General features: G+C 43.0%; 3 protein-coding genes, 1 long non-coding RNA gene and 2 pseudogenes across 6 annotated transcripts; 3 read left to right on the top strand and 3 right to left on the bottom strand.

Annotated features, from left to right (window-relative positions):
• Positions 1 to 122,510: 122,510 nt before the first annotated feature.
• Positions 122,511 to 233,751, top strand: LOC139532046 (cadherin-6-like). The gene is made up of 12 exons (XM_071329158.1): positions 122,511 to 122,989; positions 185,934 to 186,378; positions 212,649 to 212,943; positions 214,747 to 214,866; positions 216,023 to 216,190; positions 218,251 to 218,438; positions 222,276 to 222,529; positions 223,696 to 223,832; positions 226,446 to 226,567; positions 226,748 to 226,865; positions 227,149 to 227,400; positions 227,880 to 233,751. Exons 2-12 carry the CDS (start codon positions 186,133 to 186,135, stop codon positions 228,392 to 228,394), a joined length of 2,415 nt encoding a protein of 804 aa, XP_071185259.1. The 5' UTR covers positions 122,511 to 122,989; positions 185,934 to 186,132; the 3' UTR covers positions 228,395 to 233,751.
• LOC139532049 (uncharacterized) lies at positions 200,514 to 202,286 on the top strand. Its single transcript, XR_011666482.1, has 5 exons — positions 200,514 to 200,763; positions 200,854 to 200,905; positions 201,018 to 201,124; positions 201,556 to 201,628; positions 201,839 to 202,286. It is a non-coding gene; the product is annotated as an uncharacterized lncRNA (long non-coding RNA).
• A 1,178-nt stretch (positions 233,752 to 234,929) lies between the features above and the next one.
• LOC139532047 (ribonuclease 3-like) lies at positions 234,930 to 381,473 on the bottom strand (annotated as a pseudogene).
• A 10,625-nt stretch (positions 381,474 to 392,098) lies between these two features.
• On the bottom strand, positions 392,099 to 449,412 carry LOC139532924 (ribonuclease 3-like; annotated as a pseudogene).
• On the top strand, positions 392,263 to 395,980 carry LOC139532048 (putative nuclease HARBI1). Of its 3 annotated transcripts, none has more exons than XM_071329160.1 (9): positions 392,263 to 393,010; positions 393,098 to 393,260; positions 393,351 to 393,412; positions 393,495 to 393,581; positions 393,669 to 393,710; positions 393,779 to 393,952; positions 394,032 to 394,720; positions 395,002 to 395,113; positions 395,208 to 395,980. In XM_071329160.1, the coding sequence occupies exons 7-9, from the start codon at positions 394,652 to 394,654 to the stop codon at positions 395,576 to 395,578; spliced, it is 552 nt and encodes a 183-aa protein (XP_071185261.1). In that variant the 5' UTR covers positions 392,263 to 393,010; positions 393,098 to 393,260; positions 393,351 to 393,412; positions 393,495 to 393,581; positions 393,669 to 393,710; positions 393,779 to 393,952; positions 394,032 to 394,651; the 3' UTR covers positions 395,579 to 395,980. The 3 variants fall into 3 exon arrangements, 2 of the variants coding, with proteins under 2 accessions (XP_071185261.1, XP_071185260.1); XM_071329159.1 differs by having other exon boundaries at positions 393,669 to 393,952; positions 394,032 to 394,067; positions 394,166 to 394,720; XR_011666481.1 differs by having other exon boundaries at positions 393,669 to 393,952; positions 394,032 to 394,905.
• Positions 449,413 to 504,045: 54,633 nt separating the features above from the next.
• On the bottom strand, positions 504,046 to 506,718 carry LOC139532042 (melanocortin receptor 4-like). The gene has a single exon (XM_071329153.1). It carries the CDS (start codon positions 506,052 to 506,054, stop codon positions 505,041 to 505,043), a length of 1,014 nt encoding a protein of 337 aa, XP_071185254.1. The 5' UTR covers positions 506,055 to 506,718; the 3' UTR covers positions 504,046 to 505,040.
• Between the last annotated feature and the right edge of the window lie 69,998 nt (positions 506,719 to 576,716).

Below are 576,716 nucleotides of genomic sequence, written 5' to 3'. Positions count from 1 at the left end.
AAGCGGGTGCAATGGACGGCTGATCAAACCCCCCTGACGGTGCAGATTAGACTATTTGAATTACAAAGGATTCTTCTCAATTCAGTGGAGGCTAGTGGGCTGAGCTACAGTGTTTTGTCCTTTAAAAGTTGATTAATACTGCGGCATACCTTACGTGCTGCCTTAGCATTCTGTGGCACGTCATTTAATTCTCAGCCATTTTTTCCTGTTACTGCAAGTAATTGCTAGTTTGACCACCAGAGGGCATCTTTGAGAAGCATTACCAGATAATTTGGAACCTTTTTGTAATAACGTGATTGATTTTAAGAAATAATTAATTTGATTATTATTATGATGTTTCTATTCAGAGACAAATTAAACCCTCAGGGTTTCCGTTAGGATGGAATGGAAAATATAGCGATGTACAACATGACAGCCGGGAGTAGGTTACAGGATTGGAGGATTCTAAATTGTTTGCCTTCATTAGACAACTTTGTTCCAATATTTCTGTAAATCAGTGATATTTATTCCCATAGTAATTCGTTATGGATCCATAACTAAATCAACATCTGCATTTTGAAAGAGTATTCTTTATCCTTATTTTATTAACGAAATGTCTTTATTTGTTTATTAGGCTACTGTGCAGTCTACAATACATACTGTAGTAAACATGCTAAAGTGCCTAATTCCTTACATAAGGGAGAGCAGGCCATGTCTGTACTACAGACTGCGGGGCACACAGGAAACCGTGGTTCAAATCCCCGTTGGGGAGGAAGGAGTAGGCTGTCCTTGTGAATAGGATTTTTTTCTTAACTGAGTCCATATGTGTTATTTCATAGTGATGATGTCTTCACTATTATTCTACAATGTAGAAAATAGTACACATATTGAAAAATCCTGGAATGAGTCGGTGTGTCCAAACTTTTGAATGGTACTTGCTGGAACAAAAATTATGTTCGGCAGTACAGTACTAGGCTATTTATGAGGAAGCTGTCCTTGTAAATGAGAATTTGTTCATAACTGACTTGCCTCGTTAAATAAAGGTTACACTAAGAGCATAACATTTCTGCACCCTAATTTACCAATTCTTGTCTAACCAATACCCAAATGGAGATTAAGTGAAATATCAACATCTGCATTTGAATGTCCTTTTTTCTTATTATTTTATTAACGAAAGCATAAATATGTTGATGAAGAAATACTGTACTGCTGTTTTGAGTTAGAAATGTAACACTTTAGAGTACTTAAGCATCGAACACATTTCAGCTGAGGGATTTTCACAACAGTAGCAGGGTTATAAAAAGTCTATTGTCCTGCTAATAGAAAAACATTTGCATGATGGGCTACACCTGCTACAGTTGTGATGTCTTCACTATTATTCTACAATGTAGAAAATAGTTAAAATATAGAAAAATCCTTGAAGAGTAGGTGTGTCCAAACTTTTAACTGGTATTTGCTTAAATAAATTGATTAATATTATGGTGTTTCTATTCTATGAAAAACAAAAAAAACTCTGGGTTTCTGTTAGGATGGAACGGAAAATACAACGTGATGTCCGGAAGTACAGTACTGGGCTATTTAGCTAAAGAATCCCTGTGTCGTGCTTGTCTCAGACCAGCGCGAAACAGTGCAAAAATGGTTGTAGGCTTTTGCTTCTAACTTCAATATGCTCTTTAAATAATTAAGACCTACACCATTTTTAACAGTATAGCTACAAATATTTTTTTCAATGATGTGACTGGAGGACTCTATATTAATATCTAAAGGGCATTTTCCGTTAGGATCTGTGAGAATATCTGAGAATGTGTAAGGGACTTTTCTATAATTCTAAATTAATTAATAATAATCGCTTTGTTTAAAAAGTAGCAATATTTTGGAGATTTCATTTTCATTTAACCTAGAGTGAGTGAGAAAAAGGCAATTCTTGAACATAGGGTGAGACATTGTCACTAATTTGTAAATAAAGCCAGTTATTTATAGATATTTATTTCCAGAGAAACCTAACATGATTATTTAGCAGACATCACTCGCTTATATTCAGTCAACACATAACTTAAGAATATCATGGAATATTTTAACTTTTTCGTTTCCCCATGCTTGTCTCAGAGCAGCGGGAAACGGTGCTAAAATAGACGGCCACAGCGGGAAGGCTATGTATTCTGTGCCCACTCATGGTATCTCTCTTCGGTTACACATCCATGGAATAGCAGAACAGCATAACGGTCCGGACGGCCCTTGCTGTGCCTGTTGTCAGACGAGAAATGGAAATATCAGGGTGAACCGAAAACCTGATGAACCCGCCACATACCGTATGTTGACTCTGCATGTCGGAGGTGGAGTTCCAGAGCTCACAGGTGTTCCTGCCATGGATTGTGACTCCATCTCGTTCCTCGCCCTTTTCAACGCGTGAGTGAGTTAATGACTATTCAAGCCGTTGACTCTGATGAATGAAGATGATGAGGGATCAGCAAAGGCAATCTGTAATCCGCGGGCATCATGGCTCGGTAAGAAATGTTTTATATATATATATATATATATATATTATTTTAAATGTAATTCTCAGAACATTAACCATGTGTGTTCGCTTCTTTTGTACTGTTCTGTAGTTTCGACCTAATGATTAGTCTGACAAACAAATAACTTTGCGTTCTGCAGGCCCAGGCATGGATCAAAGCTGGCGAGACATTCAATAACGTCATCTTCACATACGAATCAACCATGGCCCTTGATCAATTTGCTCAAAATTTCTACAGAAAAAAGGAAGACGATCAAGACGATTAATGAAAGCATTAAGATGTTGATGAAGAAATGCTGTTTTGAGTTAGAAATGTAACACTTTAGAGTACTTAAGCATCAAATACATTGCAAGTTGAGGGATTTTCACAGCAGTAGCCGGGCTTATAATAGTATGTTGTCCTGCTAATAGGAATCATTTGCATGATGGGAAACATTCTTTGTTGTAACCACAGTGTCACACATAATTTGCATCTACCTTTCCAATTAATTTTAAAATGTGTGCATTCTTTTCATTTACATTGTTTTAGTTCCAACATGCAGACTTTTTTTCTTTAAATTATTGTTTTATGTAGGATGCTACATTTTTGACCAGTTGCAATTGTTAGGCCTAATTTAAAAAATCCTACTTCTATTTGACTGTTAAGCCTTATAGCCTACCTCAGCCAGTTAAGTTATTTTATATAGGTCTAGGCTCTAAAGAAATAGACTTCAATTAAGCTCTCTTGCTGTTTGTAAAGTCAAATTCAAAATTCAAAAGGCACTCGCACATCTGAGCCATCTTTTTTGCAGGTGTGATTGTGATAATGTACAGAAACTCAAGTCCTTTTCTTCACCCAACCTAGAATACCTCACAATCAAATGCAGACCGTATTACCTCCCAAAAGATTTCTCTTCGATCCAAACACATTCTCTTTTACTCAGAGTATTATTTATATCACCTACCCTGTCTGATATTTTAACTTTTTCTATGCCACAAAATCTAAAAAGGTTGACATGTCAGATTTTAGGTCGTTAAAATCTATTGCGACTGGATAATCCCTGTCGTTTCTCCAAATTGAACTTTTATGTTCAATGGTTCTCTGTTTGAGAGAACGAGAGGTTTTACCTACATAGCACAGCCCACATGGACATTTAATAATGTAGATAACATGGGCGGTGGAGCATGTAATAATGTAATTTATTTGGAACCGTTTTCCTGTATGTAGGTGGCAGAAATATTCACACACATCATATTGTTGCACTGTGCGCAACCTTCACATATATAGCTACCATTTGGAAGAGGGCGTAAAAGAGCCTGGCTGATTTTCTTTTGTGGCTGGTAGTTGGCATGGACCAATTTATTGTGTAAATATCGTGTAAATGCCAGTGTTTCTTGACCGTATCTCCCACTTTTCGCAAGTCCAAAGTATATGTAGTTGTGAACATTACAGTGTTCTTTAGCTTTAGGGGGTCTCTTTTGTAGCAGCTCATCTCAGGTTTTCCCCAATGCCAAATCAAGAGCTTCATCCACACATTGTGTAGAATAGCCTCTTCTTAGAAACCTATTGCTCGTCTCCGCTGCTATTTCTAGATAGTCCTGAAAATGATTTATTGCAAGTTGGGGGGGGGGGGGGGGGTCACACCTAGTTCAAGTTGGGGAGGGGAGAGGAGGGGGCTCACACCTAGCTCGGCTATTAGGCAATTCTTTATTAAAGGTTGTTCAGCTAATCTATTGTTCAGCTAATAGCCCATCCTGCTATGCTTGTGAAAAACGAATAATAATACTTTCCCCCCTTTCCACGTTAAAGATTCTAATTGATAAAGTGTTTTAACCACAATCGGCACCAACCCCAATTAATACATTTGGGCACAGTTAATAGCGTGCTGGACTTCGTGCTAGAATGTTGAGGGTTCGAAACCTTCTCCCTGCTTGATATCATTTTTTTTATTTTTTATTTCACCTTTATTTAACCAGGTAGGCAAATTGAGAACACGTTCTCATTTACAATTGCGACCTGGCCAAGATAAAGCAAAGCAGTTCGATACATACAACAACACATAGTTACACATGGAGTAAAACAAACATACAGTCAATAATACAGTGAAAAATAAGTCTATATACAATGTGAGCAAGTGAGGTGAGATAAGGGAGGTGAAGGCAAACAAAATATATATAAAAATAAATAAAAATATAAAAAGGCCATGGTGGCGAAGTAAATACAATATAGCAAGTAAAAAAAACACTGGAATGGTTGGTTTGCAGTGGAAGAAAGTGCAAAGTAGAGATAGAGATAATGGGGTGCAAAGGAGCAAAAATAAATAAATGAATACAGTAGGTAAAGAGGTAGTTGTTTGGGCTAAATTATAGATGGGCTATGTACAGGTGCAGTAATCTATGAGCTGCTCTGACAGCTGGTGCTTAAAGCTAGTGAGGGAGATAAGTGTTTCCAGTTTCAGAGATTTTTGTAGTTTGTTCCAGTCATTGGCAGCAGAGAACTGGAAGGAGAGGCGGCCAAAGGAGGAATTGGTTTTGGGGGTGACCAGAGAGATATACCTGCTGGAGCGTGTGCTACAGGTAGGTGCTGCTATGGTGACCAGCGAGCTGAGATAAGGGGGGACTTTACCTAGCAGGGTCTTGTAGATGACCTGGAGCCAGTGGGTTTGGCGACGAGTATGAAGCGAGGGCCAGCCAACGAGAGTGTACAGGTCGCAGTGGTGGGTAGTGTAAGGGGCTTTGGTGACAAAACGGATGGCACTGTGGTAGACTGCATCCAATTTATTGAGTAGGGTATTGGAGGCTATTTTGTAAATGACATCACCGAAGTCGAGGATTGGTAGGATGGTCAGTTTTACAAGGGTATGTTTGGCAGCATGAGTGAAGGATGCTTTGTTGCGGAATAGGAAGCTAATTCTAGATTTAACTTTGGATTGGAGATGTTTGATGTGAGTCTGGAAGGAGAGTTTACAGTCTAACCAGACACCTAGGTATTTGTAGTTGTCCACATATTCTATGTCAGAGCCGTCCAGAGTAGTGATGTTGGACAGGCGGGCAGGTGCAGGCAGCGATCGGTTGAAGAGCATGCATTTAGTTTTACTTGTATTTAAGAGCAATTGGAGGCCACGGAAGGAGAGTTGTATGGCATTGAAGCTCGCCTGGAGGGTTGTTAACACAGTGTCAAAAGAAGGGCCAGAAGTATACAGAATAGTGTCATCTGCGTAGAGGTGGATCAGAGACTCACCAGCAGCAAGAGCGACATCATTGATGTATACAGAGAAGAGAGTCGGTCCAAGAATTGAACCCTGTGGCACCCCCATAGAGACTGCCAGAGGCCCGGACAACAGACCCTCCGATTTGACACACTGAACTCTATCAGAGAAGTAGTTGGTGAACCAGGCGAGGCAATCATTAGAGAAACCAAGGCTGTGGAGTCTGCCGATAAGAATACGGTGATTGACAGAGTCAAAAGCCTTGGCCAGGTCAATGAATACAGCTGCACAGTACTGTTTCCTATCGATGGCGGTTACGATATCGTTTATGACCTTGAGCGTGGCTGAGGTGCACCCATGACCTGCTCTGAAACCAGATTGCATAGCGGAGAAGGTATGGTGGGATTCGGAATGGTCGGTAATCTGTTTGTTAACTTGGCTTTCGAAGACCTTAGAAAGGCAGGGTAGGATAGATATGGGTCTGTAGCTGTTTGGGTCAAGAGTGTCCCCCCCTTTGAAGAGGGGGATAACCGCAGCTGCTTTCCAATCTTTGGGAATCTCAGACGACACAAAAGAGAGGTTGAAGAGGCTAGTGATAGGGGTGGCAACAATTTCAGCAGATAGTTTTAGAAAGAAAGGGTCCAGATTATCTAGCCCGGCTGATTTGTAAGGGTCCAGATTTTGCAGCTCTTTCAGAACATCAGCTGACTGTATTTGGGAGAAAGAGAAATGGGAAAGGCTTGGGCGAGTTGCTGTGGGGGGTGCAGTGCTGTTGACCGGGGAAGGGGTAGCCAGGTGGAAAGCATGACCAGCCGTAGAAAAATGCTTATTGAAATTCTCAATTATAGTGGATTTGTCGGTGGTGACAGTGTTTCCTATCTTCAGTGCAGTTGGAAGCTGGGAGGAGGTGTTCTTATTCTCCATGGACTTTACAGTGTCCCAGAACTTTTTGGAGTTTGTGTTGCAGGAATCAAATTTCTGCTTGAAAAAGCTAGCCTTGGCTTTTCTAACTGCCTGTGTATATTGGTTCCTAGCTTCCCTGAAAAGTTGCATATCACGGGGGCTGTTCGATGCTAATGCAGAACGCCATAGGATATTTTTCTGTTGGTTAAGGGCAGTCAGGTCAGGAGAGAACCAAGGGCTATATCTGTTCCTGGTTCTAAATTTCTTGAATGGGGCATGCTTATTCAAGATGGTGAGGAAGGCATTTTTAAAAAATATCCAGGCATCCTCTACTGACGGGATAAGATCAATATCCTTCCAGGATACCTCGGCCAGGTCGATTAGAAAGGCCTGCTCGCTGAAGTGTTTCAGGGAGCGTTTGACAGTGATGAGTGGAGGTCGTTTGACCGCTGACCCATTACGGATGCAGGCAATGAGGCAGTGATCGCTGAGATCTTGGTTGAAAACAGCAGAGGTGTATTTGGAGGGCAAGTTGGTTAGGATGATATCTATGAGGGTACCCGTGTTTACGGAATTGGGGTGGTACCTGGTAGGTTCATTGATAATTTGTGTGAGATTGAGGGCATCAAGCTTAGATTGTAGGATGGCTGGGGTGTTAAGCATGTTCCAATTTAGGTCGCCTAGCAGCACGAGCTCTGAAGATAGATGGGGGGGCAATCAGTTCACATATGGTGTCCAGAACACAGCTGGGGGCAGAGGGTGGTCTATAGCAGGCGGCAACGGTGAGAGACTTGTTTTTAGAGAGGTGGATTTTTAAAAGTAGAAGTTCAAATTGTTTGGGAACAGACCTGGATAGTAAAACAGAACTCTGCAGGCAATCTTTGCAGTAGATTGCAACACCGCCCCCTTTGGCCGTTCTATCTTGATATAATGAATGAGTTTGATACACCTGGTATGGCTGAAAAAAACCTGTAAATTGTAAATTAACTTTATGACCAAAAAATATACACAATCGTTTGTCTCTACATTAACTAACATATTCCTCTCAATTGTACATGTTTTGCTTGACTCGTTATGACATTATAACTACATACATTTGCTTCCCCGTAATGTTTTGTCAGCCATCTTTGCTGAAGTCACCAGGGACGTGTGACCCGCGTCAAATTCGTCTTTGGAACCACTCGATATGATTGGTCATATAAAAACCTTGGGACCCAAATGCATAATGAGTGCTATAACTCTCCCTTGTGGTGGTCTGGAGCAATGAAGCCGTGACACTGGGTACCTCTGAGTCCCGCGGTGTAAGCTCGCAACTTTTAAAGGAGGAATCAATTGAACGGTATCATACACATCACAGATATGGAAACCACGTTTGACTCTGTTCCATTTATTCCATTTCAATCATTACAATGAGCCCATCCTCCTATAGCTCCTACCACCAGCCTACACTGTCTCCATTTGTTTTTCATTACAAATTCCAAAGACTGAGAGTTGCAATAAAAAACATCCTTCAGTCATTCTGTGATTGTAAAATGGACAATGCTTCTTAGTTGTTGTTTTTTACATTTCAGATAGCTTGTACAGTGTGGATTCTGTTTTTTTACATGTTATATTCCTGATTGAAGTACAGTATTTAATTGCTGAATAACAATAGTTTGACATGTAACATTCATTACCTTAAGTAATGTGACTATTACCTTCGGTTATAGTCACAGCCGTGTATATTCCCCCTCAAGCCGATACCACGACGGCCCTGAGGGAACTACACTGGACATTATGCAAACTGGAAACCACATATCCTGAGGTCGCCTTTATTGTAGCTTGGGATTTTAACAAAGCAAATTTGAGGAAAACGCTACCATAGTTCTACCAACACAGTGACGCTGGGAAAACACTTGACCACTGCTATTCTCTCTTCCGGGATGCCTACAAGGCCCTCCCGCTCTCCATTCGGCGAATCAGATCATGACTCCATTTTGCTCCTCCCTTCTTATAGGAAAAAACTCAAACAGGAAGAAGACGTGATTAGGTCTATTCAACGCTGGTCTGACCAATCGGAATCCATGCTTCAATATTGTTTAGATCACACAGACTGGGATGTGTTCCGGGTAGCCTTGGATAATAACATTGAAGTATACACGGACACGGTGACTGAGTTCATCAGGAAGTGTATAGGGGATGAAGTTCCTACTGTGACTATTAAAACCTACCAGAACAGAAACAAAGTAGAGTCACAATTCAACAGCTCAGACACGAGACGTATGTGGCAGGGTCTACAGACAATCACGGATTACAAAGGGATAACCAGCCACATCGCAAACACCGATGTCTTGATCCCAGACAAACTAAACACCTTCTTTGCCCCATTTGAGGATAACAGTGCCATCGATGTGGCCCACTCCCAAGGACTGTGTTTACGGGCAAGTTCAATCTCTCCCTATCCCAGTCTGCAGTTTCCACTTGCTTCAAGATGTCCACTATTGTTTCTGTACCCAAGAAAGCTAAGGTAACTGAACTAAATTACAATCGCCCCATAGCACTCACTTCTGTTATCATGAAGTGCTTTTAGTTAAGGACCATATCACCTCTACCGTACCTGACACCATAGACCCACTTAAATTTTCTTACCACCCCAATAGATCCACAGATGATGCAATTGCCTTTGCACTGCACACTGCCCTATCCCACCTGGACAAGAGGAATATCTATGTAAGAATGCTGTTCATTGACTACAGCTCAGGCTTCAACACCATAATAGCCTCCATGCTCATCAAGTTCGGGGCCCTGGGTCTGAACCCCACCCTGTGCAATTGTGTCCTGGACTTCCTGATGGGATGCTCCCAGGTGGTGAAGGTAGGAACCAAAATGTCCACTTCACTGATCCTCAACACAGGGGCCCCACAAGGGTGAGTACTCAGCCGCCTCCTATACTCCCTGTTCACCCATGACTGCGTGCCTGCCATACACATGACTGCCATACACGCCTCCAACTCAATCGACAAGTTTGCAGACGACACAACCATAGTAGTCCTGATTACCAACAATGACGAGACAGCCTACAGGGAGGAGGTGAGGGCCCTGGCAGAGTGGTGCCAGGAAATTAACCTCTCACTCAACGTCAACAAAACAAAGGAGCTGATTGTGAACTTCAGGAAAAAGCAGAGGGAGCACGCCCCTATCCACATTGACGGGACCACAGTGGAGAAAGTGGAAAGCTTCAAGTTCCTCGGCGTACACATCACTGACGATCTGAATTGGTTCAACCACACAGACAGCGCGGTGATGAAGGTGAAACAGTGCCTCTTTAACCTCAGGAGGCTGAATAAATTTGGCTTGACCCCTAAGACTCTCACAAGCATTTACAGATGCACAATTGAGAGCATCCTGTCGGGCTTTATCACCGCCTGGTACGGCAACTGCACCGCCCGCAACCGTAGTGCTCTCCAGAGGGTGGTGTGGTCTGCCCAATGCATCCCTGGGGGCACACTATCTGCCCTTCAGGACTCCTACAGCACCCGATGTCACAGGAAGGCCAAAAAGATCATCAAGGACTACAACCACCCGAGCCAAAGCCTGTTCACCCAGCAATCATTCAGAAGGTGAGGTCAGTACAGGGGCATCAACGCTGAGACAGAGAGACTGAAATACAGCTTCTATCTCAAGGCCATCAGACTGTTTAATAGCATTCACTAGACGGCTACCACCCGGTTACTCAACTCCGCACCTTAGAGGCTGCTTCCCTATATACAGTGGGGAGAACAAGTATTTGATACACTGCCAATTTTGCAGGTTTTCCTACTTACAAAGCATGTAGAGGTCTGTAATTTTTATCATAGGTACACTTCAACTGTGAGAGACGGAATCTAAAACAGAAATCCAGAAAATCACATTGTATGATTTTTAAGAAATTAATTAAATTAATTAATTTGCATTTTATTGCATGACATAAGTATTTGATCACCTACCAACCAGTAAGAATTCCGGCTCTCACAGACCTGTTAGTTTTTCCTTAACCCTTTCACACGTACCATCACACAGGTGTGATCGTTCTACAGTGGTCCCTGAAGCGTACGATCACACCCGTGTGATTAGAACACTCATTTAGAACGCTCGTTTAGAACGGCCAGTTTCGAATGACGCAACAATCAGCGTTTGAGCTGGCCACACTTTTTTCAGAAACTATTTACACAAACACAGTCCTTACAAAGTTATGTTCGGAATGTGAGCAGTTTATTTTTGAATTCAATGTTCAAATATTCACAGAAGTATATATAGCATAACACAATTATCCTAACTGGAAAAATGTAGGCTACATTTGTCCTAGCGCTAACTGAGGAAAGATTGACATAACACAAGCAGTCATATTTTCTAACTCTCGGCTGACATAAACTACAATATGAATTAGCTAATAGCAATTACTATGTATAATTAATCACATCACGGGTGAGCTCACCATTGATCGAAATAATTAGGTAAAGCACTTTTTAGAAATCGAAAGTAATCCGACGATTAGTTTCAGCGCGCACCCATGCATTTTTTCCCTCACAGAAACCGAAGATAATAAGACAAGATGAGTTTGGTCTGTTTATAGTATGCATGTTGAAGGGGTGTGTCATCTACCGTCGTTCACATCCCACCATTCATTTCCGGAAGTCCTCAAAAAATTTGTGAACTCTTACTCACCTCATTTTGTTATAACATCTTTGGTCAAACAGACGATTACGTGAACCCAGAATGCATTGAATGTCAACAAGCATGGCTACACATCTGGAATTAGCTTAGCTCATCATAATCAGTACAACCTTCAAAAAAGTATTTTACACACATAATATGTGCCCATTACAATCTGTGCAAGAATCGGAATGCATGATTTGTCACCTAGATTTGAAAACGTGAATAAAACCGTAAATACACAAATAATTGCCACACAAAACATTTTTTGATTGTGATTTATTGATACAAGTGGCACGTGCCGGCAGTCAACCACGTCCCCTCTCACTCTAAACCATTCAGTGTTGTTGTTTATGTATGTAGCTAGTGAGCTAAGCTGTAGCATTAGCAATGTCTTTCAAAAGGAGACAACAAACAAATGTGGAAATTCTGGAGATTTTTAAAAATTCTGACAATGAGTCTGAGTATGAAAGTCAGGAATCAGATTCTGACAGTGACAGTGAGGATGACAGTGAGGAGCTGCCCCCCAACCTTGTCGCCATTGAGAACCCTGAATCTGAATTTCCCTTGTCCACTGACGAAGTCCCAGGTCCCTTTGAAGATGCTGGTGGTGATGGAGGCATACCAACAGTGGATGAAGTACAGGAGTTCTGTGGTAGCTGGAAGGCCACCAGTCATTCCACCCCTCCTGGCCCTGCTGTTTGCTTTGACGAGTCCCAGTCTGGAGTGCAACGCCCCTTGCCATTTCCAACTGAGGCAGAGTGCTTCAAGTTGTTTCTGACAGAGGAGCTGGTGGGAGACATAGTAGAGACCAATCGCTATGCCTTGGAGCTACAGGATAAGAGAGAGCCAGGAGTGGGGGGACAACCACAATTAGTGAAATGTATACATTCCTGGTGACAGTAAAGACTGCTTTCTAGTTCTGCTGCTATGACTGCATTTCATCAACGCTACTACCATCCTAAATGACCCGTTATACAAAACAAGAAATGTTAACAGCTGGCAGTAAAGTGCCATAACAAACGACACGTCCACATCCTCTCCGCTGTCCATACAGCAACCATGTCGGCCACAGGGAAGGTGGACCACCTGACGGGAGAGAGAAACAAACCAGAAAGAGAAACATGAAACCAGACTGCGTGCTTGACTATTACCTCAAAATGGGGGCAGTGGATAAGGCTGACATGATAAACAGCTTTGTGGAATGCACTCAGAAAATGACCAAGTGGTATAAGATATTTTTCAATTTTTCCAGGGTAGCGTCAAAATACAACATGCCAATACTTCTGACGCATTTGCATTGTTTTACAGAGCTAATATAATAATGTAACTAGCTACATAAGCACGATTGAATATAACACCATAAAAGGTGAGTAACATGAGTAACGTTACCTAGCGTGTCCGCAGTTATAAGGATCATACACAAATATATTATGCTCCATACACACAGTGAGCTACAGTAGAAACGGTATAACACGACACAAACTATTATAACGTAATTAGGCACTTACTTTGATAGAAACGCAGTCTGGATTTGAAGATGGGTGTCTGTAGTGACGCCTCTAGCACTGAGACGCTGTGCAACTTGGGAGTAATAAGGCCAGGGTAGCTTCAAAATACAACACATGCTAATACTTCCCTGACGCAATTAGCATTGTTTTCCAGAGCTAATAGAAGAATTTAGCTAGATACCTAAGCATTGAGTATAACACCATAAATGTTATGAAATGAGTAACGTTACATTGCGTGTCCGCGGTTATAAGGAAAAACATGATGCTACAGTAGAAACGACATAACATGACATGCAGAAACTATTATAACGCAATAAGGCACTTTGATAGAAACGCACACAATTCCAAAGTTATTATTGGTAACGAAAACAACTTTGATTGCGATGCAGGCGACAGGTGGAAAATATGAACACGTGTATGCAGGACGGCAGATGAGTAAATGTCTGCAGACTTGAACTGCACAAACAATTGAGAAGTATTTGGGGAATTTTGTCCTGGTCAGACATGTCTAAAAAATTAATTGGTCCGCAAAAGTAAAAATGACTACTTTTTTGGGAATGAATGAGGCGGAACACACCTCATTTCAAACTGTTATTCGAAAATAAAAAACTTGTTAGAAAATAATTAAAAAATGACAAATAAAAACAGGCTGCGTGCTTTGGTTTGAGGGCAGCGCGGATGAAATGTACTGTTACATAACAATCACATTCTGGAATGGAGAGAACGTTCTAACATCACGTGCGTAAAAAAACTCACGCTGGTGCGAACGTTAGAGATATTTGGAACTCACGCATGAAAGGGTTAAGAAACCATCCTGCTCTCCACTCATTACCTGTATTAACTGCACCTGTTTGAACTCGTTACCTGTATAAAAGACACCTGTCCACACACTCAATCAAACAGACGCCAACCTCTCCACAATGGCCAAGACCAGAGAGCTGTGTAAGGACATCAGGGATACAATTGTAGACCTGCACAAGGCTGGGATGGGCTACAGGACAATAGGTAAGCAGCTTGGTGAGAAGGCGGCGCAATTATTAGAAAATGGAAGAAGTTCAAGATGACGGTCAATCACCCTCGGTCTGGGGCTCCATGCAAGATCTCACCTCGTGGGGCATCAATGATCATGAGGAAGATGAGGGATCAGCCCAGAACTACACGGCAGGACCTGGTCAATGACCTGAAGAGAGCTGGGACCACAGTCTCAAGGAAAACCATTAGTAACACACTACGCCGTCATGGATTAAAATCCTGCAGCGCACGCAAGATCCCCCTGCTCAAGCCAGCGCATGTCCAGGCCCGTCAGAAGTTTGCCAATGACCATCTGGATGATCCAGAGGAGGAATGGGAGAATGTCATGTGGTCTGATGAGACAAAAATATATATTTTTGGTCTAAACTCCACTCGCCGTGTTTGGAGGAAGAAGAAGGATGAGTACAACCCCAAGAACACCATCCCAACCGTGAAGCATGGATGTGGAAACATCATTCTTTGGGGAAGCTTTTCTGCAAAGAGTACAGGACGACTGCACCGTATTGAGGGGAGGATGGATGGAGCCATGTATCGCGAGATCTTGGCCAACAACCTCCTTCCCTCAGTAAGAGCATTGAAGATGGGTCGTGGCTGGGTCTTCCAGCATGACAACGACCCGAAAAACACAGCCAGGGCAATTAAGGAGTGGCTCCGTAAGAAGCATCTCAAGGTCCTGGAGTGGCCTAGCCAGTCTCCAGACCTGAACCCAATAGAAAATCTTTGGAGGGAGCTGAAAGTCCGTATTGCCCAGCAACAGCCCCAAAACCTGAAGGATCTGGAGAAGGTCTGTATGGAGGAGTGGGCCAAAATCCCTGCTGCAGTGTGTGCAAACCTGGTCAAGAACTACAGGAAACGTATGATCTCTGTAATTGCAAACAAAGGTTTCTGTACCAAATATTAAGTTCTGCTTTTCTGATGTATCAAATACTTATGTCATGCAATAAAATGCAAATTAATTACTTAAAAATCATACAATGTGATTTTCTGGATTTTTATTTTAGATTCCGTCTCTCACAGTTGAAGTGTACCTATGATAAAAATTACAGACCTCTACATGCTTTGTAAGTAGGAAAACCTGCAAAATCGGCAGTGTCTCAAATACTTGTTCTCCCCTCTGTACATAGACATGGAATCACTGGTCACTTTAATAATGGAGCACAAGTCAATTTAATAATGTTTACTTACTGCTTTACTCATTTCATAAGTATATATTGTATTATATTCTACCTTATTTTAGTCAATGCCACTCTGAAATTGCTCGTCCTGATATTAATATATTTCTTAATTCCATTATTTTATTTTCAGATGTGTGTATTGTTATGAATTGTTAAATATTATGCACTGTTGGAACTAGGAACAGAAGCATTTTGCTAAACCCACAATAACATCTGCTAAATATGTGTATGTGACCAATAAAATTTGATTTGATTCGATTTGAACCTCATTTCATGGGGCTGCTGTGGCGGGGGGCTCTGATTCGAACAACGCTAACAAGACAAGGGGGATAATGGAAGGCCTGGCACCTAACACCTCATCCATATACGCATAAAACCTCCCGGTGCAAGATGTGACTTCCTCGTCTTCAGTCCCAGACCAAGTTTTCAGTTCCTGCAACACATAACATTCATGCTGTTGTCTACATTGTGTGTTAACTTAAATACACATCAACATGTTTCACTGACAGTAGGCTTCTGTTGCTTTTGCGTAAAATGCATCTGAATTAAATATTGTGAAATTGCATTAGTGATAACTGTCCTTACTATCACGCAGCAGCCTTTTTTGTTTATTAGTCACTGGATTTAATTCATACAGTCTTCTCGAGCAGTGACACACCAACCTTACTGATTATTCAACCCACCTTATATTTTCTCTTTAGGTTCTCCATCTTTTTGGACTCTTGTTGGCTGGGTACCCAATTCTTTGACTAGTGTGTGTTAAAACTTCTTAGGGATGAGACGGGCTGAAATCCCGTTAACGGGATCGATTTGACAACAGCCAGTGAAAGTGCAGGGCGTCAAATTCAAACAACAGAAATCTCATAATTAAAATTCCTCAAACATACAGTACACCATATACCATTTTAAAGATAAACTTGTTGTTAATCCCACCACAGTGTCCGATTTCAAAAAGGCTTTACGACGAAAGCATACCATGCGATTATGTTAGGTCAGCACCTAGTCACAGAAAAACACAGCCATTTTTTCAGCCAAAGAGAGGTGTCACAAAAAGCAGAAATAGAGATAAAATGAATCACTAACCTTTGATCTTCATCAGATGACACTCATAGGACTTCATGTTACACAATACATGTATGTTTTGTTCGATAAAGTTCATATTTATATCCAAAAATCTCAGTTTACATTGGCATGTTATGTTCAGTAATGTTTTGCTTCCAAAACATCCAGTGATTTTGTAGAGGCACATCAATTTACAGAAATACTCATCATAAATGTTGATGAAAATACAAGTGTTATAGATGGAATTAAAGATATACTTCTCCTTAATGCAACCGCTGTGTCAGATTTCAAAAAAGCTTTACGGAAAAAACACACCATGCAATATTCTAAGTACAGCGCTCAGGCACCAAAACAAGCCATACAGATACCCGCCATGTTGTGGAGTCAGCAGAAGTCAGAAATAGCATTATAAATATTCACTTACCTTTGATGATCTTCATCAGAATGCACTCCCAGGAATCCCAGTTCCACAATAAATGTTTGTTTTGTTCGATAAAGTCCATCATTTATGTCCAAATATCTCCTTTTTGTTCGCGCGTTTAGTACACAAATCCAAATTCACAAGGCGCAGGTACTTAGTTCAGACGACAGTTCCATTACAGTTCGTAGAAACATGTCAAACGATGTATAGAATAATCTTTAGGATGTTTTTATCATAAATCTTCAATAATTTTTCAACTGGACAATTCCTTTGTCTTTAGAAATGAAAAGGAACGCAGCTAGCTCTCACGGCCGCGCGCATGAGTTAGCTCATGGCATTCTGCCAGACCCCTTAGTCAAACAGCTCTTATTCTCCCCCCCTTCACAGTAGAAGCCTGAAACAAGGTTCTAAAGACTGTTGACATCTAGTGGAAGCCTTAGGAAGGGCAATCGGACCAAATGTGCATGGTATCTTGGATAGACAAAGACTTGAAAACCTACAAACCTCAGATTTCCCACTTCCTGGTTGGATTTCTTCACATGTTTTTGCCTGCCATATGAGTTATGTTATACTCACAGACATCATGCAAACAGTTTTAGAAACTTCAGAGTGTTTTCTATCCAAATATACTAATAATATGCATATCTTAGCTTCTCGGCCTGAGTAGCAGGCAGTTTACTCTGGGCACCTTATTCATCCAAGCTACTCAATACTGCCCCCCCATCCATAAGAAGTTTTAAGATAATGGATTACACATTCATATGGACTGTCAATGTGAAATTGCAATGCACGTGGTGACCAGTAAAATATAAACAGCAGCAAGGCACTCACTCTCAAAATTTCTTCGCTTCATTTCTCTTATTGGTGATCTAGTATTTTTGTACCCAGAATTGTATGAGCAGCCTGGTTTGCTCAGGAGTACCTCGAACATTAAAAACATGCATTTACAAATATTACAATACATGTATGACAAACGTGCTCATGTAGTTAGCTAACTAGCCAAACTAGTACATAACTAGCTAGCTAACATTACCTGCTGGCATCATTTAATGGCAATTTCATAACATGTTTTTAGACAAATTAATTGTACTATAGATGTATTGTTACATACAATGGATAGGAGCAGTGACGTGTTGTTTTACAGGGTCAGCAATAGTAGTACAGCGCCCATGGAGCAAATTAGTGTTAAGTGAGTTGCTCAAGGGCACATGGATATGTCTTTTTTTCACCTTGTCAGCTCATATATTCAAACCAGCAACTTTTTGGTTACTGGCCCAACGCTCTAAAAGCTAGGCTACCTTCCTATGCATTAAACTAACATTCCAATTGAGTGTAATTTTTTGCATAGATTGTTAACAAATAATTAAATTAAATCAATAAATTACCTACATGTGTATGTGTCTTTGCTGCCAGCCATCTTGCAGAGATTTTTTAGCCGCTTGAGGAAACGTCCACAATGTACTCTGGAAAACATTAAACAGCAAGTCTGCATCTCGATTCGCTTCATTTGAAGAAACAACTATAGGGCTGAAAAGGCACTACGCCTCGCTCAAATTTGAATTGGGACACCATGACTCGATTGGGTCTGCATGACGTAGGGATAGGGTTAAGGGGGAGGGCTAAGCGGGAGTATTGGGATTGAGCATAAAACTAGTTCTAGACTAAAAAGCAGGATCAATGGCAAATCTTCTGGGAATATTATTTCTAGTCCAGGACTAGGTGTAATCTGTGTCTGCAAAACCATTCCTTAAAGTAGGAAAACTACAGCCTAGAAAACAAGTAATGTGTTGCCATCTGTGATGCTCTTATTACTTTCATTATGAACTGTGTTGGATTCAATATGATTCAGGAAATAGGCTAGTTACATTTTGTTACAAGTTTTTGTTGGTAATGTTGAAAAGCAGGACAATACAAACAGTTAGGATTTTTCAGAAGCAGGAAAATAAATTACAGTGAAGTGAGCACAATAGCCCTACATGTGACCAAGCCTAACAGGCATACACAGATGGGAAATGGACAAGGTAGTTGACAGCTTCATATTTTGAAGCTATATATATATTTAGCTGTTAAAAATAATGGAGAATTGCAGCCTTACACTGTATTTTTGGTTATAATAGAGGTAGACATTTATGATTGAAAATATTTGTGACTGAATTCAGGAAGGTGAGCTTATGTCAAATTTTGAAATATACAAGTACATTCAGAGCTTCAAATAGTATATCATACACTGCAGTTGGGGGAAACATGGCAAAAGGATGCTTCTTTGAAATGTTATAATCATGTTATCCCACTTTGGAGACAAGTAGGAGAAAAATGCTCTTGAATGATTTTCACACTTTCTAGAGCACTTTTCTTTTTTATTGGCCGTTCAGCATCATTTACAAGCTCCGTTCACTCCTGTGCCATTGGAACACAGGAGTGATGGTTGATGATAATGGGCCTCTGTATGCCTATGTAGATATTCCATAAAAAATCTGCCGTTTCCAGCTACAAAGGTCATTTCAAACATTAACAATGTCTACACTGTATTTCTGATCAATTTTATGTTATTGTAATTGACAAAAAGTAGCTTTTCTTTCAAAAACAAGGACATTTCTTTGTGACCCCATTCTTTTGAACGGTAGTGTAAATCCTTGAGTCAGCATGGCATTGTCCTCTAGAATGTAGACTCAATTATTCCCCTTCTTTATCTCAACCTATCACGGATCCTGACTTTCTCCCTATATTTCAATATCTCTCCTTGGCTAAACTAGGCTCATAATAAACATGTTTACAGATACCATACAATTTTGTAATTATTACTTTTAAATTTCACTTTTCCCAAACTGCACTACTTTAATTAAAAGGTAGGAAATATCATCAAACACCCATAATCTTGAATTTGGTCACATTTAAAGGAGCAATCAGCGATTGCTACATCCAGTCATTGACTTTTCAATTAATGAAACACACTCATTGATTCTTGAAGAATTCATCATGAACTTAGTTCAATTGCTGTACCTCATCAGAACCCAAAATATAAGCTCATTCTACTCAACTGTTTGTGCAGTGCCTTGCATAAGTATTTCGTCCCCCTTGGCGTTTTTTCCTATTTTGTTGCATTACAACCTGTCATTGGATTTTTATTTGGATTTCATGTAATGGACATACACAAAAGAGTCCAAATTGGTGAAGTGGAATTGTCACGACTTCCGCCGAAGTTGGCTCCCCTGCCTGTTCGGGCGGTGCTCGGCGGTCGTCGTCACCGTCCTACTAGCCGCCACCGATCCCTTTTTCGTTTGTCTGTTTGTTTTGTCTTATTAGTTTCACCTGTGTTTCTGTTTTCGGTTAATGAGCTTCCCTATATTTAGTAGGTATAACCGACCTTGTTTTGTGCGGGATTGTCTTTATGTTACGTGTGTGTGTTTTAGGTAGAGGTGTATTATTTTTACTATTTACTTGGCACCCTGTGTTTTGGGTTATCAAGTTGTTCTCTGCACCCTGTATGTTTGGGCTTATCATTTTTTGTGCAATAGTAAAAGGAATATTTTTCCCCAAGTGGATCTCTCTCTGCGTCTGATTCCTTCACCCACCTAGTCCCGCGTGACAGGAATGAACTATTTTTCTCCAAAAATGCAAAAAAAATAAAAATGGAAGTGTTGCGTACACTGACAAATCTTGTTAATGCATAGGTCAAATTAGATATTTGATGCTTACTAGAATTTGTATTTTTCCGGCTTCAGACAAACACTAAATATTTCACATAAAATGTATTTATTTGTATTAATATACATCCATGTAGATAGATCCCATTCATAGCCAAGCGTATAGGATAACATACACCATTTCAAAGTATTCAATAAAACCAAAAATAGGCACATTCTATACATCTATATATTTTATTATGCTCAGGGCTATGTCCCAAATGGAACCCTATTTCCTATGTAGTGCATTACTTTTGACCAGGGCCCATAGAGCTCTAGTCAAAAGTAGTGCACTTTAATAGGGAATAGGGTGCCATTTGGGACGAATGCCAGGTGTTCAGCATGAGGTAGAATCACTGCAATTCATGTCAACAGCTAAGTTACCCCATTAACCTCTATGGATATCAAATTTACCAACTGTCTAAATTATCAATAAATATTGTGTTAGTGGCAATTAGAACCAGATCATGTTGCTTTGTTACAACAGAATGCATCTGTTTTCCTGTGCTATAGATCTACATTTCCCCTAGAATTAATTTACATGCACTAGAGATAGGCTTTTGTGCATGGGCTGCGTCTCAATTTGCTTCTCAATCCAACTATGTCGGCATTCTGCACCTGCAGTGAAAAGGAGCTTACAGCGGTGTTGGTCAGACCAGGAAACATCCCGAAAATTGGTCTTCTCACGAAAACGTCTGTAGTGTCTGAACGGTTTGGGCTACACACTAATATGACAGCTCTCTGGAAAGATTAGACTTCTACGATCACGATGATGTTCTCCGTTTTGCCCCCCAAGAGTTGCGGTAACCTGGACCGGGTTGAAAAATGAATGGAAGCAAATAGGGCATTTTTTACTAACACTCAAACACACCCATCATGGGAGCATGCAGTGTAGTTACACTGCAGCTCCCACTGCAATCTCAGGTGTGTTAAAAGCATTTTAAGTAATTTCAATATAATTCAGGAAATGTGTGATGATGCGTCAACAAAATAGATGGACGGTAGGCAAGGGAACGAAACAGAGGGGAAAAGGAGAAGGAGGTAACAATCACTGAAAATATAAAGTAAAATAAAGTGTAATAAGTCACACACACTCAAATGGAATAGTAAGCAAGGCACTTTAACAAATAGCTTAGTGGTCTTTCAGTTATGAAAGCACACAGAGCGGAGGTGATGAATGATGACCTCACTGGCTTTCAGGACAAAAACATCTGACACATTTCTCTGCCTTATTTATTCCTTGTATTCCTTTATAGTAATGTGCTGTCTGCTGCTGCTTTTACAATAAAAACACCCAGTCACATGATGCAGAGATAGAGAGTTATCCAATTTTTCTATACATCTTTGTCCCTCTAAATTGCCTACCATTATTGGTACTCTCTCTGTGGCTGTGTCCATACATCCATCCATACATTTGGCATCTTGAGAGGAGGTATAGCTACATTATCTATCCACGGTTGAAAACCTTTTATTTACCAGAATCTTTAACTTTACCTGGCTGACTCTGCCAGGGGGCTGAAACTTGGCATCAGGTGAAGGATATCAAGGATCTGGAAAGATTCTGTATGGAGGAATAATCCAATGTGTTCTCCAATCTCATAAAACATTTCAGAAAAAGGCTCAGTGCTGTTATCCTCCAAAGTGAGATATTGAAAGGTATTGAAAACAGGAGTGGTTATAATTTTGACCCTACCTTTGAGGTTTGATTATTACTTGTTAAACAAAACCTCTTTCACAGAGCAATTGTATTTGTAAAAAATATATTTTTTAGCATACACTATAAATCAGCATTTGCAGTATACATTTTACACAATATTTTTTTTGCTCATGTTTATCAATGGTGCCAATAATTATTTATGTGACTGTAGTACTCTCCTCACAAGAACAATACAATGATCAACCATGATCTAGCCACAGTCCTCTCCTCCTCACAATAACAATACAATGATCAACCATGATCTAGCCACAGTCCTCTCCTCCTCACAATAACAATACCATAATATGTTACGCCACGTACACAGCCCTCTCCTCCTCACAATAACAATACCATAATATGTTACACCACGTACACAGCCCTCTCCTCCTCACAATAACAATACCATAATATGTTACACCATGTACACAGCCCTCTCCTCCTCACAATAACAATACCATAATATGTTACGCCACGTACACAGCCCTCTCCTCCTCACAATAACAATACCATAATATGTTACACCACGTACACAGCCCTCTCCTCCTCACAATAACAATACCATAATATGTTACACCATGTACACAGCCCTCTCCTCCTCACAATAACAATACCATAATATGTTACGCCACGTACACAGCCCTCTCCTCCTCACAATAACAATACCATAATATGTTACGCCACGTACACAGCCCTCTCCTCCTCACAATAACAATACCATAACATGTTACGCCATGTACACAGCCCTCTCCTCCTCACAATAACAATACCATAATATGTTACGCCATGTACACAGCCCTCTTCTCCTCACAATAACAATACCATAATATGTTACGCCATGTACACAGCCCTCTCCTCCTCACAATAACAATACCATAATATGTTACGCCACGTACACAGCCCTCTCCTCCTCACAATAACAATACCATAACATGTTACGCCACGTACACAGCCCTCTCCTCCTCACAATAACAATACCATAACATGTTACGCCACGTACACAGCCCTCTCCTCCTCACAATAACAATACCATAATATGTTACACCATGTACACAGCCCTCTCCTCCTCACAATAACAATACCATAATATGTTACGCCACGTACACAGCCCTCTCCTCCTCACAATAACAATACCATAATATGTTACGCCACGTACACAGCCCTCTCCTCCTCACAATAACAATACCATAATATGTTACGCCATGTACACAGCCCTCTCCTCCTCACAATAACAATACCATAACATGTTACGCCATGTACACAGCCCTCTCCTCCTCACAATAACAATACCATAATATGTTACGCCATGTACACAGCCCTCTCCTCCTCACAATAACAATACCATAATATATTACACCATGTACACAGTCCTCTCTTTATTTTCTTTCTTCTCCTCTTTTCTTGTTGATGTCTTTTCTCATTGACTTAATGAATTGTCTGAGGAGACTCCAGAAAGTGGTCTTTTTTTTATTCATCCGATTAGAGCAACTCATCGCCGCTTATCCCTCAAACTTTATTGCATCCCTGACGTATTTGGCGTCCCAAATAAGATGAGTTACGATTCAAAACTCTCTGAAATTACCATGGTTCCCTCACATTTCACTTCTCAGGGGTCTAGGGCTAAATTGCTACTGGCAATTCTCACTGAGATTTCTGCTAGACTCGAGAAACATCTTCCTACCTTTTTGTCTTTGACCACCGCCGCCAATGGACTGTCTCTGCAAGTTGTCTATTCAGAAGTGAATTATAAACACATTTGCACACCCTGCGTGAAATTCTAATCAAGCACAGTGGATGCTTTGCGATAGCTAAGAGGCAAAAGAAGGTGTAAAAGATCTACTCATTTGAGTTTTCATGGACAGACTGGGCCTGCTTCCCAAATGGTCCCCTATTCCCTATGTAGTGCACTACTTCTGATCAGAGACCTATGAAGCCCTGGTCAAAAGCAGTGCACTACTTAAGGAATAGGAAGTTATTTGGGAAATAGATGCTCAAGGATATGTATGAAGGACAGTGGATATATCCAGTCAAATATATAAGAGCGTATTCAGTCCTGAAGCAATACTCATCAGTTCATCTTTCAATACACCTAAGTGGAATAGTGTTTGAATTAGTAGTAGGTAATGAGTGTCTTGAGGTGCTTTGCTGTGTGATGTTAAACTCTAGACAGGAAGCTAACAGTCACAGAGGAAGAAGGTGGAGGGAAGACAGGGTCTCAAATCCCCCCTTGTCTGCTTTCCTCTCTCCTCAGCTACATGCTACTCATCCTGCTGTCTGCTGTCTGCTGTCTGGAAGTGTCACTGTTTAGAATCTGTTTTTAACGTGACTTGGGGAGAGGCTTGCTAATAACAATATGTTTGCAATGATGACCATATGATTCTGTCACAAAATGCAATTATTTGCATGTTTTTCACTTTACGTTGAGTTGAGCCTGCTGTTGGGCTCCATATGTCTATCACCTGTTGCCAAGGTATTTATTAGTGTGTAAGTGAATCTGAGCTTAGATCACAACTAGGGCGAGGTATAACCTTTCCATACAAACATAATCACAGGCATCTGTTTTAGGTGCAGCGTATGGAACCAAATTGTTTACAATCTATTCCGTACGTCTATACAGTTCTGATGTATTTGAATGTATGCCATTTTTGATTTGGCCTCAGAAGCTTTGAAGAAAAAGGGATATATGCAGTGTAATTTTACTCCAACAGGGTCAAAGTCATTTACATGCATCATAGAAGGGTGACATTTAAAATCCACTCAACTGCAACCACAAAGGATAGAACACTGACAACAAAAAGCGTTGTTTCTCTAGAGACTTCAGTTTACTGTGGCATGTCTTCTCCTCACCTTGGACACTGTGCCTAGTGTCAGCTGTCAGTGCAAGGATGACAGCTTCAATAATCTCTCTCTCTATCCCTCCAGTCTCTCAATATCCCTCTAGTCTTTCTCTCGCTCTCTCTCTCCCGGTCTCTCGCTCAATCAATTTCAATTTAAGGGGCTTTATTGGCATAGGAAACACATGTTTACATTGCCAAAGCAAGTGAAATAGATAAAACAAGTGAAATAAACAAAAATGTACAGTTAACATTATACTTAAAAAAGTTCCAAAAGAATAAAGACATTTCAAATGTTATATTATGTTTATATACAGTGGTGCAATGATGTGCGTATAGTTAAAGTACAAAAGGGAAAATAAATCAACATAAATATAGGTTGTATTTATTTGTTCTTCACTGGTTGCCCTTTTCTTGTGGCAACAGGTCACACATCTTGCTGCTGTGATTGCACAATGTGGTATTTCACCCAATAGATATGAGTTTATCAAAATATTATATTTGTTTTCCAAAAAAATTGTTGGTCTGTGTAATCTGAGGGAAATATCTGTCTCTAATATTGTCATAGATTTGGCAGGAGGTTAGGAAGTGCAGCTCAGTTTGCACCTCATTTTGGGGGCAGTGTGCAGTGTGTGTGCAGTGTGCAGTGTCTTCTCTTGAGAGCCAGGTCTGCCTTCAGCGGCTTTTCTCAATAGCAAGGCTATGCTCACTGAGTCTGGACATAGTGAAAGCTTCCTTAAGTTTGGGTCAGTCACAGTGGTCAGGTATTCTGCCACTGTGTACTCTCTGTTTAGAGCAAAATAGCATTCTAGTTTGCTCTGTTTTTTTGTTAATTCTTTCCAACGTGTCTTCTTGTTTTCTCATGATTTGCTTGGGTCTAATTGTGTTGCTGTCCTGGGGCTCTGTGGGGTCTGTTTGTGTTTGTGAACAGAGCCCCTAGACCAGCTTGCTCAGGGGACTCTTCTCCAGGTTCATCTCTCTGTAGGTGATGGCTTTGTTATGGACGGTTTGGGATTCGCTTCCTTTTAGGTGGCTGTAGAATTTAACTTCTCTTTAATTGATTTTGATAATTAGCCGGACCCGGCCTAATTCTGCTCTACATGCATTATTTGGTGTTTTACATTGTACACAGAGAATACTTTTGAAGAATTCTGCATGCAGAGTCTCAATTTGGTGTTTGTCCCATTTAGTGAATTCTTGGTTGGTGAGCGGACCCCAGACCGCACAACCATGAAGGGCAAGGGTTCTATTACTGATTCAAGAATTTTTAGCCAGATCCTAATTGGTATGTCAAATTTTATGTTCCTGTTGATGGCATTGAAGGCCCTTCTTGCCTTGTCTTTCAGCTCGTTCACAGCTTTGTGGAAAACACCTGTGGCGCTGACGTCTCTCACTCCCTGTCTCTCTCTCACTCACTCCCTGTCTCTCACTCCATTTTCCCTTAGGGCCAGAGGAAGGCCAAGCTATTAACTTTCCTTTAAGTGTATTCCTCTAAGCCTGGCTGTAGTCTCACCCCTACTGCAGTCTCTCCCCTACCCCTCACAAAGACCAACTACCTCCCTGTGAGAAGCCAGGCGGAGCCGGAGACAGGCCTGTCAGGGCACTCTGCCTGCAGGAGTCTGTCTGGCAGCTCCACAGAGCCAAACGCTCCTCAGTGCATTTGAAAGGCAGAATTATTCTGTCTACGAGTAAAGTTAGTCATCAAAGCAAATGTATTTCACAGGCTTTTTGTCAAGCTAACACTAACTCTCTACCATTTCCAAAGAGTTGTGAGCTATGATTCATTATTTTAGTCGATAAAAGCTATTTACATACATTTTCGATATATTCATTAATATAAAACATTTTAAATTGAGTTTTCTATCCTCAGAATAATGATGATGATGGATTGATGGATTTATCGAAAGGCTTTTGTAAATGTTTTGACTGAGTGTATGGAGAGAAAGAGAACAAAAGCTATTGTATCGGAGAACATTGGGAATGTTCCAAACCAAGGTTAGAATGAGCACTTTACAGCTGTAGCAGTCTATCCAATTGAAATATTAAAACAACATTTCATGTCAATTTCTGGGTAAATCCTTCCTTATTGGCCAAAAGGGAAGGAAATATTTCCAACTAGAGATTAACATTGAAGAATATCATCGGACTGTAATCTGACAAAAGGCACAAGAACAACCGCCAAGTTCCCTTTTCTTTACCACCAGCGCAATTAATCAAAAAGCAATTACATTAGTGTGCATCGGGAGATGGATTAAAAGAATTTGACAATAATTTCAGTGGCTGAGATAGCTTGGGCCTCGTCCCGCTGACTGGTGATCTGAAAATCATACCTGCGTCCCAAATGGCAGCCTATTGTCTATACTGTAAATGTAGGATATAGGGTGCCATTTGTGACGTAATCATGGAGTGGAGAGCGTTTGGCTAATTAGTCTAGGGGATAAGCCGGGGCTATTTTGTGTATGTGTGCGTGTGTGTGTGTGTGTGTGTGCGCGCGGCTCTCCAGAACCCTGTTCTTACCAACATGTATTAAAGCATACGCCTGTAAAATCAGAAGCTGTACGAATGCCTGCCAGTGCCACACACTCATGCCACACCACACCATATTTCACAGCCCCTCCATGCTTTATTAGACTGTGAAATGTGCCGAAGAAAGGACCCACAGCCTAATTAAGGAAGACTTGGATCCCCTCACAAATCACACAGCTACACTCCTCCAGTCTGGGTGCTTCTAATGAACTCGATGTACTGTATCTACATGATGTCATATTATATTATTGACTCCTCAAGTTTCTACGAGTAAACTAGCTACCTCTACTGAGGGGGTGGGTGTTAAACATTTAGTTACATATAAGAGTCTTATATCGGCAGAAATATTTTTCAACCGGCACAGGTTTCATACATTCACATATAACGATTAAATATTCACTTACTTTTTGAAAATCTTCCTCTGATTTGTCATCCAAAGGGTCCCAGCTATAACATGTAGTGTCGTTTTGTTAGATAAAATCCTTCTTTATATCCCAAAAGGTCTGCTTTGTTGGCGCCATCGATTTGAGTAATCAACTCGTTCAACTTGCAGAGAAAGGAATCCAAAAATCTACCCATAAACTTTGTTTCAACAAGTCAAAATACATTTATATTTACTCCTCAGATACCCTAAAATGTAATCAAACTATAATATTTATTTCAGAAAAAACAATGTTCAATAGAAAACTTATTTCTTATTCGTTTTTGAAGTTGCAAGCCTGAAACCTTGAACATAGACTGCTGACACCCGGTGAAAGCCATAGGAATTGCATCCAGGGAGGTAATTCTCAATAAGACCTTTCTCTTGCATTTCTAACAGGATGGTCTATCAAAAAATTTAATTTGGTTGGTTTTACTTTGGATTTTCTCCTACCATACCTATTTTGTTATATTCTCCTACATTATTTTATAATTTCCACAAACTTCAAAGTGTTTTCTTTCCAATGGTACCAATTATATGCATATCCTGGCTTCAGGGCCTGAGCTACAGGCAGTTTACTTTGGGCATGTCATTCAGACAGGAAGTGGAGAAAAAAGCGTCCTATTTAATTTTGGATTGGAGATGCTTAATATGAGTCTGAAGGAGAGTTTACAGTCTAGCCAGACACCTAGGTATTTGTCCACATATTCTAAGTCAGAACCGTCCAGAGTAGTGATGCTAGTCGGGTGTGCGGGTGCGAGCAGCGATCACTTGAAAAGCATGCATTTCGTTTTAGTTGGAGGCCACGGAAGGAGTGTTGTATGGTGTTGAAGCTTGTTTGGAGGTTTGTTAACACAGTGTCCAAAGAAAGGCCAGATGTATACAGAATGGTGTCGTCTGCGTAGAGGTGTATAAAATAATCACCCGCAGCAAGAGCGACATCATTGATATATACAGAGAAAAGAGATGGCCACAGGCCCTCCGATTTAACACACTGAACTCTATCTAAAAAGTAGTTAGTGAACCAGGCGAGGCAGTCATTAGAGAAACAAAGGCTGTTGCCGATAAGAATATGGGGATTGACAGAGTCGATAGCCTTGGTGAGGTCGATGAAGATGGCTGCACAGTACTGTCTTTTATCGATGGCGGTTATGACATCGTTTAGGACCTTGAGCGTGGCTGAGGTGCACCCGTGACCAGCTCGGAAACCGGATTGCATAGCGGAGAAGGTACGGTGGGATTCGAAATGGTCGGTGATCTGTTTGTCCACTTGGATTTCGAAGACTTTAGAAAGGCAGGGCAGGATGGATATATGTCTGTAACAGTTTGGGTCTAGAGTGTCTCCCCCTTTGAAAAGGGGGGTGAACGCGGCCGCTTTCCAATCTTTATGAATCTCAGACGATACAAAAGAGAGGTTGAACAGACTAGTAATAGGGGTTGCAACAATTGCGGCGGTTAATTTTAAGAAGAGAGGGTCCAGATTGTCAAGCCCAGCCGATTTGTAGGGATCCAGATTTTGCAGCTCTTTCAGAACATCAGCTGTCTTGATTTGAGTGAAGGAGAAGCATGACAGGGGGGCTTGGGCCAGTTGCTGCAGAGCTGTTGGCCGGGGTTGGGGTAGCCAGGTGGAAAGCATGGCCAGCCGTAGAGAAATGCTTATTGAAATTCTCGATTATCGTGGATTTATAGGTGGTGACAGTGTTTCCTAGTCTCAGTGCAGCGGGATGCTGGGAGGAGATGCTCTTATTCTATATGGACTTTACAGTGTCCCAAAACTTTTGGGAATTAGTGCTGCAGGATGCACATTTTTGTTTGAAAAAGCTAGCCTTTGCTTTGCTAACTGACTGTGTATATTTGTTCCTGACTTCCCTGAAAAGTTGCATATGGCGGGGACTATTCGATGCTAGTGCAGTATGCCACAGGATGTTTTTGTGCTGGTCAAGGGAAGTCAAGTTTGGAGTGAACCAAGGGCTATATCTGTTCTTAGTTCTACATTTTTTGAAAGAGGCTTGCTTATTTAAGATGGTGAGGGAAGCACTGTTAAAGAACAACCAGGCCTCCTCTACTAACGGGATGAGGTCAAAATTCTTCCAGGAGACCAGGTCGATTAGAAATGCCTGCTCGCAGTAGTGTTTTAGGGAGTGTTTGACAGTGATGAGGGTGGTTGTTTGACCGCGGACCCATAACGGACGCAGGCAATGAGGCAGTGATTGCTGAGATCCTGTTTGAAAACAGCAGAGGTGTATTTGGTGGGCAAGTTGGTCAGGACGATATCTATGATGTTGCCCGTGTTTACGGATTTAGGGTTGTTCCTGGTAGGTTCTTTGATCATTTGTGTGAGATTGAGGGCATCTACCTTAGATTGTAGGACAGCCGGGGTGTTACACATATCCCAGTTTAGGTCACCTAACAGTATGAACTCTGACGATAAATGGGGGTTAATCAATTCACATATGGTGTCCAGGGCACAGCTGGGAGCTGAGGGGGGTCTATAACAAGTGGCAACAGTGGGGGACTTATTTCTGGAGAGATGGATCTTTAAAAGTAGAAGCTTGAACTGTTTGGGCATAGACATGGATAGTATGACAGAACTCTACAGGCTATCTCTACAGTAGATTGCAATTCCGCCTCCTTTAGCAGTTCTATCTTGACAGAAAATGTTGTAATTGGGAATGGAAATTTCTGAATATTTGGTGGCCTTCCTAAGCCAGGATTCAGACAGGACATCAGGGTTGGTGGAGTATGCTAAAGCAGTGAATAAAGCAAATGTAGGGAGGAGGCTTCTGATGTTAACATGCATGAACCCAAGGCTTTTGCGTTTGCAGAAGTCAACAAATGAGAGTGCCTGGGGACACACAGGGCCTGGGTTAACCTCTACATCACCAGAGGAACAGAGGAGGAGTAGGATGAGGGTACGGCTAAAGGCTATAAGAACTGGTCGTCTAGTGCCTTGGGAACAGAGAATAAAAGGATCAATCTAATAATAAAAGGACTAATCTTAATCAATGCAATCAAAATAAACTGTTATGTGTCACATGCTTCATAAACAACAGGTGTAGACTAACAGTGAAATGCTTACTTACGCCCTTCCCAACAATGGGGCGGCAGATAGCCTAGTGATTAGAGCGTTGGACTAGTAACCGAAAGTTTACAAGATTGAATCCCTGAGCTGACAAGGTAAACATCTGTTGTTCTACCCCTGAACAAGGCAGTTAACCCACTGTTCCTAGGCTGTCATTGAAAATAAGAATTAGTTCCTAATTGACTTGCCTAGTTAAATAAAGGTTCAAAGATAAATAGAAAAATAATAAATGAATAATGATTAGCAATAACTTGGCTTTATAGACGGGATACCAGTAAAGAGTTGATTTGCATGGGTATGAGGTAATTGAGTTGATACACTACTTGATACACTACACTAGAAGTATGTGGACACCTGCTCGTCAAACATCTCATTCCAAAACCATTATACCAAAACCAATGCCAATGAATGTGTAATAGTGTTTCTGTCTTTCTCTCAAAGCAATACTGCTTGGATACAAAGAAGCTGATGGCTCTCAAGAGGAGATGTGAAAGGTCCCATAACAACAATCTCCCTTGTATCAAAGTGACTCTGAACACCTCACTGCACCACTCAAACACACCATTTGCAAGTATTTATTGTAGGCATTAGTAGTATACAGTATGAACATATAGGTAGGGGTAAAGTGACTATGTAAGAGGATAGATAATAAACAGTAGCAGCAGTGTATGTGATGAGTCAAAAGAGTTTGTGCAATAAGGGGCAATGCAGATAGTTAAATAGTTCACCAATAGCTATCCAGACTAACTATTTAGCATTCTTATGGCAGACTTGGTGCATTGGCACCACTTGCCGTGCGGTAGCAGAGAGAACAGTCTATGACTTGGTTGGCTGGAGTCTGACAATTTTTAAGGCCTTCATCTGACACTGCCTGATATAGAGGTCCTGGTTGGCAGGGAACTCAGCCTTATGCGATAGCAACCAAAGCCCATGTAAGTCTGTTTTTGACATTCCATCATTGGTTACTCAGAGTTCCTCATATTGACATTGGCTGCGGCCTCAGGCCCTATGGTGCTAACCTTGGAAAAGTAATTTCAATATCTACTCCTTCCTCTATTGCTACTGTAATAGGGATAGACCAAATGGTGCAGTTCTATGCAATCTAATGTAATCTAACCTTTGTGCACTCGAGGACATACGTAACTATTTAGTTTGTTGTCTTCTTTTATGAAATCAGAAATTATTATCCTGGGTGACCTATATTATGATTGGGAAATGCAGGCTTCAGACATTCTAAAAGACACGTGTAATGATCTAAACCTATCCCAGCTGGTGACTAATCCTACACTGCCCAACCCTAAAGATCCTTCAAAGTCAACTCTGATTGGTGTATTGGTTAAAATAAGATCAAAGAAATATGTTTCTACTGGTATCTTAGAGATGTGAGAATACAAAATCAAACCCTCGTGTCATCACAAAGAGGAACTTTAAAAACTTCAGTGAACAGTTTTTTTTTACATTATCTTTATTTTGGTGACCTTGATTGTATTTCAGCTATCCCTGAACCTGATTTTGCTTTGAGCCTTTTTGCAGATGTATTGAAAACTATTGTGGATAATCATGCACCCTTCAAAAAATTAAGGGTTAAAGGTAAATCGAATGCCTGGTACACTCCGTAATTATCTGAAGTAATTAATAGAAGAGATGATGCTTGGGTCAAGCAAATCAGAAAGGCTAAATCGGATTATTATGTAACCGCTCTTTCGGATTGTAATGGGAACCCAGCTAAATTCTGGAAAAATGGAAAATCCATGAAGGATTCTATGTCCTCCTCTCTGCCACATCAAATTAATTCAGACACTGGCCTCATTATAGAAAAATAAATCAAAACATCTATGCATTTAATCACTAGCCTATACACAATGATATTGGGCTGGAAGCTGATAGGGGAAACTTGCTGAATGATCAGAGAAACGACAGTCAAAGCTTTTCTTTTAGGTCTTTTACAGAAAAATAAGTCCTTTGCTAGCAATGGACAACAAGAAATCCATAGGCGCCGACCAGTTGGATTCTGGTCTGCGTAAGTGTGCAGCGCCCATCATTGTTGGCTCAATTACCCACATTTATAAATGGAACATTTATATCAGGAAATATTCCCAAAGTATTGAAATCAGCTCTTGGGCTGCCCCTCCATATGGGTGGGATTAGTAGTTATCCTAATAATTATCATCCCATTTCAAGAGTTCCTTGTCTATCTAAGATTCTTGAATCCTTGGTAAATGTACTACTTTGCTATTTTTTATCTGAGAAATGTATTTTGAATATTAACCAATCAGGGTTTAGGCCTGGGCATAGCACTATTACAGCAACCACTTTAGTTCTTAATGATCTTGTCCATGCTGAAATGAAATGTGCTGCTTTGTTTGTGGACATGTCAAAAACGTTTGATACTGTTGATCATGCTATTTCATTGAATATGATGTCCTCAATAGGCCTGAGCTCTGACACCAACTGGCAGCTGGGTTTCCCTTTTTAATCCGTGATAGTTTGCAAGCACTACTAGATCCGACGCATGTCAGAGTATATGATTCGACCTTAGTCCTGTATTAATGTTTCGACTGTTTAATGGCTTATAGGTCGCAGCGGGATTTCTTATAAGTGTCCAGAATAGTGTCTCACTCCTTGAAAACGACAGCTCTAGCCTTTATTTCAATGCGGATATTGCCTGTAATCTATGGCTTCTGGTTAGGATATATACGTACTGTCACTGTGGGGAAGATGTCGTCAATGCACTTTTTATGAGGCCGGTGACTGATGTGGTAAACTCCTCAATGTTATTGATGCTATTTGGTGCTATTGAAACAGTCCTGTAGCTTAGAATCCGCTTCATCAGATCACTTCCGTATTGAGTGTGTCACTGGTACTTCCTGTTTGAGTTTTTGCATGTAATCAGGAATAAGGAGGATAGAGTTATGGTCAGTTTGGCCAAATGGAGGGTGAAGGGAGAGCTTTGTATGCATTTATGTGTGTGGAGTAAAGGTGATCTAGGGTATTTTTGCCTCTAGTTGCACAGATGACATGCTGTTAGAAATGAGGTAAAACAGGTGGGAACCGTTCATGCAGATTAGAGTCTTCAGCCACACCAGATGGAGCTGAGCTGTGGGGACAACAGAATAGAGTTGAGCAGGTAGCTACCAGATTACTGGAGGACCACCAGAGAGGAGAGACACAGTGTACTTGGCAAAAGACACCCTATTCCCTACAAAGTGCACCAAAAGTAGTGCACTATGTAGGGAATAGGATGCCATTTGGAACGAAAACACACACACAGCCCTCTTTAGGAGTTACTAATGGGTCTGGAAGCTATAGCACACATCCGGGGCTGTGGGGCAAATGAGGGAGAGAGAGATCGCTAGGGCTGGAGGGATTAGATTAGCCACATCTCTCTCTCTCACACACACACACACACACACACACACACACACACACACACACACACACACACACACACACACACACACACACACACACACACACACACACACACACACACACACACACACACACACACACACACACACACACACACATACACACACACACACACACACACACCTACGAGAAGGACAATAGAGTCACACAGATCCCAGTAGTCTGTTGGGGTAATGGGCCCAGCCGTTGGACATAATACAGCTCCAACTTGCAGACTATCTGATCTGCAGGCAGGGCCCCTCCGGTATATTAGAGAAAAGACAGGGATGGTGTGGTGGTAGTGTGGGGTGGAAATTGCCTGGCCAACCGGCCAACCTTACCAGTCATTTATTTGTATATGTCTCCTGGTTCATGGAAAAGGTCAGTAATTACCATTAGCAATTACCACTGAGTGACTGCAGACACCTCCACAAGCCCAGCCCAGTGATGCCAGATGTGTTACTGAGGGGAGAATATAACTAACAGGGCCTTGGAGTCTAATTCTCTCTCACACACCCTTTGGCACAGTTCAGTTTGAGAACACTACAGAATAGTTTCTAAATCTTCCCTACAGAATCCGTCCAGAGATTCTGACCTGCACCACACTGTACCGTCTGGCCATAAAAAATTTCTTAAATTGGTCTCGATATTATCAAGATAACGACTCCTTAACTGAGGAGAATAGCTCATGACACACACACACACACACACAAACACACAGGGATAGCATCTAGGGAGTGGGAAAGTCACATAAACGCTAGGAAAAAAGAAGAGCCTAATAGATAAGGCAAAGTGAACTTGCTGCTGAAGCCATCACTAATGCAAACGGATGTGTACAGGGGCTGCCCATTAGCTATTTTGTCTTCAGGTGTTACCATCAGTACAATGGGGGGGGGGGGGGGGGTAGCTGGGAGATGACTGGCCACCTTTGTGCTTGTGTCTGCTTCCCAAATGGCACCCTGTTCTACATAGTGCACTGCTATTGACTAGAGGCCGGGCTATGGTCAAGAGTAGTGCACTATAATAGGGAAAATGGTGCCATTTGGGCCGCAACCTGTGTCCCCAGATCAGAGACTGGCAGGGAGGCAACCAGATCTCATGGTTTCACTATTCAAATTATGTCTACAGGGGGATAAGCATCAAATTTCTACGGTAAAGTTTAGGCATTAATTCTGAAAGGTTAAGATAAGGGTTAAGGTTTGTGATAGGGTATTAACAAAACTAAACAAAAAATGAGTTCCTAGCACTAGGATTGAACACATGACCCTCGGAGCCAGAGCTTGCAGCTTACCTTTTGGAGTCATCACCAGACGTCCTGGTTATCTGGACGAATGTCGAATATCGCCTTGGATCTGGAATGAGCTGACTGAGGGAGGATGGGGAGGGAGGAAAGCAGCAGAGTGGTAGAGAGACGCCCTGCTGCTTAGTGGCATCGCGGACACCCCACCATGACGTTAATGAGACAAGACCAGCGCTGCTGAGACAGAGGAGGTAATTACACACACACACACACACACACACGACTAGCTTTCCACCCACTCTCCTTCTCATTCCCCTGCCTGCTGCACCAACAGCATACATACATGTCTAGCATGGACAGACTTGCGTGGCCGCATACAGAGACACACATACACAGTCCACACTCCAAAAGCACACTTGTAGTGTACAGATCAACAGCAGTCCATGGTGTGTGAGTCAGACCTCCTGATCGCTAACCCTCTCACATCTCCTTGCCTGTCCATAATATGTCCAAGGGGTCAGATACCCCTACAGCTGTACACTCCTGTACTCTACTACGTTATTCACAGCAGGTATCTGTCAATATTGTGGAAACATGAGTAGTGCTACCGGCATGTTTTACTCTGTGGATAAGAAACTATGTTTGAACTCGCTGTACTATGCTCTGCTGTTCTGTGTGTCAGGCTGTCCAGAGTACATGCAGTAGATGTATATGTGGCAGACATTGGGTGAATCTCAAAAGTCCTTTCTCGGTTCCTCGTGTCCTCTTGTCCTCACCCCACTTCCCTCCATTGGAGGATTTTTCTCAGCTTCCAATGCTCTACTCTCTTCCCTTTGATGTTTTTGAGAAGGAGGCGGTTTGAGAGATTCTAAGGAATCAAGGAAGGACTTTTAAGATTCAACCAACATCTCAGCCCATTGACATGATCTCATATGTGTGAAGCCACTGAAGACCTAAGATGCAGGCCAGTGAGAAGGTTTGCAAACCACCCCAAAATTTAAAAAATGACCCAGTTTTTCAGAATTCCTGGTTGGAAAATTCCCAGATTGCCTTTTTATTCCCTCCTATTCCAGGAATTGTCTAACTGGGATTTCTGGAAAAACCTTCTGGAAATGCTACAACCCTAGGAGGAAGCCACAAAAGACTATTGAGGCGCAGCCCAGAGGTTGCGTCCTCAGCTACCTCCCTTCCTTTCCTCATTAGTGTGTCTGCTCTCAGTCTGCCTGATGTTCCACATGGCCTCTTCAATTATACATCCCCAGCTAATTTACAAAGGATTTAATATTGATCTGAATGCTTTATATCTATCTCAACCTCTAGCTGGATCATGTTTTATTTGGTAGAACCCCTCTCTTTGGAAAGGGAACAATATTTTTCTCAAATTAGCCTGATTTGGGTTTGTTCAGTGTTAGGATCCACATGTATTGGGACATCTCAAATAGCCTAGCTCATCAAGGGTGCTCTACAAAAGCGGATTCAGCGATTTGTGAAAGGATAGCATCTTTGCATTCATCCTGAAGAATTGGGAACTCCCAATATGCATGGTGATATCATGTCCGTCTCATGTCATATACACTATATACACAAAATTATGTCGACACCCCTTCAAATGTGTGGATTAGGCTATTACAGCCACACCCGTTGTTGACAGGTGTGTAAAATCAAACACAGCGATGCAAACTCCATAGACAAACATTGGCAGTAGAAGGGTCTTACTGAAGAGCTCAGTGACTGTCAACGTGGCACCGTTATAGGATGCCACCTTTCCAACAAGTCCGTTTGTCAAATTTCTGCCCTGCTAGAGCTGCCCCGGTCAACTGTAAGTATTGTTATTGTGAAGTGGAAACTTCTAGGAGCAACAAATGCTCAGTTGCAAAGTGGCAGGCCACAGAAGCTCACAGAACCGGGCCGCCGAGTTCTGAAGTGCGTAGTGCGTAAAAATTGTCTGTCCTCGGTTACAATTCTCACTTCTGAAATCCAAACTGCCTCTGGAAGCAATGTCAGCACAAGAACTGTTAGTTGGGAGCTTCATGAAATGCGTTTCCATGGCCGAGCAGCTGCACACCACCCTAAGATCACCATGCGCAATGCCAAGAGTGATGTAGCGCTTGCTGCCATTAGGCTCTGGAGCAGTGGAAATGCATTTTATGGAGTGATGAATCACGCTTCACCATCTAGCAGTCCAATGGATTGAATCTGGGTTTGGCGGATGCCAGGAGAACGCTACCTGCCCGAATGCATAGTGCCAACTGTAAAGTTTGTTGGAGGAGGAATTATAGTCTGGGGCTGTTTTTCATGGTTCGGGCTAGGCCCCTTAGTTCCAGTGATGGGAAATCATAACCCTACATCATACAATGACATTATTTGTGGCAACAGTTTGTGGAAGGCCCTTTCCTGTTTCAGCTTGACAATTCACCCGTGCACGAAGCGAGGTCCATACAGAAATGGTTTGTCGAGATCGGTGTGGAAGAACTTGACTGGCCTGCGCAGAGCTCTGACCTCAACCCCAACGAACACCTTTGGAATGATTTGGAACACCAACTGCGAGCCAGGCCTAATCGCCCAACATCAATGCCCAACCTCACTAATGCTCTCGTGGTTGAATGGAAGCAAGTCCCCGCAGCAATGTTCCAACATCTAGTGGAAAGCCTTCCCAGAAGAGTGGAGGCTGTTATAGCAGCAAAGGGGGAGCAACTCCGTATTAATACCCTTGATTTTGGAATGAGATGTTCAACGAGCAGGTGTCCACATACTTTTGGTCATGTATTGTAATTTACAGGTAACTGCCAAAATAAAGGAAACACCAACATACATTTTCTTAATAGGGTGTTGGGCCACCACTATTGAGAACAGCTTCAATGCACCTTAGCGTAGGTTCTTCAAGAGTCTCGATCTCTATTGGAGGGATGCAACACCATTCTTCCACAAGAAATTCCATTAATTTATGTTTTGTTGACGGGGGTGGAAAATTATGTCTTGCTCTAAAATCTCCAGTAAGTGTTCATTTGGGTTGTGATCTGGTGACTGAGACGGCCACGGCATATGGTTTACATCGTTTTCATGCTCATCAAACCATTCAGTGACCACTCAGTGGTCACTGTCATCCTATGGGGGCATAGCCATGGTATCCAAAATAATGGCCAAAATAATGGCCTGCCCAGAATTTATATACATACTTTGTATCTCTCATTTACTCAAGTGTTTCCATTATTTTAGCAGTTACCTGTATTTTCCCTCTCAAAATATCCATATTGTCCTAAATGTATAAATTATCCAATAGCACAAGCTTAGGTAGAGGGCTGTAGGAAATTAGATCAGAGTGGTTTCACCGCTGGAAACATTAGGTAAACTACATTACCCCAAGTATGAGACATGATTGATGCACGTGTCTGCTGCCGGATCGGTATATATTTAATCCAGTAAATGGCGTTTCACCTTTGATTTCACCTGATAAATAGAGAGAGCATGTATGAGACATGACATGGATATATTTTTTGTTTAGTTAACTGAGGATACGGACCTGAGACAGCAGCCACATTATGTGCAGATTGTGTTACACTGATAAAAATAATGTCACTCATCCATCAATGGCTTCAGCAGAAGACTCCACTGCTCCAGGGGCTCTGGGGGACAGGAATATGAACTATCTATGGGAGAGGCACAGTTACAGGGACTATTATAAAAAATATTGCAGTGAATTACAGCCTTGTCTTATCTGTGGTAACGTGAGTTAAGTCTTGTTGTAGTTGTGGAGGACAGAGACTACATTTTGTAAAACCGGAAATAAAGTCAGTTGAGATTTACCTTGAAATGGAGTCTGTCTCACTCACTCTCGGTACTGTTACATTCACAATACCTTCGAAATCAATTCTCTTTCCACATTTCCATATCATGAAGTTAATTTATTCTCATTATTACAATCATCCATCACACACTGTACAATACATATGAATCGGTTAAATTAAGAAATACTTTAAAGCAGGTTTTTGCAAACATTTCAGTAAATTTAGCAAGTCACAAATGAAATAGAAGAAAATGTTGTATGAATAATCACAATTGAGTTTGTACGTGCAGTGTAGTCATTCTAGGTGGGTAGTTAATGTGAGATCCATAACTCCAGAGAGTGTTGTAGGAATGAAAAGACGGGCTATTCACAGGATGCTGCTGCTGCTACCATGTCATGGTCCTATGAGCAGGCCTGGCTAATCTCCATTATCTTGACACTGCAGCCCTTTTGTAATATATTGAAAAACATGTCAATCCAAGATTGAAGGCTTGGTACTATTAGCAGCCGAAGCATACACTCACATACACTCTGGCGTCTAAAGAAAATCGAAGGCACTCCAGAGGTGGACTTTAATTGTGGCACGACTCAACCAAGTATAAACTACAAGTCTCTCACTTACACTCTTTCTTTCTGAATGACTGACTGAATGTTTCTGTCATTGCTCATCCACATATTTATATGTTCTTATTCCATTATTTTACTTACAGTAGATTTGTGTGTATTCGGTAGTTGTTGTGGAATTGTTAGATTACATGTTAGATATTGCTGCACTGTTGGAACTAGAAGCACAAGCATTTCGCTACACTCGCAATAACATCTGCTAACCATGTGTATGTGACCAATAAAATTTGATTTGATTTGAATGACATACTGCGGCTCTTGACCACATAATTGAAACTGAATTAGCCTGAAAAGCCTCAGTATTTCGTTTGTGAATGTTTAAGAATTCTCATGACTAAATTATTCATACATTTTTCTTGTATTCTGTGGAATGTATATTTCAGAGACTAAACTAAAAGTAAAACGTTCCTCTCCATCAGCTCAAACGCCCTGGCACTCTGCACATCCATGAAGAAATGGTACAAAATGCATCCCAAAAGGGACCCCATTTCCTATATAGTACACAGCCTTGAGAATAAGGTGCCGATTGTGACGCGGCCTGGGATCAGTGCAGGTAATGTTACATGGACTCACCCTGAGAATTAAAGTCCCCCTCCTCATCAGTTTAGAAATAAAATGATAGGGGGGACCCCTCTGGCAAACACCCCATAACACATCTCTCCATGTCTCCCTAGCCAGAGGAGAAGATACCAGACGCGAGTGTGAGTGAGTGTGTGAGTGTGAGTGTCAGAGGAGTAAAGTACCCAGGGAAATGTATTGCATTAGATAACACTGACAATGACCTACTGGGGAGATTTGAGGGCATTTTCAAAATGTTTACTTTCTTGTGGAGCATTTGTTTTAGAGAAGTAAAATAGCTGCGAGGCACAGTTCTCATGCATTTACTCAGTGGCCGTGTCCGAATACCCATACCATCGTACTACATTCTTAAACGACATGCTCATTTCGGCGTTTGATCTTGTCGAATTTACTCAGCTTTTACGATTCACGTGTTTGACAACAGATGAAAATAAAATAAATTGAAGCACTGGCGGGAGTCAACGCAATCGCGCATTAGATGACGCATTTGGGGGACTATCTTCGAAATGTCACATACTATAAAACGTGACACTATTTAGTACGCTAGTATGGGTATTCGGACACGGACAGTGTGAACTGCAAGTCGAATGTGTCTCGGAAAGAGAAACCAGTTAATTTGCTTCACTGGATTTTGTGGGCATTCAGTATAAGCAAAACACTGTGGAAATCAAATAATTTAATAATACAAAAAATGTACCTATACAATTTTACTCCCACCAGAAAAGCAGAGGGAATTGGAATGAGAAAGCATGTTTAGTCGAATCCAAAACAGGCTTTAGGTTAGGAACTCTTTAATATATAATGAAGTATAACAAGGTGAGGTAAGCGGCATTAATGTTTTTCCCAGAATGCAAATAAAAAGGTGGAAAAGGTTATTTCTTAGGGATCGAACTCAGCAAGTCTCGATTCCAGAAACTTCAACGGTTGCTCTTTTTTTTCTCTCTCTTCCACAAATTATAGAGGAAGTGGGTACTTTTGAGAATTATTCCTGTGGACAGAGTGAGTCAGGGAGTGAGGACCAGTGAGTACCTCCATGGAAGATTAAATTAGTATTTCAGAAACTTCCCTTAGAGCAACTCAAGTCCCTCAACCCAGAAAATGCAATTTGATTTGTGCTTCATTTTTCTATTTCTATATTTTCTTTTAAACCTGACCTCTTGACAAAGACTTGGGCCAGTGTGGTACGGCAAGGGAAAATGTTGCGTTTCAGAGGGCTGCCTATAAAGAAGTAGAAATAAATTACCTTCCTTGTATGGGTGAATTGCCCTATGACATGGTAATTTTGTACAGTTTTGTGGAGGCCATCTGGTTAGTGTGTGTGTGTTCGCGCTTGTGTCCATGTTTCTAATGGTAGTTTTTATTTACTGATGAAACTTCCATGCAGGTCCCTGTCTATGATCTAATTCACATTCCTCTGTTGCCCTTACGTTACAGTCTCTCTCCCCCACCATCATGTCTTTGTAGAGATGTGTGATGTGGATCCTCAGGGCTCTGATTCTGTCTGCATCCCAAATAACTCCCCGTTTCCCATGTAGCCCTACTTTTGACCAGGTTCAATAGGGCTTTGGTCAAAAATAGTGCACTACGTATGGAATAGGGTGGCATTTGGGATGCACCCACAGTCAGAACTTATGGAGCAGCTTGTTTTGAATGTGTCTACTCTCTGCCACAGGAATGTTATGTGACATCTGCAATGGAAACGTTCGTTTTGTACATCATTTTTCTAATTGGCAATATCTTTGTCAAGACAAATTGAAATGCAATAATCAAACAGAAATCTAGATCTCTCGCTCTCAAGTCACCTCTCTGATATTCTGTCATCTTATGAACCCCATATTTCCAATGTTTTCCTTCCATAAAATTAGAGGTCATAATTCTGTGGTATAAAAATAGGAAGTGTACCACCGAGGGATCTATGCTGTCTGTAGTCAGTTGTGTTATGATGTAATGCTAAACCAATGTTAAAACCTATGTGAGGCTCAAATTGTGGGCCACAGAGACACAGCCCTGCTAAAATACAGTAGTGTTCATATTCTGTTTTATTTCCCCATATACCACCAAACATGTTTTGATAAGCAGGTAACAATAATACACTTCAGACATACTCACGGCATTAACAGTAGAACAACTGGGTGTGTGTGATACTGTGACAGTGGACAGGGTGCTGATGGACCGTAATGGAAGCAGTGTGTACCCGCTGGTGGCAGGAGCATAAAGGGACTGGAGAGGAGGACAGAGACAGGGGCCAAAGTATCTGAGCCGGGCTTGGAAAAGGAGGGAGGGGGTGAGGCTATTTAAGCTGATTGGGAGCGAGCGAGCGAGAGCAAGCGCGAGAGAGAAATGGAGAGAAATAGAGTGAGAGAGGGAGAGAGGGGGGTGAGTGAATGAGATAAAATGTGTAATGAGATGGTAAGACACTGCCAATGTCACTCTCTATGATATTGACTGACTACAATACACAGAGAAGGAAACTAAAGATCAATGCATAAACAGGGGAGAAGGGATGGAAGGAGAGAGAGGAAAAACTTTTTTCCCAAACACAAAGTGGCTAAGCTCTGGTGCCCAAACACTAGGCATGCCCTGGAGCAGTTGTCAGAGGACAGACTAGGGTCCCCCAGCCACATCATAATTTGCACAGGCACAAATGACCTGGGGGCCCAGCAGGAAAGGGTGGCCACAGCACTCAAGGGAGTGACTAAAAAAGCTTCTTCCACTTTCCCCAACACAAAAGGGGTTATCTCCACCCTGCTACCGCGAAAGGACTTTCACCTTGCCACCATATAGCGAGTGAATGGAAGCATTTCGCGAGAATGTGCCTCAAAACCTAATGTCTACCTGGCCCAAAACTGCACCCTGGACTTGAACAGCCTTTACGACCAGGTCCACCTCTACAAGGCAGTCATCACAACTTTTGCCAGGATCCTGAAGGACGTCACCCTCAACCGTAGCCCCAGCACCTCACACAGGAGCAATAGAGCAACGGACACCCCGCCCAAACCAGCGAGACACCCTCCCAGACCTGCAAGACACACTCCTGAAGGACCTGTGTAACAGTATAACTTCGTCCGCCCCCTCGCCCCGGGCTCGAACCAGGGACCCTCTGCACACATCAACAACTGCCTCCCACGAAGCACCGTTACCTATCGCTCCACAAAAGCCGCACCACCGCTAACTAGCTAGCCATTTTACATCGGTTACACTCACCCCCCTTTTGACCTCCTCCTTTTCCGCAGCAACCAGTGATCGGGGTCAACAGCATCAATGTAACAGTATAACTTTTGTCAGTCCCCTCGCCCTGACCCGGGCTCGAACCAGGGACCCTCTGCACACATCAACAACTGCCTCCCACAAAGCATATTTACCCATCGCTCCACAAAAGCCGCGGCCCTTGCAGAGCAAGGGGAACAACAACTTCAGGTCTCAGAGCGAGTGACGTCACTGATTGAAACACTATTAGCGCGCACCACCGCTAACTAGCAAGCCATTTCACATCGGTTACACCTGCACCGAGAGAACCCATGCCAAGAGGACCTTCACCCAGACCACAGCATCACCAGCCACAACCCAATCAGCTAAGACCACCCTAAGCAAACCCTGGCCACACTACATATAGGTCCCCCCTTATCAGACCTATGCCCCTTCTGTCCGCCCCATGCCCCCCGCCCCTGCGGCAAGGACCTCAACATGACAGCAGGACTTATGCCGAGGCCATGAACAGAGCAACAGGCCCAACCCCCACTATTACACCAGCCCAAGCCCCACCCTGCTACCTAAGAGGTACAGTATGTATCAGATGCTCAACATGCTCTGCTCACACCTACTGTGATGGTCCAGGCCTAAACCACACAAGAACAACAGTAGACACTATGGAACACAGAGCTTTTACTATCTCATCCTGGAATATACAAGGCCTGAGGTCATCTGCCTTTGGCCTAAAGAGCAGGAACCCAGACTTCATCAAATAAATTGGAAATACAGACATTGTCATCCTACAAGAAACATGGTATTTAGGAGACGGAACCACTGGTTGCCCTCTAGGTTACAGAGAGCTGGTAGTTCCATCCACCAAACTACCAGGTCTGAAACAGGGAAGACTCAGGGGGTATGCTAATTTGGTACAAAGCAGACCTAACCCAATCTATTAAATGAATCAAAAAAGGAACATTTTACATCTGGCTAGAAATTAATAAGGAAATTATCTCAACAGAGAAAAATGTCCTCATGTGTGCTAGCTATATCCCCCCAATAGAATCTCAATACTTTAACGTTGACAGCTTCTCCATCCTAGAGGGGGAGATCTACAATTTCCAGGCCCAGGGACATGTACTAGTCTGTGGTGACCTAAATGCCAGAACTAGGCAAGAGCCTGACACCCTCAGCACACAGGGGGACAAATACCTAGTGCCAACATCCCCTCCCCCATATGCCCCCCTAGACACAACTACGACCACATAACCAACAAAAACGGGTCACAACTCCTGCAGCTCTGTCGGACGCTGGGTATGTACAGCTGAAGTCGGAAGATTACATACACCTTAGCCAAATACATTTAAACTCAGTTTTACACAATTCCTGACAGTTAATCCTAGTAAAAATTCCCTTTCTTATGTCAGTTTGGATCACCACTTTACTTTAAGAATTTGAAATAATAGAATAATAGTAGAATAATAGTAGAGAGATGTATTTATTTCTGCTTTTATTTCTTTCATCACATTCCCAGTGGGTCAGAAGTTTACATACAGTTAATTAGTATTTGGTAGCATTGCCTTTAAATTGTTTAACTTGGGTCAAACTTTGTTGTCCTTAAGCCATTTTGCCACAACTTTGAAAGTATGCATGGGGTCAATGTTCATTTGGAAGACCCATTTGGAACCAAGCTTTAACTTCCTGACTGATGTCTTGAGATGTTGCTTCAATATATCCACATAATGTTCCTCCCTCATGATGCAATCTATTTTGTGAAGCGCAGCAGTCCCTCCTGCAGTAAAGCACCCCCACAACATGATGCTGCCACCCCCGTGCTTCACGGTTGGGATGCTGTTCTTCGGTTTGCAAGCCTCCCCGTTTTTCCTCCAAACATAACAATGGTATTTTTGGCCAAACAGTTTTATTTTTGTTTCATCAGACCAGAGGACATTTCTCCAAAAAGTAAGATATTTGTCCCCATGTGAAGTTGCAAACCATAGACTGGCTTTTTTATGGCGTTTTGGAACAGTGGCTTCTTCCTTGCTGAGTGGCCTTTCAGGTTATGTAGATATAGGACGCGTTTTACTGTGGATATAGATACTTTTGTACCCGTTTCCTCCAGCATCTTCACAAGGTCCTTTGCTGTTGTTCTGAGATTGTTCTGAGATTGACTTTGGTACTTTGGTACTTACGTACTTTGGTGCACTTTTCGCACCAAAGTACGTTCATCTCTAGGAGACAGAACGCGTCTCCTTCCTGAGCGGTATGACGGCTGCGTGGTCCCATGGTGTTTATACTTGCCTACTATTGTTTGTACAGATGAACGTGGTACCTTCAGGCATTTGGAAATTGCTCCCAAGGATGAACCAGACTTGTGGAGGTCCACAATTTTTTTCTGAGCTCTTGGCTGATTTCTTTTGATTTTCCCATGATGTTAAGCAAAGAGGCACTGAGTCTGAAAGTAGGCCTTGAAATACATCCACAGGTACACCTCCAGTTGACTCAAATGATGTCAATTAGCCTATCTGCTTCTAAAGCATGAAATACTTTTCTGGAATTTTCCAAGCTGTTTAAAGGCACAGTCAACTTACTGTATGTAAACTTCTGACCCACTGGAATTGTAATACAGTGAATTATAAGTGAAATAATCTGTCTGTCAACAATTGTTGGAAAAATGACTTGTGTCATGCACAAAGTAGCTGTCCTAGTTTGTTAACAAGAAATTTGTGGAGTGGTTGAAAAACAAGTTTTAATGACTCCAAACTAAGTGTATGTAAACTTCCGACTTCAACTGTACATAGTCAATGGTAGGCTTCGAGGGGACTTCTATGTTAGGTACACATATAGCTCATCTCTTGGCAGTAGTACTGTAGACTACTTTATCACTGACCACAACTCAGAGTCTCTTAAGAGTGTTCACTGTCAGTCCACTGACACCCCTATCAGATCACAGCAAATCCCACTCTACATGAACAGAGCTTTGCTCAATCATGAGGCATCAAAAGGAACTTAATAATATTAAGAAATTATATAGATGGAAGGAGAGTAGTGTGTAGATCTACCAAAAAACTATTTGGTAACAACAAATTCAATCCCTTCTAGACAATTTCATTGGACAAAATGTTTCACTGTCATAGTGATATGATATATGTCATAGTGTCATGTTCCGGAGTTCCAAATTAAGCAGCAGCAGCTGAAAAGATGAGCTCCTACAAATATTGAAATTTAAATGTTTTTTTAGAGTAAAGTACATCGAAAAAAAATCAAAAGAAAACTGCAAACTGAATAGGAGACCAAACAAGCAGCAAACAAAGAAGAAAGGCTTTTGAAAAAGTAACAATTTTTCATAAAATTATACCGTTTTCTTAGCTAGCTAAGTTGTTTACCTGTTGCTAGGCAGTTGCTAGGGACATTCCTGAAAGAAGCTAGCTAGCTAACAAGGAGTGTCTAGTTGGCAGAAGAGAAGAAGGGACAAAGAAGGGACAAAGTGGGACAAAATAAGGACAGAAGAAAAGGGAAAGGGGACATTAAGGTGAAGCAGTCCTCTAAAGACACAAAAGACAATAATACAAGAAACAACACTTCTATTGCCTCTCCCTCTACGATACGCACTTCCGGTTTGGTTTGGAGCGAGTAGTTGCATTCCGCTTTGCTCCACAGGTAGTATTACAGGTAGTATTACATTTCATTTCATTACAGTACAACAGTTTGATTTGTTTGATCTTAGCTGGCTACATAGCCGTCTTTGTATCCAAGATAATTGTGTAGTCTAGAGTAATTGTCGAGGTTACCTAGCCAGTTAGAGGTTACCTAGCCAGCTACACTTTCAAACAAAGTCAACAACGCAGCCACTGCTAGCTAGCCTATTTCACCAGCCAGCAGTACTATATAATTTTAGTCAATAAGATTTTTTGCAACGTAAGCTTAACTTTCTGAACATTCGAGACGTGTAGTCCACTTGTCATTCCAATCTCCTTTGCATTAGCGTAGCCTCTTCTGTAGCCTGTCAACTATGTGTCTGTCTATCCCTGTTCTCTCCTCTCTGCACAGACCATACAAACGCTTCACACCGCGTGGCCGCTGCTACTCTAACCTGGTGGTCCCAGCGCGCACGACCCACGTGGAGTTCCAGGTCTCAGGCAGCCTCTGGAACTGCCGATCTGCGGCCAACAAGGCAGAGTTCATCTCAGCCTATGCTTCCCTCCAGTCCCTCGACTTCTTGGCACTGACGGAAACATGGATTACCACTGATAACACTGCTACTCCTACTGCTCTCTCCTCGTCTGCCCACGTGTTCTCGCACACCCCGAGAGCTTCTGGTCAGCGGGGTGGTGGCACTGGGATCCTCATCTCTCCCAAGTGGACATTCTCTCTTTCTCCCCTGACCCATCTGTCTATCGCCTCCTTTGAATTCCATGCTGTCACAGTTACCAGCCCTTTCAAGCTTAACATCCTTATCATTTATCGCCCTCCAGGTTCCCTTGGAGAGTTCATCAATGAGCTTGACGCCCTGATAAGTTCCTTTCCTGAGGATGGCTCACCTCTCACAGTTCTGGGTGACTTTAACCTCCCCACGTCTACCTTTGACTCATTCCTCTCTGCCTCCTTCTTTCCACTCCTCTCCTCTTTTGAACTCACCCTCTCACCTTCCCCCCCTACTCACAAGGCAGGCAATACGCTTGACCTCATCTTTACTAGATGCTGTTCTTCCACTAATCTCATTGCAACTCCCCTCCAAGTCTCCGACCACTACCTTGTATCCTTTTCCCTCTCGCTCTCATCCAACACTTCCCACACTGCCCCTACTCGGATGGTATCGCGCCGTCCCAACCTTCGCTCTCTCTCCCCCGCTACTCTCTCCTCTTCCATCCTATCATCTCTTCCCTCTGCTCAAACCTTCTCCAACCTATCTCCTGATTCTGCCTCCTCAACCCTCCTCTCCTCCCTTTCTGCATCCTTTGACTCTCTATGTCCCCTATCCTCCAGGCCGGCTCGGTCCTCCCCTCCTGCTCCGTGGCTCGACGACTCATTGCGAGCTCACAGAACAGGGCTCCGGGCAGCCGAGCGGAAATGGAGGAAAACTCGCCTCCCTGCGGACCTGGCATCCTTTCACTCCCTCCTCTCTACATTCTCCTCTTCTGTCTCTGCTGCTAAAGCCAATTTCTACCACTCTAAATTCCAAGCATCTGCCTCTAACCCTAGGAAGCTCTTTGCCACCTTCTCCTCCCTCCTGAATCCTCCTCCCCCTCCTCCCCCCTCCTCCCTCTCTGCTGATGACTTCGTCAACCATTTTGAAAAGAAGGTCGACGACATCCGATCCTCGTTTGCTAAGTCAAACGACACAGCTGGTTCTGCTCACACTGCCCTACCCTGTGCTTTGACCTCTTTCTCCCCTCTCTCTCCAGATGAAATCTCGCGTCTTGTGACGGCCGGCCGCCCAACAACCTGCCCGCTTGACCCTATCCCCTCCTCTCTTCTCCAGACCATTTCCGGAGACCTTCTCCCTTACCTCACCTCGCTCATCAACTCATCCTTGACCGCTGGCTACGTCCCTTCCGTCTTCAAGAGAGCGAGAGTTGCACCCCTTCTGAAAAAACCTACACTCGATCCCTCCGATGTCAACAACTACAGACCAGTATCCCTTCTTTCTTTTCTCTCCAAAACTCTTGAACGTGCCGTCCTTGGCCAGCTCTCCTGCTATCTCTCTCAGAATGACCTTCTTGATCCAAATCAGTCAGGTTTCAAGACTAGTCATTCAACTGAGACTGCTCTTCTCTGTGTCACGGAGGCGCTCCGCACTGCTAAAGCTAACTCTCTCTCCTCTGCTCTCATCCTTCTAGACCTATCGGCTGCCTTTGATACTGTGAACCATCAGATCCTCCTCTCCACCCTCTCCGAGCTGGGCATCTCCGGCGCGGCCCACGCTTGGATTGCGTCCTACCTGACAGGTCGCTCCTACCAGGTGGCGTGGCGAGAATCTGTCTCCGCACCACGTGCTCTCACCACTGGTGTCCCCCAGGGCTCTGTTCTAGGCCCTCTCCTATTCTCGCTATACACCAAGTCACTTGGCTCTGTCATATCCTCACATGGTCTCTCCTATCATTGCTATGCAGACGACACACAATTAATCTTCTCCTTTCCCCCCTCTGATAACCAGGTGGTGAATCGCATCTCTGCATGTCTGGCAGACATATCAGTGTGGATGACGGATCACCACCTCAAGCTGAACCTCGGCAAGACGGAGCTGCTCTTCCTCCCGGGGAAGGACTGCCCGTTCCATGATCTCGCCATCACGGTTGACAACTCCATTGTGTCCTCCTCCCAGAGTGCTAAGAACCTTGGCGTGATCCTGGACAACACCCTGTCGTTCTCAACTAACATCAAGGCGGTGACCCGTTCCTGTAGGTTCATGCTCTACAACATTCGCAGAGTACGACCCTGCCTCACGCAGGAAGCGGCGCAGGTCCTAATCCAGGCACTTGTCATCTCCCGTCTGGATTACTGCAACTCGCTGTTGGCTGGGCTCCCTGCCTGTGCCATTAAACCCCTACAACTCATCCAGAACGCCGCAGCCCGTCTGGTGTTCAACTTTCCCAAGTTCTCTCACGTCACCCCGCTCCTCCGCTCTCTCCACTGGCTTCCAGTTGAAGCTCGCATCCGCTACAAGACCATGGTGCTTGCCTACGGAGCTGTGAGGGGAACGGCACCTCCGTACCTTCAGGCTCTGATCAGGCCCTACACCCAAACAAGGGCACTGCGTTCATCCACCTCTGGCCTGCTCGCCTCCCTACCTCTGAGGAAGTACAGTTCCCGCTCAGCCCAGTCAAAACTGTTCGCTGCTCTGGCACCCCAATGGTGGAACAAACTCCCTCACGACGCCAGGTCAGCGGAGTCAATCACCACCTTCCGGAGACACCTGAAACCCCACCTCTTTAAGGAATACCTAGGATAGGATAAAGTAATCCTTCTAACCCCCCCCCTTAAAAGAGTTAGATGCACTATTGTAAAGTGGTTGTTCCACTGGATATCATAAGGTGAATGCACCAATTTGTAAGTCGCTCTGGATAAGAGCGTCTGCTAAATGACTTAAATGTAAATGTAAAATAGTGAAGGTGTAAACCTGGCAGTAGAAAACCTAAACATTATATTTGACCTCTCAGTTTCCCTATCAAATCTAAACATTTAATTCAGACAACCTAAGAAAATTAACAACAATGACAAATGGTTTGATGAAGAATGCAAAAACCTAAGAAAGAAATTGAGAGACCTATCCAACGAAAAACATAGAGAGACAGAAAACCTGAGCCTATGGCTTCACTATGGTGAATCACTAAAACAATACAGAAATACTCTATGGAAAAAGAAGGAACAGCACGTCATAAATCATCTCAATGTAATTGAAGAATCCATAGAATCTAACCACTTCTGGGAAAATTGGAAAACTCGAAACAAACAACACGAATAGTTATCTATCCAAAACTACTCCAATCTTTTTGGCTCTATAACAAAGAACAAACAGCAAAAACATATACATGATAAAATACAAATATTAGAATCAAAATTAAAAACTCTCAGGGATAGGTGTCCCGCTAGCGGGACAACTTCCGGTGACACTGGAGGGCACGCAATTCAAATAAACAATCTTAAAAATGTTGGATATTAAACATTTATGTACATACAAGTGTCTTATATTGGTTGAAAACTTCATTTCTTGTTAATCTAACTGCACTGTCTGATTTACAGTAGCTATTACAGCGAAAGCATACCAATCAATTGTTTGAGGATGGCGCCCCAAATCAAAATATTTTTCCACCGGCACAGGTTTCATAAATTCACAAATAGCGATTAAGTATTCACTTACTTTTTGAAAATCTTCCTCTGATTTGTCATCCACAGGGTCCCAGCTATAACAAGTAGTGTTGTTTTGTTAGATAAAATCCTTCTTTATATCCCAAAAAGTCTGTTTAGTTGGCGCCATCGATTTGAGTAATCCACTCGTTCAACTTGCAGAGAAAGGAATCCAAAAATCTACTCCTAAACTTTGTTTCAACAAGTCAAAATGCTTTTCTATTTATTCCTCAGATACCCTAAAATGTAATCAAACTATAATATTTCTTACGGAAGGAAGTATGTTCAATAGGAAACCAATTTTAGCAAATGAGTCTTGTCTTCAGGGCACGCGAAAACACGAATTTCCAGACTGTGTCCCTGTACTAAATCTGTTATTTATTAATCGTTTTGGAAGTTACAAGCCTGAAACCTTGAACATAGACTGCTGACACCCAGTGGAAGCCATAGGAATTGCATCCTGGGAGCTAGAATTGAGTATACTCTTATACTTGCCATTGGAAGAGCATGCTCTCTCAAAAAAAGAACATTCTGGTTCATTTTTCTTTGGATTTTCTCTTACCATATCTATTGTGTTATACGCTCTTACATTCTTTTAACATTTCTACAAACTTCAAAGTGTGTTCATTCCAATGGTACCAATTATATGCATTTCCTGGCTTCAGGACCTGAGTAACAGGCAGTTTACTTTGGGCACGTCATTCAGGCGGATATTGAGAAAAAAGGGGCCTAGCCCTAAGACACTTTAGACCAGAACCCACTGCATTCTCCAATTACATTGAACGAACTACAGGTCAAAATACAAACCCTCCAACCCAAAAATGCCTGTGGTGTTGATGGTATCCTAAGTGAAATGATAAAATATACAGACCACAAATTCCAATTGGCTGTACTTAAACTCTTTTAACATCATCCTCAGCTCTGGAATCTTCCCCAATATTTGGAACTAAGGACTGATCACCCCAATCCACAAAAGTGGAGACTAATTTGACTCCAATAACTACCGGGGGATGCATCAACAGCAACCTTGGGAAAGTCCTCTGCATTATCATTAACATCAGACTTGTACATTTCCTCAGAGAAAACAATGTACTGAGCAAATGACAAATTGGCTTTTTACCAAATTAACGTACAACAGACCACATATTCACCCTGCACACCTTACTTGACAAACAAACAAACCAAAACAAAGGCAAAGTCTTTTCACTCAAATTGGCATGAGGGCCTGCTATAAAATTGATGGAAAGTGGTGTTGGGGGAAAACCATACGACATTATAAAATCATTGTACACAAACAACAAGTGTGTGGTTAAAATTGGCAAAAAAACACAGGATTTATTTCTAGAGCGCCGGGGGGTGAGACAGGGATGCAGCTTAAGCCCCACCCTCTTCACAATATATATCAACGAATTGGTGAGCGCACTACAACAGTCTGCAGCACCCGGCCTCACCCTACTAGGATCTGAAGTCAAATGTCTACTGTTTGCTGATGATCTGGTGCTTCTGTCACCAACCAAGGAGGGCCTACAGCAGCACCTAGATCTTTTGCACAAATTCTGTCAGACGTGGGCCCTGACAGTAAATCTCAGTAAGACAAAAATAATGGTGTTCCAAAAAGGTCCAGTTCTCAGGACCACGAATACAAATTCCATCTAGACACGGTTGCCCAAGAGCACACAAAAAACAATACGTACCTCGACCTAAACATCAGCGCCACAAGTAACTTCCACAAAGCTGGAAACGATCTGAGAGACAATGCCATCAACAGGAACATAAAATTTGACATACCAATTAGGATCTGGCTAAAAATACTTAAATCAGTAATAGAACCCTTGCCCTTCATGGTTATGAGGTCTGGGGTCCGCTCACCAACCAAGAATTCACTAAATGGGACAAACACCAAATTAAGAAATATCATCCGTGAACAATGCAAAAAAACAAATAATGCACGCAGAGCAGAACCCGTAAATTCTACAACCACCTAAAAGGAAGCGATTCAAAAAACGTCCATAACAAAGCCATCACCTACAGAGTAATGAACCTGGAGAAGAGCCCCCCTAAGCAAGCTGGTCCTGGGGCTCTGTTCACAAACAGACCCCACAGAGCCCCAGGACAGCAACACAAACAAAAATATAATTACTTGACACGTTGGAATGAATTTACAAAAAACAGAGCGAACAGAATACCTGACCACTGTGACTGACCCAAAATTAAGGACATCTTTGTGTGAGGATCGATGCTGGAGACGAGAAGCAGGTACAGGGAGTGAACATTTAATAAACAACGGACATGAAACAGAACGGGAACAGCGTCTGGACATGGAATAAATTACGACATCAATGCTGACACAGTGAACAAACTGAGGAGCAGACACATATAAATATATGGAGTCCTGGTGAGTCCAATATTGCGCATCTGCAGGTAATGATGGTGACAGGTGTGTCTAATGAAGGGCAGCCTGGCGCCCTCGAGCACCAGAGAGGGAGAGCGGGAGCATGCGTGACATGCACAGACTCAGTGAGCAAAGCCTTGCTATTGAAAAAGGCAGCTGAAGGCCAACCTGGCTCTTAACCTGTCTAGCCCCGGGGTTCCGCTAGCGGAACGTTTCACACAAAAAAAAAAGAAAATGGCGAAATGACATAATTATAAATATTTAGCTTCAATTAAATCAGAAGTGTTATACACCAAATCAAAGCTATACCTCTTGTTAATCTAGCCAATATGTCCGATTTCGAAAAGCTTCACTGCAAAAGCGATTATCGATCAGTAAACAACACATTAGGTACAGTTACAGCAAAGTACATTAGTCACGAAAGTCAGAAATAGCAATAAAATTCATCAATTACCTTATGAAATGTTCTTCTTTTGGCAATCCTAAAGGTCACGACGAAACAATGAAGTGGCGTTTTGTTCGATATAATCCATTTTTATAGCCTAACACGAAACATTTTGTAAACGGCTTGTGTGGAAAATTCAGCGTCCTTCAACTTTGGACGTAACATTCATTGTAATTACTCACTCTAAACGGACGTTTATCCAGTCATGTTCGGTTTCATTGCAATCCTTGGTTTGTTAGTAAAACAACCAAACTTCATGGTTCTTTTCCCGGGACATATTGACCGAAAAAATTTGATTAGAATACACCAAACAACGACCTCATTACGCACCTATCGAATGACCTGTTCTTCGTTGATTGACTGTATTTCGGACCAATGACCACTGATCTTCTTGAAATCTAGCTGGATAGATAGCCAATGAACTGAGGTACATGGGGACATGCAATGGTTCGACCCGGAAATAATAGGCTTTGTTGTAAAGCCATGTGTACACACAGCCATTCGCCATTGAAAATTCTACAAGGAGCCTCGCCGTTTTACGCGCCGCAAAAGTTTTTGGGGGAGCATTTTCAAGGCATAATAATGGCAAATAAATCAACCAAATCTAAGACGAAGACCAAGTACACAGACTTGCACGATATAATTGAAGAAATAGACAGAGATAGTGATAGTGAACATCTAAATGAATCCAGTGAGATTGAATCCGTTGATTCAGAATTTGAAGACATGTTTCTACACGGTGAAGACCCAGTTTTGGATCGGTGAGTAACATTGTTTGAAATTAGTAATATCAAATATAATTCATTTGAGTTGTTTGAGATATTTGTATTTTATTTGCCTTATATAAAAATATGACTAGGACATGAAATATAAAGTACACAAGTATATTGAAATGTAGAAAGTACATATTGCTCTACATTGTGGGTGTATGTCTGTGTGTCTGGACAAAACCTCACCATGGTCACAAATTGTGTATATATATTATATGTCTGTATAATTATTACCTAATTGTTTACATGTATTTTATATCTAAAATGGAATGGACAAAACCTCACCATGGTCACAAATTGTGTATATATATTATGTGTCTGTATAATTATTACCTAATTGTTTACATGTATTTTATATCTAAAATGGAATGGACAAAACCTCACCATGGTCACAAATTGTGTATATATATTATGTGTCTGTATAATTATTACCTAATTGTTTACATGTATTTTATATCTAAAATGGAATGGACAAAACCTCACCATGGTCACAAATTGTGTATATATATTATGTGTCTGTATAATTATTACCTAATTGTTTACATGTATTTTATATCTAAAATGGAATGGACAAAACCTCACCATGGTCACAAATTGTGTATATATAATATGTGTCTGTCTTTATTTCACAGTCCCAGCGATTCTGATTGGGAGCCAAGGTGCAAATCCCCCACTGAAGCTGGTCCATCCAGCTGGACCCCTGCTGTATCCGGCACCACACCTACCCCCACCCGGCCATCAAGGGGTGGTAAGCCGGCGGCAAAGAAGCGGAGGAAGGGCAGCGTGGAACCGTCCAGAGCGTCCAGCGTGGAACCTGCCAGAGCGGAGGAGGACCGTTGGCTCTCTGTTCTTGAGGAGGATGTGGCCCCACCATCTCCACTTTTCCGCCCAAAACGCCCAGTAGGCCCTCAATTGGACCCAACTTCAAAATACAGCCCCATGCAACTTTTCCAGTTGTTCTTCACCTCGGCAGTTGTTGATACCCTGGTGATGAACACAAATAAGTATGGCGCTAAGAAGCAGGAAGGCAAGACAGAGGCATGGAAGGACATTTCTATTTCAGATCTGTTTTGCTACCTTTCTATGGTCATCTACATGGGGCTGGTGAAGTTGAAAACCCTGAAAGACTACTGGAAAACTGCACCCCTCTATCAACTGCCTTTCCCCTCAACGGTCATGTCTTGCAAGAGGTTTCTGACAATTTCACGGGCAATTCACATTAGTGACCCAGAAGTTGATAAGGACAACGAGGCGAAACGAGGCACTGCAGGGTTTGATAAACTCTGCAAGATTAAACCTCTCTACCACGATATCGTTGAGGCATGCAAGACATATTTTCAGCCCGCCCAGAACCTTTCCATAGATGAGAGAATGGTAGACTCAAAGGCCAGAATTGGCCTAAAGCAGTACATGCGTAACAAACTGACAAAATGGGGTTACAAGCTGTTTGTTTTGGCCGATTCTGCGTGTGCATACACGTGCAATTTTTTTGTCTATGAGGGGAAGAACACTTGTGCGAGCGGTAAGGGACTCAGTTATGACTCTGTGATGCAGTTATTAGATTTCCAGCTGCTGGGGAAGGGCTACAAACTATTTGTAGACAACTTCTACACAAGCCCTACCCTGTTCACAGACCTGAGGAAGCTGGAGATGTGGGCCTGTGGCACCATTCGGACCAACAGAGTGGGTTTTCCAAAAACCAGGGTGAACGACATGCCTACGCGGGCTGAGCGGGGTACCATGAGATGGATCCGCGAAGATGGTTTGCTCTTTGTGAAGTGGATGGACACTCGAGAGGTTGTCATGTGTTCCACTATTCACAAGTCCTTCGGTGGGGATCACGTTGTTTGAAAGGTCCTACAGGCGCTTGGACCGCCAGAAATGTCCCCATTCCAGATGCTGTGAAGGATTACAATAAGAGCATGGGAGGTGTAGACCTATCGGATGCGCTGATAGGATACTATAATGTTCTTCACAAAACCATGAAATGGTACAAAACTTTGTTTTATCATTTTATTGACATTGCTGTGGTGAATTCCTTCATCCTCCAGAAGGAAATGGCCAAGAACTGTGGACAGCCCCCCATCTCACAGCTACCCTTTAGGGAGCAGCTCATCCAGGAGCTTGCTAACTACAGCAAGAACACTGTAGCACCTTCTGTCCCCTCTACCTCTGTCCCTTCTGCTCCAACCAGCGGTACGCACATGCTGAAGTTCCTCATTGCAGGCAGGGATGTGCCTCAGGGAAAAAGGGGCTCAGTAGGGCGGCTTCGTTGTGCCCTGTGTCATAAGAAGTCCCCTGTCACCTGCATCACCTGTGCTGTGACCCTCTGTTTCACACCAGAGAGAGACTGCTATGGGATATGGCATCAGGAGCGCAACATTGTGTAGAGGACAGAGAGTCTTCACATGATTGAACATTGAAGTGTAAATAGTTCCCCTTGTTATTTTTTTTTTTTCTTGAATTTTTCAAATACATATTTTTTGGGGTATGTTAGAATAATTGTTTTGTATTTTGTATATAGTTATTTGTATCATTGCATCATTGTACCAATTCGGCCACTTGGGTACATTTGGGAAACTTGTGAGGGATACCTGGTTGACTTCATGCTCAATGGCATGTACCTCACTCATTCCTGAAGGTATCCATCTGAAACTTTGGTCAAATACTGTTGCCTACCTATGTTCTGATTTGAAATTATCCCCAGTATCATAACTGAATGTTTGGCCTTTCTTGTTGATTTTTAAAGATGCAACAACAGTAAAAGAACAAAAAACGTCTGTTGATTTCCTTGTATTTTCTTCTACCAGATCTATTGTGTTATATTCTCCTACATTCAATTCACATTTACACAACCTTCAGAATGTTTCCTTTCAAATGATACCAAGAATATGCATATCCTTCCTTCTATGCCTGAGCTACAAGCAGTTAGATTAGGGTATGTTTTCAGGCGGAAATTGAGAAAAAGGGGGGCTATCCCAAACATTAAGAGAAGACAGGCTATGTGCACACTGCCCACAAAATTTGGTGGAAACTGAGCTGCACTTCCTAACCTCCTGCTAAATGTTTGACCATAGTGGATACACATATTTCCCTCAGATTACACAGACCCACAGAGATTTCAAAAACAAATCCAATTTTGATAAACTCCCATATCTATTGGGTGAAATACCACAATGTGCAATCACAGCAGCAATATTTGTGACCTGTTGCCACAAGAAAAGGGCAACCAGTGAAGAACAAACACCATTGTAAATACAACCTATATTTATGTTTATTTATTTTCCATTTTGTACTCTAACTATTTGCACATCATTACAACACTGCATATAGAAATAATATAACATTTGAAATGTCCTTCTTCTTTTGGAATCTTTGTGAGTATAGCGTTTGCTGTAAAAAAAATAAATGTTTATTTCATTTTGTTTATTATCTACTTCGCTTGCTTTGGCAATGTAAACATATGTTTCCAATGCCAATAAAGCCCCTTAAATTGAACAATGAACTGAGAGAGTGTAACGGCTGTCGTCTTCCTCGTCTGAGGAGGATAAGTTAGGAGGATCGGAGGACCAATGCGCAGCGTGGTAATTGTTCATCTTACTTTAATAAAGGTGAACACTCAAAATACAAAACAACAAAAAGTGACAACCGAAACAGTTCTATCTGGTGCAGACACACAAAGACTGAAAACAACCACCCACAAAACCCAACACAAAACAGGCTACCTAAATATGGTTCCCAATCAGGGACAACGATTGACAGCTGCCTCTGATTGAGAACCATATCAGGCCAAACACAGAAATAGCAAAACATAGAAATACAAACATAGACTGCCCACCCCAACTCACGCCCTGACCATACTAAATAAAGACAAACAAAGGAAATAAAGGTCAGAACGTGACAGTACCCCCCCCCCCCCCAAGGTGCGGACTCCGGCCGCAAAACCTGAACCTATAGGGGAGGGTCTGGGTGGGCATCTGTCCGCGGTGGTGGCTCTGGCGCTGGACGTGGATCCCACTCCACCATTGTCTTTGTCCGCTTTCTTAGCGTCCTTTGAGCGGCGATCCTCGCCGCCGACCTTGGCCTGGGAACCCTAATCAAGGGCCCCACTGGACTGAGGAGCGCCTCTGGACTGAGGGGCGCCTCTGGACTGAGGGGCGCCTCTGGACTGAGGGGCGCCTCTGGACTGAGGAAACTCCTCCGGACTGAGGGGCAGCTCAGGACTGAGGGGCAGCTCAGGACTGAGAGGTAGCTCATGACTGAGGGGTAGCTCATGACTGAGGGGTAGCTCATTACTGAGGGGTAGCTCATTACTGAGGGGTAGCTCATGACTGAGGGGTAGCTCAGGACTGAGGGGTAGCTCATGACTGAGGGGTAGCTCATTACTGAGGGGTAGCTCATGACTGAGGGGTAGCTCATGACTGAGGGGTAGCTCAGGACTGAGGGGTAGCTCAGGACTGAGGACAGCTCCGGACTGAAGGACAGCTCCGGACTGAGGGGCAACTCAGGACTGAGGGGCAGCTCTGGCAGCTCCTGACTGGCGGGAGGCTCTGGCAGCTCCGGACTGGCGGGCGGCTCTGGCAGCTCCGGACTGGCGGGCAGCTCCGGACTGGCGGGCAGCTCCGGACTGGCGGGCGGCTCCGGCGGCTCCGGGCTGGCGGGCGGCTCCGGCGGCTCCGGGCTGGCGGGCGGCTCCGGCGGCTCCGGACTGGCAGGCGGCTCCGGCGGCTCCGGATTGGCGGGCGGCTCCGGATTGGCGGGCGGCTCCGGCGTCGCGGGCGGCTCCGGACTGGCGGGCGGCTCTGGCAGCTCTGGACTGGCGGGCGGCTCCGACGGCGCTGGACAGACGGGCGGCTCCGACGGCGCTGGACAGACGGGCAGCTCAGATGGCGCTGGACAGAAGGGCGGCTCAGATGGCGCTGGACAGACGGGCAGCTCAGGCGGCGCTGGACAGACGGGCAGCTCAGACGGCGCTGGACAGACGGGCAGCTCAGGCGGCGCTGGACAGACGGGCAGCTCAGGTGGCGCTGGACAGACGGAAGACTCTGGCCTGCTGAGGCGCACAGTAGGCCTGGTGCGTGGTGCCGGAACTGGTGGTACCGGACTGGGGACACGCACGACTGGGCGAGTGCGGGGAGGAGGAACAGGGCTTACAGGGCTCTGGAGACGCACAGGAAGCCTGGTGCATGGTGTTGGCACTGGTGGTACTGGGCTGGTGCGAGGGGCTGCCACAGGCGGACTGGTGCTTGGAGAAGGCACCGGATAGACCGGACCGTGAAGGCGCACAGGAGGTCTCGAGCACCGAGCCTGCCCAACCTTACCTGGTTTAATGCTCCCCGTAGCCAGGCCAGTGCGGCGAGGTGGAATAGCCCGCACTGGGCTGTGCTGGCGAACCGGGGACACCATGCGTAAGGCTGGTGCCATGTACACCGGCCCGAGGAGACGCACTGGAGACTAGATGCACTGAGCCGGCTTCATGGCACCTGGCTCGATGCCCACTCTAGCCCGGCCAATACGAGGAGCTGGGATGTATCGCACCGGGCTAAGCACGCGTACTGGGGACACCGCATAACAGCACGCGTATGCGCTCCACCGCATAACACGGTGCCTGACCAGTACGACGCTCTCCACGGTAAGCACGGGGAGTTGGCTCAGGTCTCCTACCTGGCTTAACACCACTCCCCGTGTACCCCCTCCCAATACATTTTTGGGGCTGCCTTTCTGGCTTCCAGCCGCGCTTACGTGCAGCCTCCTCATACCACCGCCTCTCCGCTTTCGCTGCCTCCAGCTCAGCTTTGGGGCGACGATACTCACCAGCCTGTTCCCATGGTCCCTTGTCGTCCAGTATTTCCTCCCAAGTCCATCTCTCCAGATATTGCTACCGCTCCTGTTGCTGCTGCCTGTTACCACGCTGCTTGGTCCGGTTTTGGTGGGTGGTTCTGTAAGGTACTGTCGTCTTCCTCGTCTGAGGAGGATAAGTTAGATCGGATCGGAGGACCAATGCGCAGCGTGGTAATTGTTCATCTTACTTTAATAAAGGTGAACACTCAAAATACAAAACAACAAAAAGTGACAACCGAAACAGTTCTATCTGGTGCAGACACACAAAGACTGAAAACAACCACCCACAAAACCCAACACAAAACAGGCTACCTAAATATGGTTCCCAATCAGGGACAACGATTGACAGCTGCCTCTGATTGAGAACCATATCAGGCCAAACACAGAAATAGCAAAACATAGAAATACAAACATAGACTGCCCACCCCAACTCACGCCCTTACCATACTAAATAAAGACAAAACAAAGGAAATAAAGGTCAGAACGTGACAGAGAGAGAGAGAGAGAGAGCGAGAGAGAGAGAGAGAGAGAGAGAGAGAGAGAGAGAGAGAGAGAGAGAGAGTCCACCACTTTTAAGGACTCTATATAAGGGATATGTTGCCATTTGGGACATATATACTGCCCTTTCAAGCAAAAGCTTTGCACACTCTTGGCATTCTCTCAACCTACTTCATGAGGTAGTCACCTGGAATGCATTTTAATTAACTTGTGTGCCTTGTTAAAAGTTGATTTGTGGAATTTCTTTCCTTTTTAATGCGTTTGAGCCAATCAGTTGTGTTGTGACAAGGTAGGGGAGGTATACAGAAGATAGCCCTATTTGGTAAAAGACCAAGTCCATATTATGGCAAAAACAGCTCAAATAAGCAAAGAGAAGCGACAGACCATCATTACTTTAAGACATGAAGGTCAGTCAATCCGGAGCATTTCAAGAACTTGAAAGTGCAGTCGCAAAAACCATCAAATTGCTATGATGAAACTGTCTGTCTTGAGGACCGCCACAGGAAAAGAAGATCCAGAGTTACCTCTGCTGCAGAGGATAAGTTAACTGTACCTCAGAAATTGCAGCCCAAATAAATACTCCACAGAGTTCAAGTAACAGACACATCTAAACATCAACTGTTCAGAGGAGACTCAGGCCTTCATGGTCGAATTGCTGCAAAGACACCACTACTAAAGGACACTAATAAGAAGAAGAGACTTGCTTGGGCCAAGAAACACGGGCAATGGACATTATACCAGTGGACATCTGTCCTTTGGTCTGATGAGTCCTAATTTCAGATTTTTGGTTCCAACAACCGCTGTGTCTTTGTGAGATGCAGAGTAGGTGAACTGATGATCTCTGCATGTGTGGTTCCCACCGTGAAGCATGGAGGAGGAGGTGTGATGTATCAGGGTGCTTTGCTGGTGACATTGTCTGTGATTTATTTAAAATTCAAGGAACACTTAACCAGCATGGCTACCACAGCATTCTGCAGCAATACGCCATCCCATCTAGCGCTTAATGGGACTATCATTGTTTTTTTAACAGGAAAATTATTTGGACCGCAGAGTGAAGGAAAAGCAGCCAGCAAGTGCTAAGCATATGTGGGAACTCTTTCAAGACTGTTGGAAAAGCATTCCAGGTGAAGCTGGTTGAGAGAATTCCAAGAGTGTGCAAAGCTGTCATCAAGTCAAAGGGTGGCTACTTTGAAGAATCTCAAATTTAAAATGTATTTTCATTTGTTTAACAGTTTTTTGGTTACATGATTCCATTGAAATAAGAATTTGTTCTTATCTGACTTGCCAAGTTAAATAAAGGTTAAGTAAAATAAAATAAATTGTGTTATTTCATAGTTTTGATGTCTTCACTATTACTCTACAATGTAGAAAATAGTTGTTTTTTTTAATAAAAAACTTGAATGAGTAGTTGTGTCCAAACTTTTGAATGGTACCGTTTATGACATTACCAGCCACATACAAGTAACTGTATAATATAAGTTTGTGTTTGTCATGGAAACGTATTCCAATGGGTGTACCAAGCAAGAAGGCATTAAATGCCGTCTAGGATCAAAGGTCATGTCATAAGTCAGGTTCAATATTAATAAAAAATAACCTCATAGTAAGACAACAGTTAACCACATCTCCAATGATCTTCCTACAATTCATTTGGATGAACAATACAAAAAATAAGTCATTGTTCTCAGTTTCACTCTATGAGCATTTACTGCTATTTTGTTTGGTATGGCAGTATAGGACATACAAGTCCATGTTTTTATACATGCAGATGGGACCTCATGTTGTAGCTTATTAAATTATCTGGCCTTGTTTTGCCCCAATCCTCAAATGTCAGTCAATCTGGAGCCTGCTAGAAATGTGAAGAATATTTATCCGTCTGAATGCATCCTTGCAGGTATGTGTATGTCAGATATGTGTGTAGGGGGAATAGAGGAAATCTGTTGTTTTTTTTTACGGTAATTGCTGAAACTCTTACTGTTCTTGTCAGTCGGTTTGTGAGATGTGGAATGTGAGTCAATCACATTTGTTGTGTACGGCCTTGAGCCACACTGAAATGGCTTTCTTTTCTTCTTTAATGTATACAGACCCTGCAGTGCAAAAGGTATGCAAAACCAACACTTCAAATCCCCATCTGAATTGCACATCAAGAAGTGCTTGACAAACAGCAAGTCTAAGTGCTGCTGGTACTCAGGAGAGAGGGTGAAAGATATTCATGAAAAGCAAAGTTACTCCCCTGTGCATCAGAGTTCCATTTTCTTGAACAAACCTGTGGTTTTCTTGAAATCCTCCCCTGTTTGCCTCTCAAACAATATGTGACTCTCATTCTAAACCCATGCGTGGATTGTTGGTTAAGTATTTGGATAATCTCTGTGTGATGTGTCACGTATTGTTGGAGGTAATGCACTCCCTGGTGATGATGAAAGGAGAGTGTTGATGCCCCAATGGGCCCATATCCACGAGGGAGCAAAAGTGGGCTTAGCACCCTCAGTTGAATCTTGTACCGCCTCAGTTTTACTTTTATGTCCCTATATAAAAATAGCAACGTTCAAATGATTGAGTGACAGGTTGGCTCAAAATCTGTATCTCCGCTGCCCTGTGCCAGCACAATGGACGGAGCGCGCCTCAACGTGTGTAGGGGTGTATGGAATACCACTAGGGTGGTTAGGTATGACTCCTTTGGGCTTCCATAAAAAGAGGGGGAAAAACGGCTAAGTGAACAACGTGGTACACCTCCGCCTGTAATATTTTATTTAGAATTATTAGGGTGGGGTCAAGTTTACCGTTGTAGATGCTTCACTCAACTCTGCCTCACGCTCAACCACTACAGAGTTTAGTTAGCTTCTAATTTAGCTCTAAAAAGCGTTAATGTTATTAGCCTTAGCCTATTTAGCTAGCTCAAACCAGCCACGATGGATATCAGAAATTGGCTTCGTCAAAGTACCCAAACAAAGCCAAAAGGGGAGCGATGAGCAGCAGCATCAAACGACCAAGGTCGCCGCCAAGCCCAGCAGCCAGGATGCTGCTGAGCTCCATCTAGGATAATGGCTCGACAACCCCCTCCACCTCCGACTGTTCCTGAAGATCTTGGCTCAGAGGATCCAGCTCAGATTAGCCTAGAATCCTACCCTAGCCTAAGGTTCTGTCCAAAAACATTCATTTAACATCAATACTCGGTTACTGCAGAATTCTACATAATTCCAATGCAAGAACCCAAATGACACCCCTGGGTATAGCTACATATCGTTACGTTTCATCATAGAAATAGATACATTCTATTATGGTTTTCTTGGTAGCCTATTGGTTTTCGTGGTTGTAAATCGAACTGTAGATGTTGGAAACGTGTTTATGGTAGGCTGGATTTGCTTACTAGATTACGTGAGTCAAATTTGAAGTGTATTGTGTGTATTGAAGTGTATTGTGCCATATCATAATGTGTTGCTGTACTCATCAGCGGTATAGTTTTCCATGTTTGAAGCCGGCCTATAGGCCTATTTGTTTGACAACACAGCTGTGCATGGCTGCATCTCACTGTAGTAGGCTTTAGGCTCTGTTTTGTTTATTTGGATCTCCATTCGCCTTTTGTTTACTGCGTTTGTTTACTGTTATTGTAACTAGCCTAAATATGAATTGTGTCATGCCTTTATCGATCTGATATTTTGTTTTCTACAGCTGTTGTTTTGTTCTGTTTGCATTCACCATTGTGTTGGTTTTCTAAGCCAAACTGCTAATCAGTATTTTTGTTTGCATGCATGAATAACTAGGCCACTACTTTCAGCATTTAGTTTGCATTATTTTGGTAAGACAGCTGTGTGTATGGCTGCATTCACAAAGGCTGTTTGTAATAGGTGAACTACCCTTTCTTGTAGCCTATAATAATTACCAAAACAACGTTGCTTTAGTGAGTAGAGTACTGTCCAGTGTACAGATACAGCGCAGGCTACAGATTTCCCGCAAACGTCTCACTTCAAGAGCACTCAGAGTCTAAGCATTTGACGTTGATGTTTATTGTGGTATAGCGTGATATAAGCAGAATTTTTACAATTCCCATGCAAGAACCCCCCAAAATCATGCCCTCACCAATTTCAACTGCCCCCTTAGTCACTTCATCCTGGCGCCAGGTCTGTTCCCCAGATAATTTCACATCTCCACGTCTCACATATATACAGATGGAGAGGGAGAGAGAAAGCGTGAGATTAAGAGAGAGAAAAGAGATAGAGAGAGAGTGAGGGGGTGTAGGGTTAGAGGAAGAGGGAAAGATAAAGATGAGCAGAGAGAGAGAAGGGGGTTAGGGTTAGAAAGAAATAGGTAGAGAGAAAGAGAATACAGACAGACAGAGACAAAGAGAGTGGGTCATCTGTAGCATAAAAATATGTACTTTGGCACAAGTCTTGAAAAATGGGCCGCCCATCTCTCTCCACTCTAAGCATGATTTCACCGGAGACGTGGCATCAAAGCACTCGGCAGCAGCCGTAGCGTACAGACGTACACTAATGATCACATGAGTGGTAGCGAGGTGTTGGAGCGTTAACCTTCCTCTCTGCCGGAGCTCCTATGTAGGTCAAAATAAATATGTTCTGCCTTAACAGCCCTACCTGAAAATGCCGGTCCGATTCTGTCCTCCTTTCCTCATTCTGTTCTTCTATTCCCCTCCTTTCCACCCTCCTTTCCATGACATGGTGACACACAAAATAGGACAGTTACAATATTGACATTGATATTGCGGCTTCGTAAGTCATGTGTTGAATCAACAGACATTTTTGAAGTGATGCATGCATGCTTTGATATTATATGAAAAACATTAGGAATTTAAAAGAGCCAAACATGATGCACATGCAGTCTAACGTGTCTGCTGAACATTCAGGACAGAGAAGAAGATTTTGTTGGCATCCCAAATTGCACCCTATTTCCTACACAGTGCATTACTTTTGACCTGAGACATATGGGCCCTGGTTAAAAGTAGTACACTATTGGAATACGGTGCTATTTGGGACATAGCCATTGAACGAACTGATTGGATTATAATGCTGTGTAAATACCGCTCTCCCAGTCTGAGGTAGTAATGATATAATCTATTCATACAGATATGTTGCCAGTTTAATTCTGCACCAATTTTCAACAATTAGCGTTTATTAGGGGATCTTTATTTAAAGTAAATGAAGTGAAAGTTTCAGTGATTAAAGCACTTTGTAAGCAGCCCTTTTATTTAAGGCCCATCCCTAATGCTAAAAAAGGTTATCATTTATCATTCATAAATAGTTTTTCTTTTTCTCACAACTTTGCTTATCTTGGCCTAAGGCTTATTTTTATTTCACACAAATACAACATAGCATGTCCATTTGAATAGTAAAGAAATTAGCACTGTCCTCCCCTCTGACTCTTCAGGAGTATCCCACCAACAAGTTTGCTTGATGAATCAGAGTACTCATATCCCTGCTGCTCATATCCCTCTAGTCTTCAGTTGAATCCCAAATGACAGCCTATATAGTGCATTACTTTTTGAACAGGGCCCATAGGTCTCTGGTCAAAAGTAGTGCACTATAAAGGAAAAGAGTACCAATTGGGACACATACTAATTTTCATACACTGCAGTAAAAGTGGTTCAGGATTTAGCTAGGCAATACGCTAGACTGGACAGGCTCAGCACATAAGGTCCCCTTCCCGTTCAGTGGAATCTCCCCCACTCTTATTTTTCCTTAGTGGTGATACATTCTCTATAAGTGTAGATTATTTCCAGAGAAAACTGGGGCTTTCATGTAGATGTCAGTGCCAAGGCATGTCGCCAAGATAAAAGCCCAGATAGGACTGCGGTGAGGTGGGTTTCGACAATGCAGAGGTAGAGAGGGGTGGAGTGTGTATGTGTCAAAGCAGTGTATTGATAGATACTTCTGCAACTACTAACTAGAGAACTCCGGTGCACAGTTACACCTCTGAGAGGGACTGCAGTGTCTTTCATTTGTAAAGAAGTGTGTCTATTTGGCTGGAAAACCACTGTACTCAAGCTATATTAAGTCCAAGTGGAGGTAAAGTGGAGTGCACTTGTGTTTTGATGTCAATTCAGAACTGAGTCATGATGCTAATTATGTTCTCTCAACTGGATTTTTTAAGAACTTTAATAGAATATGTCTATGGGGGGATTTTTTAAAATTTCAACTCAGTTTATTCAGTCTTATGGTTTTTTCGGACGTAAAAAGAGAGACTCATTACTATGTACTGTACGTGTCAGAGCTTAAACATAAATATTTAGGCCATACACAACACCAGCAAATAAAATATCCTTGTCGCTCTCTTGAAGTGTAAATTCTTTAATTCTGTCCTACCCCCTCTCCCACCCCTCCCAAGTTAAACCCATGTGACGGTACCCTGCGCACTTGTCCGCGTGCGTGGGGACCGCGTGGCCACTGACACATGATGCGACTCCTCAGCGGACTGACTGCAGGCCTGGCACGGTTCCCCTGTTGAACCTTGGGAAGGGGCCGTGACCCTGTCTTTGTCCCTAGTCCTGTTCAATAGTAGTGCACTAGGCCCGGAAAACGGTGCCATTTGGGACACAACCCTGGCATGGCTTCCTTGTTTAACAGTGGGAGTCACATCACTCCTCTTCTCATCCTCTCCTCTAGGGTTCCTAAGGTGTCATGGCCACAGATGGGGTCTCTCATTTTCCTGTCTGTTTGATCTGAGCACAGATCACAGATCCCAGAGCTGTAGCCGCCACACCACAGCCTCCCCAGCTGCCCACCCGCCCAGACCTAAATAATCAACCCCCTTTAAAGTGGATGTGTGTTTATGTTAACTCAACATGAATGGTTAGACTGCAGCATCGGGCGCTAGCTGGTTGGCCCAGTGATAATTACAGAGTGTTTATTTTATTGAATTGTAATTACTAAAGACAAATAGACTCCAACGAGCCACTTCCTGGTAGAAACAGCAGTTGAATGCAGCTGTGGAGTGGGTGGTGGATGACGCCACGGCAGACAGAGAGTGCATGTATTTGTCGTAGATGTCATGAAATATAAAATACAAAAATGGTGCTAGATCACTTCAGTATGAATCACTATGGGGCAAAGTTCCAGACAGATTTTTTTATTGAACTTTCATTTTATTTCAGGACTAAACTTAGTCTGTGTCAGGGATACTGCCCCTATGCACTTCAGTTTAGTATGTTAGTACTTCCCTAATTCTCTCTAACACCAATTGCATGCATACAAACACCATTTCTTGAGTAGGTATCAAACAAAGAACTCATGCAATCTGTCTATATTATCAATCATTTATTTGGGCATCGTTGATCACTGACCTTTCCACCCTGCTAAATTCATCTCGTTACGACCTTTGACAACTTGACATTTCTATATAACTGACCTATCTGCAGGTATTCTACTACTTTATGAGAAATGGAGATAGCATCCCCAGCAAACCAAAACTGGTTCTGTGAACCAGTAGGCTGCAACAAATGTTCTCGTAACACAAACACTGTGTAGTTGTGCTAACGATTACACAATATTTGTGTGAAACATTCGCCTGAGGTTGCAAGAACGCTCCACAATCTGGGGAAATCACAAAATAATCTGTCCAGTTGTGTGGATGATGATACAATGTTTCATTTCGTGTGCAAAAAACATTCAGCTGATGTTACAACGTTCCCAGACTATATTTATGTTCTTTAAAGGTTCCTAAAACATTTATTTAGGTTGCGGGAACATTGTTGGGATATGACGAGATAGGTTCACCAAAACACTAAAACTGTCTACTTGCAGATAATGTTTGCATCAGGGTGCATAAACATTTCGTTGATGTTGCAAGAATGTTGACAGAACAGCCTTTCTGAGTTATTTCAAGTTTCCCAGAAAAAGAGAGGTTCCCAAAGCACAAAATATGCTTAGTTGAGATGATATTCATTCAATGTTGAAGTTAGGTTGCACAGGACATTCCATTAATTCCATTGAAGTGGGCTCCCGAGTGGCGCAGCGGTCTAAGGCACTGCATCTCAGTGCTAGATGTGTCACTACAGACCCTGGTTCGATTCCAGGCTGTATCACAACCAGCTGTGATTGGGAGTCCCATAGGGTGGTGCACAATTGGCCCAGCATCTTCCGGGTTAGGGTTTGGCCGGGGTAGGCTATCATTGTAAATATGAATTTGTTCTTAACTGACTTGCCTTGTTAAATAAAGTAAGAATGTTGAGAGAACACCAGGTCTAAGTTCTTTACAGGTTCCCAGAATGTTATGGGAGTTGTCTGAGATGTTGCAGGAATATTCTTGTGATTTTCACATATTGTACTTAGGAGGTTGCACAGAATGTTCCACAATTTCCAAATAAGATTCATAGCATATTTGTTTTGGGTTTCATTACTTTTATTATTGAGTATTCACCTGCTCATTAAATACAGGATCAGAACCTTCAATCTAAATACAAAATAATTGTACCTTTTCTCAATTTCAATCAAAACACATACAAATGCAGGAAATAGCCAATCTAAAAATATTAAACATGTTCAGAAACTATTTCAGAAATATCTTAATTTAGCACATTCAAGGATTCAAAAACATTAAATATTCAATTTGAAAAGTGATTTAGCACACATTTTAACAGAATTTGGTTTACAGTGCAACATTTTATATTCTTCAGATTAGCACCATTGTCCTCACTATGAATTCTGAAATAAACAAGTTCCCCAGTTTTCCTGTGTGGGGAAAAAAAGAGAGTTTGCCCAATGTAAGGTTTCAGTTCTTTCACCTGAATTCCTATGACTACAATTGCATGCAAGTACATTGCTAGTTGAAAAGTTTTCCGACCCCTTGATTTTTTTTTGTAACATTTTGTTACGTTACAGCCTTATTCTAAAATAAAATAAAATTTGAAAAAATCATCATCAATTTACACACAATGCCCCATAATGACAAACCAAAAACAGGTTTTTCAAAATTTTGGCAAATGTTAAAAACATACACACAGCATGATGCTGCTACCACCATGCTTCACCATAGGATGGTGCCAAGTTTCTTCAAGATGTGACGCTTGGCAATCAGGCCAAAGATTTCTCATGGTCTGAGTCCTTTAGGTGCCTTTTGGCAAACTCCAAGCAGGCTGTCATGTGCCTTTTACTGAGTAGAGGCTTCTATCTGGCCGCTCTACCATAAAGGCTTGATTGGTGGAGTGCTGCAGAGATGTTTGTCCTTCTGGAAGGTTCTCCCATCTCCACAGAGGAACTCTGGAAATCAGTCAGCGTGACCATTGGGTTCTTGGTCACCTCCATGACCAAGGCCCTTCTCCCCCTATTGCTGTTTGGCCGGGCAGACAGCTCTAGGAAGAGTCTTGGTGGTTCCAAACTTCTTTAATTTTAGAATGATAGAGACCACTGTGTCCTTGGGGACCTTCAATGCTGCAGACATGTTATGCTAATCTTCCCCAGATCTGTGCCTCGACACAATCCTGTCTCGGAGCTCTACGGACAATTCCTTCAACCTCATGGCTTGGTTTTTGCTCCGACATGCACTGTCAACTGCGAGACCTTATGTAGACAGTTGTGTGCCTTTCCAAACCATGTCTAATTAATAGAATTGACCTCAGGTAGCCTCCAATCAAGTTGTAGAAACATCTCAAGGATGATCAATGGAAACAGGATGCACTTGAGCTCACATTTGAGTCTCATAGCAAAGGGTCTGAAAACGTATGTAAATAAGTTGTTTCTGTTTTTTTTGTCATTATCGGGTATTTTGTGTAGATAGATGAAGAAAAAAAACAACTTAATCAATTTTAGAATAAGGCTGTAACGTAAAAATATGTGGAAAAAATCAAGGGGTCTGAATACTTTACGAACGCACTGTAAAATAATTAACAAATCAACAACATGTTACGACATGTTATGAAAACAGTCCTTAACCTTGTGTACTCTACTACTTTAAGTGTCTGAATGCTAATGTAACCTGAATGAAATGGCTAGTTAGGATGGAAGCAAGACTGTTACTATATACAATTGTATCATGTATTAAATGTCAACTCACAGGTTTTGACTTCACATAATTTCAGAATTTCAAATGATCGCTTCCTGTTCCACTTCTTGTAGTTGTACAGTGCCCACAGGTCAACGCCATCCACTTCTCTGATAACCCATCTGACTCTTTCCCAGGAAGACATTATTTGAAGGAATACAAGTTATTTATTTAAAATACGCTTTATAAATATCAATGCAACTAAAATTACATTTCAAAATACTTTAAACAACAATAACAACTAAAATACAGTGGTGGAAATGTTCAGCACATAAAGATGGGAACATTTAATAATGTCCTGATTCACCATAATACCCTATCAACTGTATATAGACTGAACCCCCGCCTGCTATCCTCTGGTGGCGCGGAGGGTTAATGATCCGAAGATTGCAGTTTTAAACACAACATGTGCACTGCAGATTGTCAACATATGAAGTGTAAAACATATGGTTGTGATTGTCTGATTAAATGCTGTTCAACTGACCTGTGAATCACATCACAACTGAGCATATTTTGCTCTTGTAATGCACCCACACTGTTCCCACAACCTAATAACATGTTCTGGGAACCTTTAAACAACTTAGAAAGGCTGTTCTCGCTACATTTTTACATCAACGGAATGTTTTGTGCACCCTGATTCAAACATTATCTGCATGTCAGCACAACTAGTGTAACACCCTGATCTGTTTCACCTGTCTTTGTGATTGTCTCCAACCCCCTCCAGGTGTCGCCCATCTACCCCATTATCCCCTGTGTTTTTATACCTGTGTTCTCTGTTTGTCTGTTGCTAGTTTATTTTGTTTCGTCTAGCCTACCAGCATTTTTCCTTCTGTTCCTGTCTCTCGATTGTTCCTGTTTTCTAGTTTTCCCGGTATTGAACTTTTCTGCCCGCCATGACCCTGAGCCTGCCTGCCGTCCTGTACCTTTGCCACACCAATCTGGATTACTGATCTCTGCCTACCCTGACCAAATCTAATTTTATTTGTCACATACACATGGTTAGCAGATGTTAATGCAAGTGTAGCGAAATGCTTGTGCTTCTAGTTCCGACAATGCAGTAATAACCAACGAGTAATTTAACCTAACAATTTCACAACAGGTACCTTATACACACAAGTGTAAAGGGATGAAGAATATGTACATACAAATATATGAATGAGTGATGGTACAGAACGGCATAGGCAAGATGCAGTAGATGGAATAGAGTACAGTATATACATATGAGATGAGTAATGTAGGGTATGTAAACATTATATTAAGTGGCATTGTTTAAAGGGGCTAGTGATACATTTTTTACCAGAATTTTTCCATTATTGAAGTGGCTGGAGTTGAGTTAGTATGTTGGCAGCAGCCACTCAATGTTAGTGGTGGCTGTTCAACAGTCTGATGGGCTTGAGATAGAAGCTGTTTTTCAGTCTCTCGGCCCCTGCTTTGATGCACCTGTACTGACCTTGCCTTCTGGATGATAGCGGGGTGAACAGGCAGTGGCTCGGGTGGTTGTTGTCCTTGATGATCTTTATGGCCTTCCTGTGAAATTGGGTGGTGTAGGTGTCCTGGAGGGCAGGTAGTTTGCCCCCGGTGATGTGTTGTGCAGACTTCCCTCCCTAGACTTCCCTGGAGAGCCTTACGGTTGTGGGCGGAGCAGTTACCGTACCAGGCGGTGGTACAGCCCCACAGGATGCCCATGATTGTGCATCTGTAAAAGTTTGTGAGTGCTTTTAGTGACAAGCCAAATTTCTTCAGCCTCCTGAGGTTGAAGAGGCGCGGGTGGACCAATTCTGTGTGGGTGGACCAATTCAGTTTGTCTGTGATGTGTACGGCGAGGAACTTAAAACTTTCTACCCTCTCCACTACTGTCCCGTCGATGTGGATAGGGGGGTGCTCCCTCTGCTGTTTTCTGAAGTCCACTTTCATCTCCTTTGTTTTGTTGATGTTGAGTGTGAGGTTATTTTCCTGACACCACACTCCGAGGGGCCTCACCTCCTCCCTGTAGGCCGTCTCGTCGTTGTTAGTAATCAAGCCTACCACTGTAGTGTCGTCTGCAAACTTGATGATTGAGATGGAGGCGTGCATGGCCCCGCAGTCGTGGGTGAACAGGGAGTACAGGAGAGGGCTCAGAACGCACCCTTGTGGGGCCCCAGTGTTGAGGATCAGCGGGGTGGAGATGTTGTTACCTACCCTCACCACCTGGGGACGGCCCGTCAGGAAGTCCAGTACCCAGTTGCACAGGGCGGGGTCGAGCACCCAGGGTCTCGAGCTTGATGACGAGTGTGGAGGGTACTATTGTGTTAAATGCTGAGCTGTAGTCGATGAACAGCATTCTCACATAGGTATTCCTCTTGTCCAGATGGGTTAGGGCAGTGTGCAGGGTGGTTGCGATTGCATCTGTGGACCTATTGGGGCGGTAAGCAAATTGGAGTGGGTCTAGGGTGTCAGGTAGGGTGGAGGTGATATGGTCCTTGACTAGTCTCTCAAAGCACTTCATGATGACGGAAGTGAGTGCTATGGGGCGGTAGTCGTGTAGCTCTGTTACCTTAGCTTTCTTGGAAACAGGAACAATGGTGGCCATCTTGAAGCATGTGGGAACAGCAGACTGGGATAAGGATTGATTGAATATGTCTGTAAACACACCAGCCAGCTGGTCTGCGCATGCTCTGAGGACACGGCTGGGGATGCCGTGTGGGCCTGCAGCCTTGCGAGGGTTAACACGTTTAAATGTTTTACTCACGTCGGCTGCAGGGAAGGACAGTCCGCAGGTTTTGGTAGCGGGCCGTGTCAGTGGCACTGTATTGTCCTCAAAGACGATGAGCCTGCCTGCGGTCCTGTACCTTTGCCCGACCTATCTGGATTACTGACCTTTGCCTGCCCCTGTTGGATAAATAAACTGTTGTTACTTCGACATTGTCTGCATCTGGGTCTTACCTGAAACGTGACAGTACACACTTGCCATGACTGACCAAGCGGACCCGGGCCAGCTGCGCAACGCAATCTCCTCCCAAGGAGGCACCATCGGTAGGCACGAGGAATTGCTTCACGTTGACCATCCATATCGATGGGCGATTAAGGGAAAGACGGAGGGAGAGGAAATTCGATTTCGCTCACACATCCGGGGATTCCACCTTGCCTCCGAGTCATCCCGGAAGTCCCCGATGATCCCGTTGCAGAGAGAACCCGAGGCTTCCTGACCTCCACCGAGAGTCGCCAAAGATGACTAAGTCACCGCTTCCCAAGCCTATGCAACTACAGTGGCTTGCGAAAGTATTCACCCCCGTTGGCATTTTTCTGATTTTGTTGCCTTACAATCTGGAATTAAAATAGATTTTTAGGGGGGTTGCTACCATTTGATTTACACAACATGCCTACCACTTTGTAGATGAAAAATATTTTTTATTGTGAAACAAAACTTGAGGGTGCATGACTATTCACCCCCCCAAAGTCAATACTTTGTAGAGCCACCTTTTGCAGCAATTACAGCTTCAAGTCTCTTGGGGTATGTCCATTCTTCAAGGCAAAACTGCTGCAGCTCCTTCAAGTTGGATGGGTTCCGCTGGTGTACAGCAATCTTTATGTCATACCACATGTTCTCAATTGGATTGAGGTCTGGGCATTGACTAGGCCATTCCAAGACATGTTCATGTTTCCCCTTAAACCACTCGAGTGTTGCTATAGCAATATGCTTAAGGTCATTGTCCTGCTGGAAGGCGAACCTCTTTCTCAGTCTCAAATCTATGTAAGACTGAAATATGTTTCTCTCAAGAATTTAGCTATATTTAGTGCCATCCATCATTCCTTCAATTCTGACCAGTTTCCCAGTCCCTGCCGATGAAAAACATCCCCACAGCATGATGCTGCCACCACCATGTTCACTGTGTGGATGGTATTCTCGGCGTGATAAGAGGTGTTGGGTTTGCACCTGAAATATCATTTTCCTTGATGGCCAAAAGGCTCAATTTTAGTCTCATCTAACCAGGGTACCTTCTTCCATATGTTTGGGGAGTCTCCCACATACATTTTGGTGAACACCAAACGTGTTTGCTTATTTTTTCCTTTTAGCAATGGCTTTTTTCTGGACACTCTTCCGTAAAGCCCAGCACTGTGGAGTGTACGGCTTAAAGTGGTCCTATGGACAGATACTCCATTCTCCGATGTGGAGTTTTGCAGCTCCTTCAGGGTTATCATTGGTCTCTTTGTTGCCTCTCTGATTAATGCCCTCCTTGCCTCATATGTGAGTTTTGGTGGGCAGCCCTCTCTTAACAGGTTTGTTGTGGTGCCATATTCTTTACATTTTTTAATAATGGATTTAATGGTGTTCCGTGGGATGTTCAAAGTTTCAGATATTTTTTTATAACTCAACCCTGATCTGTACTTTTCCAAAACGTTGTCCCTGATCTGTTTGGAGAGCTCCTTGGTCTTCATGGTGTGCCGCTTGCTTGGTGGTGCCCCTTGCTTAGTGGTGTTGCAGACTCTGGGGCCTTTCAGAACAGGTGTATATATACTAAGATCATGTGACACTTAAATAAAGTCCACTTGTGTGCAATCTAAGTAATTATGTGACTTCTGAAGGTAATTGGTTGCACCAGATCTTATTTAGGGGCTTCATAGCAAAGGTGGTGAAAACATATGCACGCACCACTTTTCAGTTTTTTCTTTTTTTGAAATTCTTGAAACAAGTAATTTTTTTCACTTCACCAATTTGGACTATTTTGTGTATGTCCATTACATGAAGTACAAATACAAATCAATTTAAATTACAGGTTGTAATGCAACCAAATAGGAAAAACACCAAGGGGGATGAATACTTTTGCAAGGCACTGTAGGCAGAGGTTCCAAGATGGTGTAGCAGTAAGCTGTGTATTGTTTTGTCCCATATAAATATTCATTTTTTTCTGGGTTTTTGAATATATTTCAGTATATTTCAATCTCTTTTTTTCCATTTTTGAATTAACTATACCTTCCTGCAACCCGCCTCATCCAATGTGGTACGAATCTGCTATTTTTTAGACCTTATAACTGGAACCTCAATCAGAAGCCAGCCCTCAGAAGCTAGCCAGCTAATTAGCTAGTAGCAATTTAGTCATTGTTAGCCACTGCTAGTGGTCTTTACCTTTAGCTCAGACACCTGCAGCCTTAGCTTTAGCTAATACCTACCAGTCTGCACAGTGCAATATCAGCCCTGAGCATATCTGACTGCTTTTTTCCCACTACATCACTGGATTCCTGCCGCAAGCTCTGGACCATACACCGGATCATTGCAGCTAGCTAGCTGCTACCGAGTGGCTAATGCAATTGTCCAGAAGCAAGCACCAGTTAGCCTCAAGCTAGCCTCAAGTTAGGCCAACCTCCCGGCTAGCCAACGAAGTACACCAACTACAATACCTCTCTTGCAAACTGGCCTGGACCCTTTGTCGACTCGGAGCCCCGCCGATCCATCATGACTGGTCTGCTGACATAATTCAGCCGATCTCAACCGGCCTCTGCATCGTGGATGTCGGTGAAGACCCATCTGCAAGCCCCGGCCCGCTAGCTTTCTGAACGCAGTGTCTCACGCTCGCCTAGCATAGCAACGACTACCGAACGGCTCCTTGTTTCATCTATTGCTGCTCATTGGACCCTATGATCACTAGGCTACACAGCTGATGCCTGCTGGACTGTTCATGAACACGGTACTTAATTTTGTTTATCTGTCGGCCCTAGCATCGAACTCAGATCCTGTGTGTAGCTAACTGACCCTCTCTGCCCATTCATCGACATTCTCCCGTTGTTGTTGTCTTAGCTGTTTACCTGTTGTTGTCTTACTTGTTGTTGTCTTAGCTCTCCAAATCAACACCTGTGATTGCTTTATGCCTCTCTCTAATGTCAATATGCCTTGTATACAGTTGTTTAGGGAAGCTCTCATTGTTTTATTTTGCTGCGGAGTCCCACTCAACATGCCATAGATAGCTCCTTTGTCCCACCCCCCACACATGCAGAGACCTCACCTAGCTTAAAACTTATTTTGGCTGGGGGCAGTATTGAGTAGCTTGGATGAATAAGGTGCCCAGAGTAAACTGGCTGCTACTCAGTCCCAGAAGCTAAGATATGCATATTATTAGTAGATTTGGAAAGAACACACTCTGAAGTTTCTAAAACTGTTTGAATGATGTCTGTGAGTATAACAGAACAGAACTCAATCAGCTCTTATTCCCTCATCCTTCACAGTAGCATCAAACAAGGTTCTAAAGACTGTTGACATCTAGTCAAAAACCTGGAAAAAATCCAACCAGGATGTGGGAAATCTGAGGTTTGTAGGTTTGCCTAACCAATATACAGTGTCTATGGGGTCATATTGCACTTCCTAAGGTTTCCACTAGATGTCAACAGTCTTTAGAACCTTGTTTGATGCTTCTACTGTGAAGGATGAGGGAATAAGAGCTGATTGAGTCAGGTGTCTGGCAGAGTGCCACGAGCTCACTCAGGCGCGCCCCTGTGAGAGTTAGCTGCGTTCAATCGCATTTCTACAGACAAATGAATTCTCCGGTTGAAACATTATTGAAGATTTATGTTAAAAACATCCTATAGATTGATTCTATACATCGTTTGACATGTTTCTACGAACTGTAATGGAATTTTTTTACTTTTCGTCTGGCCTGCGCATCATCAATTTGGATTATGGAACTAAACGCGCGAACAAAATGAGGTATTTGGACATAAATTATGGACGTTATCGAACAAAACAAACATTTATTGTGGAACTGGGATTCCTGGGAGTGCATTCTGATGAAGATCATCAAAGGTAAGTGAATATTTATAATGCTATTTCTGACTTCTGTTGACTCCACAACATGGCGGATATCTGTATGGCTTGTTTTGGTCTCTGAGTGCTGTACTCAGATTATAGCATGATGTGCTTTTTCCGTAAAGTTTTTTAAAAATCTGACACAGCGTTTGCATTAAGGAGAAGTTTATCTAAAGTTCCATGTGTAATACTTGTATCTTTTATCAATGTTTATTATGAGTAGTTCTTTAAATTGATATGGCTCTCTGTTGATGTTTTGGAGGCAAAACATTACTGAACATAACACACTAATGTAAACTAAGATTTTTGGATATAAATATTAACTTTTTCGAACAAAACATACATGTATTGTGTAACATGAAGTCCTATGAGTGTCATCTGATGAAGATCATCAAAGGTTAGTGATACATTTTATCTCTATTTCTGCTTTTTGTGACTCCTCTCTTTGGCTGGAAAAATGGCTATGTTTTTTTGTGACTAGGTACTGACCTAACATAATCGTTTGGTCTGCTTTCGTTGTAAAGCCTTTTTGAAATCGGCCACTGTGGCTGGATTTAAAACAAGTTTATCTTTAAAATGGTGTAAAATATTGTATGTTTGAGGAATTTTAATTATGAGATTTCTGCTGTTTGAATTTGGCGCCCTGCACTTTCACTGGCTATCCCGTTAACGGGATCTCAGCCATAAGACGTTTTAAAGAAGATAAACAATGTGTTCTGGAAACATTTTTGTGATTTTTTTTGCACCCTAAAATAAACATTGTATAATCATCCACACAACTGGACAGCTCATCTTTTGTGATGTCCCCAGAATTTCCCCACAAGTTAATGAAGCATTCTTGGATCCTTTAAAAGAACAGACGGAATGTGTTCTGGGAATGTTCTTGCAACATCAAGTGAATGTTTCATATAATCAGCAAGACTGGACAGATTTGGTGTTGTAAGAACATTTGCCGCAACTTGACGAATGTTTTGGGAACTTTCACGGAGTCAATTACGGTTTACTGGGAACATTCTTGTTACTGTTAGAACATTCCAAGGATATTTCATTTAAAAAAACTTATCAAAAACATCCTTTGAATGTTTTTGGGATGTTGTCATCCTAATGGTAGATAAAACCCAAACTAGAACTTAATGTGAATCTTAGCTAATGTTCTGGAGAAGTTCCCGGTTTGCTGGGTATCATCATAATAATTGACTTCTGTCCACATCTTGAGAAAAGGTCACCTACCAGCCAGCTTGACAGATGAGTAATTAAAATTCTGCTTCCCAAAGGGCACCCTATTCCTCATAGGTCTGTGGTCAAAAGCACTATATAGGGAATAGGCTGTCATTTGGGATGCAACCCAATCTATGCCATTCTAAGACACCCATGGAAAGTAAAATGCTTAATTCCACTCATCATTAGTCTCGGAACGACTGACTCTCAGCTCTTTGTCATCATTCCCTCTTGCTTAGTTTTGCATTTTCACACAATGTGTAATCATTAGTAATATCTAAAGTAATTGGAGGTGGCATTTGGTAAATGGTTAGCTGACAGGTGTAGGGGTGGGGAGAATGGAAGGAGGAGGAGGGGGTAGGTGCCCGTTTACCTGTCAGGGATGAATGGAGGTGAGAAGTTTATGACCTTGGTCTCCTCATCAGACATCATCTGTCGAAACAAAACTATAAGACGGTGAGACAGTTCACCTTAACTTGTTCTGAACTGAACTCTGTTCATACAACTTATAAATGTTCCTGCATCTAATTATAGACCATGTACTGTTTGTGGTTTCTACTGGTTTCTACTAGTGGTTTCTTTAAGTGGTTTCTACTGTGGTATCTGATTTTCTTCCCAGCAATGCACAGAAAGGTTTTGTATTTCCTGGGACATTTTATAAAATGGTTAAGAGAGGATAATTGTCATATAACACTACAAATAATATAACTCTACATGGCAGGCTCTTTCAGCCAAGCCCAAGTTAGCAAGAAGACTTTGGCACAGACATATAGGCTTATCTATATATGACCATTGCCACAGAAGCGGATATCCCTAAGGTACACTACATAACCAAAAGTTTGCTCGTTAAACATCTAATTCCAAAATCATGAGCATTAACATGGAGTTAGTCCCCACTTGTCTGCGAAGGCTTTCGACTAGATCAGGCCTGGGCAATTATTTTCCATGGAAGGCCACATTAGAATATATTTTTTCAATCTCGGGCCAGAATCATATTACAGGATTATACATCATGTGTATGACTGTGTTGGCAGATATATGTGTAAATCATGTCCAGATGTGCTACTTATTTTACTTTTTTAACATGCACAGAAATTAACCACATCCATGTTCTCCTTTTGGTAGGTATTTCCATTATTACACATGCAATGAACTACAGGGAGGGAAAAGTACACTGTGCATTCAGCACCACGGACAGAACTCTTGTGAACGGGGTATGCACAAAAACACAAGAAAGAGAGAACTCAATATTACATTTAAACTACTCAATAAGTGTGAGGAGTGAAGTTTCTGATGGGCATTGACTAGAGCAGTGAAGTCAGGTATAGTTTCTGACGTCGCTATGCGCAGGATTGCTGAGAGGTGAGAGTCAGTAAGAGACTTTCTGTGACTTGACTTGATATATTTCATCTCTATAAATGTCTGTTCACATACATAGGTTGACCCAAACAGTACAAACATCTTCTGAGCATGATTCCTAATCTTTGGAAAGTTTTGTTCATCGAAAGATGCATAGAACCTCGTCAGAGACATTGTTTTGAATAGTTCTCCAATCACTGCATCAGACTGAAGATCGATAAGCTGCAGGTCAGTGGGAGCGCTAACCACATTGAAGGTGAAAAGATAGGAAACCAAGAGCATGTCATTTTCCAACACTTTGAAATCATCAAAACTCACCATTCAAAGCACGCATTAGCGTTGCATACCTCTCCCAATGGTCATCTGATAGGGAACAGACTAGTAGTGTCGGAAGGTGGGTGAGATTGTTGGCTTCTACTTGGCGGGTCAGGAGGAGTAATTTCCCTTGAAAGCTTTGACAAGGCTGTACATCTGATGTGCAAAAAGGCCCTTCCCTTGTAGTTTGGAATTCAGTTCATTCATGAGGGCCATGATGTCCACGAAGAAGGCAAAATCAGCCAACCGTTCTTTATCTTGCAGTTGAGGGGAATTGCTTTCATTTGCAAAAAATCAGCAATCTCTGACTTCAGGTCCCACACCCTTTTAAGCACCTTCCCCAAACTCAGCCATCTCACGTTTGTGTGGTAGGGTAGGGGAGATCTGCATGACCCGACTCTGTCTCTTCCAACAGTGAGACAAACCGCCTGTGGTTTAAAGATTTTGCTCTTATGAATGACGTTTACCACTTTAGTGACTGTATCCACAACATGGCTCATTTTCAGAACACATTTACAGAGCACCTCCTGATGAATAATGCAATGCAGGAAAAAAGCTTAGCTACTTGATCTTGTATCCTTTTCAAAAGACCAACGCTTTTTCCTATCAAGTTTGGGCACCCATCAGTGGTCACACTGCATAACTTTTCAAAATTCAGTCCCAGCTTTGCCACACACTTATTATCCTCCTCCAATAAACCTTTCCATGTGGTTGTGCTCTTCACTGACTGTACTGAAGCAAGCTCCTTATCAGGTTTCAGGTATGACCCAGATGCAGACAGTGTTGAAGAAACAAAAGTTAATTTCTAATACAGTGGCAGGCAAACGACAGTTCAAAGGCAGGCAGGGCTCAGTAATCCAGAGAGGGTGCAAAGGGTCCAGAACGGCAGGCACTCTCATGGTTAGGTCAGGCAGGGGTCAATAATCCAGTGAGGTGGGGCAAGGTATAGAACGGCAGGCAGGCTCAGGGTCAGGGCAGGCAGAAGGGTCAGAACCGTGAAGGACTAGGAAACAGGAGCAAGAAACAGACAGGAACAAGGGAACAAACACTGGTAGGTTTCACAAACAAAGCTAACTGGCAACAGACAACACAGGGGATAATCAGGGATTTCACCATAAGAACAATTGTGATTTTAAACAGCTACAGAGTTTAATGGCTGTGATTAAAACTGAGGATGGATCAACAATATTGAAGTTACTCCACAATACAAACATAAATAATAGAGTGAAAAGAAGGAAGCCTGTAAAGAGAAAAAATATTCCAAAACATGCATCCTGTTTGCCACCAGGCACTGGAGTATATCTGAAAAAAATGTGGTACAGGGCAATTCGCATTTTTCCTGTATAAATAGCTTGTTTGGGGCAAATCAAACAACATATCACTGAGTACCATTCACCATATGCTTGTCACCATCAAAGACTGGGGAGTTTTTCAGGACAAAAAGAAACAGAATGGAGCTAAGCACAGGCAAAAATCTAGATGAAAGCCTGGTTCAGTCTGCTTTCCACCAGACACTGAGTGACAAATGTATATATTAACAAAAAGACAGTGGACGTACATAAATGGCCTGGTTGCAGTTTTGACTTCTGCTTGAATTTGCTTGATAATCTATGGCAAGACTTCAAAATGGATGTCTAGTAACTTGACAGAGCTTAAATAATTTCGAAAGGAATAATGGTCAAATATTGCACAATCCAGGTGTGAAAAGTTGTAACAGACTTACCCAAAAAGACTCACAGCTGTAATCACTGCCAAATTTTTTTACAATGTAATGACTCAGTGGGTGAAGACTTATCTGATCCACAAAAATGTGTGTAGATTGTTGACAAAATCCTTTTTAATCACACTTTGTAACAATAACATTTGAAGAAATCCAAGGGTGTGAATGCTTATGGTACACTCTTTAAAAAAAGTTGCCTTCTAGAACATAAAAGGTTTCTTCGTCTGTCCCCATAGGAGAACCCTTTGAAAAAGCCTTTTGGGTTCCAGGTAGAACCCTTTTGGGTTTAATATAGAACCTATACGGGTTCTACCTGGAACCAAAAAGGATTCTCCTATGGGGACAGCAGAAGAACCGTTGTGGAACCCTTTTTTTCTAAGAGTGTAGACACTGTATATCCTTTCAACAGACTGCTTGGATATTTTAGAAATATCAAAGCTGTGACACTTTCAAAAAAGTGATGCCCTGGTACTGTAGGTTTACATTGACCTATCCTGTATTACTGTGGTAAGTCGTTCACCAAAAATGTCTGTCACAAAAGGAGACAAATACCGTAGTTCCAATTACTCTTCTAGTGGAATTCCTAAACTTTGAGACCTTTACCCACAGTGAAAAAGTAGTCTTAGCACACTTCAATCAGATGCGATTACATAGTTTTAAACTGGCCTCTACGCAACCTTTTATAATTAACAACACCCAAGTGTGATAACTTCATACGGGTAAGTCTTCTCTCCCTCCTGGTACTACTGCCACAGCCCTAGGATCCCCACTCTGTTTGTCCTGCCTGTCATTTGCAAGGCCTTGTGGGATATGACTAATGGAGTGTTATGCTTAAAGGCTGGCAGTGTGTGTGTGTTGCGCTAGAGTGTTCCCTGGGTTAATTACCTGGGATTGAGCAGTTACTTTGGCCCTCGCCGGGGCGAAACACACAGACGCACGTACGTGAGAGTAGAGCGACGTGTCTTAAACTGGCTGCAAGATTCCTTTTTTCCCCTCTCCTCTCTTCTTACCCTCCCGTGTGTCTTTTTTCCATAATTTTGTGTCAGAATCAATCTTATTTGATGGTATAGTAGCCTCAGGATAAAATAACATTTTGAATGAATTTATGGGAAGGTGCTTTTTTTTCTCACTTCCTCCTTTTTAGAGGAGAGAGAGAAGGGGCATGATTGGGTCATTCTAAAATGAATTACATTGAGGTGATTTACCACATACAGTATTCACAAACATCCCGTTAATCTATGCAGCATTCAATGTCCTTGGAAGAATATAAAACTTTTTATGATTTTGTTAAAAGCAAGCGATTAAAAACACTATAAACACCTGAGAGGATTTTAGCTGGTTCAGGGCAGGTAGAACCTAATTAAACTAGCTCTGTTGGCTGGAAGTCTGGGTCGGGATAAAGCAGCATACCTTTGGCATTAAACATCTCTCCACTCAGTCATACAGATAGTGAAGGTCAATGGCAGAGGCAGAGAGGGTGATGGGTTGGAGTATCAAAAGGAAACTTTTAGCCTCCTTTCCCCTACCCCCAAATATAAGTGTGATAAGTGATGTGTGTGGAAGTAGTTGGAAATTAGTCAGGAAAATAAATAAATACATTTTGCCTATGACCACTGGAGAGTTTATCTCTGAGTCACGTCCAAAATGATTGGCACGCTCGATAATAATGCAAATACTGAGCTACTGTATATTGTATGCAAAACTACATTTGGAAATTGTATTATTTTATTGGCACCCATCTTTTTGAGAGAAAAATGTGTTAGTCGTTCAATTTGAACCCTCTGTTTTCATTAACTCACCTTGCGAGGATAATGGCACCAAGGCTTTTTCTAAAATGTTTAATGAGATTGGAGAACACATTGGTAGAGATCTTAGACCATTCTTTCATACAGAATCTTTCCAGATCCTTGATATCCTTTGTCTGTGCCCCTCTTCAATTCAGACAGTTGTTGAATGGGGGGTGCAAAATTGGCCATTGCAAAATTTTGATTTTGTGGTCAATTAACCATTACTTTGTGTGCTTGGGGTTATTGTCTTGCTGGAAGATGCACTTCCACTTGCGACCATGTTTGATGCCGTTGACCAGTGGAAACGAAATAGTGCCATACGATTAAAGTAGGTGTGGGATTATTTTCTGCACAGGCATGTTTCTTTCGATGCCAAACCCAACACCGGCGTGTGTGACCAAAGTGTTCTATTTGCATGTCATCCAACAAATGTAAGCTCTAAACGACATTGACATTTGGATTGGATTCGGTGCTACAGTCAGATGACGTAAAAATAGAGATCTTTGGCCACGCACACTAGTGGTGGGTTTGGCGTTGAACGAAAGATGCATATGCAGAAAAAAACTAATAGCAAAAATCTACATTTTGCAATGACCATCTCAGTATTCAGACTGGAACCCCATTGAAAACCTGTGGATTTAATTGAAGAGGGCCGTCTATAAGCACAGACGAAGGATATCAAGGATCTGGGAAGATTATGTATGGAGGAATTGTCTAAGATCCGTTCCAATTCGTTCTGTAATTTTAATTTTTATAAATGTATGCGTACAAAATAGCTCAGTATTTGCATTATTTATTTTATGCAGTCTTTTTTTTCTCATCTTTATTAAGGGTGCTAATAATTTTGGACCACAACTAGTTGGCAAGTGTGCAATGAAGCCTGCTACGGTGTCACATCGTACTGTGGCTCCTAATAGGAACACGGCTTAAGAGGCCCTTACATCTTTCGTTTCACTTGAAGTTGTCACTCAGTAATCCCTCGGCAAAGTGTAATGCCGCTGGATTAGCAGTGCCAACACCAGAATTCCAAATTATCATCATAAAAAAAAGTCCGAATGATGTTGCTAATAGGAACTAAATTATGCAGCCGGGGAAAAAAAGGGAAGAAATGCTTTTCTACTCTCTCCCAACCCCTTTTCAATTCGTCATGTCAGTTTTTTAAAACTTTTGTAGCAGAAAGATTAGTGCGTCACGCCAGTAGTTCATGTCCATCCACTAGTAAAAAAAAAAACTTCCAGATGATAATACGACAGCATCAGTGGAGGATTTAGTAATAGGGGCCAGTCTGAGTCCATCTCTGGCAGAGCACTGGACTAATCCCTTACACAGTGAATGAGACTGTACATTAAAAACCCTTCCTCTGATGGCCCATGTCAACAGCAACAAGAGCGGGAGGAGAGGAGAGGGAGTGAGAATGGCTTTGGACGCTCTCCCCTCATCTCTTCTCCTCTCTCCTCTCCAGAGTGGATGGAGAGCATCCACGGCCCAGGCCCACACCCTCTGGTCTTATCCCCCCAGAGGCATCTAAATCAGAGAGAGGCCCAACACAGCCTGGCCCTGGCCGCATAGTGTCGTTCACTGTGATCCTCAAGCTTCACAGACTTTCAATTAAAATACAAAATGATTAGATGTGTTCTCTTTACTTTCACAAGTAAACACACTTAGACACACACAAAGACACAAACACACACACACACGCATGCACACACACACACACACACACACACACACACACACACACACACACACACACACACACACACACACACACACACACACACACACACACACACACACACACACACACACACACACACACACAGTAACAAAAAAGGAGAGACACTGTCATTGCTTTTCTTCACTATATCAATACATTTCAGCAGTAACCTGAGAAGCAACCATGCACCGGATTTTTATGAGGCTTTTCTAGTAGCCAAACGTGATTATGATGGATCATATGTTATTGTGGATAGATTGTTTTTCTGACACACAACAAGATGATATGACTGCCTGTTTGTGCTATATGTGTTGCTTGCTTAATGGCCACGTACAACACCAAAAAGGAGTCGTTCCATGTAATTTCAGATAGCGATGACACCCATCATCTCAGATCATTCTGAAATTGTTTATGTAGTTAGAAACAGCTAATATTAGCATTCCTAAAACGTTTGACATTAAGGTAATTGAATGCACCCAAATTGGCCATTTTAATGTATAGGATTCACTGAATTGTCAACAAATAGGTCTGTCAAAGTTAACGTGTGTGATTAATTTAAAATGCATGACGCTGTTCATTTTCAAACGCTGCAGAGTTGTCACGGTCGTTTGTAGAATTAACGGACCAAGGCGCAGCGTGCGTAGAGTTCCACATGTTTAATTAAAGAAACTCACCAAAACAATACAGAACAAAACGTGAAGTCAAATGCAGTGCACACTGGCACCTACACACAAACAAACAAGATCACACAAAAACCCAGTGGAAAACGGCTGCCTAAATATGATCCCCAATCAGAGACAACGATAAACAGCTGCCTCTGATTGGGAACCATACCAGGCTAACATAGACAAATAATAACCTAGATAACCCACCCTAGTCACACCCCGACCTAACCAACATAGAGAATAAAAGCATCTCTATGGTCAGGGCGTGACAAGAGTTACGCAAGTTGCAAATGGGCAACAGAAGGAGTCATTCACACAAGACGTCACAACAATATGGAATTTCACACTGGAAATGGTCAAGTGTGTGCACAGAAACCAACAACCACAGAGATGCTCTGGCCTAACAGTAGACCAACATCACCATGCCAACCACAGCTGAACTGGAGAAACAATTGACTGAGTTGTTTTTTAAAATGTTTTATCTTCCAATGCAGGTACATGTACTTGACTGAAATCCTGGGAGGAGGGGAGTACATTTCCTGTTCACTGGACCTGCCAGCTTTGTGCCATCTCTTGCAGGTGATGGACAGCTCCGCTGGTGACCCTGCCTACGTGGTAAGATTCAAGCTGACATTCACAACAGACTTGGAGAAACACAAGGAAAACACCAACGTCACATGGCTGAAGATCACCACAGCACGACCTAAGGTTTAAAGATCTGAAGTACCTTCCCAGAGCTGAGAGTGGGGAGGTGTGGGCTCTGGTCAACAACTTGAAGGAAGAGAGGTCTGCACAGCAACCTGAGTAAGCAACAGAGTCAGTCAGAGCCACCAAAGAAGAAAGAGGCCTAATTGTTGGGTTCAGAGTCTGAGTCTGATGAAGTTGAGTCCACTGAGAAATGTGTGGAGTGTTACAAAGCAGAGCCCTGCATCAACATGGAGGACTGTTGAATGCAGTGGGAGTCACAGCATGCAGGGGCACACAACAGGCTGGCCCGCATTGCATGCAGTACCCTGGCAACACCTGCCACAGCAGTACCCTGTGAGAGGTTGTTTTCAGGGCATATTTAACAGAAGAAAAGAGCAGCTTTATCCTCTGAAAATGTCAGCAGGCTTGTTTGTCTTAGGAACTGGCTCATTGGAAAGTAATAGGGGGACTGAAATGAATTGTAACAGGTTTATGTTCTGGTGAAAATGCTGTTAAAAACATTCTGATAGATTATTTGTGTTTCCGTCCCTTACAATCAAAGTATAGTATGCCTATAACACAATGCACTGCTTTTTAAATGGAAAATATGTAGGGCAACATCTTAACAAATTCAAAAAGTGTGATTAATCGCAATTAACTACAGAAAATCATGTGATTAATCACAACTAATTATTTTAATTGTTTGACAGCCTTAATAAATACAGTAACCAACATCTGATTTTGGACCATAATTCTTCCTACCATTGCGCAAAACATGGGAAATGGTAAAAAAGCTACCCACGGACCCCCCACACTCCATGCCAATCCCACCCCAACAACCAGTTATCTATGTCTGACAAGTAATATGGAGCTGCGGCTTGGGGCATTGCTTCTTCATCCTATGTAATGTATTCCATGAGAATCTGGTGATTTTTTATTTTCTCCCCCTGTTCAGAGAAAATAGCTATTGAAGTTGCTTGCATTACTTACCATAAATTATTGTTAAAGTACCAGGTTTTACCCATTAGATGCTGCTGTTCCTGCTATAACGCCACACTCTTTTATCTATTTTGTTGGTCTCTTGTGTTTTGTCTGACATGGCCGTTCCACTTTCTGCAGCCTATAGCAGAAGAACAGCAAACATGGTTTGCGTCACAAATGACACCATATTCCCTACATAGTCCACTATTTTTGCTCTGGTCAAAAGTAGTGCACTAAATAGGGTGTAAATTGGGACACAACCGTAGGCAAGGGACGAGGAAGGAGAGTAGACTCCATGTGCCCTCACAACACTATTGGGCTCACTGCCTGCCACTAGGACTATGATTTATGATGCCGTCAAAACCTACACTGTTATTTTGTTTGTACTTTACCAAGGGTCACTGTGTTGTTGTACAGTTTACTGTGCGCCTCTGTCTCACACTACTGTAATACAATACTCTCTCTCTTATACCCTTTAAAATAATATACTTAAAAAATATATATATATTGTCTCTCACTTGATTTAGGCTACATTATTGCATGCTTGTTGTTTCTGATCAGTGACAGATGAGCAAAGGAATAGGTAATGTAAGCTATACCACCTCCACTTATTTGCCCATCCAGAGAATTAACCAAATATACAGACAGAGATTCAGTGATATCAAATCATATTGATTGATTAAGACAAGTCACAGGCTTTTGGTCGGGAGTAGGCCTAGGCGACTAAGCAACTGCGCGTGAAACACAAACAATTCCACTTGTTAAGCTACATAACATGCTGTCAAAATGCTATGATCAGTGCTAATAAATTAGCCAACTAGATAAGATGATCATGAGCAGCACTCACCTCAACTTAGCTAACATTTCCATAGCCTAATTGTAGCCTAATCAAAATCCAAAATGGAGATTTAGTGAAAAGAAAAATTTGACATTGATTGATTGATCGAGAGAGTCCACATGCTTCTCTCAAAGCAGCGCAAAACGGTGCTGGACTAATTGACCCCACGCGGGTAGGCTATTGCTTATTGTAATAATTGGATGACTTTGGGAGTTTCAGTAAACAACCATTTGATGACTTCAATTGCATGAGCCTACTTAATTACAATATTTCCATCATTCGGTGATATTTATTCCCAAAGTAATTTGTTATGGATCCATCCAGTTGTGATTAAGAATAACAGTCCATGTGGTGGGCTATGCAAAGAGATGGTGAAGTTTAGAACTGCAAGGAGGAAGCATAGTAGTAATGGGCGCAGCCTAGCAACGGTCAAGAGCAGTAGAAGATAGTGCATACCAATGTTGTCTCAGCATTGCGGCTACATTTCATACTAAGCCATAGGCAGAACTTTATCACAATCATGACTAGGTCGGTTAGTGAAGTTAACAGTAGAGGCTGTATGTACAGTGCAATCGGAAAGTATTCAGACCCCCTGACATTTTGTTACATTACAGCCTTATCAGTAAAATGTATACAATTATTTTTTTCCCTCAATCTACACACAATAGCCCATAGTTGTATCTTTGCAGCAATTCGACCATGAAGGCCTGATTCACGCAGTCTTCTCTGAACAGTTGATGTTGAGAGGTGTCTTTTACTTGATCTGTGAAGCATTTTTTGGGCCTGGAATCTGAGGTGCATTTAACTCTAATGAACTTGTCCTCTACATCAGAGGTAACTCTGCGTCTTCCTTTCCTGTGGCGGTCCTTATGAGAGCCAGTTTCATTATAGCGATTGATGGGTTTTGCGACTGCACTTGAAGAAACTTTCAAAATGTTGACATTTTCCGCTTTGACTGATCATGTCTTAAAGTGATGGACTGCCGCTTCTCTTTGCTTATTTGAGCTGTTCTTGCCATAATCTTGCCATATCTTCTGTATACCACCCCTACCTTGTCACAACACAACTGATTGGTTCAAATGCATTAAGAAGGAGAGAAAATCCACAAATTAACTTTTTAAAAGGTACACCTGTTAATAGAAATGCATTCCAGGTGACTACCTCATGAAGCTGATTGAGAGAATGCCAAGAGTGTGCAAAGCTGTCATCGAGGCGACTTTGAAGAATCTCAAATATAAAATACATTTTGATTTGTTTAACACTTTTTTGGTGTTAAAACATCATTCCATATGTTTTATTTCATAGTTCTGATGTCTTCACTATTATTATACAATGTAGAAAATAGTAAAAATAAAGAAAAACCCTGGAATGAGTAGGTGTGTCCAAACTTTTGACTGGTACTGTATGTATGCAGGCGCCTTGAATAGGCAATGATCAGCACAATACGATGTGTTAACATAATCTTGACCAAGTACATCAACACATTATTTTCATAGTTTCAGCATTTAATTTATTTTAGGGCAATGTCTCATTTAATTTTTATGTCATACTTTTATCGTAACACGTGCAATAACGGTATTGATAACATTGTTTAATTATGCTGTGATCATCTCTTTGGTTACTACTAGACCGAGTTGGTATGACATATTGTGGCCAGCTATACTGTTTATAGTCCATGTTTAGATGTTAACATAAATTCACAGAGAGGAGAGGAGAGATGTGCATCTCTATGAGAGGGACTATCAAACTGTGAACTTTCTAACTCCAGTACTACTGTAGCCAGTTTTTTCCAAAGCAAATCTGCAGTAAGGTGAAAACTCTTCAGCACACCTTGCAAAATACCAAGTAACAGAACGTTATCAGTATTTGAAGGTGATAGGAGACTTCTTAACATTTCCCTGTAAAAATGGCTGTGAGTAAGTGCAATGCAACATGACAGAGTCTATTTAGATGTGTGTCTAATTAATTTCATCCCCTGCTAGAGCCACGCGGCCGCCAGTCATGTGCAGCGTGTGTGTGTGCATGTGTGTGTGTGCGTGTGTGTCAACAGACCCAGAGTGGGATTTTTCTCTGTCAAAGGAGGCAACTTGGCTTCACTGATTAGCTACGCTGCCTAAGCATGCCCCATGCCCAGATGCCTAGCCCATGGTTAAAGGGGTGGAATGGATTCTGGTTTCCGTATGCGTGCGTGCGTGCGTGCGTGCGTGCGTGCGTGCGTGCGTGCGTGCGTGCGTGCGGTCAGAAGATGTGATTGCGTGCTTATTGCGTGCTTAAACACATGGTGTCAACAGAGTCATGCAAATATAAACTGTCCCTGGTGATACACAGGACTTTGATTGGATGGCTGAGATTTTGGTTGCTGTTGTTGTTTTGGTGCCTCAATCACATATACTAGAATTTGGTTAAACCACTAAACTAACAACAGTAATTGTAGTTGTTTTTTATATTCCAATATTGAGTATTACAACTTCACTGGAAGCAGTTTGTAAATTCAGCCGACCAAAACAAAATAATATTGTCATCATGTACTCTGCGACCCTTCTTGGCTTTGATCTATAGGGTTGAGTCCCGAATGGCACCCTATTCCCTATACAGTGCTTTATTTTTTACCAGACCCCTATAGGCCTTGGTCAAAAGTAGTGCACAAATAGAAAATAGGTGCCATTTGGGATAGAGCCTAGTTCTTTGTAAGGAGCAAACGTGAGCGCTAGCCAAAACGCTATTCATTTGGCCCTCTAAGACATTGAGAATCATTCAAAATATTTCCATTGTCTAACGTGCTGATCAGCATGAGGATTGGCCATTTTGTCAGCAGAGAATTATGTTGATTATTGCACAATGTCTGAGTATCTGTTCTCTTTTCTAAAGCAGCTATTACACTGCTTATTAAAGAGTAAAACATCGTACTTGTTTGGGCTTATGAACCTTGAGATAATTCACAATTAGAATATGGCTCAAATGTTGTTGCAGCCTTGATACTGACCTAACTAGCATGGTCTGATGCCTTTACCACAAATTAGAATTACTATATTTATGAAAGTCGTGTAACAGACACTCTTATTAGCATCTTTTTGTTCTACTCATCACACAATGTATAGTTTTTTATTCATGCAAGCAGAAAAGTAATCTTCATTTCTGTACTACTGAACCTATATTACCATGTTTACCATTCAGAAAAATGTCAACACAGCAAGGACATCCAAAGACCTTATCAGTTATACAAGTAGCCAGAAGCAGAGTTTATAAGGGCACAAGGTGAGACCCAGATGCAGACACGGGATGCAGATGGTTTGAGTCTCTGATATGTGTTGTAATCCAAGGGGTAGACAAGAGAATGGTCGTGGACAGGCAAAAGATCGAAACCAGGTCAGAGTCCAGGCGGTACAGAGTGGCAGGCAGGCTCGAGGTCAGGGCAGGCAGAAGGGTCAGGCAGGCAGGTTCAGAGTCCAGACAGGCAAGGGTCAGAACCGGGAGGACTAGCAAAACAGAAAGCAGGAAAATGGGAAAACCACACTGGTTGACTTGACAAACAAGACAAACTGGCAACAGACAAGCAGGGAACATAGGAATAAGCACCCAGGGACTAATGAGGAAAACAGGTGACACCTGGAGGTGGGTGGAGACAATCACAAAGACAGGTGAAACAGATCAGGTCGTGACAGCATTAGGATGACGCTACAACACGGACGCATACCCACGTTTTTTAGTTGATGTTAAGCTACTCCGCATCTGCGGTTTGAGTTACCTAATTGGCCATTTATAAAGGAAGCTCAGAGTCGGTTGGCATGTGGGCTGCAATAAAACCCATCCACCCATTGATGCACCATGGAGTTATCATGACGACCTAGACTCATTGCCATAGTAATCCACACTAAGACCCTGTGCTATGGTCATTATAAACATTTGGTCAAATGGGAAGATGCTAAACAAACACTACCAAGACTGCATCCTAATTGGCACCCAATTCCCTATGTAGTGCATTACTTTCGACAAAGGCCCATCAGACCTGGGTTCAAATACTATTTCATATATTTCTATTACTTTTCAATGCATTTCCAAACAAGTAGATAACCTTTACTTTTAAAATATTAGAAATACTCAAGTACACTGGCTCAAATACGTTCCCATGTATTTAACCCATGTATTGTCACGTCTACTACCACTCCCACGCTCGACGTCACTGGTCTACTAACCACCGGTCCTGGCAACCCACGTTGTACACACCTGGCAACCATCATTGCACACACCTGCTCCCCATCGTTAAGCACACCTGGACTGCATCACCACCCTGATTAATCTCCCATCATATAACCCTCAGTCATCAGGCAGTATTGCCTCCCTGGGAGATCATCCGTCTCCCATGGTAAGCGTGAGTATTCCTTCATCGTTTTCCCCCAAATCCTTCCTGGTTTGCATTTCACTGGCTTGCTGTCCCTCAGGTGTTGTCTATGTGGCTCGAGTGGTGCCACAGGGAATTTTGTCGACCAGGCCCTAGTCTCCTCCCTCAACATCGCCGCATTCCCACTCTCCTTTTCTGGTCCAAGCCCTGGATAAACATCCATTGGGATCCGGCACTCATGCACATCACAAAACCACTCACCCTCACCGTGGGACCCATGCACCAAGAAAGCCTTCCATTACTCATCATCACTGCTCCTGTACACAAAGTCATCTTCTGCCTTCCGTGGCTCCAACGTCATGACCCCACCATCTCCTGGTCGAGGATAAAAACTCACCACCTGGGCACCCGGATGTCAGAAGACCTGATTTCCCTTACCTTGTGGTTCCGCATCAGTTGAGAGTCCTGTGAGTGCCCTCCAGCCCATCATTCCATCCTTCCATATCGTTGGCCCCCTGTTTTGGGACGTAGATGTGGACATCTGCCAGGCTCTGGAGAGGGAACCCGGGCCTGCTACCTGCCCACTTGAGTGCATCTACATCTTCACAGAGGTGCAGGGTTGCCTGTTGGTCTGGGTGGACACATCCCTTGCCGCTGGACACCCAGGCATCACACGCACTATTCAATCCATCTCCATGGAGTACTGGTGACCCACCTTGGCACAGGATTTCACCCGCTATGTCCATTCATGCTCTGTTTGGACACATAATCTCCCCGGCATGTTCCAGCAGAGATACCCCTACCCGTGCCTCAGTGGCCTTGGTCCCCTCTGTCCATTAGATGTTACTGATCTCCCTCTGTCTGATGGTTTCACCACTATTATGGTTGTTGTGGACAGATTCTCTAAATCCTGCCGTTTTATCCCTCTCACTTGTCTCCCTACCGCTCTCCAGGTTGCTGAGGCATTGTTCCAGCAGGTCCTCCGGCACTATGGCCTTCTGGATGACATCGTCTCCGACCGTGCTCACGGTCAGCTTCACATCTGGGTACCGGCCTCAGTCTGACAGGCAAGTGGATAAGAAACACCAGCAGCTGGGGATTTTGTTAAGGAGTAACTGCCAGGCCCGGTTTCTTTCATGGGCAGAATACGCCCAGAACTAATTTCGTCACTCCTCCACCGGTTTGACTCCCTTCCCGTGCGTCCTGGGATTTCAGCCGGCCCTTGCTCCGTGGACTCCGAGCCAGACCGAGGCCCCTGTCGTGGACGAGTGGTTCCGGCAGGCAGAGGTGTCGAACGCCACACACGTGAGGCTCCACCCAGAGAGTCATCGAGATGACATACAGATTCCAGCTCCCCACGAACTACTGCATCTCACCCTCTTTTCATGTTTCCCTCCTCAGGCCCATGAGAGAGAGAAATTACAAGATTATGTTATAATACTGTTATTGCATCAAATTGTGGTTTTATGGAGTAGAATAGTGTTTTTAGAACACTCTCATCTGTGCGTGGTCTTCTGAATTTTGCCTCTGGGGCTTAATGCTGACAGTAGATTTACGATGCCTTAGGCCACATTCCATTCATGTGAGGGAGATGGCTCCAGTTTGACTGGAAGGTGTCGGGGACAGATGGCTCGGGTATGGCTAATTAAGAGACGAACCTTGTTTGGGGCCAGACCCTGGTTTCTACACAATGAGAACAGTCTTTACAGCAGATACTGTCAGCTGTGAATTTTTAGTATCTTTCATACAATGTTCATCTGTTTGTCATGAACATTCAGGAGGATGTGCTTTATTATAAAGTGCTGTGGCTCAAATCCGCTCGTTGGGCTCTCAACAAATCATCTAAGGGTGGTTCGTCGACCAGCTTCATTATTGCAATAATGAATCAATGTTATTAATACGTTTTGAATAAAGTAATGTCCTGATTGGTGATTGACCTTGTCTCTCCTCATTATTGATTAGTATTTCCACAACAGGCCGGTGGTTCATGGTCCCCTGGCTGATGCCGTTCGCCATGACACAACCCAGCCTATCCCCTCAGATCTCGTGGGGGTCGGCTCCAGTACCTGGTGGACTGGGAGGGGTATGTTCCAGAGGAGCGGTGTTGGGTTCTGGTAAACAACATTCTAGATCCCAACATCATCTGAGATTTCCACCTTCGCCGACTGGCTCGCTCCTCACCCTCAGGACGGTCCCCCTGGCCTGCGTCATCCTGCGACTGGGGCCGCGCAATGGGGGGTACGGTCATGTCTACTACCGCTCTGGCACTCGCCGTCGCCGGTCTACTAACCACCGGTCCTGGCAACCCACATTGCGCACACCTGCTGCCCATCGTTAAGCACACCTGGACTTCAACACCACCCTGATTACTCTCCCTTCATATAAGCCTCACTCATCAAGCAGTACTGGTGTTGGTTATGTTCAGTAAGCTTCTCCTGTTGTATTTTTTATTAATATTATTAAACCCAGTTTCTTCAATCCCTGCGTATACATTACAGGTATATGAAACTAGTATTTGAATTAGGTATTTGAAAAAACTTTCAAATACAATTTGGAAGGCTATTTGTTTTTTACAATCATTAAAATACAAAACAAATATAAACTACAATTCATAAGTGTGGGGTCACTTAGAAATGTCCTTCTTTTTGAAAGAAAAGCACTTTTCTTGTCCATTAAAATAACATTAAATTGATCAGATAGTGTAGACGTTAATGTTGTAAATGACTATTGTAGCAGGAAAATACTTATTTTATTTTCATGGAATATCTACAGAGGCCCATTATCAGCAACCATCACTCCTGTGTTCCAATGGCACGTTGTGTTAGCGAATCAAAGTGTATCATTTCAAAAGGCTAATTGATCATTAGAAAACCCTTTTGCAATAATGTTAGCACATCTGAAAACTGTTTTCAGCATCCCGGAGCCGCCTCTTCATTGTTGACGTTGAGACTGCTGTTTTGTGTGTATTGTTTAATGAAGCTGCCAGTTGAGGACGTAAGTCGTCTGTTTCTGATCAATTTCATGTCATTTTAATGGACAAAAAAGGTGATTTTTCTTTCTAAAACAAGGACATTTCTAAGTGACCCCACACTTTTGAATGATAGTGTGTGTGTATATTATATATATATATATATAAAAATATATATATATTGGGCTGCTTAATTGAAAATAAAATACACATGTATCTGAACACAGGTCTGTGGTCCATATGGCTCTGGTCAAAAGTTTTGCATTATCAATATAATATGGTGCCGCTTGGGAAATATCCAAACCTATTATTTTTCACATTAGCATACAGTTTATTAACCAAGCCAGTCAGTCCAGATCCTATTTGTCCAATATATGTAATCAAATAAAACTACTACCACTACCCCCCCCCCACCCCCACCCCACCCAGTTATCTTATTAATGGCTTTACATTTAAATGGGTGATTTTCCAAGTGAATGTGCCCTTTAGGATTATCACAGTTGAAGTTAAACAAGAGGGGAGCTCCTTCACTGGAATATTTCACCTTTAACAAGGTTCCATCAAATCAAACATACAGTGGGGCAAAAAAGTATTTAGTCAGCCACCAATTGTGCAAGTTCTCCCACTTAAAAAGATGAGAGAGGCCTGTAATTTTCATCATAGGTACACTTCAACTATGACAGACAAAATGAGAAGAAAAAAAATCAGAAAATCACATTGTAGGATTTGTAATGAATTTATTTGCAAATTATGGTGGAAAATAAGTATTTGGTCACCTACAAACAAGCAAGATTTCTGGCTCTCACAGACCTGTAACTTCTTCTTTAAGAGGCTCCTCTGTCCTCCACTCGTTACCTGTATTAATGGCACCTGTTTGAACTTGTTATCAGTATAAAAGACACCTGTCCACAACCTAAAACAATCACACGCCAAACTCCACTATGGCCAAGACCAAAGAGCTGTCAAAGGACACCAGAAACAAAATCGTAGACCTGCATGAGGCTGGGAAGACTGAATCTGCAATAGGTAAGCAGCTTGGTTTGAAGAAATCAACTGTGGGAGCAATTATTAGGAAATGGAAGACATACAAAACCAATGATAATCTCCCTCGATCTGGGGCTCCACGCAAGATCTCACCCCGTGGGGTCAAAAGGATCACAAGAACGGTGAGCAAAAATCCCAGAACCACACGGGGGGACCTAGTGAATGACCTGCAGAGAGCTGGGACCAAAGTAACAAAGCCTACCATCAGCAAGGGCATTGAAGATGAAACGTGGCTGCATGACAATGATCCCAAACACACCGCCCGGGCAACGAAGGAGTGGCTTCGTAAGAAGCATTTCAAGGTCCTGGAGTGGCCTAGCCAGTCTCCAGATCTCAACCCCATAGAAAATCCCATAGAAAACATTTGACCTCTGTCATTGCCAACAAAGGGTATATAACAAAGTATTGAGAAACTTTTGTTATTGACCAAATACTTATTTTCCACCATAATTTGCAAATAAATTCATTAAAAATCCTACAATGTGATTTTCTGGATTTTATTTTCTAATTTTGTCTGTCATAGTTGAAGTGTACCTATGATGAAAATTACAGGCCTCTCTCATCTTTTTAAGTGGGAGAACTTGCACAATTGGTGGCTGACTAAATACTTTTTTGCCCCACTGTACTTCATAAACATCAGGTGTAGACTAACAGTGAAATGCTTACTTACGCAGTGGTTGAAAAAAATACACAATTGTCATACTTGAGAAAAAGTAAAGATACCTTAACAGAAAATGACTCAAGTAAAAATGAAAGTCACCCAGTAAATACTATTTCAGTAAACGTCTAAAAGTATTTGGTTTTACATATACAGTTGAAGTCGGAAGTTTACATACACCTTAGCCAAATACATTAAAACTCAGTTTTTCACAATTCCTGACATTTATCCTAGTAAAAAATCCCTGTCTTAGTTAGGATCACCACTTTATTTTAGGAATGTGAAATGTCAGAATAATACTAGAGATAATTATTTATTTCAGCTTATATATCTTTCATCACATTCCCAGCGGGTCAGAAGTTTACATGCACTCAATTAGTATTTGGTAGCATTGCCTTTAAATTGTTTAACTTGGGTCAAATGTTTCGGGTAGCCTTACACAAGCTTCCCACAATAAGTTGAGGCCCATTTCTCCTGACAGAGCTGGTGTAACTGAGTCAGGTTTGTAGGCCTCCTTGCTCGCACACGTTTTTTCAGTTCTGCCCACAAATTGTCTATAGGATTGAGGTCAGGGCTTTGTGATGGCCAATCCAATACCTTGACTTTGTTGTCCTTAAGCCATTTTCCCACAACTTTGGAAGTATGCTTGGAGTCATTGTCCATTTGGAAGACTCATTTACGACCAAGCTTTAACTTCCTGACTGATGTCTTGAGATGTTGCTTCAATATATCCACATAATTTTCCTCCCTCATGAAGCCATCTATTTTGTGAAGTGCACCAGTCCCTCCTGCAGCAAAGCACGGTTGGGATGGTGTTCTTCAGCTTGCAAGCATCCTCCTTTTTCCTCCAAACATAACGATGGTCATTATGGTAAAACAGTTTTATTTTTGTTTCATCAGAGCAAAGGACATTTCTCCAAAAAGACGATCTTTGTCCCCATGTGCAGTTGCAAACTGTAGTTTTGCATTTTTGTGGCGGTTTTGGAGCAGTGGCTTCTTCCTTGCCAGTAATTTTCTCTAATTCAGAATAAGTACCACACCACATTTTTGGAGTGCCAAAAATATTTGAACACTAGTGAATGATATTGTTGTTTCTCTTTTGTCAACCTATTTTGATGTATGTCTTGTAGGAGGCAATATTTGTTGCACCCTTATGTGGTAGGGCTTCCCTAACAATTAAATATAGGGGACAGATCAGAGTGACAAGTCTCAAAACTTTAATAGTTGAGTGTTTTGCCATGTCCTTTTGACCTGTTTTGCCTTGAAGTCTTTAGAAGCCTTTCTTAAGGCCGAAAGTGCAAGTCATGTAAAACACCAAATATCAGCTGTTATGCTATAAAATATTTTATTTATTTTTATTTAACCTTTATTTAACTAGGCAAGTCAGTTAAGAACAAATTCTTATTTACAATGACGGCCTACCAAAAGGCCTCCTGCGGGGAAGGGGGCCTGGGGTTAATAAAAATAAATAAATACATACAATATAAATATAGGACAAAACACACATCACAACAAGAGAGACACAACACCACATAAAGAGAGAGCTAAGAAAACAACATAAGGCAGCAAAACATGACAACACAGCAATGGTAGGAACACAACATGGTAGCAGCACAAAAACATGGTGCAAACATTATTGGGCAAAGTCAACAGCACAAAGGTCAAGAAGGTAGAGACAACAATTCATCATACAAAGCAGCCACAACTGTCAGTAAGAGTGTCCATGATTGAGTCTTTGAATGAAGAGATTGAGATAAAACTGTCCAGTTTGAGTGTTTGTTGCAGCTCGTTCAAGTCGATAGCTGCAGCGAACTGAAAAGAGGAGCGACCCAGGGATGTGTGTACTTTGTGGACCTTTAACAGAATGTGATTGGCACGGGTGTTATATTTGGAGAATGAGGGCTGCAGTTGATAATTCAGATAGGGGGGAGTGAGGTTTGTAATTATATATAATTAAATATTCACTATTAGCAATTGCTGTTTTTATTTTAATACCATTGTAACGGCTTTCGTTGGTCGAAGGAGAGGAGGACCAAAATGCAGCGTGGTACGTATCCATAATAACTTTTAATGAGAATGAATACAAAATACAAAAAGAACAAGAGAATCAAAATGAAAACAGAAAAAGTCCCGAATGGTGAAAACACTAAAACGGAAAACAACTACCCACAACCCATAGTGGGAAAACAGGCTACCTAAGTATGATTCTCAATCAGAGACAACGATCGATACCTGCCTCTGATTGAGAACCATACTAGGCCAAACACATAGAAATATAACGTATAGAACAAAACATAGAAAAACAACATAGAATGCCCACCCCAACTCACGCCCTGACCAAACTAAAATAAAGACATAAAAAAGGAACTAAGGTCAGAACGTGACAACAATTCAACAATAATGTACTGTATTGCGGTTTTGCCATATACAGTATTAACTGCAGCATACAGTAAATGATGGTGCATTGTGGAGAAATATTTTGGGAGGAGAAATAATCACTGCCTCATTAACATATTTAAGGCGTCCCTTGTAAGTATATTTGTTGCACCCATTAGTGAGAATCCTGTACAATTTGAAGGATAAGTAGTAGTAGTGCCGTAAAAATGAAATGTACAGACCCTTTTCCAATTTGTTTTGTGTTACAGCCTGAGTTTAAAATGGATTAAATTGACACATTGTGGTCAATGGCCTACACACAATACCCCATAATGTCAAAGTGGAATTATGTTTTTTGAATTTTTTACAAACTAATGAAGAATTCTAAGTTGAAATGTTTTGAGTCAATAAGTATTCAACCCCTTTGTTATGGCAAGCCTAAATAGGTTCAGGAGTATATGTTTGCTTAACCCGTTAAGCATTGGAAAGTTATTATTGACACTTTGGATGGTGTATCAATATACCCAGTCACTACAAAGACACAGGAATCCCTCCTAACTCAGTTGCCGGAGAGGAAGGAAACCAGCCAGGGATTTCACAATGAGGCCAATGGTGACTGTAACCTTTTCACATGTGAGTTCCAAATATCTCTAGTGGTCGCCCCAGCATGAGTTGTTTTATGCACGTGATGTCAGAATGCACTCACTGTTCCAAAATGTGATTATTACGCAACAGGACAGTTAACACGCGCTGCCTGCTAATTATCTATAAGCTGTGTTTGAACTTGTCAATTTCAAATTATTTTCTATCCGGTTGTATTTTCTAACAACAGTTTGAATTGAGGTCTGTTCCGCCTCCTCATTAATTCACGTAAAAGTAGTCCATTTCAGCGATGCAGACAATTTATGTTTGAGGCTTTACTGAGATGGATAAACTTCTCTCTTCAAGGAGACCCCACCGCACTTCACTCATGTTTGCACAGATCAAGTATGCATATACAGGGTGGCAAAAAAGTATTTAGTCAGCCACCAATTGTGCAAGTTCTCCCACTTAAAAAGATGAGAGAGGCCTGTAATTTTCATCATAGGTACACTTCAACTATGACAGACAAAATGAGAGAAAAAAATCCAGAAAATCACATTGTAGGATTTTTAATGAATTTATTTGCAAATTATGGTGGAAAATAAGTATTTGGTCAATAACAAATGGTTATCTCAATACTTTGTTATATACCCTTTGTTGGCAATGACAGAGGTCAAACGTTTTCTGTAAGTCTTCACAAGGTTTTCACACACTGTTGCTGGTATTTTGGCCCATTCCTCCATGCAGATCTCCTCTAGAGCAGTGATGTTTTGGGGCTGTTGCTGGGCAACACGGACTTTCAACTCCCTCCAAAGATTTTCTATGGGGTTGAGATCTGGAGACTGGCTAGGCCACTCCAGGACCTTGAAATACTTCTTACGAAGCCACTCCTTCGTTGCCCGGGCGGTGTGTTTGGGATCATTGTCATGCTGAAAGACCCAGCCACGTTTCATCTTCAATGCCCTTGCTGATGGAAGGAGGTTTTCACTCAAAATCTCACGATACATGTCCCCATTCATTCTTTCCTTTACACGGATCAGTCGTCCTGGTCTCTTTGCAGAAAAACAGCCCCAAAGCATGATGTTTCCACCCCCATGCTTCACAGTAGGTATGGTGTTCTTTGGATGCAACTCAGCATTCTTTGTCCTCCAAACACGACGAGTTGAGTCTTTACCAAAACGTTCTATTTAGGTTTCATCTGACCATATGACATTCTCCCAATCTTCTTCTGGATCATCCAAATGCTCTCTAACAAACTTCAGACGGGCCTGGACATGTACTGGCTTAAGCAGGGGGACACGTCTGGCACTGCAGGATTTGAGTCCCTGGCGGCGTAGTGTGTTACTGATGGTAGGCTTTGTTACTTTGGTCCCAGCTCTCTGCAGGTCATTCACTAGGTCCCCCCGTGTGGTTCTGGGATTTTTGCTCACCGTTCTTGTGATCATTTTGACCCCACGGGGTGAGATCTTGCGTGGAGCCCCAGATCGAGGGAGATTATCAGTTGTCTTGTATGTCTTCCATTTCCTAATAATTGCTCCCACAGTTGATTTCTTCAAACCAAGCTGCTTACCTATTGCAGATTCAGTCTTCCCAGCCTGGTGCAGGTCTACAATTTTGTTTCTGGTGTCCTTTGACAGCTCTTTGGTCTTGGCCATAGTGGGGTTTGGAGTGTGACTGTTTGAGGTTGTGGACAGGTGTCTTTTATACTGATAACAAGTTCAAACAGGTGCCATTAATACAGGTAACGAGTGGAGGACAGAGGAGCCTCATAAAGAAGAAGTTACAGGTCTGTGAGAGCCAGAAATCTTGCTTGTTTGTAGGTGACCAAATAGTTATTTTCCACCATAATTTGCAAATAAATTCATTAAAAATCCTACAATGTGATTTTCTGGATTTGTTTTTCTCATTTTGTCTGTCATAGTTGAAGTGTACCTATGATGAAAATTACAGGCCTCTCTCATCTTTTTAAGTGGGAGAACTTGCACAATTGGTGGCTGACTAAATACTTTTTTGCCCCACTGTATTTGCACAGTCTTGCCCTAGCCCTCACCCTACGATCCAACAGGTCCCAGACATGCTCAATAGGATTGAGATCCGGGCTCTTCGCTGGCCATGGCAGAACACTGACATTCCTGCCTTGCAGGAAATCACGCACAGAACGAGCAGCATGGCTGGTGGCATTGTTATGCTGGAGGGTCATGTCAGGATGAGCCTGCAGGAAGGGTACCACATCAGGGAGGAGGATGACGTCCCTGTAACGCACAGCATTGAGATTGCCTGCAATGACAACAAGCTCAGTCCGATGATGCTATGACACACCGCCCAAGACCATGACGGTCTGCAGGTGCAGGTGTTGTTACACGTGGTCTGCCACTGAAAGGACGATCAGCTGTCCATCCTGTCTCCTGTCTTAGGCGTCTCACAGTACAGACATTGCAATCTGGACATTGCAATTTATTGCCCTGGCCACATCTGCAGTCCTCATGCCTCCTTGCAGCACGTTAATGCAGATGAGCTGGGCATTTTCTTTTGGTGTTTTCCAGAGTCAGTAGAAAGGCCTCTTTAGTGTCCTACGTTTCCATAACTGTGACCATAATTGCCTACCATCTGAGTTCATGCTGAGTTAATGTATGTATGTATGTATGTATGTATGTATGTATGTATGTATGTATGTATGTATGTATGTATGTATGTATGTATGTATGTATGTATGTATGTATGTATGTATGTTATGTATGGTATGTATGTATGTATGTATGTATGTATGTATATATGTATGTATGATGACTTCGTCAACCATTTTGAAAAGAAGGTCGACGACATCCGATCCTCGTTTGCTAAGTCAAACGACACCGCTGGTTCTGCTCACACTGCCCTACCCTGTGCTTTGACCTCTTTCTCCCCTCTCTCTCCAGATGAAATCTCGCGTCTTGTGACGGCCGGCCGCCCAACAACCTGCCCGCTTGACCCTATCCCCTCCTCTCTTCTCCAGACCATTTCCGGAGACCTTCTCCCTTACCTCACCTCGCTCATCAACTCATCCTTGACCGCTGGCTACGTCCCTTCCGTCTTCAAGAGAGCGAGAGTTGCACCCCTTCTGAAAAAACCTACACTCGATCCCTCCGATGTCAACAACTACAGACCAGTATCCCTTCTTTCTTTTCTCTCCAAAACTCTTGAACGTGCCGTCCTTGGCCAGCTCTCCTGCTATCTCTCTCAGAATGACCTTCTTGATCCAAATCAGTCAGGTTTCAAGACTAGTCATTCAACTGAGACTGCTCTTCTCTGTGTCACGGAGGCGCTCCGCACTGCTAAAGCTAACTCTCTCTCCTCTGCTCTCATCCTTCTAGACCTATCGGCTGCCTTTGATACTGTGAACCATCAGATCCTCCTCTCCACCCTCTCCGAGCTGGGCATCTCCGGCGCGGCCCACGCTTGGATTGCGTCCTACCTGACAGGTCGCTCCTACCAGGTGGCGTGGCGAGAATCTGTCTCCGCACCACGTGCTCTCACCACTGGTGTCCCCCCGGGCTCTGTTCTAGGCCCTCTCCTATTCTCGCTATACACCAAGTCACTTGGCTCTGTCATATCCTCACATGGTCTCTCCTATCATTGCTATGCAGACGACACACAATTAATCTTCTCCTTTCCCCCCTCTGATAACCAGGTGGTGAATCGCATCTCTGCATGTCTGGCAGACATATCAGTGTGGATGACGGATCACCACCTCAAGCTGAACCTCGGCAAGACGGAGCTGCTCTTCCTCCCGGGGAAGGACTGCCCGTTCCATGATCTCGCCATCACGGTTGACAACTCCATTGTGTCCTCCTCCCAGAGTGCTAAGAACCTTGGCGTGATCCTGGACAACACCCTGTCGTTCTCAACTAACATCAAGGCGGTGACCCGTTCCTGTAGGTTCATGCTCTACAACATTCGCAGAGTACGACCCTGCCTCACGCAGGAAGCGGCGCAGGTCCTAATCCAGGCACTTGTCATCTCCCGTCTGGATTACTGCAACTCGCTGTTGGCTGGGCTCCCTGCCTGTGCCATTAAACCCCTACAACTCATCCAGAACGCCGCAGCCCGTCTGGTGTTCAACTTTCCCAAGTTCTCTCACGTCACCCCGCTCCTCCGCTCTCTCCACTGGCTTCCAGTTGAAGCTCGCATCCGCTACAAGACCATGGTGCTTGCCTACGGAGCTGTGAGGGGAACGGCACCTCCGTACCTTCAGGCTCTGATCAGGCCCTACACCCAAACAAGGGCACTGCGTTCATCCACCTCTGGCCTGCTCGCCTCCCTACCTCTGAGGAAGTACAGTTCCCGCTCAGCCCAGTCAAAACTGTTCGCTGCGCTGGCACCCCAATGGTGGAACAAACTCCCTCACGACGCCAGGTCAGCGGAGTCAATCACCACCTTCCGGAGACACCTGAAACCCCACCTCTTTAAGGAATACCTAGGATAGGATAAAGTAATCCTTCTAACCCCCCCCCCCCTTAAAAGAGTTAGATGCACTATTGTAAAGTGGTTGTTCCACTGGATATCATAAGGTGAATGCACCAATTTGTAAGTCGCTCTGGATAAGAGCGTCTGCTAAATGACTTAAATGTAAAATGTAAATGTATGTATGTATGTATGTATGTATGTATGTATGTATGTATGTATGTATGTATGTATGTATGTATGTATGTATGTATGTATGTATGTATGTATGTATGGAGCATAATGTATTTTCAGTTTTATTCACATTTTCAATTACTGGTGACAAAGCTATTTGCCAGCTATATGTGGCGCCATGTTTGTTGACATTAAACAATGCATTCTGGGTGTCATGTAATCTGCCAGACCAAAGGTGTTATAATGACTTGAAGGAATGGTTCACTCATCTTTCAAGTAATCTTCCAGAAGTGAATGAAGGGAAGTGGATGATCGTAGACGACACACCCCCTTCACCATGCATACTATAAACAGACCAAACTCATCTTGCCTCCTCTTATTATCTTCGGTTGATGCAAAAAAAACAAGCATGGCGGCAAGCACAAACTACCCATCGTCTGATTACTTTCGATTTATAGAAAGTGTTTTACTCAATTATTTCGATCAATGGTGAACTCACCCGTGATGTGATTAATTATAAATTGTAATTGCTATTAGCTATTCATATTGTAGTTTCTGTCAGCCGAGAGTTATAAAAATATGACCGATTATGTTACTTCAATCTTTCCTCCGTTGGCACTAGGACAAATGTAGCCTACATTTTCCGGTTTGGATGATTGTGTTATGCTGTAGCTACTTCTGTGAATGTCTGAACATTGCATCCAAAAATAAACTGCTCACATTCTGGACATAACTTTATAAGGACTGTGTTTGTGTAAATAGTTTCTGAAAAAAGTGTGGCCAGCTCAAATGATGACTGTTTTGTCATTCGAAACTGGCCGTTCTAAATAAGCGTTCTAGTCACACCGGTTTGATCGTACACTACAGGGACCACTGTTGAATGATCACACCCATGTGTTGGTATGTGTGAAAAGGTTAAAACAGTTACTGAGGTACATGGCTGGTTGTGATAGCAGAAACCTGAGCATGGGTCAACAACATTGTAGTTAATCCACCATACTAACCTAATTGACAGAGTGAAAAGAAGGAAACCTGTACAGAATAAAAACATTCCAAAACATGCGTCCTGTTTGCAACTAAAGTAATACTGCAAAAAAACTGCAAATTAATTTACTTTTGTTCCTGAATACAACATGTATTGGGGCAAATCTAACGCAACCAGTGGCGGCTGCTGAGGGGAGGATGGCTCATAATAATGGCTGTAACGGATCAAATGGAATGGCATCAAACACATGGAAATCATGTGTATTATGTAATTGATACCATTCCACCTATTCCACTCCAGCCATTAACTTCTTCTTAATAGGGGGCGCTGTTTTCACTTTGGGAAAAAATCGTGCCCAAATTAAATGGCCTCGTACTCTGTTCTAGATCATACAATATGCATATTATTATTACTATTGGATAGAAAACACTCTGAAGTTTCTAAAACTGTTTGAATTATATCTGTGAGTAAAACAGAACTCATTTGGCAGCAAACTTCCAGACAGGAAGTGAAAATTCTGAAAATGGGGCTCTGTGTCAGGGCCTGCCTATTCAACTGGCTTATATTTATGGATCTGTATGCACTTCATACGCCTTCCACTAGATGTCAACGGGCAGTAGAAGGTTGAATGGGGTGTCTAGCTTGATGTGAGGCCGAATGAGAGCTTTTGGAGTGACAGGTCCGCTCTTTTGTCAGTTTTCAACGTCGCACAGAGGAACTCCACATTGTCTTCTGAAATGCGTTACGTATACACGACGAAATGCTCCGTCTCTGTGAAAAACATCATAAAGTAGGATTTTCAACCGAGTTTGACCAGTTTATTCGACTTTTGGAATTTTTCGTTCCAGGCGCAACGATTTCTTGGACATGTGCCCTCCACATGGCTAGCCAAAGTTGCTAATTCGACAGAAGAAATGGACATTCTAAAACCAAACAACGATTTATTCTGGAACTAAGACTCCTTGCACAACATTCTGATGGAAGATCATCAAAAGTAAGAGAATATGTATGATGTTATTTCGTATTTTTGTGTTTTATGTTGGCTCCAACAAGGCGGAGAATTGTAGGGCGCTGTCTCACAATATTGCATGCTGTATGTTGTACTAAAGTTATTTTTAAAAATCTAACACAGCGGTTGCATTAAGAACCAGTGTATCTTTCATTTGCTGTACAACATGTATTTTTTAGTAAAGTTTATGATGAGTTCTTTGGTTAGATTAGGTGACTGTCCAAAATATCTCCGGACAATTTGGTGCATTGTGGCTACGTATTCACAATGTAAAACCAAGATTTGCAGCTCTAAATATGCACATTTTTGAACAAAACATAAATGTATTGTATAACATGATGTTATAAGACTGTCATCTGATGAAGTTGTCCAAAGGTTAGTGATGAATTTTATCTCTATTTCTGGGTTTTGTGAAAGCTATGTTGGCGGTGAATAAATGGCATTGTGTGTTTGGCTATTGTGGTGAGCTAATATAAATATATATTGTGTTTTTGCTGTAAAACACTTTAAAAATCGTAAATGATGGCTGGATTCACAAGATGTTTATCTTTCATTTGCTGTACACCATGTATTTTTCATAAATGTTTTATGATGAGTATTTTAGTATTTCACGTTGCTCTCTGTAATTATTCTGGCTGTTTTGGTGCTATTTGTGATGGTGGCTGCAATGTAAAACTACGATTTATACCTCAAATATGCACATTTTCGAACAAAACATAAATGTATTGTATAACATGATGTTATAAGACTGTCATCTGATGAAGTTGTTCAAGGTTAGTGATTAATTTTATCTCTATTTGTGGGTTTTGTGAAAGCTACCTATGCGGTGGAAACATGGTGAAAACATGGCGTTGTGTGTTTGGCTATTGTGGTGAGCTAATATAAATACATATTGTGTTTTCGCTGTAAAACATTTAAAAAATCGTAAATGATGGCTGGATTCACAAGATGTTTATCTTTCATTTGCTGTATTGGACTTGTGATTTCATGAAATTATATTATATGATATCCCTGTCGCGTTAGGCTAGGCTATACTAGTCAGCTTTTTTGATGAGGAGGATCCCGGATCCGGGAGAGAGAAGCGGTAGAGGTTTTAACATGAGCCCGTCCACCCCAATTAAGTTGCCACTAACCTCTTGTGAATGCGACACATTACTGAGTACCACGAGTACCACTCTCCATATTTTCAAGCATAGTGGTGGCTGAATCATGTTATGGGTATGCTTTTAATCGAAAAAGACTGGAGTTTTTCAGGATCAAAAAGAAACGGAATGAAGCTAAGCACAGGTAAACATCCTAGAGGAAATATTGGTTCAGTCTGCTTTCCACCTGACACTGGGAGATTAATTCACCTTTCAGCAGTACAAAAACCTAAAACACAAGGCCAAATCTACACTGGATTTTCTTACTAAAAAGACAGCAAATATTCCTACTTAAAAATCTATGGCAAGACCTGAAAATGGTTGTCTAGAAATGATCAACAACAAATTTGAAAGATCTTGAAAAATGTTGAAAATATATAGGGCAAATGTTGTATAATCCAGGTGTGCAAAGCTCTTAGAGACTTACCCAGAAAGACTCACAGCTGTGATCGCTGCCAAAGGTACTTCTACAAAGTATTTACTCAGGGCTGTGAATACTTATGTAAAATCGATATTTCTGTATTTAATTTTCAAAAAATTTGCAAACATTTCGAAAAATATGTCATTATGGGGTATTGCGTGTTGACGGGTGAGAAAATATATTTAACAATTTTGAAATCAGGCTGAAACTCAACAAAATGTGGAATAAGTCAAGCGGTATTAATACTTTCTGAAGGCAGAGTATATAGGGAATGGATCAGAGAGGTAGCGGGTCATAAACGTTTTAAATGTTGAATAGTTACCCATGTCCATTTGATCTGTTTTGCCCTGTAATCATGGCCAGTTTGTAAGCTTTTGTTTAGGCCTCTTGAAATGTAAGTAATATAAAAACACCTAGTATTCAATAGTATGCTGTAAAATGCAAAGCCAACCTGCTTGATCCAACTCTTTGTAATTAAAGTAAAATACTGAAGAAAAAAATGTCTCAGTTCAATAATCCCTTTTACTGTATTGTACTGTGTTTCATTGCTGTGGCATCTAGTTACCGTGCTTATCTCTGTATTGGAACTATCCAGAGATGGTCTGAGGTATTGGAACTATCCAGATATGTTTTTTTTTATCAACCTTGGTTTAATGCACTGATTGTAAGTTGCTAAGCACAAGAGTGTCTGCTAAATTACGTAAATGTAAATATAAATGTAAAAATGGAAAACTTGCTAAGGACACTGGGTAATATGTAACTGTATGGGTAATTTCAGTTATCAGTGGTGTGTATTTATTGATGCCAATGGAAGCCAGGCTTCCCCAAAACATTTAGCAAGAATACAAATTAAAAAAATACAGTCATTTACCTTTCATCTCTCTGTGTTTCATAATTTTCCTTCAATTCGCAAGAGGCTGAATAAATCTCACCAGAGAAAGTATCCGAGCCAACGGAACAGCGCCCATATGTCTCTGTATGTCTATCTGATGATGTCTGGTCAAAAAGAGTATGACATTGTTTCCCCTCATAGCATTAAATGCAAGGGAAGTCAGCGAGCATTTGGCCTCCATTGATAATTTTTTAAATAAAATAATAGTCAACCAGCGTTGAGCTAAACTGAGTGAGCTCAACTGTGAATGGTCCTGGCGCACCAAAAAAATCTATTTGGGTCTGGCTTCATTCCAATCACATCGCATCGAGAGCATATGTCATTGACAGAATCTCGTTGTGCATCTCATTGCGTCATTGTCCTCTGGTGGCTAGCTAGCTAAAGTGGGCCCTTTCCTAAATTAGCCATTGATATAGATAGGGATTTGGACTTGTGGTTTTACTTACTTCTCCATACTGGCCAATGATTATAATGGTGATTATGATCCATCCATACATTCATACATTGTCAAGTCATTGTCACCTGTCATTGAGGGCAGGTGGGGCAGACCCACATTTGTAGGGGTCTTGCCTGTTTTGCTTGTTATTTTGGCGTTAATACGTGTTACATATCAGTTTGCAAACAATGTAAAAAATGTATAAACATTGAGTTAATAAAACCGCATACAAACATGGTCTCTTTTTTGCTTTCTTGAGTAAGCCAGCTGCAAAATGCAGGTGTTCCAGCCTCTGCTTTCTGTGGTGGTGGGGCTAGCCAGCATAAAATATAGAGCATTGCCCCTGATTGGCACAGTTTTCTGTCACTCATGGGACAGTACGTTACCCCAAATGTTAAGTTTAGAGTTTGAACATTTTTGCCCGTAGAGTTATATTAGAAGTGCCCATCCAAATAGGCTCAAGGTCATTGGCGACAGATAGAATGACATCAAATCACGTTATATCTACAGTAGCTTTGATTGGACTGATCATGTCAAAATGTTACTTTCAAAGTCTTAGCTAGCAGTCATTCTCATAAATCAAGTTGACAATCTACTGGCAAATCCTTTTTAATCCTTGTCATTTGAAGAGAAATAATGAAGATAAACTATAGATGAAACATATTGGTGCTCATCATAAAGATTACACAACAAGTTGGAAATCGCAAATTCAACAATGAGTCATTTAGAAGGAATCAGTGGCTAACTGCAAGCAGTACAAAGACATCAGTAACAGTAGCCTGCTATTCAATCGAGTGGCTGTGTGTTTTTGTCCCCGAGGACTCACCATAAATCCAGAGAATGACAGACTTTGATGACAAAGTTTGATGACAAAACCGCCGCACCATCTTTATGTTTAAGTGAAAACATCAGAAGCCAAGGTGAGTCCAAAAATGTATTGCATGCTGCTGCATAAATTATGTAATATGCAAGGGAGCTATGTATACTGTAGCTGAGAAAATAATACTAAGTGTATGTTGTGAGTAAGCTGTTAGTAGCCCATGTGCCTCACCCTAATAATTTGGTCTATATTCACCAACGCGGTATTGTAAACACATCATTCGTGGCCGGTGTGTGCTTGTTTGCCTATGAACTGTTTTAGAGAGATGTAATCATTGAATATTGTAAGAGCTTTCATTGTCTGCTTATATGTAAGAACAGCCCATGTTCTGAATTCTGTCACTGTACATCACATATAAGTGCTGAACAAATAGTTATATAAGACTACGTGGCGGCAGGTAGCACTTAACCCACTGTTCCCCGGGAGCCGAAGACGTGGATGTCGATTAAGGCAGCCCCCCCCGCAGCTCTCTTATTCAGATTTCAGTTGAACGCATTCAGTTGTACAACCGACTAGGTATCCCCCTTCCCCTTTCCTTCTCGCTCATTAATGTCTTAATCGAAATTAAGGATTGCCTCTTACCCGCTTGTCGTCCTCTTATGCAATAGTTTGTACATCTCAATTGTCAGTAGAAAGCACATTTGTTTAAGCAAGTCAGCCATATCAGCTATGTTTTTTTTAAAGGCAGTAAATGAGGCTGAATGAACTGTAGTAGTGTTAAGGCGTTGTTGGGACAGCTTTATGTAGGCCCTAACAGTTTGTGGGCACCGTTTGTCACCGTTATAGTGCAATTAATGTATTGTTTAGTGTTGTGTAGTGGCTTTGCTGGCATGCATCCCACATTTTCTTTGTTTGCCCCACCAAGATGTACATGCTAAAATCGCCACTGATTGTGCCCCTGGCCTGAGAGGATTGATGTTCAATATGTAGCTAGATATAGAAGGCTAATGTTAACTAGCTAAGAGTTGCCCATGAAAGGAAGTTAGGCTTGCAAGCAAGCATTTTAGCCAGGTTGCCTAGGACAACAAAAAATGAAAGTGTGTACTGTATCCCAGAGTGATAGACCCTTTCATCAAATTCAAAGAGAGGAGGATGGCATTGGCATGTTTTTCTACTTGCATGAACGCACATGCATACACGCACACACACAAAGAAATCAGAACCGTGGACGGCCACATCATACTGTATTTCCCTTAGGTTGATTGGACTAAATAGTTTTTGGTATTGTTTAGTTGTCACTGTATTAGACTAAGTATAGGTGATTTGATGATGTTGCAATATTGAAGATGAAATGGTGCAGGAATAGTTGAGGCAGCTCCTGTTTTCTTTTAAACTTGCAGTAACTCTCTGTGGTTCTAAATCAATAGTTGTTTAGTGGGCCGAATATGTCGGAAACGTTGACTTGTTTGACCGTGCTGTAGATCATTTAACTGTTTGTTACATGCATATGCTTTGTGGACTTCACCGGATAGAGGTTGCTCTCCGGTTTTGTGATGAAACAAAGGTTTGGTTGAATGTATCCTGCCACTGTGTCTTCTTATTGTCTCGGCCGTGGGCCTGTATATCACGGTCACTAAGCATATGAACTAACAGGTTATAGAGCAAACAACGCAATTATCACAACACATGTTGTAATATGGCTTTTTTTTCTGGCTTGGCTTCCCCAGTCATTTTACAGACGCACCACTACTGATTTAAGTGTACATTAGATTACAGTAAAACAAAATGTACCGTAAAATTGCTTACCATTAAATTGATCACAGTAGCTGTACTGTAAAAATAAATTAGAGTAATTTACTGGCCAATTGCTCCCAGTAAGTTCCCTGTACATTTTACAGGAAATGTTTTACAGTGTGTGTGTGTGTGTGCATAGGTGTGTGTGTGTGTGATGTGTGTGAATAGTATCCTATTTACATCTTAATAAATGCACAATTCTATTGTATACACAGTCTCTATCAATGCTCCCACTGTACTTTCTGCTAATCTGAACACCAATCTAAATGCACATCAAATTGAGTATTTCTTTATCTGAACATTTAGGATTTTCACCTAATCAGGAGGAGTTTTGCTGGCCACAGCTATTTTAACACCGGGGCAAAGAGTGGTCCAGTCAGCTTGGTCAGCATTCCAATGAAATGTGCATCAAAAGGCACCTTATTCCCTATAGTGCACTACTTTTGACCTGAGACTTATGGTTTCTGGTCAAAAGTAGTGCACTACATACGGAATAGGGATGCAACCCATATTTGGGACAAGGGGTCATGATATAGGCTGAAATGTGAAAACACTTTGCCATAAATCAACTGAGGTCACAAGATGGTCACTGGATAATTTGATAAGCTTTATTACTCATCTTCGATTCCAAAGATGATTTAAGCACATTGCTTGTAACTCATTCTTAGCTCTAACAAATAGCTACATTTCAATATTCATTCAAACCAGATATAGGCATAATTCACTATTTTGTCCTTATATATATATTTGTTTTCTTTTTTATCACGAAAAAGCATTTAAACGTCAGCTAAATGTATGCAGAAGATGCAACATTGCGACAGTGAGACGATTTATACCATAGTTTCCCCACCAGCCAAATCCAAAACATTTGCTGTTTTATTTCCCCATAGAATTGTAAAACTAGTTGATAAAAAGTTATCTTTGCTTCACAGAACAACAGGGTATCTGATATTTTCTAAAAGGAACTATGATATCCCAGATATGGCTCTTTTTGGTGCCTGACTCCCCTGTGCTCTCTTATTCATGTTCATGTTGTGCCACTTGTCACGCCCTGACCTTAGAGAGCCTTTTTTATGTCTCTATTTGGTTTGGTCAGGGTGTGATTTGGGTGGGCATTCTATGCTCTTTATTTCTATGAATTGTGTTTCTATGTTTTGGCCGGGTATGGTTCTCAATCAGGGACAGCTGTCTATCGTTGTCTCTGATTGGGAATCATACTTAGGCAGCATGTTTTGCCACCTTAGGTTGTGGGATGTTGTTTTTGTTAGCTCTGTGTAGCCTTCAAGACGTTACGTTCGTTGTTCTTTTGTTGTTTTTGTTTGGTGTTCATTTTTTAAAATAAAGAAGCATGAACACGTACGACGCTGCACCTTGGTTTTCTTCCGACGAGCGTTACACCACTACCATTGATAGTGAACACTGGTGTGTTTGTGGACTATGGTGTTATGATGTATGTAAGGACACACTTATAGATAGTCGTTTTTTTTCTTCACGTTGTGTGTCAGAGAGAGAGAGAGAGAGAGAGTGAGAGACAGATACCCTTTCATAAACATACAAAGATTCCACTAATTTACCATGCCTGCTTTTTTTTACCTGCGTTTAGGTATGTCTGAAAGGGGTAGGAGGTTAAAAACATGGCAATTAAAAGCCACTTAAAGACCTAGTCTTGATGCATGTATTTTCACAGACGATGTAACCAAAATACAGGTCTGTGTGAATGGTTCTCTGCTGTTTTTCCTGTAAATTCATTAACACTACTATTGTTTAACACCTCCTTCATTTGAAATACAAACAGTCCCCATGGTTTAACAACACCTTCCACCCATCCCCATTTGCCAGTTAACCACTTATATGTATTAACCGTGTACATATTTACAGGTAATATATTACGTCTTCTGTCTGAAATGGCTAAGAGAGAAAAGGAGAAAGAGAAAGAAAGTGAGAGAGAGAGACAGAGAGACAAACAGGCCCAACCCCCACTATTACACCCGCCCAAGCCCCATAGTGCAACATAAGATGTATGTATCAGATGCTCAACATGCTCTGCTCACACCTACTGTGATGGTCCGGGCGTAAATCACACAAAAACAATACTAGACACTATGGAACACAAAGCTTTTACTATCTCATCCTGGAATATACAAAGTCTGAGGTAATCTGCTTTTGGACTAAAGAGCGGAAACCAAGACATCGTCAAAGAACTTGGAAATATAGACATTGTCATCCTACAAGAAACATGGTTTAAAGGATACATTGTTTGCCCTCTAGGTTACAGCGAGCTGGTAGTCCCATCCACCAAACTACCATGTGTGAAACAGGGAAGAGACTCAGGGGGTATGCTAATTTGATATAGAGCAGACCTAACCCTTTCTATTAAAAGTCGAAACAGGAACATTTTACATTTGGCCAGAAATTAATAAGGAAATTATCTAAATGTGTGCTACCTATATCCCCCCAATAGAATCCCCATACTTTAATGATGACAGCTTCTCCATCCTAGGGGGGGGGGAGATCAACAATTTCCAAGCTCAGGGACAATTACTAATCTGTGGCGACCTAAATGCCAGACCTGGACCCAGAAAACCTGAGCCTACGCCTTCACTATAGTGAATCACTAAAACAATACAGAAATACTCCATGGAAAAAGAAGGAACAGCACGTCGTAAATAAGCTCAATGTAATTGAATAATCAATAGAATCTAACCACTTCTGGGAAAATTGGAAAACTCTAAACAAACGACAACATAAAGAGTTATCTATCCAAAAAGGAGATGTATGGATAAACCACTTCTCTAATCTTTATGGCTCTATAACAAAGAACAAACAGCAAAAACATATACCGTTGAAGTCTGAAGTATACATACTGTCACGCCCTGACCTTAGAGATCCTTTTTATGTCTCTATTTTGGTTTGGCTAGGGCGTGAGTTGGGGTGGGCATTCTATGTTTTGCATTCTATGTGTTGTATTTCTTTGTTGTTTGGCCGGGTGTGGTTCTCAATCAGAGGCAGCTGTCTATCGTTGTCTCTGATTGAGAACCATACTTTGGTAGCTCTTGCCCACATGAGTTTTGTGGGTAGTTGTTTTATGTTTTGTGTCTGCACCAGACAGCACTGTTTCGCTTTCGTTCTCCTGTTTGTTGTTTTTGTTCAGTTTGGTTTTTGGATTAAATTATGAATACTTTAAATGCTGCACCTTGGTCCACTCTTCCTTCAGCCCAAAACGATCATTACAGAACTACCCACCACCAAAGGACCAAGCAGCGGGGTAAGGAGGACTGGACATGGGAGGACATCCTGGACGGCAAAGGATCCTACACGTGGGAGGAGATCCTGGCTGGAAAAGATCGTCTGCCATGGGAGCAGGTCGAAGCAGCAAGGAAGGCAGAGGCAGCTAGGAAAAGGGCAGGGATTACATGGGAACAAGACTGGCACTAAAGACCGGGAGGCCACTCCCCCCCCAAAACATTTTTTGGGGGGAGGCACACAGGGAGGCACACAGGGAGGCACACGGGGAGATTGGCTGAGCCAGGTTGGAGACTCCCTGTGCTTACCGTGGCGGGCGTCGTACTGGTCAGGCACTGTGTTATGCAGTTGAGCGCACGGTGTCTCCAGTACGTGTTCTTAGCCCAGTGCGCTATATCCAAAGTCACCATCCAACCAGGACGGGTTGTGCAGGCTCTTAGCTCGAGACCTCCAGTGCGCCTCCACGGCCCAGTGTATCCGGTGCCTTGGCCAAGGAAGAGGCCTCCTGCATGTCTCCCTAGCCTGGTGAGTCCTGTGCCTGTGCTAAGCCCTAACCCTCCAGCATGTCTCCCCAGCCTGGTGAGTCCTGTGCCTTCTCCCAGAGCCAGCCCTCCTGTGTGTCTCTCCACTCCAGTGATGATCCATGGCACAAAGCCTCCAGTGATGATCCATGGCAAGAAGTCTCCACTGATGATCCATGGCACGAAGCTTCCAGTGATGATCCATGGCAAGAAGCTTCCAGTGATGATCCATGGCACGAAGCCTCCAGTGGTGATCCATGGCACGAAGCCTCCAGTGGTGATCCATGGCACGAAGCCTCCAGTGATGATCCATGGCAAGAAGCCTCCAGTGGTGATCCATGGCACGAAGCCTCCAGGGGTGAGACATGGCACGGAGCCACCAGAGACACCCTCCTGTCCGGAGCCGCCAGAGACGCCCTCTTGTCCGGAGCCGCCAGAGACGCCCTCCTGTCCGGAGCCGCCAGAGACGCCCTCCTGTCCGGCGCCACCAGAGTCTCCCACCTGTCTGCCGCCGCCAGAGTCCCCCTCCTGCCGTACTTTTTGGAGAAATGTCCTCTCGACTGATGAAACAAAAATAGAACCGGCCATAATGACCATCGTTATGTTTGGAGGAAAAAGGGGGAGGCTTGCAAGCTGAAGAATACCAAAGTCAAGGTATTGGAGTGGCCATCACAAAGCCCTGACCTCAATCCTATAGCAAATTTGTGGGCAGAACTGAAAAAGCGTGTGCGAGCAAGGAGGCCTACAAACCTGACTCAGTTACACCAGCTCTGTCAGGAGAAATGGGCCAAAATTCACCCAACTTATGTGGGAAGCTTGTGGAAGGCTACCTGAAACGTTTGACCCAAGTTAAAAAATTTAAAGGCAATGCTACAAAATACTAATTGAGTGTATGTAAACTTCTGACCCACTGGGAATGTGATGAAAGAAATAAAAGCTGAAATAAATAATTCTCTCTACTACTATTCTGATATTTCACATTCTTAAAATAAAGTGATGATCCTAACTGACCTAAGACAGGTAATTCTTACCAGGATTAAATGTCAGGAATTGTGAAACTGAGTTAAAATGTAGTTGGCTAAGGCGTATGTAATCTTCCGACTTCAACTGTACATGATCAAATACAAATATTAAAATCAACTATTAAAGACCAGAACCTACTGGATTCTCCAAATACATTGAATGAACTACAGGACAAAATACAAACCCTCCAACCCAAAAGGCCTGTGGGGTTGAAGGTATCATAAATGAAGTGATAAAATATACAGACCACAAATTCCATTTGGCTATATTTAAACTCTTTAACATCATCCTCAGCTCTGGCATCTTCCCCAATATTTGGAACCAAGGACTAATTTGACCACAATAACTAACAGGGGATATGCGTCAATAGCAATCTTGGGAAAATCCTCTGAATTATCATTAACTGCAGACTCTTACATTTCCTCAGTGAAAATAATTTACTGAGAAAAAGTCAAATTGGCTTTTTACCTAATTACCATATGACACCCATGCATATACCCTGCACACTCTAATTGACAAACAAACAAACAAAAACAAAGGCAAAGTTTTCTGGTGCTTTGTTGTTTTCAAAAAAGCATTAGACTCAATTTGGCATGCTATACAAATTGATGGAAAGTCGTGTTGGGGGAAAAACATACAACATTATAAAATCCATGTACACAAACAACAAGTGTGCGGTTAAAATTGGCAAAAAATACACACATTTCTTACCACAGGGCCGGGGGCTGAAACAGGGATGCAGCTTAAGCCCCACCCTCTTCAAAATATATATCAACAAATTAGAGAGGGCTCTAGAACAGTCTGCAGTACTCGGCCTCACCCTACTAGAATCTGAAGTCAACTGTCTATGTGCTTCTGTCCCCAAACATGGAGGGCCTACAGCAGCACCTATGTCTTCTGCACATATTCTGTCAGACCTGGGCTCTGACTGTAAATCTCAGTAACACAATCTAATGGTGTTCCAAAAAAGGTCCAGCTGCCAGGACCACAAATACAATTCCATTTAGACACTGTTGCCCTAGAGCGTGCGAGAAACTACACATACCTCGGCCTAAACATCAGCGTCACAGGTAACTTCCACAAAGCTGTGAATGATCTGAGAGAAGGCAAAAAGGGCCTTTATGCAATCAAAAGGAACATAAAAATGTGACTTAGGTTCTGGCTAAAAATACTTGAATCAGTTATAGAACCCATTGCCCTTTATGGTTGTGAGGTCTGGTGTCCGCTCGCCAACCAAGATTTCACAAAATGGGACAAACACCAAATTGAGACTGCAAGAGCCGTTAAATTCTACAACCACCTAAAAGGAAGCGATTCCCAAACTGTCCATAACAAAGTCTTTACCTACAGAGAAATGAACCTGGAGAAGAACCCCCTAAGCAATCTGGTCGTGGGGCTCTGTTCACACACACAAACAGACCCCACAGAGCCCCAGGACAGCAACACAATTAGACCCAACCAAATCATGAGATAACAAGAAGATAATTGCTTGACACATTAACAAAATTAACAAAAAAACATAGCAAACTAGAATGCTATTTGGCCCTAAACAGAGAGTACACAGTGACAGAATACCTGACCACTGTGACTGACCCAAACTTAAGGAAAGCTTTCACTATGTCCAGACTCAGTGAGCATAGCCTTGCTATTGAGAAAGGCCGCTGAAGGCAGACCTGGCTCTCAAGAGAAGACACTGCACACTGCACACACACTGCACACTGCCCTCAAAATGAGGTGCAAACTGAGCTGCACTTCCTAACCTCCTGCCAAATCTATGACAATATTAGAGACAGATATTTCCCTCAGATTACACAGACCAACAATTTCTTTTGAAAACAAATATAATATTTTGATAAACTCATATCTATTGGGTGAAATACCACATTGTGCAATCACAGCAGCAAGATGTGTGACCTGTTGCCACAAGAAAAGGGCAACCAGTGAAGCAAAAAACCCATTGTAAATACAACCTATAGGTATGTTTAATTATTTTCCCTTTAACTATTTGCACATCATTACAACACTGTACTGTATATAGACATACTATGACATTTGAATTGTCTAACTTTCTTGAGTGTAATGTTTACTGTTAATGTTTTACTGTTTTATTTCACTTTTGTTTAATATCTATTTCAATTGCTTTGGCAATGTAAAGATATGTTTCCCATGCCAAGAAAGCCCCTTAAATTGAAATTGAGAAAGAGAGAGACAAAGAGAAAGAGAGAGACAAAGAGAAAGAGAGACAAAGAGAAAGAGAGAGAGAAAGAGAGAGAGAGAGAGAGAGAGGGAGAAAAACAATGAGAAAGAGGAGAGAATAGGAGAGAGTAAGAGAGAGAGACCATGCAAGTCATTATTCAACGTTCCTCCATGCCTGTGGCGCTGATGTCTCTCCTACAGGAAAAGGGGGGCCGAACAGGCCCCCATTAACATCAACGGGGCTGTAGTGGAGCGGGTCGAGAGTTTAAAGTTCCTTGGTGTCCACATCACCAACGAACTATCATGGTCCAAACATACCAAAACATTCGTGAAGAGTGTACGACAAAACCTTTTCCCCCTCAAGAGACTGAAAGGATTTGGCATGGGTCCCCAGATCCTCAAAAGGTTCTACAGCTACACCATCGAGAGCATCCTGACCGGTTGCATCACCGCCTGGTATGGCAACTGCTCGGCATCTGACCGTAAGGCGCTACAGAGGGTAGTACATCACTGGGGCCTAGCTTTCTGCTATCCAGGACCCACATAATAGGCGGTGTCAGAAGAAAACCCAGAATATTGTCAGAGACTCCAGTCACCCAAGTTATAGACTATTATCTCTGCTACCGCACGGCAAGCGGTACCGGAGCGTCAAGTCTAGGACCAAAAGTCTCCTCAACAGCTTCTATCCCCAAGCCATTAGACTGCTGAGCAATTCATAAAAATCACCACCGGACAATTTACATTGACCCCCCCCTTTTACTTTGCTGCTACTCGCTGTTTGTTTGTTACCTATGCATAGTCACTTCGCCCCCACCTGTACATAGCCTCATTATTATTATTCTTATCGTGTAACTTTTTATTTTAGCCTACTTGGTAAATTTGTTCTTCTTCTTGAACTGCTCTGTTGGTTAAGGGCTTGTAAGTAAGCATTTCACAGTAAAGTCTACACTTGTTGTATTCGGCGCGTGTGGCAAATAAAGTTTGATTTGATTTGAAGATGGTGTTAAAACCGTCCCCTAGGGGCAACAGTGAGCGCTATTACCTTGAAGTAGGTTTCGGTATTGCTAGGGCGTTGTGGACTGGGACTTATGGTGCCAAAAGTTGAATGTGGAATCCAGCGATAGAAAGTTATTTGTATTTTTCCTTTAAGCCTATCTAAAATCTTAACCCTTACCTTAACCATTCGGAGTTAATGCCTAAACTTAACCTGAAACACACATTTGGTTTAGAAGAATTTCGAAATGGGACTTTTCGGAAACATGGATAAACTTCTAATTCTGACTTGAGACTGTGAGAGTTAGTTGAGACCAAGACCAAAACAGAATTCATAAATAGTCACAAAACCAATATTGAGGCTATCCAGGCCCATTCAGTAGGTATGATTTGGTCAAGAGCCACAGTCAGTCATTGTCAATCAGTGGCTGATCTTTTAATAGAACATGCCAGATGTAGAAATCCCTCTGGCTCAGTGAATAGCTAGAGTTTGATGCTTGGTTGGGAGGACAGCTCCAAAGTGAAAGCTTGGGAGAGTTCCAGGAATCAAACTCATGCAACTAACACCCTGGGGAGGGAACAACTCTTGTAGGCCTGCTGTTTGTCACAATTTATAAAGAACTCCCCATAGTTCAGTAAATAAAAATTTGAAACCACAAACTAAATAATTTACATATTTTGCCCACTATAGATTTTTTTATGTGTATTTAGAGGAAAACAATATTATTGCCACACTATGTAATTCAAGTTTTCTATATTATCAACACTTCAAGGTTAACATTTGAATAGTTACAAAAAAGGCATGCAAACAGTAGCCTACCTTATTCTCACATGCTAAATAGGCCTATCCTACTGGTCACAGATGTCAGTTCATCTAGTTTAGACTTGTCAACTAACATGAACTCAACATGAAATGAAATAAAAAATGTCACCGTGTCACTGGATTTAGGTTCAGAGTTGGGTGACGAAAAGAGAAATGCCCTAACATTGATGACTTTTTGCAAATCCAATTACTTTCCCACGTTGATTCAACGTCATCACATATATTTTTGGAGGTTGAAGTTCCATGGAAACAACGTGGATTCACCAGGTTTTGTCCAGTGGGATACGTCAATATATTTGGACATTTCTTTATTAGGCCTATATTATTTGCTAGCACATAGATGTTAGTAGTCTTACTTTCAGGCTGAGGTTTTCAAATTGAGCTGACAATAATATATAATTTCTCTCCATCCCTCCGTTGAAGTAGCCTACATCAGTCCGTTCAAACGTGCCTCCACAGCGCGGCAAGCTGTTCATTATTTCTGTCGGACGATTTCTCCCCCTGCCCTGTATCAGGGACTTGTGAATGACAGCCAATCGGAGGCTGTGCCCTTTCCTTCAGCCTCCCTGACATACACACAGAGAAGTGATGCTGCCTACGCGAAAAAGCTCAACGCAGTTGAGGTACAGCCTTGAAGCTCTTTTGGAACCGCTGCAGTGAAGGAAAGGATACACTTCGCTCTCATCTCACCAACTACCCCTTCGCTATCGTAGGATTTCTCCAACTGAATAAGAACTCCGGTGGCAGGTGAGTGAAACGATCAAATCAACTTTATATATATATATCGATGTGAACATATTTTCAGCTTTGTGCTTTGTGGCCAAATGAAAGCTTGTCCCGATATATAAGGCTACTGTTTGAAAACTGCCGAGTCAAGTGCTATTGCGACCTAGAGGTTAGGCTATTGGTGTAATTTATTGACCGTTGTGCATGAATTGATTTCCAGGTAGCATTATACGTTATATGTTCAATAGTTGATTCATAAATAAGGGTAAGTCTAGGCGACTTAACTTTAGCCTACATCGCTGGAAGTTGCTTGGAATATCACTCGATGTGTAATGCATTATGCCGCATTCACGTAACCAGCCGGAACTATGAAACTCGGAAATATTCGACTTGCTAACTGGTTGAACGCGGCACGTGTAGCCTATAACTAGTTAGCAAGTCGGACATTTACGAGTTTCCTAGTTTTTGACTACCACATAAACGCGGCATTAGACATAACGGACCACTGCGTCAACTTTAGGCTTTCGTTTATTATAGGGCCACGATGTTGAATAATGTATTTTGGAAAATATGATTTGACTCCTTCAGATCAGATGTACAGTAGGCTGCAGTAGCACTGTGATGGCACCACATGGCAACACATCGTGGAGAGTATCACACGGAGGGAGGTCCACCTTATATCTCCTTAATATAATGACAACTGAATATTTTTTATGTAATATTCATTGTTTGTTGGTGCTATATGAAATGTTCTCATTCCTCTTAATTCTTCCCCACTGGTTATGCTACGGATATCGATGCAGGTAGCCTAAAGGCTACAGTAGAGTAGGCTACATGCGTTGATGAAAATATGAAATTGTTTCTCTCTGTACAGTTGGCTGGTGTAGCCTGAAGCGCACATGCCAGACCATGATTTGAATAGGCTCCTGGAGATGCCTGGATTTTTCCAAGTATGCCTCCTCAAGTGCGCCCTCGGTCATATTACATTAAGTCTTAACGTTTGAGGCTTTTACAGTATTAATTTGGACTAGGTACCTTCGGGAAGGCCTGTAGGCTATGCAATTCCTCAAGATCTTTGCATTCTCATCAGCCTTTTGGGGGCCTTAAGCAAGATTTGGTTGGGGGGGCCCCCACTTCGCTGCAATTTGTTTTGCCATGGGCAGAGAGAAAATAATTGCAGTTTTACAGCTAATTTCCTGCATTTCTACCCATTTTGTCACGGGGTGGAGTAAGATGTTTGCAGTATTAAAGCTAATTTCCTGCAATTCTGCACATGTTGTAATGACATCTGAGTGAGAATGACTAACAAAATCAATGGGGACCCCTGGAAGTCAGGGCACCTGTTCAAGTGCCCTATATGCCCGGTCGGTATTCGGACGTGATTACTACAAGTTTAGATAGCTGGCTAGACTAATTACCAATCCAACAATTGTTAGTTGGCATGACTAATTGAGTGACTGACATAACAAGATAAAACTTTGCTTTGTATATGTATTTATGCCAAAAAATGTATGGGGGATTGGAAGTGATGCAGTTAATTACATTGATGGAAGCTAGCTACAATCTATCTGCAATATTAAAGCTGATCTACAACCTGAAAAAAAATATATATATACGTTTGAGACCCAGACTGAGCCCCCCCCCCCCCCCCCTCCCCATACGGTCAGGGGCCCTAAATGTATGTCGCCTATGCCTGGAACCTTAATAACTTTAATTGCTTGCATGAGTTTGATTGAGCTGTATTCTTTGGGTTGGTTAGGCCTACCTTATGCACCTTGCTTGGACAATATGGCAGTTGATTCTTTCCTAGTGGTTTTCTTTTGTTTGGTGCCATTTAGGCTATATCACAAACTTGACTCTTAACAGGCCCTTTGCTCTGTACGCCTTAGCTTGTACAGCATACTTCATGTTTCATGCTTCAGTTATGAAAAATATTGCACTTAATAAAGGGATTAGATTAGAAACTACATTCTCAGGTTGTGGGAACGTCAGGTGAGCGCTATTGGGTGTTGTCTAGATGGATTGCAGTTTATGTCAACATTGACTTTTCGTTGCTGGTTAGGAGAATTAACATAGCAGGTTAGGATAATTCGATTAAAGCTAGGAAAATTTTTAGGGTTAGCTAAAATTTGACATCAATTTGGCATAAACTGAATCCCTTCTAGACATGACCATGCTGTTGGTCATGCGCACTGCATTCTGGGAATCTGCCTATTCCTCAAAACTTTTGGAGAAAAAAAAGCCCCATTTAGGCATACCTCACTGTGACCACAAAATACACAAAGATTTAAAAAAAGAACCACTGTTAAATTAAAGTTGATATGTAAAAGTAATTAATTATTCAAACATCCATATTTTGTGTTTTAATGCTTGATAAAGTTATCCGGGCCTTCCTCTAGCCTCCAGATTGCTTCATGTTGGTTATATTGCTCTAGCTCTCTAAAGCCTGCAGTGATATGCCTGGAGGAGGCCAAGAAGTTGTTAGGGGGAGTTGACTAAGTCGACTACCAGGGGAATATGCTGCAAGAATATCACCCTCTCTCACACATTCAAATGAGCAGATCATGTACAACAGTACATGCTTAAAAAAAATGATTGTATGCTGTTGACAGAGACTTGTGCAATGGGTAGCTCATGCATTGCATTAAGATGTTGGCTTTGGAAATAAAATAAGTTTTACATTGACACTTGCAAGGAGTTGTGTTATAGGCCTAATGCTGATATGTTTTTCATAATTCACCCATCTGCATTTGAAAATTACTTATCACCATTTTGTTTGCATAAGACAGACGACAGCAGTTTGGTACTGTCAAATAACTTACTAGTGTGACGAGACCAAGGATTTTGCAACAGAACAGATTTCATGGCTCAGTTTTTACATACATTTTGGTTTGAAGTTGGAAGATGAAAGAGAGAGAGTAGCATAAGATCTGTGTCTGATCAAAGACAAACAGCAAACATGTCAGGGACTGAATATTTATAGCCTCTGAAAATAGACATTCCTCTGTGTGTGTGCCCACGTGCATGGTTGTGTGTGTACTGTGTGTGTGGTGTATGTCCGTGTGTGTAACATGTGTGTGATTATGTGTCCGAGTGTGTGCGCATGGGTGTGTGGTGTATGTGAGAGGGGGGGGGGGGGGGGGGGGTAAAGGAATAGACATATCATGGGATTTGTTTTGACAGGTAAGGGAATAGACATATCAAAACCATTATTCTTCAAGGCCTTGAAATTAATGCTTTGGAGTCAACATTTCATCAATCCATTTTTTAAAATCAACTATCTAGTATATTCCACAGGTAATTTGTGTCATCACTTTAGGGCAAATCCAAAGGCTGGATGTTGTTATGAGGTGGTGCTGATTACCTGTGTTCTCAATCTGCTCGTTCTCTCTCTCTCTCTCTCTCTCTCTCTCTCTCTCTCTGTCTGTCTCTCTGTCTCTCTGTCTCTCTCTCTCTTTCTCTCTCTTTCCTGTCTTCACTATCTCTCATCTCTTGAGTGTTAGTGTGATGATGATGACATCACAGGATGTGGGTAAATCCGATGGCCGTGCTGTCTGTGATGACCAATGACCCACTGCTGATTACATTATGTCCGCTCCAGATGGACAGCGTCATTTTGATGTGTCCTGCTCCAGAATCATAATATTGAACCTTTCAAGTCCTCAGTCCTCCAAGCAGCAGCATCTGGTCTTAATGAAATCACATCCCCATGCCCAGTGACTATCTGTACCACTTCACAGTGACACACAAAACTAATTGCGTTCTTTCTGTGTTTGTGTGCGCGCGTGTGCTCATGCGTGTACGCGTCTCTGTGTGTGTGTGCACATGCGTATGTTTTGATGTATTAGTAGTCAGTCACAGAATACCTTGGGGCACCTTGATTTCTTCTGTGCGTTAGTGAAGGTCCTATATACTGTATGTTGTGATTATCATGGCTATGGGTGTATTGAAAGAAAGGGTATGGAGGTTGAAAATTGTTCATTTGGATATTCCTGGGTTTAACTCAAATTGGTGATGTACTCACTAGAATGTTTGAAGAATTGCCTTTCGTATTTTGCCCATACAAAAAAACATGCCCCCTTCTGGACAGAAGAGATATGGAAACTATATGACAGGTGTTTATGACAGGTGTTTATGACTGCTGATGTGTCATCACCAAAACTAAGCATTTTGAAGTTTCTTTGAGAACAATTCCAACTTGGTAACTATGTTCTAGTGGTGTATCTTCATTCAGAAAGGTATGGTCAGAACATTTTGTAACTGAACACAAGCAAAATAACAGTTAAGATGTGGTGCTGACATCCCAAACATTTGAGACGTCTGTATTTTGGTTATCCTCAGTGTTTGTGGAGGTCAGTGTTCTTTACCCCTGGAAGGTCAGTATCTGTGGTCCTACGTCTCATTTACCTTAACTACAGAAGACTGAGAGGTAATGATGGTTTCGGGTAAAACCACAGAAAGACCATTTTTCTGACAGGGGGTTTTAGTAAAAGGGGATTTTTGTACAAATTTTGTCCACTGGCCAAAATAATAGCACCATTCTACAGTAGAATCTGCTCAAATCGGTTAAAAGGGGACATTTTCTGTGTTTTTTGTGTGTCATTAAATACCCTGTAGGAGAAGGTCACCGACACCTGATTTCTCAGTTGTTAATTATCTCAGTAATAACTTTAGTAACAACATAGTAACAACATAGTAGTTACATAGGTATTACTATGTAATTACATGGTAATAGGGTTTAGGTTTTTTTTCAACTAACATCAAGGCGGTGACCCGTTCCTGTAGGTTCATGCTCTACAACATTCGCAGAGTACGACCCTGCCTCACGCAGGAAGCGGCGCAGGTCCTAATCCAGGCACTTGTCATCTCCCGTCTGGATTACTGCAACTCGCTGTTGGCTGGGCTCCCTGCCTGTGCCATTAAACCCCTACAACTCATCCAGAACGCCGCAGCCCGTCTGGTGTTCAACTTTCCCAAGTTCTCTCACGTCACCCCGCTCCTCCGCTCTCTCCACTGGCTTCCAGTTGAAGCTCGCATCCGCTACAAGACCATGGTGCTTGCCTACGGAGCTGTGAGGGGAACGGCACCCCCGTACCTTCAGGCTCTGATCAGGCCCTACACCCAAACAAGGGCACTGCGTTCATCCACCTCTGGCCTGCTCGCCTCCCTACCTCTGAGGAAGTACAGTTCCCGCTCAGCCCAGTCAAAACTGTTCGCTGCTCTGGCACCCCAATGGTGGAACAAACTCCCTCACGACGCCAGGTCAGCGGAGTCAATCACCACCTTCCGGAGACACCTGAAACCCCACCTCTTTAAGGAATACCTAGGATAGGATAAAGTAATCCTTCTAACCCCCCCCCCCTTAAAAGAGTTAGATGCACTATTGTAAAGTGGTTGTTCCACTGGATATCATAAGGTGAATGCACCAATTTGTAAGTCGCTCTGGATAAGAGCGTCTGCTAAATGACTTAAATGTAAATGTTTAGCGATATCAGTTATTATTCAATTAGAACAAGGACTGTAATTACAGATCCACTTGCTGATGGTTATTCCATTGCTAATGTTATTACACATTTTCTTGTTCCACGATGTAATTAATGTGTTGTAATAACACGTATAAAAGTCAACTGTGAGTTAACATGTTTATAACGGCCAATAAATTGTGACCTCGTTACATGTAACCACACAGTGCCGCTACCATCAAATGCCCCACTTAATCCCAGGGTTGATTCCATCTTGAGCTAATGATGGAAATAGGCTGGTAACAACAATTACATACACACCAGGGTTGGGGTCAATTCCATTTCAATTCCAGTCGATTCAGGAAGTACACTGAAATTCCTATTCTACTTAATTTCAATGCTTTTAAAATGAATTGGAATTTCGTTTACTTTCTGAATTGGGTGGAATTGAAACCCTGACACACACACACACACACACACACACACACACACACACACACACACACACACACACACACACACACACACACACACACACACACACACACACACACACACACACACACACACCAGAGACAGCGCAAAGCAAAAGGTATAAGGTTCTCAACACGCTTCTCAGCACAATTTAACAAGATATATTAGTCACCCAGGAGGCAGCAAAAAGCCAGCCGTCCATAGTGCTCAGCAGACTGGGCTCTGACTGGGGAAGAGAGATAGTGATTTACCACAAAGCCCTGTAGACCATGGCACCATTTCAGAGGCTGGGAAGTCACATGGCTGAGGCATGGCCGTGAAAGCCCACACATACAGTAGCTAGTTACCTCTTTTTATTTTTTCTTAGGGATAAAGGCTTGGAAAGAGTTGGAATTAGAGAAAGGGGGATTTACGGTGGCTAAAATGCAGGTTTTAGCTAAATTGTTGTGTTTGGACTGTGCTGTGAGCTGTAAGGTACGAAAAGATAAACAACTCCACCTTATATAAACTTAGATCGGGTGCTGAATCCTCGTGCTGTGCATAGTCCAAACAACAAAAATAGGACAGCACTCCGGTGAATAAACTGAAATGAACGTATTTGTATTAACGCACAAACTTTTTAGAGTATGAGCCCTTCTTCAGCGTGCATAGGAAGCAATGGCAATCAATGTTATGACAAAGCAGGCCACAGACAGGTGGCCATTATTATAGATTCACAAAGTCAGTATTGATCCAATCAAGAGATGAAATGGAGACTTTTCTATGACGCATCATGTGTGTTCCCTCAGCAGTACTATAGTATGTGTCTAATCTGTGCTGTGAGCTATAAGGTGTGGACAGATACTGTTAGTGAAGACACTCACACAGCAGCACACATTCACACACACTCAGATCCTACCTCGCGTCCAGCCGCTTCACTCTGTCTGGTTATAAGGATTCCTGGCAGTAAACAACCCAGGGGCTTGACTCCAATACTACAGACAGGGCACGTCCCAAATTGAACCTTATTCCCAATATAGTGCACTACTTTTGACCAGGGCCCATAGGGATCTGGTCGACAGTAGTGCACTATGTAGGGAATAAGGTGCCGTTTGGGACGAAGGCACAGACTGCACTAAGTGGCTTGAGGATGTTAAACAGTGTCTGGGGGGCAGAACAGAACAAAACATGACAGTCAGTTAATAAGTGTTGAGAAGAAGACCAAGTGGAGGCCAGAGAACAGACGACAACAATGTCTGTCTGTCTGACTGACTCAACATACTGTACAGCACAGGAGGGTCTGACTGGTGTTAGAGAAAAGGAAGGGATCCTATTGACTGTTGGATAAGAATGGGGCAATAAGAAGAGATCACAGATCCAAGCAGAAGACGAGGGGTATTAGTGGCTAGCTTTGATACATAGACAAGGAATGGGGCTTTGTGTGTTTGTGTCTGACTCGCTAGAGCAGGGACTGTGGGAGAGGAGAGGAGAGAGGGATCTAGCTAAATAGGGTGATAATGACACATGCTTACTCCTGCAGGGCCTGCCATTGTTCTGTCAGCCCAGCAGAGAACTGTCAACTACAGAGAACGCTAAGACCAAGGAAGATGTGTGTGTGATAGACTGTTTGTCTGTCAGTGTGTGTGTGAATGTGTGTGTGTGTGTGTGTGTATGTACTGTAGGTGTATATACTGTAAGTTGGCAGCAGAGGGGGAGTGATATGATTTCCACACCCTTAATAGTCTTCAGAAGTAATTATGCAGGTTATTGCATATGACTTGTAACACGTCGGCTCAGTGAATGTTCACAGTGTGACAGGCTGTCCTTGTGAATTAGCCTAGGGGCTGTGCTTCTGTCCTGCTGCTGGCCAAAACCCTCCTCTTACACCCAGCCCATTCAGGCAGGCAGGCAATCATTATTTTATTATTTTTCTCTCTCTCTACACTCACACACATACTTTTTAGTAGCACAGTCACACGAATCTGCATGATAAAATGTTTCACATGAAGTATGTAAACATTTCTCATTTATTTCCCAAGGCAAAACTGGTTAGCATCCTATCTCGACTGAACTATCAAATACTGGAGGGAAGAAATGGTTCTAAAACACCGGTCCAAGATTTGACCGATCAGATAGGGGAGGAGTCAAGGTTAAAATGACTGTCAGTTGTCAGAAAGCAGAATATTATTTCCAAGCAAAGCTCTCTCGCTCTCTCTCCCTCTCTCGTTCATAGCATTCTAGGGTCTCTGAAGAACATAAATTGTATGGTTCTTTAAAGAACCTCCAGGACCAGAATTGAATAGGGTTAGCGTTTCAAGCCTTATTTGCATATTTCCCAGGGTGCCTTTCAAGTAGTGATGGGAAACAGAGGCTTTCTGAACCCTTTGGGGCTTTCACCAAATTGTGCCAAAAAACGGTTAATTACTCAGAGCTTTTAACCGACAGCACATTCGTGACTTTTATCACATTTCAGGAGAAGACCCAGACGTAGACAGTGTCGAAGTAACAAACGTTTATTACTAGAACAGGGTGCAGGCAAAACGACAGGTCAAGGGCAGGCAGAGGTCAGTAATCCAGATCAGAGTCCATAAGGTACAGAACGGCAGGCAGTCTCGGGGTCAGGGCAGGCAGAGGTCAATAATCCAGAGTGGTGTGTCAAGGTACAGAACAGCAAGCAGGCTCAGGGTCAGGGTGGGCAGAATGGTCAAAACCGGAAAAACTAGAAAACAGGAACTACAGTTAACAACATACAAACAGAGAACACAGGTATAATACACTGGGGAAAATGGGGAAGATGGGCGACACCTGGAGGGGTTGGGTCATAATCCTGTTGAAAAGCAAATGATTGGTTCCATTAAGCGCAAACCAGATGGGATGGTGTATCTGTCACGATCGTGTGGCGGATTGACGGACCAAAACGCAGCAGTAGGAAAATAAGCCATCTCCTTTATTTGATGAAGAAGGCAAAACGAAACAAACACACTTACGAACTAATCAAAACAATAAACGATCGTGAAGCTACAAACGTTGTGCACAAACATACAGGCTACTAACGTTCTTACATAGACAACGCTAGACATATACACTCAACACAAACCCATATACTACACCCCATAACCCCTTTACCATATAAACACCCAAAACTAACAAAACATAAACATTCCCCATGTCACACCCTGACCTAACTAAAATAATAAAGAAAACAAAGAATACTAAGGCCAGGGCGTGACATAACCCCCCCCTTGAGGCGCGAACTCCGGGCGCACCATACACAGTCTAGGGGAGGGTCTGGGTGGGCTTCCATCCACGGTGGCGGCTCCGGCTCTGGTCGCGGTCCCCACGTCACCACAGTACCTAAACACCTCCTAGGCTTCCTCCAAACGACCCCCCTCCACCTTAACCCCATTGCATTCAGGGGCAGTTCCGGACTAAGGGGCAGTACCAGGGTAAGAGGCAGTACCAGGGTCAGGGGCAGTACTAGGGTCAGGGACAGTACCAGGGTCAGGGGCAGTACCAGGGTAAGGGGCAGCACCAGGGTAAGGGGCAGCACCAGGGTAAGGGGCAGCACCAGGATAAGGGGCAGCTCCGGACTGAAGAATGGCAGCTCCGGACTGAGGGACTGCAGCTCCGGACTGAAGGACTGCAGCTCCGGACTGAGGGATGGCCCATGGCTGGCTGACGGATCTGGCTGCTCATGGCTAGCTGACGGATCTGGCTGCTCATGGCTAGCTGACGGATCTGGCTGCTCATGGCTAGCTGACGGATCTGGCTGCTCATGGCTAGCTGACGGATCTGGCTGCTCATGGCTAGCTGACGGATCTGGCTGCTCATGGCTAGCTGACGGATCTGGCTGCTCATGGCTAGCTGACGGATCTGGCTGCTCATGGCTAGCTGACGGATCTGGCTGCTCATGGCTGGCTGACGGATCTGGCTGCTCATGGCTAGCTGACGGATCTGGCTGCTCATGGCTAGCTGACGGATCTGGCTGCTCCTGTCTGGTTGGCGGCTCTGGCAGATCCTGTCTGGTTGGCGGCTCTGGCAGATCCTGTCTGGTTGGCGGCTCTGGCAGATCCTGTCTGACGGACGGCTCTAGCGGCTCCTGTCTGGCTGGCGGCTCTAGCGGCTCCTGTCTGGCGGACGGCTCAGTGGGCTCATGGCAGACGGGCGGCTTTGCAGGCTCATGGCAGACGGGCGGCTTTGCAGGCTCATTGCAGACGGATGGCTCAGATGGCGCTGGGGAGACGGATGGCTCAGATGGCGCTGGGGAGACGGATGGCTCAGATGGCGCTGGGGAGACGAGCAGTTCAGTCATCGCTGTGCAGACGGCAGACTCCTGCCGGCTGAGGCGCACTGTAGGCCTGGTGCGTGGTGCCGGGACTGGTGGCACCGGGCTGGGGACACGCATCTCAGGGCTAGTGCGGGGAGCAGGAACAGGGCATACTGGACCCTGGGGACGCACATTAGGCCTAGTGCGTGGGGCCGGAACTGGTGGTACCGGACTGGGGACACGCATCTCAGGGCTAATGCGGGGAGCAGCAACAGGATGCACAGGACTCTGGAGACGCACAAAAGGCTTAGTGCGTGGTGCCGGAATTGGTGATACCGGGCTGGAGACACGCACCATAGGACGAGTGCGTGGAGGAGGAACAGGGCTCTGGAGACACACTGGAAGCCTGTTACGTGGTGTAGGCACTGGTGGCACTGAACTGGGGCGGGGAGGTGGCGCCGGAAATACCGGACCGTGCAGGCGTATTGGCTCCCTTGAGCATTGAGCCTGACCAACCTTACCTGGTTGAATGCTCCCCGTTGCCCGACCAGTGCGGGGAGGTGGAATAACCCGCACCGGGCTATGTAGGCGAACCGGGGACACCATGCGTAAGGCTGGTGCCATGTAAACCGGCCCGAGGAGACGCACTGGTGGCCAGATATGTAGGGCCGGCTTCATGACATCCGGCTCAATACTCAATCTAGCCCTGCCAGTGCGGGGAGGTGGAATAACCCGCACCGGGCTATGCACACGTACAGGAGACACCGTGCGCTCTACTGCGTAACACGGTGTCTGCCCGTACTCTCGCTCTCCACGGTAATTACAGGGAGTAGGCGCAGGTTTCCTACCTGACCTCGCCACTCTCCCTTTAAGCCCCCCCTTGAGAAATTTTTTGGGTTTTCCCACAGGCTTCCTACCGCTTCGTCGTGCTGCCTCCATTCGCCGGTATCCCTCCTCGCACTGCGCCAGAGAATCCCAGGCGGGCTCCGGCACTCTCCCTGGGTTGATCGCCCACCTGTCGATCTCCTCCCACGTAGTGTAACCCAGATCCTTTGTAGGTTCTTTTTCCTGCCTCCGAGCTAGCTCCTCATATCGCCGCCTCTCTGCTTTCGCTGCCTCCAGCTCAGCTTTGGGGCGGTTATATTCTCCTGGTACCTCCCGGTCTAAAATTTCCTCCCATGTCCATAAATCCTTGTATTGCTCCTGTTGCCGCTGGTCATGCTGCTTGGTCCTATGGTGGGTAATTCTGTCACGATCGTGTGGCGGATTGACGGACCAAAACGCAGCAGTAGGAAAATAAGCCATCTCCTTTATTTGATGAAGAAGGCAAAACGAAACAAACACACTTACGTACTAATCAAACCAATATACTACACCCCATAACCCCTTTACCATATAAACACCCAAAACTAACAAAACATAAACATTCCCCATGTCACACCCTGACCTAACTAAAATAATAAAGAAAACAAAGAATACTAAGGCCAGGGCGTGACAGTATCGCTGCAGAATACTGTGGTAGCCATGCTGGTAAAGTGTGCCTTAAATTTTAAATAAATCACTGACATTGTCACCAGCAAACCAACCCCACACCGTCCACCGGTCTAATGTCCATTGCTCGTGTTTCTTGGCCCAAGCAAGACTCTTCATCTTATTCGTGTCCTTTATTCGTGTTTTCTTTGCAGCAATTACACCATGAATGCCTGATTGACGCAGTCTCCTCTGAACTGTTGATGTTGAGATGTGTCTGTAACTTGAACTCTGTGAAACATTTATTTGGGCTGCAATTTCTGAGGTGCAGTTAACTCTAATGAACTTATCTTCTGCAGCAGAGGTGACTCTGGGTCTTCCTTTCCTGTGGCGGTCCTCATGAGAGCCAGTTTCATCATAGCGCTTGATGGTTTTTGCGACTTTAAAAAGTTATTGAAAATTTTCCGCATTGATTGACCTTTAATTCTTAAAGCAATGATGGACTGTCGTTTCTCTTTGCTTCTTTGAGCTGTTCTTGCCATAATATGGACTTGGTCTCTTACCATATAGGGCTATCTTCTGTATAATCTTCTGTATAAACTGTGCATCCAGAGTATTATTTAGGATGCTGGATAAATAAAACCAATTATTTGAACAACAATGGCAAGATAGTGTGGTTTTTCAAAAATATATATATTTTTAACCATAGCCAGGGTGTGATCATGTGCCTATGTTGGTGTCTGATCTTAAAGTGCCATGCCTACCCTGCTGAGATACCATTCAGGTGCTATACACTGAAAAAAATCTAAGTAAATTGGTAAATAAGGTGTCCCAAAGAGGTCGGATTTTGCAACTTTGCATCGAAGAAAGCATCTGCACCATGCCAAAATTAGTGGGAACTCACATTTTGCAACACACGTTTAGAAAAAGCACATGATCAAACGAAGCATTAGACGTTCTTCATCACGTGGTAATGGTACTTTGAAACTATCCGTCTATGCTTTGAAACGAGTAACCTAGTTTTTTAAAAACGATTTATTTTGCAAAAGACAGTAGCTCCATTGCATGATTTTAGATGTTAAATGAAAAAAACTGAACAGCCTATGCTTTTTGAAACTCATAATTTCAACGATTTACAAAACAAATGTCATCTTTTTGTGTATTTTATCCTGTGCCTCGACAAGATTAGAGTCACTGCTCTACAGGCTGAGCCAACTGTCAGGTGATAACTAGAGAAGAATATCTGGACTTAAGTCAAATCAAATTGTATTAGTCACATGCGCCGAATACAACAGGTGTAGACCTGCTTACTTACGAGCCCCTAACAAACAATGCAGTTTAAAAAAATATGGACAGGAATAAGAAATTAAAGTAACAAGTAATTAAAGAGCAGCAGTAAAATTACTATAGCGAAGCTATATACAGGGTAGTACAGGTACAGAGTCAATGTGCAGGGGCACCGGTTTGTTGAGGTAATATGTTCATGAAGGTAGAGTTATTAAAGGGACTATGCATAAATGATAACAACAGAGAGTAGCAACGGTGTAAAAGGGGGGGCAATGCAAATAGTCTGGATAGCCATTTGATTAGGTGTGCAGAAGTCTTATGGCTTGGGGGTAGAAGCTGTTTAGAAGCCTCTTGGACCTAGACTTGGCGCTCCGGTACTGCTTGCCGTGCGCTAGCAGAGAGAACAGTCTGTGACTAGGGTGGCTGAAGTCTTTGACAATTTTTAGGGCCTTCCTCTGACACCGCCTTGTATAGACGTCCTGGATGGCAGGAGGCTTGGCCCCAGTGATGTACTGGGCCATTCGCAGTACCCTCTGTAGTGCTTTGCGGTCGGAGGCCGAGCAGTTGCCATACCAGGCAGTGATGCAACCAGTCAGGATGCTCTCGATGGTGCAGCTGTAGAACCTTTTGAGGATCTGAGGACCCATGCCGAATCTTTTCAGTCTCCTGAGGGGGAATAGGTTTTGTCGTGCCCTCTTTACGACTGTCTTGGTGTGCTTGGACCATGTTAGTTTTTTGGTGATGTGGACATCAAGGAACTTGAAGCTCTCAACCAGCTCCACTGCAGCCCCGTTGATGAGAATGGGTACGTGCTTGGTCCTCTTTTTCCTGTAGTCCACAATCATCTCCTTTGACTTGATCATGTTGAGGGAGAGGTTGTTGTCCTGGCACCACACTGCCAGTTCTCTGACCTCCTCCCTATAGGCTGTCTCATTGTTGTCGGTGATCAGGCCTACCGCTGTTGTGTCATCGGCAAAGTTAACGATGGTGTTGGAGTCGTGCCTGGCCGTGCAGTCATGAGTGAACAGGAAGTACAGGAGGGGACTGAGCACGCACCCCTGAGGATCCCCTGTGTTGAGGATCAGTATGGCGGATGTGTTGTTACCTACCCTTACCACCTGGGGGCGGTCCTTCAGGAAGTCCAGGATCCAGTTGCAGAGGGAGGGGTTTAGTCCCAGGGTCCTTTGCCTATTGATGAGCTTTGAGGGCACTATGGGTTTGAACGCTGAGCTGTAGTCAATGAATAGCATTCTCACATACAGTAGGTGTTCCTTTTATCCAGGTTTGAAAGGGCAGTGTAGAGAGCAATAGAGATTACATCATCTGTGGATCTGTTGGGGCGGTATGCGAATTGAACTGGGTCTAGGGTTTCTGGGATAATGGTGTTGATGTGAGCCATGACCAGCCTTTCAAAGCACTTTATTGCTACAGACGTGTGTGCTATGGGTCGGTAGTAGAGTTCCGGAGTTCCAAATTAAGCAGCAGCAGCTGAAAAGATGAGCTCCTACAAATATTGAAATTTAAATGTTTTTTTAGAGTAAAGTACATCGAAAAAAATCAAAAGAAAACTGCAAACTGAATAGGAGACCAAACAAGCAGCAAACAAAGAAGAAAGGCTTTTGAAAAAGTAACAATTGTTCATAAAATTATACCGTTTTCTTAGCTAGCTAAGTTGTTTACCTGTTGCTAGGCAGTTGCTAGGGACATTCCTGGAAGAAGCTAGCTAGCTAACAAGGAGTGTCTAGTTGGCAGAAGAGAAGAAGGGACAAAGTGGGACAAAATAAGGACAGAAGAAAAGGGAAAGGGGACATTAAGGTGAAGCAGTCCTCTAAAGACACAAAAGACAATAATACAAGAAACAACACTTCTATTGCCTCTCCCTCTACGATACGCACTTCCGGGTTGGAGCGAGTAGTTGCATTCCGCTTTGCTCCACAGGTAGTATTACATTTCATTTCATTACAGTACAACAGTTTGATTTGTTTGATCTTAGCTGGCTACATAGCCGTCTTTGTATCCAAGATAATTGTGTAGTCTAGAGTAATTGTCGAGGTTACCTAGCCAGTTAGAGGTTACCTAGCCAGCTACACTTTCAAACAAAGTCAACAACGCAGCCACTGCTAGCTAGCCTATTTCACCAGCCAGCAGTACTATATCATTTTAGTCAATAAGATTTTTTGCAACGTAAGCTTAACTTTCTGAACATTCGAGACGTGTAGTCCACTTGTCATTCCAATCTCCTTTGCATTAGCGTAGCCTCTTCTGTAGCCTGTCAACTATGTGTCTGTCTATCCCTGTTCTCTCCTCTCTGCACAGACCATACAAACGCTTCACACCGCGTGGCCGCTGCTACTCTAACCTGGTGGTCCCAGCGCGCACGACCCACGTGGAGTTCCAGGACTCAGGCAGCCTCTGGAACTGCCGATCTGCGGCCAACAAGGCAGAGTTCATCTCAGCCTATGCTTCCCTCCAGTCCCTCGACTTCTTGGCACTGACGGAAACATGGATTACCACTGATAACACTGCTACTCCTACTGCTCTCTCCTCGTCTGCCCACGTGTTCTCGCACACCCCGAGAGCTTCTGGTCAGCGGGGTGGTGGCACTGGGATCCTCATCTCTCCCAAGTGGACATTCTCTCTTTCTCCCCTGACCCATCTGTCTATCGCCTCCTTTGAATTCCATGCTGTCACAGTTACCAGCCCTTTCAAGCTTAACATCCTTATCATTTATCGCCCTCCAGGTTCCCTTGGAGAGTTCATCAATGAGCTTGACGCCCTGATAAGTTCCTTTCCTGAGGATGGCTCACCTCTCACAGTTCTGGGTGACTTTAACCTCCCCACGTCTACCTTTGACTCATTCCTCTCTGCCTCCTTCTTTCCACTCCTCTCCTCTTTTGACCTCACCCTCTCACCTTACCCCCCTACTCACAAGGCAGGCAATACGCTTGACCTCATCTTTACTAGATGCTGTTCTTCCACTAATCTCATTGCAACTCCCCTCCAAGTCTCCGACCACTACCTTGTATCCTTTTCCCTCTCGCTCTCATCTAACACTTCCCACACTGCCCCTACTCGGATGGTATCGCGCCGTCCCAACCTTCGCTCTCTCTCCCCCGCTACTCTCTCCTCTTTCATCCTATCATCTCTTCCCTCTGCTCAAACCTTCTCCAACCTATCTCCTGATTCTGCCTCCTCAACCCTCCTCTCCTCCCTTTCTGCATCCTTTGACTCTCTATGTCCCCTATCCTCCAGGCCGGCTCGGTCCTCCCCTCCTGCTCCGTGGCTCGACGACTCATTGCGAGCTCACAGAACAGGGCTCCGGGCAGCCGAGCGGAAATGGAGGAAAACTCGCCTCCCTGCGGACCTGGCATCCTTTCACTCCCTCCTCTCTACATTCTCCTCTTCTGTCTCTGCTGCTAAAGCCAATTTCTACCACTCTAAATTCCAAGCATCTGCCTCTAACCCTAGGAAGCTCTTTGCCACCTTCTCCTCCCTCCTGAATCCTCCTCCCCCTCCTCCCCCCTCCTCCCTCTCTGCTGATGACTTCGTCAACCATTTTGAAAAGAAGGTCGACGACATCCGATCCTCGTTTGCTAAGTCAAACGACACCGCTGGTTCTGCTCACACTGCCCTACCCTGTGCTTTGACCTCTTTCTCCCCTCTCTCTCCAGATGAAATCTCGCGTCTTGTGACGGCCGGCCGCCCAACAACCTGCCCGCTTGACCCTATCCCCTCCTCTCTTCTCCAGACCATTTCCGGAGACCTTCTCCCTTACCTCACCTCGCTCATCAACTCATCCTTGACCGCTGGCTACGTCCCTTCCGTCTTCAAGAGAGCGAGAGTTGCACCCCTTCTGAAAAAACCTACACTCGATCCCTCCGATGTCAACAACTACAGACCAGTATCCCTTCTTTCTTTTCTCTCCAAAACTCTTGAACGTGCCGTCCTTGGTCAGCTCTCCTGCTATCTCTCTCAGAATGACCTTCTTGATCCAAATCAGTCACGTTTCAAGACTAGTCATTCAACTGAGACTGCTCTTCTCTGTGTCACGGAGGCGCTCCGCTCCGCACTGCTAAAGCTAACTCTCTCTCCTCTGCTCTCATCCTTCTAGACCTATCGGCTGCCTTTGATACTGTGAACCATCAGATCCTCCTCTCCACCCTCTCCGAGCTGGGCATCTCCGGCGCGGCCCACGCTTGGATTGCGTCCTACCTGACAGGTCGCTCCTACCAGGTGGCGTGGCGAGAATCTGTCTCCGCACCACGTGCTCTCACCACTGGTGTCCCCCAGGGCTCTGTTCTAGGCCCTCTCCTATTCTCGCTATACACCAAGTCACTTGGCTCTGTCATATCCTCACATGGTCTCTCCTATCATTGCTATGCAGACGACACACAATTAATCTTCTCCTTTCCCCCCTCTGATAACCAGGTGGTGAATCGCATCTCTGCATGTCTGGCAGACATATCAGTGTGGATGACGGATCACCACCTCAAGCTGAACCTCGGCAAGACGGAGCTGCTCTTCCTCCCGGGGAAGGACTGCCCGTTCCATGATCTCGCCATCACGGTTGACAACTCCATTGTGTCCTCCTCCCAGAGTGCTAAGAACCTTGGCGTGATCCTGGACAACACCCTGTCGTTCTCAACTAACATCAAGGCGGTGACCCGTTCCTGTAGGTTCATGCTCTACAACATTCGCAGAGTACGACCCTGCCTCACGCAGGAAGCGGCGCAGGTCCTAATCCAGGCACTTGTCATCTCCCGTCTGGATTACTGCAACTCGCTGTTGGCTGGGCTCCCTGCCTGTGCCATTAAACCCCTACAACTCATCCAGAACGCCGCAGCCCGTCTGGTGTTCAACTTTCCCAAGTTCTCTCACGTCACCCCGCTCCTCCGCTCTCTCCACTGGCTTCCAGTTGAAGCTCGCATCCGCTACAAGACCATGGTGCTTGCCTACGGAGCTGTGAGGGGAACGGCACCTCCGTACCTTCAGGCTCTGATCAGGCCCTACACCCAAACAAGGGCACTGCGTTCATCCACCTCTGGCCTGCTCGCCTCCCTACCTCTGAGGAAGTACAGTTCCCGCTCAGCCCAGTCAAAACTGTTCGCTGCTCTGGCACCCCAATGGTGGAACAAACTCCCTCACGACGCCAGGTCAGCGGAGTCAATCACCACCTTCCGGAGACACCTGAAACCCCACCTCTTTAAGGAATACCTAGGATAGGATAAAGTAATCCTTCTAACCCCCCCCCCCCCTTAAAAGAGTTAGATGCACTATTGTAAAGTGGTTGTTCCACTGGATATCATAAGGTGAATGCACCAATTTGTAAGTCGCTCTGGATAAGAGCGTCTGCTAAATGACTTAAATGTAAATGTAAATGTAGTCATTTAGGCATGTTACCTTAGTGTTCTTGGGCATAGGCACTATGGTGGTCTGCTTAAAATATGTTGGTATTACAGACTCGGACAGGGAGAGTTTGAACATTTCAGTGAAGACACTTGCCAGTCTGTAAGTAGAGTCCAGCAGAAGTCGACGTTTTGTCATGCGATAACTACTTTTCAAGTTTGCTTTGGGTTTGAATTCAACTTTTTCAACTCACTTTTACATATTAGCAAAACACTTTGGATCCATATTTTAATAAATACCATTAACAACTACTACAGCTGTTTAATTTACAATCACTGTTTGAGAAAGAAAGATATCTAAATAGGCTCTTTCAATTTGATACTAGTGTGCTATGATAGATGTGTCTGCTGTGTAGCTCTACTCCCTGAGCTGTCTTTCCACCTGCTTAAAAGGTGAAATATCAAGATAAAACAAAAAGCTTACAACAGAGGTCGGCGCTCTCACTTCCGAGTTCCAACACCTGCTTCAAACGTCATCATCATGTGGTATCGACCTGCTTTCGAACGTCATCATCGTGCGGTATTGTTACTTTGATACAAGCATCGCTACGTTGTGTCGAATCAGTAGTGCTTGGGAAACTGCATCAGATCATCGGAGCTCCGGTATCAATCGTCCCATCACTACTTTCAAGTGAATTTTAGAGTTACCAGTACCATCCATGACTGTGTTTGCTAGTGACAGAGACATGGTTTATACATTCATTCATTTTCAGTCCTGTGGCCTTCACCAAATGAGATCCTAAGAAAATATGTTGTCATTAAAATGTTATTATTTTAGACAATACAATACATATTTCTTTTGAGGGCTAGTACGCTCACGTTGGTTGGCCCTCGCTTCATACTCGCCGCCAAACCCACTGGCTACAGGTTATCTACAAGTCTCTGCTAGGTAAAGCCCCGCCTTATCTCAGCTCGCTGGTCACCATAGCAGCACCCACTCGTAGCACGCGCTCCAGCAGGTATATCTCAATGGTCACCCCCAAAGCAAATTCCTCCTTTGGTCGTCTTTCCTTACAGTTCTCTGCTGCCAATGAATGGAACGAACTGCAAAAATCTCTGAAGCTGGAAACACTTATTTCCCTCACTAGCTTTAAGCACCAGCTGTCAGAGCAGCTCACAGATTACTGCACCTGTACATAGCCTATCTATAATTTAGCCCAAACAACTACCTCTTCCCATACTGTATTTATTTATTTATTTTGCTCCTTTGCACCCCATTATTTATATTTCTACTTTGCACATTCTTCCACTGCAAATCTACCATTCCAGTGTTTTACTTGCTATATTGTATTTACCTCGCCACCATGGCCTTTTTTTTGCCTTTACCTCCCTTATCTCACCTCATTTGCTCACATTGTATATAGACTTATTTTTCTACTGTATTATTAACTGTATGTTTTGTTTATTCCATGTGTAACTCTGTGTTGTTGTATGTGTCGAATTGCTATGCTTTATCTTGGCCAGGTCGCAGTTGCAAATGAGAACTTGTTCTCAACTAGCCTACTAGGTTAAATAAAGGTTAAATAAAAAAATAAAGAAATTATCCTAATACAGTGGCCTGAAATGCTAGCTTGCAATGCATAATGCTAGCTTGCAAAGTGATGAGTAAATCCAACATTTACATTTTTATTCACCCGCCACCTGCATTCAAAATGACTAAGACATGAGACTACCTTAATTAAAACCTCTTAAATGTAATGGCAAAATGTAGATTTCCGCCTAAATAGACATACCCAAAAGTAACTGCTATTCATGTGTAATTACATGATTCTGACATGCAACAACTTTGTATATTTGGAAAAAAGACATCTGGTAGATTATGAGGAAAATATCAGAAGATAAATAGGAGTTACATAGTTCAGAATACACAAGATCAAGCACACACAAAATAACCGTTTTTGTATTTATTTTTCATTTTGAAAAGCATCTTTCATTGACAAACTATAAGTGAATTATTGATGACTAGAGCTGGAAACAGAACATGTGAACAATATCAGAGAAAAAAATGGGATTGATAGACCTAAGAACTAGAAATGGGCAGATGTTTTAGTAAGTGGTGTCAGGTGTGGTCACGGGACGTTTCCAAGTGTCCCTAAACCTCTCCAAAGTGGCATATGTCTGTAAATTAGATCATTTCAGTGCTATTACATATTTGCAATCCCTAAATGCTATTTGTTCAGTATAAAAACACTCAAACATAGTGGTGGTGTTATGGGGTATCCAGGGTACATTCAAGTGTCCTTTCAACCTCTCCAAAATGTACAAATTGCATCGTTTTTGAACACTGGATGTGCCTAAAAGTTATTGTTAACTATAAAAACAACATTTCTACAACACCAACCTCTCTCAAACATTGTGGTGGTGTTGGGGGACATACAGGGGATATGGATGCCTGCAGCGCGTAAGCAGGCAACATCATATTTTTGATGCGCAAAGATATAGTCACTCGGTGGACATTCGATGTTGCTATTAAGTCATACACCATTAAGCCTACATGACAATAGGCTAGATTTGTTCCTACCAACCTAAAGATTAATTTGATACCCTCCATGTAGCTATAGCTTAAATACAGACCAAATTGAAGCTTACCTTGTAAGATGTTTGCTGTTTGGTGAAAATGTTGTGTGGTCTGGTCTAATGATCAATAACGGTAGCTTCACAACGCTAACTGGAATGTAGGTAGCAGCCATCTTGAAACACGGGTCATCGGCTCGGCCTGCCATTATAAAGGGACACATTTTCAGGCTCCCATGCATTTCAATAACCTTTCAGAAGTCTGAAGAACTGTAGATGCCACGTCAAGAACCCCACACTTCACTCAAAGGTTCTTTATCAGGCAGGAGCTAAGGAAGAACCATTTAAGAAACTATCCCCCAGCTAATGGGGATCCTAATAAAATACCCAAAATACCAAATCAAGTTAGAGTAGCTAGCTCAACATTTCTCAAATTCTGTTCTGGGGACCCTAAGGGTTACACATTTTTGTTTTAGCACTACACAGCTGATTCAAATAATCAAAGCTTGATGATGAGTTAATTATTTGAATCGGTTATGTAGTGCTAGGGCAAAAACCGAATCGTGCAACGATTGAGGTCCCCAGGACCGAGTTTGGGAGACGCTGAGTGAGCTTGTCTAACTATCTGAGCTGGCATGCCTGCTGGAAAAGGTTGGTAGACTTTAGAAAAGCAAGCAATAACTACATGTACTGAATAAGACTCACATTCCTTTCAATCCTTTACTCAGATTTTAGCAGAGATGCAGAGAAATATATTTTGTTTCTTAAAAAAAAGAACCACCAGACAGGAGGATACAGAGGTATGCTTAGATATGCAGAAAATAGACATATTTTTTAAACAAAATTAAGCATGATTATTGCTCTAGAAATAGCTGTTTCAGGTGTTTGAAAAATCTCAAATGTTCAGCCGAGTTGCATAGGATGTGGGGGGGCGGCAACCGGACCACCCCCCCCATCCATGCTCACATACTTTGTGCCCCCCTCAGATTTCTGATGTGCATGACTCCTCTGACTGGGAATAATCTCTCATGATAATCTTAACCTTTTCTACAGTGGTCCCTGTAGCCTACGATCAAACCGGTGTGATTAGTACGCTTATTTAGAACGTCCAGTTTCGAATGATGCAACAATCAGCATTTGAGCTGGTCACACTGTTTTTTCAGGAATGTTTTGCACAAACACAGTCCTTACAAAGTTATGTCTAGAATGTGAGCAGTTTATTTTTGAATGCAATGTTCAGACATTCACAGAAGTAGCTACAGCATAACACAATCATCCAAACCGGAAAATGTAGGCCACATTTGTCCAAGTGCTAACTGAGGAAAGATTGACATAACAGAAGTGGTCATATTTTTATAACTCTCGGCTGACAGAAACTACAATATGAATTAGCTAATAGCAATTACAATTTATAATTAATCACATCACGGGTGAGCTCACCATTGATCGAAATACTTGAGTAAAACACTTTCTAGAAATCGAAAGTGATCCGAAGTTGGGTAGTTTTTGCGCGCCGCCATGCTTGTTTTTTTCGCATCAACCAAAGATAATAAGAGGAGACAAGATGAGTTTGGTCTGTTTATAGTATGCATGTGTAACGGATGTGAAATGGCTAGCTAGTTAGCGGGTACGCGCTAGTAGCGTTTCAATCAGTTACGTCACTTGCTCTGAAACCTAGAAGTAGTGTTGCACCTTGCTCTGCAAGGGCAGCGGCTTTTGTGGAGCGATGGGTAACATTTACATTTACATTTAAGTCATTTAGCAGACGCTCTTATCCAGAGCGACTTACAAATTGGTGCATTCACCTTATGATATCCAGTGGAACAACCACTTTACAATAGTGCATCTAACTCTTTTAAGGGGGGGGGGGGTTAGAAGGATTACTTTATCCTATCCTAGGTATTCCTTAAAGAGGTGGGGTTTCAGGTGTCTCCGGAAGGTGGTGATTGACTCCGCTGACCTGGCGTCGTGAGGGAGTTTGTTCCACCATTGGGGTGCCAGAGCAGCGAACAGTTTTGACTGGGCTGAGCGGGAACTGTACTTCCTCAGAGGTAGGGAGGCGAGCAGGCCAGAGGTGGATGAACGCAGTGCCCTTGTTTGGGTGTAGGGCCTGATCAGAGCCTGAAGGTACGGAGGTGCCGTTCCCCTCACAGCTCCGTAGGCAAGCACCATGGTCTTGTAGCGGATGCGAGCTTCAACTGGAAGCCAGTGGAGAGAGCGGAGGAGCGGGGTGACGTGAGAGAACTTGGGAAAGTTGAACACCAGACGGGCTGCGGCGTTCTGGATGAGTTGTAGGGGTTTAATGGCACAGGCAGGGAGCCCAGCCAACAGCGAGTTGCAGTAATCCAGACGGGAGATGACAAGTGCCTGGATTAGGACCTGCGCCGCTTCCTGCGTGAGGCAGGGTCGTACTCTGCGAATGTTGTAGAGCATGAACCTACAGGAACGGGTCACCGCCTTGATGTTAGTTGAGAACGACAGGGTGTTGTCCAGGATCACGCCAAGGTTCTTAGCACTCTGGGAGGAGGACACAATGGAGTTGTCAACCGTGATGGTGAGATCATGGAACGGGCAGTCCTTCCCCGGGAGGAAGAGCAGCTCCGTCTTGCCGAGGTTCAGCTTGAGGTGGTGATCCGTCATCCACACTGATATGTCTGCCAGACATGCAGAGATGCGATTCACCACCTGGTTATCAGAGGGGGGAAAGGAGAAGATTAATTGTGTGTCGTCTGCATAGCAATGATAGGAGAGACCATGTGAGGATATGACAGAGCCAAGTGACTTGGTGTATAGCGAGAATAGGAGAGGGCCTAGAACAGAGCCCTGGGGGACACCAGTGGTGAGAGCACGTGGTGCGGAGACAGATTCTCGCCACGCCACCTGGTAGGAGCGACCTGTCAGGTAGGACGCAATCCAAGCGTGGGCCGCGCCGGAGATGCCCAGCTCGGAGAGGGTGGAGAGGAGGATCTGATGGTTCACAGTATCAAAGGCAGCCGATAGGTCTAGAAGGATGAGAGCAGAGGAGAGAGAGTTAGCTTTAGCAGTGCGGAGCGCCTCCGTGACACAGAGAAGAGCAGTCTCAGTTGAATGACTAGTCTTGAAACCTGACTGATTTGGATCAAGAAGGTCATTCTGAGAGAGATAGCAGGAGAGCTGGCCAAGGACGGCACGTTCAAGAGTTTTGGAGAGAAAAGAAAGAAGGGATACTGGTCTGTAGTTGTTGACATCGGAGGGATCGAGTGTAGGTTTTTTCAGAAGGGGTGCAACTCTCGCTCTCTTGAAGACGGAAGGGACGTAGCCAGCGGTCAAGGATGAGTTGATGAGCGAGGTGAGGTAAGGGAGAAGGTCTCCGGAAATGGTCTGGAGAAGAGAGGAGGGGATAGGGTCAAGCGGGCAGGTTGTTGGGCGGCCGGCCGTCACAAGACGCGAGATTTCATCTGGAGAGAGAGGGGAGAAAGAGGTCAAAGCACAGGGTAGGGCAGTGTGAGCAGAACCAGCGGTGTCGTTTGACTTAGCAAACGAGGATCGGATGTCGTCGACCTTCTTTTCAAAATGGTTGACGAAGTCATCAGCAGAGAGGGAGGAGGGGGGAGGAGGGGGAGGAGGATTCAGGAGGGAGGAGAAGGTGGCAAAGAGCTTCCTAGGGTTAGAGGCAGATGCTTGGAATTTAGAGTGGTAGAAATTGGCTTTAGCAGCAGAGACAGAAGAGGAGAATGTAGAGAGGAGGGAGTGAAAGGATGCCAGGTCCGCAGGGAGGCGAGTTTTCCTCCATTTCCGCTCGGCTGCCCGGAGCCCTGTTCTGTGAGCTCGCAATGAGTCGTCGAGCCACGGAGCAGGAGGGGAGGACCGAGCCGGCCTGGAGGATAGGGGACATAGAGAGTCAAAGGATGCAGAAAGGGAGGAGAGGAGGGTTGAGGAGGCAGAATCAGGAGATAGGTTGGAGAAGGTTTGAGCAGAGGGAAGAGATGATAGGATGGAAGAGGAGAGAGTAGCGGGGGAGAGAGAGCGAAGGTTGGGACGGCGCGATACCATCCGAGTAGGGGCAGTGTGGGAAGTGTTGGATGAGAGCGAGAGGGAAAAGGATACAAGGTAGTGGTCGGAGACTTGGAGGGGATTTGCAATGAGATTAGTGGAAGAACAGCATCTAGTGAAGATGAGGTCAAGCGTATTGCCTGCCTTGTGAGTAGGGGGGGAAGGTGAGAGGGTGAGGTCAAAAGAGGAGAGGAGTGGAAAGAAGGAGGGAGAGGCAATAGAAGTGTTGTTTCTTGTATTATTGTCTTTTGTGTCTTTAGAGGACTGCTTCACCTTAATGTCCCCTTTCCCTTTTCTTCTGTCCTTATTTTGTCCCTTCTTTGTCCCTTCTTCTCTTCTGCCAACTAGACACTCCTTGTTAGCTAGCTAGCTTCTTTCAGGTAACGATGCTTCGTGGGTGACTGTTGTTGATGTGTGCAGAAGGTCCCTGGTTCGCGCCCGTGTCGGGGCGAGGGGACGGTCTAAAGTTATACTGTTACACATGGTGAAGGGGGTGATCATCCACTTCCCTTCATTCACTTCCGGAAGTTTACCCGAAATATGAGTGAACCATTCCTTCATCTCATTATCTTTGGTCTGGCAGATTACGTGACACACATCATAGGTGTATGTTACACACATCATAGGTGTCCATTACAATATATGCAATAATTGGATTGCATGATTTGTCACCAATAATTGAAAACATGTGAATAAAACTAAATACATTATGCTCCATACATACATACATACATACATACATACATACATACATACATACATACATACATACATACATACATACATACATACATACTATACTGTATGCGGCTACAGTAGAAACGACAACACGATATACAGAAAATAAGGAACTTCCTTTGATAGGAACGCACACATGTCCATTAAAGTTATTATGTGTAAGGAAAACAACAAGGAAGGCAAAGCGAAGCGAGCGCCAGCAAGAAAACGTTCAAATTCTTGCAAGTCTGCGCAAATATATGCATACTTGATCTGCGCAAACATGAGTGAGTTCTCCTGGAAGAGAGAAGTTTATCCGGCTAAGTAAAGCCTCAAACAGAAATTGTCCACAACGCTGAAATGGGCTACTTCTGTGTGAATTAATGAGGAGGCGGAACAGACCTCAATTCAAACTATTGTTAGAAAATACAACTTGATAGAAAATAATTTGAAATTTACGAGTTAAAAAACAGCCTATAGATAATTAGCAGGCAGCGCGTATTAACTGTCCTGTTGTCTAATAATCACATTTTGGAACAGTGAGTGCATTCTGACAACTCACACTGGGGGCGACCGTTAGACATATTTGGAACTCGTGTGAAAAGGTTAATCGATCGCTGTCCACAGTCACTTTGACCACAAACAAAGCGAACCTTGCTCCTTTTTTCGGATCAGAACACATTTGGCGTTTCATCGATTTGAAGTGTTTCTTCTAACTGTTAGATAATGAATTAACCTCATAATATGGACACTAACAATAGTTTGTGAGAATGAGAGACTGTAAACAGCATACATGTAATCCCAGATGTGGCCTTACAAGCTTGTTGGAATGGTACAATACAAGCTGTCTAGAGAGTGACAGTCAGAAAATGAACATGTACTAATAATGTAACAATACCACAGTGTATACATAGGCCTATCGGTGGGGCCAGGGGCTGGGGTCCCTTCTGTATTTCACATGTCCTCAGTCAGCCCCGTTGTGAAAAGGTCACCCTTTGAGACCCAAAACAGCTGAACACAGTGCCGTGACACACTTAACTGACAGGTGGATTTGTATGGGCTGTTAAGGCCTCCAATTACTTTCTGACGTGTCTGCCCATCAAAGAGAAAGAGAGCAAGGACCTGTCAGAGAGGTTGATGTGTGTGTGTGTGTGTGTGTGTGTGTGTGTGTGTGTGTGTGTGTGTGTGTGTGTGTGTGTGTGTGTGTGTGTGTGTGTGTGTGTGTGTGTGTGTGTGTGTGTGTGTGTGTGTTTAACTACATTTGTGGGAACCAGAAGTCCCCACAAGAATAGTAAACAAACAAGGTCAAATGTTATTTCTAGGGGGTTTAGGGTTCTGGTTAGAAGTAGTGTTAGGATTAGGTTTATGGTTAGTTTTAGGGTTAGCATTAAGGTTAGATTTCTGGGTTAAGGTTAGGGTTAAGGTACTCATTAGGGTTAGGTTTAGGGTGAGGATTTTGAATGGGACTGAATTGTGTGTCCCCACAATGTTAGTTGTACAAGACTGTGTGTGTGCGTGTGCATGCTTAAAAGTCCACGAACCCCTGTCATTGTGGAGGGGCTGCAGGGTACTCGTCATTAATTGAGTTTGATCTAATGAAGGCGATGCCAAATGAGAGTTATTGTTAGCCCCGAGGACAAAACAAAGCTGAATTTGATGTAAGATGCTTGGGGAATTTCTTTGAAATGGAAAAATTGCATTAAACATTCCATTTGTATTAATCATATTGTGCTTGTTATTAGTAGCTATGGTGTGCTACTCCTACTAGCAGCAGAAACAGCAGTTTAAGGCTATTTCCCACATGATAACCTTTTCCCTATGTCAAAGGTAGTGCACTATATAGGGAATAGGGTGCCACTTGGGACATAGACAAGCAGTGGTAAGGGACAACTCAAGCAGGACTCTCCAACCCTGTTCCTGGAGAGCTACCCTCCTGTAGGTTTTCGATCCAACCCCAGTTAAAACTGACCTGATTCAATTTATGAACCAGCAAATGTTTTTAATTATGTGCACTAGATTAGGGCTGGAGCAAAAACCTACAGGACAGTAGCTCTCCAGGAACAGGGTTGGATAGTCATGCTGAAAAGGCATTAGAATAACCAGAAGCTAATTGTATGTGGCTTAGGCCCTTAGTCAAAAGTAGTTCACTATATAGGGCAGTGTTTCTCAACCCTGGTCCTTGAGTACCCCCAACAGTACACATTTTTATTGTAAACCTGGACAAGCACACCTGATTCAAGTTGTCAACTAATAATCAAGCACTCAATGAGTTGAATGAAGTGTGTTTGTCCAGTGCTACAACAAAAATGTGTACTGTTGGGGGTACTCAAGGACCAGGGTTGGGAAACACTGATATAGGGAATAGGGTGCCATTTGGTACGCGGACTAAGTGAATCCAACAGTCGGGTATATTGTTAATTATAATGTTTAGACCTCTGTTCCCGTGGGACGTCGTCAGTCATTCATGCTCTTCACCAGCAGATTAAATGAATCATCCTCTTAATTCAATCAAATGGCCGACACTCACAGCTCAGCCTCTCTAAGTGGCTTTAAGAGAGCTGGAGGATACATCCCAAATAGCACCCTATTCCCTTTGTAGTGCACTACTTTTGACCAGAGCTACTTTTGGGCCATGGACAAAAGTAGTGCACAACTTTTGACCAGAGCTACTTTTGGGCCATGGACAAAAGTAGTGCACTACACAGGGACTAGGGTGCCATTTGGGATGGAGAGGAGACTATGTTTGAGGGTGTGTATGGCCCGTCACAACAGAGCTAAAGAGCTAGGCTTTTTTCTGTCTGGAGAGAATGAGAACTACTCCAAGTGGTCAGGGTTTGGATTCACAGAGTCAGGTGTAGTAGTTATTCACGACTCGCTTATCCGACACTACAAACACACAACTTCAAACCTGGCCTTATTCATGGGCTTGCCTCAGACTACACTACATACACACCAATTCAAAGTCAGAACTTGAATTCTATCAGATGCAGAGTTGCAGACCAGTTGTAGAAATGCAATGCAGTCCATCCATATCTCGTACACCTCCGCTTCAGCTGCCCGGGGTGGCAGGTAGCCTAGTGGTTAGAGCGTTGGGTCAGTAGCCATAAGGTTGCTGGATTGAATCCCCGAGCAGACAAGGAAAAATAATCAGTCTTTCTACCCGTGAACAAGGCAGTTAACCCACTGTTCCCTGGTAGGCTGTCATTGTAAATCAGAATTAGTTCTTAACTGACTTGCCTAGTTAAATAAAAAGTATATATATTGGAGGCAGGGGAAGCATCTGTCAACCTGTTGCATATGGGAGTCAAGCAGGATGTGCTGCTTGATTCAAACTCAGCATCCACTTCTGCCATCTCTATCTGATGAATTCATGATGTCCTAGGTCTCTAAATTGACCATCCTCCCCTCCACACACACAAACAAACAAACTGGCACCTGCCGCCCAGAAACTTGTCAGTAACGTCTTCAGAGTGTATGACTGTAGAATAAACTTAAGCCTCCGATGCCCTCTGTCTGTCAATTAACGGAGGGCACTCTTTCTCTTCTTGAACAGTGAAATGGACAACACTCCAAAGATAAATTTACCCACACATTTTTTAAGAACAATCTGTGAGTTAGTATGTAGTCTATGATCTCACATTCTCACTCTGCAGGCAGCTTAGCTCAATGAAACCAACGTACCTCTATGCTCACTGACATAGGGCTAAAGGTGGCAGTGAAATATGTCTCAGGACATTTTGAATCTCTGTTTTCATGGCTGCTGTCATTTCCACGCCTCTCCCTGCTCACCCCTGTCGAGGTGCTGAGTAGAATGAGGGGTGGCAGAGGCTGTATCCCAAATGGCACCATATTCCCTATATAGTGCACCCCTGTTGACCAGGACCCAGGTCAAAAGTAGTGCACTATATAGGGAATAAGGTGCCATTTGGAACACAGCCAGGGTGTACTGTACTGTACGGCTGAACTGATATAGCTGGTTTATGGACTATAGAGCACTGTCCCCCCAGCTTTGTCCTAATGGAGGATTCAGCTCATAAAACAGCATCATGATTTGCAATAAGCAGAGTTAGGGAGAGTAATGAGTGGAAATCAACTGAGCATTTTTTTTTTATCTGACGTTTGCGGCCCTCCCTGCCTGCCTGTCCCCCTCTACTCCTATGTCTTCCTCTCCTCCCCCCTCCCTGCCGGCTCACCCTCCTACCGGCCCGGCTCCCCTCTTCCCGGCCGGCTCCCCTCTTCCCGGCCGGCTCACCCTCCTCCGGGCTGGCTCCCCTTCTCCCTCTGTAATGGAAATCCTGGTGCTCCCTAATAAAGCTAGGAGTGAGCTGCGGTGTTAGTAAACATAACCTGTAATCATTCAGCCAGGTCCCAGTTCCAGCAACGTGCCTCTCCTCATGTGTGACTTCAACTAGCCATATCCAGGAAAACAAAAGCTGACTGGAAGTGGGCAGTTGGGGATTTTACTTGGGGATGAATACAAATAGTTTGATCCAAGTATGGGGGAGGGGGTATTTGTTGGGCCTACTGATGAATACAGCTTTGTTGTCAGCTATTCTCAGAAGTTCAGAAAAGTTGCTTCTTTCGTTGGCTGTGCATGGACTACAGCAGGGAATGTATTGGTTACGAACAGGCATTGTAAAGGGCAAGACGGGGCCTTAGAGCTAACAGCAGCAGGATCCGCCTCACGCTGCCATTTTATAGATAGAGTCATCATCGTCACAGTGTAGAAATGGAGTGGCCAATAATGTGGATTAGAAGCAATCATCAAAAAGAAAAGGGTCAGATACTTTTAGAGTGAAAATGCTTGGCCTGGGAGTCGTGTTAAAATATCCATTCCTCGCCCTGTGACATTGATCGAAAAGCAAAAAGGCTATAAAGTAGGGTATTCGTTTTTTAATGCAGTGGGGTCTTTCATTCTGAGACTAAGGCTAGGGTAAAAAAGAGAACGCTTGTGTGAGTGAGTGACTGAGTGAGTGAGTGAGTGAATGAGTGAGTGTGTATCTGTTGACCTCATATACAAAGAAATGACGGCGAGGGATAATGAAAGAAAGTGGCCTACATTTTCGATATCGGTTTGCCCCTCAAGTTCATGAGGGAGATTGGTTGCCTGTAGTCCACCCATGACATTGGGCTGAATGATTTTCCTCATCTAGCTGTTTAAAACCAGGTTGCCTCCTATGCCTCTTTAATGTGGTATTGATTGTTTATCTGAAATAACACCGTGCTGGAGCTGTGTTGGTGGCAATAGGGGTTGGGTAGAGGATGGATAGGGCAGTGGGGGAGAAAGGCTGGGTGGTAAAGTTATGATGGATAATCAGACACGCTTTACAGACCGGTTGTGATCCTGTATTTTATTACAAGTTCCACCCTACCAGTACAGTACATTAATGGCCCAAGTCTTAAATAGATAGAACCTGAGTTTGAAATGTTAGCAATGTGGCTCATGTTCGATAAGGCATCCTCAAATTCATATTAAATCTTATGCCCTAGTCTAGTGGCTGCCTGTTGGCTTTGCCTGGTGCCAAGGGCTTGTGTCCACCATCCACCCCTCTCTGCACCCTCTCTTCTCTGCCCATGGCCCCTGTGTCTCCAGCCCATATGGTCAGATACAGTGTATCACAGTGACCTGTGGCTGGCGTTGTTGTTCAGCCAGACCCCTGAAGTGCCTGGTAATTAAACATGCACTGGAAGTCACCCCGCTCACTAGGAGAGGTGAGTATTATTAAATAGTGTGTGTGTGTGTTTAGGGTGGTAGGGGTCCTGTATACTGTTTAGGCATCTATTGGGGTGTGCATGCGTGCGTGCGTGCGGGCGGGGGGTTCTTTCATTAGGGTGTATAAAAAACAACACATTCAAAGCACTTAATTTCAATGATTAGACAACCCAAGCCATAGGAATAACGTATTGCCGAAAGTCACCATGGGTCACTGTTAGGGTCAACAGAGGTTACGCCAGGCCACATCTCTAAGGAATTCACGGACAGAGTGGTTAGAAATGAAAGAGGCAAATTCCACCAAGCCATTCATTGGAGCCAGTGGTGTAAAGTAGTTAATTAAAAATACTTGAAAGTATTACTTAAGTAGTTTTTTTTAGGTATCTGTACTTTACTATTTATATTTTTTGCCAACTTTTACTTTTACTTCACTACATTCCTAAAGAAATTATGTACTTTTTACTCCATACATTTTCCCTGACCCCCAAAAGTACTTGTTACATTTTGACAGGAAAATGTCCAATTCACACACTTATCAAGAGAACATCCCTGATCATCACTACTGCCTGTGTTCTGGTGGACTCACTAAACACAAAATGCTTCGTTTGTAAAATATGTCTGAGCGTTGGAGTGTGCCCCTGGCTATCTTTCCCCCAAAAATTACTCTGCTGTCTGGTTTGCTTCGTATTTGGAATTTGAAATGGTTTATACTTTTACTTTTACTTTTGATACTTAAGTATATTTAAAACCAAATACCTTTAGACTTTTACTCAAGTAGGATTTTACTGGGTGACTTTCACATTTACTTGACTAATTTTCTATTAAGGTATCTTTAAGTGTGACAATTGAGTACCTTTTCCCACCACTGATTGGAGCACAATCAAAACTGCGATAAATTGATTGCTGCTGTAGGATAACCACTATTACTTTCTGAATGGAAGCATGGTAATCACATGTTTCTTTAGGACAAGGACATATACCCATATCTTTACAATGTTCAAATTTTATAAAGTATACAAGACGCCTTTACAAAGTGCATGTATGACTCAACCCTCTGACTCAACTGCATGTGTGACTGAAACATCAATCATGTAAAAGCAGCAGTTTTCCTGGGAGCTTCCAAGAAAATACATTATTTTTCTCCGGACGGCGGAAGAGGAGGAAGAAGAAGCCCTTCTAATTTAAATGTGTAATGTCTTCTGTTTTAGCTCCATGAATGATGTAGTGGTTTCGTGGTTGCTCCACTAAAAGTTTTGTGATTATGCTGCAGGACTTAGAGGTCATTTGTGGTTTAGTGCGGTACTCTTCGTCACTACTTCATTGCTCCAGACCAGCGCAAGGGGGAGTTAGAGCACTGATTATGCTTTTGGGTCCTACTGTGTCTCTAACTGACAATGAATGGACGATGGAAGCTGTAGTACTGTAGCCCACTCCCGACAGGTCACATTGTACAGCGGTGCAAGCTGTGTTGCTACCAGATGCTGGTTCAATACCCGTGCCGGCCTTAGCTGGAAGACCTATAACATGACTGTAGGTCTTTGGTTATTCTCACAGATATATTATTAACCGTGTTATTAGCAGGACACAATATATGTTGGTCAATTTGGTCATGGCTCCCGAGTGGCGCACAATGGGATTGCCTTCCAGTTCTCCAGCTGTATTCCCTGAAACAGAGGTGGGCGCACCTCAGAGGGGGATAATGGCGCTGACCAGGGAAACATTCACGCTGTTCTTAGTGCCAGTCTGCAAGTTCAACCTTAAACAATGTAACTAAAAATGCCCCTTAGATATGAATTCGGAGGGCAGATATTATTAAATATTAAAGCATTGGACCTCTCACCAAAGGTGTCACTCAAAAGTTATTCTTAAAATACGAACTGGATTTAACGAAAAATGACATGAAAAGCACACATTTGTAAATCCCAAACTCGAAAAGTAATTGGAAACATAGATACAAATGATTTGTGACATTGTGGTTACAATAAAGAATGTAAACCAGATGTAAACAAGCTGTGTTTTTATTTACAGTAATGATGGTCAGCTGGTGGCATTTTGAAAACAGGTTTTCATACAATTGCAGCCCGATTAGCAGGACTCTTTACAGCCCGGCTACTGTAGTTGTGAACATCCCCCTACCTGCAAAAACTGACATTGCGACCGAAAGAGAACAGACGAAATGGACATCATTTTCATCAAGCCAGCTTCTTTCTGTGGTGCTACCCATTCCAGGGTTAGGACCGTAACCACGAGAGGACATAGAAATGAGCCGGAGCTGAGAGGATTGCCAAAACTAAAGGTATTTTGGTTTCAGTGCATTTTCTTAAATAAAACAATTATATAGCCTAATAACATTGATAATTAAATAAAGGTTAAATAAAACTAAAAATGATTGTGTAATAAAAACGGGAATGTGTTTTTGCAAAGCATACGAACATGCCGACAACCATCCGTGGAGAACAGTGGACAAAGGGCTGGACAACGGGCCGCACCGAAAAAACGCATGGTTGCCAAGAAAGCGGTAAGTTTTGCAATATTCTTAAAATGTGTACGCAACATTTGTGTGTTGGAGTCACTTTTAATTCTTAATTGATCTACCGTTTTTATCATAGGCCACTGTAATCGATGGGGGCTCAGGGCGGTACCATTCTATTCATCTGATGAAGGTGCACATGGATCAGATTAAAACTTTGAAGACTGAGATTGAGTCATTGAAGGCAGACCCGCAGAAAGAGAAACATTAACGGATGGCAGAGATACGGGCGACAGCTAATGCATTGGTCCAGAGCCAGGTGGCATTGGCGGAGAGACAAGCAGAGGATGACATGTTGAAGAGTGCGAGGAACGAGATGGAGTCACAATCCATGCCAGGCACACCTGTGAGCTCTGGAACTCCACCTCCGACAGGCAGTCAACATACCTGGCGGTTCATCAGGGCATCGGTTCACCCTGACATTTCCATTCATCTTCTGACAACAGAACTTGACCAACTGCTCACCAGGCACAGCAAGGGCCGTCTGGACCGTTATGCTGTTCTGTATTAACCTAATAAACAAATGCAGGTGGCATATATCTTCAAAATGCTTTAAATGCTTTATTATCCAAATGTAAAATCATATACTGTACAGTGCTGTATTTCTTCATCAGCATCTTTATGCTTTCATTAATGAAATAATGATAAAAATACTCTTTCAAAATGCCGATGCTTATTTAGTTATGGATCCATTATGAATTACTATGGGAATAAATATCACCGAATTATAGAAATATTGGAGCAAAGTTGTCTAATGAAGGTTAACAAATTGTTGCTTTCTGGAAAAAACTCATTCAAACACACAAGGTCACATTGTACAGCGCTATTAGCAGGGCTACAGTTTAAGTCGGAAGTTGACATACACTTAGGTTGGAGTCATTAACTTGTTTTTCAACCACTTCCTAAATTTCTTATTAACAAACTATAGTTTTGGCAAGTCGGATAGGACATCTACTTTGTGCATGACACAAGTCATTTTCCAACAATTGTTTACAGACAGATTATTTCACTTATAATTCACTGTATCACAATTCCAGTAGGTCAGAAGTTTACATACACTAAGTTGACTGTGCCTTTAAACAGCTTGGAAAATTCCAGAAAAGGATGTCATGGCTTTAGAAGCTTCTGATAGGCTAATTGACATAATTTGAGTCAATTGGAGGTGTACCTGTGGATGTATTTTAAGGCCTAACTTCAACCTCTGTGCCTCTTTGCTTGACATCATGGGAAAATCAAAAGAAATCAGCCAAGACCTCATGAAAAGAATTGTAGACCTCCACAAGTCTGGTTCATCCTCAGGAACAATTTCCAAACGCCTGAAGGTACCACGTTCATCTGTACAAACAATAGTATGCACGTATAAACACCATGGGACCACGCAGCTGTCATACCGCTCAGGAAGGAGATGCATTTTGTCTCCTAGAGATGAACGTACTTTGGTGCGAAAAGTGCAAATGAATCCCTGAACAACAGCAAAGGACCTTGTGAAGATGCTGGAGGAAACAGGTACAAAAGTATCTATATCCACAGTAAAACGAGTCCTATATCGACATAACCTGAAAGGCCACTCAGCAAGGAAGAAGCCACTGCTCCAAAACCGTCATAAAAAGCCAGACTACCGTTTGCAACTGCACATGGGGACAAATATCGTACTTTTTGGAGAAATGTCCTCTGGTCTGATGAAACATAAATAGAACTATTTGGCCATAATGACCATCGTTATGTTTGGAGGAAAAAGGGGGATGCTTGCAAGCCGAAGAACACCATCCCAACGATGAAGCACGGAGGTGGCAGCATCATGTTGTTGGGGTGCTTTGCTGCAGGAGGGACTGGTGCACTTCACAAAATAGATGGCTTCATGAGGAAGGAAAATTGTGTGGTTATATTGAAGCAACATCTTAAGGCATCAGTCAGGAAGTTGAAGCTTGGTCGCAAATGGGTCTTCCAAATGGACATTGACTCCAAGCATACTTCCAAAGTTGTGGGAAAATGACTTAAGGACAACAAAGTCAAGGTATTAGAGTGGCCATCACAAAGCCCTGACCTCAATCCTATAGCAAATTTGTGGGTAGAACTGAAAAAGCGTGTGCGAGCAACGAGGCCTACAAACCTGACTCAAGTTACACCAGCTCTGTCAGGAGGAATGGGCCAAAATTCACCCAATTTATTGTGGAAAGATTGTGGAATGCTACCCAAAATGTTTGACCCAAGTTAAACAATTTAAAGGCAATGCTACCAAATACTTATTGAGTGTATGTAAACTTCTGACCCACTGGGAATGTGATGAAAGAAATAAAAGCTGAAATAAATAATTCACACTTCAATTATTCTAACATTTGACATTCTTAAAATGAAATGGTTATCCTAACTGACCTAAAACAGGGAATGTTTACTAGGATAAATGTCAGGAGTTGTGAAAAACTGAGTTTAAATGTATTTGGCTAAGGTGTATATAAACTTCCGACTTCAACTGTATATTTTGGCCTTTATGTGCGGCGCTACAATTGGCCCAGCGTTTCTCTCTCTTTAAAAACAGATATAAATGTTTTGGCCTTTGCAAATATTATTTTGGACTTCATTCAGATTACAATTGCTCACTTTCGTTTTTTTGAAAACAAAACAAGCTCCAAAACATTGTTATTTGCACTGCATGCACAATTATTAGGCAAATTGTATTCCTCAGGATACATTTTATTGTTCGAACAAACACAATGCTCTCAGTCAATCCAAAATGTTATTGAACCTCAAACCTGAATGTTTAACAAAGGAAAAGTGAGTTTTGTCTTTCTCAGGGGGATATATCAGTGTGCACAATTATTAGTCAACAATTAGTGTGCAGAATTATTAGGCAACTAAATTACAAAAATAATTTCTCCCAACTCACTTATTTATTCAACATTTTTGAGTAAGTGTAACAAATAAGTAACACAAAATGACAATTAAATGACGTTTTTGGCCTTTCAAAAATATTTTGTGACCAATATAGCCACCCTTCTTTTCAATGACTGCCATGAGCCTTCCATCCATGGAGTCTGTCAGTTTCTTGATCTGTTCACGATCAACTTTCGCTGAAGCAGCAACCACAGCCTCCCAAATGCTGTTCAAAGAGTTGTATTATATTCCCTCACTGTAAATCTCACATTTGAGAAGGGCCCACAAGTTCTCAATAGGATTTATGTCAGGTGAGGAAGGGGGCCAGGTCATTATTCAGGCATCTTTGAGGCCCTTGCTGGCTAGCCAAGCAGTGGAGTACTTGGATGCATGTGATGGAGCATAAAGATCATGGCCTTCTTGAATGCTGAGGATTTCTTCCTATACCACTCCTTAAAGAAAGTATCGTCCAGAAACTGGCAGTAGGTTTGGGAGTTGAGTTTCAGTCCATCTTCAACACGAAGAGGTCCAACTACCTCATCCTTAATGATAGCAGCCCATACCAGTACCCCTCCTCCTCCTTGCTGGCGCCTGACTCGAAGTGGTGCCCAGTGTCCATTACTGATCCAGCCACGGGCCCATCCATCTGGACCATCAAGAGTCACTCTCATTTCATCTGTCCATAAAACCTTTGAAAAATCTGTCTTCAGGTATTTCTTTGCCCAATCTTGACACTTCAACTTGTGAATCTTATTCAGTGGTGGTCGTGTTTCAGCCTTCTTGACCTTGGCCATGTCTCTGAACACTTGACACCTTGTACTTCTGAACACTCCAGGTAGGTTGCAGTTCTGGAATATGATGGCACTGAAGGGTAATGGGTTCCTGGTAGATTGACGTTTAATTCTTCTCAAGTCTTTTGCAGTTAATTTGCGCCTTTTCTTCCCCATGCGTTCTTTTCGCCCCCTTTGATTATTCGCAACAAAATGTTTGATTGTCCGGTGGTCACGCCTCAATAGTTTAGCTATTTCAAGTGTTGCATCCGTCTGAAAGGCATTTTACAATTTTTGACTTTTCAGTGTCTGTTAAATCTCTTTTTTTGGCCCATTTTACCTGAAGTAATGAAGCTGCCTAATAATTATGCACACCTTGATAAAAGGTGTTATTCACTTTCGCCACACCCTCCCTCATTACACAAATACATATCACCTGAAAATTATTAAATCCAATAAGCATTCAAGTTTATATGGTTTGGAAAATGTGCATAGAAATAATGATAAGGTCAGAATACTCACTTGCCTAATAATTGTGCACGCAGTGTATTATCAAGTAGATGGCACAGTCATATACAGTGCCTTGCAAAAGTATTCATCCCCCTTGGTGTTTTTCCTATTTTGTTGCATTACAACCTGTCATTTAAATTGATTTTTATTTGGATTTCATGTAATGAACATACACAAAATAGTCCAAATTGGTGAAGTGATTATTTATATATATATATAAAAATCAAATGTAAAAAAGTTTCCAAAATTTAAATAAAAGAAAACTGAAAAGTGGTGCATGCATATGTATTCATCCCCTTTGCTATGGAGCCCCTAAATACAATCTGGTGCAACCAATTACCTTCAGAGGTCATATAAAAAGTCCACCTGTGTGAAATCTAAGTGTCACATGATCTGTCACATGATCTCAGTATATATACACCTGTTTTGAAAGCCCCCAGAGTCTGCAACACCACTAAGCAAGGGGCACCACCAAGCACAATGAAGACCAAGGAGCTTTCCAAACAGGTCAGTTGACAAAGTTGTGGAGAAGTACAGATCAGGGTTGGGTTATAAAGACAGACCAGGCAAGGAGAGCATTAATCAGAGAGGCAACAATGATACCAAAGATAATCCTGAAGGAGCTGCAAAGCGCCACAGCGGAGATTGGAATATATGTCCATAGGACCACTTTAAGCCGTACACTCCACAGAGCTGGGCTTTACGGAAGAGTGGCCAGAAAAAAAACAATTGCTTAAAGAAAAAAATAATCAAACACATTTGGTGTTCGCCAAAAGGCATGTGGGAGACTCCCCAAACATATCGAAGAAGGTACTCTGGTCAGATGAGACTAAAATGTAGCTTTTTGGCCATCAAGGAAAATGCTATTTCTGGTGCACACCCAACACCTCTCATCACCCCGAGAATATCATCGGCAGGGACTGGGAAACTGGTCAGAATTGAAGGAATGATGGATGGCGCTAAATACAGGGAAATTCTTGAGGGAAACCTGTTTCAGTCTTCCAGAGATTTGAGACTGGGACGGAGGTTCACCTTCCAGCAGGACAATGACCCAAAGCATACTGCTAAAGCAACACTCAAGTGGTACAAGGGGAAACATTTAAATGTCTTGGAATGGCCTAGTCAAAGCCCAGATCTCAATCCAATTGATAATCTGTGGTATGATTTAAAGATTGCTGTACACCAGCGGAACCCATCCTACTTGAAATGGCTGGAGCAGTTTTGCCTTGAAGAATGGGCAAAAATCCCTTTTTTGTCTTATTTCTTGTTTGTTTCACAATAAAAAATATGTTGCATCTTCAAAGTGGTAAGCATGTTGTGTAAATCAAATGATACAACCCTCCCAAAAATCTATTTTGGTTCCAGGTTGTAAGGAAACAAAATAGGATAAATGACAATGGGGGTGAATACTTTCGCAAGCCACTGTAGCCCAGCACCTACATAAAGCTGAGTGACTCACTCATTCATGGCTTTGGATCAAAATAAATAAGTACCAACATTCTTTCTGATAGTCTTTAATAAAGAAATGTTTTCGTTATCCTGACCTGGACACCATGTACGGTATTATAATAGCCTATGGGCTATCTGAATCCACGCTTCAAGACTGCTTCGATCACGCGGATTGGAATATGTTCCGCATCGCGTCCAACAACAATATTGACGAATATGCTGATTCGGTGAGCGAGTTCATTAGGAAGTGCATTGACGATGTCGTACCCACAGCAACGATAAAAACATTCCCAAACCAGAAACCGTGGATTGACGGCAGCATTCGCGTGAAACTGAAAGCGCGAACCACTGCTTTTAACCAGGGCAAGGTGACCGGAAGCATGACCGAATACAAACAGTGTAGCTATTCTCTCCGCAAGGCAATCAAACAGGCTAAGTCCCAGTACAGAGACAAAATCGAGTCGCAATTCAACAGCTCAGACACAAGAGGTATGTGGCAGGGTCTACAGTCAATCACGGATTACAAAAAGAAAACCAGCCCCGTCGCGGACCAGGATGTCTTGCTCCCAGACAGGCTAAACAACTTTTTTGCCCGCTTTGAGGACAATACAGTGCCACTGACACGGCCCCCTACCAAAACCTGCGGGCTCTCCTTCACTGCAGCCGAGGTGAGTAAAACATTTAAACGTGTTAACCCTCGCAAGGCTGCAGGCCCAGACGGCATTCCCAGCCGCGTCCTCAGAGCATGCGCAGACCAGCTGGCTGGTGTGTTTACGGACATATTCAATCAATCCTTATCCCAGTCTGCTGTTCCCACATGCTTCAAGAGGGCCACCATTGTTCCTGTTCCCAAGAAAGCTAAGGTAACTGAGCTAAACGACTACCGCCCCGTAGCACTCACTTCCGTCATCATGAAGTGCTTTGAGAGACTAGTCAAGGACCATATCACCTCCACCCTACCGGACACCCTAGACCCACTCCAATTTGCTTACCGACCCAATAGGTCCACAGACGACGCAATCGCAACCACACTGCACACTGCCCTAACCCATCTGGACAAGAGGAATACCCATGTGAGAATGCTGTTCATCGATTACAGCTCAGCATTTAACACCATAGTACCCTCCAAACTCGTCATCAAGCTCGAGACCCTGGGTCTCGACCCCGCCCTGTGCAACTGGGTCCTGGACTTCCTGACGGGCCGCCCCCAGGTGGTGAGGGTAGGTAACAACATCTCCACCCCGCTGATCCTCAACACTGGGGCCCCACAAGGGTACGTTCTGAGCCCTCTCCTGTACTCCCTGTTCACCCACGACTGCGTGGCCATGCACGCCTCCAACTCAATCATCAAGTTTGCGGATGACACTACAGTGGTAGGCTTGATTACCAACAACGACGAGACGGCCTACAGGGAGGAGGTGAGGGCCATCGGAGTGTGGTGTCAGGAAAATAACCTCACACTCAACGTCAACAAAACAAAGGAGATGATTGTGGACTTCAGGAAACAGCAGAGGGAGCACCCCCCTATCCACATCGACGGGTCAGTAGTGGAGAAGGTGGAAAGTTTTAAGTTCCTCGGTGTACACATCACGGACAAACTGAATTGGTCCACCCACACAGACAGCGTTGTGAAGAAGGCGCAGCAGCGCCTCTTCAACCTCAGGAGGCTGAAGAAATTCGGCTTGTCACCAAAAGCACTCACAAACTTCTACAGATGCACAATCGAGAGCATCCTGTCGGGCTGTATCACCGCCTGGTACGGCAACTGCTCCGCCCACAACCGTAAGGCTCTCCAGAGGGTAGTGAGGTCTGCAGAACGCATCACCAGGGGCAAACTACCTGCCCTCCAGGACACCTACACCACCCGATGTCACAGGAAGGCCATAAAGATCATCAAGGACAACAACCACCCAAGCCACTGCCTGTTCACCCCGCTATCATTCAGAAGGCGAGGTCAGTACAGGTGCATCAAAGCAGGGACCGAGAGACTGAAAAACAGCTTCTATCTCAAGGCCATCAGACTGTTAAACAGCCACCACTAACATTTAGCGGCCGCTGCCAACATACTGACTCAACTCCAGCCACTTTAAAAATGGGAATTGATGGAAATTATGTAAAAATGTACCACTAGCCACTTTAAACAATGCCACTTAATATAATGTTTACATACCCTACATTACCCATCTCATATGTATATACTGTACTCTATATCATCTACTGCATCTTGCCATCTTTATGTAATACATGTACCACTAGCCACTTTAAACTATGCCACTTTATGTTTACATACCCTACAGTACTCATCTCATATGTATATACCGTACTCTATACCATCTACTGCATCTGCCATGCCGTTCTGTACCACCACTCATTCATATATCTTTATGTACATATTCTTTATCCCTTTACACTTGTGTGTGTGTGTAAGGTAGTAGTTGTGGAATTGTTAGGTTAGATTACTTGTTGGTTATTACTGCATTGTCGGAACTAGAAGCACAAGCATTTCGCTACACTCGCATTAACATCTGCTAACCATGTGTATGTGACTAATAAAATTTGATTTGATTTGATTTGATTAGCATTATGGGCTATTAGCAGGGCAATATACCTTTACCAACACCTCTCTGTATTTTGAAACTTTGTGGATGGGGGCTCCCGAGTGGATGGGTTTGATACCCGTGCCGGCCGCCAATCATGTGGCGGCTTTTGGTTTTAACCTCTAACGAGTCACAAACCCGGATCCGGGATCCCCCCATCAAAAAAGCAGACTAGCATAGCCTAGCCTAAAGCTACAGGGATATCATATAATAAAATGTTCATGAAATCACAAGTCCAAGACACCAAATGAAAGATACAGATCTTGTGAATCCAGCCATCATTTCCGATTTTTTAAATGTTTTACAGGGAAGACAAAATATGTATTTCTATTAGCTAACCACCATAGCAAAAGACACAACTTTTTTTTGTCCACCATTTTTCCCTGCATAGGTAGCCATCACTAATTCGACCAATTAAAGATATAAATAGCCACTAACCAAGAAAAAACTTCATCAGATGACAGTCTGATAACATATTTATTGTATAGCATATGTTTTGTTAGAAAAATGTGCATATTTCAGGTATAAATCATAGTTTACCATTGCAGCCACTATCACAAAACTCACCAAAGCGACTAGAATAACTACAGAGAGCAACGTGTATTACCTAATTACTCATCATAAAACATTTCTTAAAAATACACAGCGTACAGCAATTGAAAGACACAGATCTTGTGAATCCAGACAATATTTCAGATTTTCTAAGTGTTTTACAGCGAAAACACAATATAACGTTATATTAGCTTACCACAATAGCAAACATCACAACAGCATTGATTCAAGCAAAAACATAGCGATTAGTATAAGTCACCAAAAGATATTAATTTTTTCACTAACCTTCTCAGAATTCTTCAGATGACAGTCCTATAACATCATATTACACAATGCATATAGAGTTTGTTCGAAAATGTGCATATTTAGCGGCACAAATCGTGGTTATACAATGAGAATAGTGGGCAAAACTTAGAGCAATTTGTCCGGCACCATCTTGGATTAGCACCTATTCTAATCGAAAACTATTCATAAACTTGACAAAAAAAATACAAGTTGGACAGCTAATGAAAGATAAATTAGTTCTTAATGCAATCGCTGTGTTAGATTTTTAAAATTAACGTTACTAGACATACAGTGTGCGTTACAGCCAGACCAGTGCCGCAATAATGGCGACCAAACACTTTTACATTTTTCCACATAAATACGGAATAACATCATAAATAGTTCTTACTTTTGGACGAGCTTCCATCAGAATCTTGGGCAAGGTGTCCTTTGTCCAAAATAATCGTTGCTTTGTTGTAAAACGTCCTCTTCAACTTCGGAATAAGCAGCTAACAATAGCTACGTGGCACACACATGTCCAAATCCTCAAAACGCAATACTACGAAAATTCCGAAAATAGCAATATACTCGCATAAACTGATATAAATCGGTTTAAAATAACTTCGTTATGATGTTTCTAACACCTATATCAAATTAAATCACAGACGGATATATCTTAGGCCGATAACGAGAGCTTTTGAGCATGCCATCCTGATGTCCTCTCTTGCGTCTTGACGAGCGTCGAAAAGAACGGACCTTCCACTCCATGGCCTTTTATAAAGTCTGAGAATTACGTAGAGACTCCATTCCACTTCTCATTGGTTACTGACATCCAGGGGAAGGCGGGTGCAGTTCATTTCGACCCATAGGACACATACAGAGCTTTAAACTGATCCGAGATCAGAGCCTAGTTTTCAGACCTTCGCAGTTCCTGTCATGATTTTCGCTGCAGAAAGACTTCTGGTTCACCCACAGACATAATTCAAACGGTTTTAGAAACTAGAGATTGTTTTCAATCCAATAGTAATAATAATATGCATATTGTACGAGCAAGAATTGAGTACGAGGCAGTTTAATTTGGGAACGCTAAATGTCGAAGTTGAAACAGCACCCCCTGTAGTGTCAAGAAGTTAATTTAGAATCCTCCAATCTTCTATATGTAAATATTGGCGGAGAGTAACGTCATATCTTTCGATATACTGTAGGCGACATGAGCCTCACTAGTGTTGAGTAATGTGCTGCTAAAAGTGGTGTAGGTCTTATTTATTTAAAGAGCATATAGAAGTTAGAAGCAATAGGATTTGAAGCAGTAGCCTACAACAATTTTTGCACTGTTTCGTGCTGCTCTGAGACAAGCATGGGGACTGGTCTTGATAAATAAATTAGATTTTTATTTTCAATGAATCTCCATTTGGGTATTGGTTAGACTACAATTATACAATTAGGGTGTAGAAATGTTATGCTCTTAGTGTAACCTTTCTTTCACTTGGCAAATCAGTTAAGAACAAATTCTTATTTACAAGGACAGCCTACTCCTTCCTCCCAGTCAGGGGGGAATTGAACCCCGGTCTCCCGCGTGCCCGCACGACACTGGGATTCTTTAGCTAAATAGCTCAGTACTGTAGCCTACTCCCTACTGTCAATTTGTACAGCGCCATATGTTCTGTTCCGTCCTAACGGAAACCCAGAGGGTTTTTCCTTTTTCTTGGAATAGAAACACCATAATATTAAGCAAATTAATTAAGCAACATTTCTGTCCCATATACTATGTTCTTACAATAAAATTAAATAAATCTCTAGTACAGCCAGTAATGAAGGCTATCAACTGCTTCTCAAAGATGCCTTCTGGTGGTCAAACTAGCACTAACTAGCATTAATGGTAACAGTGGTTGGCACTTAAATAACGTGTCATAGAATTCTGCGGCACCATGCAAGCTGTGCCTCAGTACGCTGCAACTTTTAAAGGATGAACCACTGTAGCTGACCTGCTGTTTACAGCGTCAATAGACGCTTGAATGAAGATGCGTTTTTACAAAGGTCCCCCTGTTTGTAATTGTCACCACCAGGCTAGAAAGAGGAAGAGAGGGAAATGAAACAAACTAAACGTGGGAATGCAACGGCTGCTCTGATTTTCAATTCACAGCACGCTGTTTGACCTTTGTGTTGCTGAATCAACGCGTCCGCTTCTAAATTGCACCATTCATTTTAAAAAGTAAGGATTTGTTAGCAGTCGATCTAATCTCCAGGTACATTATTAAAGCAGAACAAACAAAACAATGAATAATGGATAATAACAACACCTTTTTTAATTACATTTGCTTTGAGTGTGTTTATTTCTGTATTGATATATTTGGGGTGTTTTTCCTGTGGACTGTGTATTGGGATAATTGTTGAGAGAATACACTTTCACACTTGACTACACATGGCAGGCACACACACTCGGCACACATACACACACTTGGCACACACAAACACACGCACGCACACGCACACACACACTTGGCACACACTCACAGGTCATTTGCATAGGAATAGAGACTCCCATACAGTACCCATCACCGAAGCACAATGGGCAGGCAGGAAATGAGTAATGAGTAAGGCAGGGGAACCAGTCGAACCCCCCGCTGAGTTCTCTCCTCCTTCTCTGTTGTAAACAACCAAAATGCATCCTAAATGGCAAGCTATTCCCAACATAGTGCACTACCTTCGACCAATCCCTATGGGCACTGGTCAAAGTAGTGCACTATGTAGGGACTAGGAAAATATTTTGAATGCAGCCTAAATGCCAAACCTCAGAGGTCGATGTCTGAGCCCGTGCGGAAATCGGTGATGCCATCACGTTTTATTACATAAAATACTGTGTGTATACACTATTGACTTCCTGTTTCTTGCATGTGCTACGTCGCAATTCATTGAATCTGCCGATGTGCAGCCATTCACCCATGCAGTAGAGCGGCACTTCCCAGTTTCTCCACCGAAAAGTTACTTATCACAAAAATGTCTGCCAAGTCCGAACGGTTTGAGCAAGAATCTATTTGGACCCCACTATCGAGAGTTTAGACTCACGAACACGGACATTTCGGCTTCAAGGGACTCGTCTGAAGGTAACACATTACCGGGATGTAAAAATGATTGGAAGTGAATTGGGCATTTCCACATCAAAGGTATACGGTATAAATACATACATTTTGAGCTTTCTTATATCTCTCAGATATAGTACAGACACTTCAAAACATACCGCCTTTTGATTTCCTTTTTGACTATCTGTGCTAGCTAAGGAGAAAAGAACAAACAAACTAGGATAAAATGATTCACAGAGACAACAGAGAACGATGGGGGGGTGGGGGAGACAGAGAGAGAGGACCCTCTTCCCTAACCACTATGTCACTCCACTATAGTAAACAGGAACACCACTAGCTAACACAGGGACATGTTCACAGGGCCCTCCACTATATAAACAGAGAGAGAGAGAGTAATGAAAAGAAAGAAAGATAAAAAATACTTCAGATCAAAGAACAGAATGTTGAGAAAGCCGGTATAGTAGTAACCCCATTTGAACAAACACAACCTGAGCTAAAGAGGCTAGGGCAACAGAAAGATTGGTGGAAAGAAAGGGTTACACCAGTAGCCTATGTCTGCGGTATCTAAACTGGGCCATACATGCGGTGATGACAAGTGTTGTGAACGTGAGCAGTGGTGGCGGTGGTGGCTTAAGAGCACCTGCTTGGGTTGAGTGATGGGGTCGTCTCTGAATGATAGCGGGGCTGGATATAACGAGAAACGGAATGCGTCCCAAATGGCACACTATTCCCTATATAGTGCGCTACTTTTGACCAGGGCCCTTACGGTCTAGTGAAAAGTAGTGCACTATATAGGGAATAGGGTGTCATTAGGGATGCACACAGGGAAATGGACCAGTCACATTGACTTGGCCCAGATCTTATGATTTATCAGGTTTTTTGGTAAGCATTTGGGCAGCCAGGCAAGGTAATGGTGTTTGCATTGAGCTCTGGAGTGATACACGTGGATGTATTGTTGAGGGAACATCCCCTGAACATTGGCATGGATGGTTCGGACTAACACACCCCCGCCCTCTGACAAGGATGGTACAGGTTAATTTGTTTGTTTTGTGTTATTATGCGAATAGTGCATTGGTTGAAATTGACATGCAGTTATTCAGGGCATGATCGAAGAATGCATCGTCCTTATTGGTTATAAATGTCATCATTCTTTGGTTAATGCCCTGGGTATTACCTCTGCTATCCTGAGAGCGGGTGGATGCAGATGGAGAAATGTTAGCAAGGAGTAATGTTGTCTCTGTCAAGTTATACAATCAACCATCATATTCTAAATGCACTTCTGCATACCTGCTCCCTTCCATTAACCTGGTTCAGTTAGAGCCGAAACTGAACGAGTGTGCTCGCATACTCCATTAAAAGGCCTAGAAAAAAGCGGCAATAGTACTGTTTGTCCATTTTGAGACACCGTTGCCAGTTTACGCTTCCTCAAAGTCCAGATTAATCTAAAATAACTAAAGAAATCTGTCATTCATTTTGACATTTTTGCCGAGGACATCTTAGTTGCACAATTTTACATATAACTAATATGCTTGGTACAGTATTTCTCAATTAAAAAATGTGCATGAAAACGAGGCGTCTCTCATTGAATGACAACAGACATTATTGAAGAATCCCTACTGTTGACCAATCACAGACGAAGGGGTGAAGACTTCAGCTCTGAACTTCGGCTTGCCTCCATAAAACATTTTGTGTGCCCGAACAGCTGAAAAAAACATCACCGAAGTCCAAAACTAACTAAAACGTCACAAAACGTCATCATAATATATGCACAAACTCTTCTGAACTGTTTCGGCTGGGAAGCATGTTGACGCCTTTAGGAGATGTGACTAAGGTGTGATTATGGTTCAGCCTTAAGGGGACCATAAGAGAATAAACAGGTTCTACTAATTAACCTTAACAACCTAAGAAAAGCCAAAAAAAGAGTACAAACAAGGGAAGGACCCTCAGGCTTTCTGTGGAGAGAAAGTGTGTACATGTACACACTTTGTAAAGGAGAATTACTGCTCTGTAAAAGGGGGACTACTGTGTATGCTACATGCCGCCACATACTTCTCAACATCCTCCAGTTTCTTTGCTGAATTCTCTTTAATTAAAGTAAGGCGGCAATGAATATTTTTTCAAGACAAAGACTAGACAGACACTCCCAGTTGAGCCAAAGATCAGGTTTTCTGAATGAGAATCTAGAAGGTCCTATGTTTCTTCTGTTAGTAGGAGGAGGCGAGGAGATTGCTGAAACAAGAACAGCCAGCCAAACAGTCTTTACCCAACGGTTTGGCTCATTACTAAAAACCTTGTGACAGAGTAGTGTCCCGTCCAGGTGGTGTACATGTACATCACACTGCAGAAACAAGTGATAGGCTCTTGCCCTATGGGCCGTTCTGGCTCGTACTACGCTACTTACTTTACATCCTTGTGACTTGAGGACAAGGAAATCTAAACCCTACCCAGTAGCCCATCCGTTGGGTTTCCATGCTCCCACAGATATATGAACAAAAACTGAAAGAAAGACACACAAAAAAGTAAAGAGCTATATTTGGGTCGGCTGCTCTATTCCCAATGCACCAAGTGGGATTTAGTGATACATTTAGCCAAGAAGAGGGGCTAGAGAATAATAGCATGGAGAGCGATACTGTGAGGGAGTGACTCTCTCGGTCTGTGTCCGTGTTTGCGTCCCAAATGACACCATATTCCCTATGTAGTGCACTACTTTTGACCAGTGCCCTGGTCAAAAGTAGTGCACTACATATGAAATAGGGTGCCATTTGGGATGTAGCACATGTCCTCTTAATAAAATAAGTTCAGAGCGTGACAACATTGTGTCAAGGGAAAGGGAAAGAAGGGAAACTGTGAAACAACCTGTCGCTGACAGTGACACACATTAGCAGCCTTTAAGGGCCTCTTCTTTGGTTTGTACCAGGGCAATGCACCTACCCCCCCCCCCCCCCCCCACGTGCCCGTGGCTGACATTCTCCTATCTCACTTTTAATTGCCCCCCCCTGAGGGCATCTTCTGGGTTGCCGTGGAAGCCTGGGTTGCCGTGGCTCAATGGGTGCGATAGGGTACTGCCTCTCTGTGTCGCTCATCTTCTCTCGTTAGGAGGCTAAAGAAACAAAGAGAGAGAGAGAGAGAAAGATAGAGGAGAGAGACACACAGAGAGAGGAGAGAAGGGGAGAGAGAGAGCGGGAGGGAGAGAAGGAGGGAGAGAGATCGACACAGAGGGAGATATAGAGACAGAGAGAGAGAAAGAGGGTACGAGGAAGAAGAGAGAAAACAAGAGGAGGATGAGTAGTACTGCTGTTCATAGGTCCGTTTTGCCTGCATGGCTCCAGACTATACACGAAATGCCCCTGAAGCCATTTAGTGTAGTTACATATAAAACACTAGAAAAGCTATAAGTCTGCTACATCCAATATGAAGGATACGTTTGTGTTTCTCACTGTGTCCCTGTCTTTATCTATGAGTCCCTGTGTTCGGTACGAGCAATAGATACATTTAATAGCTAATTGTTATGAGTTGAAATGTTATTTCATGCAACTCTATGAGCCTAGATTCCTTGGGCCCACTCTCCAAATTGCCGTCAGACACATTTATCTTGCTAACCCTGCACGGAACACAATGCAGAAGTATTATAGCCACATGTAGTGACTCCAGATAATTGGTGACAGGCAATTTAAAGCATTTTTTTATGGTTGCAATTAAATGGCACAAAAAATGGATGCAAGGAGAAAGAGGGAGTAGAGGCAGAAAATCAAGCAGTGTCAGGGTTGTTGTAAACACTTTCTCTTAACTGTGAGGATATAATTGCGTTGTCATGTTCTATTACACAGGTTCATTATGACGCTGACACTTACTGGGGCTGGGTACCAAGAACAGAGAGGAGAGCTTCTCAACACACACGCACGCACGCACGCACGCACGCACGCACGCACACACACACACACACACACACACACACACACACACACACACACAGAGAGTCACGTACACACCGATACACACAGATGTAGAGAAAACTAAGCTCTGGATTTAACTGACTTACTGCTACTGGTCCACTGTTGATGGAGAATTAAGGGGTCAGAGAGCTGTGGCAGTGTCACCATATTCCTTACATAGTGCACTACTATTGTATCCTCCCAATTTAATGTAGTGCACTGCATACACTCTTAAAAATAAAGGTGCAAGTAGGAACCGCGTTAGGTTCTTGAGAGCGATGCCTTAGGGGAACCATTTTAGGGTTTCTGAAGAAACATAAATGTGATGGTTCTTTGAAGAACCATACAGAAATCCAAAGCCAGAAGTAGTTCTGCCCTCCAGGACCGAAGTTGAACAGCCCTGATGTAAGGTTTTAAGCCTTATTTGCATCTTTTTTTGAGTTACCAGTACCACCCATAAGGCCTTCTTTAGAGGGCTGAGTATTACCCTAATACAGTGGCCTGAAACTCAAGGTTTACAGGCCACATCAAGCCTGCAAGTCACATTATGCTGGTTTGCAAAGTGATGTGTAAGTCATATTCTAATCCAGCCAGAGAGGGCATATCCAACATTTTAATTCACCCACAACCTGCTTTCAGAATGACGGCCAGGGTTGGGAACACTAAGATATGAGACTAATTTCAACATCCAAACTGGAACAACCATTTCAGTAACAAGTGCAATATGTCCAAGTAACAGATTTGAATAGTTTGTAAAAATTGTATTTATATTTTATTAGCATGAGATACCTTAATCATTCAATGTAGATACAACATTTTTGATATTGAAACATTTTACACTAGTTAACACTGGCCATAGCTGTGTGCTATGAAAGAGATACATCTGAAGGCTTCTACATTCCAAGAACCTTTTAGAATTCTGAAGAACCCCAAACTTAACTCAAAGGTTCTTTATTGGGCAAGAGTTCTCCCATGGAACCTTAAGAGCTGAGGAAAAACTATTTAAGAACCTTTATTTTTTTTGTAGGGAATAGGGTGCCATTTGGGACAACATGGATTCCAGGGCATGACAAAATGTGATCAGCGGTGCGAGCGCTCCTCAGGGACAGCAGGCAGGGCCTTTTCATACAGTCAGTCAAGCATTAGCTTCCAGCCTTCCACAGTGACATTATAAAGAAATATATTGAAAGGACTGACTGTCTGCCTACCACCAGAGCAGAGCAGTATGTGCGCTTGCTTGCGTGCATGCGTGTGTGTGTGCGTGTGTTGAGAAGCTGAAGACTGGAGGTATTAGAAGGCTCTGAGAAGCAACCCCGGAGACCGCATGGTATTTCCAACCACACTGCTGAGTCCTATAGCAAATCAATAGCTCCCAGTCCCCCACGCTCCCTCACCATGGTCAATTAAGGAAATTCATAAAGTCAAGCGTGTGAGGACTTGGGAAATAGAAGAGAGGAAGTAAAAGAGCAAAAAATACTTTTAGCTCAAAATGTATTTGAACCAGAGCTATCCACGTGAGAGTTACTAAGAGAGAGAATGTGAGTGGGCTGTGGGTTCGGGTACTCTATGGTTCCGTCCCAAATGGCACGCTATTTCCTACATAGTGCACTACTTTTGAAAAGAGCCCTATTGGTTGACTATGGGAGCTCGTCAAAGGGAACGCACTCTATTTGAGACAGGCCGTCACTCTCACCTGCTTCGTCGGCCCAGAGAGAGCCTGTTGTGACCTATGGGTTCTTATTCGCCCTGCTGAGGCATGCAAAGGACACATTCAAAGTGACTAGCATCGCAAGCGGTCTGGAAATCCCCCCACGATAATGCATATCAGCTGAAGCGCATGCAGCAGGCATAGAGGAGAGGAGCTTTGGCATGGGGTATAATAAACTGCAAGGCATGGGGGAAAAGAGAAAGGAGGACCTAACCTCTCAGCTTTTCCCATTTGCGTTTTTGCCTCATAAGGGGAAAGCAGGGTTGAAAGCAGGTAGGGAGGGAGGGCAGGGAGAGAGGCCTTGGCTTGGATGGCTAAAAGGATAGAGAGAAGACAGGTAGGGTAATGGATGGGCTAGACACACACAAACTCACCCACACACACAGCTCCTCTCTTCACTGTCCTGCTGACGCTGCTCTGACAGGATGTTTCTACCTCTCCTTCACTCCCTCCATCTCTCTCTTTCTCTCCATCCTCTCGAGCTCTCCCTACCAGTCCCTGACCCACCCTCTCCCCCTTTCAACAATTGCCTCTACCTCTTTCTCCCTCTCTCTCTTTCTCCATCTCTCTCTCTGCCCAACCTACCCTGGCCCTCCCTCTCTCTCCACCTGAGCCTCTCCCACCATCTCTCCCCCTCTCAATGTGTCTCGACCGGTCTGTCTCTCCCTCTATTTCTCTAGCTCAATCTCTCCCCACTTTCTGCATGCAGTTCAAAGCTCATAATTCAGCAGAATGGCCAGAGATGTTGTCCTTTATGTCCTGTGCGAAAAGTAGATCTGCCATACAGCGTTCTGCATCCCTCTATCTGAGCTGAGCATGTGTGTGTGTGTCCCTAATGCACCCTATTCCCTATATAGTGCACTACTTTTGACCAGTAAAAGTATGGGTCCTGGTCAAAAGTTGTGCACTAGGATGTCATTTGGGACGTAGTCTGTGTGTGATAGTGACGGTGGTGCTGCTAGTCCCCAATGCGCCCACTGATAACCCAACGCCCAGACCCCAGCAGTGCCACATCATTGGCCTGGATAGCACCCAGACAGGAATAATGAGCATAGAATAAGAAGTCATGCCCTTCTTCATCTCTCCATCTTGTTCCATTTTCTCCCCCCATGTTTGTCTAACCATGCCTTCATATATATATGGTTGTTTGCAAACCACACAATGAAAGCACAGAGCATAGTGCCACCTTCAAAATCGGCAGTGTATCAAATACTTGTTCTCCCCACTGTATATATATATATATATATATATATATATACAGTGGGGAGAACAAGTATTTGATACACTGCCGATTTTGCAGGTTTTCCTACTTACAAAGCATGTAGAGGTCTGTCATTTCTATCATAGGTACACTTCAACTGTGAGAGACGGAATCTAAAACAAAAATCCAGAAAATCACATTGTATGATTTTTAAGTAATTAATTTGCATTTTATTGCATGACATAAGTATTTGATACATCAGAAAAGCAGAACTGAATATTTGGTACAGAAACCTTAGTTTGCAATTACAGAGATCATACGTTTCCTGTAGTTCTTGACCAGGTTTGCACACACTGCAGCAGGGATTTTGGCCCACTCCTCCATACAGACCTTCTCCAGATCCTTCAGGTTTCGGGGCTGTCGCTGGGCAATACGGACTTTCGGCTCCCTCCAAAGATTTTCTATTGGGTTCAGGTCTGGAGACTGGCTAGGCCACTCCAGGACCTTGAGATGCTTCTTACGGAGCCACTCCTTAGTTGCCCTGGCTGTGTGTTTCGGGTCGTTGTCATGCTGGAAGACCCAGCCACGACCCATCTTCAATGCTCTTACTGAGGGAAGGAGGTTGTTGGTCAAGATCTCGCGATACATGGCCCCATCCATCCTCCCTTCAATACGGTGCAGTCGTCCTGTCCCCTTTGCAGAAAAGCATCCCCAAAGAATGATGTTTCCACCTCCATGCTTCACGGTTGGGATGGTGTTCTTGGGGTTGTACTCATCCTTCTATTCCTCCAAACACGGCGAGTGGAGTTTAGAGCAAAAAGCTCTATTTTTGTCTCATCAGACCACATGACCTTCTCCCATTCCTCCTCTGGATCATCCAGATGGTCATTGGCAAACTTCAGACGGGACATGCGCTGGCTTGAGCAGGGGGACCTTGCGTGCGCTGCAGGATTTTAATCCATGACGGCGTAGTGTGTTACTAATGGTTTTCTTTGAGACTGTGGTCCCAGCTCTCTTCAGGTCATTGACCAGGTCCTGCCGTGTAGTTCTGGGCTGATCCCTCACATTCCTCATGATCATTGATGCCCCACGAGGTGAGATCTTGCATGGAGCCCCAGACCGAGGGTGATTGACCGTCATCTTGAACTTCTTCCATTTTCTAATAATTGTGCCAACAGTTGTTGCCTTCTCACCAAGCTGCTTGGCTATTGTCCTGTAGCCCATCCCAGCCTTGTACAGGTCTACAATTTATCCCTGATGTCCTTACACAGCTCTCTGGTCTTGGCCATTGTGGAGAGGTTGGAGTCTGTTTGATTGAGTGTGTGGACAGGTGTCTTTTATACAGGTAACGAGTTCAAACAGGTGCAGTTAATACAGGTAATGAGTGGAGAACAGGAGGGCTTCTTAAAGAAAAACTAACAGGTCTGTGAGAGCCGGAATTCTTACTGGTTGGTAGGTGATCAAATACTTATGTCATGCAATAAAATGCAAATTAATTACTTAAAAATCATACAATGTGATTTTCTGGATTTTTGTTTTAGATTCCGTCTCTCACAGTTGAAGTGTACCTATGATAAAAATGACAGACCTCTACATGCTTTGTAAGTAGGAAAACCTGCAAAATCGGCAGTGTATCAAATACTTGTTCTCCCCACTGTATATAGAGAGAGAGAGAGAGAGAGAGTGGCACTATGCTCTGTGCTTTCATTGTGTGGTTTGCAAACAACCATTTTGCTTAGTATCTTTACAATGATCTGAAGGTAATAAACTCAGATTGACATTGCTCATGGTCTCCATTGACAGCCTGCTTGCTCTGATAACATAGTGTGACCAAACAGATTGTTTCAAGAGATACAAGCTGAACATGTAGACCTATTAGTCTATTAAAAGTGTATTCAGTTTAATATACATACAGTACCAGTCAAACGTTTAAACACACCTACTCATTCAAGGGTTTTCTTTATTCTTACTATTTTCTACAATGTATAATAATAGTGAAGACATAAAAACTATGAAATAACACATATGGAATCAAATGATAGTCCCACTAAGCGCAAACCCGATGTACATGTAGCCCTTTGTAGCCGTGGCAATGTGTGGATGGAGAAGTAGACTCATTATGTCGAGTCATATTCCTTTAAAGGGGCAATCTGCAATCTAATTTCTGAGAGAGAAAGAGAGAGAGAGAGAGAGGGGTAACAGCATTCACTCCCCAATATGACCCCCTAGACAAAACTACAACAAAACAACAATAAATGTGTCACAACTCCTGCAGCTCTGTTGCATGCTGGGTCTGTGCATAGTCAATGGTAGGCTTCTAGTGGACTCCTATGGTAGGTACACCTACAGCTCATCCCTTAGCAGTAGTACTGTAAATTCCTTTATCACTGACCTCAACCCAGAGTCTCTCAGAGCGTTCACAGTCAGCCCATTGACACCCCTATCAGATCACAGCAAAATTACAGTCTACTTGAACAGAGCAATAGTCCATGACACCATGACAGCGCTATACACAAGGGGTGGAACAGTGGCAAAGGTACCCACAGGACAAACAGAATAATATTAGTCTGAGGAGAAATTAAATAGCATTAATACAACAAAAATAATTCTAAACACACCTTTAGTTTACAACGTTAAACAGATGTATTTTTTCTTCATAATAAGCAGGAGTAATATTCTTAGATCAGAATGACAGCAGACTGTACTTCTATCCATGTCACTTTGATAAGTCATCAAAGCCAATGGAACTGCATCATTTTAAGAAATGCTATAGATGGAAGGAAAGTAATGTAGAAAACAATTGGGGAACAACAAATTCAATCCCTTTTAGACAACTTCCTGGATAAAACTTTCACTGAAATAGTGAAGGTGTAAACTTGGCAGTAAAAACAGTATATTTGAGTTTTCACCTTCCCTATCAAATCTAAAAAATGTAAAGCAGACAAGCTAAGAAAATTAACAACAATGACAAATGGTTTGATGAAGAATGCAAAAAAACAAAACAATTTATTGAGAAACCTAAAAAACATTGAGATTAAGAAAACCTGAGCCTATGCCTTCACTATGGTGAATCACTAAAACAATACAGAAATACACAAAGGAAAAAGAAGGAACAGCATGTCAGAAATAAGCTCAATGTAACTGAAGCATCCATAGTCTAACCACTTCTGGGAAAATTGGAACACTAAACAAACAACAACAGACTTATCTATCCAAAATGGATAAACCACTTCTCCAGTCTTTTTGACTCTATAACAAAGAACAAAGAACAAACAGCAAAACATATACATGATCAATTACAAATCTTAGAATCAGCTATTAAAAACTACCAGAACCCACTGGATTCTCTAATTACACTGAATGAACTACAGGACAAAATACAAACCTGATAAATGATAACATCTTGTGTGTTACAAGATGGTGCCGACAGAGAAGGTTGCATCACTTCTAGTCCTAAGGAAACTTTGCAGTATTTTGTTTTTTATGTATTATTTCTTACATTGTTAGCCCAGAAAATCTTAAGTGTTATTACATACAGCTGGGAAGAACTATTGGATACCAGAGCGAGGTCAACTTACCAGCACTACTACCAGGAATACGACTTTCCCGAATCAGATCCTTTGTCCGAACCACCCAGGGCATTTCAACTGATTCCAGAGGCTGACACAAACAACTCCGCCGGAGAAGAGGTAGACGGAGTTGTCTTCTGGTCAGACTTCGGAGGCGCGAACACCACCCACCGCTTCCGAGTATATTACTCGCTAATGTCCAGTCTCTAGATAACAAGGTAGACAAAATTAGGGATTGTAACATACTCTGTTTCACGGAAACATGGCTCTCTCGGGATATACTGTCGGAGTCGGTACAGCCACCTGGATTCTTTGTGCGTCGTGCCAACAGGAATAAACATCTCTCTGGGAAGAAGGGTGGGGGTGTATGTTTCATGATTAAAGACTCATGGTGTAATTGTAACAACATACAGGAACTCAAGTCATTTTTGTTCACCTGACTTAGAATTCCTCACAATCAAATGCTGACCATATTATCTCCCAAGGGAATTCTCCTCGGTTATTGTCACAGCCGTGTATATCCCCCCTCAAGCTGATACCACGACAGCCCTCAAAGAACTTCACTGGACTTTATGCAAACTGGAAACCATATAACCCGAGGCTGCATTTATTGTAGCTGGTGATTTTAACAAATTTGAGAACAAGGCTACCTAAATTCAATCAGCATATTGACTGTAGCACTCGCGCTGGTTAAACACTGGATCACTGCTACTGTAACTTCCGCGATGCCCTCCAAGCGGAAAATCTGACCACGACTCCATTTTGCTCCTCCCTTCCTATAGGCAGAAACTCAAACAGAATGTACCCGTGCTAAGGACTATTCAACACTGGTCTGACCAATCGGAATCCACGCTTCAAGATTGTTTTGATCACGCGGACTGGGACAAGTTCCAGGTAGCCTCAGAGAATAATTTTGACATATATGTTGATTTGGTGAGTGAGTTTATAAGGAAGTGTATAGGATATGTTGTACCTACTGTGACTATTAAATCCTACCCTAACAGAAACCGTGGATAGATGCCGGAAATCGCGCAAAACTGAAAGTGCGAACCACCATATTTAATCATGGAAAGGTGACTGGGATTATGGCCAAATACAAAGAGTGTAGTTATTCCCTCTGCAAGGCAATCAAAAAAGCAAAATGTCAGCACAGAGACAAAGTGGAGTCGCAATTCAACGGCTCAGACATGAGACATGAGACCAGGGTCTACAGACAATCATGGACTACAAAAGGAAAAACAGCCACGTCACGGACACCGACGTCTTGCTTCCAGGCAAACTAAACACCTTCTTTGCCCGCTTTGAGGATAATACAGTACCACCGATGCGGACCACTACCAAGGACTGTGGGCTCTCCTTCTCCGTGGTCGCCATGAGTAAGACATTTAAGCGTGTTAACCCTCGCAAGGCTCCCGGCCCAGACGGCATCTCTATCCTTGTCCTCAGAGCATGGGCAGACCAGCTGGCTGGTGTGTTTACGGACATATTCAATCTCTCCCTATCCCAGTCTGCTGTCCCAACATGCTTCAAGATGGCCACCATTGTTCCTGTACCCAAGAAGGCAAAGGTAACTGAACTAAATGACTATCGCCCTGTAGCACCCACTTCTGTCATCATGAAGTGGTTTGAGACTCTAGTCAAGGATCATAATCACCTCCACCTTACCTGTCACCCTAGACCCACTTCAATTTGCTTACCACCACAATAGGTCCACAGACGATGCAATCGCCATCACACTGCACACTGCACTATCCCATCCGGACAAGAGGAATACCTATGTTAGAAGGCTGTTCATTGACTATAGCTCAGCATTCAACACCATAGTACCCTCCAAGCTCATCATGAAGCTTGAGGCCCTGGGTCTCAACCCCGCCCTGTGCAATTGGGTCCTGGACTTCCTGACGGGCAGCCCCTAGGCGGTGAAGGTAGGAAACAACATCTCTACTTCGCTGATCCTCAACACTGGGGCCGCACAAGGGTGCATGCTAAGCCCCCTCCTGTACTCCCTGTTCACCCATGACTGCGTGGCCATGCACGCCTCCAACTCAATCATCAAGTTTGAGACGACACAACAGTAGTAGGCTTGATTACCAACAACAACGAGACAGCCTACAGGGAGGAGGCTTTAAATGACGTGGAGCTTATAAAGCCTTCATAAACACTACATAAATGTGTTGCAAATCATCTATAACCATATGTCATACTCTGTAAAGGGTTCATAAATGTAGCATAACTGTGTGACATAACCACCAATGTAAAACGTGACATAACCCCACTAGGTCAAATATGACAAAACCTGTGCTTTATAAAGGGTGGCGTGCCCGGACTGTTAGGCCCTGACCATAGAGAGCCCTTGTTTCTCTATGGTGTAGTAGGTCAGGGCGTGACGAGGGGGTGTTCTAGTTTTTAATTTCTATGTTGGTGTTTTGGTTTGGTTCCCAATTAGAGGTAGCTGGTAATCGTTGCCTCTATTTGGGGTTCATATTTAGGTAGCATTTTTCCCACCTGTGTTTGTGGGATTTTGATTGTTTGTTAGTGTGTTTGGGCACTACGTCCTCACGGTCTTTGTAAGTTTTGTTATTTTGTTTTGTTAGTTTCACTTAAATAAATATGTGGAACTATACTCACGCTGCGCCTTGGTCCTCTCATTTCCAAGATCGTGACAGAATATCCCACCAACAAAGGACCAAGCAGCGTGAAAATTAGGTAAGGAAGTTTTGGACTTGGGAGGACATGAGAGGACACGAGACCCTTCCTTGGCGGGAGTTGCCAAGGAGCATGGAAGGACAGCGACGACGCCGGGGATCACGGCCACAGAAACCTCAATATTTTTTTTGGGGGGGGGGGGGGGCACATGGAGCTGGTGGTCGAGCAGCAGAGAGTGCCAGAGCCTGTTTGGGAGTCGGAGTCGGAATTGGATGAAAGATTCCGGAGAGAAGTGGTAGCGATGAGAATGCTGCCGTACAGGAGTGCTGAAGTGCGTGACACCAGTCACCGGTTTCATGCATCTGGCATCCAGTGCGCCTTCCCAGTCCGGTACGCCCTGTGCCTGCTCCTCGCACTCGCCCTAAAGTGCGTGTCACCAGTCCGGTGCCACCTGTGCCGGCTCCACGCATCAGACCTCTAGTGCACCTCCCCAGTCCGGTACGTCCTGTGCCTGCTCCTCGCACTTGCCCTGAAGTGCGTGTAACCAGTCCGGTGCCACCTGTACCGGCTCCACGCACTAGGCCTCCAGTGCGCATTCACAGTCCAGAGCTTCCGGCGACGGTTCACAGTCCAGAGCTTCCGGCGACGGTTCAGTCCAGAGCTTCCGGCGACGGTTCAGTCCAGAGCTTCCGGCGACGGTTCACAGTCCAAAGCTTCCGGCGACGGTCCACAGTCCGGATCATCCCGCGACGGTCCACAGTCCGGAACATCCCGCGACGGTCCACGGTCCCGAACATCCAGCAACGGCCAACGGTCCGGAACCTCCAGCGACAATCAACGGTCCGGAACCTCCAGCGACGGTCAACGGTCCGGAACCCCCAGCGGCGGTCAACGGTCCAGAGCTTCCAGGCAAGGCGTCCAGTCCTGTCCAGGGCGGGAGTCTTCCTCTGTGCCGATGTCCGGTCCAGGCACGGTGTCCAGTACCGATCCATGGTCGGAGCCTTCCTCTGCGCCGGTGCCCAGTCCAGGCACGGCGTCCAGTCCCGCTCCATGGCAGGGGCCCTCCTCTGTGCCGGTGTCCAGTCCAGGCACAGCGTCCAGTCCCGCTCCAAGACCGGAGCCTTCCTCTGCGCTGGTGCCCAGTCCAGGCATGGCGTCCAGTCCCGCTCTATGGCAGGAGCCCTCCTCTGCGCCGGTGTCCAGTCCAGACACGGCATCCAGTCCCGCTCCTAGGCCGGAGCCTTCCTCAGCACCGGTGCCCAGTCCAGGCACGGTGACCAGCCCAGCTCCAAGACTGCAGCCTTCCTCTGTGCCGGTGCCCATTCCGGCCGCGGCGTTCAACCCAGCTCCATGGACGGAGCCTTTCTCTGCGCCGATGCCCAGTCTAGGCACGGCGTCCAACCCAGCTCCAGGGCCGGAACCCTTCTCTGCGCCGATGCCCAGTCCAGTCACGTCGTTCAGCCTGGCGCCATGATCGGATCCGGGGTCTGGGGGGGGACTACGACCCGCACCGGAGCCGCCACCAACACTAGTCACCCCCCCTAACCCTCCCATTTGGTTTCAGGTTTTGTGGGCGGAGTCCGCACCTTTGGGTGGGGGGTACTGTCACGCCCTGACCATAGAGAGCCCTTGTTTCTCTATGGTGTAGTAGGTCAGGGCGTGACGAGGGGGTGTTGTAGTTTAACATTTCTATGTTGGTGTTTTGTTTTGGTTCCCAATTAGAGGCAGCTGGTAATCGTTGCCTCTAATTGGGGATCATATTTAGGTAGCATTTTTCCCACCTGTGTTTGTGGGATATTGATTGTTTGTTAGTGTGTTTGGGCACTACGTCCTCACGGTCTTTGTAAGTTTTGTTATTTTGTTTTGTTAGTTTCACTTAAATAAATATGTGGAACTGTACTCACGCTGCGCCTTGGTCCGCTCATTTCCAAGATCGTGACAGGGACCACCCATACGTTAAAGAAAACATGCACTCATGACTGTAAGTCGCTTTGTATTAAAGCGTCTGCTAAATTGTATATATTACTCTAAAATATTTATAGGATGGCCCAACCTCTTTCCCTCTTGGGTGCTTTGCCAATATTGGACCTGACCTCAACTTTCCCCCGCTCTGAAGTACAGTCATTTACAGCAAAAAACACTGGTAGGACATTTTTGAAATCTGTTTTATTTTTGACTTAATTCTGTTTTATTTCTCCAAAATTCAAGTTTTCTCTGTTTTGTTTTTCCGGGTTTCCGATCCCCCCCAAATGTAGGTTTCCCCCCAGTTTTTTCACACTTTTTTAATAGAAAAACAGCAACATTTGATTTTCTGTGTCCACAATTTTTTTTAAACAACATCAGGGAATGACTTTTCAGTTCTGGGGAAAATCTTAGAAACTTATTGTAGTTGTCCTTTAATTCAGTGTACATGTCCTGCAAAGTTTTTGGGATAGTGGTGTTTCTGTATCACAGTAAGCGCACATGTGCACATGAGTTCGCAAATCAAATGCCCGCTTGTGGTGCCACTGGACAGCAAAAAAACAAGCAAGTTAACCTTTTTTTATTGTAATTTAACTTAATTTGTAGTAGTGTAGTGTTGACTTAGATAACATAGCTACTTCAATCGTTATTTCAAATAATTTCACAACAATTGCTAGCTAGCTAATAACATTTTGCTAGCTAGCAGGGTCAGCTAAATAAAACATTCCCCTACGTCTCATAGTCACGTCATGAGATTTGTAAATGAAAGAGGAATATAGTAATATGAATCAAATGGAGTTTCCCATTTCCCTATTTAGATTATTTCTGGCGCAGCACAGAAATGACCTTATCCAGATGGTTGGACAAAGGCATTTATTAACAGACCTGCTAACTTTCTTTGTTGTTTTTTTTAAGGTTAGAACCAACATGCAGTACCTCCAGCAGGCAGAGAGGCAAAAACCATTAGTACGCCAGCTCAGGGACAAGCTACACTATTCACAGCCCTGTGTAATGTTCATTGTAATTGCATTGCTGGACTTTCTGAAACTTAATGTTTTCACAATACAAATACATTAACACAAACAGACCCCACAGAGCCCCAGGACAGCAACACAATTAGACCCAACCAAATCATTAGAAAACAAAAAGATAATTACTTGACACATTGGAAAGAGTTAACAAAAAAACATGCTATTTGGCCCTAAACAGAGAGTAAACAGTGGCAGAATACCTGAACACTGTGACTGACCCAAAATTAACGCAGTGAGCATGGCCTTGCTATTGAGAAAGGCCGCCGTAGGCAGACCTGGCTCTCAAAAGAAGACAGGCTATATGCACACTTCCCACAAAACGAGGTGGAAACTGAGCTGCACTTCCTAACCTCCTGCCGAATGTATGACCATATTAGAGACACAAATTTCCCTCGGATTACACAGACCCACAAAGAATTCACATTTCTATTGGGTGAAATACCACAGTGTGCAATCACAGCAGCAAGATTTGTGACCCGTTGCCACAAAAAAGGGCAACCAGTGAAGAAATAAATTGTAAATACATTTACAATACACAATTGTAAATACAACCCATTTGTATTTATTTAAGTATTTGCACATAGTTACAACACTGTATATAGACATAATATGACATTTGAAATGTCTTTATTAATTTTGTAATGTTTACTTTTATTGTTTATTTAGTTTTTGATTTGGTAAAGATATGTTTCCCATGCCTTAGAGAGAGAGAGAGAGAGAGAGAGAGAGAGAGAGAGAGAGAGAGAGAGAGAGTGTGAGAGTGAGATAGTGAGAGAGAAATAAAGGGTCTGAGAGAGGGGGGGGGGTGAAAGGAGGAAAGCATATGTTGCTGAGAAGAAGGAAGACAGGACAGGAGGAGAAGAAAGTTATGGCTTAGTTCCTACAGACAGGGTTGTTGCACCAAATATCATAGTAGTTAACTGTTCCAAGTATTCCCAGTACTAACATCCTGACTGTGTGTTCTATGTTCCAGATACTGGCTGGACCTGGGATCCAATGGCAGACTGACAGCCCGTGCTGCTACTGCAGACCTACACCCAGACCTGGAGGAGTGACCCAATGACTAAACGTCTGACTAAAGTCCACTGACCTCTTCACACTAACACCCAGAGGGAGTAGAACATCTAGCTGAGGCAAGCTGTATTTGGAGCTTTGTAGATACTGGTCTGGCCATGTTGAGAGGAAGAACTGTACTTCTCCTGCTGGTCCTCTGGGCATACCTGTGTTCCCATGGGGACGGACTGCGAGCCCTGAGGAGGACTACAGGGGGGAGGCGGGGGGGCACAGGGGTGGGGTTGACGCTGACGGGACAGGACGCTAATGGAGTGCCTCTGAGACGCTCCAAACGAGGATGGATGTGGAACCAGTTCTTCCTACTGGAGGAGTACACAGGGTTGGATCACCAGTATGTTGGCAAGGTACGGCGTGATGTTAATTGCCTCCTTTGTTTTTTATTCTTAATTTGTTGTCATCTCATTGTCTGAGTTCGATAGGATGAAAGGTGGGGACTTATATTATTATTCTGATGTTGGTTGATTGAATAAGACATTTCAGTCATAGCCAGCATTCCAGCCATAACACTTATTTTGAAATAGGATACACACCACATATTATCATTCTCAGATGGCCTAAAATGTACTTTGATTGAGATACAATACTTTGACTGGTAAAGAAGACTCCTCCATGTACTTCTCCCTAGATCTGTACCTAGAGGAAACTTCACCCCTGAGCACTGCCTCCTAGGCTGACTCGGATGTTGTGTTGTCTGATGTGTTTAGTGCTGACTGTCAGCTATGTGGTAGCTCGGCCGATGTCCATTCCACTCATATCAAAGCATCCTAAGGAGGTAGTGGACTAGTCCCCTACTGCCAAACACACAGGCTTCTTACGGCCATTATTTGTCCAACAAAATCAAAACACAATGTCGACCTAGATAACATAACTGAGAGTAGGCCTACAGCAAAGAATATCCAAATATGAAATGCTTTACATAGCTAGATGAGAGAGTTGAGGAAGTCGATATCGCTCTGTTTGTTTGCAACGTCGTACAACGTACTGTAATTGAGAGATTGTGAATGTCAAGCATCCCAGCCAAGGTCAGGACAAGTGACGAGGAGTAAAGAGTTCCTTTGAGGACTGGGATGTGTCCCAAATGGCAGCCTATTCTCTATATATTACATTACTGGTCAAAAGTAGTGCACTTTATAAAGAATAGGGTGCCATTTGGGATGAAACACTGGATGAATAGGGTCTGGTTGCTTTGCATTCCTGTGGTGCAGTCGGTCTCTCCGTCCATCCAGAGGATAGAGCCATCCAACCCGAATAAGATTCCACAACATAACATCGTCCCCAAGCGAGGCTTGACTTTCAGCTTTGCTTCTAAAACGATTACAGAGCTTGTGAAGGAACGATGCGGTGGGGGAGGAGAAGAACAAATATGAGAACAAAAAAAGACAGATAAGAGAGAAGAAGAAAAAAAAGTTAAGAAAATACAAGACGGTTGAGATCAAAACTGGAGCATAATCAAACCACTTTATCTCCTTTGAGCATTGATTGATGTTTCGGGCTCGTCCTTTAGCGTGTAAAGGGCTAATAGACTGTGAGGGTATATGGATTATCAGAACACACACACACACACACATTAAATACGCACACACTAGAGACACACAGACTCACGGCAACAACCCTTGAGCTACGGTGGGGCCGCGGCCTGAAGAGCCTTTCTACTGAAGATAGACACCATTAAGGTATCAAGCCATTGAGGAGTGTTTCACTTAATCAAGCCTCTCTGAGCGATGGGTGTTATTTCACAAGGAGACAAAGATGCCGGGACATTCTCCTTTATACTCTTAGAAATAAGGGTACAGTTAGGGTACAAAATGTACCCTGGAGTACAACAAATATTAAATACACATAATGTACCTTCAGAGGTACACATAATGATCTCACATGGTGCTGTTTGGTACCTTTTTAGGGTATATGTGCAGACAATTTAGTATAATGGTACATTTTTTTACCCAATATTTTGAATATAAAATGTACACTACATGACCAAAGGTATGTGGACACCTGCTCGTCAAACATCTCATTCCAAAATCATGGGCATTAATATGGAGTTGTTCGCCCCTTTGCTGCTATAACAGCTTCCACTCTTCTGGGAAGGATTTCCACTAGATGTTGGAACATTGCTGCGGGGACTTGCTTCCATTCAGCCAACAGCATAGTGAGGTCGGGCACTGATGTTAGGCGAGTAGGCATTGCGCATGGTGATCTTAGGCTTATGTGCACCTTCTCGGCCATGGAAACCCATTTCATGAAGCTCCCGACAAAGAGTTATTTTGCTGACATTGCTTCCAGAGGCAGTTTGGAACTCGGTAGTGAGTGTTGCAACCGAGGACAGACGATTTTTACGTGCTTCAGCACTCAGCGGTCCAATTCTGTGAGCTTGTGTGGCCTACCACTTCGCGGCTGAGCCGTTGTTTCTCTGAGCCGTTTCCACTTCACAATAACTGCACTTACAGTTGACCGGAATAGCTCTAGCAGGGCTGAAAGTTGACGAACTGACTTGTTAGAAAGGTGGTATCCTATGACGGTGCCACGTTGAAAGTCACTGTGCTCTTCAGTAAGGCCATTCTACAGCCAATGTTTGTCTATGGAGATTGCATGGCTGTGTGCTCGATTTTATATACATGTCAGCAACGGGTGTGGCTGAAATAGACGAATCCACATGTATATATAGTGTAAAATCATCACACTCTACGGTGAAGTCACATTTCTGTTTCCCAGGGTACAAATGCATTTTGTGTACCCTCAATACCCACCATAAGGTACAATGATTAATTTGTGCCACTTATAAGGAACTAACGGCTTTGTCAAAGTAACCACATTTCCATCCACAGTTTTATGCGAATAAACTCATTCCGTATACAACATTTATCACGACAGCTGTGATGGAAACAAAAAGTGTTGGTACAATTTGATAAATGCTGCAATTTGTTTGTTCTACATGGTGGGATCTTTTTGTGTCTGTCAAATGTATTATACAGGAAATGGCAGTGGAAATGCCTTTATGTGCAAATATTGATATAATAACATAATTTCAAAGTAAACGTGGAGTCACGCGATGATATGGTCTGTTGTCCTGCCACTACAACTCTGTCAACTAGTTGTTGTTCCCCACACTCGCAATAGCACCTGCTGACCATGTGTATGTGACCAATACAATTTGATTTGATTTGATTTGAAACAATACCGTTTATTAGGCTACAGATGAAATACGTTATGATGAACTTCACAGGGTGGTGAAAGTGCACGGTGAGGAGTTGGTGCTTCTTATCTCAGCCAAGGGAAGGGCTCACTCACAATTTTCCATAAGAACACATCCATGAATAAAGAATGGTACCAAAACATCCACCGAGAGCAACTTCTCCCAACCACCCAGGAACGGTTTGGTGACGAACAATGCCTTTTCCAGCATGATGGAGCACCTTGCCAAAGTGCAAAAGTGATAACTAAGTGGCTCGGGGAACAAAACATCGATATTTTGGGTCCATTGCCAGGAAACTCCCCAGACCTTAATCCCATTGAGAACTTGTGGTCAATCCTCAAGAGGCAGGTGGACAAACAAAAACCCACAAATTCTGACAAACTCCGAGCATTGATTATGCAAGAATGGGCTGTCATCAGTCAGGATGTGGCCCAAGTTAATTGACAGCATGCCAGGGTGGATTGCAGAGGTCTTGAAAAAGAAGGGTCAACACGGCAAATATTGACTCTTTGCATCAACTTCATGTAATTGTCAATAAAATCCTATGACACTTATGCAATGCTTGTAATTATACTTCAGTATTCCATAGTAATTTTACAAAAATATCTAAAGACATTGAGGCAGCACACTTTGTGGAAATTAATATTTGTGTCATTCTCAAAACTTTTGGCCACGACTGTACATGAAAACTTAAGTGAAAAAGTACATTTTGTGTGCACTACATCATCAGCACAAGTATGTTTGGTGGAAACGACTAGTGGGAAAATGGCAAGAGTGTGCAAAGCTGTCATCAAGGCAAAGGGTGGCTACACTGAAGGATCTCTAATGTAAAATATATTTTGATTTGTTTAACACTTTTTTGGTTGCTACATGATTCCATATGTGCTATTTCATTGTTCTCATGTCATCACTATTATTCTACATTGTAGAAATTAGTAAAAAAGAAAGAAAAATCCTTGAAAGAGTAAGTGTGTCCAAACTGCATATATATACAGCGCTCCACCTCAACCTTCCTATGATCCATCTGTAGCTTTTCGGTGACAATAATTCTCACTTTCTCCTCAGACTCCTTACAGGTCGCATGTGGAGACTCTGTTATGCTATCCACAGCATTGTCCTTCTCGATAGTCTGTTTTCCCAGTCATCTGTAATAATGATTCACAGACAGTACTGACGTCAACAAGCTTCGTTTGTTGTCATCTCACTGCAAGTCTCTTTCAGGACATCCACCTATCCCTGGGAGAACGGCAAACTGTTATTACGGTCTTGGACCTCTGGTCAGATCGTCCATTCTTTTGTTGAGTCTTAAGAGATTTCTACAAATAATGTTGAAGTTTTTTTCCTTTTGCTTTTACAATTGCTTGTAGACATATTTTTGTTAATTTTAAAGATCATGCACCTGTGATAACTTTGGGCGGCATGATGGTAGCAATGTAGGCTAATGCTGGTACTCCACACAATTCCAGCCACCACAGCTTGCAGGAATAAAGGAAACAGCAACAAACAGCCACAAGCTCAGGACTATCTGCAGTCTCAGCCACGAGGGCTAACCGCATTACCGGCTGTGTTCAAACTGTCAAGGAAGTCTGGGTAGCATCGCCAAGCCTCAGCTCTTCAGACTTTAGCGGTTGGCAGTATGCCGGGACAGATAGTAGAGGTCCCAGCAACTGAGGCTAACAGCGTTGCGGGATCCAATTTAAACAGGTAGACTGGTAAACAAACACTTTCTCAGAAACTTTCAAAACAACAAACCAGAGCTCTCTCTCGTTCCTCATTGAGCATGCGTTGCACTCTGATGACATATTAGTCTGTGAGGAGGCTTGTGCCAATTGAATGTCAGCATGCGTAGTACATCAAGGCCACTACATCTCCAGTTGAGTGATGTTATGATAGGGTAGGAACCAACGTGTTGGTCAGTGTTTCCCAGGGGACCCTAATCACATTTTAATAGATGTTGCATTTAGACAAATATTTTAGAATAGGCTATCTGATTCAGAACATGCTGTTGCACAAACAACGTGATGATCTACAACACCTCTGGTAGCAACCTGTATTAGAGTTATCGTTTGCTTTTCTGTAGCTAGTGAATTTAGCTAAATGACATTTAGACATCGCTAGTTAGCGATTAGCATTAGCATTATTTTAGGCACATGTCAGCCTACTTTGACTAACTAACTCACATTTTGCAGAGAGCAAGATACACAAACTAATAGTATAATAGAGAAATATGTGGATTCATTTTTAGACGCAACGTGGAAAGCAGCATTGTTCCTGTCTTGGAAGAGTATGTTTAGTGCATGAATTGACAGCATTCTGAGAGAATAAACAGCGTGGAGGAACTGTTTGCTGCCTGCTTTATTGACGAGGCAGGATTTAGTGTGTGTGGCCCGGAAACTGTAAGCAAGTAGCCGCGGGAGGCAGTCTGTTTTGTTTGAGCAGTGTAGAGAAGGGTGTTGAGGTGAAATATTGTTCCGCATTGAATCTTTTATTGGATTCTCTTTTAGTCACACTGGTGCTCCCAAAATCAAACTCCAGGTCACACAGTAAAATATTTTGTTGCACATGTGACCAAATTGGTCACACTTTAGACCCCTGAGTGCACTACTTTTTACCAGAGCCATAATGGTCTTTGTGAAAAGTACTGCACTAAATAGGGAATAGGGCGCCATTTGGGATGCGACCGTTGGCTGTTATCTTGGTGTGTGTATGTGCTGGTTGGTTGTTTTTCCTGGAGGAAGAGAAGAGAATCACCGTACACGGAGTCTCATTAGCAGTCGAGCAACATATCGGCCTAAAGAGAGCCTGGGCTGTCACTGGGGAAGAGTTTGTTTGCTTATTTGATTATTTTCCTGCTTTACCAAAGGGCACATTCATAGTGAAAATGGTTAATGGCCTGTGGTTGAGGAGTATTTGTACTGTACCATCATATCTCATAAAGTATTTACAGACCCTGATAGGCCCCAATGGTTTGTTAGGCCTTGTGGGTATGGTCTCTCCGCTCCTCCCAAGCGAGCAGTTATATTCTATCTATTTTCTCCCGCGCTCCCCTTTGCTACACTCCCTTCACTGCCTGGCCCTGTTTACCCCACAGTAATGGGCTGGAAATCGGGAAACATTGAAGGAAAAAAGCAAGTGAACAGAGACATAATGCATCAGGCTAGGCTGGTTCCTACTCGGCGTTCCCAAGTCAGTCTAGCTGTGTGTCAGTCAGCGCCTTCCTGAAATGTGTTCCAAATGGCACATTATTCCCTACATAATGCACAGCACTACTTTTCATCAGCGCCCTATGCACCCTGGTCAAAAGTAGCGCAACTCAAAGGTACTAGGGTGCCATTTGAGTCACACATAGGCTATGTGGGGATCTGTGGGGAGCAGCCCAGTCTCGGAGACTCCCAGGGTGGTGGTGGTAGGGAAAGTGGGGCCTAGCTCTGCTCTCAGCATCTTTTCATGCTCCCCCATCCCCCGCTGGGCGTTGGAGTTTGTAATATGGCACAGACAGAAACACTTTTTGTACCTGCGCCATGGCAAAGCCTTGGTCTCTGGCGGAGCACAAATCAAATCAAAGTTTATTGGTCGCATTCACAGATTTGCTGATGTTATTGCAGGAGCAGCTACATTCTTGTGTGTTTAATAATACACAACAATATGCACATACTCCAAAAAGTTACAATAAAGAAATTAAGACGTATCAGAACGAACAATATAAGAGTCCGGAATATAAATATATATACACTGCTCAAAAAAATAAAGGGAACACTTAAACAACACAATGTAACTCCAAGTCAATCACACTTCTGTGAAATCAAACTGTCCACTTAGGAAGCAACACTGATTGACAATATATTTCACATGCTGTTGTGCAAATGGAATAGACAAAAGGTGGAAATTATAGGCAATTAGCAAGACACCCCCAATAAAGGAGTGGTTCTGCAGGTGGTGACCACAGACCACTTCTCAGTTCCTATGCTTCCTGGCTGATGTTTTGGTCACTTTTGAATGCTGGCGGTGCTTTCACTCTAGTGGTAGCATGAGACGGAGTCTACAACCCACACAAGTGGCTCAGGTAGTGCAGCTCATCCAGGATGGCACATCAATGCGAGCTGTGGCAAGAAGGTTTGCTGTGTCTGTCAGCGTAGTGTCCAGAGCATGGAGGCGCTACCAGGAGACAGGCCAGTACATCAGGAGACGTGGAGGAGGCCGTAGGAGGGCAACAACCCAGCAGCAGGACCGCTACCTCCGCCTTTGTGCAAGGAGGTACACTGCCAGAGCCCTGCAAAATGACCTCCAGCAGGCCACAAATGTGCATGTGTCAGCATATGGTCTCACAAGGGGTCTGAGGATCTCATCTCGGTACCTAATGGCAGTCGCCACTGGCACCCTGTGCTCTTCACAGATGAAAGCAGGTTCACACTGAGCACATGTGACAGACGTGACAGAGTCTGGAGACGCCGTGGAGAACGTTCTGCTGCCTGCAACATCCTCCAGCATGACCGGTTTGGCGATGGTGTGGGGTGGCATTTCTTTGTGGGGCCGCACAGCCCTCCATGTGCTCGTCAGAGGTAGCCTGACTGCCATTAGGTACCGAGATGAGATCCTCAGACCCCTTGTGAGACCATATGGTACCGTACGGTACCTAATGGCAGTCAGGCTACCTCTGACGAGCACATGGAGGGCTGTGCGGCCCCACAAAGAAATGCCACCCCACACCATCGCCAAACCGGTCATGCTGGAGGATGTTGCAAATTTGACCGTCTTTGTGAGACACAGAGTAGGTGAAAGGATGATCTCCACATGTGTGGTTCCCAACATGTAGCATGGAGGAGGAGGTGTGATTGTGTGGGAGTGGGTGCTTTGCTGGTGACACTGTCGGTGATATATTTAGAATTCAAATGCTAACACAGCATTCTGCAGTGATACGCCATCCCATCTGGTTTGCGCTTAGTGGGACTATCTTCTGTTTTTCAACAAGACAATGACATAGTTTTGATGACTTCACTAATATTCTACAATGTAGAAAATAGTACAAAAAATCATGAAAAACCATTGAATGAGTAGGTGTGTCCAATCTTTTGACTGGTACTGTATATATATTTTTTTTTTTACAGTTTTTGTCATTTTTGTTCTGAACCCACTGCCCGCAAGTCGTTGTGACGTCATCAAGTTCAACACCCCCATCCCGACCCAGTCCGTTGTTTGGTTGCACCTGTTTATCTGCTGTTTACAGAGCTCGTAAGGTCTCCCAGTCTGCCATGTACGGAGATTAAGTGACCAGTATCCAAACATGAGATGCGTTGACTTGTCGGGTGAGTGTAGCAATCTACCTGGTTTAAATATCAACAGTAAAAAAAAAAAAATGCTGGGTTAAAAACACCCCAGAACTGGGTAAATAGAGGAGAGAACACACGTTGGGTTATTTTTGACCCAGCCAGTTGGCGTTGCTTTCAGATAGTTATTTTTAGACACCAATAAGAGTAAATGTCATTCTGTTTTTTTACATTTATTATAAAAAAACACCTTTATTTAACCAGGTAGGCCAGTTGAGAACAGGTTCTCATTTACAACTGCGACCTGGCCAAGATAAAGCAAAGCAGTGTGACACAAACAACACAGAGTTACACATGGTATAAACAAACGTACAGTCAATAACACAATAGAACAATCTATATACAGTGTGTGCAAATGTAGTACGATTAGAGAGGTAAGGCAATAAATGGGCCATAGTGGCAAAATAATTACAATTTAGCAATTAAACACTGGAGTGATAGATGGGCAGAAGATGAATGTGCAAGTAGAGATACTGGAGTGTAAACGACCAAAATAAAAATATGGGGATGAGGTAGTTGGGTGGGCTGTTTACAGATGGGCTGTGTACAGGTGCAATGATCGGTAAGCTGCTCTGACAGCTGATGCTTAAAGTTAGTGGGGGAGATATAAGTCTCCAACTTCAATGATTTTTGCAATTCATTCCAGTCATTGGCAGCAGAGAACTGGAAGGAAAGGGGGCCAAAGGAGGAGTTGGCTTTGGGGATGACCAGTGAAATATATCTGCTGGAGCACATGCTACGGGTGGGTCCTGCTATGATGACCAGTGAGCTGAGATAAGGCAGGGCTTTACTGATCACCAGAGGAATAGAGGAGGAGTAGGATAAGGGTACGGCTAAAGGCTATAAGAACTGGTCGTCTAGTGCATTGGGGACAAAGAATAAGAGGAGCAGATTTCTGGCCGTGGTAAAATAGATTCAGGGCATAATTTACTGACAATGGTATAGTAGGTTGTGAGTTTAGTGGAGGTAAACCTAGGCGTTGAGTGACGATGAGAGGTTTCATTCTCTGGAAGCACCAGTTAAGCCTGGTGAGGTCTCCGCATGTGTGTGGGGTGGGACAAAAGAGCTATCTAAGCCATTTTGAGCGGTACTGAGGGCTCTACAGTGAAATAAAAGAATAAGAACTAGCCAGACAGCAGTAGACACGGCATATTGACATTAGAGAGAGGCATAAAGCAATCACAGGTGTTGATCAGGAGAGTTAAGACAACAACGGGTAAATGGCGATGAATGGGCAGAAAGGGTCAATTAGGTATATACAGGACCTTAGTTCGAGGCTGGGGCGGACAGGTAAACAAAATGAGGTACCGTGTTATTGAATCACGGGGCATCAGCTGTGTAGTCGAGTGATCATAGGGTCAAAAGAGCAGCAATAGGTGAGTCAGGGTGCCATTCGGTAGTCACTACTACACTAGGCGAGCAGAGGACACAGCGTTCAGAAAAGATAGCGGGCCGGGTCTAAGTAGATGGTTCTTCGGCGACATCGTAACATAATAGCCTGTTAAGACCACATTGGGCGATCACGTCGGCAGTCCAGTCGTGAAGGATCGGCGGCGCTCCCTGTCGACAATAAAGGGTCCAGGCAAATTGGCAAAGTAGGTATTGTAGCCCTAGAATTAGCTGGTATATGGGCCTAGCTCAAAGCTAGCTGGTGCTTGCTTCAGGACAGAGGTGTTAGCTAACAGTAGCCACTCGTTTGCAGCTAGCTAGCTGCGATGATCCGGTGTAATGATCCAGAGCGGCAGGAATCCAGTGATGTGGTAGAGAGAAGCAGTCCGATATGCTCTGGCTTGATATCGCGCTGTTCAGACTGGCAGGTGTTGTCTGAGCTAAGGCTGGCTGGTGACCGAGAAAAAAGTGAAGACTGCTAGCCGTGGCTAACAAAGACTAGTAGCTAGTTAGCTGGCTAGAGCCTGATGGAAGTTCCAGTTATAAGGAATAGAAATAGCAGATCTGTACCACATAGGGTGAGGCGGGTTGCAGGAAAGTATATTTAGTTTGTAGATAGAAAGTGAGATTAAGATATATATGAAAAAGATTGCCTATTTACACGGGACAAGACAAAGACAAACACACACGTCCTACTGCTACGCCATCTTGGAGAGCAAAAATTTTCTGTTGTATTGTAAACACATGTTAAGGTTGATCACTGACACTTTTGTACTTAAAGAGATTCTCCATTAGTTTGTATAGTTCTGTAGCGCTCATGAGCCAAAAATGGTACACTAAAATTGCGTACTACGTCATATACAGTGGGGAGAACAAGTATTTGATACACTGCCGATTTTGCAAGTTTTCCTACTTACAAAGCATGTAGAGGTCGGTAATTTTTATCATAGGTACACTTCAACTGTGAGAGACGGAATCTAAAACAAAAATCCAGAAAATCACATTGTATAATTTGTAAGTAATTAATTTGCATTTTATTGCATGACATAAGTATTTGATCACCTACCAACCAGTAAGAATTCCGGCTCTCACAGACCTGTTAGTTTTTCTTTAAGAAGCCCTCCTGTTCTCCACTCATTACCTGTATTAACTGCACCTGTTTGAACTCGTTACCTGTATAAAAGACACCTGTCCACACACTCAATCAAACAGACGCCAACCTCTCCACAATGGCCAAGACCAGAGAGCTGTGTAAGGACATCAGGGATAAAATTGTAGACCTGCACAAGGCTGGGATGGGCTACAGGACAATAGGCAAGCAGCTTGGTGAGAAGGCAACAACTGTTGGCGCAATTATTAGAAAATGGAAGAAGTTCAAGATGACGGTCAATCACCCTCGGTCTGGGGCTCCATGCAAGATCTCACCTCGTGGGGCATCAATGATCATAAGGAAGGTGAGGGATCAGCCCAGAACTACATGGCAGGACCTGCTCAATGACCTGAAGAGAGCTGGGACCACAGTCTCAAAGAAAACCATTAGTAACACACTACGCCGTCATGGATTAAAATCCTGCAGTGCACGCAAGGACCCCCTGCTCAAGCCAGCGCATGTCCAGGCCCGTCTGAAGTTTGCCAATGACCATCTGGATGATCCAGAGGAGGAATGGGAGAAGGTCATGTGGTCTGATGAGACAAAAATAGAGCTTTTTGGTCTAAACTCCACTCGCCGTGTTTGGAGGAAGAAGAAGGATGAGTACAACCCAAGAACACCATCCCAACCGTGAAGCATGGAGGTGGAAACATCATTCTTTGGAGATGCTTTTCTGCAAAGGGGACAGGACGACTGCACCGTATTGAGGGGAGGATGGATGGGGCCATGTATCGCGAGATCTTGGCCAACAACCTCCTTCCCTCAGTAAGAACATTGAAGATGGGTCGTGGCTGGGTCTTCCAGCATGACAACAACCCGAAACACACAGCCAGGGCAACTAAGGAGTGGCTCCGTAAGAAACATCTCAAGGTCCTGGAGTGGCCTAGCCAGTCTCCAGACCTGAACCCAATAGAAAATCTTTGGAGGGAGCTGAAAGTCCGTATTGCCCAGCGCCAGCACCGAAACCTGAAGGATCTGGAGAAGGTCTGTATGGAGGAGTGGGCCAAAATCCCTGCTGCAGTGTGTGCAAACCTGGTCAAGAACTACAGGAAACGTTTGATCTGTGTATTTGCAAACAGAGGTTTCTGTACCAAATATTAAGATCTGCTTTTCTGATGTATCAAATACTTATGTCATGCAATAAAATGCAAATTAATTACTTACAAATTATACAATGTGATTTTCTGGATTTTTGTTTTAGATTCCGTCTCTCACAGTTGAAGTGTACCTATGATAAAAATTACAGACCTCTACATGCGTTGTAAGTAGGAAAACCTGCAAAATCGGCAGTGTATCAAATACTTGTTCTCCCCACTGTACAGTGGTTCCTCCTATAAAAGCTGCGCCATACTGCGGCACACCCTGCATGCTGTTGCAGCATTCTGTGGCATGTCATTTAATTCTCAGCCATTTATTCTGTTACTACAAGTTATTGCTAGTTTGACCACCAGAGGGCATCTTTGAGAAGCATTTGATCGTATTCCGTATTGACATTACCAGAGAATTTAAAACCATTTTTGTAATAACATAGTATATGGTATATGATTATAATGGAATTAAGTAATTAATTAATTTGATTAATACTATGGTGTTTCCATTCAGAGAAAAATTGTCAGTTTGTAAATTCAGACCGTTTCGCTCTCGGAGCGCACACTGGACGTTCGGGCCGAGGAGTAGGGTTGATTTGAGCGCTCTGGCCTTACAACGGCAGTCAAGCACCCAAGCTAACGTTGGCTAGCTACTTCCAGACACAAAAGAGACCACTCTGACCATTTTACTTGCCCTAGCAGAGCTGGTAAGTCAGTTTTCATGTTAACCAGAGCGTTGGTGACTGTAAATGTGCTGCTGGAAACAATTTAATCATGCTTTTTATCCGACGTTTACTGACACCGGCCATATTCAACGGGTGTTGAGCGCTCGTAAAGTAATTATTCTTCGCTCTGGTACACTCAGACGAGAGTGCTCTGAAACCCATGTAGATAGTAGGCTGAACACATTAAATTTTTAACAACGTTCTTTTCTGATAAAAACTAGTTCATTGCATCTGCCGTGGAGCCCAGTTTCATAATATGACCATATTTCCCAGCTGCTTGCCGTCAATTTAAAGTAATCGCGAAAAAACAGGCCTTATTTTAGTGCATTTTTCACCCTGCCAGCTCCTATTAGTTCTATTGAGCACCGTGGCACCAACTTGCCTTCCGAACGTTCTATTCCCAGCTCATTGTTCAACGTCACAATGCCTGCTTCGCTATTGTTTTTCAATGAGACCTGCTCACATTGTTTTATAGTTAAAATGTAAACAACAAAAATAATATTCGAACTCTGCGGTCTTCCCATTGTTTCCTATGGGGGAAATATAGGCATGTCTGTCTATTTTGCCAAATATCTCACAATGTGTATATTTAGATTTTTTTTCAAATCAGGTGTAACCGATAGCTAGTTAGCGGGGTGCGCGCTAATAGCGTTTCAATCGGTGTTGTCACTCGCTCTGAGACCTTGAAGTAGTTGTTCCCCTAGCAAGGGCTGCTGCTTTTGTGGAGTTATGTGTAACAATGCTTTGAGGGTGGCTGTTATCTATGTGTGCAGAGGGTCCCTGGTTCAAGCCTAGGTAGGGGCGAGGAGAGGGACGGATGCAAAACTGTTACACGGGCACCATTTTAATCAGAAGAATCTCCTCTTTGTAATTGTGTAAGTCTGGGCAGCGAGCTCATTTGTCATTGATCGGTAGACCAGTTATAGTCAGAAGTTTTTATTTTTACCCAACTTTTTCATTACGTAGTCATAAGCACAGTTGACATCATCGAGGTGCAGATATTTACTTTCTACACAAGTAGTTTTTTCCAGTTTTGTCCAACAAACAGATTGTAGTGGTGAAATAAAAGAGATACATTTTTTGTGGAATTCTAAGCATCACTCCAGTCAAAACAGGCTCTGCGAACGTTCGATTCCATTAATGGGCTCGCGCTAGTGTTCCAGTTTTTCAGCCTTGGGTGAATTTTGACTAGTTCTATTGTCCAGCCTATAGACAGCCAGAGCGAATTTACGAAAGCACCCAAATGTCCATTGAGAAAGTACAACGACAATACCATTTAGCTAAGCTAAGAATGACGAGAATAATCAAGTCAATAAACGTTGGGTAGTTAGATAGCCTATAGTTAATATACTGGCAAGTTTGATGTTTAACTACTAACGTTAGGTAGCTAGCTAACATACCGGTACATACTGCTGTAATGATATGCTATGTGGTCCGTGAGGACAGTGTAGCGAACAAATTGTCAGCCAACATAACGTGTAAGGTAACTTATTTTAAAAGTCATTACTTTATTACATTGAGTAGTAAGCTACCCCTTGGTCGTCAGGGAAAATCTGGTCTGTGATAGGAGTGTGGGGGGGGGGGGGGGGGGGGTTCACACTTAGCTCGGCTATTAGTGTATTAAGTAAAGGTTGAATAGTCTATTGTTCAGCTATTAGCCCTCCACCCCAAATTGCAACAAATTGCTGTTCCCATCTCATTCCTTTCCCTCTTCCACGCATCATCATTCTGCTCCTGAGTGGCTCGCTTGTGGGCGTGCTGGCAGGATATGGCAGCATCTTCGGTTGTGCGTCAAGAATTCTGCATACAGTAGCGCGTTTGTATGAAGATGTGGTTATTCACAGGAACATTCTTATGGAGGTACATTTGTGTCTTTTTGTCGAGAGCAAAACCTTTTTTTATATTCCATCAAAAATAATTGTTCTGAAAGCAACTTTTTTCCAAACAAAGGAAGTCAAAGCGGACACCTACGAAGAAGGTCTGTTTGATGATGGCATCTCAGGTAAGCAGCACTGGGCTGTATATCCTAAAAATCTGCTGCTTTAGATTGAACGGTCATATCTAAGTTATTGTTTTCATATCTATAAAAAATAAGCTGTTTTCTTTACTTTCAGAGAGCGAGCTGATCAAGGGGTCGAAAATGTAGATATTGCCAGATGTTCACTGTCCGAGGAACAGGCCGTGGAAGCTTTATTGCTGGCAAAAGTGTCCATAACCAGAGGTAATTAAACTGTTCTGTGTTCTTTTTCTCCGTCTCTGCCTGTCTTGTGGTACATGGAACCTGTCTCACATATATTAATTAAAAAACCCTTGAGATGTCAGCTGCTAATTTTCAGATTTACACCGCATAAACACAGCCATTTTCACTGGACTATAATTTTCCCTGGGGGTTAGCCTTGCAATAACCAAGTGGTGAGACACATAGCCCTCTATATTTAAATGTTTCCGGCACACTCCGATTTGTGTCTGCATCCCATAAAGTATCTTCTATTGACATTATCTTCTATTGTTTGTCCTCATGTGTCTGTTTTTTAGCATAAAGTACTCTGTAGCCAATTAGTGTGGACACCAGGTGAGACCACACACACACACACAATAACAGTCTCTCTTATTCACTTCATCCCCTCTCCCCCTTCTCCCTAAATCCTCTAGGTTATATCAGCTGTTTTGGTGAACCCCTCCCGCATCTGAACTGGCTGACACAGAGGGCACAGCATGATCATAGGTGAGATGTCACTTGGTCAGGTCAACAGGAAGTATTATTATAGAGATGCTTTACATTGAACTACAGACATCGATGTAGTAGTCCCGGAGTTAATGATCCAAGGTCAGTTTTGCATTTCACCTCCTGATTTAAGATGACTGACCGTGTTAGAATAAAAAAAAACAAGGCTTAATCATGCTCTCTCTCTATCCATTTGTCACTCGTCTGCAGGTATGTATTGATGTGAGAGGAAGCCAGTCCTGTCATCGCCACCTCACCCGCTCTTAAGATAACCTTCGGGCCAACTGGGGGCCCAAGGCTGGTTAGGAGACACCGCAATTGTGATGAACTGAGAGAATATTAGGGTAGCACAGTAATTCATGAATCATATGCTGTCTACCGCTGTTTTTACCTCTTTCCCTTTCTGTCTTCTACACCTCTCTCCCCACCTCGTCTTTCTTCCTCGTTTTATAATGCACACCATATGTGCATTGAAGTACAGATTGCACTTGTATTTATAATATTACAATTATCATAATTATAATGCATTTATGTATTTATAACACCTGGATAATGAACTTCTTTCAATAAAGCGTTTCACATTCTCCACTGGTTGAAATTAAGTATCTCATTGAAATACTATCCTGTGTCCTCAGATTAATGCAGATGAAGGGAGTTAGATATGCATAGATTTTTTTGTATATATACAGTATATATTACAAATCAATCATGTTTCTAGTCTATTGCATAGTTACAATGTGTAATCATTGATGTTCCAGGAGCAGGAGTGGTAAACATTGTTGAAGTGTATAGTTGTAATACATACATGCAGACACAGCATCATTCAAATAATGGAGTTTGATATGACTGAAAAAGAATGTCTCAGAGATTCATACCTGAACCGCACCTTTATTTGCCAGGGAAGTGTTAAGGCTGCGTAAGTTCGACTGAGATCGGAACAATATGACACCTGAACTTGGTTAAAATAATTGTTTAATTCAAAAGTTAATAAATGGCAGATGCAATTTCCGTATATACGGGTTCAATGTTTCATCACGCAGGATAAGACAGAGAACTGATTTGTTCCTGACAAAGATAGTATATTATACTCATGACAGAGATAGTTCCCACTTCCGAGCCGGCCTGTCAGAGTAGAGACTGGGCGTGGTTTAGACTTACCCAGCCTATCGTTGATGTTGGCGCCTTAAGCCAGTCCTGGCCCCTTAGCGCATGTGATGTCCCGACGCTGTTGCTGTGTAGATTACGCTCCTTCACCCCAAAGACTGAGGTCAGACAGCTCTGTAATATTGTCTGAGATATTCACACCTGTATACAATGGCCACTGTTCTCGCTCAAGGCTAACCACAGCTTCCCAGCACTCTTATCTGGCTAACTGTTACTTCCAGCACACACACACAGACACCCAGGCTCCCAGGCCAACAGTTTGTCAATATCCAATCACATTTAATACAGTTGCTAATTACGTTTGTTATAGTATTCAATCACATGTAATACAGTTGCTAATCACGTTTGTTATAGTATTGGGTTATAGTGCATAACTCAGAACCTCACAGATGTTCTTCGTGTGTATAGTTTATCTGTTATTGTCTATTGTACACCACAGTCAGCAGTCCCCTGATTCACCCCCCTCCTGTGTCTCTCTAAGATTAGCACAGTCTCGGTCACACAGTACAGCGCCCACAGCGCCCTTTCTAACACACACACATTTCAGACTGCTTGTTCATATCTTATGCTCAGATACATTTGTTGCAATTTCAGGCTGTGGCCTCATGGTTAGACAGAGCACTGGTAAGAGTAGAGACTAATGGAAAATGTAGGTTCACATGAGTCAGTAATTCAAACTTTAATGCATAAGAAGCCCTACTAGCTTATAGTTAGTTAAGCATGTCAAAAAACCTTATAAAACCCCACAGAAGAGTACATGATCAGTGGATATGTTCAATGTAACGTAAACTCACTCACTTTTGTACATCGCCTTGGTCCGTACAATTGACCTTATTTTAGCGCCCCAAAAACGTAATACTTCCAGATCAACTGTAATGTCAATACCATTGTAAAGCACAATTTCTCCCCTTTCCAACAGAATCAATTACATGACCCCCACGCTGCCCGTTTCTGCATAATTCAACAAGACAATGAGCTCCGTAGGGTCTTTAAAAAAAATGGCGGGTGGGGAAGCGAAACTAATGCGTGATAGTGAGAAGGAGAGATGTTTTGTGGGAAAATAGCATTTCTTCACTCGATCTGTCCAACTTATCACCTTATCGCCTCTAAAATGGAAATAAAACACTATAAAGAGTTTATATAATGTGTCATTACATATCTATTTGAAGGTTTGTGTCGAATTTGAATCAGGTTTTTAGGGCGGTGCTAAAGTGATCTTAGAAGTAAACAGCGGCTTTGAGAATGATGATCGCATGCAATGATGACGCAAAAAATGACTAGGTATCCCCCCTTACCCCCATCACTGTCCATTTCTTGTTTTTAAACGATGAGAGAAGTGCTACACCTGGTGGAGAGAGATTGTAAGACAGAAATAGTTGCTTTATGCGTGCTGTACGTTACGACATGACACGTCATGATGTAACGGAGGGTCCGTTTTTTCAACTTTTCTCCAATACTATAGAGCCATTACCATGTCGATCAACGCTTGAATAGAAACGTAGTTCACACCCCTGATTTTGAAGTCAACACAGTCGGTACAAACCCATGAGTTTTCTTTGTAGCCTCGTATGAATGTTGCGGTTGCGCACATTTGAACGGAATGGGGTGAGTTTACGTTACAGGCTACAATGTGGGAATCTCATGCATGGTAATAACTACAGTACATGTATATAGGACTTGCATCCTTGGCGCAATAAAGTTAATGTATTCTACTCTATCCATAGGCTTCATTAATGCCATTCAGACTTGAAGTTGATACAACAACTATGATAGCTGAGGTTCATAGATTGGTATGAATATTAGTTTAGAACCTAACGTTTTAGGGTCCATGCACAGATCGGCTACATACTGTAGCTAGCTACACATCCATATGCATACAGTTCTTTTTATCCTCCACTACACAATAAGCAAGTAAATAGTTAGCTAGCTATGTTTCTTCAGCTGCATTGCAAAGCAAGCTTACACATTTACTGCTAATTGTACATTCAATTAGCAGTAAATGCTTTAGCTAGCTAGATTTTTACATCCACTGTTTCACAAGACGACAGCCTGGTTTGCTGGTTTTCTCAGGAGTCCCTAAAACATTAAACAACACGAATTACAAATGCATTGTCCTAACACTAGCTAGCTGGCTAATGTTAGCTAGTCAGATAACTTGCTAAATAGTGATTTTCATAAATTAACTTTATGACAAAAAAATATGCACAAATGTTTGTCTTTACATTAACTAACATATTCCTCTCAATTGTAAATGTTTTGCTTGACTCGTTATGACGTTATAACAACTTACATCTGGTTCCAACATAATGTTTTGTCAGCCATCTTTGTTGAAGAACGCCACAAGGGCAAGGGTGGCTCGCGTCAAAATTCGTCATTGGAACCACTCGATATGATTGGTCATAAAAAAACCTTGAGACCCAAATGCATAATGAGTGCTCTATCTCCCCCTTGTGGTGGTCTGGAGCAATGAAGCCATGACACTGGGTACCTCTAAATCCCGCGGTGCAAGCTCGCAACTTTTAAAGGAGGAACCACTGTACGCGCAGATATGTGCACCACGTCATTGCTCTCTCGCTTTCTCTCATGCTCTGCTGTGGGTGCATGATGTCGCTTTCAAACTAGGGATTTCGTGGATAACTGAGGTACTACAGTAATTCTACTCATAGATTATGCATGTATGAACTACACATTGACACATCCAGCCCAAATTGGAATGTTTAAAAAAATACTTAGTAGTTGTCAGTATTCTGGAGCATGTCTTAAATGAGGCTTACAAAAGTTGAGTTCCTCAAGTGCCTATGTGTATCCCAATGATGAAATAGTTACCACTTTGTTATGTTATTTAAATAATAATGTTATTAAGTGTATAAGTCCATATGTGCCCTAGTCCACTGTATAGGGGATAGTGTGCCATTTGGGACACACCCAGACTATTTGGCGGTAGACTGAAGGGCTAAAAGGGTAACTGGCTGGTTGACCTAAGGGCCTTGTCTAAAACCATACATATTGTATACCCTATAGCTCTGTGATACTCAAATGACAGCTAAATATGTCTGGACCACCATGCCATTTTCTGTGCTGATGATATACATTAATTTAAAAGAAAAACGTCTACAATATTCCTGCTCCTAATATGCAGAATTAAGGTAAAAACGTATGTGATATCATTATTTTTAGGAATGTATTGATTATTATTATTATTACACTTAAAATGTTAGGATTTATGGATCTTGTGGAGTTGGTTAATGTTGCCTTTCAAAAACTACTGTCTTGTGACCTCTTTATTGTGTGTAATAAAATAGAATAGTTCTTAATCTAATAGAGCATGGGTGACCTACAGAACAGAAACTCGCTCCACAAAAGGCCAAAGCTCTCCTGTAGCACTAGTACTGGAGCATCTTCCTTGGGTGCTTCCCAAATGACACACTAAAGAAGTTCACTAAATAGGGAATAGGGTGCCATTTGGGACATATTCCTCCTTTGCTTTATTTCATTATGATTTGATATCATGGAGGACGGAGGAGAAAGGGCCCTGCATCGACGTGTGGAGGTATCCTGGTGGCCATGATCAATGCTTTCTTCCCCCTGGTGAGTCTTTTATTGAATTTTCAAGAGAAATTTATCAGGAGCCATTGTGGATCCACGTCTGGCTGACAGATTGATTTTCGGGAGAGGTTTTTCTCCTAATTTGAGTAGCAGGGACCCGGGTGGGCGGCTGTAAATTCACTTCCACCATAGAAAGGGGTAGGGTGGGTGACTAGAAGAGGAGGGAGACGGAGGGATCACAAACCTTAGTGCAGTAAGCAGGAGAGGAGAGCAGGGGTTCGATACACTGAGCTGGCTGTGTAATATCCTTCAGGGGAATGAGGGAATGATGCTAAACCCCTCAAAACCAAACGAGCAGACCCCGAGCGCTCACTCTGTGTCCATACAAACAAGATTGGACGGAATATGTCACACTGTCTGTCTATCGGTGGCAGATAGCCTAGCGGTTAAGAGCATTGTGCCAGTAATCAAAAGGTTGCTGGTTTGAATCCCCAAGCGGACTAGGTGAAAAATCTGTTGATGTGACCTTGAGCAAGGTACTTAACCCTAGTTGCTCTGGATATGACTGTCTGCTGAATTACTAAAATGTAAATGTATCTCATTGGGAGAGGGAGCAGGTGATGGGAGAGGAACAAGAAGATAACCAGTCAGTTGCACAACTGAATGCATTTAACTGAAATGTGCCTTCTACCTTTAATCCAACTCCTCTGAATCAGAGAGGTGTGGGGGCTGCCTTAATCAACGTACACAAAGCAGTTGTTGTTGTTGCGGGTTAACTGCCTTGATCAAGGACAGAAATACAGACTTTTCCACCTTGCCAGCTCAGGGATTTGAACAACCAACCTTCTGGTTACTGGTCCAACACTCTTAACCACTCGGCTACCTGCCACACCAGAGGGGAGGTACATGGTCAGCACAACATAACCACAAATATAGACAGTCAGTAGCTAGCTTCTCCCAACTTGGTTAGATAGGTGGAAAACACGATGATCATATCTTTCAGTGTTTACAACAAACACAGACATGTTAAAGATACATTAAAGATACATTGTTAAAGAAGAATAGGGTGCAATTTGGGACACATTCATACTGTTGCAGTGCTCATCCACCTGATTGAATTTACTGACTGAACAATCTAACATACTCCATCTGTCCAGCACCAGAAGCTAGCAAGTCACACACCACATTATGTGACCGGATTCAGGATCGTAGGCTTTTGATGCTATATCCTACTTCAAAGCAGGGCTTTTGAAAAAAAATATTATGTCTTCTTTAACATATGAACATTCATATGCCTTAATTACAAGCTGGTCTGGGGTCCGTAAATATGAATACATGAGCTATGAGGAAGAAAGGAAGGGTCCATGATTGGCCGAGATAATTGAGGGGCATAATAGAGACTACACTCTAAAAAATAAGAGGTTCCTGGAGTATCCTTTAGGGGTTCTTCAAATTGAAACTGTAGAAGAACCCCTATAAGTTCTTCAAAGAACCCATTAAAAGGGTTTTTCAAAGAACCCCTTTTAATGGATCCTCGAAGAACCTTTGAAGAACGTTTTGGGGTTAATTTTTTAACTACCCCCCTCCCCTATTATTTTTTGTATTATTAATAATAAGCATAACAATAACACAATATTAAACTCCCAGCAGAGCCGCAAGTCCAACTGGTATATCCTCTGGTATGTTGATGTTAATGTGTTGATGTTCTCCATATCCATAGCCAGAATGATTTTGCAGTGCATGGGGATCGAACAGGTTTCCTGTTATAGGGAGGGAGTGTCTGTGAATCCCAAAAATAGTAATTCTACAGATGTTTAACAAAAGATGCACACAACAGTATTCATACCTTGTTTTTTTGTTATAAATGTGCATGAAAAATAAGTTTATATAATTATTATTTTATATAATGGTGTTCATACACATACCTTGTCCATAATGCAGAGGCCTATGGGATTTTCATTGAAGAGGTACATGTGATCTGCATAACAAACCAATACCAATTGGCATACCTTTGTATGCCTCCTCCTCTGTATACCTGTAGAGACAGACACAAAAATTAGCAGTTCAGTCATCTGCACCCAATACAGCTAGCCTTCAACATATTCTTATAGCCTACATATTCTTACTTCTTTGTTGATTGATATCCCCTGAATTGTGTCCATTTTCTGCTTTAGAAATATTTGCACAAATATGAAAAGATCGATGGTATCATTATAAAACAATACCAATTTAGATCATACAAGGGACAAACTTGAACTTAAATTGAGGAGACCTTTGCATTTTTCATTTAAATGCCTGCACCTGCTGTCCTTTCAAATTCAAATCAAAATGCTTCAGTTCGGCAGTTAGCTTCTTGCTAGAACCCTCACCAACTAAGGAGGTTCCTCGATGAACCCAACCTCCTATGGGGTTCTTGGAAGAATCTATTGGGGGCAATTTTCAGTGCCAAGTACTTTGAGGATCTTAGAAGAAGTTGAACCCCTAATTTTTGGAGTGTACTTTCTGGAGGACAATGACATGCTTACTCATGCTTTTAAATATTGAAAGAGATGGGTGGGGCTAAGGCTTAAGAGGGTGTGAACTATACTTAATGGGCGTAAAGAATGAGGGGTCTCTCGAAAGAGAGAAAATCATTCAAGGCATTTTTCTTCTACCTGTCTCTAAAGTGGGATAACAAGTTTATCAAATGTCAATGAAGCATAACGTTCCCAGGATTCCCCCATCTGCAGTGTATGATATACTATTTGGAAGAGTCTATAAAAAAAAAGAGTACATCTTGAAAACTGTACACAAACTCACCTTCCTGAATTCAGTCACATTACAGCCTTATTCTAAAATGGATGAAATGAAAACAATTCCTCATGAATCTACACACAATACCCATAATGACAAAGCGAAAACTGTTTTTTGAAAATGTTGCTAATTTATTACAAATAAAAAAGATGCATACCTTATTTACATATATTCAGTATTCATCCGTATTCAGACCCTTTGCAATGCTTCTACAACTTGATAGGAATCCACCTGTGCTAAATTAAATTGATTGGACATGATTTGTAAAGGCACGCACCTGTCTATATCCGACAGTTGACAGTGCATGTCAGAACAAAAACCAAGCCATGAGTTTGAAGGAATTGTCCGTAGAGCTCAGAGACAGGATTGTGTCGAGGCACAGATCTGGGGAAGGGTACGCAAAAGTGTCTGCAGCATTGAAGGTTCCCAAGAACACAATGGCCTCCATCATTCTTAAATGGAAGAAGTTAAATCAAGTCAAGGCTCTACCTAGAGCTGGCCACACTGAGCAATTGGGGGAGAAGAGCCTTGTTCAGGGAGGAGACCAACAACCCGATGGTCATTCTGAGAGAGCTCCAGAGTTCCTCTGTGTAGATGTTAGAATCTTCCAGAAGGACAACCATCTCTGAAGCACTCTGCAAATCAGCACTTTATGGTAGAGTGGGCCACTCCTCAGTAAAAGGCACATGACCAGAAACTGTGGATAGATGGTGGCATTCGCGCAAAACTGAAAGCTGTCCCCACATGCTTCAAGATGGCCACCATTGTTCCTGTACCCCAGAAGGCAAAGGTAACTGAACTAAATGACTATCGCCCTGTGGCACTCACTTTTGACACCATGAAGTGCTTTGAGAGGCTAGTCAAGGATCATATCACCTACACATTACCTGTCACCTTAGACCCACTTCAATTTGCTTACCGCCCTAATAGGTCCACAGACGATGCAATCGCCACAACACTGCACACTGCACCATCTGGACAAGAGGAATAACTATGTAAGAATGCTGTTAATTGACTACAGCTCAGCATTCAACACCATAGTACCCTCCAAGCTCATCATTAAGCTAGAGAACCTGGGTCTCAACCCCGCCCCTGTGCAATTTGGTCCTGGACTTCCTCCACAACATCTTCACTTCGCTGATCCTCAACACTGGGGCCCCACAAGGGTGCGTGCTCAGCCCCCTCCTGTACTCCCTGTTCACCCATGACTGCGTGGCCATGCACACCTCCAACTCAATCATCAAGTTTGCAGATGACACAACAGTCGTAGGCTTGATTACCAACAACGACGAGACGGCCTACAGGGAGGAGGTGAGGGCACTCGGAGTGTGGTGTCAGCAAAACAAACTCTCACTCAACGTCAACAAAACAAAGGAGATGATCATGGACTTTTGGAAACAGCAGAGGGAGCACCCTCCTATCCACACGACGGGACAGCAGTGGAGAAGGTGGAACATTTTAAGTTCCTCGGCATACACATCACGGACAAACTGAAATGGTCCACCCACACAGACAGTGTGGTGAAGAAGGCGCAACAGCACCTCTTCAACCTCAGGAGGCTGAAGAAATTTGGTTTGTCACCCAAAACCCTCACAAACTTTTACAGATGCACAATTGAGAGCATCCTGTCGGGCTGCATCACCGCCTGGTACGGCAACTGCACCGCCTGGTACGGCAACTGCACCGCCCACATCCGCAAGGCTCTCAAGAGGCTGCCTTCATACAGACTTGAAATCATTGGCCACTTTAATAAATGGATCACTAGACACTTTAATAAGGCCACTTTAATAATGTTTACATATCTTGCATTACTCATCTAATGTACAGTATATGCTGTATTTTATACCATCTATTGAATCTAGCCTATGCTGCTCTGTCTTTCCTCATCCATATATGTATATGTATATATTCTTATTCCATTCCTTTACTTAGATTTGTGTGTATTAGGTAGTAGCTGTTGTGGAACTGTTTGATTACATGTTAGATATTGCTACACTGTCGGAACTAGAAGCACAAGCATTTCGCTACACTCGCATTAACAGGACTCTCAGACCTTGAGAAAATAGATTCTCTGATGTAATAAAACCAATATTTAACTCTTTAGCCTGAATGCCAAGCATCATGTCAGGAGGAAACCTGGCAACTTTCCTACGGTGAAGAATGGTGGTGGCAGCATCATCCTGTAGGAATGTTTTTCAGCATCAGGGACTGGGAGACTAGTCAGGATCAAGGGAAAGATGAACGGAGCAAAGTACTGAGAGATGCTTGATGATAACCTGCTCCAGAGCACTCAGGACCTCAGACTGGGGCAAAGGTTCACCTTCCAACAGGACATCGACCCTAAGCACACAGCCAAGACATCACAGGAGTGACTTCGGGACAAGTCTCTGGAATGTCCTTGAGTGGCACAGCCAGACTTAAACCCGATTGAACATCTCTGGAGAGACCAGAAAATAGCTGTACAGCAACAACCCCATCTAACCTGACAGAGCTTGAGAGGATCTGCAAAGAAGAATGGAATAAACTCCCCAAATATGCCAAGCTTGTAGCGTCATACCCAAGAAGACTCGAGGCTGTAATCGCTGCCAAAGGTGCTTCAACAAAGTACTGAGTAAAGGCTCTGAATGCTTATGTAAATGTGATATTTCAGTAGATTCAGTAGAAGAATGGAATACATTTTAGAATAAGGCTGTAAAGTAACAAAATTTGGAAAAAGTCAAAGGGTCTGAATACTTTCTGAATGCACTAAAATATAAATAAAAAAGGAGGGGGAACAGCAGGAGGAAAGAGAGGAAGGACAAGTGTGTCCCAAATAGTACCCTTTTGGCTATACAGTATAGGGCACTACTTTTGACCAGATATCTATGGGCCCTGGAAGTGCACTATATATGGAATACGGTGCAATTCAGGACGCAGACAAAATTTTGATGAGTTCCCAGACATGAATATGTTGAGGAGATTTGGTGGCTGAATTAAAATGTCAGAGCAAGCTAAGCTGTTGTTCATGCAGACAGAAACAGGCCACATCAGGAGAAATAGTGGAGTGGAGTGGAGATTGATAGGAGAGGAGATGATTGAAGAAAAGAAGAACTGAAAATATCATGTCATGTTTCTACAGCATGTTAGAGAGCTCTGATCTCCTCGGAGTTAGTCAGAACAGACATAGGACACACAGGTCACACTCAGCCTGATTACATTTCTATGAAATTATCATTATTTCTGTAAATGGCATAGGAAATTGGGGACAACACAAATATCTTAAATCAAACATCTATAGAGTAATTTTTGAAAAATATGTAAATGGTCAGGATGTTGTTGTGTCACAATTAGATTATTTGTCTTCAGATCATTTGCAATCAGTCACTAGCACAGAGTGGCATGAACTATTGAAGTTTCTTTGTTTGTCCCAAGAGGAGTCCAATAATTGAAATGTACATATTCATTGCAAATCCTTTGTATTGTGATTGAGTGCTATTGTGAACTGACTTCGTCCCCTTTGTTTCTCATTACTCTACAGCTCCACTCAGACGGGGACCGGGGTGACGGTAGCATACGATATGTCCTGACCGGTGATGGAGCCGGTAGTCTGTTCATCATCGATGAGAACTCTGGGGATATCCATGCCACTAAGAGATTGGACCGGGAGGAGAAGGCCTACTACACGCTCCGGGCCAAGGCCGTCAACAGAATCACTAACACCTCTCTAGAGGGAGAGTCAGAGTTTATCATCAAGATCCATGACATTAACGACAACGAGCCTAAGTTTACCAAGGACCCCTACTTCACAGAGGTACCTGAGATGTCCCCACTGGGTACGTATGAACACCTACACCCTAAGCCTTAATCCACACACATACCTGAGATGTCCCCACTGAATATGTATGATCACCTACACCCTTACCCCTACTTCACTCACGTACCAGAGATGTAACCTCTTGGTACGTATGACAGAAGTAGGCTACAGAGAACAGCCCTACATCCATCTCACTCACTTCTTACCACAGACACCTAGCAGGGCAGAAGTGGTTGAAATGTTTCTGGTTGTCAAGTCATAACCATGTCATCCAGTTTTGCCCTGTGTGTAACTGTAACTCATAGCCTGACCGACCATTGTTCATCAGTTCCACAGTTAAACTGATAGCCTGGACATCATTATAAAAGAGGGGGATCTCATGCAGTCAGTGGTGATAATATATGCTATACTTGTATCTGCAATGGATAGCAGGATTGGAAGGCTTATGTGTGAGACAAGCTAAAGTTGTTACAAACAAATGCCCATCCTGTTGGATCAATGAGGGCTTTATCAATCATAATAATGAGAGGAACTATTGTCTACGTCCCAAATAGCACCCTATTCCCTATGTAGTGCACTACATTTGAGCAGGGCTCATAGAGAATCGGTTGCCATTTGGGGTGAATAAAGTGAGTCGTTAAATGCGAATGATTACAGTCCATTAGCTGTTTTATTACAGCCAAACAAACTAAGTGAAGCGGCCCAATGATGCTGATTTATATTATATACTTGAGCTAAACTTTTGAATACTCTGTTCAGTTATCAATTACAACACATTAAAAACTCTGTTTTTGCCTGGTGTATGTCAATAATGTAGTTGTAATTCAAGACGAGTAATCATGCAGTTCAGATATTAGGTATTCTTGGGTATGTGAAGTATACACGTAACACTAAATAGTGACATTGTTCACATAACACCGACAGGTGACAAACTGTCAGCCCGTTTACACGCTCTGAGTAAGAAAAGCAGTTGCCCATAGCCAGAGGTGAGGTGTGCCTTGAAAGAGGGCCTGTTCTGGACCGGCCTTTATAGTGCAATCGACTGGACACTTTGTCCTGTGAAATACTGAGCATTCCCTCTTCAGAAGCAAAGTGATATCATCAAAGACATTAGCTTGCACTTTATTTATTCAATAAGAGGTTAAAGAGAAAAGTGACTTCAGATGTTTGTGCAGCAATGTAAAGCGCCCACTAGTTTCACCCGTGCAGACCTCACATTGACACTGAATTAGACGTTTCAGTTGGTCACGATTCCAATGCCAATTGCACAATTCTATATTTATGTTCATTGCCATTAAATAGTTCTACTCAATTAATTCTTCTTATGCATTTAATGAGTCGACACTGGGCCCCTCTAGGCATCGCTGGGAGGTACTATTTGACGAACACTTCTCCCCTTTGTTCCGTTGGAATATCATTCTCCGCCTCTTTGATAAGGAAAATGGATCACAGCCGTTGCATTGGATCAGATATATGGCTGTCAGACACTCGAGATACACTAATAGGTTTTTAGAGGCTTGCAAACAGCAGAGCTGCTATACTGGCTGCTGGAACTGCTGCGTACGGTGCCTGTGAGATTTGTATAGAGAATAGGAAATTATATGTATAGAGGGCATAGAATAGTATGCATTTTGGGGGGGGGGGGGGGTCATTTGTGACGCCACCAAAGACTTCAGTTCAGTCCAGTTCACTTTATTGGAAGTTGTCTTGAATCTTGTGTTATTGAGTGTTCCCCAACGCCCTCTGACTCCATTCCATGTGTATAACTTTGCTCACCAAGTTACCCTCTTTTTTTTCTTCTCCTCCTTCTTTCCTTCCCCAGGCACGGTGGTGATGCAGGTGACCGCTACAGACGCTGATGACCCTACATATGGTAACAGTGCCAGGGTGGTCTACAGCATCCTGCAAGGACAGCCATACTTCTCTGTGGAGCCCAACACAGGTCAGTGTTTACAGACCCTGTCTTTTTTATTTTCTGTAGACAGAAAAGAGAGGTAGGGTCAGTTACAATGCAAATACAGAGTTCTATAATATTTACCCTCTACAGTCTATCTGTACTCAAGGGAGCAATGTTCCCACAAAGTGAACAGGGAAGAATACACAAGGTGCCATTAACCTGCCTCAATTAACCTGCCTCAAATTCAACTAACACCTGAATGAAACCCAAATTCATACTGCGAGTGAACCAGGATATGAACAGTGCACTACCCCGTCACTACCACGTCTGGAGACTGTGTGTGTGTGTGTGCGTGTGCGTTCACCGCGGCTATTAACTCCCGTGTCAGACTGAAGAGACATGACAGAAAAGAAGGACAGAATCTCCGCCAACCGCCGCTTTTCTATCCCACTGCTCCGTCACCACTGCTATATTTAATCATTTGTAATGTGTGCTTTGGAATGGATCCCAAATGTGTTCTTTGCTTAAACAAAAGGGAAATGGCGACCCCCAAAAAAATATTTGCCGTTTTAATCTCAGGATTAACAGTAATATGGTTTATGCCAGATGTGCCATGTAAACAACAGCGAGAGAGGGAGTGGGAAAGATAAAAAGATCGAAAGAAGAGAGAGAGAGAGATAATAGACAGAGAGTGAGAGTAAGAAAGAATAGAGGGAGAACTAGAGAGAGAGAGAAGAAAGATAAAGAGAGAGAAAGATAGTGTAGAGAGATGTATTCAGAGTGTATTGGTGTATACATACAGTACACACACACATACTGTATATCTATGTATTGTTCCCCCTCAGAACTACTTGAATGGACTAGCGTGTTTTTCAGTTGCTAGCTGTCCTTCAGCGAGTGAGATACACACACACACACACACTCCTCTGTGTCTCCCTCCCCCCCTGCTGCCACATCCTAAGTGATGAAAGAGCAGGATGAGAGTGTTATACCCCTGCGTTCACCGTGCGTTTCACCAACGCTGCTCAGAACTAGGTTTGAATGATGTGCACCATCAACCCTCACATCCCCTATTGTTTGATATTCAATTAATTTCCTCTTTGGAAAAAGTGTTAGTGCTATAAATATCTATATCGAACAGAAGTATCTAATCTTGCATCACTTTCACCGTCTGTCCTGACTGTCTGTCCTTCACATTCAGGTGTGATCAAGACAGCCCTGCCTAACATGGACAGGGAGACCAAGGAGAACTATGTGGTTGTGATCCAGGCTAAAGACATGGCTGGCCAGATGGGTGGTTTATCAGGGACCACCACAGTCAGCATTACCCTCTCTGATGTCAATGACAACCCACCACGCTTCCCAAAGAGTGAGTATAGTGCACACAAACAGACAGATGTGTGTACGCACACGCACACACACACACACACACACACACACACACACACACACACACACACACACACACACACACACACACACACACACACACACACACACACACACACACACACACACACACACACACACACACACACACACACACAAACACACACACACGTGCACCCAATCTCACATACACACAGTGAATATAAAACTAATTTCACTATACAGGCTTGTGCCAACCAGGCAGCCTCCATCTGGTGGCAATTTCAAAATGAATGTGGATTATTGCAGAAAGTATTACTGTGCTGCTGTGGCGTGTGTCTGTGTGTGTATGTGTGCGTGTGTGTGTGTGTGTGGCAGCGCCGCTCTCTTGAAGGCTTGGCATAATTACATGTAGAGCCATATGAGAGAGTGAAGGGTCCTGCACAGTGCATCAGATCAGCCTGCTAATCCCTATTAAATGAAAAGAGTACACTGTGGGTTTTATCTTCTTCGCTCTCTGTTTATCTCTAACTCTATCACTTTCATTCTCTTTCTCTCTGTCATCCTCTGTCTCTTGCTCTTGCTCTCTCTAACGCTCTCAATGTCACTGTGTGTGGCTCCGCTACTGTCCTTTGTTTCTCGTTTTTTTCTCCTTCCTCATCCTCGCTTTCACTGTTTCTTTTGCCAATCATCTTTTTCTCATACACTCCTCTCCCACTTTCCTTCAATCTCCTCTCACACACTGTCTCCTGTCCCTCTCTTTCCCTTGCTTTCTCCCTTTCTGGTGCATTGCAATTGCAAAGGCAGCTGCATCAGATTGACAGATTACTGGTGTCATTTTGTTTCCCCTCAATAACAGCAGTGTGTGTGTGTGCTTCTGTGTCTCTGTGTTTACCTCTGTGTGTGTGCGTGTGTGTGTGTGGGCGTGTTACACTTGGTTATAATCAACGCATACAAGCCAAACAGCTCTTCACGTGACAAAACTCACACAAACTTAGAAACACTGACTCCATTTATCACCCTCTACAACAGGGAGACAAACACTGTCACTGCACCTCACCTCAATGGACAGAACAAGAAGGGAGGGATGGAAGGGGTAGAGATGGCTAGAAAGGAAGAGAAGATGAGATGGGGAGGAATACATGGAGGGAGGGATGAAGAGAGGGGGCAGGTAGAAAGAGAAGGACAGAGTGAGGGAAAGTGGATATTGTAATGGGACACCCAGTGTCAGGCAGCGATATAATTGTTGTATATTATACCTCTCGACCCAATACTGAATACTTGTTAGCCTGGGAAACGTCTCCATAGTGGGAGGTGTGTGTGTGTGTGTGTGTGTGTGTGTGTGTGTGTGTGTGTGTGTGTGTGTGTGTGTGTGTGTGTGTGTGTGTGTGTGTGTGTGTGTGTGTGTGTGTGTGTGTGTGTGTGTGTGTGTGTGTGTGTGTGTGTGTGTGTGTGTGTGTGTGTGGTTTTACTATCCTTGTGGAGACCATACATCCTCACAAGGATAGTTATGGTTAGGGTTAAGGAAAATAGGATTTTGAATGGGAATTAATTGTTTGTTCCCTACAACGATAGTAAAACAAACATGTCTGAATCTGTGTGTGTGCCCATACCTTTGTGTGTGTGCGTGTGTGTGTACACTTGCGTGCGTGCATGCAAGATGTGTGTGTGTGGGACCTGCCGACTCAGGCGTTGCCAGAATGATGTCAGCATGTTTTATGAGGGTGTCAGTGGTGTTTGTATATGCAGCCCGTGTGTATGTCAGGTCCATCCCTCTGCAGACCAGACCAGCTATTTATTTAAGCATATGAGATACAGTGGGGTGCTCAGGCTGACAGACAGGGACGCATCAATTTATCTGGCTCAAACCAGGAAATCATCTGGTGAAAATAACTAGCTATGTATGGGCCATTGTATTCAGAGTTGAATAAATGATGCAAGATTGATTGATCTTGGCTTTTAAGATGTACAGTATTTAAAAGTATGAGTTTAGGGGTTGATCCAGGTGCTACAGATGGAGAAAAAACAACAACAACGAATGTGTGTATGTCTTTCCTCCAGGTCTGTATGAGTTCAAAGCTCCCGAGTCGACAGAACCGGGCTCGACGGTGGCCGTGCTGCGAGCTACGGACGCTGACATCGGCAGGAACGCTGAGATGACCTACCGAATCACCAGCAGCGACGGCCCCGCCATGTTCGACATCTCAACCAATAGGAGCACACAGGATGGCGTCATCACCCTCAGGAAGGTCAGTGAATGGCTGGATTCCAAATCTACCACTACCCTTTGTCCCTAGTCCCTATTCCTTCGCCCCTAATCCCTAGGTCATTCCTTCAGTATGGCTGGATTCCAAATCACTCCTAGTCCCTCGTTCATGGGGCATTCGACCCTACTCCCTAGGTGTTATCACACTCAGAAAGTTCAGTATGGCTGGATTCGAAATTTAACCGTAACCCCTATAAACACTAGATCAAGGTTTCCCAAGCTCGGTCCTCGGGACCCCAAGGGGTGCACGTTTTGGTTTTTGTCCTAGCACTACACAGCTGATTCAAATAATCAACTAATCCTCAAGCTTTGATAACTTGACTCAGGTGTGTAGTGTTCGGGCAAAAACCAAAACGTGCACCCCTTGGAGCAAGTTTGGGAAACACTGCGCTAGACTGTGCTACTGTCCACACTTGTTCAAAATGTTTGGATTCCAAATCAACCCCTAACCAGTACTCCCTAGGAACCCTAGAAGTATCTGGAAGATTTAAGTGATATGGTAACTGCTTCACCTTGCCTTTTGAAAGGGTGGATTTTGCCACATTGCTATCCAGTCATGTCAGATTGTACATTCACATGCTCAGATAGGATGTATTCTTAGTCACGGTTTCTGAGTGCAGATCAGATTGATGCTAGGTATTTATTTCACCAGAACCAGTCAGTAGTCCTCTGGGTGCTCTGAGCTATAGTCTGTGTTGATGTATTAAACAGAATCAGATTGTTGCTTTATCAAGCGCCCCCTTATCCTCTAGTGTGGCTTTAAATCGATCACGCCACTTCCACCAGGTCATCATTGAGTGGAGGGAGATGTAATTGCCTTCTGCTGATGCTACCGTTGTAATGATATTGGAGGGATCTAGGCTCACTCTCTCTCGCTCTGTGTGTATGTGCGGGCGTGTGCATGTGCGTGTGTACAGGGTCTGGTCTACAACCGAGCCTACTTTAATTAAATGGCTCATCTAGGTAAAAGGGCATGCCATTTCTCCTGTACCACTAGTACTGTCACCAAACAACACATGCTCATGTTGACATCATTAAACCCCTGTCTTGAGGAAAATCCAAGCAGGACAAAAATAAATCAATGATTTATTGAGTATGAAGGGTCATATCAAATGTCTGTATTTGTTTGATATCAAGTTCGGTACAGGCAGACAGTGGCCAGTTGAAAGCTCATTGGCATTGAAAAACCTGCGCTGATGCAAGTGCACACACACACACACACACACACACACACACACACACACACACACACACACACACACACACACACACACACACACACACACACACACACACACACACACACACACACACACACACACACCTCTCTGGTTAAATGACTGCATTTGATTTGGCAGTTGCTCCCTCACAGCTAAAGGCACACGTCAGATGTGTTCTTTCCAGAGAGCGTTGGTGTGATGACACTCTTAAAGATGAAGCACAGAGCCAGAGGTTTCATCCCATGGCTAGAGTTTCCATAGCATATACCAGTTATTCCCATGAAGGGAATAATAATAATAATACTACATGGTATTTATATAATGGACCCAAAGTCGCTTAGAAGCAAACAAGTGCACACTTCAGGAGAAAGGAGAGATTAATGGGATTCACACAAATGGAAAGAAGAGGAGAAAGCCCAACTCTCCCGATACACCCTCGGAGAGTGAGGTCACTGCCAGGGGCTGCCATTATCAAATCAAATCAAATTCTATGCGCCGCCACATGCGCCGAATACAACAGGTGTAGACCTTACAGTGAAATGCTTACTTACGAGCCCCTAACCAACAATGCAGTAAAAAAAAAAAAAAACATGAGTAAGAATAAGGAATAAAAGTAATACAAGTAATTAAAGAGCAGCAGTAAAATAACAATAGTGAGACGATACACAGGGGGGTACTGGTACAGAGTCAATGTGCGGGGGCATCGGTTAGTTGAAGTAATATGTACATGTAGGTAGAGTTATTACAGTGACTATGCATAGATGATAACAACAGAGAGTAGCAGCGGTGTAAAAGAGGGAGAGGGGGGGTGTTCAGGGTTAGATGTTCAGGAGTCTTATGGCTTGGGGGTTGAAGCCGTTTAGAAGCCTCTTGGACCTAGACTTGGTGCAATTAGGGTTAAGTGCCTTGCTCAAGGGCACATCAACAGATCTTTCACCTTGTCGGCTTGGGGATTTGAACTAGTGTAATGTAATATAGAAATCGCCAATAGCTGGATGAGTCACCATTTAGTTTGGTGGAAATGATCCAACGATTATGTAGGTTGGTGGAAATCCCCATCGACTGAGGATGAGGGGTCTCCATTACGTATGTTGAATAATAATAAACTACATTTATCAATCTGACTCCATTATTATGTGAATGCTATAGGCCCATACCCGTATCCAGTGGGTATAGCCAAGGTTGCGAGCCTTGCGTCACCACTCAGAATACTATAAGATACACATGTCTAGGTTTACTGTTGTGCAATTATAAAGAGGCTGAGGAACAAGGAGCTAATATCTGGCAATTACTGTCCTAGCATTAAATTATTGAGTTAACCTCAGCTCAGAGATGCATAGTTAGAGACCAAGCGTACTGCATATGCTATGTGTATAGTGTAATTAACAACTATCAATAGCCCTATTAAATTATAGGCATATAGTCAATCAAATAATTACTCTGTAAAACGAGGAATGCATTTACTCAATTCAACTAATAGAATGTATTCCGAAATAATTGACACTCAAACAATTACAGTGCACATGAAATACATACATTACAAAGTAACAAAGGGTAATTACTATCCCCAATAGGCTAAGACTTAACGTGGTTACACGTGTCTTCTGCTCAGAATCATCTCTAAGAGAAAAACTGTGTGTTTGATACACACAGGAGCTTGAATTTAAATGACTTAACACTTTGCGAGTGAAAACGAAAACAGGAAAACACACCCAGATTCTAATCTAACCAACTCAATTTGAATGTTATGACCAGACAATAGGAATGTGCCTGACAACCAGTCAACACAACATACAATTTCAATCCAGTCACTTTAAAAATACATCAATCAGAAAAAATATAATGCAATAAGACATATCGAAATGTGCAGCTCTTTATAAGCTCTTGAAACAAACCAACCACAACAATTTAATTCGCACAGTAACATTCATTTAGTCGATTCAAGTTTCATCAGTCTTCACACCTCTCCTGGTGACAGTGACCCTAGGATTTCCATGAGAACTTCTCATCCTGGAGATTGTGACAGCAAAGGTGTGACTCGCTCCTGTGAGATGCAAATATACAGCCATCACTCCGGACAATGCCATATTGAATCAACTCACCAGGCTGGTTTCAGCAAGTCACCAGTCGCGAGTATATTACCTTCTCATGTTCTTCTACTAGACTAGCAACATTTCGGTTACTGGCCCAACGCTCTAGACACCAGAAAACAGCCAGACAGAAAAAGAGGGAGTCGTTGAGCTACACTGAATTAATTCAATTGTTGATATTGTGTGTTTCTTCGACGAGGATTGTGTTGCAAATCACAGGATTTGTCTGTGTTAGAGGGGAAGTGAATTAAAAATGTGTCAACTGACGAGGGACAGAGCGGTTGAGTCACACTGAATCAATTCAATTGTTGATAGAGTGCGCGTTGCTTGGTGTGTCTGTGTGTGTCTGTGCGTGCGTGTGTGTGTTGCTTAGACGAGGAGGGTGTTGCATGTCACCGGATTTGTCTGTGTGAAAAAGGAAAGTAAGTGGAATAGAAATGTGTCATCTGGCGATTTGAGTGTGTGTGAGTTGTTAACCCTCTCTTCTCCGCTCTCCCTCTGTCTCCTCAGTCTCTGGACTTTGAGAGGAAGCGGTCCTACACTCTAAGGATCCAGGTGGAGAACTCCAACCCTGACCCTCGGTTCCTGCGCTATGCGGCGACCACGGACGGGGCGACGGTCAAACTGATCGTGGAGGATGTGGACGAGCCGCCCGTGTTCGACCGGGTCGGCTATGTCATGGAGGTCAAAGAAGACGTGGCAGTAGGCACGATCATCGGATCGGTCAGCGCCACAGATCCAGACAGTAGCCGCAGTCCCGTCAGGTACTACGCACGCACACAAACACACACATTGGGGAGGGGAGAGGACAGACACACGCACACACACACATACACACTTATCTGTTGTTATTAATCAACGGAGGAGCCCAGCCGACTGAATTATTGAGAATATTAGAAAGGCAATTAGCACCCCAACAGCAACAGATTTAACAAGCTTAGACTTACTGTCAGAAACGAGAGGGGCAAATAGTGTGTCTGTATGTGTGTGTTTGTCTGTGAGTGTGTAGGGCGCATTTAGATAGATAGATGCTAACACGGTTGGTTGTTCAGAAAAAAGGAGTAAAAATAGTGGTTGTGAAAGGGGAGAGCGGAAGAGGGTGGATATGGAAGAGAGGGAAGATTGGGGTAGGGGGTGCGATGGTACACGATACCTGAGCGACTGATCGCCCTGGTTCATGCTCTCCCCCGGAGGTATGCTTCCCTCCTTCGCTCCCCTTCCCTCTTCTCCCTGTCAACATCTGCAACTAAATGGCACTCTATGGGCCCTGATCAAAAGTAGTGCACTATATAGGAAATAGGGTGAATTTGGGACACAGCCGACGTCTCATCCTCCATTAATCAAACTGATGTATAACAGTCATTCTTAGGAAGTGGAGAAACACAACACGACTGGATTATATGTATGTGTGTGTGTGTGTGTGTGTGTGTGTGTGTGTGTGTGTGTGTGTGTGTGTGTGTGTGTGTGTGTGTGTGTGTGTGTGTGTGTGTGTGTGTGTGTGTGTGTGTGTGTGTGTGTGTGTGTGTGTGTGTGTGTGTTAGTGTGTGGTGTGTGTGTGTGTGCGCGCGCATGCCTTTGTGTGTCCATGATAGCACAGATAAACATTTTTGAAGTCATTCTATTTTTAGCCGAACGACCAATCCACAACTGTCAGTCATCCAAATTGCTTTCAAATTGGATGATATTTGTAGCAGTAGGATGTATTGTTGTAATAATGCGGCACTGGATTCCTCTATAAAGAATGCAAGGACATGTATACTTGTTTGTTTTGTGCAGATACAGGTACTCGATAGAACAGCGCACAGACAAAGACAGGGTGCATAATATTCCTGCGAACGTGAAGAAGCTTATACACTGCCTCACAGCCTACAGTGCATTGGGTTTATGTGAAAACAAAGTGAGGAAGCTTATACTTGTTTGCTATGTGCAGGTACTCTATTGACCGGCGTACAGACATGGACAGGGTGCTCAACGTGCACCCAGGTAACGGCTCAGTGTTCATGCTGAGGACTCTGGACAGAGAGGACATCGCCTGGCACAATGTCTCTGTTATTGCCACTGAGTTCAGTAAGTACCATGTTTTGTTATTTCACCTTTATTTAACCAGGTAGGCCAGTTGAGAAGTTCTCATTTACAACTGTGACCTGGCCAAGATAAAGCAAAGCAGTGCAACAAAAACAACAACACAGAGTTACACATAAACCAGTGTACAGTCAATAACACAAAATAAAATAAAAATAGAAAAATCTATGTACAGTGTTTGCAAATGTAGAAGAGTAGGGAGGTAGGCAATAAATATTCCATAGAGGGGAAAATAATTACAATTTAGCATTAATACTGGAGTGATAGATGTGCAGATGATGATGTGCAAGTAGAGATACTGAGGTGCAAAAGAGCAAGAGGGTAAGTAATAATATGGGGATGAAGTAGTCGGGTGTGCTATTTACAGATTGGCTGTGTACAGGTACAGTGATCCGGAAGCTGCTCTGACAGCTGATGAATAAAGTTAGAGAGGGGGATATAAGACTCCAGCTTCAGAGATTTTTGCAATTCGTTCCAGTCATTGGCAGCAGAGAACTGGAAGGGAAGGCGGCCAAAGGAGGTGTTGGCTTTGGGGGTAACCATTGCAATATACCTGCTGGAGCGCATGCTACGGGTGGGTGTTGCTATGGTGACCAGTGAGCTGAGATAAGGCGGGGCTTTCCCTAGCAAAGACTTATAGATGACCTGGAGCCAGTGGGTTTGGCGACGGATATTTAGTGAGGGCCAGCCAACTTCGGCCCGCACCGGAGCCGCCACCGACGCTAGATGCCCACCCCTAAGGACCCTCCCCTATAGAGTCAGGTTTTGCGGCCCGGAGTCCGCACCTTTGGGGGGGGGGGGGTACTGTCACGCCCTGACCATAGAGAGACGTTTTATTCTCTATTTTGGTTAGGTCGGGGTGTGACTAGGGTGGGTAATCTAAGTTGTTTTATTTCTATGTTGGCATGGTATGGTTCTCAATCAGAGGCATCTGTTTAGCGTTGTCTCTGCTTGGGGATCATATTTAGGCAGCCATTTCCCCACTGTTTTTTGTGGGATCTTGTTTATGTGTAGTTGCCTGTGAGCACTCCATAGCTTCACGTATCGTTTGCTTTTTTAATTGTTTTTGTGCGTTTCACGTCAATAAATTATGTGGAACCCATATCACGCTGCGCTTTGGTCCGAATGTTCTTACGACGATCGTGATACATACAGGTCGCAGTGGTGGGTAGTATATGGGGCATTGGTGATAAAAATGGATGGCACTGTGATAGACTACATCCAGTTTGCTGAGTCGAGTGTTGGGGGCTATTTTGTAAATGACATCGCCGAAGTCAAGAATCGGTAGGATAGTCAGTTTTACGAGGGTATGTTTGGCGGAGGAGGCTTTGTTGTGAAATAGGAAGCCGATTCTAGACTTAATTTTGGAATGGAGATGCTTAATATGAGTCTGGAAGGAGAGTCTAACCAGACACCTAGGTATTTGTAGTTGTCCACATATTCTAGGTCCGAACCGTCCAGAGTAGTGATGCTAGTCGGGCGGGCGGGTGCGGGCAGCAAACGGTTGAAGAGCATGCACTTAGGTTTACTAGCATTTAAAAGCAGTTGGAGGCCACGGAATGAGTGTTGTATGGCGTTGAAGCTTGTTTGGAGGTTTGTTAGCACAGTGTCCAAAGAAGGGCCAGATGTTTACAGAATGATGTCGTCTGTGTAGAGGCGGATCAGAGAATCACCAGCAGCAAGAGTGACATCATTGATATACACAGAGAAAAGAGTCGGCCCGAGAATTGAACCCTGTGGCACCCCCATAGAGACTGCCAGAGTTCCAGACAAAAGGCCCTCCGATTTGACACACTGAACTCTATCTGAGAAGTAGTTGGTGAACCAGGCGAGGAAGTCATTTGAGAAGCCAAAGCTATTGAGTCTGCCGATAAGAATGCAGTGATTGACAGAGTCGAAAGCCTTGGCCTTGTTGATCATTGATGTACGTGTGTGCTTGTGTGTGTTTGCGTGCATGTGTGTGTGTGTGGTGAATTACTACAGTACTTTCTAGTTACATGTACAGTAGTATGAGCAGTTGAGTTAGCATCATTGTATCAACAAGACAAAGCAGATCTACTTCCATAGCCCCCAAATCCAATATGGACCTTGAATCCAGTTCCACATAATACTTTTTTTTCTTCATTCTTCCTCTTTAATCATGGACTGATTCAGACCTGGGACACCAGATCAGGTACAACAACATACCAGCATTACTCCGGACCTCATAGGGCAGTGCTTGCTTTGCGTTTGTTCATCTCCCCCTACTGGGTGCGAGCCACTGTCGTAGTGTAAGATTTGAATAGCCCTGTTCACAGTATTTTCCACTGTGAGCAGGGGTATTCAGATCTTACACTACGCGATCCTGACTACTGCTGGTTTTCTATTCTACCGGATAATTTATTGCACCCACTTGCCGTCGCCGGTCTAAATCAGTCCCTGATTAGAGGGTAAGAATGAAAAAAAGCAGTGGAACTGACTTCAAAGTCTAGATTTGAATTTGAGGGACCTACACCAAAGTGCTTGCTGAGACAAAGAACAGTATCATAATTGTATCAAAGGCAGTTATTGTCTTTTACTTGGTGTTGTTATTAAATGTCATGTCCCTTTGTTACACAGACAACCCACGGCTGATGAGTCGTGTACCAGTCTATGTTAGAGTACTGGACGTTAATGACAACGCTCCTACGTTCGCCACTTACTACGAGACATTTGTCTGTGAAAACGCCAAGGCTAACCAGGTAATGGAAAACAATGTACTATTATTTTAAACCCCTACAGCAGGTCTTCTTTGCCACCTAAGGTCCCCAACTGATCTAACCTTTATCAGTTTATAACCCTCGTCAGTTAACACATTCGTCTTGTTCCTCGAGATAAAGTAGGTTATCTGTGCTTGATCATATCTGTCATGCCTTTTTCAGAGGATTCAGACAGTAAGTGCTGCAGACGCTGACGAGCCTATTGGTGGACACAGGTTCTTCTTTAGTCTAGCGCACGAGGCTTCTGTGAAAGCCAACTTCACCGTCAGAGACAATAAAGGTATGTGCCCTTCCTCCTATAGAACAACAGTTGACACACATTTAATTGTCAGTGTCTTTTATTTGGTGTATTCATAACATGCTGTATGTATTCCACAGCTGCAATGATCACAATTTGTAAATCACACCCAGTCGTATATACTTAAGCACACTCAAATATAATATTTAAGGCCGTACATTTGAGACAAGATAAATTGAAAGAAAACAAGCCTCTTAAAAAACTGTGAAACGTTCCTCCTCCTAACTTGTATAGTAGCTAACTCTAACGCGTTTCTCTCCAACAGACAACACGGCAGGTATCCTGACCAGACGGAACAGCTACAGCCGGCTACAGAGGAGTACCTATCTGGTTCCCGTGGTGATCTCAGACAGCGACTTCCCCATGCAGAGTAGCACCAACACCCTGACGGTGCACGTTTGTACCTGCGACCGCGAGGGGAACATGCAACTGTGTAACCAGGAAGCTCTGGTCCTCACCGCAGGCCTCAGCACTGGAGCCCTCATGGCCATCATCTTCTGTGTCCTCATACTGCTCAGTGAGTACTGTGCAATTCAGTTAAAAAAAAAAGAAGCTTTATTGGCCATGAATCTTTTTAAATGACACAGAAAATGTTATTTGGCATGTGGCTTACATTGAGCATATTTAAGGCATCAATCACATCAACACACATAAATTCTAAGTTTCACATCCACATCACACGTCCTATGTGGCAGCGCAAGCCTTTCTCAGCCCACCAAAGTACATTAGTGAGCGTATCATATATCCACACCATCAATGGTTCCCAACAGACAAAAGCTATCCTTCAGAAAATAGGAGGAATCCAGGAAGGAAAAATATAAAAAGTTGCTCAGCCTTTTTTTGTCTTGTTTCTGAAGTGATCATGATCAATGCATCCCTCAGTATCGAAGCACACTCCTCTCCTTTCCTTTGCTCACCTCTCCCTTCCTCGCCTCTCCTCTCCCATCTCATACTCAAGTTCTTCTCTCTCTTTCCCTCTCTTTTTGTTGTCTATAGTGATCGTGGTGCTGTTCGCTGCCCTGAGGAGGCAGCAGAGGAAGAAGGAGCCTCTGATCATCTCCAAAGAGGATGTGAGAGACAACGTCGTCAGCTACAACGATGAAGGGGGTGGAGAGGAGGACACCCAGGCCTTTGATATCGGCACGCTGCGCAACCCAGAGGCCACAGAGGAGAGCAAACAGCGCAGGGACATGAAGCCCGAGACCCTGCACCCTCCCGTCCGTCGGACTGTGATCCTTCCCCTGGCCCACAGGGACAACGCGGACGTCAGGAACTTCATAGACCAAAGGCTTCAGGAAAACGACCAGGACCCCACCGCACCGCCCTACGACTCCCTGGCCACCTACGCCTACGAAGGGAGCGGCTCGGTTGCTGAGTCCCTTAGCTCCCTGGGCTCCATGACCACAGAGGGAGACCAGGACTATAACTACCTGAGTGAGTGGGGACCCAGGTTTAAGAAACTAGCTGACTTGTACGGGGGAGAGGACAGTGACAGCTGCAGGGATTCCTAATGAGAGAGAAGGAGCTCGTAAGAGGGGAGCTAAAGGAAAACGTACAACAAACAAACACTCGCACACTAGCTAAAGTGAACTTAACTCCTGGTACTTTGTGAATGTGGCAAACAATAGAACAAAACAAAGACGACACAAACGGACACGAGGCAGTATTTTACCGTCGTTGATCACCGTTGATGTTTGACCTCTCTGGAGGACTAGGAGGAAGAAGCTAAGCTATCCTGTCAGTATTAGTGGTCTTTCTCTTTCTCTGCTAGGCATCATGGGACTCCTGAGGAAAAGACTTGTTGTACTTTACTCTGTACACCAGGCCCACATACACAGTATCTCTATATACAAACAAACTTCTACTCTTTTCTTTTTCAAAAGCTTCCTGCAAAGGAGGGAGTAACAGCAAGCGCTTTTGTGGTGGACTTGATAGACAGACAACGCCTATTAATTTTTCAGTGTTTCTGGGACAAAAAAAGCTGCATTTTGTGAGTTCTATCGTAGCTTGTGTGTGCGTATCTGTAAATCGATACAATACAGTGTACAGTTATGTTTTGTTTTGTTTTCAGGCTTCTAGCGTCCCATCCACCCCCTTATAGCAATGACTCTGTATGTCACAATGCTCTTTTGAGGTCACACAAGCCTTGCTGAGAGGCTGAATGCCTTATCTCTATGGGTACACTCAAACTGTCCGCCAGTCACCCACTATGGCATAATTGACTTGAATGGGGACAACCGCTCTACTCATTCTATTTCTATGGGTTGGACATCACAAAACACATCTTTCTGACTGTCAATACCTGATCCACATCTCCTTATAGTTTTGCATATATTCTGCCTCACAAATGGCACACTATTCCATGGTGCGTTACATTTGTACTAAGGTACATAAGTCTTTGGTCAACAGTAGTGCACTATCTAGGGAATAGGGTGCCATTTTTGACAAACACATACAGTCATGACCGAAATTATTGGCACCCTTGATGAAGATGAGAAAAACGACTGAGCTGTATTTTATGCAAATTTTTTTGATTATACTAATACAATTGCTCAGAGAAAGAGATTTTGTTTAACAAGTAATACATTGTTTTCTCCCAAAAATAGTGGTCAAAATTATTGCTTAGTACTCAGGTACCCTCCACTTGTGAGGATAACAGCACTTAGCCTTTTGCTAAAATGTTTTATGAGATTGGAGTACACATTGGGAGGGATCTTAGACCATTCCTCCGTACCGAATCTTTACATACAGATTTGTTTTTAATTATTGTTATAAAAAATATTTCTATGAGCAATTGTATTAGTTTAAAATAATATAATTGTCAAATGAATTTATCGTACAATATAGCTCAGTATTTTTTGCTCATTTTTATCAAATAAAGGTAAAATTAAAAAAAATCAAGGATGCCAATAAACAACAATCAAGGATGCCAATCATTTTGATCATGACTATATTCTCTGTGGGGGTAGCTGAAACACCTGGACCAAAAAGCTCCTCTGAGCGCTGTATGTATCTGAAGAACTAATGTCAATAATGCTTCACGTTTAAGGTACCCTCTTTAAAAAGTGTTACTGTAATACCTGTCAAAACATCCTTGTTGACCGGCTGAAGAAGTGGGTGAGAAACTCTGGCGTTGACCTCGACTGGTCCAGGTCATATTTATGTGGCAGACGTTTATCCGTGAGCATGGGTGGTTCAGTAATGTCCCCAGCAGCTATTCACTATTGTGTCCCTCAGGGGTCAAATCTGGGCCACATCCTTTTTTTACCTGTCCCCTTAGTGACATCATCCACAATCATAACATTCCGTTTCACTGCTAGGCGGATGACATACAGCTTTATTTACCAATCAGACCCAGTGACCAAGCTAGCATAGCTACCCTTCACAAGGGTCTTGCTGACATCAAATGTTGGATGTCTGAACATTTTCTCCAGCTCAATGATACAAAATCAGAGGATGTTTTATTTGGCCCCCATCCAGATTGTAAATAACCTTGGTCATTTGTCCACCAATGTAAAGCCTACGGCCAGTAACCTTGTCTTCTTTGTCCTCGAGCTGCATGTAAAAACGGCAGTCCAGTCCTGCTTTTATCATCTAAGACAAATAGCTATAGTCAAGTCTTATTTCAGTCACTGATCTGGAGAAAGTTATACATGCTTTTTATTCATGCCTAGATTACTGTTACTCTTTGTATGCACGGCTCAGTCAGAAATCACTCCATTGTCTACAGTTAGTTCAAAATGCTGCAGCTCTTCTTTTAACAGGCACCAGAAAATGTTACCATATCACACCTATTTTAGCTTCTCTACACAGGCTACCAGTCACTTTTAGAATATATTTTAAAATAAAATAAAATCACATGTAAGGCTAGGCTTGGTTTAGCCCCATCCATATAGCAGATATTTTATCTCCCTATGAGCCAGGATGCAGCCTGAGATCCTCTGGCAGGGCACTGCTGACAATTCCAAAGTCTAGGTTGAAAACGAAAGAAGAGCAGGTATTTGCCATTAGGGCCCCTGGACTTTGGAATGGTCTGCCAGAGGATATCAGGCTTGCCGATTCAGTGCCTCTTTTTAAATCCCTGCTGAAGACACACTTTTATAAAGATACATTGAAATCATACATTAAAGGTATGATTTTAATTTGCTATCATTTGTCATTTTCCTTTCGGTCTTTGTTAGTACTTTTTATTTTATTATTTTATGAAGTGAAGCACTTTTTACTTGTGTTAAAATGCGCTATACAAATAAAGTAGTTATTATTATGTATTCTTATTGGAAGATTGTCTATAGACATGAAAGCATAGAGGGTTACAGTAGCAGTGTGTTGCTTAGTATAAACGAAACATGCAGTTCCCATTAAACATGAATTACTTACTTAGCGTTTTACTCTGTATGCTTCTCTGTATTTTAAAACAGTTTCCTTTTCATTCAAATGTAAGTAATTGATTGATGGTTGACTATATATTTGTGACGTGCACACTGACAAAAAGGGCATTCTCAGGCTTGACATATTGGGACTATGTGGGGGAAAACGCTGCCTACTAAGGGAAATATGATATTTCAGTTGTGAGGAAGAGGGTCGACATTCCCTTGGGATTGTCCTTGACATAAGAGGTAAAGGTCAATACAATATTAGGATCATGAAATGGTTTGACACTTACGTATGAAATGGTCATGAAATGGTTTGCCATCATAAAATGGTTTGGCATATATGTAGTAAGAAAATATAGCAATTCATATGAAGCAAAGCAACCCCAAATTGTCCAAGGCCACAAAAGACAAATTAAACAGTAGTAGCATTGCGATATTGCCTCCAAGCATTATTTTTCTATGATTTATGAACAAACAGCTTTGATATCGTTTAGCTGATAAGAGGAATTTATGAGGGAGCACTCGGAGGGCAGCGGCACATCAAGAGAAAAAAAGTACAGAAAGGCCCTTTATTCTCGATAGTCCACTAATTTCGCCCAGGGCCCTGTTCAAAAGTAGTGTACTATATAGGGAGAAGGCTGCCATTTGGGATTCAGCCTAGCTAAAAACAAGCAGTGGCCGCTCTCTACTAAAGGCCAACCTGAGGACGGATTACATTTATCAGACATTTCAAACTAATAACACAACTGACGTAATTGCCACGATGATGATATTTTTCTCTCTGTCTGCAGCATTTACTCTGTCTGCAGCATCTCTCTGTCTGCAGCATTTACTCTGTCTGCAGCATCTCTCTGTCTGCAGCATTTCACACAAATCGGACTTGATAATTTATTTTTCCCCAAAAAAATCCAAGTGCCCATGGATGTAAAAAATCTTATAATTTGATGAAAATGGTGTGGTAGCTTAGACAGTCCTCTAAGACAAGAACACACTTGTTAAAAATGTATACTACTATAATATGTTCAATATTATAATAAGAAACTGTGTAAAAAAAAAAATGTTTTAAAAGACCATTGAGCACCCACTGTGTAAGTGACTGTTTGAGATTGTGGGAAATGTGGCATTTATTTGGGTTTCTAAACTCTTCACACTGAAAAACAACTGTTATTCTTCTACTGCCCTGAGGGTTTTGACATCTAGTTTATGTCAGAAGGAGAAATGACAGCAGAAGACTGCATTATTGTTTTCCTTCTTTAAAGGGGCAATCTGGGATTGGTGCATCCATTGTCTCTCTTTAACACAGGGTGTCAGCAGGATCATTTCACTATAAATACATGTTTGTGCATTAACACCATGCACAGTTAAGGACACAAATTAAACAAAGAGTACATCAAGCATCGTGTAACAACACAAGCCAATGCTATTGGGGGTTTCTAGAGAAGAGTTAGCTGCCAGATATGGCTAGCCTGCAGTAAATTCTGGACCAGGGTGTTAGTGCGACCTGCTAACGCTGATGCTTCCATTCACACCCTGGACCAGAGCTAGCCTACAGTATACAGTACTGATGTCCTCTTTCTAAAGATATGTTAATGTAGACAGTTGGCTAGCCTTAAGGTTGCCTCTATATTATGTTGCTGACTATGTTATTGAGCAGTCTATTGCTATGTCCCAATTCTCCACCCTTCTCCTAAATGGTGCACTTGCACACTACCAATCATGGATTGGAGACCGCAGGAGTGGTAGAGATACTCTTAATGATCGGCTATGAAAAGCCAACTGACATTTACTCCTAAAGGTGCTGACTTGCTGCACCCTCGACAACTACTATGATTATTATTATTTGACCATGCTGGTCATTTATGAACATTTGAACATCTTGGCCATGTTCTGTTATAATCTCCACCCGGCACAGCCAGAAGAGGACTGGCCACCCCTCATAGCCTGGTTCCTCTCTAGGTTTCTTCCTAGGTTTTGGCCTTTCTAGGGAGTTTTTCCTAGCCACCGTGCTTCTACACCTGCATTGCTTGCTATTTGGGGTTTTAGGCTGGGTTTCTGTACAGCACTTTGAGATATCAGCTGATGTTAGAAGGGCTATATAAATGCATTTGATTTGATTTGATTTGATTGACAAGAATAGGAATGTTAAATCCATGCGAGAAGGTAGCATCCTGTCCAGGGGCTGTACTTGTACATCAAGCTGCCTCACACTACAGAAACAGGGGCTAGGCTCCTGCCCCATGCGCCGTTCTGGCTCGGACAAGGCTTACTTACTATGCGAGAAAGTATGCAAGTGCACACTTCAGGAGAAGGATGGAGAATAGGGATGCAGACATTGTTTTCTATGTGGATTAATACTATGAGAGGTTATAGTATGTGACGTTGTTAAAAGGGGCCCTGTCATGACCCGATGCCCATTAATTCATCTTTCTGCTTTGTACAACATGAATTTCTACTGGATATTTACATGATCCAACAATTAAATTTATTCAAAATCATGCATTCATCCTTACTGTTTCTATGCATAGACATCAGTGTTTCAGAATCAGATAAGCTTTGCTGTCCCAACAGAGGGCAATTTAACAGACATAGGAAGTGAGAAAGTTGGGGACTACTTGACAGCCAGACTGGCAAAAAACTAAAACTTACCATAACCAAACCCTAAACACTGGCCAAATTTCTACCAATTTGGAAATAAAAAATCAGTCTGCACATTAGCCATATTCCCTTAGTTTTTGCCTAGGATGACATCAGACTAGCTCGAAGGTACTGTAGCTTAAGTTCTTATGATGTATGTTGAAATTCAAGACAAAGTGTTTAATAGCATGGATCCTGTGGCTACTGAACTGAAGCAATCATTAATTCCACACAATCTATAATTAAGATCTTTAAAATCTGGCTATCGGATTTGGAGAGAGGGGGGAAAACAATTTTTTCATTGTTAGAGGAAGAGGCAGCAGATGCGCGACAGATGGTGGCATTTTACATATTTAATGTAATTAAATCATATTAACGCTTTCCCCTCCTCATAACGTGCATGTGATATGCCACTACTAGTTTTCCCATTAAGCAATTTGTCGTTGGACACTGATTATGAAGAGTATGGCTATCAAGAGGACAGATGTCATTATAATGAAAAATCTATATTTCAAATACCCTTATTTATATCAATTATTATCAATGTCACTTGCAGTAAAAATTGACATTTAAAACAAAGCATTTCTGTTGATGCCGTTCATTATCATGATCGACGACCAACAGTGCTGTAGATTTAGTTTAAAAACTGACTGTACATAATCAACATGAAATTGTTTAAGACCTACACATGAAAGCAGCTCAAAACAACCACAAACACAACCAAACACAATAAAAATGGGACGAGACAGTACAGGGAGAACTGTAGACTAGTGGTCTTTCTCAATTGTCTAGAAATATGTCCTCTCCTCGCATCCTCTCCTTCATTGCACTGATCTGAAAGAACTGACCAGGTGAAAGCAAGTCTAATGATAAGCTGCCAACATATTGTTTACACCTGACAAATCTTCTCCAATCAGATGCAGATGAAGGGAGTAGTCAGAGGAAAATGCACTTTTCTGTTTGCAATTCAGAGTGTTTGTAAATTGTTCATCCCTCCACTTCCTGCTCCTTCCATACGCTATTCAATATCATCCATCTCAATTGGTCAAAGAAGTGCTCTGTCCATCTCGATGGGTCAGAGAAGGGCTCTGTTACTTCCTACTTTCCTCTGGTTCGTCTGCCACCTTCTTCTGGCGCTCCCTCTCTCGTTTCATCTCTTTCAGCTCCCGTCTGTACTTCCGCTCGATGAATCGCTTCTGATGAGCCATAATAAAAGAGAGACATAATAAAAGAGAGATGGACCAAGGAAAATATAAAAGACAGAGAGGAATTAAGAGAGAGAGACAAGGTCAGTATATGACCGATAGAGGACAGTGATTAGTATAGTGTTTAGCATGTGTTGACATTGTAATGTACACGTACTCCTACATGTTGTCATTTTAGTTATAATTCGTGAAACACTGCAAACATTACTAGCACTGAATGGCCCTAGTACCTCATTATTTCCCTTCCTAATATTAGCAAAATAACATGGAATTCGACAGGCTTCATTTGATGTCATTGTGACGAGAATGGGATCTGATAAGCTAATTAGAACATAACATCTCCAAATGAGATCTGTAATAAAGAGAACAGAAAATGATCACTGCGTCATTGGTATTAACGTCTCAATTTAAAACTGTACCCATGGAGGGATGCCAGGTCTTCTGTGTCGAAGCATTTATGTCACAAATTTAGATTGTGTCGATTAGGATATCATGAAAGAACAACAGACAGTTTAGTCGTGTAGACCATGTTTGTTCTGTACTGTAGGTTATTCCATTCACAGATCTCACACCGGCTCTAAGATTTACAGTAGCCTTTTGACTAACTGTCTATGTGTCAAGCTCAATCAATAAAAACCCTGATGAAGGCCACGGGCCGAAATGCGTTGGTTTAAAAAATATCAATAGCATTTTTATCAACTCCCACTGTCCTCCAGGAGTTGCTTAATTTCCTCTTCACTTAAAGCTCAATCAAACACACTCTATTTAAAAGACAACTAATACTATTTGACCCCAGGTCGAATCTTTGGTCACTTCACCATGCCATGTAGTCTACAGACCATAATAACATTCTGGATCAGACCGTCTGCTAAATGACTAAAATGTAAAATGTATAGCCAAATGCCCCAACGTCTCTCTACAGCAATGAGAGTCCAACATCTAGTATAAGCAAACATATTCACTTCAACAAACAGTGAGGGATAAACTATAGTGCGATTGGCCTTAGATGACTAAGCAACACTTGATGAGCCTCAGAGAGAAAAGAAAACTACCTATTGCAGTTCAAATATGGACATCAGTGTCAGCATTCCAGTCTGGAGATGATTTAAGAGATGAGAATAACAGAGAGAGAGAGACAAAGAGCAAGAAATGCTTCTTTGGTCATTTGCATTGTTTAACATGCCGTTACATAAACAGTGTAAAGGGTCAAGAGATTGAGAGTCTTAAAACTTCTTCGGGATCGGTGTCCCTTCCATGGGACGGTTGAGCTAACGTAGGCTGATGCAATTAGCATGAGGTTGTAAGTAACAAGAACATTTCAAAGACATAGACATATCTGATGTTGGCAGAAAGCTTAAATTCTTGTTATCTAACTGCACTGTCCAATTTACAGTAGCTATTACAGGGAAAGAATACCATGCTATTGTTTGAGGAGAGTGCACAATTTTGACCATGAAGAGTTATTAATAAACAAATTAGGCACATTTGGGCAGTCTTGATACAACATTTTGAACATAAATTCAATGGTTCATTGGATCAGTCTAAAACTTTGCACATACCCTGCTGCCATCTAGTGGCCAACATATAAATTGCACATGAACTGGAATAATACATTATGGCCTTTTTCTTGCATTTCAAAGATGGTACAAAAAAAATACAAAATAACGATTGTTTTTTTCTTTGTATTATCTTTTACCAGATCTTTTGTGTTATACACTCCTACATTCCTTTCACATTTCCACAAACTTCAAAGTGTTTCCTTTCAAATGGTACCAAGAATATGCATATCCTTGCTCCCAGTCTGGCAGGAGAAGACAGAAAAGACAGCAGGGTCTCTGTGTTGTGTTGAGGTATTGCATGAAGAGACATATTGTGTAGAAAATCACCTTTGGGGAGATGTGCTTTTGCATACTGATCACCTTAGTGTTAGGCGTTAGCCCACTTAGCTTGACTTGAGTCTTTTGTTTATCGACAATCTGGTAATTCCTTTCAAGGACAGGGTTGCGACTTGCGGTCTTGAGATTCTAAATTACGTGTTTTTGGAGAGAGAAAGGAGCATGGTTTTAAGTTTGGGACCCTATCAACAATGAGACTTGTTGTGCCCCACAACGATGACACTTTTGAATGTAGCTAGCAACACTCGACTCCCTCAAGGGGTGCTGCGGAATACATACACAAACACAACACACACAGACTAAAGAACTGCATGCCTAATGAATATGGGAATCTAACACATTTAAAGCCCTACTAACGAACCAACACATTTACAGTAACCTATATCTCTCCAGCAATAAGCTTAGACTTTATTACGACTGCTCCACAATAGAGCAGACTGTGTAAACACACATCTATCACCTATAGCCCACACACACCACATCTAACTAACACTAACATTGCATCTACCCATGTACCTTTGTTGATGAGATAAGATTTCCCTATAGCCTACCTCCCTGTCTCACCAAGGTGCAAATACATAAACACACACAGAACCAGTATATCAAGATCATCCATCCCTCCAGCCATCCTCCTTATTGTTCTGTACTGTACTTGTTGTGTAGTCACACAGAGATTAAGGGTTAAGTGACAGCTGAGGAGAGAGGTTGTAGTCCCCTCCCTGCTCGCTGACAGCCAAATAGATAGAGAGGCTGCATCCCCGATTCCAATGGGGAACAGGTCAAAAGTAGTGCACTATGTAGAGAATAGGGTGTCATTTGTGAAACATTCAGAGACTATTCTTGTCGTATCCAGGAGAAGAAGAAACTGTATTGTTTAGGAAACATGCAGCTGCAGGAGAGACAGAGGATCGAACGATGTGGTGGTGATAAAGAAAAGAACGAGGGAGCAAAAGAGAGAGCGGAAGAAAGTGTGTATTAACAGATTGAGAGCATAGAGAGAGAGAAAGAGATGAAGAGAAAACAAAACTGGTTGCTCTAAAAAGGATGAGCGATGCGTTGATAAATGGTCAACTCGTCTCCCCATGTATATTTCATCTTCTCTGACCTTTCAGGGTCAAGGTATATGGGGCTGCTGGGACGCCTCTCTCCCTCCCATCTTGCCCGTCTACATGGCAGGCTCAGCTCTATCCATTTGCTCCTCCCCTCCACCTCCAGCTCTAGTTCAGGCCTTGGTTAACATTTAATTCTGCTTCGACAGATATTTTTACATTTGCCATTTTAGTCATTTAGCAGACGCTCTTATGCTGAGCGACTTACAGGAGCAATTAGGGTTAAGTGCCTTGCTCAAGGGCACATCGACAGTTTCTTTCACCTAGTTGGCTCAGGATTTGAATGAACTTTCAGTTACTGGCCCAATGTTCTTAACCGTGAGGCTACCTGCCGCCCAGAACCACCAGAGAATCTATAAAGCGAAGCATAATACTAACCTTTTAGGCCACTTTCTCTTTAATGAGCCGTCTATGTGAGGACTTAGCATGGCTCTTTTTCTCACTTCTCTACTCCTCTACTGCTGGCAGTTAACCCTCAACAACAACTGCTCCTCGGGCGCCGATGATGTAGATGTCGATTAATGCAGCCCCCCGCACCGCTCTGATTCAGATTGGTGGGTTAAATGCGGAATACACATTTTGGTTAAATGCATTCAATTGCGCAACTGGCTAGGTACCCCCTTTCCCTTTTTCCCTTTGCAGCTATGTTGCCTGTCAGGTAGGGAGGGGGGGAAGGAAAGAGGGAGGTGGGCGTGGCGTGGCGGTGGTGCCTTCGAACAAAAAGTTCAATTTCACTGAGTGGCTCGATACCCAAGAAGGCCTTAAATAAAACATGGAAATGAATCCAGACAGAAAGAAGGAAGCCCTTTGGACAGGCTGAGACATACTGTAGGTAGCTAGAGTAGGACACTAAGTGTAAGAGGAGAAAATGCGTGTGTGCCCCGAGGTTGGTCGAGTGGCTAAGGCCACGCACCCTCAGCACATTATGCATTCGCCTAGCTGCGTGGTTTCCAATCCCAGCCTCAGTGTGTTCCCTTTAATTATCTGGCTCCTAGCTCATTTCTGTCTATTCATCTCAATAAAACAATTAAAATACAAAAATATATATGGAAAAGAGTGCCATTGATATTTTAAGTATAGATTGTGTACCGATATTGCATTTTAAAAGCTTGTTATATTAAATGAAGTGCTCTTAATATAGATCATGTGAATTCAATAAATCTGACTTGGTAAAGTGCAAAAATTCAGCATTTTTACATGTACAATCTGTGGCATCTAGGAAGATTTTAACCCACTTAACTCCAACATTTATCCAAGTTTTCACCATCATTGTAAAGCCCTAGTTATTTTGTGGCTCTGACAAAGTTCTTTCTGAAGATTATTATTATTATTATTATTATTTAATGTGATTAGTGATTCATTTTCGTCTGCTCTCATTTTAAGGTCAACCCTGTTATGTGAACTGAACTCTATTTAATATAGTGAATTTATTCCTTTAAATTTTTTTTACTATTTTTAGCCATTGTCTGCTGGGAAACTGAGTGGGTCGAGCATAACACGTCAATCCTGTGAAGCTTGCATTCAATTGACACTCCCTGCTGCACACAAACAGCTTCCATTCCCCCTGTTACAAGGTGATTTATGGCTGATTTCAAATGAAATTGTCAAGCCTGTTATGGTCAACCCTGTTACTTTTTTTGGCACTTAAATAGACACTTTTTTATTTAACCTCTTGAGATGGGAACACATGTTTTTTATGAAGTTCAACATGTTCTCTTTATGACACAATGTTAAAGGTGAAATCATAATTATTATTTTTACTAAGTTACACTTCTCAAACGACAACAAATTGGTGGAACGACCTATAGTTAAATGCATTCAATGCTCAATACAATAAAACTACCGATGATGAATCAAATGATGCACACAGTAGAGCCAGTTAGTGTTGGTATAGAAATAAAGGAATAAAGGCCCCCGGCAAACACATGCGAGACAATATGATCACACTATTGAAATCTCATCTAAGATACATTTCAATGGCATTTCAGATACATTTTCAACTTACAAATGGCAAATATATTAAACTTGAACGCTCAAATGAAAGTTGGATCCTCAATACAGAAGAGTTAAGATTTATGACTACACTCCTTTTCTACCCTCATTATCTGTGGAATAATATGTCCTGTGATCCCTGGGTGTTACCGGGGTGTAAACAGACAGAACACAAGACAGTCCACTCCCAACTACAGATCCCCCTTTAAATGCAGATACACTGGCTTCGTCCCAAATAGCACCTGATATAGTGCACTAATTTTGACCAGAGTATCCCTCATTTACTCAAGTGTTTCCTTTACTTTGGTAGCTACCTGTACATTTCCCCATTTATTAAAGGGACACTGTTTGATCATTGTACATCCATAATTGGGCCCCTAACACATAGATATGATCCATGCTAGTAGGGAGTAAGCGCTTTGGGAGACTTCAGTCATAACCTGGACAAACGTTGGCTATGTTCAAAAGTCTTGAGAAGTTTTTAAATGTCCCACCTGTACTGTAGGGAGACGTCTCTCTCACAGGAGGTAGCTAGCCTTATTAATAGAGGAAACAACTGTTCAACACAGTTTGTTCTGAAGGAAGAGGAGGCTTGCAGGGGTTTAGTGCCATGCTGAAGGGCACATCAGCAGGCGATGGTATCAAGGAGGATGCTAGCAATCCTACAGTTGGAGGCTCATTCCAGTTGTCGGCTCATCCGTCGGAGCTGCGTTTCAAACCGGCAACCCTTTGGTTGACCAGAGCTTAAAAAGACAAGTAGCCAAGAGTAACAATGTCCACGGATCAGTCCTGAATGAATCGTGAGAAAGTTAGACGCACAAATATCATACCCCACCAAAAATGTTAACCTCCCCTGTTATTATAATGGTGTTAGCATGTCTTGGGGGTATGATATTTGTGCGTCTAACTTTCTCACTCATCTCTATTCATGATTAATTCAGAACTATCCGTAATCATGGTAGCATCCACATTAATGTAGAGGTGTTTAGGAACATTATATTCTTGTTTACAATAAAAGTGAATCCAAAATGACACAATACATTATTTACCATTAATTTCTATTGGGCAGAAAATAATATTAAACACAACCAAAACAAACAGCAAATGCATCCAACAAGTTTGTAGAGTTACAAGCTTGAAGTAATCCTTGCATGCTAGGAATATGTGACCAAATACTAAACTTTTGACTAATTTAATGTGAATTTGTCCAAATACTTTTGGACCCCTAAAATGTGGGGACTATGTACAAAAAGTGTTGTAGTTTTTAAACGGTTCACACGATCTGGATGAAAATACCCTCTAATTAAAGATGAGTCTGCACTTTAACCTCAGTCATTGTATCATCACAAATCCAAAGTGCTGGAGTACAGAGCAGAACAACAACAAAATTGTTGCTGTTCAAATACTTTTGGAGCTCAATGTACAGTATCTATAATTGGGCCCCCAACACAGAGAAATGACTGACCCTGGTAATGAGCAAATATTTAGGTCATAACCTGAACAAACTATGGCTGTGTTCAAAAGTCTTGAGGAGTCCGAGAAGTTTTTAAATGTCTCAGCCGTACGGTAGGGAGATGTCGGTGGGGCTCACTCTCTCCCAGGAGGTAGCTAGCTTTATTAAGGATAGGAAACAACAGTCCAACAAAGCCCTGGGCCGCATCCCCTATATAAAGGTAGTGCACTATATAATAGTGCATAGGGTGCCATTTGGGATGCTGTCCTGGACAGTTTCTACTGTCTGAAGGAGTGAGAAGAAGAGGCTTCGCAGGAGAGAGATGATTTTAAATGAACTGACCTTTTCAGGATGCATTGCTAATCTAGCCACTTGAAATTGCAATTGATGAGGGAAATGTTAATTTACTAGCAATGAGCATCTATCAATCATTATGACAGGGGGATTACACAGGGGAGAGAGAATGGAGATAATTAAGGATGGGAGGAAGACTCAAAAAAAGGAGAGAGAGGGGAAGAGAGATAGGGAGGGGGGAGGAAGAGGTAAAGGGAAAGAGATTTTCTTCTCTACGCCTCAAATGACAAGAGGGGGAGCGAGGTAGGGGGGGTTGTAAAAAACAACACCGTAAGACACTAATGTTCCATAAAAGCGAGGGTTTGAAGGCCCAAACCGTATCAAACACAGGCCGCTAAGGGCCTCATTTACAGGACAAACCAAATAAAAGCTTTGACCTTCTCAACTTCCTACAGGCCTGCTTCCTCCTTCCTCCAGCAAGGCTAACTCCACCCATCTACCCGGTAATTAGTTTCAGTGAAGACAGACAAATTGTACTGTTTGATTAATGTGTTGCTGGTCGGCGCGGACAACACTGGTTCAGTCCTAAACCACACTAACTCACCACACACACTACCCACCTCTCAATGTATACACACTATTGCATTAGCCATGCACATACATACACAGGTGCTCCGGAGGAGGAGGATAGGTGATGATGATGATGGGGATAACTTTCAGATCAGGAACTGAGAGCATGTAATTGTGTTTTACCTGGCAGTGAATGACGCATGGTTATTAATGCTAAAACGTTTATAGATTGTGCTGTTTAATGTGCTGTTTAAAGTGCTGTTTAATGACAAACGGCCAAAAACTAAAGCAGCGTGAGGCTAGAAGTGAGTCGCAAATGGCTACCCTCTGGTTAAACATAGGGCTCTGAATAAGCTGCATACCAAATTACACCCTATGCCCTAAAGGGCGAGTCAACAACTTCCACTACACAGCTTAAGGACCGGGGCCATGCTCAACACAATAGTTTTTTTGTCTCACAGCCTCACACACAAACCAAGGCCTATTCTTATTATGTCCTTTTATCTATTAGCTAAATACACTACACAAAGAAGAGACTTCAACATGGTCCTCCAAGGCTATTAGCATGGAAGAAGGCTCTTAGCTGCAGTTAGCTTAGCATTCATGGCCCACAATGCAGGAGGGTCAAGGTCACATGCTAGCTGTTCTCTGGACTAGCACTTCAAAACAGTCTAATTCTCCGTATCCACCAGATAGCCGACAGCACAGTCCACCACTCTCCGGCAGCCATTAACCTTTTTTAAAATGTTTAAACAAAGTGAATTTCAAAAAGACACCAAAGAAAGTTATACTGTTGAAGTCGGAAGTTTGCATACACCTTAGCCAAATACATTTAAACTCAGTATTACAGAGTTCCTGACACTTAATCCTCGTAAAAAATTCCTGTCTTAGGTCAGTTAGGATCACCACTTTATTTTAAGAATGTGAAATGTCAGAATAATAATAGAGAGAATGATTTATTTCAGCTTTTATTTCTTTCATCACATTCCCAGTGTGTCAGAAGTTTACATACGCTCAATTAGTATTTGGTAGCATTGACTTTAAATTGTTTAACTTGGGTCAAACGTTTTCGGGTAGCCTTCCACAAGCTTCCCACAATAAGTTGGGTGAATTTTGGCCCATTCCTCCAGGCAGAGCTGGTGTAACTGAGTCAGGTTTGTAGGCCTCCTTGCTCACACATGCTTTTTCAGTTCTGCCCACACATTTTCTATAGGATTGAGGACAGGGCTTGTGATGTCCACTCCAATACCTTGACTTTGTTGTCCTTAAGCCATTTTGCCACAACTTTGGAAGTATGCTTGGGGTCATTGTCCATTTGGAAGACCCAATTGCGACCAAGCTTTAACTTCCTGACTGATGTCTTGGGATGTTGCCTCAATATATCCACATAACCTTCCTTCCTTATGATGCCATCTATTTTGAGAAGTGCACCAGTCCCTCCTGCATCAAAGCACCCCCACAACATGATGCTGCCACCCCTGTGTTTCACGGTTTGGATTTCTCCCAAAATTACGATCTTTGTCCCCATGTGCAGTTTCAAACCGTAGTCTGGCTTTTTTATGGCGGTTTTGGAGAAGTGGCTTCTTCCTTGCTGAGTGGCCTTTCAGGTTATGTCGATATATAACTCGTTTTACTGTGGATATAGATACTTTTGTACCTCTTTCCTCCAGCATCTTCACAAGGTCCTTTGCTGTTGTTCTGGGATTGATTTGCAACTTTTGCACCAAAGTACGTTCATCTCTAGGAGACAGAACGCGTCTCGTTCCTGAGCGGTATGACTGCTGCGTGGTCCCATGGTGTTTATACTTGCGTACCATTGTTTGTACAGATGAACGTGGTACCTTCAGGCATTTGGAAATTTCTCCCAAGGATGAACCAGACTTGTGGAGGTCTACAATTCTTTTCATGAGGTCTTGGCTGATTTCTTTTGATTTTCCCATGATGTAAAGCAAAGAGGCACTGAGTTTGAAGGTAGGCCTTGAAACACATCCATAGGTACACCTCCAATTGACTCAAATTATGTAATTTAGCCTATTAGAAGCTTCCAAAGCCATGACATCATTTTCTGGAATTTTCCAAGCTGTTTAAAGGCACAATCAACTTAGTGGATGTAAACTTCTGACCCACTGGAATTGTGATACAGTGAATTATAAGTGAAATAATCTGTCTGTAAACAATTGTTGGAAAAATTACTTCTGTCATGCACAAAGTAGATGTCCTAACCGACTTGCCAAAACTATAGTTTGTTAACAAGAGATTTGTGGAGTGGTTGAAAAACAGGTTTTCATGACTCCAACCTAAGTGTATGTAAACTTCCGACTTCAACTGTAGGCTATTTGTGACGCGTTTACACATGTAATGGTGGATCCAACTTCTTCAAATGACTGGACAGACCAATGTACATCAAATCAAATTTTATTGGTCATATACACATGGTTAGCAGATGTTAGTGCTAGTGTAGCGAAATGCTTGTGCTTCTAGTTCCGACAGTGCAGTAATATCTATCAAGTAATCAAAGAATTCCCCAACAACTTTCTAATACACACAAATCTAAAGGGGTGAATGAGAATATGCACATATAAGTATATGGATGAGCGATGGCCGAACGTCACAGGCAAGGTGCAATAGAAGGTATACAATACAGTAGATTCATGTGATATGAGTAATGTAAGATATGTAAACATTATTAAAGTGGCATTATTTAAAGTGGCATTGTTTAAAGTGACTAGTGATCCATTTATTAAAGTGTCCAGTGATTGGGTCTCAATGTAGGCAGCAGCCTCTCTGAGTTAGTGATTGCTGTTTAGCAGTCTGATGGCCTTGAGTCTCTCGGTCCCAGCTTTGATGTACCTGTACTGACCTCGCCTTCTGGATGATAGCGGTGTGAACAGGCAGTGGCTTGGGTGGTTGTTGTTCTTGATGATCTTTTTGGCCTTCCTGTGACATTGGGTGCTGTTGGTGTCATGGAGGGCAGGTAGTTTGCCACTGGTGATCAGTTGTGCAGACCACACACTCTCTAGAGAGCCTTGCGGTTGAGGGCAGTGCAGTTGCCGTATCAGGCTGTGATACAGCCCGACAGGATGCTCTCGATTGTGCATCTGTAAAAGTTTGTCAGGGTTTTGGGTGACAAGCCAAATTTCTTCAGCCTCCTGAGGTTGAAGAGGCGCCTTCTTCCCCACACTGTCTGTGTGGGTGGACCATTTCAGTTTGTCTGTGATATGTACGCCCAAAACATTGGCAGCCATTTATATTTTTTCTATAGACAAAGCTAGGGCTTATTAAACATACAAGATGTAGTGGTGGTTAGAAATGACTCTTCTTCAAACAACTTATATTTCTCGAGCGTGTCCATAGCAGCCCCCATCGCCGCCTGTTGGATACTGGATTGAAAGGGAGAAAAATTCATAAATAAAATAGAGAGAAAGACAGACAAGAAAAAAGGTCTTAAGCATATTCAAAACATCCTTTTCATATGCTGTAGTCTGAGAGCAGGCCAAAGACAGAGGATTATATAAAAAAGTTTCTTTACCCCAAAGCCCATTTTTCCTCCTAACAATCCCAGGTAGCTAGCACCATGCATACATCTTACAGAGGTAGCTAAGCCTTTGGGCCAGGCACTGTTTACCGTACCGCTCTCAGTATATATTATATTATGCATTATGTGATCATAGCCAAGAGGCAGGGGGGTAGTGGGGCTTAAAATTCAGTAAATATAAAAACAGTAAGCTGGGTAGAGATACTATGGAGGGGACAAAGTTATCACCAGCTTAGAGGCAGAGAGCTCTTTCAAGGGGGCCAAGGAGAGGGATTTCCAATGCAGAGGGTTGAGAGATGTTTGATGCATTTCCGTTTTATTCCTCCTAAGCTGAGCCAAAAGGTTTTATCTCTTATGCTCTCCTCCACCCTGAAAGGGCCTTCCTTCATGCAGCGATTCACACTTGCTTTACCCTAGGCTTCTTCACAAAAGCCCTCCCCACCCCGTACGCCCTGTTCCTGTGAAGAGACAGATCACAGGTAGAACCAAACCAAACCCCACTTAGCCCCGGAGAGAGTCTGCATCCCAAATGGCACCCTATTCCCTTTATAGTGCACTACTTTTGACCAGAGCTATACGACCACAGCCCTATTGGCCCTGGTCAAAGTAATATACTATATAGGGAACAGGGTGCCAATTGGGACACAACCGGAGGGACTCACTGTGTGCCGTCTATCTTCACAGCTAGCCCTAGATATAGTCCAGGGTGTGAGTAAAGGAAGGCTTAGTGTCCGCAAGCCGCACTAATTCCGTAGACCAGAGCTAAGCTATCTCCAGAGAGAGACGCACTCTGTGCGGTCTCTCACTCTTCGTCACAGGGCATTTCCCCTCTTCAAAGTGATGTTGTTTCTATAATATTAATTATGTCAATGCAATAATTAATCGATTAATTTTCATTCTGCATAATGTTGCTATCAATAGAACAGCCACTGAAAGCTTAATTGCTTTAATAAACACTATCAATAAAAAATGGCCATTATTTCTAGAGCCCATTAGCCGTGCATTGAGCAGAGCGGAGCACACTAAGGAATGCGTCCCAAATGCCACCTTATTCCCATTATAGTGCATTACTTTGGACCAGGGTTCCATGGGGAATAGGGTCCCATTTGAGTTGCATGCTAACTCTGCCTATTGGCTGGGTGCTGTGGGTCTACATACCTTGGGCCCCTGCCACAGCCTATCCTCTCTTCTTTGAAATACACAGCCACAGTGTAGGTCCGCGCGTGAGACGGCCCGGCCCCACTGTCTGCAAGGTCCTGCAACAAACAGATGAAAAGAAGAGTGGGATGAGTGAGGGAGAGGACAAGAGAGAGAAATAATATGAGAATGCTCAAGGACACTAGACGTTGGTATTGTCCTTCTGGAAAATAACAAAAATAAAGCCAGACAGAGAGAGAGAAAGATAGAGAAGACAGGACAAAGTGAGAGAGAGGAAAAGAGAGAGAAGAGAGAGACAGATATATAGAAAGATAGATAGAGAGAAAGATGGAGAGAGGCACCCTGAGCTGGAGAAGAGGTTTGATTCATCTGAGGGACATATACACAGCATATAGTCCACCATCATCTCTGAATGGGAAGAAGATGTGTGTTCCACTGCTACAAATTGTACACGTCGGGAGGAGGGATAAAGTAAAGACACAAGAGAAAGACAATGCCCCATCAAACTTTGGTGTTGTGTAGAAATATGTGAGAAAGCAGCACACTCAGGGAGAAAGACAAGGGAAATATCATATTCATATCATATAAAACATTTAAAAATACATTTAACAGCACCCATTTTGGTTAGATTTCAGCAGGGGGAAGCAAGAACAAGTAAACAAACAACACTTGTAGATGTCAAAAATGTTAACATTAGCATAAACCACACAGACACAAAACACCCAGGGTTTTGAGGACCCTAAATTATTAACAGCCAATTTACTATATTACTTTCAGGAAAGCTATTCATTTTTAATGCAATGTGGTCACTTATGTCACTTTATCAATAATTAAATCCTATTTCTCACTTACAAATGAAGAGGCCTGTGGCATGTTCCAAACAAATACTAACTGTTCCTCTGTGCTTCAGAATTTGAAACCAAACAGACAGAAAAACTGAAAAGTAGCATAAACCAAAGAAAACTTTGCAATATGGGAAGCATTAGGGAGGCTGTCAGTTCCAAGCAGCACACACGTACCGTACAGACAGACAAACATACTGAATATACTGAACAAAAACATAAACACAACATGTAAAGTGTTGGTCACATGTTTCATGAGCTGAAATAAAAAATCCCCGAAATTCTCCATACGCACAAAAAGTGCATCTCTCTCAAATTTTGTGCACACATTTGTTTACATCCCTGTAAGTGTGAATTTCTCCTTTGCCAGGATAATCCATCCACATGACAGGCGTGGCATGTCAAGAAGCGGATTAAACAGCATGATCATTACACAGGTGCACCTTGTGCTGGAGACAATAAAAGGCCACTAAAATTCGCAGCTTTATGACACAACACACTGCCACAGACATCTCAAGTTTAGAAGGAGTGCGAAATTGGCATGCTGACTGCAGGAATATCCACCAGAGCTTTGCAAGGGCAACTAATGTTGCCATCACGGTTGACAACTCCATTGTGTCCTCCTCCCAGAGCGCTAAGAACCTTGGCGTGATCCTGGACAACACCCTGTCGTTCTCAACTAACATCAAGGCGGTGGCCCGTTCCTGTAGGTTCATGCTCTACAACATCCGCAGAGTACGACCCTGCCTCACACAGGAAGCGGCGCAGGTCCTAATCCAGGCACTTGTCATCTCCCGTCTGGATTACTGCAACTCGCTGTTGGCTGGGCTCCCTGCCTGTGCCATTAAACCCCTACAACTCATCCAGAACGCCGCAGCCCGTCTGGTGTTCAACCTCCCCAAGTTCTCTCACGTCACCCCACTCCTCCGCTCTCTCCACTGGCTTCCAGTTGAAGCTCGCATCCGCTACAAGACCATGGTGCTTGCCTACGGAGCTGTGAGGGGAACGGCACCTCAGTACCTCCAGGCTCTGATCAGGCCCTACACCCAAACAAGGGCACTGCGTTCATACACCTCTGGCCTGCTCGCCTCCCTACCACTGAGGAAGTACAGTTCCCGCTCAGCCCAGTCACAACTGTTCGCTGCTCTGGCCCCCCAATGGTGGAACAAACTCCCTCACGACGCCAGGACAGCGGAGTCAATCACCACCTTCCGGAGACACCTGAAACCCCACCTCTTTAAGGAATACCTAGGATAGGATAAAGTAATCCTTCTCACCCCCCCCTTTAAAAGATTTAGATGCACTATTGTAAAGTGGCTGTTCCACTGGATGTCATAAGGTGAATGCACCAATTTGTAAGTCGCTCTGGATAAGAGCGTCTGCTAAATGACTTAAATGTAAAATGTAAATGTAATGTTAATTTCTCTACCATAAACCGCCTCCAATGTTGTTTTAGAGAATTTGGCAGTACATCCAACCGGCCTCACAACCGCAGACCAACGTTGTGAACAGAGTTCCCCATGGTGGAGGTGGGGTTATAGCATGTGCAGGCATATTCTATGGACAATGAAAACAACTGCATTTTATAGATGGCAATTTTAATGCACAAAAATACTGTGACGAGATCCTGAGGACCACTTTTTTGGGGGGGGGTATCTGTGAACAAAAGATACATATGTGTGCACAGTCATGTGAAATCCATAGATTAGGGTTAATGAATTCATTCCAATTGACTGATTTCCTCACTGTAATTCAGTAAAATTTATGAAATTGTTGCTTGTTGCGTTAATATTTTTATTCAGTATATAATATGTGTGTTTGTGTTGATTTGATGGATCCCAGGACTCAGGCAATTGTTACTGAGTAGATTGCCCTGCATAAATATATACAGCACCTGTCAAGTTTGGACACACCTGCTCATTCAATATTTTTTCTTAATTTTTACTATTTTCTACATTGTAGAATAATAGCGAAGACATCAAAACTATGAAATAACACATATGGAATCATGTAGTAACCAAAAAAGTGTTAAACAAATCAAAATATATTTTAGATTCTTCAAAGTAGCCACTCTGCCTTGATGACAGCATTGCACACACTTGGCATTCTCTCAACCAGCCTCACCTGGAATGCTTTTCCAACAGTCTTGAAGGAGTTCCCACATATGCGAAGCACTTGTTGGCTGCTTTTCCTTCACTCTGCGGTCCAACTCATCCCAAACCATCTCAATTGGATTGAAGTCTGGTGATTGTGCAGGCCAGGTCATCTGATGCAGCACTCCAACACTCTGCTTCTTGGTTAAATAGCCCTTACACAGCCTGGAGGTGTGTTGGGTCATTGTCCTGTTGAAAAACAAATTATAGTCCCACTAAGCGCAAACCAGATGGGAACTCTGTGAAGCATTTATTTGGGCTGCAATTTCTTTGGCTGGTATCTCTAATGAACTTATCCTCTGCAGCAGAGGTAACTCTGGGTCTTCCTTTCCTGTGGCGGTCCTCATGAGAGCAAGTTTCATCATAGTGATTGATGTTTTTTTGCGACTGCACTTGAAGAAACTTTTAAAGATCTTGAAATTTTCCAGATTGACTGACCTTCATGTCTTAAGGTATTGATGGACTGTCATTTCTCTTTGCTTATTTGAACTGTTCTTTCCATAATATGGACTTGGTATTTTACCAAATAGGGCTATCTTCTGTATATCACCCTTACCTTGTCACAACACAACTGATTAGATCAAACACATTAAGAAGGAAAGAAATTCCACAAATTAACAAGGCACACCTGTTAATTGAAATCCATTCCAGGTGACTACCTCATGAAGCTGGTTGAGAGAAGGCCAAGAGTGTGCAAAGCTGTCATCAACGCAAAGGCTGGCTACTTTGAAGAATCTCAAATATAAAATATATTGTGATTTGTTAAACACTTATGTTTACTCCATGATTCCATATGTGTTATTTCACATATGAAAATAGAAAAAATAAAGAAAAACCCTTGAATGAGTAGGTGCGAACAAACTTTCGACAGGTACTGTACTATGAATGAATGAAAATGCAGGCAGATAGACAAAGTACAGTACAAACACAGTGCGTGCCTATCTCTCAGGCTCTTAGAGTCTGTAGTAGTGGCCACAGACTGTCAAGTTCTCTGTACAGCTAGTGATGGGGCCTAGAACACTCTGTGTGACTCTCCATTTCACTTCATGCTAAAAGCACACTTTAAAAAAGCTTGCCGACTTGGACACATTTTCCTGTCTAAGAGGAGAGTGGAATTTTTGTGTGTGTGAGTGTGTGGGTGCGAAAGTGTGTTGGGATTCAATGGGATGCACTTCATACCAATTGCCCCTTGTATCTGTACTCATGACCTCATGTAGAGAGCTGGATCAGGGTGAGGGGTCATGGTTGTCTAGGTGACTAACGGTGTGCCAAAATGACACCGTATTCCCTATATATTACCCATAAGGATTTTGGTAGCACACTATAAAGTGCATTCCGAAAGTATTCAGACCCTTTGACTTTTTCCACAGTTTATTACGTTACATCGTTATTCTAAAATTGATTCAATATAATTTCTACAAACAAATTCTACATAATGTATTCATGTATATATAAAAAATACATATCATATTTACATGAATATTCAGACCCTTTACTCAGTACTTTGTTACAAGCTCGGCACACCTGTATTTGGGGAGTTTCTCACATTCTTTGCAGATCCTCTCAAGTTCTGTCAGGTTGGATGAGGAACGTCTCTCTACAGCTATTTTCAGGTCTTTCCAGAGATGTTTGATCAGGTTCAAGTCCGGGCTCTGGCTAGGTCACTCAAGGACATTCAGAGACTTGTCCCGAAGCCAGTCCTGCATTCTCTTGGCTGTGTGCTTAGAGTTGATGTCCTGTTGGAAGGTCAACCTTCGCCCCAGTCTAAGGTCCTGAGCTCTCTAGAGCAGGTGTTCAACATCGATCTCTCTGTACTTTGCTCCATTCATCTTCCCTCGATCCTGACTAGTCTCCCAGTCCCTGCCGCTGAAAAACATCCCCACAGCAAGATTCTGCCAATATGCCTTAACCGTAGAAGATGGTGCCAGGTTTCCTCCTGACGTGACGCTTGGCATTCAGGCCAAAGAGTTCAATCTTGGTTTCATCAGAGCAGAGAATCTTGTTTCGCATAGTTCGAGAGTTCTTTAGGTGCCTTTTGGCTGTGCTGCAGAGATGGTTGTCCTTCTGGAAGGTTCTCCCATCTCCACAGAGGAACTCTAGAGCTCTGTCAGAGTGACCATCAGGTTCTTGCTCACCTCCCTGACCAAGGCCCTTCTCCCACGATTGCTCAGTTTGGCCGGGTGCCCAGCTCTAGGAAGAGTCTTGGTGGTTCCAAACGTATTCCATTTAAGAATGATAGAGGCCACTGTGTTCTTGGGGACCTTCAATGCTGCAGAAATGTTTTGGTAACCGTCCCCAGATCTGTGCCCTTGACACAATCCTGTGTCGTAGCTCTACAGACAATTCCTTCGACCTCATGACTTTAGTTTTTCTCTGACATGCACTTTCAACTGTGGGACCTTACATAAACAGGTGTGTGCCTTTCCAATCAATTGTAGAAACCTCTCAAGGATGATCAATGGAAACAGGGTGCACCTGAGCTCAATTTTGAGTCTCATAGCAAAGGGTCTGATTACTTATATAAATAACGTTTTTCTGTTGATAATTTTTTATAAATTTGACCCAAAAAAATAAACTGTTTTCACTCTGTCATTATGGGGTATTGTGTGTAGATTGATGAGAATTTTTTTATTTCATCAATTTTAGAATAAAGCTTTAACGTAACAAAATGTGGAAAAAGTCAAGGTGCCTGAAGACTTTCTGATTGCACTGTATACTGTAGATAATTTGGTGCATTTTGGGACACGGCCCATGTCAGTCTTTAAAAGTGGTGGTTGGTTGGTTACATTCCAGTCTGCATGGGCTCATTATGGAAGTCTCAGAACCCTTCCTTAGAAACACTATCAAACTGCGTTCCAAATCGAGCCCGAGCCCATGGGTGTTGGTTACATTGGTGTCTACCTAGGGAGTAGGGACTAACGGTTAGATTTTAAATGTAGTATCACTGTTCACATAAGGCTCTGTTTATACCAGTGGTATGCAAATCTTACCCTACGAGGTCCGGACTACTGCCGTTTTCTTCTGTTGTACCTGATCATTAATTGCACCAACCTGGGATCCCGGGTTTAAATCAGTCCCTGATTAGAAGGGAATAATGAAAAGCAGTGGAACTGGATTTGAGGTCCAGATTTGAATTAGATGGTCCTGGTTCCGGGTGAGGAGTCATCAATGTCAAGTTGACCAGGTCAATCTCTACCAGGGTTGTGGTAGGTTACATTCCAGTCTGCACTAGAATTCTCAGAGTGAAGGTCTCACCCTACTCCAACAAACACACACCTAGATTATTGGGTGATATGTTTGAATGAAGGAAATCAATAGTGTTTCTACTGTGACCACTGCAGTCCGTAATATACTACCCCTGGTGAGGAGTTTGCTAACACTGTAGTGCCAAAGCTTAAAGGGCCAATCTGCGATTGTGACATCCATTTTTGGACTTTCAAATGAATGATATACAACCATTGATTCTTGAAGAATATGACCTATAAATATCTCATGATTTAGGGTGAACTATTTTACCCCATCAAAACCCAAAATATAAGCTTGTTTTACTCCATTGTTTGTAAACAATGTAATTGTACACAAAACATGGGTATTGCATCCATAACCCGGGCCTATGAATTTGAGAGTGGTTACATCTCTCCAACCCCATCTCGAAGCTGTTTACCTAAAAAGCTGGCAGGGTGGCTGCTTGTTGTTGTTTGAATTGCAGATTGCCCCTTGAAGGGCTGTGTGCTGACGCCAATGTTAAAATCATCCTGAGGGCTTTCTCTCTGAGATTTGACAGAGGGAAGGGTGTTGATGATCAAACTGCCAGAGTACCAGATGGTGCATGAAATGTGTGAGGGGGTATTTACCTTGTTGCATATGTCTCTTCCCAATGTAGCTTTTCTTGATTCCTTGCATCCTATCTCCTTGGATCTTCTCCTCCAATACGGTTCAGAAGCAGGCAAAGCAATATTGTGCGAGGAATCACGGAAAGGCTTCACATACATTTTAAATAAAGGATATGATTCACGCAAAATTCAAAAACGGACTGTTTGATCAAAATGGCAGATCACCAAGGCTGTGTCCCAAATGGCACCCTATTCCTTATATAATGCACTACTTTTTGACCAGGGAACATAGCAGAGTGCTCAGGTCAAAAGTAGTGCAATACAGTGCATTCGGAAAGTATTCAGACCCCTTCACTTTTCCACATTTTGTTACGTTAAAGCATTATTCTAAAATGCATTATAAGCATTATTTTCTATTCAATTTACACACAATAGCCCGTAATGACAAAGAGAAAACAGGTTTTATTATTTTTTGAAGTTGTTTGGTTGAAATACATTATTTACATAAGTATTCAAACCCTTTGCTATGAGACTCGAAACTGAGCTCAGGTGCATCCGGTTTCCATTGATCATCCGTGAGATGTTTCTACAACTTGATTGGAGTCCACTTGTGGTAAATTCAATTGATTGGACATGATTTGGAAAGGCACACACCTGTCTATATAAGGTCCCACAGTTGACAGTGCATGTCAGAGCAAAAACCAAGCCATAAGGTCGAAGCACTTGTTGGTAGAGCTCCAAGACAGGATGGTGTTGAGGCACAGATCTGGGGAAGGGTACGGAATTTTTTTTGCAGCATTGAAGGTCCCCAAGAACACAGTGTCCTCCATCAATCTTAAATGGAAGAAGTTAGGAACCACCAAGTCTCCTTCTACAGTTGGCCACCCGGCCAAACTGAGCAATCGGGGGAGAAGGGCCTTGGTCAGTGAGGTGAGCAAGAAGCCAATGGTCACTCTGACAGAGCTCCAGAGTTTCTCTGTAGCGATATGACAACCTTCCAGAAGGACAACCATCTCTGCAACACTCTACCAATCAATCATTTATGGTAAAGTGGCCAGACAGAAGCCACTCCTCAGTAAAGGCACATGACAGCCTGCTTGGAGTTTGCCAAAAGGCACCTAATGGACTCTCAGACCATGAGAAACAAGATTCAATGGTTTGATGAAACCAAGATTGAACTCTTTTTCCTAAATGTCAAGCATTACTTCTGGAGGAAACCAGGCACAGCTCATCACCTCGCCAATACCATCCCTACGGTGAAGCATGGTGGTGGCAGCATCATGCTGTGGGAGACAATGTTTTTCAGTGGCAGGGAGTGGGAGACTAGTCAGGATCGAGGGAAAGATGAACGGAGCAAAGTACACAATGATTCTTGATGAAAACCTTCTCCAGAGCGCTTAGGACCTCAGACTGGGGAGAAGGTTAACTTTCCAACAGGACAATGACCCTAAGCACACAGCCAAGACAACACAGGAGTGGCATCGGGAGAAGTCTCTGAATGTCCTCGAGTGGCCCAGCCAGAGCCCGGATTTGAACCCGATCGAACATCTCTGGAGAGACCTGAAAAGAGCTGCGCAGCGACGCTCCCCATCCAACCTGACAGAGTTTGAGAGGATCTGCAGAAAATAATGTGAAAAACTCCCCAAATACAGGCATGCCAAGCTTGTGGTGTCATACCCAAGAAGACAAGGCTGTATTCGCTGCCAAAGGTTGTACTGAGTAAAGGGTCTGAATACTTATGTAAATGTGATAATTCAGTTTTTGCTTTGTCGTTATGGGGTATTGGGTGTAGATTGGTGAGGGGAAAAAACAATTTCATCCATTTTAGAATAAGGCTGTAACGTAACAAAATGCTGAAAAAGTGTATGGTTCTGAATACTTTTCAAATGCACTGTATGTATACTGGGAATATTGTGCCATTTTGGACACGTCCCAAACCCTGTGATCAGAACCCCTCTGTTGCTTCTCATTACCTATTTAGACCTTAATCAGAATCAAATTTCTCGTGTTTTTAACAAGAGAGTCAAGTACTGTATACATTGTGGTGAATTCCAAACAGGCTGGTCCTCTAAGGGAATACACCCACACCCACCCACACTTCTCATAAACACTGTCCGTCAATTGTCAGTTTACATGGAGACATTTAGCCTAGCTAATTTCGCTGTGGGACTTGGGAAGTGGTCAGTCAAACGATACTTGCTCCTTGCTCCTTTGTCAAATAAAAGGTATCTTTGGGAGTAGTGCTTATTTATGCCAACAACAAAGACCTTTACCCAACACAGCACGACCATTCACTATGTTATGCTAGGGGAGGCTGTCAAGGTTACCATGGACAAAACCTGTGTGGACAAAAAAGTGTCTCACACACACACACACACACACACACAGTGGCTTTTCATTACTTAATTTCTCTTTGACAAATCAGAGTGCTTCACCATCCTTTCTCCACCACAATCCTTGGCCCAAGTAGTTCAGCCCGTCTCTGAATGGAACGACAGCGGTCAGGGTGAGAGACGCACGTGAAAGAATGAAAAAGATAACAGCAGAGATAAAGAGGGAGTCTGGGAGAAAAAGAGAGGGAGAACAGCTTGTATGGAGCGAGGGAACAGCTTACTTATAGAGGGGGGAGAGAGGGATGGAGAGAGCAGTGGCTTACTTGTAGAGGGGGATGTCAGGCTCCTTGCCCTCTGTGCCCAGGGTCAGGCAGAACTGCTGGAGCTGGGATTTAGGATCATTCCTGTACTGGTTCAGGATGAACTACTGACACACACTCCAAAAGTAAACATTAGTCACAAAAAAACATGGACGCACACGAGCCAAAACAAATTTGAACACATCACAAATACAGTACAGCAACCATTGTAGAAACCTTTACAATCACTGTCTCCATCTCTCTCATGTCCCCCCTCTCGCTCCCCATGCTTTCTTTCTTTCATTCCCTCACTATCTTTCTCTCTTTCAACCTCTTGCTCTACACTCACTTATTGCTCTTCTCTGTTTTCTCCATCTCCCCGACTTCTCTTTCTCTCTCCGTAGTGGGCACAAATCACAGGCTACTTAAGAAAAAATCATCTTCTGCCTGCTACTAGCTGAGCCAGAAATACAGATCTCTCTCTCTTGGTCTGTGTCTAAAAGCACTTACATTAACAGGAAAGTAGCCTTGTTAAAAAAGGGACACTTTGAATCTAGAGCTGTCTGTTTCTACAAAGAGTTCTCACACACACACACACACACACACACACACACACACACACACACACACACACACACACACACACACACACACACACACACACACACACACACACACACACACACACACACACACACACACACACACACACACACACACACACACACGGCTCAGCTCCTACATGGACACCCAGCCTCCCAGGAGATCCACACACACAGCAATTAGCACACCACTGTAGGCTGCGCCATGGCCTTCACACAGGGCCACAGTGTGTGTGTGTGTATTTGCGTGTGTGTGTGTGTGCGTGCGTGTGTGTGTGCACGCACTTGCGATGGGAGTAGCATAGTCTTTTTCTCGACCATTCTAACAGGAAGAAGCATGTCCATGAACCTGTTCATCGTAGACATATACTCCCTTCTCTAAAGAGAGGGAGGGAGCAGGACCAACCTGTCCATTATACAGACAGACTCCATTGGCTAAATCTTACTGCTACTTCATCTAATACGAGAGGAGGCTTAACTGACGCCTTTCTGAATGAACATCCACCTCACCCATCCCTGAAACACTTGAGAAACAACATCAACAGCACCTTAGAACAGAACAGCACTGACTACCGGTTGGGGATCAATATCTACAGACACCAACAACCCAATAAAGTTCAGCTAACATAGGCCCGACCGCAACCGCCGCACATCATTAACACTAGAACCTACCCCGACTTTTCCTAAATATAATAATAATAATAATATTTTACATTGCTCAGTTGTCAGAATGTTTTAATCACAAACAGAAAAGTATTCAGAGGCTGTTAACCTTTATATTTTCTTTGCTATTACTATCTTGAGAAGACAAGAAGGGGTGTGCCGAAGGGCGTTGGTTTGGACTATTCAAGCAGTGTTGGGATGAAGCATTAGGTTGCTAAGAGAAGGACCAACTGAATTGGTTTCACGGAGGGCTGACTTGACCACACAATTTATTTTCATCATGAGCAAAAGCAATTGGTTTTCTACCCAAAGCTGCAAAGGATCTGTTGTGATCCATTTAATAAACACAAGAGTCCAGCAAAATGGATAAAAGGGTGTGGTGGCAGTAGCAGGAACAGCGCCATCTAGTGTGCAAACGTATTTTGGTAAGATTAAATAAGATTAGCATTCTCTGAGAAATTAAGCTAATTGATTGCACCCAAATTGGCCATTTTAATTTATTTTATTCATATAATCGTCAATAAATATAGTTCAGTAAATCTGATTTGGACCATAAACAAGAGTAAGACTTGAGGAATCCAATAAAATGATCAATAGCCACCCACAGACCGCCCCAATGCCAATCCCACCCCAACAACCTGTATAGAGCATCAGTTCTCGATGTCTGACAAGTAATATGGAGCAGCTGCATCCCTATGAATCTTTTCCCCCCTATGCAGAGAAATTAGCCATTGAAGTTGCTTGAATTTGTTCTTAATTGACTTGCCTAGTTAAAAAAAGGTTAAATAAAAATAAAATTACAAATGATGCATATTCGATCATGAAAATTATAATGCAATATAATTTTTGATATTTCAATTTGAATTTTTTCACAAAAAATACATAACCATTTAGGAAAAGTAAGTGCAAATATATTGATTTATCATTTTACCATTTGCATTTCCAATTGAGTTTTGGCAACTAAATGCTTCCATATCCAGCATTTCAGTGATGTATGATTTATTTCTCAACTAAAATTTGATCGCAATTGACGCCATTTTACAATCTTGAGTGTATGGCATGACAATAACAAAGTAACCACGGGAAGTGCGTTGGCTATTCGAATGCATTGCTTGACATAACTGTTGATGAGCAACTGTTCCCAGCTAATACAGCTAATACATGGCCAACAAACCAGACAAATTCGGGAATTAAGTTTTGGATAGCCGCCGATGTCGAAACCAAGTTTTAGCTCAACGGCTTTAGATTGCCCGGAGGAAAGATGAAACCCGGCCAGAGGATGAGAGACTATCTGAGACTGCAGAAATGTGACCCTGGACAAATTTTACACATCAATTTCCCTGGCAGACAAGTTGACTGCAAAGAAGTCTAGCCTGCTCAGAACCGTGAACAGAGACGGGAGCTGCCACCCTCTGTGTAAAACAACATACCAGGGGAGCTGTACTCCACATCAGTGATAGAGAGGGGTAAAGTAACACTCACAGTGTACAGATTTAAAATAAATGTGTTTGCATCCTCAACACCATGCATCCCACTGTTGCCATCGGCAGTGACCAGATGAAAAAAAACAACGGTGACAAAGGTGTGTATCTCTGCCATATACAGACAGCCTTTCCATCAGCCAAACACCAAATATGATCTCCTTTTATTATATTACATTAATATTACTCGTATTACTATTAGTATTATTATTCTATGATGCTAAACTTTTCTATTCTATTTATTTTAAAACAGCAGGTTGGTGTGGATGCACTACATGCATTACACTGTAATGTTCTTAAGGTAAGCAAAAATAGTCTATACGTTTTTAATAGGCAAAAGAAAAATAAGCTAACATATCTTTTACTCGATCCAATTTTTTTTTTTTTGTAAATATATATTTCCACAAATATTTGTTTATGCAATTCACCCTTTACAATTGTTCATGCAATAGTGCTTTTGTTTAGGAATACGGAAAATCTTTTGACCTGTGCACCTTGCGGGTTGATATGCATCTGATGCGTATGCTAAAGGTTACGCCCAGCAATGTTCTCTAGTGGGTACTTACAGGCTGGGAGGCCCAGTGCTTCTAGTGTTAAAGATGACCAAAATAGGACCACACAGCCATGATAAGTGCATTAAGTAGTCAAGCTTCACTTGCGCGCCGCTTGTCAATGCTAGAGCTATTAGTGTTTAGCCATTAGCTCCTCTCGCCTCCCCTCTCTATCCGCGGTGCAGAGAAAAGAGTGCTCATTGATTTGAGAGTGAGTGGCCTCTCTCGCAGGCGAGGGGAGGCTGGGCTGTCGTTGGGATCGGAGAGGTAGGGAGATCTCACCTTCAGGCATGCACGCTTACACACTCACGCAAGAACGCACAGACACTGAACACACACACACACAAATACACGTTCTCCTTCAGTTGAGGGAAGAAGTAGACGTTCACGAAGGTGTGAACTTACTCCAGGTCCTTTTCGATGTAGAGCGTTTCGATGAAAGCTGAGGAGGGGGAACACAACAATGAACCAGGGATGAAAAAGAGAGAGAGGAAGAGAGGTCTAGGCTACTTAGTTGATGTTTAAGAGGTAACGTCAGACACATATAAAGGCTGCTTTGTGGTTAAGAACAACATTAACACAAGAAAGGAAGAAATGGGGAAGTTATGGAATGGCTATACTCAAAGTGTGTTTATATTGACTGAATCGATCCAGGTAAATAGCATACCACCTTGCATCCCACTGTTGGCTTGCCTCTGAAGCTAAGCAGGGTTGGTCCTGGTTGGGAGACCAGATGCTGCTGAAAGTGGTGTTGGAGGGCCAGTTGGAGACACTGTAAGGGTTGCAGAACTGGTGGCAGTGAAGTCAAACGCAGGAGAGCAGAGATAGGTAATAGCCGGAGCAGTTTAATTACAAAACCCACGGCAATACAAAAGAAACCTACATGGGTACGAAACCCGACACGCACCAATACCATAGCGTACAAGCACTTACAAACAAACAATTCCACACAAGGACATGGGGGGAACAGAGGGTTAAATACACAACAATTAATGATGGAAATGGAAACCAGGTGTTTCAGAAAACAAGACAAAACAACTGGAAAATGAAAAGTGAATCGACGATGGCTAGAAGACCGGTGACGCCGACCGCCGAACATCGCCCGAACAAGGAGAGGAAACGACCTCGGTGGTAGTCGTGACAGTACCCCCCCTTGAGCCGCGCGCCGACACCGGCCTCGGGGACGACCCAGAGGGCGATTTGCAAAGACGGTGGAACTCCCGCAGCAAGGGTCCAACACGTCCTCCACCGGAACTCAGCGTCTCTCCTCCGGACCGTACCCCTCCCAGTCCATGAGGTACTGAAGGCCCCTCGCCCGACGTCTCGAATCCAGTATGGATTGAACGGAGTACGCCGGGGCCCCCTCGATGTCCGGAGGAACCTCCCGCACCTCAGACTCCTGGAGTGGGCCAGCCACCACCGGCCTGAGGAGAGACACATGGAACGAGGGGTTAATACGGTAATCTGGGGGAAGTTGTAACCTGTAACTCACCTCGTCGTCTCCCCAGACCGTGGACCCAGCTTTCGGCAGGGCAGGCGGAGGGGCAGGTTTCGGGTCGAGAGACAGACCCGGCATCACTGCGGTGACGGTCTGCGCCGCCGGCGTGCTGGAAGTGAACCTGGGCGGCATCCCATGTTTCCTCCGCGCGCTGGAACCAGTCGTCCACCGCAGGACACTCGGTCTGAATCTGAGGCCAAGGAGCCAGAACCGGCTGATACCCCAGTACGCACTGGAAGGGGGAGAGGTTAGTGGAGGAGTGGCGGAGCAAGTTCTGGGCAATCTCTGCCCAGGGCACGAACGCTGCCCACTCCCCCGGCCGGTCCTGGCAATAAGACCTCAGAAACCTACCGACATCCTGGTTTACTCTCTCCACCTGCCCATTACTCTCGGGGTGAAAACCCGAGGGAAGGCTGATCGAGACCCCCAGACTTTCCATGAACGCCCTCCAGACACTCGAAGTGAACTGGGGAACCCGATCAGACACTATGTCCTCAGGCACCCCGTAGTGCCGGAAGACGTGTGTAAACAAGGCCTCCGCAGTCTGTAGGGCCGTAGCGAGACCGGGCAGCGGGAGGAGATGGCAGGACTTAGAGAAACAATCCACAACAGCCAGGATCGTGGTGTTTCCCTGTGATGGGGGAAGATTGGTCAGGAAATCGATCGACAGGTGTGACGATGGCCGCTGTGGAACGGGTAAGGGGTGTAGCTTACCTCTGGGCAGGTGCCTAGGAACCTTACACTGGGCGCACACCGAGCAGGAGGAAACATACACCCTCACGTCCTTAGCCAAAGTGGGCCACCAATACTTCTCACACAGACAGCGCACCGTCCGACCGATGCCTGGATGACCAGAGGAGGGTGATGTGTTGCTCAATAGATCAGCCGGTCACGGACAGCAGACAGAACGTACAGATGCCCAGCGGGACACTGGAGGGAAGCAGGCTCTGCACGCAACGCATGCTCAATGTCCGCGTCCAGCTCCCACACTACCGGCGCCACCAGGCAGGAGGCCGGGAGTATGGGGGTGGGATCCATGGGCCGCTCCTCTGTGTCATACAGCCGGGACAGTGTGTCTGCCTTACAGTTCTGGGAACCTGGTCTGTAAGTAAGAGTGAAAACAAAACGGGTGAAAAACATGGCCCTCCTTGCCTGGCGAGGGTTCAGTCTCCTCGCAGCCCGGATGTACTACAGATTGTGGTGGTCAGTCCAGATGAGAAAAGGGTGTTTAGCCCCCTCAAGCCAATGTCTCCACGCCTTCAAAGCCTTGACGACAGCCAACAGTTCCCGGTCACCCACGTCATAGTTTCGCTCCGCCGGGCTGAGCTTCCTCGAGAAGAAAGCACAGGGGCAGAGCTTCGGTGGCGTACCCAAGCGCTGAGAGAGCACGGCTCCTATCCCAGCCTCAGAGGCGTCCACCTCCACTATGAATGCCAAAGAGGGATCCGGATGGGCCAGCACGGGAGCTGAGGTAAACAGAGCCCTCAGGTGACCAAAGGCCCTGTCCGCCTCAGCCGACCACTGCAAATGTACCGGTACCCCCTTCAGCAGTGAGGTAATGGGAGCCGCTATCTGACCAAAACCCCAGATAAAACTCTGGTAGTAATTGGCAAACCCTAGAAGCCGCTGCACACCCTTTACCGTGGTGGGAGTCGGCCAATTACACACGGCTGAGATGCGGTCCTTCCCCATCTCCACTCCTGAGGTGGAAATGCGGTACCCTAGGAAGGAGATGGACTGTTGAAAGAACAGACATTTCTTAGCCTTGGCGTACAGGTCATGCTCCAACAGTCGACCAAGCACCTCGCGCATCAGGGACACATGCTCAGCGCGTGTAGCGGAGTATATCAGAATATCATCAATATACACCACCACACCTTGCCCGTGCAGGTCCCTGAAAATCTCGTCTACAAAGGCTTGGAAGACTGATGGAGCATTCATCAAACCGTACGGCATGACGAGGTACTCATAATACTAAATGCCGTCTCCACTAGTCTCCCTCCCGGATACGCACCAGGTTGTAAGCACTCCTATGATCAAGTTTGGTGAAGAAGCGCGCCCCATGCATTGACTCAATCGCCGTGGCGATAAGAGGTAGTGGGTAGCTGTACCTCACAGTTATCTGATTAAGACCTCGATAGTCAATACACAGGCGCAGACCTCCCTCCTTCACAAAAAAGAAACTCGAGGAGGCGCGGGAGGTGGAGGACCGAATGTACCCCTGAAACAGGGATTCGGAGACATATGTCTCCATAGCCACCGTCTCCGCCTGTGACAGAGGATACATGTGACTCCTGGGAAGTGCAGCGTCTACCAGGAGATTTATCACACAATCCCCCCGTCAATGGGGTGGTAATTGAGTCGCCTTCTTTTTGGAGAAGGCAAGAGCCAAATCGGCATATTTGGGGGGAATGCGCACGGTGGAGACCTGGTCTGGACTTTCCACCGTAGTAGCACCTACGGAAACCCCTAAACACCTAAACACCTCCCTGTGCACTCTTGCAACCACCCCGTGAGAGCCCTCCGCAGCCATGAAACAGTGGGGTCATGACAAGCTAACCAGGGTAAGCCTAGCACCACGGGAAAAGCAGGAGAGTCAATGAGAAAGAGACTGATTCTCTCCGTGTGACCCCCCCTGCGTCACCATGCCCAGAGGAGCGGTGGCCTCCCTAATCAACCCTGACCCTAATAGTCGACTATCTAAGGCATGAACTGGGAAGGGCGAAGCCACAGGAACGATGGGGATCCCTAAACTATGGGCAAATGATCTGTCAATAAAATTCCCAGCCGCGCCTGAATTGACGAGCGCCTTATGCTGGGAATGCGGGGAAAACTCAGGAAAAGTGACGAACAAAAACATGTGTGCAACAGAGGGCTCTGGGTGAGAATGGTGCCTTCTCACCTGGGGTGACGCCAGAGTGCCCTGCCTGCTGCCTCGACCCCCAGAGGAACCAACCCGGCACCGACCGGCAGTGTGACCTCTGCGGCCACAGACGGTGCATGAGACGAAACCTCCTCCGGTCTCCCTGAGCGCAGAACCTCCCAACTCCATGGGCATCGGAGCGGTGGTGCTGGGGGACCCCGATCTGGACGTCCGCAGGTAGGGAGCAGGTTATCCAGCCGAATGGACAGGTCCACCAGCTGGTCGAAGGTAAGGGTGGTGTCCCTGCAGGCCAACTCTCGACGGATGTCCTCACGCAACCTGAATGAAAAGAAGTTCACCCGCCGCCCTCGGGCGGGTGGTCGAAGACTGCCCGGAAACGACGGGTGAACTCGTCAAAGTGGTCCAGCACCGCATCTCCTTCCACCCACACGGCGTTGGCCCACTCCAGGGCTCTCCCAGAGAGGCATGAGACAAGGGCGGACACCCTCTCACGGCCCAAAGGAGCCGGGTGGACGGTTGCCAGGTATAAATCCAACTGCAGCAGGAAACTCTGGCAGCGGGCAGCCGTCCCATCGTACTCCCCGGGGAGAGTGAGATGAATCCCACTGGAACCGAGTGCAGGGGGAGTGAGTAGTGGAGGCCCCTGTTGTGCTGGGGGAGGTGCTGGAGAAACTCCCTGTCTCTCCCAGCGGTCCATGATTTGGACTAACGCGGTCCATGGCGTCGCTGAGATGGTGGATCATCGCCTCTTGCTCCAGGACGCGCTCCTCGACACCTATACCAGGGGCACCTGCTCCTGCTGACTCCATATGGGTGGTGTGGAATTCTGTAAGGGTTGCGGAACTGGTGGCAGTGAAGTCAGACGCAGGAGAGCAGAGATAGGTAATAGGCTAACTCAAGAGACGCTAACGGAGTCGGTGCAGCCAGCTGGTTTCTTCATGCATCGCGCCGACAGAAACAAACATCTTTCTGGTAAGAAGAGGGGCGGGGGGGTATGCCTTATGATTAACGAGACGTGGTGTGATCATCATAACAACACACAGGAACTCAAGTCATTCTGTTCACCTGATCTAGAACTCCTCACAATCAAATGTCGACCGCATTATCTACCAAGGGAATTCTCTTCAATCATAATCACAGCCGTATATATTCCCCCCCAAGCAGACACATCGATGGCCCTGAACGAACTTTATCTGACTCTTTGTAAACTGGAAACCACACACCCTGAGGCTGCATTCATCGTAGCTGGGGATTTTAACAAGGCTAATCTAAAAACAAAACTCCCTAAATTCTATCAGCATATCGATTGTGCTACCAGGGCTGGAAAAACCCTAGATCATTGTTATACTAATTTCCGCGACGCATATAAGGCCCTCCCCCGCCCCCCTTTCGGAAAAGCTGACCACGACTCCATTTTGTTGATTCCAGCCTACAAACAGAAACTAAAACAACAAGCTCCCGCGCTCAGGTCTGTTCAACGCTGGTCCGACCAATCTGAATCCACGCTTCAAGACTGCTTCGATCACGCGGATTGGAATATGTTCCGCATTGCGTCCAACAACAATATTGACGAATATGCTGATTCGGTGAGCGAGTTCATTAGGAAGTGCATTGACGATGTCGTACCCACAGCAACGATTAAAACATTCCCAAACCAGAAACCGTGGATTGACGGCAGCATTCGCGTGAAACTGAAAGCGCGAACCACTGCTTTTAACCAGGGCAAGGTGACCGGAAGCATGACCGAATACAAACAGTGTAGCTATTCTCTCCGCAAGGCAATCAAACAGGCTAAGTCCCAGTACAGAGACAAAATCGAGTCGCAATTCAACAGCTCAGACACAAGAGGTATGTGGCAGGGTCTACAGTCAATCACGGATTACAAAAAGAAAACCAGCCCCGTCGCGGACCAGGATGTCTTGCTCCCAGACAGGCTAAACAACTTTTTTGCCCGCTTTGAGGACAATACAGTGCCACTGACACGGCCCCCTACCAAAACCTGCGGGCTCTCCTTCACTGCAGCCGAGGTGAGTAAAACATTTAAACGTGTTAACCCTCGCAAGGCTGCAGGCCCAGACGGCATTCCCAGCCGCGTCCTCAGAGCATGCGCAGACCAGCTGGCTGGTGTGTTTACGGACATATTCAATCAATCCTTATCCCAGTCTGCTGTTCCCACATGCTTCAAGAGGGCCACCATTGTTCCTGTTCCCAAGAAAGCTAAGGTAACTGAGCTAAACGACTACCGCCCCGTAGCACTCACTTCCGTCATCATGAAGTGCTTTGAGAGACTACTCAAGGACCATATCACCTCCACCCTACCGGACACCCTAGACCCACTCCAATTTGCTTACCGACCCAATAGGTCCACAGACGACGCAATCGCAACCACACTGCACACTGCCCTAACCCATCTGGACAAGAGGAATACCCATGTGAGAATGCTGTTCATCGATTACAGCTCAGCATTTAACACCATAGTACCCTCCAAACTCGTCATCAAGCTCGAGACCCTGGGTCTCGACCCCGCCCTGTGCAACTGGGTCCTGGACTTCCTGACGGGCCGCCCCCAGGTGGTGAGGGTAGGTAACAACATCTCCACCCCGCTGATCCTCAACACTGGGGCCCCACAAGGGTGCGTTCTGAGCCCTCTCCTGTACTCCCTGTTCACCCACGACTGCGTGGCCATGCACGCCTCCAACTCAATCATCAAGTTTGCGGATGACACTACAGTGGTAGGCTTGATTACCAACAACGACGAGACGGCCTACAGGGAGGAGGTGAGGGCCCTCGGAGTGTGGTGTCAGGAAAATAACCTCACACTCAACGTCAACAAAACAAAGGAGATGATTGTGGACTTCAGGAAACAGCAGAGGGAGCACCCCCCTATCCACATCGACGGGTCAGTAGTGGAGAAGGTGGAAAGTTTTAAGTTCCTCGGTGTACACATCACGGACAAACTGAATTGGTCCACCCACACAGACAGCGTTGTGAAGAAGGCGCATCAGCGCCTCTTCAACCTCAGGAGGCTGAAGAAATTCGGCTTGTCACCAAAAGCACTCACAAACTTCTACAGATGCACAATCGAGAGCATCCTGTCGGGCTGTATCACCGCCTGGTACGGCAACTGCTCCGCCCACAACCGTAAGGCTCTCCAGAGGGTAGTGAGGTCTGCAGAACGCATCACCGGGGGCAAACTACCTGCCCTCCAGGACACCTACACCACCCGATGTCACAGGAAGGCCATAAAGATCATCAAGGACAACAACCACCCAAGCCACTGCCTGTTCACCCCGCTATCATCCAGAAGGCGAGGTCAGTACAGGTGCATCAAAGCAGGGACCGAGAGACTGAAAAACAGCTTCTATCTCAAGGCCATCAGACTGTTAAACAGCCACCACTAACATTTAGCGGCCACTGCCAACATACTGACTCAACTCCAGCCACTTTAAAAATGGGAATTGATGGAAATTATGTAAAAATGTACCACTAGCCACTTTAAATAATGCCACTTAATATAATGTTTACATACCCTACATTACCCATCTCATATGTATATACTGTACTCTATATCATCTACTGCATCTTGCCATCTTTATGTAATACATGTACCACTAGCCACTTTAAACTATGCCACTTTATGTTTACATACCCTACAGTACTCATCTCATATGTATATACCGTACTCTATACCATCTACTGCATCTTGCCATGCCGTTCTGTACCACCACTCATTCATATATCTTTATGTACATATTCTTCATCCCTTTACACTTGTGTGTGTGTATAAGGTAGTAGTTGTGGAATTGTTAGGTTAGATTACTTGTTGGTTATTACTGCATTGTCGGAACTAGAAGCACAAGCATTTCGCTACACTCGCATTAACATCTGCTAACCATGTGTATGTGACTAATAACATTTTATTTGATTTAGCCGGAGCAGTTTAATTACAAACCCACAGCAATACAAAAAAAAATGACATGGGTACAAAACCCGAAACGCACCAGCAACATAGCGTACAAGCACTTACAAACAAACAATGCCACACAAGGACATGGGGGGAACAGAGGGTTAAATACACAACAATTAACCTCTTGACACTACAGGGGGTGCTGTTTCAACTTGGACATTTATCGTTCCCAAATTAAACTGCCTCGTACTCAATTCTTGCTCGTACAATATGCATATTATTATTACTATTGGATAGAAAACAATCTCTAGTTTCTAAAACCGTTTGAATTATGTCTGTGGGTGAAACAGAACTCTTTCTGCAGCGAAATCCATGACAGGAACTGCGAAGGTCTGAAAATGAGGCTCTGTTCTCAGATCAGTTTAAAGCTCTGTATGTATCCTATGGGTCGACATGAACTGCACCCGCCTTCCCCTGGATGTCAGTAACCAATGAGAAGTGGAATGGAGTGTCTACGTAGTTCTCAGAGCTTATAAAAGGCCAAGGAACGAAGTGCGCTCTCTTTTCGTCGTTCGTCATTGCGCAAAGCAAGACCTCAAGATGGCATTTTGAAACGCTCAGTTATCGGCCTTAGCTATATCCGTCTGTAATTTAATTCGATATAGGTGTTAGAAATATCATAACGAAGTTATTTTAAACCGAGTTATATCAGTTTATGCGAGTATATTGCTATTTTCGGAATTTCCTTAGTATTGCGTTTTGGGGATTTGGGAATGTTGTGGCCACATACAGTGGGGAGAACAAGTATTTGATACACTGCCGATTTTGCAGGTTTTCCTACTTACAAAGCATGTAGAGGTCTGTAATTTTTATCATAGGTACACTTCAACTGTGAGAGACGGAATCTAAAACAAAAATCCAGAAAATCACATTGTATGATTTTTAAGTAAATAATTTGCATTTTATTGCATGACATAAGTATTTGATCACCTACCAACCAGTAAGAATTCCGGCTCTCACAGACCTGTTAGTTTTTCTTTAAGAAGCCCTCCTGTTCTCCACTCATTACCTGTATTAACTGTACCTGTTTGAACTGGTTACCTGTATAAAAGACACCTGTCCACACACTCAATCAAACAGACTCCAACCTCTCCACAATGGCCAAGACCAGAGAGCTGTGTAAAGACATCAGGGATAAAATTGTAGACCTGCACAAGGCTGGGATGGGCTACAGGACAATAGGCAAGCAGCTTGGTGAGAAGGCAACAACTGTTGGCGCAAATATTAGAAAATGGAAGAAGTTCAAGATGACGGTCAATCACCCTCGGTCTGGGGCTCCATGCAAGATCTCACCTCGTGGGGCATCAATGATCATGAGGAAGGTGAGGGATCAGCACAGAACTACACGGCAGGACCTGGTCAATGACCTGAAGAGAGCTGGGACCACAGTCTCAAAGAAAACCATTAGTAACACACTACGCCGTCATGAATTAAAATCCTGCAGCGCACGCAAGGTCCCCTGCTCAAGCCAGCGCATGTCCAGGCCCGTCTGAAGTTTGCCATTGACCATCTGGATGATCCAGAGGAGGAATGGGAGAAGGTCATGTGGTCTGATGAGACAAAAATAGAGCTTTTTGGTCTAAACTCCACTCGCCGTGTTTGGAGGAAGAAGAAGGATGAGTACAACCCCAAGAACACCATCCCGACCGTGAAGCATGGAGGTGGAAACATCATTCTTTAGGGATGCTTTTGTGCAAAGGGGACAGGACGACTGCACCGTATTGAGGGGAGGATGGATGGGGCCATGTATCGCGAGATCTTGGCCAACAACCTCCTTCCCTCAGTAAGAGCATTGAAGATGGGTCGTGGCTGGGTCTTCCAGCATGACAACGACCCGAAACACACAGCCAGGGCAACTAAGGAGTGGCTCCGTAAGAAGCATCTCAAGGTCCTGGAGTGGCCTAGCCAGTCTCCAGACCTGAACCCAATAGAAAATATTTGGAGGGAGCTGAAAGTCCGTATTGCCCAGCGACAGCCCCGAAACCTAAAAGATCTGGAGAAGGTCTGTATGGAGGACTGGGCCAAAATCCCTGCTGCAGTGTGTGCAAACCTGGTCAAGAACTACAGGAAACGTCTGATCTCTGTAATTGCAAACAAAGGTTTCTGTACCAAATATTAAGTTCTGCTTTTCTGATGTATCAAATACTTATGTCATGCAATAAAATGCAAATTAATTACTTAAAAATCATACAATGTGATTTTCTGGATTTTTGTTTTAGATTCTGTCTCCCACAGTTGAAGTGTACCTATGATAAAGATTACAGACCTCTACATGCTTTGTAAGAAGGAAAACCTGCAAAATCGGCAGTGTTTCAAATACTTGTTCTCCCCACTGTAGCTATTGTTAGCTGCTAATTCCGAAGTTGAAGACGACGTTTTACAACCAAGCAACGATTATTTTGGACAAGGGACACCTTGCCCAAGATTCTGATGGAAGCTCGTCCAAAAGTAAGAACTATTTATGATGTTATTCCGTATTTATGTGGAAAAATGTAAACGCATTTGTCCGCCGTTATTGCGGCACTAGTCTGGCTGTAACGCACACTGTATGTCTAGTAACGTTCATTTTAAAAATCTAACTCAGCGGTTGCATTAATAACTAATGCATCTTTCATTTGCTGTCCAACCTGTATTTTCTAGTCAATCTAATCGATAAATAATCGTAAACTTAGGTGCCTTTCCAAGATGGCGCCGGCCAGAATGCATGACCTGTTGCCACTGATCACATTGTATAACAACGATTTGTGCTGCTAAATATGCACATTTTCGAACAAAACCTATATGCATTGTGTAATATGATGTTACAGGACTGTCATCTGACAAAGTATATCAAGGTTAGTCCAAAATTATATATCTTTTGCTGTATTGTTACGATCGCTAACCTGTGCTGCTGGTAAATTGCTTGTGTTTCTGGCTATTGTGCTAAGCTAATATAATGCTATATTGTGTTTTCGCTGTAAAACACTTAAAAAATCTGTCATATTGCCTGAATTCACAAGATGTTGGGCTTTCATTTGCTGTACGCTGTGTATTTTTCAAAATGTTTTAAGATGAGTAATTAGGTATTTGACGTTGGTCTCTGTAATTATTCTGGCAGCTTCGGCACTATTTCAGATTGCAGCTGCAATGTAGAACTGTGATTTATACCTGAAATATGCAAATTTTTCTAAAAAAACATATGCTATACAATAAATATGTTATCAGACTGTCATCTTATGAAGTTGTTTCTTGGTTAGTGGCTATTTATATCTTTATTTGGTCGAATTAGTGATGGCTACTGATGGAGTAAAAAACTGGTGGAGTAAAAAAAGTGGTGTCTTTTGCTAACGTGGTTAGCTAATAGATATACATATTGTGTCTTCCCTGTAAAACATTTAAAAAATCAGAAATGATGGCTGGATTCACAAGATGTGTATCTTTCATCTGGTGTCTTGGACTTGTGATTTAATGATATTTAGATGCTAGTATTTACTTGTGACGCTATGCTAGGCTATGCTAGTCAGCTTTTTTACTGTGGGGGGTGCTCCCGGATCCGGGTTTGGGAGGAATTAGAGGTTAATGATGGAAATAGAAACCAGGTGTGTAAGAAAACAAGACAAAACAAATGGAAAATGAAAAGTGCATCGACGATGGCTAGAAGACCGATGCCGCCGACCACCGAACACCGCCCGAACAAGGAGAGGAAACGACCTCGGTGGAAGTCGTGACAGACACTCTTTCCTATGGTCTAAAAAAATATCCCAATGCCCCTGGGCAGTGATTGGGGACACTGTGTAGGGTGCTGTCTTTCGGGCGGGATGTTAAATGGGTGTCCTGACTCTCTGTGGCCACTTAAGATCCCATGGCACTTATTGTAAGAGTAGGGGTGTTAACCCTGGTGTCCTGGCTAAATTCCCAATCTGACTAACATGGCCACCTAATCATCCCCAGCTTGCTATTGGCTCATTCATCCCCCTTCTCTCCCCTGTAACTATTCCCAAGGTCATTGCTGTAAATTAAAATGTGTTCTCAGTCAACATACCTGGTAAATAAGGGGGGAAAAATAGACAATGATGGCTGGCTGCTGTTGTTGATAAACACCCACATCCACAAATTGTCTCTGAGTATAAGTGCTGATCTAGGATCAGTTTAGGCTTTTGTATAAGATTATATGGATTGATCAGCACTCCTACTCTGAAATAGTTTGTGGATACGGGCCCTGGACCTAGTAATAAAGTCTACCATCAAAGCTGCATCAAATGGAAATTGGAAATAATATAAAATATACAGAGAAATATGAGCTTCCACCATAGTTGCTGGAACTGGAAAGGATGATATGAAAATAAAATATTTCAGCCAGAGTATTAAAGTTAGTGGTAATGTAGTGTGGAAATGTTAATATAACGTAATGCAGCAGGCCCTACTTCAGGTTGTCTTACTATAATAATATAACACATACTGAAAAAAAATATACACGCTACCTGTAAAGTGCTGGTCCCATGTTTAATGAGCTGAAATAAAAGATCCCAGAAGTGTTCCAAACACACAAAAAGCTGATTTCTCTCAAATGGTGTGCAAAATTGTGTTGACATCTCTGTTAGTGAGCATTTCTCGTTTGCCAAGATAATCCATCTACCTGACAGGTGTGGGATTTCAAGAAGATGATTAAACAACAGCATCATTACACAGGTGCACCTTCTGCTGGGGACAATAAAAGACCATTCTAAAATGTGCCGTTTTGTCACACAACCAAATGCCACATTTTGAGGGAGCGTGCAAATGGCATGCTTACTACAGGAATGTCCACCAGAACTGTTGGCAGATAATTGAATGTTAATTTCTCCACCATAAGCCGCCTCCAATGTAGTTTTAGAGAATTTGGCAGCATGTCAAACCGGTCTCACAACCGTAGACCACGTGTATGGCGTTCTGTGGACGAGTAGTTTTCTGATGTCAACGTTGTGAACATAGTGACCCATGGTGATGGTGGGGTTATGGTATGGGCAGGCATAAGCTACGGACAATGAACACAATTGCATTTTATCGAAGGCAATTTGAATGCACTAAGATATGAGATCCTGAGGCCTATTGTTGTACCATTCATCCGCCGCCATCCTTTCACGTTTCAGCATGATAATGGACAGCCCCATGTCGCAAGGATCTGTACACAATTCCTGGAAGCTGAAAATGTCCCAGTTCTTCCATGATCTGCATATTCACCAGACATGTCACCCATTGAGCATGTTTGAGAAGCTCTGGATCGACATGTACGACTCAGCGTGACGACTCAGCGTGTTCCAGCTCCCGTCAATATCCAGGAACTTCGCACAGCCATTGAAGAGGAGTGGGACAATATTCCACAGGCCAACACATTTCTTTCACAATAGAGTTGATCAACTCTGCAGAGAGACAGTGTCTAGGCTCTACCGTAGGTACACTGTGTGTACGTAGCTAGTTAGATGACATGACTGTTTATATGCTCAAGAGAACCACTCATTTCAGCCCACACCCCTCAATCCTGCTGTCATCATCTCTGCTTTGCTCTGCCCTTAGAAGAATATATGAGGATGCGAATAATCTTGTGTGTGTGTGTGTGTGTGTGTGTGTGTGTGTGTGTGTGTGTGTGTGTGTGTGTGTGTGTGTGTGTGTGTGTGTGTGTGTGTGTGTGTGTGTGTGTGTGTGTGTGTGTGTGTGTGTGTGTACTTACGTGTATGTGGACCCAGTACAAAGGTCTCGCTATTGAATATTGCCTTTGCACATTGTGTGTGTGTATATATGTGAGCGTGTGTGTGCAGGTGTGTGAGGACATGTGTTTGTATATGTGTGTGCGCACAGTGCATGTCATCCTCTTGTGGCTTGGCCTTTGAAGAGCATCCAGTAGTGTACATCTCGTCATGTGGCCGCCCCTCCACCCCTCCACCCTCTCAACCCCCTCCACAACCTAACCCTCCCAACCCCTTAATGCTCAAGCCTTTTTTCAGGATGCATCCCAAAAAGCAACCTATTCCCTACATAGACCTATGGGCCCTGGTCAAAGTAGTGCACTATGTTGGGAATAGGGTGCCATTTGGGATGCAGTTTCGCCTTTTTGATGTCTGAAGACCGGAAGGCTGGGAGGCCAAATGAGGGAGGGAAGGCTATAACACTCATCATCCACCCTCCGGTCACCAAGCAAGGGCTCGGGAGCCAAAAGACAAGCCGGCGTACATGTACTCCCTTAGGATAATTAAATGTCTTTACTGGCCTTTCATAAAGGAAAGAGAAAAGTAAAATGCCAATATTTCAGGGTTTGAAGACGTCAAGGAGGGAGAGGCCATGTAGCCTATGTACAGAAACACACAAACTCCAATTTAAAAACCTCAAGGAGAGAGCAATGTACTATAGGATCTCTATGCCAAAAAACAATGTTGGTTAATTTTTTAAAACCTCACATCAGAGAGAAAGGAAAGGCCTTGGACATATAGAAATACAGTACATGCAAAATGGCAATAGTTTCGTTATTAAGAGAGAAATTAGAAAAATGCCTTGTACATATGGTACAAATATATAGACAATGGTTGAGGTTTTAAAAAGGGTTTAAACGCTATACTACATACACTCCAGCAGGTCAGCTAGGGTCTTGGTGCGGAGGGCCACGAGCCATTTGGCTTTGTCATTAGTGATGGCAAACTCCTGCATGCCCAGCTCCTCTTCCACTTTGACCTGGGTACGGTTGTTGACCAATGAGCTACGCAACAACTGTGGAACACACACATGCACGCACACACAAATCCAATGTTGATCACACACAGAATATCCAAGTCTCACAGATCCACTTTGCACATTTGCCAAAGTGCGTAAACAGTACACACGCACATGAGAAAAATAAGGAAAATAAACACCATATGGACTAATACATCACAGACCCTGTAGCGTGTAGGATCACACCAGGCTATTCAATGTTTCACATCATTGGACTGTTAAATATTACATTGAGATTCAAAGCTCAGCAGATGAAGACATGTCAAAACAAGACGAGTGCATTGCCTGCTCTAAAAGAGTTGGCATAAACATTATAAATATAAACGCAGCAGTGGGGAAAGTAGAGATAGAATAGATCAAATGCTGTGGGACGTCTCAGCTAACTCGTTCTTAACACACACACACACACACACACACACACACACACACACACACACACACACACACACACACACACACACACACACACACACACACACACACACACACACACACACACACACACACACACACACACACACACACACACACACACACACACACACACACACAAAGGCAACGTGTTGAATGAGCACTTCAATTTGAAATCCATTTGAGTCCGAGTCTGTTTCTACTCTTGGGCAGGCCGGGACCATCTCAGTCTCTTAGCCATGCTTCACTGCAGAGCTTTTATCCCATTGATGTCACATCTACTCTCCACTAATAAATATCTAACTGCAGATCTGTTTTTACTTAGCAGCTTTTAGTTAGGACTTTTCTATGACAAATCAGTTACAGCAGCACTGCACTGCATGCCCCGCCCCACTGCAGAGTATGTAAGGAAAAGGAACCAAAAAAAAAAGAGTGGAACTAAGTTTTTTCCTTTCCACCATTCAATATTGATTGACAGGATGGGAAATGCATGACTGGAATGTTCCGGCAAGTATTGTATAAGATGAACACAGAGACACCCTTAAACCCACACACACACTGTTACAGCACCATCCAAGGATGGAGACAATCTGTTTTCATCTGCACTCCACAGCCATCACAAAAGAGTACCAACAAAGGCCTGCTATTAAAGACACTTTCCCATACAACAATAGGCTACCCATCTCGCTCTCTCTTTGGCCCTGTAACTCTTCCTTTCAGCACACAAAGACAGGGAAAGAAAGGGGGAGGGATACAAAGGGAGCAGGAGGAGCTAAAGAAGAGAGAGATACAGCATGGAAGTGCAGCAGGGGGAAAAAAGGATGTGGTGGATAACCAGAGAAAAACGGAGAGATGGGTACAGAGGGAGGAACATATGGATAAACAAAGATGGGGAGAGCCAGAGAGGAGAGAGAGAGCACAGTGAGAGAGGAGTGCAAGACGAGGAGGGAGAAGCGACAGAAAGAGAGAAGGAAAGCAAGACAGACAAAGATGTAAAGAGCGAGGGAACGAGATGGGGAGAAGGAAGAAGAGAATAGATGGAGAGAGACATTAGGGGGTTTCTCCTTACTGTTACGTGTCCTTCGGGGTGGTCAGGGAAATGGATGAAGAGGTACTCTGTAGCCATCAGCTGCATGATGGAGTCTCCCAGGAACTTCCTTCTCTGGTTGTGACCCCAGAGAGAGGGAGCGAAACAGGGAAACGGGTAGAAAGGGGTGGGGGGGGATAGAGAGAAAAGGAGGGATGGAGAAAGGGGTAAAGAGGGGTTATTTAGGTGCACAGCCTCAGGCCTTCAATTCAGACGTGTCTTCAACTCTCAGTCAAACCCACGGGGGCTTTAGCCTTAGTGGCATGCTGAATGTGATGCACTAAAGCACTAATGCACACGTGCGCACACACACACACACACACACACACACACACACACACACACACACACACACACACACACACACACACACACACACACACACACACACACACACACACACTACTCATGGGCAGCCCTGGGGAGAGACGAGAGCAGGCCCTAACAGTCAGTGACAAGTGAAAGGTTATTACCCACATGGAGAGAAGTTTATACCACGGAGGTTAAATAGAATGGTAAGCTTGGATCGGATCGATGATACCGCTGCGTTCAGTCAATTGTGTTGAATTAACTAGGACAAGCAGACATGCACAGTACCCCCCCCCCCCCGCCTACCCCCCCCCCACCCCCCCCCCCCACCCCCCTCACACACACACCTTCCAACATTAAACCCCTACTGATATCTATGGATGTGTTTGATCATATTCAGAGCCTTCTACTCCCTATGCAGTAGTACCGTACTAGACAGGGGTGTACTGCAGTGTAGTAGGAGATGGAGGAGAGACGCTGCACAGCATTGCTCCTTAATTAAACAGAATTATAGATTAGTGTTGCAGATGTAGGTTGGTGCTGTGCCAAGGAGCCAGGGCGTGCAGCACAGACCACAGTGAACAGAGCGGAGTGGGAGATATGTAGACATGGCCTGCATCGCAAATGGCACCCTATTCCCTTTTCAGTGCACAACTTTTGACCAAGGACCATAGGGCTCTGGTCAAAAGTAGTGTACTGTATAGGGAACAGGGCGCCATTTGGGCAGGTTAGAGCAGGATTGACTGAGTACAGTTATAGTTGAGTGGAGAGGAGAGGGGATAGAGCGAGGACATAGGAGCAAGGGAAGGGGGGAAAGAGAGGGGTAAAAGAGAGGAGGGATGAGGAGGGGAAATGATCACATCAAAGGTCAGAGTTTATTGTCCCATTCCTGCGGCGTCGACCGGCAGGCACATTTTATGTTATGCGGCATATCGGAACTGGGAAACTCTCCTGGAATGTGTTTCCTAAGAAGGGTGAGGGAGAGAGAGAGTGCTGCAGCATGCACATACTGAACCTCAATATGTGTGTGTTAAGATGACAGTGAGCATGTGTGTTCTAGAGGGATAGAAAAAAGGCGAGGGAAAGCGAAAATAAGAGAAAAACATAGTAAAAAAGGCGAGAGAGATAGAGGGGGTCGGGGCAGAAGGAAAGCGTTTTAGTGTGAAAGCCACATAGAGCCATCTCTCCAACACAGGAGGCACAATGCAGCGGTAGTGGGATGGTTAAGGATGGGGGAAATTGAAGTAAAGTGTGAATCCCATGTTTTATTCTGCCCTGACTTTGATCTAAAACACCTTTAACAGCTTCAGGAGGCTTGCGTTCCAACGACGACTACTCCATTTTGTAACGCCTGTGTGTGTGATCGTGTATGTGGCTCCTTTACGACTTAGAAGTTCTAGAAATAGCGTTTCCCGGCTCAGTAGGGGTCCGGGAGGTTGTTTGGGCCTGATCCGACAGGGAAGGCTATATATACCTGAGCGGAGAGGGGCAGGATGAGAGGAGCGGTGCGGTGTGGTCTCTCGTGGTTTGGGATCATTGATCGTGGCAGCCATTGAGTGTCCTGATCATTAGGGGCCTATGATAAAAGGTGTACGTCCCAAATGGCACCCTAATCCCTTTATAGTGCACTACTTTCTGGTCAAATGTAGTACGCTGTATAGGGAATAGGGTGCCATTTAAGAGGCAACTGAGGGGATTTAGAGGGTAGAGTCGTGGGAGCAGAGTCTCTCCGTCTGTGTTCCTCTGAGGTTGTCTAATGTCACTAGGATCTCTAAAAGGGGTCAACTCACAGCTCCACTTCCTCTCGGTCAGACTCTATCTAATTCCACTACTATGAGGTTACTGAGTGTGTGTTCTATCTATCTACTTCCACAATGAGGTTAGTTTGTGTACGTGTGTGTATGGGGGGGGGGGGGGTCTCGTCTCCTCTACGTCCTGTACTATTCTTTTGTATGACCTTCATTTCGGTTTCCAGTGTGATGAGATAGGGTTCTAAAGGTTGCCCTACATTGGAGGGGGGCGGACTCACATTGCTACCGACCTCTTGTTCTCAGATTAAATTTCAAACTCGGTTCCATCAGCATCCCATTTTAAGAACAAAGGGGTCCTTACTTTTTTAGACGACCTTCATTACAAACAGTTGATTTTTTTTTACACATCCACTAATACTTTTTGAGTAAAAATATCAGCATGAGGCTTGACTACCGGGTATAATCACAAGCTAATGGTAAAGAATTGGCCTAAAACAAAGTTAAGAGTTATAAAGGTTTGTATCGTAATCTTCACATTCACGGCCACCTAGTTATTCCACTGATTCCCAATTGGCATATATCACTCCTCGCCTCTTCACCATGCTAGCAGATGCGTGGTGAGCGTTCTCACCACAGATGTGTGGCACACAATGGTTGCTGTGCATCACAAGCGGTTGGTGGCACCTCAATGGGGACGACGGACTTGTGGTAATTGAATGGTATCAAACACATGCCATTCCATGTGCTCCGTTCCGGCCATTATTATGAACTGTCCTCCCCTCAGCAGCCTCCTGTGCCGTGCATCACCTCGACAGGTGAGTTTCCCCCTTATTACGTAAAGCGCTTTGACCACCTACTGTAGGTGGAAAGCAGCTGCATAAATCCAATGAATCATTATTATTATTATTATTTAATGGTTAAGAATTAGTGTAAAAACTGAGTCTAATAATAAGTTGGCCATTTAATAATGGGGTTAGCATTGCAGGCGTCAGTCTATACTTTGAGAAGGAAGAGAAACCTTCAAAGTTAACCTTGACAGTTCAGCCCTCTAATCGACTTCACTGACCATGAGTGGTGAAAGGCTCTGACATTAAAGTGATGGATTAAAAAACACAACGACACGAAACACACAGAAACACACACACACACTGAAACATCCTTGTGGCAAATCTAAAAGCAATTGCTGAGTGCTGCCTGCCAATAAGATATCAGAGATGTACGGTCAAGGCTAATTTGGTTTTGCTGTCAAACTCACTATTGTGTTGCTAACATTTCACTTTTGTGAATGGATCAAACATTTTACCCTCATATACTCTACACAGTGAAGCACATCTCCTAAAAGACGACATGACCTCTGCAATTATTTTCCATTACATGTCATTTTTAAGAGCATTTTAAACACAATGAAAGAGGAATGCTAAGTACAGAGCATTTGATGAAACCCCGAAGACAGCTTTCTTTTAAACACTGGTGAATAAAGTTTTGCATCGGAGCTACTAGAGTTTGAAGCTTTTCCTTTCATTTAAAAACAATGCTACAGTACAAAGCAGTAAAACATGCTAAAATGTTTATTCCATTCTACTGAGCAATTTGCTTTAAGTTCGTATTTTTATATTTTATTATTTCTTATTGTTGTTGCATTGTCGAGAAGGAACGTGCATGTAAGCCTTTCGTCGGACGGTGTATATACCAAGTGTATCCTGTACAACTAATAAGACATGAAACTTGAAACACCAAAGGTAACAGGGTAACTCGAGACAAGTGTGAATCAAAGCTGACTTATTCAAAAACACATTGTCTGCACTCTGCACTCACATGAGTAAAATCACCCATTTTTTAACACTATTTTTCGACTGTAAGTTGCAAGCGATGAAAGCCTCCTATGAAAGGTAATAAGCAGGGAAGGGAAACACAGCAGTTCTTCACCCAATTGAAATCAACCTGATTGAAATGTCAGCAACTTTATAAAACCAATGATGTCACCGTTGTTTAAAAAAATGCAGTTTGATTTAATATAAAAGCATTTGGAGAAAATGTTACCGATGTTGGCATCTGAAAGGACCTCTAGGGTCAAATCAGGTCTAACAATATCTCAGACAGTATTCGTAAAAATGTGTCTCCAAAGCAACAACAACAATACAATAAATGTGTCAGAATTATAATAAACCTTTAATAAAGTAAGCTAACAAAATGTGTGCATGCTTACTGTAAATATACATAATACACTCCCTGCAAGTAATGGCTTAAAACATAAAAAAAGCTAAGTTATTAACTTAAACTACAAACTATGAATATAAATTAAATCAAGTGAAATGGGCCTCCGAGACCTCACAGAGCTGAGAGCTGAGAGCTGAGAGAGAGAGAGAGAGAGAGAGAGAGAGAGAGAGAGAGAGAGAGAGAGAGAGAGAGAGAGAGAGAGAGAGAGAGAGAGAGAGAGAGAGAGAGAGAGAGAGAGGTAGAGAGGTAGAGAGAGAGAGAGAGAGAGAGAGAGAGAGACACACAAATTAACAGAGGGAGAAAGAGAAAGACTCTATTCGCATGAGAGAGAAGGATTAACAACCAAAGCCACAGGCGAGCCAGTAAATTTAATCAACAACATGTAAAAACTCAATTTCCCATGGGGGAGTGGGGTTGTGACCTCCCTAGCGGAGTCGGGCCATGGCTGGAGAGGGGCTTTAGTGTACCCTGGGGAGGACTACACAGGCTGTAAAAGCCACAGGATTAGGCATTGGGCCAACTAGGAGTTAAACAGTCCATCCATCACTACCGGACTGGGATGGAGGATGGACCGGGCGGAGAGGCAGGCAGCAGGCCCTGTGACTATGTGCACAAAGCTCTGAAGACTGGAAGACATTCCTACTGTAGACTAGATGTCTCGTACTGAACAAGGCTGGGGAGATATAGGGTGCTTCCCAAATGGCACCCTATTCCCTATATAGTGCATTTCTTTTGACCAGAGCACTAGTGGAAAATTAACTAGGACCTAGCTAAAGATATAGAGATTTACACTAATGGTGGCGTTTTAGCACTGTTATGAGGGTTTTGAGAGAATATTCTTAATGACGCTCACGCATGCACACGCTCACACACACACACCCCTCCCATACTCACAGTGTGAGGTGGTTGAAGCACACAGTCCTCAGTGTGAGAGATTTGGCCAGCAGGCGACAGTGCGTGAACTTAACACCAATGGCGTCCTCAAAGTCCGTCAGCTTCTGAAGCACCGGAGACATCTCGATCAGCTGCCTGTCCATCTGCGGCTCCTGCACCTGGGAACACAACATTTACAGCTAAACACTTCAGGAAATGAGCGGTTCCTGGGAACTTCCAAAACTGATCACATCAGTTTTGGAAGTAAAACTGAATAAGTAAGTCTGTCTTTTACCTGCCCTGCAGAACCAATAAAAAAGTGATTTCGGCCATCAAGGACCGGAGCAGCCTTTCCCGGGACTAGAGTATAAGGTTGGGATCCCAGATTAGGGCTCGGCTATAGGCTTGCTTGGTAGTTGAGTGAATTGGGAGGATATAGGGTTTTAACAGAGACAGATATGCTAAACCTGGCGGAACACTGAAAACGTATGATGACTTCCCTTATTAGGGGAGGAAATATGCTAAAATGCATGCTTTGAATCAATAGAGGGCTGAGTGAGTGTGTGTTGTGTGTTCAATCAGGAGAGATACTTATAGATGCATTCATTAGCGTGTATTTAACCAAGCAAGTCAGTTAAGAACAAATTCTTCTTTACAATGACGGGCTAGAAACGGTGGGTTAACTGCCTTGTTCAGGGGCGGAATGACAGATTTTTATCTTGTCAGCTCGGGGATTCCATCTAGCAACCTTTTGGTTACTGGCCCAACGCTCTAACCACTAGGCTACTTGTCAGCCAAAACCGGACGACGCTGGGCCAATTGTGCGCCGCCCTATGAGACTCCCAATCACGGCCAGTTGTGATACAGCCTGGAATCGAACCAGGGTCTGTAGTGATGCCTTTAGCACTGAGATGCAGTGCCTTAGACAGCTGTGCCAGCCTGTAGCAGAGAGAAGTATCTAATTGGTCTCTGGCTTGCTACTGCTGGAGGTTTGATCAAGACATTTCCCTCATTGAAAACAAACACCGAGCTACATCGTCACAAATGGCACCCTGTCCCCTAGTGCAGTTCTCTTGACGAGAGCCCAATGGTTCCTTGTCAAAAGTAGTCCACTATATAGGGAATAGAATCTCATTTGGGACGTAGTCATCATTAAATATATAGATGAATTCACCTTATTCACTTGGCTGGCTTCACATGTATAAACAGTGTATTGTAAGTAGATAAGTACAATATGTATGTAAAGTTTCTATAACAGTATCTATCAACTCCAGTCTGCCTGATGCATATGGTACAGTACAGTTAAAGTCACAATCCTGAGTGTGTATATATATCATGGATTCCAATGACCATTGGAGAGCAGTAAATATTGCAGATTGTACCTTTGAGTTCATGTTTGGTTTCATTTAAGCAATATTGACTAAGCAGCGGTGGAATAGCTTGATGCCCAATGTCAAACAAACAGAGTGGTTGGTAACTAGTCAGATGTGTTTTTATACTCTACATTTTAATTGGATGGCTGCTGACAATATCATGGTTCCGTCTTCCCACTTTAGCCCCAAAGAATACTTTAAATTCTGCCGTCCTCTAAGTTACCAACAACTCTTTAAAACTTCTTGAGGATAGGGTGCAGAGTTTTCACTTAGGGAAAAATAGCGTGCGCAATTTCAACTTCGTGCTACTCATCCCCAGAATATAAGATATGCATATTATTAGTAGATTTGGATAGAAAACACTCAGAAGTTTCTAAAACTGTTTGAATCATATCTGTAAGTATAACAGAACTTATATATCAGTCAAAACCCTGAGGACTAACTTTTTTATTGTTAAGTTCCTGTATGTTCAATGAGTTCTCATGGGCAAAGCAGAATTCTAATTACTATGCACGCAGTTTCTACTGCTTCCACTGGATGTCGCCATTGTATGGAAAAAGGTTAAGGTTTTTCATTAGTGAAATGAGAAAGATATTGACCCGGAAGTGGAGTGACGTTGTTTGTTTATGTTTGAGAGTTGCGCAAGACTTGAAAAGTACCGTGAGTTTGTTGATATCCTGTATTGAAAACAGATTGACCCATCTTCAATTTGATCGATTATTAACGTTTACAAATACCTTAAGTTGTATTACAAAGGTACTTTGACATGTTTTGGCAAAGTTTAGAGGTAATTTTTTTGATATTTTGTCGTGATTTTGCGCAAATTGAAGGCTGTTTTTCCTGGTACAACGGCGCGAAATAAATGGACAATTTGGATATATATGGACGGAATTAATCGAACTAAAGGACCATTTGTGATGTTTATGGGACATATTGGAGTGCCAACAAAAGGATCTCGTCAAAGGTAATGCATGTTTTATATTTTATTTCTGCGTTTTGAGTAGCGCCGGCATGGTTGAAATTGTCAAAAAAGAGAGTGTAGCCTCTGTACTATCATCAGATAATAGCATCTTATGCTTTCGCCGAAAAGCCTTTTTGAAATCTGACATGTTGGCTGGATTCACAACGAGTGTAGCTTTAATTTGGTATCTTATATGTGTAATTTAATAAAGTTTGATTTTATAGATTTTTTTTTGAATCTGGCGCTCTACATTTTAACAGGCTGTTGCGACGCTAGCGTCCCGCGATCCCAGAGAGGTTAACCTGTTGAGGACAAGGGGGTGCTGTTTTCACTTTTGGAGAAAATCGTATGATATTTAAACGGCCTCGTACTCAATTCTTGCTCGTACAATATGCATATTATTACTACTATTGGATAGAAAACAGTCTCTAGTTTCTAAAAGTGTTTGAATTATTTCTCTAAGTGAAACAGAACTCTTTTTACAGACATTTTCCTATCCGGAAGTGAGATTTCCAAATGCGAAGTCTCTCTTTAAGACCTTGTCTATAAAAGGGCATGTCACTTATGACTGTAGAAACACGTCATACACCTTCCCCTGGGTGTCATGCGGAAGTGAGAGCAGAAATCAGTTGATTATCTCGTTCAGGGGTGGTATACAACATCTTGGAGTGAGAAGTGCGCACTTAAATTTTTTTTGGAAGGCGCGAAGTTGGATCTGTACTCGGCTCATGGAAGAACCTTTTTAAAGGTGAATATGATCTCTGGCTTCGATTTTCTTTGATACATGTCACAATATCCTCCTAAAGTATGTTTTTTCAATATAGTTTAATTATATTATTGAAATTTATTCTGGACTTTAGACGTGATGCGACGCAAGAATTGGTTCAAGAATGAGAGGTTAGCATCGCACGGCAAGTGTGCTTGCTAATTCAAGAGGGAAATTGTTCATTCTGGATCGAAATAAAGACGTTTCTGAACAAAGGACCCCTTGGAGAACATTCTGATGGAAGATCAACAAAGATAAGGACCCAATTTGGGATGCTTTTTCATATATCTGTCGAACTGTGCTAACGCTACCGTTTGACTAGAATCAATGCTGCTGTGTGCTAGCTATTGTAGTAAGCTAATATAACGATATATTGTGTTTTCGCTGTAAAACACTTCAACAATCGGAAATATTGTCTGTATTCACAAGATATTTGTCTTTCATTAGCTATCCACCATATATTTGTCTGAAATGTTTTATGATGAGTAATTAGGTAGTTGACGTTGGTGTCTGTATTTTCTCTGGCTACTCCCGTGCGATTTCTGACTGTAGCTATGATGGTAGCAGTAATGTAAAACTGATTTATAGCTAAAATATGCAATTTTTTTGAACAAAACATAGATTTATTGTGTAACATGTTATAGGACTGTCATCTGAGGTAGTTTTTTCTAGGTTATTTAGGTTGGTTCTAGGTTAGTTAGGTTGGCTTGTGCATGCTACCTGCAGCCTACTTGTGCTGTGAAAAATGTCTGTCTGTCTTTTTTTATTTGGTGGTGACCTAACATAAATATATGTGGTGTTTTCTCTGTAAAACATATAAAAAATCGGACATGTTGGCTGGATTGACAAGATGTTTATCTTTCAAATGCTGTATTGGACTTGTTAATGTGTGAAAGTTAAATATTTCAAAGAATATTTTTTTTGAATTTGCCGCTCTGCCTTTTCAATGGAATGTGGGAGGAGTGCCGCTAGCGGCACCCCTGGCCTAAACAGGTTAACTTCTCTGCGCTACGAATCCCTTTTACGGGATCCCTTTCCTAAACAACCGCTAGAATTGCAGGGCGCCAAATGCAAAAATATTACTAAAAATATTTATAATCATGCAATCACAAGTGAAATATACCAAAACACAGTTTAGCTTGAATCGCTTACCTTAGATAATCTTCGGATGTTTGCACTCACGAGACTCCAAGTTACACAATAAATGTTATTTTTGTTCGATAAATATTACTTTTATAACAAAAAAAACGCCATTTGGGTTGCGCATTATGTACAGAAAATCAAAGCCGTGTTCCGTTCGACAAATTCCAAAAAGTATCCGTAATGGTCCTAGAAACATGTCAAATGGTTTTTTTAATCAGTCCCCAGGTTGTTTTTAACCCGGCGTTCCGCTAGCGGAACTCCTCCCACATTCCACTGAAAAGGCAGAGCGCGAAATTCAAAAAATATTTTTGGGAAATATTTCACTTTCACACATTAACAAGTCCAATACAGCAAATGAAAGATACACATCTTGTGAATCCAGTCAACATGTCCGATTTTTTAAAATGTTTTACAGCGAAAACACCACGTATATTTATGTTAGCTCACCACCAAATACAAAAAAGGACAGACATTTTTCACAGCACAGGTAGCATGCACAAAACCAACCAAACTAACCAAGAACCAACCAAACTAACCAAGAAACAACTTCATCAGATGACAGTCCTATAACATGTTACACAATAAATCTATGTTTTGTTCGAAAAATGTGCATATTTGAGGTATAAATCAGTTTTACATTGCTGCTACCATCACAGCTACCATCAGAAATAGCACCGAAGCAGCCAGAGTAATTATAGAGACCAAACGTGAAATACCTAAATACTCATCATAAAACATTTCTGAAAAATACATGGTGTACAGCAAATTAAAGAGAAACATCTTGTGAATCCAGCCAATATTTCAGATTTTTTAAGTGTTTTACAGCGAAAACACAATATAGCATTATATTAGCTTACTACAATAGCCTACCACACAACCGCATTCATTCATCAAGGCACGTTAGCGATAGCAATAGGCACGTTAGCGTTAGCGAATAAACCAGCAAAATATATTAATTTTCACTAACCTTCATAAACCTTCCTCAGATGACAGTCCTATAACATCAGGTTATACATACACTTATGTTTTGTTCGAAAATTTGCATATTTAGAGCTGAAATCAGTGGTTATCCATTATGCTAACGTAGCATCTTTTTCCCAGAATGTGCGGATATTTCTATTAGACTCTCACCTATTCTGACCAAATAGCTATTCATAAACATTACAAAAAAATACATGTTGTATAGGAAATGATAGATACACTAGTTCTTAATGCAATCGCAGTGTTAGAATTCTAAAAATATCTTCATTACGACATAAGGCTTACGTTATAGCGAGAGAGTGGCCAAAACCTGGGCGCAAAACTACTAGTACACAGTTCGACAGATATATGAAATAGCATCACAAAATGGGTCCTACTTTTGGTGATCTTCCATCAGAATGTTGTACAAGGGGTCCTTTGTCCAGAACAGTCGTTGTTTGGATTTAGAACATCGTTTTTCCCTCTTGAATTAGCAAGCACACTGGCCAAGTGGCGCGAAGCTGTCCATCGTCAACAAACACAGACAACGCAACACGCCTAACGTCCCGAAAAAATTTCAATAATCGAATAAAAATATATTGAAAAAACATACTTTACGATGATATTGTAACATGTATCAAATAAAATCAAAGCCGGAGATAGTATTCGCCTATAACGACAGCTTTCCAGAAGGCAATTCCAGGTCCAACTTCGCGCTTTTCAGAAAACAGGAAATGGCGGACACGTCATTCCAAGAGGATTTATTCCACCTCAGACCAAGATAAACACTTCATTTCTTCTCTCACTTCCTCTTGACATCTAGGGGAAGGTGTATGACGTGCATGTATACTCATACGTATCATGCCCATTTATAGGCAGGCCCTTGAACAGAGCATCATTTTCAGACTTTCCACTTCCTGGTCAGAAAGTGTGCTGCCAAATGAGTTCTGTTTTACTCACAGACAAAATTCAAACGGTTTTAGAAACTACAGAGTGTTTTCTATCCAATAGTAATAATAATATGCATATTGTACGAGCAAGAATTGAGTACGAGGCCGTTTAAATTGGGCACGAATTTCCCCCAAAGTGAAAACAGCGCCCTCTGTCCTCATCAGGTTAACAAACATAATCGATAATATTTCACCCGGACCATAACCTATTCATTAAGAGACAAAAGGACAATGGGGTGCCCCTCTCTCGCGCGCAGGAAATATTCAGAGGACACCTGACTACTTTTGAAAAAACTCGCTAATTTTTCAAAATAAAAGCTTGAAACTATGTCTAAAGCCTGGTAACAGCCTGAGGAAGCCATTGGAAAAGGAATCTGGTTGATACCCCTTTAAATTGAGGTTAGACGGGCCAGGGAACACAGATTTTTTTTTTTTATATCACTTCCGAGTTACATTTTCTCAGGTTTTTGCTTGCAGAATAAGTATTGTTATACTCACAGACAATATTTTGACAGTTTTGGAAACTTTGGATTGTTTTCTATCCTAATCTGTAAATTATATGCATATTCTACGATCTGGGCCAGAGAAAATGTCCATTTACGTTGGGCACGTTATTTAAAAAAAATAAAAAATCTGACCCTTAGCGCTAAGAAGTTTTAACCTGTTTGGGCTATAGGGGGCGTATTGGAAAAACTGGAAAATATGTGCAAATTTTCAAACGGCCTCTTAATCAATTTTTGCTCTTACAATATGCATATTGTTAATACGATTGGATAGAAAAGAGTCTCTAGTTTCTAAAACCGTTTTAATTTTTTCTCTGAGTGGAACACAAGTCCTTTGGCAGCACTTTCCCCGACCAGGAAGTAAAATGCAAGATGTTTATGCTCGCTTCAACGCTCTGCCTATACATGGTCATGCCACCTATGACCCGAAACACACCTCGTACGCCTTCCTCTGGGTGTCAAGAGGACGTCAGAGGAGAAATCTTGCGTTTATCTTGTTTTGACGTGAAATAAGACCTATTTCTTTGACGTGACCGTCAATTTCAGGAAGTCAGAAGCGCACGACTTGGGAGAGATATCATGTTTTGTTTTGCTGCCGTTTCGGATGTGAACTATCTCCAGCTCGGATTTGATTTGATAAATGAGACCATGTCATCGTAATGTATGTTTTTTCAATATAGTTTAATCAGATTATTTGAATTTTTTTCTGGAGTTTTGCCGTGTTCCGTAATGTTTACTTTGTTTACGTTGGAGAGATCCGTGCCACTCGACTAGTACTCCTGCTAAATGAAGATGGAAAGTTGCCATTCTGAATGGATTGAACGACTCTTCTGGACTAAGGACAACTTGATCAACATTCTGATGAAAGATCAGCCAAAGTAAGACCAAATTTATAATGTTATTTCATATATCTGTCGTGCATGTCAACTGGTCGCGCGCGCCCAAGTGTGTCTGTCTGGCGTGGCTATGCTAATTTAGCGCTACATTTAGTTTTCGATGTAAAACATTTAATAAATCGGAAATATTGTCTGGAATCACAAGAATCTTGTTTTTCAATTGCTGCACAGTATGTATTTCTCAGAAATGTTTTATGAGGAGTAATTAGGTATTTGATGTTGGTGTCTGTAAATGTTATGGCTGCTTTCTGATTGTAGCTGAAATGTAATTTATGATTTATACCATAAATATACACATTTTTCAAAAAAAACATATGCTATACAATAAATATGTTATCAGACTGTCATCTTATGAAGTTGTTTCTTGGTTAGTGGCTATATACAGTGGGGAGAACAAGTATTTGATACACTGCCGATTTTGAAGGTTTTCCTACTTACAAAGCATGTAGAGGTCTGTAATTTTTATCATAGGTACACTTCAACTGTGAGAGACGGAATCTAAAACAAAAATCCAGAAAATCACATTGTATGATTTTTAAGTAATTAATTTGCATTTTATTGCATGACATAAGTATTTGATACATCAGAAAAGCAGAACTTAATATTTGGTACAGAAACCTTTGTTTGCAATTACAAAGATCATACGTTTCCTGTAGTTATTGACCAGGTTTGCACACACTGCAGCAGGGATTTTGGCCCACTCCTCCATACATACCTTCTCCAGATCCTTCAGGTTTCGGGGCTGTCGCTGGGCAATACGGACGTTCAGCTCCCTCCAAAGATTTTCTATTGGGTTCAGGTCTGGAGACTGGCTAGGCCACTCCAGGACCTTGAGATGCTTCTTACGGAGCCACTCCTTAGTTGCCCTGGCTGTGTGTTTCGGGTCGTTGTCATGCTGGAAGATCCAGCCACGACCCATCTTCAATGCTCTTACTGAGGGAAGGAGGTTTTTGGCCAAGATCTCGCGATACATGGCCCCATCCATCCTCCCCTCAATACGGTGCAGTCGTCCTATCCCCTTTGCAGAAAAGCATCCCCAAAGAATTATGTTTCCACCTCCATGCTTCACGGTTGGGAGGGTGTTCTTGGGGTTGTACTCAACCTTCTTCTTCCTCCAAACACGGCGAGTGGAGTTTAGACCAAAAAGCTCTATTTTTGTCTCATCAGACCACATGACCTTCTCCCATTCCTCCTCTGGATCATCCAGATGGTCATTGGCAAACTTCAGACGGGCCTGGACATGCGCTGGCTTGAGCAGGGGGACCTTGCGTGCGCTGCAGGATTTCAATCCATGACGGCGTAGTGTGTTACTAATGGTTTTCTTTGAGACTGTGGTCCCAGCTCTCTTCAGGTCATTGACCAGGTCCTGCCGTGTAGTTCTGGGCTGATCCCTCACCTTCCTTATGATCATTGATGCCCCACGAGGTGAGATCTTGCATGGAGCCCCAGACCGAGGGTGGTTGACCGTCATCTTCAACTTCTTCCATTTTCTAATAATTGCACCAACAGTTGTTGCCTTCTCACCAAGCTGATTGCCTATTGTCCTGTAGCCCATCCCAGCCTTGTGCAGGTCTACAATTTTATCCCTGATGTCCTTACACAGCTCTCTGGTCTTGGCCATTGTGGAGAGATTGGAGTCTGTTTGATTGAGTGTGTGTACAGGTGTCTTTTATACAGGTAACAAGTTCAAACAGGTGCAGTTAATACAGGTAATGAGTGGAGAACAGGAGGGCTTCTAAAAGAAAAACGAACAGGTCTGTGAGAGCCGGAATTCTTACTGGTTGGTAGGTGATCAAATACTTATGTCACGCAATAAAATGCAAAGTAATTACTTAAAAATCATACAATGTGATTTTCTGGATTTTTGTTTTAGATTCCGTCTCTCACAGTTGATGTGTACCTATGATAAAAATGACAGACCTCTACATGCTTTGTAAGTAGGAAAACCTGCAAAATCGGCAGTGTATCAAATACTTGTTCTCCCCACTGTATATCTTCATTTGGTCGAATTAGTGATAGCTGGTGATGGACGTAAAAACTGATTGGTGTTAGAAAGTGGTGTCTTTTGCTAAGGTGGTTAGCTAATAGATTTACATATTTTGTCTTCCCTGTAAAACATTTTAAAAATCGGACATGTTGGCTAGATTCACAAGATGTCTGCCTTTCATATGCTGTATTGGACTTGTTAATGTGTGAAAGTTAAATATTTAAAAAAAATGTTTTTTTTGAATTTGCCGCTCTGCCTTTTCAGTGGAATGTGGGAGGAGTGCCGCTAGCGGCACCCCTGGCCTAAACAGGTTAACCAACAGTGCAGTTCAAGAAAGAGTTAAGAAAATATTTACCAAATAAACTAAAGTAAAAAATAATAAAAGTAACACAATAAAATAACAACAATGAGGCTAAATACAGGGGGTACCGGTACCGAGTCTATGTGCGGGGGTACAGGCTAGTCAAGGTAATTTGTACATATACAGTGGGGAGAACAAGTATTTGATACACTGCCGATTTTGCAGGTTTTCCTACTTACAAAGCATGTAGAGGTCTGTAATTTTTATCATAGGTACACTTCAACTATGAGAGACGGAATCTAAAACAAAAATCCAGAAAATCACATTGTATGATTTTTAAGTAATTAATTTGCATTTTATTGCATGACATAAGTATTTGATACATCAGAAAAGCAGAACTTAATATTTGGTACAGAAACCTTTGTTTGCAATTACAGAGATCATACGTTTCCTGTAGTTCTTGACTAGGTTTGCACACACTGCAGCAGGGATTTTGGCCCACTCCTCCCTACAGATCTTCTCCAGATCCTTCAGGTTTCGGGGCTGTCGCTGGGCAATACGGACTTTCAGCTCCCTCCAAAGATTTTCTATTGGGTTCAGGTCTGGAGACTGGCTAGGCCACTCCAGGACCTTGAGATGCTTCTTACGGAGCCACTCCTTAGTTGCCATGGCTGTGTGCTTCGTGTCGTTGTCATGCTGGAAGACCCAGCCACGACCCATCTTCAATGCTCTTACTGAGGGAAGGAGGTTGTTGGCCAAGATCTCGCGATACATGGCCCCATCCATCCTCCCCTCAATACGATGCAGTCGTCCTGTCCCCTTTGCAGAAAAGCATCCCCAAAGAATGATGTTTCCACCTCCATGCTTCACGGTTGGGATGGTATTCTTGGGGTTGTACTCATCCTTCTTCTTCCTCCAAACACGGCGAGTGGAGTTAGACCAAAAAGCTCTATTTTTGTCTCATCAGACCACATGACCTTCTCCCATTCCTCCTCTGGATCATCCAGATGGTCATTGGCAAACTTCAGACGGGCCTGGACATGCACTGGCTTAAGCAGGGGGACCTTGCGTGCGCTGCAGGATTTTAATCCATGACGGCGTAGTGTGTTACTAATGGTTTTCTTTGAGACTGTGGTCCCAGCTCTCTTCAGGTCATTGACCAGGTCCTGCCGTGTAGTTCTGGGCTGATCCCTCACATTCCTCATGATCATTGATGCCCCACGAGGTGAGATCTTGCATGGAGCCCCAGACCGAGGGTGATTGACCGTCATCTTGAACTTCTTCCATTTTCTAATAATTGTGCCAACAGTTGTTGCCTTCTCACCAAGCTGCTTGGCTATTGTCCTGTAGCCCATCCCAGCCTTGTACAGGTCTACAATTTTATCCCTGATGTCCTTACACAGCTCTCTGGTCTTGGCCATTGTGGAGAGGTTGGAATCTGTTTGATTGAGTGTGTGGACAGGTGTCTTTTATACAGGTAACGAGTTCAAACAGGTGCAGTTAATACAGGTAATGAGTGGAGAACAGGAGGGCTTCTTAAAGAAAAACTAACAGGTCTGTGAGAGCCGGAATTCTTACTGGTTGGTAGGTGATCAAATACTTATGTCATGCAATAAAATGCAAATTAATTATTTAAAAATCATACAATGTTATTTTCTGGATTTTTGTTTTAGATTCCGTCTCTCACAGTTGAAGTGTACCTATGATAAAAATGACAGACCTCTACATGCTTTGTAAGTAGGAAAACCTGCAAAATCGGCAGTGTATCAAATACTTGTTCTCCCCACTGTAGGTAGGGATGAAGAGACTATGCATAGATAATAAACAGCGAGTAGCAGCATGGAAAAAAACAAATGGAGGGTGGGGGGGTGTCAATGTAAATAATCCTGTGGCCATTTGAATAATTGTTCAGCAGTCTTATAGCTTGGTGGTAGAGCAAGGCGTCCCGCTGGCGGGACAACTTCCGGTGATACAGGAGGGCGCGCAATTCAAATAAATAATCATAAATTATGGATATTAAACATTTAGGTACATATAAGTGTCTTAAATCGGTTGAAAGCTTAAATTCTTGATAATCTAATCTATCGAATTGAGTAATACACTCGTTAAACTTGCAGAGAAATTAATCTGAAAATCTACTTACTCTACTTACGTTTCTACTTACTCCTCAGATACCATAAAATGTAATCAAACTATAATATTTCTTACGGAAAGAAGCATGTTCAATAGGAAACCGATTTTAGCAGGTGCGTCCAATCTTCATGGCGCGCGCAAACATGAATTTCCAAGACTGCGTCTCTGTACTAAAACTGATATTTTTTTATGTTTTTTAAAGTTACATGTCTGAAACCTTGAACATAGACTGCTGACACCATGTGGAAGCCATGGGAATTGCATCCAGGGAGCTAATTTTCAATATGACCTTATAATTGCCATTCTACGAGGATGGTCTCTCAAAAATATTTCTGGTTGGTTTTTCTTTGGATTCTCTCCTACCATATCTAATGTGTTATATTCTCGTACATTTAAAAAAAACTTTTCTACAAACTTCAAAGTGTTTTCTTTCCAATGGTACCAATTATTTGCATATCCTGGCTTCATGGCCTGAGCAACAGGCAGTTTACTTTGGGCATGTCATTCAGGCAGAAATTGCGAAAAAAGGGGCCTAGCCCTAAGAAGTTTAAGGAGCCTTGTGGTCCTAGACTTGGCGCTCCGGTACTGCTTGCCATGCAGTAGCAGAGAAAACAGTCTATGACTTGGGTGACTGGAGTCTTTGACAATTTTTGGGGCTTCTCCAGTCATTCTCTCCACATTAGTTTTGCTGCCTTCTGTGAGATATGTCAATGTAAATGTTGATAAGACCATAGAAGACAGAAGGACATGTCTGTATGTGTGTCTGGCATGTTCCAGACAGACCTTGTTGTATGTATAGGTGCTGAGCAGACACAGACACACCAGGGTTCCCGTTAGCCTGTAATGGCCGGCTTTTGGCGGAATTCAAATAAATTAAAAGCCAATTAAATTAAATTGTAGTCTGCCAAATTGTCCATGGTTGCCTATATCATACAACCCGATATAGCACTTCCGCACCATTTTGTCACTCTTTGCACGTTGCCTTACATGCATGTGCCTGCTTCTGAGAGGGAGAGGGAGAGGGAGAGGGCGAGAGAGGAGCATTGGCCTAGGCTACTGTTGATTGTGAAGATGGAGGCCTTTTTTTTTACTGAAGTAAAATGTAAGTTAAATATGCCTATCGTGAAAAGCCTACAAGGGGAATGTCCTCCATATGGACAAGGTTTAATATCTTAGTAGATGTACGTCGGCACAGGCAATTGCAGGCAAGTGTGAAACTTTGGAACATATTTCTGTTTTCAGATTCATAATAATTGATTTCGTCATTATTGTATATCATTGTTATTATCATATTCATATTTATTCATCTAAATAAGTTAATTAAATATGTAAATGTATTTTGTTTAGTTCTGTAGAGACATTTTTGTTGCCTGAAAGTATGTTCAATGTCTCTAATTGTATCCTTTGTATTTATACTGAACAAAAATATAAACGCAACACGCAACAATTTCAACGATTTTACTGAGTTACAGTTCATATAAGGAAATCAGTCAATTGAAATAAAATCATTTGGCACTAATCTATGGATTCAGTATCCGGAGTGACCATCATTTGCCTCGTGCAGCGCGACACATCTCCTTCGCATAAAGTTGGTCAGGCTGTGATTGTGGCCTGTGGAATGTTGTCCTACTCCTCTTACATTTACATTTACATTTAAGTCATTTAGCAGACGCTCTTATCCAGAGCGACTTACAAGTTGGTGCATTCACCTTATGATATCCAGTGGAACAACCACTTTACAATAGTGCATCTAACTCTTTTAAGGGGGGGGGGGGGGGGGGTTAGAAGGATTACTTTATCCTATCCTAGGTATTCCTTAAAGAGGTGGGGTTTCAGGTGTTTCCGGAAGGTGGATTGACTCCGCTGACCTGGCGTCGTGGGGGAGTTTGTTCCACCATTGGGGTGCCAGAGCAGCGAACAGTTTTGACTGGGCTGAGCGGGAGCTGTACTTCCTCAGAGGTAGGGAGGCGAGCAGGCCAGAGGTGGGTGTAGGGCCTTTGTTTGGATGTAGGGCCTGATCAGAGCCTGAAGGTACGGAGGTGCCGTTCCCCTCACAGCTCCGTAGGCAAGCACCATGGTCTTGTAGCGGATGCGAGCTTCAACTGGAAGCCAGTGGAGAGAGCGGAGGAGCGGGGTGACGTGAGAGAACTTGGGAAGGTTGAACACCAGACGGGCTGCGGCGTTCTGGATGAGTTGTAGGGGTTTAATGGCACAGGCAGGGAGCCCAGCCAACAGCGAGTTGCAGTAATCCAGACGGGAGATGACAAGTGCCTGGATTAGGACCTGCGCCGCTTCCTGTGTGAGGCAGGGTCGTACTCTGCGAATGTTGTAGAGCATGAACCTACAGGAACGGGTCACCGCCTTGATGTTAGTTGAGAACGACAGGGTGTTGTCCAGGATCACGCCAAGGTTCTTAGCACTCTGGGAGGAGGACACAATGGAGTTGTCAACCGTGATGGCGAGATCATGGAACGGGCAGTCCTTCCCCGGGAGGAAGAGCAGCTCCGTCTTGCCGAGGTTCAGCTTGAGGTGGTGATCCGTCATCCACACTGATATGTCTGCCAGACATGCAGAGATGCGATTCGCCACCTGGTTATCAGAAGGGGGAAAGGAGAAGATTAATTGTGTGTCGTCTGCATAGCAATGATAGGAGAAACCATGTGAGGATATGACAGAGCCAAGTGACTTGGTGTATAGCGAGAATAGGAGAGGGCCTAGAACAGAGCCCTGGGGGACACCAGTGGTGAGAGCACGTGGTGCGGAGACAGATTCTCGCCACGCCACCTGGTAGGAGCGACCTGTCAGGTAGGACGCAATCCAAGCGTGGGCCGCGCCGGAGATGCCCAACTCGGAGAGGGTGGAGAGGAGGATCTGATGGTTCACAGTATCACACTCTTCAATGGCTGTGCGAAGTTGCTGGTTATTGGTGCGTACTGGTACACGCAGTCATACACAGCCTATGCCTGCCCATACCATAACCCCACCACCACCATGGGGCAACCTGTTGACATCAGTAAACCGCTCGCCTACACAACGCCATACACGTGGTCTGCGGTTGTGAGGCCAGTTTTACATACTGCCAAATTCTCTAAAACAACAGTAGTGGTGGCTTACGTTAGAGAAATTAACATTAAATTATCTCGCAACAGCTCGGGTGGACATTCTTGCAGTCAGCATGTCAATTGCACCCTCCCTCAAAACCTGAGACACCTGTGGCGTTGTGACAAAACTGCACATTTTAGAGTGGGATTTTATTGTCCTCAGCACAAGGTTCATCTGTGTATTGATCATGCTGTTTAATCAGCTTCTTGATTTGCCACACCTTTCAGTTGGATAGATTATCTTGGCAAATGAGAAATGCTCACTAACAGGTATGTAAACAAATTTGTTCACATAATTTGAGAAAATTTGATTTGTGTGTGTATGTAAAATGTCTGTGATCTTTTATTTTAGCTCATGAAACATGGTACCAACATTTTACATGTTGCATTTACATTTTTGTTCATTGTAGTTTATTAAGATAAGTTATAAATAGGCCTGTTAAATAAATATCATAAGCCTATTGCTGTCATTTGTTGGGTACATTAGGCACTAGCATTTCTTGGTAATTGCTGCAATATAGCCTGTTAAATTCTGAACGAAAATGTACTTCTGTACACCTATATCTGTATACTAGACGCTTTAGCCTATCTGACAAGTATCAAGAAAAGCATGTCGGTGTCGTAGCATGCCGTCGGCATATCTCTATCTCTCTTTGGGGCTAGGCCTAAGCTTCTCTTCCTTTTTATATAAGTGTTTTTAAATATTAATAGGCTATCATACAGTGGATCCCTAAGCCTAGTACAGGTCTATGCATGCAATGCCCTGATGCATTTTGTGCTCAAATCTCCGACAGCTGAACCATGAGGTAGACTCGGATTAAAGTTCTCCATCACTGCGACGGATTTATGCCATATAGATTTGGGAGAGGTCTGGTTGGTGAAACGGCCTAATACAGAAGCATGTCTGTTCTGTGAAATATCCTGAGTGTACAAAACATTAAAGTTATTAAAGAAGGACTTTTAGGCCTTGAGACAGTTGAGCCAAGGGTTGTGTATGTGTGCCATCCAGAGTGTGAATGTTCAAGACAACAAAATGTAAGTGCCTTTGAAAGGGGTTCGGTAGTAGGTGCCAGGTGCACCAGTTTGAGTGTGTCAAAAACTGAAACGTTGCTGGGTTTTTCACGCTTAACAGTTTCCTGTGTGCATCAAGAATGGTCCACATGCATGATTGCTGCTTACCAAAGGCGGAGAGTCCATAAAGTTAGGTAGGGGCTAAGTTACCCTAAAGTAAATTAAATTGCCCAAATTATATTGCCTAATTAGCCTACTCCTGTCTAAACATAAATACATACCAGTTTTCCATTGCTACCATGTTTATTTCTCTACTCCTTCAATTACGCAACTGGCCTCGTTTTTCAAATGCAAACTGGAGCGGCGCAACTGAGCACAGCGGTGCAGCTGAGTTCTTCTTAAAAGGGCAATGACATACTTTCTAATAGAAACTCCAACATTTACATTTTTGAGTGAATAATAATAATAATTGATGTATTTATAATAAAAGTATTATTATTATTAATAATAATAATAATAATAATAATATATAATTAGAACAGTCAGGTGTTGTGTCCAATGGGGTAACATTATGCGGCATCAGTTGGGCTCGAGGTGATAACGCTAAATGCTAGCAGCACATCTGATCATTTAGACCAAGTTTTCCCAAACTGGGGTGCAATGCTGGGGGTACGCCAAATACAAATGTGATTCTATATTTTTCTAAAATATATATATTTTTTCTTCACATTTTCAAACATTCCATTTATATTTTCCAACAGGGCTATACATTTGGGTGATCCAATCACATTAACCGTTACTCTCTTGCGGGAATTCCACTAATGGTCCGTATGTAGCCAAACGTAGCTGCTGCTCATTTTGGTATATGTACTGATGGCAGAAAAGCCATGACAGGGAGACATAGTGGTAACGCATGTGGAAGTAGTTGCTCCCGAAGCCACTTGGGTACACTGCACCATCCACCGAGAGGCTCTTGCACCCAAGGGGAATGCCTGACAGCTTGAAAGATGTTTTGGACACTAACTTTGTTAAAGCAAGGCCCCTGAACTCTCATGTATTTTCTTCACTATGCAATGATATGAGCAGCAACCATGTAACACTTTACAACATACAGAAGTGCACTGGTTATGAAGGGGCATTTTAATTGAGAGACAAGCTTAAAGTTTTCTATACTGACCACAGTTTTCACTTGTCTGACCGCTTGCATGATGACGGGTTTCTCACATGTCTGGCCTATCTGGGTGATGTTTTTTCTCGCCTGAATGATCTGAATCTAGCATTACAGGGACTCTCCGCAACTATATTCAATGTGCGGGGCAGAATTGAGGCTATGATTAAGAAGTTCTTCTCTGTCCGCATTAACAAGAACAACACACAGGTAATTCCATAATTTCATGATTTTCTGTGTGCAAATGAACTCAAGCTTACGGACAATGCCTAATGTGATTATAGCGAAGCACCTGAGTGAGTTAGGTGCGCAATAACGCAGGTACTTTCCCAAAATGGATGACACAAACAACTGGATTAGTTATCCCTTTCATGCCCTGCCTCCAGTCCACTTACCGATATCTGAACGAGAGAGCCTCATCGAAACTACAACAAGCGGTTCTGTGAAAATCTTATTTAATCAGAAGCCACTGCTAGATTTCTGTATTGGGCTGCGCTCAGAGTATCCTGCCTTGGCAAATCGCGCTGTTAAGACACTGATGCCCTTTGCAACCACGTACCAATGTGAGAGTGGATTCTCGGCCCTCACTAGCATGACAACTAAATACAGGCACAGACTGTGTGTGGGAAATGATTTAAGACTTCCCACGAGGCCGGGTTGTGACAAACTCACACTCATTCTTATGTTGAATAAATGTATCATATAGGCTTACAATGATGGCAAAAAACAACATTTGTGAGTGTGATGACCCTGGTGCTAGAGGGGGTACACAGCTGGAGGTTGAATATTTGAAAGGGCAAGGGACTATAAAAAGTTTGGGAACCACTGATTTAGACCATGCATTGTGCCATATGTTAAAATAATTGGATATGTTATGGGGCTCATTTCAGGAGGTGGACATTTTATTTCAGTTGGTGTCAGCATAATTTTATTTTCACTCATTTTGGAGTAGAATGTCCTTTTTAAAAGGTCACCAGAACTGAGCTTCTCAGTCCTAAAGGGACCGGAATTGGTCAGACGTACAGTTTTATACGTGTACAAACGTATCCTCTTCCCCGAAAAGCATGATGGTCATGACTTTCTTGTATGAAAGGGGAGGTTGATCTAAGATTGACTTAACTTTCATCGTTTGTTTTCTTTTCATGCTTTAACCCCTGGGTTGACAATGATTGTTTAAGAAAAAGGAAAAAACAATACAAATAGGCTATACAGTTTTGCTTATGCTTCAGTGGTTTTTCTTATAGGCTGTTTTTAAGGATATGGCTAACATCCCTTGTTTATTGATGGTGCTGGGTGCGTGGGCGGACCCTCTAATGGGTTATGCACCCAATGTACAGTATCAGTCAAAAGTTTGAGCACACCTACTCAAACCAATTGAGATGGTTTGGGATGAGTCGGACTGCAGAGTGAAGGAAAAGCAGCCAGAAAGTGCTCAGCATATTTGGGAACTACTTCAAGACTGTTGGAAAAGCATTCCAGGTGAAGCTGGTTGAGAGAATGCCAAGAGTGTGCAAAGCTGTCATCAAGGCAAAGGTAGGCTACTTTGAAGAATCTCAAATATATAATAGTAAAAATAAAGAAAAACCCTTGAATGAGTAGTCCAAATTTTTGACTGGTACTGTATATGGATGACCTGTACATTTTTCAGATAAATGGAGATATTCCTGGTCACTTGTCTGGCACCAAATTGTCCTGACAGAAACACTGACACACACAAACACACATACACACACGCTCAGTTAGACTGTCTGTTGGTCTCTAGCTAGTCCCTATGTTGTCCATCTGCTGTTTCTGCTCTCCATAATCAGCTTTCTTACCGTTACTCAGACACTCTCTCGCTCTTTTATTCTCTACCACTGTCTCTCGCTCTCTTTCTCTCTTTATACACTTTCATTCATTCATTCTTCCTCTCTCTCTTTTTCTCTCTCTCTCTCTCACTATTTCATTCCCTCTCTCTCCCCCTATTTTTTCCCCCATTCTTCTCACTCTCTTCCCCTTTGCAGTGCATGATCTCCCTAGACACATTGAGAGTAGGGCAAAGAGAGAGAAGAGGATGTTTGTTTGAAAGTAGGATTCGGAGGAAGAGATCAAAAATGGTGTAACAGGATTACACTCGGTCCCAAATCACATAGGGCCTCCAGGGACCAAAACACTGCTTCTGTTTGTGTCAGTGTGTGTGTCACAGTGCGTTTTGTGAGTCAATGTGTTTTCACGTGCATGTTTTTCTGAGAATATCCATGTTTGTTTCTAAATCCCACTCTGATCTTGGCTGATGTATGTTTTTATATTTTTGTTTGCTCTCTGCTCTCAATTGATGACAGAGATTTTAAGACATGGTTTAGAGAGCTTTTGGCCCACTTTGACAGTACAACTGAGCCCAAACCGTTTGTTTGTCCTTCTTCCTATATGCCTGCCACCATGCCAGTGAATATAATATTGTGTCAGCTGCTGCCATAGCCATAGAAATAGAATCACTAGAATGGGCTTCCCTATACAAGTCAGTGGGTAATTCTATTTAGCCACAGAAACATATGAAATCCTACCAACAGAGCTTGGCAGATATTATTTGGTAGGTCTAGCAAAATCTTCCAGCCACTCATTCTTGACTTGTTACCAGCATCTGATGATGGTAGCTTGTGGTCATTTCAGCCTTGCCCTTCCCTTCTCAACAGCAGCCTTGGAGGTCAATGCCTGGGTAAGGTGTGGACCCCCACAATCCTCAGCGGTCAGAGAGGGACCACCGCTTCGGTGTTCCTGGGTAAGGTTTATGCTAGGCGGTATCCTGGATAATTATCGGGTTTAGAGCGACGGCCATCCTTCCATCTCTCCATATTTCCAACCTGAGTCAGTCTACTGTGGGTTAGAGTGGTTAGAGTGGTCTCCTCCTCCTTCTACTTACCTTACATGCCTAGCTTAGTTTTTGGACCCGTGACTTAAATTTAAATTACCTTTAACATGAATGAATAATCTTACGATAAGATTATTTAAGTGAAGACATCAATTTGTTATGTTGTTGAAGCCTAAAGGTAAGCAGGGAGAACCCACATCTGGCTCAAGGGCACTCTCTCTGAGCATAAATGTTTACCAGTTGCCTCTCTCTCTCTGAGCCTACAGGGTAACAAGATGACTCTGGCCCCAGGCAGAACATAAAGACTGATGATCGTCAGGAGTTAGTTAGCTGAAAGCAATTCACCAATAATGAGGCCCAGGCTTATGGTGATGCCAAGTAATCTTCGTTTTTATTTTTACAAAACTTTTTTTAAATAAAGAATATCCAGGATTGTAGGTGTACATGTGCGTGTGCGCTGGCCCATGTTCATACATTAGCATTACAGTTTTTTTGGATTGCTTACACACTAAAATTAAAAGTAGTACACTATTAGCAAAACCTTACACTCAAGAAGCAAAACATCAGCCCATATTTGCACAACTATAAGCACATTGTCAACCTCACACTTGTTGCAAAACTCTACACACAGTGATTTGCAAAACACTAAACACACTTAACATACATTACACACAAAAATCTATCATGAAGTCACGTCCTTGCAATACCAAAGCACTGACTGTCAAATTACCACACCGTCCAACCAATTGGTTCAACACAGTCATCAGGTGTGCAAACACTCGTTTGCTTAATTGTAGACACACCAATCAGGTGTATAAGCAGTATAAAAAGCAGCAGGTGAGTTCATCGGTCTTCAAGCACAATGGAAAGAGTCAGAGAAAGAGTAAGACGAGGAAGAGGAAGACAAGAAGGTGCTCAAAGAGGACCGAATCTGACAAATGAGATCCGCGCAACACTGGTTGACCACGTTGTCAACCACGGCCTGACGCTGAGGGAGGCTGGACTGCGAGTACAGCCAAATCTAAGCCGATATACAGTGGCAAGTGTGATGATAACATTTCGACTGGAAAATAGGTATTGTAAAAATATCATCATATCAAAAACATCTGCACGGTTTCAGTAACTGCTTACAGTACTGTATTCTATGCACTATCAGCACTTCTGTTACCTTTTCCTGTGAAATTACTGTACTATTGTATACTGTTTTTTTTTCTACATAGGATTGAGGGTCAGGGACGACAAGGGGGAAGGCCTCCTATGTTCACAGAACAGCAAGAGAGGGAGATAGCATTGTTGGCCAAAACCATGTTTACTATAACACTCAAGCAGCTCCAAGCTAACATAGTCAATATCCACGCCATTTTCAACGATATCCATCAGGTCTCAACATCAACACTGGCACGCATCCTAAAAAAAAACATATTCAAATGAAGCAAATTTATCGAGTGCCTTTCGAGCGCAATTCCGAAAGGGTGAAACGACTGCGGCATGATTATGCAGAGGTATGTATTCACTTTAGCAGTGTGATCTTGTCTCATAATCTTTTACTGTACTGTAATATGTATACTAGATCTACACTGAACTACACAATTTTGCCTGACACTGTTTTTCAGAGAGTTTTACGAATGGATGGAGAGGAGATCCAGCATGAGTTCATTTACGTAGATGAGGCTGGGTTCAACCTGACGAGAACACGAAGGAGGGGAAGAAACATCATTGGCCACAGGGCTATAGTCAATGTCCCAGGGCAACGTGGGGGTAATATAACACTCTGTGCAGCCATTACACAGAATGGGATCCTCCACCGCCATGCCCATATGGGCCCTTACAACACAGCACTCATACTTACATTCTTGGACCAATTGCACAACATAACAGCAGCAAATCAAATCGATCATATGCAATACATTGTTGTCTGGGACAATGTGTCTATCCACCGCTCTGCTCTGGTTCAGAACTGGTTTCAGCAACATCCACATTTCACCGTCCTATGTCTTCCAGCATACTCTCCATTCCTCAACCCTATAGAAGAGTTTTTCTCGGCATGGCGGTGGAAGGTATATGATCTCCGTCTCCAGGCTGAGGTACTCCTCATCCAAGCCATGTAGGAGGCCTGTAACCAGATGGAGGTAGCAGCAATGCAAGGATGGATTCGTCATTCAAGACATTTCTTTCCAAGGTGTCTTGCTAATGACAACATTGCCTGCGATGTTGATGAAATTCTCTGGCCAGATCCAGCTAGGCGAAGAGACAATGTCTAGTTATTAAAAAAAATAAAAAATTGAACTTACAACACGTAAAGTGACGTTTGGTTACAGTATTATGATCTCCATGTCAACATTTTGGGCGTGTTGAGAAATAAATGAGTTTCTTCAGTCTGCAACATTGGTCTTGTGTAGTGTTTGGTGAATTTACATTATATTTGTACTTTGTTGATAGTAGCCTACTCTAATCATAGGGAAGTAGAAGTGCTAAAAGTGTTTTAGGTTTATCACAGCAGAGTGTAACTCGTGCAAACAGAGTATCGTAATGTGAAACGTGTGTTTCATATGGTAACAAAGTGTGGTTTCTAAAAAGAAGTGTATAGTTTTTACAAGAGTGTTTAATTTTGCAAAGGATCTGTAGTGTTTTGCTAATTGGGTGTGTGGTTGTGCTAATTGTGTGTAGTGTTTTGAAAACACGGGCCCTGTTTTGAAAATTGTGCTTAAGCAATCAAAAAAAACTGTAACACCATGGGTTAGCTCTGCCTGCTAAGTTTGGGCGGTATATAGATTTGTGTATTTTCATACCGTTTCTGTACCATACCGTGTTTTACAGTATTACCGGTAGTGTACACAAGAGGCTGCTAATTTGTTCCAAACGTTAAAATTAATAATTGCGGACACTTGACACTGTAAATGCTAACAAGCGCAAGCAAACATGAACATTTGCAAGGACAGACAACCCAGCTCATAAAGTTGTACAACTATGTCAATAGGTTTGCTGCACGCACAAAACAAAGACAGCAGTGATCTTGACCTCAGAGGGGATTGATTGTGTCTGCTGTTACCATGAAGCTTGATTGTGTGTGTGTGTAGCGTTAAGAACGAGTTAGCTGAGACGTCCCACAGCATTTTATCTATTCTATCTCTACTTTCCCCACTGCTGCATTTATATAAATATATAATTATATATATACAGTGGGGCAAAAAAGTATTTAGTCAGCCACCAATTGTGCAAGTTCTCCCACTTAAAAAGATGAGAGAGGCCTGTACTTTTCATCATAGGTACACTTCAACTATGACAGACAAAATGAGAAGAAAAAAAATCCAGAAAATCACATTGTAGGATTTTTAATGAATTTATTTGCAAATGATAGTGGAAAATAAGTATTTTTTTAGGACATCAAACATGCAAAAGGACAATATAGGAGGAAGGTAGAATTCTATTACACCAGCTCTGACACTTGTCAGATGTGGCAGGTCTTGCAGACAATGATGCCCAGTGATGCAGAACTCCAAAACAAGCTAAATGCCTTTCATGCTCACTTGAAGGAATACAACACTGAGTCCTGCATGAAAGCTCCTGTTCCAGATGACTGTGTGATCTCGCTCTCTATGGCTGATGTGAGTAAACTTTTAAACAGGTTAACACTTGCAAGGCCACCGGGCCAGACAGAATACCAGGTCACGTTCTCGGAGCATTCGCAGACCAGCTGGCAAGTGTCTTCACTGACATGTTCAGTCTCTCCTTGTCCCAGTTGGTAATCCCAACATGTTTCAAGCATACTACCATTGTACCTGTTCCCAAGAGCTCCAAGGTAACCTGCCTAAATGACTATCGCCCTTTAGCACTCACATCTGTAATTATGAATTGCTTTGAAAGGCTTGTCGTTACACACATCAACAGCATGCCAGACACCCTGGACCCACTCCAATTCGCATACCACCCCAACAGATCCGCAGATGGCGCAATCTCAATTGCACTTCACACTGCCCTCTCCCACCTGGACAAGAGGAGAAAGAACTGTGTGAGAATGCTGTTCGTAGACTACAGCTCATCATTCAACGCCATAGACGCCTCCAAGCTGATCACCAAGCTCAGGACCCTAGAACCCTTCCCTCTGCATCTGGATCCTGGCGGAAGTCCTCCCTGTTCACCCACGACTGAGTGGCCATGCATGACTCCACGAACGACAGAGCCTCTTCCCACTCAGGAGGATGAAAAGATTTAGCATGGGCCCTCGGATTCTCAAAAATGTATACAGCAGCACAATCAAGAGCATTTTGACTGGCTGCATCACCGCTTGATATGGCAAATGCACCACCCTCGACTGCAAAGCTCTACAAAGGGTGGTGCGGACGACCCAATCCATCACTGGGGCCGAGCTCCCTGCCATCCAGGACCTCTACATCAGGCTGTGTTAGTTAAAGTACCCGAGACAGCTTCTACCCCTTAAGCCATATGACTGTTGAATATTTAATTATATGGTTACGCAGACTATCTACATTGACCCTATCTTGCATTGACTGTATGCACAACTCACAAGACTATACACTGACCAGCCAATGTATTGGGTACACCACCCCATTCCCGAAGATTAATCACTCCAACAGACAGTGAGTCACATGGCTGTGGCTTGCTATATAAATCACACAGACAGGCATCGAGGCATTCAGTTACTGTTCGATTGAACATTAGAATGGGAAAAACGAGTGACCTATGCGGCTTTGAGCGTGGAATGATCGTTGGTATCTCAGAAACAAACAAAAAACATGCAGTCAGCGGCAGTCCTGTGAGCGAAAACAGCTTGTTGATGAGAGCAGTCGAAGGAGAATTGCAAGAATCGTGCAAGCTAACAGGAGGGCCACAAACAGACAAATAACGGCACAGTACAACAGTGGTTTGCAGAACAGCATCTCGAAATGCCCAACTTGTCGATCCTTGTCACGCATGGGCTATTGCAGCAGACGACCACAATGGGTTCCACTCCTTTCAGCTAAAACCAAGATGTAGCGGCTCCAGTGGGCAAGCGATCACCAACACTGGACAATTAAGGAGTGGAAAAACATTGCCCTGTCCAACGATTTCCCCAGCTCCTGTTGCATCATGCTGATGGCAGAGTCAGGATTTGGTGTAAGCAGCATGAGTCCATAGACCCATCCTGCCTGATGTCAACGGTACAGGCTGGTGGTGCTGGTGTACTGGTGTGGGGAATATTTTTTAGGTCCCTTGATATAAATTGAGCAACGATTGAACGCCACAGTGTATCTGAACATTGTTGATGACCAAACCCAATAGAGCATATTTGGGATAGGCTGGAATGGGTTATTCACAGCATGAATGTACCGCCTTCCAATCTGCAGCAACTGCGTGATGCCATTGCTTCAGCATAGATCAACATCCCTGGGGAACGTTTCCGACACCTTGTAGAATCCATGCCTCGATAAATTCCAGCTGTTCTGGAGACAAAAAAGGGGGTACTAGTTGGGTGTACCTAATAAACTGGCAGGTGAGTGTATATACGCACTTCACACAATACTCACACTACACTGACACACTCACAAATCCCCTCCCCCCACACATAACACACACACGCATACCGACACAAAATACATATACAAACACACTTCCACTCTCATTGTATACTGCTGCTACTCTGTTATTTATTCTTACTCCTACTATTATCTATCCTGATGTCTAGTCACTTTATCCTGCCTTTATGTACATATATAACTCAAATACCTTGTACCTCTGCACATTGATATGGTTTTGGTACTCTCTGTATATAGCTTATTTTTTGTGTGTTTTATTCCTCTTGTGTTACTATTCATTTTTGTATTTTTTTTACTCTGCATTGTTGGGAAGGGCTTGTAAGCAAGCATTTCACGGTAAAGTCTACACCCATTGTATTTCGGCGAATGAGACAAGTGCGATTTTATTTGAGCTATTTAGCTGGCGAACATTAGTAGTGAATTTCAAGAGTAACTTGATCTCGTGCTGCACAACAGTGGATCTTCACGTCAGGAAAGCTTCCGTTTGCTCTTTGTAAACAAACATACCACGTGGCTGGCTCAATCAGCTCTTTGGGGAATGGCTGCATAATGAACAAGTCATGCAAAAGTTTCAATGAAGAACATGATCTGCTTTACCTATTAACCTAGTGCACAAGTTGACTGCACTTCATACGGTACACCGTCCAAGCCTACTTACTGCCTGCTCTGCACTCCTGGCTCAGTCAGTCTGTAGAGGGAGTGACCAGAGCAGAATGGTTCCTGGTTGACAGCATGCGCACTTTAATGTTCTCCCTGTTCCCCTCCCTTCCTCTCTCTGCACCAGCGCCTGCCCCACTCATCACCCCCGGTTCTCCAAAAGAATTGACCACTGTGTCATTTACGCCCGCACGCAACACAAACTTCACATTGGTTCAGTTTGAATGGGCATGAATACTGAGACTGAGACTGCTCTCTATACTTTAGGCCGGGGCTGTGAGAGCTAGAAAGCTCAGAGGGCCAGTAGGGCTCAGGTTTTCTGTACGGTCGGAGTGTTCTGAAATTGACATTTTAAATCTGGTTCCGACATTTTTTTTTGTTTAATCATTATGTATTTAACTTTGTTATTTTGAAGTGTTGCTACCAGCCATCATCCCCTTAAGAAAACCTCACATGGAAATCAAGTCAGAAAAATAATTCCAAATGCCAGACTGAAAGAGTGTGCGTGTCTGAGGATGTGCACGCGTGCGCGCTACAGTGTTGTGGATGCTTGACTCATCCAATGTTGTTAGTGGTGACGTGTGGCATTTAAGGGCTTGTAAGTAAGCATTTCACGGTAAGGTCCACACATGTTGTAATCGGCGCAGGTGACAAATTAAGTTTGATTTGAGTGTGTGTGTGTGTGTGTGTGTGTGTGTGTGTGTGTGTGTGTGTGTGTGTGTGTGTGTGTGTGTGTGTGTGTGTGTGTGTGTGTGTGTGTGTGTGTGTGTGTGTGTGTGTGTGTGTGTGTGTGTGTGTAAGAAAGCGGTACTCTGGGGGGGTTACACAGAGATCTCCTCATCAACCATCACAACACACCAGGTCCTGAGGCACAGCCATCACCACACACACACAGATATAAATGCACACAAAACACACACAAACACACTTGAAAGCTCCCATCACCCTACACTGACAGACACTGATCTGTGGAGACAGATATGCATTTGTGCTGTACGTTCCTCCCGTTGGCTCACATAGTTGCACAGTTTTTTTATCCACACAACAGGAGTAACTTTGAAGGATAACGGCAGGATAACGCTGTGGTAACGCCGCAGAGACGGCACGGTTGCTATGGAGACAGGTCGCCAAGACACAGTTTGGTGCTGGTTTCATACTGGGTGAGTCATTCCAGAGACAGAGAGCGAGATAGCGAGAGAGAGCGAGACACATGACAGGGCCGGCAAGTCTGTCATTGGGGCGTTTAAGTTTTTTTTGAAGGGATAAATAGATAAACCTTTAAAGATGCTACACCTTTGGTTGGCCGCAATGAGTACACACACCTCAACTACTCGCCAACGCTATTGCCTTCACGGTAAGGCACTGAGGTGATGAAAAATTCATGAAAGTGCTCAATATGTTCGAGCAAATGCTTTCATTCGTTTTCACATCTCTTCAAAGGTAAAAAGGCCCTAAGTACATAGCACGTACTGAGTCAACATCGTATTGAGTGAAAAATCCACAGCCGTGGTGAGATGGTTGATGGCATCACTCAGGAGTCAACACCAGTTGCTATAGCTACCCTCAGAACAGCCTCATTTTGTCAGGGCACAGACTCTACAAGATGTCGAAAGTGTTCCACCGGGATGCTGGCCCATGTTAACTGAAATGCTTCCTACAGTTGTGTCAAATTGGCTGGATGTCCTTCGGTAGTGGAAAATTCTTGATACACATGGGCAACTGTTGAGCCTGAAAAACCCAGTAGCATTGCAGTTCTTGACCCAAACCGGTTTGCCTGGCACCTACTACCTTACCCCGTTCAAAGGCAATTCAATATGTTGTCTTGCCCATTCACCCTCTGAATGGCACACATACACAATCCATGTCTCAAATGTCTCAAGGTTTAAAAATCTTTCTTATACCTGTCTCCGCCCTTTCATCTACACAGATTGAAGTGGATTTAACGAGTGACATTAAGGAATCATAGCTTTCACCTGGATTCATCTGGTCAGTCTGTCATGGAAAAAGCAGGTGTTCTTAATATTTTGTATACTCAGTGTAGAGTATAAGTATACATTTTTTATGTAACTCTCTAAATAACCTTTGTTGTATAATTAAGATGTCCATACACTGCATTTCAAACAATCGGGAATAACCTAATTAATTCAGGGCTTGTGAAATTATGCCTAGTCTAATTATAAGCATTCAATCATAAGACCCACTAATCACCGATCTGGCTTTCAAGTCGGTCTATGAAAATTCCCTTTTTGTTACAAATTTATCTACAACCATGTACGATGCACATCAACTAACAAATCACCAACTTCTGGTAACAAGCAATATAGAAAATGAACACAGGTTTCAAAAACATCTCTCAAGCACAAGCCCACCTGCTAGTGAGTAGCTAGCCTGTTTGGGATAGGGGGCAGCATTTTCACGTTCGGATGAAAAGCGTGCCCAGAGTAAACTTCCTGCTACTCAGGCCCAGAAGCTATGCATATTATTAGTAGATTTGGATAGAAAACACTCTGAAGTTTCTAAAACAGTTTGAATGATGTCTGTGTATAACAGAACTCATATGGCAGGCGAAAACCTGAGAAAAATCCAACCAGGAAGTGGGACATCTGAGGTTTGTAGTTTTTCAACTCATTGCCTTTCTAATATACAGTGTCTATGGGGTCATATTGCACTTCCTAAGGCTTCCACTAGATGTCCACAGTCTTTAGACCCTTGTTTGAGGCTTCTACTGTGAAGGAGGAGAGAATGAAAGCTGTTTCAACCAGATGTCTGGCAGAGTGCCATGAGCTGGTCATGCGCATGGCCGTGAGAGCGACCTGCGTTCCATTGCATTTCTAAAGACAAAGGAATTCTCCGGTTGAAACATTATTGAAGATTTATGTTAAAAACATCCTAAAGATTGATTCTATACATCGTTTGACATGTTTCTATGAACTGTTATATAACCTTTTGGACTTTTCGTCTGAACTTTCGCGTGGACTTGCCCGCGCCTCGTGAGTTTGGATTGTGAACTGAACACGCTAACAAAAATGAGGTATTTGGACATAAATTATGGACTTTATCGAACAAAACAAACATTTATTGTGGAACTGGGATTCCTGGGAGTGCATTCTGATGAAGATCATCAAAGGTAAGTGAATATTTGTAATGCTATTTCTGACTTCTGTTGACTCCACAACATGGCGGGTACCTGTATGGCTTGTTTTTGTGTCTGAGCGCCGTACTCAGATTATTGCATGTTTTTTTCCGTAACGTTTTTTATAAATCTGACACAGCGGTTGCATTAAGGAGAAGTATATCTTTAATTTTGTGCATAACACTTGTATCTTTTATCAAAGTTTATTTTGAGTATTTCTGTAAATTGATGTGGCTCTGAAAATTCGCCGGATGTTTTGGAGGCACAACATTACTGACCATAAAGCGCCAATGTAAACTGAGATCTTTGGATATAAATATGAACTTTATCGAACAAAACATAAATGTATTGTGTAACATGAAGTCCTATGAGTGCCATCTGATGAAGATCATCAAAGGTTAGTGATACATTTTATCTCTATTTCTGCTTTTTGTGACTCCTCTCTTTGGCTGGAAAATGGCTGTATGTTTTTTTGTGACTAGGCTCTGACCTAACATAATCATATGGTGTGCTTTCGCTGTAAAGCCTTTTTGAAATTGGACACGATGCGTAGATTAACAAGAAGGTAAGCTTTCATTTGGTGTATTGCACTTGTGAATGTATGAAAGTTAAATATTTCGAAAAAATATTTTTGAATTTTGCGCTCTGCCTTTTCAGCGGAATGTTGTCGAGGGGTTCCGCTAGAAGCTAGCTAATTTTTATATTTAAAGTCTAGCCAAATTGGATCTATTTTCTTGCTAACAAGGTAGAACAGTTCACGTTTAGATGTTGAAGTCCTGGATAAGAAGATGCTTATTTCTCAGAATGAGAACGAGTTGCCAATTGTTATTAAATGTGCATTTGTGACATTACGGTCTCGTTGCGCGCAACAGAAACTGCAATGCCGTGCGACAGAAACAGAGCATTCATTTTTAACAATCATGTTAATTGATACTCCTGTCTTAGTAGGGTCTCCTCTGTTATAAATGTTGGGAGTTGAGATATAAAAAGTGCATTGTTACAGATGTTAAGTTCTTCTCTATTACAGTAAAATAACGTCTCAATGTGTTTTGGAGTCCACATGACCAATTGTTTTGGACCCCAAATGCAAATAGTGAGTTGCAACTGCTTGTTGTCAGAGAGGAAGATGAATCCCCAAGCCAAATGGTGAAAATCTGCTGATGTGCCCTTGAGTAAGGCACTTAAGCCTAATTGCTCATGTAATCTTCTCTTGATAAGAGTCCACTAAATGACAAATGTAATATTATCTTTCGTCTTTGTTGTAAGTGGCAGGGAGAGCGGCTTAATGTCTGTTTGCAAGTGGGAAGGTGCACGGTGCACACAACATAGAAGGCGCGGAATGAGACCAAAAAGACAAACACACACACAAAAAAAACGTTGATTCCTACAATAGAGGCATTTGGAATATTGCACTAAAACATACATTCTAATTAATCAAATTAATTTGATATAATGTCCAACCCTAACACACACACACCTGATAGTGTCGTCTCTTATCAAGGCGTGTGATTAAAATGGGAACATATTGACCAGAAGCACTAATGTTTCAATTACAGGCGGCATCCCTAAGACAAGCCAGACAACAGGTTTAAATGATTACGCCCACATCAAGTGGGGATTTAACAAGAAATGTTTTCCTGAGCGAGGTGTAACTGCAAGGGACAAATCATCAATACTACCACTATGTACAGGTGAATCACTGCAATTTGCTAGGAAGGTGCAGGATCATTCTCCATCTCTCTTCTTGAGTCCCTCCCTCCCTCCCGATCCTCCATCCCTCCCTCCATTTCTCTCTCTCCCTCCCTCTCGGTCTCTCCATATTTCTCTCTGTCTCACTCTCCATCTCTCTCTATGTCTGACTCTCTCCATCCCTCTATCTTCCCGTCGCTCTCAAAAATGAAATGCCATGCAAACACACAACTATTTGAATCGCAATGATGACTTTTTCTCATAATGAGAGTATAAATGAAAACAGGCTGCTGAATAACCAGTAACGTATTGAAGAAGTCATAGGCTTCAATCAGTGCTGCTCTCTCTAACCCCCTGAGAGAATCAATCTTCCACAACCCACTCAGACCAAGGCTCAGCACAGCCCTGGCACTGCATGGTAGTGTTGTCACGATACCAGAATTTTTACTTTGATACCAATACCAGGCTTAGTATCATGATACAGGAAAAATCTGGCAACCGGAGGGTTGCTGGTATCACATTGTAGATGCCAGTGCCTGCTGTTGTGTAAGGAACTTGCAAAAAAACTGCTGGCTGGCTACTGCTAGCAAGCCCAGACAAACACAAAGCAGTCTAAATACAGTGGCAAGAAAATGTATGTGAACCCTTTGGAATTACCTGGATTTCTGCATAAATTGGTCATCAATTTTGATCTGATCTTCAGCTAAGTCACAATAATAGACAAACATAGTGTGCTTAAACTAATAACAAAGTATTGTATTTTTGTCTGTATTGAATAAATAATTTAAACATTCACAGTGCAGGTTGGAAAAAGTATGTGAACCCCTAGGCTAATGACTTCTCCAAAAGCTAATTGGAGTCATGAGTCAGCTAACCTGGAGTCCAATCAATGACACAAGATTGGAGATGTTGGTTAGAGCTGCCTTGCCCTATTAAAAAAAACTCACAAAATTTGAGTTTGCTATTCACAAGAAGAATTGCCTGATGCGAACCATGCCTCGAACAAGAGATCTCAGAAGACTGAGACTAAGAATTGTTGACTTGTTTAAAGCTGGAAAGTGTTACAAAGTATTTCTAAAAGCCTTGATATTCATCAGTCCATGGTAAGACAAATTGTCTATAAATTGAGAAAGTTCAGCACTGTTGCTACTCTCTTGGCCATCGTGCAAAGATGACTGCAAAAGCACAGAGCAGAATGCTCAATGAGGCTAAAAAGAATCCTAGTGTCAGTTAAAGACTTACAGAAATTTCTGGAACATGCTAACATCTCTGTTGACGAGTCTACAATACGTAAAACACTAAACAAGAATGGTGTTCATGGGAGGACACCACGGAAGAAGCCACTGCTGTCCAAAAAAAACATTGCTGCACGTCTGAAGTTTGCAAAAGTGCACCTGGACGTTCCACAGCGCTACTGGCTGAATATTCTGTGGACAGATGAGTTGTTTGGAAGGAACACACAACACTTTGTGTGGAGAAAAAAAGATACCGCACACCAACATCAAAACCTCATCCCAGTTGTAAAGTATAGTGGAGGGAGCTTCTTGGTTTGGTGCTTTCCTGCCACAGGGCCTGGACTGCATGCTATCATCAACGGAAACATGAATTCCCAAGTTTATCAAGATATTTTGCAGGAGAATGTAAGGCTCCCTGTCCGCCAATTGAATCGCAACATAAGTTGGGTGATGCAACAGGACAACGACTCAAAACACAGAAGTAAATCAACAACAGAATGGCTTCAAACAGAAGAAAATACACCTTCTGGAGTGGCCCAGTCAGAGTCCTGACCTCAACCCGATTGAGACGCTGTGGCATTACCTCAAGAGAGCAGTTCACACCAGACATCCCAAGAATATTGCTGAACTGAAACAGTTTTGTAAAAAGGAACTGTCCAAAATCCCTCCTGACCGTTGTGCATGTCTGATCCGCAACTACAGAAAACGTTTGGTGGAGGTTATTGCTGCCAAAAGAGGGTCAACCAGTTATTAAATCCAAGGGTTCACATACTTTTCCCACCCTGCAATGTGAATGCTTACACGGTGTGTTCAATAAAGACATAAAAACGTATAATTGTTTGTGTGTTATTAGTTTAAGCTGACTGTGTTTGTCTATTGTTGTGACCTAGATGAAGTTCAGATAAAATGTTATGACCAATTTATTGTCACGTATAATGATTGGATGCAGGCGCCGGAATACGTAATAGGTGATTTTATTTTCTCAACCCAAACAAAAGAGCGAGGTGTAAAACCTCTACATAACACACGGGATGAGACCCGTAAAACAAGTGCACAATAACACGTTGCATGGAAGACGATACAGTAGCACAAGTAATCACACAACCAACGGACGTGGTAACAATAACCGACAAGGACAATGGGGAACAGAGGAACCAGGTGTGCGTAATGAGACAAAACAGTCCGGGGTGGGTGGAAATGAATCCAGTTCAGTGACGCCTAGAAGGCCGGTGACATACAGTGGGGAGAACAAGTATTTGATACACTGCCGATTTTGCAGGTTTTCCTACTTACAAAGCATGTAGAGGTCTGTAATTTTTATCATAGGTACACTTCAACTATGAGAGACGGAATCTAAAACAAAAATCCAGAAAATCACATTGTTTAATTTTTAAGTAATTAATTTGCATTTTATTGCATGACATAAGTATTTGATACATCAGAAAAGCAGAACTTAATATTTGGTACAGAAACCTTTGTTTGCAATTACAGAGATCATACGTTTCCTGTAGTTCTTGACTAGGTTTGCACACACTGCAGCAGGGATTTTGGCCCACTCCTCCCTACAGATCTTCTCCAGATCCTTCAGGTTTCGGGGCTGTCGCTGGGCAATACGGACTTTCAGCTCCCTCCAAAGATTTTCTATTGGGTTCAGGTCTGGAGACTGGCTAGGCCACTCCAGGACCTTGAGATGCTTCTTACGGAGCCACTCCTTAGTTGCCATGGCTGTGTGCTTCGTGTCGTTGTCATGCTGGAAGACCCAGCCACGACCCATCTTCAATGCTCTTACTGAGGGAAGGAGGTTGTTGGCCAAGATCTCGCGATACATGGCCCCATCCATCCTCCCCTCAATACGGTGCAGTCGTCCTGTCCCCTTTGCAGAAAAGCATCCCCAAAGAATGATGTTTCCACCTCCATGCTTCACGGTTGGGATGGTGTTCTTGGGGTTGTACTCATACTTCTTCTTCCTCCAAACACGGCGAGTGGAGTTAGACCAAAAAGCTCTATTTTTGTCTCATCAGACCACATGACCTTCTCCCATTCCTCCTCTGGATCATCCAGATGGTCATTGGCAAACTTCAGACGGGCCTGGACATGCACTGGCTTAAGCAGGGGGACCTTGCGTGCGCTGCAGGATTTTAATCCATGACGGCGTAGTGTGTTACTAATGGTTTTCTTTGAGACTGTGGTCCCAGCTCTCTTCAGGTCATTGACCAGGTCCTGCCGTGTAGTTCTGGGCTGATCCCTCACCTTCCTCATGATCATTGATGCCCCACGAGGTGAAATCTTGCATGGAGCCCCAGACCGAGGGTGATTGACCGTCATCTTGAACTTCTTCCATTTTCTAATAATTGCGCCAACAGTTGTTTCCTTCTCACCAAGCTGCTTGCCTATTGTCCTGTAGCCCATCCCAGCCTTGTGCAGGTCTACAATTTTATCCCTGATGTCCTTACACAGCTCTCTGGTCTTGGCTATTGTGGAGAGGTTGGAATCTGTTTGATTGAGTGTGTGGACAGGTGTCTTTTATACAGGTAACGAGTTCAAACAGGTGCAGTTAATACAGGTAATGAGTGGAGAACAGGAGGGCTTCTTAAAGAAAAACTAACAGGTCTGTGAGAGCCGGAATTCTTACTGGTTGGTAGGTGATCAAATACTTATGTCATGCAATAAAATGCAAATTAATTATTTAAAAATCATACAATGTGATTTTCTGGATTTTTGTTTTAGATTCCGTCTCTCACAGTTGAAGTGTACCTATGATAAAAATGACAGACCTCTACATGCTTTGTAAGTAGGAAAACCTGCAAAATCGGCAGTGTATCAAATACTTGTTCTCCCCACTGTAGACCTCCGGAGCTGGTGAAGTCACTGGAGCTGGTGAACGAAATGATCCGGAGTACCAGGGGGATCCGTGACATTTATGCAAACATTTTTAAGTTTAGCTCACATAATATAATTTAAAAGTATGCATTAAGGTGTCTGTAATAGAATGCATGTGTCAAAAATGAATGTAGACATTAATAAAAGCATTTCTATGCATTTTTTTTACAATGGTGGGGGAGTGCCAAAATGGAACCACAGTGGCTTCAACACAGCGCGCCCCATCAGTCATCTAGTGTATAATACATTAGCTGGCCCTCATCATCTGCTCTGTAAGCAAAGTATTCCCATAGTTTGTTTCTGGAGCCAGATTTTCAACAAACTGTGGGCGTGGAAGTACGATGTTTTCATTAGAAGAAGCCTGGCAGAACTTGTAGACTCGCACAGGAAAGCAGCGCTACAGATGAAAGGAGAAAATAGTGATCAAACGTGAGTTAGTAAGTAACCCATCTTTGGTTGAGCGTGCGCGACTCGCCTTCCTCCCTGCGGCAGTCAAACAAACAGTGAGTTTTTTCATGAAAGTAACTGAAAGTAATATAACATGTTACTTTCCAAGCAAAGTGGTATTGTGAAGTAGCATGTTACTCTCGTTAAATGAAATGAGTAATATGTAATACATTACTTTTTAATCAACTAATCCCAACACTGGTGCTGTTTCAGCTGAATGCGCAAGTGGACTGGCTAGCTTAATTCTGCCCCCTTCAGAAGATTCAAACAAATTACTAGACAGACTTGATCAGCTCAATCCATATATGATGTGAGACACATTAGACAGACGTACCGAAAGTAACAAAAATGTGAGTACCGAACCGTTTTTCATGTTCTAGTATTGAAAAAGTAACACATTTTTTTATATACTGTGCAACACTACTGCATGGTGCGAACGAACACACAAGCACAAGGACAGACAGACAGACACACAAAACGGCTCCTCTCAATCATGCTGGCTGGGACCTCCTGGGATTACTGGACATCCATGATTGGGACATAATGGTGTGCTCTCTCCCTCTCTATCTCTGCCCTCTCTCCTTCTTTATCTCTCGTACCATTCTCTCCCACCTCTCTCTCCCTCCGTCTCTACTCTTCTCTCCCCCTCTCATTGAGGACCCTGACAAATTAGTATAAAGCGACTGGCTGTCAATCTATCAAACCAGTCTAGAGCCAGTTCAAATCAATAACACCATAGAACTGCAGATTAATAACAATCAATAGGAGAACATACTGTACATGGTCAGTATAGGGATTAAGAGCTCCTTTTAACCAGAATGGTGATAAATAACCCTCAAACTTGGCTAAAGATTGAGCTAAATGTTTTCTGGTATTTGAATTTGGATATGAACTGGGATGAAGCATTAGGACAAAGCATAAGTAGAATTTCCGTTGGACCTTGCATACAATAAGACAATAATTCAATCTTCATTGTCTTTTTCATTGGTTAAATGTGTTATACAACGTATGGTTGTGTTGTGTATAGGCCACATCTCTGATCTATTTGTGAGTCTGTTTATACAATGCATTCGGAAAGTGTTCAGATCCCTTGACTTTTTCCACATTTTGTTACGTTACAGCCTTATTCTAAAATTGATTTGTTTTCCCCCCTCATCAATCTACACACAATACACCATAATGGCAAAACAAACAACTTTTTGTCTTTGTGCAAATGTATAAAATGTATACTTTTTGAAATGTCACATTTACACAAGTATTCAGACCCTTTACACAGTACGTTGTTGAAGCACCTTTGGCAGCGATTACAGCCTCAACTCTTCTTGGGTATGATGCTATTGTACAAGCTTGGCCCATTTATATTAGGGGAGTTTCTGCCATTCTTCTCTGCAGATCCTCTCAAGCTCTGTCAGGTTGGGTGGGGAGCTCTGCTGCACAGCTTTTTTTCAAATCAAATGTTATTGGTCACATACACATATTTAGCAGATGTTATGTGTAGCGAAATGCTTGTTCGATCGGGTTCAAGTCCAGGCTCTGGCACTCAAGGACTTTAGGAGACTTGTCCCAAAGCCACACCTGCATTGACTTGGCTGTGTGCTTAGGGTCATTGTCCTGTTGGAAGGTCAACCTTCGCCCCAATCTGATGTAATGAGTGCTCTGGAGCATGTTTACATTAAGGATCTCTGTACTTTGACCGTTCATCTTTCGCTCCATCCTGACTAGTCTCCCAGTTCTGCTGCTGAAAAACATCCCCACAGCATGATGCTGCCACCACCATGCTTCACCGTAGGGATGGTGCCAGGTGTCTTCCAGACGTGGTGCTTGGCACTCAGGCCAAATAATTCAATCTTGGTTTCATCACACCAGAGAATCTTTTTTTCCTTTAGGTGCCTTTTGGCAAACTCCAAGTGGGCTGTAATGTGCCTTGTACCGAGGAGTGGCTTCCATCTGGCCACTCTACCATAAATGCCTGATTGGTGGAGTGCTGCAGAGATGGTTGTCCTTCTGGAAGGTTCTCCCATCCCACAGAGGACCACCTCCCTGACCAAGACCCTTCGCCCCTGATTGCTCTGTTTGGCCGTGCGGCCAGCTCTAGGAAGAGTCTTGGTGGTTCCAAACTTCTTAAGAACGACAGAGGCCACTGTGTTCTTGGGGACCTTCAATGCTGCAGACATTGTGGACCTTATGCAGACAGGTGTGTGTGTTTCCAAATCATATCCAATCAATTGAATTACCACAGGTGGACTCCAGTGAAGTTGTAGAAACATCTCAATGATGATCAATGGAAACAGGATGAACCAGCTCAATTTCTAATCTCATAGCACGGGGTCTGAATATTTATGTAAATCAGGTATTTCATTATTTTTTTTTGTAAAATACATGTGCAAACATTTCTAAAAACGTGTTTTCCCTTTGACATTATGGGGTATTGTGTGTAGATTAATGAGGAAAAAATGTATTTAATACATTTCAGAATAAGGCTGTAATGTAACAAAGGTCAGTGGAGGAAAAAGTACCCAACTGTCATACTAGTAAAAGTAAAGATACCATAATAGAAAATGACACAATTAAATTTAAGTCACCCAGTAAAATTGTACTTGAGTAAAAGTAAAAAAGTATTTGGTTTAAAATATATTTAAGTATCACATTTTTTTTTTTTTTACGGAAAGCCACGGGCACACTCCAACATTCAGACATAATTTATAAATAAAGTGTATGTGTTTAGTGAGTCCACCAGATCAGAGGCAGTAGGGATGACCAGGGATGTTTGGTTGATAAGTGAGTGAATTGGACTATTTTCCATTCCTGCTAAGCATTCAAAATGTAACGAATATTGGGGGTGTAAATAGGAAAAGTAAAATGTAAGTAGTACAAAGTATAATATTTTCTTATGGAATGTAGTGAAGTAAAAGCAGTCCAAAATATAACGAGTAAAGTACACATACCACAATAATACTATTTGGGTAGTACTTTAAGTATTTTTACCAAAGTACTTTACACACCTGACAAAAGTCAAGGGGTCTGAAATCCTTTCTAATGTACTGTATGTGGTGTTTTTCAGAGCTCCTACTAAAGCCAAGAAAAACAACAAAAGAAAGCTCTCACACACTCACACACGACTCCCTCAAATAGAAGAGAGGCATAGCAACAACCCTGGAGAGAGATGTTGATTGTGTCTGAAGAAACAAAGCAAACCAACATATTCAACAAACACAAAGTCAGACAAGGGAACATTTTGAAAGTACTGTTGTTACATTCGATGAAAACATGATAAATACTTAAGTGAAAAAGAAAGATAGTATGAGAGAAAAAACAGTGAGGCAGAGGGATGGAGGGGAGTGCACTTCAATACAATTAGACGTGGGTAGATACAGTTGAAGTCAGAAGTTTACATACACTTAGGTTGGCGTTACTAAAACTCGTTTTTCAACCACTCCACACATTTCTTGTTAACAAACTATAGTTTTGGCAAGTGGGTTAGGACATCGACTTTGTGCATGACAAGTAATTTTTTCAACAATTGTTTACAGACAGATTATTTATCTTAAAACTCACTGTATCACAATTCCAGTGGGTCAGAAGTTTACATACACTAAGTTGACTGTGCCTTTAAACAGCTTGGAAAATTCCAGAAAATGATGTCATGTCTTTAGAAGCTTCTGATAGGCTAATTGACATCATTTGAGACAATTGGAGGTGTACCTGTGGATGTATTTCAAGGCCTACCTTCAAAGTCAGTGCCTCTTTGCTTGACATCATGGGAAAATCAAAAGAAATCAGCCAAGACCTCAGACAAAAAATTGTAGACATCCACAACTCGGGTTCATCCTTGAGAGCAATTTCCAAATGCCTGAAGGTACCACATTCATCTGTACAAACAATAGTACGCAAGTATAAACAGCATGGCACCACGCAGCCGTCATACCGCTCAGGAAGGAGACGTGTTCTGTCTCCTAGAGATGAGTGTACTTTGGTGTGAAAAGTGCAAATCAATCCCAGAACAACAGCAAAGGATCTTGTGAAGATGCTGGAGGAAACCGGTACATCACAAAGCCCTGACCTCAATCCTATTGAAAATTTGTGGGCACAACTGAAAAAGTGTGTGCAAGCAAGGAGGCCTACAACATGACTCAGTTACACCAGTTCTGTCAGAAGGAATGGGCCAAAATTCACCCAACTTATTGTGGAAAGCTTGTGGAAGGCTACCAAAAAATGTTTTGACCCGAGTTAAACAATTTAAAGTCAATGCTACCAAATACTAATGGAGTGTGTGTAAACTTCTGACCCACTGGGAATGTGATGAAAGAAATAAAAGCTGAAATAAATTATTCTCTGTGCTTTTATTCTGACATTTCACATTCTTAAAATAAAGTGATCTAAAACGGAATTGTTACTAGGATTAAAACTGAGTTTAAATGTATTTGGCTAAGGTGTATGTAAACTTCTGACTTCAACTGTATTAGTCACTGGGTCTGAGATACACACACATTGGGTATGCTAAAGGACATAGCACACTTATGTAGCACATAGCTAATCAATTGAGGTAGAGGAGGCTGTGGTGATGGTGAGCATTAGGAAGCCATTTATATTCTACCCCTCGCTAGGCTCGGCACTGTTAGCTGGCTGAGGTAGTGGAGTGGGGCTGTCAGAACCAGCTCCTACCTGTGTGAGTGTGTGTTCAGCATTGCCTGCTTGCACTGTGTAAGCCTAGCACACTCTACTGGTAGCCCATGTCCAGAAACCAAGTACAACAGGCTAAAAGAGTGGTTGTGCAAATCTAACAAGAACAAATACACAATCACAATAAACGTGTGATATTGTATAAATTGATTTCACAGGGATGTTTTAATGTGCTCAAGTCTCATGGCCTATGTATTCCATTCAAGGGAATCAATTTGATCATTGCCCATAGGTTTTCACCCATTTACAGTGGGCACCAAAATTGACATTTGTGAATGTTGAATCAGCAGACAATTTAAAATCTAGAATTGTTTTACTGAGGGGTTCGACTTGAATGTTTTTTTCAGATACCACTCCATTTAGTTTTTTTCTTCTCTCCACGCTGTTATTAAAAACCCAGCATCGTTCCATTCAGTGTGGCCATGGACTTTGATGGGGTGAGGGCTGTCTGTTGCTGCTGTACAAAACCAACAAAAAGTTAGTCACATAGCGCTGTGGCGACCACATTTGTTGTCATGGCAACCCCTGGAACGTTTTTTTTTTTAGGATGGACGGGGATGGGGACGGTGGGATTGATAATAGGCAGTAGTGGATTAATCTATTGGGAGTGAGTGCTATTGTCATTATGGAGATTACTGCTCAAATAACCACTTTTCTAAGAATGGAGCAGAATGCATCGTCTCAACAATATCCAATATAGTACAATCGCTCAGACACTCACACACTGTGGAGGCTGTCTAGAGAGGCCCTTCCTTCACCTGTAAGATGGCATAATAACCTTGAGCTATTTCTGTAACAAACTAACATCATTAAGACATTCACATCTACATATTTCACAAGCTCCCTATGGAGAGTTGATATGTTAGATTTTCCTGTATTGAATTATAGTACAGTCATTTAGAAACTAGTGGAAGGCAAGGTGTTGTGTAAAAAAAACTGTCACGTTGAACTGTCTCTGTGTGAAAAAGGCATGAATGTTAAACCAATTAGGGATTCATTTTAAACCCGCTAGGGACATTGTCTGAGTCCCAAATGGTACGATACGCCCTATGTAATGTGCTACTTTTGATCAGGGTCTATGGGGCTCTGGTCAATAGTAGCACACTTTGTAGGGAATAGGATGACATTTGGGACATGGGGCTGCAGTTGATGCAACAGTTTTGGATAGTTTATGCAGTGGTACCCAGCAGTTTTTATTTTTTCTCCCTCTGCTGGTGTAGACCTTCTGGATCCCAAATGGCATGCTATTCCCTTTATTGTGCACTACTTTTGATCAGGGCCATATTACTCTGGTCAAAAGTAGGGCACTGTAATAGGGAGCCATTTGAGAAGCAAGCCATTTTGTTTTGGTCTGTCATAAACAACTGGTATGGGACTGAAGTTCTCTGAGCATAATAACACACAATGGAACTGACAGCAGAGAAACAGAGGGATAGGGAGAGAAAGAGGGATGGAATGAGAGAGAGAGAGATCGGGAGATAAATAAAAGAGAGAGAAACAGACGGTGAGTGGTGAGTAAGTGACAGTGTATAGGCCCATGAGCATCCATGTGTGAATGTAACACCACTCTGAACAGAGACAACCCTCAGTGGGCAGAGAACACCACATTGAAAGAAATGGAGAGGCCTTCAGCTTGACACATCCCAAATGGCACCCCATTCCATACATAGTGCCCTACTTTTGATCAGAACCTTATAGGTTTCCCTTAAAATTAGTGTAACTACATAGGCAATAGGGTGCCATTTGTGTCATAGCCCTCTTATAACTTTGGTAATGTGGTGTGTAAAGACCAATTGGGAGTGTTAAGTTATAGACAGAGTTTTCTGTAACTGGTATGGCTGACAAAGTGTAAATCTTTATCTTATTGTTCCATCATGGGGAGAATTCAGCTGCTGGTGATGACACTGATATTTTAAACTCCAACACATTTAAATTATCCTTCATTCTATCCGTTACTCACTTCTACTCCCCCTCGCTTCCTCCCACATACACTAATTAATACACCCACACCTACACACCTTACCTCCCTCCCTCCAGCTCACTCCCTCCCATTTCCAGTACTCACTCACTTATTTGTAAACCCACTCCCTACACCTCCTCCCACCCACCCTCCCTCCCTCTCTCACTCTTTCCCAGAAATCTTCCCCTGTCCTCATCTCCCGACACCAGTGAAACCAAAACCTGTGTTATCAGTGCCATCATTTAGATAATGACTATAGAGAGAGAAACAGTGTGTGTCGTTAGACTATTGCTATAAGAGAGAGAAACAGAGCGCGCAGCAGGCAGTCTTGTTGCTATAGCCAAGGGATGTTTATCTGCTCCGCACTGTTTGTTTCTATTGTCTACAAATCTAGGAGAGGGCGTGTGTGTGTGTGTATGTTTATGCTTTCTGTGCATTTTTGACTCCGAATGCCTTTCTGTGGCTTTAGCAGTCGAGCCGCCTCCCTTTCTTCGCTGGGATGAAGTTGTTTGCTAATTCTTCTGTAACATTTGTTGTTTTAGGTGCAAACTTTTGATAACGCACCTCATTATATTTCTTACCCCTTTTTCTCCCCTCAATTTCGCAACTCCCGTACAGACTCAGGAGAGGCGAAGGTCGAGAGCCTTGCATCCTCCGAAACACAACCCAACCAAGCCGCACTGCTTCTTGACACAATGCCAACAGAACCGGGAAGCCAGCACACCAATGTGTCGGAGGAAACACCGTACACCTAGCGTGTACTGCGACCCTCCCCGCCTGCCACAGGAGTCGCTATTGCGCAATGGGACAAGGACATCCCTGCTGGCCAAACCCTCCCCTAACCCGCACGCTGGGCCAATTGTGCGCCGCCCATGAGTCTCCCAGTCGCGGCCGGTTGCGACAGAGCCTGGACTCGAACCCATAATCTCTAGTGGCAGAGCTAGCACTGCGATACATTGCGTTAGACCACTGCACCACTCAGGATGCCCTTGCACCTTAGTTTTTTAATCGCCCAGAGTTATTGCCTTAATCCACAACCATTCAAGCAAATCCGGGTGCATCTATTGTATCTATTTACTGTAGCTGAAACCCTCACAACAGCCTGTGTACAGAGGCAGCCTTTGTCACTGCATCCCAAATGGCACCCTATTCCATACATAATGTACTACTTTTTACCAGGGCCCTTAGGACCATATAGGGAATGGGGTACCATGTGGGACACAGACCTGTATTCTGTATGCCTCCTTAGTCTGAGCAAGAGGGCTAACAAAATCAGCAGCACGCATCTCTCTCTGTGTAGAAACACAGACCCCCGCTTCACACAGACCCCGCATCACACACACACCCCTGCATCACACACACACACACACACACACACTACAAAATAATGGATTTTAGCCTACTCTTTGATTGAAATAGCTGTCAATGTAGTGCGAGAACTGCTGATACAGCTGTTTGTTGCTGTTGGAATGAAACATGTGCTTTAATAAGCGCAATCATCGCACAACAATTCTAAAGGCAATCGCGTGTAAAAAAAACAAAACAACGAATGGCCATGACTGAATAGAGCTACTACTTTTATTTCTCAACTGGTAAATGAAGCATGCTTCCCATTCAAGTGCATAGGCAACTAGGCAGACTTCAGCGCACCACACACCACTTTGCTATCAGCTGGAGGCAGTATGCATTTTGAAAACATATACTTAATTGTTTGAAACCTGAACATGAAGCGTGTCACTCCAGGGCAGCAGGTAGCCTAGTGGTTAGAGCGTTGGGCCAGTAACCAAAAGGTTGCTGGCTTGAATCCCCAAGCTGACAAGGTAAAAATCTGTCGTTCTGCCCCTGAGCAAGGCAGTTAACCCACTGGGTGCTGACGATGTGGATGTCGATTAAGGCAGCCCCCGCAACCTCTCTGATTCAAGAGGGGTTGGATTAAATGCGGAAAACACATTTCAGTTGAATACATTCAGTTGGACAACTTACAAGGTATCCCCCTTTCCCCTTATTTCAAAGTTGCCTAGCAAATATCCAACCAACTTAATATTGTTTAATAAAGACTTCCATATGACATTGAAACCTGTAGGGTTTTTCTCTCATGTTCTATTTGTTTTCAAAACAAATTTCTTTCATTCTCCAGTAGCCAAAGGCACAATCCTAGTCATATTAGCAACCCATGCTAGCCTATTTAGATTGGATTTTATGTAACAGGAGATTTGGTGTTTTCCCGCTAATTGAATGGAACGAACATTTGCACGTAGCCTACTGCCTTGTGCTCATTGTGTGAAGAAATAATAGTTATCAACCTTTTATGCTAAACTATCTGATCTGTTGCATCAGCCTCATTGCTTTTTAAAGTTTTTTGGATGTCACCTAGGCTTACTGGTTGTATGAATTTGGGATCTATGATTCTTAAAAAAAAAAAAAAGCCAATAATCCTCTGTGGCCAAATTATGTTTTCTGGTATAGTAGCCTATTTTGAATGGTTTTCATTTTTTTCTGTATAGACAGGGGTAATCTAATTAGGCTATACACTTTTGGCAATTGAATTCTATTTACTTTAGGGAAAGTTTGCCCTAGCCGTGTGGACGTGCCACCTATTTATTCCATCTTCAAATTGCTCATCGGAATTCAGTAAGAATGATGCACGCCATTGCATCTGAATTGCATGTTCTGTTAAGATGAACTCCCATAAACTAAATGTGATTTCTGTCATTCTGAGAACTGTGGTAGACTCCCTAATCTGGTTACGCAACCAATGAATATGGGTCCAAATTAAAATGCTGCCGGTCAAATGTCCAGCTCCACAATTTCCTAATGGAAACCATGACGCGCGCACACGCTCTGTAAAAACACAGACCCTGCATCACACACTAACTCAATAGACTGTTGTTGAGCTGCATGGCCAGAGGGCAGTCATAGACAGAACCAAGGACGTTGAATCCACACTACGAAAGTAGAACGAGTGAACACACTCAGGTGCACACACAGATCTCCACACACACAAGGAGGAGGAGATGGGAACACTGCATTAAACAGTATTAGTCATTTAGTGATGTAGTGATTGTATCTCTCCATTGAAATGCAGCCTCCCAAACAGCTGCTTTGATTCCTCTACACCGCCCTCCAAATACAGCACACTAAAAGAGAGACAGAATAAAGGTAGGGAAAAAATAGAGAAGGTAGGATGAAATTAATTAAAAATATAGACGACTCAGATAGGGAAAATATATGTTGGGTATAGGAACGCTGTTGGCTAGGCATACACACACTCCTCGGGAGGGATGACAAATCACGTTTGTTTTTTTGTTTTTTACCCCCTTTTTCTCCCCAATTTCGTGGCATCCAATTGTTAGTAGTTACTGTCTTGTCTCATCGCTAAAACGTACGGGCTCGGGAGAGACGAAGGTCGAAACACAACCCAACCAAGCCGTACTGCTTCTTAACCTTTTGTCAATAGGGGGTGCTGTTAGCACTTAATTTTTTTTGACATTGCCAAATTAAACTGCCTAGTAGTCAATTCTTGCTCGTACAATATGCATATTATTGTTATTATTGCATAGAAAACACTCTCTAGTTTCTATAACCGTTGGAATTATGTCTCTGAGTGGAACAGAACTCTATCTACAGCACTTTCCCTGACAGGGAGTGAGATTTCAGAAATCTTGGCCTCTGGTCCCAGGTCAGTTTTAATGTCCCTGTGAATGCTATGAGGATACAAACACTGCCTACACCTTCCTCTAGATGTCAGTAAGTGGTGACAATTTGAATGGAGTCGATTGCGCAATCAGGGCCCGTATAAAACAGAAAAGACCGGAAGTAGCTTTCTTTTGGATCCTGCGCTGGACGCATGAAGGGCGTCGGACCGACCCCTTTCCAAGCCTTGGTTTAGCCAGTAATATATCGCCGGTCATGTTTTTACTTGTTATAGGTGTTAAAAACATCATAAGGTAGTTAATTTAAACCGTTTTAAAGCAATTTATATCCGTTTAGTGCGATTTTGAGGCATTTATTTGTGACCCTCTTCCATGAGCTGGGCACGTTTCCTGTACATACCGAACGTTATTGGCCATTTCGACGGGACAAGAGGACATCTTTCGACCAAAAGACGATTAGACCGGAGAAAGGATACATTGCCCAAAATACTGATGGAAGAACAGGTCACAGTAAGAACTATTTATGATGATAAATCGCTGTTCTGTTGAAAAATTTTAAACGCATATATCGCCATTTTGTTATGTGTAGCTTCGCTTGGCGGACCCGGTATTGCACAGTAAGGATAATTTTAGAAATGTAAGTCAGCGATTGCATTAAGAACTAATTTGTCTTTCGATTCCTGTCAACCCTGTATTTTTTAGTCAAGTTTATGATTAGCTATCGATTAGACTAGATCACTCTCAAAGATAGCGCCCGACATTTTCAGGCCAGTTTTGCTACTATTCTCATTGTATAACCACGTTTTTTTGTGGCTAAATATGCACATTTTCGAACAAACTCTATATGTATGTTGTAATATGATGTTACAGGAGTGTCATCGGAAGAATTCTGAGAAGGTTAGTGAAAAAATTAATATATTTTGGTGATCATAACGTTATCGCTCCCGTTGCCATGAATTCATGCTGGGGTAACGTTTGCACATGTGGTATGCTAATATAACGATTTATTGTGTTTTCGCTGTAAAACGCTTAGAAAATCTGAAATATTGTCTGAATTCACAACATCTGTGTCTTTCCATTGCTATGCTTTGTCTATTTTTATGAAATGTTTTATGATGAGTAAATTGGTAATACACGTTGCTCTCTGTATTTATTCTAGTCGAGTTGTGATGGTGGGTGCAATTGTAAACTATGATTTCTACCTGATATATGCACATTTTTCTAACAAAAACTATCCTATACAATAAATATGTTATCAGACTGTCATCTGATGAGGTTTTTTCTTGGTTAGTGGCTATCAATATCTTTATTTGGCCGAATTGGTGATAGCTACTGGTGGAGAGAAAAAATGGTGGACAAAGAAAAATGGTGTCTTTTGTTAACGTGGTTAGCTAATAGATTTACATATTGTGTCTTCCCTGTAAAACATTTTAAAAATCAGAAATGATTGCTGGATTCACAAGAAGTGGATCTTTCATCTGGTATCTTGGACTTGTGATTGAATGATATTTAGATGCTACTATTTACTTGTGACGCTATGCTAGCTATGCTATTCAGCTTTTTTACTGGTGGGGGGTGGGGGGTGCTCCCGGATCCGGGTTTCTGACTCGGTAGAAGTTAACACAGCGCGGATCCAATCCGGAATCCAGCCCCACCAATGTGTCGGAGGAAACACCGTGCACCTGGCGACCTTGGTTAGCGTGCACTGCGCCAGGCCCGCCACAGGAGTCACTAGTGCACGGTGAGACAAGGATATCCCTACCGGCCAAACCCTCCCTATCCCGGACGACGCTAGGCCAATTGTGCGTCGCCCATGGACCTCCCGGTCGCGGCCGGTTGCGACAGAGCCTGGGCTCGAACCCAGTGTCTCTGGTGGCACAAGTCTGTAGACCACTGCGCCAGCCGGGAGGCTTGTGCTTTTTAATACAACATTTCCTTAGTTCAAATTTGAGCAATCACTGTTTGACAACCACTTTCCAGATGTGAAAGTTGACATTAATTGAACTCTGCAGAATTTGTTATAATTGCTTTATAATTTTTTATTTTTTTTTGCATAGCTTTTCATGTTAAAATGACCACTGTATGTATGTGTCCCACCTCCGTGCCTGTGCGTGTGTGCGCGTCAGCCCCCTCTGTCACAGAGTGCAGTAGGAGGCAGGGAGAAATGGCATGGCTTCATCACCACAGTGACAGGAGATGAAACTAACCAAGGTCACATAAACAACAGGACTTAGTTCTGTGTGACAAGATGTGCTGTGCAAACACCTCTCATATGAATGCCGAACACACAAATGCGCATGTACACACACACACACAATCACAACTCTCATACGAGCTGCACACACACACGCGGAGACAGTGTACAATGTTTTAAAATGTTCAAAAGATACACACTTGAGAGGAAACATACACATAAACAAGGAGACAAACAAAAAAACCAAATTGTTTTCTGTCACAGCACGAAGTGAGAGCATCTGCTGTTGTAATAATACCTCTCTCTCTATCCATCTCAATATCCCCCTCTCTCCTCTCTCTTTTATCCCCACATCTCACTCTCCTTCTTCGCTGTTCTCTTTCTGTCTCTCCCTCTGTGTCTCTCTCTCTCCGGTGTACTGAAGGAGCTGCTTCGGCACTCAAACCAGTGTTTGAGAACACCAATCATTTACTCTCGACAAAAGTTGTTGTTTTTCGTTGGGGCTTTTATTAACATTGATGTGTTGCAATCGTCTTCTGTTAAGTTGCCTACAACCTCATCCCCCATCACACTAAGAAAGGTTCATTCACTTTAGAAAAAGCAATAAAATCCTGGCAAATTGAAAATACAATTGTGCAGTGCTTCTTTAATGTGCATAAATGAGCCCATTGGAGATGGTTGTGATGTGTGGTTTTGCTCAAAGTGCCTTTATAAACGACATCAAACGCAGATATGTTAGATTCGTCCTCCAGGAAAGGAAACAGCTTGCCTCACACGCCACCAAAACACACGTGACCACACGTGAGAACACATGCTCGCACACACACATGTTCGAGACACACACACACACAAAGCATCTTATCTGTGATGAAACCCCTTCCAGCTGCCTTTGAGGTCGAGACCTCTAATCTTGCCATGACAGTGTGAGTGTTCCCGTGCGTGCGTGCCCGCTATATCCTCACTGCAAGGGGACCAAATAGGGGGAATGGTTCCTCTGAAGGACATCTTCCCACTCCTATATTTGTGCTGAGATTTGTGGTTTGACCACGATTCGACCACAACTTTGGAGATGCTCCTACACAGCAGATGGTTCTTAAACATCTCGTCTGGGACTCTCAGCCATGCATTTGATCCATTTGATCTATTCCAGAGCTGTACACCTGATTCAACGTCTCAACAAATCATCTAGCCCTTGGTTAGTGAATCCGGTGTGGTAAGTCAGGGCTACAAGAAAATTGTGAAAGGTCTGGGGGTCCGCGAGGAGAGAGTTGAGATCCACCGCGTCTAAAGGACATCCTCCCACTTCCAGATTTGTGCTTAGATTTGTGGTTTGACCGTTAGTCGACCACAGCTCTGGATGCTCCAACACAGCAGATGTTTCCTCTGAAGATTATAAGGCAGCTATGAGGAGAAACACACCCCTGGCTGCTTTCTCTCTCTACAGGTATATTTCTTATTGATATTGACTGTACAATACAATATAGGCTATATTTCAAGAGCTAAGGGCTTTTCCTGTGGTTTTGATGATCCATCACTGATACTGACTCCCTGGAAGTTACAGAAAGTAGAAGTTATGGACGGAAAGTTGACGATTCAAAGAGTTTTGCCTCTTATTGCATTTCTCAAACTTTCCCAAGAATAGGGGAGTGGGAACCTCAAGGGAAGGAAAAATGTATTAAAACATCTCAAAGTAACACCTTCGGTGTCAATCAAAGAGCCAGTAGATGAAAATTAAGATAATTCTAGAGAGGGATGGAAATAGACTCAGAGAGAGAGAGAGAGAGAGCTAGAGAGAGAGAGAGAGCACTTTGACAAGAATTCTGTCCGTGGAAAGATTACCCTGCAGCGGTCCGACCAACCGCACAACATGCAGTGATCATTAGATGGAGCCAGTCAAGTCAGCTCCATCCATCGTCAGGCTAACCAGCCTGGCTGCTGCCTTCTACGACTTACATTACCTGCCAACCGAAACAGAGAGAGATACAGACATAAACACGGAGATAGAGACACAGAGAGAGAAACTTTTGTCAAAAGTAGTATACTATGTAGGGAATAGAATGCTATTTGGGATGCGGCCACAATCAGAGACCCAGGCAGCAGATGCATCTCAAGTTCTCAGCAGCCCCCCCCCCCCCCCCCCACACACACACACCCAGCCACAGTTCGCTCGCTCAAACCTTCCCTTTCTCCTGCCCTCCCTTACTATCTAGCTAGCCAACCGAGTCAGTAATTACCGGTAAGTAACCTTGACTTACGTCATGACCTGGCCAGAACAACTCTTACAGCAACTGTACAGTTTCAGATTCATACCCAGGAAGTTACTGAAGCCAGAACACATATATTTATTATGCATCAAAAATGGCACCCTATTCCTTTTCAAGTGCACTACCTTTGACCAGGACCCATAGGGCTCTGTTCAAAAGCAATGCACTATAAAGGGAATTTGGTGCAATTTGTGATCCAGGTCAGGGACATTCATGTCATTAACGACTATAATATGCCTGTTGTCTTTGCGTCAGATTTAGGGAAAGGCAGGTGCTACATTTACATTAGTAATTTAGCAGTGGCTCTTATCCAGAGCGTCTGTATACGCAGACATGCTTCTGTGCTGCTGCACGCTACAGTTCTCTTTAGGGAAAAACATTGAAATACTGAGACGCCCTTCTGATAAACAGGGTCCAGAGCTCAAAATATCTGACAGTCACATTAATAACTTCAAATGAATTATTCAAAAAAGCTCAGGCTCTAATCCATCAAATACAAATAAAGCAGTTTTTCCCTCTCTCCTCCTCTCTGCTTTGCTCTGGCCCGGCAGCCCAACCAAACGACATGCAAAACTGTGCAGGCACATTAATGACAAAATAAACGGAACAAGAAAATAAATGAAACTTTGTCGTCGCCGCACCGAGACTGCTGATTGCATTCCAACATCAAACATCTTAACTATTCCAAACTAAAAGGGGTTGAGGGAAACAAAGGAGAGAGAGTGAGAGAAATAATAAAAAAAGGGAGAGAAAAACAGTGAGAGAGTGAGAGAGAGGAACCGAGCAGAGATAACTATCCCTCCATTGCTACCATCCACAGCAATTAACAATGGAGCTGTGCTCGCTCAATAAATTCACCGTCTCTGCATTGTGCAAATCTGACATTCAGACGAGTGAAACATAATCCTGTTCTCTGCTCTCTTAATAGGAAGAGTGTTGAGATTGAAGAGCGTTGAGGCTGAACAGAGAGAGAGACAGACAGAGAGAGAGAGAGCGAGGGAGAGAAACTCATAATGATCCACCATCTGCATCGTGGCAGTGCCTGGTGGCTGCTGGCACACTATAATCCACAGATCAAATACACAAGGAAATTAGGGCCATAAAACAGAACGTAAGTCCTTTCTTCTTTTTCAATTCTTTCCTCTTTTCAAGCGGTTCAATAGGATGGAAGGAAGGAAAGAAGACGAGAGGGCTTATCAGTCATGACCTCAAGGAGAGGAGTGGAGGATGGAGGGAGGGGAAGAGAAAGCTTGCGGCAGCCCCATCGAAAAGGCTGAGGGAGAAAGTATTTTGTTTACATTACAAGAGGTAAAAGAGAGAGAAAGGAGAGAAAACGAAGACACAGGAGAATGTAAAGGCGAACTGGGCCAAAATAAACCAAATGGGAATGGACCACTCTGCCAGGAAGTTATTAATGACAAGATATCAGAAAAGCTCAATTTTCCATTGAACACTTTGAATAATGCAGGGTTGCAGGCGTCCATTTGCATTTCAGATGCCGCTTTACCTTTCCACCTCTCTCTCTCTCCCTTCCTCCCTCCATTCTTTCCCTCCTCTCCCTTCCTCACTCCCCGCCAAAGAGTGGCCCTGCTTCAGGGCAAGCAGATATAGACATTGCATGTGGGTGCGTGCGTTTGTACCACAGTGAGACAGGAGAGTCAGTCGGTCTATGCAAAGTAGGAGATTATCTGCCGCTTCCGATTGCTTCCTGCATAGCCAGGGATTAAAGGTCACCACGGCACATAAACAAATACAACAAGGGTCACAAAACACATCCAACAACCACTTAAAACCATCCACTCTTCGCTACGCTCTTCAAATATAGATGTAGATGCATGTCATATTTCATCTCTCTTCTTTAAAAAAGGACAAATTAAAGAGTCGAGAAACACATCTGAATTTTATGTGAATAAGAGAAGGCACAGGAAAGATCAGAGATATGCATTAAAATAATATGTTCCAAAATGGAAGACACATCTACAGAAGAAAAGCAAATTGTTCTCAGGGATGTTTGAGTGTGTGTGTGTGTGTCTGTGAGTAAGTGAGTCAGTGAGTGAGTCTGTGTGAGTAAGTGAGTGAGTCTGTGTGAGTGAGGGGGTCCGTGAGTGAGTCTGTGTGAGTGAGTGAGTGAGTGAGTGAGTCTGTGTGTGGGAGTGAGTGAATGAGTCTGTGTGTATGTGTGAGTGAGTGAGTGAGTCTGTGAGTGAGTCTGTGAGTGAGTCTGTGAGTGAGTCTGTGAGTGAGTCTGTGAGTGAGTCTGTGAGTGAATGTGTGTGTGAGTGAGTGAGTGAGTCTGTGTGTGTGTGTGAGTAAATCTGTGTGTGTGTGTGAGTGAGTCTGTGTGTGTGAGTAAGTCTGGGTGTGTGAGTGATTGAGTGAGTGAGTGAATGTGTGAGTGATTGAGTGAGTGTGTGTGTGAGTGGGTGTGTGAGTGAGTGTGTGAGTGAGTGAGTGAGTGAGTAAGTCTGTGAGTCTGTGAGTGATAGAGTGAGTCGTGTGCGTGAGTCGTGTGCGTGAGTGAGAGAGTGAGTTTGAGTGAGTCAGTGAGTGAGTCTGTGTGAGTGAGAGTGAGTCGTGTGAGTGAGTGAGTGAGTGAGTGAGTGAGTGAGTCTGTCTGTCTGTCTGTCTGTCTGTCTGTCTGTCTGTCTGTCTGTCTGTCTGAGTGATGGAGTCGGTGAGTGAGTCTGTGAGTGAGTGAGTCTGTGAGTGAGTGAGTCTGTGAGTGAGTGAGTCTGTGAGTGAGTGAGTCTGTGAGTGAGTGAGTCTGTGAGTGAGTGAGTCTGTGAGTGAGTGAGTCTGTGAGTGAGTGAGTCTGTGAGTGAGTGAGTCTGTGAGTGAGTCTGTGAGTGAGTGAGTCTGTGAGTGAGTGAGTCTGTGAGTGAGTGAGTCTGTGAGTGAGTGAGTCTGTGAGTGAGTGAGTCTGTGAGTGAGTGAGTCTGTGTGAGTGAGTCTGAGTGAGTGAGTCTGAGTGAGTGATGGAGTCTGAGTGAGTGATGGAGTCTGAGTGAGTGAGTGAGTATGTGATTGAGTCTGTGTGAGTGATGGAGTCTGTGAGTGAGTGTCTGTGTGAGTGATGGGGTGATGGAGTCTGAGTAAGTGAGTGAGTGATGGAGTCTGTGTTAGTGAGTGAGTGAAACGGTAATTGAGTGAGTCTGTGTGAGTGAGTGACTGAGTGACTGAGTGACTGATTGACTGATTGACTGATTGACTGAGTGAGTGTGTGGCTATTTGGTATTTGGTATTTTATTAGGATTAGCTGTTGCAAAAGCAGCAGCTACTCTTCCTGGGGTCCACACAAAACATAATACAGAATGACATAATACAGCACATCTTTAGAGAAGAACAGCTCAAGGACAGAACTACATACATTTTACAGTGGGAGCTGCTGTGTGATACTGTATCTGTTTTACAGGAAATGTGTGTAAAACAGGATGAAATGACAGCCAGCGTGCCCTCGGCCTGTTACTCTAAACTGGGAATGTTTTAGAGAGGAAGGAAGACTCAATGAGAGGGAGAGAGAGGGATATGAGGGAAATAGAGTGAGAGCTAGAGATAGAGAGAGGGGGGGTTAAGTCGGGGGCACATGAGCTCCTGAATAACCTCAAACCTGAATTAGAGTTGGATAAACCTGGATTGTTTTACAAGGACTCACACATAAAACTACCTTCTACAACAAACCATTCATCCAAAACTTCAAACCTACAACCTTGGATTTTTGACAACTATTAGGATTCTTATTGCATAGGACTACCCAGCAAACTCTCTAGCAAACCAACAACCAGCAGAAGAAGCACACCAGAAACCTAAACAACCTGCAGCTGAGTGAGTAGATCAGTCTGTAGATACTTCTAAGGGTTCAGACACATCAATATCATTTGCTTGCTGAGAGTACCTAGCACATCAGTGTTTATTTGCGAACCGAGAACGCACCAATTTTACATGTAGAATCGTGAATTTTTTTGGCAGTCAGACATCTAGAGCGGGTGGTCCCTAAAACACAGCGCACTGAACGATCGGCAGACAGACGAGGGTGAATGGGCAAGGCAAAAACATTCAAGTGTCTTTGAATAGGGTATGGTAGTAGGTGCCAGGCACACCTGTTTGTGTCAAGAACTGCAATGCTGCTGGGCTTTTCATGCTCAACAGTTTCCCGTGTGTATCAATAATGGTCCACCACCCGAAGAACATCCAGCCAACTTCACACAACTGAGGGAAGCTTTGGAGTCAACATGTGCCAGCATTCCTGTGGAATGCTTTCGACACCTTGTGGAGTCCATGACCAGACAAATTGAGGCTGTTCTAAGGGCAAAAGGGGGGGTGCAACTCAATATTATGAAGGTGTTCCTAATGTTTGGTGTATTCAGTGTAGATAAGATGGCGTCATACTGGATTGCCGCCGTTTTGCAAGCTCCGAGCCAACTGATTATTTGTGACTCTTTTGTAGTTTATTTTTACTTTACTTTTTAATCTGCCTTAATTTCTTACAACCGACAAGAACTTCTGAAAATCAGATCAGCAGTTACTTACCTCAAATGTGGCTTCAAGTTCGACTCATCTGCCCTGGGCTCTTTCTGTAATTCCGACCCAATTTTCGGCCTACTCAAGTGGAAATGCCGGCATTACAGAAGCAAGAGGGGGGGATCCTGGCGAGATTAAGAGAAAGGGAAAACCGGCAACCTCTTCACTCCATTCTACTGGCAAATCACTTGATTATAAGATAGATGGCCTCCAATTTGCTACCAACAGGACTCTCGAAACTACAATATTCTCTGCATTTCTGAAACATGGGTCTCCGACAATATACCCCCCATTACTATCCAACTCGATGGATTCCCCATTCACTATGCGGACAGGACAGTGGAGTCAGGGAAAATTGAGAGGGGGAGGGGTTTGCCTCTTAATCAACAACAACTGGTATAATGACTCGAGTGTGGTGGAAGTGTCGGCCCATTATTCACCCGTCTTGGAATACCTGATGGTCAAATGCCAATTCTTCTACCTCCACGAGGGAGTTCACCCAAATTGGAATACCTAATGGTCAAATGCCGACTCTTCTACCTCCATCAGGGAGTTTTCAGCTGTTATAGAGACTAGTATACGTTCCACCTCATGAAAAGAAAAATTATAATTATGCGTCATTAAGCCACGTGATGCCCAACATGTCTCCTTTGCAACTATGGTCGATAAAGTCTTAGACCACGGTTATTCTACACACACGCAAGCACAAAAGGCCCTCCCTTGTCTGCCAATCGGCACATAGGATCATGACTCAATACTCCTGCCTCCTTTATACAAGCAGAAGCCCATACAGGAAGTGCCCGCAACTCGCTCCATTGAGAAATGGTCACCAGAATCAGAGATTATGCTAAATGGCCACTTTGCTAGCGCTGGATGGAATATGTTAAGAGGCTACACTTATAGCTCGTCGATGTACACAGGCTCCGACACCTTCCGCATGTGGCAGGGGCTACATTCCTTTATGGATTACAAAGGATGACACCCGTAATCTGCCCAATGATGCCTTTCTACCAGACGAACTCAACACATTTCATGCAAGTTTACACAATAACAACATCGTGCCGGGTGAGGGCCATCACAAACCCAGAGGACTGGGTGATATTGCTTGCAGAGGCCAAAGTGAATAAGATCTTTAAATCAGGTCAACTCCCGCAAGGCCGCGGAACCCGGCAGTATTCCAGGGCGCGTTTTCAGAGCATGCGCAGAACAACTGGCAGGCATATTCACTGTAGTTTTCAACCTCTCTTTATCGCAGTCTGTAATCCCCACATGTTTTAAGAGGACCACCATCATTCCTGTTCCCAAGAACTCTAAGGCTTCATGCCACAATGACTACCGCCCTGTAGCACACACATTTGTAATCATGAAGTGCTTTGAATTCTGGTTCTGGCACATAACTCCATCATCCCAGACATCCTAGATCCACTCCAATTTGCATACCGAACCAGCAGATCCATAGACAATGCGATCTCAATTGCACGTCACAAGGCTATTTGACCAAGAAGGAGAGTGACAGAGTGCTGCATCAGATGACCTGGCCTCCACAATCACCTGACCTCAGCCCAATTGAGATGGTTTGGGATAAGTTGGACCGCAGAGTGAAGGAAAAGCAGCCAAAAAGTGCTCAGCATATGTGGGAACTCCTTCAAGACTGTTGGAAAAGCATTCAAGTGAAGTAGGTTGAGAAAATGCCAAGGTTTGCTACTTGAGGAATCTCAAAAATAAAATATATTTTGATTTATTTAACACTTTTTTGGTTACTCCATGTGCTATTTCATAGTTTTGATGTCTTCACTAATATTCTAAAATGTAGAAAATAACAAAAATAAATAAAAACCCTGGAATAAGTAGGTGTGTCCAAACTTTTGACTGGTACTGTATATCACTCCAGTATCCAAGCACATTGTAAATATGGTACTGGAACTGATTGAACCTGTATATAGTGCATTCGGAAAGTATTCAGACCGCTTGACTTTTTCCAGATTGTTACATTACAGCCTTTTTCTACAATGTATTAAATGTTTTTTTTCCTTCATCAATCTACACACAATACCCCATAATGACAAAGCAAAAACAGTTTTGATTTTTTTTGCAAATGAAATAAAAATAACTCGAAATTGAGCTCAGGTGCATCCTGTTTCCATTGATCATCCTTGAGAGGTTTCTACAATTGATTGGACATAATTTGGAAAGGCCCACACCTGTCTATATAAGGTCCCCCAGTTGACAGTGCATGTCAGAGCAAAAACCAAGCCATGAGGTCGAAGGAATTGTCCGTAGAGCTCCAAGACAGGATTGTGTCGAGGCACAGATCTGGGGAAGGGTACCAAAACATTTATGCAGTATTGAAGGTCCCAAGAACACAGTGGCCTGCATTATTCTTAAATGGAATTCGTTTTGAACCACCGAGACTCTTCTTTGAACTGGCCACCTGCGCAATTAGCTGAACTGGACAAACTGCGCAATTAGCGCAGAAGGGCTTTGGTCAGGAAGGTGACCAAGAACTCGATGGTCACTCTGACAGAGCTCCAGAGTTCCTCTGTGGAGATGGGAGATTCTTCCAGAAAGACAACCATCTCTGTAGCCCTCCATCAATCAGGCCTCTTTGGTAGATTGGCCAGACGGAAGCCACTCCTCAGTAAAAGGCACATGAAAGTCCGCTTGGATTTTGTCAAAGGTACCTATAGACTCTCAGACCATGAGAAACAAGACTCTCTGATCTGATGAAACCAAGATTTAACTTTTTGGCCTGAATGCGAAGCGTCACATCTGGAGGAAACCTGGCATCATCCGTAAGGTGAAGCTTGGTGGTCATGCTGTGGGGATGTTTTTCAGTGACAGGGATTTGGAGACTTGTCAGGATCGAGGGAAAGATGAACGGAGTATAGTAGAGAGAGATCCTTGATGAAAACCTGCTCCAGAGCGCTCAGGACCTCAGACCGGAGCAAAGGTTCACCTTCCAAGAGGACAATGACCTTAAGCACACAGCCAAGACAACGCAGTAGTGGCTTCGGGACAAGCCTCTGAATGACCTTGAGTGGCCCAGCCAGAGCCCAAACTTGAACCCGATTAACATCTTTGGTATAGTAACCTGGTATATCTATGTTTACCAGTCAATGGCAGTATTGACTCAAGTAGGGGGTTTGCTTTCCGCTATCCGTAGCCGTTTTCTATGTCTGCCATATATAACCATGCTTGAGAAAGCTTACGCCAGGTGTTACAATTAAATACTAAAATGTAATTATGTCTCCGGTGTCATCAATGTAAGAAGCATCTTAAGATGATACATATTTGGTGGCGAGGATGACTATGGATGACTGCGTTGGATTTGTTTTCCACAAATTCAAAGGAGTGTTTGGCATGCGATGCTGGATGTGAGACTCAAGTGAGAGGTGTAAGATCCTGAATGATTGAGTCCCTGGATACGGGTAGGATAGATTATTGACTATGTGATGGGAGAGCGAATTTGAAAAGATAGTTTTGGCAACAATAGGCTCGCAACCGCCATTTGACCCTGAACATCAGGAATGGGAGGAGTACTGTGAAATAAAGAAACATTTCTTTGCTGCTAGTAAAATAACTGATGCCGCTATACAGAAATCTGTCACACCCTGATCTGTTTCACCAATGTTTGTGATTGTCTCTACCCCCCTCCAGGTGTTGCCCATCTTCCCCATTATCCCCTGTGTATTTAAACCTGTGTTCTCTGGTTGTCTGTTGCCAGTTCGTCTTGTTTGTTTAAGTCAACCAGCGTTTTGTGTCTCAGCTCCTGCTTTTTCCAGTCTCTTTTCTCGCCCTCCTGGTTTTGACCCTTGCCTGTCCTGACCACTCTGCCTGCCCCTGAGCCTGCCTGCAAACCTGTACCTTTGCCCCCCTCTGGATTACCAACCTTTGCCTTACCCTGACCCTGAGCTTGCCTGCCACCCGGTACTGTTGCCCCACCTCTGGTTTACTGACCCCTGCCTGCCTTGACCTGTCTATTGCCTGCCCCTGTTGGAATATTTAACTATTGTTTATTTGACGTGGTCTGCATCTGGGTCTTACCTTCATACCTGATAGTACAAACTGGCCATGACTGACCCAGCAGACCTGGACCAGTTGCACAACACCATCTCCTCCCAAGGAGCCTCCATTGGCTGGCACGAGGAATTGCTTTGTGGGGTGATGGAGGGGGTCCAAACTTTGGCTGAGGGCCATGACCAGGCATTGGACTTGCTGCTGGAGCAATTCCACGGGTCGTCTGGGGGGCTGCCTGCCACAGTGATAACCCCACCTTCCCGGGAGTCATCTGTATTCGCTGTCGGGACCTGAAACCAAGGTTATCAAGGACTACATTGGGTACTCACTAGCTACTAGATTTATCTGTCCCTCTTCCTCCTGCTGGTGCTGGGTTCTTCGTCGTGGAGAAGAACGACAAGACCCTGCGCCTGTGCATTGACCACCGGGGACTCAATACATCACTGTAAAGAACCGTTTTCCACTACCACTAATTTCCTTGAACTTCGAGCCACTCCAGAGGGCCACTGTTCTCCAAGCTGGATCTATGTAACGCCAACCACCTGGTGCGGATACAAGAGGGAGACGAATGGAAGACCACCAACACGGCCAGCGACCACTACGAATATCTGGTCATGCCCTTTAGCCTCACCAACGCCCCTGCTGTGTTCCAGGCTCTGGTGAATGATGTTCTCCATGACATGCTGTACTGGTTCATCTTCGTCTACATTGATGACATCCTCGTCTTCTCCCGCTCCCACCAAGAACATGTGCTCCGTGTCCGGCAGGTTCTCCAGCGCCTTCTGGAGAACCAGTTGTTCGTTAAGGCAGAAAAGTGTGAGTTCCATCGCTCCACCATTTCCTTTCTGGGCTACATCATCTCTGCCGGGAGCATCAATGTGAAAGCGGTGGTGGATGGCCTCAGCCTACGTCTAGGGTGCAGCTGCAACGTTTCCTAGGGTTTGCCAACATTTATCGCTGTTTTATCCGGGGTTAGAGCACTCTGGCCTCCCCCGTCTGTCCTCACCTCTACCAAGGTTCCATTCACATGGTCCATGACCGTGAATCGGTCATTCAGGGACCTTAAAACACCACTTCACCACGGCTCCGATCCTGGTTCATCTGGACCCTTCCCGTCAGTTTGTGGTGAAGGACAATGCTTCAGACGTCGGAGTGGGGCTGTTCTGTCCCAACGTTCTGCCCTGAACCTAAAGCTGCATCCCTGCACATTCTCCCACCGCCTCACCACCACAGAGAGAAATTACGATGTGGGGAATCGGGGACTCCTCGCGGTGAAGATGGCATTGGAGGAATGGATGCACTTGCTCGAAGGGGCGGAACATCCGTTCATTGTGTGGACCGACCACAAAAACCGGGAGTATCTCCGCACTGCCAAGCGCATCAACTCTAGGCAGGCGAGACGGCTCTGCTGTTTATACGGTTCAACTTCTCCCTCTTCTACCGGCCAGTGTCCAAGAACGTCAAGCCAGATACCATGTCTTGCCGCTATAACCCCACGGCTACCACCCCGAAGCTCGAGACCATCCTTCCCACCTCATGCCTGGCAACGACACTCTGCTGGGGTGTAGGGAAACAGGTCCGGGAGGCGCAGCGGTCCCAGCCAAACCCTGGGGGGCCCAGATAACTGGAGGTTTGTGCCTGATGCTGTCCATTCTGCGGTCCTGGAGTGGGCCCATTCCTCCAGGCTTGCCTGGCACCCGGGCTCCCGGCGGACCCTGGCCTTCGTGCGACAATGCTTTTGGTGGCCTACCATGGTTCCGGACGTCGCCACCTTTGTCGATCGCCTGCCTGGTCTGTGCACGGAATAAGAACCCTCGACAAGCTCTGACAAGCTCCGGCTGGCCTCCTCCAACCTCTACCCGTCCCTCATCGCCACTGGTCTCACTACTCCCTGGACTTTGTCACAGGTCTCCCCCCGTCTAATGGCAACACCGCCATCCTGACAGTGGTGGATCGCTTTTCCAAGGCAGTACACTTCATTCCTCTCCCCAAGTTACCCTCTACCAAGGAGATGGCCCAGCTCATGGTGCAGCACGTCATGGATTGCCAGTGGACACGGTCTCCGACCGCGGTCCTCAGTTCTTGTCCCGGTTCTGGAAGTCATTCTGCATGCTCATTGGGTCATCGGCCAGCCTGTCCTCTGGGTTCCACCCCTACTCTAAAGGCCAGTCGGAGCGAGCCAACCAAGACCTCGAGACCACCCTGCACTGCCTGGTCTCCGCCAACCCCACCATCTGGAGCCAGCAGCTGGTGTGGGTGGAATATGCCCGCAACACCCTTCTGCCACAGGTCTATCACCGTTTGAGTGTTCCCTTGGGTATCAGCCCCTGCTCTTCCCTGAGCAGGAAGAGGTCGGCATACCTTCTGCCCAGATGTTTGTCCGCCACTGTCGTCGAACCTGGAGAAGAGCCCGGTCGGCCCTCAAGACCACCTCCAGGTATCGACGACAAGTGGATCGCCATCGGACCCCGGCTTCCCGGTATCGTCTCGGGCAGAAGATATGGCTATTTACCCGGGATCTGCCCCTCCGTGTGGAATCCCGCAATCTTCTCCCCCGGTTTATCGTCCCGTTCCCCATCTCCAAGATCGTTAGTCCCTCTGCTGTACACCTTCTGTTTCCCTGTACCCTTCGTATACATCCCAACTTTCATGTGTCCAGTGTCAAACCCATGTCTCACAGACCTTTGTCTCCCCACTCCAGGTGTCGCCCATCTTCCCCATTACCCCCTGTGTATTTGTACCTGTGTTCTCTGTCTGTTTCCAGTTCGTCTTGTTTGTTCAAGTCAACCAGTATTTTGTGTCTCAGCTCCTGCTTTATCCCTCTTTTCTCACCCTCTTGGCTTTGACCCTTGCCTGTCCTGACTCCGAGCCCACCTGTCTGACTATTATGCCTGCCCCTGCCACTGATCCTGCCGGCCAACCTGTACCTTTGCCCCCTTCTGGATTACCAACAACAGCCTTACCCTGACCCTGCCTGCCACCCGGCACTGTTGCCTTGACCTGTCTATTGCCTGCCCCTGTTGGAATATTAAACTATTGTTTATTCGACGTGGTCTGCATCTGGGTTTTACCTTCATACTTGATAGAAATCCAAACTCATAAGCATTGTTGGTGCATAGACATACAGCTTAATGAGAAACCTGTTGAGCCCAGTAGCCAGGATAAGTCATTCATAGATCTAGTCAAACTATTAAAAGATCACTTCAAACCCATTGAAACAGTGCAATGATTCAAGTTTGATTGACGCATGAGAAACCTACCGAATCAGTATGGGAATATGTGGCTGAGTTGAGAAAACTAGCATTGGACTGTAACTATGGGAATACATTATCGCAAATGCTACGCGATCGGCTGGTGTGTGGGGATAATGATGACAGGATACAAATACCCTTGTTGTCAGAGCCTAGTCTCACGTTTGAGAATGTACTCAAACTGGCCCAGGCCATGGAGTCCGCGAATAGAAATGCACTGGATTTGCAGGCAAGTGGGGCAACTGCGTGCCATACAGTAAAGACAAGTAGCTCTGGGAGCGCTGAATTTCAAAGAGGGGAAAGCCGCGGGGCAGCAGCCATTTACATTTACATTTAAGTCATTTAGCAGACGCTCTTATCCAGAGCGACTTACAAATTGGTGCATTCACCTTATGACATCCAGTGGAACAGCCACTTTACAATAGTGCATCTAAATCTTTTAAGGGGGGGGGGGGATGAGAAGGATTACTTTATCCTAGGTATTCCTTAAAGAGGTGGGGTTTCAGGTGTCTCCGGAAGGTGGTGATTGACTCCGCTGTCCTGGCGTCGTGAGGGAGTTTGTTCCACCATTGGGGGGCCAGAGCAGCGAACAGTTTTGACTGGGCTGAGCGGGAACTGTACTTCCTCAGTGGTAGGGAGGCGAGCAGGCCAGAGGTGGATGAACGCAGTGCCCTTGTTTGGGTGTAGGGCCTGATCAGAGCCTGGAGGTACTGAGGTGCCGTTCCCCTCACAGCTCCGTAGGCAAGCACCATGGTCTTGTAGCGGATGCGAGCTTCAACTGGAAGCCAGTGGAGAGAGCGGAGGAGCGGGGTGACGTGAGAGAACTTGGGAAGGTTGAACACCAGACGGGCTGCGGCGTTCTGGATGAGTTGTAGGGGTTTAATGGCACAGGCAGGGAGCCCAGCCAACAGCGAGTTGCAGTAATCCAGACGGGAGATGACAAGTGCCTGGATTAGGACCTGCACCGCTTCCTGTGTGAGGCAGGGTCGTACTCTGCGGATGTTGTAGAGCATGAACCTACAGGAACGGGCCACCGCCTTGATGTTAGTTGAGAACGACAGGGTGTTGTCCAGGATCACGCCAAGGTTCTTAGCGCTCTGGGAGGAGGACACAATGGAGTTGTCAACCGTGATGGCGAGATCATGGAAAGGGCAGTCCTTCCCCGGGAGGAAGAGCAGCTCCGTCTTGCCGAGGTTCAGCTTGAGGTGGTGATCCGTCATCCACACTGATATGTCTGCCAGACATGCAGAGATGCGATTCGCCACATGGTCATCAGAAGGGGGAAAGGAGAAGATTAGTTGTGTGTCGTCTGCATAGCAATGATAGGAGAGACCATGTGAGGTTATGACAGAGCCAAGTGACTTGGTGTATAGCGAGAACAGGAGAGGGCCTAGAACAGAGCCCTGGGGGACACCAGTGGTGAGAGCACGTGGTGAGGAGACAGATTCTCGCCACGCCACCTGGTAGGAGCGACCTGTCAGGTAGGACGCAATCCAAGCGTGGGCCGCGCCGGAGATGCCCAACTCGGAGAGGGTGGAGAGGAGGATCTGATGGTTCACAGTATCGAAGGCAGCCGATAGGTCTAGAAGGATGAGAGCAGAGGAGAGAGAGTTAGCTTTAGCAGTGCGGAGCGCCTCCGTGATACAGAGAAGAGCAGTCTCAGTTGAATGACTAGTCTTGAAACCTGACTGATTTGGATCAAGAAGGTCATTCTGAGAGAGATAGCGGGAGAGCTGGCCAAGGACGGCACGTTCAAGAGTTTTGGAGAGAAAAGAAAGAAGGGATACTGGTCTGTAGTTGTTGACATCGGAGGGATCGAGTGTAGGTTTTTTCAGAAGGGGTGCGACTCTCACTCTCTTGAAGACGGAAGGGACGTAGCCAGCGGTCAGGGATGAGTTGATGAGCGAGGTGAGGTAAGGGAGAAGGTCTCCGGAAATGGTCTGGAGAAGAGAGGAGGGGATAGGGTCAAGCGGGCAGGTTGTTGGGCGGCCGGCCGTCACAAGACGCGAGATTTCATCTGGAGAGAGAGGGGAGAAAGAGGTCAGAGCACAGGGTAGGGCAGTGTGAGCAGAACCAGCGGTGTCGTTTGACTTAGCAAACGAGGATCGGATGTCGTCGACCTTCTTTTCAAAATGGTTGACGAAGTCATCTGCAGAGAGGGAGGAGGGGGGGGGAGGGGGAGGAGGATTCAGGAGGGAGGAGAAGGTGGCAAAGAGCTTCCTAGGGTTAGAGGCAAATGTAGAGAGGAGGGAGTGAAAGGATGCCAGGTCCGCAGGGAGGCGAGTTTTCCTCCATTTCCGCTCGGCTGCCCGGAGCCCTGTTCTGTGAGCTCGCAATGAGTCGTCGAGCCACGGAGCGGGAGGGGAGGACCGAGCCGGCCTGGAGGATAGTGGACAGAGAGAGTCAAAGGATGCAGAAAGGGAGGAGAGGAGGGTTGAAGAGGCAGAATCAGGAGATAGGTTGGAGAAGGTTTGAGCAGAGGGAAGAGATGATAGGATGGAAGAGGAGAGAGTAGCGGGGGAGAGAGAGCGAAGGTTGGGACCGCGCGATACCATCCGAGTAGGGGCAGTGTGGGAAGTGTTGGATGAGAGCGAGAGGGAAAAGGATACAAGGTAGTGGTCGGAGACTTGGAGGGGAGTTGCAATGAGGTTATTGGAAGAACAGCATCTAGTAAAGATGAGGTCGAGCGTATTGCCTGCCTTGTGAGTAGGGGGGGAAGGTGAGAGGGTGAGGTCAGTGGAAAGAAGGAGGCAGAGAGGAATGAGTCAAAGGTAGACGTGGGGAGGTTAAAGTCGCCCAGAACTGTGAGAGGTGAGCCGTCCTCAGGAAAGGAGCTTATCAAGGCATCAAGCTCATTGATGAACTCTCCGAGGGAACCTGGAGGGCGATAAATGATAAGGATGTTAAGCTTGAAAGGGCTGGTAACTGTGACAGCATGGAATTCAAAGGAGGCGATAGACAGATGGGTAAGGGGAGAAAGAGAGAATGACCACTTGGGAGAGATGAGGATCCCGGTGCCACCACCCCGCTGACCAGAAGCTCTCGGGGTGTGCGAGAACACGTGGGCGGACGAAGAGAGAGCAGTAGGAGTAGCAGTGTTATCTGTGGTGATCCATGTTTCCGTCAGTGCCAAGAAGTCGAGGGACTGGAGGGAGGCATAGGCTGAGATGAACTCTGCCTTGTTGGCCGCAGATCGGCAGTTCCAGAGGCTACCGGAGACCTGGAACTCCACGTGGGTCGTGCGCGCTGGGACCACCAGATTAGGGTGGCCGCGGCCACGCGGTGTGGAGCGTTTGTATGGTCTGTGCAGAGAGGAGAGAACAGGGATAGACAGACACATAGTTGACAGGCTACAGAAGAGGCTACGCTAATGCAAAGGAGATTGGAATGACAAGTGGACTACACGTCTCGAATGTTCAGAAAGTTAAGCTTACGTAGCAAGAATCTTATTGACTAAAATGATTAAAATGATACAGTACTGCTGAAGTAGGCTAGCTGGCAGTGGCTGCGTTGTTGACTTTGTAGGCTAGCTGGCAGTGGCTGCGTTGTTGACACTACACTAATCAAGTCGTTCCGTTGAGTGTAATAGTTTCTACAGTGCTGCTATTCGGGGGCTAGCTGGCTAGCTAGCAGTGTTGATTACATTACGTTGCGTTAAAAGAACGACAATAGCTGGATAGCTAACCTAGAAAATCGCTCTAGACTACACAATTATCTTTGATACAAAGACGGCTATGTAGCTAGCTATGTAGCTAGCTACGATCAAACAAATCAAACCGTTGTACTGTAATGAAATGAAATGAAAATGTGATACTACCTGTGGAGCGAAGCGGAATGCGACCGGGTTGTTGAGTGCGGAAGTTCTATTCGGTAGACGTTGGCTAGCTGTTGGCTAGCTAGCAGTGTCTCCTACGTTAAGGACGACAAATAGCTGGCTAGCTAACCTCGGTAAATTAAGATAATCACTCTAAAACTACACACTCTAAACTACACAATTATCTTGGATACGAAGACAGCAAAGACAACTATGTAGCTAGCTAACACTACACTAATCAAGTCGTTCAGTTGAGTGTAATAGTTTCTACAGTGCTGCTATTCGGTAGACGTTTGCTAGCTGGCTAGCTGCTGGGCAGATAGCAGTGTAGACTACGTTAGGACGACGGAATACGATAATTACGCAATTAACTTTGATACAAAGACGGCTATGTAGCTAGCTAAGAAGAAATTGCTAAGATTAGACAAATCAAACCGTTGTACTATAATGAAATGTAATGAAATGTAATGAAAAGTTATACTACCTGCGGACCAAAGTGCGAATGCGACCGCTCGCTCCAACCCGGAAGTTACCGGGTTGGAGCGATAGAGACTTATCGCTGCAAAGGCAAACACACAGTGTTTGACTATAAGTTCAAACATGAAAAGTGTTATGACTGTGGGATAATAGGACACATTGCGAGGGCGTGCCGCAATAAGAAAAAGCGACGGGCTACAGAAAAGGAAACAGACATAAGGAAACCAAATACTTCGCAATGCTTTAGCTACTGCTCAAATCAAGAGATAGAAAGTGAAAGTGAGTGCGTAGACACAGAGCAAGCGTTCTCAATGTACAGTGAGTATGAAAAAGGTGAAGCCTTTCGTTGTGGAAATGGGAATAAATGGACCTAAGTTACCGTTTGAAATAGACAAAGGATGTAACGTCACGCTGATGAACATGTCCCAATTCAATGAGAAGTGGAAAGAAGTTGAAGTGCCTACACTGAGAGACACCCCCATTAAACTCCAAACGTACACAGGGGAGAAGATCACTGTGATTGGAGTTGCTGATGTTCAAGTGGAATATCAAGGACAAAAGGCAGACTTTTCTATCTTAATAGTGGACGGTACTGGCCCCAGCTTACTAGGGAGAGGGTGGTTGGAAGAAATACAATTGAACTGGGATGAAATCAAACATGTCACCACAGAGACAGTGACACTGCAGCAGGTGCTTTCAAAGTATGAATGTGTTTTCAAAGAAGAGCTAGGGACATTAAATTGGGTTCAAGCTATCATTTATGTTGCTGCAGATGCTACTCCCAGATTCTATAGGCCAAGATCAGTTCCATATGCCATGAAGCCTAAAGTGGATGTGACAGACTCTTAGCAGAGGATATAATTATTCCTGTCAAGTTGTTACCATACTCAAACCAGATTGTTCAATCAGATTATGCGGTGACTACAAGCTGACTGTACATAGAGCTTCATCACTGGAGCAGTACCCTATGCACAAAGTGGAGAATTTGCTTTCAACATTCACCGGAGGGCAACAATTCACAAAACTGGACATTACTCACGCATATCAGCAAGTGCTAATGGATGAAGCGTCACAGAAGTACCTGACCATAAACACCCACAAAGGAATGTTTACCTATAAATGCTTACCTTTCAGGGTGTCTTCCGCACCAGCTATCTTCCAAAGAACCACGGAGGGAGTTCTGCCGGGCATACCCAAGGTAGCAGTTTACCTCGACAACATTCTTGTCACGGGAGTCACAAAGGAGGAACATCTCAGAAACTTGGGTGAAGTTTTGAGGGGGATGGAAGAGGCCGGTCTCCGGCTGAAGAGGAGCAAGTGTACACTGTTAGCTGATGAAGTGCAGTACCTAGGTCGTAAGGTGGACCCCAAGCGCCAAGGGGTTACACACTGTAAAAGCTAAAGTGAGGGCTGTCGTGGAAGCTCCAGCTCCGACAAGTGTTAAAGAGCTGAAAACCTATCTAGGCTTACTGAACTATTACAATCGCTTCCTCCCTAACCTCTCTACCCTCTTAGCTCCACTGCATCAACTGTTAAGGAAGTTTGTGGCCTGGAAATGGTCAGAAAGACAGGAAGAAGCTTTTGCAAAGTCAAAGGTGTTACTACAATCAGCAGAAGTGCTGGTGCACTACTCAGCAGACAGAGACCTCATCTTATCATGTGACGCCTCATCGTATGGTATGGAGGCGGTGCTATCACACCGGATGGAAAATGGTGCAGAGAAACATTGTCAAGAACATTGTCGCCAGTGGAGAAAAAGTACTCCCAACTGGACAAGAAAGGACTGGACATATTCGGAATACAGAGATTCCACAAATACTTATACAGGAGAGCATGCACTATTGTGATCGACCATAGGCCTTTAATATCTCTGTACCATGAACAAAAGCCAGTACCACAAATGGTCTCTCCAAGAGTTCAACGTTGGACTGTGTGGCTCAGGGCCTACGAGTACAGAATCATTTACAAGCCAGGTAGATACCATGGGAATGCTGAAGTTCTGAGTAGGCTGCCCCTTCCAGAAATCATTGCTCAGGAAAGTGAAAATGACCAAGTCTTGATGATTGGTGTGTTGGATAATCCACCGGTGAAGACAGCACAACATCAGGCAATGGACTTCAAAGGATATGACATTATCACAAGTGCATGAATTTATCCTGAAAGGATGGCCTACAGTGACAGAGCCACAGATCATGCCTTACTGCACTCGCCGCTTGGCCTTGAGTGTTCGAGATGGGTGTGTTCTGTGGGGTTCAAGAGTAGTTATCCCACCACAAGGGCAGGGTATGCTACTGAAGTTGTTGCACCAGTCGCATCCAGGTATGTCGAGAATGAAAGGCTTAGCGAGGTCATACGTCTGGTGGCCAAAGATGGACCAGGATGTACATTTACATTTACATTTAAGTCATTTAGCAGACGCTCTTATCCAGAGCGACTTACAAATTGGTGCATTCACCTTATGATATCCAGTGGAACAACCACTTTACAATAGTGCATCTAACTCTTTTAAGGGGGGGGGGGTTAGAAGGATTACTTTATCCTATCCTAGGTGGCTAATGAGGTTAGCCTGTGTGCAGATTGTCAGAGTAACAGGAAGTCACCCCCCACCGAGCCATTACATCCATGGGAATGGCCGGAAAAACCATGGACACAACTACATGTGGACTACCCTGGACCCTTCCTAGGGAAAATGTTCCTTGTGCTGATTGATTCTCATTCAAAGTGGATGGACATTTACCCCATGAATACGTCAACATCCCACGCTACGATTGAGAAGTTGAGACAAAGCTTCAGTGTCATGGGATTGCCTCAAATGTTGGTTAGCGACAATGCTACTTGTCTTACCAGCACTGAATTCACAAGTTTCATGAAACAAAATGGAATTCAGCATGTAACGTCGTTCCCTTTTCACCCATCTTCAAACGGATTAGTAGAACGTGGGTTCAGACCTTGGAGGGGATGAGGAAGATGCAAGGGGACAGTATTGATACAAAGGTGTCCAGATTCTTGTTTAGCTACATGATCACTCCTCAAGCTATAACTGGGTTGTCACCTGCAGAAATGCTGAAGTCAAGGAGGTTAAGATCAACCATGGATTTCATCAGGCCAGACCTGAAAGTGAAAATACAACAAAAGCAATGGAATCAAAAACGGGATCATGACAACAGAGCCAAACTCAAAAGTTTCTCACCTGGAGACGATGTCTACATGAGAAACTATGGGTTTGGTCCTAAATGGATTCCAGCTACAATTGAGTATTGCTCAGGACCTTTACTGTGATCGTCGGAAGTGGACAAAGACTAAGGAGACACGTGGATCAGATCCAAGCTCAAATTCTAGTTCCATACGTGGACATGTATCAATGCTTAAATGAGCAGGACAGGACATTGGAACGTTCCACAATGATGCAGTTGGACAAACAACCTGAGACCAAAAGGTCTTCCTGTCACCACAAGTCCGGGACGACCTCCTTTTGTGAAGTCTCCACAAAAATACTTTGTTTCGCCATCAAAGGGTGAAGTGCGATTAGAGAGATGTCCGCCAGACTATTTCAGATCGTAAGGGAGATAATGTTCGGAAAAAATGTAATATAAAAATAGCATGTGATTGTTAAGAGAGAATCTTAAAATGTTAGTTGGCTGCTTTAGCTTAGAAAGGAATTAAGTTGGGTTATTAGCATTAAAAGGGGCAATGTAGTAACCTGGTATACTTATGTTTACCAATAGATAGCAGTGTTGACTCAAGTCGGGGGTTTGCTTTCCGTTATCCTTAGCCGTTTTCTACGGGTGTGTAAGGGAGGCGAAGTCAGGTGCAGGAGAGTAGCGTTTAGTAACAGGCACACTTTTATTCTGTTCCAAAACGACAGCACAAAATACAAATAAACGTGCCCAAAACACAGAACATGAACAAAAATCAGGCGCGTGGGAAATACCCACATAACATACAACAATATCACACAAAGACATGGAGGGGAACAGAGGACTAAATACATGCAGTGTGATTATGAAAGCCAGGTGTGTATGGAACAAGACAAAACAAATGGAAATATGAAAAATGGAGCGGCGATGGCTAGAAAGCCTGTGACGTCGATCGCCGAAAGTCGCCCGAACAAGGAGAGGAGCCAACTTCGGCGGAAGTCGTGACAGTCTGCCATATATAACCATGCTTGAGAAAGCCTCAGGAAGCTTACACCAGGTGCATTAGGGAATGGTACTCTAAGATACAATTAAAAACTAAAACATACTTACGTGTCTGGTGTTATCAATCTAAGAAGCATACTAGATATGGAAAGACCTGAAAATAGCTGTGCAGCAACACTCCCCATCCAACCTGACAGAGCTGCAGAGAAGAATGGGAGAAACTCCCAAATACAGTTGTGCCAAGCTTTTAGCGTCATACCCAAGAGACTCAAGGCTGTAATCGCTGCCAAAAGGTGCTTCAACAAAGTACTGAGTAGAGGGTCTGAATACCTAAGTAAATGTGTCTTTTTTTTTATTTGTCTTTATGGGGTACTGTGTGTAGATTGATGAGATTTTTAAAATATTTAATCCATAGAATAAGGCTGTATCTTAACAAAATGTGGAAAAAGGTGTCTGAAAACTTTCTGAATGCACTGTAGTATGCTTACTTACTTTCTCGTGTTTTTCTTATTTCTGTTTCTTGTGTGTTATTGTTCTAACTTATGTTATTTTTAGTATTGCATTGTTATTGGGTTTAGAGCTTGTAAGAAAGGCATTTCACTGTACTCACTGTGCACGTGAAATTAAAATGTGAAATCATGAAAAAATGTCACGATAACTATTTGACACACTGGAAAGAGTCAGAGAGTACACAGTGGCAGAATACCTGACCACTGTGACTGAAACAAAATTAAGAAAATCCTTGACCCAGGACAGATTAAGAGAGCATAGCCTTGCTATCGAGAAAGGCCGCCATAGGCAGACCTGACTCTCGGGAAAAGACCAGCTATAGGCACACTGCCCATAAAATGAGGTGGAAACAGAGCTGCAAATCACAGACCGACAAAGAATTTTAAAACATATCTAACATTGGTAAATTCCCAGCAAGAATTTTTACCTGTTGCCTTGAGAGCACAAACAACATTGTAAATACAACCGATACGTATATTTATTTTTCCAACCAATTATGCTTCAAATATTTGCACATTTTTAAAACACTGTACACAGCTGATAACATAACATTTGAAATGTCTTTATCTGTTTGAAATCTTTGAGTGCAATGTTCTAATTGTTTTGAAGTTTGCTTCTTCTCATTTTTGTTTATTTCATGTGCTTTGGCAATTTAAACATATGTTTCCCATGTCAATAAAGCCCCTCTGAATTGAAAAGAGAGAGACAGCAAGATAAAGGGGTCTTCAAGAGCCCTTGGAGCTAAAACAGAAAGTGTCACAAAAGAAAAGGTACATCGAGAAGAGCAATTTTAACACAAGTGTTTGTGTGTGCATTCTCGCGTGTGTGTACGCCCGCACATCAGCGTACGTCTCGGCATGTGGAGACTGTTTCGAGTTAGAGATCCAAAAATCACTGGAGGCTCCTCTCTTGCCTCTCATCCTCTCTGACAGCTAGGCTCTGTTTCACTGAATAAACAGGTGGGCATCAAACTTTCTCTTATACAGATAGCATGAGAGAAATAGAGACATGTAGAAATGGAGAAAGATCAGGCCTATGCCCCTTCTGCCCCCTGCCCCCTTACAGCAAGGACCTCAACATGACATGCCACACATATGCCCAGGCTGTGAGAACAGGAAAATGCTCAACCCCCACTAATACACCCACCCAAGCCATATCCTGCGACCTAAGAGGCTTGCACCAGATGCCCCCTAGGCACAACCTGGCACTGTACATATTCAATAGGCTTTGAGGGGACTCCAACAGTAGGTAAACCTACAGTTGAAGTCAGAAGTTTACATACACTTCGGTTGGAGTCATTAAAACTTGTTTTTCAACCACTCCACAAATGTCTTGTTAAACAAACTATAGTTTCGGCAGGTCAGTTAGGACATCTACTTTGTGCATGACACAAGCAATTTTTCCAACAATTGTTTACAGACAGATTATTTCACTTAATCACAATTCCAGTGGGTCAGAAGTTTACATACATTAAGTTGACTGTACCTTTAAACAGCTTGGAAAATTCCAGAAAATTATGTCATGGCTTTAGAAGCTTCTGTTATGCTAATTGATATAATTTGAGTCAATTGGAGGTGCACCTGTGGATGCATTTCAAGGCCTACCTTCAAACTCAGTCCCTCTTTGCTTGACATCATGGGAAAATCAAAAGAAATCAGCCAAGATCTCCGCAAATTTTTTTGTAAACCTCCACAGGTCTGGTTCATCCTTGGGAGCAATTTCCAAATGTCTGAAGGTACCACATTCATCTGTACAAACAATAGTACGCAAGTATAAACAGCATGGGACCACGCAGCCGTTATACCGCTCAAGAAGGAGACGTGTTCTGTCTCCTAGAGATGAATGTACTTTGGTGTGAAAAGTGCAATCCCAGAATAACAGCAAAGGATCTTGTGAAGATGCTGGAGGAAACCGGTACATCTCAAAGCTCTGACCTCAATCCTATAGAAAATTTGTGGGCAGATTTGAAAAGGCGTGTGCAAGCAAGGAGGCCTACAACATGACTCAGTTACACCAGCTCTGTCAGGAGGAATGGGCCAAAATTCACCCAACTTATTGTGGGAAGCTTGTGGAAGGCTACCAAAATGTTTTTGACCGTGTTAAACAATTTAAAGGCAATGCTACCAAATACTAATTGAGTGTATGTAAACTTCTGACCCACTTAGAATGTGATGAAAGCAATAAAAGCTGAAATAAATAATTTTCTCTACTATTATTCTGACAATTTACATTCCTAAAATAAAGTGGTGATCCTAACCGACCTAAGACAGGGACTTTTTACTGGGTTTAAATGTCAGGAACTGTGAAAAACTGAGTTTAAAATGTATTTGGCTTGAGGTATATGTTAACTTCCGACTTCAACTGTACATCTCATCTCTTGGCAGCAGCACTGTACAGTAGACTACTTTATCACCAACCTGAACCCAGAGTCTCTCAGACCTTTCAGTCAGCCCACTGACACCCCTGTCAGATCACTGACAGCCCAGCAAAATCACAGCCTACTTCAATAAAGCAATACTCAATCATGAGGCATCAAAGCTGAACAAAACACATACTATAAAGAAATGCCATAGATTGAAGGAAAGTTGTGTAGAAACCTACCAGAAAACAGACTACTTCCTGGACAAAATGTTTCACTGCAATAGTGAAGGTGTAAACTTGACAGTAGAAACCTAAACGGTATATTTCAGCTTCCCTATCAAATGTAAACATTTAAACCAAGACAACCTATGAAAATGAACAGCAATGAGATTGAGGAAGAAAGAGATTGAGGAACCTATCCAAACAAAAACACAGAGACCCAGAAAACCTGAGCCTACGCCTTCACTATAGTGAAACACTAAAAACAGTATAGAAATACAGTAAGGAAAAATAAAGAACAGCATGTCAGAAACCAGTTACTGAAGAATCCATAGAATCAAACCACTTCTGGGAAAATTGGAAAAAACTAAACAGACAACAACATGAAGATATATCCACTATATATACAAAAGTATGTGGACACCCCTTCAAATTAGTGGATTCGGCTATGTCAGCCACACCCATTGCTGACAGGGATATAAAATCGAGCACACAGCCATGCATTCTCCATAGACAAACATTGGCAGTAGAATGGCCTTACTTAAGAGCTCAGTGACTTTCAACGTGGTACCATCATAGATTGCCACCTTTCAACAAGTCAGTTCGTCAAATGTATGCCCTGCTAGAGCTTCCCAGCAACTGTAATTGCTGTTATTGCGAAGTGGAAACGTCTAGGAGCAACAACGGCTCAGTCCCGAAGTGGTAGGCCACACAAGCACACAGAATGGGAACGGAGAGTGCTGAAGAAAGTAGCACGTAAAAATCATCTGTCCTTTGTTACAACACTCACTCCCGAGTTCCAAACTGCCTCTGGAAGCAATGTCAGAACAATAACTGTCCATCGGGAGCTTCATGAAATGGGTTTCCATGGCCGAGCAGCCGCACACAAGCCTAAGATCACCATGCGCAATGCCAAGCGTAGGCTGGAGTGGTGTAAAGCTCGCCACCTTTGGACTCTGGAGCAGTGGAAACACGTTCTCTGCAGTGATGAATCATGCATCACCATCTGGCAGTCCGACAAACTAATCTGGGTTTGGTGGATGCCAGGATAATGCTACCTGCCCAAATGCATAGTGCCAACTGTAAAGTTTGGTGGAGGAGGAATAATGGTTTGGGGCTGTTTTTTGTGGTTGAGGTTAGGCCCCTTAGTTCCAGTGAAGGGAACTCCACAGCATACAATTCAATTCTAGATGAGTATGAGCTTCCAACTTTGTGACAACAATTTGGAGAAGGCCTTTACCTGTTTCAGCATGACAATGCCCCATGCACAAAGTGAGGTCCATACAGAAATGGTTTGTCAAGATCAGTGTGGAAGAACTTGACTGGCCTGCACAGAGCCCTGACCTCAACTCCATCGAGCACCTTTGGGATGAATTGTAACGTTGACTACAAGTCAGTGGCCGACCTCATGCTTGTGGATGAATGGAAGCAAGATCCCGCAACAATGTTCCAACATCTAGTGGCAAGCCTTCCCAGAAGAGTGGAAGCTGTTATAGCAGAAAAGGGGGGACAAACTCCATATGAATGCCCATGATTTTGGAATGAGATTTTCGACGAGCAGGTGTCCACATACTTTTGGTCATGTAATGAAGGTAAAACACTTCTCCAATCTTTTTGGCCTTACAACAAATAACAAACAGCAAAAACATATACATAATCAATTACCAAAGTACCGTACAACAGACCATGTATTCACCCTGCACACCCTTCTTGACAAACAAACAAACAAAGCAAAACAAAAGTAAAGTCTTCTTTGCTGATCATGCTTTGCTGATTTCAAAAAAGGTTGACTCAATTTGGCATGAGAGTCTGATATACAAATTGATTGAAGGCGGTGTTGGGAGGAATACATACAGCATTATAAAATCCATGTATACAAACAACAAGTTTGTGGTTGTTTGAATACACCGGGGTGAGACAGGGATGCAGCTTGAGCCCCACCATCTTCAACATGTATATCAACGAATTGGTGAAGGCTCTAGAACAGTCTAAAGCACCCAACCTTACCCCACTAGAATTTGAAGTCAAATGTTTACTGTTTGCAGTTGAGGGCCAAGAGCAGCACCTAGATCTTCTGCATATATTCTGTCAGACTTGGGAACCTGACAGTTAATCTCAATAAGACAAAAATAATGGTATTCCAAAAAAAGGACCACAAATAAAAATTCCACCAAGACACCGTTATCACAAAAAAACTATGCCTACTCTGCCTAAACATCAGCACCACAGGTACATTCCACAAAGTTGTGAACGATCAAGGCAAGAAGGGCCTTCTACGCCATCAAAAGGACCATCAAATTTGACATCTCAACTAGCAAAAAAAATACTTGAATCAGTTATAGTACCCATTGTCCTCTATGGTTGTGAGGTCTGGGGTCCACTCACCAACCAAGAATTCACAAAATGGGACAAACACAAAAAAGCAGAATTCTGCAAAAACATCCTCAGTGTACAATGTAAAACACCAAATAATGCATGCAGAACCGAATTAGGGTGTTTATCAAAATCCAGAAAAGAGCTATTCAATTCTACAACCACCTAAAAAGATGAAGTGATTCTCAAACCTTCCATAACAAAGCCCTCACTTACAGAGAGATGCACCTGCAGAAGAGTCCCCTTAGCCAGCTGGTACTGGGACTCTGTTCACAAACACAAACAGACCCCACAGAGCCCGAGGACAGCAACCCAATTAGACTGAACCAAATCATGAGAAAACAAAAAGATAATTACTTCACACAAACTGGAATTTTATTTGGCACTAAACAAAAAATACACAGTGGCAGAATACCTGAACACTGTGACTGAGTCCAAAATCAAGAAAACTTTGAGTATGTTCAGACTCAGTAAGCATGGTTTTGCCATCAAAGAGGTCAACATAGGAAGATCTGGCTCTCAAGAGAAGACAGGCTATGGGTACAATGCCTACAAAATTAGGTGGAAACAGAGCTACTCTTTCTAACCTCCTGCCAAATGTATGAGCATATTAGAGACACATATTTTCCTCAGATTACACAGACCCATAAAGAATTTGAAAACAAATCTAATCTTAATAAACTCCCATATATATTAGGTGAAATTCCAGTGTGTCACCACAGCAGCAAGATTTGTGACCTATTACTACAAGAAAAGAGCAATCGGTAGAGCACAACCTATATTTATTTGCCCTTTCGTACTTCAACTATTTGCACATTGTTACAACACTGTACATGCACAATAATATAACATTTGAAACGTCTATATTTTTTTTTTTTAACTTGTGAGTGTAATGTTTACTGTGAAAGGAAAATCCCACCCCAAAACTACATTTCGGTATTTGATTCATTAGTCCATTGTTGATATACTCCCAAAATGTTTGCTTATCAGCTATCGAGATTTCTAGATATGTACATTTCAAAATACAGACATATGATGCAAAATCCATCATCAAAGACATATGATGCTGCGTTTTGCAGTATTTTGAAAGAAATACCAACATATTGTTTTTGGGAGGATTGTTTATTTCCCCTGTATATTTCCTTTTTGTTTATTGTCTGTCACTTGCTTTGAAATTCTATGTAAAATTCTATGTATAGAAAGAAAGAAGAAATGAGAGGACTAGTCTCTCTCTCGCTCTGAGCAGCTATGGGACTGAATAGATTACTAAGCTGCTCTCGCAGCCAATATGAACAAGTATGGTTGGTGGCCCGGGGCACAGAGAAAGGCGAGGGACCATTCCGATCCAAGACGCAACACAGCACTACTCTCAACAATGTTTGCCTCTCATTTCTTGCTCACTTTAATTTTCTCTTTTCTTTTTAAATCCACCCAACTGTGTCCCAAATGGCACCCTATTTCCTACACAGTGCACTACTTTTGACCAGAGCCAATCGGGAAACCCATAGGGCCCTGATGAAAAGTAGTGCACTATATAGGGAGTAGGTTGCCATTTGGGACGTAATCTCCATTGCTTATCAGGGGAGTGGAGGAATGGCTGAAATGGTTTAATCAAGATGGTGATAAGATGGGAAAAGCTGCCGACACTGCACACTCTCCAGGACCGAGCGCTGCTTAGCTCCCCTACTGTTGCCTGCCGCCCAAGGGAGATAGAGAGGAGACTGTCCCTACAGAGAGCTTAGTCTGTGTGGGGTGTGTGTGTGTATGTGATACTCTAGGGACTGCCTGTCCAGCCAGAGGTCAAAGCCCATCTATAGAGAGATCAATAAAGCTGCTTAATGTGTCTGGACCTAACGGGAGTTATACTGCACACACATACACACTGACCTGGATACAACACTCTGGTTCGAGCATGGTCACGCACACACACACACACACACCTGTGAAGTACAGAGACAGATGGATGGACACACTCACCTATGAGGGCTTCAAAGCAGGTGGCCATGGCGGGTCTCAGGTCTGACTCCCTGTAGAGGTCTGGTCTGTGCACATAAAACATGAAGCGATCCAGCTCCAGTTTCTGGCAAAGCACGAAACATACCAACACATACAGTCACAATCTATGCCATGCAGTACTGGGAACGACAACAGTTTTCTGACCTGGTTGGCTAGTTCAGGCTAGCGGGATAGCTTAATTTCCATCACGGCATACTGTAACACACAATTGTGGGAGCAAATAACACAATCACCGTTTTCTCCTGACCTTATTTTTGTCTTTGATAACTGCCACTTTGATATTTACCCGATACAGAGATGGTAGAGGTGGTGAAAAGAAAGCTGTCTGCTAACCCTAATGTCTAGCCCAAACCTAAAACTTTTTTTATACAGTTTTACAATATAGCAAATTTTGACTTTGCAGCTGGCCTATCTAAGGAAAATAATAAATGTCAACCTGTCTCTCAAATCAAACTTTATTGGTCGCATACACATATTTAGTAGATGTTATTGCGGATGTAGCAGAATGCTTGTACTGTTCTGTATGTCACTCAGCTACAGTACATACTGTAAACATACTGTAAGGGGCCTGTAATCTACACAAAATCCCCCATAATGACAAAGTGAAAACATGTTTTTAGCAATTTTTGCAAAGGTATTGAGAATTAAATACAGAAATATCTAATTTACATCATTCACACCAGAGTCAATACTTTGTAGAAGCACCTTTGGCGGCGATTACAGCTTTGAGTCATTTTGGGATTTTCTCCCATTGTCACGCCCTGGCTTTAGTATTCTTTGTTTTCTTAATTATTTTAGTTAGGTCAGGGTGTGACATGGGGAATGTATGTGTTTTTTGTAGTGTCTAGGGTGGTTGTAAGGTTTAGGGGGTTTATTAGAGTAGTTGGGTTTATGTTTAGTATAGTAGTCTAGCTGTGTCTATGGTTGAGTGTAGGTATCTAGGAAAGTCTATGGTTGCCTGAATTGGGTCTCAATTAGAGACAGCTGGTTATTGTTGTCTCTGATTGGGAGCCATATTTAAGGCAACCATAGGCTTTAGCTGTTTGTGGGGAATTGTCTATGTTGAACGTAAGTAGTTTGTGTGTACACTTGCGTTTGTAGCTTCACGGTCGTTTGTGTGTACACTTGCGTTTGTAGCTTCACGGTCGTTTGTGTGTACACTTGCGTTTGTAGCTTCACGGTCGTTTGTTGTTTTTGTATAGTTTGTATAAGTGTTTCGTTTCATGTTCATCTTCGTCGTTATAATAAAAGAAGATGGCTTATTTTCCACATGCTGCGTTTTGGTCCGTCTCCCCTCCACACGATCGTGACAGAATTCCCCACCAACATGGGACCAAGCAGCGTAAATCAAGGCAGAGTGGCTGGAAGCCCGAGAGGCTACCCGAAAAATTTCTTGGGGGAGGGCACACGGGGAGTGTGGCTGGGTCAAGTGGGAGAATTGAGCCAGTTCCCCGTGCTTACCATCAGGAGCAGTTGGCTAAACGAAGGTATGAGTCGGAGAATGTGGAGGAGTTATTGGACAGATTGGAGGAAAGTGAAAGGATGGGAGATTATGAGACATTTGAGGAGTTGTTGGTGTTATTGGAGGAGAGCGAAGAGAGAGAGATGTTGATATGGGGGAGCATACAACCAGGTAAGGTTGGGAAGCCTCCTGTGCGTCTCCTGAGCCCTGTACGCACTGTTCCTTCTTCCCGCACTCTTCCTGAGGTGCGTGCCCTCAGCCTGGTACCACAAGTACCGGTACCACGCACCAGGCCTATAGTGCGCCTCGAGAGTCCAGTGTGCCCTGTTCCTCCTCCACGTACTAGCCCTATGGTGCGTGTCTCCAGTCCGGTACCACGCACCAAGCTTCCTGTGTGTTCCCAGAGTCCTGTGCGTCCTGTTGCTGCTCCCCGCACTAGCCCTGAGATGCGTGTCCCCAGCCCGGTACCACCAGTTCCGGCACCACGCACTAGGCCTAATGTGCGTCCCCAGGGTCCAGTATGCCCTGTTCCTTCTCCCCGCACTAGCCCTGAGATGCGTGTCCCCAGCCCGGTACCACCAGTTCCGGCACCACGCACTAGGCCTAATGTGCGTCTCCAGGGTCCTGTATGCCCTGTTCCTTCTCCCCGCACTAGCCTGAAGGTGCGTGTCCTTAGCCCGGTGCCTCCAGTTCCGGCACCACGCACCAGGCCTACAGTGCGCCTCATCCGGCCAGAGCCATCCGTCTGCCCAGCGCCATCTGAGCCATCCGTCTCCCCAGCGCCATCTGAGCCATCCGTCTCCCCAGCGCCATCTGAGCCATCCGTCTCCCCAGCGCCGTCTGAGCCATCCGTCTGTCCCGAGCCATTAGAGCCGCCCGTCTGTCCCGAGCCGTCAGAGCCGTTAGTCAGTCAGGAGCCGCTAGAGCCATTCGTCAGACAGGATCTGCCAGAGCCGCCAACCAGACAGGATCTGCCAGAGCCGCCAACCAGACAGGATCTGCCAGAGCCGCCAACCAGACAGGATCTGCCAGAGCCGCCAACCAGACAGGATCTGCCAGAGCCGCCAACCAGACAGGATCTGCCAGAGCCGCCAACCAGACAGGATCTGCCAGAGCCGCCAACCAGACAGGATCTGCCAGAGCCGCCAACCAGACAGGATCTGCCAGAGCCGCCAACCAGACAGGATCTGCCAGAGCCGCCAACCAGACAGGATCTGCCAGAGCCGCCAGCCAGCCACGAGCAGCCAGATCCGCCAGCCAGCCATGAGCAGCCAGATCCGCCAGCCAGCCACGAGCAGCCAGATCCGCCAGCCAGCCACGAGCAGCCAGATCCGCCAGCCAGCCACGAGCAGCCAGATCCGTCAGCCAGCCACGAGCAGCCAGATCCGTCAGCCAGCCACGAGCAGCCAGATCCGTCAGCCAGCCACGAGCAGCCAGATCCGTCAGCCAGCCACGAGCAGCCAGATCCGTCAGCCAGCCACGAGCAGCCAGATCCGTCAGCCAGCCACGAGCAGCCAGATCCGTCAGCCAGCCACGAGCAGCCAGATCCGTCAGCCAGCCACGAGCAGCCAGATCCGTCAGCCAGCCACGAGCCGTCCAGCCAGGATCCGCCAGAGCCGTCCAGCCAGGATCCGCCAGAGCCGTCCAGCCAGGATCCGCCTGAGCCATCCAGCCAGGATCCGCCTGAGCCGTCCAGCCAGGATCCGCCAGAGCCGGCCAGCCAGGATCCGCCAGCCAGCCAGGATCCGCCAGAGCCAGCCAGCCAGGATCCGCCATTCAGTCCGGTGCTGCCCTTCAGTCCGGTGCTGCCCTTCAGTCCGGAGCTGCCGTACCTCAGTCCGGAGCTGCCCCTTATCCTGGGGCTGCCCCTTATCCTGGGGCTGCCCCTTATCCTGGGGCTGCCCCTTATCCTGGGTCTGCCCCTTATCCTGGGGCTGCCCCTTAGTCCGGGGCTGCCCCTTAGTCCGGTGCTGCCGTACCTCAGTCCGGAGCTGCCGTACCTCAGTCCGGAGCTGCCGTACCTCAGTCCGGAGCTGCCCCTTATCCTGGGGCTGCCCCTTATCCTGGTGCTGCCCCTTATCCTGGTGCTGTCCCTTATCCTGGTGCTGCCCCTTAGTCCGGTGCTGCCCCTTAGTCCGGTGCTGCCTCTTAGTCCGGTGCTGCCCCTTATTCCAGTGGGGTTAAGAAAGCGGGTAGTGACTATGGTGGGGTGGGGACCACGACCAGTGCCGGAGCCGCCGCCGTGGACGGACGCCCACCTAGACCCTCCCCTAGACTATGTGCTGGTGCGCCCGGAGTTCGCACCTTAAGGGGGGGGGTTATGTCACGCCCTGGCCTTAGTATTCTTTGTTTTCTTAATTATTTTAGTTAGGTCAGGGTGTGACATGGGGAATGTATATGTTTTTTGTAGTGTCTAGGGTGGTTGTAAGGTTTAGGGGGTTTATTAGAGTAGTTGGGTTTATGTTTAGTATAGTAGTCTAGCTGTGTCTATGGTTGAGTGTAGGTATCTAGGAAAGTCTATGGTTGCCTGAATTGGGTCTCAATTAGAGACAGCTGGTTATTGTTGTCTCTGATTGGGAGCCATATTTAAGGCAACCATAGGCTTTAGCTGTTTGTGGGGAATTGTCTATGTTGAACGTAAGTAGTTTGTGTGCACTTGCGTTTGTAGCTTCACGGTCGTTTGTTGTTTTTGTATAGTTTGTATAAGTGTTTCGTTTCATGTTCATCTTCGTCGTTATAATAAAAGAAGATGGCTTATTTTCCACATGCTGCGTTTTGGTCCGTCACCCCTCCACACGATCGTGACACCCATTCTTCCTTGCAGATTTTCTCAAACTCTGTTAAATTAGATGATGAGTGGTGGTGAGCAGCAATCTTCAAGTCTTTCCACAGATTTTCTATGGGATTCAAGTCTGGGCTTCGACTTTCACATTCTTGTTTTATAGCCATTCTAGCGTTGCTTTGGCTGTATGCTTAGGATTGTTGTCCAGTTGGAATGTAAATCTTTGCCCAAGTCTTTGGTCATTTGCACTCTAAAGCAGGTTCTCATCAAGGATTTGCCTGTATTTGGCTCCATTCATTATACTCTCTATCTTTACCAGTCTCTCAGTCCCTGCCACTGAAAAGCATCCCCATAGCATTCTGCCACCACCATGCTTCCTGGTAGGGATGTGTTAGATGGGTGAGGAGCTGTGCCTGGTTTTCTCCAGACATGGCACTTTGCATTCAGGCAAAAGAGTAACATTTCTGTCTCATCAGACCACAATCTTTTGCCTTATGATCTCAGTCTTTCACGTGCCTTTTTGCAAACTCCACTCGTGCTGTCATGTGCTGTCACCACAGCATACGGTCGATGGAAAGACAGCAGTCACACACAGCATGATGTTAAAGGATAAGCAGTCCATTCACTCAGACATAATAAGCCAGTAGGTCCCAATCATAATACAAAAACACAACCATTAGGCTAAGCATTTCCTAATCAAAATGTACAACTATTACTTCCCATTGCAAAAAAACATTTCACGTTGAGCACACAAAGTAAGCGGTGACCTAAAGTTTAAATGCAACAATGTTTCACACAAATAATTTTCAAAGAGATTGCTAACAACAGCAAGTGAGCTGCACGTTATTCTTGAAAAGGGAGAAGCTAACAAATTTGTAACCACATTCTCTTCAATAACACCTACTGCAAACTAGCCGACAACAAATGATAGCTAGTTAGACCATGGGGAATCTACCACTTGCTACTTCGCAGTGACCTGTTGGCCTTTGAGAAGGCAGAAGTTTCCATGAGTTAAAAAAAAAAATGGTCCCACCCATTTACATGTCAAAATGTGATCGGTCGATTCCACTATCACTCAAAAATCTTGACCTAATACAGTTGAAGGCGTAGAAGGCCCTCATTGTTCCCACTGTGTTTGGGTTACTAATCATTTGTAGAGTGGAATCCATAAATTCTTCTGAAATATGAACACAGAAATACTGGACATTTTTAACTCTTATGTTGGCGATTTTACAAACATGACCTTGAATTGGACTCACATTTTTCTAGTCTTGGTCTTGACTGTCTCGAACCCCTTGTCCCCATCCCGCCCCCGCTGTTGGTCTGGACTCTGACTCGATTTGCTCCGGTCTTGGTCTTGAATCGGTCTTGCTTTAACAGGACTAGTGTTAATCTATTCTGTGAAACTTCCCCCAAAAAGGGTAAAAGTCTCACCTTCGCTAGCATGACCAGGTGCTGGTTCTGTACAATGGCTGTTCTGTAGGTGGCCAGGCCTCCTTCTTCCAGACAGGGGAACCAGTAGAAAAGATGGACACTGTGAAGACAGGAAGCACACAGACAGAGCTGTTAGATCCAAGATGGTCCCTGGTGGGTCACATATCTCCAGCTGTGTGCAGGCAACTAAAGACCAATTAGATCCAAGATGGCCGACGATGGGTCACATATCCCCAGCTGTGTGCAGGTAACCAACCAGAGACCCATTAGATCTTAAATGGCCGACAATGGGTCGAAGTCTCCCAGAACCACAGCTGTGTTCAGGCAACAAGCCAGCCTCCATTTTCATTACTGTTCTTTGTCCACATTCTCCAAAACGTTGGACCATTACCAGGTGGTGTGGCTTTTTCAAAATTCACGCAATATCTCACATTTGGAATACATAACACTTCAAATAATTCATTAATTTAAATTATGTATTTGTTAATGTAGAGAAATAATTATGCATATGTTTTTTTGTCATAAAGTTAAATTATGAAAATAACAATTTTACAAGCTAGCTGACTAGCTAACATTAATCAGCTGGTTATACATTTAGCTGGCTATATGGGCGTTTGACATTTGTATGAACTGTAATTTGTGTTGTTTAATGTTTTACGGACTCCTGAGCAAACCAGGCTGTCATCTTGTGAAACCCAGTGGGTGTAAAGAATCTAGCTTAAACATTTACTGCAAATTGAATGTACAATTTTGTAAGCTTGCCTTGCTGTTCTTAAAAAAAATCTAAGTCAAAAACTTGTCATTGTTCTTTATTGTAGGAACGTGAACATTAGTGTTTGAAGATTTTTGCCATACAATGCAGCCGAAGTAACCTAGCCAACTCTTTTCTTCCTTATTCTGTAGAGGAGGATAAAAATACCTGTATGCCTATGGATGTGTAGCTATGTAGCCAATCTCTGTATGGACCTTAAAACCTTTAGTACAAATACCAGTTTTGAACAGTGGTTTAAATAGTTCTTCATTGCTTCCACTGGTTAATCATTAATCCCCAGGAAATTAAGTGTGACTGTTACATGTCAAGCTGCTATTAATGAATGAAAGTCCTGCTTCAGTAGTAGTACTACTCGACATTGAAATAACAGCCAGAGCATGGGTACATTACGGCACATTGTTGTTTTGCTGTTCTCAGATTTGCTGCTCATATGGTAAGTACGTATTTGTTGCATGATAAATATAAGGAAAGCTATTACTGCCGCCAGTACAGGCCTTTTGAAAAACACAAGGCTCAATGAATGGTGGTAGGCTATCCATTGGTGGTTTCTGATGTGTGTGAGTGATGTAGTGATGTCCTGTTCCTTAGGTTCATTCATCTCTCCCTGCCACTAGTTATTATTCCTTGGCAGTAGGTACGTATGCCTGTGATGAATCAACGTTGCATCAAATGGACATGAAAGACCAAGACGAATAAAACACCTTAGCTCAATTCAGCCCGCTTGCTATTTTACACCTAAATATTCTATATCCCCAGCTCCTGGTAGTCCGGTTTCAGAAATGTTCAGTCCAGGAGACAGCAGTGCTGGAATGGAGGGATGGAGTGAGGGAGAGGGGAAAAGAGAGAGAAAGGGAGAGAGAGAGTGAGAAAGAGGTAGGTAGAGTGGTCCAGAGCAGGTCCAGTGCTTGCCAGGGGAAGCAAGGGTGGTTAACTGGATTTGCTCCGTCAGTTAACTAGACAAGAGGGTGATACATTATTTACAGCTCTGAGGAGGGCCAAAGCGAGTAGCGTGGGCCGAACGAGTCCTTATGAATGCCTACATCAGAAGAGGAGCAACACAAGATGAGAGGAACTGCCCAAGTCCACAGAAACAGCAGTTAACCACCCCTTTCCTTCCTCACTCACTCCATCCATGGCTGCATTCCAAATGGCACCGTATCTGCTTTATAGTACACTGAGGGCTCTGGTCAAAAGTAGTGCACTATAAATGGAATAGGGTGCCATTTGGGACGCAGGCCATCCGCTGGGTAAAATAGCTAAAACGGACTCCTAGCCATCCACTCCTAACGGTCCTCTCCTATTACAGTCAAACTCTTGCAGTCGGTGCTAGTTCTATTCAAGGCTATATATTGGCAGGGGTGAAATAAATTACTTGCTCTCATCTCTAACAACAAACAGCCGGAAATGGAAAACGGGGAGAAGTGAAAAACAACAACTCATCCCTAGGAAGGTTTTCATTTTAAAATGAACAGGGCAGCCCTCAGCTCACCTTTTTCCCGGTGAGGCTTATATGATTTGACGTGCAGAAACTACCTAATGAGCTAAGCTGGGCTAGCCCAGACATTTTCCCCTCTCCAGCTACCTTTCAATCCAAAGAAATGTTGTGTCCCAAATGGTACCCTATTCCCTATGTAGTACATTACTTTTGACCAGGGCCCATATGGCTACATAAGGAATAGGGTGCCATTCGGGATGCAGAGAGGTAGCTAGGTAGGGAGGTAGTGACTGTAGTAATAATAGCTCCATGTAATTAGTAGTTTGGCAGTGCAAGCTGAGTGGTGCCTGGGCCACAACGGTACCCTCTCACCTGGGAGTGACTCAGTCAATAACACACGCAGCATTTACACAGCTAATTGCTGGTTGTCATGGAGACTTTCAGTAAGGCCCTATGAAAAGGGCTATGGTGAAATTACAACCCAATCCCCAATTAAGGGTGAAATCACAGAGTAGAGTAAGGGGAAGGGGGAGAAGAAGGGGAGAGAGTTGTCGCCATGTTCGATTAGCAAAGGTGTCTGTCAAAAAAATGAAAGCGAGGGACCTGACGGACATAAATCTCACCTGGTGAGAAACTCCACAACGGCATCGCCGAGAAACTCCAGCCGCTCGTTGTGATTGATCCTGGAAGAGAGAAAAAAAGAGATGAGGAGAGAAGGGGGGTTGAGGAGAGAAAGAGAGAGAGACAGGGAGGGAGAGGAAAGAGACCCAGCGAGGAAGATATGGTGAGAGAGAAAGAGAGAGGGAGGGAGGGAGGTGGGGAGGAGAAAGAGACAGAGATGAGTAAGGGAGAGATCATTTAATGGGCATCTCAGTCTATAGTAGATCAGACATTTACACAGGAACCACAGGTCTCTGAGACCAACCAAATCAACACAATCTGACAAATATCACAGGTGAAAATCCAATAGTGACCTGAAATATGACCTATACAGGTTTGAATCAAGTTGATTCATTCTGCTCAAGTGTATTTATTCTGTCTCAAACCTTCACAAATCTAATAGCCCACATTTATTAGCACACAATGCAAAGGTGTATTGGAATTACAATGGCCCTTGCATCAGTGGTTTGTGAAATTTCTTAGAACTCACTCATGGAAATAAGTGCAGGGCCTCCCCACACTGAGGCACAGCAGGACAGCAACTGCTTGATTTAGGGACTTTGCATTTGCTAAGTATGTATTAGATAAGGGATTAAGAATGTCCACTGCATCAGTAGTTGGTGACATTGCTTAGACCTCCTTATGGAAGTAGAGTCTACCTGGAGGGGGAGGGGCCGTCTTGTCTGAGACAAGACTTAATGTTGATCAAGGTGTTGATTCCTGACCAACCAGAGAGAGGTTGGTTCGTCAGCATAGATAGACGTTACATCCATTAATCAATATTGATGAAGTGTGTGTGTGGTGTGTGTGTGCACCAATGTGTTGTACTGTAGGTACCCACCCTTCTTCCTCATATACATGTGGTGGACCTCCCTGTCTCCATACTTGGGCTGGCGGATGCCACAGTTGGACAGGGAGTTTTGGGTGTGGTCTGGGTTGATGCCGAAGTTCATTAATTTAAATTATGTATTTGTTAATGTAGAGAAATAAGTATGCATATGTTTCTTTGTCATAAAGTTAAATAGTAAAATAGTAAAAGTAAAATAACAATTTTACAAGCTAGCTGACTAGCTAACATTAATCAGCTGGTTTTACATTTAGCTGGCTATATGGGCGTTTGACATTTGTATGAATTGTAATTTGTGTTGTTTAATGTTTTACGGACTCCTGAGCAGACCAGGCTGTCATCTTGTGAAACCCAGTGGGTGTAAAGAATCTAGCTTAAACATTTACTGCAAATTGAATGTACAATTTTGAAGCTTGCCTTGCTGTTCTTAAAAAAAAATCTAAGTCAAAAACTTGTCATTGTTCTTTATTGTAGTAACGTTAACATTAGTGTTTGAATTTTTTTGCCATACAATGCAGCTGAAGTAACCTTGCCAACTCTTTTCTTCCTTATTCTGTAGAGGAGGATAAAAATACCTGTATGTCTATGGATGTGTAGCTATGTAGCCAATCTCTGTATGGACCTTAAAACCTTTAGTACAAATACTAGTTTTGAACAGTGGTTTAAATAGTTCCTAATTGCTTCCACTGGTTAATCATTAATCCCCAGGAAATGAAGTGTGACTGTTACATGTCAAGCTGCTATTAATGAATGAAAGTCCTGCTTCAGTAGTAGTACTACTCGACATTGAAATAAGAATTGGGCTGGCGGATGCCACAGTTGGACAGGGAGTTTTGGGTGTGGTCTGGGTTGATGCCGAAGTTCAGGTGGTGGCTGGGGTGAGTCATGGCCAGCTGGAGAGGGAGAAGAGTAGGAACATCTTGTGGTGATGGTGACTGTCTGATAGGGCTGGAAATTGCCAGGGACCTCACGATACGATATTATCATGATACTTAGGTGGAGATATGTTATGTATTGCGATTCTCACGATTCTAAATGTATTGCGATTTGATATTGTGATTTTACTGCAATTTAATGTTTCAAACATATTGCTCTCTATATGTCTGCTTCCGAGAGACAAGAGGGAGCGTTAGAAAACAAGTTTTGATCAGTCAGGGAAATAGAAGTGCTGAAAACATGTTGGCTCACTATTTAAAAAGAAGATGGAGAACAAGCTATAGGATGAAACATTCCTGCGTTTTGGCGCCGGTACAGCCGACTATAGCGCTAGCCAACACAACCTACAGAAGCAAAAATAAAATGAAAATAATATTGCAATATGTAACTGTATTGATTTCCCACCCATCACTACTGTCTGATGTATGCATCTAGCATCTCAGAGTATTACTGCTGATCTAGGATCAGGTCTTCCCTGACAATATAACCCTTTAATTATGAACTAAAAAGGTAATGCGGATCCCAAATTAGTATTCCTACTTTGTTGATCAACTCATCTTACTGAAACGTAAAGCATACTTGACTTTCCTTGACCTCCAAGATATGACTAGACTAGAACAGCAACCATCTGAAAGATTGATTATAGAAACATTGAGCGACAGTATGTAATATGGACGTGAGCATAAAGAAATGAATAAAATGGAAGAAAGTATTAATAAATCAAGCCTTTTATAACAAAAAAGCCAGTAGCACAGCAGCACACTACACAATATTCCCCACAACTCTGCTTTGGTTTGAGACAGGGCAAACTAGAGAGCTTGGAAAGCAGTGTGTCTGTCTGAATCGAACACTGTCAACTGAGCACAAACAGGGAAAAGAGAAAAATCGCTGTAATACTGCCCAGTAAGACGTGTCGAGCATTTATCAATCTAACATTATCAGAATGTAGCTTCTCTCAGCAAAAACACTTTCCAATTCATCTCTCCTCTCTCTGGGCTGCTCGGGGTTCAAATGCTTGTCTTCGTTCAGCCACTCTTCAAATCAATTTCAAGCTCCAATGAGAAATAAATGTAAAATGTTAACATTTACATTTACATTTAAGTCATTTAGCAGACGCTCTTATCCAGAGCGACTTACAAATTGGAAAGAGAGAGGGTTTCAATATTTATAATTGCTGTAGACACAGCTGGGGTTGTATCCTTGAACAGAAACAAATTCAACCAAAAATCTATTTTCATAGTAACTAAAAGGAACAGAACAGCAAGAGTTTTTCAGAAGTATTTGACATTGTACACGTAGAAGTCTAGCATCCAAGCACAACTCTGTCCTTTTTCTCTGTCAGCTTGACATAAAACAACTGTTACTTGGAATTGTAACTTAGCCCTGTTCTGAAAACAGAGAAACGTCAGACACATTGCCCGTGTCGCAAATGGCACCCTATTGGCCCTTATCAAAAGAAGTGCACTGTAAAGGGAATAGGGTGCCATTTGAGATGAATAAATCGAGTGTCAAAGACAGTACACTAAAGTCTTCCTTCTCAGTTCGGTGTTCTTTTTAAAGATTCTTTAAAAAAAGTGCACATGAAGTGTATCATGTGCAACACATACAGTGGGGAGAACAAGTATTTGATACACTACCGATTTTGCAAGTTTCCCTACTTACAAAGCATGTAGAGGTCTGTAATTTTTATCATAGGTACACTTCAACTGTGAGAGGGAATCTAAAACAAAAATCCAGAAAATCAGATTGAATGATTTTTAAGTAATTAATTTGCATTTTATTGCATGACATAAGTATTTGATACATCAGAAAAGCAGAACTTAATATTTGGTACAGAAACATTTGTTTGCAATTACAGAGATCATACGTTTCCTGTAGTTCTTGACCAGGTTTTCACACACTGCAGCAGGGATTTTGGCCCACTCCTCCATACAGACCTTCTCCAGATCCTTCAGGTTTCGGGGCTGTCGCTGGGCAATATGGACTTTCAGCTCCCTCCAAAGATTTTCTATTGGGTTCAGGTCTGGAGACTGGCTAGGCCACTCCAGGACCTTGAGATGCTTCTTACGGAGCCACTCCTTAGTTGCCCTGGCTGTGTGTTTCGGGTCATTGTCATGCAGGAAGACCCAGCCACGACCCATCTTCAATGCTCTTACTGAGGGAAGGAGGTTGTTGGCCAAGATCTCGCGATACATGGCCCCATCCATCCTCCCCTCAATACGGTGAAGTCGTCTTGTCCCCTTTGCAGAAAAGCATCCCCAAAGAATGATGTTTCCACCTCCATGCTTCACGGTTGGGATGGTGTTCTTGGGGTGGTACTCATCCTTCTTCTTCCTCCAAACACGGCGAGTGGAGTTTAGACCAAAAAGCTCTATTTTTGTCTCATCAGACCACATGACCTTCTCCCATTCCTCCTCTGGATCGTCCAGATGGTCATTGGCAAACTTCAGATGGGCCTGGACATGCGCTGGCTTGAGCAGGGGGATCTTGCGTGCGCTGCAGGATTTTAATCCATGACGGCGTAGTGTGTTACTAATGGTTTTCTTTGAGACTGTGGTCCCAGCTCTCTTCAGGTCATTGACCAGGTCCTGCCGTGTAGTTCTGGGCTGATCCCTCACCTTCCTCATGATCATTGATGGCCCACGAGGTGAGATCTTGCATGGAGCCCCAGACCGAGGGTGATTGACCGTCATCTTGAACTTCTTCCATTTTCTAATAATTGCGCCAACAGTTGTTGCCTTCTCACCAAGCTGCTTGCCTATTGTCCTGTAGCCCATCCCAGCCTTGTGCAGGTCTACAATTTTATCCCTGATATCCTTACACAGCTCTCTGGTCTTGGCCATTGTGGAGAGGTTGGAGTCTGTTTGATTGAGTGTGTGGACAGGTGTCTTTTATACAGGTAACGAGTTCAAACAGGTGCAGTTAATACAGGTAATGAGTGGAGAACAGGAGGGCTTCTTAAAGAAAAACTAACAGGTCTGTGAGAGCCGGAATTCTTACTGGTTGGTAGGTGATCAAATACTTATGTCATGCAATAAAATGCAAATTAATTATTTAAAAATCATACAATGTGATTTTCTGGATTTTTGTTTTAGATTCCGTCTCTCACAGTTGAAGTGTACCTGTGATAAAAATTACAGACCTCTACATGCTTTGTAAGTAGGAAAACCTGCAAAATCGACAGTGTGTCAAATACTTGTTCTCCCCACTGTAAATAATTTTTGTAAACATTCCAAGGTAAAATATATACAGTAGTAGTCAAAAGTTATACACACATACTCATTTATTTGTACTATTTTCTACATTGTAGAATAATAGTGAAAACATCAAAACTATAAAATAACATGTATGGAATCATGTAGTAAACCAAAGAGGTGTTAAACAAATCAAAATGTATTTTATTTTTTCGATTCTTCAAAGTAGCCACCTTTTGCCTTGATGACAGCTTTGCACACTCTTGGCATTCTCTCAACCAGCTTCATGAGGTAGTCACCTGGAACGCATTCAAATTAACATGTGTGCCTTGTTAAGTTAATTTGTGGAATTGCTTTCCTTCTTAATGTGTTTGAGCCAATCAATTGTGTTGTGACAAGGTAAGACCAAGTCCATATTAAGGCAAGAACAGCTCTAATAAGTAGAGGGAAATGACTGTCCATCACTACTTTAAGACATGGTCAGTCAATTCGGAAACTTTGATTGAACTTTGTACGTTTTTTCAAGTGCAGTCGAAAAAACCATCAAGCACTATGAAGAAACTGGCTCGCATGCGGACCGCCACAGGAAAGGAAGACCCAGAGTTGCCTCTGCTGCAAAGGATAAGTTCATTAGAATTAACTGAACTTCAGGTTGCAGCCAAATGAATGCTTCATAGTTCAAGAAACAAACACATCTCAACATCAACTGTTCAGAGAAGACGGCGTGAATCAGGCCTTCATGTTCGAATTGATGCAAAGAAACCACTACTAAAGGATGCCAATAAGAAGAGACTTACTTGGGCCAAGAAACACGAGCAATGGACATCAGACCGGTGGAAATCTGTCCTTTGGTCTGATGAGTCCAAATTTGCGATTTTTGGTTCCAACCGCCGTGGTTTGTGAAACGCAGAGTAGGTGAAAGGATGATCTCTGCATGTGTATTTCACCTCGTAAAGCATAGAGGAGAAGGTGTGGGGGTGCTTTGCTGGTGACCCTATTTGTGATTTATTCAAAATTCAAGGGACACTTAACCAGCATGCCTACCACAGCATTCTGCAGCGATACGCCATCCCATCTGGTTTGCGCTTAGTTGGACTATCATTTGTTTTTCAACAGGAAAATGACCCAGCACACCTCCAGGCTGTGTAAGGGCTATTTGACCAAGGAGAGTGATGGAATGCTACATCAGATGACCTGGCCTCCACAATCCCCCGACCTCAACCAAATTGAGATGGTTTGGGATGAGTTGGACCACAGAGTGAAGGGAAAGCAGCCAACAAGTGCTCAGCATATGTGGGAAATCCTTCAAGACTCTTGTAAAATCATTCCAGGTGAATCTGGTTGAGAGAATACCAAGAGTGTGTAAAGCTGTCATCAAGGCTGTCACGCCCTGATCTTTTTCAGCTGTCTCCACCCCCTCCAGGTGTCGTCCATCTTCCCCACTTATCCTCAGGGTATTTATACCTATATTTTCTGTCTGTCTGTGCCAGTTCATCTTGTTTGTCAAGCTTACCAGCGTTTGTCCTGTCAGCCTGTTCTGACCCTGTACCTGCCCACTTGACCACTCTGCCTGTCCTTGAGCCTGAGCCTGCCTGCCTTCCTGTACCTTTGCGCCACTGAACTCTGCCTGTCCCTGAGCCTGCCTGCCATCCTGTACCTTTGCTCCTACTCTGGATTATTGGCCCCTGCCTGCCTTGACCTGTCGTTTGCCTACCCTTGTTGTTACAATAAACATTGTTACTTCACACAGTCTGCACTTGGGTCTTACCTTGATACCTGACAGTACGATCTGGCCATGAATTGACCCAACAGACACGGACCAGCTCCGCAACGCCATCTCCTCCCAAGGAGCCACCATTGGTAGGCACGAGGAGTTGCTTCACTGTCTGATGAAAGGGTTCCAGGCCGTGGCCGAACGTCACGACCTAGCCTTGGACGCATTCCGGGAGCAATTCTGTGGGTTGCCTACTAGGCAGCCTACCACGATGCTAACCTCCCAGCCCCTCTGTAACCCGGGTGGTAGCAGCGCATCACCGATTTCCCGGGAACTCCGCTTACCTCCCCCGGTGCGCTATGATGGCGATTCCAGAACCTGCCAGGCCTTTCTCTCCCAGTGCTCCCTCGTTTTCGATATGCAGCCTTCTTCGTTCCCCTTGGACCGCTCAGAGATAGCGTACATTATTACACTGATGGGATGGCACTCGCCTGGGCCACGATGGTATGGGAGCAACAATCCGCCGTCTGCCTCAGTCTGGAGGTATTCGTGGCAGAGGTGAGAAAAGTTTGAGGCTCCGGTGTCCGGGAGAGAGGCTGCCCAGAAGTTACTCCAGCTTTGGCAGGACACCCTCTGTGTGACAGACTATACGGTGGAGTTCCGCAAGCTAGCAGCGGAGGGTACCTGGAACCTGGAAGCACTGTCCGACACGTTCTTGAACAGATTATCGGAAGAGGTAAAGGTTGAGCTGGCAGCCCGAGAACTAACGACGGATCTTGACTCACTCGTTGCATTAACCATCCGGATCGATGGTCGGCTATGGGAACGAAGGAGGGAGAAGGGGTCCAATTGCGGTCCCAATCGCTCACTCAGGAATCCCACCTTAACTTCTTCGGGGCAGGGGGCAGCATTTTCACTTTTGGATAAATAGCATGCCAAAATTCAACTGCCCGCTACTCATCCCCAGAATATAACATATGCATATTATTAGTATATTTGGACAGAAAACACACTGAAGTTTCTAAAACTGTTTGAATCATGTCTGTGAGAATAACAGAATTTATGTAGCAGGCAAAACCCCGAGGACAAACCATTCAGAATTTTTATTTTTTTGAGGTCACTGTCTTTTCAATGAGGTTTCATTGAGACACCAGATTTCTAAGGGACTTGTTTGCAGTTCCCACCGCTTCCACTGGATGTCACCAGTCCTTGGAAATCGGTTGAGGTTATTCCTTTGTGTAATGAAGAAGTAAGGCAATCGTAAATGAGGGGCACATGAAGTAAATTGTTTGAGAGAGGCACGTTACCAAAAATGTTGCGTCAGTTTGTTTTCTTTTTGTATTGAACACAGATCATCCCGTCTTCAAATTGATCGATTATTAACGTTTAAAAATACCTAACGTTGTATTACAAAAGTAGTTTGAAATGTTTTGGTAAAGTTTACATGTAACTTTTGATATATTTTGTAGTGACGTTGCGCAAGTTGGAAGCTGTGTTTTTCTGGATGAAACGCGCCAAATAAATTGACATTTTGGATATATATCGACGGAATTAATCGAACAAAAGGACCATTTGTGATGTTTATGGGACATATTGGAGTGCCAACAAAATAATTGTCAAATGTAAGGCATGATTTATATTTTATTTCTGCGTTTTGTGTCGTGCCTGCAGTGTTGAAATATGCTACTCTCTTTGTTTACTGTTGTGCTATCATCAGATAATAGCATCTTATGCTTTTGCCGAAAAGCCTTTTTGAAATCTGACATGTTGCTTGGATTCACAACGAGTGTAGCTTTAATTTGGTATCATACATGTGTGATTTAATGAAAGTTTGATTTTTATATCATTTTATTTGAATATGGCGCGCTGTATTTTCCCTGGCTATTGGCCAGGTGGGACGATTGCGTCCCACCTGCCCCAGAGAGGTTAAAGCTGATGAACTCCGGAAGTCCCTGGCGTCTACGTCTCCAAGAGGATCCGAGCTTACCCGACTCTCTCCAAGAGCCTCCGGAGAGTAACGATTCCTCTCTTCCCGAGTCGATGCAGCTCGGCAGGGCTAGGTTGTCTCCATCCGAGTACGCAGACTTGAGACTCAGAGTTGTCTGTATTGCGGTTCTGACAGTAATTTTGTGTCTACTTGTCCCTTCAAGAGACCTAGCTCATTCGTTGGAGTGAGTACACTGGTGGGTCTAAAAGAAAATGGTTCTTCTCCCCTTACTCGCCCCCCTCTCCATGCCACCCTGCTGTGGGGCGACCAGCCCAAGTCTCTCCAGGTATTCAACGACTCGGGGGCCGATGCGAGTCTCATGGACGTTACCCTGGCGTTTGAGCTGGGCTTCCCCACTCAACCCCTCTCCATTACCATGGGTGTTAGAGCGCTGGACGGGCGCTCTATAGGCCGGGTCACCAATCAGACCACCCCCGTCAACCTACGAGTTTCGGGAACCACAGTGAGATGATCCAATTCCTGCTGGTTGAGTCTCCGCAGGTTGCCGTGGTATTGGGATTCTCTCGGCTCCAGTGACAATCCCTCCATTGACTGGGCTACTGGTGCCGTCGTGGACTGGTGCCCATCCTGCCACACTCATTGCCTGAAGTCAGCTCAGCCTGCCCCGGGATGTCTTCCTGTGGGCTTGGAAAATGCCCCGGACGTCTCCGCCAGCTCCGCAGAATACCAGGACCTCCAGGAGGGGTTCAGTAAGGCCCGGGCCACTTCGCTTCTACAGCACCGACCGGTTTCCAAGAAGGTCAAGCCTGAGGCGCTGGCACGCCGCTATGGTGCTGTGGCTACACCCCCAGAAGCCGAGACCTTTTCCCCCGCTCCAAGATCATTAGCCCCTCTGCTGTTCGTCCTCTGTTGCCCCGTACCCTCTGTGTTTTTCCTACCTTTTCTGTGTCTAGAGTCAAAACCATGTCTGACTGCCCCTTGTCTACTGATTGTAGCCCCCACCCCGAGTCATCAATTGCCAGCCAGCGTACACGGTGAGATGCTTCCTGAGGGTTCAACCATGGGTCAGGGGTTTCCAGTACCTGGTTGACTGGGAGGATTATGGCCTGGAGGAGAGGTGCTGGGTTCCCACTAAAGACATTTTGGACCCGGTCCTCTTCGCCGACTTTCACCGCCGGCACCCCAGTCAACCAGGTATCCACCCAGGTGGAACGCCAGGTGGCGTCACTAGAGGGGGTGGGGGGGGTACTGTCATGTCCTGATCTGATGTCATCCATCTTCCCCACTTATCCTCTGGGTATTTATACCTGTGTTTTCTGTCTGTCTGTGCCAGTTCCTCTTGTTTGTCAAGCTTACCAGCGTTTGTCCTGTCAGCTCCTGTCTTCTCCCCTGCCTCTCTTTCTCATCCTTCTGTTTTTAACCCTTGCCTGTCCTGACCCTGTACCCATCCGCCTGACCACTCTGCCTGTTCCTGACCCTGCCTGCCGTCCTGTACCTTTGCTCCTATTCTGGATTATCGACCCCTGCCTGCCTTGACCTGTCGTTTGCCTGCCCCTGTTACAATAAACATTGTTACTTCACACAGTCTGCACTTGGGTCTTACCTTAATACCTGATAAAGGCAAAGGGTGGCTACCCTCTGCATGATTCATATGTGTTATTTCATAGTTTTGATGTCTTCACTAGTATTTTACAATGTAGAAAATTGTACAAATCTAGAAAGACCCTTGAATGAGTAGGTGTCAACTTTTGACTGGTACTGTATAGTGAACAACAATTTAAACACAATATGTAAAGTGTTGGTTTCATGTTTCATGAGCTGTATACATTTGGCTACCTGTTCAGGCACCTCCCTCATGTAAGCATAGGTCTGAACATGACAGGCTGTAGCCAATACTTTGACATGTAGGCTAATTATTTATTTACATACACTTTTGTTTTTCTTAACCGCATAACTAATGTTTTTCGGTTTTCAAATCAATTTAACCTCTAAATTGGCTATTTTGGTTAATGGCCTTGGTGCCCTGGCAGATTGGGCACGACCAAATGGCCTTGCCCCTAAAATCACGAAATTCCAGGCCCGAGCAGCAGTCCCAGCCAACCGTGTTGCGGGATCAAAACTCAAACCGTAGCTAGCTGGTAACCACATTTTTTCAATAGAATACTTTTTCAGAGACTTTCAAACAAAAATCTGAGCTCTCCCTTGTTCAACAGGGAGTGACTAAGAGGGCCTTGAGTGTATGATCATGGGGCAACCTTCTCTTTAAAAAAGGGGTAATCCACAGTTGCTAAATCTATTTTTGGACTTAATGACATGTACCCATTGATTACTAAAAAATATAACAAATGCCTCATGAGCTTAGTTCAACTGTTGTACCCCATCAGAACCCAAAATATAAGCTTGTTTTACTCCAATGTTTGTAAACAAAGTACATGTAAACAAACAATATTAAGCATCAAAATATGGTTAAAACTACAATTTTGATAACATGGATGGTGAGTCCTTGCATCCATGGCTCGGCCCATTCATTTGAGAAAGGTTACATTCTGGAAGACTACACTGTGTGTGTGTTATATTGTGTTGTATCCTGGAGAATATCATTACAGCACACAGCAGTTACACATACATAGACATGCTGCGGGCTGCTGCAGGGGCATGTATGACTTGTAGAGTAAGTGTTGATTACCATTACCTGTCCTTACCTGACTATTTCCTGCTGTAATGTTCCGCTGGCTGGCTGAGTGTGTGCGCGTTTGTGTGTTTCACCTGTAGTAGGCAGCGCTCCTTGAAGACGTAGCCAATCAGCTTGTCCAGGTGCTTCAGACAGTGGTGGTAGCAGACGTGGTGGGTCAACACTGAAAACATCATGGCATGCTGCAGAGAAAGACAGAGAGGGGAGAGAGAGAGACAGAGAGGGGAGAGAGCGAGCGAGAGATGGGTGGAGGGAGATGGAGAGAGAGAGAGACACAGAGCAAGAGAAAGAATAGAGATACAGCGACAGAGAGTAGAGAAAAGAGGAGAGGGAGAGCGAGAGAGAGAACATGTCAAATCAATCAGCTGGTCATTATTTATTAAGTGGTGCTCCGACAGAGGGAGATTCAATAATCAAAAGCCCAATAAGTGTGTGTTCTCACCATGAAGAGAAATGAGAGTTGTGAGGGAAATTCACATTTTGGCACGAACGAATCAAGACCGCTATTTCAACATGTTGACACAAATGTGCCTGCAGAAACTAACAGACAGGCTTCTCCTGTTTTTGTCACTGAGTCACATCTCTCAAAAGTGTCAAACAAAGAAAGAAGGAAGGAGAGAAAGGAGGAAAGGAGTGAGGGAGAGAGGAGAGATGCAGAGGCAGTGAGATTGAGCCCGGGAGAGAAAGTTAGAGAGAGGGAGATAAAGAGAGAGAGAGAGAGCGATAAAGAGAGTGAGACCAAGCTATAGACAGAGCTGGAGAGTGAGAGAGACTAAGCAAGTAAATGAGAGAAAGAGAGTGTAACCAATGTGAGCTATCATTAGCAGGAGTCTTATCAAGCCAGACTGGAGAACAGTGTGGGGAGCATTGTGTAGCGGGTGGAACATCCATTAACCCTGCGCCACCACAAAGAGCAGGCTGAGCTGCAAGTTTTAATTAGTGTTACCGGGGGCCTTGCAGGGGGCCCAGGGTTCCTACAGATCAGTTAAATGAGCTGCGTTTCCCTCTCTCTTTCTCTTTCTCTGCTCCATCTCTCACTCTCTCTGCTCCACCTCTCTCTCTCTCTCTCTGCACTAACCGCTAACCCACGCAGCCCAATCTGTTAGCCCACCCCTGGCCCTCGCCTGCCCACCCGCCGCCCACAGTGTGCACCCTGCTGGCCTGCACCCCTCCACAGGGCATGGCCACACTACTCCAAGGCCTTGTTAACTAGCCAATTAACAAAGCAAGACCGTGTCTCAACTCATCAGACTAGGCTACAGCCTTACTGCCTGCATGGCTGGCTTAGTGGCTCAGACAACATCCGCATGGGTCCACTCCCAGACCAATTTACTCACTGGGTCCTCAGTAGGAGACAGGTGTGTGTGTGTGTGTGTGTGTGTGTGTGTGTGTGTGTGTGTGTGTGTGTGTGTGTGTAGGGGTAAGAGTGTGTGTGTTTGTGAGATTGATTGGGCTGGGATGTCATCAATGGAAGCCTCTAGCTACCGGCCACATATCAGACCTGACAACAATCTGCTAGCCATGTGTGTCTCTTTGCTATGCATTGGTGATGTTATGGTGTGATGGCAGAAAAAAAACTGGTGGTAGTGTACATCTGTGTGTGTGTATGTGTGTGTCTGTGTGAGCGTGGGTACAGTGTGTGAGTGTGAATACTTCTGTGTCTCTGTGTCTGTGTGCATGTGCTTGCATCTGTTTGCTGCATGAGCGTGTGTCCTTGTGCATATATTTTCTGCGTCTCTGCCAAAGTGTGTGTTAGGCTGGGTGCAGTGTGGCAGCGTAGCGTCTCTCCTGCCTACCTGATAGACGTCAGAGCGGATGCCAGTCTTCCAGAAGCGGATGCCAGTCTTCCATGGCTAGTGAGCTCAACGGTCACCTCCCGGCACATGGTGTTCTTCTGTCAAATCTTCTGCAGAGCTTCCTGACAAACACACATACATTATTGATCTACTGGGTTAGAGCTGCTGCTACAGGGGACAGCCAACCATCTTTACACCACACAGTTACAGATACAGGAACCGAGAGAGAGACACATGCATACACAGAGACACGCACAAACAGGTACATACAGAATGACCACACACACACACACACACACACACACACACACACACACACACACACACACACACACACACACACACACACACACACACACACACACACACACACACACACACACACACACACACACACACACACACACACATATACAGAGGTGTACACACACAGCCCTCTTTCCTTCCTCCCCTCTCTCTAGGTAGTGCTCCGACCCCCTGCGTCTCATGACAGACACAATAACAGTGAAAGCAGTAGACAGCTCCACTAGACCTGGCTAATTGAGGCATTGGAATTGGGTAGCATGGCGGCTGAGGGTGTATGTGTGTGTGTATTTGTGTGTGTGTGTGTGTGGGAGCCTGGACTCCAATCTCAGGCAGCGTGCCCAGAGGCATCAGGCTGTTCATTAGGACCTGCAGCTAACGCTGGCTCCGACACACACACACACACACACACACACAGAGAAACATAGAGCACATACACACACACAGACATGCACACACACACAAACACTTGGGTGTGTAGAAACCCAGAAATCTCTCGTTATAGGGCTAAAGTGTACACATTGTCAGCCCTACAGGAGAGAAGACAACTGGTAACAACACCAGAGAGATGAGGTCTGGTTAGCACCAGAGACAGGTGCTTACCAAAAGTCCCTATATATTGGACAAAAGTTGTGCACTACGTAGAAAAGAGGGCTCATATGGTGCCATTTGGGACACAGACTTGGTCTGGGCTGAGAAAGACAGCATCTACAAATCAGAATTAGGACTGGGGACATGTGTCAATGGTATCTCTGCTACAGTGACTAAATTACCCATGATGCAGTTTGAAATTGAATGATTTTCAGTCGGCAGCGAGGAAATAAGAACAACAAAGAAATGAATAAATAATAATGCCATCCTACTCCTGCGCATCAAAGGGAACATGGTCACACACACACACACACAAAGGCAGGCACACAGACACGCCAGCGGCCCTCTGTGGACATCCGAATACAGTATATATACAGTACCAGTCAAAAGTTTGGACACACCTACTCATTCAAGTGTTTTCCTTTATTTGTAATATTTTCTAAATTGGAATCATGTAGTAAGCAAAAAAGTGTTAAACAAATCAACATATATTTTATATTTGAGATTCTTCAAAGTAGCCACCTTTGCCTTGACAGCTTTGCACATTCTTGCCATTCTCTCAACCAGCTTCACCTGGAATGTTTTTACCACAGTCTTGAAGGAGTTCCCACATATGCTGAGCACTTGTTGGCTGCTTTTCCTTCACTCTTCGGTCCAACTTATCCCAAACCATCTCAATTAGGTTGAGGTCAAGTGATTGTGGAGGCCAGGTCATCTGATGCAGCACTCCATCACGCTCCTTCTTGGTCAAATAGCCCTTACACAGCCTGGAGGTGTGTAGCCATGTGCCTAGAATTCTAAATAAATCACTGACAGTGTCACCAGCAAAGCACCCCCACATCATCACACCTCCATGCTTCATGATGGGAACCACACCTGTGGAAATCATCTGTTCACCTACTCTACGTTTCACAAAGAGAGGTTGGAAACAAAAATCTCAAATTTGGACTCATCAGACCAAAGAACAGGTTTCCACCAGTCTAATGTCCATTGCTCGTGTTTCTTGGCCAAAGTAAGTCTCTTCTTCTTACTGGCGTCATTTAGTTGAGTTTTCTTTTCAGCAATTTGACCATGAAGACCTGATTCACGCAGTCTCCTCTGAACAGTTGATGTTGAGATGTGTCTGTTTCTTGAACTCTGTGAAGCATTTACTTGGGCTGCAACCTGAGATTCAGTTAACTCTAATGAACTTATCCTTTGCAGCAGAGGCAACTCTGGGACTTCCTTTCCTGTGGCGGTCCTCATGAGAGCCAGGTTCATCATAGGGCTTGAATGGTTTTTGCGACTGCACTTGAAGAAACTTTCAAAGTTCTTGTCACAACACAACTGATTGAGGAGAGTGTATAGTTATGTACTTGAAAATGTATCAATAAACCAATTAGGCACATTTGGGCAGAGTTGTTATAACATTTTTAACAGTAATGCAATGGTTAAATCGGATCAGTCTAAAACTTTGCACATACACTGCTGCCATCTACTGGCCAACATCTAAATTGCGTCTAAACTGCAATAATACATTGTGGCCTTTCTCTTGCATTTCAAAGATGAAGAAAAAATAAAAAAAGCATGTTTTTTGCTTGTATTCTCTTTTACCAGATCTAACGTGTTATTTTCTCCTACATTACTTTCACATTTCCACAAACGTCAAAGTTTTACCTTTCAAATGGTATCAAGAATATGCATATCCTTGCTTCATGTCCTGAGCTACAGGCAGTTTGATTTGGGTATGTCATTTTAGGCTAAAATTGAAAAATGGGTCCGATTCTTAAGAGTTTATAGGCGTCCTGCTAGCAGGACAACTTCCGGTGAAACTTGAGGGCGCGCAATACAAATAAATAATCATAAAATGATGGATATTAAACATTTATGCACATACAAGTGTCTTATATCGGTTGAAAGCTTAAATTATTGTTATTCTAACTGCACTGTCTGCTTTACAGTAGTTATTGCAGTGAAAGCATGTCATGCAATTGTTTGAGGACTGCGCCCCACATCAAAATATTTTTCCACCGGCACAGGTTTCATAAATTCACAAATGGCGATTAAATATTCACTTACTTTTTGAAAATATTCCTCTGATTTGTTATCCAAAGGGTCCCGGCTATAACATGGAGTGTCGTTCTGTTAGATAAAATCCTTCTTTATATCCCAAAAAGTCTGTTTAGTCGGCCCCATCGATTTGAGTAATCCAATCGTTGAACATGCAGAGAAAGGAATCCGATCTACCACTAAACTTTGTTTCAACAAGTAAAACTACATTTCTATTTACTCCTCAGATACCCTAAAATGTAATCAAACTCTAATATTTCTTATGGAAAGAGGTATGTTCAATAGGAAACCAATTTTAGCAGGTGAATCTTGTCTTCATGGTGCGCGGAAGCACTAATTTCCAAGACTGTGTCCCTGTACTGAAACTGATATTTCTTATTAGTTTTGGAAGTTACAAGCCTGAAACCTTGAACAGACTGCTGACACCCTGTGGAAGCCATAGGAATCACATCCTAGGAGCTATAATTGAGTATGCCCTTATGCTTGCCATTGCAAGATGATGGTCTCTCTCTCTCAAAAACAAATTCAGGTTTGTTCTTCTTTTGATATTCTCCTACATTATTTTTAACATTTCTACAAACTTCAAAGTGTTTGTTTTCCAATGTTACCAATTATATGCATATCCTGGCTTCAGGGCCTGAGCAACAGGCAGTTTACTTTGGGCATGTCATTCAGGCGGAAATTGACAGAAAAGGGGCCTAGCCCAAGCCGTTTTGCCACAACTTTGGAAGTATGCTTGGGGTCATTGTCCATTTGGAAGACCCATTTGCGACCAACCTTTAACTTCTTGACTGATGTCTTGAGATATTGCTTCAAAATATCCACATAATTTCCCTCCCTCATGAAGCCATCTATTTTGAGAAGTTCACCAGTCCCTCCTGTAGCAAAGCACCCCCACAACATGATGCTACCACCCCCGTGCTTCACGGTTGGGATGGTGTTCTTCGGCTTGGAAGCCTCCCCCTTTTTCCTCCAAACATAATGATGATCATTATGGCCAAACAGTTCTATTTTCGTTTCATCAGACGAGAGGACATTTCACCAAAAAGTAGGATCTTTGTCCCCATGTGCAGTTGCAAACCATAGTCTGGCTTTTTTATGCCGGTTTTGGAGCAGTGGTTTCTTCCTTGCCTTTCAGGTTAAATTGATGTAAGACCCGTTTTACTGTGGATATAGATATGTCTGTACCTGTTTCCTCCAGCATCTTCACAAGGTCCTTTGCTGTTGTTCTGGGATTGAATTGCACTTTTCGCACCAAAATACGTTCATCTCTAGGAGACAGAACGCATCTCCTTCCTGAGCGGTATGACAGCTGCGTGGTCCCATGGTGTTTATACTTGCGTACTATTGTTTGTACAGATGAACGTGGTACCTTCAGGCGTTTGGAAATTACTCCCAAGGATGAACCAGACTTGTGGAGGTCTACAAATATTTTCTGAGGTCTTGGCTGATTTCTTTTGATTTTCCCATGATGTCAAGCAAAGAGGCACTGAGTTTGAAGGTAGGCCTTGAAATACATCCACAGATACACCTCCAATTGACTCAAATGATGTCAATTAGCCTATCAGAAGATTCTAAAGCCATGACATCATTTTCTGTAATTTCCCAAGCTGTTTAAAGGCACAGTCAACTTAATGTATGTAAACTTCTGACCCACTGGAATTGTGATAAAGTGAGTCAGTGATACAATTATATGTGAAATAATCTGTCTGTAAACAATTGCTGGAAAAATGACTTGTGTCATGCACAAAGTAGATGTCCTAACCGACTTGCCAAAACTATAGTTTGTTAACAAGACATTTGTGGAGTGGTTGAAAAACGATCTAAGTGTATGTAAACTTCCGACTTCAACTGTATATGGTGGGGTCAATTAATGTTGGATAAGAGCCAGGGGCTTGGAATGTTAGTAAGAAAGGAAAAGGCAATCACATGGTTGCGGTCAGTGATAAGGGTGGATAGCTGTGGATTAGTGAGGAATGGGAGCAGAGGTCATGACAGGTCACATTAAGGGAGAATGAACAGTTACTTAACTCCCTGCATAGCAACAAAGATGTCATGTTTAGAGAAAAGGAGGAGACTCCACCTAAACTGAATGTCTGCATGCAGTTGTTGGCGTTGCTACATACGTTCCTACATTTTCGTGTGTGTGTTGGTATCGCTACATGTGTGTGTGTTGACAGGCAGTGGTGTCTGAAGCGAATCAAAGTGGCCAGCCAGGGGCCGTGGATCCTCCATCTGGGGTGGAGCACACTGCAGTCTCTCTAGAGGCAGACAGAGACACCATCTGGGCTTCTCTCTGGGGTGAGAGCCCCCTACACTGGAACCTCCACTCCTCACTTACCCTACAGTAGCTATGTCCAAAATGGCACCTGGTTAAAAGTAGTGCACTAAGTAGAAAATAGAGTGCCATTTGGGGCCATACTGGCAGTCACAGAACTAGAGCACCAACCATCAACCTCCACTAACACTAACAAGCCCTTCTTTCTCTGAAGAGATGAAAGGCCTCTCTCTGTAATTTAAAGGCCCATTTTATACCCGGTTCAGCAGAAAACAACAAATGAGCGTTTACCGGACCTGTGGATGAACAAGTGACACAAACGACGTGCAAACACACAAACACATGCTCACACACGTACACAAAAACACACACTCCTAATGATGTTCCCAGGGGGTTGTGGATAATAAGAGTGTTGCTGAATTGTTCTAGCTGTGTGAAGACTCGCTGACATGGCTAGCCCTTGGAGCTGTGATGGCTTGGTGTGCGTTGAACTAATTGCTCTGTGGGTTGACAGTGGGAATATCAGTAATCATTAGCGACGCTGCCTGAGCTCCTTGCCAGCGCTACCTGGGAAACGGGCTAATTGACTGAGCTCAGGGCACACAAACACGCAGATTATCACAAAATGTAAGACAAGTTGCTGAGGTGGAAACCATTAAGTTGACACTTTAGAGGGAAGAAACTCCACGCAATTCAAGGTTGCTACGTTCACATCTGTGGCCGAGTTGAACGCATTAGAGGGAGCCAAGGACTTTACGTGAAACTCCCATCTGATTCTGGTTCATTTTATATGAGCAGGAGCGTAATTGAAAAATATAAAAAAATGTAACCAGGCAAGTCAGTTAATAACAAGTTCTTATTTATAAATTCTTATTCCCCGGCCTACCGGGGAACTGTATATTGACTTATTTCTATTGTGTTATTGACTGTACGTTTGTTTATTCCATGTGTAACAACTGTTGTTGTTTGTGTCGACCTGCTTTGCTTTATTTTGGCCAGGTCACAGTCGTAAATGAGAACCTGTTCTCAACTGGCCTACCTGGTTAAATAAAGGTTAAATACATTTTTTAAAAAATAATAATAATTGGGTTAACTGCCTTGTTCATTGGCAGAAGAACAGATTTTCACTTTGCCAGCTCAGGGGTTCGATTAAGCAACCTTACTGGCCCAACACTCAAACCACTCTGCTACCTGCTGAAACAACTCAATCTGATTAACGGGACCTTGTTCATTTTATGAGCAGGTCCAAAGCCTAGCACAATAGCTCAGATAACCCTTCATGGTTGGTAGACTGTAACACGTTACACTATATCTTAGCTAACCCATGTTAGGTTCTAATTACCAGAGTAAGAACTCGATGGACACTATGAAAACTTAAACCAAGTTTATTCTTCCCAAAGGATCGAACAGCTGAATTGACAAAAACATGTTTACAATAGTGGTGTATATGTACCCCATTTTGGGTGGAGTCTCTCGCTAAACGCTAAACATTCTATCTTTATTGCTAGGCAGGAAACTAAGTGATAAACTTTTCCTTCTCCCTTAATGTGACCTGACCTGACCTCGACCCCCTTCATTACTAATCCATGGCTCTCTCCCCATATCAATGCCTGCCACATGTGGTTGTTTTCCCTACACAGTACATTCCAAGATAACCATTCACTTCTGGTGTAGCCCCTTGGCTATGGTACCCTTCATGTTTCTATTACAACTAATGATTAATAACATTTGATGTTCAGAAATGCAAACCAGTCACAGATTAAGGGCGATAAACTGTAACAACGCTCAAGATTCAAGGCCTGGTTATTTCATGTTCATGAATATGGATTTTACCTAATGAAGCCCATAGCGTGTGGTAACTAACAAAAGGTGAAACGTGTCAGCCTATTTGCAATGCACCTCATTGTTATTGAATTTCCATTTTCACATTTTTCAGTAGCATCTTTTAATCAAATGATTATGAAGTCATACACATATAAAAGCGTGCATACTTATTTTAAATGTATGTAGTTCTGTCCTTTTGATGAAGTTGTTAATACATTTTATGTCATGTTTTATGTTTTGTGTGGGGATCCTAATAAAATACTATACACACACCTCCCGAGTGGCACAGCGGTCTAAGGCACTGCATCGCTGTAATCGGGAGTGCTATAGGGCGGCGCACAATTGGCCCAGCGTCATCCGGGTTAGGGGAGGGTTTGGCTGGGGGGGCTATACTTAGCTCATTGCGCTCTAGCGACTCCTTGTGGTGGGCCGGGCGCCTGCAGGCTGACTCCGGTCGTCAGTTGAACGGTGTTTCCTCCGACACATTAGTGCAGCTGGCTTCCGGGTTAAGCAGATGGGTGTTAAGAAGCACGGTTTGGTGGGTCATGTTTCGGAGGACACACGACTTGACCTTCGCCTCCCGAGCCCGAGTTGCAGCTCTGAGACAAGATCAAAATTGGGGATAGAAAAATGGGGTAAAACATAAAAAATAAACATACTATACAAACACATTTAGGACCACTGACTGACCTGGAGCTACAAAAGCCTCAACAGCAGGTACTGCAGACAATAACTACATGTAGGACCAACAAAGGCAGCAAGAGCAACCACAGCTAGAAGGATAAACAAGCACTATAGGGGCTCAAAGTGCTCAAAGTGCAAACTAGCTTTAAAGCTAGTCCAGCTAGAATTTTACCTTTCTCTGTTTTCATCAACAACAAAAAAACTAAGTCGCTGTGGAGCGAACAGTGGCGCTGTTTCCCCTAATGTGGATTTTATCTTTAATAAGGAGTAAATTACTAGCCAGACACATGGCGCTCCAGAGATAGAGTGGCTGTGAGGAGAGACTAATAGCAGTAGCCTAAGAAGGATCTGCAAGGGTGAAAAGAAGCTACAGGCAGTGAGTGGATCAGGACCTCAGCTCTGCAGCACAAGGCTACAATGTAGATGGTTCTAGTAATTACACTGCTACATGTTTCAGCCCTATGCTCCTAGGACATTACCATTGTATGAAGCTGGCATGTGTCATACTTAATTATTATGAGGCCAGGTGGGCAGTGAGATGTACTGTGCTGTAGTGTGTGTGATACCCACCTCCCTCTGTGTTAGCTTCTGTTTGACTATCTGCTTGAACTTGGGACTGTTAGCCAGCAGGTGGCGTAGTTTCACATAGCTTTCCACAGCTTAGAGAGAGAGAGAGAGATAGAGAGAGAGAGACTTCTCTCAGACCAACACATTAATATTTCAATAGAGCTCACCAAAATAGTTTATGAGCACTCCTTGTAACACTACTTCACTCACTAGTCACTCTTCTGCAAAATGCTGTAGTTATGTGACAAGAGAAGGGACATCTCTCCAAATGCCCCAATTACAATTTATTTGAATTACAATTTATTTGAAAAGGACATCGATTTGGGGAAGGTGACACAGTGGTGGACCATTGAAAACCCCCTCGGACTGCCAGAATCTTGTAATAATAGAGTGAGGGCTCTGACCGTGCCGCTCCATTAAAGCTTTTCCTCATTTAGAGGCCAAGTTATTCAATTATACGACTGGCATGCGGCCCGGCTCGAGAAAGAGAGCAAGAGAGAGGGCATGAGAAAGAGAGCGCGAGAGATAGAGAGTCAGAGAGCTATAGAGTCAGAGAGCCAAAGAGCCAGAGAGAGAGCCAGAGAAATTAAACCTGTGGTGTAGAGAGAGAGAAAGCAAGAGAGCAACCCGCGGTAGAGAGAGAGGAATGGTGGCGATGAGGGGAATTAGAATTAAAGCTGTTTAATAGGGAGACTTCATTAGTGATCGGTGTGGAGCGAGACAGACGGCTTTACCGCTGTGATTATCGGCTCACCGCTGGCCTAACGGCGTGCGTACGTTCGGGCGCAGGTGGAGGCTGCGGAGGAGAGGAGAGCAGGTTAAAGCTGCAGCCTGAGGCCTCCCTCCCCAACCTGCTCACATGACATTTCAGAAGATCCGCTCTGTGCTCTCAAGGTACGACAGGCTGGTGTGTGTGTGTGTCTGCCACACGCTCATTAACATTTGCTGCCTGCCGGCCGTCGCTCTCCAGTAAATGCTCATTTACCACCATCCGCTTCTCCCTCGTCTCACTCCCCCTTTCCTTTTTTAATTTCACTCCCTCTCCCTGTGGCCCTCTATAGATACTGGGATTAGAACAACCCTAAACATTAATTTCTAAAGTAAGGGAACAGGAAGGGGCACCTTAACGTATGTAGCGGTGTCTGTGTCCTCTCTCTCCTTTCTCGCTCCCCTCTTAATTGCCATCAATGCAATTAAAGACAGCTCTGCCCTCACTTCCCTCATTATGTCGCAGGAATGTTCCGGTGCTTTCCATCTTATTTCATTTCCACGTTTGCGACCTCCTGTTAATCATGTCCACTGTTCGTCAACAAATGTGTCGTCTGTGGATCAGAGAGGTTTGACATAGCCGAGGGGAGTGTGTGTGTGCGTGTGCGTGTGCGTGTGTGTGTGTGTGTGTGTGTGTGTGTGTGTGTGTGCGTGTGTGTGTGTGTGCGTGTGCGCGCATCCATGACCGCGGGGAAACATGCGGATGCAGACGGACATCCCTAATATTCCGACAGACAAAAATCTGCATTACTCAGACAAAGGTCTGAGCACAAACACACTAATGATGGGGCTTCATAATAACGAGATCTCCTGTTTACCGGCTATAAAGCCTTCTATCCCTCGTCATTGGCTTCTAAGCATGTGTCCCAAATGGCACGCTATTCCCTTCGTAGTGCACTACTTTTTATCAGGACTCTGGTCAAAAGTAGTTCACTATAAAAGGAATAGAATGACATTTGGGATCTCCTTGTAGTATGTGACAAGGATACCGATAACCAACAGATTATAATAACAGACACAGTGAACAAACATAAACTAGTTGAAGAGTTTCACTTTTGATTGGCGCTTTGTTTTGTTTGTTGTTGCTTCTCTCTACACCTTGGAGACGATGGAAGAGGAAAATGTAATATACTTTTGGTAATTATGCACAGGCACAGTACAGTATTCCCTCTCCTCCATCTCCACACTGTCTGTGTGTGTATCTGCTTGTCTTTACTTTTCACGAGACAGACAGTGTCGTTCCCACAGCGACATTACCCGGCGGAACCTTAGGACCCGTGACGACGCATGTGAAAATGTCACACCACTCGTTCTCTACCTCCCTGTCTCTCTACGACATACGCCCCTCTCTCTCTCAACAAACACAGAAGAGTGCCACCATCAACCCGTCCTGTGAGAGATTCCTTAAATAAGGAGTGTGGGGCACAGGGGAGAGGGGAGTGGAAGGAGTGTGTCTGAGGAAGGGGACTATGCAGTAGTGTTTGTGGCCAGGGATGATAGGCTGGGGGCAGTATACATCTAGATCCTGGGTGGTTAGTGGTTGGGGTCTTACTGCGGATCCCCAGTGTAACTGAGCTGGGCCGGGGGTTGTGGGGAGCGGGACAGGGGAAGTATAGTTCCTGGGTGGTGGGGGGCGTTTGGGGTTTGAGGGGTAAAGGGAGGATCTTACTGGGTGTCCACGGTGTAGCTGAGCTGGATGGGCCAGATCCCAAAGTGGACGATGATGGGGAAGGTGTTGACCTCTGGGTTGAACTGCTCTCAGTCCAGCTGGTCGATACGCACTGAGCTGGGCTTCTGAAACAACAACACAACACAAACACTATGAGACCTGGGGCCTGTTGCACAAAAGTAGAATTAAGACATCCGGGATAAATGACTCAGCTGAGCTCAATGAAGCCAAAACATGTGCGTCCAGGCTTAATTGGTTGCACAAAGACCAAGCCAGGATGAGCAGACACGGATTCATTAAGCCAGGTGAAACCAATCCTGGATAGGTGCGCGCTCACGGCTCACTCAAATAGACCCCGCCACAGATCACAGATTAACTGATTTACCATGGCAACTAGAGCCGCGTACTTTTCCCCGTCGGAAGCACAAATCCTCATGGAGGCATACGAGGAGGTAAAAGATATAATTAAGAAGAAAGGCAACACCGCCACAGTGATAAAGCAAAGAGAAAAAGCGTGGCAAAGTATTGCAGACCGCCTGAATGCGTAAGTAGTGCACAATTACACACTCACCGCTCCGCTGAAACATCACAATTACAATTCAAATATTTAATTCACATCTCCAAAAATGCAGTTGTACTGTAATTATGAAACGGTTAAATTTTTAATTGAAATGCACTGCAGATATGAGTGAAATTGTGTAAAGTAACTCCATCACACTGTATAAAGCTATGATAAATTTTTTGATATTTTTACTGAAAACAAGACAAAAATACCAAGTAATTTTTTGCAGTGTGACTCCATTAAATGTGTGTGTGTGTGTGTGTGTGTGTGTGTAGATTAAACATGAACGGGCCAAAACGGACATGGCAGCAGGTCAAAATCAAATACAAGAACATTCTGCAGAATGGTATGGTCCCTGACTAATATTTAACAAAGCACAAGCATATATTGTACCCAGAAGGTGCCTGCTCACACATTGTCTGTACTGTTTTAGCAGTGAAAAAGAATACCCACAGACAAGGCACGGGTGGTGGGTCACCAAAGGCTGACCTTACCCCAGCAGAGGACATGGCCTTGGAGGCCCGTCTTAGAGGGGATCCCTGGGGGGAAAGAGACGAGCATAGGTTCCTCCCAAGATGCCACCCGCTTCATTCAAGGTATGTCCTTCCATCTCTACATGGGATACAACCACATTCATATTGAATCAATTTGGACTGTCTGACTTTGGTTTACCTATTGCCTTGCAGTGTCTGGCAGCACTGTGTTCCTGTTAGAGCCACCAGCACAAGCACCAGACGATGCTGATCCAGTGAGTACTCCATCAAAGGCATACTGTAGGCCTGGCATGTCTTGTCTACTAGCTTCAATATGAATCCGATTAAATGTGATAGGGTGAAGGCCCCAGTGCAGCAGCAACAGCACATGATGGAGACGATGATGAGGAGGAGACCATCTCTCTGGATTCCAGAAGGCATGAGGTATCATGTTAAGACTGTGAAAGTACTATTTACTCTACAATGGTGAGGAGTCCTCATCAAAATCAAAAAATCTAATTTCTTTTACAGGACCCAGATGCTATACAGTGGGAAAACCAGCCTGGCAACATAGTGCGTATTAATAAAAGGACACCACATCCTGCCAAATTCCAGCTGCGCTAATTGTATTGTGTTCACAGAGCTCACAAGCTATCAGAAAGTTGTATGGCAACCACCTCCGGCGCCAAATAGAACTGGCAGACATAGACATTCAGTACAAGAAGAAAAAGATGGAAAATCTTGCACTGGAGTCCGAAATAAAAAAGAGGACAATTAGGAAACTGGACCTTGAAATAAAAAAACTTGAGAGGGAGGTGAGATATGCCTTCAATGTACACTGTATGCTAACTGTAACACAAATGTATTAATCATTATTTTTCTTTCCTCCCCCAGCTCCAAGAAGATGACACAGCTCAAAATAAAAATTAGGTATATTCTCGTAAAGTCAAGTGAGCCATGACATATGAGCTCTTATTGTGAGCACACAGGACGGTGGCATCTTTCTAAGGTTTTTTTTATTTTCCCAGCAATCAGTACAACCAAGTCATCGTTATAAGGCATCGCCCTCTTTTGCCCACCCCCCCAGCACCAGGTGTGGCCACTAGCCTATATGAAGGCCCAAAATTGTGTGTTCCTTTCTGCTCTGACAATGGCATGCCCATTCGTGCGAGATGTGGTGGATGAAGAAGCACTTGTGCTGAGGAGAGCCTTCAGGCGAGAAAGGGTCTTCAGGGACCGGTTGGACCCACTGGCCTTCCCTGATGACCATCTATATGAAAGATACAGGTTTTCTGCAGATGGCATCAGGTATCTATGCAGACTACTGGGTCCCAGGATTAAGCACCGCACTGCACGGAGCCATGCACTGAGTGTGGAGCAAATGGTTTGTGTGGCCTTGCGCTTTTTTGCTAGTGGAGCCTTCCTGTACTCAGTGGGGGATGCAGAACAGCTGAACAAGGCCACAATTTGCCGCACAATAAGGAGTGTGTGTCTGGCTATCAAAGCATTAGCAGATGTCTTCATCTCCTTCCCTGGCCACAGAAGACTCTGTGACATCAAAGAGGAGTTCTATAGGATTGCAGGTAAGAGGATCTACAAATTACAGGACAACTGTTAACACATAGTAGGATACTCATTACTTTGTGTGACAGGTTTCCCCAATGTCATTGGTGCAGTGGACTGCACACACATAAGGATAAAAGCCCCCTCAGGTGCCCATGAGGCCGATTTTGTGAATAGGAAATCCTTTCACAGCATTAATGTTCAGGTGAACATAACTTTTTGATATTGTCCATTGACGAACACTCTGCATTGCCAGTGATGTGCATTGATTGGTGTAATATTCCTCATCTTATGATTTCAGATGGTCTGCAATGCTGACTGTGTGATCAGCAATGTTGTGGCAAAATGGCCTGGCTCAGTCCATGACTCCAGAATCTTTCGGGCCTCTGAAATCTATCAGTGCCTATCACAAGGTAAGCCACACAACCCCTATTTATAACCATCATGGCTGTGTCAAGAATATCACTGTGTTTATGAGGTAGTAATGATGAGATTTTGTGTTGACAGGTGAATTCTCTGGTGTGTTGCTGGGAGACAGGGGGTATGGCTGCCAGCCTTTTCTCCTGACACCTTTCACAGACCCCCAGGAAGCACAGCAGGCCTACAACCATGCCCATGCCAGGACCAGGGCCAGAGTTGAAATGACCTTTGGCCTCCTGAAGGCACGCTTTCACTGCCTTCACAAATTAAGGGTCAGCCCTGTTAGGGCATGTGATATTACTGTGGCTTGTGCTGTCCTCCACAATGTGGCCTGCCTGAGGAAGGAGAGGGCCCCCAGAGTGCCACCAGCCATGGACTGGGACAATCCGGCAATCTTCCCTGATGACGACAGTGGTCGGCTGCTGAGGGACCAATATGTGTTGAATTATTTTAGTTAGTATGTGTGCTTTCAATTTTGGTTAAATATGTCCTGCGGTGGTAGAGGAATTTGGGGTTTTTTGGGTTCGTTTTTTGACGAATTTGGCCTCTTATGATGTTTGTGCGGTATACTGTGTGTAATACAAGGCTGCAGGGAGGCTACTGCATCCATTCATTTGTCTGTTCAGTTGATGTGTATGGATTTGTCCTGCATTTATTTTAGTGTGCAGACATGCAGGGTGTGTTATATACAGACCTTTGAATGTGTATGTATCATTTTGTATAATATGCTTGGATTCTGTGCTTTCCATCTTGTAGAGTCACTGTGACTTCAGTTTCGAAAGGAGCTGATGGTTTACCTGCTTTGTTTTGTCCTTATTCAATAAAGGAACATAATGTTACACATTGTGTTTTTATATTCATATGGAATGTGTATTTGTTTATATGACAGAGTACTAGGGCCACACTGAAGAAAAAGGATAAAGTCATAAATTTATGAGGCTGGTTCTTTCTGCAGAAAAGCTACATATTGTTTTTACAGTTTTGATACTTATGACAATGTGATACTTAATATTCTGGCACATCAGCATGTCTTTGTTTATGAAACCATACTGAAGTACAATTTCACGAAATGCCCCACATCTGTCATTTTAACAACTGTCCTCCTTTAAAACAACTGGTTACAATATTATGACTTGTGTTTTTTTCCCCTCTGTGGCCCTAATATTCTATCATTTTATATATAGCCTTATAGTCTATGGGAAACTGTAAATTATCTAATGATAGCAACATCATCTAAAAATCATTTTTTATCCAAAATCATTGAAATTAATGATCACAAACGTTTAAATAATAACAGTGGGTCTAGTTATATGTGATAACAATGTATAGTGAGCAGTGAAATAACTATTGGTTTCCATTTGTGGTGACTGCTGACTGACATTAGGGATGAGATTAAATAGATCCTGGAATTTAGCCTGGTCTGGAGCAGGCTAGCTCCACAGAATAAATCTCCATGGTAATTTATACCATAACATATCCTCCTGCCCCCTATCCATCTTTAGTGCAACCGGATTACGGATCAATTGAGCCAGGATCACCAAGATATCCTGGCTTAATCCCTTATCCTAGTTTTGTGCAACAGGCCCCAGGGCCCATATCAACTCAAATTGTACTTGTCACATGTGGCAAAAACAACACGTGTAGACCATACAGTGGAAAGCTTACTGACAAGCCCTTAACCAACAATGCAGTGTTAAGAAAAATAAGTGTTAAGAAAGTATTTACTAAAATAAACTGAGGTAAAAAATAAATATATATATATATTTTTTATTAAGTAAAGTAAACTGCCTGTTGTTCAGGCCCTGAAGCCAGGATATGCATAATTGGTACCATTGGAAAGAAAACACTCTGACATTTGTAGAAATGTTAAAATAATGTAGGAGACTATAACACAATAGATAGGAGAAAATCCAAAGATAAACCAGCTGGAAATATATATTTTTTGAAAGCCCATTCTCTTCCAATGGAACGTATAGGTAAAAAATGTAATCTAGCTCCCAGTATGCAATTCCTATGGCTTCCACTGGATATCAGTAGTCTTTGTTCAATGTTTCAGGCATGTTTCTTCCCCAACGAGGAATAATAATGAGTTTTGATACAGGGACTCAGACATGGAAGTCAGTATACAGTATGTGCGATGAAGTGGACACGCACCTGCTAATATCGTTTTCCTATTGAACATACTTCTTTCCGTGTGAAATATTATATTTAATTACATTTTAGGGTATGTCCTCGTTTTTGAAAGAAAATTACATTTTTTCCCTTTAAAATAACATCATATTTATCAGAAATACATTGTACACATTGTTAATTTTGATCAATGGCTATTGTAGCTGGAAACGGCTGATTTTTCATGGAATATCTAGATATGTGTACAGAGGCCCATTATCAGCAACCATAACTCCTGTGTTCCAATGGCACGTTGTGTAAGCTAATCCAAGTTTATAATTTTAAAAGGATAGTTGATCATTAGAAAACCCTTTTGCAATTATGTTGTGCTGATTATTAAAGAATCAATAAAACTGGCCTTCTTTTGGCTAGTTGAGTATCTGGAGCATCAGCATTTGTGGGTTCGATTACAGGGTCAAAAGGGCCAGAAACAAATAACTTTCTTCTGAAACTGGTCAGTCTATTCTTGTTCCGAGAAATGAAGGCTGAAGATCTCGTACAACGCTGTGTACTACTCCCTTCACAGAACAGCGCAAACTGGTTCTAACCAGAATAGAAAGAGAAGTGGGAGGCCCCGGTGCAGAACTGAGCAAGAGGACAAGTACAATAGAGTGTCTAGTTAGAGAAACAGATGCCTTACAAGTCCTCAACTGGCAACTTCATTAAAACAAGGGTTTTCTAATGATCAATTAGCCTTTTAAAATTATAAACTTGGATTTGCTAGCACAACGTGCCATTAGAACACATGGGTGATAGTTGCTGATAATGTGCCTCTGTACGCCTATGTAGATATTCCATAAAAAATCTGCCGTTTCCAGCTACAATAGTCATTTACAACATTAACAATGTCTACACTGTATTTCTGATCAATTTGATGTTATTTTAATTGACAAAAAAATAGCTTTTCTTTCAAAAACAAGGACATTTCGAAGTGACCCCAAACTTTTGAATGGTAGTGTAGATGAAAACTCTCGTTAAATAGTGTGGTCTACAGCTTATCATGATCTACTCTATCCCGTTGGTAAGATAGTCTTGATCTGAGCTCATCCATTTTATTATCCAACGATTGCACGTTGGCTAATAGGACTGATGGTAAAGGCGGATTACTGACTCGCCGTCTGATCCTTACAAGGCACCCCGACCTACATCCCCGATTTCTCTGTCTCTTCTTCATGTGAATGACGGGGATTTCGGCATTGCCGGGTGTCTGAAATAAATCCTTTGCGTCTGACTCGTTAATTAAAGATACAATCTTTGTCCAGTACGAGGTGAGTAATCGCTGTCCTGATATTCAGAAGCTCTCCGGTCATAGGAGGTGGCAGAAAAAAACACACACAATAGCACAATATTAGATCATATTAATTATGATCTAAATGGCAAAACTGATCATAGATCAGCACTCCCACTCTGTGACGCTTTATGAATACGGACCCAGGGCCCATATGTATCAAGTGTTTCATAGTAGAAGTGCTGATTTAAGAGCAGTTTTGTCTTTTTGCTCAAAATGTATAAGTTTACATGGACGGGTGGACGAGGGACGGGGGGGTGACGACCTGATCCTAGATCAGAACTCTTACTCTGAGACGCTTGATACGACCCCAGATCGTCTCAGTACAGTGACCTGTTATTTTGTTACAAAAAGAGCATCTGAATTCAATGACATTTTCACTCAAAAGTGCAAACCCTTCCAATCTAGCATTTTGTCAATCACACACACATGCACCCTATTAGACCTGGTCAAAAGTAGTGCACTATATACGGGATATAGTGCTACTTGATTAACAGCCTTTTCCTTACTAGGGATGGGCATTTGACTTTCTATTTTAAACTTCAAATAATCTCATTACAATTTTTAGGGATACCCGGATATATATATTTTGTCTTTCTTGACCAATCGAAATGACACAAATGCACATGGCAGAGGTAAACAGCGGACAGGCTGCTTTTCTCCGTAGTTTTTCACTGAAAGCAACAGTGAAAGAAAAATCTGATTTTCGCCAATACAGAACCGATTCTGTTACAAAATTCTTGTGAGTGTTTTGCATTGATCTGTGTCAGAACTTTTGGAAACTCAGTTAGTTGTGGGCCTGTAATCGCTATCTGAAGTGAGGAAAATAGCATACCGATGTCACGGCAGACTGGACTGGAGGGATAAATGCTCAGCAGGAGCTTAATGCACGGTTATAAAAACAACATTCAATAGTTTCTTTTATTACATTAAGTAGTTCAAATGTCATGGTTTATACTTGTGGGTAAGAAAGAATTCTCCAGAAATGAACACTCACTCAAGTAATTGAATACTAACGTTCGTTAACCGTGCCCATCCCTAGTCCTTACCATGCCAGGGTTGGTGATGATCATGCCCGTGCACTCCTCTGCGTACTTCTGCTGCTCCAGTTCCTACCACTGCAGCATATCAGCTATCTCCTCCTCAGGGACCAGAGGCTTGGAGCTCCGCAGGAGGTAGAGGAGCACCTGTTGCATGGACAACACCTCCTTACCACCATCTGACAGAGAGGATACACACAGATAGTGAGATGGGAAGATAGACAGGACGTAGAGCAACAGTTGGTTCATGGACCAGCACCTCCTAACCACCGTCTAGACACACAGAGTCAGAGACAGAGAGACATAGACAGCATGCAAAGAGAAAGACAAACACATTCACACAAGAGAAAGAACAGATACAAAGAGACAGACAGACAGACGAGACAAGGCACACACATGATCAGAGAGATAAACAGACAGAGAACACGAACAGGTTCAAATACACAATCAGGTTAATAAACACTAATGCAAAATTGCTTGACCTCAATTTAGAAGTGTTCACATGGACTGACACACACAGAAAATCTACAGCAATGACTCTCAATCTTAGAAATGCATTACGACAATAACTAATGTGTGCATAGTGTCTCACAAAGACAAAGCAAATACCACTCAAACACAGTAGCAGGTTCCAACATTCTCCAGCAGAGAGAGACAGAGTGCTCTAAGTAAAGGACAGATCGAGACAGGAAGGACAGTGACTCACCAGGTAAGAAGCGGACAAAGCTAGGCATGAAGTGGAACTTCTGACATCCAGGAGATTGATTGTCCCACAGTCATAAATCCTGGAACAGGCAGGAGGTAGGGGATACTGGTTAGTGTCTAGAGGCTAGGGGTTAGGGTCTAGCGGGTGAAGGGTAGAGGCTAGGAAAAGGGAAAGGAGGATACCTAGTCAGTTGTCCAACTGAATGTATTCAACTGAAATGTGTCTTCCGCATTTAACCCAATCCTTCTGAATCAGAGAGGTGTGGGAGGCTGCCTTAAACGACATCCACGTGTTCGGCGCCCGAGGAACAGTGGGTTAACTGCCTTGCTCAGTAGCAGAACGACAGATTTTTACCTTGTCAGCTCGGGATTCAATCCAGCAACCTTCTGGTTACTGGCCCAACGCTCTAACCACTAGGGGATAGTATGGTGTTTTTCAGTCATAAAGCTCCAGTATATCCTGGAAGAATAGAGGGGGAACAGCTTCAGTCCTCTCACACAGTAGTTCTGAACATGGACATAGGGGGAAAAAAGGGGTTAATACTATCTCACACACGCACAAACACACACAGTCGCACACACATCAACATAAGCATCTTAAAATGTGAAAGATGTGACCTGATAGTCACATGAGAGAACCTTCCAGAAGGACAAACATCTCTGCAGCACTCAACCAATCAGGCCTTTGTGGTAGAGCGGCCAGACGGAAGCCACTCCTCACTAAAAAGCACATGACAGTCTGCTTTTGCCAAAAGGCACCTAAAGGACTCTCGGACCATGAGAAACAAGATTATCTCGCCTGATGAAACAAAGATTGAAGTCTGGCCTGAATGCCAAGCACCACATCTGGAGGAAACCTGGCACCATCACTACGGTGAAGCATGGTGGTGGCAGCATCATACTGTGGGGATATTTTTCAGCAGCAGGGAATGGGAAACTTCTCAGGATTGAGGGAAAGATGAACGGAGCAAAGTACAGAGAGATCCATGATGAAAACCTGCTCCAGAGTGCTCAGGACCTCCGACTGGAGGTGAAGGTTCACCTTCCAACAGGACAATGACCCTGATCACACAGCCAAGATCGAACATCTCTGGAAAGACCTGAAAATAGCTGTGCTGCGACACTCCCCATCTAACCTGACAGAGCTTGAGAGGATCTGCAGAGAAGAAATAGAGAAACTCTCAAAATACAAGTGTGCCAAGCTTATAGCGTCATAACCAAGATGACTCGAGGCTGTAATTGCTGCCAAAAGTGCTTCAAAAAAAGTACTGAGTAAAGGGTCTGAATACTTATGTAAATGTGATATTTCAGTAATTTTAAAATTTTTCTAAATACCTGTGGGGCAGCAGGTAGCCTAGTGGATAGAGCGTTGGGCCAGTAAACTAAAGGTTGCTAGATCAAATCCCCGAGCTGACAAGGTAAAAATCTGTTGTTCTGCCCCTGAACAAGGCAGTTAACACACTGTTCCTAGGCCGTCATTGTAAATAAGAATTTATTCTTAACTGACTTGCCTCCTTAAATAAAGGTTAAATATTTGTTTTGTCATTAGGGGGTATTGTGTGCCGATCGACAAAGAAAAAAAAGATGTAATCAATTTTAGAATAAGTCTGTAACTTAATTAAATCTGGACAAAGTCAAGGGCTCTGAATACTTTCCGAATGCACTGTAGGTTACATGGGCCTTGGATGTGTCCACAGAGAGCGATACGCGACCGTTTGGAGAACACTAAACACACACACACACACACACACAGACAGAAAGACAGACAGACATAAAAGAGATGAGGGGCTTTACTGACCTCTGGTGTCATCTCTTCAATAAAGTGAGTTGTGTAATCTATGTTGAAACAAATCACTCTGCACAATGGAAACTGGGATGATGAAAGAGAAGAAGAGCGAGAGGGAGTGAGGGAAGAAAAGAGAAACACTCATTACCATGGTGTTAAACAGAGGTTGCAGCTTCTGAAGGAAAACTCATAAAAACCGAATCTCCATAAGCAGGGTCTGCTACCCCAAAACACAGACACATCAAACACACACACACATGCAGGAGAACGTACATACACAACCACAAACGCACACACAGAGTAACGTGCACACACTGAAAAACACACTGAACACACAGCCAACATCTCTTTACCCAGGGCTTTTGAACATTAAGTGGCTCCAGTCTCTTTATTAAGGAGATAAACCCACTCTTCCGTGTTTAATCTTCCAGTTACATGCTCTTTGTTGTCTGAGCGAGTGTCCATTTTGTAGGATTAACCTGGCCGCCCGCCGTACAACGTGCAGCGGTGCCCACCCTTCTGGCTAACTAGCAGTGGATAGAATTGCTGCGCTTGGGGTTGTCTAATCACCAGGCCCCTGGTGATGCAAGGTTTTTGCCAGGGTTGTTTAAATTATCCCACGATAATCTGGGCTTAATCTTCACTGAATCATTTTTTAATTTGAAATGATTGATCATATGTGAATTTCGCTTCATTATTGAAACACAAACACCCACACAGCTATTCAAACACACAGACACACAACTCTCTCGGTCACAGTCTTGATTCAGCCAGGCTTTGCCTGCCATCGATTTGCCTGGGGAAGCGGGAGGTACGGAAGCAATCTTCCGTACCTTCCCCATTGAAAGCAGTGCAGCCAAGCTTGATTTTAAGCCATAACGACACACATAGTTAAAAAAATTTTTTATTATAACTGGATTATAGCTCCCGTCCAACTATGTTCTATCAGACATTTCACACTAAATTCCCAGCTAATGAGAAAACAAGGCAACTGCAGAATGAGGGATTTTTAAATCCATACCCCAGTACGACCCACGTGACCACAATGAACGTCACACTGTGAGGGACTATCGAGGGATCCTCTGTCTATACGTAGGAGACTTTTAAATTCCCAAACTCTGTAATATTTGACAGATACTGATGGGCCTTCAAAAGTAGAGAGAGAGGGAGAGGACTTTAAACACAAGGTCACCATCAGCAGTGTGGCTGGGACGGAACAATAGTGAGCATTCCCAAATGGCACCCTATTCCTTATATAGTGCACTACTTTTGACCAGGGCCCATAGGGCAATAGGGCGCCATTTGGGACACAACTAAGTTTATCCGAGGTTGACTCAGGAAAAAATAGGAGGATTGTAGCGAAGGGCGGATTTGAAGTTGGTGTTTTAAGCCAAATGCTATTCGCTGGTTGTGAAATATTAATGTGCTTTGCTTTATAAACCTGCCTGTTGGAACGGAGAGCATATTCATATTACGCAGCACACACACACATACATAGTACAGCTGATGCGGCACAGGTTGTCCCATTGGAGGACATGAGGGAGGAGAGCGAGGGAACAGAAGACTGTTGAGCTATGCATAGGGTTCGAGACTGTGACCAAAACACTTGCATTTGCGAACCTTTGACTTGGCAGTGTTACACCAATTTTATATTGGCTGCTACTGTAGGGTGCCAGTGAAAAACATTTAGGTGGCCACATTAGTTTAGCGTTGCATGGTATGCCGAAAACGTCTGTACTTTTTCGATACAAAAAAATTCAAAACAGTTTGGTACTAACATTTGTTACTTTCGGAGGTTCTGTGAAATGTGACTCATGTCATCTAATCAAATCAAATGTTATTTGTCACATGCGCCTATTACAACAGCACTGAGCACTTGTTGGCTGCTTTTCCTTCACTCTGCGGTCCAACTCATCCAAAACCATCTCAATTGGGTTGAGGTCGGGTGATAGTGGAGGCCAGGTCATCTGAGGCAGCACTCCATCACTCTCCTTGGTCAAATAGCCCTAACACAGTTGAAAAACAAATGATAGTCCCACTAAGCGCAAACCAGATGGGATGGTGTTTCACTGCAGAATGCTATGGTAGACATGCTGGTTAAGTGTGCCTTGAATTCTAAATAAATCACAGTGTCACCAGGTGCAGTTAACTCTAATGAACTTATCCTCTGCAGCATAGGTAACTCTGGGTCTTCCTTTCCTGTGGTGGTCCTCATGAGAGCCAGTTTCATCATAGCGCTTGATGGTTTTTGTGACTGCACTTGAAGTTCTTGACATTTTCCATATTGACTGACCTCCATGTCTTAAAGAAATGATGGACTGTAGTTTCTCTTTGCTTATTTGAGCTGTTCTTGCTATAATATGGACTTGGTCTTTTACCAAATAGGACTATCTTCTGTATACCACCCCTACACTGTCACAACACAACTGATTGGCTCAAACACATTAATAAGGAAAGAAATTCCACAAAGTAACTTTTAAGAAAATGCATACTTGTTCATTGAAGAATCCAGGTCACTACCTCATGAAGCTGGTTGAGAGAATGCCAATAGTTGGTTTTTGGTTACTACATGATTCCATATAGGTTATTTCATAGTTTTGACATCTTCACTATTATTCAACAATGTAGAAATTAGTAAAAATAAAGAAAAACCCTGTAATGAGAAGGTTTGTCCAAACTTTGACTGGTACTGCATAATGAACAAAAATATGTTGGTCTCATGTCTCATGAGCTGAAATAAAATATCCTAGCATTTTTCATATGCATACAAATCTTATTTCTTGCAAATTCTGTGCACATCCTTGTTAGTGAACACTTCTCCTTTGCCAAGATAATTCATTCATCTCATTTGTTGCGGTTTAGCTGTGGTTGGCATCCAAAAAATGTAGCATTACCGCCACCTAGTAGACTGGAGTATAACTCCCTTATACTTTGCTTGAGTAAAGCAAAATAAATCAACAAATATCCTACAATCTAACCCAACACTCATGGAAAACCCACCACCCTACTCCACTATTTAAACCTACCCCTAGGCCAACAGCCTGAAAGGACAGGACACCACCACTAAACACACCCTGTAACTCTTCTCACGTCAAATCTTGTTCAGCCAAATACTTCGCTGCAGCCACAATATCTAATTTCTGTGACTTAAGTTCCATCCCTGCAGTACAGTTGATAACTATTGCTGTAAATGTTTAAGAAGCCAATCTTACTGAAGCATATATCACTCGTTGGCCTATCGCTCTGTACTGATACATATCTACTACTCACACAAATCCTCTAAGTATCCCTCCCCCTTGACACATCTTCCTCAACTTTCTTCACTACCTCAGCATACAACACCCTCTACTCTAACCCTGATAACCTCAACCTGCCTCTCTCACACTGGACATGACTGATCCCCAACCACAAGGGCACCCCTACAGATAACAAATACTTCTTCTTTCCCCAATGCTACACATTATTTTGTCTCATGCCCTTCTGCACACTTCTCACACCTAGGAACCGCCCTCCTACACACTGTTGCCACATGCCTATAAGCTTGACACCTGTAACAACGTAATGTACTCGGCACATAAGCTCACATGGGATAACTGAAATTTCCTAACATCACTTTGGACTCAACATAAAAACTGGTACGGCAACTGCACCGCCTGCAACCGCAGGGCTCTCCAGAGGGTGGTGCGGTCTGCCCAACGCACCACCAGCGGCACACTGCTTTCCCTCCAGGACACTTACAGCACCCGATGTCACAGGAAGGCCACAAATATCATCAAGGACAACAACCACCTGAGCCACGCCCTGATCACCCCGCTATCATTCTGAAGGCGGAGGTCAGTACAGGTGTTGCACCTGTACAGCTGGGACCAAGAGACTGAAAATAGCTTCTATCTCAAGGCCATCAGACTGTTAAATAGCCATCACCAGCTGGCTACCACCAGGCTACTTAACCCTGCACCTTAGAGGCTGTTGCCCTATATCATAGACATGGAATCACTAGCCACTTTAATAATGGAACACTAGTCACTTTAATAATGTTTACATACTGCTTTACTCATCTCATATGTATATTCTATTCTACAGTATTTTTTCAGTCACTCCGACATTGCTCATCATAATATTTTTATATTACTTTATTCCATTGTTTTACTTTTAAATTTCTCTATTGTTGTGAATTGTTAGATTCTACTGCACTGTTTGAGCTAGGAACACAAGCATTTCGCTACACCCGCAATAACATCTGCTAAATATGCGTATGTGACCAATCAAATTTGATTTGATTTGAGCAGCGGGAGCGCTTCCTTCACCGGTTTCACCAGGTCACGTGACGGGCCATACCCCAGTGTGCACCATGGGCCAGTTTAATAGAATCCCCTCAATGAGAGGCTTTAAAGCCACCAGCAGCCATATTCACAGTCCTCCAGCAATGAATGGAATTCTACAGTATTTAAATAAAAATGTTTATAGGACAAAATTGAATATATTTTAGACTTTATTTGTTGTAGTGGCAACAGTAACATTAGTTCTCTCAAACAAACAAAAAATATTTTAAGGAATATGTCTTCATCTGTGGAGGCTGGTTGGAGGAGCCATAGGAGGACTAGCTCATTGCAATGGCTGGAATGGAATAAATTGAACTGTATCATACAAAGATATAGAAACCACGTTTGACTCTGTTCCATTGATTCCATTCCATCCATTACAATGAGCCGTCCTCCTATAGTTCCTTCCCACCAGCCTCTACTTCCTGGTTGCTAAAATTCTAATAGTTTGTCTAGTTTCAGATTGACTAAACAAGCAAGTATAGTGTAGAGAATCATTGTACCATCTAAACTGTGAAATATTTTCCATAACCAAAAATATTATATTTCCAGCTGTTTTGAAGCTGGTGTACAATACCGAATGTAGCCTAAAAGAGACAAAAACAAAATTTAAGAACAGGAAGCTGATAAGGGAATTATATGCTTAAAGGTAATGATTAAAGAATCCCACCCTGAAACGTAACTAATTAGTGTTTATTAGTTTATGTAGCATGTATAATGAATGATTAAAGTACTAAACGTAAGTCCCATAAGGTTTGGTAGAGAAATGTGTGTGTGTGTGTATGTGCCTAAGAAAATACCGAGAACAATTCAACTGTGTTTGACCCGACCTGGCTTGAACTCTGAGAAACTTATGATAGGACAGGGAGTCCTTTTCAAGGTTCCTCTAATCTCGGGGGAATGGAACTGTCGGCTTGGTAGTAATAAACAGTGGTGAGAATTATGGGGAGAAGATACAACTCATCTACTGTTCGTGTGTATGTATGTGCGTAGGATATCTCCTGTTTGTGTGAAGGTATGTGGGTAAATAGGGAGTGAGTTATAAAATGGATGACTGTATTATGGACTTCAGAACATTCTCGTGAATGAACTGTACGAACCTTTTGCAGAAGCTGAGTCTTTGCCTAATTATTATTAAACCCAAGGTCTTACAAACCTCGGGGATTGGTCAAAGCTTATTGATTGTTAGTTATTATCTTTGGGATTGACAATTCTTGTGACAAAAGCCTAGAAATAGATCTATAGCTTCTTAGACTTGCTTTCAATGAGAATGACGGATCTATAACTCACATTTACATGTGAATTTGGTTGTCGCCCAAACAGTTACATATTGCAGCTTAAATTTAATGTTCAGGTCAATTATTATAATTTAAATGTATGCATTATGTTGGTGTCACGATCGTCGTTAGGGAAATGACCGGACCAAGGTGCAGCGTGGTAAGCGTATATACTTTTATTAATTAGATGTCGCCAACAAAACAATAAACATCAAAAAAGAACGTGAAGCTCGGTAAGGCTATACCTGCCATTAACTTCTTGAGAATACAGGGGGTGCTATTTTCCCATTAGCATAATTTGCTCTACAGATTAAACTGCCTCTTATTCAATTATTGCTCTTACTATATGCATATAAATAATACCATTGGAAAGAAAACAATCTCTAGTTTCTAAAACCGTTTCAATTTTGTCTCTGAGTGATACAGAAGTCATTTGACAGCACTTTCCATGACCAAGAAGAAAAAAGCAAGATGTGTATGCCAGCTTCAACGCTCTGCCTATATATGGTCGTGCCCCCTATGACCCGAAACACACCTCATTGGCCTTCCTCTGGGTGTCAAGAGGACGTCAGAGGAAAAATATCTTGTTTATCTGGGACTGACGTGAAATGAGAGCTAATTCTTTGGCGTGACCGACAACTTCCGGTTGTCTAAATCGTGCGACTTGTAGCTGCGATTGTCTTCTGTTGTGCGGCCATTATGGATGAAAACTATCTCCGTCTCGAAGTTTGTTTGATACATGTGACCAGATCATCGTAATGTATGTTTTTTCAATATAGTTTAATCAGATTATTTGAATTTTTTCGGGAGTTTTGTGGTGTTCCGTTGTCTGATTTTATTTACGTTTGAGAGATCCGTGCCACTCGACCAGTACCTGTGCTAAATGGAGTGGGAAAGGAACAATTCTGAACGGAACCAACGACTCATCTTGACAAAGGACACTTTGATCAACATTCTGATGAAAGATCAGCCATAGTAAGACCCAATTTACGATGTTATATCATATCTGTTGTGCATGTGAACTGGCCGTGGGCGCCTAGCCGAATCTGCCTGGTATAGCTATGCTAATTTAGCGCTACATTTTGTTTTCGTTATAAAATATTTAATAAATCTGAAATATTGTTTGGATTCACCAGATGTTGGGCTTTCAATATCTGTACGCTGTGTATTTTTCTGAAATGTTTTAAGATGAGTAATTCGTTATATGACGTTGGTCTCTGTAATTGTTCTGGCTGGGTCAGCACTATTTCAGATTGCAGCTTGCAGATTGCAGAACTGTGATTTATACCTGAAAAATGCACATTTTTCAACAAAAAAAACTATGCTATACCATAAATATGTTATCAGACTGTCATCTTATGAAGTTGTTTCTTGGTTAGTGGCTATATATATTTTTATTTAGTCGAATTAGTGATAGCTACTGACGCAGGAAAAAGCTGTTGGGAGTAAAAAAATCGTGTCCTTTGCTAACGTGGTTAGCTAATAGATTTACATATTGTGTCTTCCCTGTAAAACATTTTACAAATCTGAAATGGTGGCTTTATTCACAAGACCTGTATCTTTCATCTGGTGTCTTGGACTTGTGATTTAATGATATTTAGATGCTACAAGTTACTTGTGACGCTATGCTAGCTATGCTACTCAGTGGGGGGCGGGGGGGGGGGGTGCTACCGGATCAGGGTTGGTGACTCGTGAGAAGTTAACAAAGACAACAACCCACACTGAAGGAGGGAAAAAGGGCTGCCTAAGTATGATCCCCAATCAGAGACAACGAAAGACAAACACACAGAAATACAAAACATAGAATGCCCACCCCACATCACACCCTGACCTAACCAAATAGAGAAATAAAACGGCTCTCTAAGGTCAGGGCGTGACAAGTGTCTGCATTATAAAATACTTTTTTTTATCTCAATATGAAGACTAGTAGGCGGCCGGTACGTAGCAATAGACTATTAACCTCTTTAGGATATGTGGGATGGTAGCGTCAACAGCCAGTGAAACTGCAGGGCGCCAAATTCAACAGAAATCCCATAATTAAAATTCCTCAAACATACAAGTATTTTACACCATTTTAAAGATACACTTGTTAATCCAGCCACAGTGTCCGATTTCAAAAAGGCTTTACGACGAAAGCACACCAAACTGTTATGTTAGGTCAGAGCCAAGTCACAGAAAAACACAGCCATTTTTCCAGCCAAAGAGAGGAGTCACAAAAAAGCAGAAATAGAGATAAAATGATTCACTAACCTTTGATGATCTTCATCAGATGACACTCATAGGACTTTATGGCTGTTACACAATACATGTATGTTTTGTTCGGTAAAGTTCATATTTATATCCAAAAATCTGAGTTTACATTGGCGCGTTATGTTCAGTAGTTCCAAAACATCCGGTGATTTTGCAGAGAGCCACATCAAAAAGCACACCATGCAATAATCTGAGTACAGCGCTCAGAGACCAACACAACCCAAAGAGATATCCGTCATGTTGTGTAGTCAACAGATGCTACCAAGCCGACAGTTTGTCTTTCGTAGCCTATAGAAAGCTGATGGGGATCCAGCTCTTTTAGTAGAGGCCATCACTCTGTTCTTGCGCAACTGCATTGTCTACACAAATGTTGCGCAACATGAGCTCTTGGGCTCTCATGAAGTGTTTGATTAGATTTTCGAACACATTTGCATTGATGTCAGAGTGATTAGAGGGACAATAGAGTGCCGAGTACAAGGCAGTTAACACGTTTGGTAGGCTACTAATGACCATCAGCAGCATCGGAGCTTGGAGAAGCCTAATTGCCGTGACTAAGCGGTCACGTGGAATTTGACTGCCTTCATGACTAATGACTGCTGTTGTGGCGGTTGAGTTCACCGCAACAGCCCTAGGACAACGCAACTTATTTAATTGAACTGTTAAAAGCGATGAAGGAATGAGGCAACAATAGAGAAAGAGAGAGGCTAATAACATTAGGGGAAATATTATTAAACGTATATATGCGTCAGCCTACTAATTGTACAGATAGGCCCTATTATATTTCACATTTAAAATCAAATTCACTTGCTTATGTGTATAACTTTGTAGGCCACATGTGCTGCACCAGAATCAAATCTTCTCTGCGCTTTACATGGTTTGAACAAGGTACGTTATTGCAGTACATATAATACAATACGGTACAGTAATTGTCCCCTATACAGTGCATTCTGAACGCATTCAGACCCCTTGACTTTTTCCACATTTTTGTTACGTTACAGCCTTATTCTAAAATTGATGACATTTTATTTTACACACAATACCCCATAATGACAAAGATTTTTTTTAATTTTTTTTAACTGAAACATCACATTGACATAAGTATTCAGACCCTGTACTCTGTACTTTGTTAAAACATCTTTGGCAGTGATTACCATCTCGAGTCTTCTCGAGATGATGCTACACGCTTGGCACACCTGTATTTGGGGAGTTTCTCCCATTCTTCTATGCAGATGCTCTCAAGCTCTGTCAGGTTGGATGGGGAGCGTCGCTGCACAGCTATTTTTGATCGGGTTCAAGTCCAGGCTCTGGCTGCGTCACTCAAGGACATTCAGAGACTTTTCCCGAAGCCACTCCTGCATTGTATTGGCTGTGTGCTTAGGGTCATTGTCCTGTTGGAAGGTGAACTGTCACCCCAGTCGTAGTTCCTGAGCGCTCTGGAGCAGATTTTCCTCAAGGAACTCTGTACTTTACTAGTCTCCAAGTCCCTGTCGCTGAAAAACATCCCCACAGCATGATGCTGCCACCACCATGCTTCACCATAGGGATGGTGCCAGGTTTCCTCAAGACGTGATGCTTGGCTTTCAGGCCAAAGAGTTCAATCTTGGTTTCATCAGACAGTGAGATTGTGCTCAAAGTAGGCTCTGTATGCTTTGTGCATGTGACAAATTTACCCAGGACGACTAACAAAAATATACAAATTAAGCATGACGGTCAAATGTATTTACATCGACTGATATTTACATCATTATTTTGCAACACCCCGGTCAATTTGGCCAACAACACTTTTATTTATTGGCTTTTAATTTTTTGGGCCAAAAGCTGGCTTTTACCGGCTAACGGAAACCCTGTCCCAGACAGTACTATATTTTTTTGCTGTTGCTAAAACCCTGTTTCTTTTTGACCATTGTAATGGAAAACTATTACAGTAAAGTACTACATTGGAACCCAGAAGTTATTTAGATTGGAATAAACTGCTGCATTGGGCCTTTAAAATCATATGGCAAGAGTTGTGGGACCAACATTTGCAACAGATTTTATTGCAAATATTCTAAAATCTGTAAAAAAAACAATATGCGCATTTTCCCCCCAGGGATGTGTCCATCAAACAGACCTTTTGCATATACAAGGCTGTGTGTGAAAATCCCATGTACCGAATTAAAATTCAAGCGAAATGGGTTTCCACCGCATTTTCAACTCTACTGATGGTTTTGTCACAAAAACTGTTGCATTATATAGCAAATGTGCCCAATCTGGTCTTGGCACATGCGCTCTAGCCAACAACTCACAGATGCAGTGCAGGTAGGCTACCTATATTATGATATTATGGATGAGAAAGACACTATTTGTATTTGTCAAGCATCGATCATCATGTTACCAGAAAAATATTTATTGAAAAGGAGCATCAAGCTCATCAACTTGCACATTCACCACCCTGAGAAGTTCATCATAATCTGTAGCCTAATAAACTGCATGCTTTCCCGTGTCGTAGTGGGAGGCCCACACAATATATCATCATGTGACTACAAGTTAACGTCGATATGATGGTTATTATATTAATATTTGCTTTTATTATATACAGTACCAGTCAAAAGTTTGGACACACCTACTCATTCAATGGTTTTTCTTTATTGTTACTATTTTCTACATTGTAGAATAATAGTGAAGACATCAAAACTATGAAATAACATATATAATCATGTCGTAACCAAAAAAGTAAACAATATGTAAAATTGTACATTCTTCAAAGTAGTCACCCTTTGCCTTGATGACAGCTTTGCACACTCTTGGCATTCTCTCAACCAGCTTCATGAGGTAGTCACCTGGAATGCATTTCACTTAACAGGTGTGCCTTGTTAAAAGTTAATTTGTGGAATCGAGAAGACTCGAGATGGTAATCACTGCCAAAGATGTTTCCTTTTTAATGTGTTTGAGCCAATCTGTTGTGTTGTGACATGGTAGGGGTGGTATACAGAAGATAGCCCTATTTGGTAAAAACCAAGTCTATATTATATCATGAACAGCTCAAATAAGCAAAGATAAATGACAGTTGGACCGCAGAGTGACGGAAAAGCAGCCAACAAGTGCTCCGCATATGTGGGAACTCCTTCAAGACTGTTGGAAAAGCATTCCAGGTGAAGCTGGTTGAGAGAATGCCAAGACTGTGCAAAGCTGTCATCAAGGCAAAGGTGGCTACTTTGAAGATTCTAAAATATATTTTAATTCGTTTTAAACTTTTTTTGGGTTACTACATGATTCCATATGTGTTATTTCATAGTTTTGATGTCTTCACTATTATTCTACAATGTAAAAAACAGTAAACATAAAGAAAAAACCTTGAATGAGTAGGTGTGTCCAAACCTTTGACTGGTAATGTAGATCTTGAAACAAATATTTTTATCATGTGAATAAAGTCATGTTTTTCCTTTTCACAATGTTGTTCCTCAGTCTTACTATGTGATAGGATTTTGCCTACTGTGTCATATTGTGCTTTTGTCAGCATAAATCCAGTAACAGCCAGCATCCCCCTTCAACTGTTATAGATGAAGTACAGGCATGAGTAATTAGAAGGACCTGGGATTAGAGGTGAGGGATTGCTATCAGCCATGTCATGATTCATGAATATTCATTATTCCAGGATTTAGTATCCTCGGTTATTCCAGGCACTGAAAATAGCAAGGCAGTTTGGGATAAAGCATTAATCTAAAGTTAGAATGGAACATTTTGGCTGAGCTCTTGAAAACACCCTCAATTGAATTATAGTAATATAACTGAGATTGTTTGCAATTAAACAGGGCAGTGAAGACAAATAATTTATGTGTCAGTAAAGCTCTAAATTCCACAAAAAAAAGGCAGACTCTTCTTCTGAATTTGCCCTACCAGTACATTTAATATTTGCAACATTTATTTAATCCTCTGTGGCATATTTATGAAGTTTCGCCACCAGAGTGTAGCAGAGGACTACAGGCACAGCACAGCCAGGTATAGAAAAAACCTATTTCCCTGCCTGAGTGCTGCTCCCAACTGTATTGTCATGAACAGTGTTTGTTTGCAGCTGGAAAAATCTATGTGATGAACCTTGGGCATTTGCTCACGTATTTAGAGAAGCCTTGGTAGAAGGCGAGCACTAACCCTGCGACTAGGGAGAGTGGGATAATAATTTCACGAAACAGCATGGTTAAAACATATTGTGTATTTGAAGGTTTAAAAGGTTAATGCCTGCTGGGTTTTCTTCGAATTGTGTGAATCATCTTCCATAATCATATCTATGGGGATAGCAATACGTACATAATATACTGCATATTATTTAACAAAACTTAATGAAGTTGGACACACACGCAAACAGACACAAGACAGTTGGATGATGGCGTATCGTCATCATAAATTATTTAATTGACAGTAACTTGTCTTGCATTGCCAATAAAAGCTAGTGCACTGCATACATGCCACAAAGACAAAGTTCCCAGAATGGAATTACTGGAAATGAAAACAAAAGCCACCTTCCCCGAGCATAGTTAAGGTAGCTCAGCTGCTGTTCCCAGAAGACAGGCCAGTAAAAAATATAACACTCACCGCATTGTGGTTCAGTAGCCTCACCTCATACCTCCCAAGACATGTGTGTGTGTGTGTGTGTGTGTGTGTGTGTGTGTGTGTGTGTGTGTGTGTGTGTGTGTGGTTGACTGTGTGTGGGGTGGGGGGGTGTGGGGTGGGGGGGTTTGACTGGCCTGTTATTTGGTAGAAGATTTTGATTAACCTTGAGTCTGGGGAAGGTGGCTTTTGAGGAGAGGACACGGTCTGTTTTGTCATTCCACTTTACTGCCAGCTGTTGATTGTTCTACTTGATCCCCAGCTAGCACATATTGTTCTGAGAACTACATGTTTCTTAGAGCTTGGTGAGAGCATGGTTGTCCTACAGTTATCTAGCATACAACCTTTCCACAATGTTTTGGGAATGGTGCAGGATACCCAGCTAGCACGTAACGTTCTGAGAACATTTCTTATGTGGCCCTTTCAGTACTTCAGCTCAACGTTTCCTCATCGTTCTCATATTGTTCCGAGAACGTTAAAAAACAACATTCTTCTGTGGGAATTTCAGTACTTTCAGCATAACGTTTTCTGCAGGTTTCCTCATGGCTCAATTTAAAGGCATGTTCTCAGAACATTAAGAAAACTTTCCATAAAAACCACAAGAAAATATTAGTAATGTTCAAAGATTGTTGTAAGAATGTTATTTAAAAACTTGTTAAAGCTTGTTAAGTGTTTTGGCCATGCCCACTAATTGGCCACACCTGATCTTAATGACTGCTTGTTTCCTTTGAAATGATGGCTGTTTGAATAAATTAAAATTAACAGCTTTGTATGAGTTATAAAACATGATCTGCTAGCTCCATCCTGGTGACGCAATGGTAACAGAAGAGCATAGGTTCAAATCTCACTGATGCCATGCCACAATAAAAAATGTCTTTGTTTGCATGATTAATGCCTAAGCAAATGCATTTCCATGTGTCCTATCTGTGCTTGGAGTTAAAAACAGTTAACCTAATATGAGAATTATTGAAACGTTCTCAGAACGTTCTTTAATTGCCTTCAAACAACCTATAATTTACATTTTCAGAAAGTTAATAAAATCTCCCAGGAAAACTTTCAAGGTACCTTAGTAAAACATTCTCCCTGCAACTCAAAAATTCCCAGAAAGTTCCCAAAACAGGAAACATTTTCTCAGAACCTGTACTGGTCAGGAAATGTACTGCTTTGCTCTCAGAACCAATGGGAAATCAAAAGCATATGTTCCCACAACTTGGATGGACGTCAGTGGCGTGCCCTGTGTAGACTATAATGTCCTGGACAAATAGAAGCTTCTCGTCCCTGATCAAGAAGGTGCCATACAGGTTGGCAGCCGTTTTGCAAGCTCCGATCCAACTTTGCTATTTTGTGATTCTTTTGTTGTTGATTTTTACTAAATTTTCACAAAATGCATCCGCTATTGTTTCTTACAACCGACAAGAACTCTTGAACATCAGATCGGCAGTTACTTACCTCAATTCCGGCTTCTACTTGTGACTGATTTGCCCTGTGTTCTCCGTAATTCCAACCCAATTTTCAGGCTACCCAATACGAAACGCGTTACAGAGGCAATAGAGGAAAAACCGGCTACCTCTTCCCTCCATTCTACTGGCTAATGTACAGTCACTTGATAATAAGATAGATGACTTCCGATCATGAGTTTGCTATCAACGGGACTCTCGGAACTGCAATATTCTTTGCTTTTCAGAAACATGGCTCTTTGACAAGATACCCTTCACGAGTATCCAACTCGATGGATTCTCCATTCCCCCGGGCGGACAGGACAGTGGAGTCGGAAAAATCGAAGGGGGGAAGGGTTTACCTCTTCATCAACAACAACAACAACAACTGGTGTGCTAATTCCAGAGCGGTGGAAATGTCGACCCACTGTTCACCCGCCTGGGAATACCTGATGGTCAAATTGGTATTGGTATTGGGTATTTTATTAGGATCCCCATTAGCTGTTGCACAGGAAGAGTATGCCAACCCTTCTACCTCCCGAGGGAGTTTTCAGCAGTTATCGTGACTGCTGTATACATTCCACCTCAGGACAACGAAAAGAACAATCTGGCACTTAATGAACTGTACAAGGCTATAAACAAGCAGGAAACCCTACACCCAGAGGCTACCTTTCTGGTTGCCGTCGATTTTAATTCAGTGCGTGATGCCCAACTTCTATCAACACGTCTCCAACGCCACTAGGGGCGATAAAGTCCTCGACCACTGCTATTCTACCCACAGGCAAGCACACAAGGCTCTCCCTCGTCCGCCATTCGGTAAATCAGATCATGACTCCATACTCTTGCTTCCTGTTTACAAGCAGAAGCTGAAATAGGAATTGATCGCGATTCCCTATGGTGAGAAATGGTCATCAGAGTCAGAGGGTATGCTACAGGACTGCTTTGCTAGCGCTGATTGGAATATGTTACGAGACTCCTCCAATAACACTGACGAGCTAACCACCTCAGTCACTGGCTTCATTAGAAAATGCATCAGTGACGTTGTACCCGCACTGAGGGTTCGCCGCTTCCCCAATCAAAAGCCCTGGATTAAAACAGAGGTTGGCGCTAAACTAAAGAGCAGGGCTACCACACACAGAGCTATCGTAGACAACCCTCATTCTTTGGCCGAAGATAGGGATAAGTACAAGAAGGCCCGCCATGACCTCCGCAGAACCATCGAAATGAGCAAAAGGACAATATAGGAATAAGGTAGACTCATGCTACACAGGTTCTGACTCCCACTGCATGTGGCAGGGGCTACAGTCCATTCCGAATTACAAAGGAAGACTCAACTGGGATCCGCCCAACGATTTCTCACTACCAGATGAACTCAATTAATTTTATTTGCTCTTTGACGACAACAACATCTAGCCAGTTGTGAGGGCCATCACCGACCCAGAGGACTAGGTGATCTCGCTCTACGAGTCCGACGCAAGAAGGGTATTTGATCAGGTCAACACTCGCAAGACCGCGGGACCCGACGGTATTCCAGGGCGTGTTCTCAGAGCATGCGCAGAACAGCTGGCAGGCATATTCATTGTAATTTTCAACCTCTCCTTGTCCCAGTCTGCAATCCCCACATGTTTTAAGATGACCACAATCATCCCTGTTCATAAGAACTATAAGCCTTCATGCCACAAGGATTAACACCCTGTAGCACTCACTTCTGTAATCATGAAATGCTTTGAGAGGCTGGTTATGGCACAAATTATCTCCACCATCCCAGCCACCATAGACCCACTCCAATTTGCATACTGCCCCAACATATCAATAGATGACGCAATCTCAATTGCTCTCCACACTGCCCTCACCTACCAAGATAAGCGGAATACCTATCTGAGAATGCTGTTCATTGACTACAGCTCAGCATTCAACACCATATTCCCTTCCAAGCTCTTCACCAAAGCTTTTGACCCTGGGACTGAACAACTCTCTCTGCAACTGGATCCTGGACTTCCTGATGGGCCAAACCCAGGTGTTGAGCGTAGGCAACATGACCTCCACAGCGCTGACCCTTAACACAGAGGCCCACCAGGGGTGTGTGTTTAGTCCCCTCCTGTACTCCCTGTTCACCCACGACTGTGTGGCCACGCACAACTCCAACACCATAATCAAGTTCACTGACGACACGACGGTGGTAGGCCTGATCACCAGCGACGATGAGTCAGCCTACAGGGAGGAAGTCAGTGAACTGGCAGTGTGGTGCCGGAGCAACAACCTCTCCCTCATTGTCAGGAAGACCAAGGAGCTGATCAAAGACTACAGGAAATGGGAGGGCAAGCACGCCCCCATCCACATCGACAGGGTTGCTGTGGAGCAGGTAGACAGTCGTGAGGAAGGCATGACAGTGCCTCTTCCCCCTCAGGAGGTTGAAAAAGTTTGGCAAAGACCCTGAAATCCTGAAAAGGTTCTACTGCTGTACCATTGAAAGCATATTGACTGGCTGCATCACTGCTTGGCACGGCAATACCACCGATTGCATGTGCGGACAGCCCAGGACATCACTGGGGCCGAGCTCCCTGCCATCCAGGACCTCTATATCAGGTGGTGTGAAAAGAAGGCCCAGAAAATTGTAAAAGACCACAGACACCCTATCCATGAACTATTTTCTCTGCTGCCGCTCCGCAAGAGGTACCGGTGCATCAAGTCTGACACCAACAGGCTCTTGAACAACTTCTATCCCCAAGCAATGTGACTGATAAAGAGCTAACAAAACAGATACATGGACTATCTGAGTTATCCTTGTATAGTATTGACCTTTTATTTCAATCTTTGTACTGTCTCTATGCACACTCACAGGGCCCTCCCTACACACTTACACTCCAACACATACACACACGAACACTCACTCCATCATTTGCTCACTCACACATATGCACAAACCTTTGTACTGATTCTACACACTCGCACACCCTCTCACTTGCAAGCTGCTGCTACTCTGTTTATCTTATATCTTGTTGCCTAGTTCGCTTACCACTATACAAGAAACCACATTTCACTGTACATGTGCATGTGACATTGAATCTTGAAACTATAAAACAAAGAACTTGACCCCAAAGCTATGCCTTTTCACCGGCCTACCCTTACATAATATCAGTGATATCAGACCCGACCGATTGCTGATTGCTAAGAATATGTTTTATTTTGTGTATCGCGTCCTTTAGGTTGGCAGTAATATTGTCGATGAAATGCAGGCATCACAGCAGGACTAGGAAGCAGTCTTGGGAAAAGATAGCTGCCAAAGAAGTTGCAAACAGGATCCATGCTCTATTATTCCCCTAGGGAGTTCTAATTCACTATTCCCATGAGAAGGACTGTCACCAGGAAGGTATACATTTCACTAATTGTGGATCAAATCCAATTGCATTGTCACACTACCAATGAAACGCTTACTTCATTAAATAGAAAGTGACACAAGGAATAAATACACAATGAAATAACAATTAACAAATAACATTGCTATATACAGGAGTATCAGTACCCAGTCAATATGCAGGGATACGAGGTAATTGAGGTGGCTATGTACAGTACCTTCGGAAAGTATTCCGAGGTAACTCTTTCAGTTACAGCCTTATTCTAAAATTGATAAATATTTTTTTCCCTCATCAATGTAAACACCCCATAATGACAAATGAGGTCTTTAGAAATGTTTGCTAATTTATAAAAAATGAAAAAAATTAAATATTACATTTACATAAGTATTCAGACCCTTTACTCAGTACTTTGTTAAAACACTTTAGGCAGCAATTACAGCATCGATTCTTCTTTGGTATGACACTACAAGCTTGGCACAGCTGTATTTGGAGAGTTTCTACAATTCTTCTCTGCAGATCCACTCAAGCAATGTCAGGTTGGATGGGGAGTGTTGCTGCACAGCTATTTTCAGGTCTCTCCAGAGATGTTAGATCGGGTTCAAGTCCGGGCTCTGGATGGGCCACTCAAGGATATTCAGAGACTTTTTCAGAGTCACTTCTGCATTGTCTTAGCTGTGTGCTTTGGATCGTTGTCCTGTTGGAAGGTGAACCATCTGTCTGAGGACCTGAGCGCTCTGGAGCAGGTTTCATCAAGGATCTCTCTGTGCTTTGCTCTGTTCATCTTTGCCTCGATCCAGACTAGTCTCCCAGTCCCTACCGCTGAAAAACATCCCCACAGCATGATGCTGCCATCACCATGCTTCACCGTAGGGATGGTGCCAGGTTTCTTCCAGATGTGACGCTTGGCATTCAGGCCAAGGAGTTCAATATTGGTTTCATCAGACCAGAGAATCTTATTTCCCATGGTCTGAGAGTATTTAGGTTCATTTTGGCAAACTCCAAGCGGGCTGTCATGTGCCTTTTACTGAGGAGTGGCTTCTATCTGGCCACTACCATAAAGGCCTGATTGGTGGAGTGCTGCAGAGATGGTAGTCTTTCTGGAAAGTTCTCCCATCTCCAAAACTCTAGAGCTCTGTCAGAGTGACCATCGGGTTCTTGGTCACCTCCCTGATTGGCCAGCTCTAGGAAGAGTCTTGGTGGTTCCAAACTTCTTTCATTTAAGAATGATGGAGGCCACTGTCTTGGGGACCTTCAAAGCCGCAGACATTTTTTGGTGCCATTCCCCAAATCTGTGCCTCAACACAATGCTGTCTTGGAGCTCTACGAACAATTCCTTCGACCTCATGGCTTGGTTTTTGCTCTGACATTCACTGTCAACTGTGAGACCTTATATAGAGAGGTGTCTGCCTTTACAAATCATGTCCAATCAATTGAATTTACCACAGGTGGACTCCAATCAAGTTGTCAAAACATCTCTAGGATGCTCAATGGAAACAGGATGCACCTTAAAATAAGGCTGTAACGTAGCAAAATGTGGAAAAAGTCAAGGGGTCTATATACTTTCTGAATGCACTTTACATAAAAGTAGGGTTAAAGTGACTAGGCAACAGGATAGATAATAGACAGTAGCAGCAGCGTATGTGGTGAGTGAGAAAGTGTGTCTGAGTGTTGCTGTAGTCATTGTGAGTGTGTGGATAGAGTCCACTGTGTATGCATAGAGTGAGTGCAAAAAAATTATGGCTTCGGGGTAGAAGCTTTTCAGGGTCCCGTTGGTTCCAGACTTGGTGCACTGGTACCGCTTGCTGTGCAGTAGCAGAGAGAACAGTCTATGGCTTCGGTGGCTGGAGTCTTTGAACAAAATGTTTGGCCTTCCTCTGACTCCGCCTGGTATAGTGATTTTGGAATGCAGCCAGCTTGGCCCCAGTGATGTACTGAGCCAGACTCACCACCCTCTGTAGCGCCTTGCAGTCGGGGGTCTTGCAGTTGCTGTACCAAGCGGGGATGCAGCCGGTCAAGATGCTCTCAATAGTGCAGCTGTAGAACATTTTGAGGATCTGCGGGCCCATGCCAGATCTTTTCAGCTTCCAGAGGGGGAATAGGCACTGTCGTTGCCTCTTCAAAACCCTGTGGGTTGGTGTGGACCATATTAATTCTTTAGTAATGTGGACACCCTCTCCACCACAGCCCCATCGATGCTGTAGCCCCATTGCAGCCCCATTGCTGACATTGAGGGAGAGGTTGTTGTCCTGTCATCACACTGCCAGGTATCTGATCTCCTCCCTATAGGCTGCCTCATCGTTGTCTATGATCAGTCCTACCACCGTTGTGTTGTCAGCAAACTTGATGATGGTGTTGGAATCGTGCGCAGCCATGTAGTCGTGGGTGAACAGGAAGTGCAGAAGGGGACTAAGCACACACCTTTGAGGGGACCCCGTATTGATGGTCCGCGTGGTGGATGTGTTGTCGCCCATTTAGCGGGAACGCATCCTCCTGGCTCTCTCCTCTCCTGTTGCTCCAAGGCATAGAGATTGGTCTCCTCCACCATGTCTCCCACCAGCGTCTCTATCAGAGACAGCTTGCAGCTGATGGGGTGCGACAGTTGAACCCTGATAAGGTATGACAGTTGAGCTAAGCTCATGAGACATTTAAAAGTTATATTCTTCAAGAATACATATCATCAATTTGCAAGTCCAAAAATGGGTGTAGCATCTGCAGATTGCCCCATTTAAAGAAGGCAATAAATATGCCTAGTTATTTGTAAATCAATGTAAGACATACAAATAAAATGTGCATCTAAATGGTATTTCCTTAGGAGCAATTTGGAAGAATCCTTCAATCATGGATGACCCAGAAGTGCGTCTGACAGTGGGAGGAGAAAATATGGTTAATCATGAATGAACAATGGTACCAATGGTGAGGTTTGATTGTCAAGATACCCTGCTGAAGAAAAAAAAAACAGTATACCCCAGCATACATTTCAAGCTGGTCAATGCTAGCCTAAGCTAATAGGAAGCTGGTTGTGTTGGCAGACCAGCATGGTCTAGCTGTTCAAGCTGGTCTGACCAGCATGGTCTAGCCAGTTATGCTGCCAGACCAGCATTCATGGTATTTTTTTGCTGGTGACCAGCCTTAACTGTGTTTTGGACACTGCTGAACAGCATAAGCTAAAGCAAAACCACAATCAAGTCACATTATGCTGGTTTGCAAAGTGATGTTTAATTCCTATTGTGGAATCCCACAATCTGTATTTAGAAAGACTGCCATGGTTATGAAGATGAATCAAGATGAAGATGACACTACCTAAACAATTTAAACTGGAACAACCATTTCAGTATCAGGTGCAATAAGTTTAACTAACAGCTTGGATTAGTTTAGAAATAGCATAAGATACATTAATTGAGTTAATTAATCTATCAATGTACATGCAAAACAACAGATATTGAAACCAACAATTCAAAAACAAATAGAGCATGAAGGGAAATATTATAATGATGGGTAACTTGCAACTTCTATCAATGTCTTTAGTGAAACTTTGGTAAAACTTCCTTGAAAGTAGGGGGCTGTCACGACTTCCACCGAAGGTGGCTCCTCTCCCTGTTCGAGCGGCGCTCGGCGGTCGTCGTCACCGGTCTACTATCTGCCACCGATCCTTTTTTCTTTTCTGTTGGTTTTGTCTTGATTGTTTTCACCTGTTGCTTATTTTGGTTCATCAATGGTCTATTTAAACTTCCAGTGCCCACCTGCTTTTGTGCGGGCTTATTCCTACTGTTAGTGGTGAAGTTGTGTTTCTCCTGCGGAATTTATTGTATGTTATTTCCTGGTTTTTGGAGACATACCTGATTTGTGGTCATTGCCTGATTGTTGGCTAGACCAAGCGAAAAAAACGCATCCATTGGAAGTATTGCTCTCTGCGCCTGACCTTACACCCACCACTCCTAGAATTCCGTGACAGGAGCATGTCTCAGGCTGGAAAAATTGGCAGTCAGGATTGTTAGTTTACTTGTTCCCATTATCAAACAGCCGGGAGATAAAACTACTTTTGAGTGTTCAGAGTTAAGTCTGTAGCTCTTCTGACTGGCATGTAAGTGACTAGAGTGGAAATGACTCTTCAGAGGTGTAAGGATAATTAGGAGAACAAAACCAGGGTATTTGGAGCAGTTTTATAGTTTAGAACAAGAGAACAGTGCCCATTCAAGTGCCTGACCAGAGTAACCACGTGTCCATGCTTTAAAATATGTAACTTTTCTGACTGATTAAGATGCTATACAGTGAAAACATGACTGACCTAAGGTGGGGGGTGGTGGGACTTTTATTAGACTTTTATGATTTATTCATTAGAGGACAGAGTGTTTTTGTGAAAATGGCATGGCTCTAGAAAGTGTATTATGCCATGGAAAATGCGTGCTGTGTGAGATCAAGCAATAATGCCCCAGGTAGTGTACAGTACTTACATTTGACTGGTTGAAGTGTTTGAGAGTTGAATAGCAACCATTGTTGGAGTGCACTTTTATCTAATGAAAGAGATGTTCTCTGAAGAGAATTGGAGCTATCCTTCTGAGGCAGAGGCAGAAAAGGACATTCATCACAAGTTTATTTTCCTTTCCTATGGCCTAAGACATCCCTCCCCCTCTTATTCACTTGAAGCGATGAAAGAAAATGGATGAGAGAATGCTAATAGTGAGCAAAGCTGGCACCAAGGCAAAGGTTGGCTACTTTGAAGTTTAATACTTTTTTGGTTACTACACCATTTCATATATATTATTTCACAGTTTTGCTGTCTTCATTATTATTCTACAATGTAGAAAATAGTCAAAATAAAGAAAAACCCTTGAATGAGGTATGTCCAAACTTTTCAATGGTACTGTATATATATATACACACACACACACACACACACACACACACAGTTGAAGTCGGAAGTTTACATACACTTAGGATGGATTCATTAAAACTTCTTCAGGATTGGTGGGTCCCCTACGGGACGATTGCGCTAACGTAGGTTAATGCGATTAGCGTGAGGTTGGAAGTAACAAGAACATTTCCCAGGACATAAACATATCTGATATTGGCCGAAAGCTTAAATTATTGTTAATCTAACTGCACTATCCAGTTTACAGTATCTATTACAGTGAAAGAATACCATGATATTGTTTGAGGAGAGTGCACAGTTTTGAACATGAACAGTTATTAAGAAACAAATTAGGCACATTTGGGCAAACTTGAAACAACATTTTGAACAGAAATGCAATGGTTCATTGGATCAGTCTAAAACTTTGCTCATACACTGCTGCCATATAGTGGCCAAAATCTAAATTGCAACTGGGCTGGAAAAATACATTATGGCATTTCTCTTGCATTTCAAAGATGATGATACAAAACACATTTAAAAAAAACTGATGTTTTTTATTTTTCTTTTACCAGATCTAATGTGTTATATTCTCCTACATTCCTTTCACATTTCCACAAACTTCAAAGTGTTTCTTTCAAATGGTACCAAGAATATGCATATCCATGCTTCAGGGACTGAGCTACAGGCAGATCAATTTGGGTATGTCATTTTAGGCGAAAATTTATAAAAAGGGGCCGATCCTTAAGAGATTGGATAGGCTAATTGACATAATTTGAGTCAATTGGAGGTATACCTGTGTTGGCCTACCTTCAAACTCAGTGCCTCTTCGCTTGACATCATGGGAAAATCAAAAGAAATCAGCCAAGACCTCAGAAAAAAAATTGTAGACCTCCAGAAGTCTGGTTCATCCTTGGGAGCATTTTCCAAATGCCTGAAGGTACCACGTTCATCTGTACAAACAATAGTACGCAAGTATAAACAGCATGGGACCACGCAGCTGTCATACTGCTGAGGAAGGAGACGCGTTCTGTCTCCTAGAGATGCACAGACTTGTGTGAAAAGTGCAAATCAATCCCAGAACAACAGCAAAGGACCTTGTGAAGATGCTGGAGGAAACGGGTACAAAAGTATCTATATCCACAGTAAAACGAGTCCTATATCAACTTAACCTGAAAGGCCTCTCAGCAAGGAAGAAGCAACTGCTCCAAAACCAGCATAAAAAAAACAGACTACGGTTTGCAACTGCACATGGGGACAAAGATCGTACTTTCTGGAGAAATGTCCTCTGGTCTCATGAAACAAAAATAGAACTGTTTGGTCATAATGACCATCGTTATGTTTGGAGGAAAAAGGGGGATGCTTGCAAGCCGAAGAACACCTTCCCAACCATGAAGCACGGGGGTGGCTGCATCATGTTGTGGGGGTGCTTTGCTGCAGGAGGGACTGGTGCACTTCACAAAATAGATGGCATCATGAGCAGGAAAATTATGTGGTACAGTATATTGAAGCAACATCTCAAGACATCAGTCAGGAAGTTAAAGTTTGGGTGCAAATGGGTCTTTCAAATGGACAATGACACCAAGCATACTTCCAAAGTTGTGGCAAAATGGCTTAAGGACAACAAAGTCAAGGTATTGGAGTGGCCATCACAAAGCCCTGACCTCAATCCCATAAAACATTTGTGAGCAGAACTGAAAAAGCGAGTGCGAGCAAGGAGGCCTACAAACCTGACTCAGTTACACCAGATCTGTCAGGAGGAATGGTCCAAAGTTCATTCAACTTATTGTAGGAAACTTGTGGAAGGCTACCCGAAACGTTTGACCCAAGTTAAACAATTTTAAGGCAATGTTAACAAATACTAATTGAGTGTATGTAAACTTATTCTGACATTTCACATTCTTAAAATAAAGTGGTGATCCTAACTGACCTAAAACAGGGAATTTTTACCAGGATGAAATGTCAGGAATTGTGAAAAACAAAGTTTAAATGTATTTGGCTAAGGTTTATGTGAACTTCCGACTTAGCCTTTAAGGTGCAGGGTTGAGTAACCGAGTTGTAGCCAGCTAGCGACAGTGAATAAGTTCAGGGCAGGGTACTCGGAGGTGGCTGGCTAGTGATGGCTATTTAACAGTCTGATGTTCCATACCAATTACTGACCTTAATTCATCAATCAAGTACAAGGGAAGAGTGAAAACCTGCACACCCTCAGCCCTCCATGGAATTAGTTTGACACGTGTCTTACAGAATCTGATTTTAACGTCAACATTCACTAAGGGTCTCACTTGCTGAAGGCCACAGGACTGACAATGAATGAATGCAACAACCTTGTCTCTGTCACTAGCAAACACAGTCATGTGTGGTACTGGTAACTCAAAAATTCCCTCAAAAGGCACCCTGGGAATAATACAAAGAAGGCCCTACAGCAGGGCTATTCATTTCCGGTCAACGAGGGCCCAAAAAATCTGGGATTAGATTTTTTTTTTATGGGTCTTCAAAGAACCATCCCATTTATGGTTCTTCAGAGACCCTAAAATGGTTCCCCTATGGCATCGCCTTTTTGGGTTCCAACTTGCAGGACGCATCAAAGTTTAACAAACATTGTGGTGTCAGTATTACGCTAACGAATAAGCAAACATGTACAGTATATCACCGTGGTATCATTCCTTAAGTTTGACATTGAATTACCTATCTTGCATAAAAGAGGAAACTTAATGACAGTGATCCATCTACAAATCGCTTTGCAGCCCATCATGATTCATGATCACCTAATTGTCCCGTACTTTTAAAGTCGGTCTCCCAAATGGTACCCTATTCCCTATATAGTGCACTAATTTGGACCAGGGTTCATAGGTCTCTGCTCTAAAGTAGTACACTGTGTAGGGAAATAATGAGTGCCATTTGGGACTCGCAAATATTTCCTAATGTTAAAAACTCTACAACCCTTTCACCTGGCAGTTTATCTGCTAATGCAACTGCTTATGCCTGATACTTTTCTATTAGGTGAAAGTTTGGAGAGATGTTCAACCACTTATTCTCTCTCAAAAAATTTACTGATCATCATCTGACTGATTTTACATTAGATCAACCATAATATCTTCCACCAGCAGGCTGAGCCTGGTAAAATGGCTAAATGGCAAAACTGGAGAGTTTTTTTCATCAATGTGCCTACTGCCTTTAAGTAAAGGTAACCCCCAACCCCATTATACCATTAGCTCAGTTCAGGCAATCAGCAAAAAACAGGAGTTTTAGCTGAGCTACATACCCTGCAATAGGAGGCTACACGGTATCAACAGGTGCACCTGCAATGACAACAAGCTCAGTCCGATGATGCTGTGACACACCGCCACAGACCATGACGGACCCTCCACCTCCAAATCGATACCACTCCAGAGTACAGGCCTCGGTGTAATGCTCATTGCTTCGACGATAAACGCGAATCCGACTATCACCTTTGGTGAGACAAAATCACGACTTGTCAGTGAAGAGCACTTTTTGCCAGTCCTGTCTGGTCCAGCGACGGTGGTTTGTGACCATAGGCAACGTTGTTTCCGGGGATGTCTGATGAGGACCTGCCTTACAACAGGCCTACAAGCCCTCAGTCCAGCCTCACTCAGCCTATTGCGGACAGTCTGAGCACTGATGGAGGGATTGTGGGATTGTGTGTAACTCGGGCAGTTGTTGTTGCCATCCTGTACCTGTCCCGCAGGTGTGATGTTCGGATGTACCGATCCTGTGCAGGTTATGTTACACGTGGTCTGCCACTGCGAGGACGATCAGCCGTCCATCCTGTCTCCCTGTAGCACTGTCTTAGGCATCTCACAGTACGGACATTGCAATTTATTGCCCTGGTCACATCTGCATGCCTAAGGCACGTTCACGCAGATGAGCAGGGACCCTGGTGTTTGGTGTTTTTCAGAGTCAGTAGAAAGGCCTCTTTAGTGTCCAAAGTTTTCATAACTGTAACCTTAATTGCCTACTGTCTGTAAGCTGTTAGTGTCTTACGACCGTTCCACAGGTGCATGTTCTTTAATTATTTATGGTTCATTGAACAAGCATGGGAAACAGTGTTTAAACCCTTTACAATGAAGATCTGTGAAGTTTTTTTGATTTTTACGAATTATCTTTGAAAGACAAGGTCCTGAAAAAGAGACAGTCTTTTTTTGCTGAGTTTAGTAACAAAAACTGAAGACAAATACGCGATATCAAAGTTAACATACCTGTCCTTGTGACATGTCTGTCAACCCTCCTGCTGAGGCAGCGTCTCTTCTCTGTTGGCCTCTCATAGCCCAGAAAGAGCGTTGGGTATGGGTTATCCTGCGTTGGCGTCTTATCAACAAAGTGAAACGAGTAAACATAACTTTTTGGGGGGCTTTTGAAGTTTACATTTTGATTCAATTTCTTTTCACTTCATCGTCATTTGGGGTGCGATGGAACCTGTACCATCTCTGACAGGAACATACAGAGTTAGTTTTAGGTTTATGGTCGAAGCACTCCAATTTAAAGGTTATCATTACGTTTTGTCTGGTTGTATGTATAACCACGAACAGCAGATGTTGTCCCCGAGCTCCGTAACATTTCAACATCTACGAGTGCATATCTTATTATTGCATATCCCAGTTGGCTAGCTTCTAAAACCAAATATTTCACTGGTCAACTCAGTACTTCGCTTCTTCTGCCGGAAGTGCCACCCATAATCGTTTCCCTATTAATCTCCCAGGTAAAATTGTGGATAGAGACATACACAAAACAAATGCAGCATGGAGGAATGTGGCAGAAGTCATTGGTGTCCCTGGTGAGTTTCATAAAATAACATTTATGTCAATATTAAATATGTCAATATTAGCTAGCATGGCTAGCTAGATTGCTCGCTGGCTAGCTATAAATCTCAGTTTTATTGACTTCAAGACACTCTGAATGGCATCAATGAAGCCTATTGATTGAGTAGAATATATTCTAACTTTATGGTGCCAAGAATGCAAGTCATATATTGCTACATGTAGTTGTTACCCCACATTGTAGCCTATACATGGAATATTTTCACTGTAGTCAATTCTCTGTGTTACATGCCATTGAATTACTTTCAGATATGACCTTGCATTTACATTTCGTTCCTCTATGAGAACATATGCTCAATATATTACCATAATAAGAATAAGTTAGATCATATAATACATCTGGTAAAATATACAGTACATTAAATTTGATTTTGTTATATTTTCATGTAATTAATTTCATTTTTCACCTGTTTTCATTAGAGGAACCTTTCAGGAGAAAGTGGAAGAACCTTTGGGACACTTTTGTCAAGGAAAGAAACAAGAAGAAGTAGTTGAGCAATACAGGTCATGGCGACTCATGGCCGTCATGAGTTTCCTCAACCCCTTCTTTGTCTCGCCAGACCACTTCCAACATGGCTGGAGGGGTTAGGGGAGCAACGGACAGCCATGGAGCGTCAGGAGGAGGACAAGTAGGAGCAGCAGTAGCAGCGGCAGGAGGAGGAGAAGTAGGAGCTGCAGTAGCTGCGGCAGGAGGAGATCGAGGAGGAGCGGCAGGGGAAAAGAGAAAAAGAGGGAGAGAAGGAGAAGCCGCAGCATAGGAGTGAGGATAGTGATGGTGAGAGAAGTGGTCAACCACAAGCAACTCAGTGCTCCCTCCCGGTGTTGAGCCACAAGCCTCCTCTGTCAAGAGACAAGTCTTCCACAGAAACCAATTAATCTTTTCGAGAAAGAGCTCGTTGTAGTAGCAAGGAAGGCATCGGAGGGTCCACCATCAACACCACCCAGGGCCCTATCCAGGCTCCTCTGGATGAGGACAAGCTATTTTTTTATATATTTAAAAAAGCTTACTCCTATCCATGAAAAGGCTGACCATTGCCAAAAAAGTAGCCGTCAGGTTCCACATCCATAGGATAATTTATGAAGCAGAGGCCAAGGAGGACTAGCTCTGTGCGTGCGTGCTTGTGTGTGTGGCCCACGACTATATATACTTCCGAAACTGAAACTAAGACTCAATGGTTCACTCAGTGTCTGAAATGTTAATTAAGGTGAAAAGGATACAATTATTGCACTATAATCTTTAACACTTATAATCTATCTTGGAAATTGTCATTTTTGCAAAGAGCTCACTATAAGTGTTCATGGTATTGATGTCAAGTTCAATTTACACCAAACCTTCCTAAAAGTTGAATATCCACAAAGTTTTAATACCAATCGTTTCTGCAAGCTGTTGCTGGACGTTGTCACTAGTCCCAGGTCAAACAAATGACTAAATGAACAAGTCACTCAGAAAAATAAATCATGGCTATCGAGTCAGTCAAGAGTCTTTTGCCAACTGCACATCACTACTGTGTGTGTTTGTCGTTATTGTTGTTTGCCGTTAAGTTATTGTGTCTTGGAAAATAAAGGTGTTGTTCAAGTATGAATGTCTATAAAACATAATTTTGCAGTTATCTTGTTATGGCTGCAGCCCCGTATTGAAAAACTGGAAAATATGTGCCAATTTTCAAACGGCCTCTTAATCAATTTTTGCTCTTACAATATGCATATTATTATTACTATTGGATAGAAAACAGTCTTTAGTTTCTAAAACCGTTTTAATTATTTCTCTAAGTGGAACAGAACTCTTTTTACAGCCAATTTCCTATCCGGAAGTGAGATTTCCAAAATCGATGTCTCTCTTCAAGACCTTGTCTATAAAAGGGCATGTCACTTAGGACTGTAGAAACACGTCATACGCCTTCCTCTGGGTGTCATGCGGAAGTGAGAGCAGAAATGACTTGATTATCTCGTCCTGGGATTGAACACAACCTCTTGGAGTGAGGCTTGCGCACTTAATTCTTTTTTCTGGGCGCGAAGTAGGACCTGGACTCGGCTCCTGGAAAACACTCGTTAAAGGTGAATATGATCTCTGGCTTCGATTTTATTTGATACATGTCACAATATCATCCTAAAGTATGTTTTTTCAATATAGTTTCATTATATTATTGAAATTTATTCTGGACTTTAGACGTGATGCGACGGAAGAATTGGTTCAAGAACGAGAGGTTAGCAACGCACGGCCAGTGTGCTTGCTAATTCAAGAGGGAAATAGTTCGTTCTGGATCGAAATAAAGACGTTTCTGAACAAAGGACCCCTTGGAGAACATTCTGATGGAAGATCAACAAAGATAAGGACCCAATTTGGGATGCTTTTTCATATATCTGTCGAACTGTGCTATGCTACCGTTTGACTAGAATCAATGCTGCTGTGTGCTAGCTATTGTAGTAAGCTAATATAACGATATATTGTGTTTTCGCTGTAAAACACTTCAAAAATCGGAAATATTGGCTCTATTCACAAGATCTTTGTCTTTCTTTAGCTATCCACCATATATTGTTCTGAAATGTTTTATGATGTGTAATTAGTAGTTGACGTTGGTGTCTGTATTTTCTCTGGCTACTCCCGTGCGATTTCTGACTGTAGCTATGATGGTAGCAGTAATGTAAAACTGATTTATAGCTAAAATATGCACATTTTTTGAACAAAACATAGATTTATTGTGTAACATGTTATAGGACTGTCATCTGAGGTAGTTTTTTCTAGGTTATTTAGGTTGGTTCTAGGTTAGTTAGGTTGGCTTGTGCATGCTACTTGCATCCTACTTGTGCTGTGAAAAATGTCTGTCCTCCTGTTTTATTTGGTGGTGAGCTAACATAAATATATGTGGTGTTTTCTCTGTAAAACATTTAAAAAATCGGACATGTTGGCTGGATTGACAAGATGTTTATCTTTCAAATGCTGTATTGGACTTGTTCATGTGTGAAAGTTAAATATTTTTAAAAAATAGATTTTGAATTTCGCGCCCTGCACTTGAGCTGGATGTTGTCATAGGTGTACCGGCAACGGGCTGCAGCCATAACAGGTTATATCCAATACCAGGAGTATCAAACTCCAGCCTTTGAATGATGCTGTGTCCGCATGTACTTACATATTACAATTATACACATCAACAGTGTTTACCAATCCTGGACATGGGACATCAATGTTTCCACAATGTAACTCGGTAGCAGACTAAATCGCATGATTTAACTAGTAAAATGCTGATTGGTAATTAAAATATATCGGTCCAGAATTGTTTTTATGGTTTATTGAACTTCCTATGCATCATGTAAATACTGTACAGGATAGGTGTAGTATTTCATGAAATGAGACTTAATTTCAACCAGAAGAGAATGTGAAAAGGTTTATTGGAAGAAGTTCATTATCCAAGTGTTATACATGCATAATACATGTATTATTCATATTATAATTGTACTATTTAATATATTATGAATTCAAGTTCAATCTGTGCTTCAATGCACTTCTGGTGTGCATTATAAAAATAGAGATGGGGAAAGAGAAGATGGGGAGAGAGGTGTGAGAGTATCAAAGACAGAAAGGGAAAAGAGAACAGTGGAGCAGGGAAAACAGCATATGAGTAATGAATTACAGTGCTAGTAAACTTAATATTCTATCAGTTCATCACAATTACATAATAGTATAACTGTGTCTCCTAACCAGCCCTGGGCCCCCAGTTCACCCGAAGGTTATCTTAAGAGCGGGTGAGATGGCAATGACGGGACTGGGGATTGGCATCCTCTCTCACATCAAAACATACCTGCAGACAAGAGACAGATTGAAAGATGTGGAGGGAGAGAGGGAGAGAGAGAGAGAGAGAGAGAGAGAGAATGATTAAGCCTTGTGTTTTTTATTCTAACACTATCAGTCATCATAATCATCAGGAGATGAAATACAAAACTGACCTTGGATCATTAACTCTAGGACTACTGCATCTTTATCTGTATTTCAATGTAAAGCATCTCTTTACTCAGCCAAGTGACCTCTCACCTCTGTGAGGCCAGAAGGGGAGAGGTTCACTGACACAGCTGACATAACCTAGAGGGTTTAGGGAGAAGGGTTAAGAGGCATGAAGTGAGGCAGGTAGACTGAGAAAATAATGTATTTAAAGCGACTAAGTGTTCAACAGGAATATAGGTGTTTGTGTCTTCACCTGGTGTCCACACTGAGTGGCTGCAAAGTACTTTATATTGTAGAACATGTACGCACGCACGCACGCACGCACACACACACACACACACACACACACGTATATATGAACACAAACAATATAGCATACATAATAATGGAGTGGGGTGAATCCACATATCAGGATGGGGTGAACCCAGTTGGAGCGCCATCGCCGCAGGTTCCAACGTCGATAGATCGCCGCAATAGCCAAGAGTTTCCTCAGTTTGCAATTCATGTTGGAAATACAGATATGAGGATGAAATCACTATTTATAGGCAAATACTCCAAAAATCTAAATATTAGCAGGAAGACATTTCATTCGGTGTCAATGTGCCTATTATAAGCAAATGAACAATGAAAAACATTCTGATTTTAAACACTGTTTTTATTAACCAGCTTCAATGACTATTTACCCGTGAATATATTCATGAAATGTTTTAAACTATTTACCCATTTAATAACCAGACCTTCATACAAATGTGCTATGCTGAATTCTTGACGCTCAATCGAACGTGTTGTTATATGCTTCCATATGCTGACAGCACTCCCCACAAGCGAGCCACTCTTGGTAGCCTAAGTGGCACGCGGCAATTTAACGTTTGCTAGTGAACACGAGCCGTTAGAGTGAGCTAGGTGTCACGAGGCGCACCACGTTTTCATTTCTCACAGGGCGCAGCCATCTTGCCTAGACTCTTCTGTGTTCCACTGTGAACGAGCTATGCAAGTAGCTTGCTTAAAGAGAGGTGACCATTGGAGGACGATAAACACACTTTCCCTTATTAAGTCTTGCCGACCTGAAACCCCACGTTTAAGGCAAGAAGTAAGCTAAAAACGTGTGTGAGGTAGAATGCCCTGCCCCGTCATAGTCAGGCAGTTTACACTGTTGGCTTATTTTTTTTCAACAAGGAAAAGCTACAGCCATTCATGTCTCCTCTCCTTCATTCAGATAGTGTATGAGACAAGGGCTTATACTGGGTTTACTATAGTTTTTCTGCTACACTACTTACATTAGGCTACATACAGTAACTATGCAAGTTTCCAGTGACTATCCTAGTTTTCCCTTGGAAACTCATTTTTCAGCTATTACACAGTGATCTTGCATAGTGTTTAGCTGGGGTTACTAGTTTTCTGTTGTACTTACAGTTAAGACAATAACTTTCCTAGAGTCTAAACCCTCAAGTGGTGCTACAGCTTTGGGAGAAGTTCGGGAGAGCACAGGTGGACCTGATTGCATCTCAGGAGATCAATCATTGAGCCTTCTGTTGTCCCTCCTCTCGTGGACCCTATGGCAGCTACCAAATGTTGTGGGGCATATTTTGTACCTGATGTGGTAGTCATATGTGTAAATGGTTTTACGGTTTTCACAGTCACTGCTCAATGCTGGCCGAATGGCATCCACATTGAGAGTGTATTTAGCAGCTATCTCGGAAAGCCATGACGAATGCCAAGAGGGACCCATGTGTGGCTACCAATTGTTCTCCAAATTTAGTAAGGGACTTTGACGTCTGTGTCCAGCAATGGCTCGCTCGGTGCCAAGCTGGATCCTTGACGTGGTGCTGTCAGCGCATGCTAAGCCACCCTCGAGCCCCTAGAGTTGATGATTTTGAAGCACCTACCCATGAAGTTAGCATTCCTGTTGGCTATTAACTCCACTAAGAAGGTGAGTGAACTTCATGGTTTTTCAGTCAGAACTGAATGTTTTTCCGAATGGGTCCATACAGAAGGAGAGTCACCCTCCGTCTTAACCCATCATTCTTGTCGAAGGTCCTGTCTGACAGACATGTGAACCGACCCTTACATTTGTCTGCATATGCCCCTCCCGTGACTGTCAAAGACTGTCACATTGGATTGTGGACACTATTACTACAGCATATCAGCTGGCAAGCCGGCCTCTGCCATCTGCTGTAGTGGCACATTCTACTAGAGGAGTAGCTTCATCCTGGACCCTGCTCCGAGGAGTTCCCCTCAATGATAGTTGTGCCTCAAATGTACATTTGGGGGGTGCCACTGAGCCTGCCATGCACACTATGGTTATGGTGTAGGACAATTGTGTCAGATTCATCCCAAAGATGTATTGTTCCAAACACTACAAAAAATGAAAAAGCATTTTTTTGGATACATGACCAGATCTGGCTTGAAAAAACACTAGGGTTTTAGGGCATCCAAAGCTGAATGATAGGTCAAACAAATATGTGTATGTTAATGTAAACTCAGCTAAAAAAGAAATGTCCCTTTTTCAGCAACCTGTCTTTCAAAGATAATTAACTTAATCCTAATAACTTCACAGATCATTGTAAAGGGTTTAAACACAGTTTCCCAGGCTTGTTCAATGAACCATAAAGAATTAATGAACATGCACCTGTGGAACGGTCGTTAAGACACTAACAGCTTACAGACGGTAGAGAATTAATGTTAGTTATGAAAACTTAGGACACTAAAGAGGCCTTTCTACGGACTCTGAAAATCACCAAAAGAAAAATGCCCAGTGTCTCCGCCCACATGCGTGAACGTGCCTTAGGCATGCTGCAAGGAGGCATGAGGACTGCAGATGTGACCAGGGCAATAAATTGCAATGTCCGTACTGTGAGACGCCTGAGACAGCGCTACAGGGAGACAGGATGGTACATCCAAACATCGCAACTGCGGAACAGGTACAGGATGGCAACAACTGCCTGAGTTACACCAGGAACACAGAATCCCCTCTTCAGTGCTCAGATTGTCCACAATAGGCTGAGAGAGGCTGGACTGAGGGCTTGTAGGCCTTTTGTAAGGCAGGTCCTTGCCAGACATCATCGGCAACAACGTCGCCTATGGGCACAAACCACCGTCGCTGGACCAGACAGGACTGGCTAAAAGTGCTCTTCACTGACGAGCCGCGGTTTTGTCTCACCAGGGGTGATGGTCGTATTCGCGTTTATCGTCAAAGGAATGAGCATTACACCGAGGCCTGTACTCTGGAGCGGGATCAATTTGGAGGTGGAGGGTCCGTCATGGTCTGGTGTGTCACAGCATCATCGGACTGAGCTTGTTGTCATTGCAGGCAATCTCAACACTGTGCTTTACAGGGAATACATCCTCCTCCCACATGTGGTACCCTTCCTGCAGGCTCATCCTGACATGATCCTCCAGCATGACAATGCCACCAGCCATACTGCTCGTTCTGTGTGTGATTTCCTGCAAGACAGGAATGTCAGTGTTCTGCCATGGCCAGTGAAGAGCCCGGATCTCAATCCCATTGATCATGTCTGGGTCCTGTTGGATCGGAGGGTGAGGGCTAGGGCCAGTCTACCCAGAAATGTCTGGGAACTTGCAGGTTCCTTAGTGGAAGAGTGGGTGACATCTCACAGCAAGAACTGGCAAATCTGGTGCAGTCCATGAGGAGGAGATGCACTGCAGTACTTAATGCAGCTGGTGGCCACACCAGATACTGACTGTTACTTTTGATTTTGACCCTCCCCCCCTTTGTTCAGGGACGCATTATTTCATTTCTGTTTGTCACATGTCTGTGGAACTTGGTCAGTTTATGTCTCAGTTGTTGAATCGTGTTATGTTCATACAAATATTTACATGTTAAGTTTGCTGAAAATAAATGCAGTTGACAGTGAGAGGTGTCTTTTTTTGCTGAGTTAATATAAAAGCGATATTACTCTACATCTTCATTTGAGCCTCAAGATGCTAAAAAAATACATTATTTAGGCATTTTATTATATATGTGGGCGTTAAACCCCCTATAGCATACCCATGCAAGTGCATTAGCCTATGTGCACTTACCGTAAATCATTGAGAAAGCATAGGTCCTATATGTCTATTTCAGATAGCGATAGACAATGATGCACTGAATTCATTATCACACAGATGGCAGTGCCATGATTTGTGTTTTATCTTTTGATGATGTTTGCCAAGGACAAGTAGAGCTCAAGAAGATGGGCACGCATGTTCTCCGTACATGCGCCTAAATGCTGCATCGCAATATGACACAAGCACAAAAGCCTACCAGAGAAAATTCAGTTCATACACTTATTTTCATGATTTTTATATCATCACCGTCATCCTATTACGGTAGTTTAACGTCGAGTCAGGAAGCAAGTGCAGTTAGTGATTTTAATAATAATGATGATGAATGTAGAATGATACAAAACAAGATAAACATAACCCATACTGCCTGAAGAGTGATGCTAGGGAGTGCTAGATAAATGTGGAGTAATCAGGGTGGTGATGGGGTCCAGATGTGCCTCATGATGGGGCGCAGGTGTGCGTAATGAGTGTTGAAAGGTGTGCATAATGAAGGGTTGCCAGGACCGGAGTAGACATGACAGGTAGACCTAGACCGGCCAATGAACACCGCTTTGAAGATGCACGATTTGCATATTATGGCTAAACGTCGGCATTTGAAAATAAGTTGACAATATGAAACGCTTGACTGATTCCTCTGTTACAATTCAACGAAACACTAAGCTTTTAAGAAGTAGACAAGGCCTAATAAAATGTGACGTGGACTACGGGTGCCACCAATACGGTTACGCTTCAGTGCTGGTCTCAGATCACTTCAAAGTGGAGGTTTGATGTTTTGTTTCTTCATTGTCCCTTTTAATGTAGCCTAGACGTATCTTTCTCCAACGCTTGTCAGTCTGTCTTACACAATGCGCTTACATCTGTTAAACATAACATGCGCATGGTGCAAGATTGTAGCAGTCACTGCAATTCACCGTTTTTATTTAAATTACACCAAACAGACACATTATTTATATTAACTCTTAGTGATTCAATAGTTAATCATTACAATACTTTCTAAACTATGCTAGTATTTGTTGTTTGTCCATTATTAAATATTTATTATTGTCACGCGCTGACCATAGTTTGCTTTGCATGTTTATATGTTTTGTTTGGTCAGGGTGTGATCTGAGTGGGCATTCTATGTTGTATGTCTAGTTTGTCTGTTTCTGTGTTTGGCCTGATATGGTTCTCAATCAGAGGCAGGTGTTACTCGTTGTCTCTGATTGGGAACCATATTTAGGTAGCCTGTTTTGTCGTTGTGGGTGATTGTCTATGTGTAGTGTTTGTGTCAGCACGATTGTTCATTAGCTTCACGGTTGTCCCTTTGTTGTTTGTAGTGTTCAGTTTTTCCATTAAAAGGACGAACACTTACCACGCTGCGTATTGGTCGTTCGATCCTTCTCGCTTCTCCTCGTCAGATGAGGAGGACGAGGACAGCCGTGACAATTATATTGTGTTATTAGTAGCAATAATTAATTAATGGCACCATACAGGGTTCTATATGGAACACATTTTGGTTCAGTTAAGAATAACCCTGGGATTCTATATTTGCTTCAGTGAAATAGTGTAGGTCTATAAATGGAATAATTGCCAATTCATATGTGTATAAAAAGTGGCAATGCAAACAAATGACATTGGTAAACATGCTTGTTGTTCTTTTTTTGCTTTTCCATTTCATATCCATTACATTGATAATACTTTTAACTCTGGTACATCCAAAGTGAAAAACATAAGCAGCGTACACCATCAATGTTGACACATGCATTTGATAACTGTTATTCACAATTGCAGTATACAGACCTTGAAAACCCAAAATGTTTCCAGTACATAGATATGAGAGAAGTCTGATCATTTAAATACACATTACAGAGCAACGTGGCAAGGTCTTCATTCACACGTTCCTATAGCAAAGAAATTAAAATGTTTGAGCTTAAACAGAAATTCTCTCCACGTTGGCTCCAGACACTACCCTCCAGATTGATTGCCACTTTGAAAGTCAGCAGTTGATGGAGATTGGAGAAGGGTATGGCAAGCCTCTTAAAATTGTACTGCTTTATTGATGCCCTGAATATTCAAGATTTGCCTTGACAACCTTGTCGCCATTGCTTGACCCTCCGAAATGAAACAAAAACAAAACAGTGAATAGGGGGCGCTTAATTAAAGATATACTTCTCCTTAATGCAACCGCTGTGTCAGATTTCAAAAAAGCTTTATGGTAAAAGCACACCATGCAATAATCTGAGTACAGCGCTCAGCCACCATACAGATACCCGCCATGTTGTGGAGTCAACAAAAGTCAGAAATAGCATTATAAATATTCTCTTACCTTTGATGATCTTCATCGGAATGTACTCCCAGGAATCCCAGTTCCACAATACATTTTTGTTTTGTTCGATAAAGTCCATAATTTATGTCCAAATACCTCCTTTTCGCGAGCAAGTCCAGACGAAAAGTCAAAAAAGTTATATTAAAGTTCGTAGAAACATGTCAAAAACGATGTACTTAATCAATCTTTAGGATGTTTTTATCATAAATCTTCAATAATGTTTAAACTGGACAATTCCTTTGTCTTTAGAAATGAAAAGGAACAGAGCTCGCTCTCACGGCCGCGTGCGAGACTTGGCTTATGGCTTTCTGCCAGACCCCTGGTTCAAACAGCTCTTATTTGCTCCCCCTTCACAGTAGAAGCCTGAAACGAGGTTCTAAAGACTGTTGACATCTAGTGGAAGCCTTAGGAAGTGCAATTGGACCAAATTTTACACTGCATATTGGATAGGCAAATACTTGAAAACCTACAAACCTTAGATTTCCCACTTCCTGGTTGGATTTTTTATCAGGTTTTTGCCTGTCATATGAGTTCTGTTATACTCACAGACATCATTCAAACAGTTGAAGTTTCTAAAGAGTGTTTTCTATCCAGATCTACTAATAATATGCATATCTTAGCTTCTGGGCCTGAGTAGCAGGCAGTTTACTCTGGGCACCTTATTCATCCAAGCTACTCAATACTGCCCCCCCAGCCATAAGAAGTTAATGTGATAGTAAACAGTTATGTTGTTCAATAGGCAGGTACACTATTGGTTAGAGAGGTGAGCCAGCAACCGGAAGGTTGCCAGTTTGAATCCCGGGTCTGGCGGAAAGTTAGCTGGCAACCGGAGGGTTGCTGGTATCAAATCCGTAATGCCAGTGCCTGCACCCAGTGTGGCAACCTCCCGCACCTCTCCAAAACCTATATGTGTTTTTTTTGGAGGGGTTGGGTCCCAGGTCTCTCCTGCCTAATCCTGCAGACAGGAGGCTCAATCCTCATTGCTACAGATGTAGTGTACATCCTATTCCCCATATAGTGCACTACTTTCAACCAGAACCCTATGGGAAGGAGTCCTGGTCAAAACTAGTGCACTATATAGAGAAAAGCATGCCATTTAGGACTCGACCCTTAGAGTTGAGTGTGTGAACCGGCCCGTGTAATAAGAGCACTCTGATGGATTACAGTAAACCAAGAGAAGCAGAGGAAAACCCTGCAGATACCATGTGTAATGTCCTGTAAAACACAGTTCATCTTTTTCTGGGTTGAACATACAGTATATAACTTCCACATTTCATGGGATTAAAAACTAAGTTCTCATTCCCTAAGAGCACTCTGATAGATTGCAGTGAACCAAAACAGGCAGAGGAAAGCCTTGCAGATACCATGTGTAAAATACAGTTCATCTTTTTCTGGGTTGAACATACAGTATATAACTTCCACGTTCCCCATGGGGCCTGGTCAAAAGTAGTGAACCACAAAGGGGATATTGTGCCATTTGGAAAGCAGCCTGTGGATCCACAGTCATCCTCCCTTAGATTACTCTCCAGTCAACAGAGGGGCTATTGCATGTGCCCTGACATGCAAACCTTTCAAACATCACCCAGTCCGAAATGAAGATACCTCAAATGTTTGTTTATTATTTTGATTTTACTTCCCCTTAACCCGGGAAGTCCTATTGAGGTCAGAAGAGGTCTTTCACAACAGATGTACACTATTGCACGTCAAAGGCCTGTCACTAAAACCATCATCAAATCGTTCAAACATAACCCAAGTAAGAAACGTATTATTGTCTCTCAATACTCAGACTCCGTGTTAGCTCCTTGTGTTAAAATCCTATAACACTGATTGATTGGACTCCAACAAGTGGCACATTTCTCATCAGCTTTATGACCCTTTAAAACCAATTTAGCTCAATGTCATATCTCTTCTCCTCCTCAGTGTTACTTAGCCAAGTTATACAGCATTAGCCCCATCCCCAGACTATATTGTATTTACTGGTTAAATACAGCATTGATAAGCTCAGACAATACACTCTGCCACAATATACGCATACCAGACAATTGTGTTTTACAATTAAATACAGACAGCATTGATAAGCTCAGACAATACGCACTGCCGAGGCCAAGCATCATGTTTTGTGTAGAGGTACATAGCACCTGTTTCAAAGAGAAGTTATTGACTGTGGTATGCAGTACAATGAGCATGGTAGACAGCGCATTATTTGTGTCTGATTCTGAATGCTAAACTATATACAGGCATCAGACCTTACTAGTCAGGCAAATGTTAGAATGTGTCCTAAATTGTTCCCAGTTTCCTATCTTCCCTGGTCAAACGTGTGCACTATATAGGGAAAAGGTTGCCATTTGAGGTGCACTCTTAGTCTGTCACTCCAAAATGTTTGTCAATCACTCCAAAATGTGTGGTCAGGGTTAGGTTAGCAAATATCTGGTAACGCTCCCCTAATTGCCCTGTTTTCCAGAAATCCTGTTTGGAAGATTCCTGCAATCATGAGGGAATACGCAGCAAATCCGGGAATCCTCCATCCAGGATTTCTGGAAAGTTACCAGCATTTTACCACCCTAGTCATGGTCTTGGTTTGAAGGTCTATTTAATAAGTTGTGGAGTTTGACCATGAACCCTATGGCTACCCTCTTCATACCAATGTCAATATGCTTGTAATGCATGAAAAACACACTCGTAAACCATGACTTGAGGCTTTAGCTACGGCTGGACCAACAAACTACGAAACGTGGGTTTTCAAGGTGGTAATGCTTCAACTATGTGATGTGTGGGTGTTCATACGTACTGACTTTACCCTGTAAGCTTGCCTGTCTAATTCAGATGAGTACGTCTGGTGTTTGCATAATGTGTACCCCCCTCAGGCACATTATGACATTTCATACAGTATAATGTCTCAGGGTACGTAAAGTACACTGTTTACTGACTGTCTTCCCTGCTGTTTAACAATCATGCGATGTATGAAGCTATAGTATGTGAATGATATGTTCTGCATGTTCATATACCCATATGCTGTGGATGTTCTATTACATATGTTCAGATTTCATAAGGGTTACAGTGTGTGCAATCCTGAAAGATCAGAGTTTTGTGCAGAGATGCACGTACACACCCAGAGAGTAAAACTGGTTGAAAGGATGCACACACACAGTTGATATCTTCTTCCAAATCTAACCATTAGATGAAGGAATCCTTTTTATGTTGGAAGAATGAGACTTTGTTCAGTATAAATAGCTCGGATTAATTAGCTACCAGTCTAACATGCTCATGTTCCTGAGCTAGCATAACAGCAACGTTTAGCCAAAGTGCGTTGGCCCTTCAGGATAACAATACGTTGAGTCAAAAGACCCACACATCAAACTCTCAGGAGCTATGTAACGAACATAACAATCCTGTCCCGTTGGCTTCTAATTTACTGACCCAATACTATCTATTAACCAAAGTAGTCAGAATGTGATCCTGCAGCCTACAGCTCAATCCACACAGAAAGCATTAAGGGGAAGTGATCAGTATTGCCTGTTAGTTCATTTATTCAAGAACATATATAATATTGCTATTATAATACAATGAGTTTCATATTATAGACATATTTAAGATTAGATAAGATCATATCTGAGCCACTACGTACGAGCCGCCGCCAATGGAACCGGGGGTGCCTAAGCCGGCTTGTCGGCCTGTCATGCCATAGCTGGCTCGAGAGGTTTCCTTGCCCCGGTTTGCACGGCAGGTTCCCATCCCACTTCATGCTTCAGCCGGCTCGTTGGGCTTTTTTGTTTTGTTGGTGATGTCGGGCTTGGATTCCGCCGCCGATGGAACCAGGGGTGCGCCTAAGCTGGCTCGTTGGGCTGTCATGCCCTAGCAGGCTCAATAGGTTTCCTTGCTCCGGTTGGCTCGGCAGGTTCCCGTCTCACGTCATGCTTCCTCTGGCCCACGGGGCTTCTACGCCGCAGCATGATCGTCAGGCTGTCATGCCTCGGCCGGCCCGTCTGTCTCGCCCAGGTTTGGATGATAGGTGGTCGTCGTAAGGAAGAGTGGACCAAAGCTCAGCGTGGAAAGTATTCATGATCTTAATTAGTCAAGAATACCTCAAACAAAAATAACGAATACAAAAACGAAAGTGAACAGTTCCGTCAGGCACAGATACTAAACGGAAAACAACACCCCACAAAACCCAAATGGAAAATGACAGCTTATATATGATCCCCAATCAGAGACAACGATAGACAGCTGCCTCTGATTGGGAACCACACTGGGCAAAAACAACAATGAAATAGACAACATAGAATACCCACCCCAAATCACACCCTGACCTAACCAAATAGAGAAATAAAAAGGCTCTCTAAGGTCAGGGTGTGACAATCACATGTGTTCTATGCGTGCAAACATTTTAAATCCCATTCGGAGGAAGTATTTTAGAATAGTTTCGACGCAATATTTATAAACGATACCCCAGGAACGAAATTGGATAACCCTGCTGTAGGGTTATAAAGCCTTATTTACATGTTTCCCAAGATGCATTTCAAGTTAATTTTAGAGTTACCAGTACCAGTGATGGAGTTATTGCATTTATTCATTTTCAGTCCTGTAGCCTTCACCAAGTGAGCTTCTATGTGCATATGTTTTCATTCAATTTAAATTCTTTAAGCAATATACATTTCATATGGCCTTCTTTTGAGGGACTCACTTTACTATTATACAGTGGTCTGAAACTCATAGTTAAATCACCCATAGTTAAATCAGTCTGCAAGCCAGCATAATGTGACTGGCTTGCAGACTGATTTGTAATAGTGATGGGAAGTTCTGCTTTGACTCTGATCTTTTCGACTCGTTGAGTCAAAATAAATATTTTGACTAATTTGTTCATTTGTTCATTTGAGACAGTAATGCCCAGAGCACGCAGGACCCCCCCCACCGGTGAACGATGAACTGAAAAATAGAAATAGTCATGATTCTATGAACCTCTTGTTCACATGTCATTCACCTCGGCCTTGTCATTTGTGACTAAGACTTGTAAACATGTGCTTTAATGGACAGATTGAAATTTACTGGGCGGGAGGGGTTGGTCCAACTCAAATGTACTAATATTTTCACATGACCCTCCCCTTGTACTGTAAAATAAGTAGAACCTCCTCCCCTCGTAGAAATACCTCAAAATAATGATTTCCTACCCTGGAAGCCTGTGTTTCAGACATAAGGAAGTGAATGGCAACACATTTATTACTTTTAATCTCAGACAAAACAGAGATGCTAGTTCTTGGTCCCAAGAATCAAATAGATCTGCTGTTTGATCTGACAATTAATTTTGATGGTTGTACAGTAGTCTCAAATAAAACTGCAATGGACCTCGGCGTTACTCTGGAACCTGATCTCTCAACGGCAGCTTTTTTCCATCTCTGTAACATTGCAAAAATCTGAAACTGTTTGTCCCAAAATTCTGCAGAAAAATGAATCCACGCTTTTGTCACTTCTAGATTAGACTACTGCAATTCTCTACTCATCGAGCTGCCCGTATAAAGTACAAAATGAACTCCAGTTAGTGCTAAATACGGCTGCTAGAATCTTGACTAGAACCAAAACATGTGATCATATTACTCCAGAGCTAGCCTCTCTACACTGGCTTCCTGTTAATGCTAGGGCTGATTTCAAGGTTTTACTGCTAACCTACAAAGAATTAAATGGAATTGTTCCTACCTATCTCTCCGATTTGATTCTGCCATTACATACCTACACATATGCAACGGTCACAAGACTCAGGCCTCCTTATTGTCCCTAGAATTTCAAAGAAAACAGCTGGAGCAAGGGTGCGAAGGTGAACGACAAGGCTGGAGTGACAAACCACCCTTGATATCTCTGCCTGGTCTGCTCCCCTCTCTCACCACAGGGATTCTCTGCCTCTGACCCTATTACGGGGGCTGAGTCACTGACTTACTAGTGCTTTACCATGCCGTCCCTAAGAGGGGTGTGACACGTCTTGCCAGGCTTTTTGCTAAAGAAAACAATATACTCCTTACCTCTATTAGGGCAATACGTAAGACCTTTAAACCCACTAGAACATTGTTCAACTTGCCAGGTAGAGGACGCAAGTGCACAGTGCCTTCAGAAAGTATTCACACCCCTCAGCATTTTCCACATTTTGTTGTTTTAACACACCTGGATCGTGCAACATTTCGTCAATATTATTTTCCAAATTCTTCAATCTCTGTTATTGGTTGTTGACAGTAGTGAAAAAAGTACCCAATTGTCATACTTGAGTAAAAGTAAAGATGCCTTAAAAGAAAATTACTCAAGTAAAAGTTAGTTAACCAGTAAAATACTACTTGAGTAAGTCTTATGTATATTTAAAACCAAATACTTTAAGTATCAAAAGTAAATGTAATTGCAAAAATATACTTAAGCTTTTTACATGTACCAACAAACAGGTGTGATCATTCTACAGTGGTCTCTGCAGCATACACTCCAACCGGTGTGATTAGAATACTTATTTATAACTTCCAGTTTCGATTGACGCAACAGTCAGCACTTGAGCTAGCCACACTGTTTTTTCACATAAACATTTTGTACAAACACAGTCCTTACAAAGTTATGTCCAGAATGTGAGCAGTTTATTTTTGGATGCAATGTTCAGACATTCACAGAAGTATCTACAGCATAACACAATCATCTAAACCGGAAAATGTAGGCTACATTAGTCCCAGCGCTGACTGAGGAAAGATTGAAGTTACACAAGCGGTCATATTTAGATAACTCTCGACTGACAGAAATCAAAATATGAATTAGCTAATATCAAATACTATTTATAATTAATCACATCACGGGTAAGCTCAACATTGATCAAAATAATTGAGTAAAACACTTCCTATAAATCGAAAGTAATTCGACGATGGGTAGTTTGGGCACGCTGCCATGTTTTTTTTTCCGTCAATCAAAGATAATAAAAAGAGACAAGATGAGTTTGTTCTGTTTGCAGTGTGTCGTCTACAATCATTAATGGGGGGCGCTGTTTTCACTTTGGGAAAAAATCGTGCCCAAATTAAACGGCCTCGTACTCTGTTCTAGACCATACGATATGCATATTATTATGCATTATTATTATTACTATTGGATAGAAAACACTCTGAAGTTTCTAAAACTTTTTGAATTATATCTGTGAGTAAAACAGAACTCATTTGGCAGCAAACTTCCAAACAGGAAGAGAAAATTCTGAAAATGGGGCTCTGTGTCAGGCCTCTGTGTCAGGTCTATTCAATTGCCTTTTATTTATGGATCTGTATGCACTTCATACGCCTTCCACTAGATGTCAACAGGCAGCAGTATGTTGAATGGGGTGTCTAGCTTGATGTGAGACCGAATGAGAGCTTTTGGAGTGACAGGTCCACCCTATTGGCAGTATTTAGCCGCGCACCAGGGAACCCCACATTGTCTTCTGAAATGCGTTAGGTATACACGACGAAATGCTCCGTCTTGGAATTTATTGGATACATATGAGAAAAACATCATAAAGATGGATTTTCAACCGAGTTTGACCAGTTTATTCGACGTTTATTGTGACTTTTGGAATTTTTCGTTCCATGCGCCAAGAGTTGATGGACATGTTCGCGCCACAATGCTAGCCAAAGTTGCTAATTCGATAGAAGAAATGGACATTCTAAAACAAAACAACGATTTATTGTGGAAATAGGACTCCTTGCACTACATTCTGATGGAAGATCATCAAAGGTAAGAGAATATTTATGATGTTATTTCGTATTTTTTTGGTATATGTTGGCTCCAACATGGCGGAGAATTGCTGTACTTTGTACTAAAGTTATTTTTTTTAAATCTAACACAGCGGTTGCATTAAGAACCAGTGTATCTTTCATTTGCTGTACAACATGTATTTTTTAGTAAAGATTATGATGAGTTTTTTGGTTAGATTACGTGACTGTCCAAAATTTCTCCGGACAATTTGGTGCATTCTGGCACCGTATTCACAATGTAAAACCAGGATTTGTAGCTATAAATATGCACATTTTCGAACAAAACATAAATGTATTGTACAACATGATGTTATAAGACTGTCATCTGATGAAGTTGTTCAAAGTTTAGTGATTCATTTTTTGTGGGTTTTGTGAAAGCTATGTTGGCGGTGGAAAAATGGCGTTGTGTTTTTGGATATTGTGGTGCGCTAACATAAATATATGTTGTGTTTTCGCTGTAAAACACTTAAAAAATCGGAAATATTGGCTGGATTCACAAGATGTTTATCTTTAATTTGCTGTACAACATGTATTTTTCATAAATGTTTTATGATGAGTATTTAGGTATTTCATGTTGCTCTCTGTAATTATTCTGGCTGTTTTGGTGCTATTTTTGACGGTGGCTGCAATGTAAAACTACAATTTATACCTATAAATATGCACATTTTCGAACAAAACATAAATGTATTGTATAACATGATGTTATAAGACTGTCATCTGATGAAGTTGTTCAAAGGTTAGTGATTCATTTTATCTCTATTTGTGGGTTTTGTGAAAGCTATGTTGGCGGTGAAAACATGGCGTTGTGTGTTTGGCTATTGTGGTGAGCTAACATAAATATATATTGTGTTTTCACTGTAAAACATTTAAAAAATCGGACATGTTGGCTGGATTCACAAGATGTTTATATTTCATTTGCTGTATTGGACTTGTTAATGTGTGGAAGTTAAATATTTCCCAAAAATATTTTTTAATTTCGCGCGCTGCGAAGTTTCTCGTGCTGCCTTCGCGAGAAAGGTTCATTTCTGTACTTCATTTCAAAAGATGAGTGAACCATTCCTTCACCTCATTATAACATCTTTGGTCTGACAGACATTTACGTGACACCCAGAATGCATTGTGTAATGTCAAAAAACACGGCGCTACACATAGCTGGCAAATAGCTTAGCATCAGCTCATTATAATCAGTACAACCTTCAAAAAAATATTTTAAACACATCATACGTGTCCACTAGTATCTATGCAAGCATTGGAATCCATGATTTGTCACCAGAACTTGAAAACATGTGAATAAAACTGTAAATACATTGTGCTCCATACTTACATACACTACCGTTTAAAAGTTCGGGGTCACATAAAAATGTCCTTGTTTTTGAAAGAAAAGCACATTTTTTGTCCATTAAAATAACAACAAATTGATCAGAAATACAGTGTATACATTGCTAATGTTGTAAATGACTGTTCTAGCTGGAAACGGCTGATTTTTTTAATGGAAAATCTTACAGTGGCTTGCGGAAGTATTCACCCCCATTCGCATTTTTCCAATTTTGTTGCCTTACAACCTGGAATTAAAATAGATTTTGGGGGGTTTGTATCATTTGATTTACACAACATGCCTACCACTTTGAAGATGCAAAATATTTTTATTGTGAAACAAACAAGAAAAAAGACAAGAACACTGAACTTGAGCGTGCATAACTATTCATCCCCCAAAATTAATACTTTGTAGAGCCACCTTTTGCAGCAATTACAGCTGCAAGTCTCTTGGGGTATGTCCCTATTGGCTTGGCACATCTAGCCACCGGGATTTTTGCCCATTCTTCAAGACAAAACTGCTCCAGCTCCTTCAAGTTGGATGGGTTCTGCTGGTGTACAGCAATCTTTAAGTCATACCACAGATTCTCAATTGGATTGAGGTCTGGGCTTTGACTAGGCCATTCCAAGACATTTAAACTTTTCCCCTTAAACCACTCGATGGTTGCTTTAGCAGTATGCTTAGAGACATTGTCCTGCTGGAAGGTGAACCTCCATCCCAGTCTCAAATCTCTGGAAAACTGAAACTGGTTTCCCTCAAGAATGTCCCTGTATTTACGCCATCCATCATTCCTTCAATTCTGACCAGTTTCCCAGTCCCTGCCGATGAAAAACATCCCCACAGCATGATGCTGCCACCACCATGCTTCACTGTGGGGATGTGATCTCGGGGTGATGACAGGTGTTGGGTTTCCGCCAGCCATAGCGTTTTCGTTGATGGCCAAAAAGCTAAATTTTTGTCTCATCTGACCAGAGTACCTTCTGGGTACTCATCTCCACAACTTTGTCCCTGACCTGTTTGGAGAGCTCCTTTGTCTTCATAGTTCCGCTTGCTTGGTGGTGCCCCTTGCTTGGTGGTATTGCAGACTCTGGGGCCTTTCAGAAAAGGTGTATATATACTGAGATCATGTGACACTTAGAATGCACACAGGCAGACTTTATTTAACTTCTTATGGCTGGGTGGCAGTTTTAAGTAGCTTGGATGAAAAGGTGCCCAGAGTAAACAGCCTGCTACTCAGGCTCAGAGGCTAAGATATGCATAGTATTAGTACATTTGGATAGAAAACACTCTGAAGTTTCTAAAACTGTTTGAATGATGTCTGTGAGTATAACAGAACTCATATGGCAGGCAAAAACCTGAGAAAAAATCCAACCAGGAAGTGGGAAATCTGAGGTTTGTAGGTTTGCCTATCCAATATACAGTGGGATATTGGTCATATTGCACTTGCTAAGGCTTCCACTAGATGTCAACAGCCTTTAGAACCTTGTTTGATGCTTCTACTGTGAAGAATGAGGGAAGGAGAGCTCTTTGAGTCAGGTGTCTGGCATGAGCTGAACATGCCAGATGAACATGCCAGAGCGACCTGAACATGCCAGAGCGACCTGCTTTCCATTGCATTTCTGAAGTCAAAGGATTTCTCCGGTTGAAACATTATTGATGATTTATGTTAAAAACATCCTAAAGATTGATTCTTTACATCGCTTGACATGTTTCTACGAACTGTAATGGAATTGTTTTACTTTTCGTCTGACCTGTGCGTCATGAATTTGGATTACTGGACTGAACACGCGAACAAAATTATGGTATTTGGACATAAATGATGGACTATATCGAACAAAACAAACATTTATTGTGGAACTGGGATTCCTGGAAGTACATTCTGATGAAGATCATCAAAGGTAAGTGCATATTTATAATGCTATTTCTGACTTCTGTTGACTCCAAAACATGGCGGATATCTTTATGGCTTATTTGGGCTCGAGCGATGTACTCAGATTATAGCATGGTGTGCTTTTAAAAAAAACTTTACGGAACTCTGACACAACAGTTGCATTAAGGAGAAGTTTATCTAAAGTTCCATGTTTAATACTTGTATATTTTATCAATGATTATTATGAGTATTTCTGTAAATGGATGTGGCTCTCTGCAAAATCACAGGATGTTTTGGAGGCAAAACATTACTGAACATAACGAGCCAATGTAAACTAAGATTTTTGGATATAAATATGAACTTTATCGAACAAAACATACATGTATTGTGTAACGAAGTCCTATGAGTGTCATCTGATGAAGATCATCAAAGGTTAGTGATTAATTTTATCAATATTTCAGCTTTTTATGTCTCCTCTCTTTGGCTGGAAAAATGGGTCGGTTTTTCTGTGACTAGGTGCAGACCTAACATAATCGTTTGGTGTGCTTTTGCCGTATATATTTTTTGAAATCGGACACTGTGGTGGGATTAACAACAAGTTTATCTTTAAAATGGTGTAAAATACTTGTATGTCTGAGGAATTTTAATTATGAGATTTCTGTTGTTTTGAATTTGGCGCCCTGCACTTTCACTGGCTGTTGTCATATCGATCCCGTTAACGGGATCTCAGCCGTAAGAAGTTAACTAATTATGTGGCATGTGAAGGTAATTGGTTGCACCAGATCTTATTTAGGGGATTCATAGCTTAAGGGGTGAATACATATGCACGCACCACTTTTCCATTTGTAATTATTTAGAATTTTTTTAAACAATGATTTTTTTTTTTCATTTCACTTTACAAATTTTGACTATTTTGTGTATGTCCATTACATGAAATCCAAATACAGATCCATTCAAAGTACAGGTTGTAATGCAAACCCATCAGCATTTGTGGGTTTGATTACAGGCTCAAAATTGCCTGAAAGAAAGCACTTTTTCTAAACCTCGTCAGTCTATTATTTTTCTGAGAAATGCGAGAAATTACCAAGAAACTGAAGATCTCGTACAACATCGTGTACTACTCCCTTCACAGAACAGCACAAACTGGCTCTAACCAGAATAGAAAGAGGAGTGGGAGGCTCCGGTGCACAACTGAACAAGAGGACAAGTATATTAAAGTGTCTACTTTGAGAAACAGACGCCACACAAGTCCTCAACTGGCTGCTTCATTAAATAGTATCCCAAAACACCAGTCTCAACGTCAACAGTGAAGAGTCGACTCCGGGATGCTGGCCTTCTAGGCAGAGTTACTCTGTCCAGCGTCTGTGTTCTTTTGCCCATCTTAATCTTCTCTCCTTATTGGCCAGTCTGAGATATGGCTTTTTCTTTGCAACTCTGCCTAGAAGGCCAGCATCCTGGAGTCGCCTCAGTACTTTGTTGAAGCAGCTTTGGCAGCGATTACAGCCTTGAGTCTTCTTTGGTATGACGCTACAAGCTTGGCACACCTGTACTCTCAAGCTCTGTCAGGTTGGATGTGGAGCGTTGCTGCACAGCTATTATCAGGTCTCTCCCGAGATGTTAGATCGGGTTCAAGGCCGAGTTCTGGGTTGGCCACTCAAGGAGACTTGAGACTAGAGACTTGTCCTGAAGCCACTCCTGTGTTGTCTGTAGGAAGGGGAACCTTCACCCCAGTCTGAGGTTCTGAGCGCTCTGGAGCAGGTTTTCATCAAGCTCTATCTGTACTTTGCTCCGTTCACCTTTCCTTATATCCTGACTAGTCTCCCTGCCGCTGAAAAACATCACCACAGCATGATGCTGCCACCACCATGTTTCACCTTAGGGATGGTGCCAGGTTTCCTCCAGAAATGATGCTTGGCATTCAGGCCAAAGAGTTCAACCTTGGTTTCATCAGTCCAGAGAATCTTGTTTCTCATGGTTTGAGAGTCTTTTAGTGCCTTTTGTCGAATTCCAAGCAGGCTGCCATGTGCCTTTTACTGAGGATTGACTTCCATCTGGAATGTTCTACCATCTCCACAGAGGAAGTCTAGAGTTCTGACCAAGGCCCTTCTCCACCGATTGATCAGTTTGGCCAGGTCTAGGAAGAGTCTTGGTGGTTCCAAACTTCATTATTTTAAGAACGATGGAGGGGACTGTGTTCTTGGGGACCTTCAATGCTGCCAAAATGATTTGGTACCCTTCACCAAATCTGTGCCTCGACACAATCCTGTCTCGGAGCTCTACGGACAATTCCTTCGACCTCATGTCTTGGTTTTTTGGGACCATATATAAACAGGTGTGTGCGTTTTCAAATCATGTCCAATCCATTCAATTTACCACAGGTAGACTCCAATCAAGTTGTAGAAACATCTCAAGGATGATCAATGGAAACAGGATTCACCTGAGCTCAATTTCGAGTGTCATAGCAAAGGGTCTGAATACTTATGTAATTCATGTATTTCTGTTTTTGAATTTTTTATACATTTGCAAACATTTCTAAAACCTGTTTTTCCTTTGTCATTATTTGGTATTGTGTTTAGATTGCTGAGGAAATGTTTGTATTTAATCCATTATAGAATAAGGCTGTAATGTAACAAAATGTGGCAAATGTCAAGTTATCTGAATACTTTCTGAAGACACTGTAGTACGGAACATTTTTAGTGAAGGACTGAACTATATAAATGTAAAATGTCACACAGCCTACATATCAGTACATACACACAATATCTAGGTCAAATACATACTGTAATACAGTGCAAATTACAATACACAATATTTAAAACGGCTGTGTCTCTTCACCGTCCTCTTTGTGCGGTAAGGTTCTCTTTTATCTGTTTTTTTATCTCATTTTATTTCTATTTTGAGTTACCTGGGGTGGCAGGTGGTTCCATGTAGTCATGGCTCTATTTAATACTGTTCGTTTCTCATGCTCTGTTCTGGACCTGGGGATTGTAGAGAGACCTCTGGTTCCATGTCTTGTGTTGTACCGATGAGTACAACACTACTTGAACATACAGTTCGGTACCTTCAACACATCAATACCTCACACAAAGACCAATAGAGATGCAATCAATCTCTCCTCAACTTTGCGCCAGGAGAGATTGAAATGCATGTTACTGACACTTGCCCTCCGTGTACATCTAAGTGCAATACGTGCCGCTTTGTTCTGGACCAACTGCGATTTACATATGTCCCTTTTTGCAATACATGACCACACAGCTTGGCGGTAGTCCAGGTGCAACAAAACACGGGCCTGTAGGACCTGTCGGTCGACTGAGACTTCAAGAAGGCAGAGCAGCATCATATCATGGACAGACCACTTCCTATTTTAGCAAACATTGAGTCCATTTGTTTTGACCATGGTAGCTTGCTATCTAGGTTTACACCCGGCAGTTTAGTCTCTTCAACTTGCTCAATTGCCACATTATTCAATAATAGATCTAAATGAGGTTTAGCATTGAGCGAGTGATTTGTTCCAAAAATGATGCTTTTTAGATTTTGAGATATTTAGCACCAGCCTATTGCTAGTTTCCCATTCTAAAACTGACTGGAGCTCTATGTTAAGGGAGTCAGTTTTCTTTTTACTGTTGTAGACGACATGTATAGTGTCGAGTGGTCTGTGTACATAGACACACAGGCATATTCAAGGTCAGTGGAAGGTCATTAGTAAAAACAGAAAACAATAATGGCCCTTGCCGGCTGCTCTACGGTACACCACACACAACTGAAATGAGAGAGGCTTCCATTAACGAAAACCGTCTGCGTTCTACTATGTAGGTAACTCTCAATCCATAATAAGGCAGAGGATGCAAATCCATAACACCTATTCTTTTTCAGCAATAGGTTATGATGAATGACATCAATAACTGCACTGAAGTCTAACAGAACAGCTCCCACAATCATCAGTCATTTGTGTCAGGGCCGAGCAGGTGGAGTGCTCTTCCCTATAAGCATGCTGAAAGCCTGTTGTTAATTAGTTTGTGTTGACATGACAACTGCATCAGAGTTTTGAACAACCCTTCCCCCTCTTTTGTTCCATGTTGTCTGAAGCCCTAGTTAGACAGTAACTAGCTAACACCAGACACATATGAAATGAGAAACATATAAGTATCTTTGAATAGTGTAAATTTATATGTATACATGTATTTGCTAACACCCTACAGACAAATTTCAGCACCAGTAGAGTAACTATCTAACTTTATAAACCACACCTCTCTGTAAACACACCTTCTCTAATGTTGGTTACAAGGCTGTAATTATTTAAATGAGATGAGGGAATATCATGTTACCATTGGTGTATTCAAGTGAGAGCAATTTGCTGAAGTCACCATATGCTCTCTGTGACTTACAAATATAGTCATGGTTAGTAACTCTACAATTCATTAGAAAGGCAAGTCCCTCTGGGAAATAAGGCTTTACGCCAAGCAGTGTGTTAATTCAAATTCAGACAGGAGTATTTTTTTAAATAAAAAAATCTAGCAAATTTGAATTTCTTTTAGGGCTAGGGGTCCCGTCAGCGGGAAAACCTGTCGACAATTTCCGGTGAAATTGGAGGGCACGCAACTCAAATAAACAATTATGGATATTAAACATCTAGGTACATATAAGTGTCTTATATCGGTTAAAAGCTTAAATTCAACTGCATTGTCCGATTTACAATAGGCTTTACAGCGAAAGCATGCCATGCAATTGTTTGCGGACGGCGCCCCACATCAACATATTTTTCAACCAGCACAGGCTTCATAAAATCACAAATAGCGATTAAATAATCACTTACTTTTTGAAAATCTTCCTCTGAATTGCAATCCAAAGGGTCCCAGCTACAACATGCATGGTCATTTTGTTAGATAAAATCCTTCTTTATATCCCAAAAAGTCTGTTTAGTTGGCGCCATCAATTTGAGTTCAATATGCAGACAAAGGAATCCAAAAAGCTACTGCTAAACTTTGTTAAAACAAGTCAAACTACATTTCTATTTAATCATCAGGTACCCTAAAATGTAATTAATCTAAAATGTTTCATACAGAAAGAAGTATGTTCAATAGAAAAGTAAAATGATCAAGTGTGCGTCCTCTTCGTTGCGCACCCACAGACTGATTTCCAACTGTGGCTCCTAGTACCAAAACTCAAAGTTCTTCCTCGTTTTGGAAGAAATAAGCCTGAAACCTTGATTAAAGACTGTTGACATACAGTGGAAGCCATAGGAATTGCAATCTGGGAGCTGGAATTGCATAGAATTGCATAAAGAAATTAATTAATGTTGGTTTTTCTTTGGATTTTCTCCTACCATATCAATTGTGTTATAGTCTCATACCTTATTTTAACGTTTCTACAAACTCAAAGTGTTTTCCATCCAATGGTACCAATTATATGCATATCCTGGCCTCTGTGCCTGAGTAACAGGCAGTTTACTTTGGGCATGTCAGTCATGTTGAAATTCTGAAAAAAGGACCCTAGCCCTAACAAGTTTTAATTCAACGATTCTAATCAGACAATAATCTGACCATGACACAAACGATGTTGAAAAGATATGGGGAAAAAATATTATTAAATGCTAATAGTCTCAATAAGAATTCATCCACGCACTACTCTTCTAATCCAAGTGGTATTTTCACAAGAGTTTGGTTTCTAATTATAAAGCCCTTATACTATTGCCCTAATACTTAGCTGGACTAATACAGATATATCCTTCTGACTGCAGGGTGTGTTTGCTAACAGTGAGTTGTTGAGTCTGGATCAAAGCTAGGGTCCTGGTCCTGGAGTGCGTCCCAAATGGCACCCTATTGCCTACATACAGTGGCTTGCGAAAGTATTCACCCACCTTGGCATTTTTCCTATTTTCTTGCCTTACAACTTGGAATTAAAATAGATTTTTTTGGGGGGGTTGTATCATTTGATATACACAACATGCCTACCACTTTGAAGATGCAAAACATGTTTTATTGTGAAACAAACCATTAATAAGACAAAAAACAGAGAACTTGAGTGTGTGTGTGCTATAACTCGTGTTTTACATGCGGGGTAGAGCAGGCAGAGTTACACCGTCCTCCCTTAAGATAAACAACTCTTTCTCTAGACATGAATCATGATGACGGGTTTCGGTTGATAACTAGGCGCAAAATAAATAGGTTTATTTACAGCATTGCCCTATCTATTTTGCGCCTGGTGATCAATTATTTACCTTTATTTAACCAGGCAAGTCAGTTCAGAACAAATTATATCAATCAATCAAAACCTGTTTGTATGACGTTCTTAAAATAACACCCAAAGTACTTTCTAATCCGTTCTAATCCAAGTGCAATTTCCACAATAAATTCTTAAAATAGGTTATTGAAAGAACACCAAAGTATAGCAGAAAGACACTGTGGTTGTCTGTCTCCTCATGTAAGAAACAGGTCAAGCTGTGACAATGGAGAAAGAAACAAACAGGTTAAAAGGTACAGTCAATGTGATTGAAATGGACGTTAAAAACTTTAAAAGGAGAACATGTTTCTGAGAGAAGCCTCAATTGAAATACCGACTAGATACATGAGAAAATCTGGAACTTACTGGTAATGGTCAAAACCCTGGGTAAAACACTCACTGCCACAAAAAATAGGGCTGAATGATGAATGAGTTCTCAAAAAAAATTTGCAGACCGGCGCAAAGTTCTATACCCACTCTTCAAGGTGAATAGATTAAAAGGGAAAAGTGTAGCTCTCGTTGTCGATAAACTGTATATTGATAACCAATTGTTCCGAGACACGAAGACCACTCCATGGCTATTCTAAATATTGCAAATTTCCCATAGAGGATTTGAATAATGGAACAGCCAATTCTATCCATGGTAGGGATTGTAAAAACATTTAATAGGAAAACAACGAAATGCAACAATTGATAAAGAAATAAACTACAAATACACTATACCATTCAAGGTAGAGAATGTTGTAAAATAATTCATATTCAACTTTCTATTCATAGTATTTACAAATAGATAAAAGACAGCATTGAAGAAGGGATACTTTTTAAAATAATAGTAACTAGAACACCAAAGTTATCAAAAACCTGAAATTAGGTAGGACTCAACATGTTACAGTTAAAAACACATCAAACAGAGGACATAGAAAGTACAGTATGTGGGTATTAGCGGGTGTATTGTGACGGAAGGAGTGTGTTTTTGTGTTTGGAAAAGTATGGAGTTAAGTGAGTGAAAAACGAAAATGGTTGCAAATGCATAAGCCCATGTGTGTCCGCGAGCAGGAGTTGTGATAGAGAGAGCTTTCAATTATGTGCAGACATGGGATAAATTTTTTTAAATAAATTATACATTTAGTTTATTTATTTATTGTCCTATCATGATGGAACGGTCACCAATCCTATATCCTAGACACCCACTTGAGCAACCCATTATCTCAGGAGATGTCCTTATCTGTTCTATAGGTCTACTGCAAGTAGCCTATACACAGTCAAGACAGAAAGATAAATGCGATCAGAGACCCACTAAAGCAGCACTGCCCCCTCAAGATTCTGAGCCTGCCTGGCAGGGTTGGTCCTACAAAGCCAAAAGCCCCCAGAAGGGTGAGCATCAAATACCAGGAATTTCTCAAAGCTGCTAATGAGAACCTTGACTACCATGTACCTAGCCGGTTGGGAGTCCGGTGTGGTGCCCCCACACAGGCAGTGGCATTGCTGGTAACACTAGCTCCAGTAACCCATGGGGAGAGGTTCACAGTCGAAAATCAGAGAGGGGTTAAATTATTATGGCCCTGGTGGCACAAAATAATCATAGGTTGGACTGCACAGAGATATAAGGGGAAAAGGGTGGGGAGAGTGTATGAGTGTGTGTATCTGTTGCTAAGGGGTAATGATGTTAGGGACAACATAGGATGAATTACAATAATTGTTAGCTACAATAAAAATGTCTTGCCAAAAATGAAATTTTGTAATGGCAATCCTGGTTATAGGTAACAATCCTTCACATGAACTGCCTACATTATTACGCATATTATTTGCTAATTGTGTTATTTACGATACACAAGATAATTTAAAATATACAGTGCCTTTGGAGGTACTCGGATCCCTTACCTTTTACCATATTATGTTACGTTGCAGCCTTATTATCAAATGGATTTAAAAAAAATCCTCAGCAATCAACACACAATACCCCATAATGACAAAGTGAAAACCGTTTTTTAGAAATTTTGCAAATGTATTAAAAATAAAATACAGAAATAACGTATTTACAAACGTATTCAGACCATTTACTATGAGACATAAAATTGATGTCAGGAGTATCCTGTTTCAATTGATCATCATTGAGACGTTTCTAAAACTTGATTGGAGTCCACCTGTGGTAAATTCAATTGATTGGGAATGATTTGGACAGGCACACACCTGTCTATATAAGGTCCCACAGTTGACAGTGCATGTCAGAGCAAAAACCAAGCCATGAGGTCGACGGAATTGCATCGAGGCACAGATCTGGAGAAGTGTGCCCCAAAATTTCTGCAGCATTGAAGGTCCCCAAGAACACAGTGGCCTCCGTCATTTTTAATAACTTCTTAGGGATAGGGGGCAGTATTTGGAAGTTCGGATGACTGAGGAGCCCAAAGTAAACTGCCTAGGATATGGATAGAAAACACTCTGACGTTTCTAAAACTGTTAAAATAATTTCTGTGAGTATAACAGAACTGATATGGCAGGCGAAAACCCGAGGAGAATCCATCCGGAATTGTTTGTTGTTGTTGAGGTCACCACCCATTGAAATGGCTGTCTATAGGAAAATCAAAGGAAATCCTCCCAGATTGCAGTTCCTATGGCTTCCACTAGGTGTCAACAATCTTTAGAAAGGGTTTCAGGCTTCTTTTTTAAAAATGAGCTAGAATTTGTAATTTTTCAAGTTGGCTCTCAATTTGACTGTAATCATCCACGCTCGCACTTCATTATTTATCTCCGGTAATGAACATGCTATTCTCAGTCTTAAATTGTATAATTTATTTACATATTAGGGTACCTGAGGATTGATTAGAAACGTTGTTTGACTTGTTTGAAAGAAGTTAATTCGTAACTTCTGGGATTCCTTTGTATGCATTTTGAACGAGGGGATCAGGTGGATTACTGAATCAAGCTCGCCAACTAAACTGACTTTTTTGGGATATAAATCCTCTCTGGGATAGGGGGCAGTATTTTCACGTCCGGATGAAAAGCGTGCCCAAAGTAAACTGCCTGCTTCTCAGGCCCAGAAGCTAGGATTTGCATATAATTAGTAGATTTGGATAGAAAACACTATGAAGTTTCTAAAACTGTTAGAATAATGTCTGTGAGTATAACAGAACTGATTTGGCAGGCGAAACCCCGGGCACAATCTATCCTGGGAAAACATTTGTTTACCAATATGTTCTATTGAAAGCCCTATTTATGAGGAACCTGGTTGCAGTTCCTATGGCTTCCACTAGATGTCAACAGTCTTTAGAAATTGGTTGATGTTTTTCTATTGAGAAATGAAGAAGTATTGCTGTTCTTTGTAAGTGTCACTCCAGGTGGACTCCACTGTTTTGGCGCGCGTGAACTGGAACACGCTTCACGTTGTTTTTATCCGTTATTAGAAACAGTTTACTCCGTCTTAAATTTGATCGATTATTTACGTTTTAGGGTACCTGAGGTTGATTTAGGAACGTTGTTTGAAATGTTTGGACCAAGTTTACAGGTAACTTATTAGATACATTGTAGGCATGTTGGGCGAGTTGAAATCGGTTTATTTCGGAATCAAACACGCCAAATATATTGATATTTTTGGGACATTTAGAAGGACATTATCAAACAATAGGACCATTTGTGATGTTTCTGGGACATTTTGGAGTGCCAACAGAAGAAGATCTTCAAAGGTAAGGCATTAATTATATCGCTATTTCTGACTTTTGTCGTGCACCTGCCTGGTTGAAATTTTAAATTTTATTTGTCACATACACATGGTTAGCAGATGTTAATACGAGTGTAGCGAAATGCTTGTGCTTTTAGTTCCGACAATGCAGTAATAACCAACGAGTAATCTAACCTAACAATTTCACAACAACTACCTTATATACACAAGTGTAAAGGGATGAAGAATATGTACATAAAGATATATGAATGAGTGATGGTACAGAACGGCATAGGCAAGATGCAGTAGATGGTATCGAGTACAGTATATACATATGAGATGAGTAATGTAGGGTATGTAAACATTATATTAAGTGGCATTGTTTAAAGTGGCTAATGATAAAAATGTTTACATGTATGGCAGCAGCCACTCAATGTTAGTGGTGGCTGTTTAACAGTCTGATGGCCTTGAGATAGAAGCTGTTTTTCAGTCTCTCGGTCCCTGCTTTGATGCACCTGTACTGACGTTGCCTTCTGGATGATAGCGGGGTGAACAGGCAGTGGCTTGGGTGGTTGTTGTCCTTGATGATCTTTATGGCCTTCCTGTGACATCAGGTAGTGTAGGTGTCCTGGAGGGCAGGTAGTTTGCCTCCGGTGATGCATTGTGCAGACTTCACTACCCTCTGGAGAGCCTTACGTTTGTGGGCGGAGCAGTTGCTGTACCAGGCGGTGATACAGCCCGACAGGATGCTCTCGATTGTGGATCTGTAAAAGTTTGTGAGTGCTTTTGGTGACAAGCCGAATTTCTTCAGCCTCCTGAGGTTGAAGAGGCGCTGCTGCGCCTTCTTCATCACGCTGTCTGTGTGGGTGGACCAATTCAGTTTGTCCGTGATGTGTACGCCGAGGAACTTAAAACTTTCTACCCTCTCCACTACTGTTCCGTCGATGTGGATAGGGGGTTGCTCCCTCGGCTGTTTCCTGAAGTCCACGATCATCTCCTTTGTTTTGTTGACGTTGAGTGTGAAGTTATTTTCCTGACAACATGTGTTTGTATGCAGGGCGCTGTCCTCAGATAATCGCATGGTCTGCTTTCGCCGTAAAGCCTTTTTGAAATCTGACACAGTGGTTGGAATAACAAGAAGTTAAGCTTTATTTTGATGTATTACACATATATTTTCGTGAATGTTGAATATTGATATTCCTGTAGTTTGAATTTGGCTAGCTGCCATTTCACTGGATGTTGTCAAATCAATCCCGCTAAAAGGAATGGCGTGTGAAGGGATCAATAAGAGGATAAAGAAGGACTTTATCAAGCAAACGGCCATTTGTTATGTAGCTGGGACCCTTGGGATTGCAAACAGAGGAAGATCTTCTTAGGTAAGTGATTTATTTTATTGCTATTTCTGACTTTCGTGATGCCTCTGCTGGTTTTGATTTTTTTAAATGCTTTTGTACGCAAGGCGCTGTTCTCAGATTTTTTATTTTAATTTTTTTATTTCACCTTTATTTAACCAGGTAGGCTAGTTGAGAACAAGTTCTCATTTGCAACTGCGACCTGGCCAAGATAAAGCATAGCAGTGTGAACAGACAACAACACAGAGTTACACATGGAGTAAACAATAAACAAGTCAATAACATGGTAGAAAAAAAAGAGAATCTATATACAATGTGTGCAAAAGGCATGAGGAGGTAGGCAATAAATCGAATAATTACAATTTAGCAGATTAACACTGGAGTGATAAATCATCAGATGATCATGTGCAAGTAGAGATACTGGTGTGCAAAAGAGCAGAAAAGTAAATAAATAAAAGCAGTATGGGGGGTGAGGTAGGTAAATTGGGTGGGCTATATACCGATGGACTATGTACAGCTGCAGCGATTGGTTAGCTGCTCGGATAGCAGATGTTTAAAGTTGTTGAGGGAGATAAAAGTCTCCAACTTCAGAGATTTTTGCAATTCGTTCCAGTCGCAGGCAGCAGAGAACTGGAAGGAAAGGCGTCCAAATGAGGTTTTGGCTTTAGGGATGATCAGTGAGATACACCTGCTGGAGCGCGTGCTACGGGTGGGTGTAGCCATCGTGACCAGTGAACTGAGATAAGGCGGCACTTTACCTAGCATAGCCTTGTAGATGACCTGGAGCCAGTGGGTCTAACGACGAACATGTAGCGAGGGCCAGCCGACTAGGGCATACAGGTCGCAGTGGTGGGTCGTATAAGGTGCTTTAGTAACAAAACGGATGGCACTGTGATAAACTGCATCCAGTTTGCTGAGTAGAGTATTGGAAGCTATTTTGTTGATGACATCGCCGAAGTCGAGGATCGGTAGGATAGTCAGTTTTACTAGGGTAAGTTTGGCGGCGTGAGTGAAGGAGGCTTTGTTGCGAAATAGAAAGCCGACTCTAGATTTGATTTTGGATTGGAGATGTTTGATATGAGTCTGGAAGGAGAGTTTGCAGTCTAGCCAGACACCTAGGTACTTATAGATGTCCACATATTCTAGATCGGAACCGTCCAGGGTGGTGATGCTAGTCGGGCGTGCGGGTGCAGGCAGCGAACGGTTGAAGAGCATGCATTTGGTTTTACTAGCGTTTAAGAGCAGTTGGAGGCCACGGAAGGAGTGTTGTATGGCATTGAAGCTCGTTTGGAGGTTAGATAGCACAATGTCCAAGGAAGGGCCAGAAGTATACAGAATGGTGTCGTCTGCGTAGAGGTGGATCAGGGAATCGCCCGCAGCAAGAGCAACATCATTGATATATACAGAGAAAAGAGTCGGCCCGAGAATTGAACCCTGAGTTACCCCCATAGAGACTGCCAGTGGACCGGACAGCATGCCCTCCGATTTGACACACTGAGCTCTGTCTGCTAGGTAGTTGGTGAACCAGGCAAGGCAGTCATTAGAAAAACCGAGGCTACTGAGTCTGCCGATAAGAATATGGTGATTGACAGAGTCGAAAGCCTTGGCCAGGTCGATGAAGACGGCTGCACAGTACTGTCTTTTATCGATGGCGGTTATGATATCGTTTAGTACCTTGAGCGTGGCTGAGGTACACCCGTGACCGGCTCGGAAACCGGATTGCACAGCGGAGAAGGTACGGTGGGAATCGAGATGGTCAGTGATCTGTTTGTTGACTTGGCTTTCGAAGACCTTAGATAGGCAGGGCAGGATGGATATAGGTCTGTAACAGTTTGGGTCCAGGGTGTCTCCCCCTTTGAAGAGGGGGATGACCGCGATAGCTTTCCAATCCTTGGGGATCTCAGATGATACGAAGGAGAGGTTGAACAGGCTGGTAATAGGGGGTGCGACAATGGCGGCGGACAGTTTCAGAAATAGGGGGTCCAGATTGTCAAGCCCAGCTGATTTGTATGGGTCCAGGTTTTGCAGCTCTTTCAGAACATCTGCTATCTGGATTTGGGTAAAGGAGAAGCTGGGGAGGCTTGGGCGAGTAGCAGCGGGGGGGGGGGGCGGGGCTTTTGGCCAAGGTTGGAGTCGCCAGGAGGAAGGCATGGCCAGCCGTTGAGAAATGCTTGTTGAAGTTTTCGATTATCACGGATTTATCGGTGGTGACCGTGTTACCTAGCCTCAGTGCAGTGGGCAGCTGGGAGGAGGTGCTCTTGTTCTCCATGGACTTTACATTATCCCAGATCTTTTTGGAGTTAGAGCTACAGGATGCAAATTTCTGCTTGAAAAAGCTGGCCTTTGCTTTCCTGACTTCCCTGAACAGTTGCATATCGCGGGGGCTCTTCGATGCTATTGCAGTTCGCCACAGGATGTTTTTGTGCTGGTCGAGGGCAGTCAGGTCTGGAGTGAACCAAGGGCTATATCTGTTCTTAGTTCTGCATTTTTTGAACGGAGCATGCTTGTCTAAGATGGTGAGGAAGTAACTTTTAAAGAATGACCAGGCATCCTCAACTGACGGGATGAGGTCAATATCCTTCCAGGGTACCCGTGCCAGGTCGATTAGAAAGGCCTGCTCGCAGAAGTGTTTTAGGGAGCATTTGACAGTGATGAGGGGTGGTCGTTTGACCGCGGACCCGTAGCGGATACAGGCAATGAGGCAGTGATCGCTGAGATCTTGATTGAAGACAGCAGAGGTGTATTTGGAGGGCAAGTTGGTCAGGATAATGTCTATTAGGGTGCCCATGTTTACGGATTTAGGGTTGTACCTGGTGGGTTCCTTGATGATTTGTGTGAGATTGAGGGCATCTAGCTTAGATTGTAGGACTGCCGGGGTGTTAAGCATATCCCAGTTTAGGTCACCTAACAGAACAAACTCTGAAGCTAGATGGGGAGCGATCAATTCACAGATGGTGTCCAGGGCACAGCTGGGAGCTGAGGGGGGTCGGTAGCAGGCGGCAACAGTGAGAGACTTATTTCTGGAGAGATTAATTTTTTAAATTAGAAGTTCGAACTGTTTGGGCATAGACCTGGAAAGTATGACAGAACTTTGCAGGCTATCTCTGCAGTAGATTGCAACTCCTCCCCCTTTGGCAGTTCTATCTTGACGGAAAGTGTTATAGTTGGGTATGGAAATCTCAGAATTTTTGGTGGCCTTCCTAAGCCAGGATTCAGACACGGCAAGGACATCAGGGTTGGCAGAGTGTTCTAAAGCGGTGAGTAAGACAAACTTAGGGAGGAGGCTTCTGATGTTGACATGCATGAGGCCAAGGCTTTTTCGATCATAGAAGTCAACAAATGAGGGTGCCTGGGGACATGCAGGGCCTGGGTTTACCTCCACATCACCCGAGGAACAGAGGAGTAGTAGGATGAGGGTGCGGCTAAAGGCTATCAAAACTGGTCGCCTAGAGCGTTGGGTACAAGGATTAAAAGGAGCAGATTTATGGGCGTGGTAGAAAAGATTCTGGGCATAATGTGCAGACGGGTATGGTGGGGCACGGGTACAGCGGAGGCAAGCCCAGGCACTGGGTGATGATAAGAGAGGTTGTATCTCTGGACATGCTGGTCTCAATGGGTGAGGTCACCGCATGTGTGAGAGGTGGGACAACGGAGGTATCAGAGGTACGGAGAGTGGAACTACGGGGTCCATTGCAAACCAAAACAATGATAACTAGCCTGAACAACAGTATACAAGGCATATTGATATTTGAGAGCGACATACAGTAAGGCATAAAGTGATTGCAGGTCTTGATTGGGAGAGCTAGCTAAAACAACAGGTGAGATAACAGCAGCTAGTCAGCTAACACAGCAACAGCAGGTAAAAATGGCGACGACTAGGCAGAGAGGGTCGGATTAACTATACACAGAGCCTAAATTAAAACACAGAGCCGACAAATAAAACACAAATAAACAGAATGGAGTACCGTGAATTAATGGACAGTCCGGCAGGCATCAGCTATGTAGCCAAGTGATCATAGTGTCCAGGGGGCAGCCGTAGATGGAGCAAGGAAGCCGCCCCTACGCTAGCACGCGGCGTTTAAAGTTAGTAGCCCGGGGGGTGGTCTGCTCAGACGGAGGGGGTCTGCTCAGACGGAGACCGGTTGAGGGCACAGCGGATGGGGTATTCGTCTGCAGACCAGACGTGGTCGCGTTGACAGAGAATCCAAGCCGGATGGCAATGGCGAAAGAGGTATTGTAGAATTGTGTTTGCTAACTTTGTCTGGATATCATAAGGTCAATGCACCAATTTGTAAGTCGCTCTGGATAAGAGCGTCTGCTAAATGACTTAAATGTAAATGTAACTGGTGCTAGCTGCAAGCTAGCTGTGAGGATCAGAAGTAGTGGCTCAGGGATTACGGCAGGAATCCGGCGTTGTTGTGGAGAGACAGTCCGATGCTGGTAAATTGGAGAGTAATATCCAGGTTAATAACAGGGCTGGTGTCTGTGCAGAAGGTAAAAGCTGCTAGCAGCGGCTAAAAATGACTAAATAGCTTGTAGCTGATTAGCTGTTTAGCTACTGGGGGTTCTTGAATGTGTTCCAAAGTTAAAAAATAATAGCGATTCCGTATCACATTGGGTGAGGTAGGTTACCGGAAGGTATAATCGAAATAAAAATCGAAAAGAGATAGATTTTTTTTTTTTATGTATACAAGAAATACGAAAAATACAAACGTACACGAGAGGATGAAACAAAACACGTCTACACTGCTATGCCATCTTGGATAATAATAAATAAGATAATCGCATGGTATGCTTTCGCCGTAAAGCATTTTTTAAATCTGACAAGCGGCTGGATTAACAAGAAGTTAAGCTTTTAAAAAATGAAGACACTTGTATTTTCATGAATGTTTAATATTACGATTTTTGTATTTTGAATTTCGCGCTCTGCAATTTCACCAGATGTTGTCGAGGTGTGCCGCTAGCGACACTTCTCTCCCAAAGAGGTTTTAAACTGAAGAAGTTTGGAACCACCAAGAATCTTCCTAGAGCTGGCCTCCCGGCCAAACTGAGCAATCGGGGGAAAAGGGCCTTGGTCAGGGAGTTGACCAAGAACACGATAGTCACTCTGACAGAGCTCTAGATTTCCTCTGTGGAGATGGACAACCATCCCTGCAGCACTCCACCAATCAGGACTTTATGGTAGAGTGGTCAGACAGAAGCCACTCCTCAGGAAAAGGCACATGACAGCCGAATTGGAGTTTGCCAAAATGCACTTAAAGACTCTCATACCATGAGAAACAGATTATCTTGTCTGATGAAACCAAGGTTGAACTCTTTGGCCTGAATGCCAAGCGTCACATCGGGAGGTAACCTGGCACCATCCCTACGGTGGAGCATATCGGTGGCAGCCTCATGCTGTGGGAATGTTTATCAGTGGCAGGGAATGGGAGACTAGTCAGGATCGAAGCAAAGATGAACGGCGCAAAGTACAGAGAGATACTTGATGAAAACCTGCTCCAAAGCGCTCAGGACCTCAGACTGGGGCGAAGGTTCACCTTCCATCAGGACAACGACCCTAAGCACACAGCCAAGACAATGCATGAGTGGCTTCGGCACAAGTCTCTGAATGTCCTTGAGTGGCCAGGCAGGGGCCGGACTTGAACTCCATCTAACATTTCTGGAGAAGCCTGATAATAGCTGTACAGCAACGCTCCCCATCCAACTTGACAGAGCTTGAGAGGATCTGCAGAGAAGAATGGAAGAAGCTTCCCAAATATACAGTGGGGAGAACAAGTATTTGATACACTGCCGATTTTGCAGGTTTTCCTACTTACAAAGCATGTAGAGGTCTGTAATTTTTATCATAGGTACACTTCAACTGTGAGAGACGGAATCTAAAACAAAAATCCAGAAAATCACATTGTATGATTTTTAAATAATTAATTTGCATTTTATTGCATGACATAAGTATTTGATCACCTACCAACCAGTAAGAATTCCGGCTCTCACAGACCTGTTAGTTTTTCTTTAAGAAGCCCTCCTGTTCTCCACTCATTACCTGTATTAACTGCACCTGTTTGAACTAGTTACCTGTATAAAAGACACCTGTCCACACACTCAATCAAACAGATTCCAACCTCTCCACAATGGCCAAGACCAGAGAGCTGTGTAAGGACATCAGGGATAAAATTGTAGACCTGCACAAGGCTGGGATGGGCTACAGGACAATAGGCAAGCAGCTTGGTGAGAAGGAAACAACTGTTGGCGCAATTATTAGAAAATGGAAGAAGTTCAAGATGACGGTCAATCACCCTCGGTCTGGGGCTCCATGCAAGATTTCACCTCGTGGGGCATCAATGATCATGAGGAAGGTGAGGGATCAGCCCAGAACTACACGGCAGGACCTGGTCAATGACCTGAAGAGAGCTGGGACCACAGTCTCAAAGAAAACCATTAGTAACACACTACGCTGTCATGGATTAAAATCCTGCAGCGCACGCAAGGTCCCCCTGCTTAAGCCAGTGCATGTCCAGGCCTGTCTGAAGTTTGCCAATGACCATCTGGATGATCCAGAGGAGGAATGGGAGAAGGTCATGTGGTCTGACGAGACAAAAATAGAGCTTTTTGGTCTAACTCCAAGAACACCATCCCAAGAACACCAAGAACACCCCAAGAACACCATCCCAACCGTGAAGCATGGAGGTGGAAACATCATTCTTTGGGGATGCTTTTCTGCAAAGGGGACAGGACGACTGCACCGTATTGAGGGGAGGATGGATGGGGCCATGTATCGCGAGATCTTGGCCAACAACCTCCTTCCCTCAGTAAGAGCATTGAAGATGGGTCGTGGCTGGGTCTTCCAGCATGACAACGACACGAAACACACAGCCATGGCAACTAAGGAGTGGCTCCGTAAGAAGCATCTCAAGGTCCTGGAGTGGCCTAGCCAGTCTCCAGACCTGAACCCAATAGAAAATCTTTGGAGGGAGCTGAAAGTCCGTATTGCCCAGCGACAGCCCCGAAACCTGAAGGATCTGGAGAAGATCTGTAGGGAGGAGTGGGCCAAAATCCCTGCTGCAGTGTGTGCAAACCTAGTCAAGAACTACAGGAAACGTATGATCTCTGTAATTGCAAACAAAGGTTTCTGTACCAAATATTAAGTTCTGCTTTTCTGATGTATCAAATACTTATGTCATGCAATAAAATGCAAATTAATTACTTAAAAATCATACAATGTGATTTTCTGGATTTTTGTTTTAGATTCCGTCTCTCATAGTTGAAGTGTACCTATGACAAAAATTACAGACCTCTACATGCTTTGTAAGTAGGAAAACCTGCAAAATCGGCAGTGTATCAAATACTTGTTCTCCCCACTGTAGGTATGCCAAGCTTGTAGCATCATACACAAGAAGACTTGAGGCTGTAATCGCTGCCAAAGGTGCTTCAACAAAGTACTTAGAAAACAGGTCTGAATACTTATGTAAATGTAATTGTCACGCCCTGACCATTGTTTTCTTGGTATGTGGTATGTGTGTTTTTGGCTTGTCTAGGGTTTTTTGTATATCTATGGGGTTTTGATATTGTCTAGGTAAACGTAGGTCTATGGTGGCCTGAATTGGTTCCCAATCAGAGACAGCTGTTTATCGTTGTCTCTGATTGGGGATCCTATTTAGGTTGCCATTTTCCATTTTGGTTTTGTGGGTTATTGTCTATGTGATGTTGCATGTCTGCACTCGTTATTATTAGCTTCACATTTGTTTTGTTATTTTGTTAGTTTGTTTAAGTGTTCTTCGTGTTCTTTCTTTATTAAAAGGAAGAATGTATTCATCTCACGCTGCGCCTTGGTCTCATCGTTACGACGAACGTGACAGTAATTTCAGTTTTACATTTGCTAAAAGTACTAAACACCTGTTTGTGCTTTGTCTTTACGGAATAGTGTGTGTTAATTGATGAGGAAAAAATCTACTGTATACATTTTAGAATAAGGCTGTAACCTAACAAATGTGGAAAAAGTCAAGGGGTCTGAATACTTTCTGAAGATATTGTATATATTTTAAAATAACTTTATATAAAACAATCGAGGTGAGGGTATTGGAAATGCTTTTGACTGTTGATATGCTTCAGTTCTGTGGGTGGCAATGTGTGCTCTTTTTGAAGGATAGGTCCCATGTCTTTTGGGTGCCCTGTGATCAGGGGGGACGCGGGTGGCCTGCCAGTCATTGAGACCAAAACCCAAATTGGGATGGGGGGAGGTTTTAGCGGGTGGAATAGTTGACAAACAATTAGAGGTTTACTTAGTAGCAATGCAAATATCATTGTACAGCTATATGGACACTGAATAATTTTGAATAATTATAAGTTTTCCAATATATATTACGATAAATATAATTTAAACGTGTATCTGATTAGGGTAAATTATTAAATAAGTATATCCAGTTATAATTGCAATGGCTTAGCCGATAATACGAAAAGATAATCAATATTGTAACGAACGTCGTAATCCTCCTCGTCTGAGGAGGAGCAAGGACCGGACCAAAACGCAGCGTGGTATGTATCCATATTTATTTGAATACTTTTAAACACGAACAAAAACAAACAGCACGAAACCAACGACGCTACAGTCCTGAACTTGAGAACATATAAAACATGAACGCACGAACAGGAACAATCACCCACAAACAAACAGTGAACACAGCCTACCTAAATATGGTTCCCAATCAGAGACAACGTAAAACACCTGCCTCTGATTGAGAACCATATCAGGCAAATCAGACACACCTAAACCAATGAGACACATAACATAGACTACACCCACCCATCTCACGTCCTGACCAACTAAACAAAGACTAAACAAAGGAAATAAGGTCAGGAACGTGACAAATATTTACCTTGCCAAAGAGAACAAATATAATATCTATTGTTTAGAGGAAACTCATTCAACAATTTTAGATGAAGTTGTGTGGAAAAAAGACTGGAGGGGCAAAATATACTTCTCCCATGGGCATAGGTATTGATTAACAAATCATTTTGATCCCAATCTGCAAATTGCCCAAACAGATCCGCAAGGTAGATGGATTATTTTAAATATGTTATTGGACCATAAAGATATACAATATTTGGTGCATTAATCTATACCACTGGTTCTCAATCCTGGTCCTGGGGCCCCAAAAGGCTGCACATTTTTGTTTTTGCCCTAGCACTACACAGCTGATTCAAATTATTACCTTATCATGAGGCTTTGATGATTTGAATCAAGTTTGTGGTGCTAGGACCTTTGGGTCCCCAGGACCAGGATTGCGAACCACTGATCTATACAATAATGATGGAACTACTGGATATATGGAGGCTTAAATATCCTGACCTAGTGAGATATACTGTACATGGCGGCGGCTCAATCAAGCTAGTTGTCTTGACTCATTTCTTATGTCATTATCTCCAGCACCAACAGTTTAAAAGTGTTGATAGGGGACAGAATGCGGATGGACCATCAAATAGTTGGCATATACCTTTCTCTTACATAATTTCCATGTGGGTGAGGATATTGAAAATGTAATCAAAGCTTATTGGTTGATAACTTGTTTTTAACTAAGACGGAATCATTTATAATGGACTTTAGGTCAAAAGAGTCCATATTAACAAAGGAAATAGAAGCACTAATAATACAGATAGAGAGCAATACAAACTGTACCGTAGAGGCACAGAAAAAGTTATAGGAAAAACTAAAAGAAATGGAGGAACTTATTCAAAAAAGATCAAGTGTAATATCAAATCAAACTTTATTAGTCAAATGCTCCGAATACAACAGGTGTAGACCTTACAGTGAAATGCTTACTTATGAGCCTCTAACCGACAGTACAGTTAAAAAAAATATGGATAAGAAAGAGATAAAAGTTACATGTATTTAAAGAGGAGCAGTAAAAAACAACTATATTCAGGGGGGTGCCAGTACAGAGTCAGTGTGCGGGGTCACCGGTTAGTTGAGGTAGTATGTACATGTAGGTAGAGTTACTAGTTAATTAAAGTGACTATGCATAGGTGACAACAGATAGTGGCAGTGATGTGGAGAGGGAATAGTCTGGGTAGCCAAAAAATTAAAGAGCAACAATAAAATAACAATAACGAGGCTATATAGAGGGGGTACCAGTACCGAGTCAATGTGCAGAGGTAGAGGTTTGTCAGGGTATTTGAGGTAATATGTGCATGTAGGTAGGGGTAAAGTGACTATGCATAGATAATAAACAGCAAGTAGCAGCATAAAAGGGGGGGTTCAGCAGTCTTATGGCTTGGGGAGAGAAGCTGTTAAGAAGCCTTTTGGACCTAGACTTGGCGCTCCGCCATACGGTAGCAGAGAGAACAGTCTATGACTAGGGTGGCTGGAGTCGTTGACAATTTTCAGGGCCTTCCTCTGACACCACCTGGTATAGAGGTCCTGGATGACAGGAAGCTTGGCCCCAGTGATGTACTGGACCGTTCGCATTACCCTTTGTAGTGCCTTGCGGGTGGAGGCCTAGCAGTTGCCATACCAGGCATAGGTTTTGTCGTGCTCGCTTCACGGTGTGATTGGACCATGTTAGTTTGTTGGTTAGTGGACGCCAAGGAACTTGAAGCACTCAACCTGCTCCACTGCAGCCCCGTCGATGAGAATGGGGGCATGCTCGGTCCTATTTGTCCTGTAGTCCACACACATCGCCTTTGTCTTCATCACATTGAGGGAGAATGTTGCCCTGGCACAAAACGGCCAGGTCTTTGACCTCCTCCCTATAGGCTGTCTCGTTGTTGTCGTGATCAGTTGTTGTCATCGGCAAATTTAATGATGGTGTTGGAGTCGTGCCTGGCCGTGCAGTCATGAGGGAACAGGGAGTACAGGAGGGGGCTAAGCACGCACCCCTAAGGGGCCCCGTGCTGAGGATCAGCGTGGCGGATGTGTTGTTACCTACACTTATCATCTGGGGGCGGCCCGGCAGGAAGTCCAGGATCCAGTTGCAGAGGGAGGTGTTTAGTTCCAGGGTCCTTAGCTTATTGATGAGCTTGGAGGGCACTATGGTGTTGAATGCTGAGCTGTATCATCTGTGGATCTGTTGGGGCGGTATGCAAATTGGAGTGGGTCTAGTGTTTCTGGGATGATGGTGTTGATATAAGCCATGACCAGCCTTTCAAAGCACTTCATGGCTACAGACGTGAGTGCTACGGGTCGGTAGTCATTTAGGCAGGTTACTTTAGTGTTCTTGGCCACAGGCACTATGGTGGTCTGCTAGGGGGCAGTATTTTCACGTCCGTGAAAGACGCTTGCTAGTTGGTCAGCGCATGCACGCCGTACATGTCCTGGTCATCCGTCTGGCCCTGCAGCCTTGTGAATGTTGACCTGTCTAAAGGTCTTACCCATTTGTTCTCTCAATCTACCCTCACACTGAGTTGTGCACGGATGATAGGGTTTCAAGCATCTAGTCAGCATTTCCTGGCATTGAGTAAACAGATTCTGACAGCGGTGACAAAATATGTCTTAGTCCAACCAGAACACGTATGAGGAGCCATACATGTTTTCCTTAAGGGTCTGACCAATGCAACCACCAATTGGGAAGAGATTTAAAAAAAGGTTTAGAGCAGAGGTGGATAGACACAGTGGGTTACCTGACATGGAAGATGAAGATGCACTCAATTCCTCCAAAAATGGGGCAGCTGACGCAATCCATACATGATGATTTGCAAAAACTTCCACAACTAATGACTGGGAGAGACGAAACTACGGTGACATCATCGACAGGTTGTCACAACTGGACAGAGACATCAATCAACATAATAAACTGGCTGTTATCAGAGTTGTGCAGGTTCCGAGTGAAACCAACAACATTATTCGTTCAGCAGAAGAGAAACCTGGTGTATGTCATTTTCCAGGATTTCTGGTCACTGGCAACGAGAATGTCAGAAAAGATAACATGTTTTTATTAGGCCAGGAGAAGCAGTGTCTGTCTAAGGGAAAATGGAATCAAGGCAACAGCCCCAATGCCACAATGCTGGTGCAGAAATTTAAGAAGCTCTCTCTGGCTCAGCAGCAGAGTTTGCTGGATGCTGTGGAGGGAAACTAACAGACCCCCTCTTACGTCCCATCTCAGCTGGTGAAAATGTGAAATTGGATGGAAAATACACTACCGTTCAAAAGTTTGGGTCACTTAGAAATGTCCTTCTTTTTGAAGGAAAAGCACATTTTTTGTCCCTTAAAATAACATCAAATTGATCCGAAATACAGTGTAGATATTGTTAATATTGTAAATGACTATTGTAGCTGGAAACGGCTGATTTTTTATGGAATATCGACATAGGCGTACAGAGGCCCATTATCAGCAACCATCATTCCGGTGTTACAATGGCACGTTGTGTAAGCTAATCCAAGTTTCATTTTAAAAGGCTAATTGATCATTAGAAAACCCTTTTGCAATTATGTTAGCACTGCTGAAAACTGTTGTTCTGATTAGAGAAGCAATAAAACTGGCCTTCTTTAGACTAGTTGAGTATCTGGAACATCAGCATTTGTGGGTTCGATTACAGGCTCAAGGGCCAGAAACAAAGCACTTTCTTCTGAGACTCATCAGTCTATTCTTGTTCTGAGAAATGAAGGCTATTCCATGCAAGAAATTGCCAAGAAACTGAAGATCTCGTACAACGCTGTGTACCACTCCCTTCACAGAACAGCGCAAACTGGCTCTAACCAGAATACAAAGAGGAGTGGGCACAACTCCGGGATGCTGGCCTTCTAGGCAGAGTTGCAAAGAAAAAGCCATATATCAGACTGGCCAATAAAAATAAAATATTAATAAGAGCAAAAAAACACAGACACTGGACAGAGGAAGTCAGCCCCTGCTGTCCAAAAGAAAAACATTGCTGCACATCGGAAGTTTGAAAAAGTGCACTTGGATGTTCCACAGCACTACTGGCAAACTATTCTATGGGCAGATGAAACTACAGTTGAGTTGTTTAGAAGGAACATACAACACTCTGTGTGGAGAAAAAAGGCGCGGCACACCAACATCAAAACCTCATTCCAACTGTAAAGTATGGAGGAGAGAGCATCATGGTTTTGGGCTGCTTTGCTGCCTCAGGGCCTGGACAGCCTGCTATCTTCAACGGAAAAATTAATTCCCAAGTTTATCAAGACATTTTGCAGGAGAATGTAAGGCTCTCTGTCTGCCAATTGAAGCTCAACAGAAGTTGGGTGATGCAACAGGACAACGAACCAAAACACAGAAGTAAATCAACAACAGAATGCCTTCAACAGAAGAAAGTACGCCTTCTGGAGTGGTCCAGTCAGAGTCCGGACCTCAACCCGATTGAGATGCTGTGGCATGACATCAAGAGAGCAGTTCACACCAGATCCACCAAGAATGTTGCTGAACCTAAACAGTTTTGTAAAGACGAATGGTCCAAAATTCCTCCTGACCGTTGTGCAGGTCTGATCCGCAACTACAGAAAATGTTTGGTTGAGGTTATTGCTGCCAAAGGAGGGTCAATCAGTTATTAAATCCAAGGGTTCACATAGTTTTTCCACCCTGCACTGTGAATGTTTACATGGTGTGTTCAATAAAGACATGAAAACATATAATTGTTTGTGTGTTATTAGTTTAAACTGACTGTCACGTTCTGACCATAGTTCTTTTGTGTTTTCGTTGTTTTAGTGTTGGTCAGGATGTGAGCTGAGTGGGCATTCAATGTTGTGTGTCTAGTTTTCCTGTTTCTATGTTTGGCCTGATATGGTTCTCAATCAGAGGCAGGTGTTTGTCATTGTCTCTCATTGGGAACCATATTTAGGTAGCCTGTTTTGTGTTGGGTTTTGTGGGTGGTTGTCTTCTGTCTTTGTGTCTATGCACCAGATAGGACTGTTTCAGTTTTTTCACATTTATTGTTTTGTATTTTGTAGTGTTCATGTTTATCATCTTTAATTAAACATGATGAACACTAACCACGCTGCGCTTTGGTCCTCCTCTCTTTCTCCCGACGACAGTCGTTACAGAACCACCCACCAGAATAGGACCAAGCAGCGTGGCAACGGGCAGGAACAGGAGAGGCAGCGATGTCAGGAAAAATGGACTTGGGAGGACGAGTTGGACGAAAAGGAGGGGATTTTCCAGGGGAAAATCGCCGCCCCAAGGCAGAGCTGGAGGCAGCGAAAGCAGAGAGGCGGCATTTTGAGGAGCTAGCTCGGCAGCAGAATCTGGATTATACCACTTGGGAGGAGATAGACAGGTGGTCGATCGATCCAGAGAGAGTGCCGGAGCCCGCCTGGGATTCGATGGAGCAGTGCGAGGAGGGATACCGGCGAATGAGGTTAGCACGACGGCGCGGTAGGAAGCACGAGAGGCAGCCCCAAAAATTTATTGGGTGGGGGCACACGGGGAGTGTGGCGAAGTCAGGTAGGAGACCTGCGCCAACTTCCCGTGCTTACCGTGGAGAGCGAGAGTACGGGCAGATACCGCGTTATGCGGAAGAGCGCACGGTGTCTCCTGTACGTGTGCATAGCCCGGTGCAGTACATCCCAGCTCCTCGTATCGGCCGGGCTAGAGTGGGCATCGAGCCAGGTGCCATGAAGCCGGCTCAACGCATCTGGTCTCCAGTGCGTCTCCTCGGGCCGGTGTACATGGCCCCAGCCTTACGCATGGTGTCCCCGGTTAGCCAGCACAGCCCAGTGCGGGCTATTCCACCTCGCCGCACTGGCCTGGCTACTGGTTGGGCAGGCTCGGTGCTCAAGAGCTCCTGTGTGCCTTCACGGTCCGGTCTATCCGGTGTCACCTCCTCGCACCAGCCCAATACCACCAGTGCCAACACCACGCACCAGGCTTCCTGTGCGTCTCCAGAGCCCTGTACGCACTGTTCCTTCTCCCCGCACTCGCCCTGAGGTGCGTGCCCTCAGCCCGGTACCACCAGTGCCGATACCACGCACCAGGCTTATAGTGCGCCTCGAGAGTCCAGTGTGCCCTGTTCCTGCTCCCCGCACGCGTCCAGTGGTGCGTGTCTCCAGTCTGGTACCACCAGTTCCGGCACCACGCACCAAGCCTCCTGTGCGTCTCCAGAGCCCTGTACGCCCTGTTCCTGCTCCCCGCACTCGCCCAGTGGTGCGTGTTCCCAGCCCGGTACCACCAGTTCCGGCACCAGGCCTACTGTGCGCCTCAGCAGGCCAGAGTCTGCAGTCTGCCCAGCGCCGTCTGAGCTGCACGTCTGCCCAGCGCCGCTTGCGCTGCCCATCTGCCCAGCGCCGTCTGAGCTGCCCGTCTGCCCAGCGCCGTCTGAGCTACCCGTCTGTCCAGCGCCGTCTGAGCTGCCCGTCTGCCCAGCGCCGTCTGAGCTGCCCGTCTGCCCAGCGCCGTCTGAGCTGCCCGTCTGCCCAGCGCCATCTGAGCTGCCCGTCTGCCCAGCGCCATCTGAGCTGCCCGTCTGCCCAGCGCCATCTGAGCCGCCCGTCTGTCAGGAGCTGCCAGAGCCGCCCGCCAATCAGGAGCTGCCAGAGCCGCCCGCCAGTCAGGAGCTGCCAGAGCCACCCGCCAGTCAGGAGCTGCCAGAGCCGCCCGCCAGTCATGAGCTGCCCTTCAGTCCGGAGCTGCCTCTCAGTCATGAGCTACCCCTCAGTCATGAGCTACCCCTCAGTCATGAGCTGCCCCTCAGCTGCCCCTCTGTCCGGAGCTGCTTCTGTCCAGAGGCATCTTTCGGTCCAGAAGTGTCCCTCAGTCCTGTGGGCCCATTTAGTAGGGTTCCCAGGCCAGGGTCGGCGGCGAGGGTCGCCGCTCAAAGGAGGACACTAAAGCGGACAAAGACTATGGTGGAGTGGGGTCCACATCCTGCGCCAGAGCCGCCACCGCGGACAGATGCCCACCCAGACCCTCCCCTATAGGTTCAGGTTTTGCGGCCGGAGTACGCACCTTGGGGGGTGGAGTACTGTCACGTTCTGACCATAGTTCTTTTGTGTTTTCGTTGTTTTAGTGTTGGTCAGGACGTGAGCTGAGTGGGCATTCGATGTTGTGTGTCTAGTTTTCCTGTTTCTATGTTTGGCCTGATATGGTTCTCAATCAGAGGCAGGTGTTTGTCATTGTCTCTGATTGGGAACCATATTTAGGTAGCCTGTTTTGTGTTGGGTTTTGTGGGTGGTTGTCTTCTGTCTTTGTGTCTATGCACCAGATAGGACTGTTTCGTTTTTTTGTATTTTGTAGTGTTCACGTTTATCGTCTTTAATGAAACATGATGAACACTAACCACGCTGCGCTTTGGTCCTCTCCTTCGTCCACAGCAGAAAGACGTTACACTGACTGTTTGTCTATTGTAGTGACCTAGATGAAGTTCAGATAACATTTTATGAACAATTTATGCAGAAATCCAGGTATTTCCAAATGGTTCCAATACTTTTTCTTGCCAATGGATGTAAATAAGGTATTTATGTGTTTTATTTTTTATAAATTAGCAAAAATGTCAAAAAACCTGTGTTCGTTTTGTCATTATTGGGTATTGTGTGTAGATTGCTGAGGATTGTTTTTCGTTAGTCCATTTTAGAATAAGGCTGTAACGTAACAAAATGTGGAAAAATGAAGGCGTCTGAATACTTTCCTCGTGTGCAAAGCTGTCATCAAGGCAAAGGGTGACTACTTTGAAGAATCTCAAATATAAAATATATTTTGATTGGTTCAACACTTTTTTGGTTACTACATTATTCCATATGTGTTATTTCATAATTAACAATTTACAAACACCTGAAGGTACCACATTGGTCTGTACAAACAATAGTACGCAAGTATAAACACAACGGGACCACGCAGCCATCATACCGCTCTCCTAGAGATTAACGTACTTTGGTGCGAAAAGTGCAACTCAATCCCAAAACAACAGCAAAGGACCTTCTGAAGATGCTGGAGGAAACAGGAATAATAGTATCTATATCCACAGTAAAATGAGTCCTATATCGACATAACCTGAAAGGCTGCTCAGCAAGGAAAAAGCCACTGCTCCAAAACCGCCATAAAAAGCCAGACTATGGTTTGCAACTGCACATGGGGACAAAGATCGTGTTTTTTGGAGAAATGGCCGAAGAACACCATCCCAACCGTGAAGCACGGGGGTGACAGCATCATGTTGTGGGGGTGCTTTGCTGTAGGAGGGACTGGTGCACTTCACAAAATAGATGGCATCATGAGGTAGCTAAAGTGATGTGGATATATTGAAGCAACATCTCAAGACATCAGTCAGGAAGTTAAAGCTTGGTGGCAAATGGGTCTTCCAAATGAACAATGACCCCAAGCATACTTCCAAAGTTGTGGCAAAATGGCTTAAGGACAACAAAGTCAAGGTATTGGAGTTGCCATCACAATGCCCTGACCTCGATCCTATATAAAATTTGTGGGCAGAAAATAAAATGTTTGTGTGAGAAAGGAGGTCTACATACCTGACTCAGTTACACCAGTCCTGTCAGGACTTATTGTGGGAAGCTTGTTGAAGGCTATAGTTTAAAGGCAATGCTACCAAATACTAATTGAGTGTCTGTAAACTTCTGACCCACTGGGAATGTGATGAAATAAATAAAAGCTGAAATAAATCATTCTCTCTACTATTATTCTGAAATTTCACATTCTTAAAATAAAGTTGTGATCCTAGCTGACCTAAAACAGGGAATTTTTACTAGGATTAAATGTCAGGAATTGTGAAACTGAGTTTAAATGTATTTGGCTAAGGTGTATGTAAACTTCAGACTTCAACTGTACATTGTTTTCCGTGATAATTTGTGTTCTCTCTCTTGTCAGGCAGGCAGGCTGGAGAGAAGTTTCCCCTAGATAATACAGCCACAAAGTCAGATTACACAGACCAGAGAGGAGCGTGAGCAAAGAAAGAAACCAAGTGAAGAGTGCAGTCACAAAACGAGGTTCAATGGTTCAACCAAACTAGTTGTTCAGTGGCGTGGTTGATGAGGCTCTGTATGCTGTAGCTAGGAGATTACTCTGACTGACAAGTGAATCCACCTGTAGTGGCGAGCGTGGGGGTTACTGCGTGAAATCCTAGGAACAGGATTGTATTCACAAAAAAAAAAACAGAGGCAGAGAGTTGAAATTGGGGCAGCTACTATGTCAAATTGTCCAATACGAAACACCTGTCTTTTTTCGATTTGCAAAACATTTTTCTACATTTTTCTATGATGTGAATTAATGAATATGTCTGGTAAAAGTTCTGGGGCAAATGTTGTCTCACTACATGTTTTCCGGCGTGTTTGCACCCAGTATAATCAGCTAGACCATGCTGGTCAGACCAGCTAGACCATGCTGGGTAGTCCAGCTTGACCAGCAGTAACCAGCAGAGAAGCATGGACCGGCAAATACCAGCATGGACTAGCTTGAAATGTATGCTGGTGTATGCAGTTTTTTTTCAACAGGGACATCCATATCACCACAATAAGTAAAATGTTAAATATAATACATTTCCCGCTGTGCAAACAACACATGGAATCACTTAGAATCCATTTAGAGCTTAATACAAACACGTCTAACCATCTGCGGTCTGCCCATGTAATGTCCCATTACTTCAGTTCAGCTAACAGTGAAGGGCATTGCTTTAAACATGGATTGAACATTTCTTTTGAGAGCAGAGACCATTTGTATTAACTTGATTTGGCCCCTGCAGCTCCTACTCATCCAAAATGTAATTAGCAAATGAATTCCGTTTTCATTCTTCCATTTACTGTGGTTACCGGTATACACATTTTGCTTCCCCATATAGTAGCTCATTCATATTTTAGTGATTACAGTGCGATGGGGAATTGGAGTGAACATAATGTTTCATCCAGGGCCCGGCCTCCCACTGACTCATAATTATCTGTATTATCTGTATCCAGTGGCAACAGGGTCAAATGGATTAAAAGGGGAATAAGCGAACAGAAAGAAAAAAGTACCCAAGGATAACCTAATATGGTCATACACTGCATGGCCAACAGTATGTGGACACATCTCATCTCAAATAATGTGGATTAATTTGGAGTTGGTCCCCCTTTTCCTGCTATAACAGCCTCCACTCTTCTGGTAAGGCTTTCCACTAGATGTTAGAACATTGCTGAGGGGATTTGCTTCCATTCAGCCACAAGCTTTAGTGAGGTTGAGTACTGATGTTGGGCGATTAGGCCTGGCTCGCAGTCGTCATTCCAATTCATCCTAAAGGGGTTCGATGGGGTTGAGGTCAGGGCTCTGTGCAGGCCAGTCAAGTTCTTCCACACCGATCTTGACCGATCTCTGTTTCAGCATTCTCATGCTGAAACAGGAAAGGGCCTTCCCCAGACTGTAGCCACAAGGTTGGAAGCCCAAAATCGTATTGATTTATTGATTAAGATTCGTCTAGAATATCATTATAATGTAATGTATGGAAGTGTCCAGATGACGCGGCTGCTACGCTACAGGACTGTTTTGCTAGCACAGACTTGAAAATGTTCTGGGATTCATCCAATGGCATTGAGGAGTAACCCACCTCAGTTACCGGCTTCATCAATAAGTGCATCAACGACATCGTCCCCACAGTGACCGTTCACACGAATCCCAACCAGAAGCCGTTGATAGCAGGCAACATTCAGAAAATGAAACCCAGATTCGTTCATTGAACTGCTAGACAGTGAAGCGTGATTCATCACTCCAGAGTGCAATTGGTTGTGAGCTTTACACCACTCCAGCCGACGCTTGGCATTGCACATGGTGATGTTAGGCTTGTGTGTGGCTGCTTGGCCAATGAAATCCATTTCACGAAGCTCGCTATGAACAGCCATTGTGCTGAAGTTGCTTCCACAGGCAGTTTGGAATTCGGTAGTGAGTGTTACAGCCGAGGACAGACGATTTTTACCCGTTATGCTCTTCAGCACTCAGCGATGTCGTTCTGTGATCTTGTGTGGCCTACCACTTTGTGGCTGAGCCACTGTTGTTCCTAGATGTTTCCATTTCACAATAACTGCACTTACAGTTGACCGGGGATAGCTCTATCAGGGTAGATATTTGATGAACTGACTTGTTGGAAAGGTGGCATCCTATGACAGTGCCACGTTGAAAGTCATTGAGCTATTCTGTAAGGTCATTCTACTGCCAATGTTTTTCTGTAGAGATTGTATGGATGTGCACTCGATTTTATACACCTGTCAGCAAGTGTGGCCGAATCCACTAATTTGTGTGTCCACATACTATGTCCACATACTTTTGTATACATAGTGTATGTAAGGACATGGCCTGAGGACAAAGGATCCTTCCCAGGTAGCACCCTATACCCCATATATAGTATTGCACTTCTTTTGACCAGAGCCCTATGGAATAGTTCGAGTGCATTTATTATTGGGTTACATTCAAGGCACTCATACTGAAAACACCACATCCAGCTAAAATCTAGATGAAAAGCCTTTTTATTAGTAGCCATGCAGCCAGCCTTGCAGGGTGAATCTCATGGCTTTACTATTGTCAACAGATATCCATACCTCCAGTGGTCTTTGGATTCCATGCTCACTCGTATCTGTCATAGCCAGCATTAGAAGGTACACTTTACAGCATTTAAAATATTAATTGAAAATAATAATAATTTTTAAAAACTTCAAGGTTTCACCCTATCACATATCTCAAGTCAGTAATTAAATAATCCGTGGAAGAATTGACTTCACTGAAGCTCCACACATTTAATACTAGACAGTGATCTTATTAAAACTTCTTATGGATCGCAGACGGTCCACCTGCGACAACATCCAGTGAAATTGCAGAGCTCCAAATTCTAAATAAGAAAATTGAAATATTAAACATTCATGAACATACAAGTGTCTTACATCACTTAAAAGCTTAACTTCTCGTTAATCCAACCGCTTCATCAGATTTCAAAAAGGCTTTACTGCGAAAGCATATCATGCGATTATCTGAGGACAGCGCCTCACATCAAAATACTTTTTCAACCAGCACCGACTTCATAAAAATCACACATAGCGATAAAATAAATCACTTACCTTTGAAGATCTTCCTCAGTTTGCAATCCCAAGGGTGCCAGCTACAAAATGAATGTTTGTTTTGTTCGATAAAGTCCTTCTTTATATCCAAAAAGTCAGTTTAGTTGGCGCCATTGATTTCATTAATCCACTCCTTCAACATGCATACAAAAGAATCCAAAAAGCTTCTGGTAAACTTTGTCTAAACAAGTCAAACAATGTGTCTAAACAATCCTCAGGTAGGCTAATATGTAAATAAATTATAATATTTCAGATGGAAAGAAAGGAAAATAACGAATAGCGCGCCCTCGTTCACGCCCACCAAAAGTCTACCTGTCCTGATGAGAACACCTTGGATAAACTACAACTACTTGTTTGTTTTTCAAGAAACAAGCTTGACACCCTTTCTAAAGACTGTTGACATCTAGTGGAACTGCAATCTGGGTCCTATTTTTTTGTATATCCCATAGGCTAGCATCCATTTTTTGCAAGTTTGGGAGGGGTGCTAACAGCTGAAGAATAGACTATTCAACCTTTGCTAAAGAATAGTCTAATAGCCAAGCTAGGTGTGAAAAAACCCTGTAGCTTGCTACTCAATGTAATAAAGTAATACCTTTTCAAATAAGTTACCTTACGCGTTATGTTGGCTGACAATTTGTTCGCTACGCTGTCCTTACGAACCACATAGCATATCATTACAGCAGTATGTACCGGTTTGTTAGCTATCTACCTAACGTTAGTAGTTATACATCAAACTTGACAGTATATTAACTACAGGCTATCTAACTACCCAATGTTATTGCTTTGATTATACCCGTTATTCTTAGCTTAGCTAAATGGTATAGTTGGTGTGCATTCTCAATGGACATTTGGGTGCTTTTGTAAATTCGCTCTGGCTATCTACTTTCTAATTTCAGAGCACTCTCGTCTGAATGTACCAGAGCGCAGAATAATGAATTTATGAGCGCTCAACACCCGTTGAATATGGACGGTGTCAGTAAACGTCGGCAAAAAAGTGTAATTAAATTGTTTCTAACAGCACAGTTACAGTCGCCAACACTCTGGTTAACACAAAAACTGCCTAACCAGCTCTGCTAGGGCGAGTAAAATGGTCAGAGTGATCTCATTTGTGTCTGGAAGTAGCTAGGAAGCTAGCGAAAGTTAGCTTGGGTGCTTGACTGCCATTGTAAGGCCAGAAGGCTTAAGTCAACCCTACTCCTCGGCCCGAACATCCAGTGTGCGTTATGAGAGGGAAACGGTCTGAATTTACAAACTGACAATGCTCTGAATTGATGAGCATCACGTTATACAGCGCCATAGGGATCTTAATTTTTCATGGAATAGAAACACCATAATATTAACTTCTTGCCGCACTGATCCCTTTAGCGGGATAATTTTTGTAAACAACCGCTGAATTGCAGATCGCCAAATTAAAAAAATATATAATAACATTTATAATCATGAAATCACAAGGGAAATATACCAAAACACAACTTATCTTGTTGTTAATCCACCTATCGTGTCAGATTTTGAAAAAATGCTTTACAGCGAAAGCAATCCAAGCGTTTGTGAGTTTATCAATCACGAGACAAAACAGTAAGAACAGCTAGCCTCAAATTAGCTTGGTCACGAAAGTCAGAAAAGCAATAAAATGAATTGCTTACCTTTGATAATCTTCGGATGTTTGCACTCACGAGACTCCCAGTTACACAATAAATGTTATTTTTGTTCGATAAAGATTCGTTTTATAACCAAAAACCGGCATTTGGTTTGCGCGTTATGTTTAGAAAACTACAGGCTCGTTCCAGTCCTGAAAGGCAGATGAAAATTCCAAAAAGTATCCGTAATGTTTGTAGAGACATGTCAAAAAAAAATTATAATCAATCCTCAGGTTGTTTTTAACATACATAATCGATAATATTTCGAACGGACGATAACCTATTCAATACTACAGAGAAGGAAAATGTCGAGCAGGAACTAATCAAAGGACACCTGACGCATTTTGAAAAATCTCGCTCATTTTTCAAAAGAAAAGCTTGAAACTATGTCTAAAGCCTGGTCACAGCTTGAGGAAGCCATTGGAAAAGGAATCTGGTTGATACCCCTTTAATTGGAGGAGGGGCAGGCAACGCAACAGGGATTTTTCCAAATAAAAGGCACTTCAGGGTTGGATTTCCTCAGGTTTTCGCCTGCAAAATCAGTTCTGTTATACTCACAGACAATATTTTGATAGTTTTGGAAACTTTAGAGTGTTTCCTATCCTAATCTGTCAATTATATGCATATTCTAGCATCTGGACCTGAGAAATAGTCAGTTTACCTTGGGCATGTTATTTTCCCAAACATAAAAATTCTGCCCCCTAACTGAAAGAAGTTAACGGGATCGATTTGACAACAGCCAGTGAAAGTGCAGGGCTCCAAATTCAAACAACAGAAATCTCATAATTAAAATTCCTCAAACATACAAGTATTATACAACATTATAAAGATAAACTTGTTGTTAATCCCACCACAGTGTCCGATTTAAAAAAGGCTTTACGACGAAAGCATACCATGCGATTATGTTAGGTCAGTGCCTAGTCACAAAAACACAGCCATTTTTCCAGCCAAAGAGAGGAGTCACAAAAAGCAGAAACAGAGATAAAATGAATCACTAACCTTTGATGATCTTCAGCAGATGGCACTCATATGACAAAACATACACAATACATGTATGTTTTGTTCAATAAAGTTAATATTTATTAGAGGTCGACCGATTATGATTTTTCAACGCCGATACCGATTATTGGAGGACCAAAAAAGCCGATACTGATTAATCGGCCGATTTAAAAAAATATATATATTTGTAATAATGACAATTACAACAATACTGAATGAACACTTATTTTAACTTAATATAATACATCAATAAAATATATTTAGCCTCAAATAAATAATGAAACATGTTCAATTTGGTTTAAATAATGCAAAAACAAAGTGTTGGAGAAGGTCCTAATTAATCGGCCATTCCGATTAATCGGTCGATCTCAAATATTTATTTTCAAAAATCTCAGTTTACATTGGCACGTTATGTTGAGTAATGTTTTTCTTCCAAAACATCCGGTGACTTTGCAGAGAGCCACATCAATTTAAAGAAATACTCATCATAAATGTTGATGAAAATACAAGTGTGGCATGGAATTAAATATATACTTCTCCTTAATGCAACCGCTGTGTCAGATTTCAAAAAAGCTTTACAGCGAAAGCACACCATGGAATAATCAGAGTACAGCCGCTCAGAGACCAAAACAAGCCATACAGATACCCGCCATGTTGTGGAGTCAACAGAAGTCAGAAATAGCATTATAAATATTCACTTACCTTTGATGATCTTCATCGGAATGCACTCCCAGGAATCGCAGTTCCACAAGGCCCAGGCACTTAGTTCAGACGACAGTTCCATTACAGTTCGTAGAAACATGTCAAACGACGTATAGAATCAATCTTTAGGATGTTTTTATTATAAATCTTCAATAATACTCCAACCAGACCATTCCTTTGTCTTTAGAAAGAAAAAGGAACAGTGCCCGCGCTCACAGCCGCACGCGAGACTTACCTCATGGCATTCTGCTAGACACCTGACTCAAACAGCTCTTATTCGCTCCCCCTTCACAGTAGAAGCCTGAAACAAGGTTCTAAAGACTGTTGACATCTAGTGGAAGCCTTAGGAAGTGCAATCGGACCAAATTTACACTGTATCTTGGATAGGCATATACTTGAAAATCTACAAACCTCAGATTTCCCACTTCCTGGTTGGATTTTTTCTCAGGTTTCTGCCTGCCATATGAGTTCTCTTATACTCACAGACATCATTCAAACAGTTGTAGAAACTTCAGAGTGTTTTCTATCCAAATCTACTAATAATATGCATATCTTAGCTTCTGGTTCTGAGTAGCAGGCAGTTTACTCTGGGCACGCTTTACATCCGAACTTGAAAATAGCGCCCCCAGCCATAAGAAGTTTTAACAGCTCAAATACTGCAACCAAAACAATATACAGTATTTAGACAGGTAGACCTACTGTATTTCTGTTGGCTTTGTGTCTCGGCATGGCTACTTGTGTAGTGAGTGAGCTCTCTTTCTCTCAGTCAAGACACTAAAGTCAATCATGATTCAGTCTTTGAATTGTTAAACAAGCTCATGTCCACAGACGGTTATAGTAAATAGAATATATGACCTCCGGGGAAGGATTCAGATTGATAGGCCCTCAAAAAAACTCAAGATCCTTCTTTAATATACAGTGGGGTCTGACATTATTGACACCCACATGCCAAGTTGACTTACTATAGAAGTGGTTCATGTAGCCAAGTCAGAATAGTATTATCCTCCTGATGTTGCACATTTTCTGTGTGAATCTCAAAACTGGGTTCAAATAGTATGTTTTCTTTTTTGTAGAGTTTGATTGAGCCACCGGAGTGTCAGATGAGCAGGGTTTGTGCACGTTTGTGATAATTCCATTGATTACACTGCGCCTGGCAAGTTCAATCAAACACTGCTAAAGTATGTGAAATAAAAACCAGTGCAATCCAATCCCAGGTCTGGTGTCATTATCCTAACACTGTGCGTGTTTCGCTATGTGAGAAAGCCTTTAACAATGCCTCGTAGCTACCTTATTGACCATTCCGGTCGAGCTTTAAATTATGTCTAGCATATAAAAGCTTAATAATGCCTTCATAAACACTACAAAAATGTGTTACAAAGAATCTATAACATGCTTTAAAAAAGGTTCATAAATGTGGCATAACTGTGTGACATAATCACCCATATCAAATGTGACATAACCCACTAGGTCAAACATGATATAAACATGTGCTTTATAAATGGTGACATGTAATGCTGAAGGATGGCACACACTATAAAGTGAAGTAATTTTAGTCATCCCAGACACTTCTGCTGAAATGCAAACTTGGCCTTCACTAGTTAGGGTTAGGTTTCAAATCTAATTTAAAGAAGATCAATTATGGAAATGGGCAGGCCATAGTGGATTCGGCTATCTCTGCCTGCTGAAAGGTGTATACAATCGAGAACACAGCCATGTGATCTCCATAGACAAACATTGGAAGTAGAATGGCCTTACTGAAGAGCTCAGTGACTTTCAACGTGGCACCGTCATAGGATGCCACCTTTCCAACAAGTCAGTTCATCAAATTTCTGCCCTGCTAGAACTGCCCCAGTCAACTGTAAGTGCTGTTATTGTGAAGTGGAAACGTCTAGGAGCAACAATGGCTCAGCCCCAAAGAGGTAGGCCACACAAGCTCACAGAACGCGACCGGCGAGTGCTGAAGCATGTAGATCCTAAAAATCATCTGTCCTCGGTTGCAACACTCACTACCGAGCTCCAAACTCCCTCTGGAAGCAACATCAGCACAATATCTGTTCGTCGGGATCTTAATTTACATTTTTACATTTAGCAGATGCTCTTATCCAGAGCGATTTACAGGATTAGGGTTATTGACAGATTTTTCACCTTTCGGTTAGTGGCCCAACGGTTTTAGCCACTAGGCTACCTCATTAAATGTTTTTCCATGGCCGCACACAAGCCTAAGATCACCATGCGCAATGCCAAGCTTCGGCTGGAGTGGTGTAAAGCTCGCCGCCATTGGAATCTGGAGCAGTGGAAACGCATTCTCTGGAGTGATGAATTAAACTTCACCATCTGTCAGTCTGGCAGGCGAATCTGCGTTTGGCGGATGCCAGGAGAACGCTACCTCCCGAAATCATAGCGCCAACTGTAAAGTTTGGTGGAGGAGGAATAATGGTCTGGGGCAGTTTTTCATGGTTGGTGCTAAAAAGTACGATCTTGTCCCCATGTGCAGTTGCAAACTATAGTCTTTGCTGAGAGGCCTTTCAGGTTATGTCGATATAGGACTCTTTTTACTGTGGATATAGATACTTTGTACCGGTTTCCTCTAGCATCTTCACAAGATCCTTTGCTGTTGTTCTGGGATTGATTTGCACTTTTCGCACCAAAGTATGTTAATCTCTAGGAAACAGAACGCGTCTCCTTCCTGAGCGGTATGACGGCTGCGTGGTCCCATGGTGTTTATACTTGCGTACTATTGTTTTACAGATGAACATGGTACCTTCAGGTGTTTGGAAATTGCTCCCAAGGATGAACCAGACTTGTGGAGGTCTAAAAAATGTTTTTGAGTTTGAAGGTAGGCCTTCACAGGTACTCCTCCAATTGACTCAAATTATGTCAATTACCCTATCAGAAGCTTCTAAATCCATGACATCATTTCCTGCAATTTTCCAAGCTGTTGAAAGGCACAGTCAACTTAGTGTATGTAAACTTCTGACCAACTGGAATTGTGATACAGTGAGTTAAAAGTGAAATAATCTGTTTGTAAACAATTGTGTCATGCACAAAGTAGATGTCCTAACCAACTTGCCAAAACTATAGTTCTTTAACAAGAAATTTAGTACCACAAATAAATAACACCAGCACACAATGATTATCACACGGGACGAGACCCGTAATCATCTGCGCAATCCACAAGGGCACGGAAGCCCAAAACACGCAGCACGGGTGAGAAGTGTGTCCTGTGTGAAGGAAAGTCGCCCTGTGTGAAAAATCCAATGCTTTTCTATAGATTAAAACCACATCAGCAGACTAGTTTTGAGGTCTGGGAAAAATATAAATAATTTTGGAGGGTGTTGATACAAAACAAATACCCTCCCCATTGATTCAAATTTGCATGATATATTTCTGTCACTTAGGCTTACATTGTGGTCAGAATTGAATTGGGAAGGTTTTTAGGGAAATCCTTTAGAAATTAAGGACATTTTTATGTTTGTGCTTTTCTTAAACTAATTTATGTGTTCTCTTCATGTGCTGTTCTATAAACCAATTTCTGTGTTTATGCAAGTGGTTGACTGAACAAATCCTTCTCGTATCAGTAGCTGCAATCTGGTATTACGCCCAGACCTTGTTTTAAAGAACAAACAAAAGATATCTCAGTTTCAAGATCTCAGTTTAGAGAGAAGCCTCGTAAGGTGTTGGTCTGTCACATGTGATGAAACAGTGTTGGTCGGTCACATGAATGAAACAAAATGGTAATGATTAATTAATTATGCTAAATCATGCAAATATAACTTGTCTGTGTATTGCCGTATAGAAGACAACTTCTGGGTCTGCCCAGGCAAAGCACCTGATTGACATGTGTACTATGGTGCATTGAGTTGGTTGGAACCTCTCCAGCCGCTGACAATAAACAGTGATTAATTTAATATTGACTGAGTGTCCCTGTGTAAGAATTTCCACAACAAAATGTTAATGCGAAGTGCATGATGACTGAATTTCATAAAGCAAATAGCAAACCTGTTTTGCGTACCAATTGTTGCCTTGGTTAGCATTTACTAGTAGATATACCCTACCGTTCAAAAGTTTGGGGTCACTTATAAATGTCCTCGTTTTTGAAAGAAACTCGCCTTTTTTACCCCTTTAAATAACATCAAATTGATCAGAAATACAGTGTAGACATTGTTAATGTTGTAAATGACTATTGTAGCTGGAAATGGCCGGTTTTTTCATGGAATATCTACATAGGTGTACTGAGGCCCATTATCAGCAACCATCACTCCTGTGTTCTAATGGCACGTTGTGTTAGCTAATCCAAGTTGATCATATTAAAGGCTAATTGACCATTAGATAACTTTTGCAATTATGTTAGCACAGCTGAAAACTTGTTCTGATTAAAAAAGTAATAAAACTGGCGTTCTATAGACTAGTTGAGTATCTGAAGCTTCAGCATATGTGGGTTCGATTACAGGCTCAAAATGGCCAGAAATAAATAACTTTCTTCTGAAACTCGTCAGTCTATTCTTGTTCTGAGAAGTGAAGGCTATTCCATGCGATAAATTGCCAAGAAACTGAAGATCTCGTACAACACCGTGTGATACTCCCTTCACAGAATAGAGCAAACTGGCTCTAACCAGAATAGAGCGAGGAGTGGGAGTCCCCGGTGCACAACTGAGCATGAGGACAAGTACATTAGTGTCTTGTTTGAGAAACAGATGCCTCACAAGTCCTCAACTGGCAGCTTCATTAAATAGTACCCGCAAAACACCAGTCTGAACGTCAACAGTGAAGAGGCGACTTCGGTATGCTGGCCGTTGAAAGTCTCTTCACTGTTGACGTTGAGACTGGTGTTTAGAACAAAATGCAATTTACCACTTGGCTGTCTATTATATCACCCTGTCACAGGCCCTCCCAGACAACACCACCTCATAAGATTGCCTACTGCAGCATATTGAACATGCAGCATAGAGAAGACCAGCAAGGAGGCCCTCATCTGCATCATGTGTTTGTGAGTGACCGACCAGAAGCTGATCTACGCTGCTATGCCCATCAATGGGGCTCTGGCAAAGACCTTATCTCCAGCTTCATCGCTTGCCTGCTCACCAACGATCATTGATGGGGAGCACAGAATTAGGTAGATACAGTCTGAACTGTTCAAAGTTCAACATACTACCTGTTTGTGAGTCAGATATGACCTATCCTAACTGCATTGGTAATATAACAGTGACTGTGTATGTATGTGTTCACAGAAACATGTATGGAGCCAGCACACGGAGACTTGCAAGATGCTGTGAGGAAGACAAGACTGACAGACGGGCTTGGTACTGATGTCTCTGAGTGGAGAGAGACCTGGCACTCAACATTAACATTTTACTAGACAAAACGTTTACTTCTATTGTCTTTTTTATTGTTGAATTGAAAGGTATCAGTCAATATGGTGAGGTAGAAACACTGTGTATTCTGCTCCAGGATCAGGGTAGTACTGTATATGGGACAGTACTGTACACAGGAAGGTATGTTCACTCATGTTTCCAAGGTAGCCCCATTACTACCAGACAAAATGCCGATAGGCACAGTATCTGTATCGGCTGGGAATGATTTTTATTTATTTAATTTTTTTATTATTATTTATTTATTTAACCTTTATTTAACCAGGTAGGCAAATTGAGAACACGTTCTCATTTACAATTGCGACCTGGCCAAGATAAAGCAAAGCAGTTCGACACATACAACAACACATAGTTACACATGGAGTAAAACAAACATATAGTCAATAATACAGATGAAAAAAAATAAGTCTATATACAATGTGAGCAAGTGAGGTGAGATAAGGGAGGTGAAGGCAAACAAATATATGTATAAATAAATAAAAATATAAAAAGGCCATGGAGGCGAAGTGAGTACAACACAGCAAGTAAAATAAAAACTAAAAAACACTGGAATGGTTGGTTTGCAGTGGAAGAAAGTGCAAAGTAGAGACAGAAATAATGGGGTGCAAAGGAGCAAAATAAATTAATAAATAAATACAGTAGGTAAAGAGGTAGTTGTTTGGGATAAATTGTAGATGGGTTATGTACAGGTGCAGTAATCTATGAGCTGCTCTGACAGCTGGTGCTTAAAGCTAGTGAGGGAGATAGGTGTTTCCAGTTTCAGAGATTTTTGTAGTTCGTTCCAGTCATTGGCAGCAGAGAACTGGAAGGAGAGGCGTCCAAAGGAAGAGTTGGTTTTGGGGGTGACTAGAGAGATATACCTGCTGGAGCGCGTGCTACAGGTAGGTGCTGCTATGGTGACCAGCGAGCTGAGATAAGGGGGGACTTTACCTAGCAGGGTCTTGTAGATGACCTGGAACCAGTGGGTTTGGCGACGAGTATGAAGCGAGGGCCAGCCAACGAGAGTGTACAGGTCGCAGTGGTGGGTAGTATATGGGGCTTTGGTGACAAAACGGATGGCACTGTGATAGACTGCATCCAATTTATTGAGTAGGGTTTTGGAGGCTATTTTGTAAATGACATCACCGAAGTCGAGGATTGGTAGGATGGTCAGTTTTACAAGGGTATGTTTGGCAGCATGAGTAAAGGATGCTTTGTTGCGGAATAGGAAGCCAATTCTAGATTTGACTTTGGATTGGAGATGTTTGATGTGGGTCTGGAAGGAGAGTTTACAGTCTAACCAGACACCTAGGTATTTGTAGTTGTCCACATATTCTAAGTCAGAGCCGTCCAAAGTAGTGATGTTGGACAGGCGGGCAGGAGCAGGCAGCGATCGGTTGAAGAGCATGCATTTGGTTTTACTTGTATTTAAGAGCAGTTGGAGGCCACGGAAGGAGAGTTGTATGGCATTGAAGCTCGCCTGGAGGGTTGTTAACACAGTGTCAAGAGAAGGGCCAGAAGTATACAGAATAGTGTCGTCTGCGTAGAGGTGGATCAGAGAATCACCAGCAGCAAGAGCGACATCATTGATGTAAACAGAGAAGAGAGTCGGTCCAAGAATTGAACCCTGTGGCACCCCCATAGAGACTGCCAGAGGCCCGGACAACAGACCCTCCGATTTGACACACTGAACTCGATCAGAGAAGTAGTTGGTGAACCAGGCGAGGCAATCATTAGAGAAACCAAGGCTGTCGAGTCTGCCAATGAGGATGTGGTGATTGACAGAGTCAAAAGCCTTGGCCAGGTCAATGAATACGGCTGCACAGTATTGTTTCCTATCGATGGCGGTTACGATATCGTTTATGACCTTGAGCGTGGCTGAGGTGCACCCATGACCAGCTCTGAAACCAGATTGCATAGTGGAGAACGTGTGGTGTGATTCGAAATGGTCGGTAATCTGCTTGTTGACTTGGCTTTCGAAGACCTTAGAAAGGCAGGGTAGGATAGATATAGGTCTGTAGCAGTTAGGGTCAAGGGTGTCCCCCCCTTTGAAGAGGGGGATAACCGCAGCTGCTTTCCAATCTTTGGGGATCTCAGACGACACGAAAGAGAGGTTGAAGAGGCTAGTAATAGGGGTGGCAACAATTTCAGCAGATAGTTTTAGAAAGAAAGGGTCCAGATTATCTAGCCCGGCTGATTTGTAAGGGTCCAGATTTTGCAGCTCATTAAGAACATCAGCTGACTGTATTTGGGAGAAAGAGAAATGGGGAAGGCTTGGGCGAGTAGCAGAGGGGAGGGCAGTGCTGTTGTCCGGGGTAGGGGTAGCCAGGTGGAAAGCATGGCCAGCCGTAGAAAAATGCTTATTGAAATTCTCAATTATAGTGGATTTGTCGGTGGTGACAGTGTTTCCTATCTTCAGAGCGGTTGGAAGCTGGGAGGAGGTGTTCTTATTCTCCATGGACTTTACAGTGTCCCAGAACTTTTTTGAATTTGTGTTGCAGGAAGCAAATTTCTGCTTGAAAAAGCTAGCCTTGGCTGTTCTAACTGCCTGTGTATATTGGTTTCTGGCTTCCCTGAAAAGTTGCATATCACGGGGGCTGTTTGATGCTAATGCAGAACGCCATAGGATGTTTTTCTGTTGGTTAAGGGCAGTCAGGTCAGGAGAGAACCAAGGGCTATATCTGTTCCTGGTTCTAAATTTCTTGAATGGGGCATGCTTATTCAAGATGGTGAGGAAGGCATTTATAAAAAATGACCAGGCATCCTCTACTGACGGGATGAGATCAATATCCTTCCAGGATACCCCGGCCAGGTCGATTAGAAAGGCCTGCTCGCTGAAGTGTTTCAGGGAGCGTTTGACAGTGATGAGTGGAGGTCGTTTGACCGCTGACCCATTACGGATGCAGGCAATGAGGCAGTGATCGCTGAGATCTTGGTTGAAAACAGCAGAGGTGTATTTGGAGGGCAAGTTTGTTAGGATGATATCTATGAGGGTACCCGTGTTTACGGAATTGGGGTGGTACCTGGTAGGTTCATTGATAATTTGTGTGAGATTGAGGGCATCAAGCTTAGATTGTAGGGTGGCTGGGGTGTTGAGCATGTTCAAATTTAGGTCGCCTAGCAGCACGAGCTCTGAAGATAGATGGGGGGCAATCAGTTCACATATAGTGTCCAGAGCACAGCTGGGGGCAGAGGGTGGTCTATAGCAGGCGGCAACGGTGAGAGACTTGTTTTTAGAGAGGTGGATTTTTAAAAGTAGAAGTTCAAATTGTTTGGGAACAGACTTGGATAGTATAACAGAACTCTGCAGGCAGTCTTTGCAGTAGATTGCAACACCGCCCCCTTTGGCCGTTCTATCTTGTCTGAAAATCTTGTAATTGGGGATGAGAATGTCTGAATTTTTGGTGGTCTTTCTAAGCCAGGATTCAGACACGGCTAAAACATCCGGGTTGGTAGAGTGTGCTAAAGCAGTGAACAAAACAAACTTAGGGAGGAGGCTTCTAATGTTAACATGCATGAAGCCAAGGCTATTACGGTTACAGAAGTCATCAAAAGAGAGCGCCTGGGGAATAGGAGTGGAGCCAGGTACTGCAGGGCCTGGATTCACCTCTACATCACCAGAGGAACAGAGGAGGAGTAGGATAAGGGTACGGCTAAAAGCTATGAGAATTGGTCGCCTAGAGCTACTAGAGCAGAGAGTAAAAGGAAGTTTCTGGGGGCGATAAAATAGTTTAAAGGAATAATGTACAGACAAAGGTATGGTAGGATGTGAATACAGTGGAGGTAAACCTAGGTATTGAGTGATGATGAGAGAGATCTTGTCTCTAGAAACATCATTGAAACCAGGTGATGTCATCGCATATGTGGGTGGTGGAACTGAGAGGTTGGATATGGTATAGAGAGCAGGGCTAGAATCTCTACAGTGAAATAAGCCAATAAACACTAACCAGAACAGCAATGGACAAGGCATATTTACATTAAGGAGAGGCATGCTTAATCGAGTGATCAATAAGGGTCCAGTGAGTAGAGGTTGGTTGGGGTCGTGGCGATCCAGACAGCTGGCCGGGTATATGGCTATCGGTAGCAGCATAGGATGGAGGTCTGTTTGTAGATACCTCGTGCGTTTCCGTCGGTAGGTTCCGTGTAGTGGGGTTTTGTTCAGATAGCAGCCGATAAGACAGCTAACGATTAGCGGGCCTCAGATGAGCGTTCAGGTAACGTCGGGACGGAGGTGCCGGTTGGATAAATCCCTCGGGCAGATAACGTCGGCAGTCAGTCGCGGCAGTCAGTCGTGAAGGCCCGGTGGGGTTCCGTATCTGCAGCAGCAACAAAAGAAAACGGGTCCGGATGGTGATGGAACTCCTCAGCTGGCTAGCTCCAGCATGATTTGAGTTTGCTCCGGGGTCGACGTAAGCCAATAGTCACACGGTATGCAGCTAGCTAGCTGCGAAATCAAGGTGCAAGTGTCCAGAGCCTGCGGCTGGAATCCGGGGAAACTGAGAGAAAAAAGTCCCGGAATGCTCCGGTCCGAGTCGCGTTGCACAAAAGTGCCGGTAGATTATCGAGCTAAAGGAATAGCTGATGACCACAAAACGTGGGCAGCTGAAACACCAACGCTAGCCAGCAAACCGGCTAATTTCGGGGCAGCTACAGATTAGCTTCTGGCTAGCTATCGGAGTAGCTTCTGGTTAGCTTTCAGGCTAGCTTCTGAATTAGCCCCTGGCTAGCTTCCACGATGGATTTTCAGATTGAGGTAAATAATACTTTTTGTAATTGGTGAAGCGGGTTGCAGGAAAGCTTTTGCAGGAAAGCTTTTGTAGTTGAGTTCTTGGATAATAAAATAAATAAAAGATATGCGAAGAAAAGGTGTAAATATATATATATACAGGACACGACACGACAATACGGAAAAAGACGTCTGAACTGCTAAGCCACCTTGGAGTAAGAATGATGATGAAATGTGCACATTGTTTTATTAGCAGAACACTGTTTCTATGGTACTATGTAAATGTGTTTATTCATTTAAAAAATAAAAATAAATTGCACCCAAATACAAATTTATACGAACAACGACTTACAGACAAATAACGACTACATATCATCTGCCCAGACCCGCATTTTCACACCTCCACACTCCGTGCCTGTATTATTGTTTGCCATATGTCCTTAAATTGTAAAAAAATATATATATTGGTCACCAATGCTATTTCAATACTTCTAAAATAAATAATTAGAGTTTTCCATTGTGTTAATGATGGCGGACTGATTGATTTCCATGTTTTTAGTATACATTTTTTGAAGATGAGCAGAGAATTGTCCTGTCCATTAGATACACTATATATACAAAAGTATGTGGACACCCCTTCAAATTAGTGGATCGGCTATTTTGTTGGCTACCCGCTGATGACTGGTGTATAAAATTGAGCACACAGCCATGCAATCTACATAGACAAACATTGGAAATAGAATGGCTTTCAACGTGGCACCGTCATAGGACCTTTCCAACAAGTCAGTTCATCAAAGTTCTGCCCTGCTAGTACTAGTGCTGTTATTGTGATGTGGAAACGTCTAGAAGCAACAATGGCTCAGCACAAAATGGTAGGCCACACAAGTTCACAGAACGGGACCGGCGACTGCTGAAGCGAGTAGTGCATTAAACATTGTCTCTCCTCGGTTGCAACAAACACTACCGAGTTTCAAACTGCCTCTGGAAGCAAGGTCAGCATAAGAACTGTTAGTCAGGAGCATCAAATGTGTTTCCATGGTCAAGCAGCCGCACACAAGCCTAAGAGCACCATGCGCAATGCCAAGCATCGGCTGCAGTGGTGTAAAGCTCTCCGCCATTGGACTGTGAAGCAGTGGAAACATTATCTGGAGTGATAAATTACGCTTCACCATCTGGCAGTCCGACGGACGGATCTGGGTTTGGCGGATGCCAGGGTCATCAGAAAAGCACCCCCACACCATCGCACCTCCTCCTCCATGGTTCTTGGTGGGCACCACACATGCAGAGATCATCCGTTCGCCTATTCTGCGTCTCACAAAGACACAGTGTTTGGAACCAAAATTCTAATTTGGATTTATCAGATCAAAGGACAGATTTCCACCGGTCTAATGTCCATTGCTCATGTTTCTTGGCCCAAGAATGTATCTTCTTCTTATTGGTGTCCATTAGTAGTGGTGTCTTTGCAGTAATTTGACCATGAAGGCCTGATTCAATCAGTCTCCTCTGAACAGTTGATGTTGAGATGTGTCTTTTACTTGAACTCTGTGAAGCATGTATTTGGGCTACATTCTGAGGTGCAGTTAACTCTAATGAACTTATCCTCTCCAGCAGAGGTAACGTTTGGTTTCCCTTTCCTGTGGTGGTCCTGTTGAGAACCAGTTTCATCATAGCGCTTGATGATTTTTGTGACTGCACTTGCAGAAAAGTTCTTGAATTTGTCTGGATTGAATGACCTTCATGTCTTAAAGTAATGATGGACTGTCATTTCTCTTTGGTTATTTGAGCTGTTCTTGGCATAATATGGACTTGGTCTTTTACCAAATAGGTGCTATCTTCTGTATACCAACCCTACATTGTCACAATACAACTGATTGGCTCAAATGCATTAAGAATGAAAGAAATTCCACAAATTAACTTTTAACTAGACACACCTGTTAATTGAAATGCATTCCAGGTGACTACCTCATGAAGCTGGTTGAGAGAATGCCAAGAGTGTGCAAAGTTGTCATCAAGGCAAAGGGTGGCAAAGAATCTCAAATATAAAATATATTTTGATTTGTTAAAAACGTTTTGGGTTACTACATGATTACGTATTTGTTATTTCACAGTTTTGGTGTCTTCACTATTATTCTACAATGTAGAAAATAGTAAAAATAAAGAAAAACCTTGGAATGAGTAGGTGTGTCCAAACGTTTCACTGGTACTGTATATATAAACATAATTTGTGTTCTAAGCAGTTTTTATACAAGTGATTTCTTCAAATCCTACTATAGAGTCAAATAAAGGTTAGACGTTTTGATTTGTTTTGAGAAAGAGCAGATTGAGGTTTTCCAAAACACTTAATTTTGCCAAATATCTTTCAAAATCGAAGATATGAACTCTAAATCTAAATATACACTGCATTCGTAAAGTATTCAGACCCATCGACTTTTTCCACATGTTGTTTACTTTACAGTCTTTTTCCAAAATTGATTTTAAAATTCCTCAATCTACACACAATACCCCATAATGACAAACAAATACTAATTTTTGCAAATGTATTAAAAATAAAACACAGAAATACCTTATTTACATACAGTTGAAGTCAGAGGTTTACATACACTTAGGTTGGAGTCATTAAAACTCGTTTTATAACCACTCCACCATTTCTTGTTTACAAACTATCATTTTGGCAAGTCGGTTAGGACATCTACTTTGTGCATGACACAAGTAATTTTTCCAACAATTGTTTACAGACTGATTATTTCACTTATAATTCACTGTATCACAATTCCAGTGTGTCAGAAGTTTACATACACAAAGTTGACTGTGCCTATAAACAGCTTAGAAAATTCCAGAAAATGATGTAATGATGTAAAGCTTTAGAAGCTTCTGATAGGCTGATTGACATAATTTGAGTCAATTGGAGGTGTACCTGTGGATGTATTTCAAGGCCTACCTTCAAACGCAGTGCCTCTTTGCTTGATATCATGGGTAAATCAAAAGAAATCAGCCAAGACCTCAGAAAAAAAATTGTAGACCTCCGTAAGTCTGGTTCAACCTTGGGAGCAATTTCCAAAGGCCTGAAGGTACCACGTTCATCTGTACAAACAATAGTACACAAGTATAAACACCATGGGACCACGCAGCCGTCATAGCGTTCTGTCTCCTAGTGATGAACGTACTTTGGTGCGAAAAGTGCAAATCTATCCCAGAACAACAGCAAAGGACCTTGTAAAGATGCTAGAGGAAACATGTGCAAATTATCAATATTCACAGCAAAAAGAGTCTTATATCGACATAACCTGAAAGGCCACTCAGCAAGGACGAAGCCAAAACCGCCATAAATAAGCCAGTCTATGGTTTGCAATTCCACATGGGGACAAAGATCGCACTTTTGGAGAAATGTCGTCTGATGAAACAAAAATAGAACTGTTTGGCCATAATGACCATCGTTATGTTTGGATGAAAAAGGGGGAGGCTTGCAAGCTGAAGAACACCATCCCGACCGTGAAGCACTGTGGTGGCAGCATCATGTTGTGGGGTGCTTTGCTGCCGGAGGGACTGGTGCATTTCACAAAATAGATGGCATCGTGAGGCAGGAAAATGATGTGGATATATTGAAGCAACATCTCAAGACATTAGTCAGGAAGTTAAAGCTTGGTCGCAAATGGGTCTTCCAAATGGACAATGACCCCAAGCATCCTTCCAAAGTTGTGGCAAAATGACTTAAGGTCATCAAAGTCAAGATTTTGGAGTGGCCATCACAAAGCCCTGACCTCAATCCCATAGAACATTTGTGGGCAGAACTGAAAAAACGTGTGCGAGCAAGGAGGCCTACAAACCTGACGCAGTTACACCAGCTCTGTCAGGAGGAATGGGACAAAATTCACCCAACAGCTTGTGAAAGGCTACCTGAAGCGTTTGACCTAAGTTAAACAATTTAAAGGCAACGCTACCAAATACTAATTGAGTGTATGTAAACTTCTGACCTACTGGGAATGTAATGAAAGAAGTAAGAAATATTCTGACATTTCATATTCTTAAAATAAAGTGGTGGTCCTAACTGACCTAAAACAGGCAATTTTTTGAGGATTAGTCAGGAATTGTGAAAAACTGAGTTTAAATGCATTTCCCTAAGGTGTATGTAAACTTCCGACTTCAACTGTATGTTGTTTGCATATTAAACCGGATTAAACAGTGTGAGTCTTTGTTTTGTTTTGAACAAACCTGGTATGTTGTTTGGACAAGCTGGGATAAAATACCTATTCTGCTATGCAGCACGTTCCATTCAGGGCGTTACTGTAAAATACACACACACCTGAGTGAAAAATCAATTCCACATCATTTTCCATTTTCCACAATACAGGTTAGAATCAACAACTCTGATTGTCAATGATTTCAATGACAGAAAACACACCCCAGTGTCAATGATCCTTTATTCAGCTTGACACTGGCTGCATTCAATTGATGAGTTACAATAGCTACACTGTCAATGAGATTATGTTAGGGTATGTTTTGCAGCATGAGTGAAGGATGCTTTGTTGAAAAATAGGAAGCCGATTCTAGATTTAATATTTTTAATTGAAGACGCTTAATATGAGTCTGGAAGGAGAGTTTACAGGTATTTGTAGTTGTCCACATATTCCACATAAGTCAGAACCGTCCAGAGTAGTGATACTAGGCAGACCTCGAAGACCTTAGAAAGGCAGGGTATGATGGATATAGGTCTGTAACAGTTTGGGTCTAGAGTGTCTCCCCATTTGAAGAGGGGGATGACGCGGCAGCTTTCCAATCTTGGGGATCTCAAATGATACGAAAGAGAGGTTGAACAGACTAGTAACAATTGTGGCCTATAATTTTAGAAAGAGAGGGTCGAGATTGTCTAGCTCAGCTGATTTGTAGGGGTCCAGATTTTGCAGCTATTTCAGAACATCAGCTATCTGGATTTGGGTGAAGGAGAAATGGGGGAGGCTTGGGCAAGTTGCTGTGGGGGGTGCAGAGCTGTTGACCGGGGTAAGGATAGCCAGGTGGAAAGCATGGCCAGCCTTAGAAAAATGCATATTGAAATTCTCGATTATCGGTGGTGACAGTGTTTCCTAGCCTCAGTGCAGTGGGCAGCTGGGAGGAGGTGTTCTTGTTCTCCATGGACTTTATAGTGTCCCATAACTTTTTGGAGTTTGTACTACAGGATACACATTTCTGTTTGAAAAAACTAGCCTTAGCTTTCCTAACTGCCTGTGTATATTGGTTCCTAACTTCCCTGAAAAGTTGCATATCGCGGGGGCTATTCGATGCTAATGCAGTACGCCACAGGGTGTTTTAATGCTGGTCAAGGGCAGTCAGGTCTGGAGTGAACCAAGGGCTATATCTGTTCCTGGTTCTAAATTTTTTGAATGGGGCATGCTTATTTAAGATGGTGACGAAAGCACTTTTAAAGAATAACCAGGCATCCTCTACTGACGGAATGAGGTCAATATCTTTCCAGGATACACAGGACAGGTTGATTAGAAAGGCCTGTTTGCTGAAGTGTTTTAGGGAGCCTTTGACTGTGATGAGGGGTGGTCGTTTGACCGCGGACCCATTACGGACGCAGGCAATGAGGCAGTGATCGCTGAGATCCTGGTTGAAGACAGCAGAGGTTTATTTAGAGGGTAGGTTGGTCAGGATGATATCTATGAGGGTGCCCGAGTTTATGAATAGTGATCGATAGTCTCAGAGTTCAACCATTTCCAGCTGTGTAGCCAGTGCTCCACGTGGTATGGTCTTCTGGTCTTTTAGTTTTAAGCCATTTCATACGTATCTTTAGCTGTATGTTTTCTAGTCTAATGTGAATTTCATCAGGAGTAGGTTTTATACACTTCAGAGAAAAGGGCGGTCCATGACACCGACATAATGTCTGTGCTCACGTGGGCGTGGCCATTGATTTGGTTAACTTTATATGAAAACCCATATTTTCTAATTTAGACGGTTAACCTGACAGCTGGGAAATGTACACTTTAAGAGATACAGTTATGTGTGTTTCCTGTCCTTCGAGTGATCACCAAATGAAACAACATTGTTCTTTAAATGCCCATGGACCCTTCCCACATTCCCAAAAATAGAAATATTGTTTAATCCTAATCCTCCAACTTTGGGGATTAGGAGTTGAACAAAGAGAAGCTCTTTGTTCAACTGTGAAATCCTCTATCCCCATACTGCATGTCCAAAGAGGGAGAGGGTCCCTTCCAGGAATTTACGACCTGTCGTTAAGTCGTTAAAACGGTAGAGAGAGAGAGAGAGAAACAGAAAGAGAAAGAGAGAGAACGAGAGTGGGGCTATGATCTTTCTCCCAGGGCATGTGATGACACCTTGATGACAGCTTTGCAGCATGCCTCTGGTATAATGCATTTCCACCTCTCACTCTATCAGTTTTGCTTTTCCATCTCCCTGAATTAAAATGAGATATTGTAACAGATCAGTCTTGCTGACAAAATGTCATTAAATATTGCTAAGTTATTTAGCTATAGTGTGGATGTAGGGCTGTTTTAAAAAATATATATATAATGAGTACCCAGATGCCGGCCTCCGTGTTGGCTACTACTATGTTGCAATATGAATATCCTCGGAGCAGTCTAGTCGATACAAAATGTTTCAATATTCTCTGAGCCTCCTCGTTTGTTGAAACAATATTTAAATATTCTCTGAAATGCCTTGTTGATTCTATGCTTCAATATTCGCAGAATGTTTCCATTACCTGGCGAATAATGCATGCAGGCAATACAAAAAAAACTGGTCGCACAAATTATAAGGAACATCTCTGAATGCAGAACAACAATTTCGGTGCGAAGCGCACCAGACAATGACACTGTCATAGTATACTGTATGCACCATTCCACAAGGGTGACTTCATATAGCCTACAGGAGGGGGTCTGTAACCTTTTTCATAATTTCTGGAGTTTCTCCCATTCTTCTCTGCAGATCCTCTCAAACTCTGTCAGATTGGATGGGGAGCGTTGCTGCACAGCTATTTTCAGGTCTCATCAGAGATGTCCGGGATATGACTGGGCCACTCAAGGAAATTCAGAGACTTGTCCCGAAGCCACTCCCGCATTGTCTTGGCTGTGTGCTTAGGGTCATTGTCCTGTTGGAAAGTGAACCTTCACCCATGTCTGAGGTCCTGATCGCTCTGGAGAAAGTTTTCATCAAGGATCTCTCTGTACTTTGCTCCGTTCATCTTTTCCTCGATCCTGACTAGTCTACCAGTCCCTGCCGCTGAAAAACATCCACACAGCATGATGTTGCCGCCACCATTCTTCACCATATAGATGCTGCTAGGTTTCCTCCAGACGTGACACATGGCATTCAGGCCATGAAATATTGGTTTCATCAAACCAGATAATCTTGTTTCTCATGGTCTGACAATCTTTAGGAGCCTTTTGGCAAATTCCAAGCGGCTATCAAGTGCCTTTTAATGAGGAGTGGCTTCCATCTGGCCGCTCTACCATAAAGGCCTGATTGGTGGAGTGTTGTAGAGATGATTGTCCTTCTGGAAGTTTCTACCATCTCCATAGAGGAACTCTAGAGCAGACATCAATATACTCAACAAGAGCGCCTGGTTTGGTCTTCAGCCTTTATGACATGTCAGGGCTGCCAGTGCTCTAATCTGGAATACAAACTCTCTCAGCCCTATTAGACTAAATACACAAATACTCAAAGAGCAAAATCTTGCAGAATTTAATCTATTTCAATAACCTAATATACTGTAACTACATATTAGGTTGTTTAAGATGATTTCCCAGTCTTATTTGTCCAAACCATCATTTTGAAAATAAAATAAATTACATACTTCCATAGAAGGCTCCCAGCCCCCAAGAGATCTTATTTGTTTGTGATTAACCACATTTTTGAGTTTGCTCAAAGGTTAAAGTCTAAAATGGGAGAAGAAAAGTATATAGCCCTAATTTGCTGTTTCAAAACATTGGGGGGGGGTTGTAGAGAGCTACTCATAGAAGTGAACTTGTCTAAACACATAGGCCTATTGATCTACGCTCACAGGCTCGGCAACACTTTTAATGAGAGTAAGGCTGCCTTTGAGTAAGCTTTCACACAATAGTAGGGGTGCAGCATTCATTTAAAGAATGCTGGAAGAATGGTTATAGCTTTAATCAGAACAAATTATGAGACTGAGTATGAACTGCAATGAAAGAATAATACGAGAAACAGATGGTTATATCGTTCTGTAAACAATAGGCTTTACACATGATTTTATTAAAATATGTATATATAACACCGCCGCTGAAATTGTTATTTTACATCACAGTGCAGCATGTTTAAGGCCAAAACAACAAGCGACAAGATATAAACACAAAAGCACATACTCACATGGTTTCAATTTTAGATACATATAAATAAGAGCAAAATACACTATCAATAGAATCTAGAATTAGGGTTAGGGTTGGGGTTAGGACATTATAGAATTCATACATAAGAAGTTACATGTACACTGTAAGATAAGTCTGCAAAGAATTCTCCAAGCACTTGATGAACGCATATTGAGGTTGAATTAAAAATATAGATGAGAGTATGTCTGTGTCATGTAATGGTTACTTTATAAATGCACATGTCCACACAAGGTGTGTTTTTTCAAGCAGCATAGGTAGCTTTTAGCTTTTAAACAAATGTGCACAATTTTTGATGACCAGTTTTGGCTCGTGAGCACTACTTTCAGTGTATATGTTATCCTTGAAAAAATACCATAGTGTGTAGGCAGCTGCCACTCAGTACTTTAAATATGTTTTAAATATTGAAATAATCTAATTTAAATATTAAAATATCTAACTTAATTTAAATAGATATCTTTCTCATATCATCATCATATCTTCTCACATTATGGGTCAGTTACTTTAAAAACAGAATTTTTCAAGACAAACAAAAAGATACCTGATTGTGCTGTAGAGAAAGAATGTGATTGCTGTTGTGTTCTGTTTTTACAGTGTGTATGTAAACCAACCTTCTCTTTGGCAACCCGAGCCATGGTAACCAGAACCAGTTAAGAGGAACTACTTTTTAATAATTTACAGCCATGTCCTGGAGCACGGGCAGAAAGAGGGCTAATCAGTCCTCACCAATCACAATCAGCACCAACATCAAAGACCTCATGCTGTATACAACGTCTCAACTGTCTCTTTCATGTGAGGAGACAAAGGCAGATGCCACCTCAGCAGTTGTCAGCTGTTCAAAGGGTCACTACTTCCCAGGGAGCTCACACACACACAGGTTTGGCAAGCTGTACCAGCAGAAAATCTCCTTGAAGGTATTCCTCATCTCCTGGCTGCGGAGTGCGTAGATGAGTGGGTCGATGACCGAGTTACACATGATGAGGATGAGGTACATGTTGAAGTGCGACATGAAGCAGGCACAGTAGGGATTCCTGGGGCAGGAGATAATGAGGATGAGGTGAAGGAAGAAGGGAGCCCAGCACACTACGAACACACCTAGGAGGATGGTGAGGGTGATGGCACCCTTCATGTTGGCATGCTGGCGCATGGGCGCGTTCCCAGGCAGCATGGCGATCCTCTTCATGTGTAGCCGGGCTAGGAGGAACATGTGGATGTAGAGCGAGGCCATGAGTGCCAGCATGGTGAAGAACATGGTGATAAGGCAGATGAGGACAGTGGTGCTCTCAGAGTAGATGATGAAGAGCACGCCCGACGCCACGCAACACGACCATATGAGGGAGATCACCGCCAGCGCTCTTTTTACCGTCACAATGTTATGGTAGCGCAGCGCGTAGAATATGGTGATGTAGCGGTCTATGGCGATCGCCAAGAGACTACAGATCGACGCCAGCAGTGAGCTACAGATCATGGAGTCGAACACGTTGTCCATGCTTTTTATCAGCGACCCCGAGATGCTCAGGTTGCCGCTGTTGATCAGGGCTATGACGATTGTCTCGGAGGCATTGGAGACGCTGACCAGCATGTCGGCCACGGCCAGAGAACAGATGAAGAAGTACATGGGAGAGTGGAGGTTCTTGTTCTTGATGATAGCGGCAATCACCAGGATGTTCTCTAATAAACTGACAATCCCCAGCGTGAGGAAGACCTCGGTGGAGATGAGGAGCTGGTCGTAACATCCCGTCGAAGAGTCATTGAGACCAATGCCCTCTGAGTCTTTGTTGATGGATACCAGAGTCCCAGCAGTGCTGGAGTTCCTGTTATAGCTCACAGAGATCAACCCATGGTGTTCTGTGGCATTCATTGTGTAGTTGGTAGTTCTCTTAGTTGGTTCTCTAAGCCTTTAAGTAAAATGTTAATATCACCATTCTAGCCTTGTTGTTGGCTATTAATCCACCTAGTTTAGTCCATCAGTATACTCCGAAATTCTCAGTGCTGCGTGCTCAATGGTCCTCTTGTTCTGTTGTCTTCCATGCTCAGAGTCAGGCGCCCGGCAGGTGGTGGAAAGCAGAATGAATCCCAATGTTTGATCCTCTTCTTTGCCTCATCCAGCCCCCAAACTGGTCAAGCAGAGTCATTTTCTTCAGACATCTGCTGATGTTAGCCTTCCTTAGCCCCTGGCACTCTCTCTACACTGCTATCAACTGGCAGCCTCCAGGAAGAAAGAGAAAGAAAGCGAGAGCGAGAGAGGGGGGCAGAGGTAAGGATGAAAGTAGAGTGATGATAGAAGGAGAGAGATAGTGAATTGAGAATTGAGAATTCAGAGATGATAAATAGAGAGACGAAGTAAAACATATGTAAATAGAAAAGTGACGATGGAGAAATGGAAAGAAAGAAGGACTGAAGATAAGGGAAGCAGAGGAGTGAGAGAGCATGGCAGAGAATGAATAAAAGAACAGGAGCTGAGTTGATCAGTGACAGGAGTGTGAACCTCAGAGATGGAGAGGCCGGACCACTTTGCAGACTACATAATCTCTTCCCTTTCCTTCCAGAGTTATACAGTCAAAAAATAAACCTCCCCACAGCCCCTCCCACCTAGTCATGTTAGCCATTCAGCTCACAAGACAAGAGTAGGGAGGGGCAAACTGTAATGCTGGGGTTGATAAACATATAAAGGCACAGCAGATTTAAGAATGAAGGATTTGGGGATTATAACAGCTCAATGTTTTGTTGCCTACACACTAAAAACAAATGGATATATATAGGGCCAAATAATGGCTATTTGGCTTGTAACCTCAGCGGATCCCTTTCTGGTGCCCCCCACCTGGGTGCATGTTTTGTTTTTTGCCCTAGCACTACACAGATGATTCAAATAATCAAAGCTTGATGATGAGTTGGTTATTTGAATCAGCTGTGTAGTGCTAGGGCAAAAACCAGAACGTGCACCCGGGGGCGGGCAGGGGTGTGCCAATGCGTGTATCGCTTAATCAGAAGTACATCATCAATGACGTCCAAAGCTTCATTTGATCATGTGCTTTATCTAACTGTGTGTTGCAAAATGTGAGATCACGCTGATTTCACCGTGGCTCTGATGCTTTCTTAGATTCCAAGCTACTTTCAAACACCAACCTATTCTGGACACCGTACTTATAAATATAGTTAGGATTCTGTAGTTTCACCTGACAGGGAGCTTAGCAGGTAAAGTAGGGAGCTATGGAACATATAAGGATGTGAGGGTATGAGGCCAAATAAAAAAACACACTATTTACTAGTTTTTCAAATACATTATCATAGTATACGTTTCTGACTTAAGACTAGGGGTCCGCTGAAAAGGCGGAGCGCGAAATTTCAATTTTTTTTTTTTAAATATGTAACTTTCATACATTCACAAGTGCAATACACCAAATTAAAGTTTAATTTCTTGTTCATCTACCCATCCAATTTCTAGAAGGCTTTACAGCGAAAGCACACCATATGATTATGTTAGGTCAGAGCCTAGTCACAAAAAAACATACAGCCATTTTCCAGCCAAAGAGAGGAGTCACAAAAAGCAGAAATAGAGATAAAATGAATCACTAACCTTTGATGATCTTCATCAGATGGCACTCATAGGACTTCATGTTACACAATACATGTATGTTTTGTTCGATAAAGTTAATTTCCAAAAATCTCAGTTTACATTGGCGCGTTATGTTCAGTAATGTTGTGCCTCGAAAACATCCGCCGAATTTGCAGAGAGCCACATCAATTTACAGAAATACTCATCATAAACTTTGATAAAAGATACAAGTGTTATGCACAGAATTAAAGATATACTTCTCCTTAAAGCAACCGCTGTGTCAGATTTAAAAAAAGCTCACCATTCTGAGTACAGCGCTCAGACACACAAACAAGCCATGCAGATACCCGCCATGTTGTGGAGTCAGTACAAGTCAGAAGTAGCATTATAAATATTCACTTACCTTTGATGATCTTTATCAGAATGCACTCCCAGGAATGCCAGTTCCACAATAAATGTTTGTTTTGTTCGATAAAGTCCAACATTTATGTCCAAATACCTCCTTTTTGTTTGCGCGTTTAGTTCACAAATCCAAATTCAAGAGGCTCGGGCAAGTCCAGGCAAAAGTTCAGACGAAAAATCCAGAAAGTTATATTACAGTTCGTAGAAACATGTCAAACGTATATAAATGTATAGAATCAACCTTTAATTAATAGGTACCAGCGAGTTTAAGTGGGAATCCAGACAATCACCAACTTCAAAGTCCTTATGCCAAGCTGAAAAACTACAAACCTCAGATTTCCCACTTCCTGGTTGGATTTTTATCAGGTTTTCGCCTGCCATATGAGTTATGTTATACTCACAGACATCATTCAAACAGTTTTTGAAACTTCAGAGTGTTTTCTATCCAAATATATTAGCTTCTGGGCCTGAGTAGCAGGCAGTTTACTCTCGGCAGGCTTTTCATCCGTGAAAATGCTTGTCCCCTATCCCAAACAGGATAAGCATCCTAAATAATGCCATAGATTGTTGTTTTTTTATAGTAAACTTGAAGTTAAAAAAGGGAAAGCATAGTGTAAGATGTATCCAGGCAAAAACTCCCATCATTAGTACTAGCTATAGCATAGTTTTGAGCCGCTGAAGAGAGAATTTAGAATCTCAGACAAAGTCAATGGTCTGAATCCTAAAGCTGGTCACTAGCTGCCAACGTCAAGGTTATCTGTCCACACCTAATAATGTGGTGTGTGTGTGTGTGCATGTGTGTCCAATCAAATCAAATATAAGTGTATTAGTCACATGCGCCGAAAACAACAGGTGTAGACCGCACAGTGAAATGCTTATTTACGAGCCCCTAACCGACAGTGCAGTTTCAAAAAATACAGATAAAAGAAACAAGCAATTAAAGAGGAGCAGTAAAAAATAACAATATATAAAGGGGGGTGCAGGTACAGAGTCAATGTGTGGGGTCACCGGTTAGTTGAGGTAGTATGTGCATGTAGGTAGAGTTAATTAAAATGACTATATATAGATGACAACAGAGAGTCGCAGTGGTGTGGAGAGGGGAGGGGGGGAGGGGGGGGGGGGCAATGTGAATAGTCTGGGTAGCCATTTGACTGGATGTTCAGGAGTCTTATGGCTTGGGGGTAGAAGCTGTTTAGAAGCCTCTTGGACCTAGACTTGTGTGTAACTATATATGTGTGTGCATGCATGTCTGTTAGTGAGTGCATGTGTGTGTGTGCACATGTTTGTGGGTAGCTCTCTTCTGCAGTCAAATGACCAGAAGAGCCCTCTAGTGGCCTCATGGGTGGCATGTTAATATTTTCATACATTCACAATCAATAAACAATTTTATTAACACTGTCTAAGTCAGGGGAGGGGGTTCTACTAAGCTATATTTAATTGTTTAAAGAAGATAATACCAAGGATCATTTTGCTATTTGACTTTGAATTTGAAGACCCCTTGAAATATAAAAAAATATATATACTTTTTTGTTGTTGAAGAAAATGATTATTTGGCGTTACTGCAACTAGCCAGTACAAACACATTGAATAACAGATTCACTACATGGAAAAACAGATAGTCCCCCCCCCCCCCCCCAATGAATCTAAAGGAAGGTACTGGGAGACATTCAGAAGGGTCTTGTGAGGTCTGTTGGCATCCTAGAGCAAAAGTGTGTAGCCCAAACTGTTCGTCTCATCTTTCCATAGAAGTTTCACAATATGCCAAACCGTTGGGACGCTACAGACGTTTTGGAATTTTCGGGATGTCTCATTGTCTGACATACACAGCTCTAGCTCTGTCACCTTTCACCGCAGATATCTCTAGCTTAAACTGACACCCCTTTTTCATGATATCCAATTGGTAGTTACAGTCTTGTCCCATTGCTGCAACTCCCCTATGGACTCAGGAGAGGTAAAGGTCAAGAGTATCCTCCAAAACACAACCCTACCAAGCCGCACTGCTTCTTGACACACTGCTTGCATAACCCGGAAGCCAGCCACACCAATGTGTCGGAGGAAACACCGTCCAGCTGGTGATGGCACCAGCTTGCAGGCGCTTGGCCTGCCACAAGGAGTCGCTAGAGCACGATGATACAAGGACATCCAAGCCAGCCGAACCCTCCCATAACCCGGACGACACTGGGCCAATTGTGCAGCGCTTTATGGGTCTTCCGGCCGGCTGTCACACAGCCTTGGATCGAACCCAGGTCTGTAGTGATGCCTACAAGCACTGCCTTAGACCAATGCACCACTCGGGAGGTCTAGCTGACAGATTTTCATAGGGATTGTTGTATTATGCTAATTCTAATTCCGTGGGGCATCGACTCTAAATCCAGTGTTTCTATATCAAACGGTTTTGTTAGATTTCATTATTTTGTGATGTATATAAAGTGTAATATTGGGATGCAAACTCAAATGTAATACATGTCAACTCTATGGCTTTGTACAAGTGTGTTCTTTTTTAAACCCATAACCATGTGTGTGAGGTGTATGCTTTTGTTTCAAAGTAGATTTGTTTAAGACTAACAATAAATAATGTGTGACCCTGATTTAGCCCACTGCAGTATAAGGATAAGGACAAGCCTGTCTGAGAGAGAGATCAAAACAGTGAGAGTACATAGAGGAAGTATGTGAATGAAAATCTGTATATCTGCATAAAATTCCATCATCTCATAAATGCAAATTATAGTTCATTACAGTTCTCTGACATTAAAAGTGGTTATGGGAAAGTGCTGAAAGTGCTACTTGATATGAGACTTAAATTGACTGTATGTAATGACTTGCCGGGTGACAGATTGAAAGGGGAAAATTATAAATTAAATTGCTCTTCCATTCCACCCTGCTACATATTTTGATGTATAATCAGTTCACAATTTTAAAAGTACAGTTTTAAAGGTACATGTACTACAGCTTAAAATATCTAAACAAATAATAGGTTACACCATTTATACAAAAGTATGTGGACACGCCTTCAAATTAGTGGACTCGGCTATTTTAGCCACACCCGTTGCTGACAGGTGTATAAAATCGAGCACACAGACATGCAATTTCTATAGACAAACATTGGCAGTAGAATGACCTTACCGAAGAGCTCAGTGGCTTTCAACGTAGCACTGTCATAGGATGCCACATTTCCAACAAGTCAGTTCATCACATTTCTGTCCTGCTAGAGCTGCCCCAGTCAACTGTAAGTGCTGTTATTGTGAAGTGAAAAATCGTCTGTCCTCGGTTGCAACACTCACTACCAAGTTCCAAACTGCCTCTGGAAGCAACGTCAGCACAAGAACTGTTCAACGGGAGTTTCATGAAATGGGTTTCCATGGCCGAGCAGCCACACACAAGCCTAATATTACCAAGCGCAATACCAAGCATCTGCTGGAGTGGTGTGAAACTTGCCGCCATTGGACTCTAGAGCAGTGGAAATGTGTTCTCTGGAGTGATGAAACCAGTGGAGGCTGGTGACTTGAAAAATGTAAGAGGATGGGAGACCCACGGTATAGGCGCGGAAAGCAAGGTGACCACAAAGTGTGTTTAAAAATCATCAAAGACTAATTATTTTAACCTAAAGCATTTAATAAAGACATTTATAGTACAATACTATGGGGAAAGGAATGAGAGGGCTAGTTACAGTGTTGGAAAGGGATCACAGCAGTGATTGAATGAGGGTACTTGGCATGAGGTGAGGTGTTCAGAGCCTTGACCAGTGCAGGACAGGATTTTACTGGGAAGACAAAAAACAATAACACAGACAAAAGAGCTAAGAATGAGTTAGTCTAAGCAAGGTGTAAAATCGTTGATGAGTAATAATGTGATTTTGTATGTGATTGACTCTACATACAGTAATGAGAGAACATTTATAGGGGTACTCACAGTGCTTGGAAGGAAAACATTCAATGTGCCAGTGGATGAGCGGGCACATGAGACGTTGTGGCTTCAGTTCACGTCATGATAATGTTGACAATGTTAGTGGAGTGGAGTAGTCATCACCTCTTAACTTCTTATGGCTGGGGGCAGTATTGAGTAGCTTGGATGAATAAGGTGCCCAGAGGCGCCCAAAGTAAATGGCCTGCTACTCAGTCCCAGTTGCTAATACATGCATAGTATTAGTATATTTGGATAGAAAACACTCTGAAGTTTCTAAAACTGTTTGAATGATGTCTGTGAGTATAACAGAACTCATTTGGAAGGCAAAAACCTGAGAAGAAATCCAACCAGGAAGTGGGAAATCTGAGGTTGGTCGTTTCTTAACTCATTCCCTATTGAAGATACAGTGGGATATTGGTCATGTTGCACTTCCTACGGCTTCCACTAGATGTCAACAATCTTTAGAAACTTGTTTGAGGCTTCTACTGTAAAGGAGGGGCTCATAAAGGCTCTTTGAGTCAGTGGTCTGGCAGAGTGCCACAGGCTCGCGATGCTCGTTCACGTGAGAGGTAGCTCGCGTTCCATCGCATTTCTGAAGACAAAGGAATTCTCCGGTTGGAACATTATTGAAGATTTATGTTAAAAACATCCTAAAGATTGATTCTATACATCGTTTGACATGTTTCTACGGACTGTAACGGAACTTTTTGACATTTCGTCTGCTCCTAGTGAACGCGCTTCGTGACTTTGGAATTGTTTACAAAACGCGCGAACAAAAGTAGCTATTTGGACATAAATGATGAACATTATCGAACAAAACAAACATTTAATGTGGAACTGGGACTCCTGGGAGTGCATTCTGGTGAATATTTATCATGTTATTTCTGACTTCTGTTGACTGCACAATATGGCGGATATCTTTTTGGCTGGTTTGGGCTCTGAGCGCCGTACTCAGATTATTGCATGGTTTGCTTTTTCCGTAAAGCTTTTTTGAAATCTGACACAGCGGTTGCATTAAGAGGAAGTGGATCTAAAATTCCATGTCTAACACTTGTATCTTTGATCAACGTTTATTATGAGTATTTCTGGAAATTGATGTGGCTCTCTGCAAAATCACCGGATGTTTTTGCAACTACTGAACATAACGTGCTGAGATTTTTTGATATAAATAAATAAATATGATATAAATTTAAAATGGTATAAGATACTTGTATGTTTGAGGAATTTTAATTATGAGATTTCTGTTGTTTGAATTTGGCGCCCTGCACTTTCACTGGCTGTTGTCATATCGATCCCGTTAATGGGATCTCAGCCATATTAATCAGGGAACATGATGGGACTTAGCTGTAAATCCAAATAGCAGATACATTCCATTACAGCTGCGCCATCGTAGGTTTGGGCAACGAGTTTCTCTATGAAGTTAAAGTCAGACATGTCAAAATTCATAAAGTCAAACACAGACTGTGCATCTCACCCACTTGACACCTCACAGTAGCCCAAGAAATGTCCCTGAATAAAGCCCTGATCATCCACATACCTAACGATAACTGACAAATGTGAGCAGACTGGTGGTCCCAAAGCGGTTTGGCAATTTTTACCCCTTGGGGCCTAGTGTTTTTCCTTATATGTTAACCTAACTAGGAGAACTCTGGACCCTATACGGTATGACAGTGATTACTCAGGAAACACGCTTCCCCATCTGGCAGTCCGACGGACAAATCTGGGTTTGGGGGATGCCAGGAGAATGCAACCAGCCCCATAAAGTTTAGTGGAAGAGGAATAATGGTCTGGGGATGTTTTTCATGGTTCGCGTTAGGCCTCATAGTTCCAGTGTAGAGAAATCTTAATGCTGCATCATTCAATGACGTTGTTTCTGACCCAAAGTCAGAAAAGCAATAAAATGAATCTCTTACCTTTGATAATCTTCGGATGTTTGCACTCACGAGACTCCCAGTTACACAATAAATGTTCTTTTTGTTCGATAAATATTACTTTTATAACAAAAGAACGCCATTTTACACTGCTGCAAAATTATTTTACAATACAATACCATTTCACAGTAAAGTACTGAATTACATGTTTTTCTGTACACAGTGTACAAAACATTAAGAACACCTTCCTAATATTGAGTTGCTGGCTACTGCGCTGGCAGCTATTCACTCTAATTCATCTCCAAACTACGGTACTATACTGTGTTTTTGGAGTTTCAAAAACATTTTGAACACTAGTGGGTGCATGGTATTGTTGTTTCTGGTTAATTAACATATTTTGAGGCGTGCCTTGTAAGCGGCTATAATTGTTGCACCTTTTCGTGAGACCGCTGTATTAATTTAACTGAAATGTGGTGGTAGTTCCATAACAACGTAATGTGTATAGGGGACAGATCAGTGTCAGCAAGTCTCAAACATTTAAGTGCAAGTGATATAAAACACCAAATATTCATTGATATGCTGTAATATATAAATGTATATTCACTGTTAGCGCTGCAGTAATTTTATTACAATACAATTTAACAAAAAAGTACTGTAATGCAGTTTTGCTGTATATCTACTACAGAATTCTGAAAATGATGGTGCATTGTAGACATATGTTGTGGGAGGGAAAGAATCGTTGTCTCCATAACATAATTCGAGACTTGCCTTTTACGTGCCTATTTTTGTTGAACCTGTTAATGAGAATACTGTACCAATTGAACTGATGTGTGGTAGTAGTCACCCGCCAATATAATGTGTATAGGGGACAGATCAGATTGGCAGCAAGTCTTAAACCTCTTAAATGTAATTACATGAAATTATGAGAGAACCATAAACAATAACTAAAAAGCTTAAAATCCCCAAAAGCTTCAAATCTCACCCTTCTGGTAAAACATAGTTAGAAATAGCTGAGGTGTAGTCACTTTTGAGAACACAAGCTCAAGTACACAGTACAAATATGATAAAAATGAAATATTTTATATGACGTATATTTTATATGACGAATAAGGCTTGAAATTACTTTTATACTTTCTAAATAGTTTAATAAAAATATAAAACCACTAACTATAAGATTTTACATTCCTTATAACTGTGAAATACATATTTATATGTTTCGTGTTAGAGAAAATGTGCATATTTTCAAAACATCTGCCCCCATCGCTGTAAACGTCACATAGAGCTCTAGCTTGGCATCATGAACGCGTCAGGAACTCGCCATTCATCTCATATTAAACTTGTCCATCTATGACAAGCAGAACGTTTTTTTGTTTAAATTCAATGAATTATTTTAGATTAATGCTATAAATCAATCTCTGAATGTGCTATAGTGACGAAACCATTCTTTCCTGCCGCGCTATGAAGTAAGGATTGCAGGCATGTTCTTTGTTTGTGGCTGTGATGTAGGGTTCAGCTAGGAGTTGACAGACAGTCGGAAGAGCGAATGAAATGGTAGGAGGGACATCCCAGCTTCAAGTGGTTTCAGATTTCGCATCCTACAAAATATGCTACTTATTTTACCTTAAAAGGCATGATTTACCTTCATTCATTTTAAACACATGAATTTAGCTGTATAAATACAGTAACTGGTTGTGGATTGACCATATTTTCACAGAAACTAGACAAAAACTCTATGGGACCATGACACAATCATTGGGGATGTCCCTGAAAATATGGTCAATCCACAACCAGTTACTGTATTTATACAGCTAAATTCATGTGTTAAAAGGATACTTCGTAATTTTGGCAATGAGGCACTGCATCTACTTCCCCAGAGCCAGATGAACTTGTGGATACCATTTGTATGTCTCTGTTCCCAGAATGAAGGAAGTTAGTGTTAGTTTTGCTAACTAGTGTTAGCACAATAATTGGACGTCTATGGGTTTCTGCTAGCATGCTAAGTGTAGCCCACTCTCCCCACCATAGCCCCTCCCCTGTATGAATGAGAGCTGCAGGGTGCAAACAGCTCCGTGAGTGAATGACAGCTGTCTGAGGAGAGAAGTAGCTAAAGATGCCCAGATTTAAAGCAGAGGAGCTGACGAGGAAACACTTGGCGACCAGAATAACAGCCAGGGCCAGGGAGTTTCCAGCTGAACTGTACAAGGATAGAGGAGTACTGTTCTGCAAAGTCTGTCAACATTTAATCGACTAACGTAAACTAACTCACTTTTGTACATCGCGCTGGTGCATACAATTGACCTTATTTTAGCGCCCCAAAAACATAATACTTCCAGATCAACTGTAATAACAATACCATTGTAAAGCACAATTTCTCCCCTTTCCAACAAAATCAATGACGAGACCTTCATGATGCCCATCTCTGCATGATTCAAGAAGGCAATGAGCTCCGTCGGGTCTTTAAAAAAATGGCGGGTGGGGAAGCGAAAACTATTGCGTGATAGTGAGAAGGAGAGATGTCGTGTGGGAAAACAGCTTTTTTTTCACTCGATCTGTCCAACTTATCACCTTATCGCCTCTAAAATGTAAATAAAACACTAGAAAGAGTTTATATAATGTGTCATTACATACCTTTTTGAAGGTTTGTGTCAAATTTGAATCGAGATTTTAGGGCGGTGCTAAAGTGATCTTCAGAAATAAACAGCGGCTTTTGAGAGTCATAATATCTTGCACTGATGACGTAAAAAATGACTAGGTATAACCCTGTCCCTATCCCTTCCTTGTTTTTAAACAGTGAGAGAAGTGCTACACCTGGTGGAGAGAGGCTGTAAGACATAATTAGTTGCTTCATGCATGCTGTACGTTACGCCATGACACGTCACGATGTAACATACAGCATTGGAGTGGTCAATTTTTTCAACTTTCTCTAATACTATAGAGCCATTACCATGTCAATCAACGCTTGAATAGAAACGTAGTTCACACCCCAGGTTTTGATGTCAACACAGTCGCTACAGTCCCATTAGTTTTCGTCGCGGTTGCGTACATTTGTACTGAATTGGGTTAGCTTACGTTACATATGACGTCAAACTGTGGTGGAGCACCTGAGGTCACTCCGACACAAAAATAGGAGGGCTAGTAGTGAACTAGGTAAGCATTATGATGCTTTAGCTAGATATTTATATATATACTAGCTAGTAGATTTGCTCTATCTCGCTATTATCTGTTCTCGATAATTCCATTTTTGTCTGTATCTAGATAGAGTGGCACGTTAGCTAGCTAAAGTTAGCCTGGGAAGCTTCCCAACTTGTGACTCCAGCTCCATCACTATGTTTAGATAGCTAACTTAACTGAGGTAATGTTAGCTAACTAATAAGTTAGCCAAACTGACTTGGTGGAGCTATCAAAACAAGTGACAAGTTGGGAATTACAAAAGAATATGTGATTTTTTTGTGTGACATTTATTTTTGTTAACTACTTTCATGATTTGAAAAAAAATTGTGTGTGAGACATACTGTCAGATTTATGGACAGTGTGTGTGTGTGTGTCTTTGTGTCTGTCTATGTGTCCCAGGCCTCTGTGTCTGGCTTACGGGCTGTGTGTGAGTGTGTCTGTGTGTTCCAGGTTCCTGTGTCAGGGTTATGGAATGTGTGTTTATTTGTTTGTTTGTGTGTGTGTGTCGTTTCAGGAGAGAGTGCTTAGCTTCAAAGCTTGAGATCCACTGTAGGCCTGCTATTGAACTCAAAATCTGAGAAACCTTCATTTAAAAAATGGAACCATTGTTCTTTATATATTTTTTTTTTTTCAGTACAAACAAGCACACAGACCCTGGTCACCTGTCTGGAAAATACCCCCTCCACAGCTGAGAGAACTGAGTTCATCTTGGATGAAAAATATCTGTTATTTAAGAATTCAAAGGACCAATAAAAAAGGGATAAAAAAGTAGGTGCTGGATTTTAGGCCGGTAGCAACGATCACAGGGTGTCCGTTCAAAACACGAGGAAGCATTAGTTCCAGTTCAATGGTTTAATGAGGATCCACACACACAACACCACTCTCTCTGACACTAATTGTGGTTATGTAAAGAAAAGAGAAGAACTTAGGCTAAAGCACAGTATGGGAAAAATATGCCTATTTGCATGTCAACAACTAAACAGGCTATGTGGACCCAAACACATGCTAGATGCACAAAGAACAATAGAGCAATGTATAAATATCTAAACATTATGAAACATAATAAGCATGAGCGATCTACAACCAAAAATAGCCTAACAACACAGACAAATGCTAACAAATGCTAATCGCTAATAAGCATGCAAAATAGTAATGTATTCTGGATAAAAATGCTAATGCTAACACTAGCAGGAGTACGCGAGCTAGCTACCTAGCAAGTTAACCACAAATGGTACATATTTACAACAGACACTATTTAGCTCCAAACAACAAGACACCAGGATTTTGGCACTTACATTTAGCTGCACGCACAATAAACATCAGAAAGAAAAGCAATTTCTTCTAAGGAGGTAGAATAAGCAGGAGGGGAAAACAGGTTGGTCATCGGAATGGAAACTACAGACTGCCTTAGGTCTTGCCTGTTCGGGTATTACGCTAAGTCCCGGGAAAAAGGCTGCTGATTGGGTAATATAATCATGATGATTGGCATGACCTTATTCCAATAGGAAAACCAAAAGAAAGTTGGGGTCTTGGAAAGGAGATGAGCTGGCCGTTTTTACATTTGACTTCACAAGAACATTAATCAAAGCAGATATACGTCTTGAGAAGGGGCCTAAGTTGTCTACATTTCTGAAGAAACAATGCAACCAAGGGAGGGTCTTTCCCAGAGCCAACTCATCTGACATTTATGTAATCCTTGAAGAGATAACCGATGCCTTTGGAAGATGTGCATTCGCCATCCTACTCCATCCTGTTGTGGCAGCTGTCATTTCCTGTCTCAGCAACAATGGCCTTGACTTTGTGTGGGCTTTTGTAGGTGACTCAGCTAGCTACATGAAGAAGGCTTTCACCAGAATCTTGAAGGGCCTCTTCCCCAACTCCAGACACGTCACCTGCTTTGCCCATCTCCTAAACCTGGTGCTGAAGGTTTTTCCAGAGGTGTTTAAGGAGATGAACAGGCTGTGTGCTCTGGTGAAGAAGGTACTCTGTCAGGCACCCCAGCATCATCTGGAGTTGAGAGCATTCATGCTGGAAAATGTGATTGCTCCTGTGATTGCTGTGCAGACCAGGTGGGGCTCCCAGATAAAGGCTGTGGAGTACTGTACCTGCTCACTGGCTTTACTACCACCTTACCAGAAATGGTGAAGTGTGTCCGGGACCTTTGTGAGCTGTTGAGGGAATACAAGGCACAGCTGAAAGCCCAGGTAGTGTTCACTGTGGAACATAGTGTGGAGATAGTGGCTAACCTGACAAAGCCGGAAGAGACCTATGTGCCAACAGCCCACAACATCGCCAGAAAGCTGGAGGACCTGCAGATGCAGTTTGAGTATGGCAGAACAGCTGGGGCTTATACAACGGAGCTGATGGGGCAGTATCCAGAGGAAGACAGGCACTCTTATACTGAGTTGTTCCAGTCTGCCATGGCAGTATGCTCTATCAAGATCCAGCCTAGGTGTTAGGGGTAAGAAAGGACATTAACTTCTACTTGGTCACCATCCCGGATCCGGGAGCATCCTCATCAGTAAGAAAGCTGACTAGCATAGCCTAGCATAGCGCCACAAGTAAATACTAGCATATAAATATCATGAAATCACAAGTCCAAGACACCAAATGAAAGATACACATCTTGTGAATCCAGCCATCATTTCCGATTTTTAAAATGTTTTACAGCGAAAACACTATGTATTTCTATTAGCTAACCACAATAGCAAAAGACTCAACCGCATATTTTCACAATGTTTTTACCGCATAGGTAGCTATCACAAAACTGACCAAATAGAGATATAATTAGTCACTAACCAAGAAACAACTTCATCAGATGACAGTCTTATAACATGTTACACAATACATTTATGTTTTGTTTGAAAAATGTGCATATTTGAGGTATAAATCATAGTTTTACATTGCAGCTACAATCAAAAATATCACCAAAGCAGCTAGAATAATTACAGAGAGCAACGTGAAATAACTAAATACTCATCATAAAACATTTATGAAAAATACATGGTGTACAGCAAATGAAAGATAAACATCTTGTGAATCCAGCCAATATTTCAGATTTCTTAAGTGTTTTACAGCGAAAACACAATATAGCTTATATTAGCTTACCACAATAGCCAACCACACAAACGCATTTATCAGCAGCAAAAGGTAGCGATCGCAAAAACCAGCAAAAGATATTAAATTATTCACTAACCTTGACAAACTTCATCAGATGACAGTCCTATAACATCATGTTACACAATACATATATGTTTTGTTCGGAAATGTGCATATTTAGAGCTACAAATCCTGGTTTTACAATGTGAATACGTAGCCAAACTGCACAAAATTATCCGGAGATATTTTGGACAGTCACCTAATCAAAGAACTCATCATAAACTTTACAAAAAAATACATGTTGTACAGCAATGAAAGATACACTAGTTCTTAATGCAACCGCTGTGTTAGATTTTTTAAAATAACTTTAGTACGACATACAGCTTACGTTATAGCGAGACAGCGCCGGCCAAAACGCTGGATAATAGGACTAAACAGTTTCCACAGAAATACGAAATAACATCATAAATGGTTCCTACTTTTGCTGAGCTTCCATCAGAATCTTGTACAAGGAGTCCTTTGTCCAGAATAAATCGTTGTTTGGTTTTAGAATGTCCTCTTCTCCTGTCGAATTAGCAACCATAGCTAGCCATGTGGCGCAAACGTGCCCAACTTCATCTGACGCAAAGAAAATAAAATTCCAAAACTTGCAATAAACGTTCAATAAACTGATACAACTCGGTTGAAAACAACTACTTTATGATGTTTTTATCACATCTATCAAATAAAATCAGAGCCGGAGATATCTAACGTGTATACCGAAAGCTTTTCAGAAGGCAATCTGGGGTTCCTTCTCGCACCTTCGAAGACAATGACATTTCCAGACACGTCATTCCAAAAGCTCTTGTTCGGCCTCAGATCAAGCTAGACACCCCATTCCACCTCCCACTGCCTGTTGACATCTAGTGGAAGGCGTATGAAGTGCATGTATATCCATAGATTTCAGGCAAATTAATATGAAGGCCCTGGAACAGAGCCTCGATTTCAGATTTTTCACTTCCTGTCAGGAAGTTTGCTGCAAAATGAGTTCTGTTTTACTCACAGATATAATTCAAACGGTTTTAGAAACTTGAGTGTTTTCTATCCAATAGTAATAATAATATGCATATTGTATGAGCTAGAATAGAGTACGAGGCAGTTTAATTTGGGCACGATTTTTTACAAAGTGAAAATAGCGCCCCCCTATTGAGAAAAGGTTTTAAGGAATATGCCATCCCTGCTCTGAGCCAGGTGTCTGCAAAGGAGTGGCACAGATACATGGGCAACAACAAGTCAGACGCTATGGAAGTGAGTGTAGTGGACTGGTAGAAAGCTAGGCAGGACAGGATGGCAGCCTTATCTCACATTGCGGCGATAAATCTGTGCCTCCCCATTACCTCAGTGGATGTAGAGAGACTTTGATCACATTATCAGATGCTGCTTAGGGATGGATAGAAATGTACAGAATTGGTACCTGGAGGAAAATGGGGAAGGGTCAAGCTTTTTCAATGTCAATCAATAGGAGGGTTTAGTATTTGTTAAATCTAGTCAAAGGGAGGGTCATGTAATTTGTAATTGATGAAATGTCAATATTTCTCTGTGTTTTAGAATTAGTTGCTTATTAGACTTTATAAGGATGTGTGCTGATGCCGCCCATAATCTCCGATTCTCCTCTGGGCGCGCAATATCAAGTGAGCCTAGGCTATTTAGTGTGGTCTCAATTAAATTATTCATAACCTATAGGCTCCTGGCTGTGATTGGGAGTCCCATAGTGCGGTGCACAATTGGCCCAGCATTGTCCAGGTTTGGCCTGTGTAGGCCGTCATTGTAAATAATAATTAGTTCTTAACTGAATTGCCTGGTTCAATTAAATTATATATATATTTTTAAACTTCTTAGGGCTAGGCGTTCCGTCAGCAGGACACCTGTCGACAACTTCCGATGAAGTTGGAGGCCGCGCAATTCAATGATGGATATTAAACATTTAGGTACATACAGTGGGGAGAACAAGTATTTGATACACTGACAATTTTGCAGGTTTTCCTACTTACAAAGCATGTAGAGGTCTGTAATTTTTATCATAGGTACACTTCAACTGTGAGAGAAGGAATCTAAAACAAAAATCCAGAAAATCACATTGTATGATTTTTAAGTAATTCATTTGCATTTTATTTCATGACATAAGTATTTGATACATCAGAAAAGCAGAACTGAATATTTGGTACAGAAACCTTAGTTTGCAATTACAGAGATCATACGTTTCCTGTAGTTCTTGACCAGGTTTGCACACACTGCAGCAGGGATTTTGGCCCACTCCTCCATACAGACCTTCTCCAGATCCTTCAGGTTTCGGGGCTGTCGCTGGGCAATACGGACTTTCGGCTCCCTCCAAAGATTTTCTATTGGGTTCAGGTCTGGAGACTGGCTAGGCCACTCCAGGACCTTGAGATGCTTCTTACGGAGCCACTCCTTAGTTGCCCTGGCTGTGTGTTTCGGGTCGTTGTCATGCTGGAAGACCCAGCCACGACCCATCTTCAATGCTTTTACTGAGGGAAGGAGGTTGTTGGTCAAGATCTCGCGATACATGGCCCCATCCATCCTCCCCTCAATACGGTGCAGTCGTCCTGTCCCCTTTGCAGAAAAGCATCCCCAAAGAATGATGTTTCCACCTCCATGCTTCACGGTTGGGATGGTGTTCTTGGGGTTGTACTCATCCTTCTATTCCTCCAAACACGGCGAGTGGAGTTTAGAGCAAAAAGCTCTATTTTTGTCTCATCAGACCACATGACCTTCTCCCATTCCTCCTCTGGATCATCCAGATGGTCATTGGCAAACTTCAGACGGGCCTGGACATGCGCTGGCTTGAGCAGGGGCACCTTGCGTGCGCTGCAGGATTTTAATCCATGACGGCGTAGTGTGTTACTAATGGTTTTCTTTGAGACTGTGGTCCCAGCTCTCTTCAGGTCATTGACCAGGTCCTGCCGTGTAGTTCTGGGCTGATCCCTCACATTCCTCATGATCATTGATGCCCCACGAGGTGAGATCTTGCATGGAGCCCCAGACCGAGGGTGATTGACCGTCATCTTGAACTTCTTCCATTTTCTAATAATTGTGCCAACAGTTGTTGCCTTCTCACCAAGCTGCTTGGCTATTGTCCTGTAGCCCATCCCAGCCTTGTACAGGTCTACAATTTATCCCTGATGTCCTTACACAGCTCTCTGGTCTTGGCCATTGTGGAGAGGTTGGAATCTGTTTGATTGTGTGTGGACAGGTGTCTTTTATACAGGTAACGAGTTCAAACAGGTGCAGTTAATACAGGTAATGAGTGGAGAACAGGAGGGCTTCTTAACTGTGAGAGCCGGAATTCTTACTGGTTGGTAGGTGATCAAATACTTATGTCATGCAATAAAATGCAAATTAATTACTTAAAAATCATACAATGTGATTTTCTGGATTTTTGTTTTAGATTCCGTCTCTCACAGTTGAAGTGTACCTATGATAAAAATGACAGACCTCTACATGCTTTGTAAGTAGAAAAACCTGCAAAATCGGCAGTGTATCAAATACTTGTTCTCCCCACTGTACATGTGTCTTATATCGGTTAACTTCTCTAGGATAGGGTGCAGAGTTTTCACTTAGGGAAAAATAGCGTGCGCAATTTCAACTTCGTGCTACTCATCCCCAGAATATAAGATATGCATATAATTAGTAGATTTGGATAGAAAACACTCTGAAGTTTCTAAAACAGTTTGAATCATATCTGTAAGTATAACAGAACTTATATAGCAGTCAAAACCCTGAGGACTAACTTTTTTATTGTTCAGTTCCTCTATGTTCAATGGATTGTGTTGGGCAAACCAGAATTCTAATCAGTAAATGCGCAGTTTCTACTGCTTCCACTGGATGTCGCCATTGTATGGAAAATGGTTAAGGTTTTTTCATAGTGAGGTGAAAACGATATTAACCCGGAAGTGGAGTGACGTCGTTTGTTTATGTTTGAGATTTGGGCAAGAAATGAAATGTTCCGTGAGTTTGTTGATATCCTGTATTGAAAACAGATTGACCTGTCTTCAATTTGATCGATTATTAACGTTTACAAATACCTTAAGCTGTATTACAAAAGTACTTTGAAATGTTTTGGCAAAGTTTAGAGGTAATTTTTTGTTAGATATTGTGTCGTGATTTTGCTCAAATTGAACGCTGTTTTTCCTGGTACAACGGCGCCAAATAAAGGGACAATTTGGATATATATGGACGGAATTAATCGAACTAAAGGACCACTTGTGATGTTTATGGGACATATTGGAGTGCCAACAAAAGAATCTCATAAAAGGTAATGCGTTTTTTATATTTTATTTCTGCGTTTTGAGTAGCGCCGGCATGGTTGAAATATGCTTCTCTCTCTGTTTACTATGGTGTATCCTCAGATAATAGCATCGTTTGCTTTCGCCGAAAAGCCTTTTTGAAATCTGACATGTTGGCTGGATTCACAACGAGTGTAGCTTTAATTTGATATCTTATATGTGTGATTTAATCAAGTTTAATTTTATATAATTTTTTTGAATTTGGCGCTCTACATTTTGACATGGCTGTTGGGACGCAAGCGTCCCATCTATCCCAGAGAGGTTAAAAGCTTAAAGTCTTGTTCATCCAACTGCATTTTCCGAAATACAATGGACTTTACAGCAAAGGCATGCCACGTGATTGTTTGAGGGCGGCGCCCCACATCAAAATATTTTTCATCCAGTACAGGCTTCATAAAATCACAAATAGCAATTAAAGATTCACTTACTTTTTGAAAATCTTCCTCAGATATGCAATCCAAAGGGTCCCAGCTACAACATGCATGATCATTTTGTTAGATAAAATCCTTCTTTATATCCCAAAAAGTCTTAAGTTGGCGCCATCGATTTGAGTAATCCACTCGTTCAACATGCAGAGAAAGGAATCCAAAAAACTACCGCTAAACTTTGTTAAAACAAGTCAAAATACGTTTATATTTAATCCTCAGGTACCCTAAAATTTAAATAACTTATAATATTTCATAAGGAAAGCAGTATGTTCAATAGAAAAGCAAAATAAGCAGGTGCGCGTCCTCTTCGTCACCCGCGCTTCTTCGTCACCTGGCTTCTGGGCCTGAGTAACAGGCAGTTTACTTTGGGCACGTAGTTAGACAGGAAGTGGAGAAAAATAGACCATAGCCTGAAGAAGAAGGCTTCGAAGTGTATGCTCGGAGAAGCACAGAGCGAAGTTACATTTCTCAGATAGCTGCTGGGATGGTGTAAATAAAACTAGGCTGCATTACACACTGCAAATAATATTCCATCGCTAAGCCCTGGCCTGCTCTGCTGTTGCTGATCAAAACAATTGTTTTGTGTGCTGCATAACCAATGCTGTGCTCTGTAGAATTACAGTCGCAGTTCAGGAGCAGAGTCAAAGGCTTCTTTTTTTATTAGGTCTAGTCTAAAAAATGTAATATCTTGCTGGCGGACTAGCCTATAGCCTATGTTCTGTTCAGTTTGAGAAGGAGAGCACGAAGATGAGAAGGAGGCTAGTCTTTGATAGCTTGCCAATATTATAACTGATTTGAATAAAAAATATATATGTTTCTTGCTCATGATGTATTTATCAGAGGCACAATAAGCCAGATTCAAGTAACTGACATTGTGGTGCTGAAATCTGAAGCAACAGCCACGGCACAATCAATCGGAAATGGACAGCTCATGCTGCTCAATGTAGGTGAATTCAAATAGGCAAAATTAATTTCAATCCACTTCATGTTAATTTGTGTTGGTGCCTATTTCTTCTTATTTAAGGAATAAGAGGTAGGCTTACGTGTTTTACAGGCGCAATTTGAATATGCAGTGCTTATTCCACATTTTGCTGTGTTGCGGCCTCAATTCAAAATGGATTAAATATATTTTTTCTCACATACAATACCCCTTAATGACAAAGTGAAATTTTAGCTAATTTATTGAAAATTAAATATATAAGTATTCACACACCTGATTCAATACTTTGCAGATGCAACTTTTGCAATGATTACAGCTGTGTCTTTTGTCCTATCTTCTTTAAAAAATTATTTAACCTCTGTCAAATTGGTTGTTGATCATTGCTAGACAACCACTTTCAGGTTTTGCCATAGATTTAAGTCAAAACTGTAAATTGGCCACTCAGGAACACTCACTGTCTTCTTGGTAAGCAACTCCAGTGTAGATTTAGCCTTGTGTTTAAGGTTATTATCTTGCTGAAAGGTGAATTCATCTCCCAGTTTGTTGGAAATCAGACTGAACCAGGTTTTCCTCTTGCATTTTGCCTGTGCTTAGCTCCTTTACCAAGAGGTGCCCTTCTTTGCAAGTTATTGGAAAACCTCCCTGTTCTTTGTGATGGAATCTGTGTTTGAAATTCACTGCTCAACTGAGGGACCTTACATATAATTGTTTGTGTGGGGTACAGAGATGAGGTAGTCATTAAACAATCATGTTATACATCTTTACACTCCTACTCTTATCCACAGAGGTCTGAGAAAGCCACATCCTTCTGGCCTACAGCCCTCTACTGTCAAAAAATTCCTGCGTTGGCATTTAATGCTTATAGGACGAACAACAATTTATAAAACTGCATATCTAGGGCTCTGGTTTGTACAAGAAGTGAGGGTAAAGGCATGTTCTCTGCTATAAAAAAAATTAAAAAAACTTTTTTGTGATCTAATTGGTAGTTACAGTCGCTAGAGCGCGATGGGACAAGGACAACACAGCCGGCCAAACCCTCCCCTAACCCAGAAGACGCTGGACCAATTGTGCGCCGCCTCATGGGTCTCCCAGTCGCGGCTGGCTGCGACACAGCCCGGGATCCAACACAGGTCGGTAGTGACACCTCAAGCACTGCGATGCAGTGCCTTAGACTGCCTTCTGCTATACACTTTATGTTTTAATTATTATTTTGACTATAAGGGAGGGTCACTTTTTTTCAAACATTGAGGGAGAGTTTAGATAAAATATATTTTGCTGATGGGAGGCCATTCATTTTCATTTCAGAGAGGTGCGATTTTTTCCATGTAACACTTTATAAATCATAAATACTCTAAATTATAAATAATGTTCACTCCCTTAGTCGACGTAGAAGGAGCCTCACAGATAAATTTTTTTAAATGTTGATCGCAAAGTACAATTTTATTTAGCATTGAAAAGGATGCCATTCACACACACTGTTTCTGTGTTTTGGTTTGAAGCAATTTGATAATAGTTACAGTATATGGTATTTGGAACGAAAAGACAGCGTTGTTATTCTAATCTATTTGGTGTTTATGTATTTATTTGACACTAAAATTATCATATAAAAGGTTGAGTCTGTGTAGAGGTTATATCTGACAGAATTTTAGTTGAAGGATGGATAACTGTATGTTCATTGTCATCTAACACACATAATTAAGTGTTAATTTACACAAAACCTTGTCCCCAATTTTATTAAATTATGTTAGTTAGTACTCTAGAGGCAAAAAAATAAGACTTATCAGAAATCAAATCAGGAAATATAAAAAATCCTAGAGGATTCCATTTGGGTATGGTTATAATCAACTGATAGCAGCATTATCGCAAAAATGGAGGAGGCAAGTGAAAGGGGGAGAAGGTAGGGAACTTGTTTGTCTGCCAAATATTAAAGACCAAAATTGGCAGAAAAAGATTGGCATAAATAAACAAATATACCAGTTTCATTTGAGTACACAAATATTTACAGCTGCGCCAAACAGGTTGCAAAATAGCTGGGAAGAGATTTTCGATGTACCAATTCCATGACACATGGTATATGAACTGATTCACATGTTAAAGCTTGATTCAACATTGAGTTTTTTTATTTAAATGATTATTTGCAACAGAATGTTATATATATACAAATGTAGGAACACAACATAACATTTAGGATCACCAGAAGATATATTTTTTTTTTTACAAATAGATTGAGCTTTAGCCTATATTGGGCCTATATGAATTCAACTACTTTTGAAGCACATGTTGTACCCTATAAACTAATATTTAACCCTGTTAAGAAATGTATTTATTATAAAAACCTATGATGTTGATTCAAAAACCTGTCATTGAAATTATAGTCATTTGTGGAATATTAGGTTTCTACATTATGTAAAATCACTATTTTCCTATTGATATGCATTACTTAGAAAATTGTACACTGTCTTTAAAACTTCTTATGACTTGGGGGCTGTATTTCGACATCTGGATGAGAAGCGTGTCCAAAGTAAACTGCCTGTTACTCATGCCCAGAAGCTGGGATATGCATATAATTGGTAGATTTGGATAGAAAACACGCTAAAGTTTCCAAAACTGTTAAGATAATGTCTGTGAGTATAACATAACTGATATGGCAGGCGAAAACCTGAGGAAAATCCATCCAGGAAGTGGGATTTGTTTGATGTGGGTATTTTCATTTGAATGCCTATAGAGTATCTAATGGGTTAGGACCCCGATTGCTGTTCCTATGGTTTCCACTAGATGTCAACAGTCTTTAGACATTGTTTCAGGCTTGTTTTCTGAAAAATGAAGAAGAATGAGACCTTTCTGTCAGTGGACTGTAGAATCATGCAGTGGTGGTTTGCGTGCGTGAACGATTGCGCGCCCTTCGTTGTTTTTCCTTTCTATTGAATATGCGACCGAGTGCGCGCCCATCGTTGTTTTTCCTTTCTATTGAATTCGCTTGAATACGGTTGTAATATTATCAATTATTTAGACAATTGACAACCTGATGATTAATTATAAACATCGTTAGACATGTTTCAAATAACTTTACCGGTACTATTAGGATGTATTCGTCTGCATGTTTTGACCGCCTTTGAGCCAGTGGATTACTGAACAAAACGCGCCAACAAAACAGAGTTTTTGGGATATAAAGAGGGACTTTATCGAACAAAACAAACATTTATTGTGTAGGTGGGACTGTTGTGACTGCAACCAGATGAAGATCTTCAAATGTAAGTGATTAATTGTATCGCTATTTCTGACTTTCGTGATCCCTCTACTTGTTTGGAAAATGTTGGTATGCTTTTGTAAGTGGGGCGCTGTCCTCAGATAATCACATGGTATGCTTTCGCCATAAAGCCTTTTTGAAATCTGACAAAGCTGCTGGATTAACAAGAAGTTAATCTTTAACCTCTCTTGGGTACGTGAGACGTTAGCATCCCACCTCTTCAACAGCCAGTGAAACTGCTCGGCGCCAAATTCAAATACAGAAATACTCTTTATAAAAATTCAGAAAACAAAACATATTTTACATAAGTTTAAAGATTAACTTCTTGTGAATCCAACCACGGTGTCAGATTTAGAAAATGCTTTACGGCGAAAGCATACCTTACGATTATTTGAGAACATAGCCCACTAGACAAATCATTACAAACAGTAACCAGCCAAGTAGAATAGTTAAGTCAGAAATAGAGATAAAATGAATCCCTTACCTTTGATGATCTTCATATGGTTGCACTCAGCAGACATTCATTTACTCAATAAATGTTCCTTTTGTTCGATAAAGTCTCTTTATATCCAAAAACCTCAGTTTTGTTCGCGCGTTTTCTTCAGTAATCCACAGGCTCAAACGCAGTCAACACAGGAAGACAAAAAAAATCAAAATTGTATCCTTAAAGTTCATAGAAACATGTCAAACGATGTTTATATTCAATTCTCAGGTTGTTTTTAGCCTAAATAATCGATAATATTTAAACCGGACAATAACTTCGTCAATTTAAAAGGTAAACAAGAAACGCAATCTCTCGGTCTCGCGCATGAAAAAGCTCTGTGACACTCATTCAGAATGCTCTTACTTCTTCATTTTTCAGAATACAAGCCTGAAACAATTTCTAAAGACTGTTGACATCTAGTGGAAGGCATAGAAACTGCAATTTGAGTCCTAAGTCAATGGATACTGTAATGGCACTGAATAGAAAACTACAAAACCCCCCAAAAACTACTTCCTGGATGGATTTTTCTCAGGTTTTCGCCTGCCAAATCAGTTATGTTATACTCACAGACACTATTTCAACAATTTTGGAAACTGTAGAGTGTTTTCTATCCAAATCTACCAGTTATATGCATATCATATCTTCTGGGCCCAAGAAGCAGGCAGTTTAATTTGGGCATGCATTTCATCCAAAATTCCGAATACTGCCCCCTACCCTAGAGAAGTTAAGCAGATGTATAACACTTGTATTTTTATGAGTGTTTATTATGACTATTTCTGTATTTTGAATTTGGCGCTCTGCAATTTCACGGGATGTTGTCGAGGTGGGTCGCTAGCGGAACGCCTGCGCCAGAAAGGTTAAAAAGGTTTGTGAGTGAGGACATGCAAGAGATCTGTCATTTATTCATTGCTATGATCATCGATTTACTGAAGAAGCTGTCCCTTTACCTTTCTCTCTGTGCCACCAAATGTGTGGATGAAGTTACCAGGTTGTAAGCTAGCTAGCTAGCTAGATAATGAGGTAACATGACTGAACAATGTGAACAAGTGGCAGATAGCTTAGCGGTTAAGAGCGTTGGGCCAGTAACTGAAAGGTCGCTGTTCTGAATCTCTGAACCAACTAAGTGAAAAATCAATCGATGTGACCTTGAGCGAGGCACTTAACCCTAATTGATTCTGTAAATCACTCTGAATAAGAGTGTCTGCTAAATTACTGAAATGTTAATGTACTGCAAGTACTTTTAGAACGGTTTATGATTATGAATGTAAAATGCGGCCCGCCATTGTGTGACAAAATGGAAAAAAAGTAGCGCAGGTAATCGGAGTCACAACTTTTGAACGGTTTAGGCGAGAGGCAAGTCGTTTCTTCTGTAGTAACAATACTCTGTGGTAGTACTGGTGCAACCACAATGGCCACGAATATGCCCTCATTCTTTAAACTAGGGCACTCGGATAAACAGCGGTACAATAAAGCCTAGTCATTACAACAATTATTATATTGGTGATTTTTTTTCTAGGCACACTGGGGCCCCAAATGTCCCACAGCCAAATATTTATTTAATAGTTGGTCATAATTTAGAGCCCGGTGCATAGGGCTTCTCCACTGCTCTTGAAATAGTATCATGCAGTGTAAAGGAAAACTGATATCATGACTTATTGACCTGGACTGCTCCATGTTCCTGCTGGCAGCAAGCCTCAACCTGGATGCAGAGAAATGTCCTGCTTTGGGGTATGGTTGCATCTACAGTCTCTCCACCAGGCTCCATGAAATCAAAATGACAAACCAGAGATTAACAAAGTAAAAAGGTAGCTGTATTTAGGATTCGTTCATCAGTTTGCCCACTTCATGATTAAACTCTGAACATTCTAAACGGCGTCACAAACAAAACCTGCTCACGGAAAACCCAGATACATTGCTTGCTGATTATAACCTAATTGAATACAATCTCTGACCTGCTCTTCTACAGGGAACATACTGCTGCTTGGTATTCTGCAACATGTAGGCACTTTGGCCTTGCCAGATCGAGAGGAATCCCTAATGGTTGACAGTATTCGATGAACAGAAGCTGTACTAATCCTCTATATACATTAGTTTACATCACTGAAAGAGCTAGCAGACACCTTGAAAGAGAATGGCACTAACTGCTACACTTCAATATGAAGACAGACCTGATGAGAAATGTGTTCATTCCAAAAGTACCCCCCACCCTCACGTAATCCAAGATGGCGTAGCAGTCGGATGTGTCTTTGTCCTGTCCTGTCCCGTGTAAATAGTATTCGTATTTTTCGTATACATTTCGTATATATTTTAATTTCACTTTCCATCTAGGAACTGAATATACATTCCTACATTCCGCCTCACCCAATGTGGTACGGACCTGCTATTTTTTTTTATACTTTAGAACCGTAACCCCAATCAGAAGCTAGCCAGATAACTAGCTACTAGCTAGTAGTCAGTTAGCCACTGCTGCGGTCTTCGCCCTTAACTCGGACACAGCCAGCTTCAATACCGGGCCAATACCTGCCAGTCTGCAAGCGCGATATCAACCCAGAGCATATAGGACTGCTTTTTCTCTACCACATCACCGGATTCCTGACGCAAGCTCTGGACAATTACACCGTATTATCACAGCTAGCTAGCTGCAACCGAGTGGCTACTACTGGCTAACACCTCTGTCCCGAAGCAAGCACCAGTTAGCCTTGAGCTAGCCTCGAGCTAGGCCCATCTGCCGGCTAGCCGAAGAGGTCTACCAGCGAATTCTTGGGCTACAATACCTCTTTTGCCAATTGGACTGGACCTTTTTTTGCCGACACAGAGCCCTGCCAATCCATCACAACTGGTCTAAATCAGCTACAAGCTAATTTAGCCATTTTTTTGCCGCTGCTAGTAGCTTTTACCTTCTGCACAGACACCAGCCCTGTTATTAGCCTGGATATTACTCACCAATTTACCAGCATCGGACTGTCTCTCGACAACAACGCCGGATTCCTGCCGTAATCCCTGAGCCACTACTTCTGATCCTCACAGCTAGCTTGCAGCTAGCGCAGTTAGCGCCACTGCCACGAAGCTAGCACCAGTTAGCAAACACAATTCTACAATTCACAACCTCTCTTTCGCCATTCGGCTTGGATTCTCTGGATTCTCTGTCGACACGACCACGTCTGAGCAGACCCCCTCCGTCTGAGCAGACCACCCCCCGGGCTACTAACTTTAAACGCCGCGTGCTAGCTTAGTGGAGGCCTCCCTGCTCCATCTACGGCTGCCCCCTGGACACTATGATCACTTGGCTACATAGCTGATGCATGCTTGACTGTCCATTAATTCACGGTACTCCATTCTGTTTATTTGTGTTTTATCTGTCGGCTCTGTGCTTTAACTCAGGATCTGTGTGTAGTTAATCCGACCCTCTCTGCCTAATCGTCGCCATTTTTACCTGTTGTTGCTGTGTTAGACTAGCACCCTGTTATTGCTGCTGTTATCTTACCTGTTGTTTTAGCTAGCTCTCCCAATCAAGACCTGCAATCACTTTATGCCTTATTGTATGTCTCTCTCAAATATCAATATGCCTCGCATACTGTTGTTCAGGCTAGTTATCATTATCATTGTTTTGGTTTGCAATGGACCCTGTAGTTCCACTCTCCGTACCTCTGATACCCCCTTTGTCCCACCCCCCACACATGCGGTGACCTCACCCATTGAGACCAGCATGTCCAGAGATACAACCTCTCTTATCATCACCCAGTGCCTGGGCTTGCCTCCGCTGTACCCGCGCCCCTCCATACCCCTGTCTGCACATTATGCCCAGAATCTATTCTACCACGCCCATAAATCTGCTCCTTTTATTCTTTGTCCCCAACGCTCTAGGCGACCAGTTTTGATAGCCTTTAGCCGCACCCTCATCCTACTACTCCTCTGTTCCTCGGGTGATGTGGAGGTAAACCCAGGCCCTGCATGTCCCCAGTCACCCTCATTTGTTGACTTCTGTGATCGAAAAAGCCTTGGCCTCATGCATGTTAACATCAGAAGCCTCCTCCCTAAGTTTGCCTTACTCACCGCTTTAGCACACTCTGCCAATCCTGATGTCCTTGCCGTGTCCGAATCCTGGCTTAGGAAGGCCACCAAAAATTCTGAGATTTCCATACCCAACTATAACACTTTCCGTCAAGATAGAACTGCCAAAGGGGGAGGAGTTGCAATCTACTGCAGAGATAGCCTGCAAAGTTCTGTCATACTTTCCAGGTCTATGCCCAAACAGTTCGAACTTCTAATTTTAAAAATTAATCTCTCCAGAAATAAGTCTCTCACTGTTGCCGCCTGCTACCGACCCCCCTCAGCTCCCAGCTGTGCCCTGGACACCATCTGTGAATTGATCGCTCCCCATCTAGCTTCAGAGTTTGTTCTGTTAGGTGACCTAAACTGGGATATGCTTAACACCCCGGCAGTCCTACAATCCAAGCTTGATGCCCTCAATCTCACACAAATCATCAAGGAACCCACCAGGTACAACCCTAAATCCGTAAACATGGGCACCCTAATAGACATTATCCTGACCAACCTGCCCTCCAAATACACCTCTGCTGTCTTCAATCAAGATCTCAGCGATCACTGCCTCATTGCCTGTATCCGCCACGGGTCCGCGGTCAAACGACCACCCCTCATCACTGTCAAACGCTCCCTAAAACACTTCTGCGAGCAGGCCTTTCTAATCGACCTGGCCCGGGTACCCTGGAAGGATATTGACCTCATCCCGTCAGTTGAGGATGCCTGGTCATTCTTTAAATGTTACTTCCTCACCATATTAGACAAGCATGCTCCGTTCAAAAAATGCAGAACCAAGAACAGATATAGCCCTTGGTTCACTCCAGACCTGACTGCCCTCGACCAGCACAAAAACATCCTGTGGCGAACTGCAATAGCATCGAAGAGCCCCCGCGATATGCAACTGTTCAGGGAAGTCAGGAACCAATACACGCAGTCAGTCAGGAAAGCAAAGGCCAGCTTTTTCAAGCAGAAATTCGCATCCTGTAGCTCTAACTCCAAAAAGTTCTGGGATACTGTAAAGTCCATGGAGAACAAGAGCACCTCCTCCCAGCTGCCCACTGCACTGAGGCTAGGTAACACGGTCACCACCGATAAATCCGTGATAATCGAAGACTTCAACAAGCATTTCTCAATGGCTGGCCATGCCTTCCTCCTGGCGACTCCAACCTTGGCCAACAGCCCCGCCCCCCCCGCTGCTACTCGCCCAAGCCTCCCCAGCTTCTCCTTTACCCAAATCCAGATAGCAGATGTTCTGAAAGAGCTGGAAAACCTGGACCCATACAAATCAGCTGGGCTTGACAATCTGGACCCCCTATTTCTGAAACTGTCCGCCGCCATTGTCGCACCCCCTATTACCAGCCTGTTCAACCTCTCCTTCGTATCATCTGAGATCCCCAAGGATTGGAAAGCTGCCGCGGTCATCCCCCTCTTCAAAGGGGGAGACACCCTGGACCCACACTGTTACAGACCTATATCCATCCTGCCCTGCCTATCTAAGGTCTTCGAAAGCCAAGTCAACAAACAGATCACTGACCATCTCGAATCCCACCGTACCTTCTCCGCTGTGCAATCCGGTTTCCGAGCCGGTCACGGGTGCACCTCAGCCACGCTCAAGGTACTAGACGATATCATAACCGCCATCGATAAAAGATAAAAGACATTACTGTGCAGCCGTCTTCATCGACCTGGCCAAGGCTTTCGACTCTGTCAATCACCATATTCTTATCGGCAGACTCAGTAGCCTCGGTTTTTCTAATGACTGCCTTGCCTGGTTCACCAACTACTTTGCAGACAGAGTTCAGTGTGTCAAATCGGAGGGCATGTTGTCCGGTCCTCTGGCAGTCTCTATGGGGGTACCACAGGGTTCAATTCTCGGGCCGACTCTTTTCTCTGTATACATCAATGATGTTGCTCTTGCTGCGGGCGATTCCCTGATCCACCTCTACGCAGACGACACCATTCTATATACTTCCGGCCCTTCCTTGGACACTGTGCTATCTAACCTCCAAACGAGCTTCAATGCCATACAACACTCCTTCCGTGGCCTCCAACTGCTCTTAAACGCTAGTAAAACCAAATGCATGCTTTTCAACCGTTCGCTGCCTGCACCCGCACGCCCGACTAGCATCACCACCCTGGACGGTTCCGACCTAGAATATGTGGACATCTATAAGTACCTAGGTGTCTGGCTAGACTGCAAACTCTCCTTCCAGACTCATATCAAACATCTCCAATCCAAAATCAAATCAAGAATCGGCTTTCTATTCCGCAACAAAGCCTCCTTCACTCACGCCGCCAAACTTACCCTAGTAAAACTGACTATCCTACCGATCCTCGACTTCGGCGATGTCATCTACAAAATAGCTTCCAACACTCTACTCAGCAAACTGGATGCAGTTTATCACAGTGCCATTCGTTTTGTTACTAAAGCACCTTATACGACCCACCACTGCGACCTGTATGCCCTAGTCGGCTGGCCCTCGCTACATGTTCGTCGTCAGACCCACTGGCTCCAGGTCATCTACAAGGCTATGCTAGGTAAAGTGCCGCCTTATCTCAGTTCACTGGTCACGATGGCTACACCCACCCGCAGCACGCGCTCCAGCAGGTGTATCTCACTGATCATCCCTAAAGCTAAAACCTCATTTGGACGCCTTTCCTTCCAGTTCTCTGCTGCCTGCGACTGGAACGAATTGCAAAAATCTCTGAAGTTGGAGACTTTTATCTCCCTCAACAACTTTAAAAATCTGCTATCCGAGCAGCTAACCGATCGCTGCAGCTGTACATAGTCCATCTGTAAACTACCCACCCAATTTACCTACCTCACCCCCCATACTGCTTTTATTTATTTACTTTTCTGCTCTTTTGCACACCAGTATCTCTTCTTGCACGTGATCATCTGATGATTTATCACTCCAGTGTTAATCTGCTAAATTGTAATTATTCGATTTATTGCCTACCTCATGCCTTTTGCACACATTGTATATAGATTCTCTTTTTTTCTACCATGTTATTGACTTGTTTATTGTTTACTCCATGTGTAACTCTGTGTTGTCTGTTCACACTGCTATGCTTTATCTTGGCCAGGTCGCAGTTGCAAATGAGAACTTGTTCTCAACTAGCCTACCTGGTTAAATAAAGGTGAAATTAAAAAAAATTAAAAAAATAAAAAATATCTAGCCTAGCCACCGTGGCAGACATGGAGTGTGACAACCTGTTCCAGCTGTCACAGGCCTTTGAGGGGTATCTCCCTATTGGAGGTAGAGGTGAATGAGCTTCGAGGTGAGGTGACAGTTCTGAGGCAGGATAAGGAGGAGCTACGACAGAAACTGGCAATGGTCGAGCATAATGAGGAGAGAGGTAGCTGACATCAGGGAGGAGCTACAGAGGAAGTTGTTAGCAGTCAGAGGATTGCTACAACACAGAGACACCACCATCGACACTCTAAGAGAACAACCACAACCCTCACTACCACACACACACACATCAGCAGTCCCACTGCAACTCCCAGGTAGCTCACACAGACTCAGCACAAGAGGTCTGTAACGAGACACAGAACAACTCCTCCTCCAACTCCATTATATAAACTCCTCCTCCCACAACAGCACATCCCCTTACCCAAGATCCTCATATCCCAGCCACAGAGCACCCCCACTAAAGGCCCTGGCATAGACATCCATCCAAAAAATATAACTCCAGACATCCATCCAAAAAATATAACTCCAGATAACACAACAGAGCACCACATGGCCTTTATTCTATGTGATTCCAATGGAACAATTCTCAGAAAGAAACTGCTACACCCTCTGGCACGTCAGTCAGAACGCTACAGTGCCCAATAGCAGCAAGTGCCTTGGAAGGTCTGTCAAGCAACAAATTAAATGTGGCAAAACACATTATAATCCACACAGCGTTGGGCCAGTAACTGAAAGCTCAAATCCACAACCTGAATAGGTGAAACATCTGTTGATGTGCCCTTGAGCAAGGCACTTAGCAGTACGGTGCCCCTGGAGAAAATTAGGGCTATGTATGACCCTGTAAAACAACACATTCCACTGCACCTATCCAGTATAATACACTGCTCAAAAAAATAAAGGGAACACTAAAATAACACATCCTAGATCTGAATGAATGAACTATTCTTATTAAATACTTTTTTCTTTACATAGTTGAATGTGCTGACAACAAAATCACACAAAAATGATCAATGGAAATCAAATTTATCAACCCATGGAGGTCTGGATTTGGAGTCACACTCAAAATTAAAGTGGAAAACCACACTATAGGCTGATCCAACTTTGATATAATGTCCTTAAAACAAGTCAAAATGAGGCTCAGTAGTGTGTGTGGGCTCCACGTGCCTGTATGACCTCCCTACAACGCCTGGGCATGCTCCTGATAAGGTGGCGGATGGTCTCCTGAGGGATCTCCTCCCAGACCTGGACTAAAGCATCCGCCAACTCCTGGACAGTCTGTGGTGCAACGTGGCGTTGGTGGATGGAGCGAGACATGATGTCCCAGATGTGCTTAATTGGATTCAGGTCTGGGGAACGGGCGGGACAGTCCATAGCATCAATGCCTTCCTCTTGCAGGAACTGCTGACACACTCCAGCCACATGAGGTCTAGCATTAGGAGGAACCCAGGGCCAACCGCACCAGCGTATGGTCTCACAAGGGGTCTGAGGATCTCATCTCGGTACCTAATGGCAGTCAGGCTACCTCTGGCGAGCACATGGAGGGCTGTGCGGCCTCCCAAAGAAATGCCACCCCACACCATGACTGACCCACCGCCAAACCGGTCATGCTGGAGGATGTTGCAGGCAGCAGACGTTCTCCACGGCGTCTCCAGACTCTGTCACGTCTGTCACATGTGCTCATGTGCTCAGTGTGAACCTGCTTTCATCTGTGAAGAGCACAGGGCGCCAGTGGCGAATTTGCCAATCTTGGTGTTCTCTGGCAAATGCCAAACGTCCTGCACGGTGTTGGGCTGTAAGCACAACCCCCACCTGTGGACGTCGGGCCCTCATACCATCCTCATGGAGTCTGTTTCTGACCGTTTGAGCAGACACATGCACATTTGTGGCCTGCTGGAGGTCATTTTGCAGGGCTCTGGCAGTGCTCCTCCTTGCACAAAGGCGGAGGTAGCGGTCCTGCTGCTGGGTTGTTGCCCTCCTACGGCCTCCTCCACGTCTCCTGATGTACTGGCCTGTCTCCTGGTAGCGCCTCCATGCTCTGGACACTACGCTGACAGACACAGCAAACCTTCTTGCCACAGCTCGCATTGATGTGCCATCCTGGATGAGCTGCACTACCTGAGCCACTTGTGTGGGTTGTAGACTCCGTCTCATGCTACCACTAGAGTGAAAGCACCGCCAGTATTCAAAAGTGACCAAAACATCAGCCAGGAAGCATAGGAACTGAGAAGTGGTCTGTGGTCACCACCTGCAGAACCACTCCTTTATTGGGGGTGTCTTGCTAATTGCCTCTAATTTCCACCTGTTGTCTATTCCATTTGCACAACAGCATGTGAAATTTATTGTCAATCAGTGTTGCTTCCTAAGTGGACAGTTTGATTTCACAGAAGTGTGATTGACTTGGAGTTACATTGTGTTGTTTAAGTGTTCCCTTTATTTTTTTGAGCAGTGTATGTTAACGTGGGCCATTTCTAACATTTTTCTGGGATGCTTGATTGTTTTTCTTGCTATACTGGGTAGTTTAGCAGTGGTAGACATGCTTGGGTTATTTATGTTAGTTCAGGGTGAGCTGCACACAGTGGAAATCCTGCTAGGGCACACCATCTCAGTGCTAACAGTATTACTCTGGTTAATAGGCATATGATTACTGCATGCATTAGCTGTAGGATCAGCAGAGGCATTCAGGGCAGTAAGAAGGACATCAATTGGGTTACTTACATTGTGTCTTCCAACGCCCCTGGGATAATGTACATTTTCTGAAGAATTATGACAACTCAGTGACACAATGGTAGGGATTAAATGAGCTGGGCTTGGGTCATTGATAAGTCATTGTCTCAATGCAGCCTTATATTGCTGTGAAAAGATCCAGGAACCCAAATAATTTGGGTGGAACCCATCCTCCTTATAATACAATCTTTGTTTCCAGAAGGTTTCAAATTTGTCAATAAATGTTACACCCACAGAGCTGCAATATTCTTGTAGCCAGTTATGAAGGGATAATAGTCTTCTGAATCATTCGATGCCATGGTTTAGGGAGGGCATAGGGCCAGATATTATGGGGCGTTTGTTGGTGTCAAATAGTGACCCAATCCGTTCTTTAAAATAAATGTCTGCTATTCTGGGCTGCCCTTCATAATGTCATTCAACCCCACATGAACCATGTCAGTATCGGCCCCGGTGACCTACGCACAGCCTCAGGAAGGAACCTGGTGATATCCTTTTACCCCAGGAAAGTCTTTGCCACAGGTACAGATATATGCCTCACCATCGAACTCCCTAGCTCAATAGCCGGAATGATCTGGCCTCTGCCGTGTCTCGAGGCTGATTGCGAGGCCATAGCCACAGATCTCACCTGAGAAGAGGGCTGCTGAAACGCGGCTGTGTGAAGGGCACAACAGCCAAAGGGACAGAGCACGGCCCAGCGGAGTGGGGCCGCAGTGGTCCAGGCTGTGCCCAGGCAGTTCATTTACTAGGACAGGGAGAGGTAGCTGGAGGGACATCCACAGACATGGAGGTAACACCTCCTGACATGGGTTGCCAATGGGAACACAGACCTAAGGCAACGCAAGATATGGGCTCACAGACCGACCCCAAGACTCGGAGAGGAAGAACAGTTGGCACTCAGCTTTCCATGCTAACTCTACAGCTGAATACAAGGACTCAAGGTGGGTTGCAGCCATTGCCCCATCGCCCTGTGATATTAGTATAATTATGTTCAAAATATTGTAATAATTTCAAAATCTCCTCTGCACAGTTTCCCAGGCAATCAAGTCCACAAAAATGTGGCAGCTGCAAGCACCATGCCAGTAGATAACTTCGGCCGAGTATTAGCATCGACTCCTGTGAAAGACGGCTCATCCAAACCTTCACCAGTTAGTGGTCACGGATGGAGTATATACAGGTGTTGACACAAACCTCACACTGAACTAACCTCTTTTTTTGCTTTGTCTCTGTAGGTTTCTCCATGCCCATTGCCATCCTAGGCCTGCGGGACATCAACAAGGTGTTCAAAGATGGCAGCTGCCTGCTGACAAATGACCGTTTTGTCCTGGTGAGCTTCTTCATAACCTACTTCAATCCCCTCACAATCATAGCGGTCATCTACATTCTCACCATCAGTGCTGTCGTGTCTTTAGTACCATTCATTTGATGACATGCTATTTTATCAAATCGATTACCTAATGTTTAATTGATTACGTGATTGAATTAAATCATGCAACAATTATCTGATGAATGACCTGGGGCACCACGGAGAAGTTTATTTAAGGAGATCTAAAGATCTCTTACATTTCAAAAACAAACTGATTCAACATGTCCCAGAACACATCGTTAACTTGTTTGGGATAGGTGGCAGCATTTTCACGTTTGGATGAAAAGCGTGCCCAGAGTAAACTGCCTGCTACTCAGTCCCAGTTGCTAATATATGCATATTATTAGCAGATTTGGATAGAAAACAATCTGAAGTTCCTAAAACTGTTTGAATGATGTCCTGAGAAAAATCCAACCAGGAAGTGGGAAATCTGAGGTTTGTAGTTTTTCAACTCTTGGCCTATCGAATACACAGTGTCTATGGGGTCATATTGCACTTCCTAAGGCTTCCACTAGATGTCAACAATCAATCAATCAATTTTATTTTATATAGCCCTTCGTACATCAGCTAATATCTCGAAGTGCTGTACAGAAACCCAGCCTAAAACCCCTAACAGCTAGTAATGCAGGTGTAAAAGCACGGAGTGCCACGAGCTGACCGTTCCAACAGTCTTTAGAACCTTGTTTGATGCTTCTACTGTGAAGTGGGGGCGAATGAGAGGGGATTGAGTAAGGTTTCTCCCAGAGTGCCACGAGCTGACCATGCGCGTTCATGTGATAGTTTGAGTTCCATTGCATTTCTGAAGACAAAGGAATTCTCCGGTTGGAACATTATTGAATATTTATGTTAATATCGCTGTATGCTTTCTGTGACTAGTTGCTGACCTAACATAATGATATGTTCTGCTTTCGCCGAAAAGCCTTTTTGAAATTGGACACTGTGGTTGGATTAACGAGAATTTTATCTTTAAATTGGTGTCTAATACTTGTATGTTTGAGAAATTTGAATTATGAGATTTCTGTTGATTGAATTTGGCGCCCTGCAATTTCATTGGCTGTCACTAGCAGAACCCCGGTCCTAGACAGGTTAACCAGAGCCATGAAGACAGCAGGAGCGTTAGGGAGTCCAAACGGCATGACCGGGTACTGTCTCCACTTGCTGTATTGAAAGCAGTCTTCTACTCTTCTCCTTCGCATATCCAAACAAGGTGGTAGGCATTCTGGAGGTCCAGTTTAGAAAAGATGGTTGCTCCCAGGAGAGGTTCGAAAGCCAAGGAGAGGAGTGGTAAGGGTACCGGTTCTTGACCGTGATGTCATTGAGACCCCGGTAATCAATACATGGACGCAGGGTTTGTCCTTCTTTCCCACGAAGAAGAACCCTGCACCGACAGGAGAGGCTGATAGGCGAATGCTTCCAGCCGCCAGAGAGTTATCAATGTGCTCCGCCATGGCCTTGGTCTCAGGGCCAGACAGGGAATAGTTCTGGCATTGAGGCGGTGTAGTGCCCTGGAGGAGGTCAATTGCACAATCATAAGGATGATGTGAGGAAAGGGAGGTAGCACGGGCCTTACTGAAAACCTCTTGGAGGTCATGATACTCTGTGGGAATGGCAGAGATATCCGAGGCCAAACTTAATCCAGCAGGCAGACGTTTAAGGGAAGGCTGCGCCACCTTTAGGCAGTGAGTGACAGAACGGGCTCCAACCCAGGATTACACCCGTGGTCCAGTCAATATTGAGATTGTGCTTCTGGAGCCAAGGAAATCTCAAAACAACAGGGATGTGAGGAGACTCAATGAGAAGCAGCTGTATTGACTCACTGTGATTACCAGAAATCTGCAGAGTCATGGGAACTGTGCTGTGCGTGACTCTGCCAATGGAATGGCCGTCCAGTGATCTGGCATCCATGGGAACGGAAAGGGGTTGAGTGGGAATACCTAGTTCAGATACCAGGGTAGCGTCCATGAAACTCTCATCAGCCCCAGATTCAATGAGCACCCGAAAAGACTTTGACTGGTCTCCCCACAGCAGAATCACGGAACAAGGGGTACGGGTAATAGGAATTAGGGAATTACCAGTCTGACTCACCAGAATACTTGTACCTACTAATGATCTAGGTCTCCTCACTGGACAGGTAGCAATGAAATGCCCCGCAGCACTGCAGTACAGACAACTGTTGGAGCTTAGCCTATGTGAATGTTCCCTAGGTGGTAATCTAGCTGTTCCCAGTTGCGTAGGTTCTGGTGTATCCGACTCACTCGTCATCAATGATTCTTGAGGGAACTCGGGTGGCATCGTATCCTCTCGGGAAAACCATCCTCGGGGACTTCCGGGTTAGCTCGGAGTGTGCCCGAGACCAGACCTCCTCTCACTCCTGCATTCCCTTAGGCGTCCATCAATTCTAATGGTGAGGGTGATGAGAGAGTCGAGGTCCACCAGTAGTTCCCGAGCAGCTAGTTCATTTTTTACCACCTCAGATAATCCGTGAAGAAAAGTATCAAAAAAAAGACTCCGGATTCCAGGCACTCTCGTTGGCCAATGTGCTAAAATCTATCGCGTAGTCTGCCACACTACGGGAGTTTTGACGTAATTCCAGAAGTTTACTGGCCGCCTCTCACCCAGATACCGGAGAATATAATACCTTCCTCACTTCTGCCATGAAATCCTCCAGATGATAACAAATGGCGGTTTGTTGCTCCCAAACTGCCTTAGCCCAGAAGAGCGCCCTTCCCGACATTAGCATAATAACATATGCCATCTTAGATCAGTCTGAAGGAAACGAAGACGGCTGTAGCTCAAAAATAAGAGAGCACTGAGAAAGAGAACCCCGGCAGGTACCAGGATCCCCAGAATATTGCTCCAGAGGAGGTAAGCAGGGTTCTCGGGGAGCCGGGGTAGGCTGTACAAGCTCACCACTAATAGGGAAAAACTCCCTGATTTGCTCCATAATCTCCTTAAACCGTTGGTTTTGGCGTTCCATCAAGGAACGGAGCCCTTCCAGAAGGTCCTGTAACAGCTCCTCTTGTCTCCCAATAGTGTCTCCCTGCAGGGAGACAACGTGGCAGAGCTGGTCCAAGTCTGCTGGGTCTGTCATGGCCAGTTTGTACTATAAGGGCACAAGGCGAGACCCAGATGCAGACACAGGAGGCAGATGGTTAGAGTCTTAGTTGTTTATATCCAAAAGGAGTAGACAAGATAATGGTTGTGGACAGGCAAAAGGTCAAAACCAGGTTCTGAGTCCAAGAGGTACAGAGTGGCAAACAGGCTCGATGTCAGGGCAGGCAGGCGGGTGCGGAGTCCAGAAAAAACAGGCAAGGTTCAAAATCGGGAAAACTAGAAAAAGAGAATAGAAAACAGAAGCACTGGAAAAACACACTGGTTGACTTGAAAACATACAAGACAAACTGGCACAGAGAGACAGGAAACACAGGGATAAATGCACTGTGGAAAATAAGCGACACCTGGAGGAGGTGGAGACAATCACAAGAAAAGGTGAAACAGATCAGCGCGTGACACATTATTCCATTTCTGTTACTGTGGAACTTGTTCAGTTTATGTCTCAGTTGTTGAATCTTGTTTTGTTCATACAAGTATTTACACATGTTGAGTTTACTGAAAATAAATGCAGATGACAGTGAGAGGACGTTTCTTTTTTTGTTGAGTTTATATGATATTCTATTGGTGTCACGTTCCTGACCTTATTTCCTTTGTTTAGCCTTGTTTAGTTGGTCAGGACGTGAGCTGGGTGGGCATTCTATGTTATGTGTTTCTATGTTTGGTTTAGGGTTGTCAACTAGCCTGATATGGTTCTCAATCAGGGGCAGGTGTTTTACGTTTCCTCTGATTGAGAACCATATTAAGGTAGGCTGTTCTCACTGTTTGTTTGTGGGTGATTGTTGCTGTGTCTGTGTTTGTTTCACCACACGGTACTGTTTTGTTTCGTTCGGTCGTTTGTTCCTACCTACCTGTTCGTGCGTTCATGTTTTATGTTCTCAAGTTCAGGTCTGTTCACGTCGTTTTGTTATTTTGTATTTTGTCAGTGTTCTGTTTTGTTGGATATCATTAAAATTCGACATCATGAACATTCACCACGCTGCGCCTTGGTCCTCCTCTCTTCCACCTAAAGACGAGCGTTACAATTGGTTGCAAGAATGTGTATAATAATTTACATTGAAAAATTCTATGTTTTGAATCCCGCGTTTGTAAGGGGTGCGTACTGGCGGCAGAGAAGTCAGGCGCAGGAGACCAAAAACTGTGTTTACAACGGAGCAGTTTAATAATAAAAACCACCAGAATCAGAACAAACAATCAATGGGTACAAAACCCATCGCACACCAGATAAACGTGCACATGCACTTACAATAAACAGTTCCGGACAAGGACATGGGGGGGAACAGGGGGTTAAATACACAACATGTAATGATGGAATTGAAACCAGGTGTGTGGGAAGACAAGACAAAACAAATTGAAAATGAAAGTGGATTGCTGATGGCTAGAAAACCGCCGCCCGAACAAGGAGAGGAACCAACTTCGTGGTTCCGTGACAGCGTTGTTTTGTGTATCAGTTCATAAACCATGTGCCATGGAATTGGTACACTGAAAATCTCTTCCCAAGTATTTTGCAATCTACATGGCACAGCTGTCAATTTTAACCAATTTTGGTCTTTAATGCGGGGCCGACAGAGAAGTTCCTTACTTTTCCCCCCTTTTTTTGTTGGGATTTAAAAAAAATATCAATTAGTATATTTGAGTTTAACCACAATATTTGTTGTATTATTTGTTCTGTCTTTTCTGGTGGATTAAACTGAAATGGCAACCAACTTTCTATGGCTTGTAATAGCTATATTTTGTAGATGATTGTCATTTTCACTGAAGAGGTAGTTCATCAAAGCATCGATGTAGTCTGAAATTGTAATTAGAATGAATGATTGTTCCATATTGTTTACTGAATATTGTTATACATTGTAATTTTAACATGTGCTGAATGCCCCCCCCCCTCTTGGCTTTTGGAAAGTGCAGTCTGTAGGCCGGGTCTTCTAGTTTAATTGTTTGTGAGGCAGATATTGTCCTTCCTCTCCCTGTATTTCCTGTTCCTGACATGGCCTTTTCTTAATTGCATAATCCTCATGTCCTATCTCCTCGCCTCCTTCTCAAAACCCATTGGAGGAGGTCGCAGAGGATTCTGGATTTCTCACTCAATGGGTTTTGAGGAGGAGAGGAGAGAGGATGTAAGGATTATGCAATTCAGAAAAGGCCATGTTGCCAGCAACAAGGATTTTGCAATTGAGAAAAGGCCTTCGAGTCTCACAACAGAGATAGGAATATCTGGATCCTCCACTACCGTGGACCCCATTCCTGAGGGACCCCACTTCCTCCAGGGCCAGGTGAGTGGTGTTTTATGCCAGTGGAGGGATGGTGTTGACCAGTATGAGCTGTTGTGGCTTCCTCACTGGTCTGTACTGGAAGCTTATGTAGCAGAAGAAGGCTGTACAATGTGTCTTGTGGAGTGTATTCCAGATGGCTGAGGAGAGGTATCCCACACACACAAACAGGCAGCAGCCCCACCCCATCACACCACTGCCAGTATGTTGGTAATGAAGAATTGATAACATGACCACAAACAGGAAAAAGACCATGCCCAGGATCTTGGAGACCAGCTCATTGCTTATTGAATGCATGTTGCAATGCCTTTACCGCGGGTCCACCCAGGTTCCGACGACCCCTCCTCCTACCCCTCCTGTGTCACAGCTAAGCGAGCGCCTGAAGAAGTGCTTCTCTGAGGCATAGGTCTGGGGGAAGAAGCCCAGGGTCAGGGTGGTGCTCCACTTGGGCCAGAGAACCAACTGGTCCAGACAGAGGGTAGCTTCAGTCTGAAGGGCACTGTCATGACGTACCCTGAGGGGAGGATCATAACCCCCCTCTCTCTCTCTCTCTCTCTCTCTCCCTTCACAGTGTTATGACTTTACGACAGGTCATAAATAACCTGGTACAAACTGTCATGCAGTATTGAGGGAGAGAGAACAAAGAACCTCTCCTGGCCAAACTCCTAATCCCCAAAATGGGAGAATTAAACAATATTTCTACTTTGAGAATGTGGGAAGGGTCCATGGACACTTAGGGGACAGTTATGACGAGTGTGGTGATCTCATGAAGGACAGGAAACACACATAACTGTATCTCTTAAAGTGTACATTTCCCAGCTGTCAGGTTTACATCTAAATTTTGTGAAACGTATGTGATTAAACATGAAACTATTTGTGAAAAGATGTAACGTGATGTTAACCTTCTAAATGAGAGTATGGGTTTTCATATAAAGTTAACAAAATCAGAGGCCAAGCCTGGGTGGACACAAACATGATGAGACGGCCACTTTTCTACTCAAGTATAAGAGTCTGTAACGATCGTTATAATGAATGGACCAAGGCGCAGCGTGCGTAGATCTCCATATGTTTATTTAAATGAAACTCCCACAAAACAATAAAGCGCAAAACGAAACGCTAATGTAGTGCTCGCAGGCAACTATACATAGACACGATCCCACAAAGCACAATGGGGAAATGGCTGCCTATATATGACCCCCAATCAGAGACAACGATAAACAGCTGCCTCTGATTGGGGACCATACCAGGCCAACAAAGATATATAAAAACTAGAGTACCCACCCTAGTCACACCCCGACCTAACCAAAATAGAGAATAACAAGGCTCTCTAAGGTCAGGGCGTGACAGAGTCCCCGTGACGCAATTCACACCAGACTATGCAAACCACGGTGTAAGCTGAGGTTGCAAATGGTTGAACTACAATACTAGCTAATGAAATTTACAGGAGACCAGATAATGTGGAGGTGACGATCCCCACATTGAAATGGTGAATTTCAACTAGACCATACCAGACTAGCCAGAATTAGGGATGGGCATACCGGCTCTTTTCAGTAAGCTGGCTTGTTTTGCTTAGCTCACCAATAAGATCAAGCTCTTTTGGCTCCCAAAAGGCTCTTTAAAAAAATGTTTTGGTATTTTTTCAAGTCAAACAGTTTGCGATAGTTTGACTATGATTGGGGTTAAAACAATTCAAATTAAATTATTAAATTATATCATACTCTACCTTTAATGTATTTTTGTTATGAAAAATAATGCTATTAAAGTAAAACTTTTGAATGTATATAAACAAAGTGCATATACATCTTGTCACATCTGCTCTTGCTATGCCTTCTGGTGTTCGTCCGTGGTCTTATTGACCTGCAGTTCTCCCCCTGTACTCTCCCTCTCCCTCTCTGTTTGATTGAGAGGTTGGAGACAGGTGTGCTGGAGTCAGAGCAGAGCCCTATCAGCTGCAACTCGTTCCATAAATCAAGACCTCTACAAATACTCATTCCTGCCACTTCCACTCTGCTAGATTGTAATCTCTGCTCAGTCAGTTATTATCATAGCCTTTTGTTTGTTATCAAGATTGTCGCTCTGCTGTGCTTGTTTCCCTGCCTTACACCGTTTTGTCCTCTCATTGCAATTACTGCTCTGTCTCTGTCTTGGTCACCTTGGATTCCCCTCAGGACAGGTTTACGCTGTTCAACTCAGTCAACTCCAATCTCACGCTACGCTTCGGGTTTTTCTGCAGCTCATCTGAGCTACCCCGGTTCTGCACTCCATATCTCTCTGTGTACAATAAACCTTTTGGTTCATTCATCCCTGCTTCCGCACCTGAGTCCGCTCTTGGGTTCCCCTGTGTTCACTCTGCGTAACAAATCTAACCATTCAAAACAAATACAATCTGAACAGCATAACAGAATATTGCACCATGTCAAAGAAAAATAAATATCAATTTGCAAAACTGCAGCATCCCACAAATTGAAAAAAAATTGGATGCTATAACACATGCGCATTTAAAGTATAACTTTTTTAATTTGTAACAATTAAAAATGAATACAGTCTGAACAACATAATAATAGAACACTGCACCATGTCAAAGAAAAATAAATAACAATGTGCAAAACTGCAGCATCCCACTTAAAACATTAATCTGGTCCCTTTTTTCTCTATTGTCATGTTATAACCAGCAGCACACAGCAATGCTGACCATATTTTGCTTTTATGAGAGACTTGCATTCAGAAATGCAAGCTGCCTCACTTTCGAGGGGCTGATGCGGTTTCTTCTCTCAGTAATTATTTGTCCCGTTTTTGAGAAGACCCTCTCAGAGGGAACGGATGTGGCCACTATGCAGAGTCTCCTTATCATGACTTTAGTAAGCTGTGGGTAGACAGAGGTCTTGTTCTTCCACCAGCTTAGAGGATCTGCAGGAGGGGCTCCTCCAAATAGGATCGGACCTCCATTATGGTATCTGCTGAGGGATGCCTTCGTGCTGCATCCCCAGTTGCTCGCTAGACAAACAGCATCCAAACAGCAGACGGTTGTGGTACTATTGCTGGTGCTTCTGCTCCATCTGATCCCTCTTATTCCTGTTGCCCAGAGCCAGCTGACTGCTGGGGCTGTCCCTCCCTGCAGCTGAGGTTTTTCTTTGAAGAGGCTCATCAATCGCTCTGGCAACACTGAAGGCTAACTTCTTAAACCTGGGAACAAGTGCAGCGGTTTCTGATTGCACGTGATTATATTCCATCCTGTGGAACTTTCTGTCCATTGATGAACATAGGGTGTCCATCAACTCTGTCACGTGTCTTGTGGTTACATTTTCTTGTCTCTGGCGGCTGGCTGTGATTCGCTGCAGACCCTTACAAAGGAGTATCATTTTTGAGGCTGCCACATAGCTGAAAAGAGAGAATAGTAACTTATTAGTTCAGGTTCATGTTTTGTCTACTACATTGTCTATTTTATTATCATCTACTGCTCATATACATAAATAATACTGGATTAAATAATGATGTAGTAATAACTGCTTACTGTACCTCTCTCCAATGATCTCCACAGTGACCTGCTCAGTGACCTGCTCAAAGGGTTCCAGGACTCTGCACACCTCCTCCATCACCTCCCATTCCTCTTGGGTCAGAGCATCAACAGGTGCATTGATAATGGCCAGGGTAGAGATGATGGCATCCTTTGACTCAATAAACCGCTTCAACATGTAAAATGTTGAATTCCACCTTGTAGTGCAGTCTTGTTTAGGCCTCAGCTCAGGCATCCCCATCTGGAATTGTGTAGACTTGAGTTTTTCAGCACCTACTGTGCTCCTGTGGAAGTTTTACACAGGTGCTTTCACTTTGTCCACAGTGGGCTTCATCACCTTCACAGCATCATTTACAATCAGGTTGATTGTGTGGGCAAGACATTGATGGGTCCATTTTAACATTTTCATGGCTTTGGTTATTAGCTGCATTGTCGCTAACACAACAGACCACTTTTCCATCTACTTGCCACTCTCAACAGTTCCTCTGCCAAGTTCTCTGAGGTGTGTCTGTCACTGAACTTAAAGCAGTCCAGAAGACAGCTAGACATCGAAAAATCTTCAATGAAGTGACATGTAACCGACATGTAAGAAGTGGTTACCCTTGATGTCCAACAGTCAGTGGTAAGGCAAACTGCAGTAGCTTTTTGGACTCTATCCCGCACTGAAGCCTGTGTGCTCTTGTACAGTTGTGGAATAAGTGATTTTGAAAGGGTTTTCCTGCTTGGAATTGTGTACATTGGATTTAGACTATTGCTATAATTTCTAACACCTCTGTCTTCCACGATCGGAAATGGCTGGAAATCAGTGGCAATCATTTTAGCCAATGCAGTATTAATTTGGCCTTGTTTTGCTACAGACATAGACTTTGGCATAAACTGGTCCATAGAAGACAGCGTTGCTGTTGGTCGCGGAGTAGGCCTACTTGACTGAGTGGATACATCTTCACGTGTGGAGGTGCTGGCTCTATCACTAGATTCTCGAAGCTCCGCTACAGCTAGCTTCACAGTTGGGTGCACAGTTCACATATGCCTGTGTAGGTTGTGTGTAGAACCAGATTCATATGAGATTTTGTTTTGGCAAATTCTACACTGTGCTCTAACATTGTCTACATTATTAAAATGCATCCAAATGCTACTGTGCTTCTGACTCATTTTCCAGCTGTTGTTTTCACAGCTGTCCTTCCTCTCTCTCCTCGGCTGCTAAGTGTGTGACTGTAAGTGAGTTGGCTCGGCCCTCCCTCACGCATCTTTGGTTCATTGGTTGACACTATGTGTCTGATTGACAGGAACAACAGGTGAGGCTGTTAGTCTGAGCAGACAGTCAGAACGAATGTTCAGAACGAAATGCTTGAGCATTTAGGCCTATATTATTTTATAAATGTTTTCATTCTTTAAATGATTTGATTCTACTCATTTAAGCTTTATTTTGATGTATAACATATATTTTCAAGAATGTTAAACTTTCATACTATTGTTCGTACAGATGAACGTGGTACCTTCAGGCGTTTGGAAATTGCTCCCAAGGATGAACCAGACTTGTGGAGGTCTACACTTTTTTTTCCTGAGGTTCTTTTTATTTTCCCATGATGTCAAGCAAAGAGGCACTGAGTTTGAAGGTAGGCCTTGAAATACATCCACAGGTACACCTCCAATTTACTCAAATGATGAGCTCTGACGTTGGCAACCGGGAACTCCTAGCAGTAAAGATGGCCCTGGAGGAGTGGAGGCATTAGCTGGAAAGGGCGGTACATCCATTTTTTGTTTGAACCGACCACAATAATTTGGAATATCTCCGCACAGCCAAGTTCCTTAACTCTAGGCAGGCCCGGTGGGCTCTGTTATTCACCTGGTTTAATTTCACCATCTCCTACCGCCCAGGGTCCCAAAATGTGAAGCCGGAATCCCTTTCCTACCTGTACAGTTCTGCTGCCACACCCTCGGAATCAGAGACCATCCTCCCTCCCTCATGTTTGGTGGCTGCGGTTGTCTGGGTTATTGAGGCTCTGGTTCGCAAAGCACAACGTTCCCAGCCGGACCCTGGGGAAGGCCCGGCTAACCGGATGTTCGTTCCTTATTCTGTCTGATCCCAAGTCCTGGAATGGGCTCACTCTTCCAGGCTTACCTGTCATCCTGGTGCTCGTAGTACCAGGGATTTCCTCCGACAGCGCTTCTGGTGGCCCACCATGGCTCCTGATGTCTCGGCCTTCGTCGCCGCATGCATGGTGTGTGCTAAAAGCAAGACTCCGTGGCAAGCTCTGTCGGGTCTCCTTCAGCCACTTCCTGTTCCTCATTGCCCCTGGTCCCATATTTCCCTGAATTTTGTCACTGGGTTTCCTCCGTCAGATGGCAACACAATCATGTGTGCCAACCACCTGACGGTGGTTGGCAGGTTCTGCAAGGCTGCCCATTTCATCCCTCTTCATAAATTACCTTCTGCAAAGGAGGCGGCCCAGATCATGGTGCAGCATGTTTTCCGAATCCATGGACTCCCGGTCGACATTGTCTCAGATCGGAATCCTCAGTTTTCGTCCCGATTCTGGAAGGCATTTTGCAGGTCGTCGGTCAGCCTGTCCTCCGGGTTACAACCCCAGTCCAATGGCCAGTCACAGCGAGCTAATCAAGATATGGAGACGGCAACCCGGTGTCTTGTTGCCAGTAACCCCACCACCTGGAGTCAGCAACTGGTCTGGGTGGAATATGCCAGGAACACTCGCCCCTGCTCGGCCACTGGACTATCCCCCTTCGAATGCTCCATGGGATATCAGCCCCCGTTTCAATGGTCCTTTCCCCATTTCTAGAGTCATTAGTCCCACTGCTATTTGTCTGCTGTTCACCCTACTTTAAATGTGTCCAGGATTAAGCCCCTGTCTCACAGTCCTCTGTCTTCTGTTTCTAGGCCCATCCCTCCCCCCTGGGTCATCGATGGCCAGCCGGGATATACGGTGAGACGCCTCCTGAGGGTTCTACCACGGGGCAGGGGTTTCCAGAACCTGGTTGACTGGGAGGGTTATGGTCCGGAGGAGAGGTGCTGGGTTCCTGCTAAAGACATCCTGGACACAGCGCTCATCGCCGATTTTCACCAGGTAGGATGCCAGGTGGCGACCCTAGAGGGGGGGACGGCGTACTGTCACACCCTGATCTGTTTCACCTGTTCTTGTGGTTGTCTCCACCACCTCCAGGTGTCGCTTATTTTCACCAGTGTATTTATCCCTGTGTTTCCTGTCTCTCTGTGCCAGTTCATCTTGTTCAATCTTGGTTTCATCAGACCAGAGAATCTTGTTTCTCATGGTCTGAGAATCTTTAGGTGCCTTTTGGCAAACTCCAAGTGGGCTGTCATGTGTCTTTTACTGAGGACTTGCTTCTGTCTGGCCCCTCTACCATAAAGGACTGATTGGTGGAGTGCTGCAGACATGTTTGTCCTTCTGGAAGATTATCCCATCTACCAACACAGTCTCACATTCAATTCGCGCATATATGTAAAAAATGTATTTCAGCAGATTTCGTGCGTTTTTGTGCATTTTTGGGGTGGTTCAATTCGTTTGAAAATACACAAATTTCTGTGCTACTTAATTCGTGCGAAAAGACACGAATTTAACCAGTAGGCGACACACAAGCCGTTGCAACAACCATGTAGACGCGATAATTTGTATTTAATTTTTGTTCTTCTTAATGTCTAATTCAACGTCATGAATATACAGAAATGTTGTCTTTGTTTAACCATGTTTTAAAATGTGTCGTTGTATGCCTATATGTACTGTTTTAGACTTGCTGAACAGAATTTTTTAGAAAAGACGCACATTTAAGTGCGACTTAATTCGTGGGAAATATTGTTTTATTAATGCCAATGCTGTTTTCTGTGCTTGATTTCGCTTAATACTTTGGATACTGGTGCACTTGTAATCAGAACGCCTTTTTGTCATGTAGGCAACCATACACGATTTTCTTCATAACCCATTTCATATTTCGTGGAGCCTAAATTACACAATTTTCTTCATAATGCATGTATTACATGTTAATGTAAAATAATGAATTATGTTGGCTTACACTTATGGCCTTTCCAAGGCCTTTCCATACCTTAAGGGAACATTTTAGCACTCGCCATATGGTTAGTGAGAAACGCCACATTGCAAATGTAAGGTCCCTTACTAGACGTCCTGCAACGTTTCTAAAATTCATGGACGGCGTCGGGCCGTGCGCGAGGGAGAGATTTTTCAGGAAGTCATCAAACTAAATCTCTCGGACGTTCGGTTTCCGTTTTATAAAAATAACAAATTTTGGTCATTTTTCCGCAGTCTCGGAAATTCCCACCAGAGGGAAAATAAATAATATTGCAAATGCACAAGCACATTGCAAATGCATGTGGCCTTTTCTCCTAAACGGAAAATATTTCGAAGACGTAATGGACAGTTGGCCCCGAACAAGATGGCGTCGAGGCCTCAACGCTTTTTGAGTTATGGCCATTTTTCTGTGATTAAAGGTCAAAAACGCAAAGTAGGGTGCTAATTTGACCGCTTCACGTCAAAGTACATAAGCATACGGTGTCAGGAAAAAAAGAACCAGCCATTTATCTATCGTAATTTAAGAGAAATCGTACATTGACAAATTGGTCATGTTCACAAAAAGGAGTTAAAAAAAAAAAGTTACAGATCCAGTTGCAGTGTGTTCAGACGAACATTTTTTAAGTGGGTCTCGAAGCTCTGCCAGAATTCTGTGATTTTATGTGATTTTATGAAATAACACACACTCATTTAACCCTCTGTAAATAAGTCAGTTCTTAACATAAAGACTTAAAACTCAATATTATATAAGAGCCTACCCCAAGGAGGATATGTGTTCACTTTCAGCTTCCTATGTCAACCGGAAGTACCTTCAAATGGTGCCATAGGGTCAGTTTCGAAGGGTTAAAAAGGTCAGATCTGCCTCCCGGGTGGCGCAGTGGTCTAGGGCACTGCATCGCAGTGCTAGCTGCGCCACCAGAGTCTCTGGGTTCGCGCCCAGGCTCTGCCGCGGCCGGCCGCGACCGGGAGGTCCGTTGGCCTAGCGTCGTCCGGGTTAGGGAGGGTTTGGCCGGTAGGGATATCCTTGTCTCATCGCGCTCCAGCGACTCCTGTGGCAGGCCGGGGGCAGTGCGCGCTAGCCAAGGGGGCCATGTGCACGGTGTTTCCTCCGACACATTGGTGCGGCTGGCTTCCGGGTTGGAGGCGCGCTGTGTTAAGAAGCAGTGCGGCTTGGTTGGGTTTTGCTTCGGAGGACGCGTGGCTTTCGACCTTCGTCTCTCCTGAGCCCAGACGGGAGTTGTAGCGATGAGACAAGATAGTAATTACTAGCGATTGGATACCACGAAGAAAAGGGGATAAAAGGATGGAGTGAAAAAGTACGGTGCTTAAAGACACACAAAGCCTGCAATGGCATTGCCATTATCTCCAGGCCGTGCCGAGTTCAACGAGATGCCCCGCTTGACCGTAGCTAGCTCGGTCTGAGTGCAGCGACAGGGACAAGAAGAAGGACCCAAATGACCCTTTGACCTCAATTTCATATTTTTTTGCTTTTGGGAGACAGAGAGAGAACCGTTAAGGTTAGAAGCACAATTTGACCTCAGGAACGTTCCTAAGGTCCTCCCGATCTGTGCAAGCCTAACATTGACCGTGTGGCATTAACCCTTAATAGTTAAAAGAAGGTGTTTACATCAAACAGTTTACAATGACATGTATCCCCATTGGAATACATTGCCTGCTCGCCTAAATTCAACCTGAAGCCTATGTGGGTTAATAATGCCTTATGAACCTGTCTTCGATGACAATCCATCAGGCCACTATGAGGTCTACCTGTGTCGATTCTAAGCTTCCTGGAGCAACCGGAAGTGGTTAAATCACCCTAAAAGTGTTTGCCATACCCAACCTGCAGTTTGAGAGAAATAGTGCATTCAACCCTATGTAAATCAGTGAGTTCTTAACGTATAGACTTAAAACTCAGGATTCTGTAAAACCCACTCCAATGAGGATATGTGTTTACTTTCAGCTTCCTGTGCCAACCGGAAGTGCCATAATTGGTGTCAAAAGGGCTGTTTCGAAGGGTTAAAAAAGTCAAATCTTTCCAAAACTTAATATATATGAATAGGCAACCCTCATGAACTGTAAATCAGTCATTCATCCCATCAGATTTCAAGGAAAAATGTACACACCCACACAGAAAGGATGGAGTGACACACTGAGGGGCTTAGAGGCAGACAGTGCCTGCAATAGTTACTTTTGTTTGAACTTTTAAAGAACCGTCAGACCTAGAGTTCTGAAACTTTACAAACCTGTTCTAGAGCTCAGGTCGATTAAGCACGGTGAGTTATGTGGCTTTAGAAGGTTCTCGGACCGATAAAAAGCCTCGGTGCATTTGCATTGACTTCAATTCATTTTGAGCATTACAAAATGGTGACATTTAGAAAAGTCCCAGAGTTGCAAGACTAGGTGCATTGAAACCGGCTAGGCCCATAGAGACGGACCCCGACATTTCTGTCCGATAGCTCATTCAAGGACCCCGTAGCAAGGCATGGAAAAAAGTGGAATTTCAGCACCAATTAAGGTTTTGCTCGGGCACCGAATGACCTATCGAGCCGAAACTTGGGATTCGAGGTCGCCTCACATAGGGCTAAACATAATGTGAAAACTGGACCCGCAGCTAGAACATAACTACGTATTATTTGTTTTATGGTTTAAATGGAAGGCGCTGTGAATTTTGGGCCTGCTCTGAAATATGTGATAGTTGGCTTCTAAACGAGTTGGAAAAAGTGAGTTTGGAGTCAGATGGTATCAGTTTGGTGTCTGAAAATATCTAATTGGCTGATGGACACTGACTTGCTAGTTGACTTTTGTGCATTTGCAATGTGTTTCAACAGTGAAAAACCACCAAAATAGCATTCTGAAATCACCACTAAAAATAACATCACCATAGCCGTGCCGAGTTCAACGAGATGCCCCGCTTGACCGTAGCTTGCTCGGTCTGAGCGCAGCGACAGTGACAAGAAGATGACCCTTGACCTACATTTCAAGTCTTTTGCTTTTGGGAGACAGAGGGAACTGTTAAGGTTTAGAAGCACAATTTGACCTCAGGAACGTTCCTAAGGTCTCTGTGCAAGCCTAACCTTGACCGTGTGGCATTAACCCTTAACAGTTAAAAGAAGGTGTTTACAGCAAACAGTTTACAATGACATCTCACCCCATAGGAACACATTGCCTGCACCCCTAAATTCAACCTGAAGCTTATGTGGGTTATGAATGTCTTATGAACCTGTCTTCAATAACAATCCATCAAGCCACTATGAGGTCTACCTGTGTTGATTCTAAGCTTCCTGGAGCAACCGGAAGTGATAAAATCACCCTAAAAGTGTTTTGCCATACCCAACCAGCAGTTTGTGATATATAGTGCATTCAACCCTGTGTAAATCAGTCAGTTCTTAACGTATAGACTTAAAACTCAGGATTCTGTAAAAGCATACCCCGATCAGGATATGTATTTACTTATAGCTTCCTGTGCCAACCGGAAGTGCCTTAAAATGGGGTCATAGGTGCTGTTTCGAAGGTTTAAAAAAGTCAGATCTTTCCAAAACTTTAAATGTGTGAATCGGTCAACCTTCATGAACTGTAAATCAGTAATTTCGCTAAACTGATGTCAAAGAAAAGCTCTCTCACACACACACACACACACACACACACACACACACACACATACACACATACACACACACACACACACACAGCAAGGATGGAGTGAAAAAGTATGGTGTTTAAAGACACACAGAGCCTTAAATGCTTTTAGGGGGGATCCAGACTTCCATACCCGCTCTGGGAGCGCTATACTACCGCCCCAAATCAATGGTTGCTGGCCTGAGTGATTTATGGAGGTTTTCAAAAAATATTCAGTTTTTTCTTCTGGAAAATATTTTATGTTTTTTCTTCTCGAGTCAATGGCCTGAGTGATTTATGGAGGTTTTCAAAAAAGATTCTAAGTCCAAACTTTTCATGCACCTGGTATTTTTTTGGGGTTACCAGGCGTCATTTTTCAAAACGGTTGAAATTGCTTTTAGGGGGCATCCAGAGTGTCACATGACCGGATGAGGTAACTATTCTTGTTCTTCTTGTAACTTTCCGGTAGGCTAGAAGCTTTCCGGTGTTTTGCTGCTCGACACAGGTCGACGCAGGTATTGCACTTGATTTATCGTTATCGTAACCGTAGGTGCAGCCAAGTGGAAATACGAAAGCTTTCTAGCTATTTCGCACTGACGGTAATTTGAACACAAGAACGTTTCTAGTGAAAAGGTGCTTACACTCAGAGCCATGTATTTACACTCAGCCACCCTAGCCTTATTACGGGTTAACGTTTTGGTAATTTTGGTTGGCCAACAAAATGTAAGACTACAATGACTGCATACGTTTCCCCAAATGTTATACGAAAAAAATATGTTTTGTTATTGATGGACAATGGCAAGGCTGCCATTGTATTTTCAGTTACATTCTGTTCAATAAAAATGGTTTACACGTTTATTTTTTAAGAAATACATGGAACTACAACCGAATAAAACACCATTAACCATCATGCATTGCTTACATTCATTCTATACTGAAAAGTCTGTTCAGAAAAATCGAAAACAGTACATATAGGCATAAAACCACAATGTTTTAATAGGGATTAAATAAAGACAATATATATATAACCTCTTATGGTTAAATGGTTAAAAAAAGACAAAATATCTATATATTCATAACGTAAAATAAATAAATACAGGCGATCGCATCTATGGTTGTTGCAACGGCTTGTGTGTCGCCTACTGGTTAAATTCGTGTCTTTTCGCACGAATTAAGTAGCACAGAAATTCGTGTATTTTCAAACGAATTGAACCACCCCAAAAATGCACAAAAACGCACGAAATCAGCTGAAATACATTTTGTACATATATGCGCAAATTGAATGTGAGGCTGGGCTGCATCTACACAGATGAATAGAGCTCTGTCAGAGTGACCATCAGATTCTTGGTCACCTTCCTGACCAAGGCCCTTCTCCCCCAATTGCTCAGTTGGCCCAGGCGGCCAACTCTAAGAAGAATCTTGGTGGTTCCAAACGTCTTCCTTTTAAGAATGATGGAGACCACTGTTTTCTTGGGTAACTTCAATGCTGCAGACATTTTTTGCTACCCTTCCCCAGATCTGTGCCTCAACACAATCCTGTCTCTGAGCTTTACAGACAATTCCTTTGACTTCATGGCTTGGTTTTTGCTCTGACATGCACTGTCAACTGTGGGACCTTATATAGACAGGTGTGTGTGCCTTTCCAAATCATGTCCAATTTAATTGACCACAGGTGGACTCCAATCAAGTTGTAGAAACAACTCAAGGATGATGAATGAAAATAGGATGCACCTGAGCTCAATTCTGAGTCTCCTAGCAAAGGGTCTGAATACTTATTTATATACAGTGGGGAGAAGAAGTATTTGATACACTACCGATTTTGCAGGATTTCCTACTTACAAAGCATGTAGAGGTCTGTAATTTTTATCATAGATACACGTCAACTGTGAGAGACGGAATCTAAAACAAAAATCCAGAAAATCACATTGTATGATTTTTAAGTAATTAATTTGCATTTTATTGCATGACATAAGTATTTGATACATCAGAAAAGCAGAACTTAATATTTGGTACAGAAACCTTTGTTTGCAATTACAGAGATCATACGTTTCCTGTAGTTCTTGACCAGGTTTGCACACACTGCAGCAGGGATTTTGGCCCACTCCTCCATACAGACCTTCTTCAGATCCTTCAGGTTTCGGGGCTGTCGCTGGGCAATACGGACTTTCAGCTCCCTCCAAAGATTTTCTATTGGGTTCAGGTCTGGAGACTGGCTAGGCCACTCCAGGACCTTGAGATGCTTCTTACGGAGCCACTCCTTAGTTGCCCTGGCTGTGTGTTTTGGGTCGTTGTCATGCTGGAAGACCCAGCCACGACCCATCTTCAATGCTCTTACTGAGGGAAGGAGGTTGTTGGCCAAGATCTCACGATACATGGCCCCATCCATCCTCCCCTCAATACGGTGCAGTCGTCCTGTCCCCTTTGCAGAAAAGCATCCCCAAAGAATGATGTTTCCACCTCCATGCTTCACGGTTGGCATGGTGTTCTTGGGGTTGTACTCATCCTTCTTCTTCCTCCAAACACGGCGAGTGGAGTTTAGACCAAAAAGCTCTATTTTTGTCTCATCAGAACACATGACCTTCTCCCATTCCTCCTCTGGATCATCCAGATGGTCATTGGCAAACTTCAGACGGGCCTGGACATGCGCTGGCTTGAGCAGGGGGACCTTGCGTGCGCTGCAGGATTTTAATCCATGACGGCGTAGTGTGTTACAAATGGTTTTCTTTGAGACTGTGGTCCCAGCTCTCTTCAGGTCATTGACCAGGTCTTGCCGTGTAGTTCTGGGCTGATCCCTCACCTTCCTCATGATCATTGATGCCCCACGAGGTGAGATCTTGCATGGAGCCCCAGACCGAGGGTGATTGACCGTCATCTTGAATTTCTTCCATTTTCTAATAATTGCGCCAACAGTTGTTGCCTTCTCACCAAGCTGCTTGCCTATTGTCCTGTAGCCCATCCCAGCCTTGTGCAGGTCTACAATTCTATCCCTGATGCCCTTACACAGCTCTCTGGTCTTGGCCATTGTGGAGAGGTTGGAGTCTGTTTGATTGAGTGTGTGGACAGGTGTCTTTTATACAGGTAACGAGTTCAAACAGGTGCAGTTAATACAGGTAATGAGTGGAGAACAGGAGGGCTTCTTAAAGAAAAACGAACAGGTCTGTGAGAGCCGGAATTCTTACTGGTTGGTAGGTGATCAAATACTTATGTCATGCAATAAAATGCAAATTAATTATTTAAAATTCATACAATGTGATTTTTTTTTTTTTTTTTTTGATTCCGTCTCTCACAGTTGAAGTGTGCCTATGATAAAAAATTACAGACCTCTACATGCTTTGCAAGTAGGAAAACCTGCAAAATCGGCAGTGTGTCAAATACTTGTTCTCCCCACTGTATAATGTATTTCTGGTTTTTATCTGTAATAAATTAGAAACATTTATAAACTTTTTTTTCGCTTTGTCATTATGAGGAATTGTGTGTAGATTGGATTTTATTTATTTAATCAATTTTACAATAATGCTGCAACGTAACAAAATGCGTAAAAAGTCTAGAGGTCTGAATACTTTCCGAAGGCACTGTGTGTGTACAGTACCAGTCAAAAGTTTGGACACACCTACCTAGGGTTTTTCTTTATTTTCAAATTTGTTTACATTTTAGAATAATATTGAAGACATCAAAACTATGAAATAACACATGGAATCATGTAGGAACCAAAAAAGAGTTCAACAAATCAAAATATATTTTATATTTCAGATTCTTCAAAGTAGCCACCCTTTGCCTTGATGACAGCTTTGCACACTCATGGCATTCTCTCAACCAGCTTCATGAGGTAGTCACCTGGAATGCTTTTCCAACAGTCTTGAAGGAGTTCCCACATATGCTGAGCACTTGTTGGCTGAATTTCCTATACTCTGCGGTCCGACTCTTCCCAAACCATGTAATTTGGGTTTTTAATTACTGTATGAACAGTCAATGAAATTCACTAACGTAATCACATTATTACACTGTAAGACTTTTCTGGAATTTCAACAGTAAAACAATGTAGCATGCACAGTATAATACCATAAAGGTGTTTTACAGCATTAATGATGTAGATTGCACTGTATTATGGGTAAAATACTGATATTAACCGTAATTGGAAGCGTCCAGTGAAAAACTCTAACATGCTGTATTTCTTTACGGAAAGAAGCCAAACATGAGATGGCTTGGGGGTTTTGTTCGAATAGGGTGTGTCCTTGCCACCACCAAGACACATCCATCTGTCAGAACCTTGTCCGCATCAGTTTTCCCCCACTCAATCACAACAACAAAAAACTCCTGCAGGTTGAGTTCAATAATGTATGGTGAGATGCCGGAGGAAGCTTTGAATAGGTCAGTAGCCTACAGAGTAATATGAGAAGAATGCAATTGCTGAATATATGTAGATATTCTAAACTAAATGTAGTAGAATAATCAACCCTTTACACAATACCATAGAAGCAGTGTTCTGCAAATATAATAATGTACACTTTCATCATCCTTCCCAGCTGATACAGATACGGTGCCAATCGAGAATTTTGTCTGGTGGTATTGGGGCTACCTTGGCAAACATGTCAGAGTGGTCATACATTCCTGTGTGGTGTCCTGTATTCAACAGCAGTTCCCTGGTGCAGAATAAACAGGGTTTCTCCCTCCCCATATTTATTGATATTATTCAATAATAAAAATACAATACAAGTAAAATTTGTGTCTAGTAAAATGTTAAAGCCGAGTGCCAGGTCTCTCTGCATTTAGAGACATCAGTATCAAGCCCGTCTGTCAGTCTAGACTTCATCACATCATCTGGGCTCCCGAGTGGCATAGCGGTCTAAGGCACTGCATCTCAGTGCTTGAGGCGTCACTACGGACACCCTGGACCGAATCCAGGCTGTATCACAACTGGCTCTGTTTGGGAGTCCCATAGGGTGGCGCACATTTGGCCCAGCGTCCTCTGGGTTTGGCCGGTGTAGGCCGTCATTGTAAATAAGAATTTGTTCTTAACTGACTTAAAACTAGTTAAAACTTGTTATGGCTGCAGGGGGCGTATTGAAAAACTGGAAAATATGTGCCCATTTTCAAACGGCCTCTTACTCAATTTTTGCTCGTACAATATGCATATTATTATTACTATTGGATAGAAAACAGTCTCTAGTTTCTAAAACCGTTTGAATTATTTCTCTAAGTGGAACAGAACTCTTTTTACAGCCCATTTCCTATCCGGAAGTGAGATTTCCAAAATCGATGTCTCTCTTCAAGAGCTTGTCTATAAAAGGGCATGTCACTTAAGACTGTAGAAACACGTCATACGCCTTCCCCTGGGTGTCATGCGGAAGTGAGAGCAGAAATGACTTGATTATCTCGTCCTGGGACTGAACACAACCTCTTGGAGTTAGAGTTGCGCACTTTATTTTTTTTTCTGGGCGCGAAGTAGGACCTGGACTCGGCTCCTGGAAAACCCTCGTTAAAGGTGAATATGATCTCCGGCTTCGATTTTATTTGATACATGTCACAATATCATCCTAAAGTATGTTTTTTCAATATAGTTTAATTATATTATTGAAATTTATTCTGGATTTTAGACGTGATGCGACGCAAGAATTTTGTCAAGACGGAGAGGTTAGCACCGCACGGCCAGTGTGCTTGCTAATTCAAGAGGGAAATCGTTCGTTCTGGATCCAAATAAAGACGGTTCTGAACAAAGGACCCCTTGGAGAACATTCTGATGGAAGATCAACAAAGATAAGGACCCAATTTGGGATGCTTTTTCATATATCTGTCGAACTGTGCTATCGCTACCATTTGACTAGAATCAATGCTGCTGTGTGCTAGCTATTGTAGTAAGCTAATATAACGATATATTGTGTTTTCGCTGTAAAACACTTCAAAAATCGGAAATATTGGCTCTATTCACAAGATCTTTGTCTTTCATTAGCTATCCACCATATATTTTTCTGAAATGTTTTATGATGTGTAATTAGTAGTTGACGTTGGTGTCTGTATTTTCTCTGGCTACTCCCGTGCGATTTCTGACTGTAGCTATGATGGTAGCAGTAATGTAAAACTGTTTTATAGCTAAAATATGCAAATTTTTTGAACAAAACATAGATTTATTGTGTAACATGTTATAGGACTGTCATCTGAGGTAGTTTTTTCTAGGTTATTTAGGTTGGTTCTAGGTTAGATAGGTTGGCTTGTGCATGCTACTTGCATCCTACTTGTGCTGTGAAAAATGTCTGTCCTCTTTTTTATTTGGTGGTGAGCTAACATAAATATATGTGGTGTTTTCTCTGTAAAACATTTAAAAAATCGGACATGTTGGCTGGATTGACAAGATGTTTATCTTTCAAATGCTGTATTGGACTTGTTAATGTGTGAAAGTTAAATATTAAAAAAAAAATAGATTTTGAATTTCGCGCCCTGCACTTGAGCTGGATGTTGTCATAGGTGTACCGGCGTCGGGCTGCAGCCATAACAGGTTAAAAAAAGGCGAAATAAAAATCTTGCAAGTCTCCATGTGCTGGCTCCATACATGTTTCTGCGAACACATTAACACATAGTCACTGTTCTGTTACCAATAGCAGTTAGGATAAATAATATATGTCACACAAGCAGGTACTATGTTGAAGTTTGAACAGGTCAGATAAAACCTACCCAATGATGATCTTCCCATTAAAAGACTGAGGCTGCCGTTTGGCAAAAGCATCTCCAGTCCTTCTGTAGAAATAGGCAGAGGTCATCAGTAACACAAAGAATGAAAAGGGTGTTGCTATTACTGAACATTTGTGCTGTACTGTATTATTAGTAATCACTTCATTGTGGTTGTGTTGAGTGGATGTGTTAGGTGCCAGGTCTCTGTTGATCTCATGCATCTGAACACATACACAGTCACTGTTCTATTACCAATGGCAGTAAGGGATAGGTGATATCTAACACAAACATATACTATGTTGAAGTTTGAACAAGTCAGACTAAACCTACCTGCCTTGGCATCAGCTAATGGGGATCCATAATACACACACACGTTATATTATCAATGGTGGTTATGGTTAGCCTGATGGAACCAACCTGATCGCTGCATTCTCCTTTTTATTTCACTTCAGATATAATAAAATGTTAACTGAAATTGAATGCTGAACACAGCAATCAGGCCGGTTCCACCAGGATATGTTATGCCCTGGACATTATATGCATCGAAGAGAAAATAAGCAATGAATAATATCAGTTTACATAAATTATGTTTTACAATTCGGTTATCAAATGTATCAAATTAATGAAGTGGGACAAATTTGGACAAATTATGAGCCTGTGAACGGTGTAGCCATTGCTTTTCCAATACTTGCCAACATGTGGCCGACTTCCATTCATAGGAATGCTCACAGCGAGGGCCTGTCTACATGATGCCCGATGAGGGCCCCCTTGCTAGTCTTCTCTATGCTTAATGTTCGGCTGCAACTGGACATCACTCAAACAACTACAGCAGGCAATCTTATGAGGTGGTGTTGGAGGGCTTATGACAGGTTGATATAATAGACAGCCAAGTGGTACATTTCATTTTGTTCTAAAGAAAGGACAAAGCTTTGTGGTAATGCACTTCACAATCAAAATGACTACAATTTGTATCTGCTTGGCTCAGGTATTTTTGAATAGAACTTTTCAAATAACACATTAACTGTCGTTGTTGATGAAGCCTTCCAGCTGTGCCATCAAAGCAGTAAATATGGTCACTATAAGAGGCCTTGTGATGGCCTCTCCTTTTCATAGGAGTCGAGGAGGTGTCACAAGGGTACTCGTGTCGCATGACACGCTTTTATTCTGAGGTCTTGCCTGACAAGCTGTGAAAATAGCAAGTGAACAGTGAATTCAATTATTTTAGGAGGTAGCTAAACCATTGCAATCACTTTGCTGGACATGTTATGATATCCACCTTTGCTCCTTCTGATATGTCCCGGCATCCGTTCATGACCAGGGGATCAGTCGGGCACCGAACTGTGCACTTTGTCAAACAGAAAAACAGGGTCAACGATTGTCATCATTGTCATCATTCCTCAGTTACAAAAATGGAAATAAGTATCTCGTTTCGAAGTTAATTCTATGCTTTACAGATTGGATTAGATTCAGTCCGGTGACGCCGTTACACTATGCAACCACCTGTGACATGTTTTGTTATGGCCCTGGGTTGATTTGAGTTTGTTGCTGCTAGTTAGTACACTGTTGTACTTAGACATGAGTTAGCTAGTGCCGACATAGCTGTATTCAATGTTTATTTGTGCCCTAGACATGGGTTGCACCTTGGAGGCTAATGTGACTGTTTCGTCTAAATTACAATAACTTAGAGTGACATGGAAATACGATGGCATTGCTAAAGTAGGCAAATAATTAGTAGGAAAGAACTTTATCATATTATGATGTCGGCAATTTTACTTTAGAGAGATGGCAATGTTACTGTTACTAGCAAAGTTCATCAAAAATAGCTAGCAATGCTGTAATACTATCTAGCTAAAAGACGGTAGTCCCCTCAATCTAAGTTAACTGATACAAGTTATACTACGTCTAAAGTCAATCTGGCGACATCACAATCATTATTTTTTTTTTTCACCTTTATTTAACTTCTAGTTCCTCCCAATCCCGGATCCGGGAGCACCCCCCACAGTAAAAAAGCTGACGAGCATAGCCTAGCATAGCGTCACAAGTAAATACTAGCATCTAAATATCATTAAATCACAATTCCAAGACACCAGATGAAAGATACAGATCTTGTGAATCCAGCCATCATTTCTGATTTTTAAAATGTTTTACAGGGAAGACACAATATGTAAATCTATTAGCTAACCACGTTAGCAAAAGACACCACTTTTTTTACTCCACCAGTTTTTTACTCCATCAGTAGCTATCACTAATTCGACTAAATAAAGATATATATAGCCACTAACCAAGAAACAACTTCATAAGATGACAGTCTGATAACATATTTATGGTATAGGATATGTTTTTTTAGAAAAATGTGCATTTTTCAGGTATAAATCACAGTTCTACATTGCAGCTGCAATCTGAAATAGCGTTGGAAGCAGCCGGAATAATTACAGAGACCGACGTCAATTACCAAAATACTCATCCTAAAACATTTCTGAAAAATACACAGCCTACAGCAATTGAAAGACACAGATCTTGTGAATCCAGACAATATTTCAGATTTCCTAAGTGTTTTACAGGGAAGACACAATATGTAAATCTATTAGCTAACCACGATAGCAAGAGACACAACTTTTTTTCTCCACCATTTTTTTCCTGCATCAGTAGCTATCACTAATTCGACTAAATAAAGATATATAGCCACTAACCAAGAAACAACTTCATAAGATGACAGTCTGATAACATATTTATGGTATAGCATATGTTTTTTTAGAAAAATGTGCATATTTCAGGTATAAATCACAGTTCTACATTGCAGCTGCAATCTGAAATAGCGTTGGAAGCAGCCGGAATAATTACAGAGACCGACGTCAATTAACAAATTACTCATCCTAAAACATTTCTGAAAAATACACAGCCTACAGCAATTGAAAGACACAGATCTTGTGAATCCAGACAATATTTCAGATTTTCTTAGTGTTTTACAGCGAAAACACAATATATCGTTATATTAGCATACCACATGAGCTAACATCACCCCAGCATTGAATCAAGGCAAAAGGGGCGATAACGTTATCGCCACCAAAATATATACATTTTTTCAATAACCTTCTCAGAATTCTTCAGATGACAGTCCTGTAACATCATATTACACAATGCATATAGAGTTTGTTCGAAAATGTGCATATTTAGCATCACAAATCGTGGTTATGCAATGTAATCTGTCAAAACATGGCATGCATTCTGGCCGGCGCCATCTTGGAAAGGCACCTAAGTTTACGATTATTTATCGATTAGATTGACAAAAAAAATACAGGTTGGACAGCTAATGAAAGATGCATTGGTTATTAATGCAACCGCTGATTTAGATTTTTTAAATTTACGTTACTAGACATACATTGTGAGTTACAGCCAGACTAGTGCCTCAAAAAATGGCTGACAACTGCGTTTACATTTTTCCACATAAATACGGAATAAAATCATAAATAGCTCTTACTTTTGGACGAGCTTCCATCAGTATCTTGGGCAGTGTGTCCTTTGTCCAAAAGAATCGTTGCTTTGTTGTAAAACGACCTCTTCAACTTCGGAACTAGCAGCTAACGATAGCTACACGGCACACACATGTCCAAATCCTCAAACGCAATACTAAGGAAATCCCGAAAAATAGCAATATACTCACATAAACTGATATAAATCGGTTTCAAATAACTTCGTTATGATGTTTCTAACACCTATTTCGAATTAAATCACAGACGGATATATCTTAGCCCGATAACAAGAGCTATTCAACATGCCATTCTGATGTCCTCTCTTGCGCCTTGGCGAGCGTCGAAAAGAAGGGACACCTCACTCCATTGCCTTTTATAAACTCTGAGAAACACGTAGAGACACCATTCCACTTCTCATTGGTTACTGACATCCAGGGGAAGGCGGGTGCAGTTCATTTCGATCCATAGGGCACTCACAGAGTTTTAAACTGATCCGAGATCAGAGACTATTTTTCAGACCTTCGCATGTCCTGTCATGATTTTCGCTGTAGAAAGAGTTCTGGTTCACCCACAGACATAATTCAAACGGTTTTAGAAACTAGAGATTGTTTTCTATCCAATAGTAATAATAATATGCATATTGTACGAGCAAGAATTGAGTACGAGGCAGTTTAATTTGGAAATGTAAAAAAGAAAAGTGCTAACAGCTCCCCCTATTGTTAACCAGGTAAGCCAGTTGAGAACAAGTTCTCATTTACAACTGCAACCTGGGCAAGATAAAGCAAAGCAGTGCGTCACAAACATCAACACAGTTACACATGGAATAAACAAACATACAGTCAATAACACAATAGAAAAGTCTATATACAGTGTGTGCAAATGAAGTAAGATTAGGGAGGTAAGGCTATAAATAGGCCGTAGTGGTAAAATAATTACAATTTAGCAAATAAACACTTGAGTGATAGATTTGCAGAAGATGAATGTGCAAGTAGAGATACTGGGGTGCAAAGGAGCAAACAAAATGTATAAATAAAATAAATAACAGTATGAGGATGAGGTAGTTGGGCTACAGATGGGCTATTTAAAGATGGGCTATGTACAGGTACAATTATCTGTAAGCTGCTCTGATAGCTGATGCTTAAAGTTAGTGCGGGAGATATGAGTCTCCAGCTTCAGTGATTTTTGTAATTTGTTCCAGTCATTGGCAGCAGAGAACTGGAAGGAAAGGCGGTCAATGGAGGATTTGGCTTTGGCGGTGACCAGTGAAATATACCTAATGATGAAGAATATTGGAATACAATACAGTTACTTAATTGAAGGAATGTATCATCTGTGGCTTATTTGCCTAAATTATATTGCATGTTTAACATGCATCTTTTAATAATAATAAAAAACATTAAGGCCTGTGTTGTCAAAATCAGATGAAACATTTAGAACCTCTCTCTTTGGAGAGCATCATTGCGCTCATTTGAGACTTTAAGTGTGACTCATGTGATGGTCTTAATTTAAATGAATCATATTTTTATTTAACTATTCATGTCAGTTAAGAACAAAGTATTATTTACAATGATGGCCTACCAGGGAACAGTGGGTTAACTGCATTGTTCAGGGGCAGAACAACAGATGTTTACCATGTCAGCTCAGGGATTCGATCCAGCAACCTTTCAGTTACTGGCTGAACGCTCTAACCACTAGGCTACCTGCCACCCCAATGACTAGGTTACACGCCTTGTGAATCCTCCACAATATCGGGTATTTTATTGATAAGATCCCAGCTCATAATCCTACTGATCACAGTTCAAAGCAAATTGGCGAGAGAAGGAAACAAAGAATGGGGCAAATATTTACTATGCGATCACACAATGTAATCTAGCTGGCTAGATTACTACTCTCTTACAAAAAAAGGGTTCCAAAATGGATATTTGGCTAAACCCATAGGAGAGCCCATTTTGGTTCTAGGTAGAACCATTGTTGGTTTCTTCATGGAACCCAAAATGGTTCTACCTGTAACCAAAATGGTTCTACCTGAAACCGAAAAGTGTTCTTCAAAGGGTTCTCCTACAGGGACAGCCGAAGAACCATTTTAGGTTCTATATAGCACCTTTTTTTCGAAGAGTGTACAGGAGTACAAAGTATGGATGAGCTGTTCAATGGAAGGGTTATGAAATATTCTCTGTCGCCAAGGTGAGGTGTAACCGTTAATATAATACTAGCAAATCAACTAGGCAGCGGCCGAATTGTCCATTTCATGTAAAACGATTCAAACGTCATTTCTGACTTGATGACAGCTAACGTTGCTGTGTTGTGTTAATAGGCTACTGTTTTTGTCACTCGCAATGCTGTCTAGGCCTAACTGGTGAGATGGACACATACTAGCGTACTACTGACAAACACTGAGTGTACAAAACATTAAGAACACTTACTCTTTCCATGACATAGACTGACCACATGTCACTTGTTAAATCCACTTCAAATCAGTGTAGATGACAGGTTAAATAAGGATTTTTAAACCTTGAGACAATTGAGACGTGGGTGAATGGGCAAGACAAAAGATTCAAGTGCCTTTGAACGGAGTATCATAGTCAGTGCCAGGCACACCGGTTTGTGTAGAGAACTCCACCGCTACTGGGTTTCTCACTCTCAAAAGTTTTCCGTTGGTATCAAGAATGGTCCACTAACCAAAGGACATCCAGCCAACAGCGAATTGAGACTGTTCTGAGGGGAAAAGGGGGGAGATGTGTTAATGTTTTGTACACTCTGCGTATATCTACTGTTTTTGTTTCTTACCTGTTAAAACTTCTTGTCAATATGGGGGCGCTGTTTCCACTTTGGAAACAATCGTGCCCAAATTAAACTGCCTCGTACTCTATTCTAGATCGTACAATATGCATATGATTATTACTATTGGATAGAAAACACTCTCAAGTTTCTAAAACTGTTTGAATTATATCTGTGAGTAAAACAGAACTAATTTTGCAGCAAACTTCCAGATAGGAAGTGAAAAATCTGAAAACGATGCTCTGTTCCAGGGCCTGCCTATTGAATTGCCTTATATTTATGGATATGCATGCACTGCATACGCCTTCCACTAGATGTCAACAGGCAGTGGAAGGTGGAATGGGGTGTCTAGCTTGATCTGAGGTCGAACAAGAGCTCTTGGAATGACGTGTCCAGAATTTCCTTTCTCTACCTAGGCGCGGGAAGCACCTCCCTATTGTCTTATGATAAGCGTTCGGTATACACGGCTAATATCTCCGGCTTTGTTTTTATTTGATACATATTAGAAGAACATCATAAAGTAGGTTTTTTCAACCGAGTTTCATCAGTTTGTTCAACGTTTAATGGGACTTTTGGAGTTTTCCGTTCTCTGCGTCGAGAGAAATTGGGAACGTCATCAACATTGGCTAGCCTTGTGGAGCGAATTCGACAGGAGAGAAGGACATTCTAAAACCAAACAACGATTTATTCTGGACAAAGGACTCCTTGTACAAGATTCTGATGGAAGCTCAGCAAAAATAAGAACAATTTATGATGTTATTTCGTATTTCTGTGGAAAATGTTTAGTCCTATTATCCGCCCTTTTTGCGGGCGCTGTTTCGCTATAACGTAAGCTGTTTGTTATGGTAAAGTTATTTTTAAAAATCTAACACGGCGGTTGCATTAAGAACTAGTGTATCTTTCATTTGCTGTCCAACATGTATTTTTTAGTAAAGTTTATGATGAGTTCTTGGGTCAGATTAGGTGAGTGTCCAAAATAGCTCCGGACAATTTGGTGAATCGATGCTACATATTCACAATGTATAACCACGGTTTGCAGCTCTAAATATGCACATTTTCGAACAAAACATAAGTGTATTGTATAACCTGATACACCTGTTATAAGACTGTCATCTGATGAAGTTGGTCAAGGTTAGTGATTAATTTCATATCTTTTGCTGGTTTTTGCTATCGCTACCTTTTGCTGCTAATAAATGCATTTGTGTGGTTGGCTATTGTGGTAAGGTAATATAATGCTATATTGTGTTTTCGCTGTAAAACACTTAAAATATCAGATATATTGGCTGGATTCACAAGATGTTTATCTTTCATTTGCTGTACACCATGTATTTTTCATAAATGTTTTATGATGAGTATTTAGGTATTTCACGTTGCTCTCTGTAATTATTCTGGCTGCTTTGGTGATATTTTTGATGGTAGCTGCAATGTAAAACTATGATTTATACCTCAAATATGCACATTTTTTAACAAAACATAAATGTATTGTATAACATGTTATAAGACTGTCATCTGATGAAGTTGTTTCTTGGTTAGTGACTAATTATATCTCTATTTGGTCGGTTTTGTGATAGCTACCTATGCGGTAGAAAAATGGTGAAAATATGCGGTTGAGTCTTTTGCTATTGTGGTTAGCTAATAGAAATACATAGTGTTTTCGCTGTAAAACATTTAAAAAATCGGAAACGATGGCTGGATTCACAAGATGTTTATCTTTCATTTGCTGTATTGGACTTGTGATTTCATGAAAATTATATTATATGATATCCCTGTCGCGTTAGGCTAGGCTATGCTAGTCAGCTTTTTTGATGAGGATGCTCCCGGATCCGGGATGGGTAGGTTAACGCTCAGCTAGGTCATGAATGTTCTTCAATAAGATGATTCTGGCCTGTAAAAATAAATCAGATAGATCTAATAGGCCCTCGTATAGGCCTGCTAGCTAGTATCCTATGCCAAATTAATTTAGGCCTGCTAACTATTTAAACTGAACTATCAGACAAATCTCAAATACAATGTCAAAGATATAAACAGTTTTCTTGTATGTTGATGATTAATCGTTGTACGAGTGAGCAGTTGTATGAGATTATCTCAGAGATAAGAAGGGAGTTCGAGAAAGTCTGACAGGAGATCCTCTCCGAGCAGAGATAACACCTTAAGCTCAAGCACATATAATGAACAAAAATATAAATGCAACATGTAATGTGTTGGTTTCATGAGCTAAAATAAACGATCCCAGAAATGTTTCAAACGCACAAAAAGCATATTTTTCTCAAGTTGTTAGCACACATTTGTTTACATTCCTGTTAGTGATCATTTCTCCTTTTCAAGATAACCCATCCACTTGAAATGTGTGGCATATCAAGAAGCTGATTAAACAGCATGATCATTACACAAGTGCACTTTGTGTTGTGGACAATAAAATACCACTGTAAAATGTACAGCTTTGTCACACAACACAATGCCACAGATGTGAGGGAGTGTGCAATTGACATGCTGACTGCAGGAATGTCCACCATAGCTGTTGCCAGAGAATTGAATGATCATTTCTCTACCTTAAGCCGCCTCCAACGTCATTTTAAAGAATTTGGCAGTACGTCCAACCGGCCTCACAACCGCAGACCACTTGTAACCACGCCAGTACAGGACCTCCACGATCATCTGAGACCAGCCACCCCGACAGCTGATGAAACTGTGGGTTTGCACAACCAAAGAATCTCTGCACAAACTGTCAGAAACCATCTCAGGGAAGCTCATCTGCATACTCGCCATCCTCACTAGGGTCTTGACCTGACTGCAGTTCAGCGTCATAACCGACTTCAGTGGGAAACTGCTCACCTTCCATGGCCACTGGCACGCTGGAGAAGTGTGATCTTCACGGATGAATCCCAGTTTCAACTGTACTGGGCAGATGGCAGACAGTGTGTATGGCATCGTGTGGGCATTGTGAACAGGGGCCATGGTGGCGGTGGGGTTATGGTATGGGCAGGCATAAGCTATGGACAACGAACACAATTGCATTTTATCGATGGCAATTTGAATGCACAGAGATACCGTGACGAGAACCTGAGGCCCATTGTCGAGCCATTCTTCCGCAGCCATCACCTCATGTTTCAGCATTATAATGCACGGCCCCTTGTCGCAAGTATCTGTACACAATTCCTGGAAGCTGAAAATGTCCCAGTTCTTCCATGGCCTGCATACTCACCAGACACGTCAATCATTGAACATGTCTGTTCCAGCAAATTCGCACAGCCATTGAAGAGCATTCTACATGCCACAATGAACAGCCTGATCAACTCTATAGGAATGAGATGTGATGCGCTACATGAGGCAAATGGTGGTCACACCAGATACTGACTGGTTCTCTGATCAATGCCCCTACCTTTTTTAAGGTATCTGTGACCAACAGATGCATATCTGTATTCCCAGTCCTGTGAAATTCATAGATTAGGGCCTTGTGAACTGTAACTCAGTAAATTCTTAGAAATTGTTGCATGTTGCGTTTTATATTTTTGTTTGTTATGCACGCCTCTTAGAGGAGGAGGGAACGCAACACCCCGCTACAACTTAACTCCCCATGGAGTGAAAAAGTATGTGATCGTAGGTGCGGGGAAGTACGACAGAGGCAGAGAAAAATACAGCTTACAGGGAATGTATTCCTCCTTAACACGGCAATATGGGGAAAAGGGGCTGGACGGAACCAAAGCAAAGAAAGTAAAAGTAAAGGGAGTCCACTCTCCTACCTTACCTGCCTACCCACTACTTACCTAATCTTTTAGCTCCTCCTGGCGAACTAACCAAAATACAGGGAGTGGTCCGCCCAGGTCTTACCTAGTGTGCATAGACAGAGTAAATACTACGGGTTATGTATGCCCACAGGCCTTTTGCCTAAACACTCCCAAGGTATGTTCCCCTTCCCTTCGGGAACAAATAAAACAGAATAATTACTAACTTAAAGTGAACAATTCCAATGATCAAAAACATTAAGTCCTATTGGCATATGTAGAAATACAACAGTTAAAACAGATTAGAATTGGTGCTTCGATGGGATTGTTGGCTAGAAAAATGAGAAACATACAGAAAATGGTTTGCCCTTGCAAAAGTCTGAATTGTACAATTAAAGCTACCCTGGAATGCAGTTCTATTCATTCCATATCTAACTGTACTACTGCTACTACATTTCGCTGTCTTTTTTTCTGCAGGCTTCCATGCATTTACACATTCATCAACATGAACATTGGCATGAACACTTTGTGCCTAGTTGGGCTTTTGTGGATCCTCTGGTTGGAGAAGCATGCCAGAAAGTTTGGAAATCCTCCCAACCTCTCCCTTGACAATTGTCACATTAGGTCGCTCGAAAAGCGAGGAATGAATTTGGGCAAACTGCTCCATATTATGTGCCAGAAGAGAGCCTGTGCTGCTGCTTCCCCTGACATCAATGGAAACCACTTAGGACATACAAAGGGGACAGCCCTGATGCATCAGATGCACAATGATTTGGAGATAGTCATCTGAATGTTCCCTGGGCCAACAATGGTCTACTCTGACATCGTTCTCTGGAACAACGGTTGTCTATTCTGACATCGCACAGCGGAGGAGTTAGATAATCCATTGGGAGGAGGACATTAACAAGCACTTAGAGATGGCCTGGCGGTCTGTCAACAGTTGGTGTTTGCATTTCTCCATGACAGGCTGATGCCCACAAAAAACTTGCTACCCTGCCATTAAGCAGTACATCCCTGGGCAGTACCGTAGGGACGGCATGCATATCACGGATGAGGGAAATTACCTCTTACTTGAGAGTCAGAGCTGGTCTCTCCTCCATTCTAGCAAGACACATGCAGTAGTACACAACACCACACCCTGTCACATGCCTGCCACCACGAACCCAAAGGTTTTTTTTAAGAGCCACCTAATGAATGTGTGTGTGTCGCTGGAATTATATATCGCTGGAAGCTTTCATTCCAAAAATAATTTTGTTCATTCAGTTAGCAACAAGAGCATAGCTAGTCAAAATGACCATGCAGAAAGTATGATAATTTACATCACAGGAAAGGTGCCAATAAACATAGACACACAATCTAAGTGTCCATGTAGCTTAATAATTATGCATTAGCTCTGGCACAACAGATATCTGAACACTTAAAATAGCTAGATATATCCAAAACCCAAAGAAGCTAAATTCCATCACAAAACGTTAGCTGGCATGCTAACACACAATGCTAAGTGAATGGGCGATAGTTAGCGCAATTAGCTTAGCATCATTGGAACTTAGAACAAACATGTAAAAAAAAAAAGTATATATTCTAGAAACACAATTTGAAATAGCAAGAGCATGTTCTAATAACTCAAAAGTACTTAGGGAAAGGGGGATACCTAGTCAGTTGAATGCATTCAACTGCAATGTGTCTTCCATGTTTAACCCTACCCCTCTGAATCAGAGAGGTGCGGGGTGCTGCCATAATCGACATCCACATCTTTGGCACCCAGGGAACAGTGGGCCTTGCTCAGGGGCAGAATGACAAATTTTTACCTCGTCAGATCCAGGGTTCGATCCAGCAACCCTTTGGTTACTGGCCCAAAGCTCTAACCACTAGACTATCCTGAATTTCAGTCTTGTCTTTAGCCAACGCCTAGTAAGATGGAAAAATAGAGCTTGTCTGTTTGTCACCCAGATTGTTCTGACAGGAAATAGCTCTGAACCGAAAGTTAGCAAATTAAAAGCTACAGTATCCAAATTCGCCACTAGATGACAACATAGGGCAATAGCTGTACTTCTGTACAATGAATTATATCAGAACACTCCCTTCTTGGCATAATGACCTTTTTTATGTCAGTATGTTAACTTTTGTATGATTACGGCGACTTCGGAGAAAGGTCTGAAGAACACTTTAGGGGTGCCCTGTCTCATGACTTTCAGATCCACTTTCCTGACTTTGTTGTCACCGCTTGGTACAGTTTTGACGATTAGTCCATCAGGCCATTCGTTTCGGTGTACTTGCGTGTATTTTAGTAAGATGACATCTCCAACTTGCAGGTTTGTCAACTTGTCTTTTTCTGCGTGACTGGAGTGTCACCAGGTATTCTTGTCTCCATCTTTTCCAGAATGTGTCTGCGAGGCTCTGAATTTGTTTCCATTGCTTGCTGTTGAAGCCTCCTGGGGGTGCTGTTGTAGTTGAATATTTTCTGTCAGAAGCATTGCAGGTGTAAGAGCTGCTGGCATCTCTGGATCCATGGACACTGGAACTATGGGTTGAGAGTTCATGATGTCCATGACTTCA

Source organism: Salvelinus alpinus, chromosome 10 (assembly GCF_045679555.1).
Source record: "Salvelinus alpinus chromosome 10, SLU_Salpinus.1, whole genome shotgun sequence".
NCBI classification, from domain to species: Eukaryota; Metazoa; Chordata; class Actinopteri; order Salmoniformes; family Salmonidae; genus Salvelinus; species Salvelinus alpinus.
The sequence above is the reverse complement of the archived record's forward strand: the minus strand, read 5'-3'. Positions and strand labels throughout refer to the sequence as shown.

Bases quoted from the DNA above. Each gene is read 5' to 3' on its own strand.
- LOC139532042 (XM_071329153.1), bottom strand. From the start codon at position 506,054: ATGAATGCCACAGAACACCATGGGTTGATCTCTGTGAGCTATAACAGG.
- LOC139532046 (XM_071329158.1), top strand. From the start codon at position 186,133: ATGTTGAGAGGAAGAACTGTACTTCTCCTGCTGGTCCTCTGGGCATAC. The intron at 212,944-214,746 runs GTACGTATGAAC...TTCCTTCCCCAG, and splicing joins ACCTGAGATGTCCCCACTGG to GCACGGTGGTGATGCAGGTG. The intron at 226,568-226,747 runs GTAATGGAAAAC...TGCCTTTTTCAG, and splicing joins AAAACGCCAAGGCTAACCAG to AGGATTCAGACAGTAAGTGC.
- LOC139532048 (XM_071329160.1), top strand. From the start codon at position 394,652: ATGTCTTCATCTCCTTCCCTGGCCACAGAAGACTCTGTGACATCAAAG. The intron at 394,721-395,001 runs GTAAGAGGATCT...TTATGATTTCAG, and splicing joins GGAGTTCTATAGGATTGCAG to ATGGTCTGCAATGCTGACTG. The intron at 395,114-395,207 runs GTAAGCCACACA...TTGTGTTGACAG, and splicing joins CTATCAGTGCCTATCACAAG to GTGAATTCTCTGGTGTGTTG.